This window comes from Episyrphus balteatus, chromosome 4 (genome assembly GCF_945859705.1).
Source record: "Episyrphus balteatus chromosome 4, idEpiBalt1.1, whole genome shotgun sequence".
Taxonomy (NCBI): domain Eukaryota; kingdom Metazoa; phylum Arthropoda; class Insecta; order Diptera; family Syrphidae; genus Episyrphus; species Episyrphus balteatus.
The window spans coordinates 74,706,844-75,283,559 of record NC_079137.1 but is presented as its reverse complement, the minus strand read 5'-3'; the positions used below and the strand labels follow the sequence as shown (position 1 = coordinate 75,283,559).

The following is a 576,716-nucleotide window of genomic DNA, read 5'->3' as shown; positions in this document are numbered from 1 at the left end:
AGAATTTTGAAAAACAGAATAGAAAAAAAGCAGAATTTTTAAAAACAGAATTTTCGCTGAAAAAGCAGAATTTTGAAAAGCAGAATTTTGAAGCCAGAATTTTGACCCGATCCCATTATCTTTCTTGTGGATTTTTTTTTTTGTTCAGTGAAAAGTACCAAAAAGTTTTAGTCGAAAATGGCTCAAATTTGAACTTAATTTTAGCACCCTCCAACTTTTGGTGTTTACAAATTTAAATTATTTGAAAATTGTAAACATTTCTGTCGCTTTTTTCCATTTAGTTTTCGAATTAAATCATGAAATCGGAAAAAAAGCATGACACATATCGGGACAGTGCTTAAAATCAAGACCTAAATTAAATCTTCTCTCAGTGTTTTTTTAGCATCATTTTTCATATTTTAGACATGGCACCCGACATTTTGTAGATAGAAATGAGTTTGAGCTAAAGTTTGGTGCATAAATTAAACTTTAAATGCATTTAAAATTCCCATTTTAAAAGTGGCAACCCTTTTTTTCATTTTCAGTAACAACTTATCTTTTATTTGACATGAATTTCAACCTCTATTCTATTCGACGGTAAATTTAATTATATTTTTCGGCATGAAATCACAAAAATCATTTTCTCTTATTAATTTATACAAAATTACGTTGATATGGGAAAAAAAAACTTTAGAAAAGGCAACAAATCATTAAAATATATAGGAATAGAAAAACGATATTTGTTCGCATTTATTTTAATAAGGTTATTCTGACTTATTTAGCACCAATTAAAAAGCTGTCTGAAGGAATTTAAAAGACCGTGTTAATCATATAAGGCAGCATACAAACTTTTCGGCTCAAAGTCCTAGTAAAAGTTTTTACAATTTCTTGCTTATTTTGACTCGCATCAAGGGAAGTCAAAAAACTGTTTGGTATGAATGCTGTGTTAGAACTTCAAAAACAGCTAATTGCCTAAGAAAAATCAACCCAATGACGAATTACGAATCCAAAGTTACATACACTTAGCGTGAGCAGGACGGGTTCTCAAAAGAACTTTCCTTTCCGACTTCTTGACTGATCTGCTCTCCTGTCACATATAACTTTAAGTTATTCTTTCGATACTATAATGATCTAAAAAGCCACCTTAACAAAGTCGTAACTTACCATTGTCTATAGCAGGAAACGAGTACTTTTGTATATAATTAAATCTGATTTCTTGTCCCGGAAAATGCTTGCAATAAACAAATTGTTTTTTTTTTCAACTCCTACCACCTGAGATCTAAACTTGCGGATATTATGAAACAATAAATTTCAGTGCCAATTTAAACGTCACAACAAGTTTTATGACGCAAAAAAAAAAAATAAAAGTAAGTATTCAAATGAAATCATTACAATATTGCCTTTTGTGAACATAATTACTAATATTGTTTGAGTTGCAAATTATTATCTAAACACCGTTAAGTTTGCTAATAAATAACTAAACTTAATGTATGCTTTCATAAATATAAGCTTATTTAAACATTACAAGTACCTAGATATAAATATGACGCACCTTCTAAATGCCTTTCTCTCTTCTCTTTCAAAACATTGGCGGATGATAATATATTAGCTTCTTAATTGCATATCATTTAATCTTCAGATTCATAATGCATGTTATCGAGTTCAACTATCGATTATAACCATAAATAGAGCACGCAAATTTATCTATAATAAGTGAGCAAACAATAAAATCAAAAACAATTCCAGTTAACAGTTTGAAGACATTGACATGCAAAGATACGTGCGGTTTTCTACTTCAAAAAGTAGTTTGATACTCCAGATTGTTAGAGTTGTTGTCTGTGATTAATGACCCATAAACTAGTTGACTCATTTCACAGCTCTTACAAGAAAAAGATTAAGCTTTCAAGTGCTAATTTAGTTAATTGTTTATATTAGATAGCCTCTATTCGAAGTTATTTATAACTTGATACAAGACTACAGGGTGTTTAGTTCTCAAATCCATATAAACATTATATGAAAAAATTTATATTTGTTGTTTTAAAAAACTTACAACACATTTTCCTTCTTTTACTCAGATGTACAAAAATGATGCAAGAGCTCAAACAATTTCAGAACATCCACAAACATTTTTAAAAATAACCATTTTAAGAGGATTATCTACTCTAAATGATCACTCATAATAATTGTTGTTTTCTTAGGTTACCCAAAATCCAACCAACCATTCCGAGTCACACGCATCCTGATTTCAAAAAAAATTGAAATAAAAACAAAGTCCTTGAAATAGAATTAATAGAATAAAACACCCCATCATGAGTGGACACTTAAGAATGTCTTCACTTTTTGGAAATTGTTTCATGGCCTGGTGTAGTGTCGCTGCATTTATGTATATTCAATTTGAAGGACACTTCAAATGTCCTCAATCAGTTTTTTTTCTTTTTGTATTAATTTTGTTATCTTAAGCAGACGACCTCTTTAGCAAGGAGTATAGAATTTCCTTTATAATACAATGCACCACAGTGTAATTTCCGTTTTCTTTATTTTTTTCTTTTTCCTAAAAATTGAGTAGGTAGTATACATTTGGGATTTTTTTGAGGTTTTCTAGAAATTTTTGATGAAATATAACACTCAAAGTCCTTCGATTCTCTTCAGGAGGTTCTTTAAATTTTATTTTTTTCGAAAGAAAAGAATACCTACAAAAAAATTAAGGACACTCGATGAAAATTGAAACTGTTACGCTAGTGATTTGGTGCAGTTTAAGGGACAAAATAAATATTGATATAGTATAGTAAAATGTTACCAAATGAATGTTTTTGTAAGAAATAAGGACTTATTTTTTTTTTCTTCGGTTGAGTAGTTTTGACTATATTAAAATTCATCGTCAAATAAATGATTTCATTGAGAAAAGTACTGTGCCTTGAAAAGTGTGTAGTAGTTTAGAGTTAGACCAGATTATATCAATATAATCAAGAAAATTATTTAATGTTATGTTTATTCATATTTAAGAAAACAGAAGTGAACATACTTATTTCTAAATTAAAATAATTCAGCGATAAATTAATCGTAACGTTTATAGAAAGTTTTTGCTGTTCAATACTGTACACTTTGATGAAAAGCAGAGGAGAGAGGATTTTATTTTTAGCGAAACAAAAGTTACCTAGTGGATTAGAAATTTTAAATAGGAAATCATCAAAAGGCTTGGAGACAAAGCTGAGCCCTGGGGTACCCCAGTATTCGTTTTGTAAAGTTTAAACTTATACACAAATAAAATACTATTGTGTTAAAAGGTTTGAAAAGGAAGACTGGTTGAATTTGTTTTTGTTTTTATCTGCTCGGAAAAGACCAGTATAGTGCCAGCGGATTATGCTAAGACCTTTTAGAACTCTGAATAAATCTCTAGTTTTAGCAATGGCTTAAAAAAAATCAAGATAAAGAATGTACAAAAAATGGACTTTCATAGACTATACTACATGGAGGTCTAAAAATGATTTTAGATAAAACAAGAATAAAAGTTGGTTTATAACTTTAAGATTTTACATGAGTTTAAAATTTTCTACCTCTTTTAGCTATTTTTTTTTTTTTTTTTTTTTTTTCACCAAGTGCAAGTAAGAAAGCAACACGGAAACATCAAAACTAACCGGCGAAGTAAGGCCAATGGGGTAGAGGTCAAAAACCCGAAAACGGAGATGCCGTAAACTCAAAACCCCGAAGATCTAAAATCACAAAAATCCAACATCCCGAATGGGATCCCGAAATTCTGAAAAATTACATACATTAAAAATGAAAATTTGCACGAAATTTTCATATTATAAAATTTTTCGAAATTACGATTTCGAAAATTAACACTGGCCAACACATAAAAATTTTCCAGAGCGTTGTTTATCATTGCTAACTAAATTTAAGGTGCTGATTCCGAAAACAACATTAGTTTTTTTCTAGCAGCTCTTGTTCTTAAGTTATTCATACATGAAAAGACATAGAAATTCATACAAATTTTTTTTTGTTTTATTTTTTTTATGTAAAAAATTTTTTTTTGTATTTTTATTTTACTTACTGAACCGAAATACAATACATTCAAAATAAATTTTTCCAGCAAAACTTTAAAAACGCTTGTAATAAAAAAAAAATCTAAAAAAAAATAGTATGAAATCACCCCAAAATGTGAAAAATAGAAATATCTAAAAAACTAGAGCTCCTAGAAAGCAACCAGCGTTATTTTTAAGCCTTATGAGCCCAAATGCAATAGGATCGCCAAAAAAATTTTCTAGAAAATCTTAACAAACATTTAAAATAAGCATAACTTTAAAATTAATACGTAAAATGAGGAAAACTTAAATATTTCAGAAAATAGAGCTCCTAGAAATAAATGAATGTGATTTTTAGGTTAACTGACCCTTAATACATTAGGTTTAATATAAATTTTTCTGGAAAATTCGAATAAACGCTCAAAATAAGGAAAACTGAAAAATTAGCATTAACATTCACCAAATATGAAAAATTAAATTTTACAAAAACTAGAGCTGCTAAAAAGAAACCAATATGATTTTTGAGCTTAATGAACCCAAATCTATAAAATTAGATATAAAACTTTCTGGAAAATTTTAAAAAGTTGAAAATTGTTGGCCAGTGTAAACCTTAGTGGTAAGTTAAGCAGTGCAGATTTTTTTTAATTTTCCCGTTTCATTTTTGTGATTTTGTCCTTTCTGGATTTAGGGTTCTCAAGATTTTGATTTTTCGGGATTCAAAATATCTGGATTGTGTCCGTCTCTCTTAAAATCAAGCTTACAGAAAATTAGATAAAAGCTTAACATAAGTGAAGATTAATAATACTAATATTTCAAAATTACTATTAAAGAAAATTCAAAAAACTATATTCACCCAGGATGGCTAAGGAACTCCAAATAGACAAATAGTCATTTTTTTTTTTCAATGAATATCATTCAAATAAATACCATCACTTGCAACAAAGTTACTAATTTCACTGCACCCCATTTACAAAACCCGTCTTGATAATAGTTGTACAGGTGAAACACCATATAACTATGTAAAAGTTCATACCGCAAATCTAGACACATTATCCCCTCTCGCCTCGGGCAACTTAAGATAATTTCCATCCACCATTAAACCACGTTCCTCTTCTAATTAAAGCTACCAGACAACACACAATAATAGCTGGTATTTTGAGACTATTCTCTAATCGCTTGAATGCGCCTCTATGCTGCCGCACTATCAACCTTTTATAATTTCCCACTTTTAATCTCATCAAACAAGTTTTGTTGTTTTATTTTATTTTTAGCCTTAAAACCAACTACGATACAACCACAAACACACTAAAGAGGCAAAAATTCCTCCAAAAAAAAAAAAAAAAAACATTTAGCAACAACCAAAACCATATTCCTTCGAGCCTATATTTCGTTAAGACCAAAAACAGAAACACCACAAAGTTGTTGTTGTTTCCCCGCTTCACAGCTAATAAATTGGCGATTTAAGCCAAACTTACCACAGAGTCACTAGGTAATTGGGTCAATGGGCGCATTCACCTATTCGCTAGAGTTAAAACCGCACAAAGTCGACTTGACTAGGACGGCACCATTCAGGCATGCTGCATGCATTCAGCGAAGAAAAAGCGAAAATTACAACAAAAAAAAGATTAAAAAAAAACTGCACACTTTTACCGGTCTGGATGATGGTGGTGTAGAGTTTTAAACTGCAAGACTTACCGGTTCGGTTGGGACAACATTCTACGTGATATATGCAACGTGCCATGTTCAACATATTGCAACAGCAGCGAATTAACTAGAAACGTGTGTTGTAGTTGTAGTTTGTTTGGTATTGGAGAGGCATAATGCTGGTGCTGCTGCTGCAAGCCTTTTGGGGCTTATATGGTGTAACTAGGTGACGTATAACGGTCCATGTGGTATTTTTTTACTTTCGGTTTTTTTATTTTTTACCTTAACTGTCTGAGTGGATGCTTTCAGGCGAATTAGAGGTAGACAGATTGAACTTTGATGGTCAAACAAACAAAGCATTTTTGTAAAAAAATACCTTTTTTGATGACAGAAGCTGTCATCTGTCACATTCAATTGGGGATTATAAATGTCAACACAAGACTACCTACCTCACCTATGTGGTTCTTATCATTTGAAGCCTTTTATACAAACTTGAATAAAAAGCCAACTCAACTTCACTGACTGACAGCTCTGACAGAAGCTATCAACCCTTTATTTTTATTTTATTGTTTCATTTCATCTCATATCAACACTGGATCTGCTGGTTGGTTGGTGGCGATGCAATGTTGTTTTAATTACATGCCCAGGTGTTGATCAGGTGACAGGTCGGATTTTTTTTTTTTTTTACATTTAACACTGTTGGTTGCAAACTATATACACAATTATACTTGCAAAATGGAAATTGTAAAGATGAATGTACTCGCGTATGGAGTAAAGTGACCAAAGGTGAAAGAAAGATTAAAACAGTTTAACTGTTGTTTCTTTGTCAGACAAATGTGGACAGTAGTTGCTGTTGCAAAATGGCTTAACTGTCATATTGCAAAGGTATACATTACTTAAGCATTTTTTATGTATATTTTTATTCAATGGAAATCATTATATTGGTAAGCTTTTGAGTGTTTATAATTCTGAAATAAAAAAAGAGCCTGACACATTGGTTTGGGGGAAATTATAATATTTTCTTATTCAGCGATAATTGAATGCAAATCCAGCGTAAAATACGTAAGCTTTCACAATACTTACCCGAGGAGAAATAGAAATTGAATTTTTAAAGAAAAAAATGAAAAAATCTTGACTGCCGCACCACAGGTGCACCACCGCCATTTGGCGAAAAATGTCGGCGCACCACCGCCGCACCACGTCCGCATCCTTTTATTAAGTATGAAAAATTCGCCTCACCATAATATATAATTTTAGATTATTGAAAAATAAAAAAGAAAAACTACCGACGAAAAGGAGATTCTTAAGTCAAAATAACCTTGCAGACGACTTAAACATTCGTATAAGTAGGAGAATAGAATTTGTTTTCATTCAAAATAAAATGGTGCGGACGTGGTGCAGTCGTGGTGCCGCGGTGGTGCGCTGGATTTTTCATTTAAAATGAATAGTGCGGACGTGGTGCAACGGTGGTCCGGCGGTTTAGAAATTTTTGATAATAGTGCGGACGTGGTGCAGCGTAGGTGCGGCGGTCAAAAAGTGTTGCGGACGTGGTGCAGCGGTGGTGCGGTGGAATTCCATTTTTACTCGGGTAGGGAGTAGTTATCACTTAGTCGTAATTATTTCCTTTCCTTCACATTTCAACCCAAATTCTATAATTTCTACATGATAATTTCTAACATTCCTACTTTAATTACCTAAACAGTCCCAAGTTTCTTGAAATACGTTTACAACAACAAAAAACGTATTAATTATATTCAAACAAAAAAAAAAACTAACGACGACGAGACATTCATTAACAAAAACCTCTTTCTCTTCAAGGTATGATGTTTTTACTCATAATGTATAAAAAGCTTAATAACTCATTCATCAAAACTAAAACAACAACAAAAAAACAACTGAAGAAAAGAAAAAAAAATACTCCCTTAAACGTGACATATTTTTCGCCAGTAAGGTTTGTTGTTTTATGACCAATTAACTAATAATAGTCTTTTTGCCCTGACTTTTTTTTTTCTTGTAACAGAAAGAATAATATTAAAATAAAATTATTATCAGAAGTGTGTGTATAATTTATTAATAAATTAAAGATCAAATTAAAGATAAAAGGTATTAATATATTGTTGCAAAAAATTATCTAAGCATTCTATTTGTGAAGTTACTTGATTTAATATTTTTTGTTGAACCTTTGAATCTTTATGGCAGTTAAAATTTTAATCATATGTAATTAAGTCATTTAACATTATGATTTAGATGAATTTACAAGATGTAATTTTAGTTAAATGGGATTCCCATTTAGATGAGTCAATGGATAGTAAAATTATTCTGCGTAGATAAATTAGACCTTTGGCATCAATATGGAGTTTCCAAGGTTGATGAGTGTACAAAATCAGGGCTAAATTAACGTAGAAGTTGTTTCTACGTCATACTACTGACAAATGCAAACAAAAATATGCGAGTCACTGTGGCGTATACGCAACATTATTTTACATAGAAACTATAACATTTTTTTATAAAATTTCTATCACTTAACATCACTTATTAAATATTTTATTTTAATAATACTTTAATTTCATAGTGCTTTTATTAAGTGTCTCTATCCAACCGGGGGGTGGAATCGGCTAACTTGACAGTCGATAGTTGATAGTCAAAAATCGACGATTTCGCCTTAATAATATGTCGTTTTTTGACTATTTATCAACTATTGACTATCGCGTTAGCCGATTTTACCCAAGTTTTCTTTTAACCACTCGAGTGGGTAAGCTTATTTATTTTTATATAACCAGAGCTCTCTTGCGAATATTTTTTTTTTTTTTTTGTTTTTTTGCTAAAAAAAAAAATGTTCACAAAAAAAATTAAATGCACGACTGGGTCACATGTACCTACTTGCTCTTGTGGAAAAAGTTTCTTAGAATTTTTTTAATAGCATTCATAAGACAAAAATTTTAATTTAATTTTTTAGTTAATTTTATAAGAAATGTAAAAAAGGTTTAAAAAGTGATTTTATAATAATGAAAACATCCCTTTGAGTGGTTTTAATCTCCAAACTGAGAAGTAGGTATGCGTTTTAATTTTTTTTGTATAACAAAAAATGTTTGGATTTTTTTTCGAAAATTGTAGGAACCGTTTTTTAAAAACAATTTTTTTTTTTCAAATAAGAAAATTCAAAAAGTTCAAAAAAAAATGTGTGTACCATTGTGAAGAAACTATTATTAATCATACAAAACATACAAAAAATTTAAAGGCTTACTTCCAAAGATCTGGTGGCATTATGTTGATGTTGACCATACATTTCCAATCGTCAATATGAGCACTATTCACACCAAGCAACAACAAATTCCGATTTTTATTGTATTCCACAAAAGATAAAAACCTTTGATTGAAAAAAGTGGCATTTACCAAATTATTTTCCCAGATTGTCAATACAGCACTATATTAATTAAACTTGTAATATGTATTACACTGGTTAACAAAATTAAACTTTTTTTTGTTGCCGAAACAAAAATATACTTTTCTGAAATTTTTCGGTGTGCTGAACTCGAATCTGAAGTAAAAAAAAATTCATCAGCTCCCGTTTTTGAAATATTACCGTTAGAAAATGCAGTACTTCGGACCTTATTCATTTATATAAGTAAAATTGTTTGAGCATATTTAGTAACGGTTTTTATAAGAACTATTTTCCACCTTTTTAAATCTGTTTAAATCTTTCCGATATCTTTTTTTCTGCCCGAGATATCCTCAGTTGTTTGGTATTTTTATAAATTTAATAACGTCATTATCTCCTTTATGATATATGAAGCCAAACCCACTTACTTCATTTTAAGATATCTCGGGCAATACAAAAGATATTGAAAAGATTTAAAAAGGTATCGAAATATGAAAAACAGTTCTTATAGAAACCGTAACTAAATATCCTCAAACAGTTTTCCTTATACAAAAGAATAAGGTCCGAAGAACTAAAAAAAATCGTTTTATTGCATTTTCTAACAGGTAATATCTTAAAAACGGAAGCTGATTAGTTGTTTCTGACTCCGGATTCGAGTTCAGCACACCGAAAATCTTCAGAAAAGTATATTTTTGTTTCGGCAACAAAACCCTTGTAAACCAGTGTTATTAATAATATAGCTTTTTACGGTTTTTATTCCATAAATTTTTTTTTGTAGGGACTAAAGGCCGTAAAAGGCTATATTAAATCAACCATTTTAATATTAAAAGCTTCTCAGGCACTTCTATATAAAAATTTTCGTCAAAACCAATTGAGGCATTTATGAGAAGGTAAGAAAACATGAAAACGATTCTATGGAAACGGTTCAAAAAATATTTTTTAATTTCAAAAGTAGGATTTTTTTTTTTGCCACAGTGCTTACATTATTTTTTCAATCAAAATCCTTAGAACCATTTAAAAAAAAAAGTTCATATGAAAAGTACCGTTAATTTTGGTCTTAAAAAAATTCCAATTTTCCCTCTAGGAAATAACCAATAACTTTGAACTACACAGAGAAAAATAGACCACATAATCATTTTTAGCAAAAAACAAAACCGACTTCCATGGATCAAAACTGGGTTTTATGGTTTTTAAAATAGTTCCTTTGGTTTAAAATTAACGAAATTGAAATGGGACCACACTGCAGCCACCAGCTTTCCAATACAAAAAGAATTATCAAAATTGGTTCACTCAGTCCAAAGTTATGCGGTAACAAACATAAAAAAAAAAAAAAAAAAAAAAAAAAAAATACAGACGAATTGAATACCTCCTCCTTTTTGGAAGTCGGTAATAAAATAGAACAAAAACAATAAGATTTCTCTATGGTTTTCATCCAAGAAGGAAACCTTATTAAAACAATCGGGTTTTCCTTATTGTTTTAAAATCTGCAAAAAAATAAAAAAAACGATGACCAGGCTGGGAATCGAACTGGAGACTTCAAATCATTAGTCGCCCACCTTACCACCTGAACCAACCTGCCATGAAATTATTGATCGCGATTTTTGTTCTAGTGCTAAGTTGCAAAAAAAATCAACTTTTCAGTCAAATTTTAATAAGATTTTCTCTATAAAAATAATAAGAAATCTCCTTAAAAAAACCTTATTAATCGTTGATTTTAATAAGATTTCCTTATGAAATGTATGGACGGTAAAACAATATGGCAATCTGTTAGTTTTTAGCGGGTCATATTTTTCTCTGTGTATAAAAAGTTGGAAGTAGTTTAGGCTGCAGCTCGATATAGAAACAGACAGACAAAATTACACGACCCACTTTTTTAGCATACTCTATCATCGTAATGGCATGTCTGATTGTTGTCTCGAGTTCGATTTTTTTTTACGAATCCTAAACTGGTCCTATAGTACTTCAATCACCAGACATAGCGAAATCAATCAATATAGGTACCACAGTCTAACTTAGGCAAAACCGTCGTAAGGGTTCATTGTACTAAGCTAATATTTTCACATAAAATATATTTAATTATTCAAGGTTACGATTTTGTAAATTCATAACTTTTTATGGTATAGGTAGACAAACCCATTTTAAAAGGTTTTAATATAAAAAAAACTTATTCAAATTCAATATTTGGTCAAGATCAATAAGCAAAGTATTTGAAGATCTCCCTTAGGGCAAAATTTAGTAAACATACATAAATTAAAGCTTTAAAAGTGATGGTTATGATTTTTGTTTTTTTTTTTTCGAGGGTTAGCTAGCTTCGGCTATGTTAATATTTAAAGGAAAGTTCAATATACAAAAAACTTATAACATTACAGAAAATATTGCGATCACTTGTTTAATTTTGAAGTTTATTTGTTTCATTTGAAGCTTTAGATCACACAATACATTACAATTCATACAGGCTTAAAATTAAACTGAGGTAAGTACAAGTATAAAGCCTGGGTGCTTAATAAGGGCCTGGGCCTGGTTACATGCCTAGGCCTTATTACCCGCATCTGTCTTATTTTACTTGCTTTTTGAATGTAAACATTTTAAGAATAAGATGCAAATTTTCATTGTTATAAAATTTGTTTGCAAAAGTCTATTTCGAAATAAGCAATTGCTAACCAGCCCTTAAATTAAATCCAACTGTGTTTTGACACAATTGCCCTCATCAATAAGTGTTATTGACAGCTTAAGTTATAACAACATATTGAAAAAAATAAAGATGTTTATCTGCGGTTATATGAATTAATGGAAGTATTATAAAGAAGTTGTAATTCTACTAATTTAACTACTTATTAGCGAAAGATGTCAATTAATTTAATGCAATAATCGTAGGTAAATGCTTATAATTTATCAAAGTCTGGCACCTATGAGAAAATAATTCACGAATTTGTTATTCGTGATTGAGAAAGTGTGAAAAATGTATTCTAATGAAGTTTCTGAGAAAAATTACATCACTAATTTGAAAGGTTTTTTATGTGACTTTTTTTTTAGCTGACCGAAAATTGAAAAATCGGAACCAAAAAAAAATTTATAAAAAACTGATTCTTTTCTTGCAATGTTTTCTTTGTTATTTTCTAGATTATTTTTCCAGTTTACCACTCAAAATTGAGTATTTTTTTTTCTGGTATCAATAAAAACAAAAAAAAAGTAGGTAACCCGAGTTTAACGTCCCCTAAGCCCTAAGGCCTTACCTCATAAATGTATTAAATAAAACAAAAACAACAATAAAAATCCGAGGGAAGAAAGAATGAACTATGAACAATGAAATTTGTTCTCTAGGTCATTTGAACATAAAGAAAACACAAAAAAAAAACAAATTCCTTCCAACTACCTGCTTCTATTATTATGATCGTGCAGCACGGAAAATTCTCATTCCGCTTCATGTCCGACCTGATTCCATTTAAATTTTCACTCAGTAACAAAAAGAAAAAAAAAAAAAAAAAACAACCTGGGGTTGATCATGGTTCTCTTGGATATCTTTCTTATATAAATGCTTTGCCGGCCAAAGTCATTGAACTGATTATAATGTTTTTTAGTTCCACCATTATAACAAAAAAATGATCTTCATCATAAGTTTCCTGGAACGAAAAAAAAAAAAGAATTAACAAACCATTCGTACCCTTCTTTTTCCTTAAACATAATCATCATGCAATCGGAGTTCTTGGCTTATCAGAAAAAAGAAATGAGTTTATAAGTTGCGTGATTGCTATCCATCGATCAATTGAACTTTAAATGTTTCCAAGGAAATCGACAGAGAGAAATAAAAATTCAAACTTATGAGACATCAACATGATCCGGAACTTATGAGTTCTTTTTTTCTGACAGACCTTTATCGATATGCGTTTCTAATTTGTTGTTGTTGTTGTTATTTATTGTTAAGTAAATATTTAACAAAAATTTAAAAAAAAGTTGAGGGTGATGATAAAATTTGCTTAAGATACAAATTTTACTTTTTTTATTTGTCTAGATTGGCTGTATGGAGTGCTTGTACCTTATTCAAGACCCCTCGTGATATGACTTTTTGGAACAAAACAAATAAAAGATCGTTTCGGAGTTTATATGTTTGCTGGGAATAAACAAGAGATAAGAAAGAAAAAAAAATTGTTCGAAAAAAGATAGAAGACGAAGTATTTTTTGTTTTGGGGGTCTTGAAGTGTTGTTTTTTTGGGTGTCAGATCTTAGAATATTTGTGAGTTTGATAAAAAGGTGTTTTGAGAGATGCTTGTCAAAGATAATGCATCAAATTGACGTATTGATATTGATTGGAACTGTTCAATTTTATTTTTGACATCATTTAGGTTCTTCATGCAACAGGTGGAGATTTGTTTGTGTTTTTTGGGGGGGAAAGTAACTAAATAGCTACGTAATATGTCATTTTTGACAGTTAAACGATCAATAATGATACAAAGCACCTTGCTCAATTCACTGTTTTAATTTTATTGCTTGAAAAAACTTGATATATATTCTCCAGAATATAGATTCCCTAGGTCAGAAGATATCGACTTTGGGATGTTAGAAAAAGAAAGAAGTTTGGTTGGAAATATCTCAAGAACCAAGAGACTAAGAATAGTTATGAAAAAACCTTTCTTACGATACCTCACTCGATGAGTTTGGAGTAAATTTTTGAAAATTTAGTATTTTTGCAATACCCCTTCAATTTTTTTTTCGAAAATCCAAAAAAAAAAATAGATTTGTAATTGTTTTACCTAAATGCAAAGGCCTGTTGATTATAAACTCATATCATTAAACCAAAATCTGTTGCGAGACTTTGGTCAAAGGATATCGGCTCCAAAATGTAAGAAATAAAATGCACGACTGGGTCGCACGAACTTGCTCTTAGAGTTAAAGTTGCTTAAATTTTTAAGACTTTATATAGAAATTTGGAAAAAAAAAATAAAATTCGTTTTTTAAAAAAATAAAATAAAATCTAAAATTGAATTGCCCTCCAAAACAAGTATGCAGTTTTGATTGATATATTAACATGCATTTTTAGAAAAAAATGTTCAAAATCGTTAGAGCCGTTTTAAAAAAAAATAATTTTTTATAAATAATTTTTTGGAAAAAAAGTTTTAAAATAAAATTGGTATGCCATTTTGTAGAAATCACTAATCAACATCTAAAAACAAAATTTCAAAAAAATTCAATGTCCCGTTTTCGAAAATTTGATTTTTCAAAAAAAAATTTTCAAATTTTTTTTAAAAATCCAAAACTTACTTTTTTGGAAATTTTATTTTTGGTTTATACGTAAATTATATAAATGCTTCTTCACAAAAAGTTTCGTTGAAATCGAATAAATAGTTTCGGAGATAATCTGATTTGAAAAAAACCGTTCTATGGCAGGTACCGTTAATAATGATTTAAAAAAAAAAAATTTTTCATTGGAAGATAAACCTTAGCTTAAAACTAACATTTGAATTTTTTAAACAAAATCGTTGGAGCCGTTTTTGAGATATTTCAATTTTACTTAAATCGGTATATGACAAGTACCGTTATTTTTGGTCCAAAAAAATTAATTCCAAAAACCCCTCTGGAAAGTCGCCAAATAACGCTACATACCAAGTTTGACATTAATCGGTCCATCCGTTGAGGCTGTAGCTCCTTATACAGACAGACAGACAGACAGACAGACGGACTTCCGGGACCCACTTTTTTGGCATTGTCTACCATCGTAATGTCATGGAAAAATGTTATCTCAACTTTTTTTTTCTGTACGAATGCATAACTTGATATATAGTACCTATATCGCAAGTAAAAAAACAATTTTTGAAAATGTCTCAGAAACTAGGCCTCGAAGAAGTTTTTGCTTTTCAGTTATAAACATAGCTTAAAGAGAGCTTTTTTTTATGTCTCACAAGATGAATTTGCAGGAATTTTTTGAAAATATAATTTTTTGCAAGGGGTATCCCCTGAATTTTTTTTAGAAATGAGCTCATATCTTTAAAAAACTCATATTTAAAAAAAAAGAAATAAACAATGTTTTATGAAAACAGATTAAAAATACTATTCTAATAATGTCTCATTTGATTTGCATGCGTACCTCTCGGCAGCTTAACGTAAGCTTCTGCCAGAACCAGACTTATGTAAGTATTTTCGATTTTTTTTTAAAGAGAAGTTCATCTCATCCGATTAAAATAAGATTTAAGATTCAAGAAGCCAGAAGTCAATTGAAACCTTTATGAATGCAGAAATAATTGCTAAACAAATTTAAAACCTGAGTCAATAACCTCTTTGTCCGAGTAAAAGCGTTGTCAGAGTCGGTTATTTATCGCCAAATATAGACTCCATGATTTTTCACTCGCTTTTTAATTTTTCAAAATTGTACTTGATGATATAAGCCGCCTTTTTAACTTCAACCTTTAACAAAGAACTTAAAGGAAAAGCGATATTTCACCTATCATAAATATTACATTACATAAAATACTATTTTTATAACGTCACACCCGTAATCCATCTGATTAACTTAGACTTTAACAAAGCATATTTTAAGTTAGTTTTATTTCTTCATTTCATAAACTATTCAAATATAATATTACTAGTACAGTACAAAATAATTCTTAAAACTTTAACTAAAAGTGTCACACCCGTAACAAATATAGTCTTTAATCGTTTTACTTGTTTTTAAATGATATCTCATGATGACTGTAGAAAAAAACTCTTATGAATTCCATATCTACACGTATCTTGCAAAAAAAAAAGCTATCAACTTTATCTCTAAGAGAATATTGTTACTCATTCTTATGAGTAAGAACTTTCATTATCTATTTCTACTAGGTAATTAAATCCCTAAGCCATTCTAATCAAACAAAATTCACAAGAAAATACTTCTTCATTTCACAAATTATTTATTTAGGGGGCTCATCTAAATATCTGAAAATCATTCCCCTTTTAACCTTCATCATATCTTTTCTTGTTTTATAAATTTAAAAATATCAAAAAAAAAAAAAAATAATAAATAAATAAATATAAACAATTTCTTAAGATCAAAGATATTCAATAGATAAGAAAACTAGATTAAACGATTGTTTTCATTAAAAAATATTTTATCAACAAAATTAAAACAAACTTTTTTAAACATTTAAAAACATGTTGATCAAAATTATATAACTAATACTCCACTTTTGATCAAAATTCTCACGATCAACAAAAAACAAAATAACCCTTTTCTTCATAAAAAGCATCAGATTTCTCTATACTCAAGTGATCTTGTCATTTCCTCCGATATAATCTTCATCTTGAAAAACAGAAGAAGAAAACAACAAAAAAAAAATTTAATTTTCATTTTATCTAACACCCATTTTGAAGTGATCTTCAATGATCTATCTGGAATGATCATGTATATCTTCACAGCATTTCAATTACCTTACCCATTTGCATTAAAATACAATTCCTCATTCCATATATTCTCTTGTTTTCAACATTTTTTGAATAAATAATTTCTATTGTGAGAAACAAGATCACTCAATAAAATATCTCAAAACAGGTAGTTTGAAAAAATCTACTACTTTGAGTGAGAAAATCGAAGATCTACTTAAAACTAAACTGATACATGATCACTTTACATTGTCATCTGAAAAAAAAAAAAATGATCAAGAAAAGGCAGAGAACAACAAATTCATTATCACTGTGCCGGTAAGATTATATTTTTATGAGAGAGTAGAAAAAAACCACTCAAAATGGAAACACTCAAGATACTTTTTTTTTGAGCTACCTGCCTATCTATCTTACTGATCTTGCATCGTAGCCGACCCGGTTACCTCCACAAAGACTGTCTCAGTCTGAATACAACAAAAGACTACAAAAACGAGATACTCTACTGAAACTCTGAGACCTACTCTCTCACAAGCAATTTGAAATTCCATTTAGTTAACAATCAGACCTCGTACACACCGGACGAAGTAATCTTTTTATAGCCAATCGCTCCATAAAAATAAAATATATTTGTATCTATCGTGAGTTCCAGATTCAAGATCGTTTAAAAAAAAAACCTCTCAAAACCACAACCATCATTACACTTAGATTGTGTGTCAATAGTGTACCTTCTTTATATGGAAAGACTTGATCGTGAATTAACACTCGATTTACCACTAAACATGAATTTAGATACATTTGCTGCACATTTCTTTAATAACCCATCAGAGTCTGACAATTCGGCAGCACGATCGGTTCAGATATTAAACGGAACCGGCAAAGCTACCATCACTTCATTTCAAGACTTACCTATTAATCGACCAACGACAACGGCGGTCGTAGTGGGTAATCAATTTTTTCAAAAAATCGGTGAAACGCTATTTGGTTTTGGCGGTGGTTCGAATAGTGCGCCATCTACCGGTGTTAGTCATAGTATTCGTAGTGTATCAAATAGTGATATTGCATCTTCATCTGTTAGTAATACAATGGATATCTTACGGAATCATATTGTAATAGATTCAGCTGATTTTGGAACTTCGGCGACTACAAATGCAGCCGCTAATGAATTACAACAACAATTGGAATATGACAAATTTATGAATGAAATATGGATTGGAATTGTTTTGACGTTGATAATAATTTCGATGGTGTTTTGCATTTGTTCGTGCTTTTTGTATCATCAATTTAGACAATGGAAGAGGAATTGTAAGTAATCATTTTTATGTTTGTTTTTCTTTTATTTTTTTTGAATTAATCTAAAAATTAAAGAGAGAGATGAGATACTACACAGTGAAGAAACTTGAGTAAATAAAACCTTGAGATTAGCTGAATAATTGAAGACAACAAAATATATAATATATAAAAGATACAAGTTCAAGTAGATAGATACTTTTGTGTTTTTGTTATTAAGATTGATAATAATATATCGGCTATTGAACTTTATTGTTTTGTCAGAATATTATTCAAGATACGTTTTGACAAGCTTCTAATATCAATAAAGAAGATTGATTACTTCAGTTTTGACAGTTCTTCACTATATTTAACTATTTGTGAACGAATTTAGGTCAGTAAATAGTCAAGATATTTGTTGTATCTGTGGAAGATGCACTTGTTTTGATGAAATATACAAACAAATTATGAAGATACTTCTGTTTATTAAAATAATATGGAGGAAGATTGTAATTAAGTGACAGTTTGTTTGGATTTGAGATGATTGTTTTGCTTTGCACAACTTATCTGTTTAATCGGAATATTTTTCTTTTCTTTTTTTTTGTTGAAGATGATCACAGTGTTGTTTTGTTTTCTTTTTTTGTAAGAAAATCTTAATTTTTTGAATGATCTTCAATTTTTAAGATCGATGACCGAAATAAAGCCAATGATCGAAAGATATAAAGTGAAGATCTTGTTGTTTAATGAATTTTTTTTAAGTAAGATCACTCTTACTAAAATATTAAAAAATAATGAAAATGTGATCTTCAATTATGATTTAAGCATGATCAAAATACTCTTATAATTTTAAAATGCTTAACGCTGTGAATAAATAAGCTATCAATGATCTTCATTATTTTTTTTTAATTCGATTATCTTCAGTTAAATGGTCTTGGTTTTTGAAAAAAAAAATTGGATATTGTCTTGTGTTCTTTGTTGGAATAGTGTCAAAATTTTGCACTCTAGAGCGATCTTCAGCTATTTAATCCAAGATGGTCTTCAACTTAGCGATCAATTTTGATTAATTCATTGCGATCTTGTTCTGTGATATTTAATGATAAATATTTACACATTCTACTACAAAATTAACAATTTATTTTGGTAGTGATCTTCAGCCATTAACCTTTAAGTGATCCTTAATTTAGCTCTACAATTTCCACTCCAGAATGTGATCTTCAGTTTTTTACTTTAAAGTTATCTACATATAGATCAATGTTTATCTGTTGTGATCTTTTGTTGTGATCATTATCAAAACAATCTAACAATTTCTAAATCAGAATATACAAGAACATTGAAGTTAGAAGTGATCTTCTGTTACTAACTTGGACAAAGAACCAATTTTTTAAATTTACTTTTTGGAATTCAAAGCATTTACTGATAGTGATCTTCAGTTGTTTGTGATCTGTTTTTAAACATTTCATTGATTAAAAGTGTCCGAATTTGTTAATGATCTTTTTTGCACAGCCTTACAAAATATTCCCTAGAAAACCTTTCATTAATTAGAAGTGATCTTCAATTGTGGAACTTGAAGAAAACCTTATTTATTTATTTACCCTTAAATGACTAGTGCTTTGTGTATGAATTTGTTTTAATCTTAACTTAAAGAGTCTCAGAACTTCAATTGAAATACTAAAAATTGGAAGTGATCTTCATTTGTGAGCCTAGTGAAGAGATCCTCACTTATTGACTTGCATTTAAACGACCTGTATTTTGTACAAATTTGTTGTTTATGCAATTTAAACACCCTTATAAATTGAACCTTACATCACATATTATTTAAAACTGATCTTCATTAGCTGTTTACTTTTAAGTGATCTTCGCACTTGTTTATAGAATTAATAAGATTTTTTAACAACAGAAGATAAGAATATTGAAATATGATATGTGAGCAGGTTCGTAAGAATTATATGCGAGAAAGTGTATTGATAAATTAAGTGATCTTCAGTAATCGATCTCTGACGAAGTGATCTCCAATGTTGTACAAGAAAGTTAAGTGAACTATTTTTTGAGTCTTTTCTGTGTAATTTTCATCCATTGAAAGTTTTTTTTTTAATTTTCCCCAGAATTTAGACATTTTCAAGTGATATTGTCTTACATAGTTCGATCTTCAATCGATCTTTTGTGTACATTGTTCTATAATCTAGTGTCTATAATCTTACTAAACATCCTCCTCACCCTCCAACTATCGACCAATTGCACTCACGTCCCTTCTTTCCAAGGTCATGGAAACGCTGATTAATTTCCAGCTCAAGAAATATCTTGAAGAACGGAAGCTTCTTAATGACCGGCAGTACGGCTTTCGTAGCAATAGGTCCACTGGTGATCTGATGGTATATCTCACCGAACAGTGGAACAAATCTTTGCATCGTTTTGGAGAAAGCAAGATTATTGCGCTTGATATTTCAAAGGCATTTGATAGAGTTTGGCATCAAGCTCTCTTATCGAAAATGCATGCATTCGGTATCGATGATTCTCTTCTTCATTGGATTAGAAATAACCTTTCGGGCCGTTCAATACAAGTCGTATTGGATGGTTTCAAGTCTGAAACCCACAAAATAAACGCTGGTGTGCCCCAGGGCTCCGTTTTGTCTCCGACACTCTTTCTCATTTTCATTAATGATTTGCTCTCTGAAACTTCTAATCCATTAAATTGTTTCGCAGATGATAGTACCCTCAGCTTTTCATATTCGTTTGAAGATTCACACCCATGTCCTTCGGATGTGGATTTTCAACGACAAAATATGATAAGCTCATTAAATTCTGACCTTGACAGCATTGTTCAATGGGGAATAAGAAATCGTGTAGAATTTAATGCATCAAAAACACAATGCTGCTTACTATCATTAAAACGGAACCTTCCACCCATGCCACTATCAATGAGTGGCACTTGCATCGAGGAAACTGAGAAACTTTCCATTCTCGGTATGAGTGTAACAAACCACCTTCTGTGGAACGAACACATATTCGATGTCGCCAAAAACGCTGCGAAATGTTTAGGTTTTCTCCGAAGATGCAAGAAATTCTTCTCATCTTCTGATCTAGCTGTAATCTATAAAGCTTACATTCGACCAAAACTTGAATACAATTGTCACATCTGGGCAGGTGCTCCGATAACATATTTGAGTTTCTTGGACAGAATACAAAAACGTGCTTTCAAAATGATAGATGATAGATCGATAACTGAGACAATTGCGTCCCTAGACCACCGACGTAATGTGTCATGTCTCTCCTTGTTTTATCGCTATTTTTATAAACAATGTTCAGATGAAATAGCTAGTTGCATTCCTCCCCTGAAAAAATTTAACCGTAATACTCGCGCTTCTAGGAATGCTCATCAGTTTACCCTTGAGCCCAACTTCGGACGTACCGTCAAATACAGAGATTCTTTCTTTAGCCGCACCACACGAATGTGGAATATATTACCCGCCTCTGTTTTTCCCTGCCATTTTAATGTCCAGAGCTTTAAAACTAATGTGCATCGGTTTCTCCTTTTAAATCCCTCCCTATTTTCCTGAAGCTCGCACTGTGTTTAACATATTAAGGGTATTTAACTCCCTTTAGTGCGCGTTAATTATAAAAAAAAAAAAAATCAATTTTTACACAAATCGATTTTAACGATCTTATTATTGAAAAAAAAATAGATTTTTCTCAAGTAGTGATCTTCAAAATTTAATCCTTTAGTTCAACAAAAGATAAGTTGTTTTCATAAAGAAAGTCTGAAAAAATTAAAAAGTCCCATTGTGAACTAAAAAAAGCTACGATCTTGAGTATATTTTTTATTCCAAAAATGACAACTTGATCATGCAAATTGATATTACAAGAATGATGTTAAATCTTCCAAGAATTACCTGTTTAATATTCTATTTATTTGTGGCACGCTTAAATGCTTGCATAATCTTTCATCATTAAATTTAAATTAATTCAAAAACGTGAACGAATATACTGATCGAGAGACCACTCAACGGCGTATACAAGGGGGGGGTTACGGGGTCATGACCCCCCCCAAGAACTCAGAACTTAAAAAAGAGTTTGTTATGTGATACTGAAATCTCTTGAGTAAGATTATTTTCAAAATGTTGAAGTTTTAGAACATGAACGAAAATTAAAAGTAAAAAAAATTTTTGGTATTCAAACAAACTATTTTACCATATTATTTTGGGGATGTGGTCATATTTTTAGCGAACGCTATGCTGGATTAGGATTATTTTGATTCGTTCGATAATATTAGTTGAGCTGTGCTATAGAGTTTTGTATGGAAACAAAATCCGGATAAGTATTATATTCAAAGCTTTTTAAAAGAAATTGAATCTGGTAGGTACACAAAAATAATATCTTAAGGGCAAGACACTGCTTACCAGCAAATAAAAGAAGCAGCCATATCTTCTATTTTTTTATATGATGAAGTGAATAAAATATGTTTTAAATAGGAAAGCTTTCCGTGGCCTTGCTGTGTGGAGGTCAATTCTGTTGATAAAATTCGTCATCGGCAAAATGTTAAAGAAGGATGTCATTTCTCAAATCATTTTAGTTTTTTGCAATGTTCCAGTTCAATACATTCGTCTGATAAAATTTGGTTAATTTTGTTTGCTTACAGAATATAACAGTATTTTGTACATACTAAATTTGCTAGATCTGTTGCATTTTTTGAAGCAATGTAAGCAACCTTATCTAAGGCAATTTAAATATTATTATTAAATATCACTTAGGGCTAATTTTTTGAATAGTTAGATAAACCTAAGTTAGAGCTTATTCCTAGGAATAAAAGTTTTTTTTTATAGTGACATTTATTCTTCTGATAGTCTATCTGACAATTGAAAAAGCAGGGCTTAATCTAATAAATACAACTGAATGTTTTTTATATTGTAAGCCGCTGATTAATACCTGAAAACGGACGAATCCCAAAATATCGCCAAAATTATTCTTTTTGTCTTTACTATTTTAATAGAGGTATTTTAAATTCCCATACAATTTTAAAACAAAATTAAAAAAAAACAAATATATTTTCAAATGCAATTTTTTTTACAAAACTTTGCGATGCGTTTGCCTGAGGTTAGGAAGACTTTTAATTCAAAAGTTAAAAACTGTTATTAAGTAAAAACGATTTTTATTTTAACTTTCTGGGCTAGCGGAAAACAATGAACAGTTGTTTTAAGGCAAATTATTCAATCGAAGTACTCGTATAGTACATTTTATTTTTAGGAGAGGATAGCCTCAATTGGTCAAAATTAAAGCCTAGTACGCTGCTGATAAGAAACGAAAAATCCCATACAAAAATGAAACAACAAAATGGTAACCCGAAAATTTCGTTCAACTTTTCGTTCTGTAGTACGCTGTTCGGCACAACGAAATTGAAAGTCTAAACTTCTTTTTCGCACACAAACAATTGCCGGGGACATTCATTGTGTGTGGAAAAATGACATTTTGAGTTTTTTGTTTGTTTTTGTTGTTCATTTTGTCATTGCATGTCTTTCTGCGATGCGTGTTTGCTTTTTTTTCATTTATGTTTTGCAATTTTTGAGTATTTTTCGGTCCAGTTTTCGCAAGCATTTCGTTGTCCTCGTGGAGACCGACGAAAAATTTCGTTTCACATCAGCAGCGTTCTAGGCTTTAAGGCTTAACGCTAAACTTAAACGAATCTCATAACGTTTTTGTTTGGTTACTTTTAGAACTACATTCGGAACTTTTCGATTCGAAATGCAAGACGCACAAATTTTAATGTTTAATAATTCAAAAAGCCCATTTTCAGGTTTATGCCTGCTATCAAAACTTTTGAAAAAAAAAAAAAAATTGGCATGACCCCCCCCAAGAAGCAAACCTGTATACGCCCCTGAGACCACTGTGAACTTTGTAGTATAAAAGGGCAAACCGCACCTAAGACTTATTAAATGACCAATTTAAATATAAAATATATTTTATTGATCAAAATTATAAACGTGTGGGTTTTTTTGTAAAAGAATTGAAATCTATAAAATACACACTTTGCGGTCATAAAACATGGCATTATGGATGGAAAAAAAGGCCCTTAACACACTGGGTGGCAAAATCAACTTAGGGCCAACTTTTCAATTTTTATCTCATGAATTTTGTGACACTGTTTGGATAATTTAAAAGTTTTTTTCTTTCTCCAACAAATTTTTCAATGCATTTAATTTATAATTTAATCAAATTCACTACTTACCATTGTGACCTAATCTTGATTTCAGATCAGATGAGTAAATATATTTATCAGGAAAGTTTGTTAAGTCTTGATTGATAAAGACCTAATAATTCAACGATTCGGAGCTATTCAAAGAGTCTGTACTTGAATATCAATAACTTCTTCTTTTTTGTCTTCATCTTTATTCATTGTGAATAACTAATAGGTTTTTAATTATGAACTGAGCAGAATTTTTCTATGATTAAATTTGGTGTCCCTAGTATATTTCTTAATGATAGTGTCTTTTCAGTATAGTTTAAGATTTTGTTAAGGGGTAGGGAAAACCATATAAAATTTTACTGTGAACTAGTCATAATAATCCAGACCTCACAAAATATAAAGAACAAGGACAGTAGTACCTAATAAATTGCTACATTTAGAAACTTTAAGCAGATAGTGAAAAATATCAATTTGTTTCCCTGGAAGAGAAATTATATTCGCAATGAATGAAATTAATTCATTGTGAATATAATTTCTGTTCTCTATTCAAATAAGTTAGTGCTTTGAATGCAATTGCCTTAAATTTCAGAGTTGTTACAGTGCCCGGTATAACGTATAAGGGAAAAAATAAATTTAATAATTTTCTGCATAAAAAGTTAGTACTGTGAACTAGCCACTTAATAAAAACTATCATTTATATAGGTCAAATGTAACCGTTCTTCGTTCAGCTCTTCTGCTAAATACACACACTGAATTCATAGAGTGATCGTCACTAATAACAAAACAAATTATTTCTTTAAACTTTCCTAAAACAAGAAGCTTAAAAATGATTCACAATAATCAAGAGATTAAAATAAATTTAAAAAATATATTCAATTTTAAGTTGAATGACTTTTAAATAAATTTTTATTTGGGTTACTATGCAAAACCACTAAATCCTTCACATCGTTAAAATAGTTTTATTAAATAGTAAAGTATAAAACAAATTAATTTAAAATCAAAATTACAACAGCAAAATTATTCACAATTATGTAAATTTTTAATCTTTTATCAATATCTAAAATTCATATTTTAAAAACAAATAAAATAAATAAACAATATCGATTAACCCCCCCTTCGAAGTGAAGTTTATTTAAATCGATTGTGAATAAAAAAAATTGTATTATCTGAACTAAATTTAAAACGAGATTAAATCACAATAACAATCATTATCAAGCTCAAAAAAGTCATTCAAAATGATTGGTGTACGTGCAAAAATAAATAAATATGTATATAGTTCTGCGTATACAATATAGAATCGCAAAAATATATATTTATTTATACATGGCAATTAATCAACAAATGTGACATCATTGCTAGCTGCTGCTGCCAGTGGCCGTTTGTGATAGTAAAATGTCTAAAAAAATGGTTTTATTTCTATATGACTGAGAGAGTTGATAAATAAAAAAAAATGGATTACATTTATGTCAAGATGACAGAGACAGACCACCATCAGACTAAAATAATAAAATCAATTTTATTGCGCGCTCCATATAATCAAATCAAACAAACAAATAAACAAAAAAAATAATAAACAAACAGAAAAAAAAAAATTTTATTCTACTACGTTTTTTTTTTTTTTTTTTTAAATACAAACAACTTGTATCTTTTTTTATCTTAATCTTTTGCTGCTTGGTTGAAGGTCTGAAAATATTATATTAAAAATGGGTGAAAGTTATAAAAGACAAAAAAAAAGGAAAAAATAAATAAAAGTTAACAATGAAAAAAAGAACGCATTTTTATATTCAAAAATAAAAAAAAAATCGAAAGTGAAATTTTTGTGATGAACTGCGAGTTGGCAAAGTTGATGATGAAGTAGGTAGATAGGAAGCTTTTATTATGGTTCGTTTACCTTTCAATTTCAATATAAAAAAATTTATTGTAACCATTCGTCATTTTCTGTTAATAATATAATTTATTTATCTTTTTTTTTTCTTCTTCGTTGTGGGAACTTTTATATTTTTATAGAGTATTGACTCATAACTGGAAAAAGTGTCTGTGACTCTTTTATGATTATCTAATCTTTTGCAACTTTTTTTTTTTAATAAATTTTGCAAATTTATACTTTAGATGGATTTGATTAAAAAATATAAAAACATTGGCTCGATGACCTCTAAATCATCAGCTCTATTGTATTACTTTGAACCCCATAAAACACTATTTTTATGCACTTTTATGGGACTTTTATCAAGATTAACAGATTGCGTATGTCCACCTATTGACTTGTTTTATTTTTTTTTCATTATGTTGACCCAGTTAAAAATTTTATTTTTGTTCAGAGATAAAAAAAAATTAAAAAATATTATAAGTATCGAATGAAGGTGATTAATGTAGTTAGAGTGAGAGTACGTGACTCTTTAAAATCAATTAAAAAACCTAACCTTAAGTCCCTGAATGTTTTTTTTTTTTTTATTTTGTTTTGTTTATTCGAATGGAAAACATTATCCATAAGTTGAAGGGAGGTTAAATATTGAATTGATGATGAGAGGTAGTCAAGAGATATCAATTTAAATACGAATCATTGAGTATTTAATACTTGTATCGATGATAAGGTCGCTGGGTTTTAAAAATAGCTGTTTCTGGGTGTCTTCAAGTTTTAATATGATACAATCTTCTTACATGCTATCAAATTTATGTAAATAAATAGTGATTTTGTTGAAATGCATCGTTTTTTTCAATTTCCAAGGTTTTTTCTTAACTGGCGCCCAACTAAGGATTTAATTAGTTGCCCAAAAAGGATTGAATTTCCTTAAAAATATAAAACATTAACTTTGGGATACGTTTCGAAGGTCTTTTCATCGGAATTTTATAAGAATTACTTAATATAAGCAAGAAATAAATATTTAACTGGCGCCCAACAAAGATCAAATTCAACTTAAACTGGAATTTTAGCTTAAGAAAGCTTTGTAAAGATGATTTTTGACTTTAAACGCAGTCTTTTATCAATTTGCAATTTTTTTCCAATTTTTTAAAGATTTTTCTTAACTGGCGCCCAACTACGAACTACTTATTTCAATCGCGCCCCAAAAAAAGACTGATTTAGGCTTGAAACTTATTTGGTTTCATTCAGAATACGCATTTTACGTCTTATCACACCATTTTTTAAGCATTTCTTAACTAAAACCTAGAAAAAAATATTTAAATGGCGCCCAACGAAACTCGATTTCAGGAAAGACTGGAAACCTATTTTAAGATTCAGTCTGACTTATTGTGCTGCGTTGTTGTCATTTCTTTATTCTTGACTAAGATAAAAATGATTGACTTGGTATTTCCTAAGTGCATTGACATTTTAATAAACACCTTGAAACTCGAAAAGAAAAAAAGACAAATATTGCATGAAAATAACTCTATATGCAACCAGCAGTTAGAACTTTGTATTTATTTACATTTTTTCTATAATATTTGTTAAGTGCTGTCAACTGTATTAAGTTTATTTGCATAAAACTGACGTCTATAAGGGAAATTCCAGATTGCATAGGTAATAAAAATATTCTATTTGAATGAATTTTTTGTTTGATTTAAAATTATTTTGCAATGCAATTATTCAAATGGTCTTAAATAAATATAGAAAATATTACTTAAGAAATAATGTGGACATAACTTTTCTCATATTTTTAAAAGGGTGTTAAGAATAAAAGCCCATAAAGTTCTTTTGTCTTTCCTTCTTGAAACGAAAAAGTACAATTAAAAACAAACAAAAAATTTGAAAATCATTCTGTATCAATATTGAATTTTCAAAAATAAAAATGCATTGAACTTGACACTTTACAATTGTAGCCTTGTAGACTAAAAAGGGGTATCTCCTGATTTTGTCTGTGTTTTTTGAAAGTGAAGCCCTTGGTAGAGAATAAATTGAGGAGGGAAAGATGAGGAACGTCTTAGATATTTAGCCATAAGAATATACTTAAAGATAAAAAACATAACAACAAAATATTGTCAAGCTTAAAAAAAAAAATATAACTTTAAACTCATTTTCTTCAGAAACTATGAGGCCTACAAAAAAAAAATTTACACTCAAATTATAGCAAATTCAATTACCTTTAAAACTAAATTCATAACAACGATATAGAAATAGATAATCAGAACGATAATCCTGAAAAATCAAAGTCAAGTCGTGAAATAAAAGTACAATTTTTGAATTTTTTTAAAGAAATTTTTTATTTTATCGCTTTAGCTCTAAAGTATATCATTTCTAGTCAATCAAAATTGATCTTAAGTAATATCCAATGTCAAAGGTTACTTAGTTATAAGGTTTAAGTCAGTTTGACCAGAAATATCAAGTTTTTCAACAATCAAATAAATTCATCTTCTCTTATCTCTCCTCAAAAATTTACTTCATGGTCATTAATTTGTTAAGAAAAACGTGCCCATATATAATTTTTCAAATCTTAAAATTTTTGTCACTATCTCTTATGTACTGTCTAATTTTAAATGCCCCATTTATTTCATGTCAATAGTTTGTTGATTCTTTATTCCTATATATTATATCCAAGGGCATCACAAAACAAATTTCACGATCAACTTAAATAGCCTTAAAAAAAAAATTCAAATACTCGTATTTTAACCTAATCTTCTTAAAGAAGACATAAAAAAAAAACTAAAAACTCTCTTATCACTTCACATCCCAAAAAGAAAAATATGTTTGCTGACTAATTTTCCAGGTCTAGGTCAAAATCATAAAAAACAGAAAAATACAACAAAACAAATTTATTTTATCTTCTTTTTCTATAGAAGAACAAATTCAGTGACAGGGCACTAACGCACTTGACTTTGAAAAAAAGTTCAAAAAACCAGCAAAAATAGATACAAAAAAATTACATTTCGACCTTTTATTAGTATTTTAACCCCTGACAAAAAAAAAAGTACTTGACTGTGTTCCTGTATGCCACTAATGCATGTCGGGACATCAATTTAAAACTTGTTCCCTCAATAATTTCATCCTTTTAAACAAGAAGTGCCTGGAAAACCTTATCATATAGCTACCTGTTGTAATTTCCTTCCTTTTTCTTTTTTTGTTAAATATTTGGAAGTTCAAAAAAGATACAAAACCTCTCATAAAACCCACACACATCGTTCTAAAGTGCGTGTCTTGTATAAATTAAATTAGAATAGACCTCTATTGCCACTGAATTTTCCCTAATCAAGATTATACACAAAAATCCCTTTTAAAACGACACAAAACAGTCGAGATCTAACAAAAAGATACAAAGATACAAAAGTATCTTTTGGTCAATTTAAGGCAAATTTAAAAATAAAAAACCTTAATTTTGATGTAAAATGGTAGGGTTAACAGTGGTCAGATACACAAAAACCCTCACCTGAATTGTTGATTAAAACTTTCAGATACAAAACTGACACATTTGCATATCAGAGAAAAAGGATCTTTTTCTACCCAAAAATTCATATGCTAATTTTAGATATTTTTTTTTTCGAAATTTTAATTCACACAAAATCATCCACAACAAAGTTACCAGTCACAGTAACTTTTATATCTATCTATAACCTGACTGACCATTAGTTTTGTATTTATAAAGCAAGTTTGTCTGGGGTTTTAACTCTATATGACGCTGTGATGTGTTGTAATTAGTATCCAAATGTTAAAAACGAACCAATTTCGATAAATCAATAAACACGACTTTGTTGTGCGTTTATTTGTTTAAATCAAACATTATTCCTCGAAAATACTGTGTATGAATAGGGGAGGAGGGGGCAAAAGGGGGTAATCAATTGATTTATACCCTCATACCCATAAAATCATTTAGAAAACATTGTGAATCCGGGAATTCTAAATGTAATTCATCAACATCATTATGGCGCACGATTTACGCGAATTGATGAATGTTATATAGGGGTAACAGGGGCAAGGAGGGGAGGTTTAAAATCTATTTTCAGAGTCTACTGCTGCCTCGGACAAAAGGCTCATTTGAATTCTGTCAATATTTGTGTTAATTTTTTTAAAATTCAACTCACAAACTGAAAATTACGATACAACTCAACTTGTTTATGATGAGTATTCTCTAAAGAGGCAGTTAAAATATAAACAAACAATGAACAATTATAAAAAAAAAAAAAAACAAAACAAATAAAAGCAAAATGACATCCAAAAGATCGATTTACTCTAAAACAAACACACAAATTCGAGAAGAGAGAATATTGCACAATTTTCAATAATGCATTACGACATTTGTGATGCATTTTGAAAGATTTAAAAGTATCTTATAGATGAAACGCGGAAGTTTTAACGTGCCTTTGCGGATACCGAAGCAAAAAACAAAAATAACAAACAATAAGTCATTCATAATCAGACAAAAGCAATCAGGGTGTGTGTAAGTTTTGAAAACAAAAAAAAAAAAATCATAAAGAAAAATCCTAATAAATTATTTTTGTTATTGTTTTGTTAGATACTTTTTCTAAAAAGTTTTAGATATTCAGTCACCTTGACTTGAGATACTTTTAATTTTTTCTTAAATTTTCCTTTTCATATGCAAATAATATCAGTGAACCATAAGAAAGTTCAACAAATGAACTGCTATTGTTCATTCGTTCTAGCATTTGCATGGGGTTCCACATGGTTGCGTACTTTCACCTAGTTTGTTTATTTTATGATAATTTAGTTTGTTTTGCATGCATTTTCATTGCAAGTGATTTGTTGTTTTTATGGGGGAAACTTTTGTGATGTTATGAATAGAATATCATCTAATAATTTGTCTCAATTTTGTGATTTATTGGGTTATGAATAATTTTATGACGAAGTGAAATTTGAGATTTTGTAGCTTTTCTATGGTTTCTCTCTTTCAAAACAACTTTTGATTTTCTTGTGAAATTGGTCATGATTCATGAATATTTAATTAAAATTGATTTCTATTTCTCAAGAAAAGGTAGTAACTCATCTCTCAAGTCTTATTTTGACCACAAAAATCCTCAAAACCTTTAAAAACTCTCAAATATCCTGAAAATCCAATCTTAAACTAACCACAAATTTTTTTTTTCTTTTTCAGATCGCCATAACCTCCGTCAGACACAAGATATCGAATCAGTTAAACTGAATCCTGATAACGATGACCCAGTTCCAGAATATACTTTGGTCTCTGGTCTACCATCGTATGAGGCAGCTTTGGAATTAATGCAGCAAACTACAACTGGCCGCAACACGAGTGGCAACAACATCATGAATGGAAATGGCTCCTGTTTAATTGTCTATCCATCGGCATTGTTCGGTGCATTCATGGTGAACGAGAAGGAGTCACTTTTGTCAATGTCGAAGGTTCAGGAAGTTACAGCAACAACAACAACAACAACAACAACAACAAGTGAAGCAACAATACCACAATCACCATCAATTGGTGGTGGAGTAACGACGACGATGGCAACAACGATACCCATGACAGAGAATGTCAAGTGTCAAAATATTGTAGTACCTCGTTTGGCATTGCAACAGTATACGATACCAAGCTATGAAGAAGCGATGGGTTGTCAGCCACAGCAAGTACACCAGCAACAACAACAACAACAACAAGTGAGTGATACATCCGATACAACGTTGACGTCATGTGTGATAAAATCACCACCAGTATCAAGCCAGACATGGTCTGAGGATGATACAACGAAAGTTCTACTTTCTGAGAAAAAATAGAACAAGAGATGAAAAAGATTGTCTATTTTAAAGAAGAACTGAAAATCGACTGACGTTTTAACTATCCTCACAAAAAAAAAAAAACTGAAATCAGGATAGAAAAAACACCTTTTGTGATCCTTATAAACAAGCTAATGAAAATATTGTTTCTGCATTTTGCTATGTTTTTTTAAATAATTATTCTTTGTTGTATGTTGTGTTTTTACTTTGTTTGTTTGCTTAAAAAAGCTGTGATTGTAATGAAATATTTATTTATTTTTGTTATTTAGATAATAAGAAATTTTTAAATAAAATATTTTTGATACAATTTTAGAGAATATTTTAGTTAAGTAAAAAAAAAAGTAATGTTAACTAATTTTAGTTTTATACAAAATAAAATTGTAGTATTCCAGTGTTAATAGACTGAAATTATCTAATTTTCTGTAAATTTACAGTAAGTTAAAAAAAAAAAACTTAAAATAAAATTTATTAAAATTAAATATTAAATTTCTTGTTTAAATTAAAATTATGAGCTATGGAGAGGAGAATACATTTTTCACTAAAGAAAAGTGAGAAGGTGAGTGGATAAATTAATTTTTCTCTGAAAAAATGGATCACACTATGGGCTAAATCCATTTTATTCCCCAGTTTTGAAGTCTTAAAGTTATTAATCCGGTCGAAATTGTGTCAAAATCAAAAATGCAGAAACAAAAACAGCAAAATTTTCGACATTCTCTGGATTCTTGTTAGGAAGAATGTGGATGAGGCGTCTTAATATCAATTTCAATTTGAATGATTTTGATGAAATAAATTCGGGCAGTAATGTTGATGTTTTTAATACTCCTCATGATATGGAGGAGTTTGAATTAATTTTTTTGGACCAAAAATAACGGTACTTGTCATATAACGATTTTAGTAAAGTTGACATTTCTCAAAAAAGACTCCAACGATTTTGTTTAAAAAATTCAAGTGTTAGTTTTAAGACAAGGTCTATCTTCTAATGAAAAAAGAATTTTTTTGAAAATCATTATTAACAGTACCTGCCATAGAACCGTTTTTTTTTCAAATCCGATTATCTCCAAAACTGCTAATTCAATTTCAACGAAACTTTTTTTGAGGAAGCATTTATACAATTTAAATATAAACCAAAAAACAAATTTCCAAAAAAATAATTTTTGGATTTTTAAAAAAATTTTGAAATCTTTTTTTTGCAAAATCAAGGGGTTGGGGTCGAAATTCTGTATGTTGCAAAATTCTGTATTCAAAATACTGTATGCCAAAATACTGTATGTCAAAATTCTGTATGTGCAAAATGCTGTAGGAACAAAATTCTGAAAGTCAAAATTCTGTATAGCAAAATTCTGGTTGGTCAAAATACTGTATTTCAAAATTCTGTACATCAAAATTCTGTAAATCAAAATTCTGTAAAAATGCTGTAAAAAAATATCGTTTTGATAATGTAAAAAAGTGCGCGCGCACTTTTTTACATTATCAAAACGATATTTTTTTACAGCATTTTTACAGAATTTTGATATACAGTATTTTGCCGTACAGAATTTTACAAAACAGAATTTTGCATGTCAGTATTTTGTTTATACAGTATTTTGACGTACAGAATTTTGTATTTACAGTATAATGACGTACAGAATTATGGTATTACAGTATTTTGACCCCACAGAATTTTGTCGTACAGAATTTTGACAAGCAGAATTATGACCCGCTCCCAAAATCAAGTTTTCGAAATCGGGACATTGAATTTTTTTGAAATTTTGTTTTTAGATGTTAATTAGTGATTTCTACAAAATGGCATACCAATTTTATTTTAAAACTTTTTTCCAAAAAATTATTTATAAAAAAATTAGTTTTTAAAAAAACGGCTCTAACGATTTTGAAAATTTTTTTTCTAAAAATGCATCTTAATATATCAATCAAAACTGCATACTTGTTTTAGAGGGCAATTTGATTTAAGATTTAATTTTATTTTTTTTTTTTTAAACGAATTTAATTTTTTTTAATATTTTTAAAATTTTTTTTATCTACCTACATTTTCCAAATTTCTATATAAAAGGTCTTAAAAATGTAAGCAACTTTATCTCTAAGAGCAAGTTCGTGCGATCCAGTCGTGAATTTTATTTTTCGTTAGAATTTTTAAAACGGACGGAAACAATTTGCCTTCGAATTTTATCGGTTTTTCAAAACCATGTTGACGTTGTAAAGGAAGAAAACCTTTCGATTCACGTGAATCGAATAGCAGAATAGGCCTGTATATTTGGAAAAAACTGGTATTCTAACTAAAACATCGAGTAGGAAATAAGTTTACCTACATAAGTTAAAGAAGGGGTACCTACGACTTTGCGTCGATTACACCGGCACACAAAAAAAAAAAAGTGTCATGAACCAGAAACCAGACCTATCTTTCTATATGTTTTTGGGCACGCTGAATCCGAATTTGAAGTCCGTTTGGCCCCATCACCCTCCAGTTTTGAGCTGTGAGTGCATTTTGTTTGAATTTTTATGACTTTTTTGGAGTTTTTTGCATTTTTCTCAAAACTGAAGGGTGACCGGGCAAAACGGACTTGAAAATCGGATTCAGCGGTCCCAAAAACATATAGAAAGATAGGTCTGCTTCCTGGTACATGAAACTTTTTTTTTTGTGTGCCGGGTATGACAGCGACATGTCGCGACAGTGCTAGCACACAAAAAAAAAGTTGTATGAACCAGAAACCAGACCTATCTTTCTATATGTTTTTGGGACCGCTGAATCCGAATTTTAAGTCCGTTTTGCCCGGTCACCCTCCAGTTTTGAGAAAAGTGTAAAAAAGACCCCAAAAACTACCTTTTTTTGAGTTTTTTGCATATTACTCAAAACTGGAGGGTGACAGGGCCAAACGGACTTGAAATTCGGATTCAGCGGGCCCAAAAACATATAGAAAGATAGGTCTGGTTTCTGGTTCATGACACTTTTTTTTTTTTGTGTGCCGGTGTTATATATAAAATCGGTTTCCAGTGTTCAATATTTTAACTTAAAAATTTCTTTTAGAGCATATCATAAACGTTTTGAGATTAAAGTAAAGTTGTTTAAAAATGAAACAGTGAGATTATTAGGTATGAATCTTTTATATCTTTTATATCTTTTAAGCTATGAGAAATTAAACTTTAGTGCCTAATTCTATCACTATTCCATTGTTTCTTAAAGTATTATGCTCAAAATATTTACTTTTGGCTCCAAAATGTTTTCAAATATTTAGTAAGGTAAACTGATCCCAAGTTATTCGATGAAAACACTTATTTTTTGCCTCTTTCATTAGAAATATTGATTTGAGTACTTCTTCTCTTTAAAACTAATTAATTTGTTTGAGGCCGAAATACCAATTGAACAAAATTGTCTACATACTTCGAAAACATAGATGAAGTTTTTGAAAACTTTGCAGGAAAAACAATTCAAATATAATCGATTGAAGTTTAAAACTAATTCTTCAAACTTGGTACCTTTAATATTTGACTGCTTTTGATGCAACACTTTCCAACATAGGATAACTTGGCTCCATTTTAAACAGTTATATTATTTTTGTTCAGTTTTCACTACTTTTGCAAGGCATTGCTGAAGAATTTTAAATTCATAGCACATTTTTGTCATTAAGTTGGCAATGTACAAAATCGCAACTTTTACAATGATAAGGTATCACGCCTTTGAGTAAAAACAAAAAAAAAACTTAAGTGTGCTCTCTGTATCTATAAACTAATAGGTCTACCATATTACTTAACAATATTGAAAAATGCTCCATAATATTTGAAATTAATTCAGCGGAATTTAGCGGTTACTACGCCCTCTGATCCTCTGAATAGACAATCTCTACGATAAACGACAATAATTGCTCCATATTTTTGATGATTTAGGGATTTTGTATAATTTTTAAGCATCCACTTATTCGGAATTACTCATGATAAATAGCCAAAAATTTTCAGAACTGATAGTTATGTTACGAGCTTGGAGCTTCTGGAATCTTTGGTATAGAAATTAGAGGGAGAGTCGAAAATAGCCTGAGTTGGATCATGTAGTTAAAGGTTTAGTGCCAAAATTTCTAGGCAACTTGACTGGGCACTACCATGATACCCACGCAGTTAATACTTCATTTTTGCAACATGGTGTAGTAATTAAGGAGACTTCAGATATACTTAAACGCAGAAAGCATGAAATGTTGACATTAAGTTACTGGTTCAAAAACCAATTTTTTGACACTTAAACATTTTTGAAGAACCATGTTTTGTACAAAATATGTCAAATGGACCAAATATAATTAGAAATTGAGTTTTGTTTTTCCATAGAACGAAATTATTATCAAAAATACGAAAACACGAAAATCCGGTTTTTTTTTTTTTTGCTATTGGGATTATTTTTAAGCAAGGGATTTGTCTAAAAATGGCACAACCTAAGAGATATGTTCAGTATTTTTATGAAAGAAATCTAAACATTACAAATCTTGTCTGGATTGATTTTCGAATCAATGCACGTTTAAAAAATTATAAATCAGTATGATTTAAATTTAAACTTCTAAAAGGGAAATAATGAAGCTACTGTTAAAGGAATATTGCTAGATCTGCAAATTTTAGATAGTTTTACAATTCGAAAAAAAGTTGAAAAACTAGTATTTAGTAGTGATGGGAACTATCGAATGATTTGAACTATCGATAGTTAGTAACTGAATGATTTGAACTATCGAATAGTTCATTCATTCATTCATTTATGCATTCGAATAAAAATTATCGAACAAACTATCGAATAAACTATCGAATAAAAACTATCGTATAAAAAAACTATTCAAATGAAAAAACTATCGTTTAAGAAAACTATTTGAATGAAAAAACAATCGTATAAAAAACTATTCAAATGAAAAAACTATTCAAATGAAAAAACTATTCAAATGAAATAACTATCGTTTAAGAGAATTATTTGAATGAAAAAACTAACGCTTAGAAAACTATTTGAATGAAAAAACTATCATAAAAAAAACTATAGTATACAAAAAACTATTCGAATGAAAATAGTAACTAAACTTTTCGAATGAAAAAACTATCGAATGAAAAACTATTCGAATGAAAAAACTATCGAATAAGAATAATTTTCAAAAGAAAATACTATCAAATAAAAAAAACTATTTTAATGACAAAACTATCGTATGAAAAAACTATACGAATGAAAATAGTAACTAAATTAATAATTGAATGATTTAAAACTATCGAATGAATAAATATTTTACAACTATCGATAGTTTGATAGTTTTTATTCGATAGTTCCCATCACTAGTATTTAGGCGATTAGCCCTAAAAAATTTTCAGCATGCACTGAAAAAAAAAAAAAAAACAACCAATAACACTTAGATTTAACTAAATTTTGGAATGATTAGCGTTGTTAACGACAATTTTAAAATGAAAGTACAAAAACGTTAATTTTAGACTAAGTTGTTTCAAGGTTGAAAAAAAAAATACACATTTAAAAATTGGCCTAAAATAAAATATAGTAGTTTTAGTTTTGTCTGTTTTACGAAAGGAAAATAGCTAGTGTCGTGGAAAATACTTTTTAGCGATCACTGGAAATGCTTTTTTTTACTTTCAGGTTCAAATAATAGGCATTTGCAGAATTTACACTCACAGAAGATTTATTCCCTCATTATATTCTCAGTGATACTTCAAAAGCCACAACAACTTGATTTTGTTTCTTTTTTTGTCGGCTACTAAATTTTAAGAATCATAAAAATTATCGAAATGTGATCTTCTTCAAAGCATTTCAAAGCTACACAGGTTTCATATTTTTGACAGAAGAAAATTTAATTCAAATTTGATCTTTCACCGTCTTCAAAACTTTATGTCGCTATTCAATATCACATTTCTCATAAATTTATCATTTTTTTGTCACAAAATCCCACCCTCATAAAAGTGATATTCCTGAAAATTTGTCAAACGCAAAATATTCACAGGAATTTTTGTGTCGGTTTCAGTTCCATTTGGATGCGCACCGCCCGCCATCAACGAAAAATTCAACAAATTCACTTCCTTTTTCTCACACAAACACACACACGAAGAATTTTAAAAAATAAAAATTAATAAACTCATTTTTCATTATCATATTATATCGCACAAAAGGTACCAACTTGTTGTTGTTTTTCATTTTTTTGTGTGCTATATAAAAGTTGCATCCTTTATTATAAATTTGTGTCATAATCGTGTGAACAAATTCACTTCCGTTCTGTTGAACGGGAATAAATTCTCATAAATCACGGTTTCTGGTTCACAATGTAGAATGAATACCCTTTTCATATGCTTGCTCTCTCTTCTTTTCAAGACTCTTTTTCCTCTTGAATTTTTTTTTTTTCTTAATTGAAGCCACAAAAAATGTCACAAAATTTCAAGAACTTCCGCTAGGATGGATGGCATGGCGGTTTAATGCCACATCAAGACCGACGACGACAAGAGCCAGGAATTGCGAACGTTCTCAAAAGGCTAAGCATGCGAATAAAAGGCTCCGTTTTGTGGATAATTCCTATTTTTTTTATACGTCTACCGTCTCTCATCTGTGGATTCGGTTTCATGGTTCCTTTATTTTTTTCATCATGCCAAATTGACACCGACTCGGCTGGAGTACACTTGGCAGGCACATCCTCCCGAGGCCCATTCATGAACATTGCTGGAAGGTGAATATCATACTCCTCTACTCCAGACTCGACTCCAGGCACACACATGTGCTCCAGGGGTGTGTACTTTAGGGACTCTTGCTGCTTTTCATTGAAAGAAACAACATTTTGCAAAGTGAATTAAATTTTTTTTTTGTATCCTTCCTCAATCAAAAAAAGGTCTATAGTATTTTTTTACTCCAAGAAACCCAGGAGTTCGAGTATGTGAACTTTTTCGATGACACAATATTCCGGTGTAGACGGAGAGGGGATAGAAGAGGACGGTCCTTGCTTTTGATAGTCATGGAACGATTATCCCAGAAATCTGATATCTTTTAACCAACCAGTTTATTGGATGGGCTTATGCATAGTTTGTTTTTGTTGTTGGATTACACATTCCATTTAGGTACTGTATCTTAAAGTGATAGAATGAGGACGAGAGGAGTTAAGGTAGACGGGACAAAGTGCGAGTAAGGTGAAAACAACCAACGACGTGGCGCAATGTGGAAAGAGGTTAAGTGAATTTGCTTTCAAAAACTTCTTCTCTGTTTACATTGTGGATGACACAGTGATGTAGCACAATGAAAATGATAATGCTGATGTGAGGTGAGTGAGGATGATGACGGAGTGGAAGGAGTTCTATCATAGTAAAGGGAAGAGCTGGGAATATAATTACTCAATCTATTAACCAGGTTTTCTGAAAGGATATCAAATTCATAATATCCTTGGCAATGACGATCGATATGGGTAAAAACAGTATAATGTATAGGAGATTACCCTTCCATCAAGCAGGAAAGGATATTGGTTTCTGTTTTATTTTGATGAATATAGCTGAAAAACAGTGGGGTTAAAAAATTGAGAAACAAGCTGTGAAATTTTTTTAAAATTTTGTTGGTACCTACTGATTACATGCAACCAAGAGATAACTAAGCCCTACGATATGTACATGGAGGACGGAGCCTTGAATTTTCATCGTTTTTTGCATCTTAGCTGATTCCAGCCTTTCAATTTAAATTCTGTCTCGTTGAATAACTCTTATCCAAGAGAAAAAATACTTTAGGTCCAAGCTTAAATTAAATGCCCAGCCTAAGGTCTGGCAGTTGTATTGTAGAAGCCATTTTTTTTTGTCTAACAGAACAGAACCAGAAATCCAAACACCATCCAACATCTGTTTTTGAACGAATATCCGCATCATTCCTTCAAAATATTCTACATCTGGCAAATTGTTGATTCCTTCGGGAAATCTACCTCCACAAAACTAACTCAGCTCCATTAACTTCTTCTTTTCAGTCTTCTTTCGTATAAAAATCATTTCATCCATTAATGCATAGAGCTCTTATCTTGGGTGAAATTCATGTGGCTGACAATCCATCATGGTGATATTGGTGAGCTTAGATATTTCAGCAAGTTCCGTGAGAGTGCAAATCTCTTGATGAATCTTTCTCGCAAAGCAATTTAGCATGTTTAGAACATTCAAAGGAGAATTCCGGCACATTCCGCCCCAGAATTTGGCAGTTTTTTCGAGAAAAACGTATTTAAAGGTTTGCATACTTGAAACTACATAACTAGGAGGAGGACCGAAAACAGTAGATTTTGAAATTGCATATTTTATCCAATTTTAGCCGTATTCAATTTTTGTGACCATTTTGTTGAAATATAAAGTATCTCTTTTTCTCCTTTACATGTTCAATATCTATAAATATTCAAAATATAAAAATAGACCATCTAGTAAAAACATCAAAAATTTCATTTTTTTCTCTTTTTTGATTCTTAAGTTTCTACAATAATTTAATTTAAAATTTTTTAAGAGGATACATCGATATGAAATTTAAGTATCTATAAAAAATTACTTAATCAAAATTTTCAAATTCGGCTTGCTTTTCAACTTATAGACAAAAACTCAAATAGTAACAAAAAAGTCAAAAACATTGATCGTTACAAAAATGCTCATATCTTTATAATAGGTATAATTTATCTATAGATTTTGAAGAAAATTATCTTTTTATCTTTGCCAGAAAGTGTACTACACATGAAAATTTAAAACTATGACGATTCGAAAGATTTTGATTTTTTCTTTTAGTAGTAATAAAGTTTTTTTTTTGCAAAAATTTTCTTTAAAAAATCGATTTTTTTTAAATGTTTTAATAGTTTGCACTAAAACATCTGAAGTGATCCAGAAAAGATGATCTAGTGTTTCCTGCTTATTTACTCAGCTTTCAGGCGCCGGCTTTTCTGTTCAGATTAGTCGTTTATTACTCAAAATATAACCCCAATACTAAGCATGCTGAAAAAACAACGACAAAAAAACTTTGAAAAATCATATTTTGAAAACATATCCATCGTTAAATTTTTTAAAGTGATTTCCGAGTTCCTGAAGTCAAAATTCGTAAGAAAAAAATAGTGGGATTGAGTGTCTATTTTGGCTGTAAGCCAGTGCACAGTGGGTCACCTCCCATAAAAAGTGCGGTCAAAAATATAATGACCATTTTTTTTTTAATGAAACACCTGCATTATCATTTTATATGATTTATTATTGCAAAAAAATGCATCAAGTCAGTTTTTTAAAATTTTGGTTATTTTCAAGAAAAATAAAAAAAGGTAAACAAAATTTTTTTTTTGAAAATATAAAAAAAAATGGTTAATGCCGGAAATGGACCTGCCTGTCAGTCGAGCACTTTACCCTTACCCTCTAGTTCAGTCTTTTATAAAAATAATAGTGCCAAAAAGGATTTTTTTTTAGTTTTACGTTGTAATTTTTTTTTCTCCGTGTATCGTCATTTAAAATCGTATTACTCGAAAAGGGGAAAAAAGGGGAAAAAACGGCGCTATAATTTCGAAAGGTAGGACGGTATTCTTCATTTGAGAACTTAAATTGTAGAGGGCACTCGAAGGCAAACCAACTAAATCTCTAATTTAATGAAAATTGAGCTAAATAAAAATGGTTAAAATTGCTTCGCTAACTAGCCCCATTACAATTAGCCTTAATGTTATTTAACAATATAATTTATGTTTTTAGAAAGTATTAACCTTCTCGTTTAATATCCATAACAATTTAATACTGTTCACAATTTTTAACACCCGCTATCACTATCGCAAGTTCACACCTTATAACTGCAGCGATTAAAAAACTGTAACTTTTTTTATATACCGACTTTGAATGGCTATTAAGAAATGAAAAAAAGGGTAACCGTCAAATTTTTTTTGGTTTTGGTTCGATGGGAGATTGTAGAACGTTGTTTAATCATTGGATTTTAAAAAATTGACATTTACTTTTTTTATTTTTGACCTATGGCGGGACCCACTGTGCAGTGTTGTGGTTATCGAATGGAGTATTTTTCCTACGATTTCTTCTTGTTTATTCGATAGCGGACCCTAATGAGTTTGGTTCTGACTCTTGAGTTGCTCTCAAGTTGGTTTTCAATTTGAACGTAAAAATGTATTGAACAGACTTGAACCTTCCGACAAGTTTGAGCTTCGGGCTTAAATGCTGTTTCAAACAGGATCATTTCTGAGGTGCCTAGTAGTCCATCTATAGTAGTCCATCTAAATTTAAAATCTTTCTTGTTGGTTGTTATCAATTTGGTATGGATCGAAAATCAAACTCTGAGTTAAGTAGGACCAAGTAAATTAACATAAATGCACGGTAAAATTTTGGTTCCCAACAAAACTGTATAAATTTATGGTGCTACTCTTTACAACTCATTGTAAAATCCTCCAAGAAAACCAATGTCATGAAGAAGAAGAGTCTGATGGTTGATGGTTTGTTTTGAAAGGGGTCAGTTAGCTAGAACACTTCACTTACCTAAATTGAAGAAGAATTTGTTCAGATTATCTACTTACAAATTTTAAACCACATTCTTACCGCTTTCAAACATAATGTGAATATTTCCTAAACAATTTTTGATTTCTTTCAGACATTTATGTGACCAATTTCTAATTTAAAATTCACTTACCATTTCTTGTACAATTTCTGACCTTTTTTCGCTCAGTTCCTAACTATTTCCTGACTCATTTCTGTCCGTTTTCTGAACCCTTCAAATTTTAGTGATGGTTTTTATTTGTATCTTCCCTTCTGAATGTAATTCACTAGAATACTCTGTGATAAGAAATTACTTTCTTAACAACAGGGTTTTGTACAAAACAAATCAAAATCAAAGAGGAACACAACTTTTCAACCCCACTGTGTCATGTTAAAAATATTCATCTTCAAATGTGCACTCCTTTTTGGATCATATTTCCATCAAACAAAAATATGCGTATCGTGTCGTCATCGTTGTTTCGTTCCACCTCTTAATCATCTTTATAAGGGATTTCATAAGCAGCTTGTGTCAAATATCGATGTTACACTGCTTCCATTATTTTGATTGTTGTGACACCCTCTTACTGAGAGAATTCAGTTTTTTTTTTGTGTGCCTCCAAAGATTCAAAGTAAAAATATATTCAGTTACGACGAAATCAATTTGAGTGTGTTTCAAATACCACTCATGCACTGTTTCGTCTGTCTGAAGAAATCTGTCAGAATTTGTGTTCTTCCTTATATCGACAAATGTACCTACAAATTCTACCTGTATCTGTTGAGCTCTTCGAATAAAATGCATTTTGAAGAAAAAACGTCATACAACTCAACTAAAACAGGCGGACACAAAATCTGAAACGAAGTTCAAAAAAAAAAAAATAAAGATCCAAATCTTGAACAAAAAAAAAAAAAGTTTGAAATGTGAGATTGTCATCTGGTTTTTGTGTCGTGTTTTGTTATGCTTTTCGTCTGTTTGTGTTTTGGATGAGATATCTTATGCACTCAATCTTGAAGTCTTACCCGATTTAGATAGTTTTAAAGACAAAATAGAGGATTTTGAAGAAAAACCCCAAATTGAAGCTGACAATAAGAATCAATACCTTCTTTTAAAGCAAGTTCCTACGACCTCGTTTTAACCTCTTATATTTATTCTGTTAAACAGAAGAAACTGTCATCTCAAATACCTCACAAAACTGTGAACAATACAATAATTTTCGTTATGTCATTTGGAACTCAATAGAAATATTTTTAAAATTTTTATTTTTGTTTTGGTTTTTCGTCAGACGAGTTCAGATCAACATGCATTATTTTATTTTGTATCTCGTCAAAACAAATAAATATTTAGGTCAAGCAACAAAACAGCATTTTTTCACCCAAAAAAATACCAGTAAAGTAAGATACACTATCTATTTTAATTGCTTAAACATCGATTTTAAGCAGAAAAGTTACTTTCAGCAGACAAGTTTTTATTTTTCGACATCTTTTTCTTACATAATTTTGTAACTTTATTGATCAATGATCTGATCAGGCGAATCACTTTAAAAAAAAGCTTGGTTAAGAGCATACATATATTATATTTTTTTTTTTTTTTGGTTGGTAATAATCAAGTTCATTTCATACTGGCCAACAGCAAAAGTCCTTGACTTATGTTAATTTTATTTGTACACACAAAAAAAAAAAGATCATCCGACACTATTTGACACGATTTAATATTCAAAGAGAGTTACTAGGCTGATAATTTTTTTGTGTTGGTTTGTTTGTTTTAATTTAAAATTCAAAATTTTTTAGAGTGTAAAAACGTGAATATGGGTAATTAACATGCGCAACGGAGTCTGGGAGTCTGTGATGTGGTCTTATCTTTGAACGACCGGTTACGCGTGTTTGATGATACTTGAGATCTGATTCATTTAATTTATTAGGTTTTTCGGATAAACCATGGATTGCCAACATGTTTATTTAGGTTCTTTAGATTTTTTCATAAAAAAAAGTTCCACATACGCCACAGTGACCCTTTGAGTTTCCTTTTATTTTATAAACTGACTAGTACAACAAGTTGATTTTTGATAACTATTTAATGACTTAAATTTATTTTATTAATACATGGTTGTAGTGGAGGATTCAAAATTTGTGGTAATAGAAATTGTTCAGTCTTAGCGAAGAGAAATTTGAATAAGTAAAAAATTACTTTTTTTGGAAACTATATGAGTCTTTAAATTAAATAAAGGATAAAGAATTTTCTTATACTCATATATTATATGTTGTTTATTTAACAAACGTTTTCGGGAATTCTTCCCATCTTCAGGTTCAAGCAAATAATAAATATTTTAAATATTTTAAATATTTTAAATTTAAATTTACATAAAAATCAATTTCTCAAATCTCTTAAATTTAAAAAATTAAAGTAATTTTTAAAAAATATCAAATAAGAATGTATGAATTTTAATTTGGTTTTAATATAAAATAAGATAAATGAATAAATGCGTTTTAGAATTTTGTCTCAAATATGTCTTTAGTTGTAAAGGGTTTCAAAAATGCATGTAAGGAAGATCGTTCAAATAATTTGTTTTTATTCATATTATTTGTACGATGAATATATATTTCTTCGTATGCATTTAATAATTTTGGGTTATTTATTTGTTTTAATAACCGAAAACCTGCTAGGTTATGATTATTGCTGATCACATGATTAGCAATAATCATAACCTAGCAGGTTTTCGGTTATTAAAACAAATAAATAACCCAAAATTATTAAATGCATACGAAGAAATATATATTCATCGTACAAATAATATGAATAAAAACAAATTATTTGAACGATCTTCCTTACATGCATTTTTGAAACCCTTTACAACTAAAGACATATTTGAGACAAAATTCTAAAACGCATTTATTCATTTATCTTATTTTATATTAAAACCAAATTAAAATTCATACATTCTTATTTGATATTTTTTAAAAATTACTTTAATTTTTTAAATTTAAGAGATTTGAGAAATTGATTTTTATGTAAATTTAAATTTAAAATATTTAAAATATTTAAAATATTTATTATTTGCTTGAACCTGAAGATGGGAAGAATTCCCGAAAACGTTTGTTAAATAAACAACATATAATATATGAGTATAAGAAAATTCTTTATCCTTTATTTAACTTAGCGAAGAGCTCCATAGTAATTCAAACATAGATTTGCGTTACTTAAAAAGTAACCAAACTAGCTTTCATATAATATTTAGACGTTAAATGCTTTTTCATCTTCTTCTAGTCATTTACCCATAGCGAGAAAATTTAGTTGCGCTGAAGTCGAATTTATTTCTAATGTTCAAAAAATTAATAAAATTTACGACTGGTCAGCACGTTCTTGCTGTTATTTAAAAAGTTGCTTGGAATATTTTTTAGAAATTTGTATAAAAATTACTTTAAGAAATTAAAAAAAAAAAAAAACTTTTGAAAAATTGAAAATCGTTGGAGCCGTTGGTGCGCAATTCAAAAGGAAATATTAATTGTACATAAAACCAAAGTTCGTTTTCAAAAAAATGATTTTTCAAAAAAAGTTTTTAAATTTGTTTTTTTAATTCCAAACATTTTTTAATTGAAAACTTTTCTTAATTTTAATACATAAGAGTTACTAAAACGTTTTTGTACAAAAATTTTCATTGAAATCAGATGAATCGTTTGCCAAGAAAATCAAAAATCAAGAAAACGAGTCTATGGCAAGCACCGTTAATAACGGTCCAATTTTTTTAAATTTCATCAGTACGATCTTATTTGAAAAATTACATGTATTTTCTATTTTATTTATATGGCACAAGTACCGTAACAAGTAACTTTTAATTTTGAAGTAAATCGCTTCAGTGGCTTAGGCTGCAGCTCGATACAGACAGACGAAAAAGTGGCTCGAGACGTTTGGAATAATAATGGGCCAAATCCACTTCTCTAAGTAGGTACCTTGCCATATTATTAGGCCCAAGCGAAAAAATACTTTTTTTTGGTTTATATTGCCCTGAAAACTACCAGACCGGTCCAATACTTTATTTTTTTCATCGATGAATAACGTTTAATTCTTATAATACAGTAAAATAAGGAGAAAAAAGGGGTAAATCGCGGAATGAATGTTAGTAGAAATTTGTTTTGCTCAATATCTTCCTTTTGCCATTCTATAACATATCTCAAAAGTCTAGAAAAATCTCATGTCCGCTTGTCGCGATTTCAAGGTCAAATCGCGAAATGGAGATTTTCAAAATTAGCAAAAATAGGCTATGGTAGTATATACACATATGATACATGATTTCAAGGTATTTTTTAATGCAGATTCCAAAAAATCTAAAATTAAGACAATCTGACGTCTCTGGAAAAAGTTATACCTGTTTTTCATCTTTCAACTCATATTATTATAACAGTTGCAAACTTACTGCCGAAAAACCCTTAAAAGTTATGGTAGATGAACCAAATTTTGCATGAAGATTTTAGAATCCATCATTATTAAAAATCAAAACAATCCATTACAAAAAATATATATACCTACGAAATAATGGTATTTTTTGATGGAGGGGCAAATTTTAGGATATGCACTAAAGAAGATTTTTGTTCATCTTAGGAATAAGTGCAAATAGGCTAATTTTTTCATTTTAATCTTTGTTTTGATATTCTTTAACTACCCTCAAAAATCTAAAAAAATCTCATGTCCGCAAGTCCTAATTTTCTTGGTTTGAAAATAAGGTGCAGATTTTAAAAAAATTGGAAAACTACACTTCAGATATTTGTGTCAGATCAACATGAATAAGGTGCATTACTTTTCAGGGATGGTCAGGTTGACTTGTTTGTGAGTTTTGATGGAATTAGTGTTAAAAAATACCTTTAAATCATGTCGCTTATGTTGGTATACATATAAAATTTTAAACTTTTCTTATTAATTTTTTTTTTTAATCAGCATTAAAATTAACCTTGAAATCATGTATCATATATGTATATAATACCATAGCCTATTTTTGCTAATTTTGAAAATCTCCATTTCGCGATATGACCTTGAAATCGCGACAAGCGGACATGAGATTTTTCTAGACTTTTGAGATATGTTATAGAATGGCAAAAGGAAGATATTGAGCAAAAAAAATTTCTACTAACATTCATTCCGAGGTTAAACCCTTATTTAACTGGATTATTAATTCTATGGCAATTTAAGGTGCTTCGACAAAAACTTGAAAAACTGAGCAACATAAACCGAAGAGGTGTTTTTTTTTCCCTTGGGCCTTATTATATGGCAAGGTACTGTACATAGTTGTTTTTTGGACTTACTAATTAAGTGTTTCGTTTTATCTTATATATAATGAAAGAAATTGTAGAGAGACAGATCTTTTGATTTTTGAAATATTTTTTTCAAAAATTCCTTTAGTTCTTGAGAAAGAGCTTTTCAAAGTTCTGTATAATGCACAAATTTCAAACGGACGTGACCAATTTTTATTTTGAACGGCTATTGAAGCTATCAACAGGTATTTTCTAAGAGCTTCTACATATTTTTAAAATATATTTTTTTTTTTACTTATTAAAAGTCAAATAAGAGTTATTTTTATTCTCAAACAGAATAGTTGTCGAAAATACACTCATACTCAATAATAATACTCAATTAATCGATAAAAGCATTCCCTAAAAGAAGTTTCATATAAATGTTTTTCGAAACGAAGCGATTTTAGAAAGCAAATGGAAAACCCATGTGTTTTAAATATAACGTACTTTGAATGATATACCTACATTATAGGAAACCTACAAAATTTCGGCCTTTCCAGAACTATCCCAAACCTAGTTTATTTGAAATATTTCACTCCTAAATAATATCAAATTGTATTCCACTTTAAATAAAATCACCTGTTCCCTAGTTTGTCGGCTTCTATCAAAGTCCTACTTATCTCTTTACCCTCTTGTCGGTAATAAGTTTTTCTAATTAGCTAAAATTCACCTTCACAATCGCTATAGTTTATGACTTGAAGCCACCTTTATCACTATTTTCCACAGTAAATTTTATGCAATTGAAATTACACAAAAAAAAACAGAAAAATATCCCATAAATTTATTCTTATCCATCTAACACATGTTTCCCATCTGACCAAACGACCATAAGTCGGAATTGACTATAGCCATCCGCCCCTCAACAAAACAAAAAAACCAAAAAAATTATACCCGAATCCTTGAATTTTTTTTTTTTTTTTTTTGTAAGTAAAAACCGAAATCGATATACCTCGTATGTTTTATTGTTTTGTGTTAGAAACAGCGGTGGCGATATATTATTATGTAACATTCGTGTCCTTTTTTTTTTTGTTCTTCTATTCTTTTTCAAACCTTATAATAATGTGCGGAGATGGCCTCGTTTATATCCTTGTAATGTACTCTTCTTCCTATATAGCCTACATACGTTTTTAGAGTTGGAATTTTATTACCATGCAACCTGTCGCAATCAGAAAAAAAAAGAACGCAAATTATCGATCAACGGACAGAACAGAGACCGACCAAAAAAAGGCAGGTGCCACTGAGGCTCACCAAAGACATTGACGTGGGTCAAGTGGCTAAAGGAAGGAATCCTCGGCATTTTATCGCAGGAGGCACGTATCAGAAACAAAAAGTAGCACCTACCACTAGCCAGCAGGTATATCGTATGAAATGGTGGATATAGAAGCAGGTGAGACTCAGAAATATAATAATCTTTTTTTTTATTTAATTTTTGTTCAGTGGTCATTGTCATTCCTTTTATACGTCACTTGATAGCAATACACGCAGAAGGAATCTTAAGGGTTTAATATAGATTTATTAAAAATTATACAGGCTTCAATAACATTTGTCGAAAAAGATTAAGAATTAAGGACATTATCCAATAAAATATTTTGTAAGAATTTTTTAATTTTCATTAAAACGATTTGAAAAAGTCCCGAGTAAAAATTGAAAAACTCGGTGCACCAGCACTGCACCATTTCATTTTGAATGAAAAACTCGGTGCACCTTTTCATTTTGAATGAAAAACTCGGTGCACCTTTTCATTTTGAATGAAAAACTCGGTGCACCATTTAATTTTGAATGAAAAACTTGGTGAACCACCGCCGCACCATTTCATTTTGAATAAAAAAATTCAGTGCACCACCGCCGCACCACGTCTGTACCATGATCAAAAATTCTATTCTCGTACTTATACAATTGATTAAGTCATCTTTACAGTTATTTTGACTTAAGCAACAAATGGCCAGTTCGTACAAACATGACTTGGTGGTCGAGTGGTTAAGGCGTTGGACTTCCAATTGATAAAAAAGCTCTGGATCGTCGGTAGTTTTTTTGTATTCTTCTATAATCGAAAATAATGAATCATGGCGCAACCAATTTTTCATACAAAATTAAATGGCGCAGACGTGGTGCAGTCGTGGTGCGGCGGTGGTGCGCTGAAAATTTCTGCCAAACGGCGGTGGTGCGGCGGTCAAGATTTTTTTGATTTTTTTCTTTAAAAATTCAATTTCTTTATTTACTCGGGGTCATGAGCACTTGCATACGACCAATACATTTACCTAAATTTTGTTTTATTTTTGTTTCTTCGGGCTTGTATCTCGTCACTCTTGTTCAATGACCAACTGTCTGATGACCAAAACGATCGATTATCGATAACAACCGCCTCCTTTTTTGTATTTCACTGACTGAGTGAGTGTTTCACATTAAAGAGAGGTGAAGACTGAAGTTTACCTGCCTCCAAAGGCCAAATATAAAAAAATTAAAAAAAGGTGATGGAAGATGAAAAATGATATTTGGGAGGACGCGACTGATGATGCACCATGCACCTATACCAGCCTTAAACCTTGACAGATGCATCCCAAAAAACGTATACACAAAAGGTATCTCCTCTAAATAATGATCCTTGTAATTTAATACGAATAATTATATGATCAGTCTTTTGGAGATTGATTCTTTTTTATTTGGTGCGGTTCTCGTTTAGCCAACCAATGAATAGGTCAAACCTTTTCAAGGTATACTGACCATATAATAATAATGACCTTTTTTGTTCGCCTCGAAGGTGTATAATTTTATAGTTTCTATAGAAAATCGTTGAGTCCTCCTTTTTTTGTTGTGGTCATTGTGGGTAAGAATTTATTTTATTCGAGGGCGAATTTCCAAGGAATTCAACGTGGGTTTGGAAATAAATACATTTTTGTGTTGAAAAAAGTGGTAATAAACTACAAGTAATTAGGATTAAAAACAGTGTTAAATTGTATTTATATTCCTACTAATGGATATTTTCAAGAAATAGTTTTAAATTTAAAGTTCATTCTTGGAATAACTATTTGCACTTAAAAGTTGTCTACATGCGTTTTCTCACACTACCAGGAGCCCTTTAAAAATATTCAGTTTTGAACATAGCAAATGTTTGACTCACTGTATTTAGTAATAATAGAGATATATCCCATCAAGATTTAACTAATTTCTAAATACTTTATTGCTCTTGAACGTTAAGTGTAAAAAGCCATTGACTCTCTTTGGACTGCATTTTTTATGAACACCTTTTAGCACTTAATAATTTTCTTTTTCAATCATTGACAGGTTTTAAGTTAAATAGAAAAATGTTTAAAATGTAAACAATTTATGAAATATTTAAGTAATTTGTAACAATAAATTATTTATTATCTTCAAAGTATCCATAATGTTTTTTTCTTGCTTTTAATTTATGGAAAAAACATTTACAACTGCAATCTATTTTTAATTCAATAGTAATTAGAGAAAACCTACCTACACGCTTAGCTTGAGAAAAGTGTTTATTCATACGTTAAGAAATTATTATTAATTCTAGTATTTTTTTTATAGATGTAACAGATAGAAGTTATCATTAGTTTTGTTATTCATTTTAAAAATAGAAAATTTTATCGATAAATTAAAAGCTTAGAATAATAAAATGGGTCAGTTATATTTACTAGGGCGTTCGTTATTTTTGAATCAAGTTAAAGATTTTTTATCTTGACGCTACATGGTGCCACAAGAGGGTTAAAGTTTTTTCGCATTTGAAATAGGTATATGTTGACTTATGAGGCCAATTTTTTTAGATATAGCCTTAATGTAAAATTTTTTGATGAGGTTCTTTTTTATATTAAACACCCTTTTAGAAAAGGTATAAACAATTTTTCTAGGACCAGTAGTTTAGTCGGGACATGCATGTCTTTTTTGAGTTTTATTTTATTTTTCATGCTACTCATATGCTTGTTTTACCCAAAAAAGAAATTTATGTCCTAACTAAACCCCTGGTCCTAGAAAAATGGTTTATACCTTTTTTAAAAAACTCCTAAGACTAAATTGTTACTCTAGTGATAAAAACAGGATAAGTCCCGGACTTATCATCTTTTGAAAATAAACAACAACTTCTTTATGTGTAAAAGCTTTATTAGGCTACTGGCTGAAAATCTTAAGTTTAAAGCGTCTTTGAAGTTAAATAAGCACTCCGGATATTTTATTTTAATCTCAAATACAATTATTGTGTGATAAAAAAATACCTTTTTTCTTTTCTCATTATATTAATTTTTTTTATTTTAAAAGTTCACAAAAAAAATTATACCATTAAAAAGCCAAATATTTCTTCTAAATAATAAAACCATTTTTAAATTTTTACAATGAATAAAAAGTATTAAAATAATTTATTTAAAACAATCTTTTTATCAAAAAAAGCAAAGAAAACATGTAAATTTATCTTATCACGTCATTAATTCCATTTTTTTCCCCTAACAACCTATACAAAATTTTATACCATCTGAAAGCTTATTGTCTTAGCTAAAAATATATATATATAGATCAAGTCTATGAGACACCTAAAAAAGAGCTAGAATTTTTTAAACTCGATGAAATTTCATCAAAAAAAGCAAAAAAACATTTATTTTATGTTCTCATGCTATTAAATGAATTTTTTTCATACAACCTATACAAAATTTTAAACCATGTGAAAGCTTATTATTTCACCTTTCAATCTCATTTCAAAGATGTCTACAAGAGAAGTTAGAATTTTTTAAAATCAACCATGTGGAATTTCCAGACTGAGATTACGGTACTTCCCACACTGGTGGCTGTTCATGGCGCAACAGATCTCCACTGGTGGTACATATGATGTTTTTCGCAAGTTTCTTGATTTAACATTGTGTGGCTTGTAGTTAGTCTAGCGTTATGTGTGATTTACCAATTGAAAGGTAATTGTTTCAGGATGCTCATGAATGTTTAATCAAATTTCTATCTGCTCTTGGTAAAAAGTTATGACCTGTTGAATTCTAAAATTTTATTTTACCGTTATCTCAAAATTTTGTTTACGAAAATGATATAGTCGTAGTCATGGTCTATCATTACTCCATATATAATATTCCTCTATCTATTAAAGAAAAAACAGGTAAAAATAAAAAACGATGAAAATCGGTTAAAAACGGCCAAAAAACCTGTTTTTTAAAAACTTATTTTTCTCCGTATTCAGTCAAAACTCTTTTAACGATTCCAATTTTTTGCACATGTATGCGCATTTATCAGCCCTACATGTCCCATATAACTTGAGATTTTTTGAACTCTCCAAAAAAAGCTAATAATCAAAAACTACTCAAAAATACCCTACTAAAAAATAGGTATTTTTCAAAAAATCATATTTCGAAACGCAGAGTGTTGGAAAAAAATCTGTATGAGACGCCTAATTTTTTTCTTTCATATTTCACCTGGCACCTTTAGAATTGTCAAAAAAAAATTCCCCTACCCATAATCAACATTCTGTCATACCCACAACACCTGATCAACGTTCAAACAAAACGTTATAGCGGAGTTCCAGAATTTTTTAGAATTTTTTCTTAAATGCAGTTATCCTTAAATCAGTCTCTTCTATCTATAACAAAAATAATCAACTCTCTACGACTACGCGTTTAGATTTTAGACCAAATTTCATCTTTCCGTTTTACCCCTGTTTACCCTATTAAATGACGGAATTTTTAAAAATCCTTCATTTGAATTAGGCTTTAGATTATTATCTTTCAAATAAGCTTCCATGGTTCATCGATTTATACGTTATCACGTCAAAAGTTTTAAAACATTTCTTAAGACGCTCTCCAAAGTCCAAAGAAGTCTAGCTTTTTGTTCCATAGTCCAATTCCCATTTTGAAATTCTAAGGGCATATTCCGGACTTTTCAGTTTTAGAGACTTTGTTTCTTTTCTTTCAAAAAACAGAGCTGTAATAAAGGTAACTACTTAATTATTTCTGGAGTTAAGTTGCAAGAGAACAGATCAGTCTTTAGGTGTCTAACTTTTAAAAAGATTCATTGCACAAAGACCCCATAATGTCTTTTTGAAAACGGTCTTCTTCTACTTTTTCAGAATAAGAGAAATAAAAACTTCTTTACTGGCCATAAAACTGTTAATTTTAAAAATTATAACATGTTTATCAGCCAAGAATTTTTTTGTTAAGACACCTCGCTCCTCACTAACTTTAATTTTCGGATAAAGTTAGTGTTTAACGTATTAAATGGTAAGTCACGAAATTCTATTTTTTGGTTTGGATCGAGTAAGAACAAACTCTTTATGTACTTTCAATTAGTTCCAAAAACTTCATTTTGAGACACTCCTTCTAATAGAAATAAACTGTTTAGTACTCATTGATTAGAATACCTACATTACTTATAAAATTTTCTAGAAAACTGCATTGTATAACTTTTTGTGCACAAAGTTATTATTTAGTATAAAAATTCCGTTCAATTTTGTTTTTTTTTTTGTGATTTTGAATACTAAAATCTTTCTTATCAGATGCATTTTCCTTCCTTGACCGTTATTATTGCAAATTGTCAATATTTTGCATGTAAATGTTCCTTAAATAGAATTATTATCATTCTAATTTATTATTAAATAACACTTAATACAGCAATATTTAAATTACAAACTGATAAGAAAGTGTCTTACATTTTTAATTCAAACTAAAAAAAATTAAATTAATAAACAAACATTATGTATTGTTAAAAAAGGTGAGAAGTCAATAACAGTGTTCTAGAAATCTAATTACCAGTGTCATTAGCACTCTTTATAATAACTTTTTTTTTTGAAACTTACTCAATCGCACCTGACAATTATTTTCCCTTTTTATCACCTTTAAAGTGAACTCAAATCTAATTTGCATTAGAATCTTTCCATTTTAGCGTTGATTTATGTTCTTAACTTACTTTGCCGAAGATTATGTATAATTTAATTGATTTTAAATTAATCCGGAAAACAAAATACTCGCATGATAGTTTTTGTGGTACACATTATGATTTTATTGGCATCAGTAAATTAAACGTGATGTTTTCAATAATTGAGAATTAAATGTAAAACAACAAAATTTTTTACGACTTGAGATCAGTTAAAGATCAAATCTTATGAAATCATAACATCAACAAAGGCATTAATAAATTTTTACAACGCCACCGCATATTCAATCAATGTCTAGGAATTGAGAATCAAAACAACAACAATCATAAAACTTATTGCTGTCAGTTAATAGAAATTTCTTATCGAAATGAACAAAAAAACGTGAATTTTTAGAAAAAAAAAACTCACGTGAAGTGCAACGTTTTTTTTTTGGGAAACACATGATTATTTGTATTAAAGAAATTTTTCCTTGACAACTGCCCCGGCAACTATACTAAATCTGATAAGAAAAGTTGTGATGTGCCATGTGCTTAGAATTTTGTTTGGAATATTCAAAGTGAAGAAGATTATCAACGATAAAAGCAGTGTCTCAAGTTTTGAACTTTGACCAGCATTTCTCTGACGACTAAAGTCGTCGACTAAAGTCGTCGACAAAAGTCGTCGACAAAAGTCGTCGACTAAAATCGTCGACTAAAGTCGTTGACAAAGTCGTTGACATAAGTCGTTGACAAAAGTCGTTGTTAAAAGTCGTCGACCAAAATCGTAGACTAAAATCGTCGACAAAAGTCGTCGACTAAAATCGTCGACTAAAGTCGTTGACAAAGTCGTTGACAAAGTCGTTGACAAAAGTCGTTGACTAAAGTCGTCGACTAAAATCGTCGACTTAAGTCGTTGACAAAGTCGTTGACAAAAGTCGTCGACAAAAGTCGTCGACAAAAGTCGTCGACAAAAGTCGTCGACAAAAGTCGTCGACAAAAATCGTCGACAAAAGTCGTCGACTAAAGTCGTCGACAAAAGTCGTTGACAAAAGTCGTCGAAAAAAGTCGTTGACAAAAGTCGTCGACTAAAGTCTTCGACAAAAGTCGTCAACAAAAGTCGTTGACAAAAGTCGTCGACTAAAGTCTTCGACAAAAGTCTTCGACAAAAGTCTTCGACAAAAGTCTTCGACTAAAGTCTTCAGCAAAAGTCGTCGAAAAAAGTTGTCGACAAAAGTCGTCGACAAAAGTCGTTGACTAAAATCGTTGACAAAAGTCGTCGACTAAAATTGTCGACTAAAGTCGTTGACAAAAGTCGTTGACAAAAGTCGTCGACAAAAGTCGTTGACAAAAGTCGTCGACTAAAGTCGTCAACTAAAGTCTTCGACAAAAGTCGTCGACTAAAGTCTTCGACAAAAGTCTTCGACAAAAGTCTTCGACTAAAGTCTTCGGCAAAAGTCGTCGAAAAAAGTTGTCGAAAAAAGTCGTCGACAAAAGTCGTTGACTAAAATCGTTGACAAAAGTCGTCGAATAAAATCGTCGACAAAAGTCGTTTACAAAGTCGTTGACAAAAGTCGTCGACAAAAGTCGTCGACAAAAGTCGTCGACAAAAGTCGTCGACAAAAGTCGTCGACGAAAGTCGTCGACAAAAGTCGTCGACAAAAGTCGTCGACAAAAGTCGTCGACAAAAGTCGTCGACAAAAGTCGTCGACTAAAATCGTCGACTAAAGTCGTTGACAAAGTCGTTGACAAAAGTCTTCGGCAAAAGTCGTCGACAAAAGTCGTCGACAAAAGAAGTTGACAAAAGTCGTCGACTAAAATCGTCGACTAAAGTCGTCGACTAAAGTCGTTGACAAAGTCGTTGACAAAAGTCGTTGACAAAAGTCGTCGACTAAAATCGTCGACTAAAGTCGTCGACAAAGTCATTGACAAAAGTGGTCGACAAAAGTCGTCGACAAAAGTCGTCGACAAAAGTCGTCGACAAAAGTCGTCGACAAAAGTCGTCGACAAAAGTCGTCGACTAAAATCGTCGACTTAAGTCGTTGACAAAGTCGTTGACAAAAGTCTTCGGCAAAAGTCGTCGACAAAAGAAGTTGACAAAAGTCGTCGACTAAAATCGTCGACTAAAGTCGTCGACTAAAGTCGTTGACAAAGTCGTTGACAAAAGTCGTTGACAAAAGTCGTCGACTAAAATCGTCGACTAAAGTCGTTGACAAAGTCGTTGACAAAAGTGGTCGACAAAAGTCTTCGACAAAAGTCGTCGACAAAAGTCGTCGACAAAAGTCGTCGACTAAAATCGTCGACTAAAGTCGTTGACAAAGTCGTTGACAAAAGTCTTCGGCAAAAGTCGTCGACAAAAGAAGTTGACAAAAGTCGTCGACTAAAATCGTCGACTAAAGTCGTCGACTAAAGTCGTCGACTAAAGTCGTTGACAAAGTCGTTGACAAAAGTCGTTGACAAAAGTCGTCGACTAAAATCGTCGACTAAAGTCGTTGACAAAGTCGTTGACAAAAGTGGTCGACAAAAGTCGTCGACAAAAGTCGTCGACAAAAGTCGTCGACTAAAATCGTCGACTAAAGTCGTTGACAAAGTCGTTGACAAAAGTCGTTGACTAAAGTCGTCGAATAAAATCGTCGACTTAAGTCGTTGACAAAGTCGTTGACAAAAGTCGTCGACAAAAGTCGTCGACAAAAGTCGTCGACAAAAGTCGTCGACTAAAGTCGTTGACAAAAGTCGTCGACAAAAGTCGTCGACAAAAGTCTTCGACTAAAGTCGTCGACAAAAGTCGTCGACAAAAGTCGTCGACAAAAGTCGTCGACAAAAGTTGTCGACAAAAGTCGTCGACAAAAGTCGTCGACTAAAGTCGTCGACAAAAGTCGTCGACTAAAGTCGTCGACAAAAGTCGTCGACTAAAGTCGTTGACTAAAATCGTCGACTTAAGTCGTTGACACAGTCGTTGACAAAAGTCGTCGACAAAAGTCGTCGACAAAAGTCGTCGACAAAAGTCGTCGACAAAAGTCGTCGACTAAAGTCGTCGACTAAAGTCGTCGACAAAAGTCGTCAACAAAAGTCGTCGACAAAAGTCGTCGACTAAAGTCGTTGACAAAGTCGTTGACAAAAGTCGTCGACAAAAGTCGTCGACAAAAGTCGTCGACAAAAGTCGTCGACTAAAATCGTCGACTAAAGTCGTTGACAAAGTCGTTGACAAAAGTCGTTGACAAAGTCGTTGACAAAGTCGTCGACAAAAGTCGTCGACAAAAGTCGTCGACAAAAGTCGTCGACAAAAGTCGTCGACTAAAGTCGTCGACTAAAGTCGTCGACAAAAGTCGTTGACAAAGTCGTTGACAAAAGTCGTTGACAAAGTCGTCGACAAAAGTCGTCGACAAAAGTCGTCGACAAAAGTCGTCGAAAAAAGTCGTCGACAAAAGTGGTCGACAAAAGTCGTCGACAAAAGTCGTCGACAAAAGTCGTCGACAAAAGTCGTCGACAAAAGTCGTCGACAAAAGTCGTCGACAAAAGGTCGACAAAAGTCGTCGACTAAAATCGACGACTAAAGTCGTTGACAAAGTCGTTGACAAAAGTCGTTGACAAAGTCGTTGACAAAGTCGTTGACAAAGTCGTCGACAAAAGTCGTTGACAAAGTCGTCGACAAAAGTCGTCGACAAAAGTCGTCGACTAAAGTCGTCGACAAAAGTCGTTGACAAAGTCGTTGACAAAAGTCGTTGACAAAGTCGTTGACAAAGTCGTCGACAAAAGTCGTCGACAAAAGTCGTCGACAAAAGTCGTCGACTAAAATCGTCGACTAAAGTCGTTGACAAAGTCGTTGACAAAAGTCGTTGACAAAGTCGTTGACAAAGTCGTCGACAAAAGTCGTTGACAAAGTCGTCGACAAAAGTCGTTGACAAAGTCGTCGACAAAAGTCGTCGACAAAAGTCGTCGACTACAGTCGTCGACAAAAGTCGTTGACAAAGTCGTTGACAAAAGTCGTTGACAAAGTCGTTGACAAAAGTCGTTGACAAAGTCGTTGACAAAGTCGTCGACAAAAGTCGTCGACAAAAGTCGTCGACAAAAGTCGTCTACAAAAGTCGTCGACAAAAGTCGTCGACAAAAGTCGTTGACAAAAGTCGTCGACAAAAGTCGTCGATAAAAGTCGTCGACAAAAGTCGTCGACTAAAATCGTCGACTAAAGTCGTTGACAAAGTCGTTGACAAAAGTCGTTGACAAAGTCGTTGACAAAGTCGTCGACAAAAGTCGTCGACAAAAGTCGTCGACAAAAGTCGTCGACAAAAGTCGTCGACAAAAGTCGTCGACAAAAGTCGTCGACAAAAGTCGTCGACAAAAGTCGTCGACAAAAGTCGTCGACAAAAGTCGTCGACAAAAGTCGTCGACAAAAGTCGTCGACAAAAGTCGTCGACAAAAGTCGTCGACTAAAATCGTCGACTAAAGTCGTTGACAAAGTCGTTGACAAAAGTCGTTGACAAAGTCGTTGACAAAGTCGTCGACAAAAGTCGTCGACAAAAGTCGTCGACAAAAGTCGTCGACAAAAGTTGTCGACAAAAGTCGTCGACAATAGTCGTCGACAAAAGTCGTCGACAAAAGTCGTCGACAAAAGTCGTCGACAAAAGTCGTCGACAAAAGTCGTCGAAAAAAGTCGTCGACAAAAGTCGTCGACAAAAGTGGTTGACAAAAGTGGTCGACAAAAGTCGTCGACAAAAGTCGTCGACAAAAGTCGTCGACAAAAGTCGTCGACAAAAGTCGTCGACAAAAGTCGTCGACTAAAATCGACGACTAAAGTCGTTGACAAAGTCGTTGACAAAAGTCGTTGACAAAGTCGTTGACAAAGTCGTCGACAAAAGTCGTTGACAAAGTCGTCGACAAAAGTCGTCGACTAAAGTCGTCGACAAAAGTCGTTGACAAAGTCGTTGACAAAAGTCGTTGACAAAGTCGTTGACAAAGTCGTCGACAAAAGTCGTCGACAAAAGTCGTCGACAAAAGTCGTCGACAAAAGTCGTCGACAAAAGTCGTCGACAAAAGTCGTCGACTAAAATCGTTGACAAAGTCGTTGACAAAAGTCGTTGACAAAGTCGTTGACAAAGTCGTCGACAAAAGTCGTTGACAAAGTCGTCGACAAAAGTCGTCGACAAAAGTCGTCGACTAAAGTCGTCGACAAAAGTCGTTGACAAAGTCGTTGACAAAAGTCGTTGACAAAGTCGTTGACAAAGTCGTCGACAAAAGTCGTCGACAAAAGTCGTCGACAAAAGTCGTCGACAAAAGTCGTCGACAAAAGTCGTCTACAAAAGTCGTCGACAAAAGTCGTCGACAAAAGTCGTCGACAAAAGTCGTCGACAAAAGTCGTCGACTAAAATCGTCGACTAAAGTCGTTGACAAAGTCGTTGACAAAAGTCGTTGACAAAGTCGTTGACAAAGTCGTCGACAAAAGTCGTCGACAAAAGTCGTCGACAAAAGTCGTCGACAAAAGTCGTCGACAAAAGTCGTCGACAAAAGTCGTCGACAAAAGTCGTCGACTAAAATCGTCGACTAAAGTCGTTGACAAAGTCGTTGACAAAAGTCGTTGACAAAGTCGTTGACAAAGTCGTCGACAAAAGTCGTCGACAAAAGTCGTCGACAAAAGTCGTCGACAAAAGTCGTCGACAAAAGTCGTCGACAAAAGTTGTCGACAAAAGTCGTCGACAAAAGTCGTCGACAAAAGTCGTCGACAAAAGTCGTCGACAAAAGTCGTCGACAAAAGTCGTCGACTAAAGTCGTCGACTAAGGTCGTCGACAAAAGTCGTCGACAAAAGTCGTCGACTAAAGTCGTCGACAAAAGTCGTCGACAAAAGTCGTCGACAAAAGTCGTCGACTAAAGTCGTCGACTAAAATCGTCGACTAAAGTCGTTGACAAAGTCGTTGACAAAAGTCGTTGACAAAGTCGTTGACAAAGTCGTCGACAAAAGTCGTCGACAAAAGTTGTCGACAAAAGTCGTCGACAAAAGTCGTCGACAAAAGTTGTCGACAAAAGTCGTCGACAAAAGTCGTCGACAAAAGTCGTCGACAAAAGTCGTCGACTAAAGTCGTCGACTAAAGTCGTCGACAAAAGTCGTCGCCAAAAGTCGTCGACAAAAGTCGTCGACAAAAGTCGTCGACTAAAGTCGTCGACTAAAGTCTTCGGCAAAAGTCGTCGACAAAAGTTGTCGACAAAAGTCGTCGACAAAAGTCGTCGACAAAAGTCGTTGACAAAAGTCGTTGACAAAAGTCGTTGACAAAAGTCGTTGACAAAAGTCGTCAACTAAAGTCTTCGGCAAAAGTCGTCGACAAAAGTCGTCGACAAAAGTCGTCGACAAAAGTCGTAGTCGTCGACAAAAGTCGTCGACAAAAGTCGTCGACAAAAGTCGTCGACTAAAATCGTCGATTAAAGTCGTCGACAAAAGTCGTCGACTAAAATCGTCGACTAAAGTCGTTGACAAAAGTCGTTGACAAAAGTCGTCGACAAAAGTCGTCGACTAAAGTCGTCGACTAAAATCGTCGACTAAAGTCGTCCACAAAAGTCGTCGACTAAAGTCATCTACCAAAGTCATCGACTAATATCGACGACAAAAAGTCGTCGACTAAAGTCTTCGGCAAAAGTCGTCGACAAAAGTTGTCGACAAAAGTCGTCGACAAAAGTCGTTGACAAAAGTCGTTGACAAAAGTCGTTGAATAAAAGTCGTCGACTAAAGTCGTCGACTAAAGTCGTCGACAAAAGTCGTCGGCAAAAGTCGTTGACAAAAGTCGTCGACAAAAGTCGTCGACAAAAGTCGTCGACTAAAATCGTCGACTAAAGTCTTCGGCAAAAGTCGTCGACAAAAGTCGTCGACAAAAGTCGTCGACAAAAGTCGTTGACAAAAGTCGTTGACAAAAGTCGTTGACAAAAGTCGTCGACAAAAGTCGTTGACAAAAGTCGTCGACAAAAGTCGTCGACAAAATTCGTCGACAAAAGTCGTCGACAAAAGTCGTTGAATAAAAGTCGTCGACTAAAGTCGTTGACAAAAGTCGTCGACTAAAATCGTCGACTAAAATCGTCGACTAAAGTCGTTGACAAAGTCGTTGACAAAAGTCGTTGACAAAAGTCGTTGACAAAAGTCGTCGACTAAAATCGTCGACTTAAGTCGTTGACAAAAGTCGTTGACAAAAGTCGTTGACAAAAGTCGTCCACCAAAATCGTCGACTAAAATCGTCGACAAAAGTCGTCGACTAAAATCGTCGACTTAAGTCGTTGACAAAAGTCTTTGACAAAAGTCGTTGACTAAAGTCGTCGACTAAAGTCGTCGACTAAAGTCGTCGACTAAAATCGTCGACTTAAGTCGTTGACAAAAGTCGTTGACAAAAGTCGTTGACAAAAGTCGTTGACAAAAGTCGTCGACAAAAGTCGTCGACAAAAGTCGTCGACAAAAGTCGTCGACAAAAGTCGTCGACAAAAGTCGTCGACAAAAGTCGTCGACAAAAGTCGTCGACAAAAGTCGTCGACAAAAGTCGTCGACAAAAGTCGTCGACTAAAATCGTCGACTAAAGTCGTTGACAAAGTCGTTGACAAAGTCGTTGACAAAAGTCGTTGACAAAGTCGTTGACAAAGTCGTTGACAAAAGTCATCGACAAAAGTCGTCGACAAAAGTCGTTGACAAAGTCGTTGACAAAAGTCGTTGACAAAGTCGTTGACAAAGTCGTTGACAAAAGTCATTGACAAAAGTCATCGACAAAAGTCGTCGACAAAAGTCGTCGACAAAAGTCGTCGACTAAAATCGTTGACAAAGTCGTTGACAAAGTCGTTGACAAAAGTCGTCGACAAAAGTCGTAGACAAAAGTCGTCGACAAAAGTCGTCGACAAAAGTCGTCGACAAAAGTCGTAGACAAAAGTCAGCGACAAAGTCGTTGACAAAAGTCGTTGACTAAAGTCGTCGACAAAAGTCGTCGACAAAAGTCGTTGACAAAAGTCGTCGACAAAAGTCGTAGACAAAAGTCGTCGACAAAAGTCGTCGACTAAAATCGTCGACTAAAGTCGTTGACAAAGTCGTTGACAAAAGTCGTTGACTAAAGTCGTCGACAAAAGTCGTCGACAAAAGTCGTCGACAAAAGTCGACGACAAAAGTCGTCGACTAAAATCGTCGATTAAAGTCGTTGAAAAAGTCGTTGACAAAGTCGTTGACAAAAGTCGTCGACCAAAATCGTCGACTAAAATCGTCGACAAAAGTCGTCGACTAAAATCGTCGACTAAAGTCGTTGACAAAGTCGTTGACAAAAGTCGTTGACTAAAGTCGTCGACAAAAGTCGTCGACTAAAGTCGTTGACAAAGTCGTTGACAAAAGTCGTTGACAAAAGTCGTTGACAAAAGTCGTTGACAAAATCGTTGACAAAGTCGTTGCCAAAAGTCATCGACAAAAGTCGTCGACAAAAGTCGTCGACTAAAGTCTTCGACAAAAGTCGTCGACAAAAGTCGTCGACTAAAATCGTCGACTAAAGTCGTTGACAAAGTCGTTGACAAAAGTCGTCGACTAAAGTCGTCGACAAAAGTCGTCGACAAAAGTCGTCGACAAAAGTCGTCGACTAAAATCGTCGACTAAAGTCGTTGACAAAGTCGTTGACAAAAGTCGTTGACAAAGTCGTTGACAAAGTCGTTGACAAAAGTCGTTGACAACGACCAAAATCGTCGACTAAAATCGTCGAAAAAAGTCGTCGACTAAAATCGTCGACTAAAGTCGTTGACAAAGTCATCTACTAAAGTCGTCGACTAAAGTCGTCGACTAAAGTCGTCGACAAAAGTCGTCGACTAAAATCGTCGACTAAAGTCGTTGACAAAGTCGTTGACAAAAGTCGTTGACAAAGTCGTTGACAAAGTCGTTGACAAAAGTCGTTGACAACGACCAAAATCGTCGACTAAAATCGTCGACAAAAGTCGTCGACTAAAATCGTCGACTAAAGTCGTTGACAAAGTCATCTACTAAAGTCGTCGACAAAAGTCGTCGACAAAAGTCGTCGACAAAAGTCGTCGACAAAAGTCGTCGACAAAAGTCGTCGACTAAAGTCGTCGACTAAAGTCGTTGACAAAGTCGTTGACAAAAGTCGTTGACAAAGTCGTTGACAAAAGTCGTCGACTAAAGTCGTCGACTAAAATCGTCGACTAAAGTCGTTGACAAAGTCGTTGACAAAAGTCGTTGACAACGACCAAAATCGTCGACTAAAATCGTTGAAAAAAGTCGTCGACTAAAATCGTCGACTAAAGTCGTTGACAAAGTCATCTACTAAAGTCGTCGACTAAAGTCGTCGACTAAAGTCGTCGACAAAAGTCGTCGACTAAAATCGTCGACTAAAGTCGTTGACAAAGTCGTTGACAAAAGTCATTGACAAAAGTCATCGACAAAAGTCGTCGACAAAAGTCGTCGACAAAAGTCGTCGACAAAAGTCGTCGACAAAAGTCGTCGACTAAAGTCGTCGACTAAAATCGTCGACTAAAGTCGTCGACAAAAGTCGTCGACAAAAGAAGTTGACAAAAGTCGTCGACTAAAATCGTCGACTAAAGTCGTTGACAAAGTCGTTGACAAAAGTCGTTGACAAAGTCGTTGGCAAAGTCGTTGACAAAAGTCGTTGACAACGACCAAAATCGTCGACTAAAATCGTCGACAAAAGTCGTCGACTAAAGTCGTCGACAAAAGTCGTCGACTAAAATCGTCGACTAAAGTCGTCGACAAAAGTCGTCGACAAAAGTCGTCGACAAAAGTCGTCGACAAAAGTCGTCGACTAAAGTCGTCGACTAAAATCGTCGACTAAAGTCGTCGACAAAAGTCGTCGACAAAAGAAGTTGACAAAAGTCGTCGACTAAAATCGTCGACTAAAGTCGTTGACAAAGTCGTTGACAAAAGTCGTTGACAAAGTCGTTGGCAAAGTCGTTGACAAAAGTCGTTGACAACGACCAAAATCGTCGACTAAAATCGTCGACAAAAGTCGTCGACTAAAGTCGTCGACAAAAGTCGTCGACTAAAATCGTCGACTAAAGTCGTCGACAAAAGTCGTCGACAAAAGTCGTCTAAAAAATTCGTCGACAAAAGTCGTCGACTAAAGTCGTCGACAAAAGTCGTCGACAAAAGTCGTCGACAAAAGTCGTCGACTAAAATCGTTGACAAAGTCGTTGACAAAGTCGTTGACAAAAGTCGTCGACAAAAGTCGTCGACAAAAGTCGTCGACAAAAGTCGTCGACTAAAGTCGTCGACTAAAATCGTCGACTAAAGTCGTCGACAAAAGTCGTCGACAAAAGAAGTTGACAAAAGTCGTCGACTAAAATCGTCGACTAAAGTCGTTGACAAAGTCGTTGGCAAAGTCGTTGACAAAAGTCGTTGACAACGACCAAAATCGTCGACTAAAATCGTCGACAAAAGTCGTCGACTAAAGTCGTCGACAAAAGTCGTCGACTAAAATCGTCGACTAAAGTCGTCGACAAAAGTCGTCGACAAAAGTCGTCGACAAAAGTCGTCGACTAAAGTCGTCGACAAAAGTAGTCGACAAAAGTCGTCGACTAAAATCGTCGACTAAAGTCGTTGACAAAGTCGTTGACAAAAGTCGTTGACAAAGTCGTTGACAAAAGTCGTTGACAACGACCAAAATCGTCGACTAAAATCGTCGACAAAAGTCGTCGACTAAAATCGTCGACTAAAGTCGTTGACAAAGTCATCTACTAAAGTCGTCGACAAAAGTCGTCGACAAAAGTCGTCGACAAAAGTCGTCGACTAAAGTCGTCGACTAAAGTCGTCGACTAAAGTCGTTGACAAAGTCGTTGACAAAAGTCGTTGACAAAGTCGTTGACAAAGTCTTTGACAAAAGTCGTTGACAAAAGTCGTCGACCAAAATCGTCGACTACAATCGTCGACAAAAGTCGTCGACTAAAATCGTCGACTAAAGTCGTTGACAAAGTCGTTGACAAAAGTCGTTGACAAAAGTCGTCGACCAAAATCGTCGACTAAAATCGTCGACAAAAGTCGTCTACAAAAGTCGTCGACTAAAGTCATCTACTAAAGTCGTCGACAAAAGTCGTCGACAAAAGTCGTCGACTAAAGTCATCGACAAAAGTCGTTGACAAAGTCGTTGACAAAAGTCGTTGAAAAAGTCGTTGACAAAGTCGTTGACAAAAGTCGTCGACCAAAATCGTCGACTACAATCGTCGACAAAAGTCGTCGACTAAAATCGTCGACTAAAGTCGTTGACAAAGTCGTTGACAAAAGTCGTTGACAAAAGTCGTTGACAAAAGTCGTCGACCAAAATCGTCGACTAAAATCGTCGACAAAAGTCGTCTACAAAAGTCGTCGACTAAAGTCATCTACTAAAGTCGTCGACTAAAGTCGTCGACAAAAGTCGTCGACTAAAGTCGTCGACAAAAGTCGTCGACTAAAGTCGTTGACAAAAGTCGTTGACAAAAGTCGTTGACAAAGTCGTTGACAAAGTCGTCGACAAAAGTCGTCGACTAAAATCGTCGACTAAAGTCGTCGAAAAAAGTCGTCGACTAAAGTCGTCGACAAAAGTCGTCGACAAAAGTCGTCGACAAAAGTCGTCGACTAAAATCGTCGACTAAAGTCGTTGACAAAAGTCGTTGACAAAAGTCGTCGACTAAAGTTGTCGACTAAAATCGTCGACTAAAGTCGTTGACAAAAGTCGTTGACAAAAGTCGTTGACAAAAGTCGTCGACTAAAATCGTCTACTAAAGTCGTCGACAAAAGTCATCGACTTAAGTCGTCGACTAAAATCGTCGACTAAAGTCGTCGATTAAAGTCGTCGACAAAAGTCGTCGACAAAAGTTGTCGACTAAAGTCGTCGACTAAAGTCGTCGACTAAAGTCGTCGACTAAAGTCGTCGACTAAAGTCGTCGACTAAAGTCGTCGACAAAAGTCGTCGACTAAAATCGTCGACTAAAGTCGTTGACAAAGTCGTTGACAAAAGTCTTTGACAAAGTCGTTGACAAAGTCGTCGACTAAAATCGTCGACTAAAGTCGTCGACAAAAGTCGTCTACAAAAGTCGTCGACTAAAATCGTCGACTAAAGTCGTTGACAAAGTCGTTGACAAAAGTCGTCGACAAAAGTCGTCGACTAAAGTCGGCGACTCAAGTCGAGTAAATGATTGCTTTTGATATCAACCCTCAAAGATCTAATATATACAAAATCCTTTAATTTCTTGTAATCCTCTAATCATACAAACGTCAATATAAATAAATTACAACAAATTTGCAATTATATTTGTCTATTTGTATTCAATTTGTAACACCATAGCACCAGTAAAAAGTTGCCTTATAATTTAAATTCCCAAACTGATTTTGTGTTTCTATCGAACAAAGTTTGTACAAAAACTCTTGAGCATACACAGCACTCACAAAAATCCGCAAAGAAATTCTATAAAAGTCTATTTTTCTCCTATTTTTTTCAAATTGAGAAAAAAAAAACTCTCAAATGATTTTAGCTTTCGAAATGAAATTCTTTTAAAAAATAAATTAATGAAAACCCCTGCATTCACTTTGTTTGAATCTATCTTCTTTTTTTATTTTTTTGGTACAAAGGAAATCTTCTTCTTTTTCCAAGTGAATTTGAGTTTCGAGTACGCCCGCATATCCTCGCTCGCTAATAAAATCAGCTAGGATACGAGTGGTAAAAAGAAGAAAATGAAAAAAAATTAAGAAGAAGTAAAAAGGACTCAAACTCGACTCGATTCACTGAATGACTACAGTTTTTTTTTTTTTTTATCTCTCAGCGTAGCGCAACGAGAAAATGAGAAAGTTTCAAATTCAATCCATTAAATTACATCGCTTTGATACTATAAAATCAAGGAAACATCTCATATAAACAGGATATCGCGCTTCGTAATACCCTACTTTCCGCCTTCGTCCTGTATTTATATGGGGAAAGGACTATACACCTACTTTCTAAGATCAGCCATTACTAATACATAAACCTACTTTTTCCCATTCCTAAATTCCTGACGAACAGGAACGACCGAATCGAGTCCTTGTCGATTTTCGAATCCCATCATCATCATCGAAGAGCATCATCCAAAGTCGAAATAAAATGGAAAAATTCAATTAAAGCGCCTAGAATCGCAAATGAATCAAATTGCGAATCAAATCGATCAGCAGAAAAGGAATCTTTTTTTCTCAGTAAAAACTGGAAGTTTTTAAGGAAGATTTTTCTATTTCGTCCTTTTTTTTATCTTGTTAGAAAATAAGATGAGATTTTTGATAGCAAGAAGATTTATCTTCCTTCGAATTGAAAGAAGAGCACAATGCAGCAAGTGGTGTTTCTTAGTCCTTCAAAAAAAACTCAAACACGAACAAAAGTCTCTTCTTTTACAAGAGAAAATGAATTTGCAATTTAAATGAATTTAATTCAAAGAGGAAGCTTACAATGCCTCTAAGTACCCACCACAGGAGCCAAAGGGATGTGTAAAAAGGACGAAATTCTTTTCAGGTAATTTCTGCTATCAGCAGAAAAATTTAAGGACATTTCAAGCAGATGATTCATCAGTCTATGAGTGATATTTTATGGACAGCAACATACAATTGGGGTTTCTCCCCCAAAAAAAAGTTGACAAGAAACTACCCTCAAAGTTCAGAAGATTTTCTTTTTTTCCTAGATTTTTTGTTGGGGGGTACTGCAAATGGATTGCACCCTTGGGGATGGAAGAAGGCGATATTTTCTTCTACTGAGATTTAACAACATCTTTGGAATTATAGTTATGTGGAGTTTGTGGATGATGGTGTGAAGTGAGGCCCCCCCAAAAAATTGGATCAACAGTTTGAAGTGTTGAAAATGCTCCCCATCGTATAAGTGAATATATCTACAAGGATATCAATTATATAGAATATCAGTCTGTTCTGTATAGGGGAGTAGGATATTATAGAGAGAAGGGAAATTTTGCGACTATGATGATGATGGTAATAAATGGTTTGATTTATATTTTATGGAGCATGCGAGAGATGCTATTAATCTAAAGTTATTGTAAGTAATCACATTATATGACTCGTAAGTGGAATGATTTTAAGGGTTTTATTTTATTTATTTAATAAGTGCTGTAAACTAATCTGTCTTAAGTGGAATATTAGGAAATTACGCACTAGATAGAAACTTAAGAACAGTAATTAAATTTTAAGGTTCTTGGAATTACTTGCAAAAATTAAAGAAAGTTTTATATTGAAAAACATTAGTTGTGGATTTTCCATTGATAAAGTAATAACAACAGGGCCTGGCCAGTGCCATTCTTTTAAAAAAAAAAGAGAACTGTGAATGGCCGTCAATCGAAGCCACTGAATTTTCTGATACATAATCAAGTTATAAATGTTTAAATAACAATCAGGCATGAAATTACAATGATAGAGATAGAGAATGCCAAAAACAGTGGGTGCCGGAAGTCCGTCTGTCTGTATACGAAGCTACAGCGTAAACGGATGGACCGATTAATGTCCAACTTGATACCTGTCATACACCGATTTTAGTTAAGTTGAAATTTCTCCAACGATTTTGTTAAAAAAAAAACTCAAATGTAACACAGTGAGCCTGAACAAGTTTAAGGTTGACCTAAAATGACAACAAAAAATTAAAAATCAGGCTTTGATTTTAAAAGCCTCAGCAATAAAAATCCGTTTTAACCAAAATCGGATTAGATTCTTTTTTCGAGATACCCCCCGTAAAAGTATTTTTTTCGAGAAAAATTTATATCAACGCAAGGCTCGAGTACGATAACTTAGTAGCCGAGCATTGAAAACGGTTTTTTGTAGAGGTATTCAATACAATCATTTTTTGTTATGGGAGGGAGGGTCTATGCGCCCTCACCCCTTTTTATTAGGGTGGGGCAAAGAAGGCTTTGAGAAAGGGAACAAAAAAAATTGAGATTTGTGATTTTCGATAGGTTGTATAAAAATCGTATAATGAAAAAACAAAAAGCATGTGAAAGCAACATTCCTCTAGTTTTAGAAACTAAAATACCAAAATTTTCCAAATTATTTTTTGTTTTTTAAAGTGGGTAATTTTTTTGCGAAAAAATGATTATTATTTTTAGAAAAGCTATTTATTTGGCTTTAAGATTCTTTTTGTTTCAAACTTTAACGATTTTTTTTAGACTACAATATCAGTCATCGAACCAAATTGTTGACTTTGACTATCAATATCTCAACAACGAATCACTTTACAGAGAATTTAAAGATACATTGGAAAATTTCATTCAAATCTCTACAAATAAATTAACTTTTCATACATTTGAGATCATTTTAGAAAAGCTATCAAAATAGGCCTTTTACGGTTTTTTAGAAAATGTGCCGCTATTTTATAACTATGGGTGATTATAAGCTAAATCGAATTCTTTTGAGTTTATTTACACATTTTATTAATAAATACCGTTTAAATTTTAGATAAACCAAAGAAAATTAAAATTTTTCAAAAAAAGGTTGAATTTTGAAAAAAAAAAATTAATACCGTTTTTGGATATTTTTCTTTTTTTTTTAATTTTTTATTTTTCTTTATTTTTTGGCTTATCAGTGATGACTACATAGACCTCTTATAATGTAAAAAACTTTATTTTATCAAAAAAGCCGTTAAATTAGAAGCGGTAATACTGTCAGAAGCCGATTTCAAGTGCTGTTTGAGTGACACGCATTGCTAAATTCAAGAAGCTCTTACGGGAGAATGGGTCAAAACGGGTCATTTGTTTTAACACCATAAATAGTATACATCATAAGCTTTAAGTTGCTACTAAAATGAACGTGGTGCATCGTGGAACATTTTTTTTTAAAGGCCGACAAAGAGTAAAAACTACTTACTTTAAATAATATTTTGATTTTTCTGATTCAAAAGCAAATTCGACAAACGGTAAATGTACACTTAACCCTCTGTAGGCACACCTCTTTTTTGTGACGTGATAGGCACACGGGTGCGAATTTGCTTTATACTTTTTTCATGTCGCTAGAACTTTTTTCGGTCTCAATATTTTATAGAGAATAACAAATGAAATTGATAAAAAATTTTCCGAGGAACTCGAATATTGCATTCACAATTTCAAAAAAATATATTTTACACCCGTAAAATAGATTTTTTTTACCTTTTTTTTTGAAAAATCGTAATTTTTTTTATTTTTGTCCTGCCAAATTCGCACCCGTGTGCCGACAGAGGGTTAAGGACAAATATACCATTAACAACACTACATAATTTTTTTATTTAAATTAATCTCTATTCTTAAAAAAACACGTCAAAAGTTGCAAAAAATAAATAACGAAATTTTGATAATTTTAAATAATCTAGTAGGTATGATCTAAGTATACTCGGGACTCAGGCTATGCAAAAATTAAAATTGATTGCATTCTATATTTGAACATATTTTTATTCGAAAAACCAAATCAAAAAAATTTTGAAAATTGTTTCACTTTTTTGGGTTTTTTTCCATTTGGGAACCACTGTGGGCCGCAAGCCAAATTTTGATACAAATATTGCTAAAAAAAAACAACAAAAAACAGAACATTTCTGAGTGCGACAAATGTGTTTGTATTGATTTTTCCCATGAATTTTCTTCAAGAATCTTTTGAACGCAGGTAGAAGAATCAAATTTGTTTGCTTGACACAGACCATAACCGCAGTTTTTCAAGACATCCTCTGATAACTTGAGGTCCAAGAAATGCACTATTTTCCTATGTGTATTACTCGGATTGTATCCAATTTTCTCAAAGAAATAGATTTTCTTCAATATTTTTTATAGAATCTGAAAAGTCAGATCTAATTTCAATATCGACGGGAGTTCTGCAAGGCTCGATTTTGGGGCCAATTTTGTTTATAACTTGTACGATTTTCAATACCAATACTTCAACGAACCAGAAGCGATTCTTTTTGCAGATGACACCAATTTTATCAAATTTTACATACCTACCGTCATTTTATCATTTTAATATGTATTCAAATTTTGAATAAAAAAAAGTTCGAACAAATTTAAAAAAAAAGTTATTTTTAGCCCCGATTTTCCAATCGTCAGTTGGACCATCAGAAGAATAAATGTCAATATAACAAAAAAAAAAAACTGTTATTCCTAGGAATACGCTCTAACTGTGGTTTATCTGACTATTAAGGAATTGGCCCTTACGAGAAACATTACAATATCTCCAACAAAAAAAAAAAATAAATAATTTATTTTTAAATTCAATTTGGTCATACACATTCATTAGAATCAACAAGAACAAACATTTATTTAAAGAAGAATACCTAAGATAATTTAATTGGACGAACAATTCATGCCGACTTTCTAAACAACATACAAAACATACAATTTCACTTTACGAATTCAAGCAAAAATACGTAAATACTTCATGCTTAAGTAGGTACACACATCTTCCCTTGACATTTCATTCACATTCCTACCTTAATCCGATTTAGTATTAAGAACCTTTTTTTTTTTTGCTGTTTGAGGGCTCGGAAGCTTTGAATAAACTTTTGGTCGGGAGTCGTGACCTCCGTCACAAAAGAAAGACGCATACACATGATAGTCTTCTTATTTTTTTTTTTTCTTTTTTTCTAAGAATACGAGTATGTTGTATAACCATATTTGTGTTTGGTTCCTCTAATCCTTTCCAACGAGACTTATGTGATGAAGCCAACTTTATACGTTACTTCTGGTTGCCTCTCTGAATAAGGGTAACTAACCCAACCATCATATAGGTTCTTTTAATACCTAGCAGCGGTGGTTAAACACGTTTCCTCTTCTTTTTTTTATATTTCTATACTTTTATACCTTCATCCGATATCAAGGTGAGACCATAAGCCTTATTGATTGGATTAAGGACTTCTATTCACTGTTCCCTACATTCTGATTTTTGATATTTTTTAGGTTGTTTGTTGCATGCAGCATGTTGTATATTAAAAATAAGTCTGGATTCATAATCGGATTGAAAGAAAAAAAAAGAAACATAATTTGAATCATTAATCAACACATCAGCAACAGTTTGACAAATGACAGTTGACTGACACCATTGAAGTGTCAAAATTAGTGACATTTCTCTTAAATAAAAAGAACTGCAACATTCTCAACAACTTTCACCTTGCTGACAGAACCTTTTGATAATTTGAAAAAAAAAAAAAAAATATTTCTATTTCGGTGCAAGAATTTTCTGCAAATCCTTTCAAAAAAGGATCTCCTTTTCTATTTCTATTCGATCAGTAGAAAAGATCATGAGGTTTCTACCTAAGAAACAGCATGCCAATGATTGATCGATTATTTGGCAGAACAGTCTTAAGAAAATTCAAAGTCCTTTTTCTTTATTTCAAAAGAATTCTAGGATGGCCATTGTTATCATTTTCATGTCCGTGACTTATTTGATTTTCTATGCGCCTTTTGTGGCCAAACAATACAATCATTAGGATGTGAGGATCCTTTTTTCTTCAAAAAAAATTCTATTTGTCCGTAGAAAATCTTTTTGGACAAAAGAACAAATTGACGAAAAGAAGATGTTAAAAAGGTTCTTAATGTTTGGGCAAATGCAATATCTTTTTTCTTTTGAAATTGTTCTTTTCTTAATTTTTGCAGGACAATGGTCGAATGAAAAGAACAAATTTTACAGAAAAAAAAAGAAAAGGAAAAAACTGCAATTGTGGCTCAATTACGTTCTGTAATTGTATGGAAATAACAAAAGGATATTATTAGGTAAGTCATGCCATCAGATCAGTAGCATATGGTAGAAAATTTTTATTTTGAACAAAATAAGAGGCCATCAAAAAGGATCTTTATATTGGATTTTTTTTTTATTTCCGGTTAAAAGGAAATAATTTATCTTCCTTAAGAATGTCCTTTTTTTCTTTAATTAAGAAATTCATATATCCTGCTGAGGAAGTGCAATTGTAATTATTTACATGAAAAGGATACAGTGGTATATTTCAATTAAGAAATCTATGAGAATATAATTGTTTGTATTGAGCAATATTGACATCCTGTTTTTTTTTTTTTGTTCATGTTCCTGTGGTTTAAGGTCGTGGGAAATTTTCAATTAAAAAAGGATGTTTTTCTTTATGGGAATAGTTTTTCGATCGGAAAGACTACCTCTTCTTAGTTATAAATTAAGCAAAATTATTCCCAAACACTTACCCGAGTAAAAAGGGAATTCCGCCGCACCAGCGCTGCACCACGTCTGCACCATTTCATTTGAAAAAAAAATGAAAAATATGAAAAAATTCGCTGCACCACGTCCGCACCATTTCGTTTTGAAAAAAAAAAAATAAAAATATGAAAAAATTCGCTGCGCCACCGCAGCACCACAACTGCACCACGTCCGCACCTTTTTTTTCAACAATCCAAAATAATGTATCATGGTGCAGCAAATTTTTCAATGAAATGGTTTGGCGGTGGTGCGCCAAAAATTTTTTTAAATTTTTTCTTTAAAAATTCAATTTACTCGGGTATCCTTTTTTAAAACAAGCCTCAAATTTTAAAACACAGCTACACAATATTGCTCCAAGCACCAAAACGACCTTGAACTCATATAATAAGCTTAAATAATGTCCCAAAGAGACATAATTTTCTTGCGAAAAAAGTCACAAATTTCTATGTAGCAACTACATGGGTATACTCTTATTATCCAACTCAAGTCTCGAATTAACTATATCGAGCCTTTTTTTGATGTTCATTTATACTTCATTTACCTTCAACGAGTCTCTTACACGTTAAACCACATGTTTGTAGGCGCTATTTTCATCTAAATACAAAAAAAGCAGCCACAATATTAACTCCTAATTCCCCCAAACCACACTAATACAAACATATACATACAATTTAGTCAATAATTCAATCCTTTTAAGGTTCATTGTAATGAACCTCACGTTGGAGTTGTTGTTGAAGAGCGTATATGTATATATGACTTTCGCTTGAATGACATAGCGAAAATGTCACACTAAACCACATGCTGACTAAAGGCTTTTAGTACTACTTCAACCTCGAGACTAATTGCATTAAAAGGCCAACGAGCTCTAACTCTCTATAGCTCCCCCAAATAAGCTCCACACAAAAAAAAAACCCTAAGCTCAAAACCGCTCAAACACATAATCCACAAAAACACAAATACACACTCGCACCATACACACACATATAATCATCACAAAAACTGACAGCCGAGCTAATCAGGTTTGTTTACATTCAACGAGGCACATACAAAAAACTCCCGCCCGCTCGCTCCCTCTACCGGGCGAATGGTGTATCTTCATTTAAATAGAAAATACACATAGCTCCTTTGCGTGACATCTCATCAAGGAAAATGTTCCTCATTTTGCACTTGGAAGGCTTCCCACTCTGACTTTGGTTTTTGCGATGCGATGGTGCTTTAGCCAGATTCGTTATAGCCCGACAATGTCAATATGGAGTACTTGCTTACCCCCAACCATCATCCCCTTTACTATGATTATTTCAATGTTCACTGGGAAATTATCCTCTTCACTGTTTTGGAGCAAATAACGTCGACGAGAAAAAAACGAACGGAAAAAAAAATACCCAAATCCTTCTGACACATGACACAGCGACGTGTGTATCCTTTTAGATTTACATTCCTATACAAACCCCATCAACGAGCGAGACAGAAAGAGACATCACACATATACAAACACATTTCCCGTTCAAATAAATGTCAAAAGGAAATCCCGTGATTTCGGAGAAAACATTACGACACTTGATTTACCTTTTGCCATTTCCCGGGACAGCATTATAGAAATAAAAGGACTCACATGACAAACATATATACGAAAAACTCACACAGGACGAGCGATGAGAAAAAAAATGCTCCATCCAGTGCTCCATTGATTTGATTCTGGTTCGGTGTGATGTGGGTCGACAACGACATTGCGAGAGTCCTTCCTCAAGGCAATTTAGGTTTTCTCTCCGCATCCATCCATTTTGGATCCTATCCGATTTTCAAACAAATTATATCTACATATCCTTTTTCTTGCTGATTTTATATAGAAATCAGGACCAAAGAAATATAAGATCTAACCTCTTTTTCCTCTCCCGTCTCATCTCCTTGAGAGTGGCGTGAAAATGTGTCGCGTAAAGAATGTACATATTCGTCTACTACCTATTTCCTTTTTTTCCTTAAAAAAAAAAAAAAACATTTCCTGGTACACATGCTGATTGATTAGGATTTGTTTCTGGGGGGAGAGATGAATCAGAATCAGGCGGGATGGAGGGGAGCATTTGATGAAGATTCCATTTCAGGATAACGAACGAATAAATGTTCCCTTTTTCTAAGACACCAGAGAGGAGGTTATTTCAATTTAATGAACCGCGTTGGGGAATTTCCTTGCGCAAATGACGATTGAAATATTGTGCTACTGACTAAAAAGAGAATGAGCATGATGATAATGATGATGCCTGCTATTCCTATTCCTATCGATGGGAGATGATATCTTTTGGAGATCGACACGTGTGCGACAGGATTATTAGGTGGGAAATGACTTGATTAAAGTAAAGAGGGATATAATAGAGCTCTGAATATATATACACAAAAAGGGGGATTTCGGAAGGACTATCTTCTTTTGGTATTTTTTGGGGATAACTATTTTAATTAAATTGTATAGTTAAGTGAATTGGGTGGTAAAAGAGTTTCAGAGACTGACAGGTGACAGATTTGAGGTGAGGAAAGGTATTTTTTGTATATGGTAGAAAAGCAGAGGTTAGCAGCTGACAACTGTATACCCTAAAATTGATGAGATTTAGATTAGAATGGGATGCTTTTAAACTGAATTAAAAATCGTAGGTGTTTTTTTTATTGTTTTGTTTTTTGTGTTAAAAACGAGGACCAATATTGAACACGATTGACCAAAATAGTTTCTTACTAAAAATTAGAGAATGGGAATAGATAAAATTCTAGGAATTGATATATGCTTTAAATTCGTTAAGGTCTCAATTATGTTTCTTTACATGGCAATAAGTTGAAGTTCATCTAGTTTTAATCTATTCGTCATTTCATGTTCAATAAGAAGCTTTAACGAAACTAGAAGTGATAAATAGCTTCGCAAGGGCTTCTGTAGCTGAATACTAAGTAATTTTTCATTAATACCAGTCTTATTAGATCGTATTATAAGGTCATGCCAAATTAATCGATTCGAATTGTGAATAAAAGCTTTTCGAGGTACTTGCTTCTTGCTTCTTAGCAGTTGTGTAAAAAAAATTATCGAAGCTTAAGTGATATTGTTTGATGTATAAGTAAGTATTTTGTAAGCGAAGTTTTAAGTTCGTTAACTAATGTGGAGCTGAGGCTAGTTTTAAATTAGGCTGATGCAAGTCGTAGCATATTGGGTATTTACTTGCGAATCGAAAACCATACCTAAAATTAAACGAACATGAGATTACAATGACGAGTAGACTTACTTTAAACTTATTAATTTACTGTTTTATTAAAAGACTGTAGTAGAGTAACTAAAGCAAATTATTAGGGAACCCGGCCGAACAGCTCTGATTTTGACGATTTTTTTTTTTCAAACGTAGGTAATTAAAAATACTTTAAAGTCTATAGATTAAAAATTGCCGATGTTGACGTATTGTTTTTTAAAATTAAAATAAAACAACTGAAAGAAAAAGATTCTCGAAGTAATTTAAGGAAAAAAAATATAAAAAAGTAAGGGACAATCTCCCATCGTTTAAGCGATAAATACAATTTTCTCACAATCTGACTTCAAACACAAAAAAAATATTTTTTAAACAACGGCAACACCTACAATATTTCAAAATACATTTTTAAAAAGCCAGAAGAACATTCTTATCTCTCAAATTTAAATCTACTAAATTTAATTAAGAGCTTTTGAAAAAATGGTTCTCAAACTCAGAATTAAAAAAAAAAATGTTTTTAAAAAAATTTAAAATGACTTTTTTCCAAACTTTTTCTAATAAAATATGAATTTATTTAAAAAAAATTTTGGCCATAATTATTATCAGTTGAATTTCGAATCAGAAAAGGTAATATATATCACACTTTTGAAAAAAAAAATTTAAAATTACTACAATACTTTTGATAAAAACTGAATTTTTGCATTGAAATAATTAATTTTGTAAATAAGAACTTTAAATTTTTGCTATTTGACTTTCAACAGTAAGCGTTATTGAATGAATAAAAAATAATTTTATATTTAGATGTTGAACTTAAAAAAAAAAAAAAATAAGTTATATTTTTTTTCAAAACTTCTATTAAAAAAAGTTCTTCTAAAATGAAATACTTTTTAATTTTTTTCATAAACCGTAATACATATTGACATTTTCTTTTATAATTTCAAATCATAATAAATATGGCCAAAAAAATTGAAAATAAATGCATTTTATATTACGAAAAAGTTTCAAAAACGACATGTTAACAACATTTTTTTTTTTTTTTCAAAATCTGAGTTCAATTACCATTATTTCAAAAGCCCTTACTTCAATTAACTTAATTTTAATTTTACAAATATGACTAAGCTTCTAGCTTTTTTAAATATGTATATTTAAATATTTTAGGTGTTGCCGTTGTCTTCAAATATTTTTTTTTGTGTTTGAAGTCAATTAATAAGAAAATTGCATCTATCGCTTGAACGATGCCGGCAACACCGGCAATTTTCAGAGCACTACCTAAGTTGAGACGTTCCTCTTCCACTTTGCCTATGGAAAATGGATACGAAAACTCGATGGGCTGTTGAAATATCTCTGCACTGATAGTGGATCCCTAATTAAATTAAACCCATTTTAGTCTCTTCCTCAATCCTCACAAAAGCACCAGTCATAACTACTTCAACGGGCTTTTGAAAAATTGGTTCACTAGTGTTAAATACTCCGCTGCCCAAAATTACTTTAAGTAAGCATTGCCTTACCGTAAACCTTTCTCGATATAAAAGATGATATTTTGACTGACTTGATGGAGCAGCGAGAACTTCTATTGATCATCCGGTGGAAACGAATAAGTTTGGAAATGCTGCCGATACAATGACGTGACGTGCAGAGGCATGGATTTTGATGGAAGTGTTGTTTTGAGATAAAAGTTCTTCGGGTTCAGAATTCTTGAGTTTACTGTTGGAAGTAAATGTATCTCACATAAAATTACACTTTTGCTTATTGTAAGAATTTGGTGTTCTTACGAACCAGTTATCCATTGTCAACAAACGTCTCCTTAAGTTCCTGAAATGAGTCTTCTCCGATCACAAAAGCCAAAAGTTGTTAACATTTGGAGAACACTAACTTAGAAAGTTTTTTCCGAAAATACGTACAATCAAGTCCGATCGGAGCTAAACAGGAGAATTCTTAAACTGGCCTCGGTGGAAATTCTTACAAAAGTCTCAAAAACCATTTAGGAATAGCACTGTGATAAGTTTTTTTTTTAAATTTTTACGAACAAACAATATGTAAGTAATCCCAAAATTTCGTATTCGAATATCAAACCTCTTCTATATAAAACCTATTGAACCGTTAATCAAAAATAACTCTAGCGAATTTCATATAACCCCCAGCCAATGAATCATCTCAGAAGCTCCATATCTAATTTTTGATAAACTACCATATCTCTTTCGTTGCATTCATAAACCTTCTGATGTTCGTTCAAATGATATTTATGCAGTAGAATATTTTCCCCGTTTTGTTTCAAAAACCACACGCAGAAATATCCTTGCTTGCACCACCGCAATCCACGTTACTAAATCGTATAACCTTTACTCACTCTTCTCTTCGTATACTTTAGTTAAATGATGCATCAAATGGTCTTTAAGGATTAAACGTTAAATATTACTCTACTATCCTTCGAACATTTGTGTGTGCTCGATGGGGAATAAATTCTAAATCAAGGATGCATGATGGAACAATTCATAAAAAAAAGGCCAGAAGCAGGAGTTATAAGAGCTCACTACACACATTCTTATGTGCAAATCAGGCTGATTTCGAGAGAGAATATAACTGCTGTGGTGAGAAATGAATTGCCCAGGACTCAAATGATGCTTGTAGACTCGCATCACGTATTTCGCTGGAACTATAAGGCGTCTAATGACCTATACGAGGCACGCTCTTCCTTCTTTCATATATACCTAACAATTTATATTTCCATCGATTGTTGTGGAATGGGGGCTAACGGAATAGTTTCGCTTCCGCAATTTCCTTCGGATTTCTTTTCTTTTTCTTTGAAGAAAAATATCTAAAATTGATCAGGAGAGTGTTGTGTTGTGAGGGTGTTTCAGGGATGATGATGAGGGTGGTCATCCGTTGATTTCACATATGCTAACCAAAACACATCCCTTCGAGATGCCACACAGCAGGATGTAGGAAGGACTCGATGGACGACCGACGTACACTTTTGTACAGTTGAACGCCTTCGCAGGAAAAACATGTTTCAAGACTCGAATTACAGAAGGAACAAAAAAGATGATGATGATGATGCGATGTGATGGTTGCCTCCTTCGAGAAAGTTTTCTTGTATCTTTTTTTCACTCTGACACTGTGGCATTCTTAAGGGGGTTTGCTCCTGTGTACGGTCTATGGTCGGCACAGAAATGGAATCCCTGTTTCTGACACGTTAATCAGTGTCGGTCTGGTAGGTTGCAGCTGCAACGGCATAACATAGCAAACTACATACAATCAGGGCTACTTAATGAGATTCCTCCATCGTCGTCGTCTTCATCGTCCTTGTTGGTCGTTTTAATTTCCTGACTTTCTAGCCTGTATCCCATCTCATTCCATCTACACCGCACTCCTTCATTTGGGACACATCCTATCAGTGTGTCCTGATTTATGTTAGGGTTCGAGTTCGGGTTCCCTCTGTGTTTCCCCATCAAATTCAAGTGTCTTCGTTTTCTATGTCGAAGTCGAAGCCGAAGGTATAATTGGCTTGTAATTATGTGCGTTTACACACATACTCATCCGGCGGATCACGCGATTTAGATTGATGTCCTTAATTAAGGAGCAGAGTTTGGTGGCCCGCTCTTGGAATGTCAATCAGTAATTAAAACCATCATGATGTGGAGCATAACAGAATTTCTATGTTTTTAATTTTTCAGTTTAAGGAGATTTTAGAATTTTATTCAAGTTCCCTTTTAGGCTGGCAGAGAAGAAGTAGTGTACATCTATTTATTTATGGGGCGGTCTCATTAGGTTCGTTATTTATGATCTCATGTTTCATGTTTGTTTGTTTCCTGCATTGCGGTATTATAGAGTTTTGGTTCATGGTGAAGTTATGGCAGTTGCCTGGGACAACAAGATAAAAAAATATAATATGTACACCTGCAGAAATAATGTTGTTTTTTTTTTTGGAACACACTTAAAGTATTATTTATTAATTAGAAGACTTTTACTGTGGCGCTATTATAGTTTTCTAGGGAGACAAACTTGAAAAAGGTAGGTATTTTCATTTACATACATTATTTTTTACTAAGTAGGTGCGGAATAATAACACGGGTCTGTTGGGGAGTTCTTGAATTAATAAATAAGACTTATAATATATAGGGAGTTTGATGTGATTTAGGAGAGGCGTTGCTTTGAAAACTTTTCAATTTGGGTAGAAATGTGCCACGTGGATATAATTTGGATTTATTAGCTGAATAATACAAATTTGGAAGGATGTTGTTAAAAAGTTAGTGTACCTACCTATAGTTTGAAAACTTCGACGCTAACAACTGGAATTTCAAACAGCACGCTTAAGAATTTTGTATTCGTAAGGAAAGAGCTCTCCTGACACTTTACTTGCATCCGTTTCCTAAATGTGAATCTGTCATTATCTGTGTAGCAATCGAGGTTTCCGAAACATTCAGAAGTCATTCGATTTAGATTTCTTTACACTTTAAGATAGAAGACATTTAGTACAAAAATGTACAAAACATGTGATTTGATTAATCTACCTAGAATTTATAAGCTGACAAAGTTCAAAAATTCCATATTTTTCGTCATTTACTTAACTTCGACATCAATTTAAAGTATATGTTTTCAAAACAACAATGCTATGTATTTAAAAAATATTTTCTAAAATAATATTTATTTCCAAATCCAACGATATTATGTTTTTATGAAAATCAGTTCAAAATTGCTGTATAATCAAGTACTAAAGCCTTTTTGGACCTATGGAATCCAAATTATGGGGCTGTACAAAGAAAACAAATACCGAAATCATCCAAAAATTCCAAAACAAAATCCTACGTGGAATAGTTAATGCACCTTGGTACATAAGAAATACCGATCTATATCGTGACTTACAAATAGAAATGGTTACAGAAGTTGTTAAAAAATACCCTGTATCGCACAACCAGAGACTGCAAAGTCATACTAATTCTGAAATGGAGTCCGTCTTTAATATAAGAAACCATGTTCGGAGATTAAGAAGAACCAAGCCTCATGAGCTTATGGTCTAAAAAAAAACATGGGAAAGTATATTAAAAGTTTAAACTTCCCCCAAAGTAATTGTACAAAGTTAAGAAAAAAAAATCTGATGTCGATTCTTCAAGATTGGTCCTGATTAAGAGGTGGTTTTAGTGGTTAAGAGTCCAACACTACTTGGTGTCGAATACTGCCAAGGGTCTTTTGAAGATTTCCTCCTGTCAAAAAAAAAAAAAAAAAACACGTGGTAGAAGTGAAACCTTAAGAAATCATTTTTCTTGGAAAAAAAAAATAGAAAAAATCTACCTATTTTTATTCTATCACCTTCAAATCCATGTTTTTTATATGACAATCTATATAAATTATATAATTACCTATATTTTATATCATCTGAAAGCTTATTGTCTAAGCTCAAAATATATATATCGATCAGGTCTATGAGACATCTACAAAAAGAGCTAGAATTTTTTGAACTCGATCAATTTCCATCAAAAAAGCGAAAAAAACACGTATTTTTGTCTTCTCACGCTATTAAATGCATTTTTTCCCTAACAACCTATATAAAATGTTATACCATCTGAAAGCTTATTGTAAGACCTCAAAATATATATATTGATCAGGTCTATGAGACATCTACAAAAAGAGCTAGAATTTTTTAAACTCGATGAAATTTCATCCAAAAAGCAAAAAAAAAAACTTTTATTTTTATGTTCTCATGCTATTAAATCAATTTTTTTGTTTGACAACCTATACAAAATTTTATACCATGTGAAAGCTTATTGTTTCACCTTGTATAATGATGTATAAATCTTATTTCAAATATGTCTACAAGAGAAGTTAGAATTTTTAAAGTCAATAATGTCGAATTTCCAGACTGAGATTACGGTACTTCCTACACTGGTAGCTGGTCATTGTGTAACTTGTAGAGCACGTAACGTTATGTGTGATAAATCAAATAAAAGGTTATGTTATCAGCATGCGTATTAAAGTTAAATCAAATTTGTATGTGCACTAGATCAAAAGATATAACGTGTGTTGGAAAAGAACATCTTTTTACCGTTATCTCCGAATTTTGAATATGAAATTAATGGAAATTTTGTACAAATATAATTTATTTAATTACCTCTCTACAGTACAAATTTCATTCATCTATCTATTAAAACAAAAAAGTTATAACAAGTTGAAGTCGTGTCGCGTTTTCGTTTCATCTTGTTTCAAATCACTACGATACTAAAGAAGTTTTCACTTCAAAAAAAAAAGTTCAAAATTGGCTGAGAAAAAAAAATTACGATTTAAGGCTTGGCCACACCGAAGGGTACATGTGGTAGCGGTACGGGTAATTGTATGAAAAAATTTCCACAGCTGAATTTTGTTGTTCCAGTTTGGAATTTTTTTCATACAATCATCCGTACCGCTGCCGCATGTACCCTTCGGTGTGGCCAAGCCTTTAAACTCAGATACAGAAATTCGAACGTTTAGGCACCGAAAGTTATTTTGGTACATAGTACGATGAATTGGGCGCCAGGAGTTCAATACAATCAGTTTTTACTATGGGAGGGAGGTCTATCTCCCCCATTTTAGGCGGGAGGGGCAATTTTCTAAAATATTAATTAAATTTTAAAAAAATTATTAAAAAACAACGCCAACATTTACAGTTATAAAAAGTAGCATTTCCGAAAGGCAGAATTGTACATTAATACAGTCAAATAAATAAATTTCGGAATGAATGTTAGTAGAAATTTTTTTTGCTCAATATCTTCCTTTTGCCATTCTATAACATATCTCAAAAGTCTAGAAAAATCTCATGTCCGCTTGTCGCGATTTCAAGGTCAAATCGCGAAATGGAGATTTTCAAAATTAACAAAAATAGGCTATGGTATTATATACACATATGATACATGATTTCAAGGTATTTTTTAATGCTGATTCCAAAAAATCAACATGAGATTTTTCTAGACTTTTGAGATATGTTATAGAATGGCAAAAGGAAGATATTGAGCAAAAAAAATTTCTATTAACATTCATTCCGAGGTTAAACCCTTATTTGACTGGATTACATGGTTGCTGGACAAGTTACGCCAAAATTGCTATATTTTGCATTAATTTAATTGTATTAATTTTACTGTATTAAGTTAATGACCCAGCAATAGATCTAGGTTTATTTAACTGAGAGACCCCGCATGTTTATGAGGTTTCTTTTATTATAATAATGTAATATTTTATCAAAATATTGACATAGAGCTCCTCCATCTCCTAGACTTGGACACAACCTTACAAGAATTTTTAATAACTAAATCACTTTGGTCAGTAAGTATCATGCACCAAAAATTTTATCAAAGTAGTAAGTACCTACTTTCCTTGTTTTAAGCAAATTTGTTGATTCAATTTTCCATAGCTGAACATGAACATGCTGATACAGCGGTAGATAAGCTACACCGGGTGGGGGTCAAAATTCTGCCGGGGTCAAAATTCTTTTGTCAAAATTCTGCTTTCAAAATTCTTCTTTACAAAATTCTGCTTTCAAAATTCTGATTTTCAAAATTCTGTTTTTCAAAATTCTGTTTTTCAAAATTCTGCTTTTCAAAATTCTGTTTTTCAAAATTCTGCAAAAAATTAAAAAAGGGTTTGGAAAATGTTAAAAAGCGCGCGCTTTTTAACATTTTCCAAACCCTTTTTTAATTTTTTGCAAAAATTTGTAAAATCATCTTTTTGAAAAATTTTCTGCTTATTTGATTACTTACCTTCATAATTTGTCATTCTTTGAAAGCAAATTAATTTTTGTTATATAAATGAATAAATTTGAAAATATTAAGAAAAGGTTTTTAATACATTTCCGAAAATAATTAAAAAATTTTTAATTTATCAAATAAAGATGAATATTCAAAAATTTGAATAAGAAAAGAAATATTTTGTATCAAACAACATCGGTTCCAATAAGTTAAACATAGATTTTATTTGAAAGAAAGTCAGTCTATGCATTTTAAAAAATATTTGCGAAACTTAAACAAAAAAATTTTGGGAAGTAGGTACCAATGTTGAATTACATTAACATGAGGTGTATTTTTCTTTAGTCAGCACATATGCTATAAAAAAAAAAAAAAACAGAATTGGCAGAATTTAATGCTGGCAGAATTTTGAAAAGCAAAATTTTAAAAAGCAGAATTTTGAAAAGCAGAATAGAAAAAAAGCAGAATTTTGAAAAACTGTATTTTCGTTAAAAAAGCAGAATTTTGAAAAGAAGGATTTTGAAGCCAGAATTTTGACCCGATCCCGCTTCGCCCTCTGACTCAAAGATGCTAAAAGGAAAAGGAAATATAAATATTGGGGGACTTTGTGTTGCACAAGTTTTGTGTCATCTTTAGAATACACAAAATGAAATATATTAATTCATATGAAACATGATGTCGTTTTGGACGCGTTTTGGAAGCGTTTTGGGCACGTTTTGGACGCGTTTTGGGCGTGTTTTAGCGCGTTCTGGATACGTTTTGGACTTGTTTTGGGTGCGTTTTGGGTGGTTCTTGGACGAATTTTGCCTATTTTTATCTTTAAATCCATTATTTTGAAAACAATTGGTTAAAATTATGTTGATTTAAAATAAAAATTAAATGTACAATTCTGCCTTTCGGAAATGGTAAAAAATGATTGTACCTCCTCTACAAAAAACCGTCTAACAAATCCTGGCTCCCAAGTCATCGTACCTGTTATGTGCCAAAATAACATTTTTCTTCGGTGCCTAAACGTTCGAATTTCAGTATCTGGGGTTAAATCGTAAATTGATTTTCATAAAAAATACCTCGTATTACATATTTTAGAACTTAAAATATCATGTTGTTTTGAAAACATATACTTTAAATTGATGTCGAAGTTGGATAAATGACGAAAAACATGAAATTTTTTAACTATGTCAGCTTAAAAATTCTAGGTTGATTAATCAAATCAATGTTTTGTACATTGTTGAAAAGGTCTTCCATCTAAAACTGTAAAGAAATCAAAAATGGGTACAATTTTGACGAAGCTAAATTTTTATCAATGAGTGAAGGTCCAAAAAACCGTTTTTTTGCCACCTACCAACCTTAATTCAATTCTCAAATTTATAACGGAGAACAGCCAAGACAATTGGTATAAAGCTTCTAAGGAGCTTGGCAACAATTTTCATTTCAGTCAATTTTATGTCTGATTGCTGTTTTAGTCCTAGTTTTTGAATGGTTGTCTGTTTTTCGTTGCTCAAGATTTTCCTCAAAAATGTGATTATTTACTTTTATATCTAGCCGACAATTTGTCTCTATAAGTTAAATTTTGCGATTATTTCTCATGAAACAAAAATGATCCACAAGATCTATCTTAAATATATTGGTATTCGAGATTAGATAAACCATGGACAGTTGATGATTTTACTGTCATGTCTGCTTATCACATTCCTACGGCAGATCAAAGTCGGATAAGAACAAAAGAAATAGCAAACGCCTTCGTTTAAAACTAAAAATAGATGGCACACACACGGAATACAAATCTCACAACGGGGTTTCTTCAAACATACCTGATGACCCATGATTTCCTTGAACATAACATAAAAGAGCGAAACATGACAGCAGAAATATGATATTTCTTGTCCGAAAAAATCTGATTTTAAACTCAAAGACTATTTTTACCGACAAAGAAAACTAGACTAGACTATATGAAGTAAGATCAATCGACCAGAAAGTATCAAAGGATCATCTTCAAATAAGTAAATGGCGCCCAACATTGAAATCAAATACTTCGACCCATCATCAATAAACTCCCTCCTCGCATCATTGCCATTTTGACATCAACAGATTTCAAATTTCTACTGACTAATCAACAACACCCTCTCTTTCTTGTATTAAGACCACAGATTATCCGGGATTAATTACGCCTCATATATCATTGAATGAAGGATTTTATATTTTTTTATTTCGATGAAATTATATTGCAAAAGAAGGAAAAAAGGAGCAGATTTTCGAATTACATTCGTCGTTGCGGATTCTCTCCCCTTTTAAGCTTCCTGATAATTATCATTCAACCCTCCTTTTTGTATTCAAAAAAAGAACTTGTTTCAAGGGAATTCCCTTAGTAGAGTCTTTGTATGTGCACTGGAGCACGATGCGACGACGATATAGCCTATACTAGCCCTAAACTCCATCATCATCGATTTCCTTTGGCCACAATCTGCAAAATTACTTTTATGATGATATTATATCTCGTCTCGTATGAGCGAGGGTTGGTGCAAAAATAAATTAGAATCTGAAATTAAAGGGGCGACTGGCGACAGCTTTTTGTATGGGGTTGGATGGCGTTTGAAAAAGGCCCAAAATGCAATCATAAGCAGTATGATGATTACAAGATGGTTTGAAAGGTTTGGGGGGTTTGAATTATGTATTAGCTGAATAATGCGCGTTCTTTTTTTCTCAAATAGTTTCAAGCAAATAATGCGGGCTATTGCAGACCTAATTGAGAGAAGATGTTCAAAATTTTTATTTTTCTTCAAGTTCCACTTGAATGCACTCTTCGTGTTGTAAAAGAAGTATCAGAGAGATTCTACAGGGTGGTACAGATGAAAATTCAATATTTTCGATTCTTGAAAAAGAAAATTAAAGATATTAGATAAGTGAGTTTTTAAAGAAAAAAAGAAAAAAAATCTTGACCGCCGCACCACAGTTGCACCACCGCCGTTTGGGGAAAAATTTTGGTGCACCACCGCAGCACCACGACTGCACCACGTCCGCACCATTTCATTTTGAATGAAAAATTCAGTGCACCACCGCCGCACCATTTCATTTTGTATAAAAAATTCGCTGCACCATGATACATAATTTTGGATTATTGAAAAATAAAAAAAACTACCGACGAGAAGGTTATTTCAACCCGATTATCCAGAGCACTTTCAATTAGAAGTCCAACGCCTCAACCACTCGACCACAAAGTCTATTGTACCAACTGGGAATTTGTTGCTTAAGTCAAAATAACTTGGAAGACGACTTAAACATTTGTATAAGTGCGAGAATAGAATTTTTAATCATGGTGCAGACGTGGTGCGGCGTTAGTGCACCGAATTTTACATTCAAAATGAAAAATGGTGCGGACGTGGTGCAGCGGTGGTCAAAAAAAGGTGCGGAGGTGGTGCAGGGCGAAATTCCATTTTCACTCGGGTGCTAGATTACTTTTTGACAGATTGTGGATTATTAACATCAATGTAAAACATTTTTCAGGGTTGCCAATCTTTTTTTTTTAAATTATATAAATCAGTTTTAAGAAAAAAGTTCTTCAAGATTTCGTTATCTGACAGATAAAAAGTCAGATAAGTTATAAGTTAAGAATAACTTCGGAGCCAGAAGTTAGTCAGTTCTGAACATAAGTTGAGTTAAAACGCACAAGTTTCATTTTTGTAAGAAAGATGGGCTGTTTCTACAACCTTTTCAATATTCATTTCATTTCGATAAATTAGTACTAGTAGTGTTATCTGGAGCTTTATCTGGAACCTAAATTTAAATTTACTTAAAAAAAAAAAACTCGATTTCTTGTTTTTAGATTGAAAAAAAAACACCCTGTTTTATGTCTTTAAAATAAGAGAGAAGATGAGAAAAAACTCCTTAAAAGATGAAAGATGTGTGTACCCAAGTGAGTGGTGGTGCAGATAAAGATCTGTTTGATTTGAACTCCAAAAAGGGTCCCTGACAAAAGTACACCCCATCAACATCACCACATCCATAAAAGAGAGCCTTTTCTTATGTGGTTTTGCTGGATTTTATAATATATATTTTTCAAAGGAATTTTTATCTTCACATCGATAAAAGACATTAAAGAACTATATTCTCGTACACACATTAATGACATCGATGACAATAATCTACGACTTAGATTGTTCTCCCCAGTACAAAAACAATAAAAATTTAATCATTCATTTGAAGGAGAGAGATAATTTCTCATTGAATTCTTCATAAAAGAAAAGAATTCTGAGAGAAAAAGACTGAAACTTTAAGGTGAACTTGATAATAAAATAAAATGAACGTCTAAAACGTAAATCAATATAAATGAAGAGGTAAACAATGATGATGTTCGGTTTTGGAGAAAAGAATCATTAATCATTCAGGGATAGGGAAGGTCATTAACTAAGGAGGAGCATGGAGATTGGAGATCTTACTTATAGTATGGGGAATCACAGTGGCGGATCTAGGGGGGGGGGGGGTCGTGGGGGTCATGACCCCCCCCAAAACCTCAGATGAAAAACAGAAAATTATAAGGCAAAAAGGTGGAAACGAGCTTTTAAACCATAAGAAGGGTTTCTTTATTGTTATGACTATGCTTTAGGAATTGATTCATGGGCATATTAGCAAGAAGTCGTTTTTAGTTGTAAATATAATGAGTCCATGAAAAAAAATTTTTGTTTTCTTACACATTTTTTTAATGAAAACTTTTAAAACCTGAAAAATCATATAATTTATATACTAACTATTAGGTACATGATTACATGTATCTCGAACCACGAACGCTGTATCATAACAACATTATCGCAACAACTTAATTCGATATTTTGGTTTAAGAAGATATAAGCTTTTCTTTGTAACAAACCTGTGTGGAGGAAATTTATTTCATCCTAAACATACCTATGTGTTTTTTAATTTGTATTTTTTTTTTATTTATGGTTTGATGTTTCCGCAAAAAAATAATGATGCTGAAAACATCGCTCTTGGAAACATCGATGTAATCGAAACTTCAAAGTTTTTTTTTTAAGTGAAGGGCAGCAGGCGAGTTCTACTCAAAACACGAATGTGGAAGAAAAACATTTCTGAACTATTTTCCTACTTTTAGTACAGCTGAACCATAAATTAAGGTACCTTCCACGTAAGAATTTTGTAAAAATATAGGTTATTTTCTCCAAACCGGTCCCTGCGATTTTGATAAAAACATTCAACTGAAATCGCAATGTAAAATGTAGTATGGTCAACGTTGATTCAATTTTGAAGAAAAAAAAAAACAATTGAAAATGATGGCCTTCAAAGAAAAATCATTCCGAAAAACAGTTAAATCAAAGTGGTTTCTGTTTATTTTAACTAGGTTCAAGATTCACACAGTGTAGAATGGTTATTAACTTCTAAATTTGACAACCTCAATAATTTCAACATATTAAAAAAAAGCTTTGATTGTATTAATTAAAAATTAAATATAGAAAAATTAATTTATTGGATTAAGAAAAATATAAATTTTTCCTTTTTACTTGACCTTTCATTATTTAATGAATGTTATCTTCTTCGTTGGCTACAGGTCGTGTTTTGATTTTACTTTTTCTTTTCTGTCGACGTTTCGATTGTGCTTACAATCTTCCCCAGGACTCTAAGAAACAATGTTCTAAAAAGTGCTTATATATTTAAATTTTATACTTATCTTTATCCTAATGGCTTTCTTATAGTTCTAGCTTGATTTCTTATAGTTTATTTTCGCTGTTGTTTAAATATTTTAAAATTCAATAAAAAATTTCTTGAAAAAGACGTTTATAATCATTGAAATTTCAAAATATAAAAATATTTTTATTTGATAAGAAATTCAAAAAATTTTTCTTATCAAATTTAACTTTAAGAATTCAAGTTGACTTTAAAATTCAACTTAGAAATTCCTTCTAACAAACTAACTATAAATACTGCTAAGCCCTTCGCAATCTGTTCTCCTATTAACAGTATTCTCTATATCTAAAATATGTAGCATTTCTAATACCATTCTTTTACTATAATGCTTTTCTGTTTGTAAAATATCTACATTGTTATAATCTGGTCTATGTCCCTCATCTATACAATGTAAAGCTAGAGCAGTTTTTTGTGAATGTCCGTTATTTATATCTTACCTATGACCGGCTATACGGTTTTTCAATTTTTGCATGGATGTACCTACATAAACTGATGGACAGTTGTTTGTTCCATCACCTAAACATTTTAAGGCTTGGCCACACTGGAGGGTATGCGGTAGCGGTACGGGTAGCGGTGAGGATACTTGTATGAAAAAAATTCCAAACTGACACATCAACGTTCAGGTGTGGAATTTTTTTAGTACAAATATCGTTACCGCTATACCGCATACCCTCCGGTGTGGCCAAGCCTTTATTTTATATACGATATTTGATTTAGGTATCATTTTTAGAAAATTCGACTTTCAACATTTAGATAGCTAAACGAACATTATCTTTGTTTCTAATAAGAGCATCTTGAAGTCGATTAGAAAGACAACTTCTGTACGAAAACTGTGTTGTATTTGTAACTAAATTTGGTTGAACCAATGGATTAAAATATTGGTTCAATAATTTTTTTATTATATTTATTGGAAAAGAATTTGAAAGTAGAGTATCCATGATTTTGTTAATGTAATTCACTGATATCCAATACTCTGGTAATAAAAGTAAAATAAAAATTCGACCTGTAGCCAACGAAGAAGATAACATTCATTAAGAAAAATATATACATATATATTTTTTAAATATCAATTTTTCGAAAACGGGACATATTTTTCAAGTCTTAGTTTTAGGCTGTGTTTTATTTTTCTCCTGAACTAGATCAGATTATTGTATTTATTTGCGAAACACTAACAAAACAAAATCCTGATTTTATTGTAAGCTATCGTGCGGCTAAAATCGACTCGTGAAAAGTCGACATTACTTTCCCAATTTTCTTTCTTTATATTCAGTTTTTGATTATAAATTAAAAAAATACATTGATCCTTCTGCAAACAATTTATACTATGGAGATAAAAGTTTAACCGGCTCCCAGAGCAGGGTAAATGTTTGACAGCTGAACATTTTTTTTCTAAAAAAATGTATTGTACAAAATTTAGCTTAATTTAAGCTCCGAAACAAAATCCTCTCGAAAATACATTTGATCTAAGAATTTGGATAGAATTTTGTATGTTAGCTAAAATTTTGCATATATTTTGAGCACTTGACCATTTTTTTTGATTATTTTGGAAGTAAGTTTTTTTAATTCTGTGACCCCCCCCAAACCAAATTTCTAGATCCGCGCCTGGGGAATCAACAAATGGAACTTAAACAATTCGCTTGAACAATAAATGTGTACAAGTTCGTGTGGAGCTCTTTAAAAGTCAGTCATTCATGAAAATTTGGGAGCTATTATAATGATTGATTAGGTGAAAAGTGATATCAAATTCTTGACCACCATTACTGCATTAAACTGACTCGTTTAATATTTTTACGTAAAAAGCTTCATCAAATAAGATGTAGGAAGTATTGAAATTATTGGGCGCTATTAAATTAGGTAATTCATAGAATCTTTTCAGATGTTCTTCATTTCTTACAAAGCACGACTTTAAAATTTTAACAGATTTGTGGCAAGAAATACAGAGTACTTGATTTTCAATACCTAAGCAACGCTGTGAGGCCTAAGTCAGCAGATTGCCAAGAAGACTCAATTCAGTTTTAAAGAATAAAGGATTTCCAACAAATTATTTAAAAAAATATAGTTTTAGTAGGTAACGCTTAGTATGATAAATAAATAATTTTATTGAGATGTGCTAAGTTCATGTCCAGACAAAAATGGATGTTTTTAGTATTTTTTGCATTTTTTTCTTTCAGATATTAAAATTATAAGATTGTTTTTTTTTTTTTGAAAAATACACTTATATTTTTACATAAATAATGTAATTAACACAAAAATGAACATATGGAAATAGAAACATGTTTTCTAATTAATTAATAAAATTGAACACGTACATAAAAACCGACAAATAATTAAGACAAATTAAACACCTTATTGTTTTTACACTTTTTGGTTAAAATTTAATTAACGACGTGAATTACGATATACCTACATACGCACGTAAACATTAAACGAGACGAAAAAAACAGTCAAATCACGAACCTTGTATGGGTCAAAATCATGGAGGTGGGAAATTTCGATGACCGAATTCTTAAAAAATCAAGTTTGTTAAAATTATGAGTGTTAGACTACATTATTTATTCAGATTCTAAGAGCGTTCCCGGAAATGACGTTTTGACCTTAATTTATTTTTATTTTTTATGTCACAAAGTTAAACGAAATATTTTTGAGATTATATTGCAGTGGCCTCGATCTTCGATCATAATATCATAATTAAAATTTCAATCTAACTATACCCCAAAACAAGCGTTCCCGGAATGACGGTTAATTGATGAACGCTACTTAAAAATGAAACTAAAACTAGCTTCTTACATATATTTTATATATTTATCCATAAAAATAAGCGTGGAATGATAAATCTATATAAAATCAACTTTAAAAACTGCTTGCAGCACAATTTGTAAGTTAGATGATTAAAATATTGATACATTAAGAAATGTTGCTTTTATGCGTCATTTTTCTTGATACAACTTTTATTAATGTATAAAAAAAAACAAAAAACTTAATTTTTTTGTAATTTAATTTATAAAAAGTATTGTTTATATGTAGTATTTAGAAAAGAAATACTTAAAAATAATTGACTTTAATGTGTTTTTAAGTCATTTGAATATCAGTTTTTGAGTTATGGACATGTCCGGGAACGCTGTTTTTGGGTATATAAAATGGAATAAAAAAGAAATTTAAACTTTTCTAACCGAAACAAATATATTCGATTATGCGTGCCTACTATTTTAATTGGTAAATGAGAAAAAAACTTTAAATAAATGTTATTTTGATTTAAAAAAATGCCTGGACATCAAATTTTCCACCTCCATGATTTTGACCCGTATGCATTTCGGACTTGCAGTTCATCATCAGCATCACGACTGGTCCAGGTTATGCAAATATATATTGGTGTTAGATCTTAGATGAGAGAAAAGAGGTACGATGTGATGTTGCCGTTATTAGCATTGATAGCATTGTAATCTTTTTAAATATAGTAGCTTTTATAAGCATCCAATTTTCTCTCATCTGATATGTGTTTCTTTACACTCAGGATGTTTACATTTAAGTTTAAATGTTTATGTTTTATTACGTGTTCTGCAATCGCTGAACACTGCGGTTTGTTTTGTTATATATATGAGTTGTGTTCTTTAAATCTTTTTTTCAATTGTTCGCAGTCTTCGCATATTATTGCATAAATACCGGATTTTTTGAATTTGTCTACTTTGTCTTTTGTTGAAGCCAGTAGATTTTTAAGTTTGTTTTGGCAAAATATAATTTAATTTTTTCTTCTATTAATGTGCTAATTTCTTGCCCAACACTGTATATAGTAAATTTTGATAAAAACTTCATTGAAATTGAATTAGTGGCTTGTAGACCAGTAAAAATAATTTTTGAAAAAAAAAAAATTATTAGTAGCATATGGAAGGTTGGAAAATTCAATATCTCAAAAACTTGGCACATTAGAGCCATTCTAGTGCTAGATTCAGAATGTCATAGCCCATTAGAAAAGTATAATTTGGTTTCTGTGGAACAATTTTTCTCGCCAATATTACTGTCATTTACGGAAAAATCGATCTTAAAAATAGTATTTTTGTTTTTTTTTTTTAATTTTTTTCTTAATATTTTGTGAAATAAAAGTATGTAGGTATAATTTTTCTACATAGGCTAAAAAAAATGTTTTAATCTAAATAGCGGAATTCCAAAAATTTCAAAAATCAAAAATTTTGTTTGGTAACTTTTTTGATTGAAAAATAATATTTTGATAAAACAACATTTAAAATAGTTAAAAAACATAAAGTAATTCTTAACCACATTTAATAATTCTGTTCAACTTTAGTTCCTTATACAGACAGACAGACGAACTTGCAAGACCGACTTTTGTCCTGATTTGTGTGTCTTCGAATTGAAAAAAGTGATGACATGTTGAAGTTGTATTAGTTTAGTTGGTTGGGCGTTGATAGAAACACAGGGAAAAAAACTATAGACATTAAAAAAATAGACGCGTGTACAGAAAATAATTATCATAACAATCTGTATCTTTTGGGGCCCCTATATCCCGGGGGCCCTGTTACACCGATACAGTTGGTACACCGGTAGATACGCCCCTGGGTTCACTGCCTATCTTGTCAAGTACAAAGGTGATAAGACACATGCACCAGTTCACTTATTACTTAGACTTAACCCTGCACTACATGGATCTGCAAGCCTATTGGTGAAAAGGGTTCGTAAAAGCTTCAAAAAATTTTATTTAAAAAATATTGACAGTAAAAAAATTATGACAATATGTTTCACAGGATGTTATAAATTTCTGAAAAATTTCTTAACAAAATGTTGAGGTTTTCTTACAAAATGTTCATCCCACAATAAACAACCTATTTCTTATAAAGCAAATTTAAGTACAATTGTTAATATAAAAGATTTACCAAAATTCACCAACATAGTAAATCAACATTTCATTTCCAATGAAAAAATATCAATCTTTTACCTTGTACACGTATTTCACTCTGTACCTACCTATTCGCTATTCCCAAAGACTTTTTCATGTTTCAAATGAAATATATTTCATCAAATAGGTAAGAACATCGTACATCCTTCTAAGATTCCCTCACGTCTCAACATCTTGAATGAATACCATAATTCTCTATTATCTGTCATAAGAGAGACGAACATGAAGTAAAAAATAAATACATATTCTCATTATTTCCACAGAAATCCTCCCTAACAACTGTCATAACTTACATGACACTTGATCATCATTTCACATGTTTTCTCCTTTATACCATTCAGAATAAAAAAAAAAAGAAAATAATAATAAAGAACCTCCTTACACACAAGATAACCATCATTCACACATCCTCTAAAGCCAAAGTCAAGGCATCCATTCCGCCAGAAAAAAAAAAAGATAGACAAGAAAATAGGAATTCCTCATCTGAAAACTCAATTTTTTCCGCTTCAAAATTTCCATAAAAAAAAAACGAAAAAAGAGATGGCAAAGAGAGGGAAAAAAAAAGAAAGAAAAAACGAATAAGAAAATATTCAATCAATTTACACGGTCCATTGATCCCGGTCACGTAATGCATCTATTCCCATAATTCACAGACTCTGACACACAGAGAGAAAAAGAGACATCTTCGTCGTCTCTTCGAGCAGCCTCTCATCCTCAATGTCATCGTTGTTGTCATTTCGACGAATTGGGAAGCCATCCGAAAGTCATTGGGGAAAAATTGTTTTCCTGAACTTTTCATCTTCCGAACCCAACTCCAGCCCCAACAAACAGCGAATGTATCTGTGTTTCCATATCTTCCACACAAAAGATGCACCAACAATGCAAAAAAAAAAACCCAACCAGACAACCAACCTCCTATCATCCTATTTCTCCATTCCCGGCGACATTTCTCTCGCAGAAACCAACGACAATCTGAACCTCATTTTAAATTCATCCCCAGTGCCCCACAGAGTAGAGTGTGCTGCACTCCCTTGCTCCACTCGGTGTATTCTGTGTGCGGTGTGTCTCGTCTTGGTCTTGGAAATTATTATTTATCCCCAAAGGACCATGTGGAGCTGAAAGAAAAACATGTTCGGGTAGGCCTATACGAGCTCTATGATGATGTGGTATTCAGTGTACCCAACCATAAGATTTGGGGTTAAATTTTTTGGAAAGAAAATTGGAAAAAAATATTCCTTTCCCAATTCGACAATGGCTTTGGTAATAGTAAGGTGATGGCGTAGGAGCAGCAGAGATTTTTGATCTCCACACAAATCCAATAGACTCTATCGAATGTCACGTACAAGAAGTCCATTGATTTTTTCAAAAAAAAAAAAAAGAAGAATAGAAAAGAACTTTGAAATGGAAACAGTCGAGTCGTCTGGATGAATGGACTCTGCAGCAGCAGGCGAATATAGCATGAATGGATAAAATTTGAAGAATCCAGATGGTTGGAATAATAAATTCATAAAAATCCATCTTTTTTTGTTTGAGGATTGTGGACCTCCAATGCAGGCCACGGAGGAGCCGACAATGACGATTGTGTATTCCAGCATGAGTCAATCAACAAAAAAACGAATTCAGGACGTGAGGTCCTTTAAAAAAAAAGTAATCCTCATCATCATAAATGGTTATAGTAAGCATATGTTTGATGTGTGGCACAAGCGGTTAATATTTTAAATGCAAGGTGCAGCACACGTCAAATTTGTCATAATTATAAAAGGGTTCAGGTGAGTTTGATATGGAAAAGGTGGTCTGAAGATTTTTGACATCTTTATTGTTTCTAATTGGAAAAGCAAAAGGAATTAATTTACTTTGATATAAAGATACCAAAAATAAGGATTAAGGAGATAAACCACTTCGAAAAGCAATGTTGTATTTAAAGAAACAATTTTTGGAGCAATATGTGGGCCTTATTTTCAAATTACCTATTCTGATTCTATAAGTTTGTTTAATGCCTTGGATTGGATAAAAATCCAACTAGAACAACTCGTTTTGTAAAGGTAAATCTTTGAAGGCTTATAATTATTCCGAAAAAAAATTGGACAACAGTTATTCTTATAAACACAATAACTGATCTATTGATGTATGACTTATCGTTTTCCTTGTCAACCTTTAAAACTATGTGCTCATTAAAACGAAGTCTTAAATTTTGAAAATCCAAAATTGACATATTGTTTGTCTTTATTTTCCATTTAAAAAAAAATCACTCATACACCACAGAGACCAGTAACAAAACCGTTTTCGATGGCCAAATGTTTAAAAAATTAGTAGCAGAAAATTGTTGATGTGGAAGTTTTTGTAGTCATAAGGCGAAAAACTTATTGGATGGATGTAGAATGTAGATGGGTGAAAGTGGAGTTGAGAATAGAAGAAAGATCGAGTGGAAAAAAATGAGGTTTTTAACGATTTTTGTCAAAAGTACTCATCTTGTCAAAAAAAAAAGTTATTTGTAAAAGTTTTATATAGACACTAGCTGACCCGGCGGACTTCGTTCCGCCATTTCTGGTATTTATTTCTAATTTTCGACTCTGTAATTATTTAATTTTCAAATGAAAAAGAGGATCAAAACTTGAAGAGTTCATAAAATGACTTTAAAAATATTCCGTTTTAAACTTTTAGCAAAAGTGGCCTATGCAAAATACTCATGCATGCGCATAACTAAAACCTATATTTTCTATTAGTTTGAATAACAACAATATCATATACAATAATATCATATACAATAATATCATATACAATAATATCTTATTCAAATCTATTCGTTACGTAAGAGGTAGGTATTCTAAAAAATATAAAAAGTACATAGCTTGATATTTAAGCTAAGGATTAAGACTTTAGTCTTATCTGTAAGGTTATTAGAAAAAAGTTAGAATTTCTTGAAACCAATCATATTTAAAAAAAAAATAAATGTTTTTTCTTTTCTATTGTATCAATTTTTTTCATTGGTAGGTATCAAAAGTTTATAAAAAAATTATCTTCTACAGAATAAAAAATAAAAAAAACGTAACGTAACGTGTTGAAAAATAAAGTTTTATTTTACCGTTATTTCAAATTTGTCATTACAAAATTAATTGAAACTTTGTACAAATATAGTCTTGCTCATTATCTTTCTACACTGTAAATTTCATTCATTTATCTATTGAAGAAAAAAAGGTAAAAATAAAAAACTGTTAAAAACGGCCAAAAAACTTGGGACAAAAAAAAATTGTTTTTCCCGTTATTCGGTCAAAAATCGATTTAAAAATTCAAAAGTTTGTACATGCATGCGCATGATTAAAACCTATATTTCCTATAAATTTGAGATTTTTGCAGACTTTTAAAAATTCCAAAAAAATAAAAGACTACTCAAAAATGTATCTAAAAATTAGGTTGTTTTTCAAAATTTTTTATTTCAAAATACAGGGCCTATGAAAAAAATCCGTTTTAGACTAGTAATTTTTTTTTAAATATCTTTCTCATGGTGTAACCTTTGTATATCAATTCCATAGTACTATTACCACTCAAGATTTTGTGTTCCTTGTCTGAACCACCGGTAGCGCTCTAGTCGCGCTGTATTTTCTTGCAGTTTTTTGTCAAATGCTGTGTGCAGAATAAGGGAGGAGTAAAAAAAAATCTGTATTTTATTCTCTTTTGTTTTGTTCCCATTCTTTTGTAGAGGGGTATTTTTTTCATAAATTTTCTTGCTTCTTGGGAATGAGAAAACTGTAAAAATATTAAATAGGGAGCAAAAAATGTATTCATGTGTTTTCTCTTCGTTTTTATTTGTATGTATTGTATATGAATTCATACACAATGATCTTGATGCAGGTTGTTTTGATTTTTCTGTTTTGAAACTTTTTTTGATCTTCTTAAATTTTTAAAGAAGTAAAGGATTGCAATATTTCATATCAATTTCGGAATTGATATACAATAATTGCAATTTTTATTCATGTTTGGCATTATTGTATTCAAATTTCATTTTTGGAATTATTTTCAATTCTTTTGGTTAGGTATTTTGATTTTTGTGTTTTGAATCTTTTTTAGCTTTTCTTAAATTATTAAGGAAGTAAAGGATTAAGGTGATTTGGGTTTAGCCGAGGATAAATTTTAAACTGAGGTTCGGTGGTTGGGCGTTGGAAAACTATCTCCATATGTATTTTGTGGACATTTTGCACTTTTTAAATTTAAGATTGTGAAGCTTGTGGTGCATGTACCGTTATGTGTGATATATCAAATGAAAGGTTATATTATCTATATGAAAAATAAAGTTAAATCAAATTTTAAATGCTCTGGTAAAAAGATATTTTTGACTAAGTAAATAACATTGTATTTGAATTTTCATAATTGATATATACCTAGGTAGGGCAGAAGGGGAGGATTTGCCAGGATTTAGGAAAATTGACTTAAAGCAAAGTTTTTACGTTTTTTTTTATTTTTTTTATAGGTATCTGATATATATTATTGACTTTATTATCTTCACTTATATGTATATATATCCTATAAATTTCATTTATATTTAAAGAAGATTGAAAAAGGTAAGGAGTTGAGGGCGAACAAATTTGTTTTTCTAGTTAGGTATTCGGTGAAAAATTATTTTAAAAATTCATTGTTTTGCACACGTAGGTACGTAAATCAATCTCACAAAAAAGTCCTGTAATTTTGAAATTATTTTTGCAATTTTTCAACAAGTCCTAAAAAAAAATATCTCCAAAAAAAGGTGATTTTCCAAAATTTATATTTCGAAAAAAGAACCTTAGAAAAATATCCCTATTAGACGGCTTATTTGGTTGTTTAATATAGTTCCATTGGCATAAGAGCCAAAATATTATTTAGTGCCTAAAAAGTTGTCCCTTTGGTTGAATTTCATTTTTCTTGAAGAAAAAGTAGGTACAAATTAGTAGAAAAACTTAACATTATTTACATTTCCAAGTTTGAAACCCAAATTAGAATTGAAGCGTTTGGATGAAGAAGGGGGTAAGTGACATTTTTTCGATTTTCGGTTTTTTCTGAAAAATAAGGATGCCTTGCGAAAACTTAAATTTCCGTTTAATCTACGTCACGCTACGATTAGTATTTTCTAATTTAGCGCTTTCATTTTTGGTATAAAGGGGTTACTTACAACTAAAAATCGTATAATATGAGTGGAAGAATGGGGTAACAGCACTTAACTCCTTTTTGGGTGAAATAAAAAAACCAAGACTTTTTCGTCCGAGAAAAAAATCGCATAATATGAGTGGAAGAATGGGGTAACAGCACTTAACTCCTTTTTGGGTGAAAAAAAAAATTAAAGGAACAAATGATGTTCATACCAAGGGAACACCACTGGTTTTATGAAAAAGCTTTATCTGAACCATGCGAACAGAAAACAACTATTCAAAATAAAAAGAAAAAAATGAATTTTGTTACTTAACCCCTTTGTATTCTTAAAAATTCAAAATACTTATATCTAAGCTTTTTTGCAAGAAAGAGTTAACTGCTCTTTTTCTGAAAAAAATTGTTTTTTTAAATATACCGAGCTACTGTTTTGAAATAAAAGGAACATTGCTAAAAAGCTATTATTTTTCTTGTTTTATTAGTTTATTCAATTTTATTAAGATTGGAATACGAAAAAAGTTCTCAACAAAAAACTTTAAGTCCTTATATCTCGAAATGTTGCAAATGTCACTTACCCCCTTCTTCATCCAAACGCTTCAATTGAATTATTTACAAATCACGGTAACATTGTGGTTTATCTTGGTAAGTTTTAAAGCTGATTTTTTGTAATAAACTATGATTTGTATTAGAAATTGGAATTGATATAGAGTCGTTCGTGGTAAGTGTGCGTAGCCGGTAAGTGTGCGCATTGCTATTTTCTCGAAACTAGTGTAAAAATTTAAATTTCTGCTGATACACAATTAATTAGATATATGATCTTCGTCGAAGTCCGTTATATTTATGCTTCTGTTGTTTTTAATGTTTCGAGAAAAAGCAAAAGAAAAAAAAGCTAACTTTCCTTAAAATTTTTTCACAATTTTCAAACTCTGACAGTGACCTGTCTTTGACTTAAAGTGAAGTCAATTGATTTTTTTTATTGAGCTTACCCCTGCGAAGGGGTAAGTGTGCACAATATGACCTGTTTTGGGTTTCTTAGAAAAACATAAGTAATTTTATAAATATTAGTTATATTTTAATTGAATTTAAGACATCAAAACACATGTATCTGTAATAATCAATTTTTTTGACTTCGGATTCGAGCTCAGCGCACAAAAAACCATTAGAAAAACATATTTTGATTTCTATAAAAAAAAACTTTTTGGCTAGTGAAATTGCACAAGGCATTCGAATTTTTCTGCCCTGTTCGATTTCACTAGTCAAAAAGTTTTTTTTTGTATAGAAATCAGAATATATTTTTCTAATCAAAATTCAAAATTCAAATTTCAAAAAATCTCAAACTTATAGAACATTTAGTCTATGACCGTGCGCATCCCCAAGACCAGCCACCAGTATTCTCAGTAATGAAATGTAGACATGGTTGGCTTTAAAAAAATTCTAAGATAAAAAACATTGATATTTTTGTTTTTTTTTTATGAAAACTGATTGTGTTCAAAAAATTCTAGCTCTTTTTGTAGACGTCGCACAGACATAAGCGATATAAATATTTTGAGCTGAAATAATAAGCTTTCAGATAGTATACAATTTATTATATGCTGTCAAATAAAAAATTAATATAATGGGAAAAGAAAAAAAGGTTATTTTTTTAATTTTTTCTTGTAAATTATGATTGTTTGAAATAAATAAACGCTTCAATTGACTCATTTTAAACAAAAGCACACAGCCTGTTTTCTTACGATGTTATCACGTAAAATCATCGTTCGTAAACCGGCTTTACAGACATCCATTTTTTTTTATTTTATGCTTAAGTTTAAGCCTGTTTTTTTCCTGGGTTTTCCTAAGTATCATAAAATCTATGAGTTTTCTGGCAAACTTGAAAATGAAGAAAATATGCCTCATTGTCAAAAATTACACTAGTTTACAAAAAAATAAAAATTTTTCGGACACCAATTGCCGATCAGTATTTTTGACTTTTTCTGTTACTTTTTGATTTTTTGTCTATAACTTGAAAAGCAAGCCTACAGATGGAAAACGGTCTGTCTAACCGAAAAACCGGTAGTGTAAAAAATGAAGGTAATAAATAGATTTACTACTTTTACTTCGAACAAATTGTCAAAAAAAGCTCAAATAAAAGAGATAACATTGTATATGAATGTTCATAATTAATATACAATGGATTTATGACTAAAATAAAAAATCACCCTTCGACGTGTTTAAAAAAAAACACCCTAACTCTTAAACCAAAGAAATAATCAAAAAAAGTTATTTAACTAGGTAGGTATATTGTAGCAAATTAAATTATCTTCAAGTTTGCCGAACATTTTGTTTCTGTAGATTCAAAAACACACGAGTTATGAGAAAAAGTAAAATTTTTATAGACACTTTTTCGATACTTTTTCGAGTCCTGAAGTCGAAATGCATTTACTAATTTTTCCCAGACCCCATTTAATAAAATCTATGTAACTTTCCCGTACTTTAGTGCCATTACTCTACATCCTTTTTGCTTAGCATACCTACCTATAAAAACAAACAAAATCATCAACAAATTAAAGCTTACGATCAGAATTTAAATCAATTACCAAATCCTGAAAATCAAAACATCAAAACAAAAAAATCCTACATACCTACACAAGCAAGCAACAAGATCACAAATGAAAATACACACAACACACCATAAATCTCATGAACATGAAAATTCATATACAAAGACCACACGACAAAAAAATATTCATAAACACACATTACCTGCTAGCAAGAGACAGTATTTTCTCTTTATCTTCTTCCTTCTACTTCTTATAAAAAAAAAACCTTAGCAGCAACTACCTAGTAAGAAACAGTTTACTATCTTTATTTTCTTCCACCTACTACTACTGTCATTTTATTATTCTGTATTTTCTTATTCTATATTTTCTCTTTCTTTGTCGATTCCTTCTCCTTCCCCGTTTTTGCTTCTCGTTCCAACTTGGCTTCTTCTTTCTGTGCAGATTTCAACAAAGCTGCTAGAAAAAATGATTCGTTTCCAGACATTGGGATGGCGCTAGTAAATTCTGGGTTCGTGAGAGTACTATGAAAATTTATATACAATGGTGTAACTCAAATTTCTGGGCAAAATTTTGCGTGCCTGTAATTAGTCTTTTGTCGAAGGTCTATGACTGCAAAAAAACCTTCACAACTTGGTTTTGAAATTTTTTTGAATTTTTTCAATACCTTTTTTAACTATTGAATAAATTTGTCTATCATTTAAAAAAAAAGTCAACTCTTTACGACTTACCGTTTAGAAAATAGCCTCTTTTTTCAATGTCTTGTTACCCCTATTTACCCTTTAAAATCATAAATTTTTTTTCGCCTTAAACCTTCTCCTCTTATTTATTTAAAAAAAAATTAAGAAAATAAGTCAGTCGGTGTGGCCGGTTAGCGAACGTACAAAAAACCAAACTTAAATATATATAATAGATAATAGAAAGATTAACAATTTTTACTTTGATTATTTAATACATAAACTGTTAAATATGGAGAAAAGTTTAAATAACTTAGATTTTAATTTTTATTTTTGCCTTTAACAAAAAAAAATTGAGTTTTGAGAGATTTTGTGAAAATGTATGTTTTTTTAAGTATGATTGAATTTGGTTAAAGCGAAATATAATTTTTTATTTTTTTTGTTTAGAAATTTATTGTTGGACATTTTTACTGTTACGGGTGTGACACTTTTAGTCATAATTTTTTTGAATTAGGTATTCAGTCGTCAATCCAAGTCAATAGAATTCAACTTTAATTCAGCAATAAGTTCAAAATATAATACGGACAGGACTATATGAATTCAAATTCTTCATTCTTTTTCAAATGCATTTAGGTAAGTGAATGTTTATCTTTCTGGTTCCTTCCATAAAAAACAACACAAAACGATTAAAAATACTCGTTAAAACACTGTTACGGGTGTGACAAAAAACAAAAAAATATAATTCCGGTGCAGAATCCTCTGAATCTTCTTTTCAAACATCTGTCTTTGCGATGATAGACCCCGTCGGAAAACTGTAGGCGGTCGGAGACTCATATTTTTCAAAGGCACTCATATTTTTCAAAGGCACTCATATTTTTCAAAGGCACAATAGTTGTGACAGCTATCGGTAGCGATTTCCAGTATTTGAGTAAACCGTTATAGTACAACAGATTCTTGCACTCACTTGCAGCAGGTTTCTCAGAGGTCAGAACTCAGAAGGTTGTAGAAAAGATGACCAAGCTTAGAGCCTTGAGCCTTGAGTGTATAATTGCTCAGATGCTTAAAGAAATTTTTGAAATTTTTTTTTTTTTTTTTTTGAGTTTATGACAAAGGGCTTTAATTAATTCGCTGTCGAAATGATTTCTTGACATTAACGAAATTGAATGTTCTTGAGTAGATGATACTTAGAAAGCTTAAGTTGTAGAGAAGGGAGATTGGCCTGAAGTAGAAAAATGAAATTCCTAACATCTTTCGTAGAAATGGCTACAATTAGTCCAATTTTTACGAAATTAAATTTTTCTGAGACGTAGCTGATGCAGTTATAGTTTAAATGATGGTGAGGAAGATTTTAACTGTCTGCGGAAGCCTCTTTTAAGCCAAAGGTGGATACTTCTCGCAGTACATTTGATTGCAATTGTTAGGCAATTTTTTTCGACTATCTTTTCTGGGCTGATCAGGTTGGAACTGCAAATGTGTTTGAAAGAAAGCTTTCCTCTTAAGAACTTGCAAAAGTGCTTCTTCTTTGTACTTAGCATTGTCACTCCTCAATTGTTGGTGACAAAATAGCTTTCTCCATTTGTGACCTCTGTTCAACAGTTCAGGTAATTTTCTATAGGTCCAGGTTTTATAGGCTGCAGTCTTCTTTTGGATTTAATGTTTTTGTTGTACAATTTAAGGTTTATAGGATAAGGCAATGCTAAAACAAATTTATGAGTGTACTCTTTATTATGAACAACATCGTTTTAAAAGTTAGGTTAACTTTAAAATTTATTTCCTACGACACTGGAGTCTTGATATATTTCCAAATATTCTTAATACTTTTCAATATACTTAAAAATGTCTTTAAATATGAAAATATGCCTGAAAAGCTTTGAACTTCCTTCAAATATGTGAGAACCCCGTTTAGCAGTTTAAATTAACTATTCAAGTTCGTACAGCAAAAGCTTTTTGTTGAGTTAACAACAAATAAAAGTAATCTCTATGAAACTAAAAAACAGGGAAAAAATTCATAACCCAATTATTTGCAGTTTATGGGTTATGGAAAGATCTAAGATAAAAACTACGACTTATGGTCTTCTTTATTACTATCCAAAACTAATTTATCTTTTTTTCTGATTTTAATCTCAACGCAATTACAATCTCATCCTCAAGTTATCATCTTCATCATCATTGTTGTCATCATCTCATTTGCAATCAGATTATTCCATAAATATATTTGTCACTCAAAGATACATTAAAGGGGCGACTTATAGTGTGTTCTTATACTGTATTTATATCTGATTTTGCTTTAATAAAAACAAACACATTGTCACACTTAAAAGCGACTGAGTCATATTATCTCTCTTACTTTCAACAAAATTTATATAAAAACAAACAAATACAAACACATTACCGGCTTGCGTGCATTGTTTTCAAATTCTCAAAAACTCACAAAAAAACCATCGGGTTCGAAAAATAAAGGGGGTGAAAAATTTTCATTACATTAATTCGATGGAATTTTGTCTGAAAAATCGACTCACCACCCCAACTTAACTGATGGCATCTCACAGCACATTGAAAAATCTAAAATCAACAAATATGAAATTTCAAGGATATATACAAAAAAGGGCAACCCTACGAGGAACACAATTTTAAAATTCGTTACGAAATTTCACGCTACCGTCTGTTGTTAGATTTTCTATCCATTAATTCCACCACTGTGGCACTGTATTGTATTAAAATGTAAGTTGGTTTTTTGTTAGGTCTTGAGGTGGCTCTGAATGGCAACTTGTTTTATTATTCAACCCTCGCAAGTTCATGTAGTCATATGCAAACATTGGGCAACCAAAAAATATTAAACGCATCATTCATTTGGGCCTCGAAATGAAATTCCAAAACATTTATTGCTGTTGTCTTGTTATATTGTTGTTTTTGGGTCTTGGGTGGGTGACACGATAAATGGAATATTTTCAACCCTCAGTTTTATTCCAAACACTTTGCTACACAATATTGCAAGTGTTTTTTCAGTTATAGAGGGTAGTTCTTTTGGCTACTACTGAGAGCTTCTCTTTTGCTACTGTTGCCTGCTGCATTTATTATTTAGGTAATCCAAAACTTTCTATTGTTAAATTTGATGGCTATATGATTGGTGGGGGTAGTAGTGTTGTAAGTTCGTAGTCTCCTTTCTCGGTACAAAAGTTTTATACCCACCCTCACAATTCTCGACTCAACTTCAATATTTTTAGGGTGACAGAGAGAATATTTATTTTTTGTTTTTGTCGTGCTTCCTTTCTTTTTTTTTTTTTGTTCTAGAAGAGGATTATGCTCATTCCAAAAAGCAATCAAATGAATCTATGAAGCATGTGGTGTTATGATCGTAGTTTTACAACCCTCCGTGTAGCGGCAGCACACTTTTGGAATTGCATTGAATTTGGTTGGGGGTGATGTTTTTTGTCTGGATGCTGTGTAAGAATGGTGCATAGTTATACATTTTGACTTGGGTGCAAGGAAATTCCCTCACACCATTTCAGTTTAATCTGATGTTATATGGGTACAGTGGGGCTTAACGGTTGTGGAACGTATTCACTTCTTAATTGATAGAGTGCCCCAAATAAAGTAATTTTCTTCAAATATTCTTATTTCATGACGAAATGAAAATTGAAAATAATTGTGGAACGTATTCATACCTGTGGAACGTATTTAATAAATTTTAATTTTTTCATCTGAGTTCTCCAATCCCCTAAAAACATTTGTTCAAAATTATGAGAGAGATATTTTTGATTTTAAGTCTCTTAAAAAAATAACATTTAGATGAAATATTCGATTGTGGAACAATTAATATTACAATCCACAGCTTTTATTTTTACGTAAAATTAATCGATAAGCAAAGTTCAAACTTTGTCTAAAATATCTCAGGTTTCCGCTTTTTGATCACATTTGCACATTTCGAAAATATTGTCTGTCTAGTAATGTGGATCTTGAACAGGTTCCACAATATTTCTGAAACCAAAATTTTAGTTTTTTTTTTAATGCGATTTTTACGGATATGAAGAAAAATCGTGAAAAGTCATTCAGATATTTTTTTCAATTGGTAGAAAAAATAATGCTGTGGAACGTAAGGTAGAAAGCTAAAAATTAAGACTTGAACAGTTAAAGATATATCAATTGTCCACCATTTCTAAAATAAATGTATGCCTGGCTTGATATAAGCGTGCATGACTACCTTTAACTTAGAAATTAAAACTTAATGGTTGTACAAAAAAACACGTTCCACATGATGCAGTTCTAAACCCGAGGCCATTTTTAATCAAATAGAAGCTTAAAGTTTTAGAAATTGAGGCTTAAAATTCTCATCAAACGGTTTATGAATATTACTCTTTTTAACTGAAAGTCCAGTCCAAGTCCATTGATAATTTTAGCAATTATTTTGTGTAGAGTTACAAAACTTACGTTCCACAAGCCATAATTCGAATAAAATTCAATCGCTTCACAAACGCTTAGGGTAGCCGTTTTACTGAAACCTTAATTTTTTTTTCGGTTTACGTATGCGTTGGACATGGCTATGGAAATTTAAACTTAACTATCATATAATTCACATCCACTTTTGACTTTAAATTAAGCTAAAAGTTGAGGAAAGGGAGGCTTAAAATTCTCATCAAACGATTATGTCTTTCAATATTTTTTTTTCCAACTGAAAGTCCAGTACTGAATTTGAGTGATAATTTAAAGCAATTATTTTGTGTAGAGTTACGAAACTTACGTTCCACAAGCCATAATTTGAATTAAATTCAATGGTTTTACAAATGTTTAGGTTAGCCATTTTACTGAAGCCTTTCAGTTTATGTAGGTGCTGCATGTAAAGTTTTGATTTGAGTAAAACCTGTGTCAAATGAGGACAAGACACCACTCTTTCCAAACGATTCATTAACTTTCACCAAAAGTCTTAACAATCCGGAGAGTTGTGGGCCAAGTTTCGACACCGTTCAAATAGGAGTCATGGAAAATGGAGTCAGGTCGACACTTAGGTAATGTGTGTCAGTAGTGTAGAAATCATAGTAGGGCTCGAAAGGTGGTTTTCCGAATCTCCGCATTGATTTTTCCACTTTCTCCATTCAACATTTCATCTGGCCAGTTGGCCTGTGGAATTGTCGCAATTTATTTTGCAAATTAGCCCATTGACTTGACATAATAATCCAGATGAATACAAGAGAAAGATTCAGAAAGATTTTATTAAGCTTTTGTTAAGATAAACAAAAAATCTTAACTTATTCGTCAATTGGCGCCTGGGTGGGGACAGTAAAATAATATAAATACATTCCACATTTTGTGATAAAAGCTTAGGATGGTATTGAAAAATCATTTTGACTCTATCCGAATTAAAAAATCATAAGGTCTTAATAAAAGTAACACAATGAAAAGTATATTCAATACCTACACTTTTTATCCCCACTGTATCAAGCCAATTCCATTGTTACTACACTTGTAAAAGTTCAAAATTAGATTTTTCCGTTTTGTTATAAGGCGACAAAGAAGAGGGTAAGTTTCTTTTATTCTTCTCATTTTTTCTTCGAGCCATAATCATCGGCTCGTCTCCCATTGGGATAATGACAATCTGACAAACGCAAACCCTCTTTCGTTTTTCCCAAAAAAGCAACACACACACACTTATACAAAAAAAAAACCCGGTAAAATAAAACTTTTAGTTAAAGTCAAAAGAATAAAAGAGGGGTTTCCCCCGAATCAAACTCCCCCCCTTCCACTCAGATTCAAGGTTAAGCGATGGGTGAACTGTAGGGTGGCACTTTGGCAATAGCACAATTGCAATACACTCTGCTCTGTCGGTCGCCCCCACCTACTCACCTGAGATTACATGCGATCAGAATGAATAATGATGGGGATGAAGTATGAATGTCAGAGGGGTTGGTTTTTGGTTCCCCCTTTCATTTTGTTATATGGCGGGAAATCATTTTGTAAAGAGCGATAGCCATCAAAATAAAGTGTTTAGTAGTCGAAATATACAACTCAAAAGGTATGGGGGGAAATGATTTTCATGATATAAACGAGATTTTGAGGGGGGAGATGGGTGTAAAACTTGGAGGAGTGGGGTGATAATATGGAAGGATTTCGAATACAGAAGCTATTTCATAGTGCAGCTGCACTCCTAGGCAATTGTGAACAAGATTCTTCACGAGCCCCTTGGGGGCTCTGTGTGTACTTTTTTTTACATCCCCCCTCATTCGTAGACAATCTAAATCCTTAGGTTTGATTAAATATAAAAAAAGTTTTTAGACTTCAGACCTTTTGTTTTGTCATATTCCATAAAGAGAGAGACAGTTCGTAGTCCGGATATTTCCTTGCTCAGGGTTAAGGATAATGTGTTTGCATTTGAGATTAGAGAGAGAACAAAATAAAAATAAAACTTAAATCCTTGCGCAAGTTTCCTTCTATTTTTATTTGTTGTTTGTCATCTGCCAAAGTGGCTGCTTAATGTCCTCAAAGTGCGTATCTATATTCCTGATGTAGACAACCCTCAGAAGCTCCATTGCACACAACACAGCTCTTTTTGTGTGTTTTGTCGTTTTTCGTTCATTTGGGATGAATTTGAAACGATTTAATTTTATAAAGTGTACTCTATATGGCGGTGGACAAGGGAGCATAGAGTGAATGACAAATCCTGTTTGTTTTGGGAGGTTTGTTTGTTTGTTTATTAGGAAGAAGAAGAAATCTAGAGGATCCTTGAGACATGGATTGTTGTTTTGAAAAAGATGCATATAATGTAATAGGCTTCCAAAGAGATTTGTTTATTTTCTACTTGAGTGTGGCAAAGGTTTATGGTATTTTCGTAAAATTGAGTGATTATTTTGATAATTTTGTTTGTTTGTAAAATTTTTGATTTTATATAAATTCAAAAAAAAAACAATGTTTTACAGGAATTATTGAAAGATAAGTGCACTTTAACTGACAAAGAATTATTGGAGCCTTCTTTTGTTGTATTTGTGATTTCCTGAATGAAGAAAGTGGATGGCAACTTCAGAATTGCTTTTCTCATATACATAAATATTACTTTATATTAAAATATGACTATCAGTAGGTAAGTACAAAATTATGGATACAGAAGTCCTTGCTTTCTTCATCATCGAGCTAAAGAATGAAGTTGGTATCAAATGGAAGGTATAACGTCTCAGGGCTGTTCCTGGGTCAAAGCTTCTAAGTTTCGTCTAGGTAGGTAACTAATTGTGGTTTTTGTGGGTTGGTCATTGAGTACTTTCAGTGATATGTGTATATTATGAGTACTTGTTATGTACTTAGTACATATTGTAAGTAGGTACTTTTAGAAATTTTTTGTACTGGGTAGAAACTTTTGCATAATCAATACAGAAATGTATGATTACACAGATTTTTAGGTACTTATTACTGATTTTTATGTACTGGAAACAGACTTTAATGTACATAGTACAAGTACAATATAAAACGTTTTTATGTACTGGAAACAGACTTTAATGTACATAGTACAAGTACAATATAAAACGTTTTTATGTACTAATCACACAGTTTTATGAACTGATATTGTACTTAGTCATTACAACATTTATAGTTTTGTGTACTGAATAACATTACACATAAAATTGAACTTATCCAGTAAATGTGCTCATTATTATGAAAGTGGACTAAGTCACTTTTTGCATTGTTTAAAGAAAAACTTACATAATAATTTTCTTATAACGATTTAATTATATTTCTTTTATGAAATCACTAGAGGAGCAATAAAGAAGTTTATTTATCGCAATTTCGCTTTCAAATAAACTTTACCCCAAATAATAAACGAAAACCTGTTAATAGTACAGGTAAAATAGGCATTTAAAAAAAAAAATTGTTACACTCAGGAAACTTGGCAAAAAGTTTGCTTTTGGGATAAGTACAAGTACAAAAAAAGTCTATAAAAAAAAGTTCTGTTTTTTTCGCAGACAAGAGGGAGGGAGTGAAGCTCAAAAACATACTGAAAAAAATTGTTTGTCGAATATCATCATACGACACATGTTTTCAAGATATTTTTTGATGCTGAATCCAATGATATAAAAATAAAGTCATTACGATTGCTCTAAGAAAAGTTATTGTCGATTAAAAACAAGGGTGCTTGTTTTTTGACTTAAACAAGTAAAATATAACCGAAACCCATGTGAAAAACATGCTACACTAATAAAAATCGGGATGAAGGTTTAAGATAAAGCAGGGACAAAGGATTCATAAAGTTCTTAAAATTATTTTTTGTGAAAGGGTGTTTTTTTTTTGATAGGTTAAGTTGTGTGTGAGCAAGGTATCATAACAGCTGACTTAAATTTTATTAATTTTTTAAAACTTGGTGTAAATGTTTTGGTTGGTATAAGAATTAAGAATCTATAGTGTACAAAATTATCTTGAGTAAAAGGGTGTTTTTTTTTTACTAGGAAAAAATTATTACACTAATGAAAATTGGTAAAAATGTTTCATTTATAACAGAAACCAAGAACCCAAACAGTCTATACAAATATTTTAGGTTAAAGGGTGTTTTTCCGCGACAAGTCCGATAAAATCAATGGTATAAATGGTACCCTTACGAAATTCATTAAATATGTTCCCTTTCCCATGGGAATTACGAATAATGTAAGTCTATACATTTTTCTTATGTGAAAGGGTGTTTTTTTTAAGAAAAGTAAAGAAAATATGGATATATTTGAAAAAGTGTGTATTACTAGTATAATATTAGTGGTACCCTTTTGAAATTTAATAATTATGTTTCTTTTAAGATAAGAAACAAGAATATAAAGTGTCTATAAAAATATCATGGTTATTAGGGTTTTATTTTTGAGTGAAAACAAAAATGATGGGTCACCCTAATGAAATTTGGTAAAAACATTGATTTTGGGATAGAAAGCAAGAATAAAGAGTTTTCATAAAAAAAATTTTGGTGAAAGGGTGTTTCTTTCGAAGATACAGTATAATCTGCAATTGGTCTCAAAAGCAAACTTTTTGCCAAGTTTCATGAGTGTAACAATTTTTTTTTTATTTCTTGATTTTATGTACTATTTTACCTGTACTATAATATCTCTGTTATATTGTTGCTTGAAAGTAGGAGATTCTCATAATAATTGTTAGAAAGTTTGTTTTAACTTTGTATAGCGATTCTTTAATGACTTATAATTTTTTTTTTTTCAGTTCTATTAACAATTACAAAATCAGTTTTTCTTGAGAAGTTCTTATAGATTTTATCTTCTATTACAAAAACTTCGCTTTAAAATATTAAAATTCTCTTACATTGGCCAGCCTCTTAATAATATTTGATTAAAAAATCTGTTACAATTCTAAAAACTACAAAAGAATAAAAAAAAAAAGGTTTAGTTTAAATGGCGCCCAACACAAAATATTGGCTTCCGAAATCATAAAAATAAGAAGATTTATCGATTGACAATATGTGAGAATTCAATTCCTTCTATGTGAACATAAACATCCTCCTTTTTCCGATTCAAATCAAATACATCAATGTCCCTACTTTGCATATACATTTGTACGTATGTGAATGTTTATCCTCATCACTTCAAAAATTCCATCTGTCCCTTATACCTAACCTTTTCTCACCTATAAATTTAGTTAAACCGTAATGCAAACATAATTTTCCACTTAAATATATCATCGACCAACAACTGCTTCTGGTCATTTAAATCTCAAGGCAAACAAGGCAAAACCCAACAAATATATATAAACCTTAATTCAAACACACCTTCTTAGCATATGCCTAGATTATTCAACTCTTAAGGGTTTTACAAAAACTAAAAAAAAAATATATAGTTCAAAAGGTATGAATATTTTTTTCTATTTTTTCTCTAGAAATCCTTTTAACAAACATTGTCAATAGAATAAAAGTGATAGAAAAAAAAAGAAGAGAAAATTAATATTGACACAACTCTATACACTGTCATCGTCGTCGTATCTATATGTGTGTCTGTTTTGTTAGCATTTCAAAAAAATTAATTCGAAAAAAAAAATTTGTTAAGGACGCGTTAGAAAGGTGGACTCCGTCAGTCAGTCTTGGGTTTATATTTATATTGACAGACAGTCTCGTCACCTATAAACGTGCAGAGTGTGAATATATTAAGTAAATATTTGCAAACCGGGTATAAATTTTGTTTTCTATGCGCTTCATTTTTTTATTTATGTGATATCAAAAAATTAGGGCAACGTTTGGAATTCATGAACAAATTTGAAACAGAAAAGTGAAAAAAAGTCAAAGCCTTCAAAACATAGGATAAGAAGGAATAGATAGAATTTAGATTCCGAACATCCCAAACAATACGAAAGCAGAAAATGTTGTTTGAACGTATAGAAGAAGAATTATACCGAAACAAAAACCCAATCAAGGGAAAAAAACATTTATTGAACTTTACGAACAATCAGCATAGAAGGTCAAAAACTGGTCTCAATGCCACACAAATTCGAAACTCGTGGAAATATAATTTAGTACCTACCTATATTTCTTTTGATATTGACAAGTTGAATAGAAGTATTTTAGTACACTTTGATCCTGTTTGACCGAACAGGGGTTTTTTCGATGTAGTTCAATTGCCAACTTAATAATCATTTCAGCAATTTTCGAGTTCTGCCTCATTTCAAGATTGTGAGCTACCTACTACCACAGTAGTTCCGTTAACAGTACATAAATTTAAACTTAACAGGTTATAGCTTCGGTAAAACCTCTATAAAGCTTTCCTCGAAAGAAATTTTTTTAGATCCTTTTAGACAATAAACTTAACTTAAGACTTTACTTAAGAAGTGTTTCAAAAAGGCTTATCAAACTTGGGTAAGACTTTGGTAAGTGAACTTTTAGAAGTAATTAAAGGGCTTTGGTACAGATTTTTTTAACATTTCGAGGTGTTAATCAAAATTAACAATACGATTATAGAAAAGTCCAAAAAAGTGTTTTTCTTCATACCGTCCGTCGCGTCGTCGCACAATGGGCCCAAAGGACCATTTGCGTCTCAAAAATGGTTTTTATGAAATTTTAATTTTTGGTAATTTCTTTACGGAAATGAATCAAGGGAAAGTCAGTCTATATGTTTTCATTGAAATTTGATTTTTAAAATGAGTTTCTCTATTACAAAATTGTATCTGAAGTCTCCACTTGATAATACTTTGTTTGAGTAACAAAATAAAGCAAATCTTCACGATACGCTTTCAAAACTATATTTGAATAAATTATATAAGTGTTGTATGTCGTTGGAAAGCTTATTTTAACTGCTATTTATATTGCTGAAAATAAAATTTTTTAAAAATATATTTTTAATTAATATTATTTTTTTCACACAATAAGTTTTTATTTGCAGTTTTTTAATTTCGAATTGAGTTTTAAATGTTTCCGCTGTCTTCCGCTGTTTACTTTTTTTTTCACAATTTTGTTCTTTGGTTTATGTACTAAAAGATACAAAAAGAATTGGCTGCTTTTATCTGCTTTTCTTTGATATAAAACGATATATCTGTCGAAAGACATAGTACAAAAAAACGTATTTTGGTGAATCCTGACCTGTTTCAATACATATCTTGAGTTCTATTGATCGCACTGTCAAGATTAATGTCTTCAGGCTTTGGGGGAATGACAGAGCATCAGTCCTTATATTCAGAATGTGATTTTGTGTTAATTTAGCCTACTCACATTAATTGGAAAACTCGCGATATTTAACCCCTCGGAAACCATATAAAGTCGCGATTTAAAACTGCCAGACTTTTGAATTCGTTATTAAAACGCATAATGCTATAAAACTGCATACTCACATTTTGGTTATACCTCCACTCCCAAAATTTGCTGTGGGCTCTTAGACTTAGTATATGCACCCGAAATTGAAGATATTTGTATTATTAGAAAAAGTCTAAGGTAGCTGAAAAATGTTAGAATTTAATATTGTAATTGCTGAAAAAAATTTCATCTATGGAAAAAGTTACATAGAGATTTAATTTACTGATTTTGATTTTACTCGAAGATTTTCAAAAGAGCCGTTTAAAGTATTTAATTAAGAAGGATTTTCGTGAAAATTGACAACAAGTTTTTTTTTGTGATTTCTTTTTTTGCTCTTTTCTCAAAAGCGTAGTTTTTCGACTATTTCACTTTGCCCTACAAACGACTTTATTTAAAATGAGTATAATCAATATTTTTCTTATAATTTTTCAATAAAATAGCTTTATTTTCAAATAACGTAACACAAACAAACTATGTACATTGAAATGTATTTTTTCTTTATTTTATACTCATAAAAATAATTAAATAATTTTAAGACACGAAAGGAAGGACTTTATAAAATTAAGAAACCAGTTTTATCTTATTTTGCAAAATTTGAGAAAATAATCTTTTAAGGTACAAAAGATACAGATTTTTGAGGCGTTCTAGCCTAGTCAAAATCTTATTTTTTTAGCTTTGAATAAACGTTTAATACTTAAATAAAAATATTAGCTAAAAAACCAGTGTGTCAAATAATTTATTAAACATTTCAGGTAATATGTTCCTAATTTGAGTTAATTATTTTCAGACTCGAAGAAATGACAGATTTTTGGAACGCCATAGTCGAGCAAAAATTGTACTTTTTGAACTTTGCCTAACTTTTCAAAGCTCAAAAATAATTTGCATTTCAAAAAAAACTACGCTCAATGATTTCTGATACATTAAAGATTATATGTTCCAAATTTGGTTTAATTATTTCAGGAGACAAAAAAGATACAGATATTTGTAAATATCCAAATCAAGCGAAAATCGTACTTTTTGAACTTTGACTAATTTTTAAAAGCTTAAAATCAATTTTAATTTAAAAAAAAAAGTAAGTTGAATGATTCGTTATATATCAAAGGCACAAAAAACGCACGATTGACCTGTTTTTCAATGCTAAGCCACCCCACTAAAAGTTCAAAACGGGTTGGGTTCGATATCCCGCTTTTTATATTCCCGTTTTTTTAAATCCCGCTTTAAAAATACCGTTTTTCATTATCTTGCTTTTAATAATCCCGCTTTTTTAAATCAAGATTTTTATAATCCCGTTTTTTACTATCCCGATTTTGCAAGCAAAATTAGTTCTTTTATTTTAAAAAATCGCGCGATTTTTTTTAAATAAAACAACTAGTTTTGCTTGCAAAATTTTTTATTTAGTAATTAAGCATGTATTTTGTAAAAAAAAATCGGGATTTTCGGTATTTGATGAAATTTTAAAATGCGGGATTTCAGAAAACGGGATTAAAAAAATCGGTATTTTAGTAAACGGGATTTTGAAACTTTTTTTTCGGGATTTTCGAAAAACGGGATTTTAAAAAGCGGGATTCCGATACGCTCCCGTTAAATACTAATAAGAGACTTTTAATTCAATCTAGGTTTATTGCTAAAGACCTTTGCCTTATCAACTTCGTGAGCAAGAAACTACAACCCCGTCGTTAGCTTTATTTCTAATATCAAATGGTGTAGTAGGTTGTATGTCCTTCGTTTTGAAAACTTGGACATCTGTTGAATATGAATGACTGCGTTTGGAGATTGAGTCCACCTCGCGCGTCGCCATCGGCATTCAAACATCATCGCATTTATATTGTACAAACTAGAGGAAGGAAGAGAAGGTAGAAGATACACAACATATACACGTCGTATGTTGCCGGTTGCTAAAGGGAAATTGGAATAATAAATCACGACGACTAGTCCTAGTCGTATAGTCGGTAGTCGAAGAGAGACTTGTGTCAAGCTGCGGGCGCTACTCTCTAGCTCATCCTGTTTCGATATACCAGACTTTCATTTTTTTATGTTTGCGGATTTTGTTCTTTTTTTTTTAATTCTAATTCGAGAGAACCGGGGGATTTTGAATTCATCATTTTTATAGAGTTTTGGCATAGAAGAACAAGAACACACCATAATGCAGTTTGATGAATTGAATAGCACACTAACTGAGCTGAGCTTGGTGGCATTTTGTAGTATTTTGCTATGTGCAGATTGTGTGCACTGTGCATTCCTCATGGCTATAGAGACAAATCAATAGATAGATTGACAGAGTGTTTGGACACATAATTTACATCCAACCATGTAGAGAGGCTAAATCAATTTTTAGAATTTTTTTTTTTTGACAGAAAGTGGACATAGCATAGCTAAGCTTTTGCAGATGGATGGATATCGAATTGAAATTAAATTTTTAAGTGATTTTGTTTTTTTGAGAGAAAGTTTATTTTTTTTTTTATGAATTTGTTGATTTTTGAAAAAAGATTTAAAATTTAGGTTTTTAGTTTTTGATCTAAAAAAAATTGAAAATTTCCACAGAAAATAAGGGACTTTGGAGAAGAATATTGGAGACTTAAATGTCACTTTTTGTATTAAAGCTTTTGACAGTTTGAAAAATTCAGGTTTCTGACATCGCAAAATAGTTTCTATGTCAGAAATTGAGGAGGTTTGAGTACAAAATTAGGAATTTTGCTGACTTGTAAGGGTTTTTGAAATCTTTAAAAGGTCAGAAACCCCTAATCCCAAGGTTCCACTGATATTCAAATGTCAGAAACCTTTAATCCTTCTTGTCAATCATTGATGACAGCTCCCTCAAACTGCACCACCAACAACAACAACAAAAAAAATAACAATCTGTCAATATTTTTATTTGATAATTGGCATTCACATTAAAGAATCCAATTTTCGAAAAAAAAAAAAATTATTTTCATTATAATCCAACTGCCTTTATTATTGGATTTATTTAGCTGGCTATTTCTAAGAGAGACCTATAATAACCCTAAAGCAATTTTCCAATTTGTAAGTTTAAATCCTTTTCCATATAACTCCTCTGGGCACCGATACAAAAATAACAATCAACAACAACTGTGTCGTTGGGTTCTTTAATTCGGCTTTTGTGTTATTCCCTCGCAGTTTACCCTTTTTCCTTCAGAATCTTTTGTGGTTTTCGTGTCAATATTTCAATTATGAGTTCAAAAAGGTCCAACAATAGAGGAATGGTATTTTAGGCTTCTTTACCTGTTGTTTGTTAAAGTTGATTGTTTAAATACAGAATATATCCGATGGCAGAAATTTCATATCGTCAATTTGTATGTCGGTTGTAGTCGTCAGTCTTTGGTCGTAGTCAGTCAGTATTCAAATCTTTCGGAAATCCCTTTTTCCTTTGAAGGATTTATAAAATTGCGTTCAACATGAATAGTGTACCTATATTCAAGCTGTGTAGATATGTTTGTATGAATGGTATCCCAAAAAAGCGAAGCCTATATCAAAAGGTTTTTGGATTTGAAAGAGCTCAGAATCTTGTGTCTAATCCTATACTGGATGCAGTGTAGGGCACTAAAGAAGGAAACGTAGTCGCTGAATGGGAATTTGTTCTTCTCCAATCTGTCGAGGTTATAAAGAGAGGAGGCATAAGAGAGGTTTCTTCTTATAGCAAATTGCTATTGCAAATGAAAGTAAAATATATATCCTTTTTTTTGCCTTCTTTGCCTTTGCGGGATATCCAATTTGTGACAGCCAGTTCTCACACAGAGTTTGTCTTCTTAAGTTTTGGGGCAAAAGTAAACACATCCGCAAGAGTTTCATGATGATGCTGATGATGATGACTTTGAATTTGATTTTGTGGGGGCGAAGTTTTTGTTTGATTTTGCAATGTTTTGAGAGATGGAGCGTGAAAGTTCAAATAATTAACTTTGTACTTTGATTGAATTAAAGAGAAAATGTTGGAGGCAGGCTAGCAGGAGTATTTTTTTCAAATTTCAATCAGCTTTTGATGTTTTAAGGTTTATGGTTTTGTGTATTGAATTTGACTTTATAGGTTTTAAATAAATGGCAGTTCAATTTTATTTTATTACTTTATAAAGTAGTCGTTCAAAGCTGAATTGAAATTTAACTAACATTTTCAGAGGGATTTCAAAAATTTTTAGTTTACTCTTGACTTCCTAGTCAAAAATGTTTTGCTTTTATTTAAAGCTAACATTACCATAACGGAGGAATCGACCAAAAATTGTTTTCATCATGGCGCCCGTCAATGCATCCGTTTTTACACATTCCACTGCAAAAATGAGTGCCCGGATTGTCTTCAAATTCGGTACATATATTTTTGTATTTTTTTGAAATTCTGAAAATTGATTTTTTTTTTAATTTTTCGCTTAGAATAAATACTTTAAAACATAAAATTTTCGACTTTTGTTCTTACATATTTTTGAGTTGAATGAGTTTAAAAATTTAGACTTTTAGACAAATCTTGAATTCATTTTTTTTTTTTAACTAAACGGAAAGGTATATTTTTATTTTGGTTTTTAAAAAATTTATGAAAGTAGGAATTTTTGTATGTTGATAATATCTTCTTAAAAAATTGTATAAAAACTTTTTTTTAAATGACTTATAAACCAAAAATATTATTTATTCAAAAAATATTTTTAAAAGGGTAGGTATAACCATTTTGAAATTGTTATTTTAGATCAGGGATGTAAAAAATATCAATTGAAACAAAAAAATGCATTTGAAATTATAAAAAAAAAATATTGGAAATAAAAAAAATTTGTATGCAACTGAAAAAATTTGCATTAAAAAAAAAATGTATTGCAACTGAAAAATATTTGCATTGAAAATATCATTTTTATTGCTAGTAAAAATATTTTACATTAAAAAAAATTTTTGCCAATACAAAATTTTCTGCATTGAAAAAAAATCAATGCAAAATATGGGCATTAAATATTTTTTTTTTTTATTTCGTCGAATTTCTAACAATTTTGGCTATTTGATAATACATTAGGTTCAGTATTATAGTTAAATCTTCAAAATTATAAGAAGTTCGACGAATATTAAAAAAAAATATTTAATGCACACATTTTGCATTGATTTTTTTTTTTTTTTTGATGCAGAATTTTGTATTTGGAATAATTTTTTTTTTTAAATGCATTAAAAAAATTATTTTTAACAACTCTGTTTTAGATGCAAAAGCAAGTGACACCCGCCGCCAAAAGTTTGCGACCACCTGAACCAAATGTTTTTGTTACAAACTGAATATTAAAAATAGCTGAACATTAAAAATATTTTTATTTATTTTTCTTGTTAAATATAAACACAATTAACAAAATAGTTTATCATATCAAATTATGAAAAAGTTGTTAGTTTTAAAAGTTCAGTTTAGTTTTAGTTTTATTTATTTTAGTTTTGCATGAAAAAACACATAATAATATCAACAAGCATATTTTTACTAACGATTGATGTCCTTTCAAACTATACATGTAGGTAGGTCTGATTTAAATGGGACTGAATAATCGCGCGACTAAAATCGCATGTGTGCGCCTAGCCTAAAACTCACTTTAGGCTAGGCGCACACATGCGATTTTAGTCACGCGAATATTTAATCGCAAAAATGGATTTCAATGCCTGTGCACACACATGCTTCCCGCGATTAAAAATTTGAAAATTGTGTCTACAGTCATTGAAATTGTTGTCATCTAATAATCACGCGATCAAAATCGCATGTGTGCACCTAGCCTTAAATGAATTTATAATAAATCACTTTAAACTGTTCAGAACAATAGATCAAAAAAAGTTACACATACACCACAGTGCAAAATTCTGTTTTGTAAAATTCTGTACGGCAAAATACTGTATATCAAAATTCTGTAAAAATGCTCTAAAAAAATATCGTTTTGATAAGGGAGCGGGCCATAATTCTGCTTGTCAAAATTCTGTACGACAAAATTCTGTGGGGTCAAAATACTGTAATACCATAATTCTTTACGTCATTATACTGTAAATACAAAATTCTGTACGTCAAAATACTGTATCAACAAAATACTGACATGCAAAATTCTGTTTTGTAAAATTCTGTACGGCAAAATACTGTATATCAAAATTCTGTAAAAATGCTGTAAAAAAATATAGTTTTTAAAAATGTAAAAAAGTGCGCGCTCACTTTTTTACATTATCAAAAAGATATTTTTTTACAGCATTTTTACAGAATTTTGATGTACAGAATTTTGAAATACAGTATTTTGACCAACCAGAATTTTGCTATACAGAATTTTGACTTTCAGAATTTTGTTCCTACAGCATTTTGCACATACAGAATTTTGACATACAGTATTTTGGCATACAGTATTTTGAATACAGAATTTTGCAACATACAGAATTTCGACCCCAACCCTTTGTAAATATTAGAACAGCCAGTTAAATTAGGTCTTACGCAAGTAATTGTCGTGGTGAAGGCTTGTTACAAATTAAATACACTTATGAATTTTATATTTCTACAAAAAGACTATAAAATAAACTACTAAGTTCTCTTCGTGTTCAATTTGCAAACACAACACAGCTCAATGACATCTAAACTTCAATTAGAACAAAAAATGCATTTGCAAATATAATCCAATCCAATCACGTTTTTATTCTGGTGAAATATAAAATGCAACCGAAAAAGTATCGAGCCAAATTGGTAACCTTTTGGCACACCAATTTGTATTTCCATTTAAATCTAATTCACACTAACTTTTCGAAAGCAAAGTACTCAATGCAAACAAAACAATAACAACAAACATATTCAAAACTTCTGTGTATGCATTTTGAGAAGGTAAGAGACTTCTTTAACCTCCCCAAAACATCCTCTACACAGCACCAAACCATATTTCTTTGTACTAAAGATGTAGATGACTCACGCGTTTATAGAAAAATGTAATTTTCCTTCCGTCTTGCTACTGTCAAAGTCCTCCAAACAAAAAAAAAATATTCAAAGAACCCAATTTCTAAATATACGTGCAACAACCATCAGCAGCAGGAGCAGAGCAAATAACAGACTTCCAAGTTCTACACCGCAAAACAAAAAACTCTCCACTCCTCTTCCCACCCCGGTAACCACCACCCGAATCTCGATTCGACATCCTCCGAACCCATTGTACGTTCACACAATATTGTAAGTTTACTGCCACATTGCGCCACCAACACCGTTATTGTGTACATATCAGTGTATCTACTTTGGGTTCGGGAACTGTTCCGGCAAAACAACATCGCGCGTCCTTGCCAATTGGAAAAAGGAGAAAAGAAGCAATTTTTAAGGTTTTGCTTTTGTGTGTCTCGAGCTCGACTCGACTCGAATGTGACGTTCAACGACGACGGTAAAGTCTGGGTATGGTGTGGATTTGCAACCATCAAGTGAAGGAGGGTTTGGCAGCGTAGTGCGAGACTCCATTTATCCATCCACACGCCATAATGAAGAAGAAGATGGGGGTTAAACCTTTTTGTTGATGCGAATCACGTTCCTTTTTGTCGAAGGCGATGAGCTCTGGAGTAGCTAGCAACCAGAAGTGCGCGAGAGGGCGAAATGACAAGGATCCACTCATAATTAATTTTTCGCTCGATTTGCCTTTTATGTTTAGAAAATGTTATATATTTCAGTAAAAGTACAGATACCGGCTTCCAGGCAAAAACGGGTGACTTTTACCCTGCAGCGTCATCATCCCCATACCCACGTGTGAGTGCCTTCCGGGGCCAATATTACTTTCAAAAATATTTATGAGTGCTGTACATGAGTTGGGCTTTTTTTTTTGTATTTCGAACGCACAATGCTGTTAGATAGGGTAGCAGAGTCTAATTTTGGAAAGCGTCTGTTGTCTACACTCCTGCCTGGCATTATCCTGGTTATGTCCAGTTTTTTGGTATCATAACAAGATCGCATAGTATAATGCGACGACGGGGCTTTTGAAGGATAAATTTTATGAGGTGAGATTAATGGATAGTGAGGATATGATGGCAATGGGATGAATGTGTCTGATGTGTCTAATAATAAAAATGGAATTTATCGGGCAGGTGGGGGAGGATAGGGGTTAATTTTTTACGATGAATCATCGTGTCGAGATGAATTTTCTTCATTGACAGACAGTACAAAATATGTATAAGCTTTTCAGGATGAGAAGATATATAAAAGGAGGAATGAGGATTTTCTTTTTTTAGGGCAACCAAGTTGAAGGGGGTTAAAATTTTTTGACATGAATGACATGACATAATTTTTGAAGAATTTCTTGGATTTATACGAAAAGATTGACACCTGAAGAAAGCTTAGTCATCGAGATTGAATATATTATTTGTGTTTTTTTTTTTTTTAGATATCCAGAAGATACGAATATAAAATATTTAAAAAAAAAAATAAAGAAAATTGATTTTTAAATTGAATTTTTTCAAGTTTGCTACATAACAACTTTCAAAAAAATCTTCAAATATTGCAAACCAAAGAAAATTAGAATGGGGGAGGATAGTGGTTCATTATTATGACAACTTTGATAGGTTACTTTTCACAAAACACATTTATAATTGCTGTCTAACAGCAGTTAAAAATTTAAAAAATAAATAGGTTCTTTCTATATTTTACAGTTGAATAACTTCGAAACGGGGCAGTTTATCAAAAAAATTATTAAGAGCTTTTTTGTAGAGCGTTCAATTTTATACAAAAAAAAATTAAATCTAGCCTTTTTGATGAACCGTATAAAATTCCAAACTCAAAAACACAATCTTTCCCATGTAAATCATATGGGAAATAGAAATTTGCGATGCGGCGGTACTTAATGTTAATATTAAGGGCTGAAACTTTTACAGTATTTTTTTTTCGTCATTTCCAACAAAATTTCTATATTACTTTGAACAAAAACAAAAAACACCAAAAACACGTGTTTTCCAGCAGCAAAATTGCCATATTTTCGAGAAACAGCCTTTTAAAAGTAAAAATACAAAATCAAATTTATTAGTTTTCGAAAACTTTGTTTCTGATTTTTACTATGGATAACAGGAAAATACAATTTTGTTAAAAAAAATCATATGTTTAAACAAGCTCCATCCAAAAAAAAGTTTTTTTCAGTAAGTACAGTTTTTTATTTCTGAATTTTTTCCATATGAATAACTCATTTCAACAATTTTGACGTGAAAACGTCTTATAAATCGATGAACCATGGCAGCCACCACAAAAAAAGTGACGCCATTTTGTCCCGTTCCACTCTCGCGGCAAAAATTTCAATTCAAAATTTTAAATAAACTACGAGTATTAGAGATACAAAAATCTTCTATTTGAAAGATAATAACCTAAAGCTTAATCCAAATGAAGGATTTTTAAAAATTCTGTCATTTAATAGGGTAAACAAGGGTAAAACGGAAAGATGAAATTTGAGCTAAAATCTAAAGTCTAAACACGATTTTGTAGAGAGTTGATTTTTTTTGCTATAGATAGATGAGACTAATTTAACAATAACTGCATTTAAAATTTTGAAACTAAACTATAACGTTTTGATTGAACGTTGTACACGTGTTGGGGCTATGACAAAATGATGATTTTGGGTAGGGAAAATTTTTTTTGAAAATTCTTAAGGTGCCAGGTTCAAAAAATCAAACTTATAGGAAATGAAGGTTTTGGCCTTATGCATACATGTGCAAAAAATTGGAATCGTTTAGTGAGTTTTGACTTAAAAACGGAAGAAACAAGTTTTAAAAAATCACGTTTTTTGACCGTTTTTAACCGATTTTCATAGTTTTTTATTTTTATCTTTTTTTCTTTAATAGATACAGGAATAAAGTATATTGAGTAATGATAGACCATGACCACGACTAAATGAGTGCGAAGTTTCAATCATTTTCGTAAACACAATTTTGAGATAACGGTGAAATAAAATTTTAGAATTCAACAGGTTATAACTTTCGACTAAGAGCAGATAGAAATTTTATTAAACTCTTATAAGCATCCTGATACAATTACCTTTCATTTGGTATATCACACATAACGGTAGACTAACTACAAGCTACACAATGTTAAATCAAGAAACTTGCGAAAAACCTCAAAACACCAGTGGAGATCTGTTGCGCCATGAACAGCCACCTGTGTGGGAAGTACCGTAATCTCAGTCTGGAAATTCGTTGTAGGCATTTTTAAATTGAGATTGATACGTCATATGAAAGGTAAAATAATAAGCTTTCACATGGTATAAAATTTTTTATAGGTTATCAAACAAAAAAATTGATTCCATAGCGTGAGAACATAAAAATAAATGCTTTTTTTGCTTTTTTTAATGAAATTTGATCGAGTTCAAAAATGTCTAGCTCTTTTTGTAGATGTCTCATATATCTGATCGATATATATATTTTGAGCTAAGGCAATAAGCTAAGACAATAAGATGGTATAAAATTTTTTATAGGTTGTTAGGAAAAAAATGGAATTAATGACGTGGGAAGATAAAAATGCATGTTTTTTTTTTGCTTTTTTTATGAAAACGATTATTTTCAATAAATTATTTTTATACTTTTTGCGCATTGTAAAAATTTAAAAATGGTTTTATTCTTAAGAAGAAATACTTGGCTTTTAAATTGCATAATTTTTTTTTGAAAGCTATTAAAATAAAAAAAATAATATAACGAGAAAATAAAATAGGTATTTTTTTAGCTTTTTCTTGTAATAATGATTGTTTAAAATAATTAAAGGCTTCAAATGACTCATTTTAAACAAAAGCTGGTCCTAAATATGTTTTTTTTTTTTGCAAAATTAAATTTTCGAAAACAGGACATTCTATTTTTTTTTTTTTTTTTTTTTTTTTTTTGAAATATTGGTTTTAGATGTTGATTAAATGATGTTTTAACTTTGGTAGCTATATTTTTTTTTAACTGTTTTTTAAAGATTTTTAATTTTCTTTTTAAATGCAACTTAACTTCGAGTTCAAGTTCATCTAAGATGCGATTTTTTTCTTTTTTTTTGAACATAGGGTTGCTACGTAGAATTTGACATTTTGACCATATTTTTTCCAATATCAATTTATTTATCTTTGCTACAGCTTTTAACCTCTAAATCAGCTTTTACTCGAGTACTTACTATGCAAAACTTATTCATAACATAATTCCTTGTAAATATGTACAATTGTATATTCTACGAATACCAAATTACTTAAAACGTATCAATTTATACTTCATGATGACCAAAAAAAAGATAAACATGTGGTACGTATTTTATACCGTAAACATAATTTATATGGTAAGAAAAACTTTTTTAAATTTAGACTTCATTGTCCATTAATTTTCTAACATAAAAATAGTTTTTTTCCAAAAATGCACTAAAATAAATTAAATCAAATAAATAAATAAAAACAAAACAAGTTAAAATAAAAAAGTTTCTGCCCCATAAAACCATCAACGATAAACAAAAAAAAAAAAATTCAAAAATCATGATCGTGACTTTTTTATGAGCTCCCGAGATTTCGTTGTTTCTTTTTTTTTGCTCATCAACGTAGTTATATCGGCACGCCAAATGCAATTACAATTTTAATGAACCATTTGCCCGTTTGGTTTTTTTTATTATTTTATTTAACAGTCCAAAGAATTTTTATTCGATTTGCAATGATGTGTTTATCATCGCATATTCCTGGATGAACGTAAAATATTTTATTTTTTTTTTTTCTCTGAATTCCTATCCTGCGATATCAATTTTTTTTTTGTATTCTTTTTCCTCTGTTGGCCCATCATTAATGCATAAGGACGAAAAAAATAACACTCAATAAAAAGATTTAAAAACAAAAAACCAACAAAAAACCATGAAATTGGGTGCTCGCTTTGCTTTTTAAAAAAGGGAGGTGATGTGTGCAGTGCATTAAACTAAATAACATGTTTCGTCAATATTTGATATCGGAGTAGGTTCATCATTCCAACTTTTAGATGTGTTCGCAATGGTTTAGGAGGTTCTTGTAGAGGGAGCGACGAGTGATTTTGAAGAATTTGGTGAATATGATGGATCTATGAATGGGGTATACATTCTACAGTCTTGGTCAAAAGAATAGGTCGCCATGTTTTTTTTCAACTCAAATATATAAAATTTTGTATCTTAATCAATAAAATAGCAAACTTTTTATCACATTAAAAATTGTTTTAAAAAAAGACACATATTTAAATGGGGAAAGATTTAAAGTGGTCTAATACTTTTGGCCTAGACTGTACGATTTATCTGAGCGAATTTCAAAAACATAAAATATTGAAACTTTAGTTTTGGACTGACTATAATATTTTATTTGCAATTTTTTTTTTATTGGTCGGTTGGAAGGTTTGATGAGTTGCAATGAATTCAAAAAAAAAGATAGATAGTTTTAGCGGGATTAAATGTGTGTTTACACTATACACACGCATATGGTTTTGAATTTATGACCATTTTACCATATTCAGCTGTAATCGTCGATGGAGAATATTTAACTATTTAAGCTTATATTGATTGCAATAAATAGACTTTTATTTTTTGGAATATCTATAGGATACAACTTCTATATAGAAAATGAATTGAATGAGTGAATCGTTCGTCGTTAAGTTTTGATTGATTTGAACCATAAAGGTATTTTATTATTTAGAAGAGTTAATGGATTTTCGAACAAATTTTATTGAGGCCAACGGACACATTCATTTTCAATGGGTGATGGGGTTTTATTCAATTTATTTTTCATTGATTGAGTTTTTTTTTTTTTTTGTTAAATGTTGAATGAATGATCCTAAAAACGAGATGTGTTTTGTATTTGTTTTATTTTGTTTAGTAGGGACTTTGGCCTAATTTTTTATGTTATTGATAGGCTGTGGAAGTTTTAATTGGTTTTTGCAGAAGATAACGTTAGTAACATTTCTAGAATTTTGGTGCTATTTTGAAATTTAAGGACATTTGAAATATCGAATTGGTACCAAAAACTATGCAGCTTAAGATTTTTTTTTACAGAAGGTCAAATGCTTTCAAATAGTGCCTGTGATATAGATTGAATGGTACAATTGTGGAACCCGATTTTTAGCCTATTCAATTGGGACTAATACGTATTATATCAAGGGGCACGGTAGTGCCCAGCCAAGTTCTCTAGCAACTTTGGCACTACACCCTTATTTACAGGAAACAACTCAGGCCATTTTCGACCCCCCTCTAACTTCCACACCAAAGATGCTAGAAATTTCAAACTCACTACATTTGTTGAGCTCGTCAAAACCAAACACCTCACAAAATTTCAGCCTCCTACGATGAGTAGTTTCTGAGATGTAGGGCTTCAAAAATCGCAAAAACCGTAACTGACTCACTGACTCACTGACACATCATCAAAATTATGGAGAACTTCCCGATATCGTAGAAACTTGAAATTTTACACGGTGATAGGACTTGTGGTGTATACAAAGGAAAAAATCGAAAAGTTATCCTATGTTGAAATTATGCTGGCACAAAAAGTACTGAGATGTACATATAAGTGTACCAAGTTCTAAAGTTTGGGTTCAAATTCGTATCAATAAAATTTTGATTGTTTACTTGGCAATTTTTGAAATAACTTTAAAAATCGATGGTTAAGAAAAATTGTCAAGAGAACAATCAAAATTTTATTGATACGAATTTGAACCCAAACTTTAGAACTTGGTACACTTATACATCTCAGTACTTTTTGTGCCAGCATAATTTCAACATAGGATAACTTGGCTCTTTTTTTAACAGTAATGTTTTTGTTGTGATTCATATATCTACAAAAGCCGCTCGATATATTAAACTTCGTTGAATTTTGTCACTTTTTGGAGGGACAATTATCAAATATTTGCCAAATGTTTGTTTGGTTTTTGAATTAATTTTTATATTTTTATTGTTATAATTTCCAGATAAGGCTTTTACAAATCCGTTGTAGATTAAAAAAAAAACATAAAACCAAAAATCTGCCACTAGAGGGCACCAGATTCGTTTCTATGCAATTTCACATAGCCAATAACTAGCGGACAAGCAAGGCGCTTCCAACGATACATCTTTTTTAAAATTGTGACAAGTAGTTTAGGACTTATGGTGTCACAGATGAACACACTACAGGTCAAACAAGCAACCCCATTTTTGGTTAGGTTTAAAGAAAATAATTACCAAGCTCAACAACAAAATGATGAAACTGCCGATAATACCAGCCCTGGCTTAATAAAAACGCTTTTGTAGTGCAAACATGTGTCCATATTGTTCATTATTTCTCAATTAATTATTACCTTATTAATATGACAAAAAAATCATATTTGATCAATCAGATCAGTGTAAACATAGAATAACTTTCGGAATAATACAGATAGAATAGATTAAAAAAAACTTTACAGCACTGCTTATAATTTAAACGTTGCTTGCTTTAACTTTAAAGTAGGGTTACCGTCGTACTATTTTGAGGATTATTAATAAATTAATGTACATATTTATTTCTTGCTTTATAGGGACGATAAAGTATAAATTTCAAATATTTTTTTGCTTTATTATTCCGTTGTCCGTTCGTTGACACTTAGGTACATTATTTTTTTCTCTTTAAAAAGTGACGATCATCACGAGAAAGCAAAATAAAATCTAAACTTATGTAGAATCGAATAGTATTAAAAGACAAGAAACAGAAAGAAGAAGTGTTACATTACTTAATTTTACATTACATTACGTCATACCGAGAGTGCAATAAAACTTAAACCTAGAATGCAAATCTATTCAAAAACAAGAAGCAGAGAGAAAACGTGTTACGTTACGATACGTTACAATTTGTTACGTTACGTTACGATACGTTACGTGCTTTTTATATCTATCTATTTCCTCATTTACAAGTAGAAAGCGTGTGTTGTTCCTACTGCAAAGAAACAGATGAATTCGCAGGAAACACTTATAGCTGCCATTATTTAGTACTAAGTTGAAAGATCTAACAAAAGTCGGAAAAAATTGACAAATAAACGCCATTGAAAAAGTATAACTTCAAAATATACATAATATTCGTAAAAATCCAAATTCATTAAATTCCAAACAACAATTGCTACAGGAAATAATTTTACCAAACAAATATATAGCTTCTCAAAACTTTTCAACGGTAACACTGTGACATTGCCACTTACCAAACAATACATTCTCTTGACTTCATTGAAGAATGGAGAAACACTCTTCCTATTAGAATCCAATAATCATACCCGTTCCCTCATTCTTCACTTCACTTAAAATTTCTATCTCAATAAAAGTATCTCTTTTGCATTTTTTGTCAGTTTATATTCTTTATAAACTCTCTTGGGGCAAACAAAAATAAAACTGGATAACCTAATGCAAGCTCCATCATCGCACTCCATAATCTCAATTTGAAATTCAGTCCAAGTTTTGTGTCTCTTAAACACAGGTTTGGTCATTTATTGGGTGCGGACGACGTTCGTTCATTTGTTTATTTTCTTTATTTTGTATTTTGTTGTCTATCCGGTTTTTTTTTATGTTAAAACTGTGTCATATCATTCGAGAAAACTAAAGTGTCAAAGGCCAAAACAATGCCAAACGTAACCTACATTAAATTTGTCCGGAACTTCTTTAATGCTACCAATGGCCAATTACCCTTTGCCGCAATTCATACAAATGTTAGTAACGCATATCCGGATAATGTTATTTTGCTAATCGAGGAACACAACACGGGTACAAATGATGACGACGATGATGGATTCCATATGAGAAGCACTACGTCAGTGACTTTAATGATCATGGCTTGGGTATTTATGATTATTGGTTTTACATTGTGTTGGTGTTTCCAGCTGTTTGAGAAGCAAAAGTCTCAAATGCATGAAAGATGTTCGACGAGAAATGGAAATGATTGGGAGGAGAGTGATCATAGTAATGTACATGAAAACCATTCAAATGGAACGCAAGCTTTAGAGTCTATAGAGGAGGCGACTAATGATGGAAGAAGACGTTGTTTTGTTTTAGATGGAGAGCAGTTTGATGACGAAACGGAGACATCATTGTCGAATGGAGGAGATGTAGGTAAGTGAGATTGTGGATAAAGAGCGAGAATTCAGTTTGTTTACATTAAGAGATTAGGTATATGAAAAAGCTTTTAAATTTCCATTCGCAAAGATCGAACGGATTTAAAAGTATACTTTTAGGCAGAATGATCATTTTTGAATTTTTCTTTTAAATTACAAATAAAAACTTTAAAATTTGTTTGCAGGTGTTTATGACATAGTTTTTCCAAATTTAATTTATGTCACACAAATGTCTGATGGAACGCCAATCTGTCAGAAAAAAAGGCTGTTTGACAAAAAAAATATAATTTTAGAGACCTATTCGTCAAATAGTTTTTTTGCTCTAAGATGAAATAAAACACCTCTCTTTTACAGTTGTTATAACTGGCGTACTTCAAGTCACTATTACATCGGAAAATCGAATTGTCTTGAGTTTATTTAAGCGTTTTAATATTAAATATCGTTTAAATTTTAAAACAACCAAAGAAAAAATCAAAATCTTGCAAGTCTACACGGAGAAAAAAGTGTCACCTTAAAATAATACGATGCGCACATTAAATTTCACCACCTTAAAATAAGGTGATATCCGCTTAAAATAAGGTGATTCCACTTAAACTCAGTTAAATTTAATGTGAACTTCATCTTAAAAAATAAGACCAAAAATAAAAATTTTAAAATTACACGGTGTAACACTCAAAATATACGCGGGCGGAGACCTATCAGGTTTTGTAGAGCTAGTCGCACTGAATACGAAACGGTATTTGAAAATCCCCTAACACCCCCAAAATCTGGAGTTACGGGCAAAAAACGGTTTTTTGGACCTTCACCCATTGAAAAAATTCTAGCTTCGACATATTTTTACCCATTTTCGATTTTTTTACAGTTTCTGATAGAAGATAAATATACCTTTTTAACAATGTATAAAACATGTAACTCGGTTAAACCACTTAGAATTTATAAGATGTCAAAGTTCAAAAATTCAATTTTTTTTGTCATTTGCCGAACTTCGGCATCAATTTAAAGTATATGTTTTCAAAACAACATGCTATTTAAAAAATATATTCTAAAACTATATCTATTTCCCAATTGATCGAGGTATTTTTTATGAAAATCACTTCAAAATTGGCTTAGAAAAAAAAATTTTTCGATTTCAACCCAGATACAGAAATTCGAACTTTTAGGTATAGAACAAAAACCTTGTTTCGGCACGTAGTAGGATAAGTTGGGCGCCAGGATTTGGTGAAGGGTTTTTGTAGAGAAGCTCAATACAAACATTTTTTTCTTTGGGAGGGGGGTCTATCTCCCCCCGTTTAGGTGGGAGGGGCATTTTTCTAAAAAAAAATTATCAAAATAAAAAAAAAAATATTAAAAAACAACGGCAACACTTACAGTAATAAATGATACCATTTCCAAAAGGCAAAATTGTGCATTTGATTCTAATTTTTAAATCAATATAATATTACCAATAGTTTTTGAAATAATCGATTTCAAAGTTAAAAATAGGGGAACAAAATTTTTTAAAACTCATTTTATACTATTTTTGTCCAGACTGTGAATTTTAGTAAATAAATTACTTAGACAGAAAACTGCCTTAATTAATTCCTTATCGAACAGTGAAAACTATATGTTTCTATGTCTTCTAGTTTTTGATAAAATTGAAAATTAAAAACAAATAAAAACAAAAAATATTTTGAAAAAAGAAAAATCTGATAAAATAATTTTTCAATTTTTCCAAAAACTAGAAGACATAGAAACATATAGTTTTCACGGTTCGATAAGGAATCAATTGGGGCAGTTTTCTGTGTGAGAAATTTTTTTTACTAAAATTCACAGTCTGGACAAAAGTAGTATAAAATGAGTTTTAAAAAATTTTTTTCCCCTATTTTTAACTTTGAAATCGATTATTTCAAAAACTATTAGTTATATTATATTGATTTAAAAATTAGAATCAAATACACAATTTTGCCTTTTGAAAATGGTATCATTTATTACTGTAAGTGTTGCCATTGTTTTTTAATAATTTTTTTTATTTTGATAATTTTTTTTTAGAAAAATGCCCCTCCCACCTAAACGGGGGGAGATAGACCCCCCTCCCAAAGAAAAAAATGTTTGTATTGAGCTCCTCTACAAAAACCCTTCACCAAATCCTGGCGCCCAACTTATCCTACTACGTGCCAAAACAACATTTTTGTTCTATACCTAAAAGTTCGAATTTCTGTATCTGGGTTGAAATCGAAAAAATTTTTTTTCTAAGCCAATTTTGAAGTGATTTTCATAAAAAATACCTCTATCAATTGGGAAATAGATATAGTTTTAGAATATATTTTTTAAATAGCATGTTGTTTTGAAAACATATACTTTAAATTGATGCCGAAGTTCGGCAAATGACAAAAAAAATTGAATTTTTGAACTTTGACATCTTAAAAATTCTAAGTGGTTTAACCGAGTTACATGTTTTATACATTGTTAAAAAGGTATATTTATCTTCTATCAGAAACTGTAAAAAAATCGAAAATGGGTAAAAAATTGTCGAAGCTAGAATTTTTTCAATGGGTGAAGGTCCAAAAAACCGTTTTTTGCCCGTAACTCCAGATTTTGGGGGTGTTAGGGGATTTTCAAATACCGTTTCGTATTCAGTGCGACTAGCTCTACAAAACCTGATAGGTCTCCGCCCGCGTATATTTTAAAACCTCATTTTTGTAACACCGTGTTATAGTCACACTTTAGCTTTACTTTCAGTTTATCATACTAATTTCCAACAGTGAGATAGCACAGTAACCCAACAGTTGTAGGTTCGATCCCCGGTGGCTGCCAGTTTTTTTTTTTAATTTGCGCATTCAAGAAATTCACGTGACTTGTCACCTTAATTTAAGGTGAAAGTCATCTTAGCAAAAAACCATGCAGAAATCCTCTGAAAATTTTCTCTATGCAAAATTTTCTATAAACAAAAAATACACATATAAAAGTCAATTCATAACTGAAAACATTGGAAGTTAAAAGTCTTCATCTTTGGCAGATATCGTTGGCTGACATTTTTTATGAACTAATAAACTGGCCCTTCAATGTTCTATTATAAACATTGGTCGATGGTTAGTAAAAGCAACTCATCTTACTTTAGAATAGAAAAATGTACATTAAGATTTTTCAATAAAAAAAAGGTTACGCATACACCACAGTGACCGTCTAAATTTTCATTCATTTAGTTGCTTACTAGACAGTGAAATAATTAAACTTTTGTGCAGCTTAAAAGACAATATTTGCTAGCTTTATAAAGAAGCGCAAGTGTTGATAATGTGTGGAAAAAAAAGTTCAAGGTTTTAATCAAAACTTATATATTTCGATTATTGAGAGTTTCAAATAAGTGGTTTTCGTTTTGTTTTCTTTCGGTAGGTGCATTTGTGGCTCCATATGTACATCGATTCAGAGTTCAAATTTGTCAAAGAATTTGGTTAAAATTTAGTCTAAATAATTTGCGAAGTTGTTTTTTTTAGATTCGAATTAACTACTTTTTTCCTTTTTTTCATGAATTAAGAAGGAAATGTGAATTTACAAGGTTGTTTTTGTACCAGGACAAATAAACTTTTGTTTACTTGTAGTACAGTGCTTAAGAAGTGAAAATGTTACTTTTCATTAAATGATTGCTTATGCATGTTTAATTCATTAAACTGGTCCAATAAAACTGATGTTTAAAATAATATCAATTTCCATCAAAATGCAAATCGTCGGTGAAACCAGAAAAGTGTGTAACTCCATTTTAGTAAATTTTATAGGAGAGCAAAAAAACAAAATTGTTTTGAAGGCATTTGTATGAGTTTTCATTTTCTAATTTGCTAATAAAATAAAAACTATGAACTTTAAGAGAGTTCTCAGTTTAAGGAACGGTAGATATCAGGTTTGTCTAACAGACGGCATTAAAATCTAATTATCAGAAAATTTGGAGTTACACGATTTTCTGGTTTGATAAGTATAAAAATAGGTGCAGAAAACTACTACACTAGAACTACCTAGAACTACCACTAGAAATAATTTGACCTCAAGTGGGAAATAATTTTAATTTAACTTTTTCTTGGTGTTGTCATTTCCAAATTCAGATGAGAAGATAATTTATCAAAAAAATTTGTGAAAATATATCTCTACTACGGTTTGATTTCATAATCATTTTTATCAAAAAAAAACAAAACCGACTTCCATGATTCAAAACGGGGTTTTATGGTTTTTCTAATAGTTCCTATGGCTTTGAATGAAATGGGACCACATTGCAGCCACTAGCTTTCCAATAGAAAAAGAATTATCAAAATTGATTGACTCTGTCCAAAGTTATGCGGTAACAAACATAAAAAAAAAAAAAAAAAAAATACAGACGAATTGAATACCTCCTCCTTTTTGGAAGTTGGTAAAAAGTCTTAAAAATTTAACCACAGTGCAAAAAAAAAATTAAATCTTATGTAATTTTCTTAGAACAAATAAATTTGGTAACTAATTATGAGATTAAAAAAGTGTAAATTATGGGTGAATTCGGAGAAACAAAGTTAAAGTTAATACTTTGCCTTGATTTACTCAAGAAATAACTTAATATTTGTATCGTTTTCTTAGAAACGAAACACTTTTTCACACATCAAATTGCAGATCCTAATGAAGTTAAGCGTTGCGCAGAGTTTGACACTAGATTTGATTTGGTCCACAACAATTTTTAGCATTTACACTAATGTCGAATTGAATTTTTGAAACAAACGTTTTTGAAAATATATTTTTTTTTTTTTTCAAAATTGAAAAAAAATTGCCCAAAGTTATGTTTTGAAGCATACAAATATTATAATGTAATAACTCTTATTGATCTTTCAATTATGTAATTGCATTCTTCAAAATAAAAGTGTTAAGTTTGTGCAATTTAATCTCAAAGTCCAATCGCGAAGGAGAAACAAAATTTCCCGCGATTTGAAAAGGCCTAATTTCTCACTTTAGTTTGACAGCCCAAACAATTGTAAAATAGAGTACCTACCACAGAAAATTGTTTGACTTTCTTTGAATTTTAAGACCTCGAAAGTAAATTACAATTAAACATTTTTTTTTTTGTAATTTTGTCATCTCAATTGGAAAGTTAGTGTTTTATTTATACAATCACTCAGTGATTGGTATAATCTGGTCTACTCTTGGAATTTTTTTTTTAATACTTGCTGGTATCATTTGTTGAAAAAAAACAGATAAAGCCTCTTTCTTTTCATAATTTTATATTTTATTCTTATCAATTGAGACTTTCAATATTCAATATCTGCTTCTACACCTATTAGCGATTAACTAGTATACAAAATTGAAAAGTCTACATTTTGTTGTATTCGTTAGTTTGAACAAGTTAAACAAAACAAAGGTTTAATAACCTTTTCTTCGTTTGGCTTATTTGTATAAACTTGACTTGAAAAACAACTGAATTTTATATTTTTTTACTTTTGTATTTCAAAGTTTTGTAATAAAGAAATGTTTGATGCAATGAAAAATTCCTTTTTAAAAAAAAAATTCGACAAAGAGTCGACTGTTAATGTAGAATATTAAATACTTTTGCCATAGATCGAATATATTAATATAATCTAATATATTAAACTATAGCCATTTGTCAAAAAAAAGCCCCCTTAAATGTTGTGATTTGTTCAAATTCTCAAATGAACATTTGTCAGTATTAACACACAGATGAAAGCATATCACCCAAAAGCTTAAATGCCCATAATTCATCATTCCATCCATAGACACACATAATCATGGGAAAATTTTCTTCTCTCAACTATAAGTATAAATTACGGAAAAAAGGATCTCTGGAAGCCACTGCCAACAAAAATTCCAAATATCCTGGCAAATATCCCAATATCATACTTCTCATCCTCTATATATATGACGAATATATGCTACATAACAATAGCATGCGAATGTGTTGACAAAAATTCCATTCTCGTACGAGTATGTACCAACATTTTTGGCATCACACATATCAAAAGTCCACAATAAAAGTAGTCCATTGAAATGTTACAAAATTTTGGCCGAACCTTGCATTTTGGGTAGGACAAGATTTTTTTGTTTTGATGTGTAGAGGGGGTTAATGTGAGTATACAATCTAGTTTTCGGGGTTGAAAGCCCCCCCATTTGGCCAACAAAAAAAAATATTAGCACTGACCCAGAAATATGGTTTTTATCCTTCCTTGTTAAAATAAACATTTTTTTTCTTCTTTATTTATTTATTTTTTTCTGCTAAACAATATCCAAGGATATCTCATTAGGATGTTATCCACACCACCAGATGAAAAACAGAAGAAAAAAGATATATATCCATTTCCCATCGACTGACTCTATCCTTTTATACCACAAAAACCAGATACAGTTGTTTAGACTTTATCGATACAGATCCTTGGGTATCCTTTCGTTTGATTGTTTACCTTGTCCTACGATACGGAATTTTATCAGTAGCCGAAGAATGAGAAAAAAAGTCCTGAATAAATAAGCAGAATATTTATTGCTTTTGCACATTCCAGGACTCAAGTTATATACAAAAATGCAACAAACAGAAAAGTGAGGAAGTCGCAGGAAGGATAGCAGGGAATTTTATGTGATCCTTTCTGTTCTGTGAGAGTTGCTACGACACGACGACGATGGCGGACGATGACAACAAATTACGAAACTACTACCAAGGATAACAACAGTACCAAGGATTCCAATGCCCATCCAGAGGGAGAGAGGAGACCATATCCAAAGAGTAAACAAAAGAATGGTTGTTGAAATTAAGGACGAACCCGGATATGGCAAAAAAAAACTATCTCCTTTCCAAATAGCAGTTTATCGATTTGCAGGAAAAAAAACTACTCATTGGACACCATCACAGGATAGGATAGAGAGGATAAAATAATTGAAATTCGTTTGGAAGAAAACGCGTCTATAAACCACAAACCGGAAGAAAACCCAGCAGTAACAGGAACTGAGACTCAGAGAGAGGCTATATCATCTCCCAATCGTATCCTTTTTTTTGCCAATTTTTTTTTTTTTTGCATTTTATAGTTCGTAGTGGTGCCTTTGCCTTTGCCATTTTCTCTTTTCTCTCTCGGCGGGCGTTGTTGCTCATTGAACAATTTTTATAATGACATTCCGATGGTGGAAAACGGATTCCAATGCATCCGTGCATTCGTGCGTGCTCGGGTAGATTTTTTTCGCTTTTATTGATATTGAGTTTGAATTTCCTTTTCAATTACAATTGGGCGGTTTAATTGTTCTTCTTTATTTTTTTATGTAAGGGTTAAACGGGAGAGAAAAATGCAGGGTGATGGATATAGAGTATAAATGGAATGGAGGTGGATATTTTACAGAGATAATTCGAATTTTTCAATTATTGTCCTCGGTAGGAAATTCTTCCTGGGAATTCTTTATTTTTGTATGAGAATAAAGTAAAAACAGAGAGTTTTGTCTGACAGAGTGCAATGGGCTTTTAAGAGCCTTTGTCACGATGTATTTAAAAGTCGACTGGTAGAAATTTCAACTTTGTGAATTAATACAACAACAACAACAAAAATGTGCCAAATTTTGTCTAAAAACCAACGAAAGGGTTAAACTTTTAAGCCACTAATATAAGCATCTTATCCAAAACGTCATTATTTAAATCGTGAGTAGGAATTTGTATTTAATTCAAAATAAGAAGATTAAAACAAGCCAGACTAAGGAGGCAGTTATGGTCTTTCGACCCGCATTTCGCCGATTGGGTTAAAATTCAAAGATAAATGATTTAAAATCTATAAAAGTCGAGGGTGTTGAATAACATTCCAAAGATGCACTGAGGAATAGTAAAGTTTTTCTAATAAAATTTGAAAAATCAATTTCAAGAACAGATTTGTCCAATATTTTAAAACCATATTTTTGGACAAATTAGCCTTGAATAAATCTTAGATCAACGAGTAAATGGTTAATAAACTTTTCTATTACACTGCTCAACACACAAAAATTTTCAAGAACGTTGTTTATCATTTCTTAATAAATTTAGATTGCTGATTCCGAAAACAACATTTGTTTTTTTCTAGCAGCTCTAGTTTTTAAATTATTCACACTTACATGAAAAAGAAATTTTTTCATCAAAACTTTAAAAACGCGTGTAATAATAAAATCTAAAAAAAATAGTATGAAATTACCCCCAAAATGTGAAAAAATCAAAATATCTAAAAAAAATAAGCGACCAGTGTGATTTTTAGGCTATAGGTGAACCCAAATGCATTAGATTCGATAAAAAAAATTTCTGGAAATGTTAACAAACAGTTAAAATAAGCACAACTTTAAAATACGTTGGGGTCAAAATTCTGCCGGGGTCAAAATTCTTTTGTCAAAATTCTGCTTTCAAAATTCTGCTTTACAAAATTCTGCTTTCAAAATTCTGCTTTTCAAAATTCTGTTTTTCAAAATTCTGTTTTTCAAAATTCTGCTTTTCATAATTCTGTTTTTCAAAATTCTGCAAAAAATTAAAAAAGGGTTTGGAAAATGTTAAAAAGCGTGCGCTTTTGAACATTTTCCAAACCCTTTTTTAATTTTTTGCTAAATTCTGTAAAATCATCTTCTTGAAAAATGATCTGCTTATTTGATAACTTACCTACATAATTTGCATTCTTTGAGTGCATATTCATTTTTGTTTTATAAATGAATAAATTTGAAAATATTAAGAAAAGGTTTTTAATACTAAACATTTCCGAAAATAATTCAAATTTTTTATTTGTCAATAAAGATGAATATTCAAAAATTTGAATAAGAAAAGGAATATCTTGTATCAAACAACATCTGTTCCAATAAGTTATAGATTTTATTTGCAAGAAAGTCAGTCTTTGCATTTTAAAAAATATTTGCGACACTTACTCAAAAAAAATTTAGGAAAGTACCAATGTTGAATTACATTAATGAGGTGTATTTTTCTTTAGTCAGCGCATATGCCATAAAAAAAAAGCAGAATTGGCAGAATTTTTTTTGTTCAAGTATAATGCTGGCAGAATTTTGAAAAGCAGAATTTTAAAAAGCAGAATTTTGAAAAGCAGAATAGAAAAAAAGCAGAATTTTGAAAAACAGAATTTTCGTTAAAAAAGCAGAATTTTGAAAAGCAGAATTTTGAAGCCAGAATTTTGACCCGATCGCCTTTAAAATTAGTACGAAATTATTCCCAAAACTAAAATTATTCCCAAAACTAAAATATTTCAAAAAATAGAGCTCCTAGAAATAAATGAATATGATTTTTAGGTTAAATGACCCCAAATACATTAGGTTTAATGTACCCAAATTATTTGGAAAATTTTAATAAATGCTAAAGATAAGGAAAACTTAAAAATTGGTAGAAATATGAAAAATTTAATATGTATTTCAAAAACTAGAGCTGCAAGAAAGAAACCAATTAGATTTTTGAGCTTACTGAACCCAAATCTATAAAATTTGATATAAATCTTTCTGGAAAATTTAAAAAAGTTGAAAATTATTGTTGGCCAGTTTTGTCCATATGCATTTTTTTTTATTTTAAATTTTGTTTATATTAATTTGTTAAAAAATTTACAAGAAGATTTCAGGGCATCTTTGTCTCCAACGGAATCGACTATTTCAGTATTGAATAAGGCTTCAAACAACTTTTGTTTTAAGAAACACATGATAGCTTTTCTTAACGGTTTTGTTTGAAAATTCAGAAAAAACAAGGGGAAAAGATTTTGAAGACAACTTTCCTTTAAAAGATCTGGGAACTCTTATGATACTATTAAAACTGATACGATTTTTGAAATTTTTTTTTTTTTTCAAAAAGCTTTTCTATAATTCAACAATTTCGAACAACTATTTGGAATCAAATTTTTGTACAATTATGACTCGAAAATGATTTCAAATTTTCAATGTTGCTTGATCTTTAAAATTTTTCTAATCCAAAACCTGAATTAAGATTTTTTGGACATCTTGTTTAATAATTTTAAATAAATTGTTCAAAAGTCTGACATCTTTGAGCTGAAAAGTACTTTTGATTGGAATGTAATATAAATGAAATACTTTCAGAATTTTTTTAACTTCATTTTCAAAGATTAGTTATGGGTCAAAAAAATTGGATTTGGAAATTGGGAACGATATTACTGAAAAAAGTTTACTGCCTGTTTGAGGGCATGATATCTTCATTTTTAAGTAGGTATTAATCAGAGGACTTCACAAATATTTTTGATGATAATTTTTCCAAATAATTTTCCGAAAATTTACTAAATTTGCAAAAAAATAACCTCAAGATTCGATCTTATATAAAAAAAAAACGTTTTTTTTCATTTCAAAAGCTTCATTTTGCAAAAGTAATTATAAAACAATCTTCAAAGTAGAATTTACTATCAGGTTGGTGTGACTAAAGGAAACCTCAGGTGTTGTTAAGTGGTGAACTTAAATAAGTCCAAGACTTTATAAACCTCCGCTTATCTAGTTGAATTTGTATCCAATACCTTCTCCACCTTAGAGAACGGAATAGAAGTCGTTGCCACAGAGTACCTCAGGGAAGCCACTTCGGACCTCTTCTTTTCATCCTTACTGTAAACGATATCTATTTAAATTTCCAAATCTTACAAAAAGGAAAGGCATATGATACTAATGACTCATGACTCTACCCTAATTCAATCAGATCTGTTAATGTCTCAGTTAAGTGGTTTAAAAACTGGATGCGACTTAAATGATTGTTCAGCTCCCAAAATTAAAAAAATATCGATTCATTTTTATAAATCCATAACATTTTTTTATAATATATTTCTCTCATCAGGAAGTCGTTAAGAGGAATCAATGAATCCCAATAAAAATTGAGCCTATCAAATCAATAAAACTCCCACCATTTATCATCCATTCACTTCCTCAAAATCCACGTTCCTATTAAATGCATTCTCACGACTGAAACACAATACAATATATCAGTGATTGAATTAAAATTTCATGGCGGATTTCCTCATCTTAGATCGAGGAAGTCCCGTGTAATTGCTTTGACCATAAAAAAAAATAAAATTCATTTCAAATCAAAACAAAACAAAATTGATACAAAAAAGAAACCAAATTTCACACCAGTACCATTTTTTTTTTTTTTTGTATTGAAGTAAATTACGGAAATGCTTTGACACTTTTAAAGCCTATTAACGCATACTTATGATCCTATTATGTCCGGTAATAAATTTTACAAAAACACAAAGAGGATCAAAAGAGGAAACCGAGAAACACACAAAAAACTGGGACTGACTGAAAAATTACTTCCAAAGGAAGTACCCAAAAAAAAAAAAAATACAGTATAAACGACAATCTCGGTTTCCATCTCTTTTATACCGGATTAAAACTCATTCAGGTAGGATATCATTTATATTAAATGATGTCCTTTTTTTTTACTCGAAAGGAGCTTGAAACAAATAGCGAAACAACTAAAATAACAACAACAACTACGACTAACAGCAGTCACCTTTTTGGACAAATGGACAACAAATTTTGTAGGACTACAAAATGTTTCCTGATCCCATTAGATCTGGGAGGATATCGATTTGGTATATATCCTTATTCATCTGGTTGTTTTCTGGTATAGGATTTTATTTTTTTTTTTTATTTTCTACCAGAACGATTTGCCATCAGCATTTTCAGCGGCACGAAACTGGAACAGGATTAAATAAACTGTGAATCTAAATCGATTTGCTTCGTGCTGCTGCTCGTCGTCGAAACAAAAACGACCGCACATACACATTATATTGAACTTTGTAGAAAAATTCCGTTCGGTACGGTTCGATTATTAGAACACGCCTTATTGTGTTGACTTTGGTCCTAGATTTCCAAACAAAAAACTCATGACATTCCTGACCTATTTCCTCTTTTCGCTTATGTTTGTTAGGATAAAAATCTCTCCAATCGCATTTTTTCGAAAGGAAACTCAGGAAGTTCTTGAATTTTTCATTTAGATATAACCCGAATGGAATCCTCTTATCCTTGATCTAAATTTTCTATATTCCACCTCCGCAGAGAGTGCTTCCATCCCACACACATACTTCATCAATATATAAAGAATTCATGTCAAAAAGGATCATCTCCCACACACAGTGTGTTGGCTTTATGGAAGGATATTTTTTTCTATATGCATGATGCACGCATATTAAGACAACAAGCGAATTCTATTTTTTGCTTTTTTGATTCATTTAATCGCTGCCACAGAGTAAACACTTGAGTGCACCCTTTTCTACAACAGAAGAGCATCATCCTTGATCCTTCAATCTTCGCGAGTGGGTATCTTTTCTATATTACTATCGTAGGTATAATAAAAAAAAAAAAACCCCAGATGTGTGCAGGCGATTAAGTGCGCGCCAAGCGCCAAGGATGCACTGTGAAAATATTTTTTCTCACATACATTTTTCGTCGTCTCACCAGTTTGTCCCATCGTCATTGTCGTCGTTATCAAGATTATAGCATCCTGCGTCCTTATGAAGGACATTTTATTAGAGTCATTCGGTTTGAAGGAGATGGGTGCAAGCAAATTCCAAAGATGTCAGCGCATCAAGTGAAGTGCAAACACAACACAGTGAGTCTATCAATCATTTTTTGTTACTTATTTTTCGCTTATCCATTTTGCAGGACGAAAAATTTTACTTCCTTGGAGCAGCATTTTTTTTTCTATGCAAACATATCCTTTGGGGAAGGAGTGGGTGCCTTGAAACAAATTCCACGATGAGTGCAATGCAGTGTAGGTAGGTACTTTAGTTCACACATTGACCCGGTATTTGGTCGTAAAATCACTGTTTCCAGGCGATAAGAAATAAACGCTTTGCAAAGGAAAAAAAATGATTATCCTTCTTTCTTCGCATATAAAGTAGGGTTTATCGTCATGATAGGAGCGAGGAATGTGTGTATGAGAAGCGTCCCAGAAATTCCTCTGGCAAATTCCTTTGGGTAAATAAATATTTCTTCTTCTTTCTTTTTTTTTGATGATGGATTTGTTTTCTTCCTGTCTGTTATTTTTTTTTATTTTATTATTATTTTTTGACTCTTTTTTATCTGTCAAAGAAAAGACTGCATATACGAATTTTTTTTTAAGCATTTAGTCATAAAAATGTTCTTATCGTTTCTCAGCTTCGGATTTTGTGAGTGACTGAGATTTAGAGTGCATGTATAGAGATTTTATGGGAGTTTTTGGGAAAAAAAATATGAGAGTTACTCCTACAAAAGAATGACAATGTTAGAAGGTTCGATATAGGGAGTTGGTTTATCCTTCCTGTAAAAAAATTGACAATAGATATCCGGATTTTTATTTTGTGGCAAAACAAAAAAAAAATAATGGCTTTTGTGATAGGGTTATCGCTGAGTTATGGATAAAATGTGCATAGTCATACTTTGTTAAAACGAATATTCAAAATGTGATAAACAACGAGGACTATAATGTTGGGAACAATGGAAGTATTTTTTTTTTTTTTTTTTGTTTTAATAGAAGACAAATTTTGAGTTATGACTTTGAAAATTGGAATTTTTAACTGATCTTTCATTCTATTAAAAAAAAAAAAACACGGCGGTGACACTTTCAAGGGAGTGAGATAGGTACTATAAGCAACAAGCAATTCCAGTCAAATAAGATTTGTAAAAAAACATTACAAATCAAATTCTCCTCCTACAACAAATAAACCACCACAGCTGTAAAATAATACAGTACTTTTAAAATACAACCAATTTCGTTGAAAACTACTAATATTTTGATTACAAAGAATGATACCATTAAAAATGTACTTTAGTTTCAGAAAAGGGTGGGAAAGGGATCACTTATTGCCCTCCGCTGGGCTAAGCCAAATCACTCAACTATAACCGATTTTTCACAAAAACAGAAGGTTTTTTTCATTTTTCTTTCAAATTGAATGATTTTCTGCCAATTGGACCTGAGCCTAGACAAATTTGTTTAGTTAATCCACTTCTGGAAAAAATTCTGTGGGCACCTAATACTTTTTTTTTTCTTGATGGAAAAGTCGATACAATTGTATCAAATTCGATACAAATGAGTTTGCTCGAGTACGAAAATACAATTCGTATAAATTCGATACAATTCTTTTGCAATCTAAGATTAAAAAAAAAGAGGAAACCAAAAGTTTAAAAAACGAGAGATCTATTTGTTTAAGTTTTAATTTAATTCCAGATTTTTTTTATTAAAATTAATGTTGCAATTTGAGTGTAGTGATTTGTTTTTTTTTGAAAATATTTATAAAATTGATCAAGTTGTTCTATTTTTTCGACATCCATCAGAAAATATTGTAAATGTTGCTCAAATCTGAGACTTATAAAGTCGAAATGCCAAAACTGAATTCACTCTCTTATAAATTGAGAAAAAAAATGAAAACGATTTTCAAAGTAAAGCATTAAGACCAAAGTCCTGCAGACTTTTAAATGGAATAGGCATGTTAGTGTAGATTAAAGTTCGTGAATTTTAAAGAAAACTCGTTTTTCTTTATGTTGGAAATGTGTTTACATTTATTATATCTTTTTAAAGAGTTTTGGTAATTACCGAATATTTAAGTTTGTAACACTAATTTTAAGTTTAAAAGTGAGTCATTACCTAAAAACAACAAATATTGCACTTTTAATTTGGGTCTCCACGATTTTTGCATTTTTTTTCAATTTTTGTTTAATAAAGTATACCTATTAAACAACAATTGAAAACAAAAAAAAAATGCAAAAATCGTGGAGACCCCCGTATTTATAAACTTTGTATAACTTTATACAACTGTTTAGTCTTTAGTGATAACCTTGTTTATTGTTGTCTTATAGCTGCCAAACTTATACACTAGAGTAGACTGTCTTAGCCGCGAATAATGTGATTATTATTTTTATTAAAAAAAGCATATCTCCAACAATTTGAAAAAAGTTATACGTATATAAGTAAGCAAAAATCTAATAAATACGACTGCTAGTGTTTTGTGAATACATATGTAGTTATGTACTTATATATATTTATTTATACCGAAATTAAATAAAAATTTCCCTTTTACGCAATTTTTTTAATGAAATGTAAATGGAAAATTTAAGAGATTTTGCAAATAAAACATTTTGATTAAATTGTATTTTATTAATTTCTTGTGTGAAAAATATATTTCAATACAATTACATGTACCCATTTCAGTACAATACAAATAAAATTTTTAGTACAATTGAAAAATCTCATTTTCCATCCCTGATCGTAATGTTTCCATCTCCACTTTACTGCTTCATTTCCTGACTTCACATGTTTGGTTCAACGGGTTGAGCTCAGAAAACGTCGGCAGGCTTCCCATTTTTATTTGTTCCACGAGGTTAGGCTAATAGACCAGTGCCAATAATTTTTGAAAATAAAAAAATTATTAGCAGCATATGGGCTCATGGTGGGAAATTTAGGATAAATGGTAGGTATATGAAAGGGGAAAAATAAATTGCCCACAAAAAAATTGGGGGAAAGGGGGTGGGTGGGCGAAAAAGTGGGGTGGGTGTCAAAAATCATGGTTTTTTACGATTTCTGTCAAAACTAGACGTCCTATCGAAAAGAGTCAAATGCAAAAGCAAATATCTACAACTTTTACTCAAACAATTTTTTTTTATAACCTCAAAAATATTGGAAAAAATGCAAAAATACGATTTTTTGATTTTTATTTTTATCTTTTACAAAAATGGTTGGATTTCAACAAAACTTGGTTAAAAAAAACTTTTTGACAAGTGAATTCGAACAGGGCAGAAAAAATCGAATGCTTTGTTCGAATTCACTTGTCAAAAATTTTTTTTTTTATAGAAATCAAAGTATATTTTTCTAATGGTTTTTTGTGCGCTGAGCTTGAATCCGAAGTCAGAAAAATTCTACCACATAACGTTTTTGAGATATTACCATGCAAAACATCACAAAAATAGTGTTTTGGACGTTCAAAATTCAATATCTCAAAAACTTTGTACGTTAGAGCTATTTTAATGCTAGATTCAAATTAAGAAGATCAAAGGCCATTAGAAAAGTATAATTAAGTTTCTATGGAAAATTATTTCTCGCCAAAATTACTGTCATTTACGGAAAAATCGATCTTAAAAATCGTTTTATTGTTTTTTTTCAATTTTTCTCAATATTTTCTAAAAGAAAAGTATAGTTTTTCCACACAATCTTAAATAATAGGTTTTAATCTAAATAATTTCATTCCAAACTTTTCAAAAATCAAAAATTTTTTCGGTAACTTTTTTGATTGAAAAATAGGCTATTTTTTCAAATTAAATTCGTCAAAAATCCAAAAATTCACTTTTTGCTCAAAAAATATTTTTAATAGATAGAAAACATAACAAAGTAGTTTTTAACCAAGTTTTGTTGAAATCCAACCATTTTTGTAAAAGATAAAAATAAAAAATAAAAAAATCGTATTTTTGCATTTTTTCCAATCTTTTTGAGGTTATAGAAAAAAATTGTTTGAGTAAAAGTTGTAGACATTTATACTACCTACAACTTTTGAATTTGACTCTTTTCGATAGGACGTCTAGTTTTGACAGAAATCGTAAAAAAACATTATTTTTGACACCCACCCCACTTTTTCGCCCACCCACCCCCTTTCCCCCAATTTTTTTGTGGGCAATTTATTTTTCCCCTTTCATATACCATTTATCCTAAATTTTCCCACCACCCTTATGCTGCTAATAATTTGTTCAACTTTTGCCCTCTGAAAACCGGATTGGCACTGGTCTATAAGATCAACTTTAGTTATCATTTAAGTTTATTTGTCCCAGTTTTCAGACTTGCTACTTCTTCTCGATTGTATTGGAACGTCATATGGTTTTTGAACTAATTTCTCAAGGCGTCTTTACACATGACTATACAGTACAAGCTGTATATAAATATTTTGTCCAAGACGGTGATTTTGACATGAAGACTTCCTCAGATTTTCTTGCTTCATATAAGATCATAATCCGACATAAGTTTTATCCTAGCCGTGAGAGGTGAGAGTTTCAACACCCCTTCCCTTTCTCTTTTTTATCATTCACTGATTGAAATTGATTTCAATAAACAACTGATTTTCATTTCCAAATATAGAACACAAATCGTTTAACTGAAGATTTTCTAAAATCTTTCTGTTGTCATCTTTCAATTTTTGTTTCAATGATCTAACTCTAACCTCAAATGTCTACCTGCAGTAGTAAATTTCACTGACAAGGCTTTTCAATGATGTCAATTTTTCAATGACAGCTATAAGTGAAGTGAAAAAAAAATAACTGACTTGTCAAAAACCAGTCCACAGATTTGTTTGAATGATGAATTTCAATGATAGCTATAACTGGCCCCTTAAGGTATGGAAGTGTTCCGGGAACGCTTTTTTTTTTTTGATACATTAGATGTAATAAAATAGATATTAAATCTTTTTTTCTTAAAACAAATATATTTTAAGTTGCATGTCTCTATGATTTTGACAATTTTCAGAATGTTATCTCTTTTTGATTTGGACTTGTAATGGCAACTGACTAAGACCAATAGTGAATTAAAGCGAAATTAGATTGCTCAAACGAAACTCAAGAAGCTCCTTCCAATAGACTGCGCAGCCAAGTAATACCCTGAGTCTGTGACTTTCGTAGTTGATGTTTTAAAATTTTCTAGTAATCCAAAAGATTCAATTTCATTTCATGGCAAACTCCTAGAAAGTACAATATCTTTAGCCACATTAACAGCTGCTCAAAAGTGCGATAATTCTTTAACTTCATAAACAAAATTATGTACATATTTATATCTTTTCCTTTTTCGAAAATTCAATTAAAACTAATTATCTCCTTACCCAGCCTGTTGCAATCTCAACAGTTGTATAATTATGAAACCTTATACTCCTATATCGCCTCCTACAAACAAAATATATCATTATACCACCAGAACCACGACTCTACCAACTTGCCAATATGCTATAATAGGACCGCGCCGAACCCTCTATATTCCCATTTGGAATTTTAACTTAAAAATTCCTAACTGCTATGAATTTTCATCATTTATCATATTAAAACCTCATATTTCAAGGATTTTATTCAGAACTCTTAATAACACCTCGAGAATAATGTTCCCTATCTAACTTACCTATCTTTGCCTTTTCTCCATACAAAAACTTACCACCTGGAAAAATACTTAACATTCTTAACCTACTGGAAAATGCGACCACACACACACAACCTCTTCTTCTATAATTTAGCGAAACAGGAACAGAAAGATCATTTGCAAAGGAGAGAACAACTACTTCTGCACACAGTTCCTGCTTTTCTTCTTCTTAGCAAGTTGGTTTTCGTGGCATTTTAATGTCTTTCTTTAAAAATTGCGCTAATATTCATATTGCTTTTGGTCCTTGTCAAGAGAACCATACACCGACATTCCATTTTCCATACCACACACGAAGTGACTTCGTTAAATACCAACAAAAGTCATTTTCTCGACATGAACCTACTAAGACACTTTGCCACCAACGACTTCTTTGGTACTTTCTCTGGTACTTCTTAACAGTCTTAACCATATACACAGTGTCGATGATAATGATGATGATGTTGCTGAATGCTGATGATGATGATGGTATTTAACGGTGTTTGAAGTATACATTGGCATTTTCTTGGTGTGCCATTTTGCAGGTTTTTCTCTCCATGTCGTCGTCACGTCAAATGAAAATTTATTTCCATCATAGAACTTAACTGGCTTCATCAATCAGAATTTGCAAAGCGCAATACTAAATTGAAGTATAACACAAAAAAAATTGAAGACTGAAAGGAATCGAAAGAGTCACAGGAACCTGAAACATACTCCTACACTTTATACCAATGAAAAAAAACCACACCTTTCAAACATTGTTGGGATTGAAAAATTCATTAATTACTTTTCGGTTAAAATAAAACTAACATTGAGTTGTTTATGGAATTTGAAAAGGTTCTATGCGATATCGCATTTCTGAACGACATCGTTTTGTTTTTCTAAGGTTCTGTTACATTTTTGCACATTTCAACTGTCATCTTACTTCTTATGTATTGGAATCAAATAAAAAGTGACAGAGGTTGCTGAAGAAAACGATTGTGGTTTTGTGATCCTTAGGGAAAAGATATCAAGTTAAAGTTTACCCCTTAAATTTAAAAGACGACCAGTTCTTTCAAGTTCAATTGTAACGATTGGTACGAGGTTTAAAAAAATGTTCGTACTTCCTCAAACATTAAAAGCTTATCAGCTCATTCACTTTGTGCGGTTCGAAAATGTTTAGATTCACACTGACTTAAGTGAAGTTAAGTAATTTTTGCTTAAAATTTGGCGCCCTAAATTCCTCTAAAAGGAAATTTTTCAAATACCTACATTATGTACCTATATACATATGACAGCTATAACTTGCCAAAGAAAAAAAATCAATGGCGGATTCTATATTAATTTATGTATCAGTTTCAGGTTGTTTAGAGAAAAGATTTATGTCTTACTGATAAATATTATCTAGTATTTGAATTCCAAAGATAATAAAATGTTAGTTCCACCAAAGCAAAGATTTTGACGTTTGAGAAGAAACAAATCTCTATCTTCATCCATGAATCTGACATTTGTTAAGCTGTCATTTGTTCAGATTGACATTTTGATTGTGAACACTTAAAAAAATGGGTCTGTTCCAGACTTTTTGTGCACTAAATTAGGAAGTCTGTAAAAATAATGAGAGTTGGGAGAGAATTCTCTCAGTGGGAAATAAAACTACGAAAGACTGCCAAAAAGTCTGGAACAAGTTGGAACACCATTATACAACACAATTTTATATTTTATGCTTAATTCGATAAACATTAACACTTTTTTAATGCAAGAAACACGAAAACGGGATTCAATTTAAATATCACTACAATTTGATTTGTTTTCTTCTTTATTTATTTGTTTGACATAAGTCCACTTTTCATTTGACAGAACTCATATTTCTGCCGGAAGAAATTCTTTGGGCTAAATTTGTCAGGGTGGGGAAATTTTTTACTCTCTCGTGAGCGCTCTCTTCTACACAACTTTTAAAGTTGGGAACAGACTCTGACCAAAAATAACCAAATATTACTAAATTCGGCAGTTGCAAACTGAGTGTGGAACGGACCTAATAGTTTATCACTGCGAAACACAGAAAATACTTTGAGAATCAGCTGAAAAAAGAAAAAGTAAAAATTATCCCGCCATCCAACCAAATGACTGTTTTTCTGCCAATAAGTTAGTCAATGCTTCAAAAAAAGGCAAAAATATGTCAGATCAGCCAATAGAGAATTTGAAGTTTGACGTTTAAAGAAAAATATTGCTGTTTATTTAAAAGCTTTTAGGCTTATTTTTAGTGAAGTTTCCTAAAAAGTTTTGATTTCAGAAAGAAATATCAATACTCGATCGCAACTTTATGTACTTGACAAAAATGACAGTTGGCAGCATTTGCAAAAAGTAACCGCTGAAGTACATTATGACATCAGCGACTTGCTCCACAGTAAAAGCTGAAACACAATCACTCTTTGCAGTCGATTTTGACAACTGCCAAAAGTCCAACCATACGAAATCTGTATAGCCTCCCACAATGACGTTTTTCTTACGTACGCTTTTTTTGACAAACGTAAGGAAACGTAAGAAAGCGAGCAAAAGTTCATCCAGACTGAACTTTTGCTCGCTTTCTGACATTTATCAGACATAGTTACAGTCACCCACATTATTATTGCGCCAAATGTGAATTAAAAAAAATAAATTATTGCAAACCTAGGTGTTTTTTGATTTCACTATATAGATTTTGCACAAAAAAAGACATCGAGATATTTTAAATCAAAACAATTTACGTATTAAAAACAAAAATAATTTAATGATGTTGTAGACTCAGTTTTGTTGTTAAAAACAATTTATTTTGATTGGTTTTGTTTTTATAACTATAGAATTAAAGAATAAACAAATGTCTATGCATTTTTTAAACACATTAATATCCTTTTTCATTTTTCCACAATTAAATCAAGATAAAGACTTGGCCCAATAATTTTGTGAGTGACTGTGTTTTTTTTTTATTTGACAGCAGATTTTTTGTTTCAATCAGCTGTTCGAAGTCAAAGTGACAGAAGCGCGCTTTGAGGATTTCTCAACGTAACGCAACGAAGCGACGCCCTAAAGCGTGATTGTGTTTCAGCTTTAAAGATATCGAACTCTGTTATATTCCATTGTATTTGATACATAGCTCATTCTTTTTTTGAAATGTAAAATAATGTCAAAACACAAAGAGGCAAAAGGATGATGAAAATCGTCTTGCTTATCTTACAAATTTTGTTAAATATCTTTGACAGATTAATATTTCAACTTTAATCATGAAAAAAAGGTAAATTTGGTCCGTTTCATTTGGTATTCCGGAGTAGGTAGGTACTTATTAATTGTACTATTGAGTAAAAAAAGTAGTGCTTAAAAATGATTTACACAAAGTAAATGTTAATTTTTGCATAACTAAATTTTGTATTTAAATGTTAATTAAATAAAATTGAAAAATTAAATGGAGCGTTTCGAGAAATAACATACACGAGCGTTTTAAACCTTCAAAATCTTGAATGAGAACGTTTTATTTATTATTCATTATTTTTTGTTCTCATTATTGTTGCAATTTATTAAGTTATATGTAAATTGAATGCCGTATGTGATTTGTAAAAATCTCAAGAAATTCCATTAATCAACACCTTTGTGGTTTTTTTTTTTTTCTTTATAAAAAAATAAATTTCTGATAAACAGTTCAATAAATTCAATAAAAAAAAAATAACTCTCAATACTTTGTTAATTTTTCATTCAAGTGAGTTCAAAAATATGTATTTATTTATATTTTAGCACGTAAGGAATGAACAAAACAAAATGTTTAATACAAAAAATACTATTCAACCAGATATCAGATATTTTCTTATTTTCCATCTATCGAATCGTTAGAATTGAAATTGCAATCAATCAAAATAAACAACAAACACAACCCAACCCTCTTCTAAAGAAAGAATTTTATTTATTTTATTCATTTAGATTAATATTCTCTTGATTTAACAAAAAAAAATCAATATAAAATTTATTCAGCGTCGGCAATACAAGTATTATTGTCAATATCACAACGAGAAAAATATTAATAATTTATTCTATAGCAAGTGTTGTTATAATGTCTTGTTTTTATGTGACTTTTTATAACAACATTGCAGGTTAGTTAAAAAAAAAAAAAGTTCAGTGTACCTATCTGATTTGATAGGAAAAAAAAAAGAAGTTTCCGAACACACACTTGATGATTTATTTGTTCAATAATTTATCACTTATGTACCTGCCTGTCAGGAGATAGTGTGAAGTGTGAAATTACCTTAAAGTATTCACTCACTATCTACGCAGCTTAAAAGTATGATAACCTGCTTATGGGGGAAACAAATTAACAAGTAGTCATGAGTTCAAGACAAGAGACAGTTTGTCAACCTAAAAAGCTTAACTGACGAAACTTGCAATCAATTGATGAAATTTAAAATCCCCTATTTTTTGTGATTTCATCGCTCATAATAGACTCCCAAACGCAATATGTTGCCAAAAGTTGCATGCAACAATGAAACATCGTAAAAGTGCCGAATGATTAGGGAGCGTTTCGAAAATCTCAGTTTTATTTAGAAGACAAACTGTCAGTTTGACAGAAGGGCAGTGAAACTTTTGTTCAGGTATGACAGTTAACAACTAAAAGACAGCGTTTTTTTTTTGCACAGTACTGTAGAATAAAATTGTTTGTCTAATCTAAGTTATCATTTGGTGACACCAATTGATTTATATTTTATTTTACTTATTCATAAAACTGGCACAAAACTTATCATGATGAATTATATTGTAAATATTATGTTTGTTATTAAAAAAATCCAAATATATTAACAATGATGATTCAAACTATTATAATACAGTCAAATAAGGAGAAAAAAGGGGTAAATCTCGGAATTAATGTTAGTAGAAATTTTTTTTGCTCAATATCTTCCTTTTGCCATTCTATAACATATCTCAAAAATCTAGAAAAATCTCATGTCCGCTTGTCGCGGTTTCAAGGTCAAATCGCGAAATGGAGATTTTCAAAATTAGCAAAAATAGGCTATGGTATTATATACACATATGATACATGATTTCAAGGTATTTTTTAATGCTGATTCCAAAAAATCTAAAATCAAGACAATCTGACGTCTCTGGAAAAAGTTATACCTGTTTTTCATCTGTCAACTCATATTATTATAACAGTTGCAAACTTACTGCCGAAAAACCCTTAAAAGTTATGGTAGATGAACCAAATTTTGCATGAAGATTTTAGAATCCATCATTATTAAAAATCAAAACAATCCATTACAAAAAATATATATACCTACGAAATAATAGTATTTTTTGAAGGAGGGGCAAATTTTAGGATATGCACTAAAGAAGCTTCTTGTTCATCTTTGGGATAAGTGGTAATAGGCTAATTTTTTCATTTTAATCTTTGTTTGGATATTCTTTAACTACCCTCAAAAATATAAAAAAATCTCATGTCCGCAAGTCCTAATTTTCCTGGTTTGAAGATAAGGTGCAGATTTTAAAAAATTGAAAAACAACACTTCAGATATTTGTGTCAGATCAACATGAATAAGGTGCATTACTTTTCAGGGATGTTCAGGTTGACTTATTGTGAGTTTTTTTGAATAAGTGTTAAAAAATACCCTTAAATCATGTCGCTTATGTTGGTATACATATACAAATTTAAACTTTTCTTGCTAATTTTTTTAAGTCTGCACCTAACTTAGTTTAACCTCCAAAATTAGGACTTGCGGACATGAGATTTTTTTAGATTTTTGAGGGTAGTTAAAGAATATCCAAACAAAGATTAAAATGAAAAAATTAGCCTATTACCACTTATCCCTAAGATGAACAAGAAGCTTCTTTAGTGCATATCCTAAAATTTGCCCCTCCTTCAAAAAATACCATTATTTCGTAGGTATATATATTTTTTGTAATGGATTGTTTTGATTTTTAATAATGATGGATTCTAAAATCTTCATGCAAAATTTGGTTCATCTACCATAACTTTTAAGGGTTTTTCGGCAGTAAGTTTGCAACTGTTATAATAATATGAGTTGACAGATGAAAAACAGGTATAACTTTTTCCAGAGACGTCAGATTGTCTTGATTTTAGATTTTTTGGAATCAGCATTAAAAAATACCTTGAAATCATGTATTATATGTGTATATAATACCATAGCCTATTTTTGCTAATTTTGAAAATCTCCATTTCGCGATTTGACCTTGAAACCGCGACAAGCGGACATGAGATTTTTCTAGACTTTTGAGATATGTTATAGAATGGCAAAAGGAAGATATTGAGCAAAAAAAATTTCTACTAACATTCATTCCGAGGTTAAACCCTTATTTGACTGGATTATTAAATATTTACATTTTTTCTTAAAAAATTAAGACAAAACACCAGAAATCTTATTCTAATAAGATCATCACCATCATCATCTTTATTCTTGTCAGACAAAAGGAATTCCCTTCAGTCAACTTCTGGGAAGTTGACTGACACAATGAGGAATGTGGACAGAATGACTACCTCACTAGATTTCTTATCATTTCTTTTTGTTAAGTGTCAACCTACAATGATATCAGAATCTTTTTTTATCAAAATAAAAATAAAGCGTAAGTAAGTTTAAATAAAAAAATGAAAGTGATTTACGTAGAGGAAATAACCATTGTTTGTCAGTTGGAAATTATGACAGTTTGTTAGTCCGGCTGGTATACACAGCCATTTAAAGTATAACAATCTAATCAGTAAAGAGAAAGCTGATTTTTTTACTTCGAAAATAAAATTGTTTCTAATAAGATTATTTTTTAACGCCATCTTTGTTTTGATATTGAATTTGCGTCATTTATGGTTTAGGTATTAGATAAATAACCTTCGATTAGAAAACGGACAAGAATTTGGTTGATAACAAAACTGACACAACAACAACAGAATGATTCCATTTCGATCGAAGAAACCGGAAGTGATATTTTTGGAGAGTAGTTCACAATAAGCTTCGTTTAGAGTTGGTGAGATTCTTTAAGGATTAATTAACAATAAATAATTAAAGATGGGATTTAGTTTTTACATTTCTCAAAACATGTTTAATGCAAAATTAAACAACATTGTCTTCAAGTTGTTTGACATTTCATCCCTACTAACAATTTTACTTCTATAATGCTTTACAGAAGCAACAATTGCATCTGTAAAGCTTTATAGAACCAAAATTGTTTGTCGGGATTTGCAATTGCAAAAATAGAAAATACGTTAAATACGAAGATATTCATAACAAAATTTATTCAACACCTGTTTTTAACTAGTTTTTACAATTTAGGATCCCTCCGCTTCATCAAAGTATGATTTATCATTTTTGGCTTTTTGATAGATTCAGAAAATTCTGTTTTGTCAAATTGCAAATTTGCTCTAGTGCATATGCTTATTAGGGCTTTGGAAAAACTATTTCAGAATAATAAATAATAAAATAAAAACCCTAATTTTACAGATTTTTTTTGACGCTAAATGGCGCCCAACGTTGGTTGAATTTTCTTTCTCATTTAAAAATAGTTGTAGTAATTTTAAAATATGATTCAGTAATTTGAATCGTCGGTATAGCTAGGCCTTAGCTCTGGTTTAAGCTAAGTTATTGCTTGAACTAGAAATGAATCACAGGAAAATCAACGAAATCGTTGAGGAAGAAACCAAATTTGTACAACAGGCTATTACATATTAACGTATCAAAATTTGATTTGTAAACATGATTAACTTAAATGTATTATCCAGTTTTATGACTGATGTTAAACTTTTCCAAAAACTGAGCTTAAATATTGACTCAAACAAAAACAAGTTTACCAGTTCTTATGGAATTCCATTGAGCACAACAAACCTTATGTCATAAATCAAAAAAAGTTCTCTTCCGTTCTAGAAACAATAGGTACCCAATACAAATGACAAAATTTAATGAAAGGAAATACCAGTCAAAACACATGTATTTATTTGCTTTTGCCTTTGCAAATGTTTTAAATATAGAATATTATGATATTCACGTTTGAATTTTATTGACATATCTACCTATTTTTATGTTATGACTCATTTATCTGTTCTTATGTTTTTCATGTTCTTATGTTTTTTACTTGCGATATAGGTACTATATATCAAGTTATGTATTCGTACAAAAAAAAAAGTTGAGATAACATTTTTCCATGACATTACGATGCTAGAGAATGCCAAAAAAGTGGGTCCCGGAAGTCCGTCTGTCTGTCTGTCTGCCAGTCTGTCTGTCTGTCTGTATAAGGAGCTACAGCCTAAACGGATGGACCGATTGACTTCAAATTTGGTATGTAGCGTTATTTGGCGACTCTCCAGAGGGGTTTTTGGAATTAATTTTTTTGGACCAAAAATAACGGTACTTGTCATATACCGATTTAAGTAAAATTGAAATACCTCGAAAACGGCTCTAACGATTTTGTTTAAAAAATTCAAATGTTAGTTTTAAGCTAAGGTCTATCTTTCAATGAAAAATTTTTTTTTTTAAATCATTATTAACGGTACCTGCCATAGAACGGTTTTTTCAAATCCGATTATCTCCGAAACTGCTTATTCGATTTCAACGAAACTTTTTGTTAAAAAGCATTTATATAATTTTAATATAAGCCAAAAATAAAATTTTGAAAAAAATAATTTTTGGATTTTAAAAAAAAATTTGAAATTTTTTTTTTTGAAAAATCAAATTTTCGAAAACGGGACATTGAATTTTTTTGGAATTTTGTTTTTAGATGTTGATTAGTTATTTCTACAAAATGGCATACCTACCAATTTTATTTTTAAACTTTTTTTCCAAAAAATTTTTTATAAACAATTAGTTTTTTAAAAAAAGGCTCTAACGATTTTGAAAATTTTTTTTCTAAAAATGCACCTTAATATCAAATAAAACTGCATACTTGTTTTGTGCGGCGATTTGATTTCAGGTATTGTTTCATTTTTTTGAAGAATTAATTTTATTTTTTTGTTTTTTTTTTTTTGTTTTTATATACCTACATTTCCCAAGTTTCTATATAAAAAGTCTTAAAAATTAAAGCAACTTGAACTCTAAGAGCAAGTTCGTGCGACCCAGTCGTGCATTTTATTTTATCACAAAACAGCTGTTGAAATTTTCAAACGTTAGCACACACAAAAATCACACAGTGAAATCGTATAGATCAATTATTTGGTTCTGCCTGCAGCTCTAAGAGCAAAGATCACAATTTTATAAGATTTTTGGATGAAGATATTGCTCCTGAAACATAACTCACGTCACCAACTTTGGCTTCACATATATATTTTTAATTATAATTGTTATACTGTTATACAAAAAATTTAACAAGCCACAATGGCAAATGAAATAAAAAGATAGAGCTGAATCATTACAACTTCTCAATGTCGTCATTCCGCATTAGCGTCACGAAAGTGGATCTAGAACTCATTTACTGTCGGTGACTTATTATAGTATATTACGTCACCATGGTTACGTTTCTAAATTTCAAGGTCCAATGATCTCACTATGCAATAAACCATACCAAACTGTCAATCTTTGTGAATTGTGTTCCATCCGATAACGTTTTTTTATTGACATAAGCTTTACCCGAAAAATTATGTTTGGTGAAAAAATAAATAGTTTCAAGCCAAACTTTTCAAAAAGGGTTACCTTGCTGACAATGTCCTATTAAGGTCTAAAACAGCTCAAACATATCGATTCGAGAAGTTGATTTTGATATTCGATATCTCTCAAATCAGTTCTTAAGTATGAAAAAATTGAATACTTTGACAACTGAATGTCAGTAGTACTTATCTTTAACAGCTATCAAAATCAGAAAAACTTTCATTATTATTTGGTTACTCGCCACAATTTGGCGTCTCAGGGTAGCTTCCAAAATTTTCAATCTTTGTGGTCTGATCCCTCAGAAACCTATCTAATCTGACATCTCATCCCACAAATTTTAATTTGACAACTCAACTTATACAATTTGACAGTTATCACACGATATTATTTTGTGCATTTAAACACCTTCTTAAATTGGTTTTGCAATTGAGTGCAAACATTGGTTTCTACTTTAAGAAAAAATAACTAGACAAAACTAGACGTGCTTTTTTAATTTGAATTCTAACCACTTTACTAATTTTTGTTAAAACATTGCGGAAACACTTGTAAACCCAAAACATGTTTGTCCCTTTAAACTAACAAGGTCTATCAAATATTTACATAACCTATTACAACTAGTATAATAATAATCTAATCAGCATGTTAAAGCTCTTTTAACTTTTATTTTATCAATAAACAAAAACAAAAAATTATCGATTACAACAAAACATCTCTCACATGATTTTGCTGAATATCCGTAAAATTGTTATAATTTAGATCAAAAACTACATCAACTTTGTTTTCAGTTCTTACCTTTACACCCAATTGCCCTTGCCTATACCTTTTGTCAATATTTACTCAATAATCTCTTGATCAAACCATATTTTTTTTAAGTATATTTCACATCAATACAATAAAATATTGACTAGGTAGGTAGGGTACACACTTTAAGAACATAATACAAAACAAAACAAAAAAAAACTCAAAAAAACAAACAAGAAAACCTACAAATTTGCAACCTTACCTTGCCACCTCGCTTTAACACTCGTTATCTATCTTGCATTTGTATCTACTATCTTTTTATCTATACTGGTTGTATCTCGAACAAACTAACACACACATTTTTATGTCAAATAGAAGTTTTTTTTGTTGTTTTGTGTATGTTTGTTTTATCAAGCATCCCCCAAAATAGAAGCTTCTTAGATTCATTCAAAGGAGCTTGTCGCTAGAACAGTTCTCAAGTTGGGGTTTTTAATTTTGATATCGAGCGAACTTTTTCCAACTCCAACCAGATACAGTTCACACACAGAGAGTGTTAAAAAATATTTCATACATCCGCAAGATATTGTTCTGATCGGCGCACAATCGAACAGTACGCATATTTTTAGTTTACTTTTGACACATCTCCAGTAGCTTTTGAAAAAAAAAACAGCAGGTCTACGCTAAAAGCATTTCAAGGAGTCAGGCAAGTTGTAAGCAATTACCACAACTGTCATTGTCATTGCACGAGCATCTGAATCTGTAGATTCAGTTGTTTAGTTAGTACTCGCGATCGCCACCATTTCGATTTTTCTTCTTTTTCTTCGCGATCACACAACACATTATTATTATCAGTGTATTTGTTATTTGTTTACAAATTTAATTATTAATATTTTTTGTATTTGTTGTTATTTTCATTCTTGAATTTATAAAAAATCAAGTTGTCGCCGGGCTGTATTGCTATAATATCGTTGTTGTTGTTGTTGATATCATTTCTGTACTCTTTCGCAACGATTTGATCGTATCAAACGACTTATTAAGAAAATGATCGAGTTGTGTAGAAGACGTGCTTCATTCTGATTTATATTTTTTTTTTTTTTGTTCTGATTATTTAACGAAGACGAAAAACGAAAACAAAAATAACGTGCATTGAGATTGAGTTGATTGATAGTTCTAATGTTTTATACCAATTAAGTGTTTTTTTGTTTGAATTGTGCTGAATTAGCGCTGAATAACATTTCCCGCGCATTTTCTTGCATTTTTTAAATTTTATATCCATCATGGATAATGTGAAAGTTTATCAAGATAACAGCCTTGAAGTGCAATCCTTTGAATTACCTCAAAATTATACACTTTTGATAAGTAAATTGGAGAAATTAGCTTTAGGGCTGAATTCAAATTTGGAAAATTTGACACATCAAGGACACAATAATCATCACGAAATCTCTGCAATCGATAGATTTTTTGAAAATTCCAGTGATGAAGATTCTGGACCGGTTAGCATAAGTTTGCATCCACACGGAATGACTGAAGCTGAATATAATCGAGTTGTCAGTGACATTTGGATTGGTGTGATTTTGACACTTTTAATAGTGACTGTGATATTTTTCATTTGTTCCTGCTTTTTATATCACAAATTTCAACAATGGAAAAATTCTTGTAAGTTTATTTTTTAAAAAAATGTATATATATTAAATTACATGTCCTTCACTCAAGGGTGTTTTGATGTGCAATTTAATATAAATAAATGTTTCCTATTCACGCAAATTGTTAAACATTTCATGCTAATTTGTTGTTAATTAAAACAATTTATTGGGGGAGGACTTTTTTTGTTGTTGTTGTTGTGTTGCCTCAAGTCTAGATTAATTGATCTTTATTGAGTTTTCTGTTTTTTCTCTCAATCTCTACACTGATATAAAGTTTTTATAGTACATGCAAGTTTTATACTACTTTGTTGTGTCTGGCAAAAATGTGATGTGTTAAGTGCAAAATTTTAAAATATAAAAAAAAAAACTAGGTCAAAGTTTGGAGTGGTTTTTTAAACGTCATTCAATGCAAAGTTTTAAGTGGAGCTGTTTGACGTGCGATAAGGCAGGTCCAAACTGTAGTGTTATTTTTATATTTTATGAGCTTAATAATGCTTTTTTTTCAACAAAGTGTCAAAAACTATTTTTTTTTTTTTTTTTTCTTTTATTTCGTGTGAAGTTATGGGACTGCAGATGTTCGTGCTTCTTTTCTGGGTCAAGTTTAGGAACTTGAAATAAATTTGCCGGGAATATGTTTAACTACAAGTAAAAACAATAAAATATGCATTTTGCTTATGTGTAAATGTCAAAATAATTTGAGGAGAGTTTAATCAAGTGTTTTGACGAAATTCAAACCAAATTAGTTGTGTGAATTTGCCTGCTGTTAAAAACTTCTTATCATCTCTAGACGTTATGATAACTGACCCAATCAAGCAAAGATTTCCCTCTGGAATGTTTAGATGGTTTTACCAACATTTGTTAAAACTTGCATTTGTGTTTTTTTTTTAAGTAATTAAACAGATTTCATAATGAACAAGACGTAAATTATATAATTTTTGACGTGTTGGACAGAAGATGACAGTCAGAGTGGACAGGTTCAGAAAAATTAGAAGGATCTCTGATTGGCAAGCTGTAAAAAGAAATCCTTGAAATTCAGGCAATTTTATTGAAAAGTTGACCGGAAGTTAGGCAAGAAAAATCTCCCTAACTCGATTTAATCGTTTACCCAAATTTGGGTTCAGAAAATGAAGTTGACTTAATATTTAGTTCCTAACGTTTCCTGAACGCACCCTGGTTAGCTGGTGAAAGTGACCATCTAAGTGACAGCCGGACCATATTTAAAATTTGGGACAGGGAGATAGTTTAGCGTTTTTTAATTTTTAAAAATGTTACCGAAATCGCTTTTTAGCCATGGCTGCAAAGTGCTGCCAATAGAAAAAAGGTTTTTTAAAACTAACTCAACACTTTTGCAGCGATATGTCATAAACTTTCAATAACGATGGAATAAAATTTCCTTATGTTACTGCGTAGTTTTATTTGACAGTTGAACGTGACAGTTGTCACTTTTCACTTTGACAGTTTCGAAAATGCCTCTATTGCAGTTTCTTTCTGTTTTGAATGCGTTTTGCGAGATGTTCCTTGTCATAACATTTCAACATCGTAAAGTCGTGTAATGAACAGTGATTTCAGTTTCGTTCAGTTTTTATTTTATACGTTAAGTGCGCTCTCGTTGCAGTTAATACGTACGAAAATTTTAAAATTGACTTCAATATTTGATTTAAGGTAAGCAAAAGTTGATTTTATAAATTGAATTGTCTCCATTAAGGAATGAATGTATCAAAAGAACTTGTCAAATTCTTTCGTTCAGTTGAGACAATTATGGTAACTTTATCGATTTGACAAAACTGAAATTCTTGTTCTTTTGTTTTTGACATTAGTGTAGACAATTTATATTCTGCGTCCACTGTGTTATCATTTACCAAAAATTACGCACGCAAATACTCTTTATAAGTACTTATTGATAAAATTGTTGCCGTCAGAGGAAATTGATTAGAAAAAACACCTTAATAACTACCTTTACCTGTACAAAAAGGTGCCTGACCTCATATTCTACTTATTACCTTTGATAGTTTTATCTAAAAAAAAAATGTTTAATTGAAATAAGAATTTATTATGATCAAAACAAACCATTCATTGACGTAAAGATATTTTATGGAGACCATCGCCATGAATAAAAATAATTTCACCAGTATTTCACGATTTTCACTCTTGTTTAATACTTGAAAAGGCTGGTCATTTATTCTTAATTATGATGAGTTGATAATTGCCTGTAACCTATACAAGTTTTCTAATTAGCATCTGAAATGACTCATTAAAAACCTTGTTGCTTGGTATATTACAGATGATGGTCAAGGTTAAGAATTATCGTAACTAAATGGAAAAATTCTCTATCCAGAAGAGGGAAAGATTTCTACATATATACATAAGTACATATTAAAATGTAGGTAATTTCTACGTTAAATGATGACACATGCAAACTTTAAAGTCAATTCAAAACATCTTCTTGGAATTCCTTTCGAATTCTTAGTTTAAAACTTGTTCACTTCATTTCAGTTAACACTGACGTTTAGTATTGTTTTGTATTTTTATTGTCTGGTGTTTGAGTTTCTGCGTTGTGTCAAATACTAAGTAAAACTAAGTCTTCCCTATCTTACACAGTGTGAACAAATGTCAAATTTGTGAGGGACATTTTATGAAAAAAATTTGACGTTTAGCTAACTAAGCTCTACAATACCCTGAGTATTATAGGATTGAAATGCATAAATTGACTTCAATTAAAGGAATATTTCAACCAACCTATTTCTATCTTCTTTTTTAAATGGTGGAAGATGCGCTGTGAGAGCAAAAAAAATTACTTGTATGACAGTATAACAGTTTAAATTTAATTAATCGTATTTCTCTTTTTGTTTGTATATTCACCGAGATGTTACTGGGTGATTGTACTTCTATTAGCCACTTTCCTATGAAGGTTATGGACTACTCATGAGTAGATGATTAGTAGATCTAGTACTATAATCAACACTTGATCTTCTGCTTAAGTAGGTAAGAATGTAAAATTCTTGTACTAAGTTTCTACTCATGACTGGTCTACTACAACCAATGGAACGCGTCAAATTGTAATATTAGCCCTGTTCCATTGGAGGATGTAGTCTACTAATATTAGATGTTTTGGTTAATCTAGTACTATCATTTACTAATGCTCTTCTTCCCGAGTAGATACGATTTGTATTGAATTCGTTGAAAGTGCGTTCCATTGAAAATCGCTAGTAAACTACATACTAGTAGTACTTTGCCACCTCCCAAAGGAACAGGGCTAATGTTAAGTTCTTGTACTAGATCTCATCTCATGATTAGTGTTCTACCTCCAAAAGAACGCGACTATTGCCATCTTTAATGTGATTCCCACAAAATGTACTAGATCTTCTATTAAGACAAGTAAATGCTATTTCCACAAAGAAGCACACATCTGTACTAGATTATAGTTTTCATCTGCTTATGAGTACTTTGGAAATGAAGAGGTGTTATAAAAAGTTTTATCCTACCAAGAACTTAAATTTATTTTTAAATTACAAATAAATATTCAAAATAATCAGCATTGTCCTAAAAGTCTGTTAAATCTAATAACCCGACACCCAACGTAAAATAAAATACTTTATGTTATTTTTATTTCATTCTCATTGTTCCTTTAACACAGTTCTTAAAATTGATAATAACTTAAAACAAACAAGATAAAACCAGATTCTTTTTTTTAAATTCAAATTCAATTATACAGCAGAACTAAAAGAATGAATTTTATTCTAAAAAAAAGTGTTAATAACCGTAACAGGTTAAATTATTTCTTTAAAAAATTTGTATTTTTTATTAATTCATTCAAATTAATTCAGGTTTCCTGTATAATTAAAGTTTTAAATATTTTAACTGACACTTTATTATTATTTGTGATTTGGTTTAAGACATTTATTTTGTATTTGTATTTTGCATTGAACGAGCTATAAATTGACATTTGGACCTATTCAAAATGACAGTGACATATTGAAGGTAGTTAACGAAAATAAAAAAAAAAAGTATATTATTCAGAAGGTTTGTTTGCTGTTTGACATTTGACTTTTATTCTGATAATAAATCTTATTGTATTTAACACGAAATGACACATTAAAGTTTAAATTTAACTTTTTCATGATTAAATTTTGTTTATTTGAAGCAATTGCTATCAATATCTCCCAAGAAACAACTATGCTTCTATAATATTTTACAAAAACAATACTAGTATAAGGCTTTATAGTAGCAAAATTGTCACCGGAAATACCATTTGACAGCGACAAAAACCATCTATGATTTGCTAAGTGTGAACTCTGCTTTTTGTTTGAATTTAAAGCACTCGTTTAACTTATCAGAAAAAATAATAGATTTTCATTCAGTAAACAAGTAATCTATAAGTTTGTTTCAAATTAAGAATTTTTAACGAAATCTTCAAAATATAATCAAAAATACAAACTATTTTAAAATATTTTAACAAAAATTCACATTTCAACATTCCATTATAACAATTAAGGCTATACACAATCTGTTATATTATTATAATAAAAAAACCTTTAAAAAAAAAAGAATATTCCATAAAAATATCAGAGATACCACTGATCACACTTGTCATTAAGATCACCATATTATCATGTTTTAAAAATTAATTATACGTTATAAAATCATCCGCAGCTCGCTCTCTGGGGCAACCAGTTAACGGCATAATTTAAAAATTAATCTTTCGCGCATTTGCGCCAAAGCCAAACTAATAAAAAAATAAATTATATACCAAAAAGATTTATAAACAAAACAATTAAAATAAATAAATAATAAAATCAAAAAAGATTTAATTTGTAACAATAAACATATTTTTTGCTATCACGTGTGCTGTCAATTTGTATACGGTGATCTGTCAAAAATTTTATAAATGATCTTTTAATCTCGTATATTTGACATTTCAATAAGTACAACTTAATAAATTGTATTTACAATAACTAAAAGCGATAGCATAAAATAAAAAGACTTATCTTTATTATTGTTTTAAGGTTATTATGTAGATAAATTGAATAAAACAAAAACATTGAGTACAAACCTACGTTTGACAACAAACTGATTCGCTGACTAATTATTAAAATGGTAATAAACAAAAACATACTCGTAGTATGACGTTAACATCTAGTTGAACATTCTTGCCATGTATAGTATTAATATATGTAGTAGATTTGCGCAAAACAATTTTTGTTAATTAATATTTAAATTGGTCGAGTTTTATAAAATGTTTATTTTTATTTTTTTATGGAGATATCATTTAAAGTTTTATCATTCCATGGCGAGACGAATAAACGATGTAAAAATGCAAATTAAATTGATTTAATAGTGAAATAGTTGACAATTACTTCTGAATGTCACACTCATAACAGGCGACATACAACGGGTTTAGATCTAAAAAAAATAAATGTTTTTGATGTTTACCTACATTGTAGTAGATATATTGTAGTATGTGGACGACATTTTTTGTTTATTCAAAGAGGGTGTGTCAAATTTAATTAATATGAAGAAAATTTACATGATAAATAGAGGATTTGTTTGTTTTCTTGTTGAGAGAGAAGCAAAGAGACTTTAGGAATGTTAATTAATAGGGATTATTTTGTTTACAACTTTATAAAATCTACATAAAGCTTATACTTTGAACGTATGGTTTGATAAATAATAGATGATTGCGGATAACAGATCTCTATAAAACACTGAATAATAGATTTCCTGGATAGTAGGTATACATTTAACTCCAAATGAAGAGGACAGTGTACTTTTGTTTTAATTTCGCTACAAACTTCTCATAGTAGATCTACTACTTATAAGATGTAATACTACAATTAACAAAGAATGTTTAGTTGATGGTAGTACTAGATAATCATGAGTAGAGTAACAGAGTCTTTATTAACCGCATTCCTTTGCTAGTGAGTAGAAATCTAGTACAACAACTATACACACTCCCATCTCCTCGAGTAAAAGATCATGTGTTAACTGCAGTACTAGATCTACTCATGAGTAAACTACCACCTCCAATGGAACAGGTCTATTGTTGATGATCTAGTACATTTACTACTAGATCTACTTATACTCTTCTGTTCGAGTAGATGGGAAATGGGATTTGCATTGATTTCGCTAAAAGTGCGATCCATTGAAAATTGTACTAGAAGTACTCTATCCCCTCCAGGTGAACACGGCTGTTATTTCGAATCAAGGATATGAAAGTAGGTATTCAAGATTTTGTATCCAAATTATATGTCGGCACAATATCTTATTTATGAGACTGAACTTATAAAGGCACTTTAACCCAATAAAATTATGATGGTTCATATACTCGTAGTTGATTATTTTATTTGTTTCTAATAAGTTTTTTTGTTTGCTCTGTTAGTTGTTTTTTGTTCTAGGTGCTTTGCTAAGTTCAATTGTTAGTTACTACTCCAAAAACTAAAAGACCACCAAAATTAAAATTGTTGGGGTTACAAATTAGCAAGAAGATAACAAACTATTCGCAATTAGAATACAGATAGGTGTTTCGCTAAGTTCATAGTCATACCTCAATTATTCAAGTATAAGATTTTTTTTTGTTAAAAATCTATCCAAATACTTAGATAATAAATCTAGTATTATTTTTTTTTTTCTCGTGATATTCTTGCAATATGACATTCTTCAAAATTGATTAGATTTGTAAAATTAGAGAGAAATCATAATTCTTAAGATATCAATTTACGTCAATTAGTACTTTTTTATAGAGGAAACCTAATCAAGAAGTTATTAAAGTTAAACTCGTGAAAAATATCACGATGTTTATAGTGGCATCATTTAAATAAAATCACGTTATCTTTATTAAAGTAAACATTTTGATATTTTATTTTTATTTATAGTAACAGGTAGTAGATTTATGATGAAATCGAACTAGGATTTTATAAATCAAGTTTCTTGGATCGTAGACTACTCACGAGTAGATGATTAGTAGATCTAGTACTACCTTTAGCACATATTCCTCTGCTCGAGTAAATAGAATATATGTAGTTGGCAGTACTAGATTTCTTCTACTCATGAGTAGCCTACCACCTCCAAAGGAACGCAGCCATAGAAAGTTCCGAAAATAATCATTTTTTACTGTTTTCAAGGTCTCGTATAAAAATCTACTACGTTACGTCCACCGTATGACAAATCAGTTCCATGTGTAATAGAATTAATTTGGAGACATGTGAGTTTTATGTGCACAGAATCTAATTTTGCGTCTCCACTGCCAATATTTAAATAAGTACCCATGGAATTCTTTACTATCAATTTCAAATGTCAAAATTGAGTATCACAACCAAAAAATCAACGTACGGAAGAAATTTAACTGTCAGATTTTTTAAAACATCGAAACGTTATAATATAACTTCTGCTATAGAACGTAATCATTTCTTTTCTCCTTCCGAGAAATATTGCCATTGGAAAAGCATCTCTATTGGCAATGTTTATTAGGATAATTGCAATAAGCATTGCAGAGACCTCATTTTAAAAAAGCTTTTTTGGACAAATAAACTGGAGATATAATTTAATCTTCATTTAATTTACATAAAACCTTGAAATTCACAATACATTCGATTAATTTAATAAATTTAACATATCGTTGTTTCGACTTCATAGAAATAACGTGACAAATTGAATTTTGATTTTATTATAAGTGTCGATGAATTAATAAACTCGCCACGTCTCTTAGTTATTTTTTTTTTATTATTCTATGCCACATGTTCCTTTTTTTTTAATAACTCTGCAATAATCGAATCAATTTTATCATCAATTGTTGGTTATTGTTCAGTATTTTTAAATTCGTTAGTTAATTTCCGACAAATGGAAAAAATTACCCAAAAAACAAACATTGTCACTACTAATTTTATAAACCATTGTGCAATCAACTCTTTTTATCCTGACCAATTTCAAATAACCTTCCGAATTTTCCAAAAAAAAAAAATATAACCAAACCCAAAAAAACCACAAAAAAAAATATAAATATATACGAAAAACAATGAAAACCACGCTTTCGGCAAACTACATTAAAATTAATTTTGACATTATTTTAAAATTACCATTCACTCTCTCTGTCTCTTTCTCTATAGCTTTTTATTCATATATATTTTTTCCCAATATCTCTCTAAATATTAAATAGGTTAAATAAAATTTTATTGCCATGGCACACAGGAAATTTGGTCAGAAAGTGATTTTAATTTAATAAACTAATTATTGGGGAAATGTCATTTGAAATTAAGTTCACTTTACCACACACCTCTCTCTCTCTCTCTGTCCCTCACAAGCTACATCCAGTCCAACAATATAATGAAAAGGCTATCTCTCTAAAATGAAGTTCATTGTTTTTGCATCGCAACCAATCTACTCTACACAATACAGCTACTGTCAATAATATTTTGTGCAAGTCTTCCTATTGTTTGGTTGCATACAGTTAGTGGTTTTTAGCAAAATTAAAATAATAATTGAGATATAAAATTAGCTATAAAACCACTTTATTATACCATGAATGAGTTCTTGTTTTGCAAATGGAAACATTCTTTTTATGACTGTAAAGTTCGTGTTTAGAAAATTATTTAAAAAAAAAACTTCTCCATCCACCCACCAGAGCCCCCACGACTGAACACGGAGATACTGACAGAGAAAAACGAGAGACATAGAAAGTTTAATGAACTGACAGCCATAAAAAAGAAAGATGGCGTGTCCGTCTTTCTACAATATTAAGCTAAGTGGAGACTTTTTCCGGTTGTTAAATTTTTGATTAATAGGTTATTATAATAGTGGTTGTGTAGAGAAATAAATTGCACGACTGGGGTCGCACGTACTTGCTCTTATGCTTAATGTAACTATAATGTTAAAGCTTTTTATTCAAAAAATTTAAAATTTGATATTTTGAAGAAATTTCATAAGTAGTATAAAAAAATTAAATCTGTTTTTATAATTAATTAAACTCCGTTTTAAATTATCTTAAAAAAAAAAACAAATATGCCATTTTATTTCTCATATAAAAAGGTATTTTTAGAAAAAATTTTTCGAAAATTGTAGGAGCCGTTTTTTAAAAAAATAGTTTTTTATATATAAAAATTTTTTAACATTTTTCAAAAAAAAAGTTGGGATGCCATTTTGAAGAAATAATTAATTTACACATTAAAACTAAATTTCAAAATTTTTCATTGATCCGTTTTCAAAAAATTGATTTTTCAAAAAAAAATTTTGAAATATTTTTTAAAAAACCAAAAATGCATTTTTTGAAAATTTTCTAAAATTTTAATATTATCTTTACTTACACACTTTTGTATAAAAATTTTCATTTAAATCGGGTTAATGTTGTACGAGATATTCAGAAACGAAAAAAACCGTTCTATGACAGGTACCGTTAATAACGGTACAAAAAATATTTTTTTTATTTAAAAAGTTGGCTCTTATGTGTAGTACTACACACAAAAATTTTAATCAAAATCGTTAGAGCCGTTTTTGAAAAAAATTAACTTTTCTATTTCCGTTATATGGCAGGTACCGTTAGTTTTGGTCATACAAAAAAAATTTCAATTTCCCCTCTAGGGAATCACCAAAAACTGCTAACTACCAAGTTTGAAGAAAATCACTTCACTCGTTTAGGCTGCAGCTCCAGATAGAGACAGACAGACAGAATTGCCGGACCCACTTTTTTGGCATTCTCCATCATCGTAATGTCATGTAAAATTGTTATCTCGAGTTCGATTTTTTTTACGAATCCTAAACTTGCCCTATAGTACCTATATCGCAAGTAAAAAATACACATATTGAACTAATTTAAAAAAAATTTGTAGATGGCGTTGTTATTCATTAACTTAACGTATTATTATGTCATTAGAAACAAGAAACTGTCAAAAATGTACTACAAATCACTGAAAATTGTAGTAGGACAAGCTATAGGTACACCAAGTAGTAGTTGGTATGCCTGTTGTTAAACATTTCCATTCACGCTGGTCATTTGTTAAAATCTCTGACATCTACCATCCACGCAATTTGCTGATTAGCCATATTGCAGAGGTAAAAGAGGTGAATTTACACTATGAGGTGGGGCCGACCGAAGCGACGCTACGTGGCACGAAACCAAACGATATAAAGAAGGGTTGGCTAATTCAATTGACACCCCATGTTGTGTTTAACCCCATCATCGGGTATCCAACTTCGGTTGGCCGTGTAAATTACATTAGGTTTGGCATTAAAACAGCGTGAAGTATCCGTTTATTTTACAAATACACACCACAAACACACTCACTATTATAGGAGGTGGGATGTTGAAAAATAAAATGTGTAGGCGTTCATTACCTATTTAAAAAGGTGTTTGGTGCGATTTGTTAGTTAATTATGGTGCATGAGGAAAACTAAATGAGAAATTGGATGTATTTCTGTGCATGAACATTATCATATACCTAATGCTGATGAGTTTTAAAGTGAAGTATCGCATTTTTTCGCATGAAAATAGGTTGAAACCAAAGTTGAAATGATCGTTAAGAGAGTTTCTTGGCATACTTTTAGGTGTTTACAGCAATTAACAGGATTGCAGGAGTGTTGCCGTATTTGTAGTTTTGATTAGACGCAATTATAATAAATTAAAAAAAAATTACGTATACACCATGGATGCCCAATTTTGTTTATTTCTATTATTGGCAGTGGTTTGGTAAAAAAATAACTCAAAAAGCCTTTTTGGACTCAATGGTAGAATAATGGGAATGAATGCCGGCTAAGAAAACGTGCGAAAACAAAATTTTGGTGGAAAAGTCATAAGGACGGATTACGTCTGTTTTTAAGTTTTCTTTCACTTTAGATTTTCAATTTTGAAGGAAGGAGTTAATTAAACTAAAAATTGAAAGCTGGGGACTATTTTTTTTCGAGGTCATCAGTTCCAATTATAAAAATATTCATGTTATCTATTAGTACCTAGTTAAAATCCTTCAAGGGCAACTTGTTTTTCACGTCATTCTTTTTCACGTCATTTTACTTAAATGACTTTCCAAATACACCGTGACCATACTAAAACGACTCGCGACGGACGACACGATGTTATAAAAATGTAAACGTGAACAAATAACCTTTCTCTATAATTACTTTATTTTGAGTTCCTCACAAAAAAGGCAATTTCAATGATTTGTTATTCATGATATTATATATAGATAAAATCTGAACTCGATGTTCGTCGCATAAATAAAAAAAAAAAAAAAACTTAATGAAAAGTCATTCCACTCATCTTAAGTTTAAATTAATTAAGACTTCGTGATTTACTTTCAATCATGTTTGTTTTTTTTTTTCTACTTACAACGTGATGTGTATCTCACGAGTTATTATTTGCTGGAGAATATTTTGTTTTGATGTTTTAAATTTGTATTAAGTATTTATTATTTGTCAAAAAAAAAAAAAAAAAATAGGTGTACTAATTGACGTAAATTGTTATACACTCAAATTTGGTTCTTTTTCTTCTCACATGCATTTGGCATAGATATTAATTTTTTTAATAAACTACTAGAATCTAATTTGTTTAATAAATACGTTATATTATAATCTATTTTCTTTTTTCGAAATAAATTGAATACTAAATTGTTCATTTTTTAACTTGTTAAATAAATTTGCGATTTTTAACACATTTCCTATGGAAATCTTAAGTTTTTTTAGTTTAAGGGCTCTAAATCCAAAATATTTACTTTATTCTTGTTCTAATATTGTCAAGTTCGAAAAAGGAAGTTACCATGATGTCATGGAGTCAAAGTAATTATAATAAATGTTTAATGGCTCCCAAAAAATATAAGAAAATGATAAGGTAAAAAAAAAACACCCTGGTAATATGTATGCAAGTCAATTTGCGTAGATATCACAAATGTCATGGATAAATGAAATCTTCTTGTGATATTTTGTTGATATTTGGAACAAAATTTTCCATTAAATTATTTATTTACTGTATGTACATATGTTATTCATTTAACAAAGTAAAACATTATGATAATAAACTTTAAGTAAAAAAAAATACATATAATAATTTATGCTTGGATTCACTTTACATGATGAGCTGATAACATATGCATGACAGTTTTGTTGATAAGGGTTTATTTTGTGGTTTGCATATGAATTTTGAAATTCTATTAATTTATGTACTTTCGTTTTTTTTTTTAATTCAACCCATTCAATTTAAACATTTTTGTTCTTCTTTTTTTTTGTATTTAAGTATTTATTTTACTCAGTTTTGAAATTTCATCACTTAATGAGGTCGAACAAATTCAAAGAAAAAAAATTTAAAAAAAATCAAGTATACGCACCGGTGTCCTAATGATATACATATAAAGAAATGCGCTGAGACTTTGTTTGTGGGATAGTGGGAGTTGGATTGTGTTTATTATTAACAATGATAAAATGAAAATTCAAAGTGATTTCAATGCGGTTTTTGTGTTTTCAATTTTCAAACATTGAACTCGAAAAATTACATAAATACTTTTGAAACATGGAATATTTAAAGATTTAACTTTCTTACTTAACTTAGCTTTAGTATTGACTTTTAAAATAGAAACACTCTTTTTTGAAATTAAAAAAAATTTAACGTGAGTATAAGCTTCTTTTGTGCATCCCATTGCTTGAAGATGCCTCAAGTTATTGACAAGATTACTTTTTGATACAAATTACTATGACAGTACGACAAAATTTTCAGTTTTTCAATCCCATCCGATTTTTAATTAAGTTTTTTGAAAAATAATTGCAACTCATGACTTGGTTTTTGAAGTATTGCCTCTTGCGAGAAATTAATATAGCCAAGAATTCGATTTCACCGTCTGGCTTTTATTTAAATAGAACCCTTTTTGTTGGATGTTTGTTCTAATCGACTAGGTATTTATTTAACGATCAAACATTTTGTTTGACTGACTGGAATCTTAAAAACTGCACGAGATACATACAGGTTCAGCAGAAAAAAAACATAATTAGAAAATACAAACTAAACCCGGCAAGGACTCTCCAATAATAGATATAGGCCACTATATGTAACAATGGGAAGCAACTCATACAAAAGTTCTTGCATTCTCTTTTACACAAAATAGTCAATTGAAACCTAGCATTTGAGACAAAACAAACAAGTCACAAAAAAAAAACCAAAATGATCTAGAATTTTTTTTTTTTATATGATAAGTTGAACTTTGCTCAGTCTGCTGAAATCTTGAATATTATTACCCCTTAATGTACATTAGGCTGGGTCACAAATGTATGGAGAAATTTTTTTTGCTGATTTTTTTACGGGCACAGTGATGAAAAGGTGCCAAACTGTGAATAGAACAATAATATAAAGTTTGGTTATAATCAGACTTTATCTTCTGCCTCCGGTTGCCCAGCCAAGTTCTCTATGAACTTTGGTCCTAAAACCTTAGGAAAAAACTCAGGCCTTTTTCGAACAATTCTAACTTTTGTTTCAATAATGTCAAACATTTCACACCCGTTTTATTTGTTAACATAGTCCAAATCAAGCTCCTCAAAAACTTTCAGCTACGTAGGATTAGTAGTTTCTGAGTAAAAGGCCTTAAAAAATCGCAAAAAGAGTAACTGATTTACTCACTAACACACTAACTAACATATGATAAAAATTATGGCAAACTTCTAGTTTTCATAGAAACTTGTTATGGTCATGGATCTTGAAGTACATACAAGGAAAAAAATCGAAAAATTGAAATTTTACATTCAGGGGGCGTAGTAACCGCCCATTTTGGCAGAATTAATACCAATTATTAAAAAGTATACTTCTGAATACCCTAGAATCTTAAAACTTGGTAGAATTGTAGTTAATGCAAAGGAAACATATTCAAACTTACGATTTTCTACCTTGGAGGCGTGGTATCCCCTTAAAAATAATAAAAGAAAGATATAATGTTTCATAAATTAATTAACTAGTCTTAGAAAAATGTAGTTTTGGTTTTTTTAATTTCTCAAAAACGACAAAACATTTTTGCATCCGGTTTTCTGTTTTTGCTTACAAACAAATAAGAGCATTGAATTTTGAAAACTTAAACAGTACTTAATCACATAAAATTAAAAAAAAAAAAAACAAAAACAGCTTTATTTGAAAGCAAAATAAAAAAGAGATTTTGGGCTTAACAAAAAGGTATAACATGTTGTTGTAGGTATAACCGTTGATTTTTAATAATATTTTCATAATTAAATCATTTTTTTTAGAAAATTGCCCCTCCTGACTAAACAGGGGCGAATATTAATCCCCTCCAATACGATTTTTTTCTTGTCCAGACCCAACCTACACGCTTAAGCTTTTTGGCACATGCTCTTGAATTAGATTTTATAAGAAATGAGATAATAATCAATTAAGCAAAGCATGTGTGGTTTTTAGGCAAAAATCAGCTTTTTCAAAAATTAACCCACGATCCGGAGGCACTTAAAGTTAAAATAATGAAATGAAATTTTACTTATAAGCTAACCGAACCATTTAGCACCTTTTAATCGCTGAGCCTTTTTGAAAATCCAAAAAAATTGTATTTTGACCCACCCTAATGTACATATCTAAATTCATCGAGATTATTTTATGTTTATGCCACCAAACTATGGAACTCCTTACCATTGTCTCTAAAACAAGTAATAGAAATGTTAGAATTAAAAAAAGCATTGATTAACCATCTTAGAACACAAACAGTAAATAGAATATATTAAATTATTTGATTTTGAAATTGCATCTTATATTATTATTAATCTATTTTATAAGTAAAAATTAAGCTAAAGTTATTAAAATTTTAAGTCCAACTTAAAGGTACTTTAAAGACTCAGTCTTATTTGTAAACCATACTGAAAAATAAATTGAAATTGAATTGAATTTGTTTTTCCACCAAAAAGACGCCAGAACGGAACCACTACTCGAGTTGTCTTTAATCTTTAAGTTATATCAGTATAACAAATACAAGCTATCAGCATTTAAATTAAATTAAAAATAAAATGCTTACCAAATTTTTTATTTTCATTGATATTCCTGTGTGTGTCAAAGCCGCATTCTATTGCCTTTTGAATATGCGTTATGTTAAAAATTTAATGTATTGGAGCATCGATGTTCATTCTTTCTACGTATCCCAGGAATTCTTAACGTTTAATGAGCATCTTCTTGAATAGGTATCTTTTCTGTTGCCAAATTGACCCTCAAGAAGACGAGGGCCTTCGATTCAGCCTCAATCGGACTAGAATAATGAGTGTTTTCTAAAACGTCGACTTAAATTATAATCGATTTGAATATAAAACGACCTTTTTAATTTGAAAAACAGAGTTATAAAAGTTTGATTCCTGCAATAATGCAATGTTTTCAACTGTGATCAAAAAGACAGGTTCAAAGGTTCCATTTACAGGTTCAAAGTTATGTTAATCGGCAGTATACTTTCTAACCAAATCTTCGATGAAATTGATCACATCATATTATACGTCTTTTAAACAGAAAAAGTCGAAAGATCGATATTGGGATTTTAAATCTTCAATTCTTCTATTCACGTATTAGTTTCAATTCTTTCCAACTTTTAAAAATGAATCGATTAACATTATTTTAATTTGATCCAGGTCGTCACGGATTTGAATTAGGATCAGGACTGAACTGATGATTCAACTGGAAAGATGCTTTAGGTGTTTTATGCATCGAGCTTCTAAGGTCCTTGCACATGAGTTTACTTAAAAAATCCTCTTCCATGAGCTAACTGAGGCTCTATTTAATTGCAGTATAATCGAACTGAAAGTGCTTTGAAAAATAGTATTTTTGTAGACTTTTATTAAGACATTTATCCTTCAATTTCAAATCAAGTTATATTCCAAGACCAGCCACTACAAAACTGCATTTCGATGTCTTCTGCTTTTATCCGCTTCAAGAGTATAAAATACGAATCCTCAGAAAATGCCTTCCCAAAAGACTTCAACTCAAATTCAATAACCATCCTTCGTTGAAAAAAAAACAACTTCAATTTTTTTCTGAGTTATAAAAAAATAGTCATTGTATTTGCATTTATTTGTTCTTTCTTAGCAATAATCTTAAAGTTTTAAATCTATATTAAAAAATAAAAATGTCTTTTTTTTTAGTTTATAATTTTGCACCTCCTTTGTCCCGAACTACATATATATTATATTTGATGGACTATATGGGACTTTACTTCTTAGTTTTTATTACATTAACATAATCTTTAACTTAAAAATGGCTAAAAGCGAGAAATATGTTTTTTAGTTATTTTTAAATCTTAAAATCTATAAAAGCGAGTATAATTTTTTGAGTTTTTTTGACAAAAAAAAAAGTAAAGAATTAAGGATCATCTATAATTATTTCTGGACTTTCATCATCAATACTCTCTTCTACCATCAATATATCATCATCTGACTTTGTTGTTTCTGCTTCATTTTTATCGCTATGAACATTTTTCATATGCTTTTCCAAAAATGACTTTCCAGTATATACTTTTGGGCAGTGTTTACACTTAAATGACTTATCCTTTGACTTTCTAGTTCTCTTCTCTTTGGTTTGACAATCTATTTTTTCACCCTGATCAGACTGATCTTCTAACTGAGCCACACCCATATGGCTCTTTTGAATATGATTACGAACATGTATCTTCGCCGAATATCCCCGATTACAAATCTCACATTTAAACGCCTTCTCTCCAGTATGTGTTCTATGATGAACTTTTCGATCAATTTTCCTTATAAATCTCTTCTCACAGAAATCACATTTGAATTCCTTAGTAGCATCATGCTTCCTTCGATGAATAATGAGATTCTGTTTGGCACGGAATGCGTTATTACAGATGTCACATTTGAACGGGCGTTCATCAGTGTGAATCCTCATGTGGGTTTTAAGATCTTGATTCCGAACAAACCCTTTCCCACATTCTTTACAAGCATATCGCTTATCTTTATTATGATGCCGTTGATGCAAAGCAAAATCCTGCCTTGTGGCACACCCTAATCCACATAAATCACATTTGAAAGCTTTAACATTCCTATGACGCATAGTATGTTCAGTTAGTCGGAGTTTAATACGGAATCTCTTCCCACACTCATCACATTGATGTGGTTTTTCGCCAGTGTGGATCCTAACATGTTCCAACATTCGTGAGAGTTTTTTAAATGTTTTGGAACATGTTTGGCAGGAAAAGGATTTGATTCCACGTAAAATGATAGCTTCTTCATTTGGTGGAATCACCTCAGAAAAGTCACTCTCAACTGACAAATCATCGCTATCTTTCGATGATATTCTCTCATTTCGAGATTCTAAGAGTACTCTCTTTTTTTTAGCTGTTGGGACAGTTTCAGGCTCAGGATTTAGAACAGGAACTATGTCCTCATTACCAACTGTCGGAATAGCAACCATTGGAAGTAGATTTTCATTGGCAGTTGGTCGTCTTTTAACCGCCACAAGAACCTCCTCAGGTTCTTCTTTGATTTGTAATGGCTGTGGGGCAATTCCAACAAGACTTCGATTAACCTCATCGTCTTCTTCAAAAATTGAATGCATTTCATGTAAATGTGATGCAAATAATTCCATATTTGCATATTTCCCTTCACAAAAGCCACAAATCAGAAAGAGTTTCCTTCGATTCATGACAAAGATATTGCCACAACTTTCAATATTATTTTCAAAGTCCATCATAGACTTGTCATCTTCTTCAGGAGGTTGTTCCTCTTCGATTTTAATAGGAACATGTCTTAACAACACGTCCGACGAGGTAGGTAATGATTCTTCGTCTTTTTCGACAGGTGGTGGACCTTCCCCAACAAAGCGAATTTGAAAACCACCCTTGACTATTACCCCTGAATTGGTGGATGATGTCGAAGATGCTATAGTTGCATCTGAGTCACTATCATTGTCGGCGGGTGGTGAATTCGCCGCCACCCCTTCGCCGCTTTGTTCGACGACTATTTCCTCACAATGAGTATAAAATATTTTATGACAATCATTTAAATGTTTAGCAAATTGTAACATATTTGCATACTTACTATCACAGAAGCCACAAATAAGGAATAGCTTGCGGCGACTGTAAATAAATACATTGCCACAACTTTCGATAACATCGTCCAAATCGAGAGTTGTGGCAGTTGTTGATGATGTTCGAGAAATGATTGTAGTTTGTTGTAATTCTGTTTCTGTGGATGATGATGGTCTCCAAATGGAGTTGGAACAATTGTCGTTAGAGTTGGAGGAGGAATTCTCTTCGTCGTCATTGAAATTCTCTAATTTGATAGGCACATGTTCGAGCACAGTGTTTATCATCATTGTATTAGTGTGTTAGTGAGTGTGTATTACTCGTTTTTGTTTGTTTGTTTGTTGTTTAACTTGGAAATGAATTCAAGTAATTTTAATGTAATATTGACCCCCCTTTTTTTGGGTGGCTTCCCTTTTTAATCGACAAGTAAAATACAAAAAAGACACAACAAAACAGAGGAAATAAATAGTCAAAGAAGAGAAATGTGAGAAAACTGCGTGCGCACAACGCCAACAAAGAAAACACTCTGCTAAAATTGAGAAAAACCACTCGACATACAAGTCGGAGACGAGACAGACGCTTCGTGCGATCGAGTGGAATGGTTTTTGTGTGTGTTTTTTTTGCTAGACTAGAACAAAAAAATTCACTCAGTTCTTAGGGTTGTCTCATTTTTCATCAGAATTATTCTTTTTCATTCATTCAAGTTGTGTCAACTGGTGGTGCTTTTTTATTTCAAATGACCAAAAGAGGGTAGAATGAGATAGTTAGGTTATTCATTGTTATCAAACTTTGAGGAATTTTTGTTGGTATTTCTTTTTTGTTTGCGAAATTTGCTCTTGCTTTTCGCCGGTAATTTTGAAAATATGCCCTGATGATGATGGTGGTGGAGTGGAAGTGAATAAAAAAAAATTAAAACAGTAAAGTGGAGTAAAATTGAGTCATTCAACATACACAGATATTATATGTAGATATTGTACACATGGTTGTGTTGATTTTTATTATTTTTGGCGTAAGTTTTGAGTTATATTTTTTTTCATGACAGATGTTTACTATTTTTTACTTTAAAAAATAAATAAAGAGAAGGAAGATCATGTAAAAGTGGGATTTTTTTTTGTAGTTGAGTTTTTTTTGTGTAGTTTGTACCTGCAAAAAAAAAGTATCTTAGGCATTTAAGGTAGAGCTGGAGTTTATTTTGATTCTATGAATAGGTGGGTATTTTATTTAATTAATGAAACTGGTTTACTTCAGTCATTGAAGGTTTTGTCATTGAACTTTTGAAGTTGTTAGATAAGGTTTTGATTTTGATGAGTTTATTTTGTCGGGTGTTTTAGGAAATAATCTCAACTAGATAAGCTTTAATTATTTTAAATAAAATTAAAAAAGAGGAGTGAATAAACAAAAGTCCGTTTTTGAAGGGTCATTTTATATAAGAAAATAGGCATTCAAAAGTAATACATATTCAAAATTATAGAAGCTGCGTTCGTTTGGGAACATTTATCTTCTGCTTAGTAGGTACTTAAAACTACTTTGAACTACTTTTTCTATATTGAAAAAGTAGTTCAAAGCAGCTTTAAGTAGGTACCTAGATAAATACTCACAAAGGAACGCATTTAGAAGCTGAAACAATTTTTAATTTTTGATTCTTATTTGAAAGGATTTTGTTTTTATGTTTATTTGCAAACACTGACGACACAAAAGTTGAAGTGTTTGTTTAATTACACTGGTCAAGAAAATTTAACTTTTTTTTGCCACAAGAACCAAAATATACTTTTCTAGCAGTTTTTGGGGTGCTAAATCCGAATCTGAAGTCAGAAAAATTTGATTGGCCTCCGTTTTTGAAATACTAAACGACTACACTACTAGAAAAGTATATTTTGGTTCTTGTGGCAAATACCTTGTTGACCAGTGTTATTAAGTGCAAATAATATTTAATATCGATTCGGGCCAAATATGAAATTCACGTTATGCACTGGCGTATACGCACTTTTTTTTAAGTATTTACTATATTGTTTTTTTTTTTATTTTTTTAACTGTATGTGAGTGGATGACGAGTGCTTATAGGAGAACTTAGGTATTTATTTTTTTTGTATAAAATGCATGGGGTAAATTTGCGGGACAAATTTGCAAGATAAAAGGGTGTATTTTGGACAGAACTGAAAGTTAGAAACTACTCTTTTTATTATCAAAATTTTTTTTATTCAGGTTGTAAAACACGCTTTAATCATGACAATGCAAATTATCATTAAATGTACATATATAAAATTTACTAAAAAATCATCGACCTATTTTCAAACAATTGAACATTTTCAAAAAAATCCAAAAATAGGTATGTATTTTGAAAATTTCAGATTTGATATTACGGTTACTTAATCAAGCACTTCCAATCGGTGAACTCATTTGCGAAAGGAGATAGCAAGAAAAAGGTTTTACAAGTGACTACAATTAACTTTTTGAAAATACTGTTTTTGAGACTTTTGTACGCTTTAAAGGGGTCGTGGAACATAGTTAAATGGCATATGTTTTTAGTAAAAATATTTTTCAACGACATCAATTTTCAAACAATTTAAGTGTTTTTATTTGTTTAAAAGGTATCCATTTTACATAAATATACAAAAGCTCTGCTTGTCTGGTTTTCTTCGAAAAAGAACAGTAGGGGAGAAGGGGGTACATTTGACACTTAGTTTTTAAAGGTCTGTATTTTCGAAAACTGTTAATGTTTTCCAATGTTTTGTTTTGTATTTCATTTATTGACTATTCAAGATTATACTAACAGTAATTTTATTGTTTCGCAACATTACAACATTTAAAAAAATAATCTTTTCTAAAAAAAAGTCATTTTGTCAAAAGTGCCCCAGGACCGGGGCACATTTGACTTTAAAAGGGGTACATTTGACAATGATGGATTAAACCCCACATCGTGTGCATTATATTTTTAAAACTATCGGCGGATCTTGCTCGTCTATTGTTTAATTAGAAAAAAAAATAAATGTTTGGTTTTAAACCATCTACTAAACAATATAACGAAAAAAATGAATCAAAAAATTTATTTTCTAAAAAGAAGAAGAAAAAACCATAAAATATTTTAAAAAATCTCTCCATTTAAATCTTAATCAAAATTAATCGATGTCGATTTATTTTTAAATCATTTATTAAATATATAATTCCCCAAAATCAACGTAAAACTGTGCCCACATTGCAAAAGTCAAAGGTGCCCCGAAGGAGCCTCATAACTGTTTTTCTTTTTTTTCAATAACTAATACTATTTTTTTACAAATCTGGTTTTAATTTACTTAACATTAACCATAGTGCTATCAAAATATTGATTAACCATTAAAAAAACTTTTTTATTAGGTTCAGAAATCGCTTACATACCGGTAGTCAAAAATTAGATCAGAAATACAGAAAACACGAAAACACGTGGTACTCCGAGAAAAGTTAATTTCACAAATTTTTTTTAAATCAAACTAAGATTCTTTCTTCATCTAAACTATTGTTTATTAAGGGCACGATCATACCGAAAACCGCAAAGTCAAATGTGCCCCGGTGTCAAATGTACCCCCGCTTACCCTACCTACGTTCTTATATTTGGAGTAGTTTATTTTTGTTCGTAGAAGACCTGACGAGCATAGAGTTTGTATATTTATATAAGATGAAATAATAATTATCGTAAAGTTAGGTTATACCTCGATACATAAATTTTAGTATTGGACAGCTCTTTTGGTGCTTCTTCCATTCTTTACGTTATTTTTTATCAAAATGTAACGCTTTTTTCAAGTCAATCTACATGATAAGAATAGGTAAATGAGACAAATAAAATGTAAGATACTTCGAGAAAAACTTTAAACATTGAACTTCATAAACTAAAAAGATTTAATATTATTATGGAAAGGTACTTTAAACAAAAGTGACACATCCTAAGAATTCTGCAAGATTCTTAGTTTACAAAACAAAAGTGGTTTTTCATAACATTAAGATATACAAAAAGTTTAAGAGCTAACTACTTGCGCGCCCCATCAATTTTTTTTTTTTAAGTTGAAGCATTTAAATGTTAGGTATAGGTATGTATATTTTGTTATTGTATTGCTTATTTAAAGTTCAATTAAAAAACGCCATTTATTTTTAATACAGTTCAGCAAAACAAAATACAAATACGTGTCATTTAAATGTTGTTCTTGTTATTTGCAATTGATTTAGTAGAATCTGTTATTTTTCAGAGATCGTTTAAAATTCTCAACTAACTTTTAAGCAACGCAACGGTGGAAAATACTTTGATTACCTCTAATTAAAAAAAAATTTTAGTTAGCTTTTATTTGTTTTGGTAATGTATCAACGAATTTAAATCAAGAAGTGAAATTTTTTTTTTTTGTGGTTTATTTTTTATTGACAATACCGGCTATCATCACAACAATGCATTTTTCTCTTTTTTTTCTTCCTTTAAGCTAAATACCTACCATCTGCATCTTTCTCCCTTGTAAATTGATGCCAGTGACAATGATGAGTGAATACATTTTTTACTTCTCATTTTTTAATGTGTAGGTATACCCACATATGTACCAACTTAAAGGGCATTACATTTAAAAAACTTTTTTTTACCCCCTTATTTTCTTTCAGCTGCATTAATATCATTTACTTAGGTACATTACAAGGATGCAATTGAATTGGGTGTACATATATAGTAGAGTTGATGGATTATTTTTCGCTCAAAAGTCATGAACATCATGATTATAATCATCAACCCCTGAATAATATTAATGCAATTTTATATTGAATTCTCCGTTTGGAGTCGTATAAACCTACTCAACCGATTTTATTGAATTGAGTTCTTATTTCAAAGAGATGTTCCGTTTAAAACGAGTTATATTAACCCTATCTTGTTCACAGTATCTGGCTCACACGTCACACCCTTAAATATTGCAATCGAAATATTTTTTTTATAGAAACCCTCTCAGCTTGTGGTTGAATTGTGCTTTTTTTGGTATTGCACAATGCACATCCGGTCAGTACTCTCTCAAAGGGGACACAATTTTAAATTCACTTTTGAAGTTTTCGTTGACAGTTAGAATTTAAAATTTAGTACCTAAATTGAGAAACTGTCAAGTTAAAATTAAGTTTAGGTCTCTTCTAATGTAGGTACCTATTGAATAATTTAGGAACAAATTAACCTTCGTTTGATTTGGTTTCAAGAGTAGACAGATTTACATAGGTAAATAACCCCTAAACAGACTTATAAAATATAAGTGCATTCTAAAAACAAAAGGATGTCCAAATTCAACTTACTTTGCTAAACCTCATTCCTACCTACCCTACTAAAGAAAAAGATGTTTTGTCATAATTTCCTGAGATTAAAAAAATGGCAGGTAAAAATTCAAGAAGCAATGACATTCGATCTTAAAGGAGCGCAACTGTAAACAAAAACATTTACTTTGGTTTCTCTGTTCCGTTTAATTCTTTTAACCTACATTCTTTTGTTGCAATTTACACATGCCAGGCAGGGAAGGTACCTTTCGTACACTTGTGATTTGTGTGAGCAAAAAATGCATGTGCGATGTGCTTTTGTTTGGCATTGGCAGTGTGTGTCTGTGTAGTTTGCCGGTGCAGGTTTTTTTTTTGTTTTCTTATTTTGTTTTGAAATTCTTATTCGTTAATTTGAAAAAAAAAAAGATCGTGCATTTCTGAGCGTCTGCGATCGTAAAATGAGAAAACCATTTGCTCATCATTTAAAAAAGCTTCTGCTGCTATTGCATTTCTATTTCCTTCTAGCACAACGAAAAAGACAAAGTATATATTCCAGTCGCCATGTTTTTTTTGTCTTCTCACAAAAAAAGACCTATTCATTTATTCTTTGAGTACATTTTTGAGTGTTTATTTTTTGTATAAGTACTCGACTCAACAAACACCACTTTGAACAATAAAAAGTATATGCGAAAAAGAGAATAATAAGATTTAAAGATGTATTGGTGAACATATTTTCGTTATGACAAAGTCGAACAAAGCAAAAAACTTAATTTTTGTTACTCATACGCCCCTCTGAATCGAATTAAAATAAATTTTTTTTTATGTTAGGTATACGAAACGAGGTTTGAAGTTATTTGGACGGTCAATGATCTTGATCTTAATAAAAAATTATTTAACTTTTAGAAAAAAAGCTAATTAATTTGAACTTATTTTGTTGTTAAGGAAAACTAAACTAGAGTAGTTATGGTTCAATGACATTAATGTGGTTTTTAATAAAATTCAATGCTTTGTAAATTCTTATCTTATAAAAAATAGATTATTAGTCATAAAAGAAAAACAATGTAATGTAGGTTATGTTGCTTGTAGTTTTTTAATAGAGGTATAACGCAACTTTAATAATTGGCAGCACCGTATATTCACGCGTTCCCAAATAATATCGACAGCATATAAATGTCAAAATAGGGTGGCTCCCAGCTAACGATGTTGGTGGTATAAAGCTTTACAGAAGCAACAGTTACATAATGTAAAGCTTTTTAGAAGCAAAATTGTTAATCGGGCTGTCATATTTTTTTTTTTAAAGAACTGACATAAATGAAAATGTAATAGAATGATTAATGATTTTAAAACAAATTAAAAATAAAAATTCATAAGAAATTCAAATTATGTCAAGTGAACTGTCACATTTTGTGTTAAACTATAGCCGTGTTTTTGTAGTGACTCCGTGGCCGTGTGTTATTGATAACTCAGTACTTAGCTCAGTAAAATTTTACACAGGAAACAGCAACAAATAATTGCTAAGGATAAACAATAGTTTTTATTTGTTGGTTTACAGAGAAATTTGTTTTCAAAACTTATACCTACATTTTTGACGCTTCAACAAAAAAAGGATTATTAATAATAGGTCTGTTTAATGAATCTGATCCGCACAGAAAAGAACAGAAAAGATCCGAAAAGTACAAGTTTTTGTGTTTCATGAAAAAATACTCGCCCCAACTTGTTTTAAAATCTGTCATTTTATGTTTCATGAATTTTTTCAGAACAGAAAAGTTCAAGTTTTTCTGCTCCTACTTTTGGGGTAGAGCAAGTGAGTGAAAAGTGTCAATTGTCATCTATTTGTTTGTTTGTTTGTTTTTGATAAAAATAAGAGAAAATAACATTTTTTAAAAAGTGAATTTCTTAAGAATTTTTGAATAATAACAAAAAAAAAATTACGGGATTATTAAAAATGCTAGTAAATCATTTATTTTGTAAAAAATCATTTCAAGAAATGATTTTTGAATTTAAAATTTTGCAAACGAAATAGACAACTGTCAATATTGTTAAATACGAGGTTGAACTTTTCTGTTCTGACAGTATTTACAAATTTGTGCTGCTCTGGTCTGTTCTGTCCTAGATTTTTTTCATTAAACGGACCTAATAAATAAAAGTAATCGTTTGTTGTTGTTTATGGCATAAAATGTTTACTTAGTAAAATACTGAGTACCAATAAAACAAGGCTACTGTAAAACAACAACAACAAACGATTACTTTAATTTATTTTTAGTTGAAGGATTTATTTTTGGTTGAAGGATCAAGATCAAGGTTTGGAAAAAAATTTCTCCGTAAACCACAACAAGTTAACACTTTTGTTTATCCTCAGTAATTATTTGTTGTTGTTTACCTGTCGAATCGAAATTAAAAATCGCACACAAAAATGGCGATGCAAAATTATTGTAAACAAAAAAGGGTAGAGTTGCCTATTTGCGTCCGTCTCCAGTTTCCGGCCACCTTTCGGAAAATCGTTATAACTTGTGATTTCGCAGACTTTATTGCAAAATTTCGATCTTATGCTGTTCTTACATATAAATGAACAGTATAAGAGCAACATTTTGGAATAAAACCTACGAAATCACTAGTTATAACAATTTTCCGAAAGGTGGCCGGAAACTGGAGACAGTCGCAAATAGGCAACTCTACCCAATATTTTTTTGCTTTTTTTCTCCACCACCTCCGCTACGTAGCGCTATGACGAGCGAAATTCATTTTTGGAGAGTTCCCACATTTGACTGTCCCGAACGTTTTTTTTTTTATCAAATAGTGTTTTTTAAGCGTTCTTTATTTTTTTTTTTGTTTTGGAAGAATTATCGGTAATATATTTTTAGGCATTTTGCGGTTGGCAATATTTCAGCGTCAACTTGGAGACTTTGAGAAATTTTCATAAAGCTTAACCTGTTTACTGTTTAAAGCATTTTTATAGTGTATCGTCGTCAGCCAAAATATTCATGAGATACTGGCAAAGTTTAAAATATTCAACTTTGAAAGTGAAGGGTGGCAACCAACTATTTGCAGTTAAAGTTGACAGCAGTGAGTGACACCGCTTAGTGTAATATGTATCTATCCCATTTCTTGAATCTAGTTAATTTTTATAAAAAAAATATTCAATTAAGTTATTGAGATTGAGATAGAAATAAATTTAAATGATAACTATTTGCAGCAAGACATATCTCAGACAAATTGAACAAAAAAGTCCCAAAAGTGGAGACTTTTTATTAATCCCAGTGCGCTGATAAAGGGTCGATTTTTTTCCGTACTGCGAAGCTTTGGGGTATATACCTAAATTGTTTTAGACTTGAATTTAGGTCGCAAGTGAACATACATTTTACTCTACACGTTTGGCGCAACAGTAAACTTAAGGACATAAAAAGAAAAGTCTCCACAAAAATCTAATTATTGTCAGAATTTTCTTGAAGTCAATCTTATTTGAGAGCCTATCTTTCTTTATCAAATTTTGACACACTCAGTTGTTCATACACGCATATTTTTTGCTTTCAACAGCACCTGCTTAGCATTAGACCTCTTATGTAATCAAAATAACCACAATGTGCAGCTACTGTATTCACCTCAAACTGTCACCACAATACTACTTGCCATCCAGTTGTGCCACAATTATAATACTTCACATAAACAAAAATTCATGAAACTGACATTTATTCGCTTTTGTGGTAAGGTGAATTTGTGGGCACACAACAACTGGCTGGATTTAACGGCATAAGCAGATGGCGCTACACACCACCAAAACTATTAAGACAATTGAAAATGCCACCATGTTGCTTTCCTGTGACTCTCAATAAGTCGACACTATAGCGGTTTTATAAGCAAACACATATTTTGTTCAAAAAAAAAACCGCCCCATTTTAACACACAAATCCATAAGGTGGAATAACTAAAACCCAAGCCACACGTACAACGTATTGTCTATACATTTTTGACAGTATGACGCGTGCTACAAAAGCTATGCATGAAAGCTGAACGCGTGTATCTGTATAGACCCACGAAATAAATTTCGATTCGCTTTTTACGACTATTTTTTGGTATTTTTCAACCTAAAACCAGTATGTACACTTTTGTACACCCTACACGCTTTGTATTTGAAAAACTTATAAGGGGATGCGAAATAATGGAAGTGTCAGGGTTGTTGCACAATCATCCATCCTTTCTCCCAGCCAGCTTTTTGAGAATCGATTTAATAACAAAAGTTCCTTATTTTTAACTTTTTTTCTTTTTGTTGGGCAATTCACTTGGGGAATCAGGTTAATCATTCCAGAGCTCGAGTTAACTCAGCAATATCTCGAGGGGGTGGTTTGCATTGCATGCAACCCCCTTTCAATTTTGGTTTCTGTATTTATTTGCCTTAGAATCGAACAAAAGAAAGGGAAGACGCCATAACACAGGATTGTAACATTTAAAAAAGACAAAACGCACTTGCCGCCTTTAGCAATTTGAATGTTATAAGAAAAAGGGGGAAGCAGGTTTCACCATACTCATCGCCAAAAAAGCATAGGAATGAGTTTGGCCTTTTGTAAAATTACATTAGAAATTCCGATGGGGTTGGGGGTGTGATGGTGTTTTATTCAAGGGAATTTACAGATTCATAAATAACTATGCTTTAAGAAAGATTCGTCTTGTACAAAGGCGGTATGGGTTTGAACGGTGGTGAATTTGGAGGAAAGTGGTTTTACGTTTTTTTTTTTTTTATTTTGACACTGATCGTTTTTTATTCGACCAAGAGGGTGATTTTTTTTGTAAACATGCGAGGGCAGTTGTATTTTTTAATGATTATATCCTGAAAAAAAATGATGGTTCTACAAGTAAAGGGGGCAAGTTATATTTGTTTAATAAAAATTAATGGAATTAATTTGAAAATTCAGGGTCTTAAAAAAAAAACTATAAAACAATAAATTAATTTGTGGCGCAACAAATTCTTCACTTTTGGAGCAGATTTTTTTCTTGTAATATGCAAAACCCCTAACAAAAATATGTTTATAGAATTAGAACCCAGACCTACAATTTTTCCACCAATAGGCATTCATGACGTAAATGTGATTCATGAGTAATTATGGGGATACCCCAACGTAGCTTGTGCTCATAAATATATTCATGCAATGGCAGTGTGTCACTGTAAAATCATTCTTACAAAAATATCATTCATAAGGAAATATCATAAACGAATGATTTCATTTTATTATGCAAATTAAAGAAGTCTCCACTTTTTTCTCCACGGAACAAAAATAACCCACGTACTTTTGGAGGTGGGAAGAACTACTCATGAATAGATGCTTAATAGGCCGTGTGTGAATTGCGTCAAATAGTGAACCCAGTGTAAAATTTTTGACGCTATTGAGGTGAATAAAAAAATTTCATCTGTATGGCTTATTGTTTAATATTTTTCTCTGCCTCTTTTCTGCCATGATACTCCTTTTTAATAAAAAAAAAAAAAAAATAAAAAAACAAAGCAAACCATTTATTCACCTCAATAGTGTCAAAAATTTTACACGGGGTTAACGCAATTCAGACACGGTCTAAATTGAAAATTACCCTCGACACATTCGAGAATGTGTAGTTGGTAGAAATAAATTATTGTTTTCTACTCTGCTACTTAATATTAAACTGTACTAGATTAAGCCAAGTATACAGTTCTTCCAGCAAAAAGCACCACATATTTTTTTTATCAAAAAGAACTGTATACTAGGCTTTTACACAAAAGAAAGAATAATAAAAATAAGTTTTATTTTATGTGGAGCGATTCAATATAATGCAATTTTAAAGTTCAAGTGACCTCAACTCCAAAGCGTTTCGCACAGGTACGAAAGTGGGCTCATCAGTTAGATCTGTCTTACCCTTACTAATACGCCTAATTTTGGTCGATGTTTACATAAAGTGTCATTAAACATCAACCAAAATAAGGCGTCTTAGTATCTAAGGGTATGACAGATCTAACTGATGAGCCCACTGTCGTATACCTGGGCGAAACCCTTTGGAGTTGAATTCACTTGAACTTTAAATTATACTAGATTAACTTTCAATAATCTTGTACTTTTTTACATCTGCGTTCTGTGGCAGACTATTCATGAAAAGAAGATAAGTAGATCTAGTAGGTACTACAATTTTCACATTGTTTTCTGCTAGAGTAGATAGGATATCTAGTTATTAGTACTAGATTTCTACACATGATTAGACTTCTAAAAAAACGCAGTCTGTGCTGTAAAGAGGGCTAGCAACTTATGAATATTTAGTCTTTGCTCTTTTGAAGATGATAATCTAGTACAATGAACTACTCATACAGGGCTTGGTAAGATGATGGACTTTGCATTGTTGATTTCCTTAATGGTGCCATTATAAATCACCAGTCGAACCCTTAAAAGCCTATGGAGGAAGTAGAAATCTAGTACATCACCTACCCTTAAGGATTCCATTGAAAATTGACAGTACCAACTTTAAAATCTAGTACAAAAACTACATATTCCTATTTTCTCCACCAGAAGAGGAAGAGCATGTGTTTATTGTAGTAATAGATCGACTTATAATCTACTCATGAACGCGATGTTAACCTCGTTCCTTTAAAGGTGGAAGTCTACTCACGAAAAGATAATCTAGTACATTTACTATTAGAACTTAATCCTCTATTGTCCGAGTGTGTTCCTTGGAGAGTCGGTAGTTAAGTACTTGAAGTACTTTGCCACCTTCCAAAGGAACAGGACTAATACGACATCACATATCTACTTAATATTAAACGGACAAGCAAGAAGCTACCTCAATTGTCAAATTATGATCAGTAGTAGTTTAAAAGTTATAAAAGAACATGTGGCACACCAAACCCTTTTGCTTCGTTAGTAATGCAAATTTTATTTGCACAAACTCCAAACCTTACTTTAGAATTTATAACCAAACATGTTCGAGATTTTAATAAAAAATCCCAAAACTTACGATTAGAATCCCCAAAACTTAAATAAAAACTTCTATTTTCTATCTCCTGTCTTGCGTCTCTTTCATACAAATCCATAGAGTAAAATCTTTTCTTTTTATTAACTCGCTCTACCTAATCCATTACAAAACCCTGCATCCTGCGGGTTCATCAAAAGCCGACACAAAAAGCAAATAACAAAAAAAAAAAAAAAATGCAAACAGCTACAAAATTACAACGGAAAATCCCCATTTACTAAATCCCCACCGAGTCGGAACCATTTGTGCTCTCCATAAAAAAAAAATGAACAAAAAACCAACGACATAGCCACGTGCAACTCTTGTTTCCTAACTTTCTCCTCTCTTTGGATGCTGTAACATTTTAAACGCATGGACAATTTTCTTTTCAATTTCCGAAATTGTCAACCTGTTCACAACTGAACACTAAAAAACACCCAAATAAAAAAAAAAGAAGAAAAACAAGAGAAAAACCGAAAAAGAGACGACGAAGAAAAAGAAAATGCCCATGTAATAGTTTGGCAAATAATAAGGACTAAGGAGTCCCACTTTAGAGCCAAAAACCAAGGCGCGCCATGACACGAGTAATCCACAGGAATCAACAGCATCATCATCGTTGTCGTCCTCGTCGTCATAGAGTAGTCGAGTCGAGAGTTGGCCCTTCGTTTTTGCTTGTTGCGGACTAGAAGTGGGGTTGAAATCCCTCTCGCCCCATGCAGTTCGTTCCTTTTTTTTTAGAAAATAACATCACCCTTTGCCCATCCAACGAGTTTCCTCGGCGGTTGAGTTTTCTGTAAAGTCCTTGTTGGGTTTAAAGGTATGATGGAATGGGACTTATTCAGGATGTGGGTGGATGCGATGGAAATCCTCATTTCTAATGTTTTTCTCTATCTGCATCGCTTCACACCCTTTCTGTTTGTTTTCCGAATTAAATTCGATCTTTTCCATCACACCAAGGGGGTAAAGAATCTTTTCTATGGAGGGTGGACATGGACATGGGAATTACATAGTTTTCCTGTGGCTTAAAGGGGATTTTAAAATAGCAGGGGGGGATATAACATCCAGATTCTTATATAAATCCCCCATTTCCCAAAAACCGACAGGTTGAAAAATGACGTAAAATGATTGGATATATGCGAGAGTTTCTTTCTCTTTGTGTGTATTTAGCTTTTAATTTCCATTTGAAAGGGACTACTTTTTTAGAAACCCCCTTTTACACAATTTTATGGGCCTGTGGGATTAGCCACGGTTAGGTTACTCATTTAAATTAAATTTTCGAAGCATTTTTTAGATCGACCTGAAGCTATTTTCGAAATGTCATATGACATTACTACCGCTTAGATAGTATATCGTTTTTACAAAATGACATTTAGCTCCGAAAATGTCCTTAATCCTTTTTGTGTCTGTGTGTGTTTGTGTAAATTTTCAATTGACTTTGTTAATTATAGCATTTATGTCTAATGAGTATGAAACACCGGACGTTTGTTCAGTTTTATTCATTCATGCACAATCCAATTTAGTTTTTCCTTTTTTTTTGTTTGGGAGAGTTTATACTGAAATGTCAAGTGGGTGGTGAATTTAGACAAACGGCCATGGAAAAAGGGTTGACAGTAGTAGAATTTGGTGTGTGGTGTATAGAAATAGAAGGATGACACCCAAAATTAGATGAGAATTGATTAAATAAATTATTTTTTGGGGAAAAATACTTTGGTATAATTTTAGCTTGAAGTAAAATGTAGAACAGATGTAGAAGGGTAATAGCAAAAAGTGATGATAATAATAATTATATATTAATTGGAATTGATTTTTGATTTTTCAACATTGATTAGGTATGATTGTTGGTGTGGGGAATTTTCATTTGAAGTTTGCCTGTATATCAGTATTTTCAATGAGAGGTGTTGAATTGTCACAAAATAAAATTGTCTTTGATGTAATTTTTGACGAAGGTTCACAGAGTTTTTTTGAAAGGTTCCTTTTTTTGCGAATAAATTATTTATGGGAAAGTTTGTTTGTTTGAGGGAGGAATATTCAGTTGGCCTTCACACAAATAAGAAAATTTAAAATCTTTTACAATTGAGTTTGACCGTAGCAGTGACAGAATAAAAAGGTTGACCTTTCTTTCAGTTTTTTTTATTGCATAATGGCTTTCCTTTGAACGGATAGAAAAATTCAACAAAATTGTGTTCAAAAAGGTATGGATCATGGAGTTCTTTCTTCCTGCCACTAGAATCTATTGAAAGTCTGTTATATTAACCCTCATTCTTTGAGAGGTGGCAAAGTAATACTAGGACTTTTCTACTGATTTTCAATGGAACGCATTTTCAACGAAATCAATGCCATTTCCATTTAAATCAGGAGGAGTTCTAGTAGTAAATGTACTAGATTATATACTCGTAAGTAGACTAACACCTCCAAAGCAAACAATGGGGTTTTTAGTCGTGTTCTTTGGAGACTACTTATGAGTAGATTATAAGTAGATCTAGTACTACAATTAACACATGATGTATTCTTATACACCTCAAGTAGATAGATAGTACTAGATCTTTACTCATGAGTAGTCTACTCATGAGAAGTCTACTACCTCCAAAGGAACACAGCCATTACTGCGACTTCTACTAAAATGATAAATTTTTATGGAAGTCGCTGATCAGCAACAGAATGCAGTCACTCGCTCCTCATAAAAAAATCTTCTTCTTCTTCCTTTTTCTCGGCGCTGTTATGATCTCGATGTCGAGGGGATCATAACTATCCCACGTAACTGCTTCACACTAGTGATCCGCCTGTGGGGTTCGCCGGGTTGACCTCAGAAATCGGCGGCAAGCCTCCCGGTTTTGTATTGTTCCATTTCTAAGGCCAACTGAATGCTGGTGGTTTTGCATTTGCTTGTACCAGGAGTTTTTAGGCCTACCTTTCTTTCTATTTCGTGTTGGAACGTTGTATGATATTGCTTTTTTGACGGGGTTCTCAGGATCTCTCCTTTGAACATGGCAATACCAACTGAGTCGGTCGTGTTCAATTTTTTGGGAGATGGTGTTTTTAACATGAAGGCTTCCTCGGATCTTCGTACTTCTAATTCTATCAAGCTCCTCATAAAAAAATAATAAACACTTTATTTTTCATCGAAAGAAAAAATGATTTTTTAAGTTATACCTATAGGTACTTCTTTTGCGGCATATGGATATATGGAAATGTACGTTTTGAAAAGAAATGTCAAAAGAATTAACAAGTAGCACCACCTAGTGGTCCATAGGTAAAACAGTTATGTTACTATGTGAGTGAGAAGTATAACTTCAATCATGGGTACATGTGTACACACTCTTTTTTATATCCATTTGTTTGTAAAATGTAGTTTGACTGCCCGTCTTGTGACTGAGTTCTGTTCACTCATTCTCTTGAAAGAGAATTTTTTTGACATCTGTCATTTTACCGACGTATTCTGTTCAGTTCTTTACTTTGGCAGATCTGTTTGAAGCTTTGAAACACTTTCTACAAAAATACTAGACCAGTTCATTGAATTGAAGAAATGCGAAAATGTGAACTAAAGAACAAATCTAAAAGTTTTTAGTACCATTGAGCTGAGCTAACTCCATGTAGTAAAGTTGAAATGATATACATATCGTCGGTGAAACCAGAAAAGTGTGTAACTCCAAATTTTCTGAAAATTAGATTTGAATGCCATCTGTTAGACAAACCTAATATCTACCGTTCCTTAAACTCAGAATGTGGTTAAACTTCATAGTTTTTATTTTATTAGCAAATTAGAAAATGAAAACTCATACAAATGCCTTTAAAACGATTTTGTTTTTTTGCTCTCCTATAAAATTTGCTAAAATGGAGTTACAAACTTTTCTGGTTTCACCGACGATATGCTTAAAGTTTGTAAAAATTGAAATTATTACTAAATATAAAAACCCACAAATTGATTTCAACAAGAATGTAAACCCACCCAATAATGCATCCATTGGAAGTATGTATTTTTTTCACTACCATTGCATTACATGATAACTTTTTGTTTTTCCCTTTTCAATGCTTCGTCATTTGTCACCCCAGATTCTTCTCTCGAAATTCAAATTCATTCCTAAATCCAAAAAAAAAAAAAAAATCGACAATTTGTCGTAATTGTAATCCATCACGCAATATAAACTGCTTTTGAATATTTTAAAAACTCCAAAAGTTTCATCTGTTACATTTCTCTTGAAAATAAAAACCCTTTTCCCAAGACATGAAATCCCTCTCTCTATAACCTAAACCATTCATACAATTCACTATAGGTACCTCTCAGCATATATACAAACCCATATCAGAGCTAGAGCAATCACACGATTCACCACCTTAACCCAATGCATAAAAACACTATCGCCCCCCCCCCAAATCCCAAAAGCAGCTCACAGAGAGAGAGTAGAGACTTCCGACACAATCCCAAAACGAAAAACAGAACAAAACGAAAAAAACAATAGAAAAAGAAACCCCCTTTGCTACCAAGGAGCACTTAATTACCATCCCCAACACTCGAATATTATATCCACCCTCAACAGAGAACATATTCCAACATAGAACACCAGCGAGCCGCCCCAAGAAAACTCAACTTGATGCTCAACTTTTGTTTCTCTCTGTAGAATTCCTCTCCTCTCTCTCTTCCTTATATCCCCCCTCTCTATCTATTCAACCGACAACACACATACTTCCGTTTCTTTTGTTGCTGCGACCCCAATTCAGGGAGCACCAACAGATGATGCAAAAAACTTCGTCTAAAGGAAGGTCGGCAATAGTGGAGACGGTTGGAGAGTATGTGTATGATTGTGTGCGTTCTTTTGTTCACTGTTCCAAACACTGTTGCTTCCTCGACAGAATGAGAACCTCTGAATACTTGTTTAGCCGTCATCTCCAACTACACACACCTCCACCTCCATTTTAATGCTGGGAGTAGTTCAATTATGTTAAAAGCGGTATACTGCCTTAGGCATTCGTCCTCTTTTCTGGTAATTAAGTTATCGACATGAAATTGAGACCGTGTCGGAATTAAGGGGGGCATCCTACCAAACTCCCTCTAGTTAATTACTATCCTTTCTAATGCACTTCCTTTTTTTTTTATTTCTTTCCAGACCGAACAAGTGACACTTTGAATCCAGGAGATGTCATACGACGTTATGACATGGATGTTGAATCTCTACCAAGCTACACAATTGTCTCAGGACTACCATCCTATGACGATGCTTTGGATGAATTCCGAAAAGCAGGACTAATTCTGAAACCTCCTATTCCTGTTATAAAAATCTTTGACAGTGATACAAAGGATCCCCCATCGATTGGTGAAGATGGCCTCCCCGAATACTCTCCACCAGAAAACACGACAACATGTGTGTGTGGAAATGGTAGTCAAATTATTGAACTCAACCCCGAACATTTGAAGATATTGAGCCAGAAACGTTTGTCATTGCAAATCTCATTCAATGGCTTGCCAAATAATATCCGTCGCAATAGTCGACCCAGAGTCGATTTGTGTCAACAAGTCGGTAGAAATAATCTACTCAGAGCACAGAGAGATAGAGAATTGTTGACACCTGAAATTCATCGTTCATCTTCGATGACATTAGATGATGAAAGAAATATGATTGAACATCGACTGAGGAAGTTGGAACAGCATCGAGGGTCTATATCGTAGTTGAAAGAAAAGACGATATATGCTATAGTAAAATAGTGTAGACTTTTTGTGTGTTAGATTCCTGCCAGGATTATGAGTTATTATGTTTTTTTTTTTTTAATTAGTATTTACTTTAATGTGAAGTCAAAAGAAGTGTCAGTATTAGAAAATGTACCTAGTTTTTAAGACGACAAATTATATTTAATAATAAATTTTGAAAATAACTTTATTTAAAAAATAACTTATTTTGATAGAGTCATCTGGATTTGAAAACAAAAGTGTTTCGAGTTAGGTATGAATTAGAGAAAGTTGCAAACAGAGACATCTAGCTGAAATAAGATTTATAATTTTGATATGGTAAGTACATTGAGTGGAGAAAACTTTCTTAAAAGCTTTTCAAAAACAATAAAAACTTTTAGAAAATATTAAGCAACTCTTCATTTCCATCACATGAATTTTTAGCATAAACTGCTTTCCTTTGTAGGTGGCAAACTACTCATGAGTAGACGGTTAGTAGATCTAGTACAATCTACAAAGGATGTTCTAATTGAGTAAATAAAAGTAATAGATTTCTTCTCATGAGTAGTTTTTACCATCTCCATAGAAACACCGCAGCTATAGTAATAAATAGTATAACTTCTAATGGAGAAATCGATAAGTTGAAGTCCAAAATAATAAATATCTACATTAAATATATATAAATTCTTTATCAGAGTTAAGCCTAGTACACAGCTGAAGCAAAACGAAATTTTCCATACAAAAATAGCACAACGAAATTTTTAAATTTTTGATTTTTTAAATTTTTGATTTAAAACTTATTTTCTGATGTTTTTTTTTGGCTAATAGTAGCCCTGTTCCATCTACTAATAGTAGATGTTTTGGTATCTACTCATGCTCTTCTTCCCGAGTAGATACGATTTGTATTGAATTCGTTGAAAGTGCGTCTCATTGAAAATCGGTAGTAAACTAGATACTAGTAGTACTTTGCCACCTCCCAAAGGAACAGGGCTATAGTTAGGCCTTTACGACCTGGCTAAACTGGACAAAAAAAGACGCAGTTGGAGCTAAGCAATATACATGTTAAATGCCTTAGCCCACCTCAGCCCAACGGGTTTAGTTGTTTAGCCCGGAGATGTCTCTGTACTTTTTGAACAGTTTTAAATCTGTGCTACTCAACTAATTTGTTCATTAATTGTTTAGAAATAGTTTACAATCGTGAAAACTGACGTCGATATGTATTTAACTAGTTTGCTAGCATACATTTTTGTATATCTTTGTAAAACATACAAGAAATAAGGACAAGAAAAAAAAAAACCCGAAAGCGAAAAATATGACAACTCAAAAGTTTTGTGTGTCCTCAAATTTCGAAACATCCCAAGTAACAATTTTCCTTGCATAAGGTCCATTTTGTTCGATTCAACAAGCTATAGTTTGTATACGTTTAGTTTAAGACTTACTTATGCAAGTCATCCATTTTGGAAAGAAAGGAGGTCTTTTTAAGGCTATCTAGAAGTGTTAAGAAGAAGCCTTGTAAATATCAGTTACGGCCATATTATTCACTAGTTTCAAAAATACATCTGGATGTAAGGAAATTGAAATGTCAAAAACAAATTCAAATCCATGATATTCACTATCACACAGCCAAAAAAATCGTCATTTTTAACATTTTTAAACTATTTTCATAGTAAAAATCAGGATAACTATTTTGGATTTAGATTGATTTTTGACATTTGACAATTTTACATCCAGATGTATTTTTTAAACTATTGAATAATATGGCCATTAAAGAAGACCTTTATAAGACCTGTTTGAACCGATCTAAAGAAGCCTTGTATTTTCAAATGACAGAAGGCCTCTATAATCCCTGTTTCAAGAGGTTCTTGTAAGTATGCAATGTTTTCACCTGTTAGTATGCAAAGTTTTTATCCTGCAGATATGCAATGTTGGCTTAAGAAAAAAACATTACATTTCAATGTGAGGTTTCAATTAGCTCCCAATTTCCACTCATCTTTAATATTCGAGCATGGTCTACTGGTAAGGTGCTGGCTTGGTATGACGAGGTACTTGGGATCGATTCCTGGCCGGGCCATGTGATGAAAATAAAAAAGTGTGTTCTTTTTCAATTAAAATAATATTCTCATCTTTTCAGAACAACAGACAAAGCAGTGGAATTTGATAAAAGGGGAAAAAACAAAATAGGAAAAAATTAAAATAAATAAAATAATAGGTATGTAGAAAATGCAAAACAGAAAAAATCAAAAGAAAAAAAAAAATGAAATAAAATTCAATTATTTCTTTTTTTTAATGTATAAATTCAATATCTTCTACAACACCTACAACAACTTCTATAAGGCCTTGTTTTAACATCCTATGCAAGTAATCCGGTTTGTGCATTAGATAAACATTTTCAGGAAGACCTCCGTAAGGCCATTTTAAGCTGTTTGTCACGAGCTATTAGCTTGTGGATTACCTGTGAAGGAAAGTCCTATGCAATTTCGGTAAAATGCGCCAAAAAGATTTGCATAAGACCTTACCTTCTTGTTATGAAAGCCAAAAAATAGCTTGAATTGACCCTTATGAAAGCTTAGTTGTTACTTGGGATATAATATACTGTGCTGCCAAGATTACCAGTTAAGCCGCGATTACGTTACTTTTGTCCAGTTAAGTCCGGTTGTAATAAAAAGCACAACTTTTGTTTACCTCCTATTTTTGAGATCATAAATCAAGAAGGGTCTAAAAACTCTTTTTCATTGGATGTGATGTATCTATTAACCTGTTAGGTATACAAAAATTAATTAAGTTAGTGTTAATAAATCTCCACTCTTACACATCCAATTGGGTTTTTTGTAACATATCGTTCGTCATGTAAAAGTCTCCAATTACAAGAGCTTTGAACTCATTTTTGTATAAGTTACAGTCACTTTGCATAAGATATAAACACGTTTTCATCAAAAGCAAATGCTAGCTTTTAAAATAATCAACGCACTTTAGTTCTCATATAAAATTCTCTCCATAAAGTGCGGTATGTGTATACTAGCCGTTTTTTGTTATCCCACTTGATCCGTATAGATCATGAATTTACACATATTACAACAACTACATCAGATTGCTTGCTTTTCATCAATATCACGATTCGGCTACTAATAAAATCTTATGCCAATTTATGGAAAAACTTTTAGTCTAAACAGACCCCAAAGTAACCTACCTTACGAACACATCCCCATTTGTCATCCAGCTGTTATCACTCATGCGTTGCCATGCGATGGTATGCATTCAAATTCTGTCACATTTTCCACTCAAAAGAAAAATCACTCCGCGCGCTTCTAATTTGAAAAAAAGATCAATCAATTAATTTCTTGTCCGACAAATTTTTATGTTTTTTGTTGCAAATTATTAAATAAATTTATATTTGTTTTTATAAATAAATAAATTTCAATATATTTCTAAATTAAATTAATCATAAAACTATAATTTTCTAACGTATTCACTACAAATTTCTTTAAATAAAATTTTGTTTGTGAAAAAAAGGAAGAAAAAAAAAACTGGTGCATTTCTTCGTTTTTCTTTTTTTGTTTTATTATAAAACATAAAAGTGCATTGTATAACCATAACCAAGTACATAATTGAAGATTCACCTACATAAAATGTAAGTCAATTGAATAAAAATTCTAATTTTATAAATTCTTTGATAAATTTAATGAAACTTTGAAAGTGTCTTCAAAATGAACAAAAAAAAAAAACATGGAATTCCATTTTGGACTTTGTTTATTTTGCTTAGGAGGTGGCAATAGATTAACAAAACCACACACGTTCATTGTTTTGTAAAATTCCCTTTTCTCCACTTGATTGTCTCTAGGAACAAAGTTATGCCGCTCATCTTTCAGAGGCACGTGGAGCTGCTTCATCGATTTCCCATCAACAAAAAAAAGTTCTTAATTCTTGATTCATTTGAGTTTAAAAATAGGAAGAAAACGATACTGAAGGGTTCCAATATTCGTCTTTCTGTTTGTTTGCCTCGTTTCCATCCCTTCTCGATTTTAGTTTCATGTTTCTTTTCATGGAATCATGAATATATTGGCGTTGTTTTTAAAGTGTTTCCTTATTCATTTAATAATGGGCTTTATTCATGCGATTTCAGGTATTTCTTTAAACTTGGAAGTCTCTTGAAAATAAGGGGAAGTAGTCTTTTCACAGTAAATTAGGCCAAATGGGCCGAGAAGAATTTCGCAAAATGCCCACACTTCGAGAGGGGAAGTAAAATGGAATCTGTTTAGCCTACTTCCGCACACAGTTCGTCGTGGATTTTGTTTGTAAACAAATTATTCTTTTTTAACGACCAAGACAATGAGGAAAACGTTGGGCTTTTTTTTTCTGCTTTTGCATTCAAATTTTGATGTATCTTTAATTCAAACAAATTTTCTAAGTTTTCTTTTTTTTCTGTCAGGAGTCCAGTGAGAAATCAAAAGATGAGGTAAAGAGATGTTAGGAAAGAAATAAATGAGACAGATTGTTTTGGCGTTTAAAAATATATTTTCTGGCGTAAATATGAAAACTTGAAAAAGCATTTCTTTCGAGGCGAAGACAAAGTAGATTGACTGGAAGAGATCTTCTTTGTAGTTTTGAATGAAATATATTTCACGAGATAGATTTTTAAGGAGACAAAAGTGTGTCTGTTAATCAAAAATCCCACGTAGGTGTTGGCGGCGTGTCGTCGGCCACAATGGGTGAACTTTGTTTTTTTTTTTATAATAATAAGCTTCTGTTTGGATGAAAATGATGTCATTCAAATTTGAAATTCTGATAACGAGTTTTTATTCTTCTTTCCTATTTTGTTTAATAAACACACAATTGCGTACAAATTTGTATTTGTTTATCTTTTGTTGTTTAGAAAAAGAAAAATATGGTAGATTGCACAAGACTTCAAAATGAAATGATTATTAAAATATGAATTTTATCAATCTGTGTTGACAGGAAATATGTACATATGTATTGAAAAAAATATGCACTTGAGAACCTAGAACGCTTTTCATTAATTTTTGCTTGTATCTGACATTCTACTTAGAGAATCGAATAGAAATAAAACAGACTCAGTTCAATAAATTTCTAAAAAAATCCGAATATTTTTCTCCCTAACTGAATACCAATTGCGTCTATGAAAAGGTCATGGAGACAAACAATCCTTTAGCTCAGGCATGTCAAACTCAATGGTTACAAGGGGCCAAAACAGGGAGATCAAATTTTTTTATGGGCCGCAGAAAAAAAGTAAAACTAAAATTTTTATAATAATTTTATAAAAAATAAAATGCACGACTGGGGTCGCACGTACTTGCTCTTATGCTTAAAGTTACTGTTATGTTAAAGCTTTTTAAATTGATATTTTCAAGAAATTTCATAAGTAGTATAAAAAAAAAATCTGTTTTTATAATTAAATAAACACCGTTTTAAATGATGTTTTACAAAAAACCAAGTACATATGCCATTTTATTACTTGTACAAAAAGATATTTTTAGAAAAAAAATTTCGAAAATCGTTAGAGCCGTTTAAAAAAAAAAAAAAATTTTTATATACAAAAAATTTCTAACATTTTTCAAAAAAAAAAGTTGGTATGCCATTTTAAAGAAATAATTAATTTACACATAAAAACGAAATTTCAAAATTTTTCATTAACCTGTTTCCAAAAAATTGATTTTTCAAAAAAAAAATTTGAAATATTTTTTAAAAAGCCAAAAATTATTTTTTTGAAAATCTAAATTTTAATATTACCTTTATCTAAACGCTTTTGTATAAAAATTTTCGTTGAATTCGGGTTAATCTTGCACGAGATATTCAGAAACCAAAAAAACCGTTCTATGGCAGGTACCGTTAATAACGGTACAAAAAATATTTTTTTTATTTCAAAAGTTGGCTCTTATGTTAAATACTACACACAAAAATTTTAATCAAAATCGTTAGAGCCGTTTTTGAACAAAATTAACTTTTCTATTTCCGTTATATGGCAGGTACCGTTAGTTTTGGTCATAAAAAAAAATTTCAATTTCCCCTCTAGGGAATCACCAAAAACTGCTAACTACCAAGTTTGAAGAAAATCGCTTCACTCGTTTAGGCTGTAGCTCGAGGTACATATATACAGACAGACACACAGACACTTAGACAGAATTGCCGGACCCACTTTGTTGGCATTCTCCATCATCGTAATGTCATGTAAAATTGTTATCTCGAGTTCGATTTTTTTTACGAATCCTAAACTTGCCCTATAGTACCTATATAGCAAGTAAAAATCAAAATATTAGTGTTTTCCATTTACCATTTTTTTCTCACACCAAGGTTAGGCTGGATCTTATAGGTAACTCATTCCTTTAAATGACTGAAATAACTGCTCCCATCGAAAAATACCAACTGTGAAATTCGCAAACGATTTTATATGGTAGTTTTACAGTACAAAAAAAATTAGGGATCGGGCATACCAACTTCAACGAATTTGGAACTTACTTCGGAGTCACACTAGAAATTGCCCCCATTTCCATATGATCCGGCATTAATTCTATGTATGTTTATGGAAAAAAACTGAAGAAAATCAAGAGAACTTCTCTTTCAAAGACAGAAGCAGGCTTTTTTCATGCTCAATTTTAGAGTTTAGATTTTTTTGCCGACACGATGCAAATTTACCTAAATTTGACATATTGTTTTTCTTCTGATATCCCAAAAGACCTAAGTTGCTTTTGAATGCCATAACTTGGTCACATATTCGTAATATTATTAATTTTTTTTGCAGTTTTAAGTTTATCTGAGTTAGTACAGAGTGATTCAGAAGTAATGTGCCAAAAGCTGGAGCGTGTAGGTTTAGACAAGAAAAAAAAACGTATGGGAGTTTAGCTGGGAGGGGCAATTTTCTAAAAAATTGACTTAATTTGGAAAAAAAATTATTTAAAATCAACGGTTACACCTGCAATGAGTCCAAAACCTTGTCTTTTATCTTGTTTTTGAATAAAGCCGATTTATGGTACAGTTTTTGAAAAATTAATTTTCAAAATAAAAATTTTGAAAAAAAAAATATTGGAAAAAAAATGTTTGAACTAATTTTTTTTGGAAATTTTATGTAATTAAACACTGTTTTATTTTTCAAAATACAATGCTCTTATTTGTTTTTAAACAAAAACTAAGAACCGTATCCAAAAATGTGTTGTCGCTTTCGAGAAATTAATAAAAAACCAAAACTACTTTTTTCTAAAAAACGGCTTTATTTTTTGTTTTTAGCCTTTTGTACTTGTTGGTAAATTAATTTATGAAACATTAACATTTTGTCTATTATTTTTTTAACATTAAAAATTTTTTCATATTGTTTCTAGGGCGTCCTCTGTCCATGGTTTCTAGCTGTAAGGGTTTTAAAGCAATACAAAATTTTTAATGCAAAACGATTTAAAAATTATTTACTATGCAGTTGATAGTATCTAATCATATTTTCTGATTTATGAAGATTTCAAGAGAAATATTTTGTACTGGATAAACATTTCAATTGTCTTCCTTATTTTTTGTATTTTCTTGCTATTGATTTACATTTCAGGTACACATTTCTGTTTGTTGTTTTTTGTTCAGTAAAATATTGCGATTTTATTACCTTTATTCCCTTAAAGCTAAAATCCATGGGCACCGGGCGCCCCAGAAACAGTAAACAAAATTCGCAGGTCTTAGCTATGTGACTTATTGGAATCAAATATCATTATTATTTTTCCCATGCCATCGGCCAAAGAAATGACGTCCCATATGACTGTAACGTGGAGGTCATTTTCATTTGTTGCAAATTCACTGAAATAAAAACAAAGCAGGGATGAATGTGTGTTTACAACATATTACTAACAGTTAGAAAAGTTTCTGAAATTTTGTTTCGTCTTATTTTCAAGAAAGCGATAACAATCAAATTCCTCATATGAAGGAGTGTGAAAATTCGTTACCATCGTTTTCTCCTTTAGGTTAGTGGTGTAGGACTCGATATTAGAGTAACCATCGATATACATTTTTTTTTTTTAATGGATATGTCTTTTAGAACAAACTTACAATAACAATTTTGAGTAATTTTCAGGCAAATGCTACAAAATCGTGCATTTTATTTGGTTTTACGATTTTGACCCTTTTTTAAATTTCCAATATACAATTTTTTACGATAACAGAAGAATAATCTTTTTAAACTGCTTTTGAGAGAACTTAACAGCAATTAAATAATTTGTCCGCAAAAGTTCAACACCGATGTTTTGTAACTCATTGAATTTTTAAATTATTGTTCCTTAAAATTTCATAGACAAAAAGAAAATCGTTCAAATTCAGATATTTAAATTAATAAATAAGTATGATTTCAAAATAAATTCGTTTATTCGTGAGGCAAAATTTTATAAAATGTTTATCACCAGTGATAAAATTAGAGAACAAGAGCACAAGAAAGATTTGTATAGATGTAATTATAAAATCAATATCGTGCAATTTTATTTGCTTAAATTTTATGGAAAAGAACTGCTTAATGATATCATTCTACATTGAAGGTTTATTTTCATTAATTTTTTTTCTTAACATTTCCACCTTATAGATAAATAATTGACTTCAGTTTATTTATTATGTTGTTTGTTGCTTACTTATTTTTTGCCTTTGATTTATCAAAAGTTTATTTTGATTTCACACCTATTCTAATCAAGGTATTATTAAAATTTAGTTTATTTACCAAACAAATACGAGTAAGAACCAAAAAGCATCACGAGTATTTATTTTCTTTTTATTATTTACATTAAAAAAAAAAAGAAAAAAAAAAGATTTCCCATACCGGGAATCGAACCCGGGCCTCCCGGGTGAGAGCCGGGTATCCTAACCACTAGACAATATGGGATGTGAATATTCCATGTCCATTCTGTGTTGTTATGGTCATGGTCACTTTATTATATTCATTGTTGACACACAGTAGGATATTGATATTAATAAAACCGTTGTTAGTAGACACGCTTTATAAAATGTTCAAATAAGAGAGTTTTTTAAAAATTAATTTGTAACAAATTCTAAAAACCAATGATGATAATAATTAAATAAATATTTGCTTTTATCAAAATAAGGAGTTTTCCCATAATACCTACTTGAATCTCTCCCCAATCGAATCGCATTCTCAGAGACTGATTTAATGGTCAATACCATATATTGGATTGCATTTAGTTACATGCAACGACCCAGTCGTAAAATTTCTGAAATAAGAAATTACAAGGTTCATGCTTAAAATTCATTATTTTCCTTAATAGAAATTCTCAAGGTGTTCAAACTTCAACTTGTCAATTTTCCTCCTTCAGACAGAACTTACAGCATGAAAATCTCTAAATGACACGAGGTTAACTCTCAATTAGTTAACATCTGTATCTGCGAAATCCCTTAATTCGATAACCTACTTTTCAATCACGCAACATTCCACTCATTAAATAAAAAAACTTAAAAAAAAAATAATTTTTTCATTCAAGTGTTTTAAATTAAAACGAAACCATTTGCCACAATAATCAACCTCAATTAGTTGCCATTCCAGAAAAAACACACAGAACCGATGCATCTTCTGTCTTTACAAAGTTCTCTGACGAAAAGACCTCTTCAACTCTTGACAGGCAACACAGCCCGCCTGCTGTTATTTTTTTTTCTCTCAATTATTTGCCTTCTAGATGTATTTGCTACCACTAGACTTGATTCCATCCTTTCAAAAAAATAAAAAATAATTTTCTTATATCGCTATTTGTTGTTATTTTGTTCAAAAATAAATACCGACTGCAATTGATTCTCTCTCAAAAATAGAGATGAGATAAATATCTCTCATTCTAAATGCATTTTCAAAAAAAAGATCTTAACACCACCACCACCGTCGCCCCAGCCACCATACCATTATGGCTGCGGCTATACCACCATCATCCTCTTCATCGTCATCGTCGTCGCATCAAAGTATCTGTGTCTCCAAAAGTTCTCAAAGTCCATTTGGGTATTCAGTCTCTGTGCCAAAGACTTCTCGAGAACACATATCCACATTCGGTTCTTTCGGAAGCAGAAAAAATATATCAAAATATTATATTTTCCATCCAAAGGAATATAATTTTCCTAGAATCAACAAACCAACCAAACCCATAAGTTCTATAAATATCTATCTCGCGCCCCGCGTATCGACATCTTAAGTACCCGTATGCATTGCGTCTTTTGACTTGTAAGCAATGCATTGATCCCATTATAGTGTTTTTGTTTATTTTAAAAAAAAATATTAGAAACGTTTTTAAAAATTATTCATTTTTGTTTGTATAAATAAATTCATAGACAGTGAAAGTGATTTAACAAACGATAGGGAAACACCTTTTCCCATCAGAAGCTCATTTGAATTTTCCCATAGAACCTCCTCTGAAACACTCCCTTTCCCTATTGTTTTATTTTATTCGTTTTTTCCCTGTTCTCTGCTGCTCGTGCCGGCCGTGATGAACTATTTTTGTGCAAATGGATTTACTTAGTGCCACAACCAACAATCTCTACGGCTGGGTATGTTTTTTTTTTTGTTGAAATATTATTTTCTGAATTTTCGAAAATAGCTCATAAATCACATGAACAAAAAATACAACTAACGGTATCTTGTTGAAATTCTACTGCACCCCCATGCTTGTACAAGGTGGACAAAAAATCTTCACCTCCAGATTGCCACCGATTTCAACTTGTAGACATCCATTGTGCCAAAGATATTCGATGTGGATCGTATGTGGAACGTATTCATTGTATATACGATAAAAACTAGAGTTGTGCAAGGCATTATTATTATTTTTGATTCCTCGATACGAATTTGTGTATTCTTTAGATACTGTTTGTGTGTCTTTCGAGTCGTCTCTGCTTTTCTTCTTCTTCGTTGCGAATATATTAATAACAAATTGAAAGTAAATCATGATGGCGGTGGATGGCAGTGGGGAAAGGCACCGAAGCGAGGAGCCAAACTCATACTAAACTAAACTAAAGAAGACACGACGGCACGACATCGCCTAGTAGACATGAGTTTTCTTCATTTCGAGTCAATCGTCTGTGGCGTATGATACGGATACGTTTTTTAAAGCATTTTCCTCAGAAAAGTCTTGATTTTAGTCTTCGTCGTTGTTTTATATTATTATTTTGGTGCAATATGGTCGTGTGGTGTATTTATTTATATTTTTGTTCGGTGAACTTTTGAGGAGAGAAAAACAAAAATATAAAAAAAAAAAATCTGTGTTTTTTTTTTTTTAGAAAATTGATCAAAAGTTTTTTGAAAGAGATATGAGGGAGTTTCATGTAAGAATATTAAAAAAATATTGATTTTTGGTTTAAATTTAAGTATTTTGTTACTCAACGGTTTTCGTTTAGAAAAATGTTTTTTTTTTCAAAACTTTTTATCCCAAAGTTGTGATAGAATGCGTTGTTGATTATTTTTTTAATTAAACTTAAGTGTGATCAATAAATATAATCTCTAATTTATCTTAGGATAACGCACCCTAAACCCTTAAAAAACGAAGCTGAACCAAAATAACCTATATACTCACTCTTTTGGATGAGAAATGACAATAACACTTTTGGTAGAACGAGTTATGGTGGTCTGAAGGTCATGCGTGTCCTTGGAATGTAGAAAAACAACAATGATTTTGTATTTTTTCCGCTGCTTATTTTATTATTTTGCATGCGATTCTTATTTATTTTGACATAAATCAGGTCATAAACGTAAATCGCGTGGAGTGTGTCTTTCTATTTTTTCTATGAATAGAAAAGAAGTGCTTATACTTAGTTTAGTTTGGGATTGGAGAGGTGATTTGTTTGAGTGGGTGGTGTATGGGTACGGGTGGGACGAACGAAGACAATATTGTGGAAGTCCTTGAGTCGCACCTTTTGGAGACACTTTTTTTTTTTATCTATTTTGTATTGTATGTATAGTTTTGGGAAATTGCTTTCAAAGTTGTCATTCGAATGAAATAAAAACTTTGTTTAATCCTTTTTTATATGTCATGTAACATATTTTTATGAACTTTTCCCTGTCTCGATGTTAGTTATTGCATAAGTCTTTCTTATCAGTTTCATTGCAATAATCAAAATGGAACTTCCTTAGTTCATTTTCAACTTTTACGATTAAAGGCTTTGCATGAAAATTAAGACTATTTTCAATTTAAAATAACTGCAATAATTTGTATCACCTACCCTTACCAACGCAGTGGTAAGCCCTATCAGAAGAGGTTTCGTTTGCATGTATTATTTCAAAATAATAAATGTGCATATGCACAAATTACGGCCTGTTATCAATAAGTACCAACAACAAAGAAGGATTAACTCATTCCTTTAATTTTCCAAGGCTAATCCGTAGGAAGCCTTGGAAGCGTTGTACTATGTGAGGTCAGGTCCTTGGGATCCATTTTCATGTTTAAAACTTTACAAAACGAAAATAAGTCAACTCATTTGGGTTTTTGTAGTTTAAATCCCTAATAGGAAGTAATTTGCATACCAATTTTGGCGCTTTTTTTACATGATACACCAAAAGTGTCAGCGAAAAAAGCTAAGACCAAAATTCCTTTACAAACCCTCCGGTATTTATCTTCAAATTTTTGACAGTTCGAAATTTTTTTCAAAAAAAAAAGATATTTGAAAATCGGAGATCGGATTAAGAAGTTACGTAAACAAAGTGAAAAAAAAAAAAAAATAATGAAAATTATTTTTATTTTTAAGAGGAGTGATTGAATATAATAATTCAATTAAAAAGTTAATAACTTTTTATTATTAAAAAGTTAAAGTGACCTCAACTCCATATGCGTTTCGCCCAGGTATGACAGTGGGCTCATCAGTTAGATGCTGTCATACCACAACCTTAATAATAAAAAGTTATTAACTTTTTAATTGAAGTAAGAAGTTACGTAAAGACTTCATTTGAAAATAAAGCAATTCAAATCAGTTAGCAGTGTTTGAAATGGTTTCAACCCCAAAAACATATGATTTATGGTGAATTTTAATCCAATGGAAAATTTTTGAAGAACAATTTCAAGATGAGTTGATGTCCATTCATATCCATAACTGCTAAATATTAAGAGAGTTTTTTGACTTGAAGATCAAATTTAAATTACTGCTTTTTTATCCCCTTAAATCCTAGAGGATTTTGTTTTGATTTTTTTTTGTGCTCAAATTTATTTCTTAAAGATATTATATAATAAAAAAATTTAACCCGACCTCTATCAGTTTAAATTGCCCAAAATTGGTTCGGTTATACTTATGGAAAGCACTGTGTGCTTCTGGATCGGAACGATAACACCGGCACACAAAATAAAAAAGTGTCATGTACCAGGAACCAGACCTATCTTTCTATATGTTTTTGGGCACTCTGAATCCGAATTTCAAGTCCGTTTGGCCCTGTCACCCTCCAGTTTTGAGTAAAATGCAAAAAACTAAAAAAAAAGTAAGTTTTTTGCTTTTTTGGGGTCTTTTTTACATTTTTCTCAAAACTGGAGGGTGACCGGGCAAAACGGACTTGAAATTCGGTTTCAGCGGGTCCAAAAACATGTAGAAAGATAGGTCTGGTTCCTGGTACATATAATTTTTTTTTTTGGTGTGCTGGCACTCGCGACATGTCGCTTTCATCCCCGGCACACAAAGAAAAAAGTTTCATGTACCAGGAACCAGACCTATCTTTCTATATGTTTTTGGACCCGCTGAATTCGAATTTCAAGTCCGTTTTGCCCGAAAACCCTTCAGTTTTGAGAAAAATGCAAAAAAAACTCCAAAAAAAGCATACAAATTAAAACAAAATGCAGTCACAGCTCAAAAGTGGAGGGTGACCGGGCCAAACGGACTTGAAATTCGGATTCAGCGTGTCCAGAAACATATAGAAAGATGGGTCTGGTTTCTGGTACATGACACTTTTTTTCTTTTGTGTGCCGGTGTAATTGTCTGTCGCCCTCCGCTGTGAAGTGTTTTCTACTTTGCATCCTTTTTCGATTCCAAATGAATTCTTTTGCGCGAAAAAGCTTGATGGCAAGAAAAAATATATTGATGCACTCGGTTCATATATATCTTTTAGAAATGACAGATTCAATTTACAAATTTTGTTCATAACTATATTTGTTTTGAAAGCAAAAATTATCTACTATTTTTTTTAAATATCGTCACTTTTTTTGGAGAAAAAGGTTAGAAAGTTTCCAAGCCACCGTTATAATTTGACTTAAAAATCCAATAAACCATGTTTTATTTTTTTATTTTTATACACTTAAAAATTTATTCCAATATAAGAAAAAAATAATCATTGTTCGGACAATTTTTTTAAACTCCATCGCCGGTGGTGCCATGAAAAATATTGTGTCTTACTTTTTTACAAGAAGTGATAAAAATTAGACCAAAGTGACTGCAAGGGGATTTCCCATCGAAGTAAGAATAGGCATTTTTTGCAACTTAAATTTTTTAAAAGCACGCGATTTTTTGGTTTTATTTTCTAAAAGTTTTGTTCTCAAATTCTCAAAAACTAAAGCTGCATAAGTTTCTTTTAAGTTTATTTAAGCAAACTTAGTCAAATTTTTTATTTTTGTGTCTTTTTCTCCTGATTTGGAGCCAAATTATTCAAAATGGAGCTAAGGAAATATGTATTTCTAATACTGAATTTAGAGGTTTTTGCTTCCACTTTATAAGAGCACTTAATAAGACTAAGTCCATAAATATATTCCTATGAAATGAACTCAATCATAAACATTTCTTTAAATTATTCCATTTTTCAAACAAATTTACGATTTACAACCCATTTCCGAAAAAAAAAACGGGCGCATACGTCTCAATTCGATGGAACATTTATGTTTTATATTTAATTTGGGTCTTATAACTAACATGAAATATAAAATCAAACAAAATTAAATTTTGTTGGTATGCCCCTATACTCTAAAACAAGGTTAATAATATATACGGTGTGGGGCGAGTATGAAGCGTGTACCGATAGTACACTAATAAAACTTTCCCCTTCCTCTTCTTATAAAAACTCTTTTCGTTCAAAATATGTTTAAGGGCTATTTTGGTGTTTTGCACATCGTCGATGCTACGCCAAAGTCACCTTAACCATTTTTACCGATTTCGCCTAAGTAGACTTTCGTAGTTGTAAGGTGTCACTCTTCAATATTCCAAAAGCAGTTTGTATTTCTAATACCGTTTATATTCAATTACCTTGCATAATCCAGTTCAATAAATATTAATATAAATAAATATATCAATAAGCCTAATTAATAGCACTTCTCCTAAATACATCATCAGAAACAACCTGAAATTTCAGAAAAATTATGTGATCATATCAATCTTGTCTATTTTCACGCCTCGTTAAGACTAAGTTATCCACATATTTTCGATTATGTTGTTCTTTCCTCAACAAAGTGTCTAGGTTACCATTTAAATTATATACATTTTTATATATCAATTCTCACCTTATTATCTAAAAATATATTCTCACGCCCTAAAAGTCTGAATTGCTTGCTCTTGTAACCCATAAACGTCATTTCAAAAAAATAAATAAAAATAAATAAAAAAATAAAGAAAAATATTAATGTAAAGACATGATGCTTCATTAAATATTTTACATAAAACTGCCCTAAAAACAAAGAAACGCAAACAAATAATGAAAAAAAAAAAAAAAAAATCACAACGCACATTGAGGGCATTAGAACTAAATGGCCATCAGCCAGAGACCAGCCCACTCAAGCACAACCAAAAGCAGCTGCATTGAAATTTATTTGCTTTTGAGTTCTAAAGCTTTTTTTCTATCTCCCATCTTATTCTTTTTTTTCAATTTTAAATTTCTAAAGGTGACAAATTATATCAAATGTGCCTTGTCGAAATGAAATTTTCCAATACATCTGTCAGGAGAATCCAAATCTCACGAAATTCTTCTAGAAAAAAATACTAATCGCTTAAAAGTCTCACCTGGGAGCATTTAGATTCTTTTAATTTAAATTCACATAAATATATTTTCTTCTTCTACAAAAAGCCCACACTCATGACTTGAAATACCTTTAATTATCTCATCCGAGACGACGTCGATTTTATTCATCTCATGAGTGTTGCTATTTTATCCAGCAACCAGGTCAGGTTTCTTTAGAATCAATTGAGATTAAGAGCAAAGACCAATTGTAAATTTGCTCTTCAACAACAAGTAGTTCCGTCAGGAGCGATTTGAAATTCAAATATGTATATTTGTTTCATTATGTTATATTTTTGCTGTTTCACTTAAATTACCATTTTTTATGCTCACTTCCGGAATAAATCAGATGGAATTTTTTTACTGTGGGTTTTCCTGTCTATTAATTTTTTTTTCTTCTTCTTTTTCAACAATTCTGGGTGGTATTAATGGAATTTCCTGTTGTTTCGTGTGGATGCTATTCAAGAGGTAAAATGCAGCTATTTTTGGAAATAAAATATCTTCCAATCATACATATGGAGCTAGGATGCTTCATACTTTGTATTTGATTCGAAGCCAAATTCGTAGCAGTTTAAATTTATGATTTTTTTAAGATTCTAAATTTGATCTTGGAACTAATGGAATTCATGGAGATTTAAAAAACAATAAATTGAATCGAATTTATTTTTTTTTTTCAATCGAATTGTCAGAAGGAGCTAAATGTTGAGGTACTGCATATCTCATCTCAAAAACGTCTCCAAAAGCTTTCTTGGTTGAGTGAAGATCTGATTTTTTTATGAATGTGCAAATTGTTGATTGAAATGGATTCCAGAAGCTCTTGAATTTCGCTTCGGTCTTTACATTATCACAATTCTACAGTCAAAAGCCCGCTGTTTATCTTCCTTTCGGGACTTGCCGTAATAGATTCCCCACGATTCCATTTTTCTTGGTAGTCTGAAGGATCTGTGAATATTAGTCGCTGAATCAATTCCATCAGCTGGCTATTAAAAACACATCTCCATAACAACCAATCTGCCCAAACACTGACCGGGGTCCGTGTTTCCTTCAATAATATTACACCTAGTTCGGGTAGTTCTCGTAGCTCCCAACCTACTCACCTAGATTCTTTTATAACTACAAGAACGTTAAATCAATTTAATCGTTACTTATAGAATTATACTCATAATACGTCAGAGTACCTCAAACAAGGTGTTCTCCATTTTCAGTTCCATTTTCACATTTCTCAAAACTCTTATATTTTCCCGGACTCATATTTCTTCTCTTTTTTCTCTTTCAGTTCACCTCACTGATACGTCGTCGTGGACGCTACAAATCAATATCACTAGCAGCAAGTCCAGAGCATGAAGTGGAAACAATAACACCACAACAATCAAGGAGTGTCGAATTAATACCAAATCTTACATTCGTAACCAATCAACCTGAGACTCTTGATCAGAATGCAAGAGGTGGTCCATCTACATCGCGTTCCAGGTCTGAACAAAGATTACCAACAAAATCGCTGAATAAGCCAGTTGTCTTTGAAATGGAAGCCATGAAGAGTGTAAACACAACCAGTGATGAAGTTAGTATCGAAGAAGAAATTGAGGAGGCAATTTCAGCTGGAAGTAGCTTGGGTTTGAGTGAAGCTCGAGGTGGAATTGGTGATGATATTGCAGCGAAGAGGAGAAATCTTTTTGGCTTAGAGGCAAGTGATGAAGAGAGCTTAGGAAAAAAGAAGAAACTCCTTGCTGGTGGATTCATTCAAAAAGCCGATGCCAAAGAAGATAAAAACAGTATTGAAGTAGTAAAAGAACAGAATTTCTCTAAACCTGAGGAACGAGATAAACGAAATCTAAAATCAGACGACGATGATGACGAACAATTTAAAATCGATGATGACCAACTATCTGGAGGCAAGCTAGCACAACATTTTGTACTAGAACCTTCCCAGAAGAGTAGAAAAAATGACAAAACTTTTGACAAAGAAGACACCGAAGACAAAAGTCTAACTAACCAAAGTACAGCAAATGATGTCTCAGAGATAATTGATGAAATCTCATTAGAAATTCAACAAACTTCAAGTTTGCCCATAAGACCAAATCCCCATGAGATTGAACCACAATCTAGAAAGTATAGAAGTCTTGACATTTCAGTCAATTCCACAACCCAAGGTGATAGTTTAGAATCAATGCATTCGGAAAAAGACCATTCGGTGGGAGAGGAAGTTGTCCATGTCAATGAATCATTAGAAATGACTTTTGAAGATCGAAATTTAAGTTCACTCAATCCAAGTCTGGCCAATAATGAAAGTCTAATTGACAGACTTTTGGCTGGAACACCTCAACCAGAACAAAATTCCTCCACCTCATCATCATCCAGTCGTGATGATGACATAAAAGAATTGAGACAAAAAATTCTTGCCATCAATCAGTCAACACAACAGGCCAAGCCTTTACCACTCGATCAACAGACAGAGGTGGTTGTGGTGAAGCAAATGGAACGGGTGCCCAGCGAATTCAGCAAAGATGTCCTCGAGGATATCACAGAGGAGTCAGAGAAGCAATATTCTTTGTCACCTTCTGAAGACAACCTACGGAGGCAACCTTCGCCGAGTGGAGCTGATGCACCTCCTGGTTCCCCAGCAAATTCAATTCATGGAGACTTAACTTTGACTGAAAGACATGAAAGAACATTAAAGACAGACGATGAGAGTATTATTAGTTTAAAAATGATTCAAATCCTTGAAGAAAAGGTTTCTGAATTGGAGAATATTGTAGAAGCTAAGGATGCATGTTTGGCTTCTCTAACTATGCAATTGGACTCGGGTCAACGTCGTGAGTCGAATTCGAATGCTGAGCAACCACCATCTGGTCGGGAGTCAAGCAGTTTGATGACAACTTCTACGGAGTACAGGACTTTGCAGGAAGAATTTGGTTGTGCGGTAAGTTTTTCAAGTTCCATTTCGTAAACATTTTTCATTAATTTGATTTTTTTTCTAGGCGATTGACTTCTCCGCTGAATTATCCAAACGTAATGACTTGATCATGAAATTGCAAGATTCTCTTCAACAGTCGTTACACTATCGTGAAAACCTCCAAAGTGAAAGTGAAAAACTTGCCACGGAAGTTCAACTTTTGCAAAAACAACTCGCTGAAGCTCTCGAAAATGCCCGTAGAACTGGCTGGCCACGTGACCAAGAAAGCAATGGTGGTCAAAGAATTTCTGAAATATCCATCGATCTAGTTAGTGAAAGTGATGATGACTTTGATCGTCACTATTTAACCGATAATGAGGATAAGACTTCGAGGCATTCGAGAAATTCTCGTGAAAGACAAGCTTCAGTGCCGAGAACGTTTGAAGCTTTTGATTTTGGTGAATCGGAAGTTCAACCGATTAGTAAACAGATTGAACAATTTAAAAAATATCTTACTCCAAATGAAGTTCGATTGTTTTTTATGGTTCAAAAGAAGTTTGATGATTTTTTGAGTCAAGAATTGGAGAAGTTTCGTATGAAATATGATGGCGAAGTGAAGATTATCACAGATCAAATGACTACGGAGAAAGTTGAAAGAGATGCTGAGATTAATCGACTTCGGCAATTGTTGACAAGTGTTAAAAATGGTTCAACTGAACTTATGCAACTGCGTCATGAAATGGATGCTGTGCATGCTAAAGAGATGGAAGATTTAAGACAGTATTTTGAAAAGAAATGTGCCGATTTGGAGAAGCAGTATGTTATTTGTGTTTTTTACATTGTTGAATTTAATTTGATGATTGTTTTTTTTTAGGTATTCAGATGAAGTATTTTCACAAAAAAGCCAACGCCATGATGGAAGCTCTTCGGAGGCATCTGATCAAGAAATGATGCCTGAAGAAGTTGCTCCAAGATCAAAAGAACCTAGTCCGAGAAAAAAGACAAAAGCAGAATTACTATCTAGTCCTAGTCATCGACAATTGACACCTAATTTGATGGAAGTGGGAGCTGGTGGAGATTCGACAGGAGTTGATGCGAATGCCAATGATGTGGTAAGAACATTGAAAGACCAAATTCTTAAAACGGCTATATAAAACTTTAACGATAATGATCTGCTGTCACTAAAGCTATCGAATAATACTTTCTATGGAAGCTAGATCCGTTTTCCTAGAAAATTTGTTATCATCTAGTCTGAAAAAGGCAATTTTTTGTAGTTTACTCACATAGTAACTCTTCTTAGGACGTCAATGTAACCTTCTAGCATCTTAACATTAAAAATGGAATCTTTGGAATGGATATTTGCCTTGTCTTAGTTGGATTTCCTACTTTAGATAAACTGCTATGTGAAATATGGCTCAGTTTCTTTTTAGTTCAAGTTTTGTTATTTAATTGTAATTATTATCTCGGCGCTATCTATGGCAAATGGCATTCATGCTCTAGAGAAGTTTCAATAATTTGCATTCGGTTCGACTTGCTGTTTTTGGGTTTTTTTTTGTAAAGATTAGAGAAAAATGAAATCCTTCATTACAATCTACTGTTGGGCCAAAAGAACTAAAAAATGTTTAATACACCCACATTTTCGCATCCTTGCAAGTTTTTTTTAAAGCTGGTACAGCAGCAAAAAATTCTATGTCTTAACGTAAAAGTCGATTATTTTTGTTTAAATCGAAATAACTGTTTTCCCTTTTTTTAAAAAGATTTTCAATGCAATCGAACATTTTTTTACTTCCTCTACTTCTTGTCTAAAATGATCCGTAAGGAGTTATACGGTCGATAGAAGCATGGAAATCTGCTTGTTTTTATGTGCGAGCTATCATTTGCATAGCACTCCATTGGTTTTAAAAGCTTTATTATAAGAACTATTCTTCTATTCGATTCATGTGAATAAAAAAATTCACTTCGTTAATAATTATGTCAAATTGGTTTTGCAAAAACCTCTATCTTTTAATGGCTCATACTTTTACTCTATGGGTTTATTTATTCACTGTGAGCAGCTAGAATTCAAATTTGAAAATTGAGTACATAATACAATAAAAAATTATTTGTATTTATAGAACATTACGATTTTTGTTTCCTGTATTATTTCTTCTCTTTTTTTTCATATTGTTATGAAGCCCCCCTTAATTATTACAGATATCTACGTTATAATCAAAGTTATAAAAACATACCGTTTTCGAATTCAACATATTTTTTTTTTCATTTTATTTACCATCCAGAAATTAATGAATTTTTTTATTTTAGAAAACTAACATTGAGGAGATAAAATCATTCTATCAGACAAAGATCAACGAAATCAACAAAACTCACGAGGATACCATTCGCAAGTTGAATGAAAAACTTAAACACTACGAAAGTAAATTCCCATCAGAGGATGATTTTATGGTAAGCAATGTTATTTCAAAATTAAACCCAACAAAAAGTTTGAAACAATTTTGCACGATTTATATAACTCGTTTTTATATTAACTCAATTAATATTTTATTGTAAGTGTTTTGCATTTTTATTGGCTGGGTGAAGGTAACAAGTTTAAATTCTTATTCATTTTCATGGCTCAAGCTATTAATTTTTGTTTCTTTTCACACAACATCATCCAACATATATTTTAAGTTTTAGTTTTATTTTATAAGAACTTTTCCTCGTTTAGGAGACTCTTAATTTGCATCAAGTTTTACCTAACTATGTGTTCAGCACACATTTGTTCGTACCATTTTCGCACTCATAAGCACTATGTTTCTAAATTTTTGAGGAGAAAACTTAAAAAAAACACAACCTTTTTAAATAAAACTCATATTTTTATATGTTAAATATAAAACAAAAAATCTAGATCAGTAAGAACAAACAAAAACGTTTGTACATAAAAATGCAATCATCTGCGACAATAATCGGGTTACGGATATTAGCTTGAAGTTTTTACTGAAGGAACTCTGTGCTAATCAATCTTCAACAAGAACTTTTTTTCGAGGACGAAAAATAGTCTTGATATTTTCTGTCTTTCTTTACTCGTTAGACATTTTATTGAGCTAAATTATGTTTGAAAATACCTCAGTTAAATGTTTATTCTCTGCCTACCACAATTTTATTGAATAAAGAACGTAAGTTCCAAGTGAGTCCGTGCACTGCCCAAGTACGAGTAAGTCATATCGACAAAAGTGTGCTTCCCGATTTGGTAAGCTTAAAATTGAATTTTGAAAATAAATTGTTCCTCTCTATTTTTTTTTTTTATCAAATTGTGGATTCCTTTAACCCTTTCGAACCCAAACTATGAATATCAATATTAAAAAAAATTGTTTAGTATTATCGTGTCAAGAACATTAAAACTAAGAATTATGAATAACAAAAAGTTATTTTCCAAAATAATAAATAGCAAAACTAATGTGTTACTCTCATGTTACATGTAAGTTACATACACTGTCTGTGACCACTAAAAAAAGCCGGACAACTGAGAAAATAATTTTTTATATAATAATAATGTATACTACTTCGTCTAAGCTAAAAAACAAAACACTTTCTGGATTTACATTTTTATATTTTTTTTTTTTCAAAATTATGACCATATAAAAAAAAACTTTTAGCAAAAAAAAATTTCAATTTCAGTCCCTTTAAAAATATATTTGACTAACTTTTTGTACTAATCCAGTAACTAGACATTATTATCTTTCAATTAAGCCATCGAAACCTAAAAAAATTATTTAATAGAATATTTTACGAATTACGGATATATTATGAATTTTTAAATATTATGTTATATGAGAGTAATGCTAAGTTCAAAAGGGCTAAGCCCAGATATTTCATGTCTCAAAAAAAAAAAAAAAAAAAATTTCTAGTTATCAAAACGTCCATCACAATCCTCAGAAATAGTTTTAAAATTCATTGTCCACGCAAAACAGAAACAAATTGGATTTTCATTTGCTTTTTATTTTGCAAATAAAATTAAAAAATGAGTGCCTAGTTTGTTGAAAAAACTCGGCTAGTAGGACATTTATGTGAATCACGCATTTGTCAAGCTGTCAATTTACAAATTGCCACCTGCCGAAGTTGTCAAGTCGTCAATTTATGCCATTCAAATTGACGTGTCAAATGAAAATAGGTCTCCAAAAAATTTGTGGAATTTTTTTTTTGTTGAAACTACTTTTAGTTTGTGGTATTTTTGTAACTATTCTTCGAAAGAAAGTGCGTAGTGGCGCAAGAATCTAAACCATTAAGGTTGATAAAATCTTTTATAATTTCTATGTTTGTTTTTTTTTTCTTTTTATTTTTGTTCATTAAAATTTCTTGATTTGTTTGTGTTGTTTTTTTAGAAACTTATAACAAGAAAGAAGATTTTTATTTGTTTAGACCCTGAAATTGATTTAATCATACGAACTTCATCGTATTTTTCTTTCATAAGATCACTTTTCGGCAGTTGTTTAATTGTTTTTATTTCCTTCGGTTTTCAAAGCCATTAGACATTCTGCAAATTGAAGTCGCTGAAGCTTATGCACGTTGCTAAGTGGAGTTTTGTAATTTAAATTGCTTTAAATGTTTGGCTTTAGAGTACGCTTTGAATTTGAAGATTACCGAATCATTCTTCGCATATCTAGTTTTAACGAAACAGAACAAGTACGTTCTTTTTAGTTTTTTTTCGTAAAATAACTGGTCCAATTACGGCATACGATTACGATCATACATTTTCGTGTGAAGTATTTCTGTCTCTATTTAGTCTGTAGAAAAAGATAGAGACACATAGCGTCAATACGTTGACGTATGATCGTAATCGCATGTCGTAATTCTTTAAAATAATTATTTATAACTTCTGGACTTCGATTTATTTTTTGAGCTTGTGTCCGATTAGAAGGCCCTCCTGGCAAGCCTCTACTTTTGGAATTTCCTCTGCTTTTAAAGATTTGTTTGCCTATTCTTTTTAAACGTTAAAAGGGCTTAAAACCACAAAAAGCAGTTAAAATCATTCTCGGTGAACTACTACTACTAAAGATTTATTTTGGTGATCCGCGTGTTACGGACTCTGTTTTCTCTTATTAGTTTAGCTTTAGAAAAATATGCAATAGCTAAATAATATTTTTTTAGTACTTTTTTAGTTTTTTTTTTAATTTAAACGGTCAAACTACTACTTCTTTTAAAGATTTTTCTTTTCAAACCTGACCCATCCAACAAAAAATGCCAAATCACGATGCAGTTGAAAATATTTTATAATGATTTTTGTATAGGGGAATTCTGTTGTGCTAACTGCATGTGTTTTTCTTTATTTCCGCTCTTCCTCCTATGCATATGCTCCCCCCTCCCACTTATAGGACAACCAAAATAATCCTCATCCAAAAAGTCCTATTGCTCCCAAAGAACCTACTGAACCTACTGAACCTACCGAACCCACATCCCTCATAATAATTGACCAAGATGAACTTAACAACGAAGAAAGCCAAGTTATTCAAAAAATCATTGGAGAATATGATCGTCGATTACAAGAACAAGTTACACTAGCTCGTGAGGATATTGTACGTGAGTTGGAAAATCAAATACAGGTAAGTGAGCACTTTTTCAACAAAAAAAAAATCCTTAATGTAGGTTAGGGCGTGTGATTTAAAAAAAAAATATAATAAATTGAAGCATGGTCTAAATAAAAATTAAAAAAAAAAAAAATATTAAATATTCTTCGTGTATATAAAGAAATTGCAAAATGTGTGAATATGTGTGAAACTAAATTGTCTGACTGAAAACTTTTGTCTAACAAACTTTTTTTTAACAACAACAACTAGTTTTTGTGATTCATTTGTGTTATCGTTTCTATAAAATCGATTTGTTTAAATGGCAAAAAGCCAAAATCTGTAATTGACGACTACATCACACTTGAGTACACATGGCCAAGCCAATTTTCGTTGTGCCCTTAGAACTAAGAATCTCTTTTTTGGTTGGCGTTGATCCTTATATCCTCAAACTAGTACACAGACACACCGTACGCATTGCGTTAAGATGATCTCATCGAAGTTGGCAATAAATAGAAACAAAAATTAAAATAAATAAAAACACTGTCAGCTAATTTTTCTGCCACACGCTCACGTTCGGTCTAAGTTGAGGGAAATTTCAAAGATTTTAGAAAAAGTGTGGTGTTATTGGCGATTGGCCACTATTTTGTCGTCACAAAATTTTGAGTGTTTGAAAGTATGTATTTGAAAACTGAAAAAGATATGTGTTGAACTTTTGGCAAAAGATTATGTTGCACATTGCTTTGGGTTATGACTTTACTTCAAGAAAAGTAAAAATACTGCATAGACAGAACAATATTATTGTAAAACCATAGAATTGGCGGGTAATTTTATATGACTTTAAAATTTATGTTTTTTAAGTTGATACGCAAATAAAATTATGTAAAATGTAAAAATGAAATAAAACAAGGCGTGGGCTATTTTTTGGCAATCGAAAATGATTTTAGTTGACGAAGAATTTATCTAGTAAATTGTTTGGGTATTTTTAGGAGCGATTAGACAAAGATCATAACCTCGATCTGGGGAAAATTAGAATAACATATTTTGGCAGAAGACAGAATTTTAAAAGAAATTAGGAATATATTTATTTTAAGTGTTTTTAAAAATATTGATTTGCTTTAAGTTTTTTAAAAGATTTATTTAAAAAAATAATATGTATTTATTGATTAATAGTGGCGCCAGCGATGCCGACAAGTCAGTTTTTTAACACAAAGAAACTGTCAGGTGGGTGGTTCAAACGATTTTAATGTATAAGTTTTTGAAGTCAAAATTAATTTTGCATGTTATTTGAAATTGAAATTATTGAATTAGGTTGCATTTTGATAGCACGTCATCAAACTGTGGAGAAATGGTCCAAGCTTCAATCTTTGGACCACTCGGGCTTTAATGGATTTACCTGTTGATTTGAAGTTTTCGAGTTGAATGAAATTTTCGAGTTGAACATAGTTTTCAAACTTTTTTGCAATTGTTATCATCACATTTCTTATCATTCCGAAGGTAGTCGCGTTGACAAATTAGTCTATAAAGTTTAAAATTTGTCTATAGACATTTCTTCCCATTTAAAAAAATATTTGAAATGCCGCGTCTCTGCAAAGTTATCGTGGTTTTGTATGAAAGAACCTTGTTAAAGTAATTATGTATTTTGAATGTTTAAAGCAAAATTGAAGAATCCGATAATAGTGCAAAGATGGGTACAGATTTTGAGAAATATTTCAAAGAAAAAGTAATGTTTTTGTGAAGTAGGTAATATCTATTTACAATACTTCAATGGAAGCAATTAAAATATGATTTTGGTTAGTTTTCAAATCCAAGTATGTCTACTCGTAAGTATATTTGCTTCTATCAATACACTATACTATATTTTTAACGTCCAGAAAGCATCCAAAGGAGATGCGATTGTTATTGATGAGAGATGATTACATTTTCGTATCGAAAATTTGTAAGCCCAGTTTTTCTCGTCCCTTGCTGGTTTATTAATAATAAAATGTGGGCTATGATTACGGTGACCATATTTCTGGAAGCGAAACCCGGGACAGATAAAAAATTCGTTGGATCGTTTTGAAAATATTGATTTTTAGTTAACGAAATTCTTACCTGTGCTAGAATATATGGAACATTTTTAATAGTTTGTCACTCCCATTTATTTGTCCAGGCAATTTTTCTTGCAGCAAAAGTTTTTTGACTTTGGAGACTTAGAAAAATTTTCGTTTTGCCAAAAAATTAGAAAAATTTTAATTTCCAGCCACTGTTTTCTTGTTTTCCGTACAAAGTATTTAAAATATTGAATACAAAAATCAGAGAATGTCCAAATACGGGACAATCACGGGACAAATTACAAAATAAATGACACTTACACGTCCCGGGTTTCTTAAATAAAAACCCGGGACAAGCTGTAGAAATGCGGGACAGTCCCGGGTAAACCGGGACGGATGGTCACCGTAGCTATGATGCCAGAAAAACAGCCATCCAAATATTAATTTTCGCTAGTGGCCTTTTCTATTGATTTGTTTTAAAATTTTATGATCCAAATTTTGCAGGCTAAGTTTCTTATGATCTCTAAATCGATATTTTGGTTTCGTTCCAAACCCTACAACAGTCCATACAATGTAAGGCCGTGTTTGAATTGTTTTAGAATTTGGGTTCAATTTTGTTTTTGTTAAATTTTGGCAATTGCTTGGCTAATACAATAAATTAAAACTTATCCTGTTGTACAGGCACGACGGGGCAAATTTTAACCCAAATTTTAACGCAATTTACACGCGGCATTAATTTTACTGAAGCGCTAAAAAAAAAACTATTCCATATTCAGAAATGAAGCTCCCATACTCTGATCAACTTAACTCATAAGTGAAAGTACTAACAAAAACTACTTCTTCATGGAGCAATAATTCTTCTAACGCATCGAGTCCTGACACCTAGTTTCAAATTTCGACACTTCCCTTCACACTTTGTCAAAGTGTCAATCACTATAAGCTTCTAAGAAAATACCTACCGCAAACGTTGCCCCCTAAGTTTCTAAACAAAAAAAAAATTGCTTCCTACTTTTGGCTCCATCAACGAATACAACGCCTCGTTACAACAATTGTGACATACAACTCGAACTATGACCGTAAACAGAGTGCCGCACAGAGCACATTGAACTTAAAATAGATAAAATTAAACATAAACATCTCGGGCGCTTCCGAATTAAAAAAAAATAGAAGTGCAACAACCAGAGAGCCCATAAGCATCATCGCATCAGCCATGTCAAGTTCTTCCCGCATTGTCTTCTTTACACTTTCAACTTCTCTTCCCGATTTTATTTGTGTACTATTTTATTGTTGTTGTTTTTGTTGTTGTTATTTCTGTTTATTCTTAGGGTGGGGATAAATAGGAATTCATTCCGAAATAAAGAACTAAAATTAGAAAATTCAATTGAATTTTATGATTAGATCATCCATGATGACGACTTTTGTGTTATGTTGTGTTTATTAGGAAGGAAAATAAAAACAATAAGGCGGGAATTGCAGACAGACAAAAACAGCAGGATCCAATATGAGAGTGGCAAAACTAGTAGATAGATTTTATGTCTTCCTTTAATTAATGTCACAACGGGAAAGGATATTGTTTATTAAAATAAATTAATAAAATTGAATTAAGGACTAATCAACTTTATATAAGTTTTATTTAATTGGTATAAAACCATTCCCCAACACCAAATATTGTTTCCATTTATGACTTTTGAATTGTATTAAATTTAATAACATTTCTATCATTTCATATTAGTATTTATGGCAGTTAAATAGTATTCTTAATTAAATATAATAGTAAAATATGTAATTTATTTTATTGGTGTAACGCAAATCCATCTGATTGGTATAAAACCAAAAGGGTTTCTTGTCAAAGTTTCTATTAAGTTATCCTTTTAAGCGTTACATCTAGTAAAAATAAAAACAAAAATATAATTATTGTTTTTAATTGGTATAAAATTGGTATTAAATATTTAAATTCCCTTCCAAGAGAGTTTCTTGCCATAAGTTTCTAGTATGCCATCCTTTTAATCGTTAAGCAAAACTGGTTTGCGGATCATGCTAATTTTGTTTGACATTTAGCAATGTTTTAGATGTGCTTAATATTTGATATAATTTTGTATGAAAGTCTTCTAGACTTTAAATATAAAATGTTACCTAACTGGTATAAAATTGAAATTCAAATATAAAATGATTTTATGAGCAATTTCAAATGAAATGATCTCAGCAGGAGTTTTTAAATAATTTTGAATTATTCCAAGCAAAGAAAAATGTTATTTGGCAAGTCCACCTGATTGGTATAAATGCCATTACACCACAAATATGGAATTTTTTTTGTTTTTCTTCAACATTTTACCAAAATTTTATCTTAGATAGGGAGTTGTGTTTACTAAAGAGTAGTTTGACAGAATTCTTGTGATTGGTATAAAATCGCTTGTAATTTTTTTTAACTACCTCTTATAAACTGGTCTAAAAATTGTTACTGCTTTACATACATTTGTCAGGTAAACGGAGTAAATGTCCAATGTAGGAGTACAGAAAGCTTGTGTTGCAGTTAAGTTTATTCTCATTTCCCATCCATTCAAAGCTTCAGGTATTACAGTTGGTTAGATGAAACATTTTTGTAAATTTAAAATTAAAGTTGTATCTGACTGGTATAAAATCTGTGAAACCTGTATTATATTTTCAACACTTTTATCGGTAGATATAACAATTGGAATACAATGATTAAATTTTTAATAAATTTTTATTCTTGAAAACTTAATAATTCACAAAATTGTCGAAGAAGAAAAAATAAATGAATATTTGTTCATGAAATCTACAAAACTTTTGCGTTTTCATATTTTTTGTTCCAATTTTATTTCCCAAAAAAGCTACAAAACTGATTCATCCGAGCGTTAATGACATCTATAATCGTCACAAAAATACAAATTAAATTTAAATTTAAATATTTGGCAGCCAAATTGTCTCTAAAAACATTGTCTTTGTGTTTATTAAAATTTCTTACAATATTTCAAAATTTATAAAATAATTTATCCCGAATTTCTCTTTACCTAAGAAAACTCTCCAAATCATCTCATTTGATTCTAAACAAATCTCTCATTCATCTCAAACAATTTCACCACAAAGCATCTTTCTTTTTTGTTTTTATTCACCACGCCACACACCAACACCATACAATCACCGTAAATTATTCCCAAACAAAAATTTGCCGGCTTCGAAGATACTTTTGAATTTAGTCTACAACGGGACTTTTACGTGTTCAGACATTGTGCGTGTAAAGTAACGGAACAATTTCTTATACCCGCATCACATCTATTCATAGAGACTTGAGGATAAAAGTGATGCTATAAGATACAACATAAAAAACATAAAACATAGTTGAAACAATTTGGAACATTAGCATTTCTTGTCGTCGCATATTTTTTGGCGACAGCCACGTCTAAAACGGTCTTTTGAAAAAAAATTTCAAAAAAACGCGCGTAAAATAAGATTACCCCGACTAACGAAGAACGGGTACAAAGTACATTATTTTTTTGAGTTTGTTTGAAAATAGATTTTTGCTTCGGCGGATGTGAGAAACTATTTACCACTGTTACTTGGTGTAAAATTAAGTTTTTAATTTGATTCCTTTTGATTGAAAAATCGATTGAGATGCTTAACTTTTTATAAACTATTCAATATTGATTGAAAAGTGTGCAGATAACATATTTATTGCAAAAACAAATAAAGATTGCGCTTGAACATAAAGTGGGTGTGAATTGAAAAAAAAAAAAAAAACAAAAAAAAAAAACTGAAACATTTTTTAAAAATAAAAATTTCTGTGTGTATGGTTTGTTGAAAAACACACATGTTTTGCAGATTGTTTTAAATTTCTGCATTCACATCGGATTCAATTATAATTGAGGGTGCGTGAGTCTCTGAGTATTTTGCATCTTTTACATATTTTTTTGTTTTTTGTTTTATTTTTTTGGGAGGTCTGCTTTACTTTTTACTAAGTGGTCGCATTTTTCAAGTAACTGAAGACTGAACTGAAATTCTGGGCCTTTGAAGTAATGCGGAAATGGTTTTTGTTTGAGTAGGGCATTTGTGTAAATTTATGTTGCGAGAAATTGCTGTAAGAAGCAGTGGGCTGTTTGGCTGAAAGAACAGATAGAATAGAATAGGGAATTTAGGTTAATAGGAGGTTTTATGAATGAAGTGTTACTTTAAATTACTTAATGTAAGCAATGAAGTGTTGTGCAAGTTTAATTATAATTTATATAGCGCCAACGGACAATCTAGTAATTTGTTTGAAATTAGATTAGCAGATTAGAAGATTGGATAAAGTATTTCAACTTTTTTCTGGTTTAATTTTGTATTCAAATTAGGTTTTTCGCCTTTGTTTAAAAAAAGCTTGAGTTTGACTCGAAAGCTGTTATTTAAGTATTTAGTGTCCAAAATTAAATTGCATTAGGGTATTTGCATATTGACTGACAGACAAACATAAGGACTTTGAAAACTTCAATTTTTTAAATTGTGTTTTAGCTTAAAAACAAAAATTGTTTTTTGTTTAATTAATGAATCTATGTTTCGGATTTTAAACTACCTACATGATAATCATTTTTTAAAATTTTATATGCAAAATGTGTTTCCTGTTGATCTGCATTTCAAAATTCTGTAACTTTAGAATCCTGAATTTTAAAATTCTCTGTATCCATAATTTTGCTCTTCAAAGTTTTGTATCGAAAATTCTGAAAATTGGAAATAAAAAAATTATTTTGATAATGAAAAACATTGTGAACTTTTTTTCACTATCAAAACAAATTTTCTTTTTCCATTTACAGAATCTTGGACACAAAATTTTGAAAGCCAGAATTTTGGTACAGAATTATGGGCTTCCAGAATTTTGGAAAACAGAGTTTTGGATTTCCAGAATTTTTAAAATACAGAATTTTCAGTTTAAAAAGCTTTAAACAATGGGTTGGGGTCGAAATGCTGTATGTTGCAAAATTCTGTATGCCAAAACACTGTATATCAAGGTTCTGTATGTGCAAAATGCTGTACGAACAAAATTCTAAAAGTCAAAATTCTGTGTAGCAAAATTCTGCTTGGTCAAAATACTGTATTTCAAAACTCTGTACATCAAAATTCTGTAAATCAAAATTTTGATAATGTAAAAAAGTGCGCGCTCACGATATTTTTTGCATCATTTTTACAGATTTATTTACAGGTTTTATTATGCATTTCTTAAAGATCAACTTAATAAAGAGGCAAGCTTCTAATGCTGATTATTCTAGGTACCTTATTAGAAGCTACGGAAAAAGGAGAGAAAAAACAAAACTCTACACTTATTTAAAAAACAATCTGAATTAAACCACGTTGCATACCTAAAATGGATTGCAAAAAAAATAAATTTATATTGATTTTGACATTTTTTTGTAAAATGTATTTTGTATGTTTAAGAAAAGTTTGATTTGTGTTCCTAGAATTGATTTAATATTAAAGTATAGTGACATTCAGAATTATGGTCTTACAGTATTTTGACCCCACAGAATTTTTTCGTACAGAATTTTGACAAGCAGAATTATGACCCGCTCCCTTAAAAAAAATAGAATTTTGAAAACCGAATTTTGTTACATACTAATTTTTGACCCCAATACAAACTTTATTTATGTGTTTACTTCATACGAAAGACTTATGTTTAAGTCTTAAATATTTCATAACTTTAAACCGAATTTTTTGATAATGTCTCATTGTGGAAATATTTTAAAAATTATGAAAATTCTCATTTTTTTTTAGTTAGCTGTTTTGTGAGGTCACACCCGTAACGCATTTAAATTGGAAACTGAAACTAAAATAAAAAATGTTTTCAATTAATTAGACCTATTTTAATAAATCTTTCATATTTATAACGGGTGGAGTAATTCATTGAAACAATTGAGGAGAACTGTCACGCCCGTAACGAAGGAAATTCGTTACTTTGAGACATCATTTAACGCTGATATTCCGGGTTTTTTTTTTTTTTAAATATTCCCACGCCTCTTTCCCCCCCAGATACCGCACGCGCTGGGGTCCATTTTCACCGAGTACGAAGTCATTTGCGGATGATTATCGTATCGGCACTTTTTAGTGTTTTTTGAAGGTAAAAACAAATTAAAAAGAACTAAATAAGTAAAGCAGAGAATGGTGATACGAATATCAAAGGAAGGTTTGAATATTTTAATAAAAAAAACTCTGTCGGCAAAAACTTTAACGTCAGTCTTCGTTGATGTGGGACAGCCTTTTAAGTCTCGGGTTGTTCCCAATTGTAAAGTTGAAGTTTGGGTGTGAATTGATGTTGTGTTGGCGACTAGTCACAATCACAGCAATTTAAAAAACTCATTTAATGCTTTAAATGAAGAATAACCCTGAACACAAATTATGCTTTTTGAAAGATTTTTTGATTGCAGCAAAACTCTAAAATAAGCTTGATGTTCTCAACATACTTGACATTGCCATAATAAATCTTCAAAATAGATTCTATGTTTGACAAAACATTTTTTACTAATTTTTAAGAATTTTTAATGGTTTTTATTAAATTCTTTGATTCATTTCTTTTTCAACCATATTATTTTTATGAGACTATAAAAAAATGTAGTTTTTTATGAAAGAAACGTAATAAAAAATCGTATACCTATGTCTTAAATGTTTCCAAAGCTAAAATAAAATCTTAAGAATGTCTCAAAATTCATATGTCACCAAATTAAAAATTAAATGGGTGTTCTTATGGGTTTCTGTTACACCCATTTTTCTTCAATTTTAACTTAAAAAAGTTTCAGAAAAAAAAATGAAAACATAATAATTATTGTTATTAACATTTTTTATAAAAAATATTTGAATAATTTCCAAATCATTAAACATTTTGTGTATTTTTGATTGCATTAAAAAAAACATAAGCCATTCAGAATTCCAAAAACTCATAAAATAAAAAATGTAGTCATAAACCTGTACAAATATCTTTCTCCAGCTATAAAAATAACACTTATGGAAATAATAAGCAATAAAAGATCATCGGACTCTACTACAACACATCCCTTATAAACATTATCCCTTGATGTTTACAAACAAAAATCAAAACAAGTTGACCTAATTTTCTAACACTAACAGGAGTCTAACAGATGAAAACATACTATGAGTCATATTTTTCGGATGGTTTTTGTTTTTGTAATACATGAAGCATAAACAAATCCATCAATAACATGTTTCCTCAAAATCAACAAATCATTATTCATGTTATGGTTTTTGTTTAACCCGCCAAAAACTCAAAACAAAATGCATGCTTCAGGAAGAATCTGTAGTTTATTGATTAGAACATGACATTTTGACAAATTTACATACAAATTTCGAAAACTTACGAAATTTTCAAATATTTTAATCTCTTTTTACATCATTGAAATGTTAATGTAGATTTCTAAGGTCAGACGATAGTAAAAATATTTAAAAAAAAAATTTCAAAACACAATTTTTCAACAATGAAATCGGTCCCACAATGTTAAGGCAAAACGTTAAAAAAAATTTCAATTTCAATTTTCAAATCGTCCAACCTCAGAACAAAAGAAGTAAAACTCCCCCACATTTTATTTTTGTGTTCATAAATAATAAAAAAAATCCCAAATCGTCTTTGCCCTTCAAGTAAAATCTAAAAAAAAACGACTTCAAAATGCTGTCAACACTGAAAAATACGAAGAAATAGAAAGCTTCTAGTTTTTATTTTATTTGAAAAAAAAAGGCAAGACATAAATAACCCAAACTCAAATGTAGCATGACGCTTCATCGTCATAGCCTAGTAACATCTGCTAATATCACGACTTTTTTGAATAAGTTTTTTTTTGTAAATAATTATGAACGTCTTTTACAGTGACGTTTCTTTGTCAGCATGAATATGCAGTAGGGTGGGTCAAAAAAATCTAAATTTTTTTTTTTGATTTGGTACCTACTCCAAAAAATCGATTGCTAGACCCCTCTAGGATATACACACCAAATATGAGCTCTTTATATTAATGGGAAGGTCCTCCGCTTTGCAATTTTCCATTTTTACATCAAGCTTCTACTAAAAAAAAATAATTTTTTTATTAATTGACTTTTTAGCAAATTTCTTTTCATATTCTTGTAGGAAATTGAACGCTCTACAAAAAAGGCCTTATACACTTTTTTCGTTTATCTAACCGTTGAATAGATATTTGAGGTCCAAAAATAGAGAAAATCTTTAAAAATTCGTTTTTTGTTCTTAATTTTGTAACAAATTGAAAAATTATAATAATCAAACGCGCAAGACAAATTCTTTTTGCAAATTGATTGCTCCACAAAAAAGGTCTTAATAACTTTTTTCATTAATCTAACCATTCTAAAGATATTCGAGGTCAAAGTTAAAAAAAAATATAAAAACATTTTATATTTTTAAAAAATTTCCAATTCACTGAAACTTCATTATTTTCAAATTAGCAAGATATATTCTTGTAGGGGCTTAAACGTATTACAAAAAATTCCTTGGAATCAAATTGATTGCTTTAACCGTTTAGAAGATATTCGTATCCAAATCGCAATGCATACGGGTCATAAGAAAACTATTGAAATCAGTGAGCATTGGTTTGGATACGAATATCTTCTTAACGGTTAAAGCAATCAATTTGATTCCAAGGAATTTTTTGTAGAACGTTTAAGCCCCTACAAGAATATATCTTGTTTATTTGAAAATAATGAAGTTTCAGTGAATTGGAAATTTTTTAAAAATATAAAATGTTTTTATATTTTTTTTTAACTTTGACCTCGAATATCTTTAGAATGGTTAGATTAATGAAAAAAGTTATTGACCTTTTTTGTGGAGCAATCAATTTGCAAAAAGAATTTGTCTTGCGCGTTTGAATATTATAATTTTTCAATTTGTTACATAATTAAGAACAAAAAACGAATTTTTAAAGATTTTCTCTATTTTTGGACCTCAAATATCTATTCAACGGTTAGATAAACGAAAAAAGTGTATAAGGCCTTTTTTGTAGAGCGTTCAATTTCCTACAAGAATATGAAAAGAAATTTGCTAAAAAGTCAATTAATAAAAAAATTATTTTTTTTTAGTAGAAGCTTGATGTAAAAATGGAAAATTGCAAAGCGGAGGACCTTCCCATTAATATAAAGAGCTCATATTTGGTGTGTATATCCTAGAGGGGTCTAGCAATCGATTTTTTGGAGTACCAAATAAAAAAAAAAGAATTTCGATGTTTTGACCCACCCTAATATGCAGTGTTGAAAATTAACGCTCATTTTTATTCTACGTGACGTTTCTGACATGTCACAATCAAGATAATTGATCGACATGGCGCGAGCGCCATTATTATGAACAACAAACCAAGATAGCTTCCGTTTGATGGACGAATAAATTTACTTTTTTTTTAATTGATTTGTATGTTGTTGGTCATTTTATTAGTTTGTCTTTTTTGGTCTAAATTGATGTTTCAATTAGAATAAATTAGTTTAGATGTCTTAAATGATTTGGGCAGTTTGGAGTAGCATTTTTTTTTATGTTTCCATTTGAAATTTGTCCGTTTCTTGACCCACTTTCTGTGTCGATCTTTGTCAAAATGAATGACTTATGTATTTTGTTTACATTTACATTACAAACACTCAAGTAAATTGTCCATAATACGTACTTCCAACTCCACAATGAAAATAAGTTATTTCTTCATAAAATTTTGAAAGTGGATAAAAAAAATATTTGAAGAGGAAGTTTTCCGGAATCTAATTTTAGTATTACACTGGTCGGTACGAAAATAGAGCTTGAACCAAACCATACTTTTCTAAAGGAATTTTGCGTGCCAATTCAGAATCCGAGGTCAAAATCTTACTGGCACGTCAAGTTTTCGAACTATTTGAATATTAACAGGTCAAAAACGTTTTTGGTTTGGCGTCGAATTACATCATCGTTAAATTTTGTTTTGCAAAACCACTTATCAATCTCAAAAGCCATGTTTTATCGTCTTAAATATGTTTTTTTCATAATTTTTTATGAAGTAAAAGATATTTGTACCTTTTTTGAAGCAGACTTGAGTTTAATTCCAGTTTTCGACTCACGATTTGGATAAAAGCAAAATATTGCGGAAAAAATATATATTTTAGATCAAACTTCAGAAAGCATTTCATCCAAAATTAGTTTTTGAGACTTTATAGTGAAAAAAAGTGATGAATAGAGCTCAAAAACTAGACGTGATAGAATAAATATGTAAACAGTTTTGAATTCAGCACACTCAAGTTAATTAAAATCACCTCACAGACTTTTTGCTCCCGACTTTATTTTTGTTTTTTTTTTTTGCCGACCAGTGTCATTGAAAACCAGAAGTGATCAATTAGTTATTGGTTAACATTTTAGCTTTTTTTTTTAATATAGACGAAAAAAGAAAAGATGATTGTCTCAAGATAGATAGATAACATCACGCCAAGCAAATTAATGCAAAAAACTTTTTTGTCTTTCGATATTTTACGATTTTGCAATGTAGGTAGGTAATCCATTCCGAAATTTTAGAACATTCAAACATAAGTAAAAATCAAAATCATTACTGACGTATTAATGATTTGCTATAAAAATACTACATTGTATGTCTCTAGCAAGTATTTTTTGTTGTTTTAGTTTGGTTTATACAATTGTTTTTGTTTTCGAGTATAAATGTACTTGCATTAAAACAGGCAATTTGTTTAAAAACAAAAATGAATGAAAAAAGTATCAAAGCATTGACAACAGCTCAACGTAATCATTGGATTATCACCACCTTGACCTTTTTTCAAAAAAAAAAAAAAGATTAAGTTCAAGTCTTATCATTAATCTTTTTGTATATTCCCCTTGCTAAAGTTAGTCATTTTTCTATCACCAGAGAATCCCATTATACAAAAATGTGGTGTGTTTTGTCGCATTAATTTAGTTTTTTTTTTGTGATTTGTATAGATAGTCAAATAGTCTGCCAATGATTGAACATAGTTTTTTTTTTATTATTTATCAAAAATATCTTATTAGCTATGTTGCAAAATTAAACCTCCAAGCTCAAAATTTTACTCCTAGAGAAATAACTTTATTTCAAAAATATGCAAATTCAAATTATTTATCTTTTCAAATCAATAAGCCACTAACTGTGACCATGATCTTGGAACGTGATTGTAGGTAAATACTAGAAACGGAAATTATTTTTAGTCATAATCTTATTTTCATTCTGAGAAAATAAATAAAATTCTATTTGCTTTCAAAAAGTTGAAAATGATTTTTCGTTTGCTTGGAAATATAGAATTTTCATTGAACTTTGATATTTCAGTGCATTATGACGTCTATGTATACCACGAGACGTGGGAAATATTTTATTCGAGAGAAAATTTCAGATCGTGGTACTTGATCGACAGTAAATATGGATTTAAGTATTCTGTTCTTTTGAATTTGTGTTGTTACGATCTTTTAAAAAAGGATTTTGATGTCACAAACTCATTAATTAGGAATGCAGGCGTATGCAATATGAAGTTAGACGATTTTTACTGTCAAGATCCCACGATTTGATCACTTCAAGATCTATGAAAACAATTTTAAGTCTAAGAATTCTTTAAGCTTTAAAACACAATACCTGATAGGTGTGTGAGAACTTAGGGCGGAATTCAGAGTCGTCACTCAAGTAAAATTTTTTCTCAAGCTCAAGTCTGAGACGAATATTCTGAGTGTTTACTCGAACATTTACTTCAAAATTTCCCAGTTAGTATTCATAGCTAAAGATAAAGAAACCCTTAGGTTTTCTTAGTGTAACATCTTCATCTTCGAAAATAATCAAAGAAACTTAAACGTCCAAATAAACATTCGAAAAACAAAACAACAAATACTTGCAGACTTGTGGTCCGTTTCTTCGTGTATTTAGAAATTTCAACTTAACTTCACTGAAGGTATACGAATTGAATTAATATTAACTTAACTTTAGCTCGTGCTTTTAAATTAATCCCATATCTATAAGGGCAGAATATAACCGTTTTTAAGAAGTAAAGCCAAAATGCTAAACTTTCATTTTAATCGTAAATATGATTGGTGATATCATAAATGTTATGGGACTCCAACAATAGTTGATTTTTTGCAAAAGAATAGACTTAAAGACATAAGTTACGAGTAATTAATCGATCAATATAATTTCAATTAAGTTATCTTACTTTTCCATTTCCTTTGAATTTTCCAAAAATGCCCAATAAATCAATAAATACTCATAAATTGTCTTAAGACAAATTGCTCCTAAGCACCACAAAAAACTCATTTCTTTGCCAACAAAAATAAAACAAAACAAAAGAAAAAAAAAACCAAAACACTTTTACACTTGACCATGATCTAGCATTAAAGTAAGAGTATTATTTATAAAAATAAAGCAATTACCATTGCCGACCTCACTTTCAATTTCAAATGGAACAGACGCCCGCCGCCATTCAGTACGTCATGTCAGTAAAAATAAAAATAATAAATCCACAGCTGATGTTAATGAAGATTTCTAGCCAAGGAAAATTTTTTTCAAAAGTTGAAAAGTCTCTCATCTATAAAAAAAAACCAACAAAAAAAATCCCCCTTTCATCAATTTTCATGGAAATTCAGCCATAGCAAGGGCCACCCATTATAATTAATTAGCTTTTCCATTTAATTTCAATTACAATTAACCCCCAAAAGAGGTCTGATTTAACATTCTTTCTTAACAAGAAAAACAGAAACGACTTCATCATATTTCCATTAATTTTATTCCATTTTCGTTCCTCAGATAAGATAGATCATCCTCGACTAATTAATTAATTTTGTTTTTCATCCTTTCAGGCTCTCTTATCAGAGACAACAACCGACGACCACAATTGGCCACCAGAATTAATTTTGCTACGAGAAAAGTTCACGGCAAAGAGTCAACTAGAGATAGCCCAACTGCAGATTAAACATGAGGAAGAGGTTAGCAACCTTAATAAAATTCTCTTGGCCATTTTTTAACACTTTCTTTGTTCTTTCCCCAGATGTCGCGACTAAAGGCTGAATTTGAAAAACAATATAATCGCAAGGTTAAAAGAAACTCTGCATTCGATCTTAGTCGAGACTTTGATCAGATTGTCTCCGAACGTGATGGATTGAGAGAGTTATCAAAAACCTTGCGATGTATTCTTGCAGAGCTCATGAGAAGTGTCAATAACTGCGAAGATGATCTTAATGCAACTTTTATCGATGAGATCCAACGGATCATGGCAAATCGGACGATCGATGGTGAAGACCATGATCTCAATAATTCCATGATGAATTGTACGATGCTCTCGAAGAGAGTTCGATTTGCTCCTGATATTACAGGGCTACTCGATGTCGTTGAGGATCCACATTTGATTAGCTTTGTTTCATCTAAATCGGTGGGTCTATCAAACACTGTTGATTTGGATGACTTTGATTTGAATGAGTGCCTGGAGCGCTTGAAATCAGAGGCAGTTCTTTTGCTAGAGCTCTCCGAGGAGATGCAAAAGAAAAACGAACGCAAAGGAAGTGAATCGAGTGGAGCTGAAAAAGTCGATAGTTGCGAGGAAGATGGTTTGAAGAACTACTCCTTTGTGAGAGCAAGTTCATTCAATGAAAACATGTGGAAGACCAAAAAAGCAACAAGTCAACAACTTCTTTCCCTGCCGCCAGATCTAAATCGTGTTCAAGGACTTAACGAGTCTCTTGATGATTTTAGTTCATCGATTGCTGCTAGTGAATTGAATTTCCAATTCCATGAGTTCAAAAATCGTTTGGTTAAGGCCGAGAATGAAAGGTCACGTATGCAACATGAATTAGAATTGGCGGTACAGAGAAATAAAGAATTAAGTGCTCAAGTTATTCAACTGAGAGATCAGGTTCAAGGCATGGATCTACGTGAAGATTATCAAGGATATGGCTTGGGTTTGATTAAGAGTCCTCAGAGAAGTGACGAGGAGAAACCAACGACATCGTTTTTCCAACTTCAAGAAAAAGCTCGTCATATATTGAGTAGTCCAACGCAACAAAACAACGATGCAACATCGACATTGTTACAAATGATTGAAGATTTCTGTCGAGAAGGCGATAAGGTGGTAGAAAATAGCCGAAAAGATCGAGATGATTTGCAGTCGCAGGTGAGTTCGTTTTTAAAAGTAAAATTAAGTATTTACTGCTTGCTGTTTAAATATTGTATATTTGTAAATTTATTTATATATTTCGTTCACAATGCTGTTGTTGTTTATTGTGGCTATTCTTGTTAAATGAAAAATATTTTTCAAGTTGCATGCATTTTTCAAAAATATTTTCATGTTTCATTTATTTTATTTTTCGGATAAAATTGTAAATAAATGCTATTTATCCTATATCAATATTAAATCAGCCAACTCCTTATCTAGGCCCTTAACATGTAACATAAAACTGCAGTACTGTTTTGGTGATAGTTCCTTCATTTTTATGATACGTGATATTAGGTGTATCTATTGTTGCTGTTTTTAAATTATCAATCGTTTTCTTTTTATTTACTTATATCATTCTCTTACCCAAATGAGCTTAATTCTTCCACTAAAGCAAACAGATACTCAAGATGATTTGTTTTTTTTTTTTTTATTTAGAATTTGTATTATTCGTAAACTTACTTGACAATGCATGAGAGCAAACTTGTTCAAGAAATTCTATTTCAAAATGTAGAATCGTCATAACTTTTTTGTTTTTTTCTAATACAGTTTCGCAATTTTCAACTTGCCTACAAATTTCCTAAATCAAATTTAAAAATGAATGTTAGATATCGAAATACCAAAAAACGAGCCGCCAAAAATTTGATAAATGTATTTGGAATTTTATTTCCTGGTAGAAACCGGCGTTTGTATAATAACACGAAGCGTTTGTATAACAACATAAGTACACTTTTTTTTTTAAAACAGTTTGAAACAGAAACTTATTTATACTTTTCTGAATTTCTTGGTGCTTCGTTAATTTGGGTTTTTGTATTAAATTAAAAAAACGTGTGATACTATTTTAAGAGTTATGCACTTGTCTCTCCGTGTGTTTGAAAGGAAAAAAACATTTCAACAGTTCAAAAACCCTCCTTTATTATGAAATAATCAAGGTTCTTTCGTTTATGGTTATTTTTTCATATAATTATAATTACAACTGACCTTCGGACAAAAATTTAATAATGAGCGATTCTTGCTACACACAGATTTTGGAAAAGGTTGCTTTTCTCTAACACTGTTTAGGGTTATGTATTAGCAAAACATTTTTATTTTTAAAACTTCTAGTTCTCATCGCTCTATAGAAACAGAAACGTAACTACATTTTTATGACTTTGGGCTGCGTTTTTACCAAAATCCTGGAAAGTCAAAAAGCATACGAATAGATTTTAAGTTTTTCAAAACTTTCAATAGCACTTAATATTTTGGAAGAAAGGAACTATCAGATTCTACTTAAAAAGTTCAAAACACGAGAATATCGTTTTCCAATATGAATAAATTCAACACAATGGTTTATTATATCAGAAAATAAAAAAAACTGCTTTTTCCTATGTGGCTCCAAACACATCTAACGGTGACTAACGGTGATTATAAAAGCAGTCTTAGATTTAACAATATTAAAACTTGACAGTTAAATTTCATTTCACAGCAAAATTACAACAAAACGTGTAAAAGTAAGTTTTGCTTGAAAAATGCCAAAAAATGACTAAGTTGACTTAAATACTTAATAAAAGATAAATAAAGGATAAAAGTTCCAAAATTATTTAAATTTTATTTGGTGATGGTTACTAAATAATCATGTGAATTATCTGAATGTATAGCCTGCCTGCACATGCATTTTTTCTTTATTTTTAATTTTCTAGAATTCTTTTCGATTAGTTTCATTCAGGTTGTTTGGTTAAATTAGATTTTTTTAATTCTCTGAAATATAATATTGAGAAAAAAAAAATATTTATCTCAAACATACAAATATCCCTTTCTCTCTATCTCTCTTCTTACGTTTTTATCAAACAAAAAAATAAAATTCAACAGATCGATACTGCTGACAAACAACTTAAAGCGACACGCCAATTTCTCGAGGATCAAGCAGCTGAACGTGAATTAGAACGCGATGAATTTCTGCGTGAAATTGAAAAATTAAAAACATTAATTCGCGATAAAGAAAAGGAGAGAAATTCATTTGAAAATGCCTCAAAAGAAGTGAGTATCAATATCTCCAAAGAAAAAGCAAACATTTTTTCTTTTTTAAATTAGGATAGTAGAGGGTTTTCATAAGTTTCATTGATTTAAAATTCTTTTAATTTGGATAACTTGTTTGTACTAATTTGAAATCAATTTTTGTAATCGTATTAGATCACTTAAAAGAAAAAAACAATTAAAAATTCTCATATCGCTCTTAATTAAAAATGCCTTATTAACTTAGTCCAACTTGATTTTTGTTTCTGTTTTTCTCTTACACGCTGCTCTTAACAAAAAAAAAAACCCCAAACAAACTAATATCGTAAATCACAAAATCACTTCATATGAACTCATCTGCACCTTTCTTTATTGTTTTTTTTTTCATTAACTCATAAAAAAACACAATTTGTCCTTGAAAAAAAAAAAACAAACAAACAAACTCACTTTCACTCTCATAACACGCATTTTCCACCTCATTCCATTTCATTTTCACAATCACGCAAATTTCAGAAATTCAATAATATATTTCGGAATACCGTAAGTTTGATTTTTGTTTTTTAAATGTATTTTAAAACTGTTTTTTGTTGTTATTTATTTTTATTTGTTTTGAAAAAAAAAAAAAAAAAAAATAGCATTTTTAACCTCATCTTCTCTCTAATTTATAGGTAGATAATTTAGAACTTCAAATAAAAGATCTCACACAAAAATACACCGAATGTTCGGCAAAAAAAGATAAATTTGAAGTTGAATTAAAAGCATCCATTGATAAGATATTCGTTTTGCGTGAGATTATTTCTGAATTGGAAACCCAGGTAGAGACGAAGGCGCTAAATGAACATTGTCTGGGAGAGAAAATTCAAGTAAGTTTAAAATAGATTTTAAAATAGAAGAGTCTCTATAATTTATGAATGAAAAACTTTACACACAGGAATTGGAAAACTATATTGGATCACAAAATCGATCTAATGAAACACTTCAGAATGAAGTTCAAAGTTTAAAAATGGAAATTGGTCAAGGTTATCAGGAAAAAATACGACAATTAGAAGAGAAATTACAAAATACCCGTCCTTCATTGGAGCAGGGTATGGTGATTGATCAGATTGTTGATCAGGTACATATGTTTAATTTAAATTAAATTGAAAACTGCATGAAATAGATTTTACTGTAGCTAACATTATCCACGTTCAAGTGAGAATTGTGATCTGATAAATAAGCCAAAGGATTTACACAAAAAACGGTCCGAAACCATTATCAACTCATTTTTATTAAACTCATTTTGACTGAAAGGAAGAAGTTTTTGTTTAAGGGGCTGTGTGTTAGAATTTTAATCTCTGAACTATAACGGAAACACGCCTTTTATTTTTTTTGTATAGAATAATAATACTATTTATAGAATAATAATTCTAAGTTCGATAGATAGTATCGAATTAGATAGAACTCGATATTAGTTACGACCTCTAAGTCGACAGGCTACCAAGATTAAGACCTATTTAAATCAACAATAGATTTCGATCTTTTCATGATATATTACAGATTTTTTAATTGCTTGGTTGTTATTTTGCTTTAAATAAATGTTACAATGAAAAAATTTTGGGATTCAAATTTCAGAAAAGCTTTTTATAACTTTTGTCGTTGGTCATATTGTCAAAATAAACGGACCGAGATAAAAAAGACTGAAAAGTACCGTTAATGCTTTTCTTTACTCTCTAACTAGTGTATACAGGAAAAGTACATAAATTCAATCATAAGTGGGCTTGAGGTGTTGTTTATAAATTTTTGCCTATCTTTTTTCCGACGTTTCGACCGTATTTACAGTCTTCCTCAGGGAGATTATTCTGTCTTCTAATCTTAAGAACTTCAAGCTTTTGTTTGGTTTCGTTTGGTTTTATTTGTATTAATTTTAAATATTTTAAAATCTCAAAAAATTTGAAGTCTTGAAAAAAAAACGTTTCAAATTATCGAAATTTTAAAATTTCGATTTTTTTGAGCTTTTAAAATATTTAATTTAAAACAAATAAAACCAAACGAAACCAAACAAAAGCTTGAAGTTCTTAAGATTAGAAGACAGAATAATCTCCCTGAGAAAGACCTCAAGCCCACTTAGGATTGAATTTGAATTTAAAAAAAAGTTCACGAAGATAGCAATTATTATTGGAAAAGAACATATTCTTTTCACCGTTATTTATATTCCACGTTCAAAATTGTAAAAGGGAATGCATTATTTTGTATTGCAAATGCTTAAATAATTGTTCGAATAAACTGGACAGAAAAGTTCATTTTATTGCGACAAGAAAAAAAGAATTATTTTAGATCTCTACTGTCAAGGAAAAAAACCTTCTCAAAAAGCTCAAACACTGAATTATTAACCTGAATGGTGTATTACGCCATTTATTTATTAAGAGCAAATAGAAGTTTTAACTTAAAAATAAAAGCAAAACTTCCATACGAGATGAAACACATTAATCTTAGTTCGGCTAACATTTTCTAACCACATTTACTTTGTTTTATAGTTAGCAAGAGACAATCAAGCTAGAAAAAAGCTTTAAAGTGAATATGCATTTCTCTGTGTCAGGCACCTCGCTTTACTGGCTGAATGGAATGTGGTAGATGAAGTTGTAGCTTGTATGGCTGTTAAAATTAAATATTGCGAAGACACTATAACACTGAAAATATAGCCTGCCGTTGAGGCTCAAATTGATAAATCTCCAACAAAGCTGCAATCTACCGGTTGAATTCCCAAAATCCAATTTTACAATTTTTGTGCGAGAGGTTTCATATTAATATTACAAGCAGATTTTTTCATAGTGCTTGTCGTTTCCGAAATTAAATTGTAGCTCAGCCTTGAGATTTGATTTTCGAAATGCTCGGGTTATTATCATTAGTAAAAGTGCTAGAACCTAGTCTATGTAGCTAAATCAGATACTAGTTAGTACTTTTCTAAAGAAATTGATCATAGGTATTCGTGTTCACAATGGCTGTTCGTTCATATTTATTTATTTATTTCTCAACTGCAGACTGTTGTGTAAGTCGTTTAAAAATATGTTAACAGTGATTTTACAATTATTTTATAATATACAAAATAATTTCAAATTAAAAATTAAATATGACAACAAAAAAAAAAAAACGAAAAATAAAGTTGTTTCTTTTAATTTTAAAAAGCAAATCGGATAGGAAAAGAGATTTTGATTTTACTCTAAATTGTTCTTGAATTTCATATCTCACTGTAAGACATATCCAAAAATGACAGTCAAATTTTGTATCTTATCACCTCTTTTTCATAAACAAAAGTATTTCAAATGAACGCATTAAACAGGTTAAAAACATAATAAAAAATACTAATGCAAACTATTCATAAGTCTCAATACTCTTTCCTTTAATTTAAAATAACAGTATTTGAACACTTATTTTTTATTTTTCAAAAAAATTCTCAGTACAAGTTAACTTACTCATTTTGGCTTACTTGTATGTTTCCAGCTCCGTGACATCGAAAGCACTCTCGATCAAAAGACCAAAAACCTAGAAAGCCTCCACCATTCGTCATCATCTGTCTCATGTAACAGTAATCCCATCGAAGATGTTTCCGTACAAGGCAAACCACTTGCAATGGCCAATGCACTCGTATCACCACCACAGGGTTCACCTGTTCATCCGTCTCCACGTGCCCAATCGTTGCCAATCGAAGGTCTCCAGCGTGTATTGGAGAAACTCTCCAAACACACACGCATGGAAGAGGCTGCGGTTAAACGGATACGTGATCTCGAAATGCAAATGTCAAATATTCGCATTAATTGTGTGGTAAGTCTAGAATAAAAAAAAATCATCATCAACATTTCTCCTTCATCTAAATATTTATATTTATTTAATTTCTGGCCGTTAAACTAACGATCGCGGTCGGCCGGTCGTCTCTTTGTCGTCCTCGATTCTTTCTTCTAACGAACTTTTTTTTCTAATTAAATTTTTTTTTCCTCAGAAAAAAAAATGAAAATGTTTATTATTTATTCATCATAAGCTTCTCTCTTCTTTATGTTTTTTTTTGTTTATTTCATTTGATGCTGTGTGGTGTTTTTTGTTTTTGTATTCTTTGTTGTGTTCCACTTTAGGGTGTCAGTTTGATATACGTGTGGTTTAGTTGGGTTGGGATTTGAAGAGCCGATGCCGCACAACAACCACACAAGATCATTTTGTTACCCTCCAACAATATTCTCTCAGACTTTTTTAGTCGTGAGATAGATTTTATACCGCTAACACATTGTTGGAGGCCGTTAGAAGAGCAATTCTTGCCACTTTTTCCCAAATAGATTTAAATTAAATTAATTTGTCGTTATATTAACGAACAAAGTGAACGGTTTGGATAGATTTTGAATAATGTGATTTTTGATCTTGGATTTTGTTCAAATTTAAGAAAAACTGTGACAAATCTATTTCGCAGTAAAATGGTAAGTTAATTATTCGTTGTCCAATAAAACAATTAAATATTTTTCGTCGTTTATTTCTTGTCGCCTCATTTTTTTTTTTTTTTGAAAAACTGAAATTTTTCCGACAGATTTTCAGTTTTGTTGTATTAACAACTGTCTAGGTGAGGTAAAAATAGAACGAGGAAGAGGAAATTTATTAGCACAGGCTTTTAGTTTTTTCTTGTATGGACTGACTGGTAAACACGGAATTTTTATGTTTTTTTTTTGAGGAAGATATTATGCAGTGTTGTGTTTCCTTGGCTGAGATTTTTGTTAGAACTTTTCTCAGTGGCACGCGCCAGATTTTTTTATTTTGTACAAAATTCTCAGACTGGATTTTTTTTGTGTGTTAGGATTGTTTATACACTAGTGTTGTTGCAAGGAAATAGTTTTGGAGATTTTATTTTATAATAAAAAAAATTCTTTAAGAAAGATAATCAATCAAGATCATCTGTATGGAGATGAGGTAGACATATTGTCGTCTCTTTTTGAATTTATTTGACACAAATTAAGTAAGGAAGTAAACATGTGTGCCAAAAATGTATTGATAAATATATTTCATTTTTAAGTTGGTATTTTTTTTACCTGTTTAATAGAAACGAAAAAAAAATTTAGGTCGAAAATCGGGTTTCCATCAATTTCAGTTTAAAATTCAATGGTTACTTAAATGAAGTAGCTTTTTTCAACTTTCGATATTTAATGGGTTTATTTAAGGGACAAATGTTGATTTATTTACTAGTCACGGAACAAAATTTTCAGTCGCAGATTTGTCAAGTATTTAAAGAACAGTAATTATAATAATTTAAATTTTGCTTTTGGGAGCAATTTTTTTTTGTGGAAACAGTGAACGAAATCAAACACGCAAAGGCTTTTAGGGAGTTCAAATAGTATAATCTGAATAAGCAAAAAGTTAACATAGTTCGAAATAAAGAGAGTACAGCAAAAAGTATGTTGGATCAAGGAACTTTCATAGAATAGGCCAAAATACTGTAAAGGCTTTTAAAAAGACACGACCTACAAAAAAACATGGTGATGGAATGATGAAAGAAAGTGATGGAAAGAAAGCAATTATAATTATCAATACAAAAATTTTGCGTATCGTCCTGGTGGAGATCACTTAGACTAACCAGCTGCCTTAACGTGAGACATCCTGTCAATAAGCAAATTTTGTCTTATATTTAGCTCAACTTACATAGGTAAATCTTTTGATAAAAATCTAATGTGAACTATATCCAGCAAGATAAAAGTTTTAACCATTAAAACTGGAAAGGGTTTTGCGGTGGCCAGGCTAGTTAATTAATGAAGAATGGTTTTATAATACAAATTCTATATACTACTACCTATAAGACGAAGGCAGTTATAAGTAAAAAAAAATTGCATTCTAATCTAGTCGAGGTGCTTCATAATAAGACAGCTCAAAAGTCATGCCTCGAATAAGCATATAAAAACTACAGGAAAGAAGCGTAAAAGAAATGCGCCCAAATTCAAGCAAGGCATACGAAAGACCTTTAACAGTGCTCAAGGCCAACTTCTTGTAAAAGAAGACGAAAATTTTCAAACATGTCGGATTCTAAATTGAACAATTTTTAAGGCTATACTTTCATAGTCGATGAAGTTATTGAAGCGTTAAAATACTCCAAAAAGGGAAAATCTGTTGGGTCAGGCGAGATACTCTTAGAGTTTTGGAAACAGATAAGAGACATCGGGTTTAGATGGCTTATGATTCTTGTCTCCAAGCTTATACAAAATGATCGCATGCATAATCAATGGAGGGAAAGTTACCTTCTTCCAATCTAAAAAAGGGAAGGGTGATGCATGCAGCTGTGATAATTACCGCTCGATTAAGCTGACATACCATTAGGATCATGAGCCATGCCATACAGTGCGGGTTTGTCGCAATGCTAAGTTAACCACATATGCAATCCAAAGTATTAGGATCATTTTGGAAAAACATCGACAATCCTTGGAATATGGTATTAGTTGATTTTGAGAAAGGATTCGATCGATAACTACGACATCTGATATAGGTTGCTCTCAGACAACTAGGAGTTCTAAAAATCTACGGACGGATATTTATAGACATATTTGATTTACTTAAGTAAAGTGTGCAGCTGGAGTCATTGGAGAATTCGAGATCACAGTAGGTTTATACTAGAGTGATCGCAGATCTCATAGAAATTTTTTTGTGTCGGGGGAAATCCTTAAAATGATAGCCTGAATTTCAGCTCGATTGGATAAGGCTGAATGGTGCCGACACTCGCTCAAAGTTCCAAAATTCTCTGTTTTTCCACTGTTTGGTGAAGAAAATTTGCCCTACATCCCAAACAGATGGGGCTATTTGCACTTTTTATATTTTAAATTAAAGGTAGTGTTTTTGTTTTTATACATAATTCAGATGCTAAATTTGTTTAGTCTTGCTTAAAAAAATCTATATTGTGTTCAATTTAAATTTTCGGTACTGACTCATTTTTAAGAGCTGAGGTGCAAACTCCGTTAACTATGTTATAGATTGATGTAAGGTATCTGATCGAAATGCTATGAAAAATGTAAAAATCTGTTATTATTAGTGAAGCTCCTTGTAAAGACGATATCAATCGTGCGTCGCGTAATAGTAGGATGAATGAAATGGCGGGATTTTTCATCATTTTTATCTAATTTAAGAGCTTGTTTCTATTCAAGTGACGCAAAAAAAACACTGCTTTTTGTGAAGTAATGCGAAAAAACGCAACTATTAGCCATACGGTTTCTGTTTTGGGTTTTTTGTTTTTACAACATTGTTTGTTAAAAGTTCCTCTTTGAAAATGCAAAACCGAAAATCTACTAAGTTAGCTCACCAAAGAGCCAAACGCTATTTTCTAAAGAAATATTGTCGTTTCTATTCAAGTGACGCGCAGTGTAAACGTTTCACAAAGCCGTTTTAGAGGATTTATAAATTCCTCGCAGGTGAAGGAAACAAAGAAAAGTTTATTTCCAGTTTGGTTGGTGCATTCTGAAAACTAGGATCCATCTCACTTCCAAAACTAGTTTTTTGTTCATTTTCGACATTAGCCTCCCATCACTTCCGGTTATTGATTTATCACATAATTAAAGTTCTTTATTTTATTTCAATTCGCAATACTTATTAATCTTATTTGAATTGAACAATATTCAATCGATATATTCAATCAAGTCTCTTATCAGACAGTGACTGATATCGAAAAAAATGCTTCACTTCTCAAATACACGACGTTGCACTATAATTGCATATATTTCCTCTTGAAGCTTTACATACTTCACACGTAATTAATTGAACAGCTTTTTAATGTGTGTTTTTAATATCAAATAGATATTAAAAACACTACTTTCTAGCAAGTAGAAAATAATGTCGGTTTAAAGATGTGATTAAGACATCAGTTCAGTTTGTCTTAACAATTAAGTAACAATGAAGTTTGCAGTAGTTTTTTCATTGTTTGCAGTTTTAGCTGTGGTTGCAGCAAGAAGTCCTCCAGGACAAGGCAACCGAAGGCCTGGACAAGGACAACAAAATCCTGGATAGGGCCTTCAACCAGGACAAGGACAACAAAGGCCCGGACAGGTACAACAACCAGGACAGGGAGAACCTGAAGAGGAACAATAAATAAAAAAAATTAATTAAAGGAATCCTTTTCTGATTTGCCTATAAAAAAGTTTCCAATATTCTTTCTTAAAAGTTGCAATAAAACAATTAATTGATTTAGCTTCAAATACTGTTTTTCTTTTTCCTTTCTTTGAGTTCTTTGAATCCCAAAAAAAAAAAAAAATTTGCATGTTATTTTGATCTTCCAAAGAACAAAATTGCTATCGTTTATCTGAGTCACTAATTGACACTCTTTCAGACCTATTTTAGTAAACACGTGAAATGTTTACAACCGAAACGAATATTTAAAAGGTGAGAGGAGGTCAAAAACCTTGTTCAGTGTTTACGCTTGAACCCTTTTTTAAACACAATTGTTTATAGGTTTCTTTAGAATGTCTTCATTTCCATTTAATGATGAATACTGTTTTTTTTTCTATAGCTCTTACAGTTTAGCCCTTTATAAAAAAATTGAACTAGGGCAAAAGTTAAACCCCATTTACAATTTCCTGACAGATAATAATTATTTTTAGAATAAAGAATAAAATAAATATTTGCACCTCATCCGCCAGATCATTGACCAAGATTAGAAAATCTTAAAAAAAATAAAGCCATTTAGTCAAAGATTTAGTGCCTTAAAGTTCCACCTCCTCCAAATGTGTAATTTCATTTCCAAATTTCGATTTTTTTTCTCCGAAATCGAAAAGAAACAAACATCTTTTTTATATTTATTTCCACCTTTTTTGTGTTTACACTAACAAAAAAAAAAAAAAAAACTCACCCTCTTCCACACAGAACTGTGAGGCAATCAAAACACTCTTTCCCTTATTCCACCCACCCAAACACAAAATGATTACCATAAATTCATTTCCGACAAAAACAGACACAGACAAAAGTGATGCTCTATATCAATGGTGGCAGAAGCAGCAGCATCACGCGCATAAAACACCCGCATCCGAAATTTAGCTCGCTCACAAGGCACAATTGCAATCGCACTTGAGAGTGCCAGAGACATGTTTGTAGAGGGTGTGAGAACAAAAACGATCTCTTTCTCGGAGGTCTTCACTTGCCTGTGGCAATTTTATGAAAGACCATGTCAGACACACGCGGCCTTTTTTCCATCATTTCTCTGTGATGATGCCTCGACTTTCAAGTGGATTTTTTTTTGTTTATCGTCGTGTCGTATCGTAACTGTAATGTTTTTGTATTCGTTATTAGAAATAAAGAAAAAAAAAACAGAGACGAGGATTATCGACAAACAAGTGTAAAACGACGCCTTAACGGATGCTACCTTAATTAATGCTTTTAAGTGGTGGATCGGAATACTCGCATATATTGTTATCAGAGAGAGGGTAGGAGTATAAAGTTTTTGATCTAGCAGAGAGATAGGAGGATCTAATTAGGAAGAGGAATATCTTTTCTGAACTCTCTTTCCTGAATGCACTTCACTTTTCAGTTGTGTTTCGAAGGTCTTTGGGCGAAAATGTTAAATTGGATTTTTGATTTATTCAGCTCGTTAAAAAATATTTTGTGGTATAGTTTATGGGGTTTGCATTTGGGTTTTGTCAATTATTTGGAATCTGATGTGGTTAGTGTGATTTTAATATGATAATGTTATAAAATATTGATGTTTTTGGTGTAAGTGGGATATGTGTAATTTATTTATCCATGTTTTTGAAATTCTAATTGCTTCTGTAACGTTTTGAGTCTTCTAAAAAGTGCACAAAATGTATATGTGATATGTTTTTAAGGTAGTCAGCGGATTATTAGGGCTAATTTGTATTGAATTTTGGTATTCAGCTGACGCTTACAAACGGGTATTCACTTAAAAACTTAAAAGAGCAAATATACATATGTATGTATGTTACAAAAATTACATGCAATCCTTGTCTAAAGTTTTAACAATGTTGCTTACAAAATTTTGATCTTATTTTAAAGAATAACATAAAACTTGTTTTATAAAACATTATTTCTACTTATTCAGCGGCTGATTTGACTCAGTTTTCCTGGAATCTTACTCTTTGTATATCAATACTCGCATAGATAAAAAAAAAGAAGAGTGGATTATTGATTATTCAGCGCATGCCTATAAAAATATTTTATTACAAAATTTAGAAAATTACGATACAATATATCATTTCATTTTTTTTTCATTCATGGTCTTACCATTCTCGCTTACAAACTTTTTGGTTCTGAATATTCAATAATAACTTGTAAGGCTTTAATACGTAAGCCATTTACTTTTTCTTTAGTTTATATTGCAATGTATCATGCTATATTTTTTGTTCCATCATGACAGCTATTTTTAACGTATTCGGCTCATGGACTCTTTAAAATAAGCTGACTAAATTTAAAAAGTTCCTACTACTTCCAAAAGATAGTATCTCGGTTTGTGCTGAATGCCATTATAATTTATTGGTGTTAAATTTTGGAATATTAAAATATGCTCAACAAACGCATAAAAACTATTTCCTAATTGATTGATACGCCAATTGAAATAAGATAATTCATAATAAATATAATTTAAAAACACCAAGATTACTTCACTTATGAATATTCAGCGCATGCTGATTTGCTACTAAGTGCAAATGAGATATTTGTAAGAATGGATAAATAAGCTATTCAGCTAATAATGGTTTCAAAAATTTGAAAGCCAATATTTATTGTAACCACCACATAAATTGCCGTGTAAATGACTGATTGATTTTTAAAGAAGTAACTCGTGCTGTTGTTGAAAATGGAGGACTTGAATGACAAAATATCAATTCAGCTTATGCTGAATACCTGTTTTCATCAGTTTTTCACATTCCAATTATTGTGTATCAAATTTTCTTAGTCAAAATACTGTTCAAAATGTATTCAGCGCATAAATGATTTCAAATTTGACTGACTATGATATAATATGAAAAAGTACATCGTGTTAAATATTGGTGTTTGTGAAGAAGAAGTATCTAATTTAGGTTCTGCTGAATACCATTTTCTATAAGTTTTCGTCATTTAAAATGTAATCTGTTCATTCTTTTTAATCAAAATAATATTTTAAATGTATTCAGCGCATAAATTGAAAGACTCCTGTCAAGTATTTGTTGTTATGAACGAAATGAAATTAACTCAGCTTGGGCTGAACTTTTGGTAATTGCAGTTAATTCTAGTTTTCAGCGGATGCTTGCAAACTCATGTTAATGAAAAGTTGACAAGATATCTCTGAACATACGTAAAGTCTATTTAAATGTATTCAGCGCATAACTTGTATTTAAATTAGACCCACGAACAAGTAAGTTTTTGAAAATTATTGATTAAACAAAGACATTCAGTTTGTGCTGAATTCCATATTCTGTATTGATTACTCATTTTAAAAATATACCAAGCGAAAACAAAATATGTACATAGATAAGCCTTCGAATGATAATGCAATTGTCTCCCGCAGCGAAAATAATCTATTGTCAATAGAATCTTATCACAGATTTATTTTGCGCTTAAAACCATTCCACTGTGTGCATAAAGTACAGCCAACATGTAAACATACAAAGTTCAGTCTCCTGACATGAAATTATTCTTTTCGCTCATCTTACCAGACTGGCGTCGTCGCCATCGTTGATGGTTGTGGATTTGCATCAAAGGCAATTAAGCAAATACAAAAAGCCACCACAACATTATGCGTATATGTGTGTCTTCCTCGATCACTTCAGTTTGTTCAACTCTCACCCTCTTTTGTGTGTCTGTTTTTTTTCCTTGTCAATTAATCAATGTTCCTCTTCTGCATAAAGCTGACTGATATCAAACTCTACAAATTGATGACAATTAAGGGCAATGATGATCCTCTTTGACTCTTGCTTAATCAAATTTGCACTATTCAGCACTTTTTTTTATCTGATGATTTTCTATATCATATCTTTACACTTGCCCTTATTTATAATTTTATTTTTTTTTTTCCTACTTTTAGGAACTCCAGCATGAACGTGATTCACTTCAAGAGAAGATGTCAGAGCAAATGCAACGTATATCAGCACTGCAGTCCCGTTTGGAGGAACAACGTCATCGTGCTGAAGAACTTCAGCGTCAAGGAAGTAGCGATTTAAATATTCGCATCCACGATTTGCAGAATGAAGTGCTGAATTTGAAGGAAACCCTGGGAACTCGTGACAAACAAGTGGCCAACTTGAAGAATCACCTGGATAAAAGTAAAGCGGCCATTGATCGATTGGAAGCTGAACTGGCAGTTGGTTCACATAGCGATCGCAGCTTGGTAGAAAAGTTAGAAGCTGAATTAAAAGCGAAGAATTCAGATATTCAGCAACTTAAAGAGAAAATCAAATCACAAATGATTAGTAAACTGGCTTTACCTGATCTCATGGAGACAATGCTGGCTGATAAGAATGATGAAATCGATCATTTGAAGGAACAGTTGGAGAAGAAGGAGAAAGAGTTGCAAGGAGTTCTGGAGCTGAATTTGAGCGAAGCCTCAAATAAAACAAAGCATGATGGAGTCAAGGTGAGTGCAAGGACTCTTAGTGACATCGTGTCCTTGTCTGAATATGATGAGCCAGATGTCATTCGTCGCGCTGTTGTCGATGTTGCAACTCCTCTCATGCTTCCCGATGAAATGAGACAAGGCGAGCTGACCATGGATGCCTCGAAAGAAGCCCTAGCGAATCTAACAGAAAAGCGGACAGGAGACTTGGCTGTATTCAACTCGCTCCACCCGGCGAGGACATTTGAACACCCTCACTACTTCCAAGATCCAACATTGATGGGAAATCGAACTGGAAGCACCATCACTCCAGCAGTTATTCCACGACAGATCAATTTCTCTGAATTTGGAGATGATTCCAAGATCAAAGAATCTACACCGAAAGTGACAGAAAACGAAGGTAAAACTCTTGCAGTTCAACTGAAAGCGGCTCAGTTGCAAGTGGAAGAGTTAAAAACCAAGAATAACCAAATAGAAAGTGAAAAGTTGTCTGAGATCGAGAGATTATCAAAGGACTTGTCAGAGAAAGTTGATCAACTTCAAAAACTCGAGAGTGAAGTTAGCGAGCTTAAGAAATCATTGGAACAACGTGATCTTGAATTCCAAACATTGGAAGAAGACTTTACATCAATTCAGCTTCGTCTGGGTGCAGCTCAAGATGATTTGGATAAAAAGACTAAAAACGAACAAGATCTTCAATCTGAAATCACTTCAAAAACAAATCGAATTGAAGAACTTCAACGTGAAACCAAAGAAAAATCTGAACTTCTTTCAAAACATGAAAAGAATCTTTTAAATTATCAACAAAACGAAGAAAATCACTTACTTCGCTTAGCTGAATTGGAAAATAAAGTTCAAACTTTATCAGCAAGTGCCAAAGAAGCTGAAAAAATTGCCGAAGAACTTAATTCAGCTCGTGCTGAATTAGCTGAAAAGATTATTTTATATGAAAAATCAACTCTAGATTTAGCTGGCTATGAAAAAGAGATTGAATTATCTAAATCTAATCAAATTGCCAAAGATAATCGAATTCAAGAGCTTAATGAAAAGGTTATAGCGAGTGAAAAACGTATCGTCCATCTTGAAGAAATAAATTCAGCACTTGAAAAGGAAATTGAAAAACTACGAACGCAAACAAGTGAAAGTTCAAAACCATTTTCACTTGATGAAATTGCCCAACAGGTGGAGAAAGAACTCAACTATTCAGCTCAACTGGATTCGAATATCCTTAAAGCTATCGAAAGTGAGGAGGAGAATAATTTCGATGTTCACACAAAGAACGATAGTGAAAAGCTTATTGAGCGAGATTTGCTGAATCAGCTAGAATCTCTAAGAGCGCAGTTTGAATTGGAACGACAACATTCTGAAGAGATGCGTAAAGAACTCATTCAAGAGAAACAACATTCTCAGGACATTCAAGAACAGGATGTTGCCATAATTGAAGCCATGCGAACAAGATTGGAAGGGGCTCTGGCCAAAGAGGAAGAATTACATAAATTGCTCGATGATGAGCGTGATAAGTGTGAAAGATTAATGACGCAGATAACTGTCTTCCAAAGATCTGAAGCGCGAAAATCTAGTGCGTTGCTGAAGTCTCCATCAGATTCGCCAAGAAAGTCTCCAAGGGTGAGTGACTTTGAATCCGAACTCGCTGATCGACTACGAAGTGAAATCAAGCTCCTAAGTGCTCAAAATGAACGTGAGAGAGAACGTGCCACTGATCTTCAAAGGAATCTTGAACGCGAGCGAAGTCGTTTTGACACCGAGTTGAATGATCGCATTGAATACAGTGAACGTCTGAAAAAGGAAATGGAAAAAGTCGCACGAGACAAAGACATGGCCGAACAAGAAGTCGAACATCTTCAAGAACGACTCACCTTGCAGTCACAAGAAATTGAAAGTCTCGAAGCTAGAATTGCAACTCTCCAAGAAGCCGAAACTCGTCGTGCCAATCGAAGGGATCGCCAACGAGTTGAATCCACTCAAAATGCAGTTGAACTTCAAGAACTCAAAGCCAAAATTCTATCCCTTGAAACCGAAAGAGATCATCTCAATCAGACTGTGTCACTTCTGCGCTATGACATTGAACGTGGCGCCCAACGTGAGGCTAAATTAGCTGAAGCACTTTCAAATTCCAATGCTGAAGGCTCAATTCCACAGCAATTTATGCAAAAAATGAAAGAAATCAACAATCTGCTGGCAGAAAATACCAAAGAAAATCGACAAATGACAGAAACTGTACAGTTTTTAGTCGATGAGAGGAGAACACTGCAGAAAAAGGTCGAAGAGCTTGAGAGTCAAGTGGGTAATAACGCCAATGTTGCTGAATTGGAGGAGAGGGCAAACCATTTGCTTGGAAGGTACCTGAGAGTGGAGTCACATCGTAAAGCATTGGTCTATCAAAAGCGTTATTTGAAGATCTCCCTACAAAGCTATCAGGATAGTGAAGCACAAATGCTAGCGCAGTTGCATGGAGGTGCTAATTGTCTGCCATTAAAGAAAAGATGGAGATTTAAGTGAGTATCACGGATTTTCTGTATAAATTATATCAATAACCTATTCTTTTTGTTTATTTTTCCAAAGGACTGTGGCTCTTGCTGTCATTGCCATTCAAAGAATGAAATTCATCGGAAGACTTTGGTTTACTGGAAAGAGAATCGTTTCAAAATCAGTATTCACAATCACACAACAGAAGTAAGTTTCTTCTATTTTTGTTTGTGCTAAGAAAACATTGATTCGACATTCAACTTTCCTAGACGAACTCAACCCATTGCCATTGCTTCGGCATCAACATCACCTCCCTGTCGGGATACACCAACCACACCGAGTCCATTTAGTCTCACCGATATACCTCTAGGACGGCCACTTCGAGCGCCCGGAATTATTGCTGATGCAGCACAAAAATTTGACTGGTCACGCATGAAACATAAACGTTCATCCAAAGGAACAACATATGATTAATTTGGTTAATTTGATTTAAGTATATTTTTAAGTCTCAAGATTTGTATAATTTATTTTCGTTATGGTTATTAATTATGTATGCCTGCCTATTACAAAGTAATTTTTAATTAATTTAATTTTATTGATTTTTTTGTTATATAAACTTGTAAGTGGAATGAATATTAAATTTCCCTCCAGTATTTCTTGTATTCACAATCATGTGGATTGTATGTTTGTGGATTGTATTTTTGTGTTCATGTATGAATGTTAATGAAAATAAAATTAAGTTAGTTTTTATTAAATTCATCTGCTTTGTTTCACTAGTCAGGTTTTCAGAAGTTTCTATAGAATATAATATTGGACCATTGATTAATAATATCTTCTAACCAATTTTCAAACACTTTTAAACTAATATAATTGTGCCTTAAATTAAAGAACTAGACAAAAAGAATGCATTTTGCTATTTAGAAAAATATTGTTTGTTACTCTTTCTTCAAACAACGAACAAAAATTAAAAGAATTAAAACAACAAAATACTCTCTAAAGTTTAAATAATTAGAAAAAAAGATACATTTTAACTCTCAGCTCATTATTTGATACATTTTTTGACAGAAGATTATATAATAGAATCATTAATTTTTCATAATTTAAAAAAAAAATAAATTTGATAAATGTAATTTATTAAAAAAATGTAAAATAATTTATATTTAAGTTAAATTTAAGCATTTTTGTAGAGTATAAGTATTCAGTTTTTGTTATTCTTAATTTTCTTTTTGTAAAAAAAAAATGTTTGTTTTTAACTTTCGTTTTTAAGACAATAGTAATAAAAAAAAGAAAAGTTAATTAAAATAAAAAAATGTTGCATTGTTTAAGTTCTGCTCAGTTTTGGATTTAGGGTATGGAAATTATGATAAGGATAAAGGATAGAAACAATACTAACTGTGTAGAACAAAGAGAAATCGATTGTGTTTTTCACCTTTTACAGTAGTGTAATAAAGTAGCGAGGTCGAGAAGTGTGGTTCTGTGGGTATAATTAAGTGGGTTTCCTTCACTCTACTGAGAGTACTCTTTTCGTACTTATTTTTGGAATTTTTTTTATTTTGCTAGCTTAGAAACGCAGGAAAAGACAATTGATTGAGCACGACTTAGGACGCACTTCCATTGTGCCATCATAAGAAAAAGAAATTCTAAGCCCTAGGATAGGATACATGATGTCTATCTATTAAAAAAGTTTCAAAAAAAATCATGAAAACGAAAACAAGACAAATTTAAGTCTTTTGGTGCTGTTTATTAAATAAAGTGAGAACTTTTCAAAAACTAGAAACTAGATGTATTGTGTACACGTGTACAGCTTTAAGCCTTTCTTGGAAGTTTAAAGCAAATCAGGGCACGTTGGATCCGGTGCACACGTAACTTGTGGTGGACATGAACATTCATAAGATGTTGTACATTCGGGAAAAACACATGTTACAACAGGACAATCTAAAGGTGTATTTGTCGAAATCTCTGGACACATGCATTGCGGTGGAGGTTCTGGTGTTGTACATGGTGGTGTTGTTGTAGTTTTCCTACAGTCTGTATCATCCAACTCAATACATTTTACGTCAGCCATTGTACATTTTTGTAATTTAAAATCAAAAAATTTTCTACAAGATTTCCTTATACTTTCACCTCTCCAGCATTCTAAGTATTCTGAACACTTTCCAGGAACAGGAATCTTTTCTCCATTTCTTCGACTTTTGCAAATATATTTGGCATAAAAATTGTAGTCGAAACATCTTCCTTTTTCAATATCCTTAAAAACAAAAAACAATTATGTGAGGGAAAACTTACAAAACAAAAATATGTACTTACTGCTGATTTAAGGCTTCCAGCACATGAAAATTCAATAAGGATAAAGATAAATATTACAAGCACTCGGGCTAGCATTTTGATTAACATTTGCCGATTAAAAACGAGGAAACCTTGTTTTATAGTCGATACATAAGTTAAATGATCTCTTCCGCTCAAGATATGATAAGGTTTCCATGACCTTTCATTGCAAAATTTGTTAAAATTAACAAAAAATGCAATCTTATCATTTTGAAAATTCTTAATCAATTGTTAATTCAGGATTAAATTTATTATCTTTATTTTATTACAATATTAATGAATAAATTTTTTTTTAAGTTTAAATTTTCGTTATATCAAGCGATTTCTTGCATGGACGAAGAAGTAACCATTCCACACCTCTCTGCTGTCCACTTCCGATACATATTTGATCCGTTGTATTTGAAAGTGGTAAAAGTCCATTTTTTTATGTTTTGAGATATTAAAAGCTTTGCGTTTTTAAGTTTTTAAAAAAATATAGCGAAATGTTAGGGTACTCAGGTGATGCATTTTAGATTATTAACATGTTAAATTTTAAAATGTGATTAAATATATTGAAGTCTTCCAAGAAAGTGAACGGATTTTTACCCCAAATGGACTTATACCACTTTCATCCATAATAAAAATTATTAAAAATAAATATTATTATTGGACTAATTGTATTTTTAATGTGTTAAGAGTAGGTATAATTAGATTAAATACAACTTGTTTTCATGAATAACCAAATTTATTAGATACTGATTTATTTATTTAGCTAAAAAAATAAAATTAAAATAAGGCTTCTTTTTACAAAAAAAAATAAATAATAATAATGCTTTATAATACATAGTAAATAAAAGGATGAAAATATCTTTCTTAATTGACCATTAACTAATTTTTTTTCCAAAAGTGGACTCATACCACTTAAAAAAAACGGCTCAATTATGAATTCAAAAATTTCACAAAACCTAATCCTATCTGTTTAATATTCGTAAATTAGGTTCGGTAAACTAGCCGTATTTTTTAACGACTTAAACCTTTTTTGGTGGGAAACTAGTACATATTCTTGTTGTAAGCACCGGGCATGTTACTCTTGCTGGACATGTACATTTAAATATTGTTTCACATGTTGGAGGACGACATGATGTGGGTTGAGGACAAATTGGAGTTGTTGTTGTTGGAATGTCAGGACATGTACAAGCTGTTGGAGGTTCTGGTGTTACAGTAGTGCATGGTGGTGGTGTTGTAGTTTTTCTGCAGTCTGTATCATCCACTTTAATACATTGTGCCTTGGCCGATGTACATTTTTGTAATTTAAAATCAAAGAATCTCTTACAAGATTTCTTACAATGTTTTTTTATACTTTCACCTCTAAAACATACATAGTATTCAGAGCACTTTCCAGGAACTGGCATCTTTTCTCCATTTCTTCGACTTTTACAAATATATTTTGCATAAAAAGTGTAATCAACACATTTTGCCCTTTCTATCCTTTCTATTTCCTAATGACAAAAAAAAAAAAAAACAAGGATAAAAGAAAAAAGATTTACATATTTAAATTTACAAAAAGAACTTACTGCAGGTTGTTCAAGCTTTTCAGTGTAAGCCAATCCAATAAGGACAGAAAATAGGACTAAACATACTCGGACTGACATTTCGATGAATATTTGTTGATTAAAAATGTCCAAGTCTTGTTTTATAGGCAAAGATGAATGATTTCGATACTTTAGATTATGATAAGGCTTCTTATCATGACCTTACAGGAAGTTTACGAAAATTGATAATAAAAATGTTAATTGTTTATCAGTTGTTTAATCCAATAATTATTGCATTATCTTTATTTTATTCAGGGTTAAAAAAAAATCATTTTATTTTTGATCCATTTGCTCTCCATTACAAATTTTTAACCCTTTCGAACCCAGCGTTACTCTCATGTAACATAATATTTAATCATTCGTTAAAAATATTTCATTTTTTTTACGTTTCGATGGCTTAATTGAAAGATATATAATGTCTATTTACTGGATTAGTACAAAAAGTTAGTCAAATATCATATTTTAAAATTTTTTTTTGTCAAAAAAGGGACTGAAATTCACATTTTTTTTTTCTTTTTTGCTAAAAGTTTTTTTTATATATGGTAATAATTTTGAAAAAAAGATATAAAAAATGTAAATCCAGAAAGTGTTTTGTTTTTTAGCTTAGAAGAAGTAGTAAATTATTTTCTCAGTTGTCCCGTTTTTAGTGGTCGAAAGGGTTAAGAAAATATTTATTGCAAATAAAAAAAAAATTGCATTGAATAAAATATATTTATAGCAACTAAAAAATACTTGCATTAAAAAACAATTTTATTGCAACTGAAAAATTTCCATCATTGAAAAAAAATTATTGCAAATGAAAAAAAAATAGCAATAAAAATAAAATTTTTATTGCAAAAAAGAATATTTTGCATTGAAAAAAAATTTGCAATAAAAATTTTTTTTTTTAAATTCAAATGCATTTTTTTTAAATTAATATTTTTACAACACTGATTTTATTACAAATCAATGAATTTATTTTTTTTGAACAGATCCATTTGCAACACATTTGTCGTTGTTCAAATGATTTCTGCAGAAGTTGCATGGACGATGCAGACAAAGAAACCATTCCACACCTTTTTTATGCTAAAGCTTCCTTCCGTAGCCGTTAGTCTTCTTCAACTTTTTTTTGGGTAAGGTTTTAGGTAAAGTCACTGGGATGCTTTTCCTAAAAGATGACCAAAAATATAAAATAAAATCAAGTTTTAGTAGTCTGTTAGCTTTTTAATGCTTGTAAATAAAGTAAGACCCTTGACAAACTATAGGGAGTATTTTCAATATTTTTTTTGGGGTATTCTAGGACATGGTGTTGTTGTAAGTACCGGGCATGGAGATTGTGTCGGACATGAACATGCATATACTGTAGAACATATTGGAGGTCGACATGTTGGTTGAGGACAAAATCTACGAGTTGTTGTTGTTGGAATCTCAGGACATGTACAAGCTGGTGTAGGTTCTGGTGTTACAGTAGTGCATGGTGATGAAGTTGTAGTTTTTCTGCAATCCGTATCATCCAACTTAATACATTGTATCTTGGCCGATGTACATTTTTGTAATTTAAAATCGAAGAATCTCTTACAAGATTTCTTACAATGTTTTCTTATACTTTCACCTCTAAAACATTCGTAGTATTGTGAGCATTTTCCTGGAACTGGCATCTTTTCTCCATTTCTTCGACTTTTGCAAATATATTTAGCATAAAAAGTGTAATCGGTACATTTTGGCCTTTCAAGCCTTTCTACTTCCTAATGAAAAAAAAAAAAAAAAGAAAAAAGATATATTTAAATTTGCAAAAGGAACTTACTGCAGGTTGTTCAAGACTTTCAGTGCAAGCCAATGCAATAAGGACAGAAAATAGGACTAAACATACTCGGACTGACATTTCGATGAATATTTGCTGATTAAAAACGTTCAAGTCTTATTTTATAGGCAAAGATGAATGATCTCGTAAATTGAAAAACAAATATATGATAAGGTTTCTTATCATATTTTGAACTTTCTGACCTTTCAGAAAGTTCGCCAAAATTCATAAAAAACAAAATCTTATCATAATGTTAATTTTTTATCAGTTGGAAATCCAATAATTATTGTATTATCTTAATTTCATTAAAAAATCAATGTATTAATTTTTTGAAAAGATCCATTTGCAACACAATCCTCGTTGTGTATCAAATGATTTCTGCAGAAGTTGCGTAGTAAAATTCTTCTTCAATTTTTATTTTGGTCAGATTTTAGGTAAATACACTGGGAGACTTTACCTAAAAGCCGACCAGAAAATATACAAAAAAGTCAAGCTTTAGTAGTCTGTTAACTTTTTAATACTCGGAAATAAAGTAAGACCCTTGATAAGTAAGAGGTAGTATATTCAATTCTTTTTCGATAGTATTGTAGGACATGGTGTTGTTGGAGGCGTCGGGCATGGAGTTTGTACTGGACATGAACATTTATATATTGTTTCACATGTTGGTGGACGGCATGATGTTGGTTGAGGACAATCTGTAAGAGTTGTAGTTGTTGGAAACTCTGGGCACGGGCATACTGGTGGTGATTTTGGTTTTACAGTGGTGCATGGTGGTGGTTTTGTTGGTTTTATGCAGTCCTTGTCCTTATCATCCAACACAATACATTGTACTTCAGCCGATGTACATTGTTGTAATTTAAAATCAAACAATTTCCTACAAAACTTCTTGATACTTTCACCTCTCCAGCATTCTAAGTATTCTGAACACTTTCCAGGAACTGGAATCTTTTCTCCATTTCTTCGACTTTTGCAAATATATTTCGCATAAAAAGTGTAATCTATACAGTTTTTCCTTTCTAGTCTTTCTTCATCCTAATAACAAAAGAAAAAGAAAAAAAAAATCACAATAATGTGAGAAAATGGGAACATTTAAATTTACAAGAAGAACTTACTGCAGGTTGTTCAAGGCTTTCAGAGCAAGCCAATCCAAAAAGAAGAGAGAATATTATTACAAACACTCGGATGGACATTTCGATGAATATTTGCTAATTAAAAATGTCCAAGTCTTGTTTTATAGCCAAAGATGAATGATCTCGATATCTAAGATATGATATGAGTTCTTATCATGATGACCTTTGATTACAAAATTTGCCGATATTTATAGAAATAAAATTTAAAAATAATGAAAATTGTTTATAAATTTGTAATTAATTAACTTAATGTCTTTATTTTATTGCGAAATCAAAGAATTGAATTTTTGAAAATATTCAGATACAATTTAATACTCAAATATCGCATTATTTTGGGGGCTTAACAGCTCTTGCTATATAGAGGTCGTAACCTGAATAAAAGAAAAGTCTCCGTAATTACTTTAATAAACTAATACAATTAATCATTTATGATATCGTTCAAATTGAAACCCCTTATTAGAAAAATAGTACGTATGTACATTAGGGTGGTTCTAATCCGGGACATGCAGTTGAATAGCCGCCATTTGGTTGAAAATGTCTCAAAATTTTCCCTAATTTTTTTTTTTATTTTTTTATTTGACTTCCTTCCTCTCTAAGATTTCACGGGAAATTTTCATGTCAAACATTTCCCTTGAATTTTGTTGGTAATTTTATATAGAAAATTACACTGGACTACAAAATTTAATTTTTTTTGGTGCGGGCACTTAAATAATACTTTTCTAAAGGTTTTTGATGTGCTGAACTCGAATCTGGATTCAGAAATATCCTATCAGCTTACCGTTTGAAAGTTAAAAAAATCGTGTTTTGACTTATTTTGAAGTTAACAAGATTTTCCCAACATGAACCAAAATATACTTCCGTGTGCTGAACTCGAATCCGAAGTCAAAAATATAATAGCAGTTCACGTTTTTGAAATATTTTTGTTAGAAAATGCAAAAAAACGTTTTTTTTTACTACTTTTGGTGTTATGCCTTAATTTGAAGAAATTTTTTTTTGAATATAAATCATAACGGTTTCTATAAGAACTATTTTCGTTCTTTCAAAACCCGTTTAAATCTTTGCAATATCTTTTTTACTGCGCGAGATATCTTAAAATGAAGTAAGTGTGTTTGGCTTAATTTATCAAAAAAGGAGATGAAAATGTGATACATTACAATATAAGCCATAAAACTGACGATATCTCGATCAATAAAAAAGATATCGAAAAGATTTAAAAAATTCTTGAAAGAAGGAAAACAGTTCTTACAGAAACCGTAATAAATTGTATTTAAAAAAAATTTCTTCACATAAAAGCATAACCTCAAAAGTAGTAATTTTTGCATCTTCTAACGGTAATATTTCAAAAACGAGAGCTGATAGGATGTTTTTGACTTCAGATTCGAGTTCAACACACCAAAAACCTTTAGAAAAGTATATCTTTTAGTCTCGGCCCCAAAAACGTTGTTGACTTGTGTTATAAAACTAATTGTTTTAGGACCAAAAATAACGGTACCTCCCATATACCAATTCGTTATCTTTTGTTAAAAAAAGTTCTTGCATTGGAACCTTTACTTTATAAAAAAAAAATTATTTATATAGGTAAATCAGAAATAAAATTTTGAAAAAATTACTTTTTTGAAAAATCAATTTTTTTTTTGAAATTTTGGTTTTTATTGATGTTGATTGAATGAATTAAAAAAATGGAATACCAACATTATTTAATAGATAATATTGAACAAAAAAAAAAGATTGCTAAATTTGTATAGAAACGTCTTAAACATTAAAGTAACTTTTTACTAAGATCAAGTTCATGTGGTCTTGTCTTGCATTTTATTTTCTGTAGGAAGCCTTAAATAGCTTCAATGTGGGATTAAACACGCACCAAAATCATCTATTTTTTCCGACTGCTCCTAAATGTCTTGGAACTTTTCAGCAATTTTCTATCTTGAAGTTAAGTTGCTTGTTGAATTTAACTTTCAGTATACAAGCCTTATACAGAATAGAAAATCTCCTCCTTGTGGATATGAACTGGTTTGCTTGAAACGGTTTGTTGGTTGTAACAATTTATTATCAGTCACGGGAGATAGCATTTGAAAAATTGACCTTGTTTTTAAACTTCTTTTTAAGAACGCCATACTTAAGTATTGAAATTCCAAAAATTAATTCATTCATTTTGTGATAAAATAAGGTAAATGAACCAATTGATAAACAATTTTCATTATGATAAAAGTCTTTTAAATTTTGACAAATTTTGCATTGTAAGATCTTGATAAGAGGTCTTATCATATTGTGAGAAAGAGTTCATTCGTCTTTGACTATAAAACAAACCTCAGTTATTTTAACTTGGCAAATTTTCATTGAAATGTCAATCCGAGTGGATGTGATATTAGTCTTAGTCCTTATTGGATTATCCTGTGCTGCCGAACTTGACCAACCCCGTGTAAGGTTTTCTTATTTTTGTGAAAATTAAAATGTTTTAATACTGTTGTATTTTTTTATTATTAGGATGTAGAAAGAAGAAAATGTCTGGATAACACTTTTTATGCAAAATACGTGTGCAAAAGTCATAGAAATGGTGAAAAGTTTCCAGTTCCTGGTAGTTGTTCTGAATTTTACGAATGCTTTAGAGGTGAAAGTATAAAGAGGACATGCAGTAAATTTTTTGATTTTAAATTACAAAAATGTGTACTATATGCGGTAAAATGTATTGAAATTGATGAAAAAGACTGCGTGAGACCTACAACACCACAACCATGCTCAACTGTAACACCAGCACCTCCAGTAACTTGCGTGTGTCCAACAACTCCACCTCCTGTAACATGTCCTTCTGTTACATGTCCATATCGAACATGTTCAACAGTTTATCATTGTACATGCCCACCAACAGTCACATGCCCAACGGCTAGACCGTGTCCTACTAGGCCACCAACTTCAACAACAATAGCGACAACGGTTTAAGTCGTTGCACAAAGCAAAATACCTTTAGTTTTGATAAATATCTCACTTTATTTAATAAATACCTATAGTAAGCAACAATTATTTTCCTTTTTATCAGTGTTTTATATTCAACTTATTTTAATAAACACAAATCTATGGTAAGTTGTTACAAAGTTGAAGTTTTTTAAGTAAAAACTTTTTTAGTATCGCAGCAATTTGAAACGCACAGTTAAACTGTAATAGATATAAAAACCGTTGATATCTTATTTGATAAAATTTAATTGGGTAAATAGGGCTAAAACGACATAGCAAAAAATTGCCTATTGAAAATGAATTTATTGTAAGGTTAATTATTAGAGATTTGAAAAAAATCTAAAAAATCTCAAAACCAAATAATGAAGGGTTCTTTAAATTGAAAACATGTAGAAGGTAGACCTTTGACAAAGTGGATATTTTAGGTAGGGGAATTTTTTTTTTTGACAATTGAAAAGATACTTAAAATAATTAGGCGTCTTATGGATTTTTTTTAAGGTGTTGCGTTTGGAAATATGAATTTTTGAAAAACACCTATTTTTTAAGGGGTATTTTTGAGTGTTTTTTATACCTATACAAATAGTATACAAATTTTTCTGACTGCCTCAAACTAACAGGACATAGATACTATACTCTGTCCGATAAAAATTGGCAGTACAGGGCAAAGATGAGACTTTTTGAAACAAATGTCGAAGTAGATTTGAACAAATAACGCAGTAGATTCATTTTTATCGCAGTAGATTTTCATATTTTTAGAATTTCATAAAAAATAACAAAAACTAAACATTCATTTCTTTTTTTTTCAGAAAAAATGTAAGCATTTTTGTGTTAATTATATGTAAAAACACACGTTAAGTATTAAAATGAGATTGACTGCATTCAAAATAACGATCAAACAAAAAAAATAAATAATATGCTGATAATATTTTTACATGAGATTCACGTGGAAATTTTTCAAACGAAACATTTTTGTTCGCATATAATTTTAAAAACGGCAAAACTAGTTTTTTGTTCGCCACTAAATTCTAAGTCAGAAGAGACCTGTCAACTACCTCGGCTAGTGCTGCCGGAATATTTAAGAGGCAAGGAGCCGATTTTGAAAAATCTTGGAGCCAAAAATAGCCTTTTTAAAATATTGCCTAAAAAGCGCATATTTTTTTTTTTTGGTATGAGATTTTTGAGTTTTTTTTTTTAATTTTCAGACAAAATTTGGTATCATACCTCAAACACAATTTTTGTTTTTCATTTTGTTGATTTTTGTATATTCTGTTTTTTTTATGCTCATTGACGGGTATGAAATTAAATTAGTAGGTAGTAGTTAATAATGAAAAATGTATGCAAATTGGTTATCTCCGTTCACATCTCTAATGGATTTTTGTTGTAAAATGCTTTGATTTCAAAGCCAAGTTCAAAATTACAAGAGCCAAATTCCGATAAATCGGAAATCAAAATTTTAAGTAGCGAGAGAAATGTTCAAGGAGCTTGTTTGGCGATAAATAGCCGGCTCTGACAACACTGCTTCGCACATTACCTGAAAAAAAAAAAAATACGGGGAGTTTTCTGAACGTCAACAACTTTCCTCACGACTCATAATAGAAATAAAAGTAAAATTCAATTTTTTCGGGTGAAATCTTGTTCACATGAAACTCACAATAGGCTGATAATTTTTTTTTTTTTTTTGTAAAACAAAAAGTAGATCTACTGCAATTGCAGCAAAGTCCCATCCCTGGTACAGGGAAGGTAGGGCATTTGCATCTCACTCTGCTTCACGCCTTCTGGATATGTCTATCACATAAAAAAGCTCACTTAGCGATGCCGTATTATCCAAAAAAAATGTTTCGAAAAGGTACCAGCGTTACCATTTTGTCAGTAAAATTTCACAAAAACAAAAAAAAAAAATAAATTTTTCGTTTAGCACCAAAATAAGAAATAAAAAATTCACCCATTTAAGACGCAGGCCGACCCCACGCATGGGTACAAAATTTTGCCTGTTGAAATCTTAAAATGCATGTTAAAATGTTGACATTAACTGTTTTCCTACATACACAAAATAAAAATCAAATAGCCACCAACACCACGACAACACATATGCTTTTTTTTTCGTTCAAAAAGCTTGAAAAAAGCATTAATCCTGAAAGCTCTTTCAGAAAAATAATAGAAAAAGGAGTAGTTTATGAAGGAAGTTTACCAATGGTAACTCTTATGTATTGTGAATACTTTTAATAAACAGCTTTTATGATTGAGTTTCATTCTGCCACAGATCGTGAGGCAGATCGGTCATATTAGGATGTACTTCGCTAAATAAAGAAATAACAACAACAATGCCATGGCGCGTCTGTGGTGTTCTTGTGTGTTTCAGGGGCATATTTTTCGTTAATTGCTTTTTAGCAATCGTTAGGTCGCATTGTTTTTGAAAAAGCTCTCCCTGTACTGCCTGTACTGCCTGTACTGCCAATTTTTATCGGACAGAGTATAACTATGCATGACCAAATAACGAGAAAAATAATTTATTTTTGCACCACATTTTTTTAACCGTTTTTTATTTATATCTTTTATTATTTTAATAGATAGGTAAATGAAATTTATACTGCAAATATATTTATGAAAATAATTAATTTCAATTACTTTTCTATTCACAATCCTGAGATAACTTTAAAAAAATGTTCTTTTTTTAACACGTTATATCTTTTGATCTAGACCACATGCAAATTTGATCTAACTTTATATCGCATATAAATAATATAACCTTTCATATGATATATCACACAAAACGGTAATTGTACAACAAGATACACGATCTTAAAATGAAAAACTTAAATATTACCACAAATAACCAGTGTACTAAGTACAGTAATATCAATTTGAAATTTCGACATTTTGACTTTAAAAAATTGTAACTTTTGTAGATATTGCACAAAATATGAAATTTTTTGATGGTTTCACTTCTACCATGTGTGATTTGCACAGTAATTTCGCCGAGCCTTTTCCATGATGTTATCTTTATTTTTGGTGAACCATTGTTAATTTTTTAAAACATTGACCACTCTAAGGATTTCTAAAATAGCAGGATTTCCATTGACTCTATAACCGAAGATATCATTAAAACACAACTATGAACACCTAACGTTATCGCAAAAATAGCAGTTCAATGAAATCCCAATGGCAATCCTTGACATGAATACCATTTTATCTCTCGTTCGAAAAAACCTATTCAACCGAACAATGTGACCAACAAATTGCGGACAACTATCCCCTATAGCTTAAAAGACCTACTGCATCCTCTAGAAACACTAATGCTTTTTGACTCACAAAAAAAAAAAAAAACAACACTATCACCAGAGATTGTAAGCTCCTTTCAACTCTTCTAGCGATTCAATAGTAATTTTTTTTAATGTCCAACAATTTGCCATTTTCCAGGATGTACAAGAGAACAATTTGCACACAGAGAAAAAAAAAATCCAGATAAACCACAGGATAACATGGTTTTGCCAGGTGAAAGTTGTACCTACTCTCTACAACACGTGAGCAAACAATCAAAGCAACAAAACGTTCGGGACAGGATTATGTGGGTCATCGCCACATTCATTGTTTGTACGTACCATTTTTATCAGCACTGGACACGAGAAGGACATGGTGATGATGATGATGATGAGGCCAGGCAAATGGCAAAACAAAATGCATCCTTGGAGAATAATATTATATGATATCATGAACAAGAAAAAGAACAAAAAACTAATTAATAGTCAACACCAACACGAGTGCAGTGTTGCATGCTGTGCTTAGCTGAATAACGGTTAGACATAAAACGTAGACAGCTTATCTGTAGAGGAAGGAAATGTCATCCCATCAACTTGGTCTTTCGTGCAGCTGATGCCTTCGCGAGGACACAACACACACAACACTTCACACAACACTTCAACTCATGACAATGAGTAAAGCCCTTTTTGCAGAGAGATGAGAGGTTGCTTCAATTACGGATATTAAACATTGCCTCCCTCGAAGACCTTATCAACCCTAATGGAGGTTACTAAATTTTATAAAAGAATTTTTTTTTTCAATAAAAAAAAGGTCAAAGGATACTAAACACCTAACTAAAGGTTCTATAAACCAGTCAATCTGATTATGTTCATTTGGTGTTCTCTCTCTCCTTTTTTGCCGGATGATTCCTTCCAGATCCCGAGCAAACAATAATATTTGCTTTTTGATTTTCAATTCGACCACCAATAGGTTTGCCTTCGATGCTGATGCGGGGCACGTGGGTTTTAAGTAATTTGCTGCATAAAGAAAAGGGATAACACAGGATTATTAAATTGATGATGGCGATGGTGCTGGTGCCGACCGGTTCCATGGAAATGAGCGAGAGAGGTGAGAGACCAACAACTCTTTTATGGTAAATCTAACAAAGTTTTTTGTTGTGTTTTTTTTTTTTTTAGCTGTGTATTGGGTTCAAAAATCTAGTCCTTGTCTGTGGATATAGTTATGTTGAATAACATAAAAATAGAATTGCCAAAAAAAAGGTCGTTATGCTACGTGGACTGGAAAATTCATGTTTTTTTTCTGTCTTTTTTGGCAAAGGCAAATCTTTTAGATGAACTCGAGCTTAGAGATAGAAGAATTATCATTCGTTGCCATTTGAACTTACGACCACCAGATCAGATTTTTGTGAAACGACACGTGACAGATTGTTTGAAGATTGAAGTAGCCATAGCGATTCTATTAGAAATGTATATAAAGAGGACAAAATAGCATTGCAGGCGAGGAATGAGATGAGTTTTTGAGTTGAAACGAAAGAGGAACATTCGAATTATGGAAGTTCAAACTCTCTTGGTACAGTGATATGAGATGGCGATTCTTTATCAAGGAGTAGGAGAAACAGAAAAAAAACATTGCTTTTGAAGACTTTGTGGTCTTCAAAAGCAATGTTTTTTTTCCTCTGATTGACAGAGACTAATTCAGCGCTATAAAATATTGTGTATATTCATGTGAAATAAGCGTACATATTGTAATAAAACTATTTAGTGGACTACTTGATGAAAAGTTGCTAGCCGTACTAAAATTTAAACTTAAACTAAATAGCAGAATGGTATAGAGAAGTGATAGCGACTAAAATGTAAACTTTGAATGAAAAAAAAAAAAAAATGTTCCAGGTCAGTGCTTAAAAAACAAAAATGCTTTAATTGCCTGTGCTAAAATATTTTAGCTGCTATAAGGCTCCAAATTTGTATCCAAAGATTATTTGATTTCATTAATAAAGATAATTTGATTAAAACAATAGAATGTTTTGTACTAATTATATTAGTTTTCCACAAAAAAAAAAAAAAAAAAAAAATAGTACGCATACGCCACAGTGATCCAAATCCATAATGTGATATAAAGCCGATTTTATGTGTATTTTATTGCGAATACTAATTGACTGCTGTGAGAACTTACAGGTTATTGAACTGGTCCATTTCTTAATCTTGATTACCCAATTTATAAATTCATGCTGGTAGTGAGCTGGAGCCCTACCTTGTTGGTAATATGGTAGATAATGTTGAATAAGTGGAAAATCTTCTAATAGATCTGGTAAATCATTTTGCAAAACCTCCATATTTATTTGCAGTAAAATCAAAATAAAATTTACGAATAAAATATTTATATGAAACATAAACCCTTAACACGTTGACTGCCAAGTGACCCACCGGTGGGTCACGCAAAAGTTTCCCAGGAGGCCAGGTGACCCACCGGTGGGTCACAGTCAGAACATTCCTTAAAAGAAAAGAAGATATGACCCATTTATGGGTCACTTAGGAATAAGCACAAGCACTTAACATAAGGGGCCATGTGACCCTACGGTGACCACACTTTTAAAACACATCAAAAACACTTATTACTTAAATTTAAAGACACAGAGAGATACGTTTAAAACAAACGTTAAAGGTTGGCCCTCAGGGGATGCTTTTTTTTTTGTTCGGTGGCAGTCAACGTGTTAAGTTCTACACAGTAGGGCTGTAAAAGTAACGACAAAATGAGTACCCGCATGTATACGTTACTTTTGATACTAGTACCCGCATCAATAATATCGTTACTCGTTACTTTCGTATGTTTCGCATTTTTCGCTTATTTCGTATGTTTCGTGTGTTTCGCATGTTTCGCACGTTTCGTTACTTTCGCATGCTTCGTGTGTTTCGTACATTTCGTATATTTCATGTATTTGATACGTTTCGTATGTTTGGTATTTTTAGTATGTTTCGTACATTAGTATAAGGGTGTAAAAAATTTTTTTTTTGAAAAAAACCAAAAACAATTTCTATAATCTAAGCTACATTTTAAGGTCATAAACATTAAAATTAGTTGCGGCATTCTCATGTAATAAGAGTTTAAAGGTAGCTATATTGAATTTTTTTCGTTTTTTTTTTAATCAAACGTGGAAACTTTTTTGATTTATTTTCAAATTTTTCGACAAAACTTTGGTAATTTTTTGTTTATATTCGTTCAGTAATCTTATCACAATTCTTTAGAGACCTTTATTTCAAAAGTGCAACGCGCAGATCTCGAAATATTAACACTTCAATACAACCATGTCGAACAATTTTTCATTTATTTTTTCTATTTAGAGTGATTTTCAAACCTCGTTTTCTCTACTTTTTTTTGTGTTGAAAATTTTGCACCGAAAATAAACTAATTTTTTGAAAAACCAAAAAACTTTTGTACATTCTTAAGCTAAATATCAATACCATTAACACCATGGCCATAAACAGATTGGTTGCGTCGTGGATATACATATTTCGGCCAAATAGAGAAAATACAAAAACGTCTCTTTTGATATTTCTGTATAAATTATCGACAACACAATGATTATTGAACCTTGGCACTACTGTTTTAATCGAGACAAAAGTAAACTTCAGATAATTATCTGCAGTTAGCATTCTGACTATGGTTACGATACCGACACGAGATGCGAAATGCGACAAATTGAGTGTATCACTGCATTTCGTATCTCTTACATCGGATTTAGTATTGAAACTGGAATCGCGTCGTTACTCGTATGTTTCGTATCTCGTACGTTTCGTATGTTTCGTTACTTCAGTACCCAGTAACGAAACATACGAGTAACGATACTGTTTAGAAAGTAACGTTTCGTTACTCGTTACTGAAGTGAATACCCGCATTTTAGTAACGAATACATACGATTTGCTACAGCTCTACTACACAGCTGTTTGCACGAACTTACAATTGAGTCATAAATTCCTCTAAGTTTAACATAACTTAGGGGGAAGAAATAGTAGAACATAAGTAGTTTATGTTCTACTTAAGCATATTTATTTTGTAAAATAGGCAGATTCCAGCTCAAAAAATAATGCCATGGTACAAAAATGGACCAAAATTAAATAAAATAATATCAGTTAACTTACTTTTATAAATAGTAACCATCTGGAAATGCCAAAATTCACTGAACAAAATTTTAAGGAAATGTTAACCCTTTTTTGTCTTATTCTCAATTCTAATTTTGAACATTCACAAAACACATACACATTCGCTAAAATGAATCCATTTATTAAATTTAACACCAACTTTGTTAGACTTTCACAAATTTCATCATTTTCTATTAATTTAAAGGCATTTTTCACAATGGACAGGTTCAGAAACGTTAGGGACTAAATATTTAGGTAATTTCTCGTGCTCTGATTGGTCAACTGTCAAAAAAAATCCTTCCAATTTAGGTAATTTTATTGGAAAGCTGACTGGCAAGAAAATTTTCCCTAAAAATGTAGGAAAGTTTTTTTTTGTCAACATGACAGCTGATTGTTTTTAATCATAGAATTATGTTAGCAAAATTAAATCTATTTATGTGAAAAACGAGTAAAAAGTGCATTATCGGTTATAATTAATATTATTTATTTATTAAAGTTAAGTGAAATTTGGTTTCTGCCCCATGCGATCTGTAAAATTATTCAATAATTTTCGAAGTTTGACAATAACATCAGATCCAAACAAATTTAGTCAATTTACTCAAATCTCCGTTCAGAAGATGACGTTACCTAAATATCTAGTCCCTAATATTTCCTGAACGTTCCCAATATTTTTGATAAATTTTCTCAAAAAACAAATAAAACTAACTTACGTTTTTATCGATTTGACAAATTTATTTGAAGCTCTCAGCGATTTCTCGCATGAAAGTAAATCATTGCTAGGTTGAAAATAAATATTTTTTAGCAACTTAGAATAAACTAAGTAAAACATAAGAGTTATGTTTGATATAGCTAAGATTAGAATTTATGACTAGTATGAGCAAATGGGCCTTAATGTTAAAATTTTCTTAGAATATTCAAGCTTTTTTAAAAACTCATTATACAATTTTTTGAAAATATTTAGATAAATAAAAACATAAAAAGTATTGTAAAATTTGGTTTAAATTAAAAAAAAAAAAAAAATATACAGTAAAAATGCATTGCAATCGGTTGTGTCTTTTCCGTGCAAAATCAGACATCAATAAAAGGGTTCTATGAAAAGTAGCTTTCAAACGATAAGTCTTACTAAAGCATATCTAAAGATATTTTGTTGAAAACGTGGTAGTGCATGAAGTGAGTTAAAAATTTGTATAAAAAACTCATATTTTAGAAGCTAGGTACAAAAATTCGCAATTTTTGAATTTTGACCAAATAAAATGTTTTTTTTTTTTTTTTTTTTTTTTTGAACGACTAATTCAACAAAAAAAAAGTTATTATACAACTTTTCAATAGGACACATCGTTTAAGGGATATAGGCATAAAACATTTATTTTCGACAATTTTTTTTGATAAATTTTAAAATTACGGTATCTTTTAAGCGGTATCTCAAAAAACCTACAAGTGCTCTATATACTTTTTTTTTGATAGCTTCTCCCGTTTCTAAATTATAGTATATAAAAAAAACTAAAATTTCGACATTTAAACATGAATAACTTTTTATGCACACATCGGACTTTTGGGGAACTTTTGACGTTTTACTTTAATCGACATTTTAATGCTCTGTACCAATTTTAAGCTCTATGCAAACTATTTCTGGGTTGAATGTCTATTTTGAATGGACTAATATCTTATATTCAGAGATAACCAAACAAATCTCATATTTTCGTCTTATAATATATGTGTAATTTCGGGTAATTTTTTGTTTCAATGTTAGCATACAAAATAATAGCATACATGAAATGATTTAACTTATCCTTCTTTTATGCTACAGTAATTTCTACACATGGTGCACTGTGGCGTATGCGTAACTTTTGTTTCTATTACATATTTAATTTTTAGTTTAAAAGTGTTACTTTTTTTTGAATACCTACTGACCGTTTAATTTAATTGTTTAATATAGTACACAGTGCCGTTTTGAGCACTACCGGCGCCCCTGGGCAAGATTTCAAGTGGCGCCTCTAAAAAAAAAATTCATTTTAAAACAATTTTTAAAATCACGAAAAAAGCAATAGCAGATTATGTCTTACCTCTTACCTCTCATATACTTGTTAATGCATTTATTGACAATGTGCAGTTTATTAAAGTACATAAGGTTAACTTTAAAAAAAATTAAATATTCATGTCATTTAGGCTCAATTGACAAGTTTACCTTTATTTCTGACTTTTTTGTTTAAACACATTTAAAGAGTAGGTACAGTTGGTTTTATTTGAACAATATTTTTTCAAAAACTTTTTCAACTAGGTACATTAATGTCGTTTTCGATTGGAATCACTCAATGATTCACTCATACTGAAATCCAATAAAAAAGTTTGAATCAATTCCACCCAATTCTGAATCTTAATATCTGTATTGGTGAAAAATCAAATAATTTTTTTTGTTTTTTTTTCAGTAGGAGAATAAAAAACTTGTAGCAGGCTTCTGAATGATTCCGGACGCTTTCGGACGGCCAATCGAAAACGACATACCTTTATAAGTATTAGGTTTGTTCGTTGTGAGCTCTAGGGCACTCTGGGTCGCTCCGAATTCGTTGTCAAGCGTTTTTCGTAGCTCCTTTTTCAACCAGAGTTATTTCCTCTGTATTCGATGTTCGCTGATGAAACTAAAAGCTGAAACACAATCACGCTTTAGGGCGTCGCTTCGTTGCGTTACGTTGAGATATCCTCAAAGCGCGCTTCTGTCACTTTGACTTTGAACAGCTGATTGCAACATAAAATCTGCTGTCAAATGAAAAAAACAGTCACTCACAAAATTATTGGGCCAAGTCTTTATCTTGATTTAATTGTGGAAAAATGAAAAAAGATATTAATATGTTTAAAAAATGCATAGAAATTTGTTTATTCTTTAATCCTATAGTTATAAAAACAAAACCAATCAAAATATATTGTTTTTAACAATAAAACTCAGTCTAAAACATCATTAATTTTTTTTTGTTTTTAATACGTAAATTGTTTTGATTTAAAATATCTCGATGTCGTTTTTTTGTGCAAAAACTATATAGAGAAATTAAAAAACACACATAGTATTGCAATAATTTATTTTTTTTTTATTCACATTTGGCGCAATAATAATGTGGGTGACTGTAACTATGTCTGTTAAATGTCAGAAAGCGAGCAAAAGTTCAGTCTGGTTGAACTTTTGCTCGCTTTCTTACGTTTCCTTACGTTTGTCAAAAAAAGCGTACGTAAGAAAAGCGTCATTGTGTGAGGATACACAGATTTCCTATAGTTGAACTTTTCGCATTTGTCAAAATCGACGGCAAAGCGTGATTGTGTTTCAGCTTTAAAGGCGTTCGATGTAAAGTGAAAACCCGAGAAACTCTGATTTTTTTGACAGTTAATTGACATGACTTGAGTGCCCTGGAGGAGGGAACAACGAACAGATCTATTCTTTTATTCTCACACACAAACGTAGTTTTTTATGAGAAATGGAGAAGCTGTCAATTTTTGGCCTTTCTGGATTTTGGGTTTTCGGGATTTTGGTTTTTCGGGATTTTCGGATTCTGTGTTTTCGGGATTTTGGGGTTTCGGGTTTTTGGGTTTTCGGAATTTAGGGTATTCTGGATTTTGGGCTTCCTGGACTTTTAATTTCGGGTTTCTGTCTGTCTCCCTTCTGTTTCTTTATTCATTATTACAGCCTGGATATTACCAGCTATGATTTAGTGTTTTATATATAGGGGCGCCTTTGCAAAAATTAAATTGGTTGGAAAAATATTAAGATTGCTTTAGTCTTTCAAAAGAAATTGGGGCGCCTTGTTCTTCAAAGATGAACGAAGATTTTGGACACCATTGTCCTTCCGGAAGCCAAACAAATTAACTCAAAACTGGGGGGCGCCTTCATTCTTCAAAAAGTTTAAAACAAACATTCAAACAATACGAGCGCCGTTGAAAAAGTAAAATAGAAAAAAATTGGGGCGCCTTTGTGAAAGTAAAAATAAATAAAACATCGATTGGATAGACTTCGTTATTTATAAAACTTTTGTAAAAGTTCAGTGCTTGCGCCTCTGGGCGACGGCCCAGGCTGCCCCCCCTAAAACCGGCCCTGATAGTACACTGCTTTGTTTGTCTCATTAACAAAGAATCGAGAAAGTTAATTTTAATATTTTTTGTGGGAGGATGTTTTCTGTGAGCAATATGTCGATGAAAAGTTAGTACCAGAACGCACTGTAAAAAGGGGTTACTCTTATCAGATTTATCAGAGAACATTAATTTTTAATGAGATCCTCGTTGAATAAAAAAAATAATAACTAAACCAAACCAAACAATAGTTCCCTCGATTGTAAATATTTGGCTGGCAAATGAATTTAAAAAAAAAAAATATTCTATTATACCGCCAGTTGCTTATTGGTCCCAAAAACAAAAACATAATGCAACTACAGAACTTAGAAATGCTGCACATCAGAAATTCAGCTGTAGGTACCTTTTAGACCTAACACCTATCCTATACCTATGATATGGATTAAATATATTTTTCGAAGGATTTTTTGGTTAGAAAAAAGTGCTATTTCTCCAAGTCCTCAAAAATATACAAAGACCGACTGCAAAATTTTCTTAAATGGAATTAAATGCTTCCAAAGTTGTTTAACCGATTTATATCCATGTCTGAGTACATTTTCTATAATAAATATAACATAACTTGAAAAAAAAATCAACGTTCCTCTTAAATTGAAAACATAAAAAATCACTGTTTTACCAGAGTAGATTATCATTTTAAAATTCTTATCGTAAGGACATCCATCCCTTATCTTATTCAACTGCTTTCAAAGTCAACTGCTGTCAATATAAAAAAACATCCCAACCTTTTGACATGCCTTTTTATTATCCCTCTCTTTATTAACCTTAAGTTATCCCAAAAACGACCTGCCCTAAACCTACACAACACACGCCTCTGTTTTCACCTATTTTAAATAAAATCAACTTGCCACTTTTTGATGATTTTATCTATAAGCTTCCTTCGGTTTGGGGTTTTTTTTTTCTATATATTTGCATACAAATTTTAGCAAAAAAAAAAGTTAACTACAAAATCACACCGTTACGCTAATACTAGTTGAGTTGTTTGAGAAATTTATTCTTTTCATCATGACAGAGTGGAGGAATGGAGCTTCCAACATTAACATCAAAACAACCAAGCTGTCTTATCAATAGAGAATTTTAACACACGCTACCACCTCCTTCGCCGCAGTCAAAGTCGCCCACAATAATATGCAAACCAAAACAACCCCAAACCTATCTTCTTTTTAACTGATAAGGATACTTTTTACAGAAAAAGCTCTCTGCGTCTGCACAAAAAGCTTTTCTATTTGTCGGCTCATGATGGTACTCCTTGATTTTATTTCAAACACCAATTCAATGCGACTCCAAGTCTGACGGTTGCCACTCGTAATGTTATAAACACTACCAAGTTTCGATTGAAATCCCAAAAACGGTGTGTTCTTTGTGTAAGGATAATAATAAAAATTCCCTCAGTCCTTTGCAGGATCCTCCCAAAGGCAGTCTATCTTAGTGACAACGGTTCGTTTGGATATCTCTTTAGTTGATTTTTTTCATCTTCGCAATTTAAACAAGATAAACAATAAATAAACTGTCCTGATCTGTAAGGATTAAAAATACAAAATTTCCATATATCCTTGACAAATGACAATTTCGAATTGGTCGATTGTGAAAAATTTGCATTTAAATAAATTAATTAACTATGACATATGTTGGGGATGTTTTGAAATAAATTGCGTTTTTTTCGCGGCGTTGTTGATAGTGTTCGACGGTGTGTGAAAGGTGCGTTCTTTTTGTAAAAAATCCAACAAATCCTGTTACAAGCCAGGACTTTGTTTTTTATTTTTCTATATTTTTGTGTTCTTTGGTTCGGTGCAAATATAGGATTGGAGAGGAAAAAAAAGACATCGTTTTGTTAGAAGGTAAGCTTGAATTTCAATATGGTTGGTGGGACACATCCTTTTTCACATATGGACGATATATGGAAGACAATATGTTTGGAAATTTCTATTTTTAGTATGATGAAATCATTTCAGAAACATAGGGTAACCCTATTGATTTTATTTTTTTTTGCTATGTTTGTTATTCCCATTTTCGATGTATAAAACTGATAAGGAAGTAAACTGTGAGTAGTTATAAAATATTTATGAAAAAAAGTATTTAATGAACTTTGTTATCAAAAAAAATTGATAAGAAATAACTGATAAATTGCAAGTAGAAACGAAAGGTTTAATTTTGGGGTAAAATTCTATCATCCATAAGTTGACGAATTTTATTTCTGACCGGCAATTACGGGTAGGAGGGTGGTAAATATGGTAAGCCCCAAGTGGATGGCTTCCATATTTTGAATAGCTTGTAGGGAAAAAGTTTAGTGGACATCAGCATAAGGATAAGAATAATATGTCCTTGAATATTTTTAAGATTTTCTTGGTAAACTTTGAGGATTCTTGAAAAATTGATGAGATGATGATGAGTTTGGCATTTATTTAGCTCTTGATGTGTTTTTTTTTTGTTCCTTAGGTCAGTGTAAATGAATGAGAATGTTGAACTTTTGTGAATTGTATCCTTCAGCTATATCACTTAAAAATTCAAATAGCTTTAAGGGATATGAGGGTGTATTATGAATAGGTTTGTCTTAACTTTTCATTTTTCATGTAGGCATGTATTTTTTTTTTAGACCAACCTACATAGGGTTTAAGTTTTACCATTTGTTTTATTTTTTGTTTTTCTTAGACAAATGTGCCTCTATTGCATGAAATATTGAGTATATTTTGTTAAAAGCAGAAATGTATTTGGATATTAATCACTTTTAATTTTATTTTCTCTTGAGTTCACGTACACGTTTACATCAGGTGATAAATTTAAAAATTTTGTATGTGTAAAAAAAAAATAAATAAATACAAAAATAAAATGAAATACTGTTGGAGTTTCTTTTTGGGAATATTTCTTTCTAATGGCCATTATTCACTTGTTTAAAAAATACATCTGGATGTAAAATTGTCAACGAGTATTTACTACTAGTTTATACTAGCTAGTAGAAACTGAGGTTTATGCATACCGAATGTAGTAAATACTATTAGTTTCAGCTTCTACTAGTAGTACTAGTATTTACTATAAACCTTTTACTACTAGTAATTACTTTTTTTTATGCATATGCCTCATTTAATAAAAGATAACATAGTAAAGTTGTACTAGTTAATTTGAAAGTAAAAAATATCTACGAAATTGGTTTAAGGGCCCAACCCATAGAATCCGTTGCGTCCGTCCGTTCCGTCGAAGTTTTTAACTGACAGCTCAATAAAATACACACGTTCTTATGGGAAGCGACCCATAAGCGACGGATAGGACGGAGACGGACGGATTCGACGGAAGAAGTAGCCCAACTTTCTACTATTTCATCCGTTGTATCCTTTGACATTGGTTGTCAACAATAGATCAGTTCGATTTTCTGTTTCTGAGTGCACACCGGGGAATTTCAGAACTAAGAACTGTGTTCTTTTCTTCTCCGATTTTATAAATTGTGAACTTTAATTGTATATTTGTGAAGAAAATTTAATAAAAGTAACATTTAATGATATATCTAATAAATTATATCAATTAAATACTCAAATTCTGTTGTAGAGTTCAATTTTACTATGCCAAAGTCATACCTACAACTCATAATTTGTTATAAAAAATTGTTTTTAACTGAAGAGCAAGTACCTACAGGAAATCTAGTCGTGCATTTTATTTTAGTAAAAAAAAGAACAACAATAATAGTTAAAAATTTCTTCCATCAGAACTTCCTTAGTGCACATTCAGCGATAAAATATCGAACACACCTTGGAATTTGAAGTGAGCTGTCAAAAAAAAATCCGTCATACGACGTATTCTATGGGTCACCCCTTTCTGTCCCATCCTTCAACTTCAACAGATGGATTGACGGAACGGACGCAACGGATTCTATGGGTTGGGGCCTTTAGTGAATTTTGGGACATTAAACTAGACATACAAAAAAATTACATAAAAAGATTTCAAACTTAAAGTTACTTTTACTTTATAACCAAGTTTGTACGACCTAATTGTGGATTTTATTTTGATTGGAATTCCATTAAAATAAACTAGCCCAAAAAAATAAAGCAGGTATATATAAATTATATGAAACCACCACCAAGAGAAATTAAAAAAAAATCTTTCAAAATTTATAAACTAAACAAAAGTGTGTTGTGTCTTTTATTTAACTTTAAATAAAGTGTTGTTGATTTAAAGACTATTGTTTTCGTGTCGAACAAAATTTTAGGTATTAATCAAAACCAACATTACGACGACAGAGAAGTCTGAAAAAGTGGGTCTCGTAATTCCGTCCGTATGCCTTCTGTACGTCTGTGCGTCCACCTGTTCACATTTCTACAGAATTTTAATTTCTCATTTCTTGCATTACTATTCAAAAGGCCCAGAACATTTTCAAAAAGTAAAATATTTTCCCTTTGTAACGTATTCATAAGAGCCATTTAACACGAAGCCGTAAACCGGCCAAACGGCCCAGTTAGCTCGTTTTTTTACGTTCGTTTTCTTAAAAATGTGTTCTCAATAACGATCTTTGGCCGTTTCCCGCCTTCGTGTGAAATAAGCATTAGAGCTTTGCAAAATGATTTCTATTTTAAAATAAGGAAGAAAAAAAAATATTACCACAATGTAATCTTAGGTTTCTAAATTACTTGTATCATTTTTGCACTCTTCACTTACGTCTTTTGTGTCTTAAAATAAATTTAAGTTAAGTTAATCTTAATGAAAACGTTAGGACACACGTAAGGTGTTCTGTATCTTAGGCGGGCTCTTTATCTCGGAGTTCTGTATCATTGATACAACTTATATATCATCAAAAATAATGAAGTCGATCGATTTGTGTCTGAGTAATAATTGCAACAAATTTTAAAATTGTTTAAGTTACCGATAAGTGGTTGCTTTTTAGACGGTTTTGACTAAACAAAACTTGAAATTTCAGTTTGTTGTTTTTATGGGTATAACCATCGAAATATTCAAAAACAAATTTTTAGATTTTTTTTCCAAATCTCAAATTTCTATTTGTTCGGATATCAAACCAATTTCAAAAATATATAAAATACTATATTTTTTTTAATAGTATTATTTTTTAATACATTTTTGCATAAAATGCTTTAACTTTGTAGACCACTTTTAACATAAGAAAAGATACGACGATACAGTTCTTCATGCATTTTATTAATGCTTGATCTATTGAACTCAAATATTATATATCTCTATCACATATGTAATCTTTTCTACCCTATACCGTGGCCTATTTTTTTTTTTTTTTAATTTAATGCATTAAAAATACATTTAAAAAAAAATATTTTTGAAAAATCCAGTTTTTTGTACCTATTCGTATTCTTTGAATTAATAAACCCAATAGTTTGGAAGTCAGACATAAAACAGAAGTCATTAAGGGGGGAAATCCCTCCGGACGACACCTTTTTCAATATTTTTTTATGAAAAACTAAAAGCACTTATTGAAATTTGGAAAAAGACAAGATATTACTGACATTATTAAGTATTGAAAAAAATTTTTTTGAAATGAAAAAATAACAAAATGGCGACTCTGGAGCCTTTCAAAGTTGACGCCTCTAGTTTACGCATCATCTTAAATCAAAAAATTCCGTTAGATGATATTAGTACGCATTGCATGAACCTAAATTTATTTTTTTTAAATGAAAAATAAAAATTAGAAATAAAAAAAACGAAAAAAACCATGTTTTTTTTACAAAGAAGTAGTTAAAAAAAATATTTACTGTACAAATTTTATTCAACTTTTAGGTTTATGTTATGGCCAATAAGTTAAGGAGTAATTTGCTTCAAATTTCAAGTCGATAGCTTCATTAGTTTTTGAGTTACATTGCACGGCGCGGAAAAAAACTAGTTTCGAAAAAAATGCGTGTAAAGTTTTTGTTTTCGTACTATGGCAGGTTCGGACCGCATTGGTTTCGGGACTATCTAGGCACTTTTGAGGCTTCATTTAAGGCTGAGACCACTGAAAATAGTTTCTTCGGTTGATAAATAAATTTATTACCCAAAAAAAAAAATAATGCAAAAATAAAAAATTCCAGAGGGATTTCGCCCCTTAAGAGATTATTAGGTATCTGTTTCCAAATCTCCAAAAAAACGCTTCAAACCAAGTTCGACGTCATTTGATCAGTCTGTTTAGGATGTGGCTTATAACATATTTAGGACCGAGGTGAACTATACGTTTAAGCGAGTAATGAAGAAAAAAATGTATATTTTTTAATTTGTATAAGAAACAGAAACTTCGGACATTTTTGTGTACATTTTGCTATGTATGTACATTTTTTCCAATCCACTTAAAACAAGCAAAAAACATTATATCCAATGGCAATCTCTTTCTATTTACCATCTTTCTGATGAATGCCCATATTCATCCATTATCATTAAGTATTCTCATAAAAATCACTCTCTCTCTCTCTCTCTTTTGTGCATCAGCTATGAAATCATTAATCATTGGCACCCAACTACATTCAAAATAATGTTCAATAAACCTAAATCAGTCTACAAACTCTCACACACAAAAAACGACACCAGAAGCCCTCCCAAAATGAAGCCAAACAAAAATCCAAAACCATAACAATTCATCATAAAAAAGACCTCGAAAGCAACAATATAAATCCAATATAGCCAGCATCAGCACTTAACATCATTACAATGCCACTGTTCCAGAAACCAGGCCCCATCATCATCAACATCAGTCTCGTCCAAGCAGCGTCCAGCCCCATTTCCTCTAATTGTCTCCACGATTGCTATACGTTAAGCCGCATTTCCTTTGTTTTTATTTTTTTTTTTCTTGGATCATTAGTCCTTCAGACTCAGAGAGATGCAATGAAGTACCATGTGTCCTTTAAGCTCTTATTCATTTGATGCCTTTGCTTTAGTTCCAGACCTATAAATTCTTCCATTGATTGTGTCCTGTGTGCCACATAAAACGGAAAAAAACAATGGATGTTATCGGCTCTTACACCGAGTACACATCCGACAGAGCATTCAATGTAGACATTCGCATCTCCGAAGCAAACAATGAGTACGCACTCATCCGAGTTCTGTTCGATTACTAGATCCTGGGTGCAATCGAAGAGTTGTTGTTCACTCAATTTACAAAAAAAAAAAGAAAAAAACTTTTTGTTGAGCAGAAAAATCTGATATGCGTCCTTGAATCCTGACGAGCGACCAACGACAAAGTGCTAAAAGTGAAAAAGACAAGTCACAATGCCGACAATGACAAGCCCGACGCCTCTCCCTGAAATCATTTGTTGTTGTTTTTGTTTTGTTTTACTTGTCGTTTCTTTCTTCCATCGTGATGAGTTAATTTAATCGATTCCCAAAGGACAAATACTCTGTGATACGAGTCGAGTATGTGTTGAATGTTGATGTAGAAACATCACTTTTTAAATTGAAACGTTAACCGATTGTCATGTTCCCATCAAGTCGAGGAACACACAACACACACATGTGAATGAGATAAATCTTACAAGGATTGATGGGAGGCGTAGCTATATTCTGATGGATATGAAAAGGCTGAAAAGAGTTGATGCCAGGAAGGAAAGGATATAATAGACGACATGGGGGTCCTTTAATTGAAGAATCTGAGATTTCTTCTTCGTGTTGATTGACGTTAGATTGAAAAGGCTCTTTTGGCAAAATCTGTTGATAATGAGAAGATGAGGTTTTTTGAAAGTGATTTTTTGTAGACATTAACCCTTTGGGGAAGGATTAAATTTGAGGATAATTGTTTAACATAAATAATCTCTAGAAAGATTTATTTCATTTTACATTAAGAACAAATCATTAGGGTCTAGCCACGAAAATAAATGGATTCTCATATGAATAATTTATACGATTTAAGATAATTATAATATTTAATTGCTTTTGGACTTTGAAAAAGATGCTAGATTTGTCCTTGCTATAAAATTAATTGATGTATGCAAATCTCATTTCAGGGTAAATCTTTAAAGTTTAGTAGTTTGGGAAGACAGTTTTTAAGAAAAATTGTAACCTGTTTTTTTTTTTTTTTTGGAACAAAATCAACAGACCAAATCAAACAAATTTCAAATTGCAATGAACATAGTATCACAATTTCTATACTAACGAGATCAATACCAACGCCAAGGTGTAGTCCTCAGTAATCAGTTTTGTCTACATACTTCTTTGATTTCTATCCAGCAACGCATTAAGCCTCAAGTTGCATTTTTATTATAACTGATAAAAAACATCGCATAAAGTTCTTAACAAAATTCTTCATTAACGGGAGTATAAAACCACTCACTCACTACCATTTTCAGCCGTGATATGCCTCCAGACGCATTTAAACTGAATTAAATAAAAACATCGCAAAAACATAGAATCAGTTTGTCTGCATAAACGGGGCTCAATCGAAGTGTAGGCCCCATGCAGCTATTTTTTCTACTTTGTTAAGCCTCCACACGCATTTTAATTACAATTGATGAAAATATCGCAAAAAAAACATAGAACCTAACTGTCGATGTGCTATACTTAGTGTACGTCCCCATTTTTTATATCACATTTTTTATACCCTTTATATTATTTTGCCTTCAGACACATTTTTTTGCAATTGATGAAAACATCGCAAAAGACATAGAAATTTTACACATTATAACATAACTTTCAACGTAAAAAAAATAATAAAAACTGCATTAAACAATTTAAAAACTGCCATAAAAAATGCTCTTTTTACATTAACCTAGATTATATACAAAAATTCAATCAACTTTCAAATGAAATATCTGAGAAAACTTTTATACAAATATTTCAAAATGAAAACAACCCACAAGTACCAACAAACTTTACAAATGCCCTTTACCACACAATCAACAGCAGTCCCCTTCTATTTTTTAGTTCCTTGCAAAAAAGTAATTTTTCAACTTTCTATCATTATAAGCCAGGTCGCCTCCACCGTCTGGTACCTGTATTTTCCTGTAATTCTCTATAGTTTCGCAGGGAATTGATTAATATTTGATGTTGATGTGCTTGGCGCTCTCAACGCCTTATTTCGCTTTTTCATTGGAAGTTTTATAAAAGGTGTACAACAACGAAGCTCGTCATAATCATCAGGATTGTTGACGGCTCGGCACCAGCTAACATCTGTGTGTTGTGTATGGACCACCACTAGTTGCTTCAAGGCTTCAAGTAAAAGTTGCAGCAGTAACAAAAAAAGAAGGATTTTTTCCACTCGATGAATATTACGATAAACTCAGTTATATAACTGCTTTATTCTAAAGGGGTTACAGTACCTCATAAAAGCACAAACAAAATATAGAAGATTTTAGTATCAACACAGTCCGAGAGGTTACATTTAATTTTTGAAAAAATAATTCTTCGTGCGCAGATGAATTCAAATCAATTCAAAAAGTTCAAGCTTCTATAAAGCCTTACCGAAGCTAATATTCCTTCTGTAAGGCTTTATAGAAACTGAAATAATAATCACGTTGATATTTTTGAAAATTTTGACAACTTAAACGGTTTTATGCATTTTCTTTATGAAAGCAGAATTCAAAAATAACATTGATACCTCACGGACTACAATCACTCCGATGTAATTCACAGAAGCAGAACTTTAAAGAGTGAAACCCGATTCCAGATGTTTTCTGTGGCGTCTTTTATTCAATCAATCTGAATAAAGTTGAGAATTGTTTGTACACTTGAGACTTCGTTTTTTTTATGATTTGTTAAAGTAAGTACCTCGATAAAATGAAGCCCATCAGTAAGGAGTTCATGATGCTTTCCAGGAAGGACTTAGTTGGTTTAAATTTAATGTTATTTTATCCCTTTGGAGAAACTGCTTTTTTAAATAACGAGTGACGGTAGCTTTAAACAGAGACATTCTTACATATTTTTAATATAAGTACACCCAGAGAAAAAACGCATAGTAATTTTTAATCCGTTCTACATTGAATCAATGGTGAAAAATATATTCATTAATTTTCTAAAAAGTCGTCCTATGCTTAACTCACAGTTTGTCACATCAATTTTTATAAGTGAGATGGCACAGTGGTAAAGCACAAGCTTGTCAACCCAGGTATAGCAGGTTCGATCCCCAGCGGATGCTAGTTTTACTTTTTTTATTTTTTTAATGTGTGAACAACTTTGATTTAATGTGTGAACAACTTTGATTTAATGTGTGAACAACTTTGATTTAAAGTGTGCTACTTTGATTCAATCATTTTCCACTTTAGGCTAAAAATGTAGTGATTTTCCATTGATTCAAAGTGGTTTAGATTGATTTTACGTTGTTTTTTGGCTCAGTGTATCAGAAAATGTTGATATGAATTTAGAAACTTACAGCGAAACTCTTTAAAAATTAGTTGTCAAAATATGACTTTTGCAATTAATGGCGCTTAACGAGAAATTTATTTTGTTTTACAAAGGGGTTCCCAGTTCCGGTTGATGAAAAACTTGACTTCATATTATATCAAAAATTTTAAATTGTTCATCCTGCTAGAAGTTGTATTCAATATTATATTTTATCTCAAAAGTGACGAGCTGAGATGTTAAAATTTGTAGTTGGTAAATAAATGGCGCCCAACTTGTAATTCAAATTTTCAGATTTGAATAATTTATTAGATATTCAAAAGTATATTTTCCAAAGTGTTAAAATATTGCATTATTTAAAAATGGCTCCCAACATGGGACTAAAAAAAATATTTATGTAGGTATAGTAAATAAATTTCCCGAAAATAATCAGTTGTAAAGCTTAAAGATTACACAGGCCTACAAAAAAAAAGGGGCCAGTGCTTTTGACTGGACCTACCTATCTTTAAGTAAATAGACGTGCAGAATCCGAATCTGAAGACAGTTTTGCCCAAACACTTTTAAGATTTGAGCAAATTTGCAAAAAAAAAAACATTCAAAATTGCATTAAAATTATTAAAATTGAGAATTTTTGCAATTTTCTTAAATTTGAGGCTGTTAGGGAAAAACTGATTACAGATTTGGATATGTAAGTCCGGTCAAAATATGTAGGTCACGTCAAAAGTACTGGTATTTTTTTTGTGGTCTGGTGTTATTTTACAAAAATAAAAAAAGGCTCCCAATTTAAGATTCAAACTATCGTTAACATTTTTTATTTTTGTATGTTTCAATTTCGTAGATCTCGAAAATGATAAGTGTCTAAATTGTTTATTGTAAATTATTTTCTACAAAACTGTTCATCTGTAAATTTAAAATAATAATGCAAAATGGCGCCCAATTTGTGGTATTGACCGAGCCTATCGAACTTTTAGCAAAATCCATCTTGTTTACTTCAGGAGTCTGGATTCGTCGAGAATCATTCCATTTTCAGTAGTCTTCCTCGTCAGCAAACATAGCTACATTGGTGTCTTCGGTGGAAGCAAAATGAAAAAAAAAAAAAAAATGGACCTTGAATACTACCTTGTGGTACCCCAGCCTTTATTTATTTAAAGTTTGAATACTCGATTTCATGTCTAATTTGGTAAAATCTGATTCTTAGAATACTCTTTAAGAATAAGATTTTGAATTTGAGGCATGAAAATTTTTGAATAACAGTTAAACAATTCACAGAAACCTAGTCCATTACGCACTTAGGTAAAACAAATAAATTGTGTCTTGTTGACAAAATGAGTAAAATTTTACCTATATTTCCCATGAAATTTATAACTTCATATTTATCTTTCACTTCCTGTTTATCTGTCTGTGTAGGTATTCTCTCTTAATAAATAAATTTTTTTTGTTTGTTTATTAATTTATTATTCACATATTTCATTGCCTATTTCTAGGTATAATTTTAATTATTTCATTATTTCTAGAAAAATGTCTACATATCCGGAAACAATAAAAATAAAATAAAAGACTTTCACATTTTTATTTCCCACATAAAAAAGGAAATGCTTTTGGGCAATCAACAATCTGTTTTTTGTTTTTTTATTTTGTTTCTAGTGCATAATTTTCTATAAAAATAACTCAAAAACAAAAATGGAATTGTAAACATTTTTGCCATTTTCTCAAAATTCTCATTCATCATTCGTATCCTAAACAAATTTAAAATACCTTTTCCTTCTATGTAAATGTGGGGTGCCCATAAATTAGAAAAATATATGCTACATATTTTTAAGGGAAAAGAAAAAAACAAAATGGTGTCGTTGGGGGAAAAAAATAGAAAAAATTATATATATAATTTAACAGTTTGTTGGGTTCAACATCAAATGTACAACAAATTGTGGCTGTGTCAACTCGTATACAGTTCAGATACACATCAACTGAATGCTTACCACGGGATGTTGGTGTTATACAATTATCGTCTTCATATAATCATCGCTACTTGTTTTGGATTAAACTTGTGTATAGCTAACAAATTTGTGGCTTTCAACGTCGACGACATAACGACAACATCAACATGTATAGCATTTATCCTTTAAAGTGATGAATGGCGCCCAACGCGAGGAAAACCATGTTTTCTATCTATAACTCAACTAGTAACTTATTTTCCATTTCTAACACAAGGCTATACCAACATGTATTTTCTATCTCTATGCCAGTTTCCCTTGAGGATTAAATAGAAAAAAATATATACATTTTGCTCTTTTTTTTTTATGATTGTACTGGATGTTTGTTAGATGACAGCAATCTCACACTCCACTCTAGAGAGAGAAAAAAAAAAAAACAAATGTCATCAGGTCAAGCACAGAGATGGCACTCTGTGGTGTGTGCTTTTTTTTCTATTTTGTTTCCTGTAACGGTGATACATATTTTTTTTTCTATGACAAAAAAATAGAAACAATGTTGTTGCGGAAATAAAAGTTTATCGAAACATAAATCAAATAAAAATTTTTCTATCCCCGCAAAAAAAAAAATTGTCAATAATCCCACATGTCGTCCAGTCTTCCATATGGACAAATAGCATTGGCTTATAGCTTATGGCTTTATGTGAAGAATGATGTGTGTTTCGATCTAGGAATGTCTTTTTTATTAACTTTAGGTTCATTTACAAAAAAAAAATGTGTACTACCCAATTATTTTGGTACAAAAAGAAGAGTAAAAAAGTTGTTTGTTGTTTTTGGGACTTATTAGTTATTAAAAAATTTAGTCCATGCTTGAAAAAAAAAAACACTTTTTCACCCAAAATCGAATTATTCTTGCTTTCCATCCCAAATGTAAAGTTATATCTAGGTAATATAACCAAGTTTCATTAGGGTGGCCCATCAATTTTGTTTTCCATACCAAGAAAACACCCTTTTTACATCATGGTAAAGTTCTAGCACTTTTATTTCTGATTTTCCATAGGATACCATCAATTTTACTTAGTTTGTGCAATAAACTTAAACTTTCTTTGCACATAAAAAAACACCCTTTCACATGAAAAAAAAAATATAGATATTTATGTAATTCGTAATTTCCATGGCATACATATAGAATATTTTTATAAAAATAAACAATTTCAAACATGATTGATTGTATAACACTGCCCAACACACAAAAATTTTCCAGACCGTTGTTTATCAATTTTTACTAAATTTAGGGTGCTGATTCCAAAAATAACATTAGTTTTTTTCTAGCATCTCTAGTTTTTAAATTATTCATACATGAAAAGGCATAGAAATTCATACAATTTTTTTTTTGTTAAATTTTTTTTTTATTTAAAAACATTTTTTTTGTATTTTTATTCTACTAACTGAACCGAAATACATTACATTTCAAACAAATTTTTCCAACAAAACTTTAAGAACGCTTGTAATAATAAAATCTAAAAAAATAGTATGAAATTACCCCAAAAATGTGAAAAATTAAAATATCTGAAAAAAAAAAAAAAAATAGAGCTCCTAGAAAGCAACCAGTGTGATTTTTAGGCTAAGTGAACCCAAATGTATTAGGTTCGATAAGAAAATTTCTGGAAAATGTTAACAAACAGTTTAAATAAGCATAACTTTAAAATAAGTACGAAATAACCCCCTAAATTTGGAAAACTAAAATATTTAAAAAAATAGAGCTCCTAGAAAAAAAAAAAAATGAATGTGACCCAAATACATTGAGGCCCATTTGCTCATACGATTTTTAAGTATTTAAGTATAACATAAAACCCTATGTTTCACATATCGGTTTGCACGAAACTCAAACTTCGTCCTAAATCTCAGTAAGTTCAACATAACTTAGGGGGAAGAAATAGTGGAACATAAGCTGTTATGTTCTACCTAAGCACTTTTATTTTATGAAAAAAGCAAGAATTTCGCTTAGAAAATTGATGTCGGTAGTACAAAGGACAAGAATTATCAAATTAATCAAAATAAACTTACATTTATTAACTTAAACCATCCACAGATGGTACAATTTATACCACAGATTTTTGTATGAGGTTCACTATTTTGCTGTCATATTTCTTTGACTAATTTTGACACACTAGCACATTTACACACACACACGAATAATTTTCGTTTAGCCAATTAACACTTATTTTTGGCTTAAATATACTTTTTTACACTTTTATTCAGCAAGTTAAACCCACAAACTTGAAAATTTAACAATATTGTTGTATTTTAATTGCTAAATTGCTCAAAATCAATTTTAATTATTTGACTTTTCTATTGATTTGACTTTTGAATATGAAGTTCTCAGCTATTTATATCATGAAAGTAAATCATAGCTAGGTTGAATATAAATATATTTTAGCAACTTAGAATAAACTAAGTAAAACATAAGAGTTATGTTCGACCTAGCTAAGATTAGAATTTATGACTAGTATGAGCAAATGGGCCTGAGTTTAATATAAATTTTTCTGGAAAATATTAATAAACGCTTAAAATAAGAAAAACTTAAAAATTAGTATGAATATTTCCCCAAAAATATTTAAAATTGAATATTTCAAAAACTAGAACTGCTCGAAAGAAATCAATATTATTTTTGAGCTTACTGAACCCAAATGTATAAAATTTGATAGAAATCTTTCTGGAAAATTTTAAAAAGTTGAAAATTGTCGGCCAGTGAATTGCTCTGAATTCAAATTGCAATAAATCTTTCGTTTTAAGTACAACTTTTAAAAAGATCAAAAACAACATTAAAATTCGAAAAATTATATTTCATTTGACATTTTTGTACTCGATGTTACTACAAATTAATCAAAATTTCAAAGTCTTAGAAAACCCAATTTCCAATTTTTAAAAACTCTCCTTGTTATTAAAGTTTCAAAAAAAAAAAAAAAATAGTTTTAACTCTGGAGGCACATCTCTTTTTTGTGACGTGATAGGCACACGGGTGCGAATTTGGCTTCTACTTTTTCATGTCGCTAGAACTTTGTTATGTCTCATATTATATAGAGAAAGCTTATATGAAATTGATGTAGAATTTTCCGAGGAATTCGAATATTGTTTTTACAATAAAAAAAAAATGTATTTACACCATTATAAAGAGACTTTTTTGCACCCACTTTTTTGAAAAATTGTAATTTTTACATTTTTGTCGTGCCAAATTCGCAGCCGTGTGCCGACATAGGGTTAATGATTTATTGAAAAAATAATTAGATTTCAGTTTTTGACAAAATTTAACTTTTCCAAAATTGGCACATGTATGGCATAGTTACTATGGATTTTGTTTGGTTCTAAAAAAAAAATATTATATCAAAAACCCCTCTGAAGGGTCTCCAAAACTGCCAGATACCATCGCACAGTGGTCCCTTTTGTGCTTTTTGGCGTCAAAATTCATTTGCACGGCCATTTTTTGACGAAATGTCAAGAAATGGCTTCGACTTCGGATTTGAATTTAGAATATCAAAATCTATTAGAAAAGTATATTTTGGTTTACCGAAAAAATTTATTTTCAGTTTTACTGAACATTGAAATTTTTCATTATATGAAGATATCATGTTTTCTCATATTTACTTAAAAACATAGTTGGCAACTATATAATTCCAAAATATTAAATTCTTTATGAAACATAAATAGAAGAGATATCAAAATTGTGCTAATTTAAAAAATAATTCCATGGAATAGCGTAATAAGTGGTCTAAAAATGTGTTTTACAAATTTGGCACTTTTTGGACTTCGTTTTCAAAATTTTTGATTTTTTTTATGAAATATGAATCTGTGAGTTCTAAATCTAAGATCCAACATATTTTTGACATGATTTGAGCCAAATTTCTACCTTATATACTATTTTGAAAAATAAAATTCTATTTAAAGGCTTATGGTGGCCAGCCATTTTGGAGACGCCATTTTGAATAAAAAAATTGGCAGCTTTTTCGTATTCTCCATACTAATATCCTTTAGTGTACTAAATTTTATGACATTTTATCAAGAAATGGCCGTGGAAATGAGTTTTGACGCCAAAAAGCACCAAAGGCACCACTGTGCATCGTCGTAATTGAATGGAATGCTATTGCATGTTCTCCACAAATAGACAAACAAAATACCTACCACCTCTAATCAAACTTCCTATCTTGGCCCAGAACACTTTGGACTTTTAGCACTTGACTTTGATGAATACCAAACGTTTTTAAAATATTCAATAATTTTTTTAACGAACACCAACATCAACAGAAAATATAGGTACATATGTACAATACTTCATATTTTGTTGCCTTAATCAATGCAACATGAATCTTTAGTGTCAATATTATTCCTTTTTGTTTTACTGATCCCTTTAACAATCAAGTGTGTAAATCTTCTAAGAAACTAAAAAAAAGTTTCAAAACTTGAATATTTGAACAAGAGTTATCCTTTTTCCTACCTAAAAATGCAAAAGACTCTTACAATTTGTTTGATGAAGTTTTGTGCACTTTGGATCAGGTTGCCATTGAGTTAGTTTTTCTTGCAATTATATCCATCTTGCAGTTTTATACTCTTTAATCATATCGAAATGTGTGTATGACCTTTAAAAGTTGCCTTGTTTAAATGTTTGCCAAGATGGAAAATGTTCACATTTAAATTCATTCTCATTGAAAAATTCTTCTCTCTCATGAAAATTTATCTCTTTATTTTTAATTGAAATAAATTAAATTATTTCGTTGCAGACGCAAAAATTAAATCACAGACAACGCAACGTTTTAACATCAAAGTGATGATAGCAAAAAAAAATGATGTACTATTATGTGTGTGTTTAATTTATTAATTGATGGTATTTAATGAATTGTAAATAACAATTTTTTTAAAATTTAATCAGTGATTTTTAATTAAAAAAAAAAACACATTTTAATGCGACTATCTGTGAGCCTTGTAAACCAGCAAAGTAGCCAATAATTTAATATAAATTAATGGTAAATTAATTTTATGTTGAATTTTTCTTTCTGTTCGTTTAATTTAACCAGACTTTTTACCTCATAAAGTCCTTTGGCATTTAAAATAAATTAATTATATGGATATTTTCAATAAAACATTGTTGCAACATTCTGATGAATATTTGTTGTTTCAGAGAAAAGGCTCTTAAATGTTGACTGTAACAACGAAATCCTCTTATTAGCGACACAAATGAGTGCCAAGAAAAAATTTTTTTGTTATGAATTAATGATGTTAACATGACTGCAGTGCAGGTGGTAGTGCATTTTCGCTGTGAAATGTATGTAATGATGAAATTCGGGATGAAGTTTTTAGATGAACTGACAAGAATCTATAAAGTTCTCGAAAATATTCTTGTTCAAAGGGTGTTTTTTTTTAATGGTTGAGTTATGTGTTAGAAAGGTTTCAGATTAGCTGACGTAAATTGTATTTGTTTTTTAATCTTTGTGAAAAAAGCATCGATGGTTATTAGAACTAAAAATCTAAAATGTTTACAAAATTATCTTAAGTAAAAGGGTGTTTTTTTTTTTAAACCAAAGATGAAATATAAAATAAATGCCATATAAAACTGATATAAAAATAGTAGGTACCCCAATGAAAATTGCTAAGAATTATTTCATATACGCCATTAAATAAAGAATTTAAGCAGTTTATAAATATATTTAAGGTGAAAGGGTCTTTTTTGTTAATATAAGAAAAAAATTGCAATAAGTCCGTTAAAATCAACGAAAAAAAAAATGGTTCCTTTACGAAACTTAATAAAAATATTGTATTTTGTTTTAAAACAGCCCAAACGTTTTTTTTTTTTTTCTTAAAATTCTTTGTTATACAAAAAAAATCAAATGGAATGTTTTGTTTGCAGGTCAAAGCTATTTGTAAAGATCTTTTTTGTAGTTTTAATAACAAGTTTCAAATTAATTCTCAATTTTTTGTTAAAATCCTTATACAATTAATTTAGCCCAGGTAATAAAATATACAAAAAAAAAAGAGACCAAAATGTAAAAAATTAAAAGTCAAGATTTTTAAATGCAATAATGTATCTATATTTTGCAATTATCAAGGTCAAATGTCGCAAATTTCGATTTTTAACATAAAACTTTTAAATAGTGAAAACTTTTATGGAAAATAACTGAATGTATATTATTCAATTCTTGCAAAAAAAATGTTTTGACACTTTTATTTTTCTGAATGATGGTTTGGATATTTGCATGCAAAGTTTTCACATAACAAATTTTTTTATATAAAAAATTTTAATAAATTTGCATAATTAGTATGAAAAAAATTATAATCTGAATTTTTTCTTCGGTTATCAAATAATTTTGTATATTGGGCATTTACAAATATTTTTAAAATATTTTTTTTCAAAAAAAAAAAAAAAAAAATTCAAGAAAAAAAATGTTTTTCCAAAAAACAAAATTTATTTAATAAAAATTTTTTTTTTAATAAAAAATTTTGTTTTGTAACAAAAACAACTGATTTTAGTAATTTGCGTGTCATAAAATAAAAAAAATAATTTTGGCTACTTAGATTGTTGAAATACCTCTATGTGCTACGAGATCAATTTCTATGAGATTTTGTATACAAACTCATTTACAAAATGTTAACATAATTAACTATTTTTTTCTTTTTTGAAAAATAAAACTGTCGAAACATAAGCTTTGATTTTTTTTAAATTCTGGATTAACGTATTTATTGATAATAATTACAAAATTGCATGGCAAATTTATTTATAATTTTTTTTTTTCAAAAAATATTTTATAAAAAAAAAATTTTTTTTTTTTAATAGTTCTAGATATTTAAAACATTTTTGTTTCTAAAAATACATATTATTTATGAAAGAAATAAAATTGCATTTTTTTTTTACAGGTCGAATTTATTTCAGAAGAATTTATTTCCTGTGAAGAATTGAATTCGAAGAGCAAGTTTGTGGGACATAATTTTTCATTTAATTATGTAAAAAAATTATGAGAAATCAAGCTATCTTAAATGCTTTGTTTTGATGTTTTCAAGCAATGTTTGAGTAAATATTTAAGTTTTTAGGTGTTATTTTGTTTTCTTATTCAAAGGAACAACAATATTTGCAACCCATCCATGCACTGCACTGAATATAAAAATAAACCATAATTACGATTGTTGTTCATGATTCTTGTTTTCTTCAAAGGAAAAAATAAAATTAAAAATTCACGCTGTTCACAGTTGGTTGTTTTTGTTTGTTTTTTTGTTTTTCGCTGTTTTTAATTTTAAAAAAGGCAGCAAATAATAATTAAAACGCAGGAAACTCACAATAGTTCCGCACGATATGGCTTATTTTGTTAAATAAGTTAGTTAAAGGGAATACGAAAAACAGTTCTTCTTGTTTTTTCTTTGATATACAAAAAAAAAGTTTTTTTTTGAAAACATTACATTTTATGTTCGCCTAAACATTTCTTTATAAAAAAGTTCTGCGTTAAGCAAAAACTATGATAAAATAGAGTGTTTTCGAAGTGTGTTTTTTGTTTAATCCAAAGGTCCTTTAGAAAGATGTTATTCAACGTTTTTTTCTGAAAAAGAAAAAAAATATTTCATTGATTTGTTTCAAATAAACCTCAATAAAGGTTATCGCAATGATGATGACAGCTCATCATGTCACCAAAAAAAAAAAATCCCTTTGAAAAACCAAACAAATACCATTCTTCCATGAAATAAAATATCATTCTCTTAAAATCCCATAATTAACACACCCAAACTAGCAAATAAACAAAAGGATTTCCTGGTGAATTGAAATTTACCCAATTACCTATTTTACACACCACAATTAGCATTGTTATTTGAACTAACAATAAAGCTTTTCATCACAGCAAGTCCCACAAATCTGTGTTGTCCCGAATTTGGTTTCTATATAGCCCACCCAATCTAATCATTGAACCATATATTGAACAAGGACGACACTCTGAAAATTAAACAAAAATTTCTAACAAACACAAAAGTTAAACCACAATGAGTATTATATTCAATTGAATGACTTTTTTATTAAATTTAAATAAAAAATAAGAATAAATAGTCTAAAAAGTTTTAAATGCCAATCACGGGTAAGGTAGACGAATTCTTTTGATAAAAAAAAAAAACAAAAATACAACGAAACCATCATTATTTTCACAAACAATAACTTTGATGGGGAAAATTTGGCATTTGCAAATTTTCAACTAGTCATTGAGATTTTTTTACTTGCGATATAGGTACTATAGGGCAAGTTTAGGATTCGTAAAAAAAATCGAACTCGAGATAACAATTTTACATGACATTACGATGATGGAGAATGCCAAAAAAGTGGGTCCGGCAATTCTGTCTGTCTGTCTGTCTGTCTGTCTGTCTGTCCGTCTGTCTCTATCTGGAGCTGCAGCCTAAACGAGTGAAGTGATTTTCTTCAAACTTTGTAGTTAGCAGTTTTTGGTGATTCCCTAGAGGGGAAATTGAAATTTTTTTTTTATGACCAAAACTAACGGTACCTGCCATATAACGGAAATAGAAAAGTTAATTTTTTTCAAAAACGGCTCTAACGATTTTGATTAAAATTTTTGTGTGTAGTACTTCACATAAGAGCCAACTTTTGAAATATAAAAAATATTTTTTGTACCGTTATTAACGGTACCTGTCATAGAACGGTTTTTTTCGTTTCTGAATATCTCGTACAAAATTAACCCGATTTAAATGAAAATTTTTATACAAAAGTGTGTAAGTAAAGATAATATTAAAATTTTAGAAAATTTTCAAAAAACGCATTTTTGGGTTTTTTAAAAATATTTCAAATTTTTTTTTTGAAAAATCAATTTTTTGAAAACGGATCAATGAAAAATTTTGAAATTTAGTTTTTATACGTAAATAAATTATTTCTTCAAAATGGCATACCAACTTTTTTTTTTAAAAATGTTAAAAAATTTTTATATATAAAAAATTATTTTTTTAAAAAACGGCTCCTACAATTTTCAAAATTTTTTTTCTAAAAATACCTTTTTATACGAGAAATAAAATGGCATATTTGTTTTTTTTTTTAAGATAGTTTAAAATGCAGTTTAATTAATTATAAAAACAGATTTAATTTTTTTATACTAGGTACTTATGAAATTTCTTCAAAATATCAATTTTAAATTTCTTGAATAAAAAGCTTTAACATTATAGTTACTTTAAGCATAAGAGCAAGTACGTGCGACCCCAGTCGTGCAATTTATTTGTATAGAAAATGAAAACCAGGGACGGAATATAGACAGTGCTAAAGGTTAGACTTATCTGGGCTCAAATCAAAAGGGGTCAAAAATAAAAAAAGTTATTTGAGAGAAAACCTATTGAATTTTAGTTTTTTTTTTTGAAATTACATATTATAAAAACCTTGAGTTGAAATTAAAAATTTGGGACCTCAAAACTTTTAAAATTTAAAATATTGGAAAGAAACAACTTAAAGTGCAAACAATGTAATAATAAACTAAAAATCATTAAAAATCGAATGGGTCTCACCGACATTTAAGTAATAAAAATTAAGACCCCAAAAATATTAAGGAAAAAGAACTCCACACAAGAACCCAAAAAATAAATAAAAATTATTTCAAGAATGTATTTAATGGCAATGTAATAAAAAGGCGTGAGTTTTTTTCAAAATGTTCTTTGAAAGTAAAAATTTAAGACCTCAAAATTTTTCAAATGGAAAGAAACAATTTAATGTGCAAACATTGTTATTATGAACAAAAAATAACTATAATTCGAATGGGTTACAGCGACATTAAAGTATTTAAAACTAAGACCCCAAAAATATTAAGGAAATAGAAATAAATTCCATATGAGAATAAATAAAAATTATTGAATAAATAACTTTAAATGCATTGTAATAGAAAGGTGTGTTTTTTCTCAGAAGATTCCTTAAAAGTATAAATTTAGGACATCAAATTTTTGCAAATGGAAAATGTTGGAAAGAAACAATTTAATGTGCAAACTTTGTAATTATTGACTTAAAATTAGTACAAATCGAATGGGTCTCAACGACATTTAGGTAGTAAAAACCAAGACCTTAAAAACCATTAAGGAAGACCCAAAGACCACACGAAGACCTAAAAAAATATATCAAATTATTTCAAAACTGGCGTAAAGACTTCGTAATAGATTGTTATTATTAACTAAAAATTAGTACAAATCAAATGGATCGCACCCACATTTAAGAAGTAAAAACAAAGACCCTAAATATATTAAGGAATATAAATTCCACACGAGAACCCTAAAAATTATTCCAAAAATGACTTAAAAGGCTTTGTAGGTAATAGAAAAGGTGTGTGTACTTTCTCAGAAGATTCCTTAAAAAATAGAAATTTAGGACCTCAAAACTTTTAAAATGGGAAATGTTGGAAAGAAACAATTTAATGTGCAAACTTTGTAATTATTGATTTAAAATTAGTTCAAATCGAATGGGTCTCAAGGACATTTAGGTAGTAAAAACAAAGACCCTAAATATATTGAGGAATATAAATTCCACACGAGAACCCTAAAAATTATTCCAAAAATGGCTTAAAACGCTTTGTAATAGAAAATGTGTGTGTATTTTCCCATAAGATTCCTTGAAAAATAGAAATTTAGGACCTCAAAACTTTTAAAAAGGGAAATTCTGGAAAGAAACAATCTAATGTGCAAATATTGTACTTAAACTAAAGTAAAAATTAGCACAAAAGGAATAGGTCTCTAAGACATTTAAGCAGTAAAAACTAAGACCCCAACAATTTTAAGGAATATAAATTTTACACGAGAACCCAAAAATATATAAAAAATTATTCAAAAAATGGCTTAAAAAATTTTGCAGTAATACGGCGTGCGTATATTCTTGGAAGATTTGTTATCATTTTTGGCCTTTGGACCCTATCAGACAATGTTTTTGGAATAAGAAAAGGTTAAATTATTGTATTCTATTTTCTTTTTTTGTAGAAAATATTAATTTTTCAATTATTGGCCTTATACATTTTGATCTGAAAAATCAAGCAAGTCCCTCACTGAAAAAAAGCACATGGATTTATTATTATTAAAATGGAAGTCCTATACATTGACAAGGCAATTATGAAAGATTTTCTTCTGTTCTGTAATTTTTTTTTGTATTATTTCTTTTATTTTTAAATTAAAATCAAGCAATTTAAAATCGTTAACCGGTAAAATAATTGCTTGTTCCAAACTTAACAGGTGAATAAACTCGTCACTAACAGAATATTGAAAGAATGTCGACGGATAAAGATTGTTTTCTTTTAAAAAGAAAAAAAAAAAATAAATAAAGAAAATCAATTATAGACCAGGGTCGATAATTTTTGAAACCAAAAAAAATCATAGTAGAATGAAACCCATTGGAAAAGGAGGTGAATATGATGAAAATTAAAGGAAAAATAAATTACGGGCGAGCCGAGTTCGGGAAGTGGGTGGGTTGAGTTTTTAGTGGTAAAAAATGGTATATCTCGATTTCCGGCAAAACTACAAATCCTATAGAAAAAAGTTGTATGTCAAAGTTGTAGGTAATAAAAAGATCTACAACTTTTGTATCAACAATTTTTTCACATAACCTCAAAATTTATGTGAAAAATTCAAAAAACCGAGTTTTTGGTTTTTTATTTTTATCTTTTTCAAAAACAAAAATTTTTCTACGAAATTTGGTGAAAACTTACCTTATTATGTTCCAAATACACTGTAATTTATTTGATTTAAAATATTAATTTGTTCACTTTATTTTGACGTAATACCAAAAAAACACCCTAATTTTCAATCGAAAATTCACGTGTCAAAATATCAGCTTTTTTCAAAAAGTCGGTGGGCATTTCGTTCGTTAAAATGTCTATTTTCTGATGGTGTAAAAAAAATTGTACATTAGTATACTATAGACCATGTTCTAGTAAAATTCAAAAAATGAAAAAAGCTTGAATTCGAAAAAAATTTTTTATCATTGTTTACAATTTTGGCCTATTTATTCAAATTTACACTTTAATTACTCAAAAAACGTAAGATTTCATGTAACATTGATTGACAACCCGAAAGTACCCGAATGTTGACAAAAGAAGCTTTATCATCACAAGTAGAAAATAACTTCAATTGATATTGAGATAAAAATCATGTTTGTGGATATGGTAATAGTAAATGCGAATTAAATTATCTATTGACTTAAAAATATTAAAATTTAAAGTTTTGTGAAAATTCTCAAAATATGCGCACAGTGGAACAATTGATACAAAATTCCGGTTAGTGGTTGATTTTTTTTTCTTCTTTAAGTTGTAATTTACATAACCGAAATGGTTTTCACCAATAAAATCTTATTCAAGATATAATTACTTAAGTTAACCCTATTTTTCCGTATACTGAAATATTATGTCAAATTTTTCCAAAGGAAAATGGGCATGATTGTGCCAAATATCCATCTTCAATGAGACCTACATTATTTTCATAGATCATAAGAAGTAATTCTAAATACTAACTACTACTAAATACTAGGACCAGAAAAAATAAAATGGGATTTAAAAGTTACAGCCAAATTTAGAGAAAAAAAGTGGGGTGGTGCCCCGGGGCCCCCAACATGCCAGGCCCCCGTAAGGAGACAATGTAGAGAAGGCAACTTGTTATAAAAGTATCGAAGCAAAAAGATAAGATACTTGACATGAATCACTTCGGACACAAGAGAGACATATTATATATATAAAAAAAAGTATTACCTTAGGGGTAGCAAAATAAAATGCACGACTGGGTCGCACGTACTTGCTCTTGTAGTTCACAGTATCTTTATCTTAAATATCTATTGGAAATTTAAGATTTTGTAGAAAAAAAATCAAAAAAAAAAAAGCAAAAGTTTAAAAATTAATTAAAAAATTTTTTTTTTTAAATGTTTTTAAAAATATTTTTTTTTAACATTTTATACTTAATGATCTCTGTAAATTTTAAATAAAATAACCAATGCTTTGATGAAATATATGAACTTAAAAAATATGTCAATTTTTGAAAAACGGCAACGCCATATTTCCGTTCTCCGCATTTTTTGAGAAAAACTAAAAACGCAGTTTTGTTAGAATCAATAAGAGTATTCCGCACACCAAATTTGATCGAAATCGTTAGAGCCGTTTTCGAGAAATTTGCAATACCTCGAAAACGTTATATGGGAGGTATGCATTAAAATGGAGATATTAAAAAAAAAAAAACGGGTCTAGGGAATTACGTAAAAATCATCTGTACCAAGTTTCAAGCAAATCCATCCATCCGTTTAGGCCCTAGCTCGATGTACAGATGGACGCACAGACGCACACACGCACAGACGCACAGACGCACAGACCGACGGACGGCATGACGAAAACCACTTTTTTGATCTTCTCCATCATCGTAATGTTGGTTTTGATTAAAACCTCGATTTTTTTTTTCTACACGAAACCAATACTTGCCCTATAGAGCAAGTAAAAATGAATTGCTTTTTTGAAAGAAAATTTACATATTATCTTGGGGCCCCAAAAAATATTACTTACATAATTTTAGCGACCAACAAACGATATTTACATCAGGGGTCCCAAAAAAAAATAAGTGGGCGTATACGTACTTTTTTATTTGTTCTTATTTTCTATATCAAATGGGCCCCGACAACTCAACATACGCCCCTGCTCACTCCCATGTCCACTATGTATATCCACTTAATATATTTCAATGCGTCCATTAATAGATAAAATTGTGTAAACTATATGAAATTTTTGTTTAAATTAGTTGAAGCGTTTACGAGATAGTCAGAAAATAAAAAAAAAAACGATTTTATAAAACTTACGTACTTTTGAATTGCAGTCTAAACTACTGAAGTGATTTTCTTCAAACTCAATAGTTATGAGTTTTAAGAACTTGAATATAGGTAATATTAAAGTTTATTGTTTCGGACCATAAATATATAGCTAAAATGAATAATATTTAATTTTCTCAAAAATGGCTCTAGCGATTTTGATTAAATTTTATGGGTGATCAGTGGCAGCTAACTTTCTAGGTACTTTTAAAATTAAATATTTTTTGTATTCATGTTTTTTGAACTGTTATTAACAGTACCTATGATACGTTTTAATTGATTTAGTAACCTAAATAAAATCTTCGAAAAACAGATTTTTTGATTTGAAAAAAATATAATACCTAAATGTTTTTTTTGAAAAATCAATTTTTGGAAACTTTTACATTAAATTTAAATTGTTCTATATTACAGTAGTCCCTCGATAATGTGAATTACCGATAATGCGAATTTCTCTAAAATGTGAATCGCCAAAAATTTTCATTGTCATCTCTATAATGTGAACTTCGAAAATTTTTAGACTCTTTAATGTGAATTTGCTAAGTAAAAGATTGTGTTTTTTTCTTGTCCGTTCACGCAATTTTTTTTTATAGGTCTGGATAATGTGTAACTTTTATTTGTCTAGACATATCTTCTATATCTTTAGAAATATTGAATGCAACTGCTTTTATGAAGAATTGATTCAACCGATTTGAATGACTTTTTTATGTTTTGAAATGGAGTGTAGGTACTCGTAATTACTTGTATTTTTGTTATTTATTAATTTTTTTTCTTTAACTGAGTTTCAAAAAAATATTTTTTGTTATATTCATTGGTTATAAAGATTGTTTTAATCAGTTTAATAAGAATTTGGAAAAGGTTCCAATAATGTGAATCCCTCTAAAATCCGAAAACGGCTTGTTTCAGTTAGTTCACATTATCGAGGGACTACTGTATTATTAAGTAAAAGACTAGCCCGCTTTCAACAAATTTTATGAAAATTTTAATTTTTATAAATTGATTTTTAAGGCCAAATTTAGATTATTTTTTGAAAACCTATCAATGAATTTATTTGAAATTTTGTTTTTAAGTGTTTATTAACGTTTTCGAAAAAATATCGAGTTTTTGTAAAACTAGTATATTTTACTATAAGATGGGTAGGGTTAAAAAAAATTACAAATGTGACTAAGCTTCTAGATTTTTAAAAATGTATATTTAAATATTGTGGGTGTTGCCGTTGTGTTCAAATATTTTTTTTTGTGTCTGAAGTCAATTAATAAGAAAATTTCATCTATCACTTGAACGATAGAAGATTGTCCCTCACTCCCATATATTTTTTTTTCCTTGAATTTCCTAGACAATCTTTTGGCATCAATTAATTTATGAAATTTAAGAAAAATTTTTTGTTCACAAAAATCTTCAATTCAATTAAAAAAATCAAAACGGCAACACCGGCAATTTTTAATCTATAGACCTTAAAGTATTTTTAATTGCCGACGTTTGAAAAAAAAGATCATCAAAATCTAAGCTGTTCGGCCTAATATTGCCAATTTTTGAGCTTTAGTTACTCCACTATAAAATTAAATAAACATTTAATATTATGAAACCATTGCATGAAAAATTCTGGTAAAACCTTATCAAATAAGTTTAATTAAAGGTTAGTAGGTAATAAACAGAAATAATTCATTGTTTTAATATAATAAGGCTTTCTTCACAAGAATCTAATTTTGTTTTGCAAAATGAGTATGAATTTGACTAACATTCATACCTACGGAATTTCAAGAAAAATTTAATTTAACGTTACGGTAACCAAAGTTTTAATTTTACTGGAAATAAATATAAATTAAAAGCTTGTTCCTAAATTTTATAATAATTTTTCCTACAAAGTGTGTCTATTTGAAAGTATTCCTACATTTGAAAATAATTTATTTTTAGCAACAATTTTTCCATACAAACCACATAATCAAGGTAAATTATAACCATCCCCATGCGAAGTATCCTTCGCCTATTTGTACTATTCATTTGTAATAACACAACAATTCAAGTAGAATGGAATACCAATTCCAAATGAATACATATAAATTCCATGTAATCGACATTAAGTCAACTTAAACAAACGAGTATTTTCCCGTGTAAAACATCTTTTTTTTTTTTATTCTCATGTCCTTCGCCATTGGACGTCCATTCAGTCGGTTGGTCTTGTTGTTATCGTCCTTGTTGCTTGTTGTTGTTCGTTTTGTGGGCTGAAAACACGAGCACATTGTTAATATACACATAGAAATAGATTCACGTAAATTGCTTTAGATCACGTCCACGACGCGGGACAAGGATAATTGAAATAAATTTATGCTAATTTTGTTTACAACATATTTTTTTTTTGTTCTTTATCCTTAGGAATAAGGATTTAGAGATTTTGAACATCAGACAAAAAAATCTACTCCCATTTTAAAAATTAATTTCATCTTAAAAAGATTATTATTATTATTTATCCAATCAGAATATATTGAGTGTAATGGAATCAGACTCAAGACAGAGATAATAAGGATAATGAATAAGAAAAATATCCTGCAGGGGCATTTCATCACTTGAGTGCTCGTTATTTGCAATAAATACTCCCAACTTCTATGATAATTTCTAGAACAATCGAATAAAAAAGCAAAGGTCTTTCTCTCATTGAAAATCATTAATCAGATCCTGTGGCTCTTCAAGTCAACATCATCGTTTTAAGAGGAAATGACATTAATTAAATATCATTGAACATATCCACATGACCATTCTAAGACCATTACTATATCATTGATAAACTAAATGAAAATATGGTCAGAGGTCATGCTCAAGCTTGAGTACAATACAAAATGAAATTACTACCGAAGGACATTTTATTTGTTGTGTTGCTGTAAGGATTATTGTTTTCCAGTTTTCTGATTCATTGAATTCTCTCTAGATATTTTGTGTCCTGTTGAGTGAAGTTTGCATGCAGCTTTTTGATGAAGTCTTTCATTGATTTTGTTTGTTTTTCTCAATTTATGAATGGACTGTGAATTACAATAATTAAATTTCTTGAAAATATCCTAGAGTGATGAAAAATTGTTGTGTTTATTTTGATTATAATTTTTTTTTGTTTTTCTTTTAATAATAAAGTTAAAATGTAATTTTTTAAAATTTGTTTTATTGTGTTAAAATGTTTACGTTTTAATTTTGCTTTCATTTTCCTTAAAAATAAGGATACTTCTTTATATTTTTTTTAAATTTTATAATACTCTAATATAGCTTTAAGGATTACAAAATATTCAATTCATATTTTAAATTAATTAAGAAAAAAAAATATTACTCATACGCCATAGTGAATACTTTAATGTGATTTGAAATGAAAGAATTTAATAACTACGAAAGAGTTCTAGGTATCACAATAATAAACTATAAACAAAATAAAAATCAATGCATTTGAAAGTCTATTGGTAACCAGAGTTTACTCGTGTGTATGAATGAATTTGATTAGAATAATATTTTTTTCCTGGAAAAAAATTAAGAAAATAAAATATTAACACCAGCAAAATAAAATTTATACTTCACTGTAGCTTTATGCTGTATTAAATGTACGAAAGTTATTTTAGTGTTTAAAGTGCCTGTCAGTTTTTTTTTTTTTTAAGTTAAGATTGAAATCCGGAAAAGTATTTTTTGAAGTGAAAACTTCTTCAGTATCGTAGTGATTTGAAACAAGATGAAACGAAAAAGCGAGAGGAAAAATCAATTGATTATAACCTTTTTCTTTTAATAGAAAGATGAATGAAATTTATACTGTAAATAGGTAATTAAATAAACTATAATTTGTGCAAAACTTCAATTAATTTGATATTCAAAATCCAGAGATAACGTTGAAAAGATGTTCTTTTTCTAAACACGTTATATCTTTTGATCTAGAGTACATACAACGTTTATTTAACTTTAAAACGGATGCTGATAATATTACCTTTCATTTGATTTATCACACATAACGGTATATTGAAAAACTTAAAAAGTACCGTAATCTCAGTTTGAAATTTCAACATGGTTGGCTTTAAAAAATGCTTACTTTTTTTGTACCCATCAAAGAAATATTATTGAAGCGTCATATAAAAGGTGAAATAATAAGCTTTCAGATGATATAAAATTTACTATAGGTAGTCATACAAAAATGTATTTAAAGGTGATGGAATAAAAAAAGGTATATTTTTTTCGATTTTCTTGCAAGAAAAACGATTTTTTAAGGTTTCATTTCTACCACTTGTGAATTGTACACACGATTTTTTTTTTTCAAACTAGGTATTTTAATTTTTTGGTCTCAAAAGTTTTAAAACATACATATGTAAGTCAAACTTTACATTGCTTTAAACGTTTTATTGAACTTTTTAGAATATTGTAGGGGAATTTTTCAAATTGTAACTTAATTACTTAATTAATTTTCTATGGCAAATAACTTTTTTCTCAGAAACTATTTTAATGATTTTGGTTGATATTTTTTTTTGCGTACTATTAACTGCAGCAAATAAAATGGTACTTTTGAAATATATCTGACTTTTTTGTTAGCAACTAAGCGAATTTCAACGCAAAATTTTTACTTAGAATAATTTTCTTAATATTATACAAATTTTTCACATTTTTGGATTTTAACGAAAGAAAAAAAAAACTCAAAATGGTTTGATTAATATTTTTGAGATTTTTTTTAAAGGTTGACATTAATGGTTTTTTAAGAATGAGATTGCATGCATTTTTAGAAAAAATAAAACATCGTTACGTAAAATTTTATTCAAACATTTCTTTGAAAATAAAATGGCACTACTGACACTGAGTCCCAAGTTGATTAGAATTTTAAATTTTGTATAACATTCATAAGATAATAACTTTAGTTCAATCAAAAGTATCTATCATAAGTTTTATAATTTATAACTTATTCAAATTTTTTATAAAAAATTTAAAAAAAGTTTTTTTGTTTAAAAATTTTGAAATGTTTTAATTCACCTAATGAAGTAGGTATGTCATTTTATTTCTTGTAGTATACAAAACATATTTTGAATTTTTTGTTTTAGAAATTGATGGTCCGTTTAAATTAAAAAAAAAAATTAAGATATTGTTTACAGAAATCATTTTCAACAAATTTTAAAAAATTCAAAAAAGTTCATTAATCCGGTTTAAAAAAAATTTTAAATTCCAAAATTAATATTTTTAAAATTTTTAAACTGAGACTACTAAAACGTTTTTGTGAAAAATGTTTGTAATCAATTTTTTTCCTTCAAAATTCCGAGTTTCTGGACCAGTTTTAAACAACACTTCATTAAGATATTTTTTATGGAAATGCAATAGCGGCAATCCATAGAGGCTAAAGTATTTTTAATTAACAACGTTTGACAAAAAATATTTTTGTTTCTAAAGTTCGTAATCATATCTCTTTGGATCGAAGTTTCAAAACAAGTTTGAGTTAATAGATATGCGCTCATAGGCATTTACAAAAAATTACTATTTATTTTTATTTTGGATTTTCGACAAAAAGTCATAGGTTACCATTTTCTAAAAAAAAAATGCATTTCAAAAATTTCTTTTCGATCCATTGAGTGAGATAGCAAAAAAAAGCCTTTTTAAGCTCTATCAATAAATGCAAAGCAAAAGTTTTGTTTTTTAAGTCTGGTTGCTAAGTAATTTGCAATATCAATAATTAATAAAATTCCTAAAATCCTAAAGAATATTTTTATCCTATTTTTTTATTTTAAATTTTCACAATATAACATATTTTTCATTAATTCTTTTCCAATTTTGTTCTTTGGTTTATTAAAATCTAATTTAAGTTTTTTTAACATCAAACTCTGTGTTTTTTTTTCTGTTTTATTTTGATATAAATACAATATATCCGCAATCCACACGATGGATATTTTTTGTTCTACATATCTCCCATGCAGTGTTTTATTTTTAATCTCCAACCAAAACGGGAACTAGCTATACTCTTTTATGAAATATATAAATAATTTCATAAAAGCTAGCTTTTAAAACGTCATATCCGATTAAAAAGCTGAGTTTATTCTTGCTTACTCTTTTTTCTTTACAAAGAAGCACCACAGTGCATTGCAACTGGAATATATTGAAATATTCACCAGGGAATATGAAAGGACGACGACTATCCTGCGAGTAATCAAAAATTTAATTGATTCTTTCGGATTGAATTTAAATCAAGGAAAATGATTTAATGTTCAATAAAAGATGCATCCTGTTTCGAATCAGAATTATGCGACTTTTAATGGAGGCAAAGAAAAATGGAAGAAAAAAAAATCAAGTTAAAATGTCATAAAGTTGTTCTTGTAAAAGAACATCAATCTGAATAAAGATGGAAACGAGATGGAATTTTTCTCCAAAAATATTTTTAATATTCTTTATTTATATTTTCTTTTATGTATATTTTTGTCTATTTAATCATGTACGTAATTAATTTGATATTTTTAGACATTATTTGCTCCTACATAACTTAAAATGTGAATCATGTTATAGGAATGAAATCTAATTTGACTAAGGATCTAACAGCTTTCTCATTTACGAAAATTAATTTTATTATTTTAATACCCAAGGTAGGTATATTTAAGAACATTCTATGGCAAATAATTTAAATGCAGGAACTTCTAGAAATATATTGAATTATTAAGACAAACCAAACTCAATAAATCGATTTTTCAGAAAGGATACAAAACAAAATGCAAATACTTTGAGGAAAAAGAATGAAAAAACTGTTTAAATTTATCCTGTTCGGTAGTTTACACAAGATATGAAGGATAGTTTTTGTTTAAGGAGTTAAATTTAAACCGAAAGATGCATATAGATTTGTTTAAAAATTCGAGCTTAAAAAAACACTAGGAGAGGTTTTGAACTACAAACAAGATATCCTTTACAATAAGTTCTATAAGAAATAAAATGCACGACTGAAGTAGCACGTTCTTGCTCCTAAGTAAAAGTTGATCTAATGTTAAAGTTTTTTATCGAACAAAATTAGGCAAAATTTAAAATTTAATATTTTTAAGGAATTTTATAGGTAGGTCAGTAATGAAAAAAAAATAAAATCTGTTTTTATAATTAAATAAACACCGTTTTAAATTATCTTTTACACAAAAGTAAGTATGCCATTTGATTTCCTGTATATGTATATAAAAATTTTTAGAAAAAAAAATTTCAAAAATCTTTAGAGCCGTTTTAAAACAAAAATATTTTTTGTTTATAAAAATTTTCTAACATTGTATAAAAAAAGTTGATACCTATGCCACTTTGAAGAAATAATTAATTTACACATAAAAACGAAATTTCAAAATTTTTCATCAACCCGTTTTAAAAAAAATGATTTTTCAAAAAAAAAACTTTGAAATATTTTTTAAAAATCCAAAAATGTGTTTTTTGAAAATTTTCTAAAATTAATATTTTTTTATTTCAAAAGTTGGCTCTTATGTTATACTATCTAAAAACAAAAATTTTAATCAAAATCGTTAGAGCCGTTTTTTCAAAAAAATATTTTTTTATATACAAATTTTCTTACATTTTGCAAAAACCAAGTTAGTAGGTAGTTATGTCATTTTGAAGAAACGAAATTTCAAAATTTTTCATCAACCTGATTTCAAAAAATGTATTTTTTAAAAATCCAAAAATGTGTTTTTTGAAAATTTTCTAAAATTTTAATATTACCTTTTTCTTAACGCTTTTGTATACAATTTTTATACAATATACAATTTATATGACCTACCGTTAGTTTTGGCCCTAAAACAAAAATTTAAATTTCCCCTCTTGGGAATCACCAAAGACTATTTAATACCAAGTTTGAAGAAAATCACTTCACTTTTCTAGGCTGTAGCTCGATTCGATACAGACAGAATTGTAATTGTAGTCATAATGTCATGCCTGATTGTTATCTCGAGTTCGATTTTTTTTACGAATCCTAAACTTGCCCTATTAGTACCTTTATTGCAAGTAAAAAACCTTGCGTGTGTCAAAAATTCATTACTCATTTTCGCCACCTTTTAAATTCTTCATTTATAAAGAATGAATCAAATAAAAAAGGGATTTTTTTATTCATATACTTTACTCGCGCTGTGGTGGTCTCCTTGATGTGGTGTGCAGATATTTCAAACAAAGTCAAAATTTATGTTTTACATCCTTATCATGTAATTTTCTAAACGTTTTCTTGTAAACACAGTCACTTCTGCGTGTTTTTTTTTTGTGGATTGTAATCAAATCTTTGTCAAACAAATTAATTAAAACAAAAAGTAAACAAAAAAAAAGTATTTTTATTGTTAATTCCCTAATTTGTCAACGCACATCCTTATTATACTTTCAAAGTCTTCCATCGTGGTGTCTTTTGAGAGCGACGACATCGTTGTCGCGTCGTTCTCGTTGGTTGGTCCTTTCGTTTTTGTGTGAACTTTATCTTCCACTTGTTTGTTTATTTTACATTCTCTTGTCATACCCATCTGACTCATATTTTGTCTTTTATGTGTCTAATTAAACATTTATTGTTGACACCCTATATTATCACACAAACACAAAAAAAAAAAACATAACAAGGCTGACAAAAACCTTTAAGTTATTCAACTTTATTTATTTTTTTTTTTTTGTTTTTGTTATATATTTTTATTTGAGAAATGGTTCCTATTTCTTAATTTTATAATATTTTGGTTGAAAATTAATCTCCTCAAGGCTATAATTAAAAACTTTTGAGGCGCGAATATGACCTTTAAATTAATACTCAGGTGTGGGCTCCATGTACGTTAGTTGGAACGTGCACAGTACACCTCAAGAATGCTTTTGGGCTGCTTTAGCGAAACTTAAAACTTTGAAATTAAACCAAACCACATTGTGTTTTCAGCTTTATAAGAATACCAGGTAAGTAATTAAAAGAGAACATTCTTAACTTTGAGGAAAAAGTACCTATTAATTTCTTTTAAAAAAAGTCAAAGTAAAAACTGTGTTTATGAAATAGTTAAGTGTATGCGGGAGAGATGCCGCGTCGGGAGAGTTGCCGCAGTCAACTGAAATCATATATCTAGTCGTCCAGGCAAAAAATTTTTTTTTGTAATTTGTTCGTTTAACATTCAAATTAAAACGTAGCAAAAAAAATCTGCACATATTGTATATGTAACGGAAGTTTTTGTCGTTTGTTTTGTTTTTTGCTCGACTTTTGACTATGGAAATTTTTCAGCCTGTGGGAATTTTTCGTTTCTGAGACAAGTTATTGCGTTTTTTTCTAAATATAATGATTTTGTTTAGTTAATATGTGTTTCAAGAAGTGATGGGTGTGATTTTTTTTTTGTTCTTATTTTTTGTTATTGTGTGGTGTCGTGCGGCATCTCTCCCTCACAAAAGGGAGAGATGCCGCATTTTTGTTGGGAGAAGATGCCGCATTCTGATTTTAGTGTCTTTTTTCGTTTAAAAGAAAATATTAAGCTTTATTAGGTCACGAAAATGTATCTGTAAGAGTTAAAGAGGAAGTTAGACCAAAGATGTCTTAGAAAAAGCTTTAAAATGCATCGAGAAAGGGATAACCCCGCAACATCTCAGCTTTCAGAAACATCTCTTCTTCCTACAACAATTTCAGAACTGACATTCCCACGTAAGCAATCACGTTCACTCTTGCAATCATTTTGAAAAGGGAATTCACACATCATCTTGTTTCAAAAGCGCTGCGCCAATAAAATTATTTTAAGAAATTCACCACTTCCTGAAAAACCGATGCCCAATTTTTAAAAACTTAAGGTATTTTCAGACGTTTTACCCACTACCTAACTTCCTCGTTAAAAAAAAAAGAAAAACAGGTTAAAAGAAGACAACTACTAAAAAGTGAATGTTGCTTTGGCTGAGCCCGCTGAGAACCGAAAAAATTGTGACCAATGTTGAAAAAACTATTTCTCAACAAAAAAAACAAGAATGTATCCAATGCAAAAAATGTAGCAAACGGGTATTAAAAAATCGTACCCTGTACAAAAAAAAAACGAATTCATCAATCGTACAGATTGTAGGCGTGATGAATAAAGAATACAACACGTTCCACATTAATTAACAAATACAAATTCAATGCATTTACTATGCGGCATCTCTCCCACACATGAAGGGAGAGATGGCCCACTTAATACTTTTTTCTTTATTGTAAATTTCATAAAAAAAATAATTTTTTTTTAGGTTAAGTATTTTTTTAGGATAGTAAACAAACCCATTGTTTAGTTTTTTTAAAAAAATTTAAAATTTTTCACCATTATATAATTTAAAAATTAATTTTTCAAAAACCGCGGCATCTATCCCGCAATTACTATATATAGTTAAAAACTTACTCATTTTCTTTTTTAAAACTAGAAATGTAGAAGGTTTTGATAACACTGTATGAATCAGTTTGTATGTTTGTGAGTACCATCACGGTTAAAAATTATATCGTAGTTTTTAATACCAACTTTCAAATTAGGCCTTTAAAAAAAAAAAAATTATTAGTTTTTAATATTGTGATTTTTTTTTACACAGGTTTTTAATATTTTTTTTTTATTAATTTCAATTACAAAGAATTAAAATGTATCCAAAGGAATTAAAATATAAGAAAATTTTAATTAATATATAATTCCTTTAAACCTAAATTACAACTTAACCTGGTTTAGAATTGAAATTAACTATACTCAAATCAAATTTTAATCAAAACGTAATAATGAAAATGAAAGCCATTTTAAAAAGAAAGGAATTTTTTTGTGCCAGGATTTAGGGTTATCACTACCTGAAAAAGTACCTATATAAAACTATTTTGGTTCAGAAAAATGCATTTGGTAACCTTTTTTCTGACAAAAAATTTAAAAAAATCTGAATTTGCACTATTTTAAAGGCGCTTTGTGTTTTTTCGAAGGAAAATGTATACATTACTGAAAAAATTTGATCGGCAATACTTCACATAGCTTGTGAAAAAAATAAATAAATAATAAATAAAAGAGGTAATAATACACTCCGCGAAATAATTATAAGGACAAATTTATTTAATTCGTCTTAAGATATGTAAAGGATATTATTTTTTATTTCTTTTATGAATAAGGAGACATGTATATGGGGGATAGTTTCCCACCATTTGTTTTTATTTAATTCATTAGAATACAATAATACAGTTATTTTTTCCGGGTCTGGAGCGAAATAATTATAAGGACACATCTGATTTTTGCACTAAAAGTGAGATTTAGCGAGATGAAATGTAAACAAAAGTAAGCAAAACAGTTAGAAAATGAATTTAAACCCATTATAACCATTTCAAAAGTAAAATTTTTCGGTTATTTTAAAATAAGGCGTGAAAAACCCCTGATCCAGGCAGAAATGGGCAAAATCGAGGCCTACCATGAATAGGGCTTGTGTAAATGGGAAAAACTGGAGGATTAGAAACGTCCGATTGTGTAATTGATAATTTAATTTACAAAGGTGACATGTATAGTTAACTAAAACGATCAGGGAGGAAGCCTTTGGTCAAAGAGAGAGCCAAAAGTCACAAAAAATGAAGTATTTTTCGTGAGAATTTGACAGCAAGAGAAATTTTCGAGAAAATGAAATTGAAAGTGAGAGTATGTTGAGTGCACTAAATAATGGAGGTCAACTAAGCCCATTCCTACGAAGGTAAATGGTGAAAACCGGTGGTCTTGCCGAGACATAAACTTGCCCGCCTTCGCCTCGGCAAAAAGCATAGGTTCTGGGATGAAAAATGGAAAAACTTTTAAGTTCATCAATGAGAGAAAGTTTAATTTGGATAGCCTAGATGGTGTACATAACGGTTTTTCCATTTTTCATCCCAGAACCTATGCTTTTTGCCGAGGCGAAGGCGGGCAAGTTTATGTCTCGGCAAGACCACCGGTTTTCACCATTTACCTTCGTAGGAATGGGCTTAGTTGACCTCCATTATTTAGTGCACTCAACATACTCTCACTTTCAATTTCATTTTCTCGAAAATTTCTCTTGCTGTCAAATTCTCACGAAAAATACTTCATTTTTTGTGACTTTTGGCTCTCTCTTTGACCAAAGGCTTCCTCCCTGATCGTTTTAGTTAACTATACATGTCACCTTTGTAAATTAAATTATCAATTACACAATCGGACGTTTCTAATCCTCCAGTTTTTCCCATTTACACAAGCCCTATTCATGGTAGGCCTCGATTTTGCCCATTTCTGCCTGGATCAGGGGTTTTTCACGCCTTATTTTAAAATAACCGAAAAATTTTACTTTTGAAATGGTTATAATGGGTTTAAATTCATTTTCTAACTGTTTTGCTTACTTTTGTTTACATTTCATCTCGCTAAATCTCACTTTTAGTGCAAAAATCAGATGTGTCCTTATAATTATTTCGCTCCAGACCCGGAAAAAATAACTGTATTATTGTATTCTAATGAATTAAATAAAAACAAATGGTGGGAAACTATCCCCATATACATGTCTCCTTATTCATAAAAGAAATAAAAAATAATATCCTTTACATATCTTAAGACGAATTAAATAAATTTGTCCTTATAATTATTTCGCGGAGTGTATCACCATTATTATATTTATGATGAGTAATCACTTTTATTTTGTTTCATTTCAAAGAAGTAAGTAAGAAAATACTTAAAATAATAAAAACTAATAAAAAGAAAAAGAAAGAAATATCATCATAATAAAATGAAATTTTAAATTAAGGAAAACGTCCTTGATTTTGAATACAAAAAAAATTTAAATTTCAATAAATTTTGTATTGACCTTAAAAATGTAATAGGTACAATTAAATTATAAATTTAAATAAAATTTTGGTGTTGCCTTAAATTTAACCTAAATTTTCGTCGAATCTACGCCAAAATTTTGTATCCTGCTTCGATGTAAAACTATTTGTTTTTGGTCTTAATCAAGTGAGATATCAAATAAAGGTCCTTTTAAACTATATTTATATTCATCAAATAAAGGTCCTTTTAAGCTATATTCATAAATGGAAACCAAAAGTATCTTGGTAGGCCTGGTTTCTGAAATATTTCCAAATCAAACATATTTTTACTTACTTTTTCTTAGATACCAAAGTCTCGAAACAAGTTTTGAATTAAAGATTTGAATTCATAAGCACGAGACATGCATTCCGGTGAAAAAATTACAAATCTGTTTTTTTTTTTTTTTTAATTTTCGAAAAATCCCAGAGGTACCCCTTGCCAAAAAATAACACATTTTAAAAAATATCCTCCAAATCCATCGAGTGCGACTTCAAAATAAAGGTTTCTTTAAGGCCCGGTGCTCAAATGTGTTTTTTGACGTCATTTGATTCCATTGCATTTTCTGTCGCAATAAAAAAAAAAAAAATTAATCTCATTAATTGCTAGTTTGTTGTTTTTAGCTCGTATAGTTTTTGAATTATTGAATTTTCGGATAAAATAAGTCCGAAATTAGCGGACAAAATCTGAAATGATTAAAAACAATGAGTTAAGTTGACCTCAAAATTTGTATCTTTTTAAATGCTTTTCAATTCCATAAACTTGGTTTTTGTAGCCTCAACAGTTTTAGCTGACGAAAATAGGAAATTAATATTTTTTGATGCCCAAAACTGTAGGTAGTTAAATGCTTATTTGTTGCGAAAAATTTTGTAGCTCAATCCAGTCATTTTTTGATTCAACTTAAAGTTTCAGAAGTGCACTTCCTTTGCCATTAATTGCAGCTTTTGAAAATACAATTTTTGATGTAAACCCCAATTTTGGAGCTCAAACAGTTTTGAAAATATTCAAGATATTGTTTAAAAACGTAAACTAAGCTTTCAAAATAAAAAAAAAAATGGGAAACTCAAAATTTTTCTATTGCAGTTACCTACTTTTTTTTTGAGCTAACGTTTTAATTTTGAAAATTTTATAAACGGTTTGAGCTACAAAATTGGGGTTTGCATAAAAAAATCTTGTTTTCAAAAGCTACAATTTATTGGCAAAAAAAAATTCGAGAACAATTTTAAAATTCAACTTTTCTGAAAATTTTTACCGTTACGTATGAAAATTAGTTTTATTTTAGTGGAGTATTGAATAACAAGTAAACTAATGGAGCTACAAAATCGAGGTTTTTAGGTTTCATCTTATTTCATTTCATTTTTTCCTATTTCCCAATATATTATCGTCTTGAATATTACCCCATTAAAGTACAAAACAAGACAAATCAATAAAGGGTCCTATAAGTTCTAAGGCCAATTTGCTTTTCTATGGCAAAGAAATTGTATACATTTACACGTTTGTTGTATAAGCTGAATAGGAATAAACCTATCATTAAGAGAAAAAAAAAACAACAAAATTGGTTCAATAGAGTTCAAAGTAGTCACGTGTAAAGTTACTTCATAGATTTTTTTCTATAACAACAAATAGGTTGATACATGTGTGCAATTTTTGGAATAATTTTGGCAAAAATAAACCTTTTTAATGTTAGTTGTCACGTTTTTTTGGCTGATGATTTATTTTTGTTCAAAATAAAAAAAAAAAAAATCGAAGATTAATGGAAATTGAAAGTATTGAGGATACAACAAGATGGTTTAAGAATCCTTACATTACCCGAAAAGGTTTTTGAATTTCCAAAAAAAAATAATATCCAATTATTTCTCATATACGGCTAAGAAAACACTAATCAAAATACCCTTCAAGCCATTTTTGATTAGAAAATAAAGAATACGACTTGCAGTCCTTTAAATTATTAACCGATACTGGAGACAATTTCCCAATATCGCAATTCAAAAGCAATTTTCTAAATACTAAATACCGATTAAATAAAACACGAGAACCTGTCTCTGCCATAAGGACAAAATACCAAATCGGTTTATCTTTTGCCTCTGGATTAGATTATCCCAGCCATGTCAACCGCAAATATTGTAAATGTAATATTTTATTGGTTTTTTTTTTTTTGTTTGCCAATATTTGTGTTCCGTTTTCCTCCATCATCAACTTTGACTTTATTTTTATATACATTTTTCTGTCAGGAAATAACCAAAAAAAAAAAAAATGGTTAGTCCACAGAATATCCCTTCAATATTATTGTGGTGTCCATGTTTGTTTACCTCATTCTCATTTATTCTCTACCTCCAAAAAAAATGATAAAAAAAGGAACTCAAATGGATTTGACATTTAACTTGTTGACTTTAGCTATATAATAAAAAAGCCATAAAAAGTAAATTTATTTATTTACCATAAAGACTCTATTTAAGCACCACCGTCTGCTATGCTGCTACTACCTTCTTTCGTATTAGTTTCAAGGACAAGTTCACTTCGTCCTTTACGTCGATATAATATTTAATCACCTCGTGCGATTAGGTAGGCATTTTTCCAATAAAAGCTCCACAGAGATTATTTCAAGGATTATGTCCGGACGATAATTGGACGTAAATCGAGTGTAAATTGAACAATTTAGGTTCGTTTTTTTTTCGATCTGAGAGAAGAAGAGATATGAATATTCCTATTTTATTAACAGAAATATGTGAAATGAAAATGGAGAAGGCACACATACAAGAGATTAACCCTCATAAATAAAACAAAAAGTAAAAAGGCATGAAATTCAAGACTCATGAATTGAAGGCGTTTTTATATGCATTGTTAATCCATCATAAATATAACACTCGACAAGTCAAAAAAATAACCATGAAAAAAAAAAATTAGGACTCAATTCCTTTTTTTGAGGCCTAAGAGGTTCTTAAAGGAATCGATATGAAGTTAAATTTGACACTTTTCTGTGTAGGAAGTGAATAAACTGTTGAGCAGTTAATTTCATAGAAAATTCATTTCGATGAATTTATTTGTATCGGCTTTTTGGGGGGCTAATTGTTTTCCCCTTTCCCAAAAGTGCTGATAGTCTTTCGAAGGCGATTGAAATCTTAGGTGTTAACATCGATATAATCAATCACGTTATTGTGCGGGAAGTTGTTTGGTAGACAGCAGCTTACCAAAGTTCTTGAAACTAGCAAAACCAAATTGGTTGTTTCCGTGGAAACTTTTGTTGTCATAACGACAATTTTATTATAGAAGTTATTTAGAGAAGAACTTGAGATGAGGAGTCATTATTTTGAACTTTAACTTTTGGTCAAGTTTTTGATGGTTCCTACTGATCCAGTACTTTATTAGACTTCAACAATCGACCAAGACACCGGTTTTCTTGGTTGTGGAAAATAAATGGCGCCCAACGTTAGATTCAAAGACTTAACTCGACACACTCGTTATAAATACTTACCTATACACGTCTTATAAATCGATGAACCATGGCAGCATCTACGAAAAAGTGACACCATTTTCTCCCGTTCCACCTGATATTTTTAGCAGTGCGGCAAAAATTTCATTTAAAAATTAAAAATAAATTATTGGAGATACAAACATTTTCTATAGCTGATTTGAAAGATAATAACTTAATAGTGAATACTAATGAAGGATTTTGAAAAATTCAATCATTTAATAAACTTTTTTCTCAACAAAAGGTTGTAGAATGTTGAATTTCTTTAAATCGATAGATTAGTGTATTGTAAGGTTATCATAGGTATTGAAAAAATTCTAGAAAATTTCAAAACCAAGTTATAAATGGTTTTTTAAAACTATATCATGTGGTAGACCTTTGACAAATAGCACTGGTCTGCAAGGAAATCCTCCTTTAAATAAAACTATACTTTTCTAAAGGATTTTTGTATGCTGATTTTGAATCCGAAGTCAGAATTGATCTAGCACGTCATGTTTTTTAGATATTCCCGTTAGAAAATCTCAAAAACCCATTTTTTTTGCTGTTTTCGAAGAAATATTTTGGCATAATGTAATATTTTTTAATTAAAATTGTTACGGTTTATAAAAGAACTTATTTTTTTCTTTCAAATTCAGTTTCAATCTTCTCAATATCTCTTTTCTTCTCCGAGATATCTTAATTTAAGTAAGTTTAGTAGGTTTGGCATATCTTATCATAAAAAAAACTGATCTCTAAACATTAATATATGTTTCTCCCTAGAACAAAAATATACTTTTCTAATGGACTTTAGTGTGCTGATTTTGAATCCGAACTCAAAAAATTTCGGTCAGCTCTGGTTTGTGAGATATAGTAGTTTTTATTGAGATTTTCTAAGAAAAAACTTGATTTTGTGATACTTTAATGCGAATATCTTAAAATCCTCACGTGATAGAATTTTTTTGACTTCGGATTCTAACTCAGCACATCAAAAACTATAAGAGAAGTATACTTTTGTTTCTGGGAGAAACAAATCTGAAGCTTTACAAGGCAGTTTATCGAATGGTTTATTACAAATAAGATATTTCTAAATAGATAAATAGTATATAAAATTACAAAACACGTAAAAATTTTGTTTAATTTATTTTATTATGGTTTTCTTTACATATTTGACTTTTTAAATATAATGGGCGTTGATATTTTACATTTTCCTTAATTAAGGTGTTTTTGTTCATGTTGGATTTACTAAAAAGTAAAGGATTTCGATATTTCTGCTTTTTTTATAAATCAGTATTTTAAAATATGAGTAAACATTAATGTAAAAGGACATATTTGGTGTCAATCGATAGGCCATATTACGAGAAATAAGTCCTCCAAATTTGAGCTCAATGCTACAAATAGTTTTAATTTTGCAAGAGTTCAAATAAATCTAAAAGGTTGATTTTTTAGAAACTACCCACATTTTTAAAAAATCATTTTTACAAAAATGGTACCTGATAGAATTTTTCTGAAAATAGATTTAGATTCAGGAAAGTCTAATTGTTCATAATATCAAAAAATTATTTGAAGGAGAAAAAAAAAGTTAAATTTTGCAGACCAGTGTAGTCATTATAGGTAGGATACATTTTGTTTGACAATTTGAAAAATGCCATTCGAAAGATAATGAAAAAAACAAATTAAGGGTCTAACACGGATTTTTCTCAAGTCTCTCTTGTTTTTGTCTTCTATAGATAATTGAATAAAATTTTTATTGAAGTTAGATAATAGGCAAGACTCTATTTGGTGACCAGCCACCAGTGTAGGAAGTACCGTAGTCTCAGTTTGAAATTTCAACACGGTTGGAATTAAAAAATTCTATCTTTTTTTTTTAGGCATTCTAGAAATATGATTGAAGAGTCATATAAAAGGTGAAATAATAAGCTTTCAGATGATGTAAAATGTGTCACATAAAAAAAATATAAATTTAATGGTGTTAGAAGATAAAAAAGATTGATTTTGATTTTGCTTTTTTTGATGAAAATTGATTGGGTTCAAAAAATTCTAGCTCTTTTACAAAATGTTATACAGATATGGTTGGCATGAGTATTTTTAGCTGAAACAAAAGGGCTTTCAGATGGTATAAAATTTATATCAAAAAGTGGATTTAATGGTGTTAAAAGAAAAAAGTTTGATTTTTTTCACTTTTTTAATGAAAAATAATTGTTTTCAATAAATTATTTGTATACCCTCTACGCATTGTAAAAATTTAAGTACAGTTTTATTCTTGAGAAGAAATATTAAACTTTTGAATGGTATAATTTGTTTGTAAGCTTGTCATATAAAAAAAATTGATATAATAAGAAAAGAGAAAAAATAAAGTGTTTTTTTTTAGTTTTTTTTTGTAAATTATGATTGGATTCAAAGATTTATACCGTTTTTGTACAAAATATACAGATAAAAATATGTAAGGTCTTAATCTTTAGCTTAAAAACTTAACTAGGCATAAGAGTTATTATCTTATAAATATTTTTACAAGAAAGTTACATTACATTACATTACATATTAAACTAGTCTGAAGATAAATCTCCGGACTAGAAACACTGCAGCTTCGGAATCTAGGTCCATTTTGCTGATACAACACAAGACATTAATACAACACAGAAAGACAAAGAGAGAAAGAACGAGAGAAGAACATACAACACTGAACTACGTGGCACAGAGGAGGAGACATAGTTGAAAATTGTCTCATGTTATCGCACAGGTGGCTTCAGTTAAGCTGGCGATTTAGAAAAAACTTCTGAGCCGACCGCTGGGTTTGAACCCACGATGTCTGGCTCTGAAGTCATCCATCTATTCCTCTGTGCCATGGCCACCTGCTACAAGAAAGTTGGCAATTAAATAATTTTTAACTCTTTTCTTATGACGTTATCACGTAAAATTATCGTCTTTATCAGACTTTACAGACAACAACTTTTTTTTAACTTGCTGGTTCGAAATCGATTGCTTTCCATGTGTAAAATTAAGAACCCACATTTAGAAAAAAAAAAAAAACAATAATATCAAAAATGGCGCCCAACAAAGAATTTAATTGTTTGATAGAGGGTTCATCGCCAACGAAAGACTAGATTTTCACACAATGTCACGTAGTTAGTTTACGTAAGTTTATTATTAAAAAAAGAGACAGGCGTGTACATAACTAAAATATTTAATTGAAAAAAAAAATGGCGCTGAACGATTTAACATCAAAGTGCTGAAAACAAATGAAAAAAAAAAATAAAAAAAAGATGTACTATTATGTGTGTGTATTTATTAATTGCTGGTATTTAATGAATTGTAAATAACAATTTTTTATTAAATATAATCAGTGATTTTTAATTAAAAAAACACATTTTAATGCGACTTTAATCTCTGAGCCATGTAAACCATCAAAGTAGCCAATAATTTAATATAAATTAATTTTTAATTTTATGTTGAATCTTTCTTTCTGTTCGTTTAATTTAACCAGACATTTTACCTCATGTGTACAAGTCCTTTGACATAAAAAATAAATTAATTACGTTGGTGTTCTCAATAAAGCATTGTTGGAACATTCACCGGAATATTTGTTGTTTCATTGAAAAGGTTTTAAATAATGATTGTAACATGGAAATCCTCTTATTAGTGAGGCAAATGAGTTCCAAGAATATTTACACGAGTGTAAAAGTGTCATTTTTACCTGGAAACCTGTGATGGTTGATTCTCCTTATTTGTGGAAATATGGAGATTGGAGAACACTTTTGGATACATGTGTTCCTGCAGAAGAATTATAAGGAAAAGCTTGTAGGATCTTTTAGCGGAAAACCTCTTATATCTGCTCTTATAATACACAATCTAAAAAAAAAATCGTTTCTACGAAAATGGAGAGCACATATCAGGAAATCTCTTTGGAGAGAGCTTTTCCGAGAATCTTTATATTGCCATCAAAGTATGTCTAACACAAGTTGTATACCTTCAGTGGATTAAAAATGTATTTGTTTGCAGCTTATGGCGTTTTAGTTAGTCGGAAACACCTTCTTCCGAATGGTCAAAACATTTGTTAAATTTGGAATTAAGAAAGGTTTTTTTTAATTCGATAAACTAAGCACTTTTAGAAGTGATGCTACTTTTCCTATTAGTTGCGAATGCAAAGCTTAACTAAGGCTTTATAGAAGCGCACTTTAACAGTTTTGTTTCAATAAAAATTACAGCGACTTAACAATTTTGTTTTAAAGAAGCTACTGTTCCATCTATAAAGCTTAAAAGAAGCTATTTTACAATTTTGTTTCTATAAAAATGTACATCAGTTTAGCAAATTTTCTTCTGTAAAGCTTTATAGGAGCTAAAGTAATATCTAAAAAGCTTTATAGAAGCAATTTAACAATTTCGGTTCTATATTTCGCTTCTATAGTACCATTATAAAGGCTTTAAAGAAGTACACTGAACCAAAAAACAATGTAAAATCAATGGAAACCACTTTGAATCAAAAATGATTGAATCAAAGTAGCTCGTTTTAAATCTAAGTACCTAGTGCACACATTAAAAAAAAATAAAAAACAAAAAAAACCGGCATCCGGGTTGACAGACTTGTGCTTTACCATTGTGCCATCTCACTTATAATAATTAATGTGACAAACTGCAACTTAAGCATACGACGATTTTAAGAAAATTAATGAATATGTTTTTTTCCATTCATTCAACGTAGAATGCATTTAATTTTACTATGCGTTTTTTCTGTGGGTGTAATTTAACAATAATTTTGTTTCTATAAAACTTCCAGTAATTTAACAATTTTAGTTCCATATTGCTTTAAGGGGACCAATAGATCTATTTATAAAGCTTTATAGAAGAAATTTAACAATTTTGCTTCTATAAAGCTTTACAGAAGCTATAATACCATTTTTAAGTTTTTTTAGAAGAAATTTAAAAATTTTGCTTCTATAAAGCCTTACAGGAACTAAAGTACAATATGTAAAGATTTATAGAAGCAAAATTGTAAGCCAGGTACTAATTTCTACTCGTATGTTAAAATCTGTTAAGCCACCCTAATCCACTTATAGGAACCCTATAGAAAAGAGCTCAAATTCAGACTTTCAATACAACTTGATGAGGACATGATAATAACTAGTGACGAAAAATTAATGCACTCTACACATTTTAATTTTATACACTATCTATCATGGCAAAAAGTCCATTTCGTTCAATAACATGAAATGTGAAAATTATATTTATAATGATGAGGAAAAACCGACCTCGAAAATGCGTTGAAGAACCAAAATTTAATATAAAATTCTTGCTCGCAATATTACATTGGTGGTTTCATTATCAGCAACGCGCTAAATGAAATGCCTCTGGCATATTGCTGGCACATGGTCATTCTTAATTTAAAATTCATTTGCTTGAAGGGCAGTCCGGCCAGAGTACAGTCAAATCGAATTACCAATATTCATGTTAGTCCAATGGCAACAAAAACTATTGACATGTTTTGAAAAAACTATTCTAAAATAAATTTATTCCGCCTCGTGTACATGTGTCATGGACATGTTTGTATACAAAAAACACTCAACCAAAGTGATTTGGACCATTTTACAAAAAAAAAATATATTTAAACTTTAACAACAAGCTTAACAACTCAAAATAACAAAAAAAAATTTCAAACCCCTTGAGGATTTTTCAAATCTTCTATAATAAGTTGAAATGGAACACGTTTCAAACGATTCAACTTAAACTACAAAAAACAAGACAAAAAAAAAGGAAACTGGAAAAAAAGGACGAAAAAAAAATCAATTTTTCCCACTTTGTATCGTAAGTGACCTTCATTTCAGAGTGTTTCACTTGCCTTTAGGGTATTAGAGTGTTGGATACCGTTGATTAGACCTCCAATGTGAGTTATCTCTTTAGTTCTATATAGCTTTATAGCTTTTTCCCTAGACAAGACAGAACAGACGGACTGTGTCACATAATACCACTCTGATGCTGCAAAAAGCAATCGATACCACTCGTACACTTCAAATCAACAACCATTGAGTTTAGAAGGGAGACACAAGGATGGTGGAAAAGAGTATAGAAGTGGAATAATAATAAAGGACATACCAACCATTCTGGATTTTGATTTGGTCTTTTGCTATACAACGCGAAAAGCACTATATCGGCACAATTTACACAATTTGGCATGCAAGAAAATTAGATTATTACAGATTGTCATTATGACTTTGTTAAAGTGGGTATTTCGAGGTCTTCACTTTAATAATAACAACCAGTGTGTGAGTGGGTTTGTATATTAAAGAGTGGCAAGAACTATTGATTTTTTTCCGTCGGGGTCAAAAGAAATTTATCAGGCATAAGAATAAGGAGAGTTCGTAACTACTGGATGAATGTTTAAAGAAAAAGTAAAAAAAGAGAAGAAAGGAACTCAGATTCAGAGTAACTACTCAGAAAAGTCCTACGCTTTGAAAACCTATTGTGACTTTGTAGTACCTCGTAGTGTAATGGTTATGGTGCGATGGACTATGACGCCAGAGGCTTGGGTTGGCATTCCTATGCTGGTATGCCTTTTCTAGATGGCAGTCTCGATGGACGGATAGCGAAAAGGATAAGGCCGTCTTCTGGCTTGTGAACGGAAATGCCTGTACCTTTAACTCTTCAAGGTCTTTCCGCTGATTGGTCATGGGCCCTTAATTGTATACTCGCATAAGAGGAATTTGGCTGATTCGGCGAAATGTGTGTGTGAAGGTGCGATAGAAATGTGGAGATATGCCAAAGCGGAGAGTTCGAGATAGATATTATTGCGGGTGGATGAGCGAGTAGATGATGCTTGGACTTCGGTATAGTTCTTATCACATCCTAGAAATCTAGCCATCTTAGCTGAATGAGTCTTCCAGATTCGTCGGCAGTAATCGCATTCTCCTTGTCCTTGTCTATTATGCTACATTGTTACAAGACGTTCTTCCGCTTTGGTTCTCTGTGGACAGGACATGCTCCCTGTTCACATGTAGTCTTAGATAATCGCCCGGGATTTGGGTGGAATTGGTATGAGCTGCGTCTGTGCATTTTTAGAGTCTCTTGATGCTGTGGCAGGTTTCACTTGGTGTTGAGGGGACTGGACCTATGACCGGAGATGATGTGGGAAATGGGAAGCCTGTTTATAGGTTAGGGTTTATTTTCGCAACTGCTTGATTCTATGGGGGGTGATTGCTCATAATTGTGGCAGAGGTGTTAGATAGGCCCCGCTTCTCAGCACGGGGTGAGAAGAGAACATACTTCAAAATGATCATAAAACTTCTAGTGGGATGTAACCACCTTCGGGCGCTGTTTGACGCTTAATTTGACTGTGGAATGTAAGTAAGCCCAGCATGGGATAAGCCTTAATTTACAGGTATCCACGAAAAGAGTATTCAAAGCCTCCAAACCACAGCCCACTTTTGATCTATCTGTGAAAATTGTCTGATCAAATACCTTCTTTAATCAGTTCTTTTTTTCATAAATCTCAGGAAGGGAAAGTACGTCACTATAAATCACAGCCTGAGGTATCAGGTGCCACTCTAGAAACTACTTTGGGCCATGGGCATTACACGTCACTTCTGATCTTTAGTTCTTTAAAAAGTGGAGAAGTAGAGAAATCAATCTGGTGTACGGATTAATTCTCAGATGTTTTTTTTAACACAAGCACAACCCGATTTTTATTGGATATGATTCGCTCCCTTCTGTATGTTTCTATAGTAGTAATATGTGAACTATATTTTCATAAAAAAAAAGTCTGTAAAGCCGATTTACGGACGATGATTTTACGTGATAACGTCGTCAGAAAGCAGGCTGTCTGGTTCTGTTTAAAATGAGTCAATTGAAGAGTTTACTTTTTTCAAACAATCATAATTTACAAGAAAAAGCTTAAAAAAATACGTTTTTTATTTTATCATTATATTATTTAAATTTAAAAGCCAAGTATTTCTTCTTTTATTTTTAAATTTTTATAATGCGCAAAAAGTATACAAATAATTTATTGAAAACAATCATTTTCATCAAAAAAAGCAAAGAAAACATGAATTTTTATCTTCTCACGTCATTAATTCCATTTTTTCCCCTAACAACCTATAAAACATTTTGTACAATCTGAAAGCTTTTTGTCTTAGCTCAAAATATTTATATAGATCAGGTCTATGAGACATCTACAAAAAGAGCTAGAATTTTTTGAACTCAATCAAATTTCATTAAAAAAAGCAAAAAAAACATTTATTTTTATGTTCTTAGGCTATGGAATCAATAAAAATATATACCATGTGAAAGCTTATTATTTCACCTTTCATATGACGTATCAATCTCATTTCAAACATGACTACAAGAGAAGTTAGAATTTTTTAAAGTCAACCATGTCGAATTTGCAGACTGAGATTACGGTATTTCCCACACTGGTGGCTGTTCATGGGGGCAAAAGATCTCCACTGGTGTTTTGAGGTTTTTCGCAAGTTTCTTGATTTAACATTGTGTTGCTTGTCTACCGTTATGTGTGATATACCAAATGAAAGCTAATTGTATCAGGATGCCCATAAAAGTTTAATAAATTTTCTATCTGGTCTTGGTCAAAAGTTATAACCTGTTGAATTCTAAAATTTTATTTTACTGTTATCTCAAAATTGTGTTTACGAAAATGATTGAAATTTCGCACGCATCATTACTCGATAAACTTTATTCCTGTATCTATTAAAGAAAAAAAGATAAAAATAAAAAACGATGAAAATCGGTTAAAAACGGTCAAAAAATTTTTTTTTTTAAACTTGTTTCTTCCGTTATTTATTCAAAACTCCCTACACGATTCCAAGTTTTTTCACATGTATTCATAAAACCTATATGTCCTATAAGTTTGAGATTTTTTGATCTCTCCAAAAAAGCAAAAAATCAAAAATTACCTAAAAATACCCCTAAAAAACAAGGTGTTTTTTAAAAATTCATATTTCAAAACGCAGAGTGTTGGAAAAAAATCTGTATCAGACGCCTAAGTTTTTTTTCCTCATCTTTCACCTGGCATCTTTAGAATTGTCAAAAAAAGAATTCCTTTACCCACAATCATCATTTTGTCATAGTCCCATCACGTGTACAATTTTCAAACAAAACGTTATAGCTTAGTTTTGAATGCAGTTATTTCTAAATTAATCTCATCTATCTATAGCAATAAAAATCAATTCTCTACAACTTCGCGTTTAGATTTTAGCCCAAATTTCATCTTTCCGTTTTACCCCTCTTTACCCTATTAAATGACGGAAATTTTAAAAATCCTTCATTTGGATTAAGCTTTAGGTTATTATCTTTCAAATAAGCTATAGAAGATTTTTGTATCTCTAATAGTTTATTTTTAATTTTTAATTGAAATTTTTTGCCGCACTGCGAAAGTGCGAGAGTGTAACGTTAGAAAATGGCGTCACTTTTTTGTGGTGGCTGCCATGGTTCATCGATTTATAAGACGTTATCACGTCAAAAAAACACAGTGTTGATAGTTGATATTTGGCAATTAAAAGCTCATATGCATTAAAAGGGACTGTTGTTTAAAGTGTAAAACCTATTTCATTATAAAACTACATAAACAATAAACATAAATGTTTGCTGATAGGTTTATTTAGTTTAATGATATGATTCTTTTTGCCACAATTCAAAAACCAAAATACCGCAAACTTTTGCCACGTAACATTTATTACAACATACAAACACCCTTCTATCAAAATCACTCATGCATCATTTTAAATGTTTCAAAGGATTCTATTATTATTTTCATCACTCATATGATGATGATGATACTGATGCTGTTGTTGCATGTTAACATTCAATTCAATTTAGCATATTTTCATATCAACGTTTATAATAATCCTTAAGTCAGTTAAGGATTTCAGTTTATTACATTCTTTACCCGCACACATCAGAATCTAAATAACGATCAAAACTTTGCACATTACAAAATAACTCTTTCTATGAAGTTGTCTTTTATATAGAACTGCTCTCTTCCAGGAATTGAATATTCAACCAAAATTTATTGTTTGTCCGAATTCCCTAAAAAGTGTGTATACTGAGTTGATGTTTTCTAAGGAATTACTTATGAAAACATTGTCGTAATTCGTAGATTGAAAAGTTTTCTGTTATTTTGGTTTTTGTTTGAGTTTTTCAGTTTGCCAAATACCATTGCCATTAACATTTGTAAAGTTTAAAGTTTTTTTGAATGGAATTCGCGCTGATTAGACACAAATTGCAAATAATAAAGTTTAGTTACATTAGAGTTACTTCGTTTGGAAATGCAAAAGCTCATAAGTATACTTAAGTTTTCAAAAAACAAACGTGCAACTTTGTATTTTGATTGTTTATTTGTATTTTGGGTGAAAGTAAAGCAACTATTGAGGTTTTTCTTGAATATGACAGTGAAATACATTCTGTTGGGTAGAGTGTATCACAGAAAAAAAACTTTTGAAAGATGCGATAGATTCTTAAAAAGTTGGTTTTGAACTTATAAAATTGACTTAAGATAAAACTGTTACAATACGTTAGAGCAATATTTTCTTATTCTTTAAACTTTTTTGGTTGATTTGCTACCTTAATCTAGTTATATTCTCTTATTGATATTAATGATTTTTAACTAAAATTTAGTTTTGTACAATATTCAATTTCACCTCCTGTAATATTTTTTTTTTGTAAAACAAAACCATTCTACCTATAGTTTTTTCTCCAACTTTGCCTACCAACTTTGCATTTGACATTTCCCTTTTTTTTTTTCATCCAACGTCACATACATTTTGAATTTTAAAATTCAATTTCTGTTGACATTGACAAGTAGGTAGTAAATCAACTATACAACGCCTTCCAACATAAATATCCTCTGTAAATCAGCACCACACACACACACAAACAAAACAAAAAATCAACCAACCAGAAAGTAAATCAAACACATCCAAACAGCCAAAGGCTTGTTATTTCGTTTTTGGATTTAAAAATTGAAATTGACAGAGAAAAAAATTGGCAAATATTAAAAGGTTATCTTTTAAAGATATATTTTAAACAAATATTAGAGCTTCAAAATTTTATAATTTTGTGGTTTGTGTATTTTTGCTTGCATGAGGAGATTAAGCGTTTTAAATCATCTGTTTATTTAAATATTAAAAAGTAAAAACAATTGAAAGCACCCAAATTTTATTTTGGTGTCACGTTGGGCGCCATTCTTAAGGTACGTTTTATTTCTGATTTTTTTTTTTTTTATGCCATTCAATTTATTGAATCTGACTTTTTAAAAGTATTCACGAAAACAAAAGTCCTATTTTGTGAAAAAATCAACATTTTTCTTTTTGGGTTTGAATTGGGCGCCATTTTGTAGGTTTTAATCAAGTACTTACAATTTCATCCGTTTCCAAAATCTGCTCATCAAAAGTATTTTCATGACCACAAAAACCTTATAACCGTTACCTTACAGACAGCGTTAATATACCTTTATTAGGTTACGAATCGGGCGCCATTTAATGATTTTCTTTCATTTTATTTTATTTTTAAAAATTTGTAAATTTAAATCCAAAACCCTTTCTTAACAAAACGAAATCTTAACTTTTTAATTCACCTGCAAAAGCATTTAAAATATGTATGTCTTTTGTCCATGAATTGGGTGCCATTTTTTTAGTTTTAGAAGAAGTATAGAACAGATTGAGACTTCTAAATCATATAAATATATTTTCAGAATATATCTTTCTGACAGTTGAAAACATCTAAATTTTTTTCGGATTCACATTAAGCAGCATTAAATAATTTAAGTTCAACATTTTTGAGTTGAAAAAAAAGTATTCATAAAGATCAAAAGCCTTAACTTGCGAAAACAATAATATTTTTTTGGATTTGAATTGGGCACCATTTTCTAGTTTCATTTGTTCAACTTTTTGTGTTTTTCAGTTCCAAGAATATTCTCTCTTAAATTTATTATTCATGAAGACAAATTCATTATCTTAGTTATCTTTGTGAAGTATTATTATTTCCTTGGTTATGAATTGGGCGCCATTTAATGATTTTCTTTCAAACTTAGTATATTTTCAACAAATTTGTGAATTTAAATCCTTTTCTCAGCAAAACAAAATCCTCACGTTTTAATTCACTCGCAAAACCATCTCTAATATGTCTTTTGTTTATGAATTGGGCGCCATTTAAGAGTTCTTTTGTTCAACATTAAAATTAGACACAAGGACTAGACTTGCAAAGGTATTTCCCTTAACTCTGTGGATCTCTTAACGACCAACAATATTCTTAATAAATGCTCCCAGCTGTTTTATCCACTGCACAAATTAAAACCCCTTTTCTGCAAAAAAAAAAAAAACTTATAACAACGCAGCAAAAGGATAATATTCTTTAATTTTCTTCTTCTTCAGCTTATCTTTAATTTCAGGTTTCTTCTGCATTGCACAGAAACTACTGTGTTTCATCGACGACGACGAGAACGACGACGTGATCTTACTTAATTAAGTTTTTCTTTAGTAGAGTTTATTGTAAATTAAAATGGGAGGATAATAAAATTCTCCCCATCAAACTTTGCTACCCATTTTGCACTCTCTATAATACCTCCTACACGTTAATGTCCTAGTTCAAGGTATTCCTTTTTTTTACTGGCACGAAAGAATACACAACTTATATTGAAAAGAGTTAAGATAGCGTGTCATAATCGCTACTGCAACTCAGGAAAAAAAATACATACCATCTTTTTCGTCCTTAATAGCAAGGACCTCCTAGAGATACCTACTAACTAAAAAAAAATAAAATAAAAAGGAGCAACCTGGATCCTTGAATAGTTTTTTGAATAGCATTTCTAGATAATATCCTTCCTAAAGGATATTCCTTATTTGCTTGCTTTTTACAAGATTTATCCTCATTCAAGGACTATTTCACTTGATGTTTGTCGTACAAGTAAATCCATCCTTTTACCACGAATATAGTGTCCTTATCTAGGTTTTTTTTTTTATCAATGTCTATATGCGAGAAATAATTTACAGAGTCCTTGAAAAATCCACATTCGTCTTTACAGATTCCTCCCCTCTCACTTCACTTTGAATTCTTCAAAAAATAAAAATAATATAGAAAATCCTTTAAGACTTGAATTCCATTTGCCCAATAAAAAAAAACTCCTTTTGTTATCCTTTTGATGTCTAAGAAGAGAGAAGAAGTCCTAAAGGACTTAGGTTTGGTATTCAAATGGCGAATAAGGATTCTCAAATTCCAGTGAACAGCACAATTAATGTAAATAATCCTTTTAAGAAAATATACAAAAAAAAATGCAAAATTAAATAAAGATCTCTTGAGTGCTTCTTCTGTCAAAAAAGAAAACAGTAAAAAAGGACAATTCTGCTGATGGTTGTACAAATAATGCAAAATAATTGATGCAACTTCTCATTTTCACATCATCACTAAAATTGTAACAACGACGAATTGTTGCGACGCGACACGATGGGAAAATTGTGTTGATTCTCAAAGTTCGTCCTTGTTTATCCTTTTTGTCTGTTTTTTTTTTTTTTTTTATTAAAAGTTCCTCCAACGAGTGTTTCATTAATTTATCATTCGAATTTAACAATCTTTTCAGATATCCTTTGGCAACAGGAGACAGACAATTTACAATTTTGTAGCAACATCCTTGCGGGCACCATCACAACACAAAACACTCTAACTAGAAAGTTACTCTTTAAAAATAAATTTCTATATATAAAACTTTTGTGTGAGGCACATCTAAATGGTCATGGTTAGTTCGGCAGTGTTGGGTGCTGCAACTGGCACGGGACTGGCTTTATTGGTGGCAGTTACAATTGTCATGTACCGTTATTATTTGTTACGAAAACGTGGCAAGGAATGGGACGAACTGGATCGCTGGGAGGAAACGAAAATTATGCGAAAAGTCAAACTGAAGGTGAGTACGATAAATTTGTTGGTATTTTTTTGTTTGCTTATCTTCGTCCTGAAAAAGGAAGCTATGAAGACATCATCATTAATCCGTTTCGCGTTGGTATATAAAGAAGATTTGTTTATAGACTTTATTTTTTTGTTTCTATAAATAGGATTTGGAGCTTGTGTCTTTATATTTATTGATGTTCCTACGCTTTGGGGTTTGAGAAAATATAAACACAAAATGGTTTTCGAAGGAATTTTTTGTTGTTTTTGTTATTTATTCTATAATAAGTCAAGCAGCAGATTCTTTTTGAAAATGTCAAGATGAGCAAATATTTTATATATAATTTGAATTTTACTCATTTGCCTATAAGGATGTCTTGTTTTTTTTTGTTTTTGTATAATTTTAATCTTGTTTTGCTTTGAGACACGTGGTTCATCCATAACCAAGGTGCAAATGACTTTGTATATAAGCTTCAATGATTAGGATACAAAAATAAAGAAAAAAGATGGAAATAATTTACTTGGAGCGTGTTAAGGATAATTAAAAAAGATTACAGAGCAGGTTTTTTTTTGTTTTATCGATGAAAATATCTTAATCATTTTTGTTTGGTATGAAAAAGAAATCTCTTTTTTAGACATCATTAATTGGGCATCATTTGGTGGAATGATTTTTTGGTGGAAGGAAATTTATTGACAAGAACATTGGTTTCTTATGAATTTCTCTTTCCTTTTTTTTTTTGCAAGTGTACTTTGTAAACGATATTTTTAGATTAAGGAGGATGTATCAATAACTGATTTATTAATTATATAGAATAAAAGAATAACCTTTGTAATGTGTTTATATAAAAACATAAACTGTATCTTGTATCAAAAAGAAGTTGATCGGTTTCTTGTGATGATATTTATTTAACTTCAAAACTCATTTCAATCTGAAAAGTCTAGAAATCATCAGCATCTCATATGTTTAATTTCGACTAACAGTTTAATAGTGTTTAGACAAATTTTAACTGATTTAATTTAATGTTTATGTTTTGCAAAAGAAAATAATTTCTTAACTAACAATATTTTCTTTTAACAAAATGTTACTCATACGCCACAGTGACCGTTTTATTTTTGTTTTTTTCAATTTTTACTTGAGTTATTGGTACTATTTGATAATTTTAGGATCGGGAGTGGTATGGACAAGAATCCAAAAAAAGAAGAAAATTAGTTCTCTCAGGTACCGTTACAAATTTGTTTATATTGAATTACGCCACATAAAAACATAACCTCGAAAACAAAAATGGAGGCCAATCAAATTTTTCTGTCTTTGGATTCGAATTCAGCATCTCAAAAACTTCTAGCAAAGTATATCTTGGTTTTTGTGGCAAAAAAAAGTTCAATGTTGTTGACCAGTGAAATTAGTAGGTACAATACAAGCCCACTAATTGACAGAAGAATAGACAAATTCATAGGATTGCCAAAATTATTATACATTACATTAAAGCCAAGATCAAATTTGATGGGATATGAAGTTTAAAATTTGATATAAAAAAAGCAGAAAATAGCGTAAGTCTTTTTCTAAGAGGGTTACCAGAAGTCATCAAAACTTAGAAGATAGCAAATAATCTGGACAAGGTAAAAGGTAAAAGCTTGAAACTTAGTACAGAAGCTATAGATTTTATTAATATTTTTAAAAAACAAATACATCGGCAAATTTCTGTCAGTATTCATTATAATAAGTGTAAAAGCTATTTATGTATACTAATTTTTGGCTTCGTATCTCTTCTGCTTTGTTTTTTATATTATTTTAAGACAACATTGTTTAGAACTCTGGTAACCCTATACTTTCACCTTCCTTTCTGTTGATTAGATTTAAAAATAGAAATAAAACCAATTTGGCACTATTTGGATTTAAATTTTTTTTTCAGAGTTATGAAAAAAGTTAGCGAAGTACGAAGTAAGATCATCATATTTCAGAAAGTACTTATACGTATTAATGTTTTTGTATAAAGGACCCCGCACATTCTGTATGGGAAGTGGCCCTCGGTGAAATTGTCTGAAATTTTAATATGTTGTTCTCTTGAAGCCCTTGATCAAAAGTCGATATGGGCAGAATGTCGAAAATGGACAGTTTTTAAAATAACGGGTTTCTTCCGATGACCATCTCAAACCTTTTAAAAGGGATAGTAACTCTCTGTATTGTGTTTTGCGCTATTTTTTTTCGTGGAATCCATAGGTTTTTAGGGTCGCTGATTCCGAATTCGAATCCTTTTTGCCCCATCATGTCCGGTTTTCAAGATAACCTCAAAAAATGTTACAGCCTCAACATTTTTTTTATCTATGAGTGCGAATATGTTTATTATATGTTTTTCGGGTCGCTGAAACCAGATTCGAATTTTTTTGCTCTATCACGTCAGGTTTTTGAGATAACCTCAAAAAAGATGTAGGGGAGAAGGGGGTACATTTGACACTTAGTTTTTAAAGGTCTGTATTTTCGAAAACTGTTAATGTTTTCCAATGTTTTGTTTTGTATTTGCTTTATTGACTATTCAAGATTATACTAAGAGTAAATTTTTTTGTTTTACAATATTACAACATTTAAAAAAATAATGTTTTCTAAAAAAAGTCATTTTGTCAAAAGTGCCCCGAGACCGGGGCAAATTTGACTTTAAAAGGGGTACAATTGACAATAGTGGATTAAACCCCACATCGTGTGCATTATATTTTTAAAACTATCAGCGGATCTTGCTCGTTTATTGTTTAGTAAGAAAAAAAATAAATTTTTGGTTTCAAACAATCTACTAAACAATATAATGAAAAAAATAAATCAGAAAATTTATTTTCTAAAAAGAAGAAGAACAAACAAAAAACCATAAAATGTTTCAAAAAATCTCTCCATTTAAATCTTAATCAAAATTAATCGATGTTGATTTATTTTTAAATAATTTATTAAATATATAAATCCCCAAAATCAGGGTAGAACTGTGCCCACATTGCAAAAGTCAAAGGTGCCCCCAAGGAGCCTCATAACTGTTTTTCCTTTTTTTTTCAATAACTAATACTATTTTTTTACAAAACTGGTTTTAATTTACTTAACTTTAAGCATAGTGCTATCAAAATGTTGATTCACCATTAAAAAAAACTTTTTTATTAGGTTCAGAAATCGCTTACATACCGGTGGTCAAAAATTAGATCAGAAATACAGAAAACACGAAAACACGTGGTACTCCGCGAAAAGTTAATGAAAGACTACGAAATTTCGCAAAAATTTTTTAAATCAAACTTAGCTTCTTTCTTCATCCAAACTATTATTAATTAAGGGCACGATCATACCGAAAAACGCAAAGTCAAATGTGCCCCTGTGTCAAATTTACCCCCGCTTACCCTACGTTTCTTGTTAAATTAAAAACCTAACCTTAAATTGTTTGATTCGAGTTGCATGGAAATCCAGAGTTTAAAATCGGAACAGGAGGGTAAACATAAAAAAAAAATAAAATAAACTCAACCCACAAGTTCTTATGAATCTGTGGATTCTCTAAATTTGATTTCTTTGAGGCACAATTCTTTGAACCTCACATGAATACTGTCCTATTAATTACTCCAGACATCATTATTTAATGAAATAGGAGAATATCCTTCAAGCCAAATTAAATTAACGCCTAATTCACACATTCCTGCAAATCATAATTAAGCTAAAAGTTCTACTGAAATTAGTATGCCTTTCAGCTTTTGATTTTCTGCCAATTTAAAAATTCGTGCGAATCTTAGGTAGGTGCGAAAAATTAAGTTTTGTCGCAATCCATCCTTTGAAAGTGTGTTGTATGTCCTTGCGTCTCTATTCCAATTCCATTTAAAGTATTTAAAAACAGTATTCAATTCTATTTATAAAATCTTTAAATATCTACTTCATTTTGTGCTTATTCTCTCAGTTAAACATTTAAAATCGATATTTATTTAATATTTCTTCTCAATTCTATTTCGCCTCACGATGGACGCCAATTAATTGGAAATTATTCTTTGGATTTACAAAGAAAACACTTCTGATGCAGACGCAAACAAAAAATTTAACAAACAAAAAAAAATTCGAACCAAGCTATACCGTCATTATTTTGTTATTTGCAAATTACCTTTCCATTTTCTCACCCAATTACCATATTCAGCAAAGTAAATCTTTGAAAAAAAAAAGAATTTTTACTTCAGTGGTCATTAAAAGATTTAAAGAATATTATTAGACATTAAAAAATAAAAAAAATAAGGTAATTTATTTTTATAATGACCTTTTTTTATTTTTACTAGGAATTTTAAAAAGAAATGCTTTATTTGTATATTCCAACTTGAATTAATTTTTCTTTTATCAACACATTTTTAAGAGACAAAGAGAAATAAATTGACCACTACTTGGCGCCCAAAAAATATCCCTGTCGTGTAACAAAATTTAGAAAATTCAAATTCAAATCCTTGAGCAAAACAGCTTTTTTGATAAAGCTACAGCAACTTAAAGTTCATACAAAAGCTATGTTGAATAATGATGTTGGTTGTTGTGTACAATATTAATTTAAATATTATCCACCGACCTCTGTTTTTTTGGTTAGTATACACGAAAAAAGAAAATTTCCCTCTTGGTTCTTGTACCAACTAAAATAATATACTAAAATATGGTTGATGCTTTGGCTAGGATGTTTTTTGTAGAGTTGTGTCAGGGTGAAATTTGCAAACATTTTGCTTTAACTGTACTTCAAATTTTTGGAATGAGGAGCATCATTGTTATACAATGCTGAGCAACAGAATAAAAATATCCTTCTACGAATAAATATGAATTGGAGTAATTTAGGAAAGGAATTGACATGCATTCAAAAGGTAAATTGTGTGCCAAATCGAAGATGATGAAAAATCCTTATTCAAGAAAAGTCTAAGGTATCTGTATCAGTCAGTATTTCTGCAAGGAAATTAGTCCACTGAAGGAGTTAGTTCATAATGAGTGATAAGGAAATCCACTTTATTAAAGTGGACTTGCTTGACTCTGAATGTGAAATTAAATCCCCTTTTTTAATTTGGAGCTTATTTATTTTAAGTATCCTTCTTTGACACAATTTTATTATGAATTGGGCTATTGGATGTCATTATTGCTTCTATTTATGTATGGCTATTATTTAATTACCTAAAAATTACTTGAATATTTTAAATTTTAACTAAAAACCAACAAATTAAGGGGGGAAATCCCTCTGGAAATTTTTATTTTTGCATTAATTTTTTTTTGCCTTACAAATTCATTTATCAACCGAAGAAACTATTTTCAGTGGTCTAAGCCTTAAATGAAGCCTCAAATGCCCCAAGATAGTCCCGAAACCCATGCCCATTGAACCTACCTCAGTACAAAAACGAAAACTTTAAACGCTTTTTCCTCAAAACGTGCTTATTTCCGCGCCGTGCAACGTAACTCAAAAACTAATGAAGCTATCGACTTGAAATAAATTGCAAATTACTCTTTAATTTATTGGCCAGTGCATGAACCTAAAAGTTCAACAAAATTTTTACAATTAATATTTTTTTTAACAATTTGTTATAAAAAAACATTGTGTTTTTTCGTTTTTTTTTGGTCTCTAATTTTTATTTTACACTTTTTTTTACTAAATTTAGGTTCATGCAAGCGTATAAATATATTTTATTGGAAACAAATTTCTTTTTTGATTATAAATAATTTTCTGGACCTGGACATTGCACGGCGCAAACTCGAGGCGTCAACTTTAAAGAGCTGTAGAGCCGCCATTTTGTTTTTTTTTGTACTTCAAAAAAATTGTATCAATACTTTATAATGTCAATAATATCACATACTTTCCCAAATTTCAATAAATGCTTTCAGTTTTCCAAAAAAAATTATTGAAAAAGTTGTCGTCCAGAGGGATTTCCCCCCTTAAGTGAAACCTAAAAATATTCCAATTTTGTAAATGGATTAAATTAATGGTTACACATAACCAACAGCTGTTTGTAAGATAAGTTTCTTACTTCCTCGTAATTTTTAGCTGTGTCTTTTGTATGGCCGAAAAAAAGTAGGTACTCTGATTTTGCAATGTAATAGTGGTCAAAAGTTGTATTAGGGTCTAAAGTTTCAGAGTATGTAAAAAAATTATAATATCGCTCGCTCAGATCGGTTGAAGTTGTTGAGAAAAAAACGATTTTATAATAAAAAAATGATTTTTTTTCCTTCGCTTATTATTTCGCAGCTTCTTTACTAAGTGTTAAATTTCAACAAATATAAGCTTAAAACTTTTTTCTTAGAATTATCTTATCCTAAAAATATTTAGTATATTTTTTTTTGTATCCAAACGGCGCAATTAAAAAAACATATATTTCAAAAATCTCTAAAAATTTAAAATTTTAAGCGAGCCAAAGATATTAATAAAAATGAAAATTACGCAGAATTAAATTTTAATAAGCAACGCAACTTTTAAAAAGCTATTTCATTTGAAAATTCAATAGTTGAGCACTTTAACAAACCCTATTGTATATTCACGTGTCCTTATTTTCCAGGAACAACCTCTTACTTTTTTTAGAAAGAAAAATCAAACAAACAAAGTGAATTCATCTGAAAAATTGCATAAAACACACACAAAAAACCTCTTAAGAACCTCTCATTGACCATCATCAGTGGCGGCGGGCACACAGCTCACCTTCAGCCATTGGCAACTGGCCATTCGCATTGACCAAAATCCGTCCATCTGCCGGATCTTGTAGCCTAATTTCATTAGAAAATCCGCAAATATTGCAACAATTTTCTTTAGATATATAAATTTAGTCCAATTGGTTGAACATGAATATCCTTATACCTAAGCACACCTCCTTTCACCAAAAACAAAATCAATTACCCAGAAGCATTACAAAAATATATCTTCTGAAGAAGATCCTCACAAAAAAAAAAAAAAATATAGTTAAATTGCACAATGCCCATATTAAATTAACGTAACACCCCAAATTCAATGTTTCTTTTTTTTTATAATTTTTCATTCAATTTTTCAAAAAAAAAAAATAAGAATGAATTGAAAGAATTAAAAACCATAAAAAGGATCGTTAAGGATCCACTCGTTAACAACAATTAAATCCTTGACATTACACAAACGAATTTCGAGTAGAAAAATTAATCCATCTAACTACAACACAACACAACCATATCGATATCATGTTGCCATTTGTCATTCCAATTTTATCGTCCTTTAAGTGTGTATTTTATTATCGAATTGACACCTTCCAAAAAAAAAAATTGCCTAAGGACACCTACAATGCAAAATCGTATAATGCAATTGACACTCAATCCTAGACAAATGGGCGACAAACAAGCAACACTGATCGATGGAAGAGAATCGATGAAGAAAAATATATACAAAAAAAAGGACGAAAAAATCCCAAAAAAAATACTGCCAAATAAGGATCAAAAGAAAGTAATTCTTTGTGCACTGCGTATTTACACACACGATAATTCCATTGAAATAATTTGAACAAAACGAAGAAAAAAAGGAAGAAGAATTTTTAGTTGTATGGAATGAATGAATGAAATAGTGCGGCGCACGCAGCTTTAACAAAAAAAATAACAAAAAATCAAGTCAAGCATTCTTAGGCTCTTTATGGACCAAAAAAGAAGAAAAAAAAACAGAAAGGATCCATTGATGAATGAAATATTATTGATCTGTGCGAGTATCCTTTTATTAGGTCAAATGCAAGGATAATAGATTTTTACCGACAGAGGAAAAAATATTCTTCAGGATAATTCGTGTGGGCAACACTTGTACCGATGCAGATATTTTTTTTAGGTATTTTTTAAGGACTTTCGTAGTCCTTTGTGTAGGATTTTTTTATATATATTTTTTTAAGAATAGCAGTGACCATTAATCAAAGACTTTTTTGTATCGGTCATTTTGCGGTCGATTATTTGTGGAGGGTCCAATCGCTATTTATTGCTTTTTTATTTGTTATTCCTTACGTGAGGTAGCGAGATTGTTTGAACAGAGGCTGCGCGTGTAAATTGCCTTTTATACCACAACAAACATTTAATTTATCATTTGTGTTGTAGTGGACACAATAATGTGAATTCTAAATAAAGAAAATAAGAAAAACATAGAAGTTAGATGGAGTCCCAGAAGGTAAACATTTAGGGCCGCTTCTATTCAATTTTATCAATTTATTAAAAAAGGCTATTTTCAAACCAAAAAGAACCAAAGTTATAATCAAATAGAAGTAGAAACTAAAAACAATATAAAATTCATGTTATTATTTTCAATACAAACCACAAGACTTTTGAATTTGATTTTTTCTAAAGATCTTCTATTTTCCAGGTGAATACTTTCCATTTGTTCGAAAATTGAGACCATTTCTGTTTAAAAAAGCCTTAACCTAAAGCAAAACCCAAATAAATGTAATATTTAATGGTTATTTCTTATGAGTTCTATGGAGTTCCATAAGGTTCTTTCCTAAGGCCTTTTTTTTTTTTTTTTTATTAAAATTCATTAATTTTGCCTGAAGCCCTACAAACACTCATTCTTTAACCACATTTAATAACACAAACAAATAATCCAATTAAACTACTTCATCATACATAATAATATCCTTTCAAAGGATTACCAGGACAACGAAACTGTTTCATCTCTTAATCAATTCAAAAGTACACATAAACAAAAAATCCTTCCACGTACACATAACAAAAATAATAAAAAAATAACTAATGAATTGCCCACAAAATAAACACACACACCAAACTGATCCTTGTTATCCTTCTATTATTTCCCACTTTTGTATATTTTTATATCAATTTGAAAACAAACAACAACAAAAAAAACATATGCAAATAGTGAACTATATGCGTATACCCTTTATGCTCCTGTCACATCGAATTATTGTCGTATCAAAACCAAAAGCTAATAAATGGAATCAAAGAAATGAAGAGGCTTACTATACAATGAAAAACGCAGCTAGAAAAAAAAACGCCGCGCATGGCTAAGCAGTTGTATCCTTTTCATTCAATCATAACACACAACACAAAAAAAAAGGATAATAATTGTAATTATTATTATTATTCATCTGCCACAAGGAAAACAAGAAACACAAGCAACAATACAAAAGGACTTCTGCATTCGACTCTGATATTTATGTACATTTCTTTCGAGGGTTTTTATTTTTATATGAAGAGTGATGGCGGCCGCCATAGTTTTTTTTCTGTCTTGATGGTTGGAAATGATATCTCTAGCATTCATTGGCTTGTGCACAGAAGAGCTATTCTAGAACCCTCTTGAAACTATACACATTTTTTGTTTAATTTCTTTCAATCGAATGATTTCATGATGATTGATAAAGTACTTCTTTATTGAATAATAAAATTACCAAGAGTATAAGCGCGCGTATATTCTCTATCCACGCAATGCGTGATGAAGGAATAGAGGTATACACAGATTGGTAGAGTTGATAAATAAATCAATTTGTTACAGAAGAGGGATTTTTTTGAAACATTAAGGTCCTTTTGTCACATATAACGAATTTTATTTATTCATTTTAATTCAATGGAGGAAACATTATATAGGAACTTAGAGAGGGTTGTTAGATATACCTACTTGACTTGGGAAAAATGGGTGAAAAAGAGGGTTGGGCTATGCATCAGTTTTGCTAAAATGAAATATTTAAAAGATTTGTTTCCCTCTTATTTTCAAATGAATATCGTTGATATGGAGAAAACATGATTTTAATGAAGTAGCAAATGATGGTTTTCTATTTTTCTGCCTTCGGCGCAGTCTGGAGTTTTAGTTGACAATTGGATTATTAACTCTTCAATGAGAAAATAAATCATAAGCACATTTTAAAGGGATGTTTAGATCTGTTTTTTAATTTAATTTATTTTACTGGTAGAAATAGGCTTGATTTACTTTTGATTCTATTTAAAACAAAAGAGCTGATATACGAACTTGATTTTATTTTTGGTTTATTTAATTTCAGTTTTTGATATTGAAATGGCCAAATTTAGAAAGTGCATTATAATTCATTTGAGCAGAGCACATTCTTTCCTATTAAATTTTCTAAAAAAATATATTTGCAAAATTGACCCTGCTTCGGCAGGAATTATTTTGTTTAAATGATATAAATTTTCTCAAGTGTATTTTATGTTCTTATCGATATGAACAAAAATGCGACGGTCTTTTTAGTGAGAAGCCGTAAATCTGGTAATTTAGCATTAGCTATGGCGAATGCAAAGTGAATAGAAAATTGAAAACGTTTATATTATAATAACATACCAGATTTTCGATGACATTTGTCAGTAACTCTTTGACTGGGAGTTTTGTGGCTTTACAAAATTTTGGTTGCTTGATGCTGCGATACATGTTTAATTCGTAGTTCAACTGAAAGCAGTAATATCTGTTTGATATTCCTGACAAATCAAGTCAAGTCAAACATTTTGCAGGAAAATTTACCGCCATTTCAGATTTCAATGATTTGTACTTGTATATATTTCATGGCATCTCACTAAGGTTTGATTATTTAAGTTTGTTGATATCAATGGTTTTCTTACTGTTGTTGCGCCATTTATCGGGAGCCAAACGAGAGCCGAATAATTATTTTTTTTAAAACATTCCAAATTAGTAACTTTTAACGAATAAAATGTCAGAAATGTCTCCTCAGCTAAAAAAAAATCAATTGCATAGGGAAATAATTTTCATATGGATTGAGTCATTCTTTGAAAATGAATTATCCGGCTCTCGTTCGTCGTAAAGAACAATTTTTAGACCATTGAATGCACCTTTTGCAACATAAACAGGACAGAGATTGCTTCTTAAAAAACTACCTTCAACTAACTCAACTAACTGTTTTTTTTTTATTGGTTTAAAAAAGAAAATGCACCAAACCGATTTGAAATGTTATAGCAAATAATTTTTTTAAGTTTAAGTTTTTGCCCAGGAAAGTCCTGAAGCCGAGTATAAGCCTTTGTAAAAAAGTATAGAAATTTCGAATTTTCATAGTTGTCATTACCTACATACCTTATTAAAAAGTTGTTCTGTGTTATAAAAGATTTTGTATTCTTTCAAGATTTGTAAGGTTAAGAGTAATGTTTAAAACTAAGTTTAAAATAAAATTGGACGGGTTCAGAAAAATTAGGGACAAAATATTTAGCTAAGTTTCGCGTCTTTGATTGTCAAAATGCAATTTCATTGGAAAGTTGACTGGAAAGTTAAGTAAAAAATATCTCCATAACTTGATCTACTCGTCTATATACATTTCCGTTCAGAAAATGACGTTGACTAAATATCTAGGCTCTGAACGTGCCCATTTTTTTATGTTCACTCCAAAATATTAGTTTTTTGTATTGAATTAATTTAAAAAAAATCTAAACAAGTAGAAGAATTGGCATTTCTTTGAAAAAAAACGTTAGTTCTGTTAACCACTATGATTTTAAAATTCTTTGAAAGAAAAATTCATAAAAAAAAGTAAAAATGACCAAAATATAAAATATGGCTTAATCAAATAGTATACGCAAAGGTTTCCAAAAACCACGTTTTTGACCTGTTAATATTGAAATATTTAAAATATGTGACGAACACATTAGTGTAATTTTGACTTCGGAAAACTGTTCCTTCATTTAAAAAAAAAAATTGTTATCAGTTTATGAAACAGCCCTAAGTCGAAATGATTATTCGTCATAATAATATTTGAAGTTATTTAAAATAAAATTCGTAGTCCAAATTAGTTGCATAAATAGGGGAAGAGGGGGAAAGACAGCCCCTTTCGTGTTTAACCGTCTTAAAAACCAATAAAAAACATTGTTTAATTAAAATAAAGTGTTTATTCATTAACTTTAATGTTTTTTTTGTAGGAAATCTCATCATAAAAAAAATTTAAAAAAAAATACTGAACAAAAGATAATACGATTTGAAAAAACATCTAACAAAAACCTGACTTCCCCCCACATTGGGGCAAGACCGCCCTATCAACTTCTGTTTATAACAAAACCGGTTCTATCTTAAAATTTGGAATCTTTTTGCAATAATCACAAACGTATGCCATATTTTCATCGGTTCCCAACTTTTATTACAAAAAAAGAAAAAGTTAAGACTTTTAAATATTTCATTTAAAAAAGTACGAATCACAAAATTTACTATACTTTACTTTTGTTTTTACGGAATATCATTTTTTGTATAGGTATATATTCATGTTAATACAATATTGTTTTTAAAACATTTGATACCGATTGCAACTCAGCACATTTGAAAAACTCTAAAAAGTCCTCTCTATGAACCAATATGAACAGTATTTTTTTCAAAAAATAGACTTGAATAAATCACAACATTCTTCAAACATTGTTGTAGTTCTTTGTGAAGAAAAAGATAAAAATAAAACTTTTGTTTTCATATAAATTTTTGATTTTATTTTAACAATATTTTCTTATATAGTACAAAACAATTTCGTTTTTTTTTTTTTCAAAACATCTGCTTATCTCTAATAAAATTATTTACAATTCTGTTCAAATTATTTTTTTTCTACGAATTCATTTGACATGCGTTTTCAGCGCAGCTGATTGAAGACGATGGCGACTGACCTCGGCAACAACAACTTTTTCTGCTTTCTCCTTCCGATGTCGTCGGTGAATTGCCATTGAAATTAAATGTTGGACTATCGGAACCACCTTTCTTCTGCTTAACTCTGCGATTTTGGAACCAAATTTTCACCTGCTTCTCTGACAATTTCAGCCGGTTGGCAATTTCGATCCGTCTCAAGCGTGACAAATAGGCATTGCAAGAGAACTCGCGCTCAAGTTCTAGAAGCTGGGTGCTGGTAAAGGCGGTTCTTATTCTTTTACTGGAATCGGCGTAGTCCGAAATATTTGGCGAGATAGTTGTTGCCTTGGAAGGTGTTACCGACGGCGATGTCTTCGATTTCTTCGGCACAAATACATCGTCGAATGTTTGGAAATCCTGACTGGTAGATGAAGTTGGTGAAGTGCAGAAATCGGTGGTGTATCCAGAACTGCTGTTTCGTCGTTTCGGTGAGACATATTCCTCGTAGGAGGCACGTTCCCGTTTGGCGGCTATTAAGGATGCAGCTGCGTAGGGATGGAACATGTGAGGATTCTGCTGGGCTTGAAAGGCTTGTTGATGAATGGCTTGTTGCTGTTGTTGTTGCTGCTGCTGTTGTTGTTGAATACTCAACGAAAATAGATAACTTCCAACATAGCAAGCTGGATACGGGAGCATTGGTAATGGTGGAACTTGATGAGGACTGAGAGTTTCTTTTTTCAAAGGTATATCACTGAGTAGGGACTCCATAAGGAATGATCGAGACATTTTGCAAGAAATAAAAACACAAAAATCACTGAGAAATAAAAGTATAAACCACGTTCGATCGGCAAAGGACGATTTGAAACTGATGCTGTTGAGGTACATGATCGGAGTTTATATACCTCGACCTCATCCCTTAAGGGACATTACTTTGGTCATGTTTTCTATATTGTTCATTCATTCAGGAGGGTTGTGTTCATTGAGGAAAAAATCAGAGAAAAAGAGAGAGGTAACAAATTACAACCCCAGGGTTAATGAATGGTAATTGTTATAACAACCATGAGCTCTATTCGGGTGTTTGGTATTCAATTACTTAAAGATGCTCCGCCCTTTTTGATTTTTTTTTTTGGTAATGTATACCTGGGTATCTTTCTATTGTAATGGTTGAGTTTTTTTAATAGATACAAGTCATCCCTTATATTTATTTTTGTACGGGGCTTAACAATGGCCGAAGAAAATTTGTTACAATTTTCTTGAAGGTTCGTGCCGTAGGTCTCTTTTGTTTTGTTATTTTTTTTTTTTTTTTCTAAGAAGATACAAATTTGGTGACACTAATCTGACACTAAAAAGTTTTAATTTTCTTCAATTGGATATAAAAAGAAGAGGATAGTTTTATAGTTTTGTTCGGTAGATTTGTCAAAAAATTTGTCATCATCAAGTTCTAACAACCACAAATTTTAATCTGATCCTATTTTAGCGTGAAATTATTAAATTTAGGTTCAATTTGAACTTACTACAATTTTAAAACCAATTAAGACTTTTGTATTTTGACCTTTAATACTTAATTCAGATTTTAATTTGTGTTAAAAAATTATCAAATGATAAATTTTATTAAGTAGCTTTACTTTAATATTTTCGTTGACAGTAATTTAAAAAAAAATTAAAAGAAAATTTTTTCGTTGACAGTGAATTTAAAAAAATGAAAAGAATATTGTTTGCATGTAGATCTCCATAGTAGTTAGAGAAAATTTTTTTGTGAAAACTAAAAAAGAAAACATTTAAGGAAATTCAGTTTTAACTTGTGACACAATTGATTCCGTCAGAGCTCCATTTGCTGAAAAGAAACTTAAATAAATTTTATAGTATTAAATTATAAAATTTTGTTGGACCCTACAGGCTACAATTTGATGATGAGGAAAACGCACTTTTTTCTGATAGGTACTTAATTTCCATTTTGTTATGAAGGTTTTTAAGTAGCTTTCCTTCAAGTCATTTATTTATTTTGTTCTTCTTGTTTTGCTATAAAAATAAAAATTATTTTCAGTAGTAAGGTAGATTTATACCAAAACTCTGTAAATTGTGCAATATAGTTTAAGAAAAGATAAATGTAAAAATATTCTGCTACAATAAAAAATACAATACAATACATTCTTACAAAAAATTTTTGCTCCCAATTCGTATACTTACAATAAAATAAATGTTCTACCTAAAAAGCAATTTCATTCGTTAAGGTGAATGTTAATAATTTCATGGAATAACATTAAAAGTATAATGCTTCCAAAGCTGCCAATTGTAGCAAGATTAGACAAAGCTGTCAGCGAACTGTTGTATATAAATATCAACAGAAATATAATTTTACATACAAATTTGTTTTCTTAAAATTTTTAAATTTATCAAATATAAAATGAATTATAAAAATTTGGCAACGTAAGAAAGTTATTATCAGATAAAACGAAAATTTTTATGAGGAATAACCATGGCACCAAAATACTGTTTTTTTTTTTTTTCTTTTTAGTTCTGTAATATTCTAAGCAAGTATAAGAATGAACTTACAAAATTTTGAAAAAAAAAAAATAAAAAAAAATTGGATAATTTTTCAAACCTCTTTTAAATTTTTGCAGAATATTGTAAAACAGATTTATGAAAAGTAGAATTTTTAAAAGAATTTTGAACCCAGAAAAAGTTTTGACCCCAATTCGACATAATTTTCTTAGATCTGAACACAATTGATCACAATGTTTTTGCAGTTTTAAAAATGCACTTTTCAAAAAAAAAAATGAAGCATTAACAAAATTTAGAACCTTATAGTTATAAAGAGCTTACATGTAATAAATGGATTTTATATGGAAAAAAGTGACTTCATCGTGAAATAGACTTTGATTTAATTTAATTTTATTGAAGTTTTGCACAAAACAGTGAAATTCTATTTTAAATAACAGAAAAAACATACCACAAATCACGTTGTTGCATTTATAGAAAACAACAATTCCTGCTTTGAATTAGGTACACAGAAAAAGACATGCTAAAAACAATTCGAATTTGTAATAAATCAATTGAATGCTTTTTTGCCAAAAAGACAGTCGTCTTAAAACAATCATTTACGGTGCAAAATGTATGCCAAAAAAATTGAAAGTTTGTTTAATATTTTAATTTTAATAAGAATGCACATAAAATTAATGAAAAATCATTTCAATCTTAGCAGGTATCTACACTTAAATTTTCTTAAGAAGAAAACTCTTGTTAAAATAAAGTTCACTTTGATTTTAACAAAGTTTAAACAAATTTTACTTATTTTTATTAGAAATCTTATTAATTTAAGAGGATTGGATCTAAGAGGAGTATCATGTTGATTCTAAGTGCCTTATTTGTATAGATGTATAACGTAAGTAAATTTGCTTCAAGTTAAAAAAAAGTTTTATTCGATGAAACTATTAATAGAAATAAACTAATAAAATTGTAAAGATGAATATAACGAAGATTTCACTTCGGTTGGTACAGTAAAATCTTGACCTTTGAAAAAAAAGAATACACAATTTTCCAACTAAATATTTAAAAAAAATTAGTTAATTTTTTGTTTAATATTTTTGTTTTTTGGGTAGGTACTAAGGTGAAAGCTGAATCTCGTTTGCAGTTACTTTATCCTAGTATATCTTGCCATCGGATTTAGGTTTTTCCGAAGGAACCTTTTAGGTACTTTTTGAGTTTTGACTTCTTTTGTTTTAAGTTAAGGAATCTAAGTATTTCTTTAACTTTTGGTTTATTAATACGAACTATGAAATTCCCAGCCTCGATTATGAAAAAAAAGTTTTCAAAAAATCACTTCCAATTCTTGGCCCACAAAAAACTCTAATTTAATTATGATTTAAGAATATCTAGGTTAGGTAACCCGAAAGAATTATTGCAAAAGTTAGAGTTAGATAGTACATATATTTTGGTTTAAAAAGTACAGAACGAGATACAAAAACTCTTTGCTGTTAAGCAAAAGCATTGGAGCGAAATCCGCTAGCTTGATAGTCGATAGTTGATAATCAAAAACGACGAACGAATTATGGAGCAAAATCGTCGTTTTTGACTGTCAACTATTGACTATCAAGTTAGCCGATCCCACCCCTGTTGTTCAATACCAGCAAAAACATCAAAAGAGCTTTTATTTTTACTTTAGTTAAAAAAAAAGATCATTTCCATAAGATTTAATTTGAAAAATTTGCGCAAAAAAGTTGTATGTAACTTAAAGCAATGTACTTTTTTGTTTGAAATAAATCAGTATTATTATATTAATACATTTATGTGAAATCATGAAAGTTGTATGTCTTTTTTACCTGTACCGTCGCCATTAATTTTTTTCTAAATTTTTTATCTGAAAGCAGTTGAAATTACGAAAATTTTGGTGTATAAAACTTTTTTTTTTGTATTTTGTATGAAATACACCCTTATAATTCTCAGCCAGCGAATTGTCTCATGTTATCGCACAGGTGGCTTTAGTTAAGCCTTCTTCTGAGCCGACCGTTGGGCTCGAACCCACGACGCACAGTGGGGCGACCCATAGCAATAAATTAAAAAATCGAATATTATTGCGGTACTTTTAAGTGATTGGTATGTTATCCTAAATATATTTAGGTTCTAACTGCATCAAAATTATTTGCGTTGTCCAATTAGTGCAAAAGTTATAGAGTGCTAAACATTGTCTAGTTTAATTTTTTTTTTGGTGGTGAAAAATCAGGTTGTAATTGGTCTTACTCCCAAAATTTTTTGTGCGGTGAAAAATGAATTTAATAATGGATAATAACACTCATCAAGGTATATAAATTAATATTTAACAACAAAAATTTTTTTGTTTTGTTGAGTTTTGTTTTTATAAGTGATTTTCCAAGTGTTGGTAGAAAAAAAAATTTTTTCAAGTTTGAGTAAGATTTTCTTTTTTACACCTAAAAGGCTCTCTGGGGTTTTTATTGTTTTATACATAGGAAAGTGTCCTCTAAAGGAATCAAGAAAAAAATCTTGCCCCAATTTGCCCCAAGTACTTATAATCGCGTTTTTTAGGTTCGACCCCCTATATCAAAAATGGCCAAAATTTAAAAACTTGGCTGGATAGTGCGAAAACAGAAGATTTGATGGGTTTTGTTTGAAAATTCAACAACTTCTTGGCTTAGAGGAGTCAACAGGAGATGTAGAAGCTCAAATACAGGAAGTAACTAAATTGTATTGCCTCAAAGTAAAGTAGAAGTCTTCTAGAAGACTCAATCGGTTCATGAGCGCTAACGAATAATGGCTGAATTCTAATCTGAATATAACTAAAGCTATACATGATTGCGTACGTGATAACATCAATTTAAAACAAAAAAATGCTCTTTAAACCAATATTATTTATAACATTTTACCATTTTAATCAAAAATCATGGGATCAAATTCTATAAATATGCAAAAATTCTTAGCAGGTGTCAAATTTCCGGTCAAAAAGTTCACATATATCAAATTATGATCGAGATATATACCAAAATTCATCAAAAAATTATATAGATCTTAGTTTTCCCCTAGAATTTAACCTGGACGATTTAAGTTACACTTCCGAAATCGACAATGAATAAAAAGGTTTGTTTCATTATTTTGTTATTTTCTTATTTGTTTGAATATTCAAATTATTGTGTTTTATTATCTATACTATTATTAGTTCTATTTTACATAAATTAAAATTATTTAAAAGAAAAGAAAAAATAATAATAAAAAGAAAATCCTAAAAAAAAAGTTCGATGCTCAACTCTTTTAATTAAATAAAAATGAATTTCCTGGCTAAAACGTTTCCATTTATCTGGTTTTCATGTTTAATTCATAGATTTAGGAGTAAATAGACGTCTTAATGCAACTTTGCGTAGTCTCAGTCACTAAAACACAAGATATTAGAAATGCCGATTTTTCCATACATTCGTCCCACTGTGCGACGTCTGGCTCTGAAGTCATCTACCCATTCCTCTGTGCCATGGCCACCTGTGTGCTGTATCAGCCAAACGGACTTAGTTTCCGAAGCTGCAATGTGTCTAGTCTATAAGATTTATCTTCAGATTAGATTAAATATGTAAATGTATGTAAAATGTAATTATATTTGTTTTAAAGGTTATTATTTTCTTTTCATTGCTTTTCAATCGCAGACAAAATTTTTATTAGTTTTACTGGGAACACAAAAAATCAACAAATAATAAAAAACGTCACGTACCTACACTTTTGATAAATATCTTGTTATAGTAAAAAACAACACGCATTTTACTCATTTTTTTACAGTTGAGTAAATAATTCCTAAAATTTCGAGAAACGGTGTCACACCCGTAATGATGAAATTGCTCTCATGCAAAACTTGGAACAATTTGAAGACATTTCGGATACACTAAAACCTTTTACATACATTATATGGTTTTATCGTCTGTTCATTTTTGTTATCCTTTAATGAATATAAGTTTGACAGTGTAAGAGCGTTGAAGTTTGCATTTTAGACTGGAAAAACAAATTATTTTTATTCAATTTTATACAGTTCCTTATTTTCGAAAAAAATCACCTAATTAGGATTAATAAATTCCCAAATATGCGACAGACAAAAAATAAAAATAAAAAATAATTTTTCACATACATTTTTTTTTTTTTTTGTGAGAACTTGCAATTTATTTTTCCCAATTTTGTTCCTAATTAGTGTGAAATTATTTCCGAAAAACCAATATTATTCCCATTTATACGAGAATATCAATGAAAAAACTCAATTTTCCCAAAATTTTTTGCAAATTTAATCTCTTGAGCGTGACAAAATGTTAATCCCCTTTGATCCCAATACAAATTGACAAATAATTTCATGCATCCATTTTTATAAGGAAATACCATATCTTATTCCTTAGAGAAATCGTGTGTGTGTGTGCATTTCAGTTACTTTCATCTCTCACAAGAATTTGATACTCGTACTTTCAAGCCAATAAGCAAAAATGTGTCAAATTGTTTCCTTTTGCCAAATGCATTGCATCCTCTTTTAAAATATGTTTCACGTTTTCTATCTATATATATACAAAAACGATGTGACACGTTGACGACACAAGACTATAATGTTTGCCATTTTAAATAGAATTAAGTCGAAACTGTCAAATCCCTGGATGTCTATTTATCCTTCATTTATGCTGTCATCCTGTTAAACACATTTTGCGTGTGTCAGTGTGTATATTTTTCTATTATATATCCCATCAGACCCATCATAGGAATCAGCCAACTAACGAATTATATATGTATGAATATGTATCTTCGTATATTCACGCTAACGACATAAAAGCAACTTTAACGGTTTAACAGTATTATTACTGTGTTCATACACTTTTATGGATCGTTTTCTCTTTATTTTCAACGAAGCAGCGCTAGTAACAGCGTGTAGCTGGTTCATGTATCCTTTGCAAATGAATAATTTCCTTTGTTTCTTGATGCAAGAGGGTTTTTTTTAACTTGTGGGATAGTATAGCTTTTGAGAGTGAAAAGGTGTCTTATCGAGTCATAAAATAAAAAAAAAATATAAAATTTAGTTTTAACCTCAACTCTTTTGTTTTGTCAAAAACTTTACATTTGTAAACTGAATTAAAAGCCATTAATTCACTAAAATTATTATTTTTTTTAATCCAAGTAGCCTATGCTCTTCTCGAAAAGAAAAAAATAAATCTCTACAAAATTTTATCAAAATAATATAAGTATTTTAGGACTTATGCTGACACAAACAGCCAAAAGCATTTCAACACCTATAAAATAATTTAAATTGTTTAATTTTTTGTGGACACTATTAAGCTAGGAACAACATGCAACATAGCAGTACACTTTAGTGTGATTATTTTTAGTTTTATTTTTTTTTTTTTTTTCTTAGATGTCTCGAGGGGTTAATAAAATGATAACCGCCCTCCCCATTTTGTGTGGGCGGTTTTGGGGTGCAATCTTTAGTGTTTTTTGCTAAACTATCTTCAAGCAACTTCATCTGCCTCATAGGAAAGAAAGGATAACTGCAATTAAAGTGTTTTTCTTTTTTCTAAAAAAAAATTCGCATGCAGTCTGTCGACAGACGACGTAGACGTTGTGCTGCTTTGCATTGCAAAATGGCGACAACACTAATTCCACAGCAGTTTTTTTTTTTGCTTTGTTGATGATAATGGTGTTAGGCTTAAGGAAAAAAACTATTTACAATTTTCTCAGTTGGTGGTGGCTTGATTGCATATTGAGTTTTAATTAAACACTTGCATAGTTTCACGTTCACACTTTGTGTAGGCGTTTGTGTAATAATCTTGAAAATAAAGTGTGATATCAAATTGCAAAGGATGGCAAAATAAAAAAAAAATAATAATGTAATTATTTCATCAGATTCTTTTTTTTTTAAACTGTCTACTTTGCATATTTATTAAAAGTCTATTGTGGAATTTAATACATTTGTAAGAAAATTGGGAAAGAAAGTGTAGTGTCTCAGGGAAGAAAATCTTGCCGGAGCAAAAATGAAAATTTAATTTTTTAGAATAATTTTTTTTTTACCGCTGAACCACCGCACTGCCGGCCGATGCGGCTGTCGATCAGCGAGTTATTCAATCAAGAAATTTTTGATCGTGGTGCGTTTATAGTTTAGCGGAAAATTACGCCACAAGCTGCTTGAGGCTGCTGTTTTTCCACTTAATACATAGTAGGTATTTTTTGATTATAGTGCGGTGGTGTTTCGGTGAGCAAGTAATTTTTGATCGATGTGCGGTGGTGGTTCGGTGCTTCGACTGTTATTAGGCGGAAACCGATTTTTAATTTGGGCATTTTTTTTCATTTATTAATTTCTTAATATTTCATCTTTTTAAAATCTTTTTTGCAAGGACTTTTCAGTTAAAAAAAAAAAAAACATTTTAGTTTATGAAAAAATTCCCACACTTCGGTGGTCTGCATACCCACTTTTTGGCACTCTTCTTCACTTCATTTGGTAACGATTAATAAAAAAGAAAATTCATTAACTATCCAAATTGCTCTAATGATGCAATACAAAACCACAACATCATTAAATTTTTAAATTTCTCCCACGATTACCTCCTTGAAATTGCAAAAAATGCGTCCTTTAAAAAAAAAATACAACTTCAATAAAGAAAGGTAAAAAAAAGTGATGCAAATTCAATCCGTCTTGCTCCTGTCGAGATTTTTAACAACAAAACAAAATTGCATTTTATTCAATTGTCCGTGAAAGAAAAAAGAAAAAAAAATTCAAGTTTCTTTTCTAATTTTTGAAAATTTTCTCAATGGGCCACTTAAAATGAAAGAAAGGACATTCGAAGAGTGTCTCTTGAAAAAAAATAATACTTTTACCCAAATGATACCCCAGGGAGGAGTTGTAATAATAAACACTTGTTTTCTCCAGCCAAGCAAATTATTGTCAAGTATTTTCTTCTCTTTTCGAAGATCACTTTTGAAAGATCGATTGGTACAGGTAAGATCGTAGTCAACCATAGTGCACAAAGTTTTCTAGAAATTTTGCCAAGTCTCTTCAAAAGGATCGCTCTCCAACTGATCTTTTGAAAGAAAAAATCGCAGAATTGTTACAATTTCCAATTGTTCAAAAATGGTTTTTCCATTCATGAAGTGGATGTTGATCGCCTGCTGTTCATGCAACGATCTACGATCAATCCTGCCAGATGGGCATGGTTCATCTACCTGTTCTATTGTTTTATTTTTATTGGAGATTCTTAAGAGCCCACTGAGCTATTTGCAACAAGTACCACTTCATGAATGAATAAAAACTCAAGATAGTGTAACTGATCGTTTGCTGAATTTCTATTCTATTCAATAGGATCGATTCTTGTGCTGAAGGTCGAGTGTATACTATCAATGGGATTCTAATTGTTTGAAAAGTGGATTCTCAAGTTGCTGTGTGTGGAACTTGTTAAAAAGTCATTAGCTGAAGATTGTTTCGAATGGTGGTAAGGATGGGAAAAAGGCATGAAAATGTTTAGCAATCGATTCAAGGAATTTTTGGACGGAAATACTACTCTACCTGTGAGTTAGATCAGGTGTTCGAAAAAATAATGTTTTTTTTTTCAAAAAAGACTGTGATTGCCAGACAGTTTGTCGCCGAAGTTTTTTTTTCGTCTGATACGAGTATTGGCTACAAATTTGCTTCCCATGGGAGTAATTGTTAATCAATTTAAAAGGCGTGGTAAGAAGTTAGCATGAAATGTCATAGATTGTAAATTATTTTTGAATATTCCATTTTTGACTTTATTTCTACCATCCAGATGGATGTTAAAAGTATTAATGAATCTTACAGGATTTCAGTAATAAATATAACCGAAGAACATCAATACAAAATAGTTACAAAATTGCTTTAAAGAATTTATAAAATTGGAATAAAAAGTAGATGCCTAAATGCTCTACCTTGTGGTACCCCATCATAAATTTGTTAAATGTCGATTACACTGGTTTACAAAAAAATAAAAATTTTTTGGACACCAAGTGCCCTTATACTTTTCGTATAGATTTGAGATATGATTTTTTTAAAGAAAAATGGCTCAAAAAGACCAAAAACAGTAGATTTTGAAAATCTATATTTAATCCAATTTTACTTTAGAAATTAAAGTACCTACATGTTCAATACATATAAATGCTCAAAATATAAAAATAGACCATTTAGCAAAACCATCAAAAATTTCGTTTTTTTTTTCTTTTTTGAATATATTTTCTTAAATTTTTTCACTATTATAATTTTAAAGTTTTTTAAGAGGATACATATTCATAGAAAATTTAACTATCTACAAAAAGTTACCAAATAACAGTTTTCAAATTTGGCTTGCTTTTCAAGTTATAGGCAAAAACTCAAAAAGTAACAAAAAGAGTCGAAATATTGATCGTTACAAAAATGGTCATATCTTTTTAAATTATCCATAGATTTTGAAGAAAATTATCTTGTTACCTTTTTTTTAAAATTTAAAACTTTAAGTTTAAATTTTGAGATTTGGAAGGAGTTAACTGGGCAGCGACTGCCCCTTGAAAGATCGTCTACGCATACCTACTTTTTCTAAGTGTCATCTCGTAGATTCTAAGCATCACTAAGCCTTCTTTCATTTGTGAATTATCAATGAAGCTCATAAATGGCGCCCAATTGGTGCACAAAAGCAGAATTTTTTAGTCATAACAAACTAAAGAGCTTAAACTCCATCCAAACAATAGTATAATTTTTAAAGTACTAATTTTCAGTAAGTTCAAAGTAAAGGTCCTATAAGACTACCTTGTGGTATGCCATCGTAAATGTGTAAAAAGTCAATTATTTGATAAAGTAAGTAGTTGGTTTGCTCCTTGAGTTTTTGGAGAAGTTTACAGAATAACTTGCCTCTTGCCTTGAATCTTATTCTTTAGAAGATCGGCTTTCATTTTCTTACTTTTTTTTTAACTATCTTCTTTATTAATTAACCTCTTTAATGGCGGCCAATTAGAGCTACATAGTAGCGTTCTTTTACCAAAATAAACCAAAGAACTTAAACTCTATTTAAACCTCCATACAAAACAATAACACAGTCCTCTTTAAGTATTTAATTACATTAAATTAAAAATACAGGCCCAATTAGTCTACCTTGTGGTACCCCATCAAAAAAAATCTATACCCACAGGTAAATAGTTGATTGAATTTGAAAGAATACAAAATAATTATCACTTCTTAATTTATCTTACCGCAAACACAAAAAATCAGGACCATTTGGGGCTTAATTATTCAATGGAATATATATCCTTTTTTTGCCATCAGATCCGCACTAAACTCCCAATTTAATGAAACAAAAATGTTTGCAAGCACACACAACACAAAATATTTAATCCTTTAATCACTGTCCATCGGGGCAGCATAACATATAACATATTCAAGGACAAATTATTTAATTACATACCACACACAACATACACACACTCATACATAAACAAACGTGTGTGTGTGTGTGTGTATCTAACCTCATCATATAATTTTGTATTTGTAAGCGGCCATCCTCTCTGCGATGCGGTAAATCCTGTATATGATTAGAAAAACCAAAATTCCTGTCAACTTGACACACACACAAACACACACATAAACTTATAAACAACCACAGAGAAACCTGTCATTTGCTAAATTTATGACAGACAACACCGACCACCGGCCGCCGCCGCCGCCATGTCAACCATAACAACCAAAGTAGGAAAAACAAAAATTGATGAACGAATTGGCAAAATTCTTTGTTATGTCCTTGTTTATAGCTAGGACAGAGGATAGTACAGGACATCAATGTTTATATATGCATTCACTGATGCATACAATCTACTTGATCCCTCTTCAATGCAATAAAGGGTCTTCTCTACTCAAAATTATAGGGTATTTTGTGCTATATATTTTGAGTCAGGATATTTATCATAATTTCAGTTCTCTAAGTGATGGAAAAGGATATCATTTTCAACACAACGACAACGACGACCGATGACGGCGGCAGCAGCGGATTCATGTGAGTGATATCCTTCAATTACCTTCATTGTGGGCATATATATGATTTCGCTCAACACAAATCATCATTAATCCTGTCTTTCTAATGTGTAAACTCCCTACATTTTATAGGTACACACATGAGTATGTCCTGCAAGGATATACAGAGTGTAGAATGGGGTTTGGTTAGAGAAAAATTTAATGCATGTTGTACATCCCTGTGGGGATATTAGAAGAAGAAATGTTTACATTGCCTCGAGAAATGGACGTTAGAAGTAGTGCAAATATAGGTTTACCTTTATACCTGCCTTAAAGGACCTCTTCTAACCTCTCTTCTCTGGTATCCATTGACAGGACGAAGAAGAATTTTCCCATGCAATTTTTTTATATTTTTTGTGTGTGCTTATTTTTCTAATCCTGTGAGAGAATTGCAATCCTTTCGCTAAAACCAGGACTTTCTTTACTTTTTTCTTATTTTTTGAGGCAGGTGTATATAAATGTGTACCTACACATTTCTCATCTTGTTCGGGAATTAAGAAGAAATCGATTTTTTTACTTTAATACTCTCTCTCTCTCTCTATCTCTCGAATTGCCAATGTGGATTTTAACCTGTTGGTTGAAAGCAGTACAAAAAAAATTCCATTCACCACCACCTGATGATTTCACCAAAAAACAAAAAAGCTCCATCAGACTTTGAAGGGGAATATAGTAATTTTGAAGGAGAAAAATAAATATTTGTACATGACTGTTATGGAGAAATTGAGAGAGAGAAAGTAAAGTAATATTAAAAAAGCTTTAAAGTTTTGTAATGAAGGGGACAATTGAACTTTTACTGTAAAATGTAAATACCTATGTAACTCGGGAGCGAGGAAGCCATATGATTGAACTTACATATTTTTTTATGTAAAATGGCGAGATATATTTATTACTTAGACTTAAACAGCTGAAAAACAGTCGGTTTGTGTTTACACAGAGAAAAATAGACCACATAAAATAGAACAAAAACAATAAGATTTCTCTATGGTTTTCATCCAAGAAGGAAACCTTATTAAAACAATCGGGTTTTCCTTATTGTTTTAAAATCTGCAAAAAAATAAAAAAAACGATGACCAGGCTGGGAATCGAACTGGAGACTTCAAATCATTAGTCACCCACCTTACCACCTGAACCAATCTGCCATGAAAATATTGATCGCGATTTTTGTTCAAGTGCTAAGTTGCAAAAAAAATCAACTTTTCAGTCAAATTTTAATAAGATTTTCTCTATAAAAATAATAAGAAATCTCCTTAAAAAAACCTTATTAATCGTTGATTTTAATAAGATTTCCTTATGAAATGTATGGACGGTAAAACAATATGGCAATCTGTTAGTTTTTAGCGGGTCATATTTTTCTCTGTGTATTTGCAAAATTTTTGTGTTGTGTGTATCGCTTTAGTTGTAGTTGAATTTACAGTAGAGTCGTAAGAAATTTTACGAACTTTCATTTATAAAACTTCATTTTAAATGATTTGATGCACAGGCAGTTTGAGTGAGAATAAAAGCAGTGTGCTTACACAAAATCATATTAAAAATAACGAAGTTTGTGATTTAAATGGCACCCAATTTGGGCGTGGTGAAAATGTTAAAACTGATTTGATTAGGAATTTAGAAGTGTCAAAGAAATTTGATTACTTTTTTTTTGGATAAAATACAAACTAATTTATCAAAACTTTAGAGGCTTTTGATTAACTGGCTATCATGGAGCTCACATTGAGGAGCTCAATGAAAGCCTTAAATGTGATTTGGTTTGGAATTTGAATTTCAAACCTTACATCTAATAAAATCCGTTTGTAAAGATAATTGAATAAATGGCGCCCAATGTAGGCTAACTAGATGCTTTAAAGTGAATTGTCGTTCAAGTTAAATGTATGAACGATAAATAAATACATTTGTGGAATGACATCCCATTAAGGAGTAATGAGTAGTGACAAAGAACTCTTAACCATTTTTGTGTGCATGTAATTAATTTACAGGAATGGAAGGGACTTAAAATTTTCTACCGCACACGAACAGCTAAGCATAGATGCACTTTTTCATGAAAATGATACTCTTGAAGGTCTTGTCAATTGCTCACAAAAGGTAGTAAGCACGTCTGAAAAAAAAGCCAAACTTAGGCTTAAACATAGTGATTTAATTTTAAAGTAAGAATTGTCAGATTTTATGATATTTTTTTAGATAAAATACAAAGAAATTTATAGAATGTAAATGGCGGTCATCTTGTGATTGTTTAATTTGACTTGAAAGCTTAAAGTATCATAAGGTTTTTTGGGCATTTTTTAAAAATAAATTTAAAATTTCAACACAAAACAGCGTTTTAAGATTACTAAATGGCGCCCAATGTGAGCTGAGTAAGATATTTAAACTACTTTGTCAAGTACAGTTTCTTTTTGACATTTTCTAAGGAAAAAAGGAATTAAATTAAAATGATCTATTTGTATTAAATGGCGCCCAACGTTGACTTAATTAAGTTTTTTTTTTTAAAGTATTTTCTTTGAAATTGTATTTTTGTATAAATATTAATCCTGTTATATAATGAAGTGCAGTACTTGTAAGTTGTAACTTAGTGCAAAAGAACAAATGTGATATTTATCATCGCAAAACACATGATATTTTCAGATTTATACTGTGATATATCCAGACAAAATCTGTGATATTTACTTATTTAAGCATTCCGTGACACTTTTCAATTAATTTTGTGATATACAATAGTGCATTTCGTCATACTAGCTTGAGCAATTTGTGAAATATACCTGGAGAACAAATGGAACCTATCATAATGGTCAGTGATACATATCGTTGTACATCATTATATTTACCGGTAAAATCCGTGATATGTGCAGCTACAAAATGTGATATTATTTTTGTTAATTCTTCACAAAAGACTGATGAAAACAAAAAATCAAGCAGGTACAGGCTGGATTTGAACCCAGGAATATAAATAAGAGTGGATCATAGTGGATCGTATTCGGATATTTTAAGAAATTGTCAAAGAAACACAGAAATGTGGAGTAAGTTAAATTTTATTTCAATTTTTGAGTTTTTGTTTGATCTGTATCAACATGTCTATGCAAAAATATTACATTAGCATTTTTGCCATATCCTGAAAATTGTCATTATTATATTTAGTGTGTCAATGGCTTGGGTAATAATCGTGTTTGTCCTGGAAATTTATATTTCAATTCAAGACTTGGAATTTGCAGTCGCACATGTGGTTAAAGAAAATTGTACTCAATTAAAAGTAGAATCGTCAATTTGTGAATAAATATATTAAATAGTTATGTTATTGCAATCCAGTTAAATTAAATTAATTAATTATTTCAATTTTCAAAAAAAAGTATTGGCCCTAAGATTCAACCTTGAAGAACATCGATTTTCTCCACAATTCATGGTTAAATGAAATTAATCTTATCACATTGTATACTTCTTGATTCTATATGAAAATTGCCCCTTTAACAACAACAAAATCTTCAATCTCTCTTCCTTCAAAACAACGCACAACAAAAATGAACTTTCTTATGCTCCCCTTAAGGTCAAAAACAAATACACACTTAATTCAAGAAATATAAGAAAAATAAAAAGAGAAAATCACTTAAGAAAACTCAAATATGTTCATACCTGTTGCAAGAATTGCAACAGGACCTTCCTTTTTTTTTCTCTATAAAAACAATCTATTTGTATGTATGTGTATCGAAGACTGTATAAAAGAAAATCCTTGACTCCTTGAAAGGAGACGAAGACGACTATCAAGAGTGTAGTAAACCCTTAAACGACTATAATTTTTTGTGGCCAGTCAGGACTCAGGAGCAAAGGGACCAGGGAGGTATAAGAAAACTTTGTGGATTGCTTTTATATTGTAAAATTGTTCACTAGATTGCCTTAAAAATTTACAAAGCAAGTTGAACTTTTTTTATTGTTGGAGAGTCCTTTTTTTATTATTATTTGATAACAATGAACGCAATCTAAATGAATATTGTATATGAATATTTTTTGTATTTTTTTTTGTCTCCTGTCCAACACAGAATTTTCCATTAGCACATCGTGTCCTTCAAAAAAAAAAAAATAATAAGGAACATCCAAAAGGGAAAAAAAATGAAACTAAATTGAAAGGGATTCCATTTAATATTGCCAAAGGCTCCGCTCTCTTTCTCTCTCTCTCTCAGATGTACAGTGTCTTCTCACTTTGAGACGAGGATGGATGGGAGCTTTTTAGTTTCACCTGACCAGGCAGCTGCTATCCTTCAAAGCTATACACAATGGCTCTATAAATTAATTTTGTTGTTGGAGGGGGGTTATAGATGGGAGTCCTTTCTTCCCGTCGGCGGCGTCGGTCGTATCGGGGCATATTGTGTGTGCGTGTTTTATTTGAATTTATTAACCCATATACACACTAAAATACTGTAAAAAAAAAGAGAGCTCTCTTTATGGCTCTGTCCAAGGACATTTTATATGATGGCAAAAGCGTAAACGTCAGAACGAACTCTAGAACTACCATATACCTACGAAAATATAGCAAAAAAAAAAAAAAAAAAAAAACTTGGAGGAAAATGAAAAATCGATAGCAATACGTCCATGGTTTGACAAATTGGTCTATGGTTGTCCGTCTGGCTGGGAATGGGTAAAGATTTTTATGATTTTATCATTTTGATTTTGAATTATGAGGGCGTAGCGTGGTGACTTTTAATGAATATTCAAGTATAAAATGGGTGCACCGATAGGAACAAAATAAAATAAGGGTGTATAGAAGGATAATAGGAGGAAAATTTATTACAATGTTTTGAATAAAGAAAATCAATTTTTTTTTTTGCAAAATCACAGTGTATCAACCCAAGTTGCATGTCAAATGTAATAAAGTTCACTTAATTGTATATATTCACTTATCGTAAAAGCTGCAATGTTAATCATTTATTCACTTGAGTGGATTAATTTTTTGAAAAAAAAGTAGATATTTCCCTCCATGATAGGTATATCATGTTATTGAGATGGCAATTTTCGAATAAATTATAGGTTATTTGGATCTGATTGGTATAAAATGTGTCACAAGTAAGGAAATGTATGAAGTTTTTTATGTTGAAAGCTTACTCATATTCACGTTTGGATGGAAAATAGATGATTTACTCAAAGAAAACGTTTATTGGTATAAACTGGTCTAAAGACACATTTAAAGGTTAGTTGTTAGATATTTAGTGATTTTGAAATCAATTTTGAATTTAATTGGTTCAAGGTAAAAGAAAAAGTGTTTTCGACCAGTTTATACCATTCAGCGGATAAATAATTTTGTTTAATTAATTTTCTACTAGGATTGATTTAGCATGGAAAAAGAAGAGCATTTAGTTGGTATAAACTGGTATTATTCTGGTAAAGTAGTTCGTTCATAAATTTAATCCGTCTAAATGAGAAATTAGACTAATCATCAGCTAGCTCAAGTAATTTAATATTTTTCCAATAAATTCACATTTTAGTTGTGGATGAAAGTTTGAAATAAGTAATTTAAATCCCTAAATATTTTCGACGAGTTTATACCAATCACCGAACAAAAGTAATATATATTTAGGAAAGTTTAAAAGCATCATGTTGATCTGATTCCATGCCCCAACAGAGGAGAATGTTGACCGAACCAAGGAAGCATTCTCCGGTTTTTAAGAAGAGGCGTATTATAAGACTTAAACATTATTCTTGGAGATTTGAAGGTCAGGATCCTAAAAAAGGGCATCTTTGTTTTGAAAGCATAGCCTGCATTAAAACACGTACGGCAGCTGACTCAGACTATTCGAATTTGCAAAGAGGCGAAATGTAATCATTTCAAGCACTGGATTTCTATACTTCGATACCCATAATTGGCGGTCTTCAGATCAGCAAACCGTCAACCAAATTGATGACGTCATGATTGAAGTCAGCATTTCTGCAATATCCTGGATTCCTGGAGATGTTGGAGAAGCCAACAACTCGGAAGACTACCTTCTTGTTGCTAAACTTCGGATAGGGATATCTTTAGCAACACAACAAAGACCGTCTACTGTAGAAAAGTTTGGCGTCAGAGACTTCCCAGAACTTTTATTGACCGCGTCTCTTGTAATCTCTCAGAGGAGTTAGCAAGAGGTCCAAATGTAAAAGACTAGTAGAAACTGGAAATTATTAGAAAGCTTCACTAAAAACTACGAAATCAATACTTTTCCTCAATTACATTTTTGTATACCCATTTTAAAATTCGTTCCTAAAACAATTTCTTAGCTATTCTCTTACAAAAGAATAATCATATTTATCAGTGTCAATATTTTGTATTTAAAACATTAATCTACTCATTACTTCCAAAGTAATGTCTTGTGGATTCTATGTGGATCGTACGTATTACTTCAACATTTCTCCAAAAATGTACTATCCTCTGCCATCTTAAAGCTTCTTTTTCATATCTTTTGGTATTCATCTTTCTTATTTTACTGCCAAATACATTGATATATATTAACGAGCTTCACAAACACACACATACACATGTATAGCCGCAAGAATAAGAAAACTGTAAGGATACAAGATAAGAGATAAAAAACAACTGGTAGACATGAAATTTTCGTATAGACAAAAGCCACCACAAAACGACAAGTGAAACAACCATTAAAACAGGTAAGATACAAAAAATGTAAAAAAAAAACAAGAAAATATCCTTAAACCTAATGATACAGAAAAGGATACCCAATATAAACCCTCCGTCTGTCCTCCCCCAAGTAAAGTTATAAAAAAAGCAAACGTTGCCCCAAGGATTTCAAAAAGTAGAATATTCAACAAGTATCTAACTCGGTTTCAAACGAAACAGCCAGGACGATTGTCTTCTTTAAAATAAACAACAACGAATACAAAATAATATAAAAGTTTACCGCCCAGACAGGACATGCTTACGTTTTTTTTTTGTTGTTGTTTTTGCATTTTACTGGCAATAAAAGGGATAATCATTTATTTCATCTACATAACCTTGAGAATTATCAAGGTTGATCCAGTTGAACTCAACAATATATAGTATTTTTGTAAGGATTCCCCTTTCCATCCCATCAGCGCATTTCGAATCGAATGAATCAAAAGAAAATATCAGCGGATTATCTGAGAATATCCTTCAAAAGGCACTCTCTCTCTCTCTCTTGTCGTCGTACTTCTTGGCGTTAAGCACTGCTTAAACGTCACCTTGAATATGAGATTCTTTATTTGATTCCTGATAAAATATATAGCTCAGGTTTATTATGTATGCATAGCACACACACTTTTACATACAAACATCATGAGAGCTCCTTTACACACTAAAGGATAATTTTTTATTAATAAGAATAAGGATAAGGGAATTTTTTTTTTATTCGTTATTTCTTTCCTACCTTTTTTTTATGTGTGGAATTGTGAAGCTGGAATGATAATGATTTCTGCGTATCCTGTTTCTCTGGTGCGTGTACGAAATCCAAAACAACATCATAAAAACAACAATAATAACCCCCGACTACTTCAAATTTCTCTCTGTGTTGATGCCGCAATGCCAACACCATTCGAAAAACAGTGCGAATTGTTTTCGATAAAAAAAGGGGGTAGGTATGGAATTGAAATTGCTTCATGTTCCGGAGATTGGTGCCGAAAATTGTTTCATTTGTGGCAGCACCAGTAAGGACCTTCCTGTTGCATGCTTTGAATTTCCTAAATTATTAGACTCACTTTACAAATATTTCATTTGCCAAAAAAGAAGAAGAAAAAGAGAAGAAAAAAAAAATGTAATAATAAAAATTAACATCCTTCGCCTGAGGAGGAGGAGAAAAGAGGGCAAAAAATTCAGCCTCTGAAAAAGCGTTAAGACTTCGATTATTTTTTTTTTTTGTTTTGTTTTTCCTTTTAGTCAGGAGGTCATTTAAGTTAATGTGGTTTTGAGGTTTTTCTTGTTTCTCTTTTTTTTTATTTTTTTGTTGTTACTTGTTCTTGGTTGTGGTAAAATTTATAGCCTTTGGTGTAAAATAATTACGACTTACGACAGTTTCTCTGTTTTTTTTTTTTTTTTTTTGTTTTTTCTCCTTCTTTTCTTGATTTTGGGTGAAAAACAGACATAACTTTTTTCTCTCTTCTCTTTTCTCATCCTTTTGTTACTTCAAAGTAAAAATTAGTTTAGAAGATGAATGGAAAGTAAATTTACATGGGGCTAATAGATTTTGAGGATTTGTGAGTATTAGCTGTTGTGGTGACACTTTAATGGTTACATTGTGATGGCTGGTTTTGTAAAAGAATGAAAAAAAAAAAATACAGAGCTGGATAGTATTTATTATCGTTGGGTTTTCATTTTTGGTTGAATAAAAAAGATCAGACGCTTTAGGTGATTTATTTTTAAGAAAAGACATTAACTTGATGAAAAAATTACTCCATATTGGCGATTTATTGTAAAGAAAGAAAACGGTCAGTATGGGTTAAGTCATTGATCTTTAAAAATCAATAGAAATATATATTCACATAGTATATTGAGCCTAATCGGGTTTTCAACAGTTTTATTATTGCATTGAAAATTTTCTTTAAAAAAATCCATATTCTGTTAGTAAGTTAGAAGCATTTAATTACACTCCTGCTCAAATATCACGCACATCGTATTTATTTTACAGAACAGTCCTAAATAGAAAAATAGTACGCATACACCACAGTGACCTTTTTAAATTTATAATTTAGAAAAAGAAAATCCACTGGTGTGGGGCTTCTCAAATGTTGTTTCAAGTTCTTACTTGATTTGAATGTAGTCTATATAACAAACCTGTTAAGAAGTTTAAGTTGATTTGTTTCATTTCACCTAAAAAACCAGAGAATACATTCAAATATTTTACCAAGTCTACAAATCATTGATTTATTAGCTTCACTTGTAACTAACTGACTAAGTAACTAACTCACTAACTAACTAACTAACTAACTAACTAACTAACTAACTAACTAACTAACTAACTAACTAACTAACTAACTAACTAACTAACTAACTAACTAACTAACTAACTAACTAACTAACTAACTAAAAAAACTAACTTACCAATCGTTTGGGACAAATTCAGAAATTGAAATAATAATAATACACAAAAAAAATGGTTTTAACCCTCTGTAGGCACACCTCTTTTTTGCGGATTTGGTGTATACTTTTTCATGTCGCTAGAACTTTTTTCTGTCTCACTATTTTATAGAGAATCATATATGAAATTGATGTAGAATTTTCCGAGGAATTCGAATATTGTATTCACAATTTCAAAAAAATGTATTTTCACCCTTATAAAGACACTTTTTTGTGAACACCTTTTATTTTTGTCCTGCCAAATTCGGACCCGTGTGCCGACAGAGGGTTAAAGGAGGTCTAATGAATTTTTGAAAAACGAAAACTTTTTTCACCAACATACCCTTATCTTAAGAACCTACATGATATTTTTGAACCAAATTGTATGAGTCGTTTTTGTAAATATTGTTTCTTTCCAAAATTGGTTACAATTATACATAACCGGATTTATTGTTTCTAAGAAAACTTTTCAGAAAGTCACAAAAAAAAAAAACTAACTCAAACCAAGATTGAATTGAATCAACCCAACTGTTTACTCTGTGGCTCATTATAAATCAATATCTGTTGCTTTAAGGAAGAATAAAAACCTTGACTTTACAAAATAAATCATCATTTCTCATTAATCTTAACCCCACGCCCCTCATTTATTAACTTCTATATGGATTAAATCTTTGACTTCTTAAAGAATTTATTTGTTGATTTTTCTCAACAAAAAATACGTTATCTCGTTCGCATACACTTCCACACCCACAATATTGTTGTGTATCGTTTGAATTTTTGTTTTTCTTTTACAAGAAATAAAATTAATAAATTCAAAAAAAGAAAAACACTCAAAAAAAACACACACATACACAAACTAACAATTCAAAAAACCACACACCACCATCAAACCACCTGTAGTATTCATGGTGACCGTGAAACAAGTTGATGAGCGCAAAAAAAGGACGAAAATAAAAATAAATAAATAAATAAAATAAATTCCAATACAAAGCTTTGCCTTATATTTCCCCAAACGAGATATAGAAGACCTCCATTTATATAAAAAAAAGCTCAATGACAATAATATAAACGAGTATATTGCCGATATTGATAAGATACACACTTTCTCTCTTACTCAAAAAATAAAGGAGAGACGATAAGGATATCTACTATATTTGCTATATTTTGCACAAAAAAAAAAGAAAAGTTTATTAAATTTTCAAGAACACCAAGTGCGTGTGTTGTTCTAAAAACTTTTCATACAAAAAAGCTCCAGTCCAATATATACAACATTCTCTCTCTCCCCCAGACAAGGAGTCAGAGTTTCCATTACGTTATCCTTGCGAAAAAAAAGTAAAATACAAAAACTGATTATAAAATTGGGGAAACGCAGGAAAAAGCATTTTTCTTGGGGAAACACAAAAGTACGTAAAGGACGATTCCTCAGCTTGACGACTGACTACGGTATACGGCGGTATTTTCAGTATCAGTTCACTGTTCGGAGTTTTCACATTCGTTTTAACTTGCCGTCATTCATTATTCGAAAATTTTCACTTACTCCATTTCCACTCACTCTAACTCACTTCTATTTACACAGTTACGCACGGGTGCAATAATAAACGGCGAGGCGGCGACGACCGAAAAACGACATAGACAACGACAAACGACGACGATACGGTCGGTGGTTAAGTGCGGGTGGATGATAGACAGTTAGACTGAGAGAAGGTCCTTGCTGGTTAGTGTGCTTGTTTGGTGGGTGAAGCAGAAAAACGTTATCGATACCTTAAGGGGGCAATAATTTTCTGTCTCTAAATTATTTATGAATTAAAAAAAAAACACAAATATTCAATTATTTTTTTTTTCGTATGTTGTTGTTTTTTTTTGAAAAAAAACTATAAAAAAGGAATTTAATTTCATAGAAAAGAAAGTGTATTTTTCTGTTTTTAAAAATTCACATATTTTTTGTTGAAAAACAGTATCTACCAAAAAAAAGGATTACATTTTTTTTTTATAAAAATATCCTTCGCGTGTGAATGTTTTCGTTCGTCTTAAATTTGATATCGAATTTATCTTCATCGGTATACATACAAAAATTATATTAAAGCAAAAATTAAATCCTGCTCCCAAGCTCCACAAAAAAAAAAATCAAAAAAAAAAAAATAAGGATCACACAAAAGGACACAACAAGGTTCAGAGGAGAACAATACACATGGAATATTCTTCTCTAATTGATGAACATTGATTTTCTTTTTTTTTTTTATTTTTTTTTTTGCTTTGCTGTCTATTCAATCGCATTTTTATTCGGTTTGATGTGTGTAACTGGAGGTCCTTTGACAAAAAAAAAAAAAAAAAAACAAATGTAATATAGAATAGATGTGTGATGAAACATCCCTTTTCTCCCAAATGTAATACAAGAATTACATACATATAAATATGTGTATTGGATACCTATAGGTATCCTTAAAAAAATATTGAAATATATATTTTTTTTATGTAAAATGTGGATACAGAGAAAAAATTTTTTTTTTAATTTAATACACAAAATTAACAAAACAATAAAAATAAAAAAAGAAATAACGTTTTTTTTTTTTGTAAATAAATTCAACATATGTTTTATGTGTATCCTTATATTGTTTGTTTGTGTTAAGTGTATTTGTATAGTGGATTACTGTATACTCGTATAACACGTTACTCTGTCTAAAGTGGTTTTTCAGTGCGCGAAATTTGATAAAAATTCAATTTACATTTTCTACGAGTATAAAATACTCGAGAGTTGTGTTTTTTTTTCTCCTTTTTTAATTTAAATTTTATTTTCATTTTAAGAGAAAAATAATTGTAAACCATTCACGTGTGGAATTTGGTCAGAAGATGGTTGTATTTTCATGATTTTTAATATGAAACAAAAAATTGCCGACATTCGAGTAAGTTTTGAAAATTTAATTTATTTTTTAATTAGTGAAGAAGCTTTATGGGAGAGCTTGAAGTTCAATTTAGTATGAATGAGAAAATATTTGCTTTTTTTGCAACAAAAATTATGTATGGACAACACAACAGTTGTATACTGAAAGGGCAGTAGAGGGTTTTATTTAGGGGAGTATAGAATTTTATCAAAACAAAATGGATGATAATTAAGTTAGTAGTTTCGTACTTATCGAAGCTCTAACAAAATAACTTTTGATGATCGGGTTGGTCCCCGTGAAATAGCTATAACTCCAGCCTATGAACTTGGTGGTAACACACACAAGTTGTTGTTGTTCATTCAAATTCCTCAATATAAATTGATTACACAAGCAGCTGCCTGCAAGTATGAAAATACACAAACCTCTTCAAACTTTTAAATAAGTTGATACGGAGATACAGAACATTATTTATAGACCATTTAGGTAGACAGATTAGAAAACTATTTTTTTTTATTTTCGAAAAAAGTATAAAGGGTACCCTTTGCTGAAAAAAAAATGTATTTTGAAAATTTTCTTCCGAATCCATCGAGTGATATATCGAATGAAATGTCTCTTTAAGCTTTATTCATGAAAGAAAGATACTTTCTTTTTTTGATTTCAAGTTTAGAAGTTAGAATGGAACAAACGAACCAACGGCGTATACAGGGGGGGGGTCACGGGGTCATGACCCCCCCCCCCCCCCCCCCCCAAGAACTCCGAACTTAAAAAAGAATTTGTTATGTGATACTGAAATCTCTTGAGTAATATTATTTTTAAAATGTTGAAGTTTTAGAACATGAACGAAAATTAAAGGTAAAAAAAATTTTTGGTATTCAAACAAACTATTTTACCATATTTTGGGGATTAGGATTATTTTGATTCGTTCGATAATATTAGTTGAGCTGTGCTGTAGAGTTTTGTATGGAAACAAAATCCGGATAAGTATTATATTCAAAGCTTTTTAAAAGAAATTGAATCTAGTAGGTACACAAAAATAATATCTTAAGGGCAAGACACTGCTTACCAGCAAATAAAAGAAGCAGCCATATCTTCTATTTTTTTATATGATGAAGTGAATAAAATATGTTTTAAATAGGGAAGCTTTCTGTGGCCTTGCTGTGTGGAGGTCAATTCTGTTGATAAAATTCGTCATCGGCAAAATGTTAAAGAAGGATATCATTTCTCAAATCTTTTTAGTTTTTTGCAATGTTCCAGTTCAATACATTCGTCTGATAAAATTTGGTGAATTTTGTTTGCTTACAGAATATAACAGTATTTTGTACATACTTAATTTGCTAGATCTGTTGCATTTTTTGAAACAACTATCGATTTGTTAATCATCAATGGCCAGCCAATTATAGAAGCAATGTAAGCAACCTTATCTAAGGCAATTTAAATATTATTATTAAATATCACTTAGGGCTAATTTTTTGAATAGTTAGATAAACCTAAGTTTGTGCTTATTCCTACGAATAAAAGTTTTTTTTTATAGTGACCTTTATTCTTCAGATAGTCTATCTGACGATTGAAAAAGCAGGGCTTAATCTAATAAATACAACTGAATGTTTTTTATATTGTAAACCGCTGATTAATACCTGAAAACGGTTGAATTTCAAAATTTCGCCAAAATTATTTTTTTTGTCTTTACTATTTTAATAGAGGTATTTTAAATTCCCATACAATTTTAAAACAAAATTTAAAAAAAAATTATATTTTCAATGCAATTTTTTTTACAAAACTTTGCGATTCGTTTGCCTGAGGTTAGGAAGACTTAATTCAAAAGTTAAAACTGTTATTAAGTAAAAACGATTTTTATTTTAACTTTCTGGGCTAGCGGAAAACAATGAACAGTTGTTTTAAGGCAAATTATTCAATCGAAGTACTCGTACAGTACATTTTATTTTTAGGAGAGGATAGCCTCAATTGGTCAAAATTAAAGCCTAGTGCGCTGCTGATAAGAAACGAAAAATCCCATACAAAAATGAAACAACGAAATGGTAAACCAAAAATTTCGTTCAACTTTTCGTTCTGTAGTACGCTGTTCGGCACAACGAAATTGAAAGTCTAAACTTCTTTTTCGCACACAAACAATTGCCGGGAACATTCATTGTGTGTGGAAAAATGACATTTTGAGTTTTTACTTGCTCTATAGGGCAAGTATTGGTTTCGTGTCGAAAAAAAAATTTGAGGTTTTAATCAAAACCAACATTACGATGATGGAGAATTCCAAAAAAGTGGGTCTCGCAATTCCGTCCGTGCTTGTGTACGTCTGTGCGTCTTTGCGTCCGTGCGGTTGTGCGGTTGTGCGTCCATCTGTACACATTTCCACAGCCTAAACGGGTGGACGGTTTTTTTTTTCAAATTTGGTACAGATGATTTTTATAGAATTCTGAAAGTTGGTTTTTTTTTTGTTTTTTTGTATCTCCCTTAGAAAGTGTACCTCCCATACAAATTTTTCAATTCAAACCAAATAACTCGAAAACGGCTCTAACGATTTTGATTAAACTTTGCAAACGTAATGTTCAAAGCAATTGCAATAAAACTGCATCTCTATTTTTTTTTTTTTTTTTCAAAAAAGTCAAATAAAAAAAACATTTTTTTTTTCATTTAACAAAATTTTGCCCTAAATGTCGGCTCTTCCCCAACATCAACAAAATTTCTTTAATTTTATATAGAGGCAGCTTTTAAAATCTACAAGTAAACCAACATAAAAGTGTTTTAAACTGCAAGAGCAAGTACGTGCGACCCCAGTCGTGCATTTTATTTTGTTTGTTTTTGTTGTTCATTTTGTCATTGCATGTCTTTCTGCTATGCGTGTTTGCTTTTTTTTCATTTATGTTTTGCAATTTTTGAGTATTTTTCGGTCCAGATTTCGCAAGCATTTCGTTGTCCTCGTGGAGACCGACGAAAAATTTCGTTTCACATCAGCAGCGTTCTAGGCTTTAAGGTTTAACGCTAAACTCAAACGAATCTCATACCGTTTTTGTTTGGTTATTTTTAGAACTATACATTCGGAACTTTTCGATTCGAAATGCAAGACGCACAAATTTTAATGTTTAATAATTCAAAAAGCCCATTTTCAGGTTTATGCCTGCTATCAAAACTTTTGAAAAAAAAAATTGGCATGACCCCCCTCAAGGAGCAAACCTGTATACGCCCCTGAAACGAACATATCTTACTTACACAATCACTCAAACGAGTCAAATTTTTTTAAATTTTTTCACACATTGGGTCCAATTTAACCCATGTTTTTGACAAAATTAATCTTGGTTAACTCCCCAATACCTTTCGTTTGAGATGTCTTTGGATTCATTTGTCCAGCATTAAAAAATACACTTTAATAATGCGTTAGTTGCTCCCCAAATTTTACCATTTTTAATTATTTAAGTTATTATCACAAGTCTTTGATAAAACTGCTTTAAAATCCTTGCATGAGCTTTTTTTTAAAGAGTTCATGGCAAATTCCGTCACTGTAACATTTTTTTTTTGCCCAGACTGGTAGCAACCGAGGTAATTAGTAAAATTCTGTGTGCAGTGTGGATTTTGCAGCTTCGTGAAGCCAGAACTGTGACCTCAAAATTTTTGAACCAAACTAGTCTATAACGTTTGTCCATGTTTGTCCATTAAAAATTTTCGTTACTCAACCCTTTTAAAATTTTTTAGAGCAAATTCATTCTTGTTTAGGAAGTTTGAAAAATGAAAAATTGCCTAAAACGCTCAAATAGACATATAAAATGCCATGCCACCTCAAGTTTTTTATAAATACCAAATATTATCGTTCATCCACCCCCATTTCTTAGGAGATATTCAAAATAGAAAATTGGTACTGAAAAATTCAAAAGTCCTCAAAATTCAAACAAAAAAAAATGTTGCGTATACACCACAGTGGCTTTCTTAGTTTCCTCTAATTTAATCAAATCAATGAATAGACTGTGGGGCTTACAGAACTGCAGATACATAATTTGTTTTATTTTTCATTGGCAAAAAAAAACCTCAAATCATAAAAATAAAAAACATACAAAATTGGCTATGATGATTGAAATGTTTGTTTGTTTTTTGGAGTTGTGAGAACTTTTGGATTTTTCAGTGCAAAATTTGTATTTTGAATATCTCCTAAATGAGGGGTGGACCAACAACGTTTTGTTTGTATCCATTTCTCTATGTGGAAACGATAGTCGTTTAAATTTTGAAAAAAAAAAAAAATTATTTTGGGGATTTTAGCTAAAAATTATTTTTTGAATATTTCCTAAATGGAGGGTGGACAAATGATGATTTTTGGTATGTAACAAGAACTTGAAGTAGGAAATTGATCGAAATTTAAAAAGTTTGAGAAAATAAAATATTTTTTTTTTTGAGAATTTTAGCGGGCTTTAAATATTTCAGTGCAAATTTCCTTTTTTTTTTAAATATCTCCTAAATTTGAGCGCTTTAGGCAATTTTTCACTTTTATAAAAAACGAATTTGCTCTTTAATTTTTTTTTAACAAATGAAAATTTTGGATGAAATTTTGGGGTAGCAGTCTTGGCTTCACGGAGATGGATTATACACTCAAAACGATGGAACTATATAAATCGAAAAATTGGAGTTGTTTTAACAGTCAAATCCAAATTAGGCCCAGAATTTTGGTTCATACTATCCTAATATAAACCATTATTGTCAAAAAAAAAAATTAAAAACCTAAATTAATCAAAGTTTCAAAAATCTTTTAATTTGTCCAATAGTTAAAAATAAAAATCAATCTTGAAGTTTAGGTGATATCACGCTTTACCGATAAATTCCTAATGATTCAAGATAAATTTTATTTAGTTACGAATATACAGAGTGTCCCAAAAGTAATGGTCAAAACATAATTACGTTCAAAGACTAACTTTAAGGCTCCCAGAATTTGATAACTTGTTCATCTTAATGTTTACGGTTTTTGATTGAATGCAGTTTTTTTGTAATTTATAAAAACCCCTTCTTTGAGCATTTGAGCTAGTATTTTGTTTGAACTGTTCATAATTGATTTTTGTTTGTTACAATTTTATCACTAGTGTTGTGTTCTCTTACTTTGAAGATTTTTGTGCAAAATTTCCAAATTTTTCTTGTTAAATGAAAGATGAAATCTATTTTTGTAATAGTGTACGAATTCTGTTCATATAAAACAAATCTTGTAAAAAAAAAAAAAAACAAGAAATGTTCAGATAAATGTCAAACAGGCAATAATTGTGTGTTCTTGTTTTTTTTGAATCTTGATAAAAATCGAGATTCAGATTTCTGAATCTCCATACTTAGGTGGGTTAATAAATCCGAGATTTTTCTGCTTTCACAACTCTTTACCCCTATCAAATTCATGGATCTGTCTCCAAATCTGACAACAAATAAAATGCACGACTGGGTCGCACGAACTTGCTCTTAGAGTTCAAGTTGCTTACATTTTTAAGACTTTTTATATAGAAAGGAGAATGGGCAATTTTGTATGGAACTTGTTATTTTTTGATGTAGTGAAGTCTTACATACATTGTGCAGAAGTTTTATCCTTCTAACGTTCTTCACAAACCGATAAAATGCATTTTTGCATTTAAAAGTTAATGCAAATTGTCTCAATGTTTAAAATTGAACGTGTATTTTAAGTGCAAGATATGATAATCTGTCATTTTCCTTGATCCTGAAGACCTTTATCTTGGATATCCAACAGCTTTTTAAAACATCAATTTCGAGTCTATTTTAAGATTTTTTTTTCTCAATTTTTTATTTGTTTTTTAATTTTGAAAACTCAAAAACAAAATCTTGAAGTGGTTGGCTTAAAAAGCTTATATTTTGAGTTCCATTGGTCGGATATTCAAGATTGAGGTTTTAAATCATAGAAAAAATGACATAAAATCATATTTCATAACTTAATTAAAATAGTACCTAATTCAATTTGCCCTTCGCATATTGCTCGATGCTTTAACTACACTTATATTGCAATATCTTCCTTTCCAAATGCAATACAACGAAACGGCCATAAAAAAAATTCTTCCTACGTTATAGTTCTTTCATTTGATACCAATTTCATTACTGGCCGCCAAACGTCCAATATGCCCATTCTCCTTTGGGAAATGTAGGTACTATATACAAAAAAAAAAAAGTATAAAATTTGTTTTTTTTTTTAAATAAAACAAGATCTGAAATCAAATTGCCCTCCAAAATAAGTATGCAGTTTTGATTGTTATATTAAGATGCATTTTTAGGAAAAAAATTTTCGAAATCGTTAAAGCCGTTTAAAAAAAAACTGATTTTTTATGAATAATTTTTTGGAAAAAAAGTTTTAAAATAAAATTGGCATGCCATTTTGTAAAAAATCAATAATCAACATCTAAAAACTAAATTTTAAAAAAATACAATGTATGGTTTTCGAAAATTTTATTTTTCAAAAAAAAAATTTCAAAAATTTTTTAAAAATCCAAAAATTATTTTTTTCGAAATTTTATTTTAAAATTATATAAATGCTTCTTCACAAAAAGTTTCGTTGAAATCGAATAAACCGTTTCGGAGAATATCAGATTTAAAAAAAAAAAAAACGGCTCTATGGCAGGTACCGTAAATAATGATTTTCAAAAAAAAATTTTTAATTAGATGATAGACCTTGTCTTAAAACTTACATTTGAACTTTTTAAACAAAATCGTTGGAGCCTTTTTTGAGCAATTTCAACTTTAATAAAATCGGTATATGACAAGTACCGTTATTTTTGGTCCAAAAAAAATTAATTCCAAAAATCCCTCTGGAGAGTTGCCAAAAAATGCTAGATACTAAGTTTGAAGTCAATCTGTCCATCCGTTTAGGCTGTAGCTCCTTATACAGACAGACAGACGGACTTCCGGGACCCTCTTTTTTGGCATTCTTTACCATCGTAATATCATGGAAAAATGTTATCTTAAATTTTTTTTTGTACGAATGCATAACTTGATTATAATAAAGTACCTATATCGCAAGTAAAAAATGGTTAATAGTGGATTGCAATTAGTTTATCAAATAAAATTTATTTCGTACGCCATTTTGTTACAAAAAATAATCAAATTTTTAATAAAATTCGATTTCCAATGTTTACTTTAGAAAATCACCATTAAACTAATCGTTTGGTTCGAAATTGCTTTAATATAAACAGTGTAAAAGTTTTCAAAGTTGTACTAGGAACGAAAAATATTGCAATTTGAATTCAATGCAACATGGTATTTTAGAGCAAAATAACAAAGACGTCCTTTTTTACTTGCGATATAGGTACTATAGGACAAGTTTAGGATTCGTAAAAAAAATCGAACTCGAGATAACAATTTTACATGACATCACGATAATGGAGAATGCCAAAAAAGTGGGTCCGGCAATTCTGTCTGTCTGTCTGTGTGTCTGTCTCTATCTGGAGCTGCAGCCTACACGAGTGAAGTGATTTTCTTCAAACTTGGTAGTTAGCAGTTTTTGGGGAAATTTAAATTTTTTTTTTATGACCAAAACTAACGGTACCTGCCATATAACGGAAATAGAAAAGTTAATTTTTTTCAAAAACGGCTCTAACGATTTTGATTAAAATTTTTGTGTGTAGTACTACACATAAGAGCCAACTTTTTAAATAAAAAAAATATTTTTTGTACCGTTATTAACGGTACCTGTCATAGAACGGTTTTTTTCGTTTCTGAATATCTCGTACAACATTAACCCGATTTAAATGAAAATTTTTATACAAACGTGTGTAAGTAAAGATAATATTAAAAATTTAGAAAATTTTCAAAAAACGCAATTTTGGATTTTTAAAAAATATTTCAAAATTTTTTTTTGAAAAATCAATTTTTTGAAAACGGATCAATGAAAAATTTTGAAATTTAGTTTTTATGTGTAAATTAATTATTTCTTCAAAATGGCACACCAACTTTTTTTTTGAAAAATGTTAAAAAATTTTTATACATAAAAAATTATTTTTTTAAAAAACGGCTCCTACAATTTTCGAAAATTTTTTTCTAAAAATACCTTTTTATACAAGAAATAAAATGGCATATTTGTTTTTTTTTTTAAGATAATTTAAAACGGAGTTTAATTAATTATAAAAACAGATTTAATTTCTTTATACTACTTATGAAATTTCTTCAAAATATCAAATTTTAAATTTCTTGAATAAAAAGCTTTAACATTATAGTAACTTTAAGCATAAGAGCAAGTACGTGCGACCCCAGTCGTGCAATTTATTTTAAATCCAGTGCATTAAAAATGTTCATAATTCTTTGGAAGAACGAATTTTCTGAATGAAATCGGTAAAAAAAAATTAAACTTATTCTTGTGTTTAAATAAAAATACACCCCCGCATTAAAAATACTTATTAAGTAAACTGTAACTAAGATAAGTTACAAGAATACTTGTACTTAATTCTTAAACAGAAATATTATAAATTTACCTAATTAAAAACTAAACATCATCCAATTAAAAGAAAAAAAACTAATAACAAAAAAAAAAAAAAAACAATGATGTGATTAACTTTTCAACTGAAAAGAAAAGTATTTCTGTGGAAATTTTTAATACATTGTGTACATAAAGTTGTCATGGCTAATACAAACTTTAAAAACCTCTCGTAATGATTTCTGAGAAATTTTAATTTAACCAGAATCATGTAAAATATTTTTTTTTTTTACCATCATTCTTATACAAGTTGGATGTTTTTTATTGGATGGAAGATGTTAAGTTGAAAATATCTGGACAAAACGGGAAAAAAATACCCAAAGGTACAATAACATTGACTGGCAGAGGCAGATTGAATGTCCTTGCAGACATTTTTTTTTTTTTTAAATCTTTGGTATCCATAATTATTATCTGTTCCTGGAATTATTCTTACCCTTTCTTTTTTGATAATTGGATTTCACGAATTAAATTTATTATTGAAAAAACAGAACGAAAAGGACTCGAAATCTTTGTTATGTAATGAAAATGAAAATAATTTAAAAAATTCGTAAAACGTTAGTTCTTCATTCTTATAAGAAAACTTTAAGCAAAGAAAACAGTGTTTTTTAAGCAATAACACTGGTCAACAAAATTTGATTTTTTTTTTTGTTGCCGAGACTAAGATATACTTTTCTATAGGTTTTCGGTGTGCTGAACTCGAATCTGAAGTCAGAAATATCCTATCAGCTCTCGTTTTTGGAAACGTTATAGTTAGAAAGTTCAAAAAAATAGTTTTTGGACTTATTTTGAAGTTAACAAGATTTTTCCCAGATGAACCAAAATATACTTTTCTGAAGGTTTTCGGTGTGTTTAACTCGAATATCCTATCAGCTCCCGTTTGGGAAATATTACCGTTAGAAAATGCAAACAAACGTTTTTTTTTTACCAATTTTGATGTCATGCCTTAATTTGAAGAATCGAACAATAAAAAAGACATCAAAAAGATTTAAAAAGATCTTGAAAGGAGGAAAATAGTTCTTATAGAAACCGTTATAATTTAATTAAAAAAAAAATTTCTTCACATAAAGCAAAACCTCAAAATTAGTTTTTTTTGCATCTTCTAACGGTAATATTTCAAAAACGGGAGCTGATAGGATATTTCTTAATTCAGATCCGAATTAAACACACCGAAAACCTTCAGAAAGGTATATTTTGGTCTCGGTACCAAAAACCTTGTGGACCTGTGTAATCAAACTGTCAACGGAAAGGTAAAATTCACAAACGTGATCTAACAGCTTGTGTTTTCCAAGGCTGGAATATAATACGATTTGTTTGACCACTCTAGCCCTTGGCCTTATTTTTGTATCCTTATTCACCAAAAGCAAAAAAAAAAAATACAATTTACTTTTATAAATGTTTTTAATTCAAGCCACCCGAGCCCCAATTTATTTATTTTTCTTATTTTACAAACAAATATATGTTATATCAATCCTCGGATTATTCCCTTTTGTTATGTGTTTCTGTATATTTTTCTATGTTTTCAAGGGAGATTTTATTTATGTCATTTGGGAATCATAAAATATTGCGAAAAAACAAGATGAAATCCGAGGTTACTGCCCTCTCGCAATCTCAAACAGAAATAAAACAATTTTTTTGGTGGAAAACATGCTCCAAATAAAATGTTTAAAATTGCAAACATTATTTGTAAAACCCATCCTTGAATCTTTAGGGAATTAAGTTTAACAAAAAAATCAGAAAAAACATATCCTTACAACGTTTTAATGTTTTCAACATGGGAATTTTAAACACGAAAGTCCTTTACCATCATTATCCTTAGCTTTTACAGGAATTTCCGTTGAGAATTTCCTTTTTTAGTTTTTTTTTTTTCTTCTTTGTGAAAACCAAGGAACGGGAACGATACGAGTAACGCAGTTTGATGAAATTTCCGCTCCTTGTTGTATAGCATGAAACTATTTTCATACATATATAAAATATGTTAAGCTATATCCTGGTAGAATGGAAAAATAGAACACGTTAGATCATCCATCTCCTGGCTTCTTTAAGTTGCTTGCTGCTGCAGACAGGAAATGATTGATTTTCGTTCTTTTGTTTTTTGTTATAGCGTCAAAATGAATGAACTACATGCAGGCAGCATTGCATGTGAAATTGTTAAAAACGATTATTCCTTAAGTTTGCATTCCTTTGCTTATCCTTGGAATGTTGTATTGCATAACCATTATCATCCAACCGAGAGACGATGCTATGTGATCCTGACTCTTTTGCTACCAGGACATAAAGACAGACTCTTTCAGCAGAGAGATGCCCATCAGTGTGCATTAGGAAAAAGGATAACTTTCTGAAAGGAAGAGAGAAACCTAATGCATCACTGTCATATTTTATCACCAAACAAACGGAGATTAACAGCATTTTGCCAGGGAAGTGTAATGGAGTAAGAAATATTATAGCAAACCAACGAATTTAGCTTTGTTCAGCAGAGACAATTCCGAAAAACAAGAGCTTGATAAATTGTCGAACAAACAATTTATAGAAAATCTGTCGCCTTCTCAAATCTCGCTGACAAAAAAGATCAATTGAAACTAGGACGACGAACTTAAATGGAGGATGAATGTTTTATCAAAAAAAATAGAAACTTTGCATATATTATCTTCTCTCTTTTGAATTATATGTTCTATTTCTACTTCTAAAGAGAAATTCGTAAATTGATTCTTTAATAGGATTTTCATCATCTCACCTCGATGAAAAATAAAATAAATTTCTTTTTCTTTGGAAAAGTGTAAAAGAAGAAAAAAAAACTTTTCTATACTCAGGTGAAATGGTGGCGCTTCTCAAATAACAGGATTTGCATTTTATTTTTTTATTTTTTTTTCTCTTGTCCCCAATCAATTGGTTTGAAGTTAAACATGAATTCTTTGGAAATTTCCTCACTTGAGTGCATCTTCAGTAGCAGCCAGAACGAATATGCTGGTTGGGGATTTTATTCCAATTTCCCTGAGAGGTAAAATTAGTTATAAAAAGTTCAGCAAAAAATAAAATTGAAAAAATAAAAAGAATGTGGAAATAGTTTTTGATGAAGACGAAGTATATTGAGCAATTCGATTGATACAAAATATGCAAATTTTTCTACAAACAAGGATTTTTTTTTTAGAGAATTTATAATCACAGTGAAGTCTGCAACTCTGAGTGGTACCTATATGGAATTCAGATTAAAGACTTAAAACTATGAAACTTTATGGAAAATTAATATTTATCATTCTTAAAACCTTTAAGCTTATTACAATTCTGGAGAACTGTAAAAGTTTTGGTTATTTGTAAATTCTGGTGTGCCTTAGAGTTCCCTTTAGGGTACCTACACTTTTTTTCAATTGTAAAACTATTTGAGTTTTTTACAATATTTTAATTTAAAATTTTTTTAATAGGATACATATCGATAGGTAATTAAATTATCTACAAAAAATTACTTAATAAAAGTTTTCAAATTCTGCAACAGAAAAAGTCGAAAATATTGATGTTTACAAAAATGGTCATATCTTTTTATTTTATCCATAGATTTTGAAGAAAATTATCTTTTTATCTTTGCCAGAAAGTGTACTAAACATGAAAAATTTTAAACTGTGAGGATTCGAAAGATTTTGATTTTTTCTTTTAGTATTTTTTGCAGAAATTTCCTTTAAAAAATCTATTTTTTTTTTTAAGTCTTTTAATACATTGCACTTAAACATCTGGAGAGATTCAGAAAAGTTGTTCTAGTGTTCTAGTTGTTCTTGCTTATTTACTCAGCTTTCAGGTGCCGGCTTTTCTTTTCAGATTAGTCGTTTATTACTCAAGATAAAGTTCGAATACTTAGTATGCTGGGAAAAATAGCGACAAAAAACTTTGAAAAATCATATCTCGAAAACCTACCCACAAATATTTTTTTAAAAATAAGATTTTCGAGTTTTCTGGGCTCAAATCTATATAACAGCACTTGGTGTCCAAAAAAATGTTTTATTTTATTTTTTTTGTAAACTTGTGTTATTATCTCAAATACTTGAAGTCATAATTTTTTTTTTTAACTTCGGACTTGAATTTAGAATACCAAAATCAATTAGAAAGTTATGTTTTCGTTCAACGAAACTATTAAATATTTAAGTTTGGTGAACATTTTACCTGTTAATTATTTCAAAATTAAGATGGTTAAAAGATCTTGAACATTTGTTTGGATCATTTATTTTACATAACCAAAAATTATGTATTGAGAAAAATGACAACAACTAAATTTTTTTTTTTTTTATTTAAAAACAAAAATAGTTGGATTTTGACAAAATTTTGTGAAAATGTACATATGTCCGTTTTTATGTTTTAAGAAAGTGTGTATTTTTTAAGCCAATTATTATTATTAATTTTTCAGTCAATAAAGACCTAACTCTCAATCAAAACAGTTGATGAATTTTTTTTTCAATTTTGAAAATTTCAATACAGATGTGTTTTATTTTACTTTAAGATGGTGTTAAAAAAGTAAGACTGTTGTAGGTAAATTTTCAAAAACAAATAACAAAACAAAACGGATTTTAAGGATCGATTTTTCTGTATGTCTCTTTATTGAGGTCCAGCCTAAACCACTCACTGAAGCCATTTCTTTCAAACTTTGTTGTTAAAAGTTTTAGACCCTACAGACAAAATTGAAATTTTAATTTTAGAACGAAAAGTAACCGTACCTAATTATCATATGATCAAATATAAAATGTTGTTAAAACCTCCTACGGATTTTGACTAGTAATATAAATTTGAAATAAGAAGACAACATTTTTGAGCCTTTATCAACGATACTTTCTATAAAAGTGTCTCGTGAAATTAATTTATGAAATTAAATAAATTATAATTGTACAAAATTTCAATTAATTTCATATTCAAAATTCGGAGATAACGGTAAAAAGATATTCTTTTCCAACACACGTTATATCTTTTGATCTAGTGCACATACAAATTTGGTTTAACTTTAATACGCATGCTGATAACATAACCTTTTATTTGATATATCACACATAACGTTACTTGCTCTACAAGTTACACAATCTTAAATTTAAAAAATTTAAAAATACCTCAAAACACCTGTGCTGCCCATAATTTCGTAAAGGCCCTATCTACAAAATTTTCGATTTTGATTTTTTTGCATATTTGGAGTTAGGGCATTGTCTCTGATTTATCCTCATTTATTTTTTTAGCCTAGGTCTTCAAATACGTCAGAAAATTGAAAATGAACTTTTAATTTTTTTCATTTTTATATGAAATTTGCGATATTACATTTACTATTTCCCTCTTTAGCTCAGAACTAAGAAAAGTGTAGTTAGGGCCTTTACGAGATTATGGGCAGTGTGGAGATCTGTTGGCGATGACCAGCTACCAGTGTAGGAAGTACCGTAATCTCAGTCTGGAAATTCGACATGGTTGACTTTAAAAAATTCTAACTTCTCTTGTAGACATCTTTGAAATAAGATTTATATATCATTATACAAGGTGAAACAATAAGCTTTCACATGGTATAAAATTTTTTATAGGTTGTCAAACAAAAAAATTGATTTAATAGCATGAGAACATAAAAATAAATGTTTTTTTTTTGCTTTTTGGATGAAATTTCATCGAGTTTAAAAAACTCTAACTCTTTTTGTAGATGTCTCATCAGCGTTGTGCAAATGTGCCCAATTGGGCCATTTGGCCCAAGAATTTATATTTTGGCCCCGTGCCCCGGGCCAACAGCAAATGGCCCCATTTAATGAAATTCTTTAGTTAATACAGGCAATTTTACAAAATAAACTAGTTGTATTAACAATTTGATGATTTTTTAAGTAGTTATCGACTAAATATCGATTGTGAAAATATTTTGCGAATGCATTCACTGATGAGAAAGGAAGACAAATGATATTTGTCTTCCTTTATCTTTAATCTTAAATTGTATCCACAATCTAGCTTAAACCTGATTAATAAAGGCTTCTGAAGTATTCAGTTCACTGTTATTTTTATTTCATTGTTAAGAAGACTAAAATGATTTTAAAAAGCTTATGACAAAAAAAAAACAAAAACATTTAATAAAATCCAAAACAAATTAAATACACTCCTGCTCAAAATTAACGCACACTTTTTTCTTCTTTAGCTATACCCCTGCATCTTATTTAAAATGGCTTTAAAATTATTTGTTGCATTTTTTTGTGTTTGCTTATTGTTTAGCAAGTCAGAAAAATGCTAAACTGAAACAGTATTATCAACCAAAAAAAAGATGAACCAAATTTAGCAATTCAAGGTCTGAAAACTGATATTAAAATAATTTTTGTTTTTTAAGAAAAAAAATGTTAAAAAATGGAAGCGCGTGACAGTTCTTTCCAATAATTTTATTCAATACTTGGCATTGTCTCCTCTAGCGCATATGATAATTTGGAGTTGTCTATTCATTCCACAAATTAAATTTTGAAGGTTTTGTTGCAACTTTTTTTTACTGCAGTTTTCCGTTGATCAAGAATGCTTAGAGATGGATTTCGGCCGCAAATGCATTTTTTTCAACATCTCCTAGACATGTTCTATTGAATTGAAATCCGAATATCTGTGTGGTCATTTCAAAGCTGGCATATTTTAACCTTGAAGATATTCTCAAACCAATCTAGCATGCATTATCGTGCATCAGACTGAACTGTGGACCAAATCTAGGGGTGATTGGAACCGGATGCTGTTCGAGGATATCAGTCAAGTATCTTTGGGTACTTAAAGTAGGTCTAGGAGACCTCACTAACTCCGTAGGTGTTGTAAAGCAGAGTTTACTCCAATAAAATTTATGACTCATCTCTAAAAGGTTCGCGGGTTGACAGATAGACTTCATCATACCGCTCCAAATCTTCCCCACAAACATTTTATTCCATACATTCAATTTAAGCTAACTCCTGTCTTATTTGAGAAAATAACCACGATACTGTGAGATAAAGTAATAGTAGGACTTTTTTGTAAAATAAATATGACGTGCGTTAAATTTGAGCAGGAGTGTATATTACATTGTTAAGAACCAATTTTCCTGGCCTAGTTCGGTAGTTCGGAAGCCCCATTTGTTCGATCTTCATAAAAAAAATTTGTAGAATTTATAAAGTTATATCTAACATAGAAGAAACAGTTTAGATCAAATAACTTATTCGGTCAAACCAATACCCTGCGAGATATAGATCAATTACCGTTTTCCAAAATTGCGGAATTCGCCATTGGGTGATGTATTGATCCAAAGACCAGGGCTTAAGTTTTTCTATTACCCTCCTTTTATTAGTTTTGAAAAACTTTGCCTTCCTATATTTAATTCTTTAAAATGCCCGTGTTTGGACTTACTTTCCTTTGCTATTTTTAATTTTCTTTTATTGCATAATACATATTTTAAATGAATCTGAAGAAACACATAAGCTTCTTACGTTTTTACCATCGAAGATAAAATTGCTGTAGAAACAAAATTTCGGCAAAATGTAGCCATTTTGCAATAATCGATATGAATCATTATATTTTTGCAAATCAAAAAATTTTATAAAATCAGTCAGATATTATCTCAATCTCGAAGACAAGATATACATAATAGATCCTGGTGATGCATCATTAAAATTACCAACTATTACGGTCAAGTAGGCCAGTGCTGCCACTTACAAAAAAAATTACGCAGTAGATTCATAAAAAAAATGTATATACAAACACGGAACAAACATGATGTGAACCGGCACAAAAATTTTCACATTCGCTTGTGTCTATAACCAAAAATTTTCTCGACTTGAAACATTTCGGTCTAAAAATTCTTGGAAGCCTGGAAAAATGTGAATGAGACTGTGTCTGTAAGAAAATTGTCGAGATAATTTCTCGATTGAATTGCCAAAATTACTCACAAGCAAAAAGGATACGAGAAAGGAAGATGTTTGACTCCTAGTGACCCCATTTTGCGACCGTTTTGAGTTTCCCAACGGCAACACTGCTTACTTGTATCTATAGACTATTATAGTACCTACTTATGTATAACTTTAGTTTGTGTTTAACTTATTAGAAATAATAATTAAATAAACAAAATATACCTAGTTTAAAACTTGGTTGGTATGTGTTTAAAAAAAAAATTTTTTTACATGAAAAATGAAATGGCCCCTAAAATGTTGAAATGGCCCCGAAAGTGGCCCCTTATATTTATTTTCCAGGAGCAACGTTGTGTCTCATACACCTGATCGAGCTAAGACAATAAGCTTTCAGATGGTGTAAAAATTTGTATGGGTTGTTAGGGAAAAAAATGGATTTAATAGTGTGAGAAGATAAAAATACGTGTTTTTTCGTTTTTTTTGATGAAAATTGATCGAGTTCAAAAAATTCTAGCTCTTTTTGTAGATGTCTCATAGGCTTGATCGATATATATATTTTGAGCTAAGACAATAAGATTTCAGATGATATAAAATTTATCCAGGTTGTCGTATAAAAAAACATGGATTTAAAGGTGATAGAATAAAAATAGGTAGATTTTTTCAATTTTTTTTTTTTTGCAAGAAAAATGATTTTTTAAGGTTTCATTTCTACCACGTGTGAATTGCACACATGATTTTTTTATTATGATTCGATCACCTACCAATTTTTTTTTTCAAAATTTAAAAAACGAACTTACCTACCTACATAAAATCTTTTTTCAACAGTTCTAACTATTTTCCCTTGTTTTTACAAAAATTCTTTATTAATTAAGAATATGTTTAAAATTAATTGTAGGTATAACATTTTTAAACTTTTTATTAAATTTCTTGAAAAATTAAATTAAAAATATTTTTCTAAGAATTTTTAACAAAAAAGCTTGAATATTGTAAAAAACCTTTTTCATAAGAAAAATAAAATATGTTTAAGTAATACGTATATTTAAATCTTTAAACAAAAAAGCATTTCTTATTTAAGTCAAGAGAAGACTCAAGATAATTAAACTAAAATATAGCTAATTTTCTATTATGTGTGGTTTCCTCCACGTCATGAAAGCATTCATTCATGCATTTGAATAAACATGTGCATTGAAAACATTTATAAAAGCCTTCTGAGTAACTATAGGATACTTATGCATGAAACAATTAGAAACCACAAACAATAGAAACTAAAACAAATAGAAATTAAAACCATGCACCTGAACTTATGATGAATTTAGCTCATTAAAAACTTGTAGAAAGTTCAACTTCAAAAGTAACACGAATAAAAAAAAAAAACTTATCCAATTAACTTTTGTTATGAAAATGAAGTTAATTTCTGCATACATTGTATTCATAGTGGCAATTTGAAAAACTACTCATTATAACTTTCCGAAAAATTTAAGCAAATTAAGTTTGAAATTGAATTTTGATTAAAGCGTTTTAACATTTAACTCTTCAATTTCAATTTGGTTGGCAACCAAAAAATCAGGAAATTGTTAATCAATCCAAGCATAAAAGATTTATTTCCAGAGAAACTTCTTTTTTTTTTCTTTTTTTCAGGTGAATTGTGAAATCCTTTATCGGCAAAAATACACAAACAAACAAACACAAAAGTTAAACAAAAACAAACATAAAATCCTATTTCCTCTTCAATAGCATCATCTATCAATTCATCAAAGAAAAAAAAAATGTGAAATAGAAAACAGGTTAACACCATCTTTAATCCTTTAAATCCTTCAATTCCCAAAACGAGAAAAAAAAAAAACCACTACGAATGAAAACTTTCATCCTGCAACAACAAGAAAAAAAATAGACCTCCACATACGTATGGATAGATCCTTACGAAGAAACATTGTGTGTAAAAAAAAGTTCAAGAGTTTTTCAATCCACAAACAGCTTAACCCACTCATACGCGTTGTTCTTCACTTTGAAGGCGCACAGGCACAGCACAAGCACACACAGCATCATTCTGTGCTGTCGGTGAAGTATGTCAATCCTTGTCGTTTCTGTTGTGATAGATTGCCAGGATAACAATCAACAACAGCTCACATACACATACAAATAAAATACACAGAAGAAGTGAGTAAATCCGTTTTTATCAAAAGCAGCAGCAGCAGCATCCACAGAGGAAACAGCAGCCAGGAAAACAACAAATTGAATTGAAAATTAAAGAAAATAATGACAATAAGGTCCTTGAAATTCTCTCAATTTATACATATTTACACACACACTTGAAGGTTGTACATTGCTTACACTTCTGTGTGGAAGATCTGAAGGTATCCCTATAGTTACTTTACTTTGAATTGAGTGGAGATGGAGGAGTCAGATCCTTTTATTGTCATCGCTTCCTTTTCTATTTCATTTTTTTGGATGTGTCGTTACTAGTGATAAATTGCTATAACGTTGCTTGCATTGCAACCAACTCCAATGCCATCCTTTTTCATCTTCCATACCTTCAAAAAGGATGTTCTCCATCGTCATGTTGGCTGGAGTGCATAGTTATTATCCTGTTGCATAGCAACGAAAAAGGAAAGTTTATTTTTCTCGTATAGTAACGATGCATCGAAATAAATTGCTAGAGACACACTTGGTAAATCTGATTTAAAGGTGGAATTGTGGGCTATACAAAGTTGAGAAGAGAGATGGGTCGCTCAAAAGGACATCTATCGTTTTTTTGGAATGTGAAAGTTTGACGAGCTTATTTTTAGTCAAAGCAGGTGCCTACTCGAAAGTTGTAAACTCAACTCGAAGTGTATTTTCAAACGAAAAAGGAAATTTCCAGTTTTTTTTTATCCTGATTCTCGTATATCCTTTTTGGAAACACACGCGGGGTATTTTCCTGGAAAAAGTCCTAGGCCAGATGACGCCCTAATAAAAATGAAATACGACAAAGTTGACATCATCCTTATTCCATTTCTCGTGCTCGTGTCGAACTTTGAGTTTGTTTCTTTTTTTTTCAGAGAATTTTTTTTGCAATATGGTTTAGGAATACACACAAGGACATTCAACACGACATGTGTTTATTTATTTATAACTGGAAAATAGTTTTGGGGATATAATATTGCTGTTTTTTTTTTTTGTAAATTTATTTAAAGGAAAATATATATCAAAAACCATGAAAGCTAGAAGGTTCTGATGAAATTTAAAGCACTTTAGGTTTTTTTTTAATAAATTTTTCAACTCAAAAATTGTTCCACACATCAGGAGCAGAGAGTTTTTATGTCCTTTTTTTATGGTTTTACTTTGGTGTTGTAGTTGTTGTTGTTGTTGTTGATTACGGGTGACTTTTTTGTTTGGTTACTGGGGATTATGGGGGGAATGTGTATTTTTGGTGTTCTACTGTTTAAGTAATTCATGAGTAAAATTTTAAAACATTTTCCAGGAAAATTTATTTGGTCGAAAGGTTTTTTGACTTTGAGCGGTTAACCATTTGACCAGAATTAAATTAACGCTTGGAATGTGCATTTTTTTAAATTAATTTAAAATGCAATAAGAGTGCATTCAATAGCGAATTGAATTAGTTTTTGGTATTCATGTTTACAAAAGCTTGAAATTGAAATATTAAATTTCTGAGAAAAAAAAACTATTCAGACCTGACCAAATAGCTTTGGAAATATTCAAATTCATGGCTTGTTTAATAAATAATAATAGTTGGTGATTTGTAGATTTAAAAACAAATTAGTGCACTTGAAGAGAATTCTGCTCTTAGACTTGAAAGTGCAGAATTAAATTTTAGGGTTAAACCTAAACCGTTCCTCCTAAAGAATCCCCTATTTCCTTGATCGTTCCTTGCTTTTTTTCCTCCTGAGAATCCGAACGTCAGAGCCGTAATTTCTGTTGGCTTTTTAGCAATGGTGCCACTGATTCACCTTGCTACTAAACTAGCTGATTAAACTTGCAACTGGATGCGTAGAGGTTATTGAAGACGCGATCGGAAAAATTCCAAGGTTGAACTTCATTACAGTATTTCCTTGTGAGCGTGATGAGCGGATATCCAAATATCTTTTTGAATGTTGAGATGCAGTAATCGCGTAATAGCTATGACAACGTTTTAACCCGCAGCAAAGTCGATTAGCCTGAATAACTATGCTTTCCGACTGTTCTTCCAAAGATGCCTTCTCTTCCTAGCAGTTTTAAAATCATAGCTAGCGGATTTGCACATACATTTTTTCGAAGAGCTGGTAGAAATGTTTAAAAAGTGCCTTTTTAAACTTTAAATTGGAATATTTTGAGCAACAAATTTTGTTTTGTAAAGTTACAATTTCTAGAAAAGAAAAAAATATTAAAATTCAACTTTTTTGAAAATTTTGACCGTTCTTATTTTAGAGGAATATTAAATAACAAAAAAAAAACGAATCGAGCTACAAAATCGAGGTTTTTGGATTTCGTCTTAGTCTAGGTTACTTCAAATTTCTGCAAACTAAAATTTCACATTTTTTTTTGGATTTTGAAAGGTGTTACTTTTGAGCTATATTTTTAAAACAAAATATTGAATATTTTAAAAACGGTTTGAGATTCAAAATTGAGGTTTATATCAAAAATAAAATATTCAAAAGCTACAATTAATAGCAAAAGAAAAAAATTTAAAAAGAGATTTTTTAAAAATGTCTCCACTGGCCTCATCAAACCGGAAGTGCACTTTAAAACTTTTAGTTGGAATAAAAAATGACTGGGTTGAGCAACAAATTAGCATTTAATTAGCTACAATTTTAGGCATCAAGAAAATATTAATTTTCTTTCTTTCGTCCGCTAACTTCAATCTTATTTTAGCGGAATATTCAATATCAAAAAATAAGTTGAGGCTACAAAAAATAAGTTAATGAAATTGAAAAGCATTTAAATAGCTACAAGTTTGGAGGTCAACTTAACTTAATAATTTTAATCATTTCAGAATTTGTCCGCTAACTTCAGACTTATTATGCATTAGCTTGTAAATGAGTCCAAAATGCAAGAAAATCTAAAGTCCAAGACAAAAATTCTAAATGTGCTTACGTTTTGTTTCAATTTTAATTCAACTATGTTTTATGTAAGTTGTAACGTTGACCATATTACATTTTACGTTGCGTTTTTTCCCTCAGTGTACTCATCGAATTTTCAGCATTTTTAGAGTTTTGAAATTGCCGCTCTGGACGTGTCCACCTCGTCGTTCGAAATTGACGCTGAGGATTCTACTACTTAGACGCTCTCCCGCTAAGCTTAGCTGGAAAACATCGATCAAAGCTTTCCTTAAATTTTTTAAGGAAAACTATTCTTATAATAAAAATGTTGCTAGTTCACAATGAACATGAATCTGCAGATTTTCATTGCCGTGTTAATGAACTCTATTTTTGTACTCCCACACAGCTCAGGGTTTCCTGTACTCGTTATCATTTTCCTGCCCATTCTTAGAAACCATATTATCGTGTTGATTCTCCTCCTGTTTCTCAATACCAATTTATCACATTTTTTGTCGTTATACTTCTTGGCTCCTCCGAACAACCATGTTAACGAAGTTCATACTATGTCATCGAGCTATTAGGCTTTAATAGCTTTTAATGTCAATTGAAGGTATATTAAAAAGGTGTGCTTTGTGTGCGTGCGTGTGTATGCCTTATTTTTTCGAGCCTCCTTGATTTTCCCTCAGGCATAGTAACTTGCTCCTGAAAAGAAAACAAGGAGGTGTGCTTGCAACATTGTATATAGGCATATATTCAATTTAAATCTGTGTGCGTGTGTATTGCTAAGAAAAGGAGAAAAAAAAAGTAAGAAAGAAAGTTTTACTGCGAGTAAACAAAACATAAAATTAAAATGTAAAAATGAAGATGGAACGGTTTCATGCCCTTTTACGGTTTACGATACGATGATGTTGTTGTTATACGTGTTTTTGTGTTTTCTTTTTAGTGATTTTTTTTTTTCTTCTTCCTTACAAGGAGTATAGTAAAGGTCGATGTATAAAGACAGAGAGGTAATGTATATGGATGGAATGGATTTATGTAGCGTGTTATGGTTCATTAAATATTTTAAATTAGGAAAATGGCTTGTGTTGTTTTAGTGGGTTGGCAGGGGTTGAAAGGTAGGTAGGATTGAGGAGACCTTTTGTCTGCGCCTCTTCTTCTTTCGCTTCTTCTTGTAATATAAGTTCTAATAATGGAATTGTAATTTTATTATTTTTGAAAGTAAAAAAAAAAATGTCTTTGAAAATAATATCAAAGAGATTAGATTTGATAAGTTGAGTAGCAGTTGCCATTATTATTTAGAGAGGTAAAATGATGAAAAATCAACTGAGCTGACATTTTTAAGGATTTATTAGTGTGTGTTTATGTGTGTGTGTGTGTGTGTGTGTTATAATTAATTAGAATAAAGGAAACTGGTACGAGTCATTTTGAGAAGCTTAAATTTAGAGGTACAAAGAATTTTGAGAAACTAAAGCAGCTTTTCATTGTTATTTAAAACAAACTTAAGGCCTAAAAATAGTATGCCTAGACACACTCTCTGACTTTTACTTTAGTAAATATAATTTTTAAAATCAAGTTCGCTTCTCAGCTCTTTTGTTTAAACGAGACCAATATTATGCCTGTTTTACTTGCGATATAGGTACTATAAAATATTAAGAAAGCAATTTTCGATGAAATAAGAATGAAAGAGGATGCGAAAAAAGTGGGTCTCGAAAGTCCTTCTGTCCTTCAGTCTATCAGGATGTCTGTCGGTCTGTATAAGGATCTACAGCCTAAACGGATGGGCCGATCTACTTCAAACTTGGTATGTAGCAGTTTTTGGATCCTGTACGTAGGGGTTTTTGGAATTAATTTTTTTGGACCAAAAATAATGGTAACTGTCATATACCAATTTTTATTAAAAAAAAATCAAGTACCTATAAGTTTTTAAATAAGGTATATTTTTTATTAAAAAAAGTTTTTTTTTTTTTAAATCCTTATTAACGGTACCTCCCATAGAACCTTCCGATAACAACATACTTTTTGGTTGTAGGATTAAATAAAAAAAAAAAATACTGTAAGGTGTAATAAAAATTATTAATTTAATCATAACACGTCATAGGGTTTAACAGAATCAGAAAATAGATAATTCATACAAAAAAAAATAATAAAATTGTTAAAAAAAAAAAAAACAAAGAAAGAAAAATCAAGTCTTGGTGGTATAATAGCACCCCTGTTGTCATCGAAAGGTTAAAATTTTAAATTATCTTCCAAATTACTAGTTCCATTTCAACGTTTCTTATGTAAAAACATTTACATAAATTGCCGAAATATTTTTGTTTGAAAAATCAAATTTTCGAAAATGTGACATTGAATTTTTTTGAAAAATTTTTTAAACAAATTTATTTAAAATTGGAGCTCAATTTCATTTAAAGAGTTGTTTTTTTTATATTTTAAGTTTTTTTTTACACATTTACCAAATTTGTATACAAAAAGTTGTTAGTTCCAAGAGCAAGTCGTGCATTTTATTTTAAATAGTATGAACTTTAAGGCTTAAAATTTCACAAAAAAAATTAATTTTAAAATAATAAAAAGCTAAAAAGGTTTTCATTAAAAAAATAATACAAAATCAAAAAATTATTGAAACCAAAAACATGCAACGAAATTGTTGCATCCGAAAAAAATATAAAGTTGATGCATAAAAAAAAAACTATCCTCTACTTTGTTATATTTTCTCCACCAACAATCTTGTTTAAATAGATATACATTGAATGAATCAGGTCTTACTATTGAGTTCAAGAAATTATATTTCACTGGAATAATTTTTCCTGATTTTCAAAAAAAAAAGAAGCACCAAAAATTTTATCAAAATTAAAATAATGCATGAGTTCAATTTTTTGCTTGCGATGTAGTTACTATTAGCCAAGTTTAGGGTTCGTAAAGTACCAATTTCGGAATAGTTTGATTTTAAGAAAGACGGCTCCTAAACAGAGAAAAGAGACCTAAAAACATACAAGATGAAGATGGTTATGTATTCGATTTCTGCATCGTTTTTGGACAAGATGACTTCCTTCTTAAATTAAGCGGACAAAGCTTCTTAATTTCTTGAATATGCAAATTAAAAAAAAATCCACTTAATTTAAGCAGAAAATCATCTTATTGGTACATATGTGGAAACGTTTTAATAAAAAAAAAAAAAAAAAAACTTGCAGCCACTGGAGATCGAATCTACCAGTGTTGCGTCACTAGACGAGTGCTTTTCCACCAGCTTACCTAACAGTTAGAAATAAGTATGATAAACTGCAATTTAAGCTACAGTCTGACTATAATTTTAAATTTTTTATTGTGTACCGTTTTTTTTTAGATGAAAATTCAGTTTAAATGATATGAAGTTAATTATTAAAATTAACAGAATTTAGGCGAATCCCACTTATTTTATGCGGAAATCATATTGTTTTAAGAGGATGGGAGTTTAGGTCAACATCATCTTATTTTTTCCGCCGTGAGTGTGCAAAACAGTGGATAACTATTGTTTTTTTTTTTAGCTTATAAATAGTTTCGCAAAATAAGATTCTATAAATGCTTATTCTGATCGCCATTTTGGGACCACCATTTTGAGTAAAAAAATTTGGTAGCTTTTTCGTATATCTTATACTTATAAACAGTGTTGGACAAAGAATTAGCACATTCATAGGAGAAACAATTAAATTGTATATTTAGAAAACTTGTTTCTTTTTCCATATGTACATTTTTCTGTTAAAAACATTACTGACACATATAAGTATATTTTCAAAAAAAACAATCTTATAATTTTAATACCTGAAAGAAAAAAATTTTAAAAAATACTAAAAATATCCATTTTTGTGTGGAAACGCAATTAGCACATTTCAATAAAATTGCTTTTTTATGATACTTAGCGTTACTAAAACTATATTTTTTTAATATTACATTAAAGAAGTTAAGCAAGGTAGTGGAAACGCGATGGTGTGGGCTGGTCCAATAGTGAAGATAAACCCCAGTTTTAGTAAGTATCATAAATAAGCAATTTTATTGAAATGTGCTAATTGCGTGTCCACACAAAAATGGATATTTTTAGTATTTTTTTTAATTTTTTTCTTTCAGATATTAAAATTATAAGATTGTTTTTTGGGAAAATATACTTATATGTGTCAGTAATGTTTTTAACAGGAAAATGTACATATGGAAATAGAAACAAGTTTTCTAAATACAGTTTAATTTTTTCTCCTATGAATGTGCTAATTCTTTGTCCAACACTGTACTTCAGTGTTCTAAATTTCATGACTTTTCATCAAGAAATGGCCGTGAAGAAAGATTTTTATATCTTCAGCGACTTCATGGCTTTCATTGATTGTGTCAACTTCATTTTTAATTCTTATTTGGTAAAAATAACAATTTTACAAATAGTTTATAAAAAGGAAAAAAATATCGCAAAAATATGATTTTTGCCATTTTTGACAAACTTTGAAACACATGCGCCACCGAAGTCCTTAACCAATTTGAGCCAATTTTATTTCTACTTAATATTTAGCTCATATGAAAGTTTTCTAAAGCTATTATGTTCAAAAAATAATATGTAAGGGTGGTAAATTTTTTTTGTAAAAATACCACTTTTTTTTAATTTTTTCATAGTTGAGAGCCGATGCACGACCGGAAGATATGAACTGATTTTGATTATTTTTTGAACCCTTATTAGTCATCACCATTCGAAACTTTTCCGCGCTATTGTGATTTGAAAATCGAAAAAAAGTGTGGCCCACTCTAATAACCAATCGGGCAAGTTGTTGAAGAAAAAGTCAAAAATGTCGGTTTCACTGGAACGGTTTTATAAATTTTTGATTGAAATTTGAATTTTCTTTCAGAAAAACGCAACTGGATTTGATTTTGTGTAAATCCCTAGCTTTCCTTTTAATTAGATTAAATGCTACCTATACCTTATCACAAAGATTAACTTAAGCTTCATAAACATGATTCACAACTAACTCTATAATCCAACTATTTTGTTATCAATAATAAATAAAGCGCCAGGCAGTCTGCATTAAATTAGATTCTAATACACTTGTTTGGTCATAAAGAAAAAAAAAAAAAAAAAACATCGTGTGTCCTTCACTCCAACATCATCTTCTTCTTCTTTCCATAATATTAACTTAAAAAGTCTCCAAAAGAAGTCAAAAAGTCATCTTTATATTTTTTTTTATTGATTTTCCATAAACCTCTGATATCGTTGAAAGAGAAGAAGAAAAACTTTACCATCTTCTTCCTTATCAAATTGTCCTCATGAAAATCACTAACCTAACCATCTACACTGCCTCCATCTATTCTATCTGTGTGTGTGTGAGTTTATTCTTCAAAGGAAGAACTTTTTCCACAAAGTTGTCATCATTCTGCTCAATCTATGTGTATCACCACACCACACTTCTGTTATAGCAGGATACAAATTTTGAAGGAACGAAATTTTCTTCTTTTTCATCAAAATTGTTATGCGGATGATGGTGATGATGAAAAGTTGTGTGTGGTGGAAAGAAGGCAATATTGAGGAATATATGAGATCCAGCAGAACAAAAAAAACTTCGTTCGAAAATTTTTTGAACCACTTTCAATCATCACCCTCCTCCCCTACTCCCAAGAAAAAATACACATACATACAGAAATGGTATACCTATACAAAGTAAATATACTTTCAAAAGGAAAAATGGATCCTTGAAATTTGTTGTTGTTGTTTTTTTCTTTTTCTTCGAATAAAATTCAAAAAGTTGATGGCGTCATTTCAATCAAAAGGATAATTGACGTCATTCCACTGCTATAGTCGTCATCCCGCATATAACCTATATAAAACAGTGTATACCATAAAAATACATATACACACTCATATATCCCTATTTAGTCCTTTTTTTCGCACTTTTTTTCCTTCTTTTTTTTCATTAGAAAACCAACGTCTTCGTTGGTTTTCGTGTCGTCAGTCTTTGTCGTCGTCGTAATCACAATCAATTCAGATACTAGAAGAAGTGTAAGTAGATCCTTAAATGGAGCTGTTAGATTTAATTTGCTTAAAAGTGTGTGGGTGGATGATGTAAAGGGGTGGAGGAGGAGGGTTGGTGAGATGAAAAAGGATATTAGAACAAATTAGAAAAAGGATTCAAGTTTTTTTTTTATTTTTCTTTATTTCTTCAATTTAATAAAAAAAAATCAAAAAGTTTATTTGTATGGCTTTTCTTTATGGTGGCCAAGTGCTAAGTGTGTTGGTTGGTGGTAAAAAAGAAAACTGAGAGGAATTTTTTATTTTTTCTGCATTGTGCACTTCATTTTGTTATCCTATAGAACCTAGAGAAGAGATCCTTTTTCTTATTTTTGTGTTGCATTATATTCTTGAGTGCACATCTGTTGCTAGTTTTATTACTTTTTTTTTACTTCTTCTTCATTATTTTAAGTTTTATTTTTTTTTTTAATTTTATTTTGTTGTGATGATTGTGGTGGAGAAAAGAAGAAAAGTTTCAAGAAAGTGTGGATATCAAAATTAGTTGAAAGAAAAACTATATATAAAGTTTATGCGCTACAACAAATTTAATTAAAATGCTGTTAAATTGTCCTTATTAAAGTGTAATTCTTTAAAATTGTTTAGTTAAAGTAATTGGACTTGGTTAAAAAAAAAAGTACGAATTTTATTTATTGATAATTTTAAATTGAAACTTCCTGTGATTTTAGCAAAGTTTATCTAAGTCATCTAAATGAACATCAATTTAAATGAATTTTTAATTAATTATTATAATTTAAGCCTTTTAATGGTAATTTTGTAATTATTTCTAGCTTTTCCGGTGCAAATCTAATCCATAAATAAAATTTCAGGAAATGCATTTAATTTGATTCATAATTTATTGCGAATTTACTAAAACTTAACAAAAATATAATTTGAATTTCAGTTTCAGATTTTCATAGAATATTTATAAATGGAGGCTAGAGACTAAAAAGATTTTTTTTTATTTCATTTGAAATGGCCTTACACGAATATCATTACTTAACTCTTGTTAATGTAAATATATGTACATTTCATTATGAGTAAATTTGATTTGTATTTCGTATATTACATTATACAGCTTAACTCATATATTTTTTTAATGCAAACCATAAAGAATATTCTTGCGCTCTTTTACTTATAAATTTGCATTTGCTTAAATCCTTTCGCACATTAGTGCCAATAAGTGCTAGGAGTGTAAATTCAAAATTACTTACTTTTATTCATTATATTTTGAACCAAATTAGTCTAATTCATTTGTCCACCTTTTGTCAATGTTTGTCCATCCGAAATTTTCGTTTGTCCATCCTTCAAAAAAATTTTAGAGGAAATTCAATATTTTTTTTGGAAGTCTGAAAAATTGAAAGTCGCCTTAAATGCTCAAATAGATAGCCGTATAAAACCAATTACAATGTTTTGTCCACCTTGAGTTCTTTATACATTTTGTAATGAAAAATTCAAAGAAATCTAAAATTCACAAAAATTATTTTTTTTCTAAGATTGAGTTCTTGATACATACTATACTGAAAATTAAAACAAAAAAGTTACGCATACACCACAGTGTACCTATTTATGAAAATTTCAAAGTTCCCTGAAATCCCCAAAAATTTACTCCTAGAGTTCTTTTCACATGATAAATGCAAGGAATTTGAGTTGGACAACAAATTTGGGGATTTTAGGGGTCTTTGGATTTTTCAGTACAAACATTTTTTTTTTACTTGCGATATAGGTACTATATATCAAGTTATGCATTCGTACAAAAAAAAAAGTTGAGATAACATTTTTCCATGACATTACGATGGTAGACAATGCCAAAAAAGTGGGTCCCGGAAGTCCGTCTGTCTGTCAGTCTGTCTGTCTGTCTGTCTGTATAAGGAGCTACAGCCTAAACGTATGGACCGATTAATGTCAAACTTGGTATGTAGCGTTATTTGGCGACTCTCCAGAGGGGTTTTTGGAATTAATTTTTTTGGACCAAAAATAACGGTACTTGTCATATAGCGATTTTAGTAAAATTGAAATATCTCAAAAACGGCTCTAACGATTTTGTTTAAAAAATTCAAATATTAGTTTAAAGTTAAGGTCTATCTTCTAATGAAAAAATTTTTTTTTGAAAATCATTATTAACGGTACCTGCCATAGAACCGTTTTTTTCAAATCCGATTATCTCCAAAACTGCTTATTCGATTTCAACGAAACTTTTTGTGAAGAAGCATTTATATAATTTAAATATAAGCCAAAAATAAAATTTTGAATAAAATAATTTTTGGATTTTTAAAAAAAATTTGAAAATTTTTTTTTGAAAAATCAAATTTTCGAAAACGGGACATTCAATTTTTTTGAAATTTTGTTTTTAGATGTTGATTAGTGATTTCTACAAAATGGCATACCAATTTTATTTTTAAACTTTTTTTCCAAAAAATTATTTATAAAAAATTAGTTTTTTAAAAAACGGCTCTAACGATTTTGAAAAATTTTTTTCTAAAAATGCATGTTAATATATCAATCAAAACTGCATACTTGTTTTGGAGGGCAATTTAATTTCAGATATTATTTTATTTTTTTTAAAAAACAAATTTTATTTTTTTTTCCAAATTTTTATATAAAAATTCTTAAAAATTTAAGCAACTTTAACTCTAAGAGCAAGTTCGTGCGACCCCAGTCGTGCATTTTATTTTTAATATCTTCGAAACGTATCGACAAACGATAATTCTTTGTTCTTATCAATTTCTGGAGGTGGGTGAACTATTTCTGTTGTTTGAAAGAAAAAGATATTTTGTATGAAAGTTGCTTAAAAAAATTGTTTTTCGAAAATTTTCTAAACGAAAGGTTTTTGGTATGTTACAAGAACTTGAGCTGTACAAACGATTGCAAACTATTTAAAACATTCAAAACGCAGCTTTGTACACTTTTTTAAGGACACAAAAACAACAACAAAATAAAATGCACAACTGGGTCGCATGAAATTTCTTTTAGAAAATAAGGCTTTTATGTATAAATAAGGTAAATAGATATATGAAAAAAATTCAAATGAAAAAAAAAAAACATTTTAAATGCGATTGATTTATTCATGTATGCTTAGAAAAATAATTTTCAAAATCGTTAGAGCCGTTTTTTAAAACTTATTTTTTATGAATAATTTTTTGGAAAAAAAAATTACCAAATGCGTATGCCGTTTTGTACCAACTACTAATCAACACCTAACCCCAAAATTAAAAAAGAAATCAATTTCACGGTTCCGAAAATTTGGGTTTTCAAAAAAAAAAAATTTTTTTTTTTTATATCAAAAAATTATTTTTTTCAAAATTGTGTCGTGATTTTTATTAAGGCCATGTAAATACTTTTTCATTAAAAGATAGATCTTGTCTAAAAACTATTACTTGAATTTTTCGATCAAAGTCGTAATACCTTCCCATTTTTGAGAAAATTGAACTTTTCCGAAACTGGTGTACCGTTATTTTTAGTAAAAAAAAATTTATTCCAAAAAGCCGTCTGTACAGTGTTCCGCTACATACAAAGTTTGAAATGGTTCGGCCCATCCGTTTAGTCTGTAGGGCCTTATACAGACCAACAGACATCCTGACAGACAGAAGGACTTTCGAGACATACATTTTTCGCATTTTTTATCATCGTATAATTAATTGTTATCTTAACTTTTTTTTTCTGTACCTATGACGAGTTTATTGAAAATTACGAAAAAATTATTCGTACCAAAATTCCCTATTATATACAAAAGCATTTCAAAATCTGAATTTAAGTTATCCTTTGTCTTGTTTTAAAATTTCATTAATTTTGTCAATTAATTGGAATTGATTTTCGAATTATTGAATCAAATATATTATTATTTTGCTATCTTAGCTATACTAGCTTCTCTATCCTTGTATAATAATTCAAAAAGATCCTCTCTTCTCGAAGCTATTTCCACTTGAAATATTTCTAGTCCATAGACCAACTATAGTCGATAAACTCATACCAAAACAAGCAGGTACCAGGATCCAAAATAACACATTTCACATTTCACATTCCTCAATCCAAAATGGAATGTTTCATTTCTAAAATTAAACAATAAATTGATTTGCTAGAGGAATTTTTCGAAATTGTATTTCATTTCTATATAGCAGGAGCAAAATACCGACATTTAAAAATAAAAAAAAACAACTTCAAAATTTCAACAACTCTTCTGTATGCCAAATGGTCGAATATGTCAAGAGCATAACAACTTTTCCCATATCTCTACACATTCAACAACTGTCTGATGATAAATTCCATATATCCGATTGGGACTGGTATGTTTAGCAAAATAATTAACATTCTGATGCATTCGAGAATCTAGATACATAAATACGCAACTCATGAATAAATTGACGTCGCCAGTATAATTGAAGTTTAACAATTCAAAAAGTCCTAAAATATCCAATCGACCTCTGTGTTTTATTTTTCTTTTGTTTTTTTTTTTGCCGTTTTTCCATGAAAATTCTAATTAATTTCAATCAGCATAGTTTTTTTTTGGTTTTTGTGGGAAATTGTGAGAGAGAGTTGGAAAATGTTTGTATACCGTAATGGAATAAGTTTCTATACAAACGTGATCCTTGCATGGAAAAGTCCTTTATGCAATGTATTTTGTATGTTTATTGATTTGTTATTTTTTCATTTATTAAGTGTTTTAACAGGAAAATTGTTTTTTTGAATAAAACGTGTCAACACAAACATTATCTTTCATAACAAGGACAAATTAAATGTAGTTTACATTTTTACCATTAATTTTTTTTATCAGATGGATTTTTTCTTATGAAAGTAGAAGTTTGATTGAGACAAATATTTGTCGAATTGATAAAAGGACATGAATTTGATATTACAATTTTTGATTAAAAATTACTTAGTGTCAAATTGTTCAAAAAATTCAAAATAAACTTTAAAAAATTCCAAAAAAAAAGCTTTTCAAAAGATATCCTTGAAACAAACAATAAATTCAAATTCAATAGCAGGCTTATTAGATGCCAAAAGCCCGAAACCCGATGTTGTATTTGATTTACATTCGTTATTAAATCTAAACTTACATTTGTTGCTGACAGGCCATTAATTTCAATTTTCTAGAGAGATCACTGCCCTATCGACATATTTTTTTTTATTCTTCTTTGCTCATCGTTATTCATCCATTATCTACCCCAAATAAAAAAGAAGAAAAGAAAAAAAAAATAACGACACCTTAACAATATTGAATTTATATACTTTCAACACCCTCATTTTATATTTTACGAATAAAAATTGAAAAAAAAACTAGGTACCTTCACAAAAATTAAACCCAAATAAAAAAAAATATAAGCTCAGCTTGAATTGTACCCCCAAACCATCCAGTAAACCAGCCATAAAATATAAAAAGAAATCCGATATAAGACCAGAGAGAAATTTATATCCTGCAGAAAATATGTACCAAACATACCGACAAAATATACAAAAAAAAACATCTTTTCCTAAGGGGGTTTTTTTTTTTTCTTCTGCTGTCCTCTGTCTGTCTGCATTATAATCCTCTGAATTATGCATAAGGATACTTTATTTTTTTTTTTTATTCAAAAAGTATTCGCCTTTAAATTGCTCATCTTGGCTATTTTTTTTCTATTTCCCCTTAAGATTTTTTCATGTACCTACAAGAAAGTATCTGAGATTTTCTATGAAAATTGTGCCAAAGTTGATTTTATTTTTTTTTTTGTGACTAAGAACGTAATAGATTTTATTTTCTGAAACAAATAAAAAAAAAAATCATAATAAAAAAAACAAAGGACATTATTGTCCCTGAAGCAAAATACAAAAAAATGTATAATTTTTCAACGTAAACAGAGGTTCATAAGGTTCAAAAGAATATTAACTCAGAGTACCTAACATAATTTGTAATGAATTCAAAAATTTATATATTTTTTTGTATTAATTTAATTAAAAACAAAAAGCAAAGGGAATAAAGGTTTTTATATAATTAATTTGTAAAAGAACAAAGTAAAATAAAAACAATCTTTTATGTAAAATTAAATTTACTGGTGTTATTAAACATAGCTTTGAAAAAATGCTTTTAGTTTAATTGAGTTGCAAGGATATTATTAATTGGTGTATAATTTTCAAAAGTTAGTTTTTTATTGCTCTTAAATATAGCAAATTCGTTAGCAAGAAATAAAAATTGATGGACTGAAAAAGACGAAAAAAAATACATAGGTACAATAAATATAAAAATTTTTAGTCTCATAAGACTTAAAAAAAAAAAACACTTAGGTAATTTGCAAAAGAATTATGTACATACAAATATCCTTTATTCAATTGAAAACTACTTTTGTAGCAGCTATCAAACAATTTTTTAATGGTTTAGCATATAATCCCAATTTAGAAATAAGAAAAAAAGACATTGATTTTTTGAATTAATTTTAAAATTAAATTTAAAAATTTTCATTGAAATCGATTAAATCGCTTGCGAGAAAGTAGGAAAGAAAAAAAAATAGGACATGAACTTTTTTTATCAAAATTTCTAGAGCAGTTTTGTCAACCGGAAATTTTGATCCAAAAAAACAAATTTCAATTTGAAGCCTTATTTTGCAAAGCAGATATTGACACACTATTCTTTATAATCGACCAGCAGAATACGTTTTGTGTCCTAAAAAACTTATGGCTACAAGATTTTTTCCGAGAGAATTAACTTCAATTATTGACTTTATGTTATTTTTAAAAAAGACCCACTTACACCACTTTTTCGAGGCAATTGACATCCCTCCAAAACAATCTGCGGTTTTGTCTTTGTTAAGTAAAAAAAAAAAAACTATTTTATGCTTAAATTAATATTGTCTCACGGATTCACTTCAAAACTTAACGAAAGTTCAAATACTTATGACCCATTTATAACTTAATAATTATAATTTTCTTTAATGTCCAAAAAATACTTTAGCTTTTCTAATCCATTCATTTTCACAAATTTTTATTACGTTCATTATCTCGCTCTATAAAATAAAATGCAAGTTAGGATCGCACGAAAACTTGCTCTTATGGAGAAAGTCGATCGTAAACTGAAGCTTTTAAGAAAAAATTTAAGGAATTATCATTTGGTTTTCATATAAAAAAATCTCGGAATGAATGTTAGTAGAAATTTTTTTTGCTCAATATCTTCCTTTTGCCATAACATATCTCAAAAGTCTAGAAAAATCTCATGGAGATTTTCAAAATTAGCAAAAATAGGCTATGGTATTATATACACATATGATACATGATTTCAAGGTATTTTTTAATGCTGATTCCAAAAAATCTAAAATCAAGACAATCTGACGTCTCTGGAAAAAGTTATACCTGTTTTTCATCTTTCAACCCATATTATTATAACAGTTGCAATCTTACTGCCGAAAAACCCTTAAAAGTTATGGTAGATGAACCAAATTTTGCATGAAGATTTTAGAATCCATCATTATTAAAAATCAAAACAATTACAAAAAATATATATACCTACAAATAATGGTATTTTTTGATGGAGGGGCAAATTTTAGGATATGCACTAAAGAAGACTCTTGTTCATCTTAGGAATAAGTGCTAATAGGCTAATTTTTTCATTTTAATCTTTGTTTGGATATTCTTTAACTACCGTCAAAAATCTAAAAAATCTCATGTCCGCAAGTCCTTATTTTCTTGGTTTAAAGATAAGGTGCAGATTTGAAAAAAATGAAATACTACTCTTCAGATATTTGTGTCAGATCAACATGAATAAGGTACATTACTTTTCAGGGATGGTCATATTGATTTGTTTGTGGGTTTTGTTGGAATTAACGTTAAAAAATACCTTGAAATGATATGGGTTAAGTTGGTATACATATAAGAACCTAAAGTTTTCTTATTATTTTTTTTAAATCTGCACCTAACCTAGTTTAACCTGGAAAATTAGAACTTGCGGACATGAGATTTTTTTAGATTTTTGACATAAGTTATAGAATATCCAAACAAAGATAGAAACAAAAAAATTAGGCTATTAGCACTTATTCCAAGATTGTATCAGGATGTTTTTTAGTGCACATCCCAAAATTTCCCCTTTTCTCAAAAAATACCATTTTATCATAGATATAAATGTTTTTTTGCATTGCATTGTTTTGATTCTTAATGATAATGGATATAAAAACCCTCATGCAAAATATGATTCCGCTACCATTACTTTTAAGGGTTTTTCGGTAGTAAGTTAGCAACTGTTATAATAATATGGGTTGAAAGATGAAAAACAGGTATAACTTTTTTCAGAGACGTCAGATTGCCTTGATTTTAGATTTTTTGGAATCAGCATTAAAAAATACCTTATTGAAATCATGTATCATATGTGTATATAATACCATAGCCTATTTTTGCTAATTTTGAAAATCTCCATTTCGCGATTTGACCTTGAAATCGCGACAAGCGGACATGAGATTTTTCTAGACTTTTGAGATATGTTATAGAATGGCAAAAGGAAGATATTGAGCAAAAAAAATTTCTACTAACATTCATTACGAGGTTAAACCCTTATTTGACTGGATTAATACAAACAAAATATTTTTCTATCACAAAAGTTTACACCTTATATGCAACATTGCAATTTTTATTAAAATACTGAGGCGTTTTTACAACAAAGTATTTTCATTACATGACAGGTAGATTAGTTTTTGAAAGCAATCGAATCTTAAGATTCGAACCCTAAATCTCCAACGATTAAATATCATGGTTTTCAAATCAAATTCGAAATATTTTACAAAAACTTAATTTTAACTTCAAATCTGAAAAACTACAATTTTTACTTTTTAGAAATTTTTCTTAAAAAATGTTTTTTAGATACCAACCCTTAAAAAAACGATTTTTTTTTTACTGTGCACAAAAACCAAGATCGCGAATATGCATTTCTTAGTTTCTTAGTAGGATATGCTATTTTTGACAGATGGCATTTCACGCCATTGCTCTATTTTCTTTTTTATACTATGTTTTTATTAGGGCTCTTGATTCTACCCGGGTAATACCCGGGTCCAATGCTACCCGGGTACCCGGGTACCAAAATACCCGGGTATTACCCGGGTAGCACCCGGGTACTCGAAATACCCGGGTACCCGGGTCCTCAAAATACCCGGGTACCCGGGTTCCCGAGTACCCGAGTATATTCAACAGCTCGTGTAACCAAGTAGATACGCAAATAAAAAATTTAGTTTTTTGTTTTTTCTTATTTTTTCATATTTTGCTATAATTTATTAACCTAGTTGACACTTTTAAGAAGATTGTTTAGCATTGTTAGTTGATAACTATAATGAAAAATATAGGGCTGCCACTTTTAAAATTGGAACTTTTATAAAGCAACCTTATTTCATAGGTAAAATTGGTACATGACCAAATTGGTCATATCTTTGTACTTTGGTTCAACCAGGAAACTCTTTAAATGCCAAACAAATTCCCAAAAAGTGTCAACCAGGTTAATAAATTATAGCAAAATAAAAAAAAACACAAAAAAAAGTTTTGTTTTACGCGAATTTACTTGGTTACACGAGCTGTTGAAAACACTCGGGTACTCGGGTACCCGGGTACCCGAGTATTTTAAGGACCCGGGTACTCGGGTATTTCGGGTACCCGGGTACCCGGGTGCTACCCGGGTAATACCCGGATATTCGAGTACCCGGGTACCCGGGCGGGTCTTCGGGTACCCGGGTTTCAAGAGCTCTAGTTTTTATACAAATCTTATATTTTTTAAATAAATAATTTTATAATAGGTAATAATAATAATCTGCATTTTTTTGACATTTTCACTTTAAAACGTCATTTACTTTGTTATCGTTCCCTCTATTCACTGCGTTGACCTCTATCCTCCATCTGTTGTCTAGTAGCCTAAACTATCAATTTTCTTTGCATGAGTTTCCAAAACAATTCTGCAGATTCGTGGTTTTGGCGTCGTCGACGCGTCGTGCCCACGATACATCAAACGATAAAAATAAAATATAAAAATGCACTAAAAAGCAGAGCTAAACAGCATTCTTCGTTTAAAGATCTAATCCATTACAAAAAGGTGTTTTAGAAATTTTCCATAAAATATAAAAATTTTTACAAAACAGTTTTGACATTATTCTTCTCTGAATTTGTCATACAAATCTTCAGAATAATAATTTATAAAGAGATAAAGCATTCTACTTAGCCATGCATTTTATAAAAAAAAAAATTGTTAAAGTAGTGAGTTTAAGAAAGTATACCAAATTGGTCTCATTTAAACAAAAGAGCTGAGAAGCGAACTTTATTTTTTTTTTTTTCATTTTTATTTTTATAGGTATGTACTTTTTTTATTTTCTTTAACGTAACTAAAGACGAAGCTTAAAATTCATAAAAAGTGGGTCCGGATATTTTTCTATCTTTATATACATTTCTGAGCCCATGAAACAAATATTGTGTTTTCTTTATCCGAGATTTCTAAACATCTTGTTTAAATCAAGTTTCTTACAAAACTGTTTAATATGTAACTGTCACTTTATTTGTTGAATTTTAAATTCGATAGGAGAAACATATTGAAGTCATATACCAACATATTTTTGTTGTTTCGAAAATCGAAACAACAACCCCCGAAGCCAAAACAAATTCCTAAACATATTATCCCTTTGATGTGACCTACATTTTATTTCCACACACAACCGTCTTCCTTAATATATATTTTGAAAAACAACTGCAATTACAACACACGGACTGAAACACGCCAAATATAATAAATACCAACGCATATCTGTCTGCCAATATTTCATCCTTCGTTTTGATATTTTCGCAAAATACAAAAATATATCAAACAATCGAATCCTTTCCCAATATATTTGCGGTTGTGATTGTGATTGTCAGTAACACAACGACTTCAACAGCGGCGGCGGATAACCAAAACGAAAACGACAAAACTACATTCACATTTGACAGAAATGGCAGCGAACAACGACGACGATGGCATGGCGGTGGTGGAATGGTGGCGTTGTTGGAACAATATACTGCACTGAATCCATTGTATCCTTTTTCGACGTTTCCTTTTGTTTGTGTCGAATTGCAAAGAGAGCTCGGAATCCAATGATGTATGAACTCGTATAATACTCGTCCATTATAGAAAGGAAGAAAATCCTTTTCATGTGAATTGTTAGACGCGGCGACCTATGATATTATGACGATATGACGATTGAGATCAATAACAGAGCGCACACAACAACCCTTTCATTGCCCGACAAACGATGGCTATTGACAAATAAATGCGCTATCTTTCCTTATTATCCTTGCGATTTGAGTCGAGTCGCATCTTTTGTGTGCTTGAAAATATCCCCATTCGAAGGATATATATCAATTCTGTTTCGGTATATCGGTATTATGATTGCAAAGTTTATTTATATTTTGTGTTCCATTTTTTTTTTTCTTCTTTTTGCAATTCAACTAGAGGCAATTATTTATCTATTCATTGTGCAAAAATCAGAAAGGATACATACAGTAGTCATAGTCAGCGAAGGATACAAATAAATAACTCAAAGGATCAGAGAAGATATGATGGATGTTTTTTGCTGGTTAATACTTTTGTTGTTGTCTCTGTCCTCAATACCCAATTCGGTCGTTGGTTCAATTTGGATTCGAGATAGGGGTAAAGAAGATGGAGAGTGAATAAAAATGCTAAATAATGTGATCATTGATTGCAAATGGGATTAGGGAATTTATTTCACCAATTTATGTTTTTGTTTGGATGTTTAGTCCTTTTTGAATAAAAAAAAAAATAGAATAGAAGAAAAGATACAAACAAACTGGAGAATTATTGGGTTTATTTGTGAAGTTGAAAGGATTCTGAATGGGGGGATTTGGTATTTTTTTTTGTAAATTTTATGCCCCTGGGTGGGATCACACATAAGAAGATTGTTAAATAAGGATTATTATACACTAGATTTGTACTTTTCGTTCAAAGAAATTAAGGTTCTTTCTTTTTTTAAGCCATTGATTGTGAATATTGAATTTTTAAAATACAAAAGTATCTCTTAATGAATGATGGGAAATTATAAAAAAAAAGCAGTAGAGTAGACAAAACTGGATTCCCCTAAAAAAGAAGTCAATTTTGTCTCCAAATGTGTTCAGGGGATACTGGTGCCAAAAAACACCAACAACACTTATATTTCAGCAAAAAAACACCAACAACACTTATTTTGAGCCAAAAAACAAAAAAAACACTTTTTTTTCAGCCAAAAAACACTGAAAACACTTAATTTTCAGCTAAAAACACCAACAACACTTATTTTTCAGTCAAAAAATACCAAAAACACTTATTTTCAGTCAAAAAATACAAATGACCTTTGTTTTTCAGCCAAAAAACACCAAAAACACTTATTTTTACACTTGTTTTTCAGTCAAAAAAAGACGAAAAACAATTATTTTTAAGTCAAAAAACACCAAACACACTTATTTTTACAGTCAAAAAACACCAACAACACTTATTTTTCAGCCAAAAAACACCAAAAACACATATTTTCAGTCAAAAAACACTAAAAAAATATTTTACAGTCAAAAAACACCAAAAACATTTATTTTACATTCAAAAAACAAACACACTTACTTTTTCAGCCAAAACCACTAAAAACAATTATTTTACAGTAAAAAAAAACACCAAACACACTTATTTTCCAACCAAAAGAAAACTCTTATTTTTCAGCCAAAATGTACGCTATTTCACGAAATTAATGGCTCAAATAAAAATCAGATTTTAGGTGGAACTCTTTTAAATTTAAAAAATGTCGGATGTCATTTTTGAAAAAAATATTTTCTCAAAAAAAAAAAAAATTAAAATAAAAAGGAATTCGTATTTTCTTGAATTCCTATAAATTGCCTCCTGTGAGGATTGAACTCACGACCCCTGGTTTACAAGACCAGTGCTCTGCCACTGAGCTAAAGAGGCACATAAACTTTCATGAGATAGATAATAATCCAAATTTCGGAAACTAAAACAAATTCGCAACAATTTTAATTTTTAACAAAAAAATAAAACATTAATTCTACAAAAAAAAAAAAAAAATAACATTAAAATGTCAAACCAATTTATAACAATTATTTGATGTTCAAACCTTTTTAAACGACGATTTCTTAAGGTTCCATTTTCCCAAGATAAAAGAAAAAGGTATTTCTCTTCGTTGTTGTCTTTTCTTAGAACTTGTAAAGGTTCAAAAATAGAAAAAAAACAAAAATAAATTGCTTAACGTTAATTAAAAATAAAAGAAACAATCACATCCTCCAAAGTAAAACACAAACAAAAAATCACAAAAATCCTTGAAAACCACCCACAACTCAATCCAAACCCATGTCAGGGACTCAATTAAAGATATTAAAAGAAACATTTAGGGAGCAATCTAATATTGATCAACTTGAAAAAAGAAGAATAAAATAAAGAAGCTCTTACCTGACCCATCTTGAAAACCGGCATTTTCGATTGATGTCATAAAATTTACCCTTCGAGCTATTTTTAAACTTTTTGACATATTTCGATATTCTATAAATAATTTCAAGACACTTTTCTTCTCTCTCTTCCCAAAGCAACAGTGAGTCAATAACTTGCCTTTCAAAATTTATAATAAAATTCTTTCCATTGAACTTAATTTTCGTCCTTATCGACATTCCACAACATCAGTTAACCTCTCTACACCTACAACATTCTATATAGAATATAACAAAAATACAATAGGCCCTGATATACCTTTTATAATAAAGTTGGTCTTATCTTTTGTTGTTCAAACACCCCAAAGGAGCTAATTAAGATGACAATATCCTTTAAATCTTACAAATATCTCTTTGACCTCGATAGAAGAACACAAAACCGAAGATTTGCCCCCAAAAATATAAATGTTCTGGGATGTCCTTGCTACTGCTCCTTGTTGTTCATCTCTCTGACACAAAAATTTTGTCGTTTTCGTTTAAAAAACAATTTACTTCCCAAAAAAAAGTCTCTACACCTATAATATTATAGTCGTATTTTTCGTCGTCGATTGTCATTGCCTTTTGTGTCTTTTTTTTTCCTGAGAAATCATTAATTTGCAATAATATCTTTTATCTTTTGTGATAATAATGAATTCTCGAGCTCACAAAGCTTTTTTGCACCAAGAATTTCGAGAATAATATTTCACAGGTTTTTTTTCTGAGAAAAAACCTTCGATTAATTTCTCAAATTCGATAGACAAATAAAATTTCGCTTCGGCACAAAGAATCGATATGCGTGTGATTTGTTTCTTCTGTTTTTCTTGTTTTTTTTTTTTTTCTTTTTTTTTTGTTGTCAAATCAAGAGATATCTATTTTCGGTTAGATGGATTGGGTGTTCTTCTTTTCTTTTTTTTTTCGTTTGGAGAACAAGGTCACAGTGCGTAGGCTGTATAAGGGAAGAATCTTTCTCATCATCATCAAACTTTGTCTGAAGTTTTTCTGTGTTCAAGTTGAACTTTGACATTTATATACATTTTGTCATCTAGACACCTTTTTTTGTTTGTTCTTATTTAATAAAAAGGGATCGAAGAAAAAGGACATCGAGGATGAGAAAATCAAAAATAGATTTTCAAGGGAAAGAAAGGTTTTAAATTAAAAAAAAAAAAAAAAAAAAAACGGTCAAGACTGTCTTCAAATTATGAAAGCTTTTTAAAGATATTATAGGGGGATTTAATTGCACAAATGGCGGAGAGGTAAAAAGGAAGGACTTTACCTTAAACTAAAGTTTTTGATAATCTTGTTAAAGTTAATAAGACTTAGAACAGCTGGAGCATAAAATACTCGATTAAAAATTGCATCATCATTTGTTACACTTCTATAAGACTTGTATAATAAAACAGAAACTATGTTGTTGTAAAAAAATAACAAACATTCATGCAATAAAAACAAGCCGATTGGGCATGTTAATATTTCAAATCTTTGTTTTTGTTTGAATCATTTTAAACCTTACTAATTTTATGCTTAGACTCTAGTCACTCCAATAAGGTTTCTTTAATATTCCTTGCTCCAAACCTTTTATGGGGTATTGGCTAGTGCTGAAGATTCGTGTAGATTTGGAAGAAATTTTGTAAAAATGTAATATTTTTTTTGCAAAGGGTACCCCTTGAATTTTTTTCGAAAATCCATAAAAAAAAAAATAGACTTATGTAAATTTTTGAATACATAGACCTGTTGATTATGAACTCATTTTAATTCAAAACTAATTTTGAGACTCTGGTCAAAATATATCGGATATAAGCAAATGTAAGCAAAAGAATGAAAAACAAAATGTTTGGTTAGAAATGTTTCAGGAGCCATACCTCCAAGAATCTTCTGGTTTGCATTTATGAATAGAGCTTAAATAGAACAAATTCGTTTGCCTTTGGGCACGAAATCGTGCACATTGAAAAAACGGAGTACATTTTTTAGTTCTGCGTTAATATTTTAGAAAATTCTTGTACCAAATTTGCCACATCAGATGAAGCTTTTGGTGTATTGGCCACAGTGGTTCCCTTCTATGGAGGAAGTGGAAAAAGTGAACGGGTGGACCGATTTGATTGAAATTTGGTATATAAATTAAATAAAACGAGTTCTCATCGTGATTTTAAAATTACTCATTTTTTCAAAAGTTGTACTGATTAATATATTCATTCTTTTTGTTTCCTTTTATTTTCTTTTTTGTGATGTGAATTTCTCTAATACTAATACTCTAAGGCTTAATTAAAACTGAATACAAAGAAAGCTTTGAAAAAGCAAATAATTAAAAAGTTTCATAAGTATTTTAGCACCTTAAATTTATACATACTACACTAGCCCAAACATAAGGGAATAAAAAAAAAATTGTGATTTTTTAATGATCATGATAATGATAGATAGTATAAAAATTATCGTATCATGACAAAACGAAAAACATGTGAAAGCTACATTCCTCTAGTTTTAAGATTTTAAAACTAAATATTTTATTTCTAATGGTAAAATAGCTAAATCTTTGAAATTATTCAAATACCAACATTTTCCAATATTTTTTTTTTTTTTACTTTTCTCCAAAAAAAAAAAAAACGGTTTAAATTTGCTGCCAAAAAATGATTATTATTTTTAGAAATATTTGGCTTTAAGATTCTTTTTGTTTCAAACTTCTACGATTTTTTTTAGACTGCAATATCAGTCATCTAACCAAAAACCAAACTTTTGACTTTGACTATCAATATCTCAACAACGGATTACTTTACAGATACATTTGCAAATTTCATTTGATTCTCAACAAATAAATTAAGTTTACTTTGTTAAAAAAAAATGTTTTCTTATATTTTAGATCGTTTTAGAAATGCTATCAAAATAGGCCTTTTTACGTTTTTTAGAAAATGTGCTATGGGTGATTATGAGCAAAATCAAATTCTTTTAGGTTTATTTGAACATTTTATTATTAAATACCGTTTAAATTTTAGATCAACCAAAGAAAATTAAAAGTTTTCAAAAAAAGTAAAATTTTGAAAAAAAAAATGTTCATACCTACCGTTTTTGGATATTTTTTCCTTTTTTTGAAAATTTTTGATTTTTCTTTATTTTTTGGTTTATCAGTGATGAGATGACTACATAGACCTCTTATAATGTAAAGAACTTTATTTCATCAAAAAAGCAGTTAAATTAGAAACGGTAATACCAGAAGCCGATTTCAAGTTTTGTTTGAGTGACACGCATTGCTACACTGAAGAAGCTCTTACGGGAGAATAGGTCAAAATGGGTAATTTATTTAAACACCATAAATAGTATATATCATAAGCTTTAAATTCTTACTAAAATGAACGTGGAGCTTTTTTTTTAATAAGCCGACAAGAGTAAAAACTACTCGCTCTAGAGGTTTCTTTAAATAATATTCAGATTTTTCTGATTCAAAAGCAAATTCGACAAACGGTAAACGTACACTTAAGTACAAATATACCATTAACAACACTACATAATTTTTTTATTTTAAAAATCTCTAATCTTATAAAAAAAAAAACACATCAAAAGTTGCAAAAAAATAAAGAAATTTCGATAATATTAAAGAATCTAGTTTGAGCTAAGTATACTCGGGACCCAGGCTATGCAAAAAATTAAATTGATTGCATTCTTTATTTAAACATATTTTTAATCGAAAAACCAAATCAAAAAAATTTAGAAAATTGTTTCACTTTTTTGGGTTTTTTTCCATCTGGGAACCACTATGCGGCGTGGGCTGAATTTTCACAGAGCGTTTGGTAATTAACATTGTGATGGAACTGTATATTCACCAAAATTTAAGTGAAAAAAGAGTTGTCGACTACATCTCATATTACCTGAAAAAAAGAGGTTGTCTGTAAAGCGGACGATGATTTTACGTGATAACGTCGTCAGAAAACAGGTTGTGTGCTTTTGTTTAAAATGAGTCAATTGAAGCGTTTACTTTTTTCAAACAATCATAATTTACAAGAAAAAGCTAAAAAAAAATACCTTTTTTATTTTCTTATTATACCTATATTAATTTTTTTATTTTAAAAGTTAACAAAAAAAATTATGCAATTTAAAAGCCAAGTATTTCTTCTTAAGAATAAAACCATTTTTAAATTTTTACAATGCGCAAAAAGTATAAAAATAATTTATTGAAAACAATCATTTTCATCAAAAAAAGCAAAGAAAAAATTTGTATCTTTTCACGTCATTAATTTCATTTTTTCCCTAAAAACCTGTATACCATCTGAAAGCTTATTGCCTAAGCTCAAAATATATATATCGATCAGGTCTATGAGACATCTACAAAAAGAGCTAGAATTTTTTGAACTCGATCAAATTTCATTAAAAAAAACAAAACAAAAAACATTTATTTTTATGTCCTCACGCTATGGAATCAATTTTTTTGTTTGACAACCTATACAAAATTTTATACCATGTGAAAGCTTATTATTTCACCTTTCATATGACGTATCAATCTCGTTTCAAAGATGCCTACAAGAGAAGTAAGAAGTTAGTTAGGCTGTTCGGGGGGCAACAGATCTCCACTGGTGTTTTGAGGTTTTTCGCAAGTTTTTTTGATTTAACATTGTGTAGCTTGTAGTTAGTCTACCGTTTTGTGTTATATACCAAATGAAAGGTAATTGTATCAGCATGCTCATAAAAGTTTAATAAAATTTCTATCTGGTCTTGTTCAAAAGTTATAACCTGTTGAATTTTAAAATTTTATTTTAACGTTATCTCAAAATTGTGTTTACGAAAATGATTGAAACTTCGCAAACATTTAGTCGTGGTCATGGTCTATCATTACTCCATATACTTTTTTAATGTATCTATTAAAGAAAAAAAGATAATAATAAAAAACGATGAAAATCGGTTAAAAACGGTCAAAAACGTGTTTTTTAAAAACTTGTTTCTTTCGTTATTCAGTCAAAACTCACTAAACGATTCCAATTTTTTGCTCATGTATGCATAAGGCAAAATACATGTCCTATAAGTTTGAGATTTTTTGAACCCTCCGAAAAAAAAGATAAAAATCAAAAACTATCCAAAAATACCCCTAAGAAACAAGGTGTATTTCAAAAATTCATATTGGAAAAAAATCCATATCAGACGCCTAATTTTGTTTCCCCTCATCTTTTACCTGGCACCTTTAGAATTGTCAAAAAAAATTTCCCCTACCCAAAATCATCATTTTGTCATAGCCCCAACAAGTGTACAACGTCCAAACAAAACGTTGTAGCTTAGTTTTAAATTTTTTTAGAATTTTTTCTTAAATGCAGTTATTCCTAAATTAGTTTTATCTATTCAAAGCAAAAAAAAATCAACTCTCTACGATTTCGCCTTTAGATTTTACCCCAAACTTCATCTTTCCGTTTTACCCCTGTTTACCCTATTAAATGACGGAATTTTTAAAAATCCTTCATTCGGATTAAGCCTTAGGTTATTATCTTTCAAATAAGCTATAGTTTATTTTTAATTTTTAATTGAAATTTTTTTGCCGCACTGCGAAGGTGCGTGAGTGGAACGGGAGAAAATGGCGTCACTTTTTTGTGGTGGCTGCCATGGTTCATCGATTTATAAGACGTTATCACGTCAAAAAAGCTAAAAATTCGGGGAGTTTTCCCAACGCGAACAACTTTTCGCCCGGAACTAAAAATCAATTTTCCCTTATTCAAGTGAAACTCATGAGTCACGATAGAGCTGAATATACATATTTCAAAGGATAATAAATAAGGAAATACCTAGTTGCCAGCTTAAATAGTGAGCCAATGCAACGGTAATGGATTTTTTTACGGAATAAACCTTCAATGTTATTTTTCTACAAGGTATTTCTTAAATGGTAATATATAACTGAATTTTCATCTGTTACAGCTTAGTTTTAAATTGAATTTTTCAAATTAAAGTCAAAAGTTATTTTCATTCAGAAATTTCATCCACTACAATTCCCCCGACATATCCTTTTCATATTTTTTAAGCGTGTGTGGGCGTATATGTGTTGCAAAAAAATAATCTCACGTGCTCAAACTTGACGAAGAATATTTTTTTTTTTCATATTTTTGTTTGATTACTTCAACACGCTCGAACTGATGCATATGTTACATATTCCTGAACAATAAGTCTCATTGTTCCAGGTCACGAAATAAAAACTCTTTCCTGTTTCTATATTCGTATTCTCCTTTTTTTTTCATCTTTTTTTTTTGTGTGTTGTTCCTGTTTGTCTTCTATTCTTCCGTATTAAAAATAGATTCCATCATCCTCTGAGTCCTGATGCCTGATCCAATTGTTTATGCAAAATCTGTGCAAGAAAAAAGAATAAAAAGAGTAAAAATTCCTTTACCGGATCTAGCATTGCGCGCGATTGTTATACTCATTTCAAATTCATATTCAAAAAGGATATTTTTCATTCAGAAGCAATTTAGGGCACATAAGGCGGCGCGGCGGTGTTGTCGTTCATCGTCATCATCATCTTCGTCGTCGTTGTGTGTAAAAAAGGAAATTCTGAAAAGGATTTGCCACAAACAATTGAATTTTCACTAAAGGATTTTATTTTTCTCCTTTTTTTTTTTTGTTCTTTTTACAATTTTTCTCATTTTGCTTATTAAGGTTGAACTAATTCAATTAACTTGTATGTAAATGCACTCCCAATACCTGGAAGGATATATGCAAAAAAAACAACACACATCAGATTATCCTGGAAAAGGATATATGTATGAAGAGAGCAAAAAGTAATTACATATTGGCGCTTAAGCCCACGCAACAACTCTACTAACCATCAGCAGGATATTCTCAAGTGAACACAAAAGACTATTATGTGGCTGCCAGAAAAGACGGCAGGATATAACGATAACAAACAAACACTATACCGGACAGGACATTTGATGTGCCACCCAGGAAATGCAATGATGATGTTTCCGTTTTCTAGGTTTTCTGTTGTTCAAACGGACAACAGGAATTAAAAAAGATAGGAACCTTCCGACTTTTAGGCCTTTTGTGATTTTTGAATAGAAAAAGACTCACAAACAGAATCGGAAGGCAGGAAAAGAACGAGCCAATAACAATTGGGATATCATGTTGCGTCTTAATTGTCAAAGACTTGCGTTGACAGTTGCATGCAACCTAAACCAATTTTTTTTTTTAATCCCATTGACAAATTAGAATGTGACAGAAATCAGGTGCATTGTGTCACAATACATAAACCCCACACAAAAAAAAACATACAAAATGACACTGAATACGAAAAAAAGGATAGCAAATCCCGAAAAAGGTGACATTAAAAAAAAATAGAATGAAAGCAATTTGACGTGTGCTATAGTTTTATTTATTCAATTTTTGTCTGCGTTTTTTTTTTTTTTTTTGTTTGTCTTCTTTTGCTGGTTATAAATCCGCTTTTACGATTATTGCACAAGAATGTCCTTTTTTTCGACGTTGACTTCTGTGTGCAGTGTATAGAAAATATCATGAAAGTAAGTTAGCAAAAATTAGACAGAAACTACACATAAATGGATTAGTTTGGTGACTTCTTTAAGGATTACCAAGGAATTACTTAATGGAATTAAATTCCAAAAAGGACATTTTTTTTTCGAAATGTTGTTATCGCACGAAAAGTAGATATAAGTACCTGAATCCTTGGACCAAAGATATGATTGTTATCCCTTTGATATGGCAAGTTAATGAATATATTTTTATAAAGGATGTTTTGAGGTATTTTTTTTTTGCATAATGATGGTTGATTTTGTGGAATCAGGGATATTGTGTAATAGAAGTATTTCTGGTCTCTGGGAAGGATGATAAACTTACTTTACGTCGAAGAGTAAAAGTTTTTTTTTAGGCCAAATAACGATGGTTCTTCTTTGATACCTTAATAAATACCCTTTCATATGGTTTAGTCTTAAGTATCATCTTCAATATGACTGAGGATTTGGTTATAGATGACCTGAGTTAGGAATACTTTTTTAGTACCTTAGTTAAATCTTAAAGAAATTTGCGAAATATGGCATAAAACTAAGCTCCTTATATCTATAAGAAAAGCTTCTTTCATTCTACCTCATCTTATATGAAATATTAAGGTTTCCTTGCTTACTTGTCTTGTTTGAAATACCTACTTCAATATATTTTCTTGGATACCAGTTGCCATTCAAAGCCCCGATTACGTGCGATTAAGTCAAATTTGAAAATTTCCGATTTTTATCAAAATTCCTATGGAGTTATAAATTAGACATTATTTCCAACCAAGTTTAGAAATTTCATCAGACTATATAGCTCCCTTTCGAAGCTAGAGGCTCTCAAAGATTGGGATTTAGGCTGAAATTTAAATTACTTTTTGTATGAAAAAAAAAAAAAACATTGTCTTTGGTTTGTTTTATTTTGATCTGTTTTTAAGGCAAGTAATTTTTTCTTTAAATTTTTATTTTTTTTATGTACACTCCTTTTCATCAGAATAGGTACACAACTTTTCAAATGTTCAGTATTCCTTTTTTCCTTACAGTGTAGGAAAAATAATAATTTTTTGGTGTCAAGTCATTGTTTAAGATGTTAGCAGAATCAGCAAAAAAAATAATTCAAAACGTGTGGTTATTTTTCTTGTTTCTCTATGGTAAAGCATTTCATATTGAAAAACTGAGTTATTTTTTTGTTTCATCAGAATAGGTACACATAGAGAATGATTTCAAAGTGGTCCATGAAATGAATTTGAATCAAGTTCTTCTTAAAAATGAATTTTAATTATTTTATTTTTTGTATAGTGGCGTTTTTATTCATAAAAAAATAACGAAACTGTCCAGGAATTGCATTGTTAAATCTCTCTATGCAATCTATCTGAATCGCTTCCCGAAATTGTTAAATAGTGGGTTAGGAAATATTTTTGTCTTAAAATCGACTCTCACAAATTTCATCAGTACGGGCTAGCCATTTCCAAACATTTTCAACAAGGTTCAGGGTTGTTTTCTATGGTAGATACTCAAGTACTTTCTAAATTTGCACATCCTCCCAATATTTTACAGAGCATTTTTTGTGGTAGGAGGCGTGGTCCTGTTAAAAAATTCTGAATACTGGTTCACAAATACTAGAGAATTAAGGAAAAGTTTCTTGAATATGCATTTACAAATAATTGTGACCATTCTTCACGTTTAAAATTCATTATTTGTATTATCGTAGAAGATTACTTTCTTCCATGCCTTAACACTTCTTTTTTAACAATGAAGTTGGTCTCAAAATGGTTTCTCCTTTCGCAGAATGTTAAACTGATAGTTTAACTCACCAAGGACATCAAAATTAAATGTTCGTTGATCCAAAAATAACAGAAATACCACTCAACTTTTCATGTGGCAAAGGATTTCAAAAACCTTAAACGCTGTTCTTGGTGTAGTAATGGTGTCTTTTCAAAATTCAGCCATTTTAGAAGATTGGGACTAATGACCATTCTATTTACTGTCCTAAAATTACAAATAACAACTGTTTTTCACTTTTATTCTTGTCGTTAATCCACCAAAACTGGTAGCACATGTAAAAATTCACTCGTCTAAGAGTGTTTTTTTTGCATTTTTTTTTACAACCATTCATTTTTTTTTACCCCCAGAATGTTTTTATCTGAAGTCTGGATAGAGCATATTCACAATTCGTAATTTTTTTTAACCATACCAGTATTGGTGGATCCTTCTTTGTTTGTTTTATTTCTTAAGGTGTTTTCGCCAAAATTTAGCGATTTTAACCCACCCATGCTTTTCAAAATGGTAGTATGATTATTAAATTACACTAATTAAAGTCCAGTTATTTGTTTTAATGGTAAATTTGCCCGAAATTCACAAAAACATTATAGATAACAAGGGTGTACCTATTCTGATGAAAAAAGAAATAAGTTAATTTTTCCTCAAAAAATACTTTACCAGAAAAACAATGGGAAAGTTATGGTTCATTTTGAAATAATTTTAGCCGTTGCTTTACCTAACATCTTAAACTACCAAAAAACAATAAAACCTTATTGGGTCACGCACCACTATTGGCGACAAACGATTAATGAAAATTTGAAAAGTTGTGTACCTATTCTGATGAAAAGGAGTGTATTTATAAATGTATATCACTTTTTTCTCGACTCAAAAATGTTACCAATTTTATATTAGGGGTACTTTTTCGATTTTAAGTCAAAATTTGGGTATGATCGTCATTAAGTGGCCGGAAATCATAGCAGGGGCAGAATGATAAAATTGATCTTTTGCATCGTCATTAATAAAAGTGTCTAAAAGCAGAAACTAAAGAGTTTTGTTGAATCATTTTGCCCTGAAGATATTAAAATTTTAAAAAACAGTAAAAATCCATAAATCGAAAATTTAAATAAATCGATTTTTGTATTTCTTTTTTTTTCAAACTTAAAAAAAAAAAAACTTAGGCCCATTTGCTGAAACGAGTCTTAAATATTTATGTGAAACATAAACCCTTAAGTTCTACATTACGGTTTGCACGAACTTCAAACTGTGTCATAAATTCCTCTAAGTTTAACATAACTTAGGGGGAAGAAATAGTAGAACTTAAGCTGTTATGTTCTACCTAGGCACTTTTATTTTATGAAAAAAGCAAGAATGTCGGTCAAAAATTGATGTCGGTAGTACAAAGGACATGAATTATTATCAATTTTATAAAAATAAACTTACATTCATTAACTTAAACCATCCACAGATGGTACAATTAACACCACAGTTTTTTGTATGAGGCACTATTTTGCTGTCATATTTCATTGACTAATTTTGACACACCAGCACATTTACACACACACACGAATAATTTTTGTTTAACCAATTAACACTTATTTTTGGCTCAAATATACTTTTTTACACTTTTATTCCGCAAGATAAAGACACAAACTTGAAAATTTAACGATATGGTTGTATATTAATTGCTAAATTGCTCAAAATCTATTTAAATTATTTGACGTTTCTATTGATTTGACTTTTGAATTTGAAGTTCTCAGCGATTTATATCATGAAAGTAAATCATTGGTAGGTTAAACATAAATATTTTTTAGCAACTTAGAATAAACTAAGTAAAACACAAGAGTTATGTTCGACCTAGCTAAGATGAGAATTTATGACTAGTATGAGCAAATGGGCCTTAGATACAAATTATTATTATAGTACTATTAAAGATTTTTTTTTGAAAAAAAAAAAAAATCATTCATATAGATCGATTACTTTTCGAGTAAATCGAATTACAATAATTGTTTTCTTAATTAAATAATTTTTTTTCCTTATTTTTTTTTCTTTAGCTTAAAAAAGAAATGGAATACAAAATATTACAAGTATAATACCAAAGATATTTGAGAAAAAAAAATTATAAAAATCAGTACATTACTTTTCGAGAAATTTGTATTTGCTTTTAGGTACATATTTCGAAAATTTGTACAAAAATGTTTTTGAGTGACTGTACTTCTCATAAAGGTAGAGTGAAGAGCATTATTTCTAACAACTGCTTTAATAAGCAAGTGGTTAAGATAAATCAATAGTTAACGATAAATCGATTTTTTTATTTCTGAGGCTCAAAATAAATTTTATACCGTATTTGTTATTTCAGTGCCGGTTCAATAGTGGAGGATTATAGAGTAGAAATGACACCCAAAATTTTTTTAAAAGAACAATACGTGAGAAATCCTGCCATTTTTTCTCAATGTCGCGTTCCAATAATAAAAAACCAAGATAGGTTAAATGATCTAACTGATCTTTACTATGTATAACAATGTGTTCAAAATTTCAAAATTTAAAACATATTACGTGTACCTATTTCTTTTTTTTTAGATTTCTCAAAAACAGCTCAACCAATATTTTTCAAATCACGTCAATAGACAACCTCTCGTTTATAGACAATGTTTTAATATTGCATACTGAAAATTTCATAAAAATGTGTATATACCTACATAGTTCTAATTTTAAAATATTTTTTTTTTTTTTTTTTCAATAAAATGTATAAGACTGATGTGATAGCAGTAGAATATTTATAGTTTATATTTTAAAATAAATATAAGAACATGTGATTGAAAAAATCCATTAAAATTGTTTGGATTATTGTTTGGAAGAAAATCGTTAGAACCATTTTCGAGAACAAAATTACCTTTATATTGGTTGTATGGCAGGTGACGTTATATACTATTCCTAAAAAAGTAAAAAAAATGTCATCGAGCAACTTGCCCATAACTATTAACTATAAAATTTGAGTCGAATGCGTCCATTGGTTTGGGCATCAGTTGCGGGGCACAGACGAGCACAAATCCGAAAGATTTTCCAACCCACTTTTTTACTATCCTAATATCATTCCTTATAATAGTTTTGAAATAAAAAATACGTCAAGATTTCTTATGTACGATGTACCTTCATATGTAGGTACATAGAACATTCATACTTACCTTATAGTACCTTTAGTGTGGAAGTAAAAATTGATTTTTATCGTTTACCCTATAATAGTTGAAATAAACATATAATTTGACCGTTTCTTACATTAACTTATTTATATTTAAAAAAAAAAAACATTGATAGCAACCGTTTTTAATTAAACCCACAAAATCGGCATTTTGCCACATAGTCGCGACGTGATAATAAGACCGAGAACACACAAGTTTTCCTGCACTTATAAGGCTATTGAGTAGATATAGCAAAGAACTCTTTTGCACATCTGAAATGGATGGAGATGTTTGCAGAATTTATATTTTTCAAGCAACTTGTACACAGAATATAGTCGAAGTACTTTAAGCGCTATTTTAAAATAACATCTAGCAATATTCGTTGCAGGAGGGCTAACAAATTTGTTTGGGGTCCCGTTAAGTGCGATAGACTGTCACGCTGTTATGGGTCAATCCATCTTCTGGCACTTTGACCTTTTTCAAAGACATCTTGAATCTCATTTAGAAGATTGTTGACAAGCTAACCTTCACTTAAAGTTTTCGCTTTTGCCCCATGAAATAGAAGACCGCAAAAACGGAAGGAAACTTCAATTAACTTCGGAAGTGCGTTGTTGAGGGATAGTTGGCTGCAAATAGATTTAAGGAAGAAGTTTGTTGATTTAAATACGCAGCAGAGTCAAGTTTTTTTTCTAGATTACTAAAAACACAATGGCGCAAAATTTAAAAAGATTTAGTAAAATGCTAAATCTATTTGAGTCATGCATTAAGTCAAAACCAGAATGATTTTTAACTTGGTAATTTACTAAAATGGCTTAAGCATTTTACTAAATTCTTAAATTTTTTAAGCTTTTAAACACAAAAAATTCAAAATGCTAAATCACGAAAGCTTAAAAAATGCAAGATGTTATAATTTGAATTCCACAAAACAGGGTTTTTCAAAAAACAAAAAAAAAATTTGTTTAAAAATATATTAACAAAAAACAGTTCGAGCAAATGTGTTTATTTATGTTTGGTTTGTTGCTCTGAAAAACCCGGTTTTGTTGAATACAAGTTGTACCTACCATCTTTCGTTCTAAATTCAACTTTGGAAACTTTTTTACTTTTTTTTTTAAACCGCAACAACAGGACAAATTTTTAAGATAATAAACCAGTGCCACACCATACAAATATTTTTCAGCGTGTTGCTCTGTAAGTAAAGTACTCGTAAGAATTTGAGCGAAATAGCGTAGGTATGAAATATAAAATATTTTGATTTATTAATTTTTTTGAATTGTAAAAAACAAAAATCAATTATGGGCGGAGGAAGCAAAATAGGAGTTTTCGAAATTTCACAACAATTGTATTTAATCGAAAACCGTTAGGATTTGGGATGAACAAGTTACCAAATTCTGATAGCCTTTAAGTTGGCCGTATTTCCGTTTTATCCATTACTTTCGGGACACCGTGTATAAGAAACATTGTTTGAATATATTTAGTAACGGATTTTTCTTTCATAACCTGTTTAAATCCTTCCGATATCTTTTTTACTGCCCAGAAACATGGAAAATTAGCTTAACATGTTTTTGGTGGCAATTGTATCATGAGTCTGAAAGCGAAAAATCATCCGCCCATCCGCATGAATGGCAGTCGGTCTGTCCGATGAGTAAGTTAGTTGGGAGCTTGTCATAATTCTGCTTGTCAAAATTCTGTGGGGTCAAAATACTGTAAGACCATAATTCTGTATGTCATTATACTGTAAATACAAAATTTTGTATGTCAAAATACTGTACGAACAAAATACTGACTTGCAAAATTCTGTTTTGCAAAATTCTGTACTGCAGAATACTGTATTTTTAATACAGGGGGTCATTCCGTAATTTTGAAAACGATAATCGAATCGATGATAATCGTTTTACAGTTTGAGAATCTTTAAAGCTATTTTAAGTCAATTCTGATTCAATATTTCCTAAATAGTTTATATATAAATAAAAGTTTTCGTGTCCTTAGAAGTCGTGTTTGTCTTGGTATTTTAGTAGTTTCCTCTTACTCGGGTGTCCGAGGTTCGATTCCAGAAATTGAAATTGTTTTTTTTTATTTTCTCAATAATCGTTAATAAATGAACGATAGCTAAATAGGTCTCGTATTTTGAGAATTTATTCATTTTTGGATGCAATATTTTTTTTTTAAAGTGTTTATTGATTTATTCCAATCACCGATTAATTTGCAAACTCCACAAACAAAAAAAAATATTAATGATTAATTTCTACGAATAACCATAATGTTAGAGTAAAACATTTTAATATGTGTAACAAAACACTTTACGCATTTTCCAAAATTATATTAAATGTATGTAAGTTTTGACTTTTGGGTCATTAAAAAAATTCATATTAACCCAGCTATAGCAAAATTTTTCGACGTTTAAACGCATTAATTTTCGAAAATGAAAATTTTCCAAAATTATATAGGTACGATACGATTAAGAAGGCAACTTAGCGACAAATCAAATCCTTTGTCTCTACCAACGCATATGTAAGTGTACAATGTACATGACCATTTTGATAATAATTCTCACAGAATTTTTCAAAACGTTTGCCTATCTAAAGAAGCGTTCGTTTTAGTATTAGAAACTATTAATTTAAATAACGGCCGCATTTCAACATACATTCCGCCTATATCTTGTATTAAAAAACAAATAGTTTTTCGATACACATATTAAAATAATTTACTCTAACATTATGGTTATTTGTAGAAATTAATCATTAATATTTTTTTTTGTTTGTGGAGTTTGCAAATTAATCAGTGATTAGAATATATTAACAAACACTTTTAAAAAATTAAATATTGCATCCAAAAACGAATAAATTCTCCAAAAACGAGACCTATTTAGCTATCGTTTATTTATTGACGATTATATTGACGCGTATTGAGAAAAAAAATTATTTCAATTTCGGGAATCGAACCTCGGACACCCGAGTAAGAGGCAACTACTAAATCACCTAGACTAACTTAAACGACTTCTAAGGCTACGAAAACTTTTATTTATATAAACTATTTAGGAAATATTGAATCAGAATTGACTTAAAATAGCTTTAAAGATTCTCAAACTGTAAAACGATTTATCATCGATTCGATTATCGTTTTCAAAATTACGGAATGACCCCCCAGTATTTTCAAAGAAATTTCCTTTGATAAAAAAAACATACCTAATACTAGCTTTAAATATAATTATTGACAGTAAAGTTGTAATTTTATACAAACATAATTATTAAAGTAAAAAAGTAAATCAATTCTAGGAACACAAATCAAAATTTTCTTAAACATACAAAATACATTTTACAAAAAAATGTCAAAATCAAAAAAATTTAATTTTTTTGCAGTTATGCAACGTGGTACAATTCAGATTGTTTTTTTTTTTTTAAATAAGTGTAGAGTTTTGTTTTTTTTTCTCCTTTTTCCGTAGCTTTTAATACCTAGATTAATCAGCATTAGAAGCTTGCCTCTTTATTAAGTTGATCTTTGAGAAATTCTTAATAAAACCTCTTTTAAATATATCTGTTTTTCAAAGTTCTGTAAAAATGATGTAAAAAATATAGTTTTCATAATGTAAGAAAGTGCGCGCGATATTTTTTACAGCATTTTTACAGAATTTCGATTTACAGAATTTTGATGTACAGAATTTTGAAATACAGTATTTTGACCAACCACAATTTTGCTATACAGAATTTTGACTTTCAGAATTTTGTTCGTACAGCCCTTTGCACATACAGAATTTTGACAAACAGTATTTTGAATACAGAATTTTACAACATACAGCATTTCGGCCCCAACCCAAGGTAGTTAATGTGAACCCCCTTAAAGAAAAGTATTTTTTTGTCAATATGTGTCTAGTTTTGAATGTGTTTTAGCTTCTCAAAACTGATAATTCTAACAATCTTCTAATTCATTGCTTTCGGCTCTACATGAAAAAAATGTACCTACTATTTATTTTCAGCTCTTTCAGTTTAAATCTCATTTGTAAATACTTCAAACTATCATTTATAAAAAGCATCTGCTCTCCAATCCCTAACTGTCTTCCTTGTATAATCTTTCAACAACTTCCCAAGTACTCGTACTATTACCAAACCAATATCAATTGAATGTAATTTCATATTCATTGTGATTTCATTAACAAACATTCCAAATTGACAATGAAATGAAAAAAAAAAAAAAATAAATCACAGCCCATTTACACCATGACAAATCAAATCATCGCTTCTCAAAAACCAGCCTAAAAGTGCAATAAAAATTTGTTTCATGCTCAACAATCCTTATAGACTATTCTTATATTCATCAGCATCATCATCTCAATGAATATCAATATCCCTGTAACATAACTAATTCAATCTCCACCCTTCTCTCTTCTTGCACACGTATGTTACGCATCCTTAATAAATTAGTTAAGGTAATAAAATAATTGTTCAAAAATTCTAACTTCTATAATAAAAATAGTTGCGTAATGTAAAGCCAACCCTGTGGGACCCTATTGTGACACGCTCTCACACAGCAACCAGATAGCAGTTAACGACCACTATACTCAACTCTCAAGAGGGTTGGACAAGGGAAAACAATGAAACAACATAGCAACCACTTACATTGTCATAGTTTTTCCATTTTCATGTGATAATTTGGTGTTAAATTTCTATTTAAAAGGATTCCTTTTCAAAAAAAAAAAAATCTCTCTGAGGAGAGTGTTGTTACGTCCTTCGAACACTATAATAATAATGAATTGAATTACGCAATTGATAGAGGATTATATAATTGAAAGCCATCGAGAGAGTGAGAGGGGTTATTTGTTTGACAAAAAATAAAATAAAATCAAAAGGGAAGTTTTGGGAAGGAGGCAAGGCAGATCATCAGATGCTCTTAACTGCTGATGGTGGTGATGGTCTGTGTCCTGTTTTGAATGTATTTTTGTTGTTGTTGTTTTGTTCCTGTTTAGTACGTGTCATTTGCAGCTTGTCAGTCTTTCTGTGTTTTTTTTTATTTTGTCCTCTTCGTGGGACAAATGGATACTAAATGCCAGGACAATGTTAGGGAACATGAAATTTTCCACCTTATTTAACGGTAATGCAATGATTAATGGTATTTTCATGGTTTTTTGTTGTATTTTTTTCTTCTTCCTCGTGTATTGTTTTTTTTTTTTTTTTTGTCGTGTAGGTAACTTTGTTGCCCAACTGTGAGGATAATACTATGGTTTTAGGAGTACTTTTAAGAGATTTTTATGTTCTTAAGTGGTAATTTGGTAGCATCAATGCGGAGGATGGAAACCAGAGGTTTGAAGGGTGCCTAAGGGATGTACTTAATGAAAGGAATGGGTGAAATATGCTCACTTTGTTGCATTTAACCTAAATGTTAAATTGTAAACTTTTGGATTTCAAGGAATGTTCTCTTAGTTTGTTTTTCTAAAAATAGTTTCAGTATTTTAAAGTCAAGTTTTTTTTGCACATTAGTATTCGAGGGAATTCACCCAGAAGTCTTCTGTCAGCAGTATCCCACCCGTGACAAATTGATTATGGCGATAGACTGTCACACCAAAGGCTCTGGATTTTATTTGTGCATGATCCCTCCATGATTACACTAGTTTACAGCCAAAATGGATACTCAATCTCACTATTTTTTTCTTACTCACTTTGACCTCAGGAATTCGGAAATCACCTCTAAAACAATTACGATGGATATGTTTTCGAGATATAGTTTTTTCAAAGTTTTTTTCAGGATACTTAGTATTCGGACTATATCTTGAGTAATAAACGATCAATCTGAACAGAAAACCCGTCACCTGAGAGCTAAATTAATAAACAACAAACACTGGAATAATTTATTTTGGGTCACTCCAGATGTTTAAGTGAAATATATCAAAACATTTTTAAAAAATCGATTTTTAAAGAAACTTTTTGCCAAAAAAAAATTTCTAATTGAAATAAAAAATCTAAATCTTTCAAATCCTCATAGTTTTATATTTTTATGTGTAGTGCATTTTCTGACAAAGATAACAAGATAGTTTTTTGGATAAGTTATAAAGATATGATAAGTTTTGTAACGATCAATATTTTAGACTCTTTTTGTTACTTTTTGTGTTTTTGTCTATAACTTGAAAAGTAAGCCGAATTTGAAAATTTTTTAATGAAGTAATTTTTTGTAGATAATTAAATTTCCTATCGATATACCTTTATCCTTTTAAAAAAATTTAAAATTAAAATATTGTAAAAAAAACTATTTAAAAAAGAGAAAAAAATTACATTTTTGATGCTTTTACTAAATAGTCTATTTTTATCCTTTGAGCATTTATAGATATTGAACATAAACATGTCACGGAGAAAAGAAAATACTTTATCTTTCAACATAATTTTCACAAAAATTGAATACGGATCAAATTGGAAAAAATATGGACTTCCAAAAATTATTTTTTTGATCTTTTTGAACCATTTTTTTTAACACATGTTTTAAATAAAATGCACGACTGGGGTCTTACGTACTTGCTCTTATGCTTAAAGTTACTCTAGTGTTAAAGCTTTTTATTCAAGAAAATTAAGAAAATTTAAAATTTGATATTTTCAAGAAATTAAAAAAAAATAAAATCTGTTTATATAATTAATTAAATACCGTTTTAAATGATCTTTCACAAAAAACCAAGTATGCATGTTTACTTCTTGTATAAAAAGGAATTTTTAGAAAGAAATTTTCGAAAATCGTTACAGCCGTTTTTTTTAAAAATAATTTTTTATATATAAAAATTTTCTAACATTTTTCAAAAAAAAGTTGGTATGCCACTTTGAAGAAATAATTTATTTACGTAAAAAAACGAAATTTTAAAATTTTTCATAAACCCGTTTTCAAAAAATTGATTTTTCAAAAAAAAATTTTGAAATATTTTTTAAAAATCCAAAAATGAGTTTTTTGAAAACTTTCTAAAATTTTAATATCACCTTCGCTTAAAAGCTTTTGTATAAAAATTTTCGTTGAAATGGGGGTGGTCTTGAACGAGACATTCATAAATCAAAAAAACCGTTCTATGACAGGTACCGTTAATAACGGTAAAAAAAATATTTTTTTATTTCGAAAGTTGGCTTTTATGTGTAATACTACACTCAAAAGATTTAAACAAAATCGTTAGAGCCGTTTTTGAAAAATTTAACTTTTTTATTTGTGCCCTTGATTATGAAAGTGGACTAAGTCACTTTTTGCATTGTTTAAAGAAATACTTACATAATAATTTTCTTATAGCGATTTAATTTTATTTTTTTTATGAAATCACTAATAATAAAGAAGTTTATTTACTGCAATTTCGCTTTCAAATAGGTAAACTTTACCCCTTAAATAATAATTATTTTTAGGCTAGATTTGATGCCATTTTTAGGAGTGACTTAGTCCACTTTCATAACTAAGGGCACATTTCCGTTATATGACAGGTACCGTTAGTTTTGGTCCTAAAAAAAAAATTTGTATTTGTCCTCTAGGGAATCACCCAAAACTGTTAACTACCATGTTTGAACAAAATCACTCGAATAGTTTAGGCTGTAGCTCGAGGTACATACAGGCAGACAGACAGACAGACGGTCAGACAGACAAAATTGCCGGACCCACTTTTTTGACATTCTCTATCATCGTAATGTCATGTAAAATTGTGATCTCGAGTTCGATTTTTTTTACGAATCCTAAACTTGCCCTATAGTACCTATATCGCAAGTAAAAATGGTGATTACCAGTGGTTTTATTGTAAGCATTTATTATTTAAAATTACTTTTTTTTCATTTTTACCATAAAACCACATTGCAAGAAATATTTGCAAAACTTAGAAAATATTAAAACAAATAGTAGGTAAATCTATTTTCATTTGAAACGTTTAAAAATTAGAAAATAGTTTTGGGATTTAGGATAAACGATATCATGGGATATTGTTTTTTAGAAAATAGAGGTATAAATTGATAGAGATAAAAACATACAAAACTCCTAATTACAACTTGTAAGATGTGTTAAAGAAAAATGGCTCAAAAAGACCTATTCGACGAACTTGGCAAAAAGTTTTTAGTGTAAATAGAGAAATAGAGAATTTTGTTCCCCCACAACTACTTAACTTCTTGTTATAATAAGAAAAAAGAAATTGTTAGAAGTGCCTTACAAGTCCACTAACTATAGGCTACGTTTTGTTCTTTAATATGACGCCATCTTAAGGTGAAAAGCATAAACTATCCTAAATTAAGTTTTTTAACATATTTTTCTGTTTAAATTGTTTAATGGCCATAATTTGAAAAAGTATTTCTAGATCCACTTTAAATTAAAAAATCATTTATAAGTTTATGGCTTTTTCCTCTAGAGGGCGTTATATTAAAAAAAAAACAATACATAGCCTATAATTGACGGGTAAACAAGACGCTTCTAAAAATACATTATTTATCAAATTATGATAAGTTGTTTCGAAGTTATGAGGGAGCAAAGATACTCAAATACAAACAATCCGGTTTAACACATAACCTCCTTTATTGCAACGCAGCATAGGAAAGTAATGTTAAGTTAAAGTAGTAAAGCTTGCCAATTTTTTGTCCCCTACATTTTCGAAACGTAACTAAACGTGTTAAGGATAAGCCGTTGCCTTAAAGACTCGCCACAAATGAGGCACAAATGTACTAAAAACGAAAACTATATTTCATTAATATATTTTATTGTTATAATTTCTTGAGAATCTATGAAAATGTGCAGTTCAGGTTTTTTTTCCCTCCAGAGGGCCCAATATTAATTTTAATGTGAAATCTTATAGCGTGTAACCATAGAACAAGAAAGACGCTTCCATTGATACCTCATTTATCAAGATCTATTAAATAGTTTATAAGTTATGAGGGAACAGATGAATGAACAGAAGTATCCACATTTCCACTTATAAAAACCTCTTATTGAGCAAAGCTATAAAAATTAAATTTTTAAAACAATGTTAATGCATAGTAAACCACAAAACGTTCTTAATCGAACTGACCTCCACAAAGCTTGACTTTATAAAAAATTTAAAAACCTCAACCTCAAAAAATAAGGTTGAAAACACCCTAAGGTAAAATTTATCTTAAAAGCCCAATGCATTTATAAAGGAAATGCTTTTAACAAAATTTATTTCCACCAAAGTAAGTATTAAAGGTAGTAACCGGCCTCTTACTACTCTTTCAACTTGTACATACATAAATATTCCATTTAACCCAGATTCTGAGAAAGTACACTTTGCTAAAATTAAATTATTGATGTTTTTCTCTTTTTTTGGCCAAAATTTTGAACTCTCTCTCTCTCCCATTAACAATATTTAAACTGGAGAATGCTTAAACTCTACCCTCGGGAGAAATACTATTTGGATATATTGTTTTTCCATGTAATACGAGTAATTCCCATACCTATACCTTCACTGAATTTCAGGAAAAGAGAGGCGCAACAAGCAAGTGTACACACATACGAGTCTTTTTTATTGAAAATCTCAATTCCTGGGAAAACATAATCTGCCTCTGATGCTTATTTTTTGATTGGGGGATGGGGGCTATATGGATTTTATATCCTTCTTAACGTCAACACAGTCGAGAAACAGCTTTTGTGTTCGTGTTCCGGTTTTGGCTTCCTCTCGGCCATTCATATAATTTATATTTTTTTGACGGCCACAAAATTTAATATAATTCAATCCTCTTTCTCTTCTCGGTATATCCTATCCATTTGTGCATTTTTTCACCCTTTCCTTTTTTATATGTGTGAGGAGGGTGTGGATATGGTCGATGTATTTGTATTTTGTATTTTGTACGCCTCCAACCCTGTTGCAATTTGATCTGATAGAAAGGATTTTGTTGCGTGTCCGCAGCTTAAGTCTCTCTGTGGTGGCTATATAACAAACGTCCTTCGGTAACATGGATGCAAATATTATATTTTTGTATATTTTCGTAGGAGAGAGGGAGGAAAAAAAAAACCTGAAGGAAAAATATTCGCAAATGAAATTATTACTTGGGTTCTAGGATGGAAATCTAATATCTGAGGGAAAATAATTACGTTTATAGAAAATAGACCTGGGTTAGAAGGGCTTTTTCTGATGCTAAGACGTCATAGATCTAATAAGTTTTAAGTTTAAATATATCCCAGGATTATGCTATTAGGATGCCTGTCAGTCATATTTATGTCTTGGGGGGTTTTCTATATTTACTGTAAAACCTTCAAAAACAGATTAAATGTTTAAGTGTTCTCATGGGGTTTTTATAATTTTTAACTTTTTTATTTTGGGTTTGGTATAGATTTAGACCAAACCTAGTTTAACAACTTGCAATTGCATAGTTTGAAATGGGTTGTTTTAGCTTTTGACATGGTAGATTTCATGAAGGAATTATAGAAAGTTTCTGTAAAAAAATAATTTTACAAATAAAATATGCGAGAATCCTCTTGTTTGTCCGTCGATTAAAGGCTATTTTTACTGTTCTATAATATGGCTCGATCTGCATAGGCAAAAATCATAAACTAGTTTTTAACCCCATTTTCTCTGTTCAACTTTATTTGAAGGTAAAATTTTGTTTAGTTCATAACTTTTGCTTCTAGATGGCGCCTCAGTTGTCGATTTTAAATAGCCTATAACCAGCGGGCAATCAAAACGCTTATAAAACAAGCTGATTTGTCAAATTATGATAAGTGATTTAGAAGTTATGAGGAAATATATATGCTCACATACCTAAAAACCAGTTAAAAATTAAGATAGTTTTCTGTTTCTGTAGTTAAGTTTAAAAAAAGGTCTTCTTAAGGAATTTTTTGCTGTTTTAATCATGTGTTCGGCTTGGTAATTTGAAGAAAATTAAATAGAATATGTATTACACTAGGCTGTTGTTGCAAAACAGTGTTCTGATGTTAAAGCTTTGCAGTTGTCAGAGGCAATGCTATCAGCAAGTAACAGCATTCGTTTTTTTTAAGTCATTTGAATGGAAGTCGACAAGAGCCACATAATTCTATATTTATTCAATTTTGATCACTTGCTTGTCATTCTTCGAGTCGAGATACTGGACAGGCTTTACAAATTTTTTCATCTCAACGATTGATTCCTGTGTTCAGTTGAGGCTCTGTCTCTGTCTGATAGATATTCTTAGATCTAGAAGAAGGTCGTTGTCAGCTGCTCGCAGTGCTTTAAATACAAACCAATCATGTTAACGGCCATTCCATTTGTATTTTTAGGACATTTTTACGCTTATTATCCATTTTATCTTGTTGAAGAAGAAATACTTTTTCTTGAAACTTGGTGGGTCTCATGATAAAGTTGAAGTTCTAGAAGTTTCAAGAAAAACTAATTCAAAATATCGAAATTATTAACAGACAAAGACGGTAACGGAGAAGACTTGTACGCGTCTTATGCTGGGTTACTCATCTGGGTTACGCGTCTTTATGCTGGGTTACTCATATTGTCTATGTGAGTAAATGCACGCCACATTGCTTATAACAAGCGGACATGTAAGACGCTTCCAACGATACGTCATTTGTCAAATTGCGATTGGTAGTTTAGAAGATATGATGCCTCATATGAACATAATATTCTTTTTGTGTTTGCCATATTCATGTAAAAAGTACATTACTTATTGACAAAAGCGATTTAATAAGAAAACATCAAAGCAAAACACATTCTCTGAATCTTGAAACACCCTGTAAAAGAGTTGCATTCGTTTAATTTTTATCAAATCCGTTTGATTCTTTGCATAAAATTAGAGACAAATTTCACAAACTAAGATGACAGGAAGAGGAAATGGCTGTCATTCAAATTAATTAAAAAGAAGGAAGGAAGACTTTCAGTTGAAGATATATTATTTCTATTTGTGTGTAGGTTTCTGTCTGTGTGTGTGTTTGTGTATTTCGGATGCAACCATTTTAATAGGATATTTGCGCTGACACATATGTGTGGGTCTCATTTGAACTAATAAGGAACACTTAGCGGAAAACGTGATGGTTGTAATGACATTTAAATTGCACTATTAGATGAGTAACATATCATTTCGCTGTGCTGCTGCTGGGGGAATTTAAGGGATATTTTGTGTCGAGGGAGATTGTTTGTGGGTTGATTTAATTAGGCTGAACTTTAATTGGGTTTAAATTGTCGAATTTGATGATGGGCTATTCTAAACCGTTTCGGCTTAATTTTTGACCATGGAAAGACTTTTCAAAAACCCGTCAATTCCACCATGAATGCTTTACTTTTTCTTTCAAATTCAACTTTTAAAGATTTATATTTTTCCTATAAAAGGTGCTTATGAAAAATTAAAATAAAAAAAAAAACTTGCTACGAAAACTCTATAAAACAATGATCCTCGCGTAATTTGATCCAGCAAACTTAACAAAATATTAATCCTTCAGCTAACCATAACTAGCTTAAGGGCTAGTTTTTAGAAACTAATACAATTGATCTAATAAACTCCTTCACCATTAGCGAATCGCTAAGAGACAAAATGAGTGGCCTAGGCCCAGCTGCATGCTGGCTAGCTCACAAACGGATAGAATCTTGGTCACGCATGGCCAAGGAACGAGTTGGTGCTGTCCGAAGAATACCTGTCGAACATAGTTCGGAAGATAATCCATCGACACCGCCACCAATGACACCATCATCGATTTCATCGACAACCAGCGGTATTGGTGGCAGTGTTAGTGGGGGAAGTTATGATCTGTCAAATGATTCTTCAGGAGAGGTCCGAATTGACAAGAACAATATAGAAAAAGTCCTTAACCAAATCTAAGTCCCCTTTTTTTATTACAATTTCAGGAATGTAACTTAACTAGAGAAGCACAAGCAATCCAGCCATTAGCATCGGTTCCAGCCCATACAGTTAACACTGAGATGCTTCGAGGTCCATTAGAAATGAGCCCTAGCCCATTGCATATGCACTTACAGCATCAAAGTAAATCATTTCCACCACGACTGCAGCGAACGCCATCTGTGTCGAGTCAAAGTAGTATAGATAGTGCTCCATCAAGACAATCGGTAAATATTACATTACTCATACACCCCAGTGTACCAATTGTGAATTCTTATTTTTAAGGGACATCGTGGTTCATCACCACAAATTCGAACGTTTGGACCAGATGGAAGAAGCTCATTGCCATCCGATCATGGACTACCACACGTGAGTCACTTAGGGCCTATACTTTTTTCTTTTTTTTTTACTAAATTGGATTACTTTTGTAGATTTCCCGCTCGCCAAGTCCAATGCGTACAATCAGTTTAGACGCGCGTTGCTGTTCACCAGCTGCCCCACATCATGACCTTTGTGACATTCGAAACTCATCACCATCGCAGAGTAGTTTGGCATCAATGGCTGGCGGCAGTGCGGGCAGCATTTGTCTGCAAAGTCCAAAGGTAGGTCGTTGTCTATCGCCACTTTTGATACCACCTCGATCTCAGCCAGGTGGAGTTGACCCTGGATGTGGTCCGGCTTCACCGTTGGGCGCTCTGCAACCAGATTTGTATACTAGACAAGATGGGCCAATGTATTTGACTGCACCCGAATCGAGTCCAGCTTTGGGTAGATTGCATTTGAGAGTGAAATATGACTATCATTTGTTTGATTTGACTGTGCATCTTATTGAAGGTAAATACAAATTCCATAAGTTTTATTTAGAGTTTTTAAGTCATATTTTATGTTTTAGCTCATAATCTCTGTCCAATCGAAGAGGGTGGATTTCGAGATCCTTATGTAAGGCTGATGCTTTTGCCAGGTGTTGATGAACGCAAACGACAAACCCATATTCATCGTGGCGAATCGAATCCGTATTTTGATCAACATTTTAAATTTCCTGTTTCGAGAGATCAGCTACAAGGAAAGGAGTTGATTTTACAAGTTTTGGACTATGATCGGTATTCGCACAATGATATCATCGGGGAAGTGAGAGTATTAATTGATGAGTTGGATTTGTCCAAGTCTATTGAGGTAAGTAACTTTTTAATCTTAGAAAAAAAATTTAAAAAAAAAACACAACATTTTGGAACTTTTTTGCTTTTAGGCGATTTTATTCTTGAATGTCTAGTTCCATATGATAATCATTCCATTCGTTTTGAAGATACATAAATGAGCTATAATTTGAGATTAAGGTAGTCTCAACAGACCCAATATTTTCCGAACTACAGCTTCCCAAAAATGTATATTTTTTTCAAGCTCGATATTTTTAATTTTTATTTGTTGTATTTAAAGAATTTCGAACTTTTTCGTCATATCAGTAAATTAAAAATCTATTTCCTAAATGCACAGAAAATACGAGAATGATAAACTTTAGTATATTCAAAAGCAGTTTTTTGCAAAGCTTTGCTAACCAAAAAACTTGCATTTGGAACCAATTTGAATATTTTGACCCTGATTTGCCTACTATTTAGCAGTGTGTGATTAAATTCTCCAGGGGCTTTAAATTCATCAATTTGAAATGCGATTTACTATGTTAGCCACAGATATATAAGTTTTGGTTTAGATTCACCTAAATCGCCTACGATTTTACACTTTTGAGGGAGATTTTTCAAACGATTCATTATTTTTGGGAGAGATATAACGAATATTCTGCAATTTATTAGATTTGTCTGCGATTTTTACCATGTTTTTGTGTAATTAGCCAGACGGTTCAAAGGCTACTTGCGATTTGTATGATTTTCCAGAATCGGCTGCGATTTCCTGCTTCGGTTTAGATTTTAAGCTGTTTTAGGTAAAATTTAACAGTTTTTTCGTGATTAACTTAATTCGTCTGTAAATTAGAAGATTTGCTAGCGACTTATGTAAGATAAAATCAACTGCGATTCAAAAGTTTCGAGTAGAATTTTTCAGTTTTGCATTTACTTACTGTTTTTTGCAAATTTAGGTACGATTTAATAGTTTCGTCAGAAATTTACCAGTTTGGGATTCTTCGATGTACTGATTCGCCCTGAAATTTCTTCGGTTCTCATAACATTTAAAGAGCCAAAACTTTCAAGTTCACAACTAACTAGTTTATGGTTGAAATTTGTGAAAATCGCTTGCGATTTCGACTGAGATTTACCAGATTCTTCTGAGATTTATTGGATGCAACAGCGATTTACTTTATTTACCGCGGTCGCATGGGTTTTAGCAATTTGTACTGAGATTTACCTGGTTCCCTTCCAAGTCAATGTTGCTGCTAAGTTTTAAATGTTTTTGCTACGATTTTTTAAGATTCACTTCCGATTAACAATCTTTTACCTAGCATTTACCAAGTTGGTTTGTTCATAAAAGTCAACGATTTTGCAGACGATTGATATGAAATTTCACAGTTTCGGCTTCATATTCACCAGCTTTAGGTGAAAAATTACCAAATTCGCAAGCGATTTACCAATATTAACGTGGAGTTTATCACTTTCACCTACAATTTGTCAGGTTCACTTGCGATCTAGTAATTTCAGACAGATTTATATCACTTTTCGCTTCCGATTTGTGGGATTTTACAATTTCCGTAAGTTCCTCCTGAGAATATCCTTGTTCGTTTGAGAAATTACCAGGATCGGTTGTGATTTACCATGGTCCTCTGTTATTAACTAAGCACACCTCGTTAGCGACTTACAGCGTTTACCAAGGATTTATTGAGTTTGCATCAGATTTCGCAGATTCCAACAGAAATTATCGGTTTTTTACAGAGCTTCACCAGATTGATTTGCGATCTGATAGTTTCGACAGAGCTTACTTTCTAGTTTCAAAAGAATTTTACCAGCTTCGGCAGAGATTAACGGTTCCTACTTCAATTTATAGGTTTCGTCTGCGATCTATTTTTGATGCCTACGATTTATCGAAATCGCTTACGATTTACTTACTCATTACCACTTTTCACGTTCGACCTTTGCAATTTAATTGTTTCAGCTAAGTTTTCCTTCGTATTTGCTAAATTCGCCTACGATTTGCGAAAATCGCCTAACATTAAAAGGTTGCTTTGCAATTGACCAGGATAGCCTTTTTCTTGCCAGGTTTGCTTGCAATTCAATCCATTACTTTCAGCTGAGATTCAGCTTCTTTTAACCAATTTCTTTTTTGATTTACCCAGAATCGCTTGCAGTGCCGGTTTAAGCACTACCGGCGCCCCTGGGCAAGATTGCAAGTGGCGCCTCTAAAAAAAAATTCATCTAAAAACAATTTTTTAAAATCACGAAAAAAAGCAATAGCAGATTATGTCTTACCTCTCATATACTTGTTAATGCATTTATTAAAAATGTGCAGTGTATTAACTTAAAATGGTTAACTTAAAAAAAAAATTAATTATTCATGTCATTTAGGCTAAATTGACAAGACTACCTTTATCTCTGACTTTTTTGTTTAAACACATTTAAAGATTAGGTACAGTTGGTCTTATTTGAACAATATTTTTTCAAAAACTTTTTCAACTAGGTACTCATTCTGAATACCTACAATAAAAAACTTTGAATCGCTTCCACCCAATTCTAAAATTTAATATCTGTATTGGTGAAAAATCAAATATTGTGTTTTGTTTTTTCACTAGGAGAATAAAAAACTTGCAGCACGCTTCTTAATGATTCCAGGCGCTTCCGGACAGCCAATCGAAAACAACATACCTTTATAAGTATAAGGTTTGTTCGTTGTGAGCTCTAGGGCACTCTGGGTCGCTCCGAATTCGTTGTCAAGCGTTTTTTGTAGCTCCTTTTTCAACCAGAGTTATTTCCTCTGTGTTCGATGTTCGCTGATGAAACTAAAGCTCTGAGGTGTTCGATGTAAAATGAAAACCCGAGAAATTCTGATTTTTTCACAGTTAATTGAAATGAGTTAGAGTGCCCTGGAGGGGGGAACAACGAACAGACCTATTTTTTTATTCTCACACACAAACGTAGTTTTTATGAGAAATGGAGAAGCTGTGAATTTTGGCATTTCTGGATTTTGGGTTTTCGGGATTTTGTGTTTTTGGGTTTTCGGAATTTAGGGTTTTCTGGATTTTGGGCTTTCTGGATTTTTAATTTCGGGATTCTGTCCGTCTCCCTTCTCTTTCCTTATTCATTACTATAGGGGCACCTTTGTAAAAATTAAATTGGTAGGAGGAATATTAGGATTGCTTTAGTCTTTCAAAAGAAATTGGGGCGCCTTGTTCTTCAAAGATGAACGAAGATTTTGGACACCATTGTCCTTCCGGAAGCCAAATAAATTAACCCAAAATTGGGGGGCGCCTTCATTCTTCAAAAAGTTTAGGACAAACAATACGAGCGCCTTTGAAAATGTAAAATAGAAACAAATTGGGGCGCCTTTGTGAATGTAAAAAAAAATAAAACATCGATTGGAAAGACTTCGTTATTTATATAACTTTTGTAAAAGTTCGGGGCGCCTGCGGCGCTCCTCAATTCTTGCGCCCGTTGGCGACGGCCCAGGCTGCCCCCCCCCTAAAACCGGCTCTGATCGCTTGCGATTTAATAGTTTCGTTTGAGATTATTCACTTACGATAAAAAATTTGTGCTTGAGACCTTCTAGTTTGTATACGTTTTGGTGGAGATCTACATGCTAATAATGCGATTTACATGGTCCGATTCTGATTCACCATTCAAATGGCATTCAACAATTTCGGCAGCGATTCGGCAGTTTTCTGGCAATAAACAGACTTTTTACATTCATTGGATAACTTTTTCATTTAAATTTCAGTTTTATGTAAAAATGGTCGATAAATATGCTTCCTCTTTCAGAGTTTTAAATTTAAATCATTACAATAAGACCTTTTCTTTCCCTGGAATTCAAAACTGTCGCCTTTAGATTGAATTTCAATTAAATAAAATGTGACCTTTCAACCGTTTCCTTTTTCTTGTCAGATCTACGTTTCCTTTTCATTTTATTACAGACACTTTCTATTTGTTTTTTTTTTTTTTGTTGCTAAGTAAAACCCTTTTATTCCTTATCTAGATTTGGGGTGACCTTCTGAGAATTAAAAAACCCCCAGAAGACCGACCAGAACTTTTGCTCTCTCTCAACTATTTGCCCCAAGCAGAACGTTTAACTGTGGTTATAATGAAAGCAAAGAATCTTGATAGTATGCAAGAGCCCTATGTTAAGGTAAAATTGCATCAACAAAAAAAAAACACAAAAATAATCTTAATCCTTTATATCCTTTTTATCCTGCCAACATTAAACTCTACAGTTGTATCTGATTCAAAATGGTAAACGCGTCAAAAAGAAGAAAACTAGCAATGGCAAATCGGATGATCCATCCAATCCAATTTGGAATGAGGCATTTACATTTAATTTGCCATCATCTGGAATGCAAAGTGCTGCACTTGAGGTAAGTTTTTTTTTTTTTAAGGAAGTTTTTGGTTTGTTGTTTTCTAACATCCTTTATTTGTTTTAACTTATTTTTTTTGTAGATATATGTTGTAACAACTGGCGGTGAGGCAAATGCAATTGGTAGCTGTGGCATTGGACCACAAGAAAATGGTCCTGGACGTCAGCATTGGCATGATATGATACACAATGCCCGTAAACCCACCGCAATGTGGCATTATCTAAGATAAGGATTTGTATTTGTGGTATCTTAAATCTCTACAATATTGCATTTGAAAATGTAACAATGCAAACAACAAACTGACAAAATATATATATTTATATATTTTATATTTATAAAAAAATAACAAAAAAAAAAAAAGAAAGAAGAAGGAGATAAACATAAACACACAGGAAAATAAACATAGTTTAAAGCTATTTGAGAAATGCTATCCCACTTCTGAACTTCTGTAAGTTTAAGTCATTTTTTTGTTTTTCGAATGCTGGAGGAGATTGAGGGGAAAAACTGCGCGACTGAAATTTACAAAACCCGTACTTGCATTGAAAGATAAATGAATTTTGGAAAAGTTGGGGTCAAAATGTCGAAAATCTAGAATCCGGAAAATCCAGAATCCCGAAAACCCGAAATCCCGAAAATCGAAAATCCCGAAAACCCAAAATATCGAAAATCCAAATTTTTCGGGATTCTGCATTTTTGGGATTCTGGGTTTTTTGGATTCACGATTTTCTGGAATTAAAATTTCGGGATTGTGTCCGTCTCCTCTTTTGGAAAACTGATTTCAAATAATTTGAACAATTATTATTATTGTTCTTTTTTCGATACAGGGAGCTTGGTGCAATTAGGTCAGCCGATAGTTGTTTTTCTACTATAGTTTTGTAAAAATGTCTGGGTTATGACTCTTTTTGAGTCTGTGTTTTTTCTCAATTTCGAAATTAGTTATAACTCATTTCGAAAATATTCACGCCATTTATTCGAAAATTTCCCAGTTTTGTGCAAAAAACGTTACGAATTTTAAATCCTTCTCAGTCTTAGTTTTGTTTTTATTCCTGGGCAGAAAAAAAGACTTTTAAATAATTTTCAATATACTAGTTTTTCGAAAACATTTTCGAAATTAAGGTCAAAATTCACTTTAAAAGTTTTTCAATCCTAAAATTTCCACTCTACGTGAGTATTTTCTGTCCCGACATTCCTACTTATTCTCAAAGCAAAAAAAATCCTCCTTCAAAGAACATTTAGTTGACATTTCACATAAATCTCATTTCACGAGTACCAAGCAGAGAAAGAAGTGTATTTCTTTATATTTTTTTTATTTCTTAAAATATCAAGTGACTTTAAGTGGCTCTAAGTTCTTATTTTTTTTTTTTTATTCTATTTTCTTTAACGATGTCACCACAACTCTTTGGGTTTTTATTTCTATTTTTCATAAGATTTTTTTTTTTGCAAATTCAATAAAACTCAAAAACTCACCCTTAGCTAAAAAAAAAATAATATTATATTCATCAAGAGTAGTTTCTTATGAGAAGAACATCAATCATGTAAAACACACCCCTTTTATGCCTTTTTCATATTTATTTGTATGCTTAGAACGTACGTAAGTCGTTTGTTTTTTTTTTTTTTATTTATAAGTTGACAAATTCATTTAAGGAATTGAAAAAGGACATTGTTATCAATTGAATGTTAAGTAGGTTAAATGAGTTAAAAAAAGGAGTTATTGTACTGCGTGAGTTTTATTACTTTATTGTGTATTTTTTTTTTTCTAGTTGACAGCAAATTAATTTTTGTGAGGTTGACATTTTTTAAATTTTGAGGTTATAGTAAATTTTTTTAAGTGCCATTAATGACTTTAGGTGACGGCAGTTTTTTTTTTCATATTTACAAAAAAGAAAAAAGGCTCACGACTGCATTAAAATGGAATTTATGAATTACTTGTATGCGTCTTCAAAGTAGTTTAAAAGAAGTGTGTCTCACTTATTTTCCTTCAATTGTTTCCTATTTATGTCAAATTTTGACGTTTTCAAGTAGTTACACCAATTATAACTCGAGACTGGGTCGATTTTTATAATTCTTGTTTTGCTGGATTTGACTTCTCTCTAAATAGCTGAATAACCATTATAACAATGGAAAATACAAGGACATTTTTAAGAAAACTCATTTTCTCATACGTTTTATATGAATTTTTTTGCTCGATTCTCCGGTTCCAAGAAGACTCCTCGAGCATCGAAAAAGTAATTTAAACTCGTTTTCAGCACTGGGCCGGCCGTTTTTGAAATATCACACAAATGAAGATTGTATTGGATGTTGTTGCTTAATCCCTTCTGCAAAAGTGGTCTCGTTGCGAGAAAGATGCTGAATGGCGTCATTTTCAGCGTCATTACAGGATAAAACAACTGAAAACCGAAATATCACATAAATACATTATTCCTTTGATTACCATTGCACAATTTGCAAAAAAAATAAGGTTAAATTTGGTCATCATAACTTAAAGCTTGCTGCATTTGAAAATTAAGAATAGGTGATGCTGTGCAAAGAAGATTTACGGCAAAGTTTTATGGAACCTCAACTTGTGCAAAGGCGTTCAGCAATGAGACTGCGCTACCAAGTGAATGTTTAAGAAAAGTAATGACCATCATCGTTTTATTAACAATTTTATGTATCAAGCAAAATGATGAAATTCATTATGTAAGTTAGAAATAAGTAATGATTTTGCCCTCTAGCGAAGATCAACTTTAGGGAAGATCAACTTCTGCCGGGGCAGGTAGTTTTCTTTCGTAATTTGATTTGAGATTATTAAAATCGCAGAAAGCTTACGATAAGTCCAACGTAGTATTAATTCAATTTTAGGCATTTTTGATAAATAGTTCTACCCTACTAACAATTTTGCTTCTATAATGCTTTACAGAAGCAACAATTGCATCTGTAAAGCTTGTCAGGTATGTAGTCCATTTTAAGTAAAATTTAAACAAAAATTGAATGATATACATTAGGGTGGTCCTTACGAAAAATTATTGGGTACTCCACTTAGATTGGTTCCAAAACAGGAAAAAAAAAGCGCAAATTTTTATTCCTAACCCTTCCTGACCCTATTTCATTAAGAAGTTTATATGTATGAATGATCAAACATCCGCCATTTACCCAACACTGGACACAAAATATCGCGCCAGTTCTAGTAAGGAAGGGTTATAGAGATAAAAATATGAAAAAATAGGGTATTTATTTTTTCCTGATTTGGAACCAATCTAGGGGGTGTCGCACTCAATTTTCGCAAAAAAATAAAATAAGGACCACCCTAATACACATATGTAGCAGTTTGATAAAATAATCTATTTTCTTCTATATCGCTAAAATTGTAATGAATCACTTTTGACTTTTTTTTGACTTGGGACTATTTAAAAAAATTCCCTTGCATAAACTCTTCACTTCACCATATGAATGTAAAGTCTCCAATTATTTTTCTAGGAACTCGAGAAAACAACCGTTTGTGATGATCTTTGACATGAACCATTTCAAATGGGATTTTTCAAAAATCGGTTTGAGAATCAAAAAAAAATTCCCAGTTTTCGATCTAATTGAAATAGTGGGAAATTTGATATTTGTGGTAAGAATTGTTTATGTGAAAAAGGATGTTTACCATAAAATTTTAATAAGAGACGTACAATGTGCAATTTATTGTCTGATTGGATTTTTATATAATTTATTTTCTGATTGGTAAACAAATCTAAATAGTAGGCAACACCACATAGGTAAATAATTATCGTTTTATCCCATGAGACTACCAAAATCTAAGGTGTTTGAAAATATCAGATTGAAATTGATAGGCTATTGATTACGTAGTTTAGAAAGGAACTAAGATTAATTGATTAATATAACTTCATTTTAAAATTAATATGTAGTTTATAACTCTAGCTTTTGAAAAAAGTATCAATCAAAACTGTAAGTGTTGCCGTTTTTTTATTTTTTTTTTTATTTTAAGTATTTTTTTTAGAAAATTGCCCCTCCCGCCAAAACGGGGGGACATTGACCCCCCCTCTCGTAGTAAATAATGATTGTATTTAACCTCTCTACAAAATCTCACTATCAGTTCTTGGTGCTTAAGTTATCGTACTTTCCCCTCAAATGTATCTGTTTTAGTAAAACTAAAAATGCGAAAAAAAGATAGATTAAAATGGCCATACTTCGGTCAATTTTCAATGAAAAAATTTAGTGAGTACAGCATTTTGAAGGAAATTTAATCTTCTTTTTTTCTTTGGAGCAATGTTTATGTCTATCTCAACCCAAAAAAAAAATGTACACCTAAAAAAGCAAAAAAACTCAAAAAATCGATTTTTTTGATATTTTTTTTTATGATTGTTTCGACTATTTTGGTATGGAATTTTTTTTTTTTAATTTTTAAAAAACATTATTCAAATAGGAAATTTAATTCCATACAAAAAGTTTTGCGTGTAATATATCAAAATTTTGCTTGGTTTACGAGGTATATTGAAAAAAACCAAAAACGGGGCTTTTGCACCCCTATCTTCAGTTTCCACCCTCTCATTTAATAGCATTCCGCGGTTTTATCTTCTTTTATAACCCATTGAACGATTCCTGCAATAAAAACTCGTAAACGTCTTAGTTCCTTATTACCCTGTTTTTTTTCGACATAATTAATAGCCTATTGAATGAATGGAATGAAATGCACATTAAGTTTTCATTTGGCTCATTTCTTTTTTACTGAAAAAAACACCCCTTTTACATAAACTTCTTACCGACTTCAAACTTACTTATCAAATCTTTATTCAAATAGCCTTAGAGCTCTACTTTAGGTTCCTGTTTTTCAAGCCCCGACTCTTTTAAAAAGATGTTCATACTAAAACGATTTACTATTGCTTAGTACATTTCAACTAATGAAAAATATCCAGCATTCGAAAATAATAAAACAAACCAAAAAAAATAAATAAATTTCAAAACCTGAATGAAAATAACCCACCAATAATAAAAAATAATACAACAAAACATAAAAACGAAACTTATATCCACAAACATATAAATTAATTTAAAATCAAAATTGTTGAGCAGGTAAAAATATTAAAACTTATCAAACAAATCATAAATCAAATCTACACTTCATTCACTAATAACACTTAACAAAAAAAAAAAACAAAAATCTAGAAATACATAATACAAAAAAAAAAAAAATAATAAAACCCTAAAATTCTTATGAAATTATTTATATTCAACCAAAAAGTCTAAATATTTAAGAATTCTTCTCGTATAGAAAAAAATGTTTTTTTTTTATCATTTAGTTTTTATTTTTATAGAGTTTTTCATTCATAAATTAAAAAAAAAACCTACTTTTTTAAATAAATAAAACAAAATAAAAAAAGATTTATACGAATTTTTTAATGCCTAAAATAATGATGAACTATTTATTTTAATATTTAGTTCTATCTACAAACTATATAAAATATAATTATTAAATAAACTATATTTAATATGAATAAAAAAAAAAACAAAAACTATTTATTGATTTAATTCAAACTATATTAATTTTTATTTTTTTGTTAAATTAAACAAAAAATAACTTTGATTTCTCAAAAAAAAAAATTGTAAATAAAAATACAAAATCAAAATAAATTAACAAACAAAAAAAAATGTTGCTCAAATGAAAGAAAAAAAAACTTTTTTTTATTTAAAAAGGTTTCAGGTGAATTCAAAATTTCATTTTGTTGCATTCATTAGTTTTAAATTTAAAAATAAATACAAAGTATTTATAAAAAAAAAAAAAATAATAAAGAAACAAGAAAAATCGAACATCAAACAAGGAATTGAAACATCTCTGTTCCTCAAGAAAACTTAAAACAAAAAATATTCACACACTTGAATTTGCTTATGAAATCTCCCAACAACAACAAAAAAATATACTAAACTAACTGAGTTTATATAAATATAAAAAAAAATAAATAAAAACGCTTAAAAAAAAGTACTGTGCTAAATATTTTTAGCAGTTTGAAAAAAGTGTCTATCCATTTATGTACTTAAACTATTTTATCTAATTAATAACAAAAACTATTATATACATATTTAAAGAAAAAAAAACAAAAAAATAAAACAATTTAAATTTATGAATGTCTATAAAATATTTATCTAAATTTAAGTAAAAAAAATAAAAATAGTATTCTATGTGAAATGATAAATAAGAAAAAATTTAACTATTTCTAATTGTCCAGAGCGTAAAAGCTATAATTTTTCATGTCACTTTTATTCGTACAGAAGAAAATTTCAAACAAAACAAAAAAATAATACACATTTACTCACAATTTTCAGTAAAATGTTTATAATCTATACAAAAGAAAACTAAAACTACATAAAATAACAAAAAAAATCAACAGAAAATTTGTGAAACTATCTTCAAAACAAACACAAATTTATTGATTAGAGAGAATCCTAAATTTCTTATCAGTTTTAAACGTAAAGTTAATATCGCAATAATTTAAAAAAAAATAAAAAAAAATAAATACAAAATGTACCTTAAACAATATTGTTTATGTTTTTATGCAAAATTTAAATCAAAACAACGCAGAATTGCAACAAAACTAAAAAAAAAAAAAAATACAAATAAAAATGCACAAAAACCAAAAATAGATTTTAACCAAAATATAGTTAAATTATATTTAATTAATTTATAAATTAAAAAAAAAAATAATAATACATAGTTTAAAAATGAAAAAATTAATAAATATTTATTTTCTTGTTTTTTTTTTTATAATTTTCATTAAATGCAATTTAAAAAAAAAAAAAAAAAAACAAAGTTAAATATATTATATTTAAAGCCTGTATAAGAAAAGTTAAAACAAATGAATGTATGTAATAAAGATTTGAATATATAAATAATATAGAAAAAAAATAGATATATTTTAAAATGAAGAGAAAACAAAAATAAAATGTAAAATGTGTATAACTAATCAGAGATAGTGTTATTAACATTATACAGAATATACTTTAACATTGTAAACATAAAAAAACAAAAAATAATAATTTGAAAGAAATATTATAATAAAAATTAATAAAAATTAAATAAACAAAAAAAAAACTCATTTTATGTTTTAACAGGGATAAAAAAATCTAGGTTTGATGTGTGGAAAAAAAAAGATGGACCGTATAAGTTTAGATCGAGATTCCACAGCAATTTTTGGGTTTAAAAGTATAACCAAAATGTGAGTATACAATTCTTAATAATAATTTGTATCAAAAAAAAAAAAAAACCGACTTCCATGGTTCAAAACTAGGCTTAATGGTAATGGAAATTGAAATTGACCCACACTGCAGGCCCCAGCTTTCCAATACAAAAAGAATTATCAAAATTGGTTTACTCCGTCCAAAGTTATGAGGTAACAAACATAAAAAAAAAAGAATTGAATATCTCCTCCTTTTTCGAAGTCGGTAAAAAGAATTCCAAAGTCTGGCAGATTTAAAACTCGGTTTTATATGGTTTTTGGGGTGTTTCAATGATGCATATAGTTAACCTTGAGCCAATTATAAAAATTATTTTTATGGTTGATTTAAAATTTATGTTTTTTTAGCCAATGAGACTTTCATGTTGTTCGTTGTATTCGCAAGGTACATAGAAAAATAATATCTAAATTTTTAGCATTACAAAAATCCCAATTTACAGAAGTCATAGTAAGGGCAAAATGTTGCCAGGTGTTTTTAAGCAAAACAAATTAAAAAAATATTGAAAATAGCCCCGATTAGATAAGAACTTACAGAAATGAAAATTGGTACTTTTATAAAAAAAAAAAATGGCAAATAAGTTCAAGCGAATATGGGTGCAAGAGGGTAACCAGCAATCACATACAAAAGTTGAAAAAAGTAAAAATAGGTAAACATATAAAAAAAAAGTTGGTAGGACAGAAGACTTAAATTTGAATTTTTTTTATTGGAATATTAAAGGTCATTAATTGGCAAAAGTGTTAGTTAATTCATAGCGTTGCCAGAATTATCAATTAAAAAAAAAATTTTAAATAATCCTGAAAAAATTAAAAAAAAAAACTCTTGAATACTATTAAGGTAAAACATTTTTAAACTGTTGATGTGTGCAATAGGGTTGCCATAGGTCATCGAAAATAATAAATTTGAACGAGCAAAACAAAAATATTCGGACAAGATACAAGTCTGAAAATTTTTATTATTACATATTTAGTTATTATCAAATTTTGAAATCAAATCAACAAAAGCGAGGGTCAAATAATAGGGTTGCCAGAGTCATCAAACGTGATACATTAAATCACAAATGAGATTAAACTTGGGTAGGTACCTACGAAACTCAAAATTGGTACATATTCATATCCTCTTGGAAATAATAAGATGCTAAAGTTGGAGGAGCTTAATTAGAAACAGTAGGGTTGCCAGATGTCTTCTTATAAATTAAAAATAACATAGTGAACAAGTCTGATGAAATATAAAAATTTAAACTACGTATACAAATAGGTAAAGGCTTTGTTTATAATTGAAGAAACAGGGTTGCCATGCTCCGTGAATTCTATTGAAAATGAATAATGAACGAGTAATTCATAAAATTATTTAAAAATTGTCACATATGTACGTAACTAAAACGACAAAAAACAAAATTAACCACTGCTAGAAACAGTTGTTGTATTATTTTATAATTATTTTTCACATTTTTTTTTTGAAAATTTTTGTCATATTTTAGGGTTCACTTATTTCATCACCCCTAACCACATCATTTATGCACCAAAGAAAAATCCTTCAAAAGATAAGATAAAAAAAACGAGCATCAAAATATTTCTCTTTTATAAATAAATCACATAAACATATTGCAAATCCTTCTAAACAACTCAAGTAGGTACCTACGTTGCCATCCTTCCCAACCAAATTTGTTGGATACATATTATACCTATCGGCTTCGGCTGGGCATAATAAAAACTCTTTCATGTCCTTTGGCTTTAATATGACAACATGAGAAGCTTATCAGCTCGTTTCAGTCCTCATCCTTTTTGGCGCAGGTTGCCGTCGTCGTTGTCGTTTGCCGCGTTGCAAAGTAAAATTGCTCCACGCTCCATTGAGCGAGCATTGTTGTTTTAGTCGATTTATTATTTATGATGTGAAATTTAACCCAAGGGAAACACTTGACCTGATGAATAAACACACACACACACATGTCCCCTTTTACCGCATACTCCTCAGCTCAACTCGATTCTTCATTTGCATGTGTTTTTGTTTTTTTTGTCATGTCATATTCGTGTTTGTATAGCGTTGTTGGTTATAGAGGACGCGACGCGATGATGTGTGAAGACTGGAAATAAAGTTTATTTTTTTTATTGAAAAGGAGTTGATGTGGAAGGCAGTTGTGGGTGGTATAATGGGTGTTTCTATATATATTTAGCAAAAAAAGGAGTTTCCATAATAATTGAGGATGACAGGTTTGAAGCAAATAACTGTAGACAATTTTTGAAGAAACCAATAATTATAATAGAACAGGAAATTGTCCTCACCATCCACTTTGATAGTAGAATTATTGAAAGTAATACCTACGAGTTTCGAAAACAATTAAAATTATATGGGGGATGATCCGAAATAAGCTCTAGTATTTAATTTTATATTTAATTATTTTGCCTGCACACGATGATGCCTGGAATATTTTCGTTACTTGTGACTTTAATCTTTACCCACACTCCTCATGAAATGAAATATGAATACGTTCCACAACATGTTATAGGCGCTTTGGAATGTGTGGAGGTAGTTACCCTATGGAAGAGATTTTTTAAAATGTACTAAAAACTAATTAACAACTTTCATTACAAAAAAAGGTATTGTGGAACTTAAATCATAGTATTCACTTAAAAGCAATTTTAAGAGTTTATCACTTTGTATCAGTTTTTTGCATGACTAAATAATTACATTTTAAATTGAAATGTTATATAAATGTATTCCACGTTGTTGAAGGATAATTTATATACATAACTAAATCACCGATTGAGGTCTAAAATTCACATTCCATTAAAGAAAGAAAGAAAAAACTTGTTCCACAATAATTTCCATGATCTGTTTTAAATTTTAAAGACAATGGATCCACATAATAATCTATGATACAATTCTCTGAGAATTTAGCTCAAACTTAAGAAGTTTGAATAATTAAAAAAAAAAATATAAGATTTTTGAACGAGACCACATTGTGGAACGTAAAGCTTTAATCTCGACGTATGCTTATTTCACCATTTCCATTCAAACTTAGTACCTCAAAAGTTTTAAAAATGGCTCAAAACAATATTAAAATACAATTTTTTCACCAATGACATCAATGCGTTCCACTTTGCTTTTTTTTAACTAAAATTATTATTTTTCAGTTTTTGAATCAAGCCAAGAACTTATTTAACGTGCGAAAGTCTATTGCAGATTTCACGATTGGTGAACTACTAGGTTCTACATCTATAAAATCGATTGCTACTTGATTTTAAATATTTTTACCTTCAAATTCTAATTTTTATTACGTGTTATTTAATTATTTATTTTCTGAAATACGTTTCTTTTTCACTGGAGAGAGTTAAAAGTCCATTTGCTACAAAATCTTAAAATGAAATCGTAATGAGGAACAATTTTTAAGAATAGGTAAATTTAATTCGTAATTTTTTTTTCATAAGTGAAATGAACAATTTTTCAATTTTTGTATTAAAAAATTTGGGTATCGTTAGGAATGAAAATTTCAAAATTTTGTTTCAATATTTCTATATTTTTTTCTCAGGTGAAATATGGACAAAAAAACTAACTAACGTGAAACATCTTAATACAACAATCATGTCTTGTTTTAATGTGGAATCTGTGGTATTTACAGTTCCAAATTTCACCCCAATACTTTCCATAAAATATTTTTTTTTTTCACGTGTCAACAAAAAAAAATTTTTTTTTAATCTGAAAATGTTTGCACTTGTAACTTAAAAAGATTTTTTTTAAAGTGGAAACTGAGAAACATAGGATAACAAATTTCACAGCAATATTTTCCTGTGAACTATTCACACGTGAAATCTTAGAAAAATTTAAGTACTCCTAAATATGTTAATAACTCAATCAGATTTTTGCCTTAATGTGGAATATGAGGTTCAAAATTTCTTTAAAATTTTTGCCTGTGCATTTTTTTTTTTTGCAAGTGAATTTGTAAAAACAAGTGAGTATCCCGAAAATTGTTTGAAATTGTCAATAAATTAGTTTTTCATTTAGATTTAAAGTGTAGAATCTGTGGAACGTAAAATTAAAAATTTCACCGAAAAATACAAACCCTCACATTGATTGTTAGGCTACAATAGTAGGTACTATTCTTTTCAAAAATATATCGCACGCTAATGACATACAAAAGTGACAAAAGACAATATAAATCCTTATCCTTATTTTCCCTTAAAAAATATGAAAAAAAAAAACACAACGACTTATAACAAGAAGAATGTGTAGCTCAAAGGTTCTTTGTAACCTGCTTTTTTTTTGCGCTTTCCCTTCATTTACCCTCTTCATATATAGAAAAATATCTTTTTCATACTCCCATAACTCATTTTCCCCATAATTATGCTCAAGCCCACTTTAATTCAAAAAATAGAAAAAATAAAAAAAAAAAACTTGTATATGAGATATGTCACACTAACTTTTTCCCTACAATTAAACATCCATTCACCAAAAGGATAAAATGATACCTCTAACAACATACACCTCTATCTACTCTCTATAAAAAAAAAGGATTCTCCTCGTGACGTCATAAACAAAATAAAAAAAAAAAAACATAAAAAATACTCTATAACATCAAAGGCGAGAAAAATACTCAACCAACGCTCAAAACAAACAAACAAACAAAACATAAATCCAAAGAGGCAAATCTTTTACCAAAGTGGAAAAACTAAAAAAAAAAAATATAAAAAGACATAATCAACACCAAGCAAGCACACACATGTGAGTGGAGTGAATGTGACATCCACAAACGACGACGACAAGAAGAAAAAAGCGACCAAAACAAAAAATAAAAAAATTAAAAAGAAAAAAAATATGATCCCAAAGACTGACGACGAAGAACGACGATGAGGTCTCTCTCCAATGCGACAGACTACTCCCTCCCAGTTTTCAATTGATAGCGCTCGTGGTCGTTTGGGCTTGTGTGCTAGTAGCTAGGCTGCTTGAAATTTTTTTCACACTTTCCGACGGAATATAGAATACGAAAGAGATACGATTTAAACGAATTCAAACAGAGACAGAACAGAGAATATAAAAAAAATGCCGGTAAACGTGCCCCAATTAAAAACGTTCAAATAAAACCGTTAGCAAAGGATATCGCATCCTTTTGAAGACTGGCGTTGGTTGAAGAATCAACCAGGAAGTGATTTCCCTTGAGTTAAAGAGTGCACAACCGGAAGTGCAAGGTGAATATTCAATGTGGATTGTATTGTGGATCGTAAGTGCAAAATCAGCTATAACTTTTGTATCTTCAACTGGATTTTGTTGATTTTTCTTTTAAACTGCAGGTGGATTTAATCCACTTGACTGCATTGATTGTTGGATTTAAAGATCGATGTCATCTGTCTGCCATAAGGGGATGATGACACACACCAACCACACAAAATTATGGTAGGCCGCATTTATTGATTCAGATGGGAAGAGTTAATTTATCTTTTGTGTGATTTTGTGTTTGGGAGATTTATTCGCCGCGGAGAGTGTTGATATTTTAATTGAATATCGAAGTTTTGATTGATAAATCGAAGGATGTTTTATTGAAAGAAACGGAAACAAACAAATATTGTGGAACATGTTTTTTGATGACACATTAATTTATGAATTTTTGTCCCTTAATTAACGGTCTGTCATAAAAACACTATATCACAAGAGAACCCTCATTTCTCCAAATAAAAAAGAAATTAATTACAATTGTAGTGGATTTAAAGTGAGTGTCGTTTCACATCGGTCGTGTGGTGGTTTTATTATTTTTGAGAGCTACAAAAATATACTCATTCGTTTTTTTCAACGCTGATTTTTAGTGCCATAACAATTAACTGTAATAAAAATTAATTAACCAATGTGACTGTATAACACAGATACAACTCAAAACAACAAAGATGTTTTTTTTTTGTCTTTGAATACTGAAACTGAATCAATTTAAATTTACGTTCCACACTTGAAAAGGGAACGAAAAAAAACACACAAATTTGTCAGTTAATTTTTAGTTTTTTTTTTTGTTTGTGAATCATTATGAAGTCGTCCTTGCAATGGATTATTTTAATATTAGCATTTTGCTGTTCAAGTGGAGTGCTGTCATCAGATGAAGATGAAGAGGATTATCACAGTGATAACTCATCTCCTCCAGATATTATTGCATCAACAAATAATGGACAACATGGTAAGATTCGGTATTTTTTGATTGATCTAAAGAAGTTTTTTTTTAGTTTGAATTCATTAAGATAGTGAATGACCTTTTTTTTTTTTGAATGAAAACTTTAATCTTTCTTATCAGTAAAAAGAGGAGGAAACTGCATAATTGCGCGAAATACTTAAACTATTTGTGTATATATCACATCACTTGAATTTATAGTATGTAGATTGCTTTGTATTACTAATGGGGGGTAAGAGAAGGTTATCGCATGTTTTTTTTTTTTTTGTAAAAGTATAATGATTGTGTTTTGTTCAGATTTATGGGGAATTTACATCAGAAATACAAAAATAAATGAACTTACATGGTTCTTATGGGAAGGGAAAGTGGATGATAACGTGAAGCATTGAAGTTTTATTTTGTTTTTTTATTACTTTGGGATCATTTTTAGGTGAATATTTTGGGATGATAATATTTATGATAGTTTTGTCAAACTCGCAAGACTATAATATTTTGAGCTTAATACAAGAGAAAAATAATAATCATTTATGGCTACCATAACTGATTGGAAAAAAACTTAATTATGTATTTTGATTATTTTCACATTGGGCGCCACTTTACAGCTTTCACTAACAACAAATGAAGATTTTCATCATGTTGTCCTAGTTATTTTTTATTGACACCAAATTTTTATTCATACCAAGGTCCATTACCTAAAAACATTTGATTGTAGTTCCACATTGGGCGCCATTTTTTTTATTTTTGAGTTTGTAAATTTATTTGAAAATACTTTTAACTTCATGTTAAGTGTTTTGGGTTAGGAATGTTAAATATTTCCTCAAGCTTAATGCATTATTTTACAGAATTAATTCTAAAGTATAAGAACTTCTGGTCAGTATTATCTTCAGAATCTAAATCACGAACCAACTGCTTGCATTCAGTGACATTAAAAAGGCGAAAAATCTTTTTGATGATATAAAAAGATAGCGATTAAGTGGATTGCTAATCTAGCTACAAAACTCATGTTTTTAAAATCAGCATTTGGAAGGTTTAAATACATTTTGTTGATAAACCAAGCGTTCTAGAAAAGTTGCAAAATTCAAAAACTTTAAAAACTAAACTATGTACGTGTCCAAAATTTTTAAAAAATATTTGAGCTTTCTGAGTCGATATCGACCACCTTTACCGATTTTGTTCAAAGAATTTTTTTTTTTTTTCAAATCCCTTTTTAGCTTTGTTCCGTGGCATCCCACAAGGTAGTTTTTTAGATCCACCTATTTTTTTTTTTTAGCCCATTAATGATGTCGGTATGATTATTTCTCAATGTGACTTAAAAAAATATGCCGATTATATGAGAACTTCAAAAAATTCCTCCTCTGAAGATGCACTTATGCTACAGAGCGAGTTAAATATTTTCTTGACTTGGTGCCAAAAAAAATTTTTTAAAGCTTACGATTAAGAAGTATCAAGCTATAACATTATTTCGAAAACACTTTTAAAACTATTTTCTGTGAAGAGCTGTTTTTTTTTAGTTATCGTGAAAAAGGTAGGTACGAGTATCATTAAAGCTAACAAACTTTCTTTATTTGTTTTGTTTGCTATAAAAACTAAAAATCCAAAGAACCTACAAAAATTATTTTCAGTGAAAGGGTGTTTTTATTTGAAGAATATATGAAATTTGGAATTAGTTCCAAATAAAAAACTGTAACAATACCACTGTAGAAATATAACGCAATGAAAATTGGTTATTGTTTCATTTACACGAGAAGCCAAAAACTATTTTAAGTAAAAGGGTGTTTTTTCGGCTTAAAAGGCAAATCCCTGATAAGTCTCACGAAATCAATGGTATAAACATGAAAATGGTATCTTCACAAACCCAAGAAGAATCTTCGCAAACTTTATTTCAAATATTGTCTTTGCCATGTAGTCCAATAAATGAAGCTAAAAAAAAGGGGGTTACCCTACAAAAGGTCCGGTAGTTCTAAATTTTTGATATGTTGTTAGGTATGGTTAGTAGATAGAAAAACCAAATTTCCACAACCACGCCCCCTCCGCCCCCTTCAGCATCACCGAAAAACCATAGAAATCTGGCACTTTTTTCACTTTTATGCCCATAACTTTCTTCTGGTGCATTTTACTGAAAAAAAGTTGTTGGTAGACTTGTAGAAAACATAATTTCCTATGAAAATGACCTTGGTAGTATTTTTATACATCCAAAAACAACGAAGTTATGAAGCTTCCAAAAACATGTAAAATTTCGGATTTTGCAATATTTTCAGTTTCTTGTCACTTAACAGTGCTATAACTCTTTAACAATTGACTTTTACGCAAAAGTCTTCATAATCAATCTTATAGACAATTTAATTACCTAAAATAAAATGTAACCCACTTTGATTTTGTGAATCAAATAACCGAGTTAGGGCTAAAATAGTAAAAAAGTATTTTTGATAGTTTTAGAAAATTTTTTAATTATCCATTAAATGAAGGATTTGAATCCCACAAAAAGTCGGGTGGTTCTTATTCTATATTTAATCAGGTTCTAATGGTAGATTGAAAAAAAAATTCATAGCCACGCCCCCTCCGCCCCCTTAACCATACTCCAAAAACCAATTCTGCATTTTTTTCAGTTTTATGAAGTTTCATATATGAGTTGATGAGTTGACAAGTACGATTGAAGGAGGTTCAGCTTTATTGCTATATACAACAGGGTGGTCCTTAGGAACAAAAAATTGGGGACGTCCCCTAGAGTGGTTCCAAATCAGGAAAAAAAAGCCCTAATTTTTTCAAATTTGTATTCCTAACCCTTCCTGACCATATTTAATTAAGAAGTTTATATCAAAAATCCGCCATTTACCCAACACTGGACACAGAATATCGCCCTTGCTATAGTAACTTCTTATCAAAATAGGGCCAGGAAGGGTCAGAGATAAAAATTTAAAAAAAAATAGGGTATTTTTTTTCCTGATTTGGAACCAATCTAGGGGGCGTCGCACTCAATTTTCGAAAAAGAGTAAAATAAGGACCACCCTAATATACAACTATCAATCGGAAGTTGATACAAATTTAATTTTAATATCTTATTACTTAATTAAAAAAAGTTTTGAAAGCAGAGAATGGTCCTAGTCGTTATAAAGAAATCTAATTACAAAATTCCAGTTGACCAGTTTTCCTATAATTTTGGTTTAAAAACCCAAAATTACAGTATTTATCAACAATCGATTGACAGTTGTAAATCACAATACGGGTGATTATAAAATGGATAATAAAACAGTCAAATCCTGTTTGCCTAAGAAGTATGGAGAAGGTTAAAAGGTTGAGAGTAGTCAAAGCAGCCGCAGGCACAGTTTTGGAAGTCATTCGGTCTAAAGTTTACAATACAGATGAGTACCCTTACCCATCCTCTATTTTTTGAAACTGTAATACTGAAGAATAAGAGTGGCCCTTTGGATAAATGGAAAAGGAAATGTTTGGCCTTATCCCATGCTGTTAAAGCTGCTGCTCGTCCCCGATCCTTCCTTTCCCCCTTCAAACAAGAATAAGTGTATATGTATAGGAAGGTCCTGAGCTTCTCATTTATATGATTACATCCCTTGGCTTTTCATCAAATCACCACGAGGCGCAGCTACTTTAAGTTTCTACTATCATGCAACCACAACCACCCCTGATTCAACTCGAACGTAAGGATGCTTTCTTCCAGTTGCGCCAGAATTAGTATCTAAAGCAGGTACCATAGAGTTTCAAAGATTTTTGAGGAAGACATCGACTTACTATACCTAGGGCAGAGAACGTGTATGTACCTTCGAAAACCTGGGAGGATCAATTTATCTGATGAATTCTCCATTTTTCACATTCAATTCTATGGAGAACGTCTCATTCATGCCATAAGTGAATGTGACACCACCTCAAACATCTTTGTTTTCGGAAAAAAACAAATTTTGCAAAATGTTTCAAAAACCCCTCTGCTCTTGAAGCTGCAGAGAAGCTAAGGACCCAAATGCCAGAGATCAGAAAGTATCGGAGGCGGAAGAACATATCTTGTTGGCTTTATATGGAGAGGACAGTAGTCATATCTCTAAGCTCTCTTCGATATTTCAAATTTATGAGCAGTTCAACTAACTTAATTTGTGCAAACTACCGCGTACAACAGATCCAGCACACTTTCATTTCCTCCGGACTTATCACCAGATCATGGCGTGGATGGGTATTGAGAAAAACCTCTGAAATGGGGCTGGACGAGAGGATGCCACGTATTGCAACCCATTAAAACTGTGCAAGATCCTGCTCCCCAAAAATTGATGAAAGCTGTGTCATGCAAATACCTATGTGCCTAGATGCATGGGAGCTGGCAGATGCAGGAAAGAGGGACTTAAATGTTCCACATTCTGTAATTTTTGCTGTGGACAATCCTGTCAAAATCGTCCACTTGAATTTTTTATGAAGATGTCGACGAAGAAGATCAGATATCATCGATCAATTTGAAGAAAAATTCAACGAAGCCAACTTTTCTCATAATTCACCATCTTCAACTCCACCTATTACTTCTATATTTCCCCACCTGCTACCCCTTCCCCTCATAACGCAATTCTTTTACCTTCGTCCACTCATAGCCCACCGCTTTATAAGCGCATGAGATATTAAACTAGGTTATTAAGAAATACGACTTTTATTAAATAAAAACACTTACTATTACCTGGTTCTTATCAAAATAATAAAGTTATGCAAATGAATTCCCTACAAAAGGATTTTTGGCTAAAAATTAAAAATTGGGAAGTTATAGCGCTGTAAACAGGTAAGAAACTGAAAATAAAGAAAAACGGAAATTGTAACTTTTTTTTGAAAATTCTTAGTTTGGTGGATATTGGATGTGCAAGTTGTAGAAAATTTTGTGTTCTACAATTTTGCACATTAATTTTTCACATTTAAATGACCAGAAGGAAGCTATGGGCATAAAACTGAAAAAATGCAGAATTGGTTTTTGGGGTATGGTTAAGGGGGCGGAGGGGGCGTGGCTATGAATTTTTTTTTCAATCTACCATTAGAACCTGATTAAATATAGAATAAGAACCACCCGACTTTTTGTGGGATTCAAATCCTTCATTTAATGGATAATTAAAAAATTTTCTAAAACTATCAAAAATACTTTTTTACTATTTTAGCCCTAACTCGGTTATTTGATTCACAAAATCAAAGTGGGTTACATTTTATTTTAGGTAATTAAATTGTCTATAAGATTGATTATGAAGACTTTTGCGTAAAAGTCAATTGTTAAAGAGTTATAGCACTGTTAAGTGACAAGAAACTGAAAATATTGCAAAATCCGAAATTTTACATGTTTTTGGAAGCTTCATAACTTCGTTGTTTTTGGATGTATAAAAATACTACCAAGGTCATTTTCATAGGAAATTATGTTTTCTACAAGTCTACCAACAACTTTTTTTCAGTAAAATGCACCAGAAGAAAGTTATGGGCATAAAAGTGAAAAAAGTGCCAGATTTCTATGGTTTTTCGGTGATGCTGAAGGGGGCGGAGGGGGCGTGGTTGTGGAAATTTGGTTTTTCTATCTACTAACCATACCTAACAACATATCAAAAATTTAGAACTACCGGACCTTTTGTAGGGTAAAACTCCTTTATTTACTGGACTAATGAAAGTTACAAATAAATTAAGTCTATCATTTTTGTTTATATTAAAGGGTGTTTTTTTAGGTGTATACAAAAACTAGGTTTATTGCAAGAACTAAGAAAAAATCCAGCAATCATGTTATATTTGAGATTTGAATCAATAGAATTTAAGAATATGATGGTTAAAAGGTATTTTTTTTATTGGTCAAAAACTTAATTTACATTAGGGATAGAAACCAAGAATAAGAATAATCTTTATAAAATTATTTTGAAAGGGTGTTTTTTTTTCGAGGAAGGAGTAAATTCTTTAGTAAGTCCCAAATCCAATGATGATGTCATTAGATTCAGCATCTAAAAATTACTATAACATGTATCATATGATTATATAGAGAAAATTTTATAACCATTTCGTTTACCTTAATCTCCTCTTTCCAGCGAAAAAAAAACACCCTTTCACTAAATTTTTTTATAAACTTTTTTGGTCTTTCAACCTTATTTCAAAATAAATTTTTCTGCCATGATTACTAACAGTTACTAGCTACCCATTTGGTTTTATTTTATTAATTTTTGTATTATAATTAAAAATACAGAAAGTTTCGAATTCGAAAATAATTTGGAAAGAATTTTTGTGTGTATGATAAATTGCGATTGCGGTAATGACATTTTCCTTGCTGGAGTGAGTTCAAATAATCAAATTTTTTGACGAGCTTGTCTTGAATTTGTTTTCCAACTGAAAACATTTCTTAAGACTTTGCTCCTTAAAAAAACTACCCTACTTCAATTTTCTTAAAAATATCATTTTTTTTTTTTTTTGATTTCGTATTCTTGGTGGCTCTTATTTTTTCATATTCATAAATTGATAGCCTTGCCACTTTTTCTGTCACAAATAAAATCTTACAACTTAATCACCCACAGAAGCCAATTGAACAATATACACTACAATTTTCTCCCTCCAACAGACCCAATAACATAAGCTCCACCCCCATATCACAATTAAATTCCATACACTTATTATATTTCAAAATTAATCTAAAAGCTCCATCACGTACTTACTCGTATATGCAACACTTATCCACCACTTATAATCCAGTTAATATTCCATCATTACCCTCACACACTCCCTTAATTGCAAATGTGCGATTTTTTTTTTCTTACATTATTTACCGGCATATCGTAGCGCTGTGTCGGTCACGATTTGAATAATTCAAATTTGATGAGCGGAAAAGCAGCATTCATATAACAAACAACAACAAAACATACTGATGCCGCTGCCAAGTCAACAAAATTGACAAGACAAAATTACAATAACAACAACAACAATGACAAACTTCAATGACCAAAGTGAAAGAGAGGAGGAAAAAAAAAAACAAGAATAATGTACTCTTAAATGCACATTGACAAATAAGCCGACTTGCCACTTACCATTAAGCCGCCCTGTCACTCTAATCACCGATTATGATCATCTTTTTTTGCGAGAGAACCCGCTTTTTATCTGATGTTTGACCGAAAAGTGAATATGATTTTGATCCATCTTTTCCACATAGTAAAGGGTACTCCACACAATCTTCTCAATACTCTACATGAACGCCATCTGCATTTATAGTTTGTGAGTTGCGCGCATCATTATTATTATCAACAACAACAACGTTTTTGTCGTCGTCGTTTGTCGTGTACATGATTTGATTGCAATGCCGCACGCTACTTCTTCTCAAAGGAGCGACTTGAAGTTTGAGCGCGCTAATTTTAATTCAGTTATCATCCAAAGGAAGCGTTAATAATAATTTTATTATGCATATACTTTCATAGATTGTATGAATGTCAAGAGGCCAGGGTCGGAGCTAGAATTTTATGTATGCGGGGGGTTTGGTTAATCTGCTTAATTTTAAGATTCTACACTGATTTACTGATGTGATCCGAATAAAGGAAATTTTTTGGAAAATATAAGAAATTTTAAATCACCCCCTACAGACCCCCTCCTCAAAAAAAAACTAGTTGTGCTTGTGAAGATATACCACAATAGAACTTATTTGAAATTCGGAGCGTTTAATAAAACAAGTGTACGGAAATTCTAGTAGCCCTTTTTTTTCCCCTTCTCAACTCTCTCAACCCCCCCCCCCCCTAAAAAGGACTTGTTATGAAAACTAGTTTATTGGATTCTTTCGAAAAATATACCACAACACAATTTCAATGGCAATTTTTAAATCTCCTGCCCCCCCCCCTCCCCCTCCCCCTTTATCAACTTTCTCTTAATTGTATCCTCCCTCCCCAAAAAAAAAACAATACTTAAAACCACAACTTTCCTCAGAGTTGGTTGGTCTTTCTAAAAATACTACACACAATTATTTACATATATGACAACCTTTTAATCTTCAACCCCTCCCCTCTTCACCTTCCCTCCCTACCCCTAAGAAGATATAACCACCTCCCCCCCCCCCCCCCCTCATAAAAACTTTCCTGGAAAAAAAATTGTGTAACTTGACTTTACCAAATATGAAGATAAACGATTTTACTAAACATATTTTGGGGGGTCTCTTGAACCTCCTATTACCCCTCCTCTGAGTGCGCTCCTGAATGTACCTATAGTAACACATTCCAAGTACATAAACTTGAGTTGACAAATAAATAAAAACAAACTTCTTTGCTTTAAAATTTTATTTATTTTTTTTTGCTTGAGAATGCGGCGAATTGTAAAGTCAAGAAGGCGGAGCAACTTCAACTCTGGCAGTTTAATGACACTTTAGTGCGCAAAGCGTGAGATATTCTGCATGTTATTGCGTTACGTTCCCCTGTGGAATGTATTTTCTTGTGTATTGTAATATGCAGCAAGTGGTCTTTCTTTATATTTGTTTTTTTTTTTTTTTTTTTTGCAACAAGTGTTTTATGTATATCCGGTTGACATTTTTTAAAAATCATTTTCATCTGACAGCAATTAAAAAAAATTCAAAATCAAAAGAAATAAAAAAAAAAGTACTCAAAAAATCTCCAGGTTTTTTATTTAACATTTTTTTAGTAGGTATACTAAAGAATTTTGTGTTTATTTTCGAAACGATTTTCATAAATCAAAATGTTATTGTCCACTTTTCGTTCTATTTTTTTTTTTTTTTATTTTTTCGATTAATTTTCTTTTCTTCATGTTTTTTTTTTTATTTTTTTTTTTTTTTTTAATAAAAAAAAAATAGAAAAATAAATAAAACAATTTCCCAATCTTATTGGATCATTGGCAAAAGTCTAAAAATATTGTGTGTACCCCCTAAATAACACCTACACGGTGATAAATAGCTTAAAATCTAAAAATGTATCATTATTAGTTTTTTTTTTTCTTCGTAGAGATACAGATACTGTTGTTGTTGAGATAAAAAATATTTTATTTCGTAAAAAAAAAAAAAAAATGAATTATAATTAATTACTAAAGCTTATGAACAAAAGAGCCTTGAAAGAGGACGTCAGGGTAGAGTATATCGAATCAGGTGTTTCATTTTTTTATCGTTTTTTATGACATTTTTGTTTGTTTTATTGGAAAAATGAAATGAGTTTTTTTATAACAGATGGAAGTTGGAAGAGGGATTAATGAAATGCGTTGCTATAATTTGTTTTTCTGTGTTTTGACTTCTTTCAATAGGTGCATCGTGTGTTTGTTGGGTTAAATGTGTGTTAAGGTGCAAACAGATTTAATCCATAATGAACTGTTTACGATAATGGGATGTCTCTTTCAACGGGAGTAGGTTTATTGAGAAAGAAAAATTATGTGAAAATTGCGACAGGGTTGTCAGTTTTTTTGTATTTTTTTTTTATATAAGATTCGCATTTAAATGAATATTTATTTATTTGGGTCAATATTTCAGGATATTAGTGGCACCTTTAACATTAAAACACACAGAAAGTTAGCTTTACGATTCTAATAACTTAAATATCATTTTCATTACCATGTCGCATTAGACCAGTGCTAATAATTTTTGAAAATAAAAAAATTATTAGCAGCATATGGGTGGTGGGAAAATTTAGGATAAATGGTATATGAAAGGGGAAAAATAAATTGCCCACAAAAAAATTGGGGGAAAGGGGGTGGGTGGGGGAAAAAGTGGGGTGGGTGTCAAAAATCATGGTTTTTTACGATTTCTGTCAAAACTAGACGTCCTACCGAAAAAAGTCAAATGCAAAAGTTGTAGGTAGTATAAATGTCTACAACTTTTACTCAAACAATTTTTTTCTATAACCTCAAAAATATTGGAAAAAATGCAAAAATACGATTTTTTTATTTTTTATTTTTATCTTTTACAAAAATGGTTGGATTTTAACAAAACTTGGTTTAAAACTACTTTGTTATGTTTTCTATCTATTAAAAATGGTTTTTGAGCAAAAAGTGAATTTTTGGATTTTTGACGAATTTAATTTGAAAAAATAGCCTATTTTTCAATCAAAAAAGTTACCGAAAAAATTTTTGATTTTTGAAAAGTTTGAAATGAAATTATTTAGATTAAAACCTATTATTTAAGATTGTGTGGAAAAACTATACTTTTGTTTTAGAAAATATTGAGAAAAATTGAAAAAAACAAAAAAACGATTTTTAAGATCGATTTTTCCGTAAATGACAGTATTATTGGCGAAAAATAATCTTCCATAGAAACTAAATTATACTTTTCTAATGGCCTTTGACCTTCTTAATTTGAATCTGGCATTAGAATAGCTCTAACGTGAAAAGTTTTTGAGATATTGAATTTTGAACGTCCAAAACACTATTTTTCTGATTTTTTGCATGGTAATATGTCATAAACGTGATGAGATAGAATTTTTCTGACTTCGGATTCGAGCTCAGCGCACAAAAAACCATTAGAAAAATATACTTTGATTTCTATTAAAATAACTTTTTGACTAGTGAATTCGAACAGGGAAGAAAAAATCGAATGCCTTGTTAGAATTCACTTGTCAAAAAGTTATTTTTATAGAAATCAAAATATATTTTTCTAATGGTTTTTTGTGCGCTGAGCTCGAATCCGAAGTCAGAAAAATTCTATCTCATCACGTTTATGACATATTACCATGCAAAAAATCAGAAAAATAGTGTTTTGGACGTTCAAAATTCAATATCTCAAAAACTTTTCACGTTAGAGCTATTCTAATGCCAGATTCAAATTAAGAAGGTCAAAGGCCATTAGAAAAGTATAATTTAGTTTCTATGGAAGATTATTTTTCGCCAATAATACTGTCATTTACGGAAAAATCGATCTTAAAAATCGTTTTTTTGTTTTTTTCAATTTTTCTCAATATTTTCTAAAACAAAAGTATAGTTTTTCCACACAATCTTAAATAATAGGTTTTAATCTAAATAATTTCATTTCAAACTTTTCAAAAATCAAAAATTTTTTCGGTAACTTTTTTGATTGAAAAATAGGCTATTTTTTCAAATTAAATTCGTCAAAAATCCAAAAATTCACTTTTTGCTCAAAAACCATTTTTAATAGATAGAAAACATAACAAAGTAGTTTTAAACCAAGTTTTGTTAAAATCCAACCATTTTTGTAAAAGATAAAAATAAAAAATAAAAAAATCGTATTTTTGCATTTTTTCCAATATTTTTGAGGTTATAGAAAAAAATTGTTTGAGTAAAAGTTGTAGACATTTATACTACCTACAACTTTTGCATTTGACTTTTTTCGGTAGGACGTCTAGTTTTGACAGAAATCGTAAAAAACCATGATTTTTGACACCCACACCACTTTTTCGCCCACCCACCCCCTTTCCCCCAATTTTTTTGTGGGCAATTTATTTTTCCCCTTTCATATACCATTTATCCTAAATTTTCCCACCACCCTTATGCTGCTAATAATTTGTTCAACTTTTGCCCTCTGAAAACCGGATTGGCACTGGTCTACATGGGCTTCTTTCGTTTGATGTTTCAGTTTGTGGAAAGGTTTTGCTTTTCGTAAAAAATTTCTAAGGAGGTATTCAATTCGTATTTTTTTATGTTTGTAACCTCATAACTTTGGACTGAGTGAACCAATTTTGATAATTCTTTTTGTATTGGAAAGCTGGTGCACGCTATAGGAACTATGAGAGTTTTGAACGATGGAGGTCGGTTTTGTTGTTTTTTTTTTATAAAAATGATTATTTTATGAAAAAAATCCAATTTGAGAAAAAATACCATTCTTAGTTACTTCCATCTGTTTTCACATCTTGTAGGTCGGGTGGACTGATATTTTGGCCATCATCGTCGAAGAACCCATCACATCAGTTGCGGCACTTCTGACAGCCCCTTGACAGTGTATCCACTGGTCTTCTACATTTGGGTCTTGTGGTGGTTCCTCTGAAAGATAAAGAGAGACGTGGTCGGCAAAAGTTCAGCTCTTCTTGCTTCTTTTTTATTTCATATTTAACCTAAAATTGTAGCCACTGGAAGTAAGTTCCTAAGGAAATATTTCCATGTGAATGACTGTGGAATGTGTGTTTTATTTCACAAACGCCACTTTTGAAAAGATATAGGAAACATTTTAAAAACAGTAAGGCGATGACCACAGACAGCGGAATTGAACATTAAACATATGTGGAATAGTGTGGAACTTATTCGAGATTACTACGATTTTAGCCTAGTATTCTTGAAAAGGAAATAAACGCGTTCCACAAAGTAAATTTATAAGTTCGTAGATTGAAGAGGAAAAAGAGCAAAATTATTGTTTAGAAAATGTGGATTGTGGAATGAAAAATTCACATTTACACAGATTTTTTTTTTCTTTTCGACAATGAGCACAAGATCAATAATATAAATTAACTGTCAAACTTTGATTGTTACTAAAGTTCCAAACCAGAACAGAACAACCTTTAAGAACTGACTCAAGGAACTTCATTGAATAAACTGAGAATTTTAATAATTAATACTTACTTCTTTTTACTTTAAGAACCTAAGCAGAAAACTATTTTCTACCTGGTCCTATTTTTCTTCTTGTGGAACGTATGTCCAGAGGACTCCTTGTAGATGAATCCAAGGCAAAAAATAATTAATTTGTTTGCAAAGAGATGAAAAGGTACCTACTTTGCCAAGACATTAAAAGTATAAACGTTCCATGAGCTAGCTCATCGTTAGCGGAAAATTAAGTAAAAATTGTGGAACGTATTCAAACTAGAACTTAGTCTGAATAAAAATAAAAAAACTTCTCATTTTGAATGGCTTGATTCTACGTATTTCGAATCAATGTTTTTTTAATATCTCAATTGTCCATTATTCACTCTTTTAAATTTCAAAAACTACCATCGACCATATTTAATTTGCAATTATAATAAAAAACAATCATATCTCAATCAACGTTAAATCTAAATAGCCCTTATCATAATTACCACTTCAAAGCCACTTATTTATTTAAAGAAGAAAATATTCCTTCCCCCTCATACACAATGAATGAATGGATGAACAAAAAAATTCAAACTTCCTATCCACACCATCGAATAATATCCATCTTCATATTTAAAATAACATCACCACCGACAACGACACAGTAGAAAAAATAAAAACAAGGGAACGAACCTAGATACAAAAACAGACACAGACACTTTCTTCCAGACATCACTTTACTAGCTGTATATAGCTTGAAGATAATTACAAACAGTTGGCAGAATGCAATCATCTCGATTTCAAAGGAAAAACGTCACAATCGTCATCTCATCATCCACACACATGATGATGTACGTACAACCCGCACCAGACAGCTCATCATCATAATCATCAACATGATCATCATCATCATCCACATAACCAAGAAGAAAGAGTGAAAGAGATAGAAAAGAAATAAATCAACCAAAGATGATTGAAATTGGAATACCAGCAGAAGTACAATATGGCATTCATATTCATATAATACGGGCGGAATTAAGAATGAACCCTAAAGATGAAAAAAAAAAAAAACAGAAAGATGAGGGAAGACACTTGCACTCTTCACCTCATCTTCGAATTGAACCTGTTGTCGCCCCTTGTTGCGGTTGATAAACCGTTAAATCATGTGAAGTTTTTGTCAAAGGGGGAACGAAATTTAAGAGGAATACCTCAGGGCAGTCATATCAGACCATCATCTTTCTTTTTGACTTCTTGTTATTTTTTCTATTTTATGTACGAGTAAGTGTACGCGTGTTTGGTGTGGTTTTTTGATTTTTGTGGTTGACAGAGGATGGATCCACCAGTTCGTCGTCAGGTTCCCGTTCCACAAACATCTCTTTGGAAAAAAAGAATTCACCCTCCTTCAGTCAGGAGTGCTATGATTAATTTCATCCTAAGTATCTCTTTGGTTTCTTTTCGGCGGGACAAGAAAGTCAGTGTGTGATCGTATGTCTTTGATATTTTTTTATGCGATTCGTGTGTTTATTTATAAAGTTTGAAGATGGAAGGTTACACAAATAGACTCTGGCAGCATTGGCGGCGGCGCACAGTGGAACGTCTAGTACAAAATTCCGGACATTGGGTGAAAATTTTTTTTTCATTCTTGTAAATATTTTTTGTTTGTTAATCATAGAAAATTGTCCCTTCTTTCATAATCCACAAGTTATTTTTATCAAAATGTTTTGGTTTCCAAGATACAGAGTCTCAAGTGGGGACTATTTCACAAGAAAAAAAAAAGATGTTTTTCTTAGAAATTTTCATACTCTTATATCTGGCTCATTTTTTAAGATATCTTCTTTAAATAAATTTTGTTGATAAGATACTGATATCTAAAATATATATTTAAGAAAAAAATCCTAAAACTATATTTCTAAATAATTCTAAAACACGTTTTTCTATAACCCTTTTTGAAAATATCTCTTCAACTTTGAAAATGCTTTAAAAAAAATGCTTACATATGCCCGCTCTCTTAGTAGTCTAGAATGAAAGCTTAATAGTTTGTGTGTAATATTTTAAAACATTTGGATCCGACCGAATCCGACCCCGTTTTTTAGAGCACCATCTTTACAAATTTAACCCTTTAGGTATTTTTTTTTTATTTATTTTTTTATTTTTTCCTATCTGTAAAGGGGAGGGTTGGTGTTATTTGGCTAGCTTAAAGTGTCATGGGGTAGTTTAAACCAAGAATATAACTGCTGAATACGTAACGTAAGGCAGATTGACCAAAAAAATAAAGAAAGAGTGAGTAAAAACAATTAATTTTTAAGGTTTTTTTAAGAGTAAAGCACTGATGTAATTTTTTATGCTTATTTATTTTCTAACAAAATCTGGATAATAAAGTAAGAATCTAACTAAAGTTTAAATTTAAAAAAAAATATATATTTCAATTTCTAAAGCGAAACGGAAATTTGTATAAAAAAAACGGCAGAACGAAAAATTTTGTTATGCTTTTCGTTTCACAGCACACGAGATTGACAAACGATATTATTACCTGAATACTTGGAAAGTTTTCAATAATGTTTCACTAATGTTTTTTCAGGTAAAATTCCTTAGTCCAAAAGAATTTTGCACCTTGTGAATTTTAATTTCTTCAAAATTATTTTCAAGTTTTAATTTATTGACATTATTTAATTTTGACATTCGTTGCTGACTTTGGAGGCTTAGAAACATTTTCGTTTCGCTTCAGCAGCGTACTAGGTAAGCTTAAAATAGTGTCATGGCTTCGAAATAAAATTTGTCTTGCAAACAATTTGTTCTCTGAATTGTTTCTTATTGAAGAAAATAAAATGTATTTTTTTTTTGGTTTTTTGAAAAATTTAAACTCCAGTTTTTTGTTAAGAAATTTGTTCTAAAAATATGTACAATTTCATTTGTTCGTTCATTTGATCATTCGTTGGTCACTCTTATGTACATTGTACATTTTAATTTGCAATTTTAGCTACTTGTCTTTCATATTTAGCTGTACATAGCTTTATGATTTTTTGATAAATAATTTTAGTGTATAAGTAGGTATTTTGTTTGCTTTTTTTTTTTATGAATCCATCATTTTCTTTTAAATTAATTTCATTATTAAGTTGACAATACTTATATTTTTTCATATTTTTTATGTTTATGTTGGTATTTTCATAATAATACCCATTCATTTTAAAATAACACATATTTACATAAGATAATCCTTTTTAAGCTATTTTTTATTCATAATAATTTTTTTTTGCAAATAATCGGTATTTTAAAAGACTGTTAACAAAATGTGTAAACGCTTTTTTTTACTTAATAAATAAGACAATAACGTAAAGTATTAATTTTATGTGTAGTAAAATAAGGATTTGGTAGTTTTTGTATGTTAACAGCTATTTTAAGTAAAAAAAAATTAAAGAACTAAACATTTTTTGTGATTTTTTATTGGATTCAATTCTGTGATTTTCAAGAAGCAATATAGCGAAAACCGTTTTAGGATCCGTTCATTAGATCAGAAGTTACAGTCCCATGACCACTTTTTCATAGTTTCGATCCACTGTGCGGCGGCTGGTAGGCAGAAAGGCGTGAAGAAGTCGCGTGTGCATGGTGCACTTGCTGCTGTACTTTTGAGGCTGTATGCTAATCAGAATGTAATTTCACGCACCTTGTGTAGAATTTGTAGAATCAACTGCAACACATAAAAAGAGATACAAATTTAAAGACAAAGATTGGATAAGATGGAATGGATTATATATAGAGGAGATTTGGAAGTCAGATGCAATTTTTCGCATAATTTAGAGCCGTCTTTGATGTGGTATGAAATTTGGTTTGTTGTTTTTGTTATGTTGCTCTTTGATTTAAGATACTTGGATATGGAATTGGAAGAGGGATTAACTTTTTGATTTCATCAGAAAAAAAGTCAAAGGCTGTCATTTGTCACACTTAGGAGATATCACAAGTTTATTTATTTCCTGCGATGTCAAATTCAAGTGATTTACAAGTGAGTTTTTTTAACGGGTGTGGTAGTTAGTTATGACATAAAAGATTTGGTATGAAGTGAATATAACTTTTCAGCCTATCAAAAATAAATTCAAACATCCTCCTAAAAGCCTATTGACGAGTTCCACAGAAATGAAAATCTCAGGTTTACGTTCCACAGCGTCTCTTTGCCATGGAAATAGTTTGTTAAGCAAACGTTAAGTATTCTCATACTGAATTGAAATAACATTCTCAAAAATTGTGGAACGTATTTACTTTTCAATTGTGGAACGCATTCATTTTACGATATTTGACAGGAAATAACACATTTTTCTTTTCACTTTACCCGTCTTGAAACTGGTTTTATAGTAAAAGAATGCTGTGGAACGCGTTTGATTAGAAAGTGCTCCAATTAAAAAAAAAAAAAAACAGAATAAGGTGTATAACAGTACAAATTTGTGGAACTCATTACTTTAGGAATAAAAAGGTGTTTATTTAGGCAGTCTGTCTGTACGGAGATTAATAGGTAATGAAACATTCGTTCAAAACCATTTGCTTCTCAATTTCATGATAACATAAAACAGATCCTTTTCTTGGTAAAAGCTGTTTATTTCACAAATTTCAAGATCTTAAATATGAATATTTCATAAGAAATAACTTAAAAGCTTAAAAATTGATAAGAAAAGTTATTTAAACTATAATAACAAACAATTTAAATGAATACGTTCCACAAGCTTTTTAGGGCGTTTATTTGAACTTCACAGCGATCATAAATCGTTCTTGTCTGGCGACTGAACTTATCCTAAGTGGAAGCATAAGATCACGTGAAAAGTACTAATACCAAAAATGTACCAATTTATGTGCTGATAATTAGCATAATGTTCAATTTCCCGAAACTCTAATGAACTTATAAACCGAATTTTTAGCCTCTTCTTACTCACGAGTTCAACAAATTTATATTAAAATACTTTCTCTTATCGAATTTATATTTTAATTAGACCTCCCACAAATATTTTTTTGCAAAAACTATGACTACCTCGAAAATATTTAAAATATTTTAATCAAATGCAAATAAAAGCATCACACATAATACCAGTTTATACAATGGCAGTGGAGAACCCCACAAGAGTCACGCAGACGAAATATGAGCTCTTTATTAATCAAATCAAAAACCCATTTATAAAGCCATCTTCAGGTCAAATGCTTTAAATTCCAATCTTCATTTTAAGATATCCCACACAAATATAAATGCTTAAATCATTCAAAACAAATTGGATCCAACTAAATTAGTCTTAGAGATAGATATGAAAACTAAAACAAATTCCAGTAGCTTCCAATTTGGAATAACCCCGCATTTAAAAAAAAAAATATAAAAAAAAACAAAAAATTTATAAAAAACTAAAAATTCATTTTATGTAAATTTTGTTTTGAGAGAAAATTCTCAAATTCCCCAAAATTAGATCGTTAATAATAATCTTAAGTTGATACAAAGTGTGAATTATATATATAAGTATCACAACGTTTATCTTTATTTTTATATGAATAAAATATTTTTTTTTTTAAGAAGACCTTAAGGTGTTTTTGGACTTTAAGTTGTAATGCCATAGCCTATTTTGGTGGACATTAATGTCTTGTTTAACGATCATTCAAAAAGTTTTAGCTTGTATATTCTCCGCCAACTCGCATATCATCATCAGTCATGCTCATGTGTTTATACCCGTATAATCTGATATCATTTCATGGGGTTCGCGTCAAAACAAATATTTTTTTTTTTTTTTTGAAAAATTTCAGAGTCGATCAAAGATTCCGTATAGTTGCAGCCTCGACATGGACTTCGTCGTCGCCGTTTGCGCACATGTCAAAGCTCATCTTGAACATTGATGAAGCGTATCACGAGCTCATGCGGCTGTCACTTTAGTTATCTTTATTCTGTTTTTTGTATTCTTCTTTAAAGTTGTCCGCCTTTTTTTTAATATTAACCAAATTCACTGTTTATCTGTATTTTTGTTTTTATTTATTTTGCAGATATCTTTACATGTTGCTCGGAAGTATTCGGATCATGTCGGACATCATGTGAGAATGTAAGTACAGTGATGCCAATTTAATTTTATTTTACATAATTCGCAATCGAGGTTTTCAGATCAATTTGACTATCGTGAATGTACTTGCAGCTTCTCTTTTTACAATCCACAAGTATTATTACGAATTAAACATGTGGAACGTATTCATTTTATAATCACGAGAGACTTTCGTTGAATACGTTCCAGAACTTTCTTACAAGCCAAAATGTTTTAATTTGTAATAGAGAAAATGTTTCTAAAAGACTGGAAACCTAGAATCCACACATTAGAAATGTGGAATGTATGGAAGATTTTCATTCCATATGAAAATATATTTTAAAGGCTAGTGATCACTACTCGTGAAATGGAAAATGAACGTGTTCCGCAAAGCATGAAAGCCCTGACATTCTGTGGAATGTAAGCTGCTTACAAATTTTACGTACATGTGTACAAACATCCCATTTCTACTCTAAATGATATTCGTAGGCACTTGACATTCGATTGGTACATTCCACAACTTTTTACTTCCTAAAATTTATTTATCGTAATAGAAACAAATTCTGATAGACAGGATAATTAGAATCCACATATACAAAAATTGGATTGTAAGGGAGGTTTTCAATTCACATGAAGATATATTTAAAAGCCTATTAATAAGCTCTCGTGGAATGAAAAATTAATGTCTTACATAACAATTGAAAGCCCCTGACAGACTATGGAATGTAAGTTTATAAATTTTACGTATATCGGGTTTCTTCAAATATTTCATTTCTAATCGAATTGAGGTGCGTACTTGACTTTCGATGAATACGTTCCACAGCTTTTTAAACACCAAAATATTTTTATTTCCATTAAATTAAAGAGATTGTTTACTTAGGATCCACAAATAAAAGATGGAAATGTGAGGAAGATTTTAATTTTACTTGAAGATATATTTTAAAGCCTAGTACTAACCTCTTGTGGAATGAAATACTAATGTGTTCCGAAACAATTGAAATCTCCTGACAGACTGTGGAATGTAAGTTAACACACTTAACGTATTATTCCTAATCGAAATGAAGTGTTACTTGACTTTCGATGAATACATTCCACAATATTTTACACGCCAAAATCTTTTATTCCAAACAAAGTTAAGAATTCTAGTAGATTGAGTAATTAGGATCCACAAATATAATATGTGGAATGTAAGGCAAATTTTCACTTCACATGAATACATATTTTATAGGGTAGTACTAACGTCTCGTGAAATGGAAAATTATCGTGTTCCACAAAATATTAAGTCTTTTCAGAGGCTGTGGAACGTAAGTTTAAAAAGCTTCCGTACCTATATGGATATCTTCCACTACAATTCATTTCTTCACTAAAAGGCTAGTTATTGATCAAAGAAGATATATTTACAGTAAAATCTTTAGCAAAATGTATGATCCATTTGTGGAACGCATTTTTTTTTCCTTTCGAAAGAATGAAGCTAATATAAACAAGACTTCAAATGTAGTTTACTTAATAAAGTTAGGAATATTTTCTTGCAGAGAACCCGTAGAAATGGCAACACTTACGATTATATTTTCCATCTTTTGCTGTTAATAGAGGAATGTACTTTTTTGGATTTGTCAATATTTATTGCCCATCCGTATGCGATTAATTTCCATAATCTCTTGCTCTGTTAGTGATTAATCAAAGCAAGCGCACATGATGTTCGGCGTACATCGCAGGCAAATGTTAATACTCCACAATAACCAACAGGTGGAGCTACCAGTGAATAATTCATTATGAGTTGACAAGCATTCAGGCGATTAGTTTAGTTTCCTTTTCTTGTGTGTGCATAGTTATCATGCAAAAAAAAACAACACAGGACAATAAGTTAAATTGATGGTTAATTATCTGTTTTTCTAGAATTTATTTGCATAGCTAATGAAGAGTGGAGCTCCTTTTTACGTACCCACTCAAGGTATTCAGAAAGACACGACATAACTTATAAAATATGGCAACTTAAGAAAGAAAAAAAAAGGAAGACACCCTATAAGCGAAACTGATAATTACAAAACCACGCATTTATGCATCCGTTTAAGTGTAATCATCATCTTCAGCTTCAGTTGGTTGTTGTAGGTCTTAACTAGTTTTGTTCATTAAAAAAAGTAGAAGAAAGAATGTTAAGAAATATGACCAAGATTGAAGAGTATTTAAGAAAATAGGGAAAAAAAAATTAAAAAAGTTAAACTAGTCTTTCGGGACGAATCTAATGAAGGTGAATGTTGCAGTTAGTTCCACACGACTATCATCGATCGTCGCGTCGCTGTCTTGTCTATATAGAAGAGGTGTGGGCTTTTTTGTATGATGCAAGCCTACAAAAGAGTTTAGGAAAAATCAATTTTCCGTCAAGAAAAAATAAATTGCTTTCATGGATCAAGTAATGTGAGCTGGTGTATCTAGTGTGTGCGCGAAAAATATGTTAAAAAGGCGGGACAACAAAAACTATATAAAGGCGTTATGAAATGAATTATTAGATTGAGGAAATACTTATAATTATGTTCGTGTTTAATAGAGCAATTTATTTTAGTTTTTTTCTTAAGATAGTCTAATCTTAGAAAAGAAACTATAATGAAGTTGATTAGAATTTGTAAGTTTACAAATTGAATTACCTACTTTGTAGTGGTTTTCAATGAATTGACCGAGAGAGTACCACACTTAGTGGGTATTAGAGACGCAATTAATTTCAAAATTACGAAAATGCTTTGATGTTCATTATTTTTATTGAATTTTTGTTCTTACTCCACCACCTCAAAACTAGATTGATTTAAATAAAAAAGAGTGATAAACTTACATTTTGTATGCTTATGCTTAATTGGCAATTTTTTTCTGAATAACATCAACTCTGCTTTTTACTTGAATTTAGATTCAAACTTAAATGGCGCCCAACGTGAGTTATATCTCTTAAACTTTGTAATTTTTTTTATTTAATACTAGTCATATTTTAGTGAATATAAACACATTTTGTAACTTTTCTTTAAGTGTCACAAATGTTTATTTTTGTTGAAAATGGCGCCCAACATTACATTTTAAGTGCTTTATTACATACTTTGTAGCTTAATGTTTAAAGTTTTTTGTCGCATTCTATCATTTTCGCTTATTTTATTAGATTTTTGAAGATAAAGAGTTGTTATTGTGAGATTTTGCTTACACTTATGTTGAACGTTGATCTTTAAATTAAAATTGAAACAACTTAAGAAATTTTTTTATTTTTGTCGGACTTCAGCTTTTGTAGCATTTTATCACCCTAATTTTCAACAGTGAGATAGCACAGTGGTAAAGCATTCGCCTAGTGACCCAAGAGTAGTAGGTTCGATCCCCAGCGGCTGTCAATTTTTTCTTTTTTTTTAATAAATTGATGATTTTTTTCAAAGTTGAAACAACTTTGATTTAAAAATGTTTTATAACGGAATAGAACTAACGATGTTCTACTTTGATTTTAAAATTTTCGTCTTCAACGTAAAATCATTCCGAAAAATAGTTGAATCAACGTGGTTTTCGTTGATTTTAAGCTGTTTTTTCCCTCAGTGTAGTTTCACAAGCATTTTTGCAATCGCTTCGTTCTATAGGTTGGTTAAGTGCATAAATGTGGAACCTATTCCTTTTGCAACTCAGTCGTTTTGTCTTGTTCGCATTTGCATCCTTAAAAAAACTAGTTTTTGTCGCGTAACATGTTGTGGAACGTATGTATTTATTTTATATTCGGCAAAGGCGAACATTCCAATTCAGTGATAAATTTATCAAAATTGTAGTACAGAGAAATCGAAATTCCACAAATGAAAAGTTTTAACTCAGAATAGAATCTGGTGGATCGTAATGCTGATGCTGACAATTCCATGTAAGCGATTTTTATGAAAATAATTTGTATTGACTTAAATGGAGGAGTAGTTAACGACAAATTTGGAAGTATTTTAGATAAATTTTTACCAAACAAGATTTTGTGGAACGTATCTTGAGCAATTTTTGCACTTGTGGAACTGTATGAATTTTCACTCCCTAGGACATAAGACTAGAACTTATTTGCGTAAAAATGAGACATTTATGTTTTTCACGTCATTCTACGTTCATTTTACCAATTTCCAAACAATTAGTCAGAAAGAAAAAGTTTAAGGTCGTATTGAAAAACTTGAAATGCGAAAAATCTTCCCAGGCATTTTTTGGTGTATTTCAAAACTATATTTATTTATTTTTAAATTCACTAAGCTCTTTTACATATTTCTTTGAACAAGTAAAACCTAGTTCTAACATCGAATTAATGTTAAATATTCATACTTACATCATATTCGTTTGCGTGCAAAATTTTTATCATTACGTTCCACAGCTTCTCTTTTCATGTTAAATTGTACAATAAATGTTAAATTGGAACTATTGTGTAAGTGTCTGGCTTAAGAATATTTTTTTTTTCGTGAAATTCAAAAAAAATGAAACGTTCCACATCTGTACAACAGGTCATTACTTTGGTTTGATGTTCTATTTTCATAATTACTTCAACTCATCTTTGGTGGAAAATAAAAAAAAAGATTTTATTTTCACTTAAACATTACACTAACCTTTATTTTGTACACATTTCGAGGGCAAATAGTATATTCCTACATTAAAAGTCATTTTCGTAGTATTATTAATTTTATGTTCCACAACTTCTTTTTCGAAATACCTAGAACTATTTGCAAGATTTCTCATATTATCTTAATGGCCCTCTGTCCCACAACCCATACATTCATACGGTTGGTCGAATTAATTTAAAACAAATACGATCCACATGTTTATATTTAACGCCTTTAATGAAATAAAAACTTACTAGAAAATTTATATTGCCATAAGTGACTATTTCCCCAATTTACACCCATCTCTTTGCATATTGAAAATGTCTTTGTAAAAATTATTAGAAAACAATGAAAATTAGGTTTAAAGAACTATAACTTTTTTAAAACTTATTTATAAACACTTACGCTGAATTTATAACTCATTTGACCTAAAAGTTTATGTATTTCTAATCAAAACCTACGTCAACCTTTTGCATTCAATCGTTACTATAACAAGCTGCAGGGCACAACTTGCAGGGTTATGTGCGAGTCTACTATAATACAAATATGTTGTCTTGTTGTCCGTCCAATCTAAAATGCAAATGCAACAATATTTTTGTGGTCTGCCAAACTTGTTCTCTATCAAATATAAACTTAAACCCAATCAGCAATCGAAAAAGACCTACTTTGGAATATTGAACCCACAGCCTCCGATAAAAAATGAATACAAAATAAACTTAGATAGAGCTCATATGTACGAGAATTTGCCTGCAGAATACCTTATCTTTGGCAATTAGTCCACTGCTGTCTATAAAACTGCAACGAATATTGGCTTGTTGTATTTCTTGTGCGGTTTAGCCTGCTGCAGAATTAAAACTTTGTGGCTTACTTTTTCATTACAAAAAAAAAAAAAAAACAAACAAATATCACATTCATTTGGGAAATTTACAACTTTTATTGGATATTTTTGGCCTTTTTTTAACATAGTGTTGTGGTTTTATCTTTGCGCAAGTTAAACGACTTTATGAGATATTAAAAGTCACAAACGACAAACTACGATTGACATGCAAAACGTACAAACTGGAAGGCCGAAACCATAGCCATAGCCGCTCTGGTATACGAAAAATTACAGCTTTTCTCATTGCACTTGGCCAAGCATCAATCTTTTAAGACCATGCCTACTATTATTACTGCGTCCGGACACGACCGAAGCCATGATCTGGTGAGAAATAAGGGGCAACACAAACACTATTAGACATCTATAGCAAAAAAGATTAAAGTCAGTCAGTTGAGTTGTTGTTGTTGTTGTTGTTTTTGGTTGTCTTCTAGTAAAACCAATGTTGCGCAGCTGGCCTATGCGCAAGGAATTGGCCAGACCAACTCGTTTCGAAAAGATTATATTTTATGATAAGGCTTAAGACATAATTGCAATATCAAGCGAATAGTTATGGTGACGGTCAACGCTTGTATTACTAATTTTTTTATTTTCTTCACTCGTTTTTTTTTTTCATCTGACTGCCGGGATTATCTTATGGACTGATAAAGTTGTTAAGTATCTTAATTTAATAGGAAAATGCAAAGGCGAGAGGGAAGTTAGTATGGATATTGCATAGAGCTGCGGTAAACACTCTTCGGTGCATGAAAGAGTAGAAAGTTGGAAGTAATGTCGGCAAAAATTTATGTTTAAGACTAGACTCCAGGATGGGTTTTTGCTTTTTGACGTTTTATGACGGCTATTTCTGTTGGAAAAAATTTTCTAGGTTATGATGATAACATTGAGACAGAAGTAGGTGTGGATTTTCTAATTTCTGAAATATGGCACTGGTATATAATATTTTTTTAGCAGAAACAAGTAAATAAAGTTTTAGTTATGTTTTACTTGTTTGGGTCTAGATATGTATGTATTGCCCGAATTACGTTCCACTAAATCTTATTTGAAGAACCTTAGCCTTAAATACTTCTAATATTTTCTTTAAATTGTTCTTAATTTAAGTAAAAAGAAAATATATTCTTTAAAATTGGTTGTCAGCATTACGATCCACAGGTTTTAATCTCAGTTAGACAGCTAGACTTATTCGTTCGGTGAATTTCAAGTTTTCTGTAGGTACTACAATCTATCACTTTCTTCACATATATTGAGAAATTATCACTATAATTTGAGGTTAATACAAGTTGTGGAACGTATTAATTGTTCATAAACATAGGGCTATTGCGAAATGTAAAATAAATACGTTCCACAACAAGTTACTCGACGAAAATCAATTTTTTTAAAGATGTATATGTGAACAAAACAAAACGACTCAGCTGAAAAACGAATAGATTCCACATGTTTGCACTTCAACTGTAGAACCTGGTCATTACAAAACTTAATATAACAGAAAAGCAACGTGAATTTCCAATCAAATTGATTACCAAGCCAAGTTTTGAAGTGCATAATGTTGGTGAAACTTTGCAAAATCTCGCATTGGGCGCCATTTTTGATAAAAATTAATTTTTTTTTGAACTAAAATTACAAACAATTTAACAAAATAATCACTGCCTAAAACATGCTCATATTTTGCGAATTTTTCTGTCCTCAAAATATGAGCATAGATAGAAATAGTAGGTAGAACTAAATAGCATAATAGTAAATAGAACGCGTTTCATAAAGTTTTGCAACTTGTTAAACCAGATTTTGACAATCTTGCCCGAAGAATTAAAAATCCTTTTTGAAAAATTGATAAGATTTAAAATAAGACTGTTGAATTACAAATCTGAAAATTTTTTATGATTTTTAAAGAACATTTTATGTACTTTCGAACTACTTTCTAGATTTAGTACCTAATAATTTCTCCCCAAGAATGCAAAAATGGTCAAGAATTTATAGCCGTTTGTACCTCTCGAGTTTTCTGCACCATATTTTTTTCAAATACTATTTTGCCTGCTTGAATTTGATAAAAAAAATGGCGCCCAACGTGAGATTTGTAATGTCTTTTAGAACATTTCTATACTCTTTTGGCTAATCGGTTATTAAAAAAACTATTACTTGCTTTAAAGGCGCCTTAACAAATATTTTTGTACCTGCATATCTGCAAAAGCCTCACCTTTTTTTATTCAATTTAAAAAAAATAATAATTCGAATCCTTAAACGTTTATACGTATGCCTGTCAAACTTATGTCGATATTCTCGGAACTAATCATTATTCTAGCAAACAATTTGCCGATTGTATACAAAAACAAAAAACCACTACCAACGACCATTGTGAATATTAAAATTTTAATCCAATCTTCTAACAGCAAAGACAAAAAATATTTCATAAGTCACACTCACTTGGTTTATCGATGATAAAAATAAATTTAATTTATAATGGCTCCTTCCATAAATCATCGATAACAGAAGAGGAAGACTCTAGCAAAGAACTTCAACTTCAAAATAATAATAATAATACAATACAATAGCCCCCCAAAGCCCAACAAGCGCACACACAATCACCACATTCATTGATATGATGAGACATTAGAATGCAGGCCTGGGCGCTATCGGTTATGACTGGATTCGAGCAATGAACAGTGGCACCTACCACGCCCTATGAATATTAATTAGTATAAAAAGAAGAAGAAGAAGTTCCAGAGGGATCGTGTGGTGGTTGTGGATTAAACCACCATCAGAATTTTCATTATACTCTTTTGGTATACGTACCTTACCCATCCTCCTTTCCTGGAGAGTAGAGATTGGTTTAAATGATATGACACAATAGCTTCTCCTTCTTTTTGATAGTTGATTGTCCTGATGTATGCCATGCGCATGCATTCACAGTCCACATGCATGTGTTGGATGAATGGTGGCGGAAAGGAAGCAATTCAAAACGATCAATGATCTCAAATATTGATTTCATCGATCGATAGAAAAAAACTCGTATGTGAAGAAAAAACAGAAGAGGATTACCTGTGTTTCAGTTTATTTTTTGTTTCTTTATTTTGTTTTGGTTTTGAGAATCACTCATGAAATTCTGAGAAATTAGAGTGAGGATGAGAATATTATTTTGTGTTCTCGGAGTGTGGTGATGTGTGTTGAGATTATCCCATACACGTTTCAGGTGTCATTCATATTTTTGTTTGCTTTTGAAGATTTTTAAAATTTTATTTTTCTTATTGATACTTTATATTTGTTCCATAGGTCTTTGCCAAATACATACGTTCCACAACGAAAGATTTGACAGCAGCTGTCAATCAACAAGCTTGTACATAATAATTTTTTTTAAATTCTTATACATATTCCCAAAGTAAAAATGATAATAATTTTAAAAAATTGCAGCGTGGACAATTTTTAATTCTAAGAAAGAAGAAAGACAAAAATTGTGGAACCCATTCATTTTTCATTTGAAGAATAACTTTTGTAAACAGTTCGAGTGAAAATCCCGTTAGTAAAACTATTTCTGTACTATGTCTCAATTTCAACTTTTATTGCAAAAGTGTGGAACGTATTCGCTTTTCATTCCACAAACATGGTTTATACTTTCTTCAATTTGAATTGGTTGTTTTTAAATCGATTGTGTGATGCGGACCTTATTAATTTTTTACTTTTGAGAGAAAATGACAATATTCACATAATTTGAGTGCAATATTTAACTTGACATCCACCATAGGTTGAGAAAAAGCACAATTTCCGAGGGCGCCATTTATAGTTAATTATTTGCTTATCTTTGAATGGTGTAAAAGTACTTTAAGTAAAAAAAGAAAATTAAAGAAAGAAAGCGACAGTGAAAAAAAACATTACCACGTTGGGCGCCATTCGCAAACAAAGTTCTCTCATAACTAAATAATCAGAACTTGAAAAGAAATTTGAGCGTCACACGTTGGGCGCCATTTATAATAAATCACTTGCTTGTCTTTGAATTTGTGTAGAAATATTTTCAGTTAGAAAGAAAGCGACAGTGAAAAAAAAAGTTCCGCGTTGGGCGCCATTCGCAAACAAAGTTGTCTTATAACTAAATATTCAGAACTCGCACAAGTTTTTTTTTTTTCATTATTGTGTAGTATGTGTAGCCTTTGCAATCAGATTATAGAACACCAATTCAACCTCAATAAACTGAATCTAGTTAATAGTGTCAACGTCCTTCATTATTCTCAAAATATTTTAACACTTACGCATTTAATCGTCTTACATCTAATTAACATTCTAAGAATCCTCGGAGTTTGCAATAAAGTTACATCTTTGCACATTAAAATTTCTTCATAATAATGTAACAACTCTATTAGACTCAGTCTCCAAGAATAGACACTGAGTGCCATTGTCAGAAGAAAACTTTTTTTCTAGATATTAAACGCCTCAAACTACACAGAATATCTGCAAAGTAATGTCATTCTTCTTCGCCTTTATGGATATGGCCAGGCACTCTGCAACATCTTCCATATTTTACTTAGTACCACGCATTTAATTGATTTTCTTATCTTTATCGCATACAAACGTCCAGTCTTTCTACCATCAAGTCTGATATCCTATCATAGTTGGCTGTCTTATTAGCGCCTCACCATAATATTGAATGCATGCAAGGAACAAAAAAAAAAACAACAACACAAAACTCCATTAATAGATTTAATGGATGATGTCTGGTAGGAATTTTTGAATTGTTGTCTTCGAAATAAAAAGTATGGTCGTGTGTGGATTGTATGTGTGGGACGTAAAAATTAAATGACGTTTTGCATATTTTTTCATTTTTCTTTTTTTCTTTTATTATAACTCAATCAGTTTGTTCATTTTCTTTCGTTCGAATAAGAAAAAAAAGAATTATAATTTAAAAGAGGATTTTATATGCATGTCTGTCAGCTGTCATACTAATATGACATGTGTGAATATTTCTAAATGTCATTGGCACTTGAATCCAGTATTTAGAGAAAAATATAGAGAATAAATATGTTTCTCTCTCTAAAACTGTCAACAGTAATGGAATTATTTTGGTGTCAAGAGATTAGGATCACATTGATTAAAAACACAGAGAGAGAAAGAGAGAGAGAAGTAGGTGGAGAGAGAAAAGTTGTTATTTGACAATATCTTTTGACACTTTATATGACCATTATTTATTTTGACAAATTTAATTTCTGTGAACAGATCTGTTCGAAAACATGATGGCAAAGTATCAGATTGCATGCAGCAGACGAATAGAAAACGAAAAACGATAAAAAATACATTTTCTTAAAAAAAGAAGAAAGAAAGAAATCAAAAACTCAATCGGAAATTGGATCCTTTACAATAAAAATATTGAAAGAAGGAAATGAAAAGGAGCCATTTTTATTGGTCGCATGCAACAATGCTAAATCCGATACCAGCGAGCTCACAAAAGGTAGCGATGCGATACTTAAAAGATGCGGTGATGGGCACCTTTTCACAATATTCCTTCCTAAAAAAGTGCAGAGGAAGGTTCTGTTTTGTTCTTTTCTGTTAACAAACACACCTACACAATTTTTTTATACCATAGAGCAGTTCATCTTCTTTCCAGCCTTTAGGTTAGCACAGGCACCTCTCTGTGACAGGGCGCGCTGCATGTGACAGATTTACGACCATTGATCCGGAGTAGATAATCGCGACCACAATAATTACTGTCCTCTTTCCTGGATCGGAGGATTTTTTTGCACCTTTTTTTCTTGCCATTCGAGTGTTTTGTCAACAAGGATTAAGTTCTTTGGGTTTTATTTCTTTTTTAAATGAGAGTATGCCTGTGTGCAACATGAGAAATGGTGATGCCTCTCTTCAATTCGTCGATGCCGCATTTGAGATGAATGCATTTTTAATCTTAGTTGAAAGTAGGCGCGTTTACACAATTGTAAAAGGCGGATTAAATCATCAACACCATTCGGTATAAAGGTTGTGATGGAATTTACTTCCCACGTTTTAGAAGCGATTTCTTTTATGTTCTTTTTTTTGTTGTTGTTCTCTGGTAAACGATTTTGATTGAGACCTAATCCTCCATTGATGAGGTTTGAATTGCTCTATTCGGGGTATTTGGTTGCGACTTGCGATTTTATATTGATTGTTCCTATTTGGTGTGCTGTGTCGTGTAATGGTTTTTTGTGTTGGTGCGGATGTCGATTTAACGATAAGTTTGACACTTTGAAGTAATTGTTGGTTTGGTAGGTATAAAGTTATTGGTTGTTGTCTATTTAGACTACCGGATTGGGGATTACAAATAGTAGGTTGGTGAACAGATGTTAGAGCAATGTCATAAAGTAGATATTCAAATTTGATTTTTTGACATTGATACCAAAGTATCACGTCATTGAGTAGCTGTTCAAGTTAAAATTTGGGTATAAGTTTGAGAACATTTTTAAAGTCTTGAAAAAAAGTTTCGGTAGCTCTCCGAATGTCATTTGACCCCTTGGTGAAACTGGGCTACTGTTAGTTTAAAAAAATTAGGTTGAAATAAGTCTCCACAATTATGTTTCAGTTCTAAAAGTAGTTTTTTGTTCTATATTTCAAAAAAGTGCTTGCATTGTTACGGGTGTGACAATTTTATGAATTATTCATACACAATAATATTTATCTACAGAATTTAATCTGGTAACCTACAGTATAATTTTATGCGTAATTGGTTGAAAATATACTTAATTTAGCTTCAATATCCAATCCAGTATTTTGATGCGTTACGGGTGTGACATTAGATGCAATGATCCAATTAGCGCTGAAAACCAATATTTTGAATTGTGAAGCCATTAACATACTTTAAAGGCTTCGAACAAAATACCTACACGTCACACTTCTTTTTCGAGTCATGGGTGTAAGCATTGGTTGGCGAAATCTCTTGTCACTACATACGTTACCCTTCAAGTCTTTCCAAGAGGCAGGTTAATATTACAAACTTTACGAAGACTCAAGACTGAGGTGAAGGTCTCCATGCGAGTTAAAAGCATGTTTGAAGAAAGAAAAGTTAATGAATTTCTCCGATCATAAAACTTGGTCTACCAGCCAGATTGATTTTCTGACTTTCAGGCCCTGTAAACTAGATAAATATTTTCTCTCAACGAAAATTCTTTCGCCGATAAAGCCCCAACCTCACTTTCGATTTATTCATGTGTCCCAATTTTACAAAATATAATAATTATAATTTTTTTTTATAGAGGTGTGCTCGTGCCATTCGAACGCCTTTATAGAAATTAATTTTATTATAATTAAAACGATTATCTTACGGCGATAAAATAGTCAATATAGGCACTTTGTGTGTGATTTATTGAAGTCAATTTGTTATTTAAAATTCATGTCACACTTTGACTATTTTAATGATTTCCTCTAAATGATTTTTATCATTGTAGCTCATTAACATGTCATTTTGTTAAAGGAAATTTACTTTGTTCGATAACTTTGTTATTTTTAATGGTGAATTAGGGTGACAGGTATAATAGCTGTCAAATTTAACGATTTTGTAAAATAAATAAAAAAAATTGCAACAAATGGGTAAAATGTTGAACAAATTATTAACATTTAGTTAATTGTTTAAGTTCAGTAAACAAACAAATCTTCAAGAACAAGAAGCTGTCATTTAATAAACAAAATTAAAGAAACTCCCCACACCCTTTTTTCATGTTATACACTTGATTATTTTTCTCAATATTGTTAAAGTGCCTACGCATTTGCTCACTGTACTCCAAACAATTAATTTTTTAAAGTCATTCCAACATGCTTCTTGTGAATCCTGGGATTCATTTTCTCAACCACAAAGTTACCACAATCAACTGTGCAAAGCAATTAACGTGATTAACTGACTGCTGTTTACCATTGACATTGACATTCACCACAGGAGGTGTGTTTGTTTGAAGCTGGCCCTTTGTTCTTAACAAAAAACCTTCTTAACAGCAAAGATGATCTTCTCTATACAATCCACATGAATCAGAAGATATGGTTACTAAAAAATAAGCAATACAAAAACAAGAAAACATACAACGAGTACATCGGGTTGGGGAAAAGAGAAATCAGGGTATAAAGAACAAAATGCAAATTATCCTTGATGCGTCTTTTAATTTGTTTCGCGCATCCACGCAGTGCTCGGAATAAACCAACACGCACATTATTCGTAGCGTGTCACATAGCGTTTAAGAGAACCAGCGCAACGCCTTGTTGAGGAGTTTTATGTCCGGTATCGGTCGCAGCAGACAATTGCAATCAAAAGACATGAAATAGTTTATTTGTATTTTTAAGGTTTTTCTACATTGAAGAGGTAATATACACCTTATAAGTTTGGACAGGTGCGGAATCAGTGAGGGGACATGAGATTTACTGTCACTCTTTATTGTTCTACACAGGACTCATTTTGACATTTCTTTGATTACTAAGATTTTAAGTGAGTTTAAAATTTCTGAAAGAAGCAACATGAAATATACCTATTAACTGTCAAATTTTCCGCTAGAATATGAATGACATGTGTGATGCGCTTTGATCTTTTAAAACTCCCTATAATTGATGTTTTAAAGAAAAACACAGACATCGGAAATTTTTAACGATTTTCACTAAAGTTTCCAACTTTTAATTGAAATTCAAACAAATTCACAGTTGGCGTTTTATGACAGTTAAGGAATAAGCGTGTTTTTGAAGAAGACACCAACGAACTGTCAAATTTATGTACGCGAACAGAACTAGTCTCGTTTTATGTTTCTTATTCATGAAATGTTTTCTTATTGAAGTCTTAGATGGGCGTTTATTTTGATGCAGTGTGAAATAACTTCAATTTAGTGACAAAATCTAGATACGCATACGCACCTGCTTAATGTCTTCCAGAAAGGTACTTAATCTAGACTTCTTCTTTGTATGCCCAGCATGTGACAAAAAATAAAAACACCACACAAAACAAAAACCTTCCTTGATGTGTTTTTTTACTACGAATAAGTATTAAATTTCCAACGATATATTTTGTTTTTCTTTAATTCAAAAAGCCAGAGAGACAAATAAAAATGTATATTATCGAAAATTTATTGTCATCCATTGGAACGTGAGTGGAACAACGACCTACGAGATTGGACACCATCTCTACAAAAACATAACACTAGAGAGATGATGATGTGCTTTGAGTTTAAACAAACGAAACGGGAAGAAGAACAAAAAAAAAATGATAGGAGACACGGTATAGCGAGATTGTTATCTAACAAAACAAGGAACAGCAGCAACAGCCTTGTATGTTCGTACACAATGTACACAAATCTATATGGGATACACAAGTTATTCCTTTCAATTTACACGTATTTCAATGCATGTTTTGAGAGATAAAACAAAAAAACTGATGGGATACCGGAGGAGGAGACCCATGGCCATAGCTAGTTAGATGATGGCCTGGTGAGAAAGGTTATCGCTAGAAACGGAGGATTCAAGTTACAAATTGTGGGGCAGGTATTGATTAGAATTGAGTTGAGATAAAAACTTGTTGTTAAGAGTGTCAAAATGAGAGAGAATTATGACTATGGAATGTCAAAATATTTGTATATGAAGGTATTTTTTGTTGTTTTTTTTTATGGAAATTGTACAAGACTGCAATTATTTACTCTAATAATAATTCATTTGCAATGTTAACTACGTGCTAATTGGCTGTTCATATTTTGAAATTCGAATTAGTTTAATTGACTTTAAATGGCGCCCAACGCTTAAATCGTGTTTATGTATATTTGATTCTACCCCCAGGCGAAGGGTGTTTGTAGAACGAACTACTTTAGTGACAATGATTGATTAAGGTATTTACTTGTTTGGCAAGTTAATTAATTCAATCCTAATGGAAACACACCAGAGTTGTCTGGCTTATAAACGAATTGTGCAAAAAAATAAAAACATAATAAATAAAGTTCACCTGCACAAGTGACCGACCGAAAGCGAACACCTGCTATTGAAATAGCCTTCCACGGGTCACTTTATCAAAAACCCCCTTAGTCCCAAGGCACTCCTAATGCAATATTATATTTCCAATGTCCAGAGCAAAAGTTACAGCACCAGTCATTTGAAACAAATCACAACTACTTTACATACCTAGATTTTGATATTCCACTTCACACTCTCTTGACTCTAACCAATTTCAATAAACATGTCCAACTTAATCGGATTCCAATCCAAAAGTAATTATTTAAAGTCATTGCTGCGGCTACCTTCACCACTTCACCTGGGTTGCGATATTGCGAGTATTTCATAATTACTTTGGTCCAGGATAAGCCAAGCTATAGACCAGAAGCTATCTGGTCAAACTTATACAGCTGGCAAATAGAGCTTTAGATTTTAATTTTATCGCCACCATCATCGTCACCAGCAATATTAAACCAAGCATAACGAACTCACCACACCGCCACAGTCCTGTTTTGGAGTCATTTTGACAAATGTCTATTCAATGAATTCCACTAAATAACATAACCGTTAGTTTCTAGTCCATACGCCAACTGTCATTGTACCATAAATGAATGAACGAACAAGTCTATGGTTGGAGCCGGAGCTTTGGGAGTCCATTAAATTGAACAACATCAATCGCTATTAAGCCATTTGCATGTAGTTTGTCATTCGTTGAGGTCGGCTTTTCTTTTCTTTTTTTTTTCGTTTGTCAAAGCATCGCCCGTAGTTGTCGTTCGAAAGATCGAGAGAGGGAGTTGCAATCGTAATAAATTATTTAGTGGAAGAGCCCAGGCGGGCCTTTGCCTTTATACTTTTTGCCTATCGCAGCTAAATGGAAACTCCCTGAGTCTTTTTGTATGCTGCGTGAGAAGACAAACACATGTTGCACATGGGTTGCAATTAAAAATTTCGCACGATTCGAAATTGGAGGACATTTGTGCGCTGTCTGCGACAAACATAAAACAGTTCATGTTTATACGAGAACGAACGAACGGCCGACACGACGAACACATCCTATAGCATAGGACAGCGGAGTGCTTTCATGAAGTAGAGTGAAGTCCGCCAACATCAGAGAATAGCACCATGACAATACTGATGACAATCATGAGGACTGCGAATGATGTGGTGTATCTCTGAGCTAGCAGATGGTTAAGATAAATGACGGCGAGATATTCAATCAACGAAATAGCATAAAAAAGCAGAGCAATTTTATTGATTTTCAATCAAGGCGAGTGATTAATAGAGTGATAAGATTTAATAGGTGCGCAATAAAGGGGTATAGGGGTTTTCTGTTTTTCAATTTAACGAAAATGAAAATTGAGTAGTTTGTTTTCTGGTTTTAGAGGTAAACTTTTTAGAATAATTTAATCTTTAAAAATTAGAAGGCAACTGACATGACAGTTCGATGACATTTACAGGATAAACGTCAAAACTGATAGCCCTATTTTTTCTGACAGTCTTGTAACAAGCCGTGTTAAGTATGACAGTCAAAAAGAATAAACTTCTAAACGACATAATTTCAAAGGGAAGGGCTTAAATTTATAAACGCAGGGTGGTCTTAAAATCCATTAGGTTGGGAACCAAGTCCAAGCGCCTCAACCAGCATTATCTAAGACCATTTGCAACCGCTGAGTTGTTGGAGGTTTTTTTCAGAACTTTTGATTTGGAAAACGTAGGATTAGAAGACAAGAATGCGGAAGATTTGCTTCTAGCTTCAGTTGACCTAGATCACATCACAACCGACCATCTCCAAAAGACAAATTCCTACCAGAATTCCAGGATTTTTTTAGATCGTTAAGGCTAAGATAATTTGTATCCCAAAAATTGAAAAGGGGTCACCCATTCCCATAGAATACGTTGCATGGCGAATTGCTTTTTGACAGGTCACTTCAAATTCCTAGGTTTGTTCGATGTTTTTGTCACTGAAACTTTACAACAGAATTCAGATATTTTTATGAATATGGAAATGTTATAAGAACTTAATTGTTACTTTTATTACAATTTCATCATTTATGAATAATGAAAGTTCACAATTCATATGATAGAGAAGAAAAGAACATAGTTCTGAGTCATGCCATTCCCTCAGAAAACGAAAATCGAACTAACCTATTTTTGACAACGGATCAACCAGATTGAAAAGTTGAAAGTTCAGCTGCTTTTTCCATCGCATCTGTCGGACTCCGGCAGGTCCTTCGCTCATGGGTCGGTTCACATAAGAATTAGAGCTTTTGTGCTGTCAGTTGAAAACTTCGACGTAACGCATGCGATGTAATCTATGCGTTGGCCCCTTAAAAAATCCAAAAACAGGAGTAATTCAATGTGCTCATCTTATGGGCTTGGTTCTCTTCAAACAGGATCAACATAAATGTTTTTTAAAAAGCTTACCACAAATCAACTATGGATTTTTCTCACTGAATTTGACAGGCATATAAATCACTAGCTCCAAAATAATGATCATCTTTATCTGTACAAAAATTAGACCCCTTAAATTTATTTTCTTTTTTTTATTACAAAACTTAAAGTCCACCTGTTTTAAAAAATTTCATAGCTCTTGTATAAAAAATATTTAACTTGCCAATAAAAATTCTTAAAAAAAAAGTGATCTCATAAACTACATTAGGCAGATATACCCCAACAAAAAAATAAAGACCCATAAAATCTATTTCAGGATCAATAAAAATTAAGTGTCCCCACACACATAAATTTGTTCCTTAAAATAGAAACCACTATAAAATTTAAATTGTGTGGGATAATATATCAACCTATCAGCCAAAAAAAAAAATGAACCGTCCAATCAATGGGACCTATGAGTTCCATGGAATAATGAAAGCTCGTTAGCTTAATTAGTCCAATTAACACATTTTCGATTGTGTGACCTTTACTCGGTTTTGGCTATACCAAAATAACAACAACAACAAATCTTGAAAACCAGACGCGCAATATACTCCAACTTCCCCAACATTCAACTGACACATCCACTTTTGGGCTTGATTGCAATCAGTGCTAAGGCTCATCAAACGACAACACGATGCGTAATTAAGAGAATCACACTAAACGCGTTGGGCGCGAGCGTATATCGTTGAAATCATTTTGTTTTTTTTTTTTTTTTCTCTTAAAAAAAAAATAAATAAAATAAAAAAATTATACTCGCCCGCTTGTATCGCTTTTTTATCTGTCAGCCGTGACGACAATCGCGATCACACACGATCTTGGGTATGGGAAACCCAAAATAGCTCCTTTTTCACTGTCAAAAAAAAAAGAGGAAAACAAAAATTGGAAACAAACAGAACTCTGCTGCTGCTGCCGGCCTCTGAGCCAGATCGTCTATCCGTCCACAAAGACTGAATGAAAATCAAGAAAGATAAAACGATGGAAACAAGTTCCATGAACTTTATTGCACGACACTTTATGCGGCTTTAAGTATGCGGAATGCACCAAGAGAAAAAATACCATCATCATCTTCATCGTCGTCGAGTAGTATCGTATTGTATGGTATCGTAAGGAAAATATATAAAAGAGGATAAATTAAATTTAAATTAAAGTCAAACATTAAAAAAGATAAAAGAAATAAAGGAAAAAAAAGGAAAAGAAACCTGTAAGGAGGACATGAAGAGTGCTGTTGGAGGCAGGAATGAGCAGATACTTAAATGTCACTGTCAGTGAAGATAAATCGGGAGTGCATGGTGCAGTTCAAACTGCACTGTTTCATTTGCATAAGTTTAACGGGAGGTCCCAGGGTGTCGATTGAAAAGGCAATCTAAAAAAAAAAAATATGGAAAAAAAGAGACTGGATTTTGGGCAGACTTAAGTCAAGAATTATTAAGATAATTGCAAAAAAAAAAAGATATTTCTCATGACATTTGCAAATCTAATCAATCCGCTTGACACTTTGACAGTTCTCATTTGTTTTTCAATCGCTGTGAAAGAATGATGGCGATCTTTTGATAATATTCTGGTCAAAGTTTAAAATTGAACTCTTACGCTTAAACCAGATGAAAAATTATTGAAAGGTTAAAAGAACAAATCATCTGACATCATATATAATATTTTTATGACGTCACATATCCTATAACAAGCGCACAAAGAAGTCAATTTCAACGATATATCCTTTTTCAAACAATGATAAGTATTTTCGAAGTTATTAAGGAACGGATGAACATACCTACCGGACTTTTGGCTCTTAAGAGAGCAATATTCATATATTTGTGAAGGCACAAAGCTTATAACCAGCGCGCAAGATAGACACGATACCTCATTTTTCAAATTTTGAAAAATTTAGATTTAGAACTTCTAGAGAACTTCTAGAGAGCGCAATATTCATAATTTTTTGACGGCAAACAGCTTATAACGAGCGCACAAGTTAGTCACTTTCAACGATACCTCTTTTTGCAAATTATGGTTAGTAGCTTGGAAGTTATTATGGAAGAGATGAACAAACATGCATACCGAACTTTTGTTTTTAGAGGGCGCAATATTCATATTTTTATGACGGCACAAAGATTATAAGTAGAGCACAAGCTAGTCACTTTTAACAATACCTCATTTATCAAATAATTATAAGTAGCTTAGAAACTTTGATGGAACAGAGGATAAGTATTAATACTGGTTGGATACATAAGAATCTCCGTCACTATCATTTGAAAATCAATGCTTAATATTGTAGAGTTTCAATGATAAGAAGTCCAATTCTACTCTTTCCGAATGTGACAGTTGTTTTACATAAAATTTTTTTCTCCGAGCAACTGATTTTTAATCTGACAGGTCCTTGATCAATCATTTATGTAGGTAAAAGACTTGGACTGTGTTCGCATAGGTAGGCTATGTGAAGTTGGCATTACTTTTTATTAACCTCACAAAAAAAAGTACGTATACACCACAGTGAGATTTTTTTTAAATTTATAATTTTTAAAAAGTACATACGTACATTACATCACTTTTTTTTGTTAACCCACCCTTAGTTCAAAAAACAAACTTTTTTTCAAATTACCAACCTCTTAAAAATCAAATTTTTTTTTTCAGTGTAAAAATTGACCTTTTTTCACTTTACATTCAAGTAAGAATTCTAAGTCAAAGAAATAACAATAATTTATTTACTTTTTCTAAATTATATATTAAAAACGTCACTGTGGTGTATGCGTACTATTCTTTTTTTGTGAGGTGAATACAAAATAATGCTTCTATAATTTATTAAACCAAGGGTAGGATAGCGAAAATAAAAGTTGGGCTATCTTGGGCTAACCTTGGGCAAACAAACTGACGATTTTTTCACAGGAAAAGGTTTTCATTTTGAATCTTTTTAAAAAATAGTGGAATAAAGAAAAAAAAGTTGGGCTATCCTGGACCAATGTTGCCGTTGTGCAAACGAACCACAGTGCAAAACCAACAATTTTTACACTGAATAAAAAAAATATTTTTTGTGATTTTCGAGGTGAAAAAAAATTATTAAGTTATAATTTTAGAACTAAGGGTGGGCTAGCCAAAAAAAAAATCGTGGACTATCCTCCGCCGATTCATTTCGACAGCCATGTGAGTCCAAATACTTTAAAATTTCTTGCCTTTTTTTGCTATCTCTTTCCCATCATCACTTGCAAGTGAGAATGCAACACAGAAATTTCAAAATGAATCGGAAGAGTGACGCCAATGTGAAAACTGCCTTGCAATTTGCTATTCATTCTGCCTTGTGAGCTGAAGTCGATGCTAAGCCCCTTTATACGATTAGGAATGATATTGTGAAAAATCTTGACAACAAGTTTAATGCAATCCGTGTGAAAAAAATTTTGTTCCATAAAGTTTTCAGTTTCACCTATCGGTATTGTTTTCTGGTGAAAAAATGTCAGTTTTCTGTAGAAAATCGAAGCGTTTAACCTGACAGTGACAACTTCAAATCCGAATTTTAATGATCACACCGAATTGGTCAAACTACTCTTATAAGCCAGGCATGTGATACAAAAATCAAAAAGGCGTTCTACCAAGTTTTCTACCTTTTTAAGAATTCCCGTTAATTTTTCTTCAAAGGAATTCCTAACCTTCAAACTAACAAGACCAAACATTAAATAAACAAATCTGTCAACCACACAAATGTAGTAGAATAACATAGCGTGTGGGACGAAACATCAAGCTGGAATCAAATCACATTCAATTTGACTACACATTCAATCAAGTAGTAGTAATTCCTACAAGCAAAAATGGAAGAAGTAGTAGAAATGATACACCCCTCGAGGGATTAGCTTAATCCTCTGGAACCTCACAAAAGTCATCTGTGTTGTGTCTCGTTGTGTGTTGTGTGGATTGGTATATGAGAGTGCCTCCAGCAAAACACACATAATACTTCATTCCATATGCCTAGACCATGTCTGATTGCATTTTTGTGCCGTTGGCCTCCTAGAGGTAATTTATTAAAAATCCTTCGCGCTCAGTTTTGCATAACTAATCAAGTGTGGAGAGTAAAAGAGAGAGACAGAAAAGGAACTGACAGAAATGTCAGGCGACAAGGCACCAAAAACTATATATAACAACGCCGACGCTGCTGTTGTGTAGCTGTTCAAACAAGATCACGCTCATAAAATGTTCCGTCACCGTCAGCCTTATTTTATGTAGCAACTCCTTCCGTGGCTGTCGCTCTGGTACCACAACCAACCACGACGTGTCGTCGTCGTCATCGTTGTTGGCTACTCTGACAGATTTCGCCGGAATAAAATTGAATATGTAATTTTTTCTTTTACCTACTCGCGAGACTTGTCGCCTTTAGGATTTAAATGATAGATAGATGATAGATCAGCCGTGAATTTTGTACAAGGATTTTTTTCTAGGATTTCAACTTTCATTGTGAGAGAGCGATAATGTGGACAATCTAGTTTCGTGTGTGGCCACGATTCTGTTCACTTTGCTGAATGTTGCTGAATATTCATCAAGACGAAGGAAATTCCTTGAATGTTCTTCTTTTCTTTGCCTTTTCCTCTGTGTTGTCTGGTTCAAAAACCAGATGATGATGAATTTAACTAAAATATGCATAGAGCTCCTTGTAGTTAATTTGTTATTCCTGACCTGCTCCAGCAAATAGACGACCAGATAAACACAGTGGGATAGGTTAAGGACAAAATTGGCTACGATAAAAATAAAAAAAAAAAACATTTTTTGGTATTTCTGTGATTTTTGTGTAAATTTGAAAATTTGTTTGTGTTTGTGTCAGCATATCTCTCATAAAACTTATCGGTTCTTAGTAAAATTTGGTGGAGGTATAAATTACAGTCCGTGGATGAACATAGGCTACTTTTTTTTCTTAAAATGAAGTCCATTAGTTTAAAACAAGACTGGCGAATACTTAACCAGTGGAATTTCGGTCAAAAAGTATTCCAAACATTTGATAGAAGAAATATTAGCTTTCAAGTCCTTTTCAACTAAGTTCCACCCCACTATTTAATACGATATACACAAATACAACCACTCAAGAAAAAAAGCTACCGTAGCTCCATCTCACGAGAGCGAGGGATAAGCGATCTCTTTGGGGCAGTTCATCATCATCTATTTATCTGGTGGGAGATTACTTGTTGTGTACTACTCATGGCTCCAGGGTGTAAGTGTGCATTCGCGAGATAATCTAACTTTGAAAAATGATTTATGAACTTGTTGCGCCCCGCGCGCCATCTAACATAGGTACTCTTAGGTTAGGTTCCTACTACATATGCAAATTCCTTCCTTCCTCTTTTCGGTTACTATCTCTCTCTCGTATGGATGACAATCGATTAAGGGACATGTAGTCTCCTCACCCAAAATGGGTGGGGGGCTTAAGGTGAAGAATTAATTGTTTCCTCCAACCTCCAGAATATGGTTAGTTTTTAGTGGGGATTTCCATGGGATTGGATTTAACATTAATCATTTTTCAGCATGAGGTTAGGTACCTCCACCGAGTTTATGTATATGTATTTATCTAAAGTATGACGTGTGTTTTTTTCTTTTTATCTTTCAGTTGTCTTTGGTTCAACTTGCTGCTTCCGATTTAAATGGACGGGGTTATCGTGTGGGGGAATTAAAGAAGTTCTGTTTACCAATTCAGGTGGGTGTTGATTTGATTGTATAATATGGATGGAATTGAAAAATTTGCATAATTTATTATTATGTTGTGATGACATTTTCTTGTTCTTTTATTATTATTTTTTTTTCGTGTATTAATATTTATTATTTTTTTCTGCTTCATTTATTTTGACAGGTGGAATTTTGGAATTGCATGAATAGAACACTTCAAGGTGAGTATTATGGAAGAAGGAAGTTTAGTGTAAACTGTCAGTAAGTCACAACTGTCAGTTTGACAGTTATTTGACAGGTGGTTTTTTTATAATGTGGATAAATGAATCGCAAAATCGTAAGAAATGCGACGGCAGAGCGCCTGTACAAAAAAGTGCCATATTTTGTTTCTAAATCACCACTAGAACGAAACGCAAATTGTGTAAAAAAAAAGTTGTAAATGCGTTTGCATTTTAGTTTTCATTGATTACCGTTTTAGTTGAATGAAAATATTATTCCGCAATTCTTAAAACTATTACAAATGATATGCGAAGGGGCGGTTTACGTGTCGCGCATTGTTCGCAAACAATTTGCGATGAAACATTCTGTTTTTTTTTCCACATAAAACTAATAGGTCGTTCTTAAACACTCGTTAAGTGACACAAATGGTATACAAACATGTTGAAGCATCGTGCACATATAGAGATCGCAAGCTGCATGCGATGAAATACACACATTCTGTTTTAATATCATTTTAAATGGTTGGGCTGTTCGCAAACGCTAACAAACTGATGTGCGAAGCTGTTTATGTGTTATCTAGACATCGAAAATAGTTCGCAAACGCTAACAAACTGATATGCGAAGCTGTTTATGTGTTATCTAGACATCGAAAATAGTTCGCAAACTGTTTGCGATTAAATATTTAGTTTTTCCATCAAACCATCTCTAACTGTATGCCATTAAACGATAAGGCTATTTGCGAAAGGTCGCAAACTGTCACAAATAACGTGCGAAGGTGTCGATGGGCGATCCAGGTATCGCACATACTTTGCAAACTACTTGTGATCATATTTGCACTGCCCCAAAGTAAGTCCACACAACGTGGATACATTAAAATGTTTTGTTTTCGTTGACTAATAAATTATCACAATTGATGTGCGAAGCTGTTTATGTCTGATCTACCTGTCGCAAATAATTCGCAAACTGTTTGCAATCTAATGTTCTGTGTTTTTAGAATCAAAACATTTTGAACTGCATGCAATGTTCATGCAATCTGTTTTTGACACATTTAAATGATTGAGTCGTTTGCAAAAGGTCGCAAACTGTCACAAATGACATGCGAAATGGTTTTTTGGCGATCCAGATATCGCACTGACTTTGCAAAATATTTGCGAGCATATTCACACTGTTGCTAAAGTACGACCAGCCAACGTGGGGTGAAGGAACGCAAAAGGAGAACCCAAAATTATATGTACGGGCAGTGAGTAATCGAACTTGACCAATTGCTTAATCACCTAATGAGTTCTTTAGAAAAAAAAAACTTTAAAGCATCCTAAAATACTGAGTCACATTTATCGCACTCGATAGACACAATCACTTATCACTATGTCATTGGCACTAGTAGAAATACCTAAGTCACCAACCATGTACATTCTTTGCGATCCACCATACCAAAGACACACACACTTTCAACAATCAATTTCACTTAAGAAGTTCTCTTATCAAAAATAGATTTCTTCTAAAGATCAAAAGCAACAAAACCGATTTGCAAATGCGAACCTTTGATATGCAAAACTCTATATTCCCTTAATCTAATGATGATGATGATGGCTGTGTCACATCTTTGTTGGATGATATCCAATTTGATGGTCCGAACATACCACATAACATAAACCTATAAGATTTGGCGGCATATTGTGTGCATCAAAAGCAAACAAATTGACCATATGGACAATCAATTAAATTCCACCCGATTGATCTGACTTTTGTGCATTAAATGCCCTCCCCTATTGGCGCAAGGCGCATGCTGTATAGTAATTTCCTCACGCTTCAATGTGACATTATCGATCGTTACAAAGATCCATCTACCCGACTTTAAGACTCAGAGCTTAGTTATTTAACACACGCATTTATTTTTCACTTTTTTTTATGTGTCCCATTCAGCCGTACAACGCGGTTCACAGTGGTCTGGGAGGCGGTGTTGCTCTCTGGGTATGTCACCAAGATGCCGGAACGCTTGTGCAACATCATCATCTACCGAGGAATTGATTTATGCTTGCCGCCAAAGCGACGAACAGCATATGTTTTCGTGTTTCGAACGACAAGAAGCGGGAGATCGATGTTGTGGCAATTCTAGGACTTCAGAGTGTTTGCAGGTATATAATAAATTTGTTTCAAGTTGTGGCTTGAAGTTAAAGTGACATCTTGATTTCATGAATATTTTTTTTTTTTTCGGTTTCCAGGCTTGTCGAGAGATATTCGAACCACATTCACCGCAAAAGAAGGCCAATCGAAGACTTTTAAATCAGACGTGTGGTGAAAAAAATTTAGACGTGTTGAAGTGTGTTAAGAACTTTACCGACATGACACCAATCACAGATTCACAGATATGTAAGTTGACATATTTGTTTGATGAGAGTTTGCCGATTTTTATCTATTTTCTAACGGTTTTTTTTAAGATCTTCCATGTTGTGAATTTTCGACAGAGGAAAAATGTCGAACAACATGTCGTCAAGCTTTGAAGAATGGCGAAAGTACTGATGTCATCATTGACGAACTAGAAGCTGGTGGTTGTGGGCCACCTTTGCCACATGACCCACTTTGGCAGTGTTTTTTGTCGGCAGGCAAGAAAGTCTACATTCCAACATCAACTTCAAATGAAGTTTCGCAAATCAATCAAATCGGAATTGATTCGGCGAAACTTCATTGCTGTCACAAAGCAATAGCTCCGAAATGTCGTCGACTTTGTGTGCAGACTTTTTCTAACGACTGGACCACTACGAGGGGGTCTTTTGACGTTGATTGTCTTATGCAACCCAACGAACTCGAACTCAGACAGTGCATTGATGAAGTGGATGAACCGTGTGAACTGGGTTGTGATGGGTTGTCTTTCTGTACGAATTTCAATAACCGTCCGACAGAACTTTTTCGGAGTTGTCATTCCCATGCCGATATGGCTGCTCGATCTGATGTGGCCATGTGGACTTTGAGAGGTTATGTAAGTCTACCCGGGAATAACCTTCCAATAAGGAACATATCGAAATGTTCTCCAGAAAAATGGAGGGCAATTGCCTGCACTCTTCAGATTAAGCCATGCACTCGGGTGAAGCATTACAATCACATATGCCGGGAAGACTGCTATGAGATTTTGAGCGAGTGCATGGACTGGTCGAGGGTTAGCACTGGAATTAACGTCGATGCAATATGCTCCCAATTACATCCCGAGGGTGAAGAAGGTCCCTGTGTGTCACTCAAGCCTTATCTCGAGCCCAGTGATGCCCCACTGGAAACAGGGGGACATCATGGACTTACCGAACCATGCAAGGGACATCCTTGCAACTCCTCAGAAGCTTGTCTTCCGAATAGGAACGAAAGTACAGGGTACCAATGCATTCCCGGATGTGCCCTTGGAGAAGCCTCAGCTTACATAGTTCCATTCGGAGCTTATGTGAGGATTCCAGTTTCTCCAAATCAAAGAGGAAGTTTCAAGGTTTGCCGATGTGGATCTAGTGGACGCATCGAACACTGCCAACCACTGCCCAGTTTCTCGTACGACTCTTGCAGTTTAGGAGGACGGGGAATAGAACATGGAGTTTCGGTATATTTGGAATGCAACATTTGCAGCTGCTTTGCCGGAGAGATCACTTGCACTAAGAAACAGTGTCGGATTCCAGGAATTTCTGATCAATCTTTCACCAGTTTGCCATGCAACTGCCCGACGCATTATGTTCCGGTTTGTGGGAAGAATGGAAACACATATCATTCAGCCTGTGTTGCCAAATGCTTAGGACTCCAAGACAGTGATATTGAGTTTGGGGCGTGTACTTCTTGGAATCCATGCAAAGAGGGGGCTTACACGTGCCCGATGGGCTCAAAGTGTGTGGAAGATAGGAAGATCTGTCTATCAGTGATGCATAGGCCGTGCTTACAATATCGTTGTGGTAAGATTGATATTGAAATTTTTAGGACCACCCTAACTTTTCTTTTTTATAGTAAATTTGACTTCAGACTGTCTTAACTCTGGGAAACCGGTGTGTGACACAAGGGGCGTGACGTATCCATCAGCCTGTCATTTATTAAGTGCGAAAAGCCAACTTGCTCACTTTGGATCGTGTTTTCGAAGCTGTTCTTGGAAGGGCCCGGTGTGTGGCATCAATGGCGCCACCTATCGGAATGAGTGTGAAGCTTGGGCGGACTATATTCTGGTAGACTATAAGGGTCCATGTAAGGAAGTCGGTATTCTAGCTTCTGATATGGGTCGGAGGTGTAAATTATTTAAATGCCCTCGACCACCATCGCCTCATTGTCGAAATATTATTCCACCTGGAGCGTGCTGTCCCATTTGTTCAGGAGCTTTTCGGGTAATTTATTCCCGAAAACAAGTCGATCGAGCTCTCTACGCTCTTAAAGGAAAGAACATGGAACTTTTTACGCTACGAAGTATTCTGAGAGCCTTAGATGAATTAATTCAAATATCCGAATGTCAACTGACTGGTTTTCTTACAATGGAAGTTGACATATTCATTGGCATTGTTCCGAGAACTACCCAACCGACTGATATACAAATTGAAGCTTGTTCAAGGGAGGCTCAGAAAATTGCGACACTTATACAGTCTCAGAGTCATCGAGTTACAACGAATTTAGCATTAAGTGCATTAACGGTTGCCAATATGGTTCAACCAACTGTGGAAAGTAGTGCCATTGTGTGGAATGTATTGTCAAAATATGTTATTCTAATGTGGATTGTATTGAGTTTTAGACAAAAGACATTTTAGCTAGCATAAAAATTAGTTTTATTTTTTTGTGTTTTTAAGTTTATCTAATTTATTTAAATATTGTTTATATTTTTTTTAGAGTAAAACAAAAAAAAAATCATGTGAATTCAAGGTGCCAATACAGTTTTTGTTGTAATTTTTCAGTTTTCTTTGTTTAATCAGCGAGTAAGGTTTTGTGGATTTAATTGTGTAAATTATATAATGCACAAAAATTATTTAGAAAAAAAAAATAATTGTGATATTAGTGTAAATTTAAATATTGTAAATAAACTTAAAAATAAAAAAAAAACATCATAATTTAGATTAATTTTCTTGTGACAGAGAAAGAAGGGTAGTTATTAAGGATAAAAGTATACATGCATATTTGTTTTCGTTACCAAAGTTTTGATATTATATTATTTTTTTTTTTTAGAAAATTTGTAATTTGTTAAGTTAAAAAAAAAATTATTAAAAAATAAAATACTCAAGCCATATAACTTTTTTTGTAAAAAGAATATTAGATATTATCTAGTCTGTAAATATAAAAAATTTACATATCTTTATATTTAAGATTTAATAAAAAAAAAATTATATTTTAAAGTAATTTTTATTTATATTTTACATATTGAATCAGAAGATTCCGAAAAATCAAGCAGACAAGTAAGTAAAAACACGCAAATACTAATTTGAGAAGTTATAGTTAACTCAACGAAAGAATTACCGTTGAGCTGCTTTGAACATTTTTGAAAATATATTGTAAAATAAAAATTAAAGTAAAATAAAATGTATTGCAAATAAAAATATTGTGCAGTTAAAAAATAAAATGTTGTTGCAAATAAATAAAATGCACGACTGACCCAGCACGAACTTGCTCTTAAAATTCAAGTTGCTAGAATTTTTAGGACTTTTTGTATTGAAATTTAGTAAATGTCAAAATCGTATTTCAAAATAATAAAATAACATCTGAAATCAAATTGCCCTTCTTTGCATTGTTAGAAAAAAAATGATAAATGTTTCAAGATAAATGTCTTAAGACAAATGTCTCAAGATAAATGTCTCATGATAAATGTCTCAAGATAAATGTCTCAAGATAAATGTCTCAAGATAAATGTCTCAAGATAAATGTCTCAAGATAAATGTCTCAAGATAAATGTCCCAAGATAAATATCTCATGATAAATGTCTCATGGGACATGTCAAGATAAATGTCTCATGATAAATGTCTCAAGATAAAAGTCTCAAGATAAATGTCTCATGATAAATGTCTCATGTGACATGTCTCAAGATAAATGTCTCATGATAAATGTCTCAAGATAAATTTCTCATGTTAAATGTCTCATGGGACATGTCCCAAGATAAATGTCTCATGATAAATGTCTCATGATAAATGTCTCAAGATAAATGTCTCAAGATAAATGTCTCAAGATAAATAAATGCTTAGACCCGTTTTTTTTAAAACTAATTTTTTATAAATCATTTTTTGGAAAAAAAAAATGTTTTAAAGTAAAATTGGTAAATTATTTTGTAGAAATAACTAATCAACATCTAAAACCAAAATTTCAAAAAAATTTAAAGTCCGGTTTTCAAGAAACAAATTTTCAAAATGATTTTAAAAATCCAAAAATTAATTTTCTCAAAATTTTATTTTTGGCTTATGTTAAAATTGTATTAAAGTTGTTTTTTTACAAAAATTTTTGTTGAAATCGAACTAGAAGTTTCGAAGAAATTCGGATTTAAATAATGATTTTCAAAAAAAAAGTTTTCTTTTATTCAAAAAAAAAACTAACATTGGAATTTGTTAAACAAAATCTTTGGAGCTGTTTTTGAGAAATTTTAACTTTACTAAAATTAGTTCCAAAAACCCCTCTTGGAGAGTCGCCAAATAATGCTTCATACCAAGTTTGACATTAATCGGTCCATCCGTTTAGGCTGTAGCTACAGACAGACAGACTGACAGACAGACGGACTTCCGGGACCCACTTTTTGGCATTCTCTAATCAAAATTGTAGAGAAATAAATTCTACAAAAACGATGTCAAAAATTTTTTTGTGGGACTAACGGTTCGCAAGATATTGGTAAAAAAACAGTTTAAACCACTTTTTCCAAGATGGCGGCCAAATGGGGGTCTTCAACCCCGAAAACTTGATTGTATACTTACATTACCCTCCCCTATACATCAAAACAAAAAAATCTTGTCCTACATAAAATGCAAGGTTCGGTCAAAATTTTGTAACATTTCAATGGACTACATTGCAGGGTTCGGACTTCAGTTTCAAAATTTCGAAGCAAATTTGAAAAAAAAGTGAAGTAGATCCAAAATTTCGGAAGTAGATTTCAACATTAAACTTTCAGAACATTTATTTCCAAAAATTTATTCAAAAAAAATTATTTTTCAACAAAATTATTTTTCTTTACTTTTTTATTATGATCTTTTCCAAAAAACCTTTCTCATCTAGTGGTTGTAACGGTGCTTAGGGGTAAAACGATTAATTCAGCATAATCTAACAAATTTTTGATCAGGAATTCTTCAAAGAAGAATAATTGACCTCCATTCATCTTTTGAGATATCAGTTGAGCTTTATTTCTCAATGCCTCGACCAGGTTTAAAATTGAAGTTAAATCCCTTTCTCTAAATTTATTACTTGAAAAATATTTTTCAATCAAGAAATAGAAGTAGATCCTGAAAAAGAGAAGTAGGGAAGTAGATTTTATTTTTTGTCCAAAATCGAAGTAAATCTACTTCGATCGAAGTAAAGTCCGAACCCTGCTACATTGTAATGTCATGGAAAAATGTTATCTCAACTTTTTTTTTTGTACGAATGCATAACTTGATATATTTTGTACCATGTATATTGTATAGTAGCTATCTACTTGTGATGGGAACTATCGAATGATTTGAACTATCGATAGTTAGTAACTGAATGATTTGAACTGAATAAAAGAAACTATCGAATAAAAAAGACAATTCGAGTGAAAAAACTATCGAATAAAAAACTATCGAATGAAAAAACTATTCGAATGAAAATAGTTTGATAGTTTTTATTCGATAGTTCCCATCACTAGTATCTACCTGTATCGCAAGTAAAAATATTTTTTAATTGATATTTTTACAACCATGATAGGTACCAAGTTTTATCATTTTTCAAACATCAAAAAAATTTTTGTTACTTTTACCCAAATTATTTTTAATTTTGTCTTTGTAGCAAATTAAGGGAAGTAATTTTAGCTCCAAAAATATAAATAAAAAAACAAAAAGTTTCTAAGCTTGAGCATGAAAAATACCAGTTTGGTTGTTAATCATGAAAAATCATAATGTTAAACACTCTGATTAAATCTACTCCATTCTCCCCTATTCGGAGTCGCATAAAAATCTCGGTCCACGACCGGGACTTGCAATCAATTAAACTTTACTCTCATCTTCCCGCTATATTCTCTGAATTCTGAAAGATCAGTTGCGATAGTGGAACTCAATTATTATACATTGTTATGAAATAAAACCGCAAATGCTTCTCTAATTATTCAGTTGCTGTAAAGCTCTCGTTTGAATCAGACTTCTTATTGAATTTTAAAAATAAAATAGAATTTTTTTAAAAACTGATTTTATAATTTCTAGAAAATATAATATTTTATAGAATAAATAAAATTTGATTATTTTTTGTTAATCAAAAACCTCCCCTTACAATGAGGTCTCTTTGTTGTGTGTTTGTTTTTGCTATAGCGCTGGCAGCTACAGGTAAATATTTTTTTATGAAACAAAGAATTTAATTAGTTTATTAATTTAATTAGTTTATACAAAACGGTATGAATAATTTATTTGATTTTCCAAATCAATGGTTCAACGGTCATTATGGTCAATTAATAAATATATGTATACGCAAAGTGCAAATATTTGTTGTTTGCTATTCATTCGGTCCATCGAAATGTCCAGACAAAAAAAAAATTCTTTATTGATAAGAATGTAAGGAACTAATGTATTATCTTTTTTATACCTCTCGGTTAAGTATTTTGTTTTTGTAAATAAAATAATAATTTGCGGTCAATATTGTTATTCCGTCGTGATCTGATTTAATTTACTATATACATGGCGCTTTATTTAAAATGGAAATATATAATTTTTCTTTCTGATAGTGCTTCGGAAAAGGAAAAAGATTGATTTATTTTTGAATTTTTGTATACATATTAAAACGCATTATATTAATGAGCTGATAACACAGTAATAGAGTACGGTTCAGATTATTTACTTAATACATCAGGGATAACGGTTCAATCAGCTCCGGATATGGTTTATTGTAATCATCGACAAATATGGAATATGTTTCAATTAAATACTTAATTTATACTAAGAATGTCTAACAATGAATGAATGAATCTATATTCGATTTTAAATAAACCGACACTTAATTTCAAATTTCTTTTGTATAGGTTTCCTTGTACATAGATTAAAAAAAAAAAAAAACTGTGGTTCTAGACGATTGTTGATCTTCCACAAACAATTTTTTGAACGTACCTACAAAAAAAAACTTTTCTCCAAACCAACAGTTTTACTACAAAAATCTTAACGCTAATATAAAAATCAAATTTTTTCCATATTTAATTCAATTTATTGAGATTTACCCCTTATTTCACACGTACTTTCACAGACAAAACTGTATTTCAGATTCATGTGAGCATTATTGTATTTTTTTTTTTCTTATTCTTTGTCATGTTTTTATATGGAAAAATAGCTCACACACAGTTACGAATAAAAAACTTCCTGATCCATTTGCCACGAGGATGTGATACAAAAAATCCCTTTTAAAAAATGTTCATAATATTATTATTTATTCAATCTATCTACGATATTTAAATCTACAGATTTGCTTAATCTAAAATATTTACAATATTGAACTATTCGGGTTTCGACACTGATCCCCAGGTCCTTTTTTTTGTTTGTTTTAATACATAATTATTTTTTTTTAGTTATTTTTTTTTTTTTTAAATTACAATTATTAAGTTGTACTTAAATTTTTTGTGACTGGAGCGCACGTACTAGCTTTTATGGTAATATTAGCTCAAATTTTCAAGCTTTTTATGAAAAAAAGTTAAGGAAGCATTATAATTTGATTTTAATGGTATTTCATAAGTAATTAAAAACTATTTCAGACTTGTTTTTATATTAAAGAGTGACTTTTCAAAAGGAGACAAAATCACCTTTTCAAACTAAGTCTGCAGTTTTATTCTCCACATTCCTACGCTTAAATTAACCAGCTCAAGTTAAGTGAAAGCAGCATATTGAACCCACAAATCAGAGCCTGAAAACCAGTAAAAACTTTAAATCGTATGAAAAATCACAAATTTGCTTTTAGTCGTTTTGATTTTCTGAGAAATGACAAAAATTGTTAATTTCCCCTTTTGAAAATACACTCCTCAATTACTTCAACTCCCTTTTAAAATGATTTTGTCCACAAAACAATATTTAGAACATAAAATAAATAAAACTTGAAATTTCGAAAAAAAAACATCCAATCGTTTTCAAAATATTTGTCGATTTTTTAACCGAATCCTAAACTTGTCTACCATTATAAAATACCATTGATGAGAAATTGATTTCTTTGTAATCAAAATGAATAAACAAAACTATTTAAGAACATCGGCAGCGATGTCATGCTATTGCTTTTTCTTGTTTAAATTAAATTTATTTTTTTTAATAAGAAAACCCTCTTCTTTAGTTTCAAGTTAAAAAGTGAAGTAGCTTTATGAATTTTTTTTCTTGCAGGATCTTTCTATTTCAAGAATAGAATGCATGGTATTTACCTACAATAAAAAAAAAATTCAAAATAAAAAGTTCCACATACGCCATAGTGACTTTTAAAGTTAATTTAAATCGTAATGGTCTATAACTTTAAATTTGTGCATTAAAATTTTATTATGTTTGGGTTCCTAAAATTTCGAACCGAAACCAAAAACACCTCCTAACACATGTGGAAATAGGTCATATCACATCATATTTTGATATTAATCTTAAAAAAAAAATGCAGTAGAAGTATCTAAGGATATTATAGTTAAGGTCTTAATATTCCAGAATAATAAAAAAAAAAATCGAATTCGATCCGACCATTTACTAACTTTCGACTAAAAGCGTTTTTCATTGCAACCTCAAAAAATTGTCCGCAGAAATTAGAATACTTTTTAATAAAAACAAGTTTTTGTGGTTTTGCAATAGTATTAATTAATGAAAGAATTCACGGGTACAGAATGTCATATTTGATTGTATTTCGTGTTCATTCTCATAAAAAATTATAAAAAAAAAAAAAAACTCGGATATGCCAAAGGCATTAAAATTCATTGGTTATAATTTTTATTGTGCCTTTAGTTGGTTTAAGAATCTCACTTCCATTCTTAATTTTATTAATTTCCTATTAGAAAGGATCAATCAATTTTTCCAACATTTTCAAAATTTTACTTTTTCTAAAATGTTTGGAGCCTCATAAACCGAAATATGATACGAACTATGATTAATACTGAAAATCAACCCTTATTTATTACTGCACTCAAATTTCCGTGACACGACAAATTTGTGTCTATTTTTTTACCTTTTTCCTGTAAAATTCAACTGAGTACGTACTCACCTTTCATGAAATGATAAACCTCAAAAACAGAAATAATAAACCGTTAATTAAAGAGAAAATGGACCCATCTCCTTTACTTTTTATTTTCTTTTAGCTTTGGCAACAAAACCTCCAAAATGGGACACCACATACACTGTTAGTGGAACATTAAATATTCCTTATGCTGAAATCGAAGAACCATTTTTTGCATGGTATGATAGTCACACTAAACGTTCCCGTATTGATTACTACGGTGGCATGGTTAAGACCTATCAACTAGCCAACGAAGCAAAATACGGTGCTTCACTTAAAATTGCTCCAGTAACAACATCATCAGATTTGAATAAAGAAACTTGTTTATTGGTAAATGGTACAGCTGATAATGTTGTTGAAATTCAATCAATTTTACCGGATGCCAAGAGCTTCACTCTTATTGGAACCGAAACTTTACTCGGAATTGTTTGTGATAAATTTCGTTTGGAAGAAGTAATTGGCTCGAAGAAGAACATATATACTCTCTGGGTTAGGTACAAGAAGTCCCCCAAATATCCAGCATCTCGTCAACCAATTCCAGTTCGATATGAAATGAAGGGTTACAATACACTCTTGGGTTCCCATTATGATCATTATTATCTAGATTATGAGAGTTACGCCAATGACGCTGTTCCCAATGAGGTTTTCGAAATAAGTCCAGATATGCCATGTGTGAGTTTCCCTGGTCCAGGAGCCGGACACTATGCCACCTTCAATCCAATGCAAGAATTCGTTCATCCAACCAAAGATCATCATTTGGAAATGGAATTCAAAAGATTCAAGGGCAAACATGGAGTTCAATACATGAATGAGACTGAACATGAATTCCGCAAGAATATCTTCCGTCAGAATCTTCGTTTTATTCATTCGAAAAATCGTGCAAAGTTGGGATATTCCCTGGCAGTAAACCATTTGGCTGATAAGACTGAAAATGAATTGAAAGCTCGTCGTGGATTCAGATCATCTGGAGTTTACAACACCGGTAAACCATTCCCATACAGTACCCAGAAATTGAAGGACAACCTTCCTGAACAGTTTGATTGGAGACTTCTTGGAGCTGTAACTCCTGTCAAGGGTAAGTTCCATAAACATTCAACTAATTCCCTTTTCTTAACCAACTCAATTCCTCTTAGATCAATCGGTTTGCGGATCTTGCTGGTCATTCGGAACTGTCGGAGCAATAGAGGGAGCCTATTTCCTCAAGAACGGCGGCAACTTGGTGCGACTCTCCCAACAAGCACTCATTGATTGTTCATGGGAATATGGCAACAATGGCTGTGATGGTGGTGAAGACTTCCGTGCTTATCAGTGGATGATGAAGAACGGTGGTATCCCAACTGAAGAAGAATATGGAAACTACTTGGGTCAAGATGGTTTGTGTCATGCCGATAATGTTCCGAAAGTTGCCAAGATTTCTGGATTCGTCAATGTCACATCCAACGATCCAAATGCATTTAAAATTGCTTTGGTTAACAATGGTCCATTGTCGGTGGCTATTGATGCAGCACACAAGGCTTTCAGTTTCTATTCACATGGAGTTTACTATGAACCTGAGTGTAAGAACGATATAAATGGGCTTGATCATGCTGTTCTGGCTGTGGGATATGGAAAAATTAACGGTGAAGATTATTGGTTGGTGAAGAACTCATGGTCTACCTATTGGGGTAATGATGGTTATGTTCTTATGTCGGCTAAGAATAACAATTGCGGAGTCATGACTACACCAACTTATGTAGAAATTGCATGAGAGTAAAGCTATACAGCAGCTTAGGTTAAAATTGTATAGAAAGTCAATCTTTTTTAATAAAAAAAAAATTGTATCGAAAGATGTTTGAGAGTTTTGTATGAAATAAGTCGGGTTTTAACATTGAACGAAAGGAAAAGGGCGTATATATTTGCTTTGGTTGATCATTTCGTAAAAAATCCAGGTATTGTTATTTGAGTTAAGTTTCTTATTTCTTTTAATTTCGATGATTTACATATATATTGATAACTGCAAAAGTTACATCTGCTCAAACATTGCAAGGTCAAGAAAAATATAAAAAAAACAAAGTTTAAAATTTTCAAAATAGCTTTACTCATTAGTTTGATTCAATTTCATTCCAAAATAGAATTTAAAAAAAAATAAAATTTTTAGTTTAAGAAACAAACAAAACAAATAGGTCGTACCAAAACAACGACCAAAATTATCGTGTTTTATACTAAATTACGATTGCTCAAATTGAGAAATTATGAGGTTGAATTTTTGAAGCCTTGTTTATTAACTAAATAATAAAATTTATTTAATTCAATTATCTTTACAATAATGGTAGTTATCCACCAATTTATAAACGTTGAGCAGTTTATGTAACGGTACAGCCAACCTTAAGTACAAAATCTAAGACGCAATTAACGGCAATATATTTTCGAAAAAGTCTGAGATCTCTAGATCTCAAACGGCCTCTCTTCTGCAGTAAAAATGATAAAGAAAGGAAATTTAGAAATTTAGCACAAAGACTGCAACCAGATGTATACCTACCGAAAAATCCGATATTTTTAAACTAAACGGAAAATCAAAGCACTTTCATCCTGAGACAAAAGTAATTAATACGGATTTTAGGATATTTTTCAACATTTTGGAATTTTAGTACACAATCGGGAACGAGAATTCTGTGCATCAAAAAACCTGACATTTTTATTCTAAAGTAAAATTTAGTACAAAATTTGGACGATAACCATTGAGTTCAAAAATGTTCAATGCTGAATGAGACCTTAAAGAATTCTTAGCCTGAAATTAAAATTATTAGGATTTTTTAATATTTTTGAAAATTTCGAAAATTTCGTAAATTTACTACAAAGTCCTAAATGCATTAGACAGGCGAGATCTGCAGACCTGAATTAGGTCTATTTTCTAAGGTTACAATGATTAAGTTTTTTGGATATTTTTAAAATTTTAGTACAAAATCTATTGAGACATTTCTGGACAACTATGATAGAAAAAATCCGAGAAATTCAGCAGTAGCTCGTAGCATTTCATTTCTGAGGCGAGACAAAGCTTTTCTGATAGTTGTGGAAATTTAAAAAATTTAGTACAAAATTTCTAAAAACCTCTGAGTTCTAAAATTTGCGATTCTTAATGCTGAATGAGAACTGAAAGAATTTTTAAAGTTATAAAGATTTTTTTATATTTTTGGAAATTTCAAAAATTTAGTACAAAATCTAAATGTCTTGAAAAAAATCAGAGAGAATCAGATTTTAATAGAAAATCTGATTTTAATAGAAAATTAACGCATTTCATTTCTGAGGTAAAAATTATTTTGGGATATTTTTGGCAACTTCAAAAATTTAGTATAAAACATCTCATATTTTCAGAGCTGTATTAAACCTCATAGCCCTTCTGCCTTAAGTTATCATTTATCAATATTAAAGATTTTACGATATTTAAAATAATTCAAAAATTTATTACAAAATTTAAAACGAATTTACCCATAAAACAAAAATTGACATCTTCAAAGCAAGTTTGGGATTTAAGTGGTTTAAGGTTTTTAGAATATTTTTGAAAAGTTTAAGCGAGATTTCCACAGATTTGTTTCGGGTTTTTCATGAAGAACCCCGTTACGTTGCCAAAAACTTCATAGGAATATAGACAAAATTTTGCAAACATTTTTCAAAGAATTTGAGAAGTAAAAGTAACTTACCTAAAATTTCTTGAATTTTCTTGAATTATTTTTTTTTTCTTTTATTTTTCTTAAAATTTAACAAAAACATAACCTCAAAATCTTATCTTAAGCAATTAATTGTTCAGCTGCTTGCTCTTCAAAAGGTTCATTTGGCAATCGAGCAGGATTCTGAAAAAAAAAAATCAACCAACTCATTCAAAGTCATAGTCAATAAATCTCAACAACTTACATTCTTCTTCGCCCTCTTTTCCAATACTCCATAAGCAAAATGATTAATTACAATTCCAGCTGGAAGTGCAACACCTTGAACTCGATAAATGCTACCATCTTTGCCTTCTTTTGCTACTTCATGAACAGCAGCGACTGTGCATTTGCCTAAGAACCTTGTCGAAGCAATCATTGGACCACGGGAGATGTCAATATGTGAGCCCACTCGGTATAAAGTTACTCTTCCTTGATTCTGGGATAGAATACTTGGAAGTTGTTCTTTTTTGTAGCGATTGTCATTGAACATTTCGATTGCCACTTCGCTGTTTACTTCGAGTCGTTCGATTTTGAGGTCTTTGGCAGCGAGTTTGACCATTTCCGCGGAGATTGCCCTCAGTTCACGGTTCGAGGGTGACCATCCTTGGGCGGAGAGGTAGATATCATGGACAAAGCTACCAGATTTGACTAGAAAAGAAAATCAAGTGATAATAAGGTTTAGTTTATTTTTATATAAGTTTAGTTTATTCCGTTAAATACTAACGCTTCATAGGTATTGTACCATCTTAGCTTTTTTAATAATATAGTCAAAATAGTCAATAAAAGTAAGTTTAGAGTGCAAAACAATCACAATGTCAGTAAAACTAGACATATTACATAATGGTGACAAATTAATCGCATAGTAATAGACAATCACATTTTTCTTGCGTGCGGAACACATTGTTTTACCTTTTTCAATATTTAAAACTGAACTATTAATATTGCATCATTCCCAGACAGTTTCATTGGTAACTCAGTAGATTGCTAAGGATAAACAAAAGTTTTTTATCTGTTGGTTTATAGAAAAAAATTTTTTCTAAACTTGTACATTTTTGATCCTTCAACAATAAGGATCCATTAATAAATAAATAAAATTAATCAATTGTTGTTGTTTGCAGCATAAAATGTTTACTCAGTAAAATACTGATTACCAATAAAACGCGGCTTAAGTTTGTCAAATGCTTTGCTAAAGTTAGTAAAAATACAGTCAACCTGTTGTTTTTTTTAAGCGTGTCCATACAAAATGTACTAAACTGTAACAAATTAGTTACAGTGGATTTCTTTTTAACAAAGTCATGTCGACTGTCACATAAAACGGAGGAACAATGAATAGAAAAATTACCACAATTAATAGATTTTAACATTTTAGGAATAGCAGATAGTTTAGCTATTGGTCTGTAATTTAAAACTAAGTTTTTTTTTAGATTTCTTGTGAGTAGGGAAAAGGAATGCATTGAAATGTCGATTAAAGTAAAACGTTATTCAAGTTTAAATGTTGAAAATGTGGGTTTTTCATTATATAACTTTGAAACGGGAGTAGCTATTAAAAACAAAATGGGTCTCACAAACTTGCTCTTAGAGTTCAAGTTGCTTAAATGTTTAAGACTTTTTATAAAGAAATTTGGGAAATGTAAGTACCTATATAAAAACAAAACAAAAACAAACATAAAACGTTTTTTTTTTTTAATAAAACAAAATCTGAAATCAAATTGTCCTTCAATATAAGTATGCAGTTTTGATTTATATTTTATAAAATCGTTAAAACCATTTTTTAAAAAACTAATTTTTTATAAATAATTTTTTGGAAAAAGGTTTTAAAATAATATTGGTATGCCATTTTGTTGAAATCACTAATCAACATCTAAAAAAAAAATTTCAAAAAATTCAATGTCCCGTTTTTTCAAAAAAAAACGGCAGGTACCGTTAATAATGATTTTCAAAAAAAAATTTTATTAGTAGATAGACCTTGGCTCGTATGCAATAATTTTTATTGCTCAAATCTCACTTTTCAGTACATTTTCTTGAGATCCGTCTCATTTTCTTGAGATAGAGCTCAAAAAAATGTACTAAAAACTGAGATAGAGCTTAAGCTCATTCTTTTTGCATATGAGCCCTTGTCTTAAAACTTACATTTTAATTTTTTAAACAAAATCTTTGGAGCCGTTTTTGAGCAATTTCAATTTTACTAAAATCGGTATATGACAAGTACCGTTATTTTTGGTCCAAAAAATTAATTCCAAAACCTCTCTGGAGAGCCGCTAAATAATGCTACATACCAAGTTTGACTTTTACAGACAGACAGATTGACAGACAGACGGATTTCCGGGACTCACTTTTTTGGCATTCTCTATCATCGTAATACCACGAATGCATAACTTGATATAGTACCTATATCGCAAGTAAAAAAGTATATGGAAGACTTGTAGGTTTTGTAATCCACTTTTTTTACTTGCGATATATGTAGGTACTATAGGGCAAGTTTAGGATTCGTAAAAAAATCGAACTCGAGATAACAATTTTACATGACATTACGATGATGGAGAATGCCAAAAAAGTGGGTCCGGCAATACTGTCTGTCTGTCTGTCTGTCTGTATATACATACCTCGAGCTACAGCCTAAACGAGTGTAGTGATTTTCTTCAAACTTGGTAGTTAGCAGTTTTTGGTGATTCCCTAGAGGGAAAATTGAAATTTTTTTTATGACCAAAACTAACGGTACGGAAATAGAAAAGTTAATTTTTTTCAAAAACGGCTCTAACGATTTTGATTAAAATTTGTAAGTGTAGTATTACACATGCGAGCCAACTTTTGAAATAAAAAAATATTTGTTGTACCGTTATTAACGGTACCTGTCATAGAACGGTTTTTTTGGTTTCTGAATATCTCGTACAAAATTAAGCCGATTTCAACAAAAATTTATGCAAATGCGTTTAGATAATGGTAATATCAAAATTTTAGAAAATTTTCAAAAAGTGCAATTTTGGATTTTTAAAAAATATTTCAAAATTTTTTTTTTTGAAAAATCAATTTGTTGAAAACGGGTTGGTGAAAAATTTTGAAATTTCGTTTTTATGTGTAAATTAATTATTTCTTTAAAATGGCATACCAACTTTTTTTTGAAAAATGTTTTACATATGTATAAAAAATTATTTTTTTAAAAAACGGCTCTAACGATTTTGGAAAATTTTTTTTTCTAAAAATACCTTTTTATGCAAGTAATAAAATGGCATACTTGGTTTTTTGTAAAACATAATTTAAAACGGTGTTTCTTGAATAAAAAGCTTTAACATTAGAGTTACTTTTAGCATAAGAGCAAGTACGTGCGACACCAGTCGTGCATTTTATTTCTACGAGATATCGTTTAGAAGATATTGTGATTTTAAAATGTGTCAAATGGCGAAAATAACGGTTTTTCTGCTTATTACTTCTAAACGGTGAGTCCTATCGAAAAATTGTTTTTGAAAAAACTGGTAAATAATGTGCTCTTTTTAATAAAAATATTTTTTTGTTTTTTTTTTGTTAAAGTAGTCGTTCAAAAAAACAATTTTTTTTTTTATATGGTCAATACTCAAAAATTGTGAATTTTTGTAGGTACCTAGCTTCTAAGATATAAGGCTTTTGAAATATATTTTAAACTCACTTCATAGACTATAACGTTTTCCACAAAATAAATTAAGATATGCTTTAGTTACAATTATCGTTTGAAAGGTAATGTGCTCAAAAGAGTGACATTTATCGAAAATAACGTTTTTGTCTATTTTTGTCAGATGGTCAATGTTATCGAAACAAAGAATGCGTAGGTTATGTGCTCTTTTACATAATTTAGTTTAGTTTGAATTTCTCAGAGATAATATTATAATTAAAAAAAAAAAATTTTAAATTTGGACAAAAATCAAAAAATAAAGTTTTTCAAACTCAACTCTTCTAAAACGAAGTTTTTTAAAAATATTATAATTTTATTTTATAGCCCATTAAGTTTTCCATAGTAAAGCTCTAGATGTGTTTTTTCTTAGCTGTGATCGTTTAGAAGATATTAGCTTTCAGAGAGGACTATACTGCCCATAATCTCTCGTAAAGGCCCTAACTACAAAATTTTCGATTTTGATTTTTTTGAATATTTGGAGTTAGGGCATTGTCTCTGATTTATTCTCATTTATTTTTTTAAGCCAGAAAATTCGAAATGTTTTTGAATTTTTTTTTTTTTTTCATTTTTATATGCAAATTGCGGTTTTTGATTTTGTGTTTTTTTCTATAACTCAGAAGTATGAAAAATGTAGTTAGGGCCTTTACGAAATTATGGGCAGTATACGAAAAATAGTGTGTTTTCTATTATTGAACTAATCTTTTCGACACATGGGATTTTTGGGGACTTTTCACATTTTACTTTAATCGACATTTTAATGTTCTTTACCAATTTTCGGCTCTATTCGAATTATTTCTGGGTTTGCCCTTTTTTATGTCTATTTTGTCTGGACTAAAAATTTGGATAAATATGAGATAAAAACTTACTATTTGGTCCTGGGAAGCTGTGTAATTGAAGACCAGCTTCGTCTTTGAAGCTCTCTTGAAGGGCTGCACCTAGCATAAACGAACAACTTCTCCAGAATGCCCTAAAATTCAAAGATTAAAGAAATTTTCTTTCGGAAACAGAACAAATTAGATTTTTACTTGTTAACCAAATGTGGATCAGCGACTGTGAAATTCAACAATTGCAAAGTACAACTCTCCTGCAATGGTCTATACATGTCCCATGGAATATTGCCATCAACCAAAGCCAAAACAGATCGCTTGCAATGACCCTCAGTTAGATGTTGGGCACAATTGAATGGCGTTGAGATTCCTCGATTCATTACGAGGGTCACATCTTCTGGCAGTCCCAAATAACGTACTTCGATTTTTTCAATTCGTCCAATTGACTCTTGTTGGCGTTTTGTTTCCTCATCGAATAATTGATTACGTTTTGTTATCGAGTCTGTCGTCGACATAGATCCTGGGCCAGGAATGAAAGGTTATGATGAGACTTATCAAGAATTGAGAGAAGGAAAAACTTACGAAATGATGTGAATTTTGAAAGGACTTGCACTGATTTCCATTGTCGGCTGAAGAGTTTTGTGGCGAGAGTCATATTTAATGGAATTTGTGCAAAATTAATTTAATTTTTTTAATGTTATTTAATATTTTTGAGGAAGAAACCGAACGAAATTTGGATTTTTTTTCCTTCAGCTGGTTTGATTTCGTTATCGGTTGACAGAAGTGACAGTTTGTGCGGCATGATGGTGGATTTTAAGTGATGCCAAGTCGATTATCTAAAGTGGTAAGTATGAACAAAATTTTAACTGAAATTTTTAAGGGCCTTATTACATTGGCTCAAAAATTGAAAAAGTACAAAAGTGAAAAAAAAAATAGTTTTTTTACTAGCCGATTTTTATTATCCCACTTGATCCATATAGCTCATTAGTTAACACGTATTAAAACAACTACATGAGATCTTGCTTTTGATCAGGATCGTGATCCTGATGAAAAGCAAGATCACGATTCAAATCATTCAAAAATACAAATAATGTTAGTTTTGATTTTCTTAAAATAGAAGAACTAATTGAATTTATAAAAAAAAAATCATGTGTGCAATTCACACGTGGTAGAAGTGAAACCTTAAAAAATAATTTTTCTTGCAAAAAAAAAATATAAAAAATCTACCTATTTTTATTCTATCACCTTAAAATCATGCGCGTAGGAAGGGGGGGTCCTGGGTGGGCCAGGCCCACCCTAGAAAATCCATGGCCCACTCTAGAAAAATTGACAGTACTATGGAACTTTTAAGCCAGAACTATAATTGGAGGAAGCAGTCCGAAGCTTATGTCGAATTCACGTTTTTGTTGTTGTTTTCTTTGTCTTTTTGATAAGTTTTCATCCGTCGAGTGCAGTTGCGAGCGCTGTTGCCGTCTGTTTCATGTTCATCCGACAATTATAGTTCTGGCTTTAGTCTGGTATAAGCTCCCACTGACAGTTTTTTTTTTTTCATAATATCGCTTGCTGAGAATTATAAGGTTGTTTGCTATAGTATAAGTACATACCTCGTTTATATGAGCAGACTCAGGGCCAGTTGTACAAACGTGGTTCAGCTTCGGATCAGGAATTTAACTCGCCGATTTCGGCGGATTAGCAACTTTATTTAAAGTTGATCTAGCTATTTCAACCTATATGGACCTAGAACCAGTGCTAAAAGTCAAATTTACCACCGAATTCAGAAGATAAAAGTTGCTGAACCGTGGATTAAATATTTGTACAACTGGCCCTCAAAGGCCGGATTCAATAATTAGGTTTTTCAACTTAAAATTTTGCCACAAGACTTTATTTTGATATTTAGGCCGTGTGTGAATCGGGTAAAATATTTAGACGAGAATACATTTTTGACACTTTTGAGGTGAAAAGATAATTTCAGTTGTCAAAAATGTATCTTGCTTAAATTTTAATTTTTATCTTCAGAGGCTAAATATTTTGCAGAATATTTTGTGTATTTTTTTCAATATCTAATCAAGAACTGAAAATAAAGAAAGAAACATTATGAGTGTGTATTAGGGAAAATTAATATTTTTCAATATACATACCTATTTTATTTTATTGATGATGAAAAAAATTGTTAGTGAATGGCAACACTGTGTTGGAAGCTTATGTTAATATTTATAAATTAATTTAACATCATTAATTCTTTTGTTTTGCAGAAAAAAAAATATATCTACGTTAAAAATTTATTCAAATTCACACAGGTAAATTAAGCCAAAGATAATTTTTTTACTAACCAGACATTCAAATTTCTTAACTTAACCCAATGCCCAAAATTTAATTTCCTACATTTCGGCTTAGGTTTCAAGAGCACCTTAAGTAAAAATATAAAGCAAATAAAATAAAATTGAAAGCTTGGTGAGGTCAGTTTTTAAAGCCAATCGCTGTCATAAATTTTGAATGAATTCAACATGTGTGTCCATCAAAATAAAAGTGCTGTAACTCCATCCAATTGCATTTCGAGATAATAACCCAACTAGCACAACAGCTTCTGTAAATTGAAATCTCGCAGGATCTACTTTGTATACAGCTTGTATTGAGCTTGCTTCAGAATTTGACTGCTTATAGAAGTTCGGACTTGTTTAACAACTTCTAATAAGTTGTTTAAATACTCTTAAAGAAACTTAAACGAAGAAAGCTTGTTTTTCTTATAAGCCTGTTTAATGAATTTATAAAAGCTTTACAGAAATTACCAAGTTTTGTATTTGATTTTTGGTTTTGATATTAAATAATCTAGCTCGGACACTTTTTGGTTTTGACATTGAATAATTTAGCTCGGACATTTTTTTGCTATTTGAATTGATTAAGTTTTTGATTTTATTAATGAATATACTAGGATGGCCGAGTGGGTAGAGTGATGGACTACCACCAAGCAGATACGAAGTTCGATTCCTGGGTGTGGTAAAAAAATTATATACTTTTAAAATTATTATTAATAGATATACTAAAAACTAATGGAATGTTAAATATAATATCAGATCAAAAGCTAAAATTCATGATTTAAAACCAGTTAAAAAAGAATTCTTTTTTGTTTTTGTAGTCTTTTTTTAATTTCGATAAGACATGTATTAAAGAGATATACAGGCTCTTCCGAAGCTATCTGTCAAATCTCAAAGCTTCGGTAGAGCTTCTGTAAAGCTTCGTTTAAGATCCTTATAGAGGGTCAAATTTGTATAACGTTCTCCTTTTTCCATGCCCAACAACTTTACTAAAGTTTAAAAGAAGCTGAAATGTAGCTTTTGTAGTACCTTAACCGAAGCTGAAATGTTAGTTGGGAAGCTTTTAAAAAAAGGAATTCCATACCCAACTAGCACAACAGCTTCTATAAATTGAGATTTCGCAGGTTCTGCTTTGTAAACAGCTTGTATTGAGCTTGCTTCAGAATTTAATCGCTTATAGAAGCTCGGACTTGTTTAATAACTTCTAATAAGTTGTTTCAATACTGTTAAAGAAACTTAAACGAAGAAAGCTTGTTTTTCGGATAAGCTTGCTTAGTGAATTTATAGAGGCTTTACAGAAATTACCAAGTTTTTATTTGATTTTTGGTTTTGATATTGAATAATCTAGCTCGGACACTTTTTGTTTTTGACATTGAATAATTTAGCTCGGACATTTTTTTTTTGACATTTCTGCTATTTGAACTGATTATGTTTTTGATTTCATTAATGAATATACTAGGATGGCCGAGTGGGTAGAGTGATGGACTACTACCAAGCAGATACGAAGTTCGATTCCTGGGTGTGGTAAAAAAATTATATACTTTTCAAATTATTATTAATAGATATACTAAATACTCACTAATGGAATGTTATATATAATATCATTTCAAAAGATAAAATTCATGATTTAAAACTTGCTAAAAAAGAATTCTTTTTTGTTTTTGTAGTTGTTTTTTTTTTTTTATTTCGATAAGACATGTATTAAAGAGCTATACAAGCTGTTCCGAAGCTATCTGTCAAATCTCAAAGCTTCGGTAAAGCTTCGTTTAAGATCCTTATAGAGAGTCAAACTTGTATAACGTTCTCCTTTTTCCATGCCCAACAACCTTACTAAAGTTTAAAAGAAGCTGAAATGTAGCTTTTGTAATACCTTAACCGAAGCTGAAATGTTAGTTGGGTATACCTAACACCACACAATATAAAAACAAAAAACAGCAACTATCAAAGATATATTGCGTAATTGGATTTGATTCCTCTTTATATTGAATGATATTAACAAAATACGTTACCATTAATCAAAAAGCATTTTCAAAAACATTGAGTTGTACAACCATTATTTTTGACAAATTTTAAGTTATTTAAAACAACAGAGCTTGGCGAATAATTTGCCATTGTAGGGAGCAAAGTAAAAAAAAAATGCATGGCTTCAGGTGGATGATATCATCTGGCCCACCCTAGACAAAATATCTAGCTACGCCCATGCTTAAAATCCATGTTTTTTATACGACAACCTATATAAATTTTATATAATCTGAAAGCTGATTGTCTTAGCTTATATACATTTATGTAGATCATGTCAATGAGACATGTACAAAAAGAGTTAGAATTTTTTGAACTCGATAAATTTAAATCAAAAAGAGCGAAAAAACACGTATTTGTATATTCTCACGCTATTAAATCCATTTTTGTCCCTAACAAATCTGTAAGCTTATTGTCTTAGCTCAAAATATACATATCGATCAGGTGTATGAGACATCTACAAAAAGAGCTAGAATTTTTTAAACTCGATGAAATTTCATGCAAAAAGCAAAAAAAAAACATTTATTTTTATGTTCTCATGCTATTAAATCAATTTTTTTGTTTGACAACCTATAAAAAAACTTATACCATGTGAAAGCTTATTGTTTCACCTTGTATAATGATGCATAAATCTTATTTCAAAGATGTCTACAAGAGAAGTTAGAATTTTTTAAAGTCAACCATGTCGAATTTCCAGACAGAGATTACGGTACTTCCTACACTGGTCATCGCCAACAGATCTCCACAGGTGTTTTGAGGTATTTTTAAATTTTTTCCAATTTAAGATTGTGTAACTTGTAGAGCACGTACCGTTATGTGTGATATATCAAATAAAAGGTTATGTTATTAGCATGCGTATTAAAGTTAAATCAAATTTGTATTTGCACTAGATCAAAAGATATAACGTGTGTTGGAAAAGAACATCTTTTTACCGTTATCTCCGAATTTTGAATATGAAATTAATTGAAATTTTGTACAATTATAATTTATTTAATTACCTATCTACAGTACAAATTTCATTCATCTATCTATTAAAACAAAAAAGTTATAACAAGTTGAAGTCGTGTCGCGTTTTCGTTTCATCTTGTTTCAAATCACTACGATACTAAAGAAGTTTTCACTTCAAAAAACATAACCATCTTCTTTTGTTGTATAAATTAAATTATTTTTATCGTTTTCTTAATTAAAAAAATAATAGATAAAAATAAAAGATATCAAGGTCATCTATTTTTTTTTGACAGAAATCGGCATCAATAATTTAAAAAGTGATGCACGTGTATTTTGGGTGCAGCGACCTAAAAAGCGAAAAAGTGGGAAATTTACAAAAGTAAACATTTTTTATTTCCTTCTAGCGCTATTTGTTTTGGAAAAAAAACTACAAAAATTGTTTTTCAAACCAAAAAATTAGCTTTCTGCATCATTATTTTCAATTTTGTGGTCAGAAAAAGTGTCACAAAATGAATCAGAAAATTTTAACTTTTTCACTTTTTGCAAAAAGGGGCCGTTGTAGTTATACCTTAATACTACGTTTCCACCTAACCTAAATCCGAAATTAAGCTAAGTAGATTTAGCACAAATCTCGAGTTTTATTCTAAATCTCGGATTGAAATTCGGTGAAAATCTTAGATTAAGGGTAGCTTTCTGCATCATTTGAAAATTGTCACTTTTTGACTTTTTGCAAAAAGTGGCCGTTGTAGTTATACTTTAAACTAACTGTCATATCCATACAACATTTTGACACATTTACCTCGTAACCACGTTTACTAGAGTTTACAGTATCATGAATATCCTTAATAAGTATACTAACTTCAAACCAAAATTTTTTTTATAGTTTTCCTCTGAGTCTCCAATTTTTTGTTGTTTTGGCTTCTCTTCACAGTACACATAATAAGGTAATATATTCCGAACGTTGTCAAAATTTGTTTGTCAAAAATGGGCACCAATCTGTCAGGTCGGCCTTTAATTTTTATATTTCAATCGCAGTAAACAGGAAATTTGTTTTTGTTTTAATTTATAAAATGTCATTTAAAAATATTATAAATTGAAAAATAACAAATTTTCTTCGTGTTTCATAGCGGAAAATGGTAAATAATTGTTTAAAAATTAGTGGTGTGCGTGGTTTATTGGTTTTTGTGCGTTTTTCGTCGGTATTTTAAACAATTAAGAATTCGGTAGCTGACATTGGTCGCCAAAGTGTCATGTTTTGACAATCTGGCGACCAATGTCAGTTCGGAATATATTACCTTTTTATGTGTACTGTGGCTTCTCTTATCATTCATGAGATATGACAAATCATCTATTTTAAATTTCAACCCATTTTATACAAGATGCTAGAAGTGTCAAATTTAAAAAAAAAGAGTAGATATTTTAACACACAGTTCAACTGGTGGAACAGATTGCAAATTCGCTTGTAAAGAAATCACCGTCGTACAAGATGTCAAATAAAATCGCTCAAAATGTAGAAAATATTAACAAAATTTATATGTGCTGCGCACTGAAATATCAAGTGCGTTGAAAAAAAAATATTTCAACTTAACTAGTAAATGTTTATTCGACTTGTACCACAGCGAATTTGAATTTCCTTGCTACAGCCACAGGAATTAATCCCCTGTGGGTCATCATTCCATTCCACAAGCAATTCACACACGGCCTTAAAATTTTAAATAAAATAAACTCACCTTTTCAATTGAAAAGTTTGAGAAACACTGTGGTGAAATACTACTTTACCCACTGAACTGATTTTTTCAGCCATTGCTGTCTTTTTGACATTTCGCAAAATTTTGTGTTTTGTCACTGCGGCATCTAGAGAAACAGAAAGCTTCTTCTACAATTTTGCAAATTTCTTGAATTTCCTTTGAATTTCTCCATAAAAAAATCAAACTAAAATCAATTATAACATGTCTGTAGATATTGCAAGAGACATTCCCAAATCTGGATTCAATTTCGATAACTGCAAGAGGTTTGTAGTTTCCATTCAATTTGCTGGGTCATTCTACCAATCCCACATAACCTATGAATTCATAAATTTCTTTGTTTTACTCATTCTTATTCGCCTCCTCAGGAATGCTCAACTCTTACAAAATGGATTTGTACCTCCAAAGGTTGTCAAAACCGGAACAACAATTGTTGGAATCATCTATAAGGATGGTGTAATTCTTGGCGCCGATACTCGAGCCACTGAAGGACCAATTGTCTCAGACAAGAATTGTTCGAAAATTCATTATTTGGCCAAGAATATGTAGTAAGTATCAAGAAATTCTGTTCTATAGTATTTGCACTTTTTATTTAACCCAAACACAACCTAGTTAAACCTTTTCACAAATATATTTCATCTACAAAAACCGAATAAAACCCCTTTTTAATGATTCATATTCAAAGATATCCCTTTTTCTAACTTATTTATAAAAAAAAAAACTGACTCAAAACTATCGAAACAAAAAATTAATACAATTTAGTGCAATACTCCCAAAAAAGACGTTTTTTTATCGGTCAATAGAATAGGTTCACTTATCTTATTTGGGAAAATGAAACGAAAACGACTAAATTGTTAATGTAAAAAAAATATTTTCTATAGATAATATTGATTTTATTCTACTAAATTTATATTTAAATAAAAAACCTTTTAACAACTTCACTGTCCCTATGCAAATTGGTAAAATAAAGTAGCTACGTTCATAATTTTGTGTCAGAAAGACAGGCATTTTCTTTACGTCCCATGAATAACATTTGATACATAGAAGTTTTCTGCACCGTATTTCCGGCGTCCATGAATCATATCTTATATATAAAGAAGAGTTCATTAAGTGTGTGTGGCCGATAAACTCGATTTTGGTATTTTTTTTTTGTTTGAAAGGTATTAATAGGTCTGTTTAATGAATGTGTTCCGCACAGAAAAGATCCGAAAAGTACAAGTTTTTGTGTTTCATGAAATAAAACTCACCCCAACTTGTTCTAAAATCTGTCATTTTATGTTTCATGAATTTTTTCAGCACAGAAAAGTTCAAGTTTTTCTGCTCCTACTTTCGAGGTAGAGCAAGTGAGTGAGAAATGTCAAGCACACCTGTTTTTATTTATTCAAACAAAAATATGATAAAATGAATAAAAAATATTTGAATTTCTTAAGAATCTTATAATTTATGAATAAAAAAATTTAAATAGTGAACAAATATGACAATTTATTTTAATTTATTTGAATGAAAAATCATTACAGTCAATTTTTTTTTATTACATTTTCAAAACTTTTGGGCATTTGTCAAACCTATTAAGCTTGGAGTTGTACTTTTCTAATCTGTTTTGTTCTGACAGTTTTCACGTATTTGTGCTGTTCTGATCTGTTCTATTCTAGATTTTCTTCATTAAACAGACCTAATATGTAGATGGTTTGTATCAAAAAAAAATAATACCTTTTTTCGCATCTTTACATAGCTGTCAATTTGTACGAGTAAAAAAACACTCTCGCTTTTTAAAAATTTTAACTAAGCTTAATTTGTAAAGCTTTCAAAATAATTAAAAAAGCCTGATTTGAGTGAAACAAATAATTATTCGTTTTGTGACATTAAATCCACATATCGTCGGTGAAACCAGAAAAGATGACACCATCAATCAGAGTTATGGCTTGTATCTATTATATATATTTTTTATCCTGTGCGTTTGTTTGTGACCCTACTCCTAAACGATTAGACAGATTTTTCTGAAATTTTGTGTGAAATGTGTGTGAAAAGGTCCATCCGAAACAGGTTTTATTTTATAATTGGACCCGGTAGGTGGCGCTGCTGTCAAGTTATAGGCAAATTCCAAATTTGGAGTCGAATAACTGGACAGATTTTTGTGAAATTTTGTGTGTCTGATAAAATTCATTCGAAACATGTTTTGTATCATAAATTGGATCCGGTAGGTGGCGCTGTTGCCGAAGTATGTAGAGACAAATTTCATATTAGCTGCGTTCCTTTGGAAATATTTATCTACTTTTTAGTACATAAAGCTGCTTTGAACTACTTTTTCAGTATAGCAAAGTAGATCAAAGTAGTTTTAAGTACTAAAAAGTAGATAAATATTTCCAAAGGAACGCAGCTATTTGCAGTCCAAAAGACTTGACAGATTTTTGTGAAAGTTCGTTTGTGTGATAAGGTCCATCCATGTTTTGTAAATTATAATTGTATGCGGTAGGTGTCACAATTGTCAAATTATAGGCAAATATTCGATATTTGGAGTTGGAAAGACTCGACGCTGTTGTCAAGTTATAGTTAAATTCCACATTTGGAGTCCGACGGCTGTATAGACTTTTATGAATTTTTTTGCGTTTGATAACAGGTTTTGTTTTATAGTTGGATCTGGTACATGGCGGTGCTGTCAAGTTATGAGCAAATTCAATATTTGGAGTTCAAAGAGCTTATATTCAAGACTAATAAAAACAAACATGATTTAACTCTTTAAAATGATATTTCCTCAATTAAAATTGTTGAAAATTGGTATGATAAACTGAAAATTAAAATTTGTTTAAGTTGTTTCAGCTACCAATTTATTAATTCAATTTCCGCATTAATTTAAAAGGATTTAATCTTTTTAAGAAAATGTTTTAATATTTAGACGTATGCATAGAATTAAGACGGAATCTTTTCATTTTAAGTGGTTTTTTTTTTTTTAATTTACAAAGAAAGATCGCTACTTTTTGAATTTCCTAAATAGCCAAAAAAATATCAAATTTTAGTAGCGATTGCAAGTGATTGAAAGGAGTTCGAGGCACATAAGATTTTGTTTTTAAAAACATTTTTTTTACTATTTGACGCAAAAAACCATTGCCAATGACCAGAGATCAGAATTAACAGTCAACCTTTATTTTCAATTGGAGACCGATGTTCTAATATCTAGGTCAAAGCGTTCAGCTTCCAGAAGCGTTTTCGCCCGCCCAATTTCAAACGGCTATATCTCGGAATTTTGAAAAAAAAATTTTTATTTTTTGGCATCACTCTAAAAAATTGCTCTCAAGCGGCTTAGCTTCCAGGAGGGTCCAAAGATTCGGGGATTTTCCGAAAAAAAATTTCTCGGAATTTTGAAAAAAAAAATCCAAAAACCCGATTATACCGCTATTGGGTAGCTGAGAATAATATTATATTATAAGCTTTCATATGTCACCACTCCCATGTCTCTAGGAATTGATATTTTTGCAAATGAGATTTATTTTTTTCTCTCAGCGATAAATCTCACTGGTTGACCGAATCAAATAAGAGTTATTAAGGAACCTTTCAAAAGGTTGAGATTTATTTCTGATCTCTGCCAATAACAGAAAAAAACAGTGGCATGCATACAACATACATATCGCCTGGGAAAGCAAAAGTATTGTAACTCAATAGGATCTGTTAAGGACATAGCACCATTTTGCTTTCCCATGAAGATTTGTGTTGTTATACCTTATTAATGAAACTTCGTACACATTCCAATTAAAATTATAATAGCTGTCAAACAAACGGTTTGCTTTTTTAATACTTCATACAATTTTATGTTTGTGCTCCATATATCAAGTTGTGGCCCGATTTTTTTGTATTGGAAAAGGATAACACATTACAAAGCCAAAAATTGGAAATAAAGACTTAAAAAAATGCGGAACGAAGTCCGTCGGGTTAGTTAGTATGATCATAAATATGAAAAATATAATACGTCCCTACATAGATTGATTCAAAATGTTCTCTACGTCCAATCTTTTTTTGTGGTAGAAAGTATTGCGACTGACTCAGATATGAGGCAAAATGCTTTTTTTACCATTAATAATTTTGTTGCTTTGTTAAAAAAAAGTTTTACTTTGTGTTTACATATGATTCATGGACGTAGTAAGTGTTCATATCATATGAACACGTCCTATGAATCTAATATGATTATTGACCAAAAACGATATAAGATGATTGTTATAGTTGGTCTCATTAAAAATGATTATACACTCTAAGAACATGTAATAAAAATACTCAATTTAGATTAGATTGAAATTATCAGATCGTCTATTAATCCAGTCAAATAAGGGTTTAACCTAAGAATGAATACTAATAGAAATTTTTTTGCTCAATACCTTCGTTTGGCATTCTATAACATACCTCAAAAATCTAGAAAAATCTCATGTCCGCAACTCGCCATTTTCAAGGACAAATCGCGAAATGGAGAGGATGGTATTATATACACATAATGATATATCATGAAATTTTTTTGGAATCAGCATTAAAAAAAACCTTGAAATCATATGGGTTATGTTGGTATAGGTGTAGAAAAAGCTTTGTTTGGTTGACATATAAAAAATAAAATTTTTTGGTAGATGGTCTGCCCGACAAAAATCAGCCCTATCGGCAATACAATTTCCCTGGAAAAATTTCTCTATTCCGAAAAATCGGTATCGGCAATACTTTTTGAATGGAAAAATTTCCTAGGAAAAAATTCCCACAGAAAAATACCTATCGGGAATGAAGTTTTTCCCCCGAAGTATTTCTATCATATTTTTTATGGGGAACAGATATTTTGAAGCCAAAATGTAAGTGTTTTTCTTTCAAAATATGTATTCTGTTAAAAATATTAAATTATTTACTTCCTTAATCCAAAAAAAAGCAAATGATATTGCAACTGGATAACGCAAAATAGTAGACAAAAATAAAATATAAGAAAACCTTAAAAAAAAACATGGAACTAAAGGAGACCATTCCGAGAGCATTTGTTTGCTGCTTTGGTCGAAGAAATTATCAAATTATGTGGAATGCCTCAATTTATTTCAGTTATTTGTTTATCATGTCAAAAAAAAAAACAAAGCTTAAAAAACTTTATTGATTGATTCTTTAATTAAAATTAAAAACACAAAAATAATGGGCAAAAAATAAAAAAAAATTATTGAATAAAAATCCACAAATCAACACCAAAGAAAAAAATTTATATAAATATTGACTATTAAACATTTTAATTGTTTTTGTGCACTAAATACAATCAAATTAGAGTTGTCAAAATTTTCGAAGACATGTGTTCGAAGGTTTTTTTTGTTTTGTTAAGTTGGCTGTACTTCTTTCCCGAAATCGAAATTCCGATGGAGATTGCCGATAAGGAGAAAAATTCCCGGGAGAGAAAACCTACTCCCGGGGAAATTTCTCACGTGAGATTGCCGATAGGGCTGAATGTTTTGAGAATTAATGTGTGAGAGAAATTTTTGTTCCTTCAGGGCCCCCCTGAGAATGGGGGCCCTGGGCACGGGCCCCGTGTGCCCTTATGGTGAAGACGGTATTGCATACTTCTTAACATGCTTTAACGCCGCACACAAAAGTGCAAATAATTTGTAATCCTTGTTCATTGTTATTTAATTTTTTTTTATATTTTCTTGTTCGTTTTAAATTAATTTACTCATTAGAATATACAAAAAAATCTCATTGAGGAAAAATGAGTTTTCTTAAATATATTTCAATTTTTACTGCAGTCATATTTAGGGGCTGTATAAACCTACAAAAGGATATTAAAATTATTTCTCTGATTTTTTGTATAAAATATATCCGTTATTAAAAATACATGTTCATGAATCACAATTGCTTCATGGACGCTGTAAACGCGGTACAAAAAATAATTTATGTTCAAATGTGATTCATAGGACGTGATATTGATGTTTTTTTTTCAAGCAAGAACGTAGAGATGTTTTTTTACAAGTTTATATAGGGACGTAGAATAATATTCGTTTAGTAATAATGTTAAATCATATATGATTCATGAACGTAGGAAACATGGGAAAAAATACAATTCATGAATCACAAATGATTCATTGGACACTGAAGTTGTTAATTAACAACTATCTCAAAAACTCCATTAGGTTTCGGGTAGTAAAAATGTGTCATGTAATTTAAGTTTATTTTCTTCAGGCTTCTTTTATTGTATTTTTTGACTATATTTTATTCGAAAATTATTATCTTCACTCATAAAATTCACGAACAAGACATTTCCGACCTTTTCTAACAAGTTAAAGTTCCGAAGAGTAGAAAGACTTGCAAAAAAGCTAAATTTTACTGGTTTTTCTACAGTAAACCTGGGACCTATAGTGGAGTAACTAAAGCTCAAAAATTGGCAATATTAGGGAACCCGGCCGAACAGCTTGATTGATTGATTGATTGATTGATATTTGGGGTATAGGATGTACTGCGACCTGTAAGATCTACTGTACCAACCTATTAAGCTAAATGAGTTAGTACCTCATTTTATAGCTCCTACTCTAACCTAATTCCTTTCATGAAATTGATTATTTGGGGTATTTTCAAAGAGTGCAATTTATCCTCTTCGACTTGGTAGCGACCCATGTGTTTAAATCTTTGGTGTATTAGTGCATTGCAACTACCCAGGAAGTGGTCTGGTGTTTCTTCTTCTTCGCTACAGAATCTACATATTGCACTATTTACTAAACCCAAAATATGTAGGTGCTTTCTTAACTTACAGTGGCCAGTGAGGAGCCCAGTGATTAACCTGAGATTGTTCCTACTTAGACTGATACATGATTTGAAACGCTCTCGGTTGTAGTTCCCGAGGAGCATTTTCGATTGTCTCAGTTTTGGTAGTTCTGCCCAGTTTTTTGCTCTCCTGGACTCCTCGTCTAGTTTTATTTTATTTTTAATGACATTTTCTCCTATTTCGCAATACGGTTCGGGTCCCATTAAAGGGGAATTTGCTCCCGATTTTGCTAAGGAGTCCGCCTCCTCGTTACCCTGGACACCAACGTGCCCAGGTACCCAGTGGAGAGTGACTTTGTTTATTTTGCCAAGTTCGTTACGTTTTCCTATACACTCCAATACTAGCTTGGAGTTGATTTCATAGGATTTAAGTGCTTTTAGGGCAGCTTGACTATCAGACATAATGGCAATGTTTTTATTCCGGTGATTTAATTCGAGGTTTATTTCTGCACATTTTACAATGGCATTTACCTCAGCTTGAAAGATACTTGGGGATTGACCCATAGGTACGGAGAGTTTGGTACCAGGCCCAAAAACGCCTGCCCCTGTGCATTCCGCTGTTCTCGACCCGTCTGTGTACCATTTGATGGTATTTTCTTTAAAAGAGTAGTCGATAGATTCACCTACCCAATCTTTTTTACTACTGAGATGTACATTGTAGTTTTTCACAAAGTTATAATTCGTGACCATTGCATCTCTTGGAAAGTCAAGGAAGTTTTCTTCTGAGGATCTGGACAGGAATTCTCTTTCTCTGTTGCCTTTTCATTTTCCAGCCCCAGTTCCTTCCTTGGCAAATCTCATGATAGCTCCCTTAGCAGCACTTTCAATAATAAGGTGAAGTGGAGTTAAATCAAGAATAACCTTCATTGCTGCTGTAGGGCATGTTCTCATAGCCCCGGTGATGCAGACACATGCGAGTCTTTGCACTTTATCTAGTGATTTCCTAGTTGTTGCAAGATCGGTTCTTTTGTGCCAAGCTACCGCACCATAGGTAATTATAGGTCTTACCATCATAGTGAACATCCATCTTAGGATGTATGGTTTGCAGCCCCATGAATTGCTTGCTAATCTTTTGCAAATCATTAAGGCTTTCGTAGCTTTACCAGTGGTTATTTCTACGTGTTTGTTCCAGAGGAGTTTACTGTCTAGTGTGATACCTAGATAATTAACCTCCTTCTGTGTTTCTATTACTTCTCCAGCTAACCGTATAGGTTTCATACGGGGAAGAAGTCTTTTTTTGGTAAATGGTATAATTGTTGTCTTTGTAGGATTGATGTTAAGTCCTGCCGATAGACACCATTTTGTGCTCAGCATTTCATTGATCCATCTCACTACAGTGATAGGAACTTTTTTCCTTTCAAGAGCTTTGTTTACAGCGACATGAGAGGTGTTATCAAATGCTCCCTCTATGTCTAGGAAAGCACATAGGGCTGTTTCTTTTGCATCCAAAGCTCTTTGTATGGAATTTGTTAGCTCGAAAAGGGCAGTTTCCGTAGATTTTCCTGCCCTGTAAGCATGCTGGCGATGGTTAAGTGGCATATTTATTAAAACTTCTGATCTAATGAAGTTATCTATTACTTTCTCCAAAGTCTTATGTAGAAATGATGTCAGGCTAATTGGCCTGAATGACTTTGGATGGGTGGTATCTTTTTTCCCAGTTTTGGGAATAAAAATTACTTTAGCTCTTCTCCACAGGCTTGGTACATGCCCAAGTGCCATGCTACTACGAAGTATGCTAGTGATATACGGCATCAGGTCTTCCGCCCCTTTTTGAAGTAGAGCAGGGAAGATACCATCGACACCTGGTGACTTAAAAGGTTGAAAGGTGTTTATCGCCCAGTCAATTCTTTTGCCTGAACAGATAGCTGTAGCTAACTTCCAGTCTGTTTTGTTAGGTTTGAAAGTTGCACTTTCTATAACATTTCCTGTCATTGGAAGCGATCCTGGGAAGTGAGTGTTAAGTAGCAGAGTCGACCTTTGTTCTTCATTTTCAGTAAAGCTACCATCATTGTATCTAAGCGCTAGCGACTTTATGGTTTTGTCTTTCGCTAGAGCCTTGTGTAGTCTCGCTGCAGCTGGAGTAGCGGTAATATTTTCACAAAAACTCACAAGCTATTTCTTTTTGCTTTTCTGATTTCTTTGTTGTAAATTGTCAACTCTGCCGTATAACCTTCCCACTCCCCAGTTCTTTTTGCCTCATTGAACAGTTTACGCACCTTTGATCTCTGTTTCGACAGATTTTTGCTCCACCAAGGAGCATCTTTCTGACTTTTGATTGGTTTAATGGGACAACTGAGTTCAAATGCCGAACAGCTTAGATTTTGATGATCTTTTTTTCAAACGTCGGTAATTAAAAATACTTTAAAGTCTATAGATTAAAAATTGCCGGTGTTGCCGTTTTTATTTTTTAAATTTAATTGAAGATTTTTGTGAACAAAAACAAATTTTTTTCAAAAATTTTTCTTAAATTTCATAAAAGGAAATGTCAATATGTATTATGGTTTATGAAAAAAATTAAAAAGTATTTCATTTTCGAAGAACTTTTTTTAATAAAAGTTTTGAAAAAAAATGTAACTTATTTTTTTTTTAAGTTCAACATCTAAACATACAATTATTTTTTATTCATTTAATAACCCTTACTGTTGAAAGTTAAATAGCAAAAATTTAAAGTTCCTATTTACCACGGTCTTTGAGAAAATTAATTATTTCAATGCAAACATTCAGTTTTAATAAAAAACAACCATTGAAATTGAAGTAATTTTTCATTTTTTTTTTCAAAAGTGTGATATATTCTACCTTTTTTGCTTCGAAATTCAACTGATAATATTTATGGCCAAAAATTTTTTTTAAATAAATTCATATTTTATTAGATAAAGTTTGGAAAAAAGTCATTTTAAATTTTATTTTTCTAATAATATTTTTTTTTTTAATTCTGAGTTTGGGGACCATTTTTTCAAAAAGTCTTGATTAAATTTAGTGGATTTAAATTTAAGAGATAAGAATGAGCTTCTGGCTTTTTAAAAATGTATTTTAAAATATTGTAGGTGTTGCCGTTGTTTTAAAAATATTTTTTTTGTGTTTGAGGTCAGAATGTTAGAAAATTGCATTTATCGCTTAAACGATGGAAGTTGTCCCTTACTGCCTTTTATATATTTTCCTTAAATTACCTAGAGAATCTTTTGCTATCATTTGTTTTATGAAATTTAAGCAAAAAAAAATGGTTTTGTTAAAAAAAAATTTAATTTTAATTTTAAAAAACAATACGGCAACACCGGCAATTTTTAATCTATAGACTTTAAAGTATTTTTAATTACCTACGTTTGAAAAAAAAAATCGTCAAAATCAGAGCTGTTCGGCCGGATTCCCTAATAATTTACTTTAGTTACTCTACTACTATGGCACCAACCACTTTGCACTTTGCATTTTGCAACTTTGCAAAAAAATACTTTTCTGCAAAGTAAAAGTGCAAAGTGTTGCACCAAAAATTAAAAGTTCCCCACTTTGCACTTTGCAATTTTTGATGTTTTTTTTTGCAAAGCAAAAAGTGCGGACGTTGCACCAACTAAAAATGGAACTTTGCGTAGTTTGAAAATTTGCAAAGTAAAGCAATAAATAGTTTCAACTTTTTTTTTTGTTGTTAAAAAAGGTTGAAGTCTTCTTTTTTACTTAACCTTCCTATAACGACACACTTTTTGGTTGTCCTAAAATTAAATTACAAAAAAAATACTTTTAGGTACAATAAAAATTATATATTTCATCATAACACTTCATAGGGTTCAACAGAATCAGAAAATAGATAATTCACAAAAAAAAAAAAAACAATAATTGTATCTAAAAAAAAATCAAGCCTGGGGTGGTATAGCACCCCTGTTGTCATCGGAAAGTTAAACAACGATATCTTTTGAAAGTTTGTTGTACTTTACTCTATTATTTGTTATTTTGTTGGTTATAGTTACTTAGACTGTTGCTTTGTTGTAATTTGTTTAGAGAAGAAAATAATAGAATTTTTAATATCAATATAATTTCATTATTTTAACTTTAAATTGCAATCATTATTTGAATGACGGATAATTTTGAATTTGTCAAATAGTCACGATTGGTAACTTTTTCCAACTCACTTCCATGATACGAGTTTAGTGAGTTGTTGATCTAAGAAATAAGATATTTGGTTTTCAAGACAATTCAAAAATTTGTATTACTTTCATTAATCAGCGGAAAAATTAAGTTAAAATGGAATTTTGGAAATGATGGGAGAAAATTTATTTTGAATAAAAACATGATTTTCGGTTATAATAAAGGAATTGGAATTATTCTAAAAAAATAAATTTGTTTGACAGTTTTTCATTATCTAACAACAAATCGTTCCTAAATGATTTTTTAAAAAGAACACAACAAATTCTAATAATGCCACTTCAACTTCTTTTCACATAGTAACCATAGTTAAATATTCCCAATAGTAGTCTTAATCTTCAAAAAGTCATTCAAAGCGATTAATTTTAAATTATCATTTAATATACCCGAACTTTACATGAGAAATGGCCATCCGCAAATGAAATTTTGTCTTTGCATATTATTGCAAAACTTAGCAGAATTTGATATAGAAAGTGCAAAGTTTTTTTGGTTGGTGCAACGAAATCGAAGAATTCTCTGCAAATTGGCAAAACTTTGCACTTTTCAGAAAAGTAGGTACTTTGTGCTTTGAAAATTTGTGGTTGGTGCAACAAAATTTGCAAAGAAGGAATTTTTGTATTACTTTTCAAAAAAATAATTTCCTCTTTGCAAATTGGAGTTTGGTACAACAGAATTTGCAAAGTTAAAGTGCAAATTTGCAAAATGCAAAGTGCAAAGTGGTTGGTGCAATAGGGCCCTGTTCTGACGGTTTCAATACCTCTTTATTCCCCAGAAAAGAAAAGGAATTTGCAGTGAAACAAAACGACGGAAAATCAAGGCCATTCTTATCAAAATAGGGAATATCGAATACTTCGACCTAATGGCTATAATTTCGCTGCAAAAGCAGTTCGCTTATTCCTAAATCAAATTAAAAATGATTTAAACCTTCCAGAACACACAAATTTTATTTAATTCCTTGAAAAAAACACACGCGCTGCAAATTTCTTTTTTAACTCATGTGACACTTTTCAAAATTCAACCTATTTTCGATTCTTTAAGGTTTTAACGGAGTTTCCTATTGTTTTTAAATGCGATCTAGGTTTGGGCACTTCTTATCAATCTTTCCATAGTTCAAAGACTAAGAGTACTTGCAAGGGAAGATTTAATTTAAGATTTAAATACGGAAGAATCGAATACACCAACCAAAGGATAGTGCGCTTTTCTTTTCATTATAAGGCTCTTTTCCCCTCGTATCATGTTTTTATTATAGTTTTTTCGTAGTTTTCTTTGTTTCTTAAAGAACTGCTATCTAGGTTCTATGATTATTCATTTTTTTCTCGATTTTACACACACACCTTAATTTTGTTCCGTCTACAACTTGATTTTTATTTTTTCTTCGAAACTAAGGCACTTGGACTCTGTCTTATTTTCCCGTTAAATATGTTAAAATAAACCTCACTTTACTCCACCAAAAAAACCCTCCCACTCATCTAAGTTTCCTCGAACCCAAACATATTTTAAGTCTTCATATCGTGCTATAAAGAAGGCATGCAGATTTAGAAGCTGTCCGTATCACCCAAAAACCACAATAAGAGCCTATAAAGAAAATGTGCAGTTCAGTCAATAGGGAAACATCTGACAAGAAAAATGAAACTTCACTTAGCTAAAAATTTCAAACTTAGACCTAGAGCCAAGGAAGAAGATAACGAATTTAAGTTTAAGTAATATATTTTATCATATATGTACATAAATGCCAAAATTCAAACAAAAACCCATCTAATATTTATTTTTAGGCACTTTCCTAAAATCCAAAAATAAAACCCTGTTAGTTTATGCTTTATGCAGGAAAAATATTTTTTTCTGAATTTCGTGCTTTTTACACAAAATTTAGCTTTCAACATGAACTGCCCATAAAAAACTATTGGTGCCATTTTTTAGAAATATGGTGTACTATTTCGATAAAGAAATATTTAAAAATTATGTTAAATTATTATGTTGAACTTATGTTATAAGCTTAAAAAAAAATACAGTTTGTACGGCTTTTGTGGGATCTTTGTTAGTTAGTAACAGAAATGTCACATGGGGCTACAAGGGGTTAAAGGTGAAATATTTTTTTTTTTAATAGATTTGCTAAGTTTAAATAATTTGCTTTAGTTTAAGTATACATATTTGCTTTTTGGTTTAATTGATTTGTTTTTAGTTGTATTATGGGCGTGTTTTTTCCAATACTCAGTAGCTACTCATTTTTTATATTATTCACTAAACAATAATACAAATTACACAAGTAAGTATTTTTTTTTATTGTTTTTCGAATCAAATAAAAAAATGGGTAGCTACTGAGTTGTAGAAAAAACACGCCTTCTATTTGCTAAAAGATGAAATATATTTGTGAAAAGGTTCAAAGTGCGACTGCTATATATCTGAGAACTCTATTAATTTGGTCAATTTTAGTTGTTGTGGAGCTGGTACCGCCGCAGACACAGAAATGACAACTGATTCAATTGCCTCTCAATTGGAATTACATCGCTTGAATACTGGCCGTCAAGTCCCAGTTGTAGCAGCCAACACTTTGCTCAAGCAGATGTTGTTCCGTTACCAAGGACACATTAGTGCCGCTTTGGTTTTGGGTGGAGTTGATAAAACTGGCGCCTACATTTATTGCATTCATCCTCACGGTTCCACCGACAAACTTCCATACGCGACAATGGGATCGGGAAGTTTGGCTGCCATGTCTGTGTTTGAGTCACGTTGGAAGCCCGATATGGAAGAGGAAGAAGGCAAGTTGCTTGTGCGCGATGCTATTCGTGCTGGTATCTTTAACGATTTGGGTTCCGGATCAAATGTTGATTTGTGTGTGATTCGTAAAGATTCATGTGATTATTTGAGAAATTATGAATTGTCGAATCAGAAGGGTGAAAGGAAGGTAAGAAGAGGAATTGGTTATTTTGTTTCGAATCTAATTTTGATTGTTTTTTTTTTTTTTAGTTGAATTATGATTTCAAATTGGGAACCACCGCTGTACTGGATACTAAAATCCATAAATTCGAAATTACCGAAGAGGTTTTACCAGTTCCAATGGAAGAATAAGAAGAATTTTGGTTGAGGAAGTTGAAGAAACAAAAAAATAAAATTATAAATGTATGTTTGTAAAATGATTTATACAATTTAATCCAATTGAATGGGAGTAAAACGGTATTGACCTTTTTTTCTAATTAAAATTACCAACTTGGTGTTTTTATTTAAGAGATATTTTTTAAAAACATGAGTTAGTTACAAGAAATTCAGAAACCAAAAATAAGGTTCTATGACAAGTACCGTTAACGTTATGATAAAAAATTATTATGTTTAACAACTATCAATCGATAACACTGGTTAACAAAATTAAACTTTTTTTTTTGTTGCCGAAACAAAAACATACTTTTCTGAAGGTTTTCGGTGTGCTGAACTAGAATCTGAAGTCAAAAAAAATTAATCAGCTCCCGTTTTTGAAATATTACCGTTAGAAAATGCAGTACTTCGGACCTTATTCTTTTATATAAGAAAAATTTTTTGAGCATATTTAGTAACGGTTTTCATAAGTACTATTTACCACCTTTTTAAATCTGTTTAAATCTGTCCGATATCTTTTTTACTGCCCGAGATATCCTAAGTTGTTTGGTATTTTTATACATTTTATAACGTCATTATCTTCTTTATGATATATGAAGCCAAACCCACTTACTTCAGTTTGAGATATCTCGGGCAATATAAAAGATATTGAAAAGATTTAAAAAGGTGTCGAAAGATGGAAAACAGTTCTTATAGAAACCGTTACTAAATATGCTCAAACAATTTTCTTTATACAAAAGAATAAGGTCCGAAGAATTCAAAAAAACGTATTTTTGCATTTTCTAACGGTAATATCTCAAAAACGGGAGCTGATTAGTTGTTTCTGACTTCGGATTCGAGTTCAGCACACCAAAAACCTTCAGAAAAGTATATTTTTGTTTCGGCAACAAAACCCTTGTAAACCAGTGTAATTGATATATAATTGCATGCTGAAATTTGGGATTTTTATACCTGATTTATAGAGAAACTGGTCAACTTTTTAATGCTCTATCGCAAGTAATAAGGGATCGTACAATTATAGGAATTTTGCTTGCATACTTTCTTAGAATGAATTGCTTGGATATTCGATGAGGAAAATGAGAAGAGAATTATTCAATATTGCTTTTCTGAGCAAGCAAGCAGAAAATGAGATGTAAAATAAAAAAAAATCCAAAACGAGGAAATGCATAAGTTTATATTATCATTGATGATTTGAATGTCTGTGTCTACGTTATTCATATGTATATTGACTACATCTACATTACTCCTTGTTCATTAAGTAAAAGACTGTTCATAAAATGGCCAATTACTATTTACTTAATTGTCGAATAATACTGATTTTGGTTTAATTGAATGTGGTGTTCAAAATTGCCTCGAAATCATGCATAATTTGATGTTATTTGAAATGTTGTAAGAAATGTTCTCCGGCTTTTTGGAATTATTAGTACTTCTTTCTAAGAAGAAATAAATTAGTCAGAATTTACTTTAAATTAGGGCAATATTATAAGTTTTATTGCTTGCTTTTATGAACTCGAAGAAAGTTAACCTTTTTTTTCAAAAATATTGTCTACACAGGTCTACACAGGGTTGCGTTGGATATTGATGGAATAATTTCCATATTTCTTAAATCAATTATTTTCCAAGATTTTAAAGACACTTGAATTTTTTGTTACAAATTTAAAGTAGGTACCTAAAAAAATACAAAACATACCCAACAAACAATATCCCTTCTATAAAACTTTACAGGAGCTACATAACTAACTGTAAAGCTTTATAGAAGCAAACTTGTTAGTCGGATACATAACATATTTTTTATTTTCCTGAACTAATGGGCCAGTGATAAATAGTGGTATCAACTATCGTTGACCATGAGCGGGTCACTGTGGTGTATGCGTAACAATTTTGCCTACAGAAAAACTTAAACAATAAATACCTATAAAATTTCGCATACCAATGAATTTATTAATTGATTTTGTAAAGTTATATTAAAGGTCTTTTAAAATTATAAATGTGTCTACAGTGTAAAAATCATATAGCTATAGGATCGATGCTTTTTTTTCTAATACATAAACTGAAATTAAATTTTTTAATGTTTAGCTTTCTTGTGATAATTTTTTCTCTTAAAACAAATACATATAGTATGCAGCGGGTCAATTACTGATCTGTGAAACTGTGAAGTGATAAGTTTTGTCCACGTCTTCACGATAAATTAGCATCTCTGTCTGTGAAAAAAATGAATAGAAACTTCAAAAACTTTTAGTGTGATAAGTTTTTTATACATTATTTATTCTTCTGTGAAAATTAAAATGTGTTTTTTAAACAACATTAAATCTTTAAAGAATGGTCGCATCTTGGTCGGGTCTGGATCGCTCCTTAGTCACGTCTCTGACCAAAAAAATGTATTTGAAAACGCATAGGTACTTTATGTGCATAATATGGTAACATGAATCCACAAAAACTTTCAAAAACCAGACAATTTAGTTTAACCCAAAGAAAATCTATCTTGTGGCAACAATTTTTTCTTGGTCTTATCCTTTCTTAAAATAATTGCATACACTTTACCTAGGAGTTACTTCAATAGGGTCTGCAAGAATTTCATATCTTATACATTCAAATTAATCAAAGATCCATCCAAGATCATTTTAATCATAATTCAAGTGGGTCCATTCACTATCATGTGTATTTTGACCAAAAGCAAGCTGAAACACTGTCATTTAAAAAACAATCTTAACATATTATCTTAACATGATCTAAGGATATTTTTCGATGCTGCATCTTACGAAACTAAAAGAACGATAATCTGACTATTGACTTCCCTGAAAAACGTTTTGGTTTAAAAAAAAACTTTACCTATAATTTGAAATTAGGAATCATCATAGCATGTTCCAGGGATTTAAAAAATCACATTTGATGCCCTTTGAAACCATATAGATCTCATTTTTGTCGGTACATTCTCATTTATAGTCCTTTTTATGAAAATATGAATATTTGTTCAGGTTAATAAGCAAAATGAAAGCAAACAGTGTTAAAAGTACTTAAATAATTTTGTTTTATCTCAATTATATAATTTATTCTTAAATTGCGAACAACCTCAAACATAATCTCATTTTAAAAAATTTTACAATTTTCTTACAAAATAATCTTTTAAGAAATATTCTAAACTCTATATTGATTGCTTTTCTTGTCCTTAATAATTTTTAACAAAATACGAACCACAAAGAGTATATTATTATGTAATATAGTTACAAAATTTCAATTCTTCTATATTTAACTACTCCGTGAGAAATACACAACAATAATTTCGATAATTATTTTCTACTTAAAATCATTTTTTTAATTTAATTTATTATTTTCCAGTTAATTCTTTATGAATAATTAAATCCCAAGTATCTTTCCATCTCAATTGTATAACTTCATTTGATGTTAATTTATCAATACCATAAGTTAATGGTAATAATTTTCTATAAACATGAAATACTCCAAATATCCATGCTATCACTGCTAATCGATATGTGCGTACAAACCAGCGATTTTTCGTATATTGTCTTAGCAAGTAGTCCACATGTTCAAACATATAACAAAGTAGCAGCATCTTGAATAGAAGCGATGGCATGTAATTATGCAAGAATAACGTACGATCCACAAAGAAATAAGGCAAATAATGAATTAGATATCCACCAACAAATATATCACCAATATCAAGGAACCGCTGCCATTCTGTTGGTGGGAGATCAAATTCTAAACGTTGTCTTCGAATCAAATAGAAAGCTAAAAGTCCAAAGTATAGAAATATTGCTCCCGTTGCTGAGTACCAAATTAATATATTCCCTAAGAGATGTATTTGTCCATTGGATCTTTTATCGACCCAATAAGCTATCCCTTTATCGAGAAGAGGCCATTCTAGAGGTTCAGAACTATACATATGCGAGTCAATGTCGTTCTTTGTACTCAAAAGCATTTTTGATTGCAATTCAAAGAATTTATCCCAAAATGAAAGCTTTGTTTTTTGTGTTGGAATCATTTCGGCGGTGAGAAGTTGTCTTTCACGTTCACGTTGATCTTGTGCTAAAGAAAAAAAGAAGTTAAAATGAGTAAAGGATATTACAAGGAAAGGTTGTTATGGATCCTCACTTTTAGTATACCGATGCTCTTCAACATTCCAAATGGCATCTTTGTTGTTTATAATTCTATCTCCTACCACTTCATGCTGGTTGAATCCCCAATCGGGAAGCTGTTTGCCACTGAAACGCATAGCTACACCAGTTGTCACATGTATAAGACGGATTTGAGATTTGATAGCATGCCAAATTGGTCCTTCCTGAAAGAGAAAATTAATTAAAACAATTTTAGTACAGGTAAAATAGGCATTTAAAAAAAAATTGTCATCGTGAAATCATGAAACTTGGCAAAAAATTTGCTTTTGGAAAAGGGTGTTTTTTTTTCGAAGAGACTTAATCTAGGTATCCAAAAAGCTAATGATTCAGATTATTTTTGGTTTCGATAGCAAATTTAATGTTTATGCTTAAGTTTATAGACGTTTTACTAGAATTATTGGCTTTTTGAGACCAATAACAGATTTTACTGTGTCTTCGAAAAAATAAACACGCACCTAAATTTTTTTTATGAAAACTCTTTTTTCTTGCAAATTCAAAGTCTTCACTAAAACAAATCATTAGGGTGGCCCATCATTTTTGTTTTCACTAAAAAAAACGCCCTTTTAATCATGATATTCTTATAGGCACTTTAGATTTTGGTTTCTAATCTCAAAAGAAACATATGTAATTGCGGAATTTAAATAGGGTAGCATTGTTATAACTTACTTTTTTCCACATTTTCTCTAAACCTTAAAAAAAAACACCTTTTTACATGAAAAAAAAAATGTATAAACTTATTATATTCGTTATTCCGTTATTGCTGTAACATTTTTTCCCATTTTTTGTGGTACTAATTCCGAATTTGTTCATTTCTTAGAAAAAAAAACACCCTTTCACTCAAGACTCTTGTAGACTCTGTAGATTCTTAGTTCTTATAACAAACAAAACTTTTTCACCAATTTTGAAAAATTAACAAAATTTATGTCATCTGTTATTATACCTTTCCCACACAGAACTCAACCCATCAAAAAAATACACTTTCACCAAAAAATATGTTTACTTGTTTTTAATCGGCAATAACTTTTCTTAGAGCAATCGTATTGACTTTATTTTTATGTTATTAGATTCAGTATCAAAAAATACCTTAAAAACAAGTGTTATATGTTGATATTCGACAAAAAAATTTTGTTCACTATATTTTTAACCTTCACCCCCTCCCTTTTGTCCGCGAAAAAAAATCATTAAACCCAAATTTTTGTATAGACTTTTTTATCCTTGGTTTCATGAGTGTAACCATTTTTTTTTAATTTGTTGATATTATTTACTATTTTACCTATATACTATTTGTTTTGAATTTAGACAAAGAAACTCACCGTATCCTTGTTCAATATCTCCACCCTCCATAAAAGTTGACCTTCCATATTGATCTCATAATCAATATAACATGTAATTTCCTGACACGATGGAGTCATTGGTGCAGCAACATCATGACTGTTAAGTCCCCGACTGGTTATACCATGAACCAACTGAATTACATCTCCATCTTTGATAGGATCCATTTCATCTCCAACAACTAATTCCTCTTTATCTGGCCTTTTAACAATCCACCAATTGTTGACATCCTTAAAGCTATAACAAGTAACTTGTTGTTGATGTGAAGAACCTCGCTTATCAGGATATTTCACAGGATAGACAGCAGCATGTGAATGTAACCAACAAGCACGTCCGTGAGTATGCCGGAGGGTGATTTGAGAACCATGAACAATTTTTAAAGGTTGTCCTTTTGTAATCGATGCAAGTCCACCTTCCAGGGACGCTTGAAAGGCACTCGTCATGACATTGTCGTGTGGTCCAGCTTTGGTAAGAGTGTTCAAATGGAGGTAGAAGACACTAATGTAAATTCCAATCGGTATAATGGTGAATATTAGAATTCGACTAATTGCTTGAAGGATTATCTGAAAATCTGTAAGGAATTTTTAAGTTAACTTTTTTAATCTTAAAATGTAGAGAAAGTGTCTTGCCTGTAACTGATGAATCATAAAGCATATTCCAAAGATAACGACACATTAAATAGAATGCCAAACATCCTGAATAAAAACCCACATATTTCACGCTCAACGCGAAAGCAAAGAATGATGCCGAAGCTAATCCAGAAATAATCCATCGTGGGCTGGCGAATGTGCTTTTTTGAAAACGAAGAAGATGTAAAAGACCCAAAGAGGCAAAGAGCAGTAACATTGATTCCATTAAAATGAATCTAGACTGCGTCAGAAGGGAATTATCTAAAAAGAAAAAATTGATATAAACTGATTTTGGAAAATCATTTATTTTGTTCTTACCAAAAATAATCAAAAGACCTCCTAATAAAGCGGTCCATCGATTGACTGGAATTTCCAAAAGTAACTTATAGGCTACCGGTGAGAGAAGACTTCCACATAGTGCTGGCAGGAATCGTAGCCAAAAAACAGGTACGTTATGTGTGTAAATAGAACCGATTCGTGGAAATGTATAATTGCCATCGTAGCCAGCGAAGCTGGAAACAGCTGCAATCAGTTGTTTACCGAGAGGTGGATGTTGATCGAAGAAGAAAATATTTCTTATATACAGGGATATGTATTTGCCATAATGGAGTTCATCGAAACTGTAAAGAAAGTATAGAAATTTATTACAAAATTAATTAGAAATGAGAAAACGAAAGAGCTGATGTACGAACTTAAAAAAAAAATTTTCCTTTCTTTTTTTTGTTGTTGCTGATCGCCGGTAAGCACGTGCAATTGCGTACCCTCTATGCAAAAGTGCGTTTTTTTTTATAATTTCATAGTTAAATTATACAAACGGAAAATGTTACCATTACCCGGCATTTTGTGTATAAAGTTATAGTTTCTGCTTTATCATGCAAATTTGTTGGAATTTATCAACAGACCATTAACCTTTCTTAATGAGTAATTCAAAACTAACACACTTAAATGAGCTTATTACCATATCTATGCCAATAGTTTTATTGTGAATATAAATGGATTAGTAATTTATTTTCATTAAACCAAACTTTCTTTTTGACAAATAACTTTGCAAGAGACAGACCATTAGTTTAAATTTTAATTGAATTTAAATAACCGGTTACACGTGTTTTTTTTTAAACCTTATTGAATGTTAACTGAAAATTAGATAATTACCATTTGTTTGAACTATAAACATTGCACTTTAAAAGAGTTGAACAAAGAAAAGGTGACTCAACAATTTAAGCCGGCTATTGTGACATTGCGATTTGTAGTGGCATTTTGTGTGTAAAGCTACAAAATGGTAAGTTATGGGCAGAGAACACGTGCAACATTCTCCAATATATTATGTGGCGGTGAAATAAGGAAGTAGTTGTTGTTTTTATCTAATGCGTATCGTAGGCGTTTGCTGCAGATAATTTAAAGTTAAGTTGTATTTGGCATTAAGTTTTGATTGCGCTTTACCGTTAATTTGACATTTACATAGTTGTTATGTTAATGAACCACATAAATTGTGGACTTATTGGAAACTATTAATCATTTACTTTTGCGCCATTCTTTGTGCTTTTAACTATTTGAATGAAACAAAAAATTTAAATTTGATTTAAGATTTTTAAAATTATAAACATTTACAGTTTGTTCTTTAAATGCATAAGGACTGTTTGCTGAAACAAAACTTAAATATTTAAGTAGACTCTTGTTCTATACTTTCTTTTTTATAGTTTATGTTTATGACTAGTACGCAGATCGGGCTAATTTAAAGCTGAAATTTTGTTTCTGAATTATTTCTGATATATTTTTCTTTCGCTAAATTGTGACAGATAAAAACGTATACATAGTTGGAAACGAGTGTGTGATATTCTAGCTGAATCTGCGTCAAACTCGACTGAAATTCTTAAATGTACTTTAGCTTGGCTAAATTTTGGAGATAATTTTGTATGGCTAAAATTTTTTTATTTCCTAGATAGACGGATAAAAGTTAAAACCATGAAATATGTAATTCATCAAAAATCAACATAAAAGGTATTTGAAAAAAAAATTGTATGTAATTAGAGAGCAAAAATAAAATAACTTGACAGGTATCCACCAAAATTTTGGTTTATGAAATAAAGCAAAATTTAAAAATATTTTTCTCGTGACCTTATACGTTTTGTAGGGCATATTGAATTTATTAAAACTACATACGTGGATTTTTAATATACCTTCAAAATCTGCATTTAAGGACAAAAAATTGTTGTTTTTAGACCTTCAGGCATTGCAAGTACATACTCTCGCTTTGTCAGTTTCCAACCAATTTTAATTTTTTAACCTGTTATATAAAATGAAGATATTTCAATCTTTGCAACAATACAATTTAAAACCTAGACATAAACTCAAGAATTTTAAAAATAGTGTTTTATTCTATATTTTCTGTACTTGAACATCGATTCTAAGCATAGGTACTTTTAAACCCAAAAATTTTGATTTTGATAATTAAAAAAAAAAAAATAATAAGTTTTAATAATCAAATTATTTATGTTCCATAAAAGCAAGTAGAAGAGGCGTAACGAAGTCCGCCGGGTCAACTATTGTACTATAAAAATATCCGATTTTATTTGAAAATATTATATTTATAATTATGCTATGAGTACCTATAACTATACTTAAAAAAAACTGTTTTTTTAATTTTGATATATTAAAAATTAAATTTAGCCTTTTTAATTTGTTACCGACTTATAAAAATAGGCACAGTTGAAAATACTTAAAATTGTCTATTTTAAAAGTATCATCAAAATCAAATAAGTTTTATTTGAAAATGCAAAAGAATTGATAACGGTATTTTGTAGAGGAGTTCAATACAATCATTTTTTACAATGGGGGGGGGTCTTTCTCCCCCCGTTTAGGCGGGAGGGGCAATTTTCTAAAATATGACAAAAAATTAAAAAAAAATTATTAAAAAACAACGGCAACACTTAGAGTTATGAATGAGACCTTTTTCAAAAGCCAAAATTCTACTTTTATGTATGTAGTTCAAATTTTTAAATCAAGTTATTTCAATCAATGGTTTTCGAAATAATTTGTAATTGGTCCCAAGAATCTCGCGATATTTTTAAAAAGAATACTTAAAAATAAATAAAAATGGTAGAAGAGTATGAAGTTCAAGGTGTATCAAAGTGAGATGGCCCCCTGCAAACCCCCCTGCTTGGGCACACTAAAGGATTTGGGGTGGGGTCAAGGTTGGGTATTGGGTATGTACAAAGTTTCTTTTGAATTCGAAAAAACTTTTATATTCTGAAGAAAATTTGCCTACACCCAAACTCGCACCCACCCCAAATCCTATAATAGTGAGATCAAGCAGGGGGTTGCAAGGGGGCATACTGCTTGCAAGCATAATGTTTATTTAAACACGAAAAAACTAAAAAAATACAAATTTGATAGAAAGGAAGTTTTTTAATTTTCAATTTTCTCAAAAACTAGAAGACATAGAAGCATATGGTTTTCAAAATTTGGTAATAAATTAATTGAGGCAGTTTATTTTATCGATTAATTTCATATTTAAATTCATAGTCTTGGTAAAAATAGTATTAAATGTGTTTTTTAAAACTTTTTTACACAAATTTTGACTTTGAAGTTGATTGTTTCGAGAAAATTTAATTGAAATAATTTGATTTAAAAATAAGAATTAAGTGTGCAATTCTGGCTTTTGAAAAAGTTATCATTTATAACTGTGAGTGTTGCCGTTGTTTTTTAATGATTTTTTTTTAATTTTTCGCCATACATATTTTAAAAAATTGCCCCTCCCGCCTAAATGGGGGGAGATAGAATAGTAAAAAAATGATTGTATTGAACTCTTAAAAATACCGTTATCAATTCTTGCCGCCTTAGTTATCGTACTCTCCCCCAAATAATAAAAGTTTCATTAAATAATACCAATTTTACTCTATTATTAAAAAGTAAATTTAAAAAGAAACAGAACCGACTTTTAAACAGTGTCAAAATGATCCTCTATTTTCTATAAAAAACTAAATAAATCATAGAACCAAAATGCCATGCTTTGTTAAGTACACATCGCCATCGCAGACAAATATAATTGTCATGTTAATAGCCTCATTATAATATTACAAATAGGTATCTATTTCTATATTGTTTTAAGTTACATTTAAGCAACCCAAAATGGTCATTAAAAAATAAGAATGTTGTCATTAAGTCATTAAACGCCGCACCGAAGCATGTAAACGTGACATTTTGACACACCTATGACGACTGGGTAACACAGTATACTTACTGTATTACCCATTCGTCATAGTTAACAAAAAAAAAAAATACATTAAAAATTATAAAATCTCTTAAATCAAGTGCAATTAAATGTCTCCAAAACACTGCCCAAGAAGAAAAAAAAAATTGTAAACAACATTTTCTCATAATAAAAATTTTCTTAAAGTCAATGCATTTGAGGAGTGGTTAATTTCAGTCACGCTTGAATTGTCTCAATGGCATTCTTTTGTAAATTTGTGGTTCTCAGACATTCCACAAAAAAAGTAATAAAACCAAAAAAATGGCACACAAATTCCCGCCACCGGCTGATCAAGTGATTATAAAAGTCACAAACGGGAATTAAAAACCAAACAAAAACCAGACCAAACACTTAATTGAGTGGAGCGCCCAGTCTTTTAAGCTGCCCACCACACTCGTGTAACTGGCACTAGGTGAATCAAGCAATCACCAGTCTCACCAAACACACTATACAACCAGTCTACCTCTTTGTAGAGCTATGTTAAAAAAAGTAGGCCACATCTCTTAAGGAGACATTCAACTCGCATAAGTCGCTTTTTGCCTTCAAGTCTTATTTCGAAAAGACCTGCACCTATATTTTCCCAGTTTAATTAATGTATTTTGATTTCATTCCAAGATATTTGACAAAAATATTTTTACAACTACGCAAATAAATTGAAAAAAAAAAACCTATACTCACACAACATTATTTGGCGTTGAAAGCTTATAAAAACGCGTACAAAACGCCACCACAAACAGCAATAACGCCACCAAATCAAATTTCAAACTGATCATAAAGTTCGCACGCTCCTCATATTTCCGTTGCTGTGAATTATTAAGCATTAAAGAGTAATCTGCTGCCTCCGTACAGCAACAACATGAACACGCGGCATTATCACCATTTCCGCCACTCGCAAACGATCGTGCAACACTTGTTCGTGAGAGTTTTTCAGTATCGGTGGTATTTTGAAAATTGGCCAAAATCTCACTACAACACGATTCGTGATATGAAGCGTTTGTCGAAACGGACGCCGAACGATCGGCGGCTATTGAGAATTTTTCAAGCTTCTCACTTGATCCACGACCACCCCCAGTGCCATTGGAGGAGCCTCCTTTACGGCTGCGCTGTTGGTGGAGTCTTTCATTTCCTAAAGCTGCTGCAGCAGCAATCGAGCTTGACGTTAGCGAGGAATTTTCTACGTGGTTAAGTTTATTATACTTTTTAGCTGATGCATTTGTTGTTGTTGTTGTACGTCGTTTTAAGAGTGTACTTGTTAAAGTAGCCATTGTTTATTGGTTACTTTTTCTTTTTTATTTTTTTTTCTCACTCAAAAATAAAGAAGCTTATCACTTTGCAATTTAAAGATCTTCATCTTCATTTACTATCAAATTAGCACTTAATTGAGAACCCACGTTTTTGGGTACTTTCTCTTGTGAAGAATTTTTGATCTTGTTTTTTTTTTTTTTTGTTTCCTTCTTAAATTAATCGATGAAAGTTTTTCTGACCGATCTTTTGTGTGCGTTTTCTGTCTTTTTCAAATTCCGTTACCGTCGCCACGTAACATCAGACTCAGACTGAAGATAGTTGGTCATAAAGATGAAGAAAAAGACTTAAAAGAGTCTGAAAATAAAATTGTTTTGAACCAATATAAGTAAAGTTATGGGAATAACAAGAAATCAAAGTAAGAAAAAGAGTAGATAAACATTGTTCTCTTTTGAGAGTCTCTTTGAGTTAGATTCTTGAAACAATATTAAAAGACTCAACTGTCGGGAATCTAGATCTATATAGTACCTAAAGATTTGTTATTCAGTCAAAGGTTTGATCCGTGAATGAGGCTCAATGTTTTTGCATTGATTTCCGTATAGGGCATGTTTATATTTGATGATGTCTGGTTAACATAGAGAAGAATTGATTTTAGAAAATGTAAACAATTATTATCATTTAAATAGGTATTCCATTTTTAGATATTCAAATAATTTATTACTCTGTGGACCTTCAACGTTTAAGGAAATGGTAGGTATATACAAATTTCATCCCGAAAATCTGGATGTAAGGCCAGCAATTGAAAAAATTCTGCAGTTGTCGATTTTCAACCAATTTAAGTTGTGTTTTTTTCTCAATGGTCTCTTTCTCAAAAGATTTTTATTAAAAGTCCCTCGATGGTTTTGTATTTAAAATGAAGAAAAAAAAAACGTTTCACAGCAAAAAAAAAAAATAATAAATATTTCTTTTCTTGCTGAAGAGTTTGAGTTTGGACATTTTTTGGCTATTTTGTGCAAATAACAAAATAAGCATTGTTTTGCCAAAAAAAATAAGTAGTAGTAAATAAGGTAAAAAATAATTTTTTAGTACACCTTCTTGTAATGGACAAAAAAGCAAAGAGAAATAAAAAAAGAACAAAGCCGTATCGCCACAATTTTTATTTGCTCGCATTTGTCTGGTGTCATGCGATCTTAATTTTAAAGGATACACTGTTTTTTTTAAGCTGTTAGGTAACTAATTATTGCCTCAGTGACTTCTAGTCCCGCTCCTTCTACTAAAAAAAAAAATCATCTGTTCTTAAAAAGGATTACAAAGTTTTTTAGAGAAGTCGAAATGCTTAATGCTTAAAATACACAAAAGAAAAGTACGTATACGCCATAGTGTATATGGAAAATCTGTGAATTACAACTTTTCCACCACACTCAAAACTAAGATTAATAGCAGAGTCAATTATTTACAAAATCTTCATTTTCTTTGCCGTCAGTGTTAGTAAAATAAAATAAAATTCTTTCGAATAGGAACCATAAAACTAACTTAAAAAGAAATATTTTTCAACTTTTTTTTTCTTCTTAATTCTATTTGCTTATTTTTTAAATATTACAAAAACAAAAAATAAATAATTAGACATGACATATAACGATCAAAGAAATTGCAAAAAAAGGGGGTCTCGCAATTCGCCACAGCCAAAGCCACTGAAGGGAATTACTTGAAACTTCATAATAGTTGAAGGGAAATTGAAATTTTTGTAGGATCAAAATTAGCGGTCCTCATTATATAACTAAAATGGAAAAAGTTGTTTTTCTTAATGCTCTAACGATTTTGATTTAAAATAACTTATGTAATATGCCAAATAAGGTCTCACTTTTGAAAACCTTCAATATTTTTTTGACCGTTCTCAACGGAACTTGCCATAGAACTGTTTTCTTTTTGTTTGAAATTTAAACTTTACGACCAATATCAATTAAAAAAATGAAGTAAAAAAGTTTTTGTAACTCTAATAGGTATTAAAATTTAGAAAAATTTCAAAAGATCATTTTTTGAATAAAAAAAATTAATTTTTTTTTTTGAAAAAATCAATTTTTTTAAAACTGATCAATGAGATTTTTTAAAATTTTGATTTTATTTGTCAAATAAAATTTTCTTTTTGCTGGCATACCTATTTTTTTTTTTTGAAAACTTTTTTAAAATTTGTATAATGTATATTAAAACAAAAATTCATTCTAAAAAATTCTTTGTTTGGAGTGTAAACCATTAAAGAGAATTTTTTGTAACCTCTTTAACCAAATATTATATAACCTACTTTTTAATATTTTTTTTTTAATTTATTTAAAATATTTCTTTTATAAATTTTTGAAAAGTTTTAGAGCCGTTTGCTGAATTGAAAATTAAGCTTTATGTTCAACATAAATCCTTATGTGACAGTTTACGCAGAGGAAAAATTCAGCATATAATGGCCCTTAATACTCCAAGCAACTTTTAACATAAGAGTAAGCACGTGCGATTCAGTCTTGAATTTAATTTGATTTGCCATAGAAAAGTAAAAAAAAATCTAAATTTGAACAAAACAAAAATACTGCAGACTGCGGCGAAGCTAAAAAGAGGATTATTTTTGACCGCTAAGTGCGTAGTAGTTAGTATATTTTCCCTTATAACTTCAAAACTAATAATTTTTAATTTAAAAACTAAGGAATCATTGAAAGCGCCTTATTCATCCGCTGGTTATATATGTAAGTATGTGTTTTTCTTATGTACACCGGATACGCAAAAGAAATCATTTCACTGAAACCCTTTTACAATACGGTTTTACCGATTTCAAAAATAAGTTCAAGTCATTTTCCATAAATTTGAAAAAAAAAAGAAATAAAAAACAGAGTTCATAGGGTAAATCAGAAATTTCTTCACCAATTTATATTTCACACTTCTTCTTGGTTATTTTTTAGATTTTGTTCTTCTCATTTCAACAGTATCTATGACACACAACTTGATATTCTTACAATTTCTTGTATCTTTCTCTCAAAGTTGTATCTTTTATTATTTTTCCACTCTTTGTTTTATTGAGTGGTTTTCTTTTCGTTTTTACTTTACCTTTAACTATTATTTCTGTTTACTTATTTTACCTGACTTACCTGGTTTAGTCTTGAAAGAATGTTAGTAAACAAAAACATGAGAAAAAAAATGTGTGTAAGTAAGTTTTAACCACGAAGAACTGTTATGATGTTGTGTTACTTTCATTTTGTCCCATTCCCACAGGTTGCAAACACTGATTTTTCGTAATAAGAGACTTCTATAAGGCCGTATGGTAGGTATAGGCAATTGAAAAGCAGACAGGTGTTTTCTCTTAAAGAAGTATTTACTTTTAGTGTGTTGTGTTGATTTGTTTGTTTGTGATGGTGTTAAGTATTTTAAGATGGATTGACTTTGTGGTTTTGAATGTTAGGTAGGTAAGTAAACGATCGACGCATATTGCACTTGGAAGTGTATTGAAGGTAGGTAAGGTACATAAGTATTTATAGGAAAAGTGTTGGTTAAATCAGGTATTTGCATTTTCTGAGGGTATTTTTAGAATTCACATAAATTTGTTGTTGTGATTCTATTTAAATGTCAGCGAGGAAGTGAGATTTTATTTGTAAGAAAAAAGATGTGCTTAGACCTTATATTGAGTTAGACCTTTTAATTTGAACCCCCCCCCCCCCCCCCCCCCCCAAACATTGACTTATAGTCCAGATGTTCATATATGGGCGACCCAGCAGTTTATACCACCCCCAAATTGTTTTTGCTCATTCGATAGAGAATTAGGTGAATGTCATTATTTGATTTTTCGCACTTTTGAAATTCACTTTTTGGCCGCCATGTTGGATTTTAGTTTTTATTAAATATCTCGACTTCTATTCATCCTAGGTAAAAGTTTGTTGTAAAATATTTAATTTTGCGTCTTTTATGTTCAAAACAAAACAAAAAAACACTTTCTATCAAAAATATGAAAAAACCTTCCGAGAAAATATTTTTCACCTCAAAATTCTCTGCAATTTTGCCATATGTATAACTTTTTTTTTGTATCGCTTTAAATAAAAATAAAATGCACGACTGGGGTCGCACGTACTTGCTCTTATGATAAAAGTAGCTTTTATGTCAAAGCTTTTTAGGAAAAATATTTTCAATTAATTACACTGGTTAACAAAATTGAACTTGCCGGAACAAAAAATACTTTTCTGAAGGTTTTCGTTGTGCTGAACTCGAAAAAATCAGAATCAGAAAAAATTAATCAGCTCCCGTTTTTGAAATATTACCGTTAGAAAATGCAGTACTTCGGACCTTATTTTTTATATAAGGTAAATTGTTTGTGCATATTTAGTAACGGTTTTTATAAGAAACAATTTTCCACCTTTTTAAATCTGTTTAAATCTTTTCGATATCTTTTTTACTTCCAGAGATATCCTCAGTTGTTTGCATATTTCATAAATTTTATAACGACATTATCTCCTTTATGATATAGGTATGAAGCGAAAGCCACTTTCTTCATTTTAAGATATCTCGGACAATAACAAAGATATCGGAAAGATTAAAAAAGTTCTTGAAAGAAGGAAAATAGTTTTTATAGAAACCGTTACTAAATTAATATCTACTAACAATTTCTCTTATATTAAAGAATAAGGTCCGAAGTAGTCAAAAACAAGTTTTTTTGCATTTTCTAACGGTAATATTTCAAAAACGGGAGCTGATCAATTTTTTCTGACTTTGGATTCGAATTCAGCACACTGAAAACCTTCTTGAAAAGTATATTTTTGTTTCGGCAACAGAACCCTTGTTAACCAGTGTTATAATTTTTGATTTTATGAACAGTTTCATAAGAAATGCAGAAATATGCAAATTTTTTTTTATAACTTCTTACGCCATATTTCTGCTACCCGTATTTTTTGAGAAAAACTAAAAACGCAGTTATGTTAGATTAACGTTCAAAATAACGTGTGTTATAAATCAAAATCGTTAGAGTTGTTTTCGAGAAAATTGCAATAACTCATTAATGGTGGAGCCGACATCAGCGATTTAAAAAAAAAATTTAATATCATATTTCCACTATCCGTATTTTTTGAGAAAAACTAAAAATGCAGTTATGTTAAATATACGTATAGCATTAAGTGAGTCAAATTTAATCAAAATCGTTAGAGCCGTTTTCGAGAAAATTGCAATACCTCGAACACGTTGTATGGGAGGTACATGTTTTAAGCGAGATATTGAAAAACAAAAAAAAAACCAACCTTGGAAATTACGAAAAAATCATCTGTACCAAATTTCAAGAAAATCCGTCCACCCGTTTAAGCTGCAGCTTCATGTACAGCTTTTTTTGACGACGCACAGACGCACAGACTAACGGACGTCATGACGAAAACCACTTTTTCGGACTTCTCCATGATCGTTATGTTAGTTTTGATTAAAACCTCAAATTTTTTTTTGACACGAAACCAATACTTGCCCTATTGAGCAAGTAAAAAATATTAATCTTTTTGTTAAAAAATATCCTTTTTTTACCAAATGAAGAGACTTATTTGTTGGATCAATCAACACTAACTTTATATAGTTATAGATTGTTTCTTGTTATAGTATTCTTTTTTCATAATTTAATTATATCATTATATTATATAAAATGTTTGTTAATTATATTTAAGTGAAAATGAATGCTGAATAAAAATTGAAATTGAATTGAAATTGAATTAAAAATTTAAAAAATTGTACGTCTTAATCTTAATTTTTTCTTGTAAGAAACGGCTACTATACTCACTAATCCTTAAAAATTCAAGATTTGGTTGAAAAATGATTTAAAAAAAAAGTAAAGATAAAAACACAGGCAGAATTTATAGCGATACAGAAAAAAAATTTGTGTAGCAGAGCTTTAGAGAATTTTAAGGTGAAAAATATTTTATCGGAAGGTTTTTTCAAAATGTTGATAAAAAATGCTCAAAATTTAAAAATTTATATATTTTTCGTTTTTTTTTACTGTTTTTTGCTTGTAACTTTTTTAATATTCAGAATATCGAAAAAATGTTCTTAACGCGAAATTTACCTAATTGTCTACGTTTTTTGTAAGACAAACTTTATCGTAGGATGAACATAAGTCGAGATATTTAATAAATAATAAAATCCAAGATGGCGGCCAAAAGGTGAATTTCACGAGGTTAAAAAATCAGGTTTATGACGTTTACCCAATTCTCTATCGAATGAACAAAAAATAATGTAGGAGTGGTACAAACTTATGGGTGAAATTATAAATGCACTGGACTATTAAGCAACTATCCGTCACAACACGAAGAACGGTGTTTCATATAATCTTAAAAGTTTAATTATTTCATTCACCGAAAAGCCTTTATAATATCCTTTTCCAATATAAATTGGCTAAAGGATATTTATCAGAATAAATAAATATAATTCAACCACACACAATCATTAAAAAAATAAATATACCCACCATCATCATCAATATAATCCTTGAGCTGAACAAAAAAATGTATACAATTCCAACGAAATTTAATTCACTTACGTCAATTAAACACACTCCTCGTTTATTTTCCATATAATCTACACGCATTTCTCACTTCCGTGGAACTTTCCCCCATCACCTACGAGCGAATCTCCTTATTCATAAACGATACCTATACGCTACAACACATTGCCTTCAATCTGATGGTGTTGTTAACTTTTGTTTCCACTTTTCCGGAAGGACCAAATAACAACACCATTCACAAAATCCACCCAATAATACACCATCGCAGCCATCAACACTCAATTTGCCCAGGAGAGTGTAAACACGACGACGACGACGACAAGGTCGGCCAAACGATTTTCCGGAGAAAAGAAAAAAAGAAACCAACCAACACTAACCCCACTGCCATTTATCTCCATATTACCCTACCGTAAAAAAAAAAACACCACAACACACACCACCCCTTAAATGGCCCATTGCCGAAATTATATGAAGCACCACCAGGAGCGGCACACCAAACCCACCAAAGCACAGAGTTCCAATTGCTCTCGCACTACTCTCCCAGTCAGTATCACAATTCCATACACTTCCTATATACAACACCCACTTCAGCTGGGTTGCCTGGGTTTTCAAGTGTTCATCCTTTTTTCGAGGGTGTGATTGCAGCCAGCAGAGAACCGGTATTCGGTACGGCATTCATTTGCTTCGCTTCGCCGTGTGTGTCCTTGTCCTCGACCTAGTTTAATGTCAATGTCATTGACATCGTCCTCCATCGCCGAGGTCGTCGTCATCGTCATCGCCATCGTCGTCGTCGTAGTCGTCGTATTCGACGTCGTCGTTGTTCTTTTGTATAAATTTTTTTTTTTCATTCCATACCTTCCACCAACACCAAACCACAACAATCCAACACAATAATACAGCAGAGCTAAGGACCTCTCCTGTCCTGGTTATAGCCCTTCCAAACGAGACTAGGGAACCCGGGGAGAGCAAGCAAAAGCCGAAGCACACATAAGTGGAAGAATGAGAAAGAAATAATGAAAAAAAAAACGAAAAAAGAAAAAAATCTCCAAACGTATTTTTATTTTCACAGCCTGTCTGCCTTTATCCTTTCCTCAACGCGAGCGAGGACCACCCTCATGCTCCAGAATAGCACCACCAACACTGTGTGGCAGAGCAATAGCACAGCACAAAACCCATCATCATCATAGCAGGAAATAACCCCAAAGTATGGAAAGAATTCTCATCCCTGCTATAATGGCGAACAGAGGCAGAGTATGGGCGATGAGAAGAGCAGACAGGTTGTGTGTACGGATGCTACATATAGAAAATGCGAGGGAGCTGGGAATCTGAGCCACTCGCTACCCCAAAACAAAAGTGCGTCCTCGTCTGTGATGCCAATGGCATAGCAAAGGCATGATGGCACACAGTACAGAGAGCAGAGCAGTGTGACTGCACTTAGCGGCTGTGCTCCAGAAACCCAGAAATTGCCAGGTAGACATCAGGTAGGCCATATGTAGGGCTCGTCGAATGATGATGATGGTTGTATAAGGGTGGGTGTCTGTATATTTCTTCAATGGGGTATGGGTGGATGGGGAGGTCAGGTGAAGATACGGAATGTTGTGTCGTCGTTGAATAAGTGCATCGACGAGATACTATGCCACCGCCGCCGGGACAGATTTGTCGATGAGTTCTGCGGTGGTGGTGGCGACGACGACGATAACGACAACGACAGCAATCCATGACTTCAAGCTGAATTGGTGAATGGTGAATGGAATATGTAGGGCTGGCTAAAATGGATGAAGGGTGTATATTTTGTTTTATACGAAATTGTTGATTGTCGACGTTGTTATATCGTCCGTGTTGTCGACGTGGGGTTCTCCGTGTTTTCCGTTGTTTTGTTATTCCGGTTTGGGGTTTATTAAAGGAAATTCCAGTTTTGGGTGGTTGAACATTTCTGACACTTTAAGGATTCGATGAACTTTGCTTATGACACATGAATGTTTAAGAGACGGTTTATTCTTGAAAATGAATAGGACTTCTATCGAATAAACTATTGTCTGAATGAAAATGAGCCCCTTCCATAGACATGCCTGTTGAGCTTTCTATATAAACCCAAGTTATGTAGGTGGCAAAAAGGCTTTTAGTTCAAATTCTTCTTTGGAAATAACAATTTACCAAAAAGTCTAAACTGAGCAATTTTGAGCAAATCCAGTATAAGCAACTCTTTCGAAACAATATCGGAGTACCCATTTCAATTAAACTTGGAACTTGTTAAAACTTTTTTTTTTTTGGAAGAATACTGAGCTATTTTGATCAACTTCGGGCCCTTTTCAATTAACTTGGAACATCACAAAAAATTTTTTGGGCTCGAGAATAGAAAGGTGCTTCAAAATCATGAAGCACTTGGTTGGAACTTGATTAGATTTTGCAAAACAAATTTTTTTTTTTTCAAGAAAAACTGAGCAATTTTGAGCAACCCAGACATCAGCCACTTTATAATTTTTGTAAGAAATAGTTTTTATGTAGATACTCCAAAGCTGTTACACATTAAAATAGTTGTAAATATCTTATGAATAAATCTGAGCAACTTTGAACTACTCGCGATGGATTTAAATGGGCTCGAGAATAGGCAGCTGCTTCAAAATGTTGATAAACAATTTTAAATTATTTGGTTGGAACTTGTCGGATTTAGTAAAATAAAACTTTTTTTTTTAAAGAAAACTGCGCAATTTTTGAGCAACCCAGATATCAGCAAATTTTTAAGTTTTGTAAGAAACAAATTGTATGTACTCTACAGCTGTAAAAAGTTTTCCTTTTGTAAGCTTATCGTTAAAATACTTGTAAGTACCTTATGAATAAAACTGAGCCACTTTGAGCAACTCGTAGTACCCCGTGGAGTGCAATGGTCAGCACGATGCACTGTAACGTCAGAGGTCTAACGTCATACTTATGGCATGTGAGTATTTAAGGAATAAGAAACTGAGCAATTGTGAGCAAATATCAGTACGATGAATAAAAATCACAGTAGTCTGTTGACGTCTTAGATTAGATTGCTCAAGTAATTAGGGTTTTGACTTTAAGGTGCTATGAAAGAACTTAAAAATGAAAACTGAGCAATTTCGAGCAAATCAACTAAATGCATGCCTTTTAAAAACTGTGACGACCAAATTAAATGTACTTGACAGCTATGAGGCAAATATTAAGAGATGAGGCAAAATATTAAAAGGTAAAATATTAAAAGATTTTAAATAATTCATTTCAATTTATTTATGCAAAAAACTAAGCAAGTATGAGCAATTTTATTGAAAATTTTGTTTCTTATGTAAAATTTTTGATAGAGTTATTCAACGGAAGTACCTAGCATTTTGTATAGTTAAATTTAAAAAAAATGGGAAATATGAACAACTCAAGTTAAAGCAATTTTTTTTCAAATTACTTTCACGTAATTTTTTACCGACTTCCAAAAAGGAGGAGTGAACTAATTTTGATTATTCTTTTTGTTTTGGAAATCTGGTGCCCGCAGTGTGGTTTCATTTCAATTCTGGCAATGGAATCTATGAGAAAATCATAAAACCCAATTCTGATCCATGGAAGTCGGTTTTATTTTCTCGATAAAAATGATTATTATATTTAATGACGAATGCCTTATAATCTATCAGTTTTATGAGCAATTATTGGCAACTTATAAATTAGAAACGTCTATGAAAATATGAGAGTAATTTTAAAACCCTTTGGACTTAAAACCATTTACAAAAATAAAGCTTATATACTAAAACTGACCTAAAACAACTATATTTTCACCGCCAATCTTTTCAAAAAATCGAATAGTTAAACCTAACAAGTGAATTTCAAAGAAAAGTGAAAATCTATTTCCACTTCTAAGCCAAAACAACATCGACCAAAAACCAAATATTATGCTTTAAACTATAGTCCGAAATAGAAACAAGTGCTACGCCGTGATATGCCATTAAAGAATCAACCCCGAAACAGCTCAACAAAACGGCGAAATTTACATATAGCAAGGAAAATATCAATACACATAACTATAACCATTTATATATACTCTCTACTCCACATCACACTACTCTATTGTCCCCTAGGCTCCCCAAACTTATATCAACGCACCATTCTCTCACTCCTATATCCTGATCACACAAATATATGAATGTCGATGTCTATAGCCACACAACTACATATATAAACAGACTTTATCAATTTATAAGTGTACATAGAGACGACTCCTCTATATCCTAATACTCCAAAACTTACCCCAAGGGTGAGTCACCACTTTAGTGCATCCTTGCACAACGCGCAGGCAGACAGAACCCTAACCATTTTGTGTGCGCCTTGCACAGCATTTTATCCTATATAGTCCTCTCACTCATTCCGTCCATAGTATAATAAAGTGAAATGCTTTTGCTTCTCAAACTACATTATCTCTCTATGCTCTGTGTTAGTTTGTTGAACGATATTTTCAAGGATATTTCTTTGGGGAGAAGAGTAGTTGTGTGTTGTGTAGAATAGGCAAACAAGGTTTTGGTTTGGAGGGGTAGGCAGCATCGTCTATGGGGCAATGGCTGCTTGGTTTGCAAGAGTATAGTAGTTTTCTAGTAAGTATACCCACATTTAGATATGGTGGAAAGAGAAAATCAAGTGCAAAGCCGGAGGATATCATATGGTGGTGCTGTTCGATTGAGTAAAATTTTGTTGGAATAGGTTGGGGTACATACACTACACATTTTGCAAAATATTCTATACCAAAATTATGACTTCTAATACTTATTTCATAGAAAAGTGATGCCGTGTTTTGTGTTTAGAAACTAAGCACTATAATTTCTAATGTAGCTGTACTATAATCGTTTTTTAGAATTTAAAAGAAAAATAATAACTTTTGTTGGGCGCCATTTTAATTCACGAACTGTTAGAAGCATATCTTTTATATAATGAATGCAGAATTTTCTTTAATAACTTAAGGTTTCATTTTTATTATAACACAATGAAGTTTAAGATTAATAACACCACAACTCACAAAGTGTCAAAATAGAGTTCACAAGGCTCAGATTTCTGTCCGTTATTTTTTTTTTTCTTTCAATTTGCAAATTGTAAGTTTCGAAAATGCGTTTTTAAGTCGCTTTACTTTTATTCACTTATAAAAAGATTCGCGTTGGACGCCATATTTTTACACAGGCAATTTTACATTTTTACAAACGAGAAAAAGTTTGCATTGTGTGAGCCATGCTAATTTGACAACGACGTTTTACATAGAGCTCAGAAGAGTCAGAAGTAGTGGAATCAAGACAAAATTGAGAAACACTTGAGGAAGACTAAAATTTATCTCCAAAATAAAATTTACGTATTAGTTTGGAGTTGGGTGCCAATGAGGGCAAGATGGAATGAAGAATCTGCCGAACAGAGTTCCAGGTAATAAATGACGAAGGCTTGAAGAGGGTTAAAATGTATCTCTAGACTCTTGACAGAGTAACTGTGCATTGGGAGCCATTTACGAGGAAGGGAATGGAATTGTGGAATGAGAAAGAGTAATCTAGAAAATAATTGAAGAAGGCTGAAAGTGGGATGAAATTTATTTTATGAACTGGTACGAAATTCCACATAGTTGTAGTTTTGCGTTGGGTGCCATTTAAAAATAGAAAAATGGAACCATTGGGAAGTTAATATTTCTAATCTTACGAAGACATTTTGTACAGTGATTGAAGGAGATTTGAAGAGGGTTAATATATATATTTCCATAACCCGTACGGAAGAATTGAAATAAATTTTAATGGGCGCTATTTGTTAGAAAGTTATTGTAAGGATCTAGATAGTTATTGTTAGAAATGAGAAAGAGTTATCAGGAAAATAAATTAAGAAGACTTAAAAACGCGTACAAAAATCTACTTATCAATAGTTTTGCGTTCGGCGCCATTTATAAACAGGAAAATGGAACAATGAGGGAAGTTCACAATGCGAATAAGAGGAAGAGTATTTGGCCAGTAATTGAAGAAGACTTGAATAGAGTTCAAATGCTTTTCCAGAATCCTTACATCAGAACAAAAAAAATATACCGGGCGCCATTTAGTACAACGAAAGTGTGAAGATAAGGAAAATTGTGGTGAAAACTGTGTAAAAGAAACCAGTACAATAGTAAAGGAAGCCTTGAAGTGAACTCAAATTTAACCTGATTCCGTAAAAAATTGCATACCTACGCGAGTAGTTCTGCGTTGGGAGCCATTTAATAAATTAGTTATATAAGCTTATTTATTGGAAAAGACATTTAAAACTTTATAGTATTATATTTAGAAATGCTTTACACTTAGGTATAAAACCTTTATAAAGTTGACAAACCTTATTTAATTCACTCAAGCCTAAGATATCGATTTCTCTAAAAAACTGTGTCCCGGAAATGATTTTCACGCCAATTGAATAAAAAACCAGGCAATTTTCCGTAATTCTCCCATCCATTTATTCCATTTCACCCCTATCTGCATTCCAATACACATCCCACTTCTGAATCTCTTTTTCAATTATCTTATCAAAACACACATTCGCACGGCAACACTCATAATAATCATTATACTCTCTTACATCCACCCTAGATCTCCAAATCACAAAATAACAACATCCTTCAGAGTATATTCCATCGAAAGTCGTTGCAATTCAAAAGAAACAAGTTCATTTCTCCCCCAAAAAACAAAACTTATACGAGACAAGGACTGCATCAATGCAATTTTGCAATAGGTACACTAGTAAAAAAAAAATCTTCCATAAAAAAACTGTCTCTCTATAGAATATATATATTTGTATGTATGTAGTATAGGTACCTATGTGTATCTACTATATGTGAGTAAAAATGTATCAAAATGCATAAAACCCCCATACATACAAACAAAATGTGACAAATGCCAATAGGGATCCATACCACCATCGCCGGTGCATGCGCCTCTTTCAACCCAAGGCATACTACAGCTTCTCGCCCCAAAACACAAATACAAGCACAAAAAAACAAACAAAAAAAAATTATATATATCATACACAAACTCTCCAACAACGACTTTTACTCCCAATATGCAAGCTGGAATATATCTAAAAAATACTAAAAATCCAGGACTAAAAAAAACCATACCGTACAAAAATTCCATATAAAAATGTATATTCCCTATAGACAACAAAATCCCCCCCCCTTCACAAACATCCCCGCGCTTACCCACTTTCCATCAAGTGATTTAATATTTTTGTCTCGCTCTCAATTGTTTTGCAATAACAAAAAATAAATATAAAAAAAAAAAACACAACTACGAGTACAACAACGAACTGAAACAGCACGATAAAGGACCAAATAGCACCATCAAATGATACTACTTGCAAAAAACAACGCTTTTCCAAAAAAACAACAACACCGACACACATCCTCGCCGCCGCTTTACCTACTCTCTCTCTAATCGTTCCACCGAACACATAACAAAAAATTGATTGTATGGCGTGTAGCTAGAGTATAGGGAATACAAAAAAACAACAACAAAAAAAAATCGAAAAAAAGGACTCCCCATCATCAAATACACAAAAAAAGGCAAAAAAAAAAAACACAACGAATCGAACCCCAACACATAGACATACAACACTCAACACACAACCGCCACACAATCGACATCCCTAACAACAGGCCCCCCACAGAAAACAGTCCAATTCGGGATTGACTGGAGTGTGGAGTGTGGCTCCGTATAGCAAACAAACAATAAATTTTCTTCCTTTTCAACAACCAAAAAGGATCTCTTCTCTTTTGCTGGCTCTGTTTTCGAGTGTATACACAGAACCCAAAGCTAGAACCAGACCCAGAGCCACCTTCTTTTTATACAACACACATCTCGTTTCTACAAAAAATCCTCGCTACATACATTTTTTCCTTTGCTTCGTGCTGCTGCTTGCTTAAAAGAAAAAAAGGGGAGGCAAAAAATCACATCACGGTATCCTTTTTTTCCGAGAAAATATATAAAAAACGCCACCGCAGCACTCTCCCAAAAAAAAAATTCAGGACGAAAAGGACGAAAATAAAAAAACAAAAAAGGCAAAAATATTGGGAAAAAAACGAGAAACTCCTACTCTCTCTCTATACACTCTTATTGCCGGTTCTTTGGAAAAAGGAATCCTTTTTATTTTTTCGACCACGGCCAACAACATTCGGGGAGATCTTTTTTCATCCTTCGTCCTTTATTCACCACCTCGCACTCTGTCGTCTTCCGCTATACTTTTTTGCCCATATTTACACGCCCGCCGCGAGTGGTACGAAAAATAAAAGAAAAGAAAAAATAGTTGAAAAAAAAAAATTAATCAGAAAAAAAAAACAAGGATATAGATACCTACAGTCGTTTGTTGGGTTGTCCTGGATAATTTTTTTTTTCGAGGTTTGTACGTATTATCCTGTCTTCGGGTTTTCGGGAAAGTGTCGCACGACGGCGAAAGTTTTTTTTCTCTCCGGTTTTTTGTTTTTTTTTTTCCACTCTCGTATTGAGAGTGGGTGGTGTTGGTTGGGCCGACACGACGACGACGACAAAGACCCACCATTTTATTAGTACAAAGGACATCAGCTGTAAATGGGAGTTGAATAAGGATATAAACGACAACCAACTACGTGGAGGTAGAAGAAGAGCACCATTATACGAGGAAAATAATACAACGACGACGGGAAATTCCTTTGAACCTTTTTTGGTGGTAAGTACGATTATACATGATGGGGGCCAAGCGCAAAACGAGACATACAACATTCTCTTGCACCACCAGAGAAGTTGTGTATAGCGTGTATAAATCAATATCCTGCAGTGCGTCCTGCTTATAGAGCACACTCTGCAATATACTCGAGTTTATATGTACGCGAAACTTTCGCTTAAAATGCGAAAGCCAGCCAGAGCAACCATGGTGGACCATTATCCATATCCACCATATCGGTTTTCTGCGTATAGTACCTACCTACCTACATAAAGCGGGCCAGGACCTAGGACCACGAAATCAGATTTGCTTAATCCCCAACGCAGTAGAGTACCCGGAAGGCGTCGTTTCGTTGGTCACCTTTCCCTTCCCCATTCCCCGCCTGTACACAAAACACAAAATCCAAAGTGTACCTCTATCGTGCGATGTGTACACTCTCCATATACAAGTCTGTGCCTAGGATCCCCCGTGTGAAAGTGAAATCGATTTGCCCGTTTTTCGGGAAGCAACACACAGAGTCGTGATGTTGGTGCATCATCATCATCATATCCATCCGTTGTGCCATTGCCGCACCGCTCGCTGAGCCGCCATACCGTCAAAAGGATATCGTCAAGTGAAAGGATCAAACATAGTTTGGGGGATGCAGGTGTGCGCTCGCCATGGCACAGCCATCTTGTTCCAAAACACACATTCACACATACACTCGCCGCATACACACAACCATATCATGAAGATATATACTCTTCTATGCTGTCTGTCAGCCCCACCCCCTCTCTTGCAGCGATATCTCTGCAGCCTACTTTCTGACAGACAAATAGTCCCCCAAACTGTGTACAATTTTCACTCTCCACATGTAGTTTTTTTATCGTTCTTTAGCAATTTTTATCCTTATCCTTGCAAAAATAGACGCAAAAAAAAACTTAGCCCAATCCATACGTTAATTTTTTTTCACTGCCACCCACTTTTCAAGGACCCAAACTCTCGTCGCACACAATACTACCAACGCGCCTCTGAGCCACTCAAACCTTTCGGTGCGTCAGGCGGGTTGTCTTTTTTCCACCCATTCTTTAGAGCGAGGGGAGGCCAATCCTCTTTTATATGCGATACTTATAACCGGCTCAGGAGTTAACTCGGTCCTTTTCGGGGACGGGTATGATTTGGCAGTTCAGTTCTGTGTAACGTGAGGTGCGAAGGTACCTATACTGCATTAAACGTATAGTGGCGAGTCATTTCGTGAGTGTTACAGGACAAGAAAAAGTGTTTTTTTTATTTTTTTCTTCTTTTTTACTGCATTCAACTTGCATTCATAAAAGGACTCACTGCGAGAGTCCTCTTGTTTTTTAAATAATTTTTTTCTGGATTTTATACATTCACTTATTGTTACTTACGTGCGCCATAATAACACGGCGAATATCATTTAACGAATATAACTATCGCACACTATTTTTTTTTTTTCGATCATGGATACCAATAAGGATTATGTTAACAGGACCAAAGGAAAGGTGTGTTTGAAATAAATTAAATAAAAGTTATACAGAAAATAAATTTTAAAAAAAGCCAGTGAAAAGAGAGTGTTTTTAATATTTAAAGTTTTTTAAGAAATAGAATCGTCCTTTTTTTTCGAGGAAATTATTATACACTTTGACGTTTATATTCGCTTTATCGGTTTTGTCTTCCTGTTTATATATAATTTTCTTAGGAATTTATGTTTGAAAACAATGACGTTTTTTTAAAGCGCATGTCCTTATTTATGACAAATATTTTGATTGTATACAAAACAAGTATACACATATTTCATGTTGGTTGTATTATCTTAAAGTTTTTTTTTTTGTCGTTGTTGTTGTTGACACTCAAACTTTGACAGAAGATACAACTTTGTGTTGTTGTGAAGATTTTGTGTTGGACACAAAAAATATAAAAATGCCTGTTGCTTATTCTTATTGTTATATTTTTGCAAGATGGTAAATATTTTGATTGATTTCTGTGGAAAAAATATAATGAACTTGAAACAAAAGGACGCATTTTAATCTTATTTGTAGACTTTAACGAGTGTAACGAAAGACTATATATACTCCTTTGAGAAACTTTTTTAATATATAAAATGTTATTTGTCGAAATATTTTCATTTCAAAGTGAGTTTAATTGAATTTTAATTTTCGTTAAAAAAAAGTACGTATACGCCACCGTGTACCAATAAAATACAATAATTAGTTATAGTAACATATTGTGAAGTTAAGTTGTTTTTCGTGCCACAACTAGTTGTAAAAATGCCTATTTCATTTGGAACTGTATGGGTTGATGTTCTTCTAGTGGGACTTTGTGTCCCCAAAGTGTTCGTCTGAGTTTTTCGTCGGCAAACAGATCAACTACAAAGAATTTCTTTAGTGCACTTCTGAATTCTTATGTATGCATTGCACATTAAAGTGATCATAATATGCAAGAAATCTAACAGACAATTTAACCACTGTATTAAAATAGATAGACTGATTTTGACACATAGTACGCAATAGGTATCAAATTATATCTTTATTTGAGATTCCCTATCAAATAGATACCGAGCGCACTCGAATGAGCAATGAAGCTGATTTCAAGATATGTGGCATATTTTGTTTGTGCATTTTTTGTTTATTTTACTAGGCTGCACCTACTAATTTTCCTGAAATGGATAATAGTTTAGAAAAATAATAAGGACTTCAAAAAAGAGAAAAATGATATTTTAATTTTATTTCACACTTAAAATTTTAAATTTTCGAAATCAGAAACCTTCCAAAGCCCAAAACGTGTTTACAAGATTTTGAAAATTTTGAAAGAATTCTTGCTCAAAAGTAGAAAGAAGATTTCTCTATTTTAACTATTATTTTTTTACAAATCCTCAAAAATGACTCTTACAGTTAAAAAACTCATACCAATGGTATCCAGAAAAAAAATTAAAATTACAACCCCAAGTTTCTGTTTAAAATAAATTCAGAAGTCGAAAATTTGTTTATTCAAACTGACGCGAGGTGTTAGCGGACCCTTTTTGAATTAACATGAGACTGATTTTAAGCTAAACATTTCAAACATCAAACCACAATATTTTTACCAACGATTCAATTAGGTAAAATATCACTTTTAGCATGAATTTGAGCCTGATACCATATCGTTTTAGAATGTAAATAATAAACATGGGTTTGTTGCTTCCCTATTGACATAACTATTAAGTATAGGGACTTCAAATTAGAATATGAATTTTTTTTTTATTGATTGGATGTCAATCTAAAATAAAATGCACGACTGGGGTCGTACGTACTTGCTCTTGTAGTTCAAAGATGGAAATTTAAGATTTTGTTAAAAAATTAAAATTAATTTGTAAGAATCAATAGGAGTATTACCTACACCAAATTTAATCAAAATCGTTAGAGCCGTTTTCGAGAAATTTGCAATACCTCGAAAACTTTATATGGGAGTTATGCGTTTAAAAGGAGATATTAGAAAAAAAAGAGTGTGTGTACACAATGTGTACTACACATGCACACGCGACTGAAGTTATACTTCTCATTCAGTATATGGAAATGAATTTCATTTGATATTTTTAATTTCTATTATTAAATTTTTAATCCACACTTCGTTTTTTTACATTTTTATCAAGTGAAATAAATTAATTCTGTCATCCTCCTTGCGTCCATGTAGTTTTCAATTTATTCTGTGAAATTTACTCATGTTGTGCGGTTCAGAACGTACGGTATATGCTTAACGAAAGTAAATGAATTGCGCATAAAATGTGTGATATGGTAATATTATGAGAATTGTGTGTGCTTCAGCACTAGTAGTAGCAATATGGAACTTGCAGGGTTGCTACAAAGCTTAAAAGTGAGCTGAGCTAGCTCACTTTTGAGCTATGTAACATAGCTGAGCTGATGGTTGAGCTGAGCTGTTGGGTGAGCTGAGCTGTCGGTGAGCTGAGCTGAGCTGTTGGGTGAGCTAAGGTAAAGTGAGCTGAGCTGTGATGGGTGAGAGGATACATTGATTTTTATTTGGAAAGTATAATGAAATACGAAGATATTTTAAACTTTTATAAAACACCATAGCTTAAGATGTTTGGTTCTAGTTATAAATGGAATTATTTTAACACATGGATATTTTTATAAATAAAACAGATAATTTTTCGTGATCTTTTCTCTTGGTTTTTTTAATAGTAAATATATTTCTATTTTTTTAGTAAAATATTTCTTTTTTTATTTAAAAAAAAAAAACTCCGGTTTTTTGACTTTTTTCAAAATTCCGAGAAAATCGCGTTTGAAAGTTGGGGTAAATTTTTTTTTCCGAAAAATCCCCGAATCTTTGAACGCTCCTGGAAACTAAACCGCTTGAGAGCAATTTTTGGGAGTGATGCCAAATGATAGCTTGTGTCATGGGCCTACGCTTTGCACATTTTCAGATTTTTAAAAAATCGCCTTCCATGTTAAACCGCCACATCATGCGTTCTCCCGGTTTGAGAACGCGTTGACCTACAGGGATGAAAGTTGTACCCAAATGTAGGTTAGAGTCCCCGCTACCTTTTGGCATCAAAAATTTTATTTTCATTTTCTTCAAAATTCCGCGATATAGGCGTTGGAAGTTGGGGGCGCGAAAAAACTTCTAAGAGCTGAACGCTTTGATTTAGAGACAGGGGAGTGGTGCTATATTAATGCTTATATTCTCAGCTACCCGATAGTGATAAAATCCGGTTTTTCGTTTTTTTTTTTTTCAAAATTCCGAGAAAATCGCGTTTGAAGTTGGGGTAAAATTTTTTTTCGAAAAATCCCCGAATCTTTGAACGCTCCTGGAAGCTAAACCACTTGAGAGCAATTTTTGGGAGTGATGCCAAATGATAGCTTGTGTCATGGGCCTACGCTTTGCACATTTTCAGATTTTCAAAAAATCGCCTTCCATGTTAAACCGCCACATGATGCCTATTTTTTCAGAATCGTGCCTATTTTTTTTTTACTTTTAAGTTCTCCTGGTTTGAGAACGCGTGGACCTACAGGGATGAGAGTTGTACCCAAATGTAGGTTAGAGTTTTGAAAAAAATTTTTTTTTCATTTTCTTCAAAATTCCGAGATATAGGCGTTGGAAGTTGGGGCGCTCACCTACCTCACAGTACCTAGCTCAAATTTGAGCTGAGCTGAAATGTGAGCTTTTTACAACCCTGGCAACTGCCACATGGAAATTACCACATGCAACTTGCCACATGAAACTTGCCACACGCAACTTGCCACATGCAACTTGCCACATGCAACTTGCCACACGCAACTTGCCACATGCAACTTGCCACACGCAACTTGCCACATGCAACTTGCCACACGCAACTTGCCACATAGAACTTGCCACATGAAACATGTAACTTGCAACGTGTTGTGTGTTTTATGTTTGCCGTACTGCGGCGTACTGCATTTTTAAATACTAAAGTACTGCCTACTCTAAAGGTGAAACGACAGCCCTGCTACCCAGGGTGATCGCGTCATAATCCCTTTGACATTCTTGTCAAAAAGTAAATTTTCATACCCACCCTCCCATAAGAAGTATAACTTCAAAAATAAAAAAACGGGTCTAGGGAATTACGTAAAAATCGTGTGTACCAAGTTTCAAGCAAATCCTTCCATCCGTTTAGGCCCTAGCTCGATGTACAGATGGACGTACAGACGCACAGACGCACAGACCGACGGACGGCATGACGAAAACCACTTTTTTGATCTTCTCCATCATCGTAATGTCGGTATTGATTAAAACCTCGATTTTTTTTTTTCTACACGAAACCAATACTTGCCCTATAGAGCAAGTAAAAATAAATTAACAAGTATGCTTCTATGGTATTTCCTATTTTTTTTTTTTGTATTGGTTTATTGTGTAACAAAGTTGAACTTGAAAGTAAAATATTTTTATTTTCAAAGAGTTCAAGTGTATCACTCATTCTGTTATAACTTACTGAAGAGATCCCTAAAATAATGTAGGTCGAAATTCAGAGTTGTCACTCAAGTAGTAAAAATTTTTCTCAAGCACAAGCCTGAGATGAGTTTTCTGAGTGCTTACTCATCCATTTACTTCAAAATTTGCCCAGTTGGTATTCATTAGCTAAAATCAAAGAAACCCTTAGGTTTTCTTAACGTAACTTAAGTGAGCCAAGCGCAAGAGCAAATGTTCACTTTAGTAAAATTTTTCGCTCGTCCTTACTTATCCTTAGATTTTGGTTTCAAAAACAATATTTGTACTCTTTTTCACTACTAAAAATTTTGTAAATTTTTAATTTAGTAGCTTCGACTGTTGTTTTTTGTGTTGGATAACATTTTGTTCGCTTTTAATAGTGCAAGAAGTTAAGCCCTTACAAGTTACAACCACGTCAATGATTTCAGTTAGAGCGTGTGATCCCATTTCTAGGATGGACTGTTAAGCTATGGTAAATGCTATAAACAGGGGTTGGCTGATTATTCATAGGAACGTCATAAGATTCTGAACTTTATCCCTTGTAACCCAACATCTTAAATTTTTAAATTAATAATGTCAATCTATACCTATATAATACAGTCAAATAAGGAGAAAAAAGGGGTAAATCTCGGAATGAATGTTAGTAGAAATTTTTTTGCTCAATATCTTCCTTTTGCCATTCTATAACATATCTCAAAAGTCTAGAAAAATCTCATGTCCGCTTGTCGCGATTTCAAGGTCAAATCGCGAAATGGAGATTTTAAAAAATTAGCAAAAATAGGCTATGGTATTATATACACATATGATACATGATTTCAAGGTATTTTTTAATGCTGATTCCAAAAAATCTAAAATCAAGACAATCTGACGTCTCTGGAAAAAGTTATACCTGTTTTTCATCTGTCAACTCATATTATTATAACAGTTGCAAACTTACTGCCGAAAAACCCTTAAAAGTTATGGTAGATGAACCAAATTTATCATGAAGATTTTAGAATCCATCATTATTAAAAATCAAAACAATCCATTACAAAAAATATATATACCTACGAAATAATGGTATTTTTTTAATGGAGGGGCAAATTTTAGGATATGCACTAAAGAAGATTCTTGTTCATCTTAGGAATAAGTGCTAATAGGCTAATTTTTTCATTTTAATCTTTGTTTGAATATTCTTTAACTACCCTCAAAAATCTAAAAAAATCTCATGTCCGCAAGTCCTAATTTTCTTGGTTTGAAGATAAGGTGCACATTTGAAAAAATTGAAAAACTACTCTTCAGATATTTGTGTCAGATCAACATGAATAAGGTACATTACTTTGCAGGGATGGTCATATTGATTTGTTTGTGGGTTTTGTTGGAATCAGCGTTAAAAAATACCTTGAAATGATATGGGTTATGTTGGTTTACATATAAGAATCTAAAGTTTTCTTATCATTTTTTTTTAATCTGCACCTAACTTAGTTTAACCTGGAAAATTAGAACTTGCGGACATGAGATTTTTTTAGATTTTTGACATAAATTATAGAATATCCAAACAAACATAGAAACCAAAAAGTAAGAATATTAGCACTAATTCCAAGATTGTACCTGGATGTTTTTTAGTGCACATCCCAAAATTTCCCCTTTTCTCAAAAAATACCATTTTGTCATAGATATGAATGTTTTTTGCATTGCATTGTTTTGATTCTCAATGATAATGTATCTTAAAACCTTCATGCAAAATTTGGCTAAGCTACCATAACTTTTAAGGGTTTTTCGGTAGTAAGTTAGCAACTGTTATAATAATATGGGTTGACAGATGAAAAACAGGTATAACTTTTTTCAGAGACGTCAGATTGCCTTGATTTTAGATTTTTTGGAATCAGCATTAAAAAATACCTTGAAATCATGTATCATATGTGTATATAATACCATAGCCTATTTTTGCTAATTTTGAAAATCTCCATTTCGCGATTTGACCTTGAAATCGCGACAAGCGGACATGAGATTTTTCTAGACTTTTGAGACATGTTATAGAATGGCAAAAGGAAGATATTGAGCAAAAAAAATTTCTACTAACATTCATTCCGAGGTTAAACCCTTATTTGACTGGATTAATAATAAAACACGTATTTTTTTAAAAATTCAATAAATTCATTATTTACTTAGTTATTTCGATATTAAGGGAGTAAAAAAATAAGTTTTAATAATTTATTTTTATATACAAAACCAAAAATTCAAACAAAAAACTATCTTATATTTATTTTTAGGTACTTTTAAAAATCCAAAAAAAAAAAACCCCGTTAGTTAACGCAGGAAAAATATTTTTTCTGGATTTCGTAGTTTTTACACAAATTTGCTTATTTTCAAAAAAAAAACCGAACTTTCACAATTAACTGCCAATTAAAAACTATTGGTGCTATTTATTAGAAATCTGGCGCATTATTTCGATAAAGCAATTCTTAAAGATTATGTTAGAAGCTTCAAAAGAATAAAAATATGTTTTTTTTACAGCTTTTGGGCGATATTTTTCGGTTTGTTACAGAAATGTCACAAGATCTCATGCAGTTGTTGTAATACGTGTTAATTAATGATATACATATATGGATCAAGTGGGATAATAAAAAACGTCTAATATGTATTAGAAAAACATTCTTATCCAGTAACCTACGAAAATCTTTAATCTTTTTAGGTACCTTACTTATTAAGTGGCATTTACAGTCCAGGATCCTATCCTCAACCAAAAATCTATAAAAATTGTAGGTATATCAGCAAATATGTAACATGCAATATCTTTTATTTTATTTCTATGATCATTTCGAACTCCTTTACATTACCTGAGTTTCTTGCACTCTTTAACATTCGATAAGTTTAATGTGAAAGCATCTTTTTTACAATTGTTGGCACAATTGTGTGTTAAGTTTTAATATTTTGAGATTCAGTGTGTCCTGATTTCGTAAAATGAGTTTACTAGAAGAAATGAGAAACATGCATGTATAACAGTATAACACATTCACCGTTTAAAAGTGAGTTATTTGAATGTATTACAATATTACAAATTTTTTTAACAATATGGTCGTAATACTTTTTTTTATACATGCGTATATACATATTTGACCTTTTAACTTCCTGGCTTTCACCGTTTAAGAGTTACATGCGAACGCATTCTCAAAAAATCCTTTTTTTATATGAACCGAATTTCCAAATGGCAGCATGTTTAAAAGACTGCATTGATATAAGCCTTAACTACACAGCTTTTTACGAATTTTCAAATAACCAAATACAGAAAAATAGGGAGGAATATGGGACTTTTTGAATTTAAAGGACTATTTTTCTTAGAGATATGTATTTTAACGTTCATATTTATTTATTTTTTTTTCTTCTTTTTTTTAGATTTTCCTTCGGACACATCGTAATTGTTATTCATCATTATGAATTTCACACCATTTGGGGGTCCATTTCCCGGTACCATACCTGGAATACCACAATTTACATCAACATCAGCTCCACTTGTTACAACTGTAACAACAAATCAAGACACATCCACTAATCGTTATCACAATTCAACATCAGCAGCTGCAGCAGCTGTCAATATGACACACTTCAATCAACCCCTCCAAACGACAACAAGTACAATTCCTACGGCCAAGTTCCGCACAGAAGATGCCACAAATACAGACAAGTACAACAATGGTCACCTCGTGACAACAGGACTAACGCAACAGCAGTATACAAATCCTTATAGCCAGCAATCGGAAGGTGATAAGCGTTTAGCTGTGCCAACTATTTCATATGCTCAGAATGCATTAACTGCGACAACAGTTTCTGGTGTGGCAGGAGGTCATATACAGCAGGCACCACAAGAATTGACGCAAGATCTTTGCAATGCAATATTACAACAGCAAAGTGTTGACTCCAAAAGAGGCGGTAAGAGGGAATGATAAATCAATAAATTAAATTCCCTTTAAAATGTATGATCTTTTTTTTTAGTTCTTCAAAATACTACGTGGCAGAGTTTAACTCCTGGAACGACAGTAGCTGATTATTTATCACATCTACCTGCAAGTACTCTACCACTGTCGCTACATCATTTTCTAAAATATTCAGCCGAAACAATTAAGAAAGAGAATCAAAATGTAGTAAGTTTAATCAGACCCTTAGGCCCGGTTCACACATGCGTTTTTTAACAGTAAGAATCATACATAAAGCTGCGTCAGTTTGTCACTCGTGCGGTGACGCTGTGGTAATTTACCGCTTGTTCTCGCTTTTATTATTCCCGCAGCGTCACCGCAACAGCAGTTGATTGTCGCAGGGTCACCGCACGAGCAGCAAATTGACTCAGATTTGTGTATGATTCTTATGGAATTAAATTGCGTCAAAAACGCAAGTGTGCACTGGGCCTTAGTTTTGAAGCATTTATTAACCCCTTCTTAAAATATTAGGTACAAACAGCACCACCAATTGGACTAAGCACAATAACCATACCTCAGCATCAAGCTACCAATCAGCTTGTGCCGCACCAGCAAGGACAACAACAGCAGCAACAACAACAACAACAACTAACAACGCAACAGCATCCTCAGCAAGTCACCTCAGTCAATGCATCAACCTCAACGGCTACCACAACAGGCACAACTACCAAGAAGAAAAAACGTAAAAAACATCCGAAAGAACGAAAACCCAAATTGCGTCCAGGTGAAATCCGTCTTACAACAGCCCTAGATGGCAGCACACTCTACATGTGTCCCGAATGTCAAGTAGCTTATCCCGAGCAAGATCTTCTGGAATTACATCTCGTTGGTCACAATCTCGAAAGAAGATATATCTGCGATATTTGTAATGCCGCTTTAAAGCGAAAAGATCACCTAACGCGTCACAAACAATCGCATAATCCTGAAAGACCTTTCATTTGTACCGTTTGCCTGAAAGCTTTCAAGAGAAAGGAACAATTGAGTTTGCATTTTGTTATTCATTCGGGAGAGAAACGACACATATGCATCGAATGTGGTAAAGGATTCTATCGCAAGGATCACCTACGAAAACATACTAGATCGCACATAGCAAGACGAGTTAAGGCGGAGTTGAGTATGCAAAATCAAAATGGCGGAACGAGTATGTTGCAACCGAATGTAACAATACAGCAACAAGCGCAAGCAGCAATGCAACAACATCAACAACAGCAGCAACAACAACAGCAACAACAACAGCAGCAACAACAGCAACAGCAGCAACAACAAGCGCAGCAACAACAACAACAAAGCAATCAACAACAACAACAAGTGGTGCAACAACAACAACATCAAATGCATCAGCAACAACAAATGCAACAACAACAACAACATCTCAATCAAACACAACAAAATGTTGCCCAGCAACATCAACAACAACAACCACAACAAAATCAAATGATGAACTGAGGGTGCGAGAGGCAAAGCGGTCTTCAACCTGATGCCACCCTTGCCTCTATAATCGATGTAAGTAGAATCCTAAATGCCTCCAGGAATTTTGTTGCTTAGTATAAGTAAAGGAATGGAATGGAAACGGAATGTATAGTCTAATTTTATATAAACAAAACCAAAAAAAAAAAAAAAAACAACCAAAAACTAAACAATTCGATGTATATGTAGTTTGTATATCCTTATCATAGTTCAAGGCTTTGTTTATTTATTTTTTTATTTTTGTACGGTTCCGAGTTAGAAAACACTTTTTAAAAAATTCAACCAAATTTCAGTATTTTGAGATAGGTCCCGAATCTTTAAACTCTAAATCTACCTTAATGAAGCTTTTTGAAGGCCTCGCAATGTTACCGTTCCAATTTTATACATAAAATGTCTTTCTGATCGATATCGGTATTACAAGCTCTGTTCATTTCCCAAAACAATCACTATCACAGAACAATTTTTAAATACAAAAATGTCCCGACAGCTTGCTGATAGTTCCGTATCGTATTCAAACAGAGCTAATAGCCCATATGCGTCAAAACAGGGCGACTAAAAACATTATTATCTGCTCCACAAAACACTCATCAGTATTTGGCAACAATAATCTAGTACTTTCATATACAAATTCCAACTAACAATTTTACTTTTAAAAAGCTTACAGATGCTCTTTCAGCAAGAAAATAAGAAAGTTTAAAAAGATATGCTTGTGAAGTAGCCATTACATGATTATGTTAGGTACAACTGTCGTTCTGTTCGATTTTACATTATCTACTCGTGATTAAAAAGCTATGTAGAGTAAAACTATGGTTATTATTAGAAGAAATTGAGAAATAGTGTACCAAAATAATGAAATGTGCGACAAGTCAAATATCCAAAAAATGTCAGTTTAAAAGCTATTCCCAAAAAATTGTCACGCTTCCCTTAAGCTGGTAAAACCAAGCATCATCTAACGTCAATGTCACATTTAAAAGTAAGTGAAGATAAGAAAATAATAGCGTTGGTAAACTTGTACTTTACTAACGGGTTTCAATAGAACGCACGTTCTCTTGGTGGTGGTAGATTACTCATGAGCCATCAACACATCTTCTATTCAAGTAGATACACTCAGAGAAAAAATAACTGTGTTAATAGTTAAAACCGAGATAACTATTTTAAATATTCATTATTAGTAGAGTAACTAAAGCAAATTATTAGGTAACCCGGCCGAACAGCTCTGATTTTGACGATTTTTTTTTTTCAAACGTAGGTAATTAAAAATACTTTAAAGTCTATCGATTAAAAATTGCCGGTGTTGCCGTATTGTTTTTTAAAATTAAAATTAAATTTTTTTTTAACAAAACCATTTTTTTTGCTTAAATTTCATAAAACAAATGATAGCAAAAGATTCTCTAGGTAATTTAAGGAAAATATATAAAAGGCAGTAAGGGACAATCTTCCATCGTTTAAGCGATAAATGCAATTTTCTAACATTCTGACCTCAAACACAAAAAAAATATTTTGAAAACAACGGCAACACCTACAATATTTTAAAATACATTTTTAAAAAGCCAGAAGCTCATTCTTATTTCTTAAATTTAAATTCACTAAATTTAATCAAGACTTTTTGAAAAAATGGTCCTCAAACTCAGAATTCAAAAAAAAAAATGTTATTAGAAAAATTTAAAATGACTTTTTCCAAACTTTTTCTAATAAAATATGAATTTATTTAAAAAAAATTTTTGGCCATAAATATTATCAGTTGAATTTCGAAGTAAAAAAGGTAAAATATATCACACTTTTGAAAAAAAAAAAAATGAAAAATTACTCCAATTTCAATGGTTTTTTTTTTATTAAAACTGAATTTTTGCATTGAAATAATTAATTTTCTCAAAGACTGTGGTAAATAGGAACTTTAAATTTTTGCTATTTAACTTTAAACAGTAAGGGTTATTAAATGAATAAAAAATAATTTTATGTTTAGATGTTGAACTTTTAAAAAAAAAAAAGTTACATTTTTTTCAAAACTTTTATTAAAAAAAGTTCTTCGAAAATGAAATACTTTTTGATTTTTTTCATAAACCGTAATACATATTGACATTTCCTTTTATAATTTGAAATCATAATAAATGCGGCCAAAAAAATTTGAAAATAAATACATTTTATATTACGACCAAGTTTAAAAAACGACATGTTAAAATTTTTTCAATAATTTTTTTTTTTTCAAAAATCTGAGTTCGATTACCATTCTTTCAAAAGCCGTTCATTCAATGAACTTAATTTTAATTTTACATATATGACTAAGCTTCTAGCTTTTAAAAAATGTATATTTGAATATTGTAGGTGTTGCCGTTGTGTTTAAATATTTTTTTTGTGTTTGAAGTCAACTAATAAGAAAATTGCATCTATCGCTTGAACTATGGAAGATTGTCCCTCACTCCCGTATATTTTGTTTCCTTGAATTTCCTAGACAATCTTTAAGCATCAATTAATTTATGAAATTTAAGAAAAATTTTTGAAAAAAATTTGTTTTTGTTCACAAAAATCTTCAATTAAATTTAAAAAATAAAAACGGCAACACCGTCAATTTTTAATCTATAGACTTTAAAGTATTTTTAATTACCGACGTTTGAAAAAAAAGATCATCAAAATCTAAGCTGTTCGGCCGGGTTCCCTAATATTGCCAATTTTGAGCTTTAGTTACTCCACTATATTGACTATTTAAATAGTTACATATAATTATTTTAACAGTTAAAATTGACTATTTAAAAGTTAATTTGGAGAATATGAGTACTTCGATTGACTATTAAAATTGTCACAAACAACTATTTTTTTAAACTATTTTAATAGTTATCCCGATATTTACTATTTTGTTCTCTGAGTGTAGGACTGGTAGTTGTTGTAATAAATTTCTACTCACCTCCAATGGAACGCTGCTTAAATCAATACATAGCTCGTCTAGTCGGACAAAAGAGCATTTCCAAGTGCAAAAGATACTAGAAGAACTTCTTTCTCATTGGTCAACCTCCATTGGTGAAGAGATAAACAAACATTTTTTCCAA

At 31.0% G+C, this 576,716-nt stretch overlaps 14 protein-coding genes and 2 non-coding genes across 27 annotated transcripts; 9 read left to right on the top strand and 7 right to left on the bottom strand.

Moving 5' to 3' along the window:
* The first annotated feature begins 16,945 nt into the window (after positions 1-16,945).
* Positions 16,946-31,866, top strand: LOC129918764 (protein commissureless 2). The gene is made up of 2 exons (XM_055999476.1): positions 16,946-17,679; positions 30,856-31,866. Exons 1-2 carry the CDS (start codon positions 17,112-17,114, stop codon positions 31,488-31,490), a joined length of 1,203 nt encoding a protein of 400 aa, XP_055855451.1. The 5' UTR covers positions 16,946-17,111; the 3' UTR covers positions 31,491-31,866.
* Positions 31,867-130,062: 98,196 nt separating this feature from the next.
* LOC129917843 (protein commissureless 2 homolog) lies at positions 130,063-196,764 on the top strand. 2 transcript variants are annotated; one of them, XM_055998025.1, is made up of 2 exons: positions 130,063-130,758; positions 196,008-196,764. In XM_055998025.1, exons 1-2 carry the CDS (start codon positions 130,272-130,274, stop codon positions 196,565-196,567), a joined length of 1,047 nt encoding a protein of 348 aa, XP_055854000.1. In that variant the 5' UTR covers positions 130,063-130,271; the 3' UTR covers positions 196,568-196,764. The 2 variants fall into 2 exon arrangements, with proteins under 2 accessions (XP_055854000.1, XP_055854001.1); XM_055998026.1 differs by lacking the exon at positions 130,063-130,758 and adding an exon at positions 159,113-160,757.
* Positions 176,693-179,511, bottom strand: LOC129917842 (zinc finger protein 184-like). Its single transcript, XM_055998024.1, has one exon. It carries the CDS (start codon positions 179,001-179,003, stop codon positions 177,036-177,038), a length of 1,968 nt encoding a protein of 655 aa, XP_055853999.1. The 5' UTR covers positions 179,004-179,511; the 3' UTR covers positions 176,693-177,035.
* An 8,579-nt stretch (positions 196,765-205,343) lies between the features above and the next one.
* On the bottom strand, positions 205,344-205,415 carry Trnae-cuc (transfer RNA glutamic acid (anticodon CUC)). The gene has a single exon. It is a non-coding gene; the product is annotated as a tRNA-Glu (tRNA).
* Positions 205,416-206,829: 1,414 nt separating this feature from the next.
* On the top strand, positions 206,830-254,837 carry LOC129917780 (pericentrin). Of its 6 annotated transcripts, XM_055997905.1 has the most exons (16): positions 206,830-207,073; positions 213,748-215,391; positions 215,450-216,180; positions 216,239-216,476; positions 217,666-217,806; positions 220,713-220,940; positions 235,734-235,859; positions 235,922-237,040; positions 238,928-239,095; positions 239,585-239,611; positions 239,740-239,934; positions 240,003-240,185; positions 242,549-242,869; positions 251,064-254,107; positions 254,175-254,285; positions 254,348-254,837. In XM_055997905.1, the coding sequence occupies exons 1-16, from the start codon at positions 207,032-207,034 to the stop codon at positions 254,550-254,552; spliced, it is 8,523 nt and encodes a 2,840-aa protein (XP_055853880.1). In that variant the 5' UTR covers positions 206,830-207,031; the 3' UTR covers positions 254,553-254,837. The 6 variants fall into 6 exon arrangements, with proteins under 6 accessions (XP_055853880.1, XP_055853885.1, XP_055853881.1 ...); XM_055997910.1 differs by lacking the exon at positions 220,713-220,940 and having other exon boundaries at positions 206,831-207,073; XM_055997906.1 differs by lacking the exon at positions 239,585-239,611 and having other exon boundaries at positions 206,831-207,073.
* A 4,337-nt stretch (positions 254,838-259,174) lies between these two features.
* On the bottom strand, positions 259,175-259,918 carry LOC129920106 (uncharacterized). The gene is made up of 2 exons (XM_056001304.1): positions 259,758-259,918; positions 259,175-259,698 (listed from the first exon to the last, which is right to left on the bottom strand). The coding sequence occupies exons 1-2, from the start codon at positions 259,833-259,835 to the stop codon at positions 259,228-259,230; spliced, it is 549 nt and encodes a 182-aa protein (XP_055857279.1). The 5' UTR covers positions 259,836-259,918; the 3' UTR covers positions 259,175-259,227.
* A 3,307-nt stretch (positions 259,919-263,225) lies between these two features.
* On the top strand, positions 263,226-263,821 carry LOC129919370 (mucin-2-like). Its single transcript, XM_056000228.1, has 2 exons — positions 263,226-263,303; positions 263,369-263,821. The coding sequence occupies exons 1-2, from the start codon at positions 263,226-263,228 to the stop codon at positions 263,819-263,821; spliced, it is 531 nt and encodes a 176-aa protein (XP_055856203.1).
* Positions 263,822-276,623: 12,802 nt separating this feature from the next.
* On the top strand, positions 276,624-440,264 carry LOC129919911 (synaptotagmin-5). 4 transcript variants are annotated; one of them, XM_056001019.1, is made up of 10 exons: positions 366,434-367,135; positions 433,629-434,067; positions 434,142-434,360; positions 434,419-434,502; positions 434,565-434,735; positions 434,781-434,967; positions 435,026-435,306; positions 439,258-439,407; positions 439,493-439,633; positions 439,716-440,264. In XM_056001019.1, the coding sequence occupies exons 2-10, from the start codon at positions 433,831-433,833 to the stop codon at positions 439,860-439,862; spliced, it is 1,617 nt and encodes a 538-aa protein (XP_055856994.1). In that variant the 5' UTR covers positions 366,434-367,135; positions 433,629-433,830; the 3' UTR covers positions 439,863-440,264. The 4 variants fall into 4 exon arrangements, with proteins under 4 accessions (XP_055856995.1, XP_055856994.1, XP_055856993.1 ...); XM_056001020.1 differs by lacking the exons at positions 366,434-367,135; positions 433,629-434,067 and adding exons at positions 276,624-277,172; positions 331,064-331,384 and having other exon boundaries at positions 434,565-434,967; XM_056001018.1 differs by having other exon boundaries at positions 366,436-367,118; positions 434,565-434,967.
* LOC129919914 (homeobox protein ceh-12) lies at positions 343,791-344,773 on the bottom strand. Its single transcript, XM_056001024.1, has one exon. The coding sequence runs from the start codon at positions 344,754-344,756 to the stop codon at positions 343,854-343,856; it is 903 nt and encodes a 300-aa protein (XP_055856999.1). The 5' UTR covers positions 344,757-344,773; the 3' UTR covers positions 343,791-343,853.
* On the bottom strand, positions 408,413-408,484 carry Trnat-ugu (transfer RNA threonine (anticodon UGU)). The gene has a single exon. It is a non-coding gene; the product is annotated as a tRNA-Thr (tRNA).
* Positions 440,265-451,718: 11,454 nt separating the features above from the next.
* On the top strand, positions 451,719-500,260 carry LOC129919910 (reversion-inducing cysteine-rich protein with Kazal motifs). The gene is made up of 8 exons (XM_056001016.1): positions 451,719-452,996; positions 471,408-471,463; positions 494,784-494,870; positions 495,024-495,060; positions 496,982-497,193; positions 497,281-497,428; positions 497,497-498,978; positions 499,031-500,260. Exons 1-8 carry the CDS (start codon positions 452,849-452,851, stop codon positions 499,810-499,812), a joined length of 2,952 nt encoding a protein of 983 aa, XP_055856991.1. The 5' UTR covers positions 451,719-452,848; the 3' UTR covers positions 499,813-500,260.
* Positions 500,261-503,307: 3,047 nt separating this feature from the next.
* On the top strand, positions 503,308-508,236 carry LOC129919912 (digestive cysteine proteinase 2). The gene is made up of 3 exons (XM_056001021.1): positions 503,308-503,523; positions 506,493-507,485; positions 507,544-508,236. Exons 1-3 carry the CDS (start codon positions 503,472-503,474, stop codon positions 508,155-508,157), a joined length of 1,659 nt encoding a protein of 552 aa, XP_055856996.1. The 5' UTR covers positions 503,308-503,471; the 3' UTR covers positions 508,158-508,236.
* Positions 508,237-509,944: 1,708 nt separating this feature from the next.
* Positions 509,945-515,354, bottom strand: LOC129919913 (39S ribosomal protein L39, mitochondrial). The gene is made up of 6 exons (XM_056001023.1): positions 515,146-515,354; positions 514,762-515,083; positions 514,603-514,703; positions 510,299-510,741; positions 510,088-510,237; positions 509,945-510,019 (listed from the first exon to the last, which is right to left on the bottom strand). The coding sequence occupies exons 1-5, from the start codon at positions 515,216-515,218 to the stop codon at positions 510,175-510,177; spliced, it is 1,002 nt and encodes a 333-aa protein (XP_055856998.1). The 5' UTR covers positions 515,219-515,354; the 3' UTR covers positions 509,945-510,019; positions 510,088-510,174.
* A 6,314-nt stretch (positions 515,355-521,668) lies between these two features.
* LOC129918891 (proteasome subunit beta type-7) lies at positions 521,669-535,668 on the top strand. Its single transcript, XM_055999640.1, has 4 exons — positions 521,669-521,853; positions 521,956-522,135; positions 534,902-535,373; positions 535,436-535,668. Exons 1-4 carry the CDS (start codon positions 521,792-521,794, stop codon positions 535,535-535,537), a joined length of 816 nt encoding a protein of 271 aa, XP_055855615.1. The 5' UTR covers positions 521,669-521,791; the 3' UTR covers positions 535,538-535,668.
* Positions 535,669-538,681: 3,013 nt separating this feature from the next.
* On the bottom strand, positions 538,682-563,761 carry LOC129918466 (protein O-mannosyltransferase 1). The gene is made up of 7 exons (XM_055999048.1): positions 563,704-563,761; positions 546,580-547,500; positions 541,971-542,272; positions 541,653-541,913; positions 541,005-541,594; positions 539,669-539,855; positions 538,682-539,602 (listed from the first exon to the last, which is right to left on the bottom strand). The coding sequence occupies exons 2-7, from the start codon at positions 547,164-547,166 to the stop codon at positions 538,884-538,886; spliced, it is 2,646 nt and encodes an 881-aa protein (XP_055855023.1). The 5' UTR covers positions 547,167-547,500; positions 563,704-563,761; the 3' UTR covers positions 538,682-538,883.
* On the top strand, positions 543,617-574,659 carry LOC129918467 (zinc finger protein 1). 3 transcript variants are annotated; one of them, XM_055999051.1, is made up of 4 exons: positions 543,617-543,650; positions 571,631-572,164; positions 572,228-572,376; positions 572,680-574,659. In XM_055999051.1, the coding sequence occupies exons 2-4, from the start codon at positions 571,669-571,671 to the stop codon at positions 573,652-573,654; spliced, it is 1,620 nt and encodes a 539-aa protein (XP_055855026.1). In that variant the 5' UTR covers positions 543,617-543,650; positions 571,631-571,668; the 3' UTR covers positions 573,655-574,659. The 3 variants fall into 3 exon arrangements, with proteins under 3 accessions (XP_055855026.1, XP_055855024.1, XP_055855025.1); XM_055999049.1 differs by lacking the exon at positions 543,617-543,650 and adding an exon at positions 561,167-562,321; XM_055999050.1 differs by lacking the exon at positions 543,617-543,650 and adding an exon at positions 563,195-563,817.
* Positions 574,660-576,716: the final 2,057 nt, after the last annotated feature.

What these genes read in the sequence shown, in the direction of transcription:
- LOC129919914 (XM_056001024.1), bottom strand. Translation starts at nt 344,756, where the DNA reads ATGTACCTCAACAGCATCAGTTTCAAATCGTCCTTTGCCGATCGAACG.
- LOC129917780 (XM_055997905.1), top strand. Translation starts at nt 207,032, where the DNA reads ATGGATTTACTTAGTGCCACAACCAACAATCTCTACGGCTGG. An exon ending in AGGAAGAATTTGGTTGTGCG is followed by an intron (nt 215,392 to 215,449) that starts GTAAGTTTTTCA and finishes TTTTTTTTCTAG; the next exon opens with GCGATTGACTTCTCCGCTGA. An exon ending in AGATTAAACATGAGGAAGAG is followed by an intron (nt 235,860 to 235,921) that starts GTTAGCAACCTT and finishes TTCTTTCCCCAG; the next exon opens with ATGTCGCGACTAAAGGCTGA.
- LOC129919913 (XM_056001023.1), bottom strand. Translation starts at nt 515,218, where the DNA reads ATGACTCTCGCCACAAAACTCTTCAGCCGACAATGGAAATCAGTGCAA. An exon ending in GATCCACATTTGGTTAACAA is followed by an intron (nt 514,704 to 514,761) that starts GTAAAAATCTAA and finishes TTTGAATTTTAG; the next exon opens with GGCATTCTGGAGAAGTTGTT. An exon ending in AAAAGAGGGCGAAGAAGAAT is followed by an intron (nt 510,238 to 510,298) that starts GTAAGTTGTTGA and finishes TTTTTTTTTCAG; the next exon opens with AATCCTGCTCGATTGCCAAA.
- LOC129918467 (XM_055999051.1), top strand. Translation starts at nt 571,669, where the DNA reads ATGAATTTCACACCATTTGGGGGTCCATTTCCCGGTACCATACCTGGA. An exon ending in TGTTGACTCCAAAAGAGGCG is followed by an intron (nt 572,165 to 572,227) that starts GTAAGAGGGAAT and finishes CTTTTTTTTTAG; the next exon opens with TTCTTCAAAATACTACGTGG. An exon ending in AGAAAGAGAATCAAAATGTA is followed by an intron (nt 572,377 to 572,679) that starts GTAAGTTTAATC and finishes TTAAAATATTAG; the next exon opens with GTACAAACAGCACCACCAAT.
- LOC129920106 (XM_056001304.1), bottom strand. Translation starts at nt 259,835, where the DNA reads ATGTCAGTCCGAGTATGTTTAGTCCTATTTTCTGTCCTTATTGCATTG. An exon ending in AAAGTCTTGAACAACCTGCA is followed by an intron (nt 259,699 to 259,757) that starts GTAAGTTCCTTT and finishes TTTTTTCATTAG; the next exon opens with GAAGTAGAAAGGCTTGAAAG.
- LOC129919912 (XM_056001021.1), top strand. Translation starts at nt 503,472, where the DNA reads ATGAGGTCTCTTTGTTGTGTGTTTGTTTTTGCTATAGCGCTGGCAGCT. An exon ending in TATAGCGCTGGCAGCTACAG is followed by an intron (nt 503,524 to 506,492) that starts GTAAATATTTTT and finishes ATTTTCTTTTAG; the next exon opens with CTTTGGCAACAAAACCTCCA. An exon ending in AGCTGTAACTCCTGTCAAGG is followed by an intron (nt 507,486 to 507,543) that starts GTAAGTTCCATA and finishes AATTCCTCTTAG; the next exon opens with ATCAATCGGTTTGCGGATCT.
- LOC129919910 (XM_056001016.1), top strand. Translation starts at nt 452,849, where the DNA reads ATGAAGTCGTCCTTGCAATGGATTATTTTAATATTAGCATTTTGCTGT. An exon ending in AACAAATAATGGACAACATG is followed by an intron (nt 452,997 to 471,407) that starts GTAAGATTCGGT and finishes TTTATTTTGCAG; the next exon opens with ATATCTTTACATGTTGCTCG. An exon ending in AATCACAGATTCACAGATAT is followed by an intron (nt 497,429 to 497,496) that starts GTAAGTTGACAT and finishes GTTTTTTTTAAG; the next exon opens with ATCTTCCATGTTGTGAATTT.
- LOC129917842 (XM_055998024.1), bottom strand. Translation starts at nt 179,003, where the DNA reads ATGATGATAAACACTGTGCTCGAACATGTGCCTATCAAATTAGAGAAT.
- LOC129918764 (XM_055999476.1), top strand. Translation starts at nt 17,112, where the DNA reads ATGGAAAGACTTGATCGTGAATTAACACTCGATTTACCACTAAACATG. An exon ending in TAGACAATGGAAGAGGAATT is followed by an intron (nt 17,680 to 30,855) that starts GTAAGTAATCAT and finishes TTTCTTTTTCAG; the next exon opens with ATCGCCATAACCTCCGTCAG.
- LOC129919911 (XM_056001018.1), top strand. Translation starts at nt 433,831, where the DNA reads ATGAGTGGCCTAGGCCCAGCTGCATGCTGGCTAGCTCACAAACGGATA. An exon ending in TGCAAGAGCCCTATGTTAAG is followed by an intron (nt 439,408 to 439,492) that starts GTAAAATTGCAT and finishes TAAACTCTACAG; the next exon opens with TTGTATCTGATTCAAAATGG. An exon ending in TGCAAAGTGCTGCACTTGAG is followed by an intron (nt 439,634 to 439,715) that starts GTAAGTTTTTTT and finishes TTTTTTTTGTAG; the next exon opens with ATATATGTTGTAACAACTGG.
- LOC129917843 (XM_055998025.1), top strand. Translation starts at nt 130,272, where the DNA reads ATGCCAAACGTAACCTACATTAAATTTGTCCGGAACTTCTTTAATGCT. An exon ending in GTCGAATGGAGGAGATGTAG is followed by an intron (nt 130,759 to 196,007) that starts GTAAGTGAGATT and finishes ATTTCTTTCCAG; the next exon opens with ACCGAACAAGTGACACTTTG.
- LOC129918466 (XM_055999048.1), bottom strand. Translation starts at nt 547,166, where the DNA reads ATGGCTACTTTAACAAGTACACTCTTAAAACGACGTACAACAACAACA. An exon ending in AGGTCTTTTGATTATTTTTG is followed by an intron (nt 541,914 to 541,970) that starts GTAAGAACAAAA and finishes TTTTCTTTTTAG; the next exon opens with ATAATTCCCTTCTGACGCAG. An exon ending in TTATGATTCATCAGTTACAG is followed by an intron (nt 541,595 to 541,652) that starts GCAAGACACTTT and finishes AATTCCTTACAG; the next exon opens with ATTTTCAGATAATCCTTCAA.
- LOC129919370 (XM_056000228.1), top strand. Translation starts at nt 263,226, where the DNA reads ATGTCAATCCGAGTGGATGTGATATTAGTCTTAGTCCTTATTGGATTA. An exon ending in CCGAACTTGACCAACCCCGT is followed by an intron (nt 263,304 to 263,368) that starts GTAAGGTTTTCT and finishes TTTTATTATTAG; the next exon opens with GATGTAGAAAGAAGAAAATG.
- LOC129918891 (XM_055999640.1), top strand. Translation starts at nt 521,792, where the DNA reads ATGTCTGTAGATATTGCAAGAGACATTCCCAAATCTGGATTCAATTTC. An exon ending in AATTTCGATAACTGCAAGAG is followed by an intron (nt 521,854 to 521,955) that starts GTTTGTAGTTTC and finishes TCGCCTCCTCAG; the next exon opens with GAATGCTCAACTCTTACAAA. An exon ending in ATCAGAAGGGTGAAAGGAAG is followed by an intron (nt 535,374 to 535,435) that starts GTAAGAAGAGGA and finishes TTTTTTTTTTAG; the next exon opens with TTGAATTATGATTTCAAATT.